Genomic DNA, 474,637 nt, shown 5'->3' with positions numbered 1-474,637 from the left:
CATTATCTAAGGGAAATGACAGTGACAAGTTGAAAATACTGAATAAGATTAAAATGTATCACAATAGATTAACTATGATTTAGGGGATATATGGTCTCCAGAGAAGCATAGATGATTTATAACGACTTTACTTTAATTTGTAAGTAACACATCTTCATAAAGTTGAAAAATATTTTTATTTACAATTAAAAAGCCGAGAGTTCGTTCTTCAAATAAAAAACATAAACAGGAAGAATCAATTATCAAACAGATTAATGCTGCAACAATACTTTTCCAACTCCCAACATTACCTTTGTGTAAGTATGTTGCCTTCGTAAAAAACCTTTTACAAATATTTTTCTGTTGTCTCGTACATATCAATAAAATTATGATTTTATGTATATTTCTTGCCACATTCTAAATAAGTATTGTGTGATTTGTAACGTTACTCTCTCCGTTTTGCTTCAAGTGATATATCAAGTGTTAATTTATTGTTCGGTTTATAGCTTGAAAACAATAAGACATTTAAAATTAAAATTTCGTTTGGAGAAATAAAAAAAATGTAAAAGCTGCATGTTGTAGGTTTCTGTGCTTACTTCAAGGTAATGGAAAAAGGAATGAATTATCGTGCGGTTTGTTCAAGAGCTCATCTAATCGATTTTATGCAACTACAAACAATACAGGCATTATTTTGTAGCCAAAACTATAATTAAATGATTGCTAATGATTCGCTTTCTTACCATTCTTCAGACGTTTTACTTCGTAAAATGACTTCTGGATTTTCTATTAACAATCTCGGTTTTGGCATTAACTTTTCTTTAAGATTGGGAGCTGTTATGATGGTCATAAATCAATTAATGAATGCTATAAATGTATGATGATAATTAATTAAAAATACATTTTTTTAATCTTTACACGAGGTTAATTGCAACGCTGTGTCTAAAGGAAGCTGTCATGAGCTGGCGATCCTTATTGATATAATTGATCTTTGTACATTGGTACAACCATCTTCCTGGTTAAGAAACAAACCATAGACTTTTTACAGTATAACCGTTAACATTTTGACAAGCTAATCAAATTTCTTTTATTAAGGCTATGCTGTCTACCAAGAACAACTTTGATGATTCTAATTGAGTAGGAGTTTTTTGAAATCTCATTTGTTTCTAAGTATCTTCGCGCTGTGCTAATTCTACATCTTATTTTTGCGGTATATGATACAAAAGGCCAGATTACAAATTCGTATACTTATTCGTGTTTGTCTCTTAGTTTCACTTGGTCCCTGACTTCATCCTCAATGTTCTCACTTAATTCCAAGGAATTTAAATGTCATAACTTATTCTACCCTTAGATCTTTAATCTCAAGTTTACTTGTTGGATCTTTTCATGCTACCAGACTTTCTTTTGTGGCAATGATAATTTATTCTTGAGCTTCTCGTGGGACTAGAACAGACCGAAAACAGACAGACAAGACCCGCAATGAAGTTCTGTAAGGCTTATATAAAGTGTATATAAAGGATATATTAGCAGAGAAATTTATAACGAAAAGAGAATACAAGCGACTAGAATATGCAGAAGAAAAAAAAAAGAGAGCCTTTGAAAAAACAAGTACAAGAAATCCTAGAAGATAACAACACACATGAGAGCAGAAATTCTATAAAAGAATAAAAGAAAGCACACAGTCATTTGGACCAAAATTGACAATATGCAACAACACCTAAGAATGAAAATATAGCAATAGACAGCTATACTATTGAACTTGTGGATGCCTTCAGATATCTGGGCACAGAAATCAATCAGAAGAATTCCGTAAGTAGCGATATTAATGCACGTACTTTCAGTGGAAATAGATAAGATTTGTGAAAAGTCAAAGACTGTCATGGTTGAGACATGTTCAACGACAAGAAGACACGAAAACGACAAAAAAGATGTTACAGTGGAAGCCGGTAGGAAGGCGGAAAAAAGAAAGGCACATAACGAGATGGTTGGATGACGTGGAAGACGACTTGAAAACCATGAATACAAGACAGTAGAGGAGAAGGGCCCAAGAGAGATCTGAATGGAAGGACATAGCCAGACAGGCAAAGACCCATCTAGGGTTATGATGCCAAAAGAAGAAGATTAGGTTGCGGTGTGAAAAGATCTATAAAGTCACACGACCTTTGTATATACAACCTACAGATTCTCGAAATAAACTACTTTAGATGATCATTCTACGTTTCAACAATGCAGAGAATCAGAAAGGGGGAAACAAATTGTCATACAAATATATATACAAATAAAAAGTAAATAGCAGAATTCAAGTGGGACAATTCCAATGGTTTGCATATGTAATGAGGATGAACGATAACCGATAACCAAAGAGAGTATTAACGTAGATTCCAAGAGGAGAAAGCAAAAGACGTCCATCATCATGGAAGAATGAATTAGATCCCACTATACACAAGAAAGAATTGGAGGAAGATGGTGATTGGAAAGATTTTAGGAGATGCAAACTAAAGTGCGATAAGTGACATTTTTCAATTAAGAGTCACTGACGGCGTATTATTAGCTGTATATATTTTATTAGCTATTTATCATTGTGTGTATCCAACTTTTTCTGTTGACTGTTGATGTTAAAGAGCATCTAAGCAGTCAGACTGAATATTTTGAAAATTGAAACCAATGAAAAACAAAAGAATAACGAAATACCAACTAAAAGATGGTATATGATTTAACGGCATGTAAGTATGGAACCAAAAGGATAATACAAAGGGAGACTACAATAAGACAGATTTATAATATGGAGACCGGAAATATTTAGAGGAACGTTGAATAATTTCTCTTTTACTAGGTGCCCTAATTAAGCTGCTTCGTATTTTTCAAAACAATCACTTAGCTTGGAATAAAGAAGACTTTGTTAATATGAAGAAGATTCTTTTAATTAAAGGACCAATGTAAAGTATTGTCAAAAAGTAAACTGTCACAAAATTATGACAAAAAGAAGCTGCAAATGAATCATCAAAATTTATTATTAAAGTACACAAAAGAAATTCAAATCAAATAATGAATAAAAACCAATATTTAAAGTATAACAAATATAACGTTGGAACGTTATCATTAAAGTTCATTCATATTGGTTTTAATTTCAGTTTTCTTCTTTTAAACAAAATTTCGCATACTCATTTGTTACTCCGTTTAACTAATTCCACCCTTCCTGAATACACGCCGAAGGAAAACCACCAATGAAGTATTTGTTGAAAAGGTGAGCTGCAAAAAAGTGGAATTGATTTGGTATTGAGTTGCATACTACGGCAATGTGTAAATTTGGTACAAAACACGACAGAAGCAGCAGTAACGGATACGGAAATGAACGACACCGACAGTGACATAGCGTTTCTCTGCTCTGTAGGCGAATACAAATCGATGGAAAACAGATGACGGTTCAATAGAAGGCTCACGGCCGACTGCAAGCCCTGCAAGGGAGTCTTCGGTCTCGTCAGAACATCGCAATGAACTATATACGGTATGTTATATTTCTTTAGATATTTTGCTCATAATTATAGTTTACATCATTTTATTAAAATTGTTTCATTATTAGATAAATACAGAAAAAAACGTTAAATATTTGAAAACGTAATGAATGTGACCAAACAAATGAACTTTAGATTTCTGGTGCAATAAATACAAATTCTTATACGAGGCGTGTTTTCTAAGTAAGTACCATTTTGGAATTAAAAAAAGACGTGCAAAGATATGGCAATTATTTTATCTTTACATGAAAGCCTGTACTTTAATCTACTTTTCTACATAATTTCCGTAAATATTGAGTCACTTGTCATAACGTGGCACCAGTTTTTGAATACCCTCCTTATAAAATTCTGCCTCCCGACTTGTCAGCGTCTTGAAGACGCTGACGGCCCAAGTGTTTCTTCAAGTGCTGGAACAAATGGTAGTCGCTGGGCGCCAGATCAGGGCTGTATGGAGGATGATCTAGAGTTTCCCATTTAAATGATTTGATGAGATCTTTGGTCTGATTAGCTACATGTGAACGGGCATTGTCATGCAGCAAAACGATATCCTTACTCAACTTGCCACGTCTTTTGTTCTGGATTGCACGACGCAGATTTTTCAATGTCTCACAAGACGCTGCATTGATTGTCTCATTACGAGGCAGAAACTCCACTAGCAATACTCCTTTTCTGTCCCAAAAAACTGTGCACATGATTTTCCGGGCAGAAATTGTTTGCTTAAACTTCACTCTTTTGGGTGATGATGAATGTCGCCATTCCATGGATTGTTGTTTCGATTCTGGTGTGACGTAGGCCACCCACGTTTCATCACCAGTAACAATTTGGTCTAAAAAATCTTCACCTTCACTGTGGTACCGATCAAGGAAAGTCAATGCACTGCCTAAACGTTGGGTTTTGTGCAAATCCGTCAACATTTTTGGAACCCAACGTAAACACAATTTCCGGTAATTCCAGTTCTCGGTAACAATGCGATACAAAACACTACGAGAATACTGAGGAAAGCAGTCGGACAATGATGAAATTGTAAAGCGTCTGTTTTCTCTCACCTTTTCATCCACTTTCTGCACTAAATTTTCATTAACGGCCGAAGGACGCCCACTCTGTTCTTCATCATGCACATTTGTGCGGCCATCTTTAAATGCTCTTACCCATTTCTTTACCATTCCATCACTCATAATGTTTTGTCCGTAAACTTCAACGATCTCACGATGAATATCGATCGGTTTTACGCCTTTAGCACTAAGAAATCGTATAACAGCCCGTACTTCACAATCAGCGTGACTCACGATTGTTGGAGGCATCTTAGACACTGGAGTAAACAAGTACACAATGAAGAATCAGACTGTAATGGCGTCAGTGCGTAGACAAGAGATGTAGGTAACCAGCGCTCATGCGCGGAACGCCGACTGTAGCGCTGCGGCGGCGGAATCGCAAAACGGTACTTACTTAAAAAACATGCCTCGTATGTACCAGAATACTAATTGACCACGTGCCAGATGTTTGTAGGTCAGCCCAACATTATGAAAAGAGCATACAAAAAAAACTATCTAGAACAGTTACTTTAAGAGTAAAATTATCTACAACAAATATATTTATAAGAAATGCGTAGCTTAAAATCAACAATGTTTTAGGATCTAAAAAAAAGTATTATATGCGACACAGTAGACTAGAGCCAAGCTTCATACTAAGTTTTGTGTATTTTTTAAATTTAAATAACATTTTTAAAGATGATTATTTATTTATTATTTATATTTTAAACAAATTATAGTATACTAATAAAATAATTCAATAAATTATTATGTTTGCTCCTAACGCCATCTCTTAACGTAATAACAAAGCATACGTTGTTTACTTCTGATAGACCTTTCAAACTCAGACGAAGTATTAAACTAATAATAAAATATAAATAAATATCATTTAATGGTAAATTTATTTATTATATAAATAAATAAGTAAGATGTTTAAAAATGATAATTGTATTTATATGAAATTATTTTAAAACGAGTAGTGTCATACAAATTTAAACAGATGATTCAATATTGTTATTAATCAGATGACATTTATGACTTTTAAATTTTGACAATCGTTACGGATCGAAACTTTGATTGAAAGATATTCTTTTAATTTTTTACTTCTGATTTAATGAGGCCAGATTTATTAATGGGTGAGTTATTTTTCATTTTCTGCGTTTTCTCTCGTCTGCCATCGTTTGATCTGGTTTCTTTGATAACTATGCTCAGGATTGTTTGGAAAATTACGGATTTAGTGATGCCCATATAGTTACGCACTGTTTAATGTGTCCTTCGCTAGCCATCTCTGTTAAAGTTGGTTCCTCCATGATTTGTCTTAATGCTTTCGCTTTTCGTATGTTCAATCAATGACACACTTACGTAAAAACATTATAAAAGTCTTTATTAAACTGTTTGTTTAATGTATGTGACTGTTACTCTATATTATCCAAAATGAATTGGTTTATTTGAATTGAATTGTTTTGCCAAAAACAAAATGTACCAAAACATATCAGTAGTACAGAATAATAAGTTGTAAAAACGCATATTTTATATATACAACAAGTTGTGAACAGCATCCAAACGATGACATCGGACAAACAGAGAACAAATTTAAAAACGTATATTGGAGCATAAGAAATTGATCGACAATAAACACGAATATTTTCTAAAACATCTCAACTACAAAACAATAAATAGAGTGAAAACAACATACACACAATACACCAAGTCTACACACCACACATCACTTTATTTTATAACAGAAATTTTTGCTTGAATTCATCAGCTTAAGCTACTTTACCCAATTCCAGTAATATTTCACACCAATATTCCAATTTCATCTTATTACCTTGTTCTGCAATACGTTATATCTGTTTTCATTACCCACGTGTGCGAGATTAGTACTAAGCTCTGCAGGCGGTCGCTAAAGACAGTTATTACGTGGGGCTTTGCTCCAGACCAATTCGCGTCATGTCGTAGTACGAGACTTCAACAATATCCAAAATTACGTCTGAAGAGAAAATTAGCCTGCTCGTTTTTTATTAAAAGGGATAATCGAAAAGTATATAAGTTGAACATGCTAAATCTTAAAACAGCTTACTAATATATTTTTGGTTTTATTTATTGATCTAAAAGATGTTAAGAATATAAAAAATAATGCAATACAATACAATATTTAAATAATATTTAAATAAAAATAGCTACTACACTCTTAGGACAAAGTTTTCCGTTGTTTTAACAAGCGTGTTTTTTAATAATCCCAAAAACAATGGTGTTATAATAGGTATATTGACATTATTAGAACATTTGATAAATCCCGTATGTCTAAAACTAATAGTACTAAATAAATTTCTGCTTATATTACACAATATTATTCGTTATTATTCAGTATTTTGATTCCAATTTTTCTCTCTTTTTTAATTTGTCTGTTTTTCTCAATGAATAATAATGATTGCTGGATTTATGTAGGCAGAAAATATAACATTTATTGTATGCACAGTTTAAAGCAACTTTTTTTGTCTATTATACGATGTTTCTGTTGCAGCACTGATGGCAGCTTTATATTTCCTTCTATTATATACCACAAACATCCAAGGAACGCTATTCCTAACTAAAGTAGGTCGCTGTTCTGTGCATAATGTTGACGATTTTCTTCTAGATCTGCCAAGAGCTTGGTTTTGTTTTCCACTAATTACTTATTAGCCTTTATAACACTATATGGCGAAACAGATACATTAACACTGAGACGAAGTCAAGAATTTATAAAGCCAGTGTAAGACCAATAATGACATATGCCTCAGAAACAAGATCCGACACAGCCACAACGCAAAGGCTACTGGAAACGGCAGAGATAAGAGTACTGAGAAGAATTACAGGAAATACGCTGAGCGATCGAAAGACGAGTGAAGACATTAGAAGAAAATGTAACGAGCAGTGTGGTCAAAATAGCAAGAGATAAGTCACCAATCAGCAAAACGGACTACCGCGCAAAAGATGGAGTTCATAAATGTATTAATTTGCCAATGAACAAGCAGAATTGCTTATTCATTGCTGGAAAAAAAAGATTAATTACTTAATTTTACTGTTTTTATCTTTTACTAGGTGATATTCTATCTCTTATTGATCTGACCCAGTTCTTTTTTATCACTTGCCACTCATGGTTTTAGGAGAATACAACTATCTAAAGTTTTGTTTTTTTGTTTGGGTAATAATCCATGCTTTGGCTTAACATTTCCTTCGTTGTTCCATATTTTGGACAATCTTATAATACTTTCATTTGCTGAAACTAAAATCTTTCTAATTGAAACTTTCTTACCTAGACACTTACGACATTATCTAAGAAGATTCTTAAATACACAAATGAATTGTTGATCTATGTTTGATTATGTACCAGGCCCTACACACATTAAAAAGCAAAAGTTAAGAATAAAATAATTTACTTTAACCTCCCTCTTCTTCTTGGCCTTTTTTGCTGTAAGTCGGGTTTACTTTAATGATAAGTTATCATTCTTAAGCGAAACAATAACTGATAATCTCTTATCATTTATTTTGGTAATATTTTTATTCCAGTTTCCTCTGTTTGCTCTTGTTCATCTTCAATATGTTTTGATTCGTGAGCGGCTATCGAGTATCGTTGATTATTTGGGTCTTGTTCTTAATACTTGACCTTTTTTTTGTCGCTGTAACAAAGTTGGTTGTTGAATGCTCAACATTAGCTCTAATATGTAGTTATTCCAGCTTCAAACATTTTTCGTATAAGGTATTTCAGTGTTCTGGACGAAGCATATATTTTTATTACATGTCACATAATAGATGTCACTTGTTACATCTAGTTTAAAATTGTTGTTATATAAACAAATATTACTATATTATTCTATTCAGCCTAAATCTTACTGGTGTAGTAAAATATTTGCATATAGTTATATAGTTTGTTTTTCTATTAAGAAAATAGGATTGCAATATTTAACATTTTTAAATTTATATAAAAACTATTCAAATAATATTATGATGTAATACAAAGTAATTTCAGCAACCCTCTCCCATATAATGATATGCACTTAATTGCTAATAATTTTGCCCTGACTCTTCCTTAACTTTTTATCTCTATCGAGAAACTGAAAATTAGTTTATCTGTAACTGTTAATAACTTTGGAAAAACATTTTCTTGTATTTAAGTGTAACCAATTATTGCAATATAATTCGCTTTCAAGCGAGTCTCAAAAAGGCCAGCAATAAACCCTTAAGGATCTCAAACATACGGTCCAACCTCTTGGCACTTGCGTCGTTATGTCAGTTTTCAGACAGGTCGGACGACGTTAAAGGGTACAACGCGTCGATTTAGCGTCGCAATTTTGATTTACGAATAGAATCGACAGCAGATGCAAGTCTGAAGGGAGGAACAGAACCAATGGCAAACGCGAATGATGTTTCCCTGGGATGAAAGACTGCCCCGGCTGTCCCCCGCTCGCTTTTCCAACGCTTTTCCAATGCTTTTCCGACGCTGCCTCTCGAATGCGGTTGCTACGGAATGAAACTTTCATCCGCGTTATGCGATATTGCCAATAAAAGTGTTGGGCGTTATAATTATTTCAAATTCTTTGAAGTTATTGGATTTCTTGAGGTTACTTTTAGTTTTTATTTTCCATACCTACCACTTATTTTACCGTCGGTTCTTTATTAAAACCAAAAAAGTAAATAAGAACGTCTAAAATTAATATAAACGGTATAATAAAGCTCACCAAACAAATTTTAATAGTCACTCTTAACTTCCAAGTAATAATATATGTCGTAAATAGCTGTTTAACTTTGACACGGTAGTTTTAAAATATTTTATGAGGATAGTAACTTACAAATAATGAAAATACTATTGCAGGTAAATAAAGAAGATATTGTTACTGACAAAAGAAATAGAGGAAGGCCCCTTACACGCTATACAGACGAATCTAAGCAGTTTCGAACAGAAGGAACAGAAGAATATGACTACTCTTGTGTCCACTCAGTAGTCATTGTCAGGTCGTATTCTATAAAATTACCGAAGTTTTGGAAATATACAGCTATATCAAAAGCTAAATTTAACTTTACCAGTTAAGATACCAGCACGACACTGACAAGATCAGAAGGAATGCTTAGCTATTGTGGATATACACATGATATTAAGCTGAAAGATACGCAAATCTAACTATATTAGAAGCATCACTAACAGAATCATCTGGTAAAAAATATGCGACCTTAGTAAAATAAACCAATATATAAAATGGATTAGCTACGAAATTTAACGGGATATGCTATCGAAAGAAAGATTTATATGACACAAGAAATAACGAAACGGAAGGCTGTCATTCGTACTTGTGTCACTTTCACCATATACGGCCAAGAAACGAGATGTATCAACAAATACAAGTGAGTAAAGCGCGCATTAGAACGTACTACACAATTTTATACCATTTTTTACAACTCTTAATATTCAAACTCTTATAAATAAAAATGTTCACGTGCAGCTAGACAATAGGAGAGTATTAAAGAATATATTATACCACGCTTATATCATTATCATTCTCGATAGAGAGTAATAAACGTGGCGCAACATTATTAGTTCTGTACTAATTAAAAATTATCATCTCGAAATGAGAATTAGCGCCAAAGATCATTTGTAAATATTTGCATCACTCTCATAACCGCTCGACGCAAATATGTAGATACTTTGTGACACAATTTAATGAAGTGTTCACACTCAATTCGCCGTTATCTTTTCTATACTTTGAAAAATTAGCTCTTCGTCAAAAAACACGATGCTTAAATTAGCGAGTGATACCCCAATTAGCGCTAATTTAGATAAGTAAAAATGACAGTGATGTTGGAAAAAATGCTGGTGGGATGCCAAACATTTAAAATGGGATTTTCACGATTGCAATTAAAATTTTCGAATATTTATTGTAAGACTTTTTAAAATCTACATTCTGGAATCTTTTGGAAATGGCCTAGGAAATGCTTTGGAATTGGAATAAACATTTGTAATTCATTTTTGAATGGATTACTCGTTCTATTAAATTAAAATGGAGTTTTTATTCCTTTAATGTGAATTTACAATAAATTTATATGAAATTAAATAAAATAAATTGTGTAAGCAATTTGCAAGAAGACTACGAATTAGCTGTTTAGATCAGAGGTAAGGAAAGTAAAAAATTTCCAATATCCGAAAGGACTGTCACAACAACAACAAGAATATATAAATTTTTGGGAAGGCTGCTCTGTTGCTGATGTATTTATTGGATATTTTAACACCCGTCTATAAGCATTAGAATCATCAGAAAGCTTACTCCAATTATTATAGAGCTGTCTAGACAACTCTTTAAAGCTCCTCTTGTAACTTTTTTTCTTCTATTTTCCTTGTAAAATTTTTTTCTATTATTTCTAGCTAATTATCTAGTTCCATTCTTTTTCTTTAATTTGAAACGGGGACGAGAGGTGATGTGCAAATATGTAGAACAACTCAAGCAAGAACACAAAAACCCAGAACTACATAAAAAATAAAAGAGGTTGCAGGCCTCTGGACGCCCAAAAAGGTCTCTAGGAAAGATACCTCCTAGAAATATTTGCAGACAACAGACCAGATGACAGTTAACCAATAAAAAAGGACTCTCGATCTCCCCATACTGACAGCAGAAGTTGTATCCGCTATAAACGAAATAAAGTGGAGCAAAGCTCTTTGAACATTAAGCAGAACACTTCAAATACCTTAGCGAAACAGTAGTTAACAACTTAACGTACTTCTTGAATGGCATATACGAAACATGAACATTCTCACAGGACTGGCTAACTTCCATCTATATAACCACCTACAAGGCAAGAAAATGTGGGAATCATAGACCATAGATAAGCCAGAATAGAAAAAAATTTGGTGTAATAGTCGTCAACACCAAAAGAAATAGCACATAAGAGGGCGATTCCCTTTCTTGTATACAGATTTGTTTCTCATGCCCCATTGATTGTGAAGGATCACAATCAATGGGTCAATGTATCAAATTCAGAAGCATATAATCAAATCCAGAAATTGAAGCACATTGAAGTTTTAACATTAAGGGAAAGTGGAGGAATGGTGAGCGGCGGGTAATCGTGCGCTGCATTGTATTTCAAATCCTGAAGAAGATGTTACGAACTCGACCAGTCCTACACATTTCGACCCATCTTTTGAATTGTTGACGCCATTATCTTCAAGACCGTTGCACGTGGACTAAGTAAGGTTCCAATATTGAAAATTGCAAGAATTCTTTTAGTTTTTCTGATCCGAAAATAAAGACGGTAAGTCTGTAGCCTTTATTTACTTACATTGAACTTATTATTGATTTAAATTATGTTGTTTTGCCTACATTTTGGTGCATCTGTTGGTTTATCTGGTTCAGCAGTTTTCCGTTTGTGATGACGTTTGCTATTTAAGGCCTAAAGGGGTAATAGTGCGCAGGAGTGCGCACGGTTTCCCCACAAACAATAAAATATTAAATATTAGAATTATCATTTTTATTTCAGAGGCCACGAAACGACAATAGAAAATCTACGATTCTTACATATTATACTCACGAAGATTTACAAAATGCTTTGTATGTAATCAGAAATTACGGAAAAAAAATAAGGGAAACGGAAAGAGCTTTCAATATTCTCGAATCTACTTTAAGAAAAAGATTAACAGGTTTGCACACACTACCCCTTTTAGTAAATTATTTTATGGCTTTTAATGCCTTAGATGATTGGTATTCAGGTATGCTGAAGAAAATAATATCCCAAATACTTTCAATAAAGAGAAGAGGTTAGCCGGCAAAGATTGGCTTTATGGGTTTATAAAAAGAAATCCTGATGTATCATAAAGATAAACAGAGGGAACAATCTTGAATAGGATTGTGGCATTTAATAAAGAGTCAACAACACTATTTTATGTAACAACAGGTTTAAGTTGGAGCCAAACAGAATTTTTAATATAGACGAAACTGGCACTACAACATTACAGCATTTCAAAAATTATATATAAAGGTTTATGGACCTAAGGGAGCAAAAAGTAGGATCTACTATATCTGCCGAACGTGGGCGACCTATCACAGTTTCTGCATGAGTGGTGCACGAAATTATAGTCCCCCACGTTGATCTATCCTCGGAAAAGATTTGTCTTTTACACTTGAGAAAAATGAACTTCTTGGTGCTTTATACAAATAATCTAAAAACGGATTGATCAATACAGAACTTTTTAATGAGTGGCTGTGTCATTTTGTAAAAAATGCAAAGTCTCTGTCCACTATCTATGAAAATTTCCCCTGTTAACTGGTCATCCATTTTAATGTTGGCAGTTTTGTTGTCATTAAAAGAAGTCCGCTTCTTTCAAGATGGTTATGAGCTAATCATAGTTTACCCTATCAAACGCCTTTTTGTAGTCGATAAAACAAAATATATATGTCACAGTTGGAATCCCTGCACGTCTGCATAAGTACTTGTACAGCGAATAGAGCCTATCGGGTGCCTAAAGCATGGCATCCAAATGGTGTCCATGTATAATTTTTCTTTTAAATACTTCAAAAATGATTTACCAAATTCCTGTCTAATATTAAATAAAATATTTTAACAACTTTTAAAAATAGTTTAGTTACCGATATTTGTTGATTTAAATTATATTTAGACTACAAACTATTTTGACGATCACTCGGACTAAATTATGAGTGTGGCAACACAGCGCAGTTAGTTTTAGGATTTCGGAGTTGTTAACAATTATGAGTGCATCTATATAAATACACATTTACAAAAAAGTTGTATCTAGAGGCCGTTTTTATTATTGCTGCAAATTCCTAAGAGAAAGCACAAGCGTTCGGTCGGTTTAGCCGACTTAAATGATATAAGTAGACCACCTTCGCAGCAGTTCAACTTTTTTAATTCCGTTGATTCATCCGGAATACATAAGCACAACCCCATCTCGAATCCATACAAATAGAGCAATTTATCGGAAAAGAAAAAACGAACGCAACTCTAAATTTGTAGACGGAATCAACTGGGATGGAATCGCAGTCATAAATATGACTTGCGTATAGAGATGTCACCTTGCTTTAGCTTTTTGTGCCCTCTTCACTAACAACTGTGCATCGTCGAGAACATCATTTTGATATTTTACTGAAAGAGGTAGAACTATTAAATCTTTCAGACCGTCAGCCGGTCTGAAATTACTTAATTATCATTTTTAGTCATATATTTTGCCAGGAAAAAAGTTTTGCGACAATTATACGAATCCTATACAATGGTAGTGCAATTAAAAATGGAGGCGGGGTTAACAAAGTGGTTTTGTTCAGTTGTCAGTCGTTTCTTTGAGTTCGTTGTAAAGAAACGCCGCTTTAAGGTACCATTAATAGTAAGTAGTATTTAGTAATAACCTTCAAGATTTTATACTTGAATAAGACGTACACGTCTGAAACATACTCGTTCACTCCTTTTAAGAGTGTAGGTTTATTCTTTTAAACTGGTACTAAATGAAACAAATTAACAATGCTTATTGAATCTTTTGTTAAATAAAATATCGAATATTTTCAATAGAAATCTTCTTTTCTTTTAGTACCGACGGCGATACAAAAATAGGCCATAATTATCGCTATTGTAGATTTTCAATGGAACACTTATTATACTCTATTATAGTAGAGTATAATAGACCACCATTTCTGTGTCTAATTGACTTGAAGAAAGCATTTGGCAGAGTAAGACTTAAAAATGTAATCCATTTTCTATGCAATAGAGAAGTTCTCTGAGATAACATACAAACTATTGAAAACATCTACCAAAACAACAAATTGGAAGTTAAAATAGACGGACAACTTACAGAACATATAAATATATGCAACGGAATAAGACAGGAGGACTCATTAAGCTCTATGGTCTTAAATTTGATCACGGATTCCTCTCTCCCATGGCGTTACAGCCAAATCGGGCCCTGGCCTCCTCCAGAATTCGACTTCAAGCACTCCTTTCTCTCTTTCATTCTCTCTTATTTCGGCCTGCTTCTGGACAGTCCGAACGCCTCCGAGGTGCTTCTCACTTGAATCAAACATTCACCAGTTACACTCTCTTTCAAACTTCTTTATCCGCCCACCTCTTATGTGCCCTCCTAAACCTGAAAAGGTAGCTACGAAAGCCGCCATGGCCTGTGAGCATTTGCATTAGGTAAGAACCAGCTGCCTATGTCCACAGTCCACCCAGCTTCGAAAATTTAGGATAAGTGACTTTAAACTAATCTCTCGGCCAGCTTTATCTCACTCACCTCTCGCTCTCCAATGTTTCGCCCCCTACCACTATCAATCCTGGTCCTTTCACCTGCCAGTACATGTGAGGGAACATAGCCGGTTATCACCCACAGAGCGGCTGCTGACACAGTTCTGGCTCCCAAGCTAGCTCCTAGGTCAAGGCTACTGGAAATGGCGGAGATGGGAGTTTAAGAGATCGAAAGAGAAGTAAAGACATTAGAAGAAAATGTAACGAATAGTGTATAAACGACCATATAAAATGGAATAATCATATAATTAGAATGGTGGAGACCAGTGTGACAATCTTCCATAGAAATATCAATCCGCTAATCAACAAACAGAATTGCTTATAAAGTGGAAGAAGAAGACTAGGAACAATTGAAGTGAGTTACATCTAAATTAGTATCCAAATGTTCTCAGCTTTGGTATTTCGCAACTGGCTACTTTTTCCAGTTATATATGAATTTATTAGGCTTATAGTTCTATAATCTCGAGATTATTTTGTGTTCACTTTCTTTGGTAGAGAAACTGAGGTGAACTTCAGCCAATCGTTCGGGATTAAGCCAGTATTATATATGGCTTTAAATGTATTATTATATATCTCTTCAAATTGGTCGAGGCCGCTATTCCAATTAAATCGTTTTAGAAGTTTTACAATTTGTAACTATATTTTTCATCTACTCGTATAATGACGGTTTTTCCAGTTTTTGCTAGTTTTATGACATTTGCCATATCCTCTGTTGTGATTGGTGGTCATGTTGCATGGATCGGTTATAACGAAATAGTTCTTGTATGTATGGTCTTAGTTTCTGTTGAGTATCAAATAATAAATCTCCAGAAAGATATCTGCGCAGCTCTGATGATGAACAAATACCTTGAAATCGTGGAATTTTACAAATTTCTAATGCAGAGACTTAAAAAAATGTTTTGTTTTCGAAACATAGGCTTTTCTAGAAGATTCAGGTTGATAATACTTTTGTAAGCTGGCATTACGATAGAAAAACATTCACATTAACTGCACGTGTTTCTGAGTAACCACACACGTCTAATAGTATGAAAGTATTTTGAAATCGCGACATATCATTTTACAAATTTCGAACACAGAGCCTCATAGAGAGTTATGTTTCCGAGACATTGACTGCTCTACAAACAAAAAGTAGAGTATTTCTTTGCAACAGTGTTTATTTTTCGAACTAAATCTTCAATTCATTTTCTTACAATTTAGTTAAAAAACCGATTCACAAATGAAACATGAAGCATAGGTTTGTGCTAGAAAATTTTTCTTGAAAGACATATAAAAATGCATGATTTATATTGCGATATCCTTGTCATTAGTAAGTAAGTATCATCCATAAGTAACATTCAAGCTGTCAGTCAAATTGATTCACCTATAAATAACAAATTCCACAACAAAACATGCGTTTATGTGAAATCGGTTCTCCTTATATTAATATCTGTTATAAATGCGTCAAAATCCGTGTGACTTTATAACAAGAATCATTTATCATAACAATTCAATTCGGTTAATTTAAAAATCTTTTAAGAAGTTACTTGGAATATTTTATAACAACATTGTAGCGAGAAGGGACAAGACTTTGAGGTTCAAATAAAATATTTGATAGATAAACTTGATTTGGAAACATTTTACAAGATATCGATAGCTCCTACTGTCCTATTTTGTTTTATTACAAACGAAATATCCTGGAAGTAAGGTAATTCGTTCAAAATATAACTACGGACCTAGCCTCGAACATTATGTCTATCTTGACGTAGAGATAATGTAAATAAAATAATTCTGAAAAAGGGTTCTAACCTCAAAAAATTGAAAGTGTGACGTCATACTAACATGTCAAAGTTGTTCTATATACTACGCTATGGAAATACATAAGCAGTAACTTTTTGGTCTATTTTTAAATTTAGATTAATGTATTAATTCATTCGCCGAACTAATATAATTAAAAATACGTAAACCGTCCAACGGCACGTGGACGTTGTCACCATAACAGACGAATAATAGTCACTAAATAGAATAGATGGTCGAGGTGACAGATTAAATTTATGAAGTAATGTTTAGCTGAGCGTGGTAATATTCTTTGATTTAGCAGTAATGATTCATCACAATTTGCGCTAGTGACAGTCTACTTGCGGTCTCTGTATCACTAATTGGGAACGGAATAGGCTGACTTCGTATTAAATTAATTACTGGGCATGTTTTTGAACATGGTAGAAGTAAATGAGACAACCAGCTTATACCTTTGTATGGTATTCGATCTTTTTAACTTACAATATAGCGTACTTCGATTATTCGATACGTATAATATGTTTAATAATGATTACCTGGAAAATGACACACTAACAAAACAAATAGTTAATTTTGCTGTCCATCATAAGCTGAAGAATTCCACTGCACAAACAAAGTTCTGTAAATATGGACACTCAACAATTCAGAACTTAATTGTATGAGAATATATCTTCAATATTGGATACTTTGGAAGTTGTGTAAGCTGTAGGCTGTCGAAATAATGTCCAAATATTCTAGAAAAAATAGAAGAGAATATTTCAAATATCTACAAACCACTTTACAATTCGTCCTCTTCTCAACTTAGCCGTAACAGTTTCTGTCTCTGGCACTTCGTCATGGAAATTTTGCACCGAACTTTGTTCTTTCATTAAACGTTAACAAAAAGTTCTATGGTCTTGATAAAAAACATTTCTTACAGGGAGTTTGAGGATGTCTCCTGACTCAATTCTTGTTTTTCCTTATTTTTTTGTATACCGGATCACAGTTTCTTTATCGCACTGCTTGCACCATAGTTTATTCCCTTGTCAAGATCCATTAAACTACATGAAAACCAACTATGAATATTGCTAATGATTGTCTTTCTTAGATTTCGTTTCTTAGGGCATCTTATCTGGATTGTAACAGAATCAGTCTTCTAATTCTCCTCTAGAGCTTTACCAGTTAGTTCTTGAACTCCTGAAGCCCCAGAATGCGTATTAGACACATTTTATTGTGTCGTACCAGTTTATTAAGGAAGTTCTAACAGTTTTGCCGTTAATCGATATAGTTTAGCGGTAGTATTGCTTATCGATTTTGCGCTTTTCTGTTAATAAATCTAATTATTGATTAGCTTCATAATGATTTCATTAGCACAGGCTATCAGTGCAAATAATTCGGCCTGGAAACTGTTTGCTAACTTCAGAATTAAAAATTATAGACTTGTCCAGAAGTTTCCGTAGTAGGCGACTTGAACTACGTAATAGTACCACTAGTTTTACCAAAAATCCTCATTTTGCAGAACTTATAAGAAGGAACTTATATTGAATTAGTTGACAATATAGACATAGTTGACATTTTCTAAGATTGGCCAGCCAGGATATATGTCTGCGTACATTTTGCGTATTTTGCCCCCAATCGCCAAAGTTCGTAGTTATAATTAGGTAATAAAAATGTGAACGAAGTATGCCAATTTTCTGTTCTTTACGGTTCTACAACATCAATGGATTAACAGAAGGTCAGAGACATATCTTCTACAATAAATTCACTACACAAGCACAAAAAAATTAGAATTTGATACGATTCCGGAGGGTAAAACATCACCCTCAGAATTCAACTCAACACATGGCTATTTGCCTACAAAAATCGAGGCCAATGAAGTCAACTGTCAAATTAGATGTCAATGAATAAACAGCAACAGGCTAAAATAATTTCTATTTACAATAGGAATAGGAAATAGGAATAAAAAAAGTAAGAACTAAAAAAGGATAACAAATGGGAGAACAACAACTTTTAATAATCTGCTATGCAGACAATGTAATACTACTCTCTCAAAGTGAAGATGATTTACAAAGCATGCTGCACCAATTTAATATAACCGCCAGAAAAGTTAACACGTTAATTTTCCCAAAAATGACAAAATGCATTGTTATAACAGCAAATTTACTAATATGTAAATTGGAGTTGGAAGGTCAGATAATACAACAAGTGATGGAGTTTAAATACTGACTGACGCGTTTTAACCTTGTTTTAAGCTTTGTGCTTCTTCAAGGATGGTTTTTTACGTATTTATTAATTGGTGCTTATAGCTTGGTTGGTTCGTGTGAGGACTTAGACTGGGTGCCGCCGCTAAAGGCAGGAATGTCAGAAGGATCGTATCCGCGACCGACGAGAAGAAGAAGCCAGTGGGGCTGCCGAAGCTGTCCGCCGCGTGGACCAAGCCCGCCACTAAGTACAAGTTCCATGGAAAAACGGTTCCTTTCAGATTGTTTGGCCTTATTTGGTTCTTTGGAAATCGCGTGGAGGATAGCTGTGGCTGTGTCCTCACCTAGGATCAGGTATCATTGTGCAATGAGATTGGGAAACCACAGAAAACCAATCTCCCCTGTCCTTGTTGTAATTTATTCGACTCTTAAGGAGTATGTGTGGTGCTCACTTGTGTGGTGTGTGTGTTGGTTTGTGTAGTATGTTGGGTGAATTTCTATGTTTATGGATGTTGGTGTAAGCGTGTTGGTAAAGTGTAATGTGTATTGATAAGTGTATGTATTTCTCTTTGTGTGTATAGGTGTGCGTGTGTATTAGGTATGGAGTTGGGTAAAGGTTTGATTTATGCGGTTATTGAAATGGGAGATGGTTATGGCATATCCATATAGTGAATTGGAAATTTGGTTGATTACTCGGATAGTTGCGCTTCTCTTTTCAGGGAAGACGTTGAATAAGGTCATGGATATGAAGTGGATTAGGGATTTCATATCAGAGGAAAGGTCTTATGAAGGGATTTGTTTTGGTGTGTATAGTGGTTGGGTTTGGTCGTAGTTGTTGGGAAATATGTTTCGGTGTGGGCATCTTGGTGAGAAGGCGGGATGGGGGCCACTACAGTTCGGGCATTTCGGTTCGGATGTCTTGCGGCATGCAGATGACCTCTGGTTTTGTCCGCAGTATGGACATGTGTAAGATTTTTCGGGGCATTCGTTATTGAAATGTCCGCTTTTGCAACATTTCGAGCAGTATTTCGACCGAATCGGGACGGAGTTGCCAGATCTTGGGATCTCACAATTTAACCGTTCAGCCTCTATCTTAATACCGCTCGAAAGTTCTTCGGCGAACTTGAGTTCAGTCTAGGCATCACATCACACATCACATCACAGTCTAGGCAACAGAGCCGCAGCAAGTTTCCTGAAAGAAATGAAAGGCAGAATTTACAAAACAGTCATCACACCAATAATGACATACGCGGCAGAAACAAGACCTGACACACAGAGGACAAAAAGGATGTTAGAAACAGCAGAGATGATAAGACTAAGAAAAATTAATGGTAAGACACTATGGAACAGAGCTAGAAGTACATATATACGACGTAGATGCAAGGTGGAGAACACCAAGAACTGGGTAAGAAATAGAAGAGTAGAATGAAATGATCATATAAGACGAATGACAACAAATAGAGAAGTAAGGAGACGGTTCCCTAATAGGAAGACGATCAGTAGAAAGACCACGAAACCGATGGAACGACAATTTACTGGAGGAACATTGAAAAACAGACAGATTCATGTCTACATAAAAAAAAGAAGAAAAAGAAGAAGAATAGGAATAGGTAATTCTTTTTGAGAATGTCAAAAAGAAATGTAAAATGTAATTTTTATTAGAATCAATTGTGGCTTAATCTTATATAAATACAGTATTTTATTTTCTATAGTTGAGATTAATTAATGGTATGTTGATGTCAGCACCCAACTTAAGTATAAATATAAAACAAGCACGATTTAAGAACCTATGAAGTTTTTATTGATAAAGAAATAGCACAAAAAGTCAGTCAACATTGTCTGTTTTAAACAGTATCAAGAATTATTTATGGGAACATTCGCTATTATCAGTGAACTTTTATTAGAAAACTGAAAAACCGAAATAATTACGATCGGTTATGAATTTTGTTTGTAATGAGTAGTAATCGGTGAAGCATTTTAACTGTTAACAATACACGTTATCTCGAACAAACGTTTAAGATAAGATCTATTCCTACATTCTAATTAGTTGTAACAAAATGGCAGACATAACGAGCGGCTTTTATTGCCTCATCATTGTTTCGAAGATTAGACTTACGTCGTTTTATCGTTTTATTTCAAAAATGTAAATACATTTAACGAACTACTGAACATTAGTCAAAAATTAATAGCGTACAGGTTCATTTTTATAGTTTCATCAATTTTACAATGCAAGTTGGGGATCGCTAATTAGATAAATTTGTTAATTGGTCAATTTTATTTTAAAATTCAATCAAATTAATAAAATTCTCAGCAAATTATTCTTTTTATGGTCTAAAGCTTGATATATATTTTAATACAAGAACTACTAGTGATCATGAAATGGATGTAATTGTTTTATCAGTAATGCTGATTATATATGCAAAACATTTGGATTTGTTCCTTGCATCATATTTCAGATGATCCGGATGTCTAAGGTAGGTAGAAAACATTTCGCTCTGTGCTTTAATCTTTAGTTCAGTTTACCATTCTTTCCCGATACATTTGTATCGCTTAAATCTGATAATTGGTAGATGGTTTGCAGGCGGTGAAGATGTGTTTCGCAGTCAGATAAACATTCTAATGGTGGCAAGTTTGAGAAGCTCCTGATCATATCAAAAAACCATGGGTAAGTTTTCTAGTTAGGAAGACCAGGAAGACATGACCAATAAGCAGACGAAGTTCATGAAGAGTTTTTGCCACAAGTTTTGCCAGGCATTCTCTACTGACTTTCTAAAAACGAGTTTAAGACCGTTAGCTAGTTGAATTATGGTTATTCCAGTACTATCGTTGGTAGCTTCTTTGGCAAAATAATCTGATGTTTCACTACCGGTAAGTCCAGTATGAGAAGGTAGCCATATAAGAAAAACTGCGACAACGTGAGCAGAGAGATTTTGGTAGATGCCATGAATGTTCTGAACCATTGGGTGGTCATTACAAATTGTATTGATTGAATGAATAGATGAAAGGGAATCTGTACAAAGAGCAATATGTCTGCTTTGATGGGAGATGCATTTAAAAGCCAACAGAATACTAGATAGCTCACCTGTGTAAACGCTACATATTAAAGGTACAAAGTTTTTTTTACAAATGAAGGAATGTTACCATCTTAATTATAGTAGAATTTGTCAATATGGAGATTGAATCAAAAGGCAAGGCCCTTTAATGTCAAAAATTTCTGCTAAGACATCTTCTTGATTGTTGATTGTATGAGAAAAGTGTGTTTGAAGCCAAATTGATCGTCGGGAAGCATTTAGTAAATGTCATCAGTTATTGACATTTAATAAACAAAGCAGAATATTTTGGTTTGTGCTCTGCAAAATGTCTTATAAAATTGATATTCGTCGAGGTGTTTATAATATGGTTGGGCGAATGTCGAAACGAGATATTGTTAATATTGATCGAGATCAAAACATAAGCAAATCGACAATTTATCGCACAATCAGAGAATGTGAAGAAGAGATACCATGTGTTAACTTGCGTAAAAGTGGCCGACCGCGGATTTTGAATCATATAAGAGAGGCAAGATTGATTGAAGCAGCTAAGAACAAAATTGGGGTCTCACAGCGAAAACTGGCCAGAGGATTTCATGTTGGAAAGACTACAGTATACAGGACCCTATCGAGTAACAATATTATCTACCGGAAAAGAAGGAAAGCTCCAAAATACACAGACGATCAATTAGGGAGAATTCCGAGATGTTGCCGCGCGTTAAGGCGAGTGCATTTCGTCAACAAGTTGATTGTGATGGACGATGAAAAATATTTTACTTTGTCCAACTCTGAGATGAAGGGTAACGATGGGTTTTACACGAACGATTCGGATCACAAGGGACTGGTAAGAAACTAACAACTAACAACATTACCTTTGTACCGAAAGCAGACAATCCCCCAACCTATCTCAGGCTCGTCCAATTGAAGAGTTCTGGGCAATATTAAGTCGGAAAGTCTATAATAACGGATGGGAAGCACAAAATCAGGACAGTTAAGACGCCGCATATATACAAAAATTAGAGAAATTGATGCCGAGGTCGTCCGAAGGATGATGCAACGTGTCAGGGGAATTATTAGGCAAATCGAAAATAATGGTCCCTTGTCTGTGATTTGAATTTTGATTTATAATAAGGATAGTTAAGTTAAATTGTTGAATAATTTAATAAAAATATAAGATTATTGTGGTCAGAGTTATATGCTATTGAAATTTTTCCCAAAACTTTAGGACCATACGTTATTCGCAAAAAATGTTTGATTTTCTTGTTCGGAGATAAGATTTATCTTTCTTTATTTCCTTACAAAAAACTAATTGGATTCGGAAACTTTCTTTGTAACCCTTAAACTTTGTGGTCTACTGGCTGTCCCACTAATCCTTCTTTTTTGTTATCTTTGGTAGTATTAATTTAATGGTCACCTCATTACTCTATTTTGTAGGAGTTTTAATAAATTCAAGAATATAAATCACTATTAATAACTGTTTTTTGAGGTAAAACGCGTAAATTAAGTATTTCAAAAAGCAAACAAATCGTATAGTTCCGAAAATATACAATGATTTTCCTAACCAAAATCGTTCTCTAAGTATGCCATAGAAAAGGAGCTTGGTTTACGTAGTTTGTCGATATTGTATTCGTCTATTTTATTTATAACCTCTTAACGTAAACAAAACCCAAATAGATACCGAGATCTCAACATCAGATATAGCAAATTCTTCTGCTTTTTGTAATCCTGACACTGGTGTCAACATTAAAACAAAGTTGCTCTCAAACTGAGTGTATTTTGAAATCCACAACGTAAACAAAACAACCAACGTTTAAAATATTCAAAATAAATTCGTAGTTATCTCACATCTAAACAATGTGTGAACTGGGATTAGTTAACGAATTGTTGGTAACATACAGCTAATAAGATATGCCTTCTTAGGCTATTACTGGTTAGAATACTGTTATATTGACCTCTAAGAAGAGATTATCATAATAAGAATGCGCTTGTTCACTAGATAGAAGGGAAAGAGTGAAGACAGGCGTTGTTGTTTTATTTATTTCAATTGTTTTTCTCTTCGGAGAATGTTATTGCCATTAGTAAACTACGAAACTGTTTACAAATGTGAAAAGATCTTACATGGATATCAAACAAAAACCACTATGTAAATAACTGTAAATGGTTTCCAAAATAACACTTTATTTAAACGGACAGTTGTGCTAAAATTGCAGCGTCTGTTATTGTCATACGAGATCATATTAAAAACACAATAAATATTTTTAAGTGCCTGACAAATCGTAAAAATGAATAAAACCGGGAGCCTAACAACATTGTCCCATCTTTTTCTTTGAAAGGGAGAAAAATAATTGAATCTAAGTACACTTTTTTAAATAACGATGTTGTGTAAATGTATCATGTGTTGTGAAAAATGGATTTTTTTTTATTTTCTAAAAGTTATAACTTTTCGCTGTAAAGAGATTTGAGATGCAACTAATTCTGCTAATTACTGGTTATTGCTAAATTTTAATACACATCCTAACAGAAAACACATCCTCTTCTCTGAGGAAAAGAGAATTTACTCTTTTCTTCAGAGACGCCGACGTAAAGACTCGACGAAGAATTTACCATTTGTTTTTGTTCATATATCATAATCAATCATTATGTTCATTCTGGACTTGCTGTTTGTCTATCAAATAGGTAGTACCTTTAGTACCTTATGATCTCTTTCTTCTACTGGTCTTATCAATATAAGAAAGGAGTAATCTTGAGTAAAGTTTTTTGTTGGATTCAATTCTTAGGTACTAAGAACTTCAGATACTTCTTCTTAGATACTTCATTCACTTAAATGAACTTCATTATCAGGTCAATAAAATAAAAGCAGTCAAGAAAAAACCTAGAATTAATCTAAGACGGCAAAAATAAACTGATTTGCCAGAGAAAAACGCTATACAAGGGAAAATAGAAGGAAAAAGAGGACCGGGGAGACAACACACGTCTTGGTTAAAAAATTAAAAGCAGTGGAATGGAAAAACAACAATAGAACTCTTAAGAAATGCTACAGACAGAGTAAAATGAGGCACATGAAGAAGAAGAAAATTGGGTCAATGGATTTCAACTAATTCCTAGTAGTAGAAGGTGCTATTTTAGATTTTTGTAATGCCTTATAACTTAGCTAGTACTGTCGGCTTCCTCAAACAGTTTGCATATATCTCATGTATGTTTTTTAGGTCAATGGCAAAACCTTGTCCAAATAGGAGATTTGTAGATTGAAGATTTCAATGCGCTTCCTTGGGTTCACTGCGATTTGCAAGAAATTTTGTATCTATCCTATATCTATGTTTAATCCAAAAGCTTTTAAGAAAGCTTATTATCTGTTTTCGTAATCTATTGCAAGCAGTTCTGCTTGGAATATTGTAGCAGCATTTGTGAGGGATGTTATAGTCTGATGGAAAGTCTAAAATTCTGGCTATAGTGCTGCACGATATCATTGTACGAGTGATTACTGCACTAACAAGTATTTTCCCTCTTGAACTCTGTTCCATAAAACTAGTACAGAATAAGAAATTAGAAGTCTGATTATTTAAGATTTCAGATAACATGTTTTACCACAAAGCTTACAGCACGTCCATAGAGCTCTTGTTTTAGTGGTAATATGTGCAAGGTGATCATTCCATACAACCTTCCTATCAAAGATAACTTTAAAATCTTTATCTTCTTCTGAGAATAATGGTATTGTTCCATTTATAGTCGGAGGCTGATTTGTTAATTTTCGCCGATTAGTGAACAAGTGTCGTTATATTAGGATTTACTAAAAGTACTTACTTTAAACTTGAATTGCATTGCGACTAGCTAATTCTGAGCTTATTATGGAATCTCCATAAAGTTTAAAGTAATTCGTAATCCGCAGCAAGTTCTTCTGTAGAATCAAAGGCACCAACTAGCAAAGGTTCCCTCTAAAGCTAAAGGCGTCGCTGTTCAGTGTCGTTCAATAAAGTTCTACGAGATTGCAGTCCCGTTTTATGTCTTGTTTGGCCAAACACGGGATGGTTCAAATAACTTTTCTTTTTCTTCTTTCTAAGCTTAATTCTTCTGTTGTTAAGAAGTATGGAAGTGAAACGTGGACACTGAACCAGCGTGAAACATCAAAATTATTAGGCTAAGAACCGAAGATCCCCCAGACGATCTATGGGCCTTGTAGAGACGAGACAACAGAAGAGTGAAGACGAAGGGATAATCAGGAACTCCAAGCACTTTATGGAGAAGGAAACATAGTACGATATACTAAGACAAATCGGATAAGATGGGCAGGACATATACTAAGATATGATAAAAGACTACCAAATACAAACTCCTGGGAAAGAACCAGGCGATGACAGAAGGTCAGTTGGTGGCCCGAATAAGAGGTGGAAAGATGCAGTAACGAGTGATTGCTGCACAAGACCAGCAAGAGTGGAGGAAAATAGTAAACGCAGCCAAGACTCACGTAGAGTTGTAGAAAGCGAAAAAAGAAGAAAGATGAAGAAGATGTTAAGGAGCGCAGTTCCAATTACAAGTATACCTTAGAGACTGGGAGTTGGTTTTAAATTAGAACATTCAAAATCTAAATCTATTCAACATATTTAATGCATTTTCAAAAATACAGAATTCGAAAGGAAAAAAAGATCAAGACCAACACTGTAAACTAGAAAATCTTAAACAATGGAATAAAAATAAAAAAGCAAAAGATAAAATCGTAGAAAAGAGTTTTCTGAGAAAAAGCAGATGACAAAAAATAAACTACACAGGCTTGATATTGAATCGAAAGAAAAATTGGCACATATACGTTTGTGGAAAAAAATGGAAAAAACAAGCTAACTAACGATTGACAGAACGCTATCAATGTATCGAAATATTTTGATAAAGGCCTCCGATAGGAATTATATGCTCATAAGATATTTTGAGATTATTACATGAAAATATTTGCAAGCTCCCAGAGAAATTAGGACGGTTAAAAAAGGCGCAACAAGTCATAGAAAAAAAGATAAGAAGATGGTACATTAAGACGATGGTAAGACAACTAAGTATAAAAACTAACATGATATTCCGTGAAGGACTATAATAAGAAGAGAAAAAAAGTATAGAAGTAGATCTCTTAAAAACAGTAAATAATAACGACATCTGGTCAACAACATGCCCAACCAATGGTAAGAAAAATAAGAAAGAAGAAGGTTCTTTACAAGGTGTGGAAATAAACTATAACACTCCCGAGATTCATATTTTTGATAAACGATAAATTTACCTATGTTGTTCCTGTTCATTGAACCGTTTGTTACTCCGACATAAAATATCCTTCGAGTAGAAGAACATCTCACAAAAGAAGTAAACATTTATTATGATAGCGTAGGTTCAAATCTCGTCTCGACATCTAAATAGGCCAAAAACCTCCGGAAAAATGTGGTTCCGTGTAAAATTTCGCTTTCGTGGGTAACTGTGTCATCAACAACGGTATATTCATATGTAAAATTTGAAATATGAGCCAACGTCAAGGAAATATATGTCTCTGTGTGTGTATATGTACGTTCAGCCGACCTTCCTTTTGATTTACGGATCTGGTTCTGACCAAGTTGTCCTAGGTCGTTACTTGAACACAGTCTCGACATAAATTCACTCTTTTAACGCAAATAACAATCGTACTTTTGACAACGAGTCATTGTTTTATGATTTTGCATGTTATTTATAATGATTATTATGATTATTTCAATGTCTACTATTTTCATTTATGTATTATCCTTGTCATAAACCGTGTAAAGTTCTTTTCAACTCAATTTTATATAATTGTATGTTTTGAGAAGGCTTGTTGTTGCTTGCGGTAGTAATTTTCGGGTTAATGCCACTCAATCATAATCAGTGACGAGTTATAGGCTAGATTATTGAAGCCTGGCAAAAATTAAGAATATTTATTCATAAAGGATTAAAATACATTAATTAAATTGGATCTTTAAGTCGCGGTGATGTGGTGGACAGAATTTATCCTTGGCGTTTGATGAATTTCGAGATCGAATCACACTGGGGATATAAATTCGAAGCCAACAAAAAATTAAACCTTTTGTGATATGTAATAGAAGACATCTACAAGATTATTTCTTCTTACTATTCTTAATTGTCTTTGAGTACCTTTCCTTATAGAAGATTGGCAACAATTCTTCTCTTTTTTTAACATTTCTAAGCAAATTCTTTAAACCCATGTCTGTTATATCTCGTACATACTTAAGTTAGGTAATTGACTGCGATCTTGTCCACGTCTACATTCGATATCTTCTTATATTATGAGCTCATAGAAGTCGTATCGATTGTGTTCCATTGCATGACCGAGATTCACGTTATGGACGTCCAAGATATTTGTAACATTTACCGATATTTCCACACTTCAAATGGATGTGTTTAGGCTGCAAACTTTTACCATACACGCTTCACTTTCATAGAAGTGAAGAAGAAATATATGCAGCACTTCGCATATCCATGCCTTATTTAAACTTCGAGTGATGTTCTCTTCTTCAGAACTTCCCAGGTCTCAGTCTCCCGAGCCCGAATGTTCATAAATCCTATTTTGGATTCTATGATTTGTTTGGCCTATATAAGATCGGAGCAGTCTGTAAAAGTAGTTTCATTAACTTCGTGTTGGTCATTTAGTATGTTATCTTTGATTGATCGGACAAGAGATGAAAGTTTTTGTTGGGGGGTAAATATTGTCTTTATTCCCTTTTATTTAAGAATTTTGTCGATTTTATCAGTGACACCTTTGATGTTAGGAAGAAAAGTTTTCGTATGATGAGGTTCTGAGTCTTTGGGTTGAGATTGAGTGGAAGATTGATATCTGTGGATGCTCCTCTCTCTCTCTCTTGTCGTTTCCTCATTGCTGAGGATCGTGATTTCCTACAATGCGGGCTGTCAATTCTCTCCATCTCTTGCGATTTTGGGCTGCTCTCATGGACTCGGAAAACGTCTCTCCAGTGGCTTTCTGTACTTTATCTGACCATCGGATAGGTGAGCGTCCTCTGCCTCTACGTCCTTCTACGTTTCCGCACACAATTAGTCTTTCTAAGTTGTCATTGTCTCTTCTCGCAATGTGGCCAAAAAACTTTAAAACATTTGCAAGACACTGTGAGGAGAGTCTGGTCTGAATGTTTAGCTCTTCGAGAATCGACTGATTGGATCTGTGCTCCGTCCACGAGACGCGTAGCATTCGTCTCCAGCACCACATTTCGAATGCGTCAATCCTTTTCCTATCCTCTGATTTTATTGTCCATGTTTCGGCACCGTAACTGAAGATTGAAAAAATGAGTGTCCGTACCAGTCTCATTTTGAGTTTTTTGGATAAAGAGCGGTCCTTCCATATTTTTGACAGTCGACTCATCGCGTTCTTGGCCATCCCTATTCTTCTGCGAATTTCCGTATGGGAGGCAGGGAGCTTAGCGGCTCTACTAGCATAATCGCAAAGGCTTATTGATCTGAAGACAAGGGTATTAATGACTGAATTAATTTGTGAAGGTGGATGATGAGAGTTGGCATGCAAGTAACGATTTGTATGGGTAGGTTTACGATAAACAGAGTGATGAAAACCTTGGGATTAGTTTTTCTTTATGATAACGTCGAGAAACGGTACGGATGAATCAGTTTCCACCTCCATCGTGAACTGGATACTAGGATGTATACCATTCAGATGGGTTTAAAAAGACACCTAAGTATCCCTGTCATGGGACCAAATGACGAATGTATCGTCAACATATTGTAGCCAACATGTGGGTTTGAGCATTGGTGTAGATAGTGCACCATAGTGCTAGTGAAGTCTTCCATAAAGATATGGGCAATTAATTATGGATAATTCATTTTTGTAATATATTATCTTAGCTTTAGGTTTAATAATTATTGTCCTTTCCTCGGAAATCTTTCCGAACATGGTCGTGTTATTTCGTGTCTGTCTTATCTTCTCTTCTTCTTATTTTCCACGAATATACTATAATTATACACATATACAGTAATATATATTTACAAATGAATACAACATTATTTGTTTTATGCGAATTTTGATTTGTTTTATGTGAATTCTACTATTCGAATCCATCCAGTAGTTTTCCCACATTTAACCGGCACAATCAGTAGTTGCAAATATATCTACGGCACATAACTCAATTATCATATTCAGGTTTCAGTAATAGCCTTTGACAAGCATATAATTAACTAATCGTTAAATACAAATAGAATATTATAATTCATTTATGACCCTTAACTAGCTTGTGCATTATTGAAATGTTCGGTAATTCTTCAACTTTCTCTATTTTCTAGTGAACAGAATAGGACATGTAGATTTATAACTATTGCCCATTGTTTTCATATTATAAACCATCATTTACTGCTAACCGTCTTTAACAAGGAACGGTAAAATGAAGATTTTAGGTTAACTGTCATTAATAACCGAAGAAATCAAACTAATAGAAGTCGTAGTTGTCAAATTATGCAAATCACAAAGCTTGCGCCGCAATTTTATTGAGGGTAGCATTTTTATTTGTCTATAAATTAATTTATTTGTTTATTTGTCTTAGAATCATCATCATCACCAGTAGCTCGACAACCCTTTCTGGGTCCTGGCTTGTTCTAGGATTTTCCGCCATTCTGTTCTGTTCCTTGCTTTGTTTTTCCAGTTGGTAATCTTAAGTGTTTTCAGATCTTGTTCCACTTGTTCCATGTATCTAAGTTTGGGTCTTCCCTTTGACCTTCTTCCTACTGGTGTTTGTCTCATAATATGTTTTGGTGTTTCAGTCTCCAACATTCGTTCAACATGGCCCATCCAGCGCAGACGTCCGATCTTTATGGATGTTATGATCTCGGGTTCGTTGTATGCTGTGTACAGTTCAAAGTTATATCTTCTGCGCCATATGTCATTTTCCTTTACCCCCTTATATATGTGTCTAAGGATTTTTCGTTTAAATGTGCCTAATAGGTTTTCATCGCTTTTCGATAGTGTCCATGTCTCTGATCCATATAGAAGGACCGGTTTTATCAGGGTCTTGTATATTTTGCATTTGGTGTTTCTTGTGATGTTGTTAGATCTTAGATGTTTAATTAGTCCATTATATGTTTTATTAGCGATACGTATTCTTCTCTTAACTTCTTCACTGACATTGTTATCTGCGGTAACTAGTGAACCTAGGTATGTAAAATTTTTCACGCTTTCGATGTTATAGTCTCCTATTGTCAGATTCTGTAGGTTTCTTTGGCCTGTCGATTTACTGACCTTCATGTATTTGGTTTTTATTTCATTAATGTTTAGGCCACTGTTTTGTGCCGCTCTTGCTATCGCATTAAATGCTTCTATCATCTCTCTTTCGCTTCTGGCTATGATATCAACATCATCTGCAAATGCCAATATTTGTACACTTTTTGTTATTATTGTTCCTCTGGTGTTGACTTTTGACTCCCTAATTATTTTCTTTAATGTGATGTTGAATAGAATACAGGATAGGGCATCTCCCTGTCGTAGGCCCGTTCTCACATGAATTGTATCTGTTAGTTCGTTTTGAATTCGAATTTTGCTTTGTACTTTAAGTGTTTCTTTTATGATATCAATATGTCTTAGAATAAAAGGTTTATTTATTTGCATTAATTTCTTGTTCGATAAATTGCAAACTCTGCTTCACTTAATTTGTACCTTTTAGATAGGTGTTGTTTATCTTTTTTTTTCTTTTAGTTATTTTAATATATCTATAAAAATAATCCGAATAACATAACCATTTTAAACTATAGTACATTCAACCAAACGATTAATGGAATTCGCAGAAAATCTTTCGTTGTAGTAAAGGTACGGTAAACTGCACTGGAGTTCTCTATAATCTTTTTAATTACTTACTTTGTTTAGAATATTTTGCCTGTATTATCAGATAGGTCAGGTTAGGTTAGTTAAAAGCTAGTTAACCCTCCGGCAGCCACGTTACTTAAAGTTACATGAGTGGACACACTGCACTTAATGCCGCACATAGAAAAAATGGTATTAAAAGTTAAAAATTATCAAAACTTTGTTAGAAAAATTCGTACACGACGCAAAAAAAGAAAAGCGTTATTTTTAATAATTTATTGTAAGGCTTTAACATAATGTAACGACTCAGGAGCAAAAAATAAAAACAAAGAAAACGTTTACTATAAAAAATATTCTCACAAAGGATCAAAAAAGAAAAGTATCTAAATACAAAATAATTAAATTAGTCTTCCTCTAGTGAAGGATACAAACACATTACACTGAATTTTTTTCTCACTATGATTTTTGCAAAAAAATTGTTGGCATGAGCCACAGAAAACGGTTGTTTTATTGTTTTTATGCGCACTGCATATATGGCACCGGCCACTTTGACTTTGGTTTACCGTGCTGGTGGGTTCTTTGGCAATTTGAAAAGGCAGCAGAAATTCTCTTAGATCTCTTGGAAGTGTTAGTATCTTCGCTCGGTCTTCTAAATGATCGCTCATCAGGGAGAAACCTAATTCAAGTAAGAATTTTCTCCTTCTTTGTAGCAACATATTTGGCTTAGTGCAATTATAAATAACTTCGGAATTTATTTCAGCTAAATATAGTATGCGAAAAATATTGCTAATGGCCATCTTCTGGTAATCCTTTGTGTCGTGTAGGAAGCACATTTTTGGTCAACCGTATCGACGCCACTTTTTGTTTTATTGTATTCTAAAATCATTACTGGTTTTCCTGTATCTTCGTCTATTTCGTCTGTATCGATCATGGTAGAGAGCAATAGTACAGCTTTATTTCTTTTAGGAACATAATGAAACTAGGGACCTATTATCTTGGAACCGTAATATTGAAGATCCAATAGTTCGTAGTTTATTCGGAACAAATTGGGGAGGAAGTTCTTTTTTGTTTTTCTTCAAGGTGCCAATAACTGTCAGGCAATTTTGCATGAGATAAGCAGCTAAAGGATAACTAGTATAATAATTATAAATAGTTATATTTCTTTTGGAGTTTTTTATGGGAAAAACTAAACTGTACTATATCGAATGGTTTATTTGAACATTTGTACGGTCCGTCTCTTTGTATTCCACAATATATCTCGAAATTCTAGGCCAACATATGAATTTTATGCCATATTTGGCTGGTTTTTGTGGCATGTATTGTACAAAGCCACATATATAGTGACTATTTCCCCAAACAGTAATTACTCATACAATTATTCAGAAAGTCTGTGTATATACTTCTAATAGCAGCTAATTTATCATTTTGTTCACGATCTTTTCGTGTTCCAACATGATCGAAACGAAGAGCGCGAAGGAGAAAGAGGAATCTTTTGTAACCAAATGCAGCTCTGGCCCGTATCATACCGGTTCCGTCCTTTGCCCATATTTCTTGAACGTTTACATGATTTCGTTTTTTTACTGCAAGAATAAATAATATCCCAAACAAAGCATTTATTTCATTACAAGAGGTTAATTTGCTCTTCTGTTGCTGAGATATATATATTAGTGCAAGTAACAATACTGTCAATCATAGCTGGCGTTATCAATAAAAGAAACGAATCTAATGGATTCAATACGTTTTTTGCATTACCTTTTGGTCCAGGAACTTCTTTCATAATATTTTTTGCTTTGGTTTTATTGCCATAAGCTATTGGGGTACTTTTCCAAATTGTTTCTTCATCATTGATACTTCTTGTCCATAACTTGATACAATTTGGTCAGCTATATAAACTGTTGGTTTTTCATTACGTTTCGAAATTTCCAGTACGATTTGAAGGCGTAGTCCGGAAAATTAATATGATTTTTAACTAATCAATTTTTTATGCTCGGTACGTTCCACGACTGTTTTGGTTATAATTCTTTTGTGAACCAGACTACTCCTTTCGCATAAAAGTAACCTATTATTTTCACCAAGTTACCAGTTGTACACTGTAAACATCGTTAATAATTCTAATATAGATCTTTACTGTTCATTTCTGATGTCTGATGTTCTGATTCTGATTCAATGTCCTAGTTTACTGTGAAGTATTTTTTAACAACAATTAAAAGTGATATTTTGTATATCTAGTTTGAATATAAATTATCCTTAGCACGGTAGTATTTGTTTCAGAAAAAACTTAATAAACAAGTAGGTAAAAGAAATTTACGTTAAATAACATTATGCAAGAATACTATTTATTAAAAGAAATTTAACAAAATATTCAAAACTATGAACAACGGGTTAATGACACATATATTTATTTTATACCTAAAATTTAGCAAAGTGTTAAACATTATGGAGAACATCAGTGCAGTTTACCGTGCCTTTTACTACAAAGGTTTTCTGCGAATTCCGTTAATCTTTTAGAGTTGTAAGTCGGTTGAATGAACTGTATAATAGAGTTTCTATAATCAAAATCTAGTTCATTTAAAATATTATAGAGATCTATAAGTATTTAATTTGGGCAAATTTTTTAAGCTTTAAGCACAAATGAACAGTAAAGATCTATATTAGATTTTTAACGATGTTTACAGTGTACAACTGGTAACTGGGTGTGAAAATTTTAACAATTATTTTTCCTAACACTCTCAGTTTGGCTAAAAGAAACCGTATAGAGCAAGATGGCGAATGGTCCGTCGGAATATGAGATGAAATATAGCTTCGGAAGCCGAACGTTGAGACGCTGGACGTCGCTGTCGGATGCGCCGACGCTCAGTGCTGATGCCGACGGCGAATCTATTACGACGGATACGAAGATGGCCCTCCTCTCGATTTTGATGAACATCTCAATGACCGCGCCCTCATTTAGGGGTATCAGGATTGCTCGTTTTAAGTCTTCTGCGACATTTTTGCTCATGTACAGACACCGCATTTATCAGAGATATGCAAACGAAATGTGTTTCTTACGACAGCAGTTTTAAAGTTTTAAAATGTGAACAGAGGCCTTAAATATTGCACATAAGTTAACGTTTTGTATGAAAATATCATGTATCATTAATATTATTTTACGAATTAATAAAAACAAAACAAATTAAGAGACTTACTCAATAACATAAACAAAATGTTTGAAAAAATTTATTTGAGGAAAGATTAAAGACAATGATAAAATAAACGAGTATTGTTTGTTAAACGAGTTTATCAAAATCAAACCTCATTTACTTCTTCTTCTTAGTCCGTAACCTATTACGGATATTGCGATATTAAGATGTTGATTTTCCTGATGTGCGTTCATTTAATTCTGTAATCCTCGCACATTTTGACAGCTGACAGATAATGTGTTCTGTGTCTCTTGTAGGGAACTACCTCTTTTACATTCGATCTTTCCCTGTATGGTAAGCTTCTAGAGACTTTTCCTTCGAAAAAAGTGTCCAAAATAGCATAGTTATTACTTGTTTACTTACGTCTCAATTATTGATGATCGACTGACAAACTTGTGTCCAATTAGATTTTAATCAAATTTAATAAGGAAGAAAGATGCATTGAATAAATACTCTGTGAGTATAATGTTTTTGTTTTAATCATAAAAAACCAAGTTATAAATAGGTGGAAATTAGTTTTGGAACAGTTAAGAAAATATCTTCTACTTCTTCTTTTTATGTACACATGACTGTTTTTCAATGTGCCTCCAGTAAGTTGTTGTTTAATCTGTTTCGTAATCTTCCTACTGGGGAACCGTCCCTCGCCGCCTTTACTACTCTATTTGTTGTCATTAGACCAAATTTGACACATTTGACCACCGAACACAGGACAAATATTTCAATTTTAAATGAGCTTAAGGTCAGCAAACGGCTATCCAGCAAAGACAATCTCAAAAAATTCAAATACTTTAGACATGTTATTAGAGCAGACACAGAAAACATGGAAAGAATTATTATCCAAGGTAAGATAGAAGGCCGCAGATCCCGAGGAAGATCTCCAACAAGATGGATCGATCAGACATTACAGACATATAGAAAAGACCTATGCATGAGTTAAAATTAAAAGAAATGACCAGAGACGGAGATCTTTGGAGACGAAAAATACAGGACATTACGATAACCACTACACTCCCTCCAGGGATCAGGATTGAAGAGAGAAATCATATTGCTACATTCAGGCAATCTGCGGCTCTATTTGCTCTATTTATTTGATCTTCCACTTCAGTTTCGAGCTTTCCGTAGCTAGATAATATGATGCCTAGATATTTAATCTTTTCTGGGAGGAATCATTTTATCTTTTTTGGTGAAATAAACATGTAAAATGTTCTGGCGGTTATAATAAATTGGTGCAGCATGTATTGTAATTCATCTTCACTTTGACAGGTTAGTATTGCTTCGTCTGCATAGCAGATTATTTTAAGTGGCCTTTCTCCCAGTTGGTATCCTTATTCAGTTCTTTTTTTGTATTATTTCATCCATGATCAGGTTGAATTATAAAGGATTCAGAGAATCTCCCTGTCTGATCCCATCATAGATAATAACAATTTAATGTAATATGTTGATAGCGCTGATAATAATATTCTATTTTATAACAACATCTGCTTCAACATCAAAAGTTTTAACGCTAATAATGGAATTTACTTAACAGTAAACCTACCATAACATGGGAAATGGAAGCGCAGGATCTTAGAAGATGTAGGGCTATAACGGATGCGGCGAAGACCCACCCCGAGTTGTAAAAGCCAGTCAAGAAAAAGAAACCTACAATAATTATAACTATGTATTATTAAGAGTTCTTCCAAGTTCCTGCGTTAATAAGAAAACCTGATTAAGATTGATAAATATATCCAATTAAAAAATACAAATGACAATTCAGGCACTAGCCAAATATTTAGCGTATATTCTGCTTCTTAATTTAGACAAGACAGAGAGGACCCTTTTCTCTGTTTCTGGTATCTGTTTTGTTTTTTAACACAACACTGAGTCTTCCTACCGCTGCCCAAGTTATTCGGATACTTTTGGTAAGATCTACTGTTTGTTTCTGTTTGACCAGTTTGATCGTGTGGCCTATACTCTTGGACAATTTCGATCTCACTCTCATATAAGTGTATCGTCATATTTTGAGTTTCTTTAGCAGGCAGGGTAGTTCCTCAGCTTATTGGATATGCAATGCCTTATAGTGATTCACAAACGCCAAATGAAAAGGTTCATTGTATCTGTGACACTTCTATATAAATGTTCGTATTGTTTATGGGTGTTCTGTGGTACTCTATCCTTTAAAAAATCTCACTTGTTCAACAGGCAGGTAACTATTGAACTTATTTGGTAGTCTGTTGGTAATTGTTTTGGTAAGCAGTTTATACAAATGTTTTTATAGGCTTATTGGTCTGTAATTTTTGAGCTGTAATCATCTCTTTTGATATTTTGTCGTCTCCAGAAGTTTTTCCATTTTCCATCTGTTTAAATGCATTTTTAACTGCCTAAATTTTGTATAGTATTCCTCAGTAATATTTATTGATCTAACGAGTTTATATTCAGCAATATATCGTAAAAGAAAAAGTTTAAAGAATTCTAAGAAAATATTTTAATATCAAAATGGAAATAAAAAAAATCTAAAAAGGATTTTTCTTTTTTATCGGAATTATATAAAAACCCTTTTGTTAAAAAATGGAAAGGACATTCCTTCTTTCCTTTTTGCAGACCCTTCCATCCCATTTAATAACTTATATCCGGCGGAACCCCGGCAGCCAAAAACCCCAAAACAAAACTCTTGAGCGGGTCCTTCGATCGCAACAATATTTCACAAAATTTGAGGCTCTCAGGAAAAGCGGGAAACTTCGCATCGCGCCTATGACGTAAAGGTCTATCGATTTTCCATGATTTCCACGAGGAGCGGAGAAGGTATTTTACCATTAAACTGTCGTAGATCCGGCGATGTCATTTCGTTTAGGGGTTGTGTTGTTTCTCAAAACGGGGTTACGCACTTCTTTTATGGGTCTAGTCTGGGCACGATGGGTCATCGATCAGCTGGTTGTTGTTTGAGGTTAGGAAGCGCTTTGTTTGCGAAAACCTCTACACGTAGTATAAGATGGGATATTGTTGTTGTATAATGTTGAAATTAACAGCAGATATATGATTTGAAACTATAAATAGTGATGATTATTTCATTTTTAGTCAACAGCTGGTAGTTGTTTGTGTTTTTCATATTAATCATAATTTTTATCTGTTAAACTTCTACGTTATAAATGAAGATTGGAAAATAACTTTTTTCTTCAGCATTCTTTTCAAAATTGAAGTAATGAAACATAAAAGTAAATTAAAAAACAAAAAGAGTGCACGAATCTATATGAATGATAATATAGAATTATCCAGAAAGAAATTAGGAGTAAGGTTATGACAGAGAGTCATCAGAGTAGAAATATCAAAATATACCCAGATGCAAAAAAAAACGCAACAGAGAAAATTCTGGTCAAATTCAAGGTATTTCAATTTTTTTATATTCAGCCCTATTTTGATGATTTTTTTAGAACACTTTGTAAAAGTTTATTTTTATTAATTAAAAATTTGAATTTAGTATAGTGAGTTTTTGAATAAAATTTCGTATTTGACTTTTTATACGGGGTTAATCGTAAGGTGTTTTTTTTTTATCTTAACTTTGAAACATCCTGTGAAATAATTCCGTTAGCGGATTTTCGTAAAGCCTTGTTTTTGGTTGCAACCATGTCTTCTAAGTATTATGTTTTATGTTTCATGTGAAAATATGGATTGGTTCATTTTTAGGAGAGAAATGACTTTACCACCCACAATTTACGACTTTTTCTATTATTACCATTATCTTTTGTATTAATTTGTAATACAACGATGGGGGCTTTGGTGACTAATGTCGAAGGAATGTCATATCGACATCCCAGAAGCACTATATTTAAATAATGGTTAAAAGCAACGACATGATCTTGGTTTTAATGAACAATGATAACAATAACAAAACATAAAAAAAAACAACTTGAATGTAACTTAACTTAAGTACATAAATAACAAAGAAAAACTACTAAAAATATCTTAATACTTTTTATTGCCTCTCCTAGCCTCTATAAGCGCCTGTAAACATCGGCTCATGCTGTCTATGAGGTTGCGAATATCATCTTGCTGGATGTTTTGCCATTGCTCTTCTAGAACCAAGCGAAGTTTGTTAATTAAGGCTGGTGCCACTTCGCGACCTCAAATATTTCTACCAAGCATGTCCCAAACGTGCTCTATTGGCTTCAGATCTGGCGAACAGGCTGGCCAGTTCATGTTATTAATACCAACTTCCTCTAAATATTGCGTGACACACATTGCAGAGTGAAGTCGCGCATTATCTTGCGTTAATAGAAAATCATCGCCGATATATTGAGAAAAGGGTACTACGTGATTCTCTAAAATTTCCTCAATATACCGGTGTGCAGTCAACGAACCCTCAATAAATACCAATTTAGTGACAGTGTGCGCCTCTCGGGATATTCCTGCTCATACCATCACCGAACCCCCTCCATGGCTAACGCGGGAACTGAAAGCGCACTCCGCAAATATCTCTCCAGTTCGACGCCATACTCGTTCTCTCCCATCTGATGAGTGAAGACATCTCGAAACAACATTACTACATTGTCCTAAATTCCAATGTAAATGTTGCCTGGAAAATTGTAGTCTAGCAACTCTATGCCGTGGAAGTAATTTGGGCCCAGTTGCTGGTCTGCAACTTTGCAAACCAAATTCATGTAACCTTCGACAAACTGTAAATACACTTACACTGTCCACTTTACACTTGTTTGTTTCAGTTCGTATAAAACGTTCCACTACCCTTTGGATGGTAGAGCGATGAGTGTATAGTACTCTAGCCACATATTCATAATTTCGCCCATCTTCAACCAGAGCAACGGCTTTCGCACAATCTTCGACACTAAGAACCATGATCAATCATAGGTAAACAAAATGTAAGTGTCAATATGACATAATGATAACAGTCACCAAAGCCACCTAGTCGGATTACAAATTAACTCCAAAATAATCATAATTAGAAAAGTCCTAAATTGTTTGTGGCAAATTCATTTACCTCTAAAAAATGAACCAAGGCATATTTTGACATGAAACAGAAAACACAAAGCTTAGGAGACATGGTTGTAATCGAAAATAAAGATATTACGAAAATTTGCAAACGGAATTATTCCACAGGATGTTTCAAAGTTAGGATAATAAAACCACGTTTTAATTAACCCCGTACAAAAAGTCAAATATAAAATTTTATCAAAAAACTGACTATACCAATTTAAAATTTATAAATTTATACACAGTGTGCTAAAAAAATCATCAAAATAGGACTAAGAATAAAAAAATTGAAATACTTTGAATTTGACAAAAAATTTCTCTGTTGCGTTTTTTTGCATCTGAGTGTAGGATACTAGAAACTAATTATAGCCGATGAAATCAGAATAATGAATAACTGTCAACAACTATTAATAAAAGAGAAACATGTAAAACCAAAAAGCTAGCAGCACAATTAAAACAGGCCAAAATAACGGAGACAGCTTAGCAAAGTAAAGATACACGAGATGGACAAAATGTACAGATTATTAATGGAAACAAAGGATTAAGCGAGTATGTATTAGTGGATACATGAAATGTAAGAGGAACTTACATACTTACATTACAGAATATGCGTGCTAAGAATAAGAGAAAAATAATGAGAAAAAAAAATTAATCATTATGAGCAAGTACTTCCAACTCAAAAGAGTATACCAAGGAACATCAAGAAAATACAGAGGACCAGATGCAAACGAAAATCACTTTAAAGTGGGAATACAAATGAAGCAGCTTATACCAGCTCTTAGAAACCAACTGAACAAAATTATAAAGCTACTAAACCTATTAGACTTCTGTCAGAAGAAGAGCAAAGTAAATATGAAAGAATAGTCAGAAAATTAGATAATATTGCAGAAAATGGAAACATAGCATGGATGCAAATAAAAGTATGTGAGTCCAAAGCAGCGCAAGCCAGTAATAGAATTATAAAAGATGAATACAAAGAATGGTTCGATGAGGAATGTAAAATAGAACTAGATAAATAAATTAAAATTCAAAACTATGCAAGAAAAACACCAGAGATAGACAAAAAATGCAACTAACAAAGAAAACGAGCAAAAAAGAATCATTAAATCAAAGAAAAGAACGGACAATGAAGGTAAATTGATATGCATAGAAGAAATCTTTAAAAATAGAGAAATAAGAAACTTATATCGAGGGGTAAAAAAATGAGAAAAAGGGTTACCAGTTACCAAAGAAAAGCTAAACATTACAAAAGTATGGAAGGAATTTAGTAAGCGACGAGCATACTGAGCATATGAAAAGAATACTTCAAAGAGCTTCTAAATGAAATACCCACAACAGAATATGAAGAAGGGCTGAAGGAAAATACCGATCAAGAACGAACAGAGGAAAGACCGCCTAATGAAAAAAAAAAGAAAAAAAAGAGAAACTAAAGAAAAACAGAGCCCAGGAAAGGATGAAGTAACAGCTAAAATTTGGAAAGTTGCTAGAAGAAATATGGGAGCAAGTACACATACGAAAAGTATAGTATGAAGCCACGCTGTACCCAATTCACAAAAAGGCGACAAAAGTTTATGTGGCAAAAGATATATAAAATACTTCTACTATAAAAAAATAGGTACATGTAAAAGATAAGATATCTCAAAAAATAGATAATGACAGGAAATTATCAATGTGTATACACAAGAGGACGCAGTACAGCACGTTTATTATCAAAACAAAGGTTAAATTTCTACTATTTCTACTACTATTATAATATACCATCAAATAAACCATCTTGCAAATTTTTTTTGGTAAGTCGTTTTGAAGCATTTTATTGACGTGATCCCAAATCAAAAACGGTAGAGTGTATCCGTAATTGAAAATACAGCTTGACGTTTAAAGACAAATTTTGTCAATTATTTTCTATTCGAAACGTTGAAATGTAGTAAAATTTACTCATTCAGCGTAAATTTAATTGCCCCCGAGCGACATAAAGGCTTATTTTATAGCAATCAGCTGATTTTTAGCGTTTCTGGCGCACATCATTCAATAGCGAAATTAACGTACTGTTTTATGGATTGTTATAGGCATTCTTTGCGATAAAATTTGCAACTAAGGTCGTTATTGCTTGTCATACAATTTGATTCTTTTACAATCTCCCTATGGATATAAAATGGACGTTTTTATTGGGGCATCAAGATGGTATCGTTTCATCACGGCTCCTAAGAAGGTAAATTGAAACAGCTTGAAGTTTATAACGTTATTCCTTTTGATATTGATTTCAATGTTTTTAATAAACAAATAGAGAACATAGAGCTCACTTTTCCTTTTAACATTGACACAATGGACGATCGTTGGAATGCAGAACTAAATTTTAGATAAACAGGGAGAAATGAGGCCACAAAACGCTTGTCAATGTCCGGTACAAATAAATAAAATTTGAACCATCACACTAACATTCAAATTTGATGGATATCGATCAAGGGAACAACATGGTTTCGAAAATGAATTTAGACATAGCGTTGAGCGCTCTCTAACGATCTTAAAGTATGGTTATTTTCAATTTTGGTAGTCAATTTGTCATTAATAGAATGATTATAATATAGAAGGTAAAGTGCGTATGTAGAATCTGTTTTTCTATTATTGAAAGCCTTTTATGTTCTGCTATAAGTTTGTTAAAAGTTTGACCGATGTAAGTTTTTGGGCAGTCGCCACATTTAAGTTTGTATATACCACTGTGTACGTGCTTTATATTTTGGTTCTTGTTGTTTTTAATATATTTGCCTAAGTTGTTAAGGTAGAAGGTACTGGGTTTTTTCTGTGGTGATGGAAATACTAATTTTAGGACTTTCTTGTGTAGTTTTTGATTTAAAATTTTATTAATTGTTTGTTGTTTGTTTGTGTAAATAAATAGCACTTACACGGTGGTATATACAAACTTAAATGTGGCGACTGCCCAAAAATTTACATCGGTCAAACTGGTAGAACTTTTAAGAAACGTATAGCAGAATATAAATGGGCTTTCTGTCCTGTTCTGTTCTAACACAACAGGGCTTTAATCTACAAAATTAATAAAAAAACCTAATTAGCTTTTGAACTACCTCATATAACACTGCAAACCATTATATTGAAAAAACGAGAACATTGAACAAAGTCCAAAAATGTAAAAATATACAGAGTGGTTCATAAAAAAAAAGATAAGTTTGTTCCAACCTGTTACTATGGTTGGCCCTGTATATTTAAAAATATTTTTAAATTATGATCCTATCTATGCTGCAACATTTAGATAAATTATTTTTGTCCTATCTCTTACGACAAATAAATAAATGGACTTCCTTGCACTAATGCCGCACTCTGTATGTTCAAACAATTTGTGTACAAGCAAAGACTTTATTATTCTCTTTCTATTTTTTTTAGATTTCTCTGTATTAAATGGTTGACAGATATTGAATTTGGTTCTTTGTGTTCCATTATCTGTTTTTTAAAATTTCTTCCTGTATGACCCACGTACACTTTCGGGCATGGACCACAAATAAGTTTATTTATTGCTTTTACTGTATTTACTCACATTTAATAAAAGAATTGCTGGATTTTACTGCCATGGAAATTCTTTTTTATTTAAGAGACCCCCTAGTTTATCAGACATAAATATATTTCAGATATATAAAATTTTCGAAAGATTCTAGATTGATATATACTAACTGAAATAATATTTTTAATACTAACATTTAGAGATTTAGTTCTTTGTTCTGGTTTCATTTAGTGATCTAGTTTTGCGCTAAAGGAAATTCCTTTGGAATATGATTTTTTGCATTTTCCTGTTGAAAATCTTTCATTTTGAAATATGTAGGTAATATTTTTATGTGTAATTAAAAGAGCTTCTAATTGTTTTAATTTTCTTTTCTGTTCGTCAAATTACACCGCATCAACTACTTTTTAGTTAATAAGTTTTTCTATTCTAATTTTTTAAAGTTCCAACTAATTATAATCCGCAGTACACGTAGAAATACAAATTTAAAAACTTGTTCTAATTAAGTAATTCCCGTGTCACAAACTAATTAACTTACTTTCATTACATTTGAAATGAATTCGTCATCAGGAAACATTCTACTTCGACAAATGTAAATGATATAGTCATGTGGTTGTCGAAAAACATGCGATTCACCTGTTAGACCATCCTCAGGGAACGCGGTGGCGGCGGGCTTGGCCTCCCTCGATGTGCTTTGTCTCTAAACAGATTTTAATGCACTCCCAAAACAATGACACGCACCCCAAACGCAGTCATAACCACCAGCCGCTTGCTGCTAATAAATATTTTTACGACAACAGCTTACTTAGGGGCGGTTTAGAGACGCGAAGGGAGAAGTTAGCACCACGTGTTCGTTTATTGTCTTTAATCACATCGTCTTTTGTAAATAAAATTTGCCATGAATATCTTTCATTTCGAAAAGATCCAAAAATGTTAACTACAATCTTAAAGATGTTGTAAATAAACGAATCTGTATTTTTTGTTGTTTATATTATTAATATAAAGACAAATAAATTAAACATTATTCGGTATTGAAAAACAACGATAAATTCTAACTAAACAGGACTGGCCAAACTCGACTTTGAAAAAGCCTACGACACAGTTTGGAAAAATGCTCTAATCTACAAGATCAACAGAGCTCGATTATTTTATCACTTGGTCAATATAATATGTGCCGCATACTTCAGAACAGAACATTTTAGATCTCAGCAGACCTAAATATGTCCAGGGTGCAAGAAGTTCTGGAAGGGATGTCCCAGAGCAGTATTTTATTGCCTATTCTAGAAAACATTTTTGTTTCAGATTTGTCTATTGGAAGCAAGAACAAATACCGCCCTCTACATGGCCAATAAGGCAAAATACGCTGTAGGTAAAGAAGACAGAAAAATAGTCCAGAAATTAGAAGACCAGTTGGGAAGATTTCCGGACTACACGGAGAAATGGAAAATCAAAATCCACACGGATAAGACTCAATTTATCATCTTTATACAGCAACAAAACCCACCAGTAAAGATGAAAGAAAACAGAATCCAATCACAAGAAGTCGTCAAGTACCTTGGAGGTCACCTCGATAGGAGATTAAATTTCACCAGGAACATGCAAGAAGTCAAGAAAAAAGCATCAATGGCAAAGAGACTAATTCAACCTTTGATTTTCAGTACTAGCCATCTATCGCAGGCTACGGCTAAGAGTCAATTATACCAGACCTACGTTGGAGCTGTGATGTTATATGCAGTGTGGGTCCAGTTATATGCAGAAACGGCGTGCTACAGGCTAATAGAACGATTGCCATGGCAGGACCAAATTTCAAATACAACCATCCAAGAAAGGCTCCAGTACATACCACTGAGGGCCGAGAATAAGATACAAGATACTTTTTCCACCAGGCCACAAGAAACCTCCTTAACATAAGATACATTCTCAATAGAATTCGAAAACAAAGGATATACTCAGAAAAACACAGATCATCTAATCAGGGTCTAGCAGGTGGTTGCTAAAGAAAGCCAAACAGGAAAGTAAGTATGGTGTACAAAATAGTATCTCTGCTGCTATACAGCAGCAGAGATACTATTTTGTACACATAAGATCAGCTATGATGTACGGAACTGAATGTTCGGCAGTTTAAAAGAAAGAAGAACTGCGAATGCATGTGGCACAAATGAGAATGGTTAGATGGATGAGTGTATTGACAAAAAAGGATAAAAATAAGAATGAATATATTAGGGGAAGTCTAGGAATGGCACCAATTGATGCCAAAAGATCGCCAAAAGACGTCCAAAAATTAATCACCCAATACGAGGAATTGCTGATCTGCAGATTCCTGGGAGAAGCAGAAGACCAAAGAAGACCTAGGAGAAGACCTGGAAGGAGAAGCTTTGGTAGGACGTGTCGGTAAAGCGGATAGACGATGACAAGGAAATTCGACGCATAGTGCTTTATTTGCCTTCTTCTTCCCGTACAAGGTCTAAGTACAATGAAGTGGGTTTCTACATTTATTAGTATTAGCAGACATAGGCATCATTTGGTAAGATGAATGATTAGCAATCTCTTTAAAATATGCATGGTGAATTATACACATAATTGTTTGTCTGCTTAAACCATTTGTATGAAAATCCTTTATTGGTCGTCGCATATATAGATTGTTATATTGCTTGTATTTATAATTGATTTAATTTGAACAAAAGGTTTCGGTTCGTTATACACAAAATATAGATTTTTTGTGTAATATTGATGTAATAATTTAATTCTACTGTCTTATAATAAGCAATGACTCAATAAATATTATCGATTTTACCCATTATTTACATGATTTTTAGTTCTTTCTTAATGTTTTTACAATTAACTTTTAGGATTGAATCTTTGTGCTTCTCTCATGTAAGTTTAAGACTTTTTGTTTTCAAACTGGAATGTTGTTCATAATATAATCAAGAAAATAACAACACAAATAAAAATATATATCTCCCGAGAAATCCTTAACAGGATTATAACGTCCCGCCCTCGATAAAATTCCAGCCGCCAAAATCGTTTCCAGAAAACACTACCCTTTCATTAGGAGATAAAACCCGTGTTCAGATTGTCAAAATCGATACGGTGGACACCGTAGGAAGTGACTTGCGAATTTTCTGGCACCTGGACGCCGCTTTGTACAGCCGCCCCTTTGCCCTAATGGGCGGCCCTAGCCCTAACGGCTGACAGCTGCCGCCCCATTATATACGATGATTTCTCGTTTCTCTCCTTTCAATTTACTAATTACTATTGAAACAAGCGAACAGGCCACGTAGCGAAAAGATAAAGGCTAGCATTGTTGATTTTTAATGTAACATGCAAAGGTCGTGGCGGAATTGTATTATTCTGGGATTTTTACCAAATTAGACACGAAAATGGTTTCTTTATTCGATTGAATGGATCTTATTGAAAGGTTCTAATTGAAATTCCTCTCATTCTTAAAAATCTCTATGCTCATCCATATCTTCTATGCTCTAAACTTAAAAAATTTAAAGGTACTGTCTAACTAATAAGTCATAATTTTTGATTCTATATTTTTTTATAATTCACATCTTGATCTTTCACATCTTGACTTTTTCTTTCCTATATTCTCTATCCCCTTATTATTTAAGGTACTATTACCGTCTTAAATGCTAAAATATGGCACATTTTCAACAATTTTTGTTTTGTATTTTGTTTTTTTTTTCATTGTATTTTAAAGATGGCGCCAAAAATTTATGGTCCAAAAAATTACTGCTCCATGGCGGACAGTTAATCTCTGGAACGGCAAATAGGAAACATACAATTCAAGAAGGGTTTTAAAAGAGAAGTGAAATTTTACCAGAAAAATTAATAATTCTTAAAAAAAAATAAAATCGCGGACATTTGAAAAAATTACCATTTTTCGTCTTTCTTCAGTCACAAAAATTTTATTATTTTTTTGGTCAATTTCGGGTAAACTATCATAGAAAAAACCAAAGCAAACAAATGCATTGTAACGTTATAACCGTCACATGTTTGTTATTTTTATTTTAATAATTATTTTATTTCAATTTCTTTTGATTTTATTCATCCCTTAACTTTCTCTTTTATTTTACTATTTTCATTCTAAAAATAGTCGACGCTAAACCCTTCGATCAACTTTCTATTTACTAAAAATTCTGTCACCTAAATTCCAATTGTCATTTTCACTAAATGTTCTAATTTCTTTATTCAAAACCCTATGATGTTCTATGAGATGATAGAACATAAATAAATTTTTAAGCCACATTTCAGGCCAAAAAGTATATCTATCAGTTGGCTACTCTTTGACAGCTGTCATGTCAGCTGTACTTCGAAATAGAAAGGGAAACATTTTTTGTAAATATCCTTCATCTATAAAAAGAGATGCTTCTGCTAATAAATTCATTTATATATTAAATGAATTTCTTTTGTTGGGGTGAGAAAACTTACATTCCTAGTTAATTTTTTTATATCTGTCGTTTTATAATTTAATTTTTTGTACACAGATATCCTCCCCCATACATGTTTCTTGTAACATTATAATTCATCTTATATGCATAGAAAAAAAGTCAATTTTTATCGACTTTTTGATGAATATATTTTTCGATACTTGGATACACGTAGTACAATCCACCAATATCAAACAAAATAAAAGTGCAATAAGTCAAACGTTACAAACGAATAAAATAATGCTGTACAATGGAAGAGCGCTGCAAGTCAAGGTTAAACTAGGCAACAATGCTATAAGTCAGATTTAGGTGCTCAATGCGCCTGTCCGTAGGGACAATTTACAACGGAAAATCACAGTCAAGTCAGTGTTCAGCATTCATACAAGTTGTTTATTTTAGTATCATTATTATCATAATCACAGTTTGTTTTTTAACGTTTAGTAAGTTTGAACTATTGTTTATTAATATGGAAAGTGAGGACAGTGAAATTGAAGAGGCTTTACAGTCAAAAACTACAAGAAAACGAAAAAGTTTTGGGCGAATACGTGATGTAGCTAAAGCGCTAAAAGTGCAAACTTACGAAAGAGGCGAGGACTGCCGTTGCAAACGTTATCAGTGTTTTGAAAATATAACGGTTGAACAAAGAAATACAATTATTGGTAATTTTAATTCTATGCTGAATTGGGACGAGCAAAGTGTGTATTTGGGTGGTCTAATATCCATACTTCCTGTAACTCAAAGAAGGCCAAGAAAAGGAATTGCAAAGTAACTCTTTTTATTACAGAATTCGCCTTGCGGTAACTAATGATAAAGGGCATACATCACCTGCAAAAGACGTTCAGGTTTGGCATGGCATATCCATGAGAAGATTACAAACAGTAAAAAAAGCCCTAAAACATGACACAATTGCCAAAGACAATAGAGGTAAACATGGCTCAGAACCCAATAAAATGTCTGAAGAAACTATGCAGCTAATTTTAAATCACATAAAATCATTCAAAGGGCGCATGAGTCACTACAGCCTAAAAAAATCTAGCAGGAAGTACCTTCCAGAGAAACTTAACATTAAAAAGATGTACAAAATCCTGTTCCAGGGAGATGTTCCTTGAGAATCCTCCCAATAGAGCAGTGTGCTATGAAGTATATAGAAAAACATTCAACACGCGCTTTAATATCGCCTTTGGGTATCCCAGAACCGACACTTGCAGCATTTGTGATGCTTCCAAAATAAAAATACGGGAATCTAAAGATGAAAAATTAATTAATAAACTTAAAACAGAGCAGAAACTTCACTTGCTGAAAGCATAAACATTTTACAAACGAAGAATAAAAGCTAAACTACGAGCAAGGGCCTCAAGAGAATATGAAGTCACAGCCATGGACTATAATAAAAACCTTCCAATACCTAATATTACGAGTAACGACTTGTATTATAAAAGGCAGTTGTCTTTCTACTCCTTTAATGTCCATCGACTTGATGATAATGATGTTGTTATGTACTCGTACCCTGAGACAGTAGCTCGAAAGGGCGCCAACGAAGCTTGCTCATTTCTGTATGACTATGTGACAATCCAGCTTCCTCCTGAAGTTCGTAACTTACTGATTTTCTGTGATTCGCGTGGAGGCCAAAATAAAAATTGGACGGTATTCCTGTTTCTACATTATTAAGTCCATAAAATAAATAGATTTGACTCATCACGTTAATCAAAAAAGTGCAGCAGAAACCCCAGAAGATTGGGAAGCAGTGTTACAATTGGATCGTCAAAAACCTTCGCCTTAAAAAGTAGAAGTGGTTGATAACTACTTGGTGCGTAGCTGGAACACTTTTCTTGCACCTATGTATGCTACAAAAGCACCTTTTAAAACTAGACCAATAAGAGAATTAAGCATTTCAAAGCAACATCCCAGACTAATTTATTTCAGAGACACCTACAATGGAATAATGGTTTCTGCTGTCATTAACGTAGGGAACCATCGTATACTGGAAAATCGTTTATCCTTCTCGATCCTATACTGAGTCACTGCCCATTCCAATGGCAAAATACAAAGATCTCAAAGTTTAAAAAAAATTTGTTCAGAAAAAGGAAGAATGTATTTTGATCAGCTAAAAAAAACATGACTTATTTTTTATCTTAAGAATTTTACAATGTTATTGATTCATTTAACAGATAATATTAATGTGTTTAGCTTTAGTTAAGTTAAACAAGTCTAGTTCTGTTTATTTTTTTCTTTCGTTGAATTAATATTGTATTTTGTCATTTATAGCGCTTTTGCCTTTTTCCTCCAGTCCTTTGGTCGTTTTTTTTTTAAATTTCTCTTGTTACCACTGTACATGAAATTTCAGTTTTATAATATCATACTTTGTATATATGAGATGTCAAATACTCAATACAACAGTGTTTTAGCATGTTTATTTATAAATTATGAAGTTTTGAATCTAAAAATCGCGTTTTCCAAAAATTTAAAAAATTGACTTACAGCGTTTTTCCTCTGTAGTCTTCAAATTTATTGAACTGAAATAAAATTAACTAGCGGACCAACTCGACATTGAGTTTTTTAAATGAAATTTTTATTTTGCGAGAAAAATATACAATATTATACAATGACCGAAGTAAAAATATTTTTATCAATAACTCAAAAACTATAAATGATAATTTCGTGAACTTACATTTTTTAACTCTACGTTGAATTCTCTATTGATTTGACTAATAAAAACGAAACCGGAAGTCGACCTCAAAACCGGAATGCAATTTTTAGTTCATCAAATGTCGACATGGATATCATTTAGCAGTTAATTTTGCATGCTGATCACGAATCCGGTGACAGATTTGCTCTATCTTGACGTTTTATGCGCGTTTCGGGTCACTTCCGGTGTCGGATCGCAACCGGAAGTACATATTTAGATTCGTCTCGACGAGACCTTTCGATCCATATATACATTGTGGGGTCTAAAACTTAAAGTAAATTTTAACTTCCGGTCATCTCAAAACCGGAAGTGAATTTTTGTACCAAAAGTATATCTTGACAATCTCATACGTAATACTAATAATATTCCGAAAAAATATTTTAATTATCTAATATGGTTTTTGAGTAAAGTGGTGGACAAGAAAAGGGCCTAGCGTTTTAGTATATAAGATAACTGTTTTTTTTTAATTGGCTCAAAGTACAATATCTTGATAAAATAACAAAATATAACATAATATTATAAAATCATAGTAGATCTTTCTTTTGAGGATTTTAGTATATCTTTTTTCGTAAATAAAAATCTTTTGTCAGTAAATGCCAGCGAGGGTAGTGAACTTAGCATAACATAAATTCACAACGTTTTGTCGACAAACCTGAAATTATAGGATCATATTTTCTTGTGAAATGGCGGTCGATATCAAGGAAATTGCCTGTGTTGATTCAACTACAAGCTACTATTACCTACGTGCGTTACCTAAGATCCATAATTGCTGCGTAAATATACTTAGGGGGGCCATTTAATTCACCATATTCCGTCATGCGGACGTCACACTAGAGAATAATTAACTAATTTTCGTGGCGCTATTTGAAAAGCAATTGTTTAACTACACTATACAGGCCTGCAATTAAAGTTGGAAACTCTCACGAGCCGAGGAGGCTTTGGGGCGGCAGCGGGGCTGGCAGCGGCAGTGAATTTGCCGCTCCCGATTTAATTATTCAATAGGAGAACGAAGCAGAGCCGGAAAAGTTTTCATTAAATTAAAAATTCCTCGACTTTAATCAGGAGTGCGCTTACGTGATATATTATGATAAAGGGTGTTAGGGTATGTGCTAGGAGGGAAAACTTGCCTCCGTAAATATGTAAACTTTATATTATAATTGCTGCCTTTTAGCTTTATTTCATTTAAAAAACAATTATTACAGTAGTTCAAACCAAACATGTCAAACATTAGATTGCCGTAATTGCACAACTTCACCTAATTGCTAGAAAAGCATATAAATGTAAAAAAAATGAACTCTGGTGGATGACAATATACGTTACAAGGATTTTATACAAAATTTATAATTTTTTTTAATTGCAATTAGTAGGGTAAGTGTGTATAAGAGCACGCATGTGTATAAGAGTACGCACCTATTATTTTTAATATATATCGCCATCTATTAAAGTAATTTTTACTTGAAGGCATTCTAAATACATTCCTACTGCACGGCCATAAACAGAAATCTGCATTATCGTCCTAGTTTTGTCAATATGGTCGCTGCAAATAGTTGCCGTTAAGATTTATAATTTTGTGTGTTCACAAAAGTTCATTTTGAGTCTTATTTTACTGATTTATTCTTCTGCTTTCAGTGATTCATAACTTTTGAATAAATATGTAACATATCAATAGTATTTATAAATTTACAATAAACTCGAACACTATTATACCCAATAAATAGAATTTAAAGAGGATCTGGTATAGCCCGGTGTTGACTGATAATTCTAAAATAATCTTTAACGACAAAAACGGCTGGAACGTGTCTCTTGACGAAGTTAATGTGAAGAAAGCCGCTGTGATGTCTTATAAAGTATCATCGTGTTTTTAGCTCCTACTAATTACACAACAGCTCCTCGAGGTAACAAAGAAGCTTGCGAAGAATTCGAACCACGCGAATTTCGGAAACTCAAAACGCAGACAAGGATAAGAATAGGACTTAATGTCGGAACAAGTTTTTTCAACTGCTAGGTAAGCCTTAATGTGCCGCTATGAAAAGTATTTAAAGGAGTGGTCTAAAAGTAATAACATTTTATGCTTTTTTTATTATCAATCTTGGAAAGTATAATAAAAATGTCAGATCTGTTCTACTCAAATCGTATAATGAGATGAGAGGAAGATATTAATCATGAATATACAAAATATGGCTTACGATTCTATATTGTTTTCTCCCTGCTGTCTGATTTATTTTTTTTTATGATACTACACTTGGAAATCCATAATAGCACATGTTTAGACGATTTTGTGTCACAGTTTTCTACAAAAATCCATAAAAACAGTAATGTGGTCACCACGACAAACTTCGAATAAAATACAAAATGCAGGTGTGTAAGCCTTAAGGATTTAGGTCAGTATTACAATAAACAAATGATCTCCAGATTACATGGGTCTCCTCCATTATGCTTATGTGATTACTCCATTCTTTTTTTCTATTTTGTGTCCATTCATTTATATACGTTACATTTTCTTCTAATGTCTTCACTTCTCTTTCGATCTCTCAGCGTATTTACTGTAATTCTTGTCATTACCCTCATCTCTGCCGTTTCCAGTAGCCTTTGCGTTATGGCGTTATGTGTCGGGTCTTATTTCTGAGGCATATGTCATTATTGGTCTTACACTGGCTTTATAAATTATTGACTTCATCTCAGTGTTAATGTGTCTGTTTCGCCATATAGTGTTATTAAGTAATCCTGTCAGTCTATTTGCTTTTTGTACTTGATTTATCACTTCTTTGTCCAAGTTTCCATAGTTAGACAGTCTAATTCCCAAGTATTTTATTTCCATTACTTGTTCAATACTGATGCCATCAATTTCTATTTTAAATCTGGTTAGTTCTTTGCTACTACTATTGTTTTAGTTTTCTTAGATGAGATTGTCATATTAAATTGTTTTTCTCTTATGTTAAATCTGTGGACCAGTCTTTGCAGATTATCTTCATCTTGGGCTATCAATATTGCATCGTATGCGTAACAGAGTATTTTTATTTCTTTGTTTCCCATTTTATATCCTCTTCCTTTTGGTAATTTCATCCATGATCAAATTGAAGAGCATGGTTCTCAATGAATCCCCTTGTCATATTCCGCTGCCTATCTCTATAGGGTTCTGTAAGTTGTCCATCTCTTCTGACTTCCATTTTGTTGTTTTGATAGATGTTTTCGATAGTTTTTATTATATTTAGGGGAACTTCTCTATTATACAGAAGATGAATTACATCTTTAACGAATATTGCATATGTACACGATCTTTCACTACGAAAACACTGTTGTTCATCTGCTAAACTTCTGACATGATTCTATACATTCTTACAACTATAATTTTGTTGGTTACTGCTTTTGATTTTTCCCTGCATTATATTCCTTAACAGTTCGTATTTTTCACCTCTCATATTGTTCCCCAATTACTCCAACTTCCTTATTTTATTAAGAAGAAGTATAAATTTCGATTGGAGCCATTGAACAGGTATTATTCCGGTTCAATATATTGTATTGAATAAATCCAAAACTAAGTTAAGACTAAGTAGACTTAATGTCTACAATGTTGAGTAATTCGATGAAAATTACATCATGTCCAGGAGATTGTTCACTTTTAGCTTGTTTCAATACATATTTTATTTCTTCTCTTATAATGTCAGGCCCAGTATAATCTTTAATTCTTTTGGTGTTTCTTTTCTCCCTTTGTCTTCAAAGAGCTGTACTATATATTCTGTTATTCTCTGCATTTTCTGGTTTAAATTTATAAGTCCACCACTTTCATCTTTTAGTTGACTGGTTTTCTCATTCATGTAAGCTTCTTAGTTCTGTTATCATGTTAAAAAAGTCGTACTATTTTTCAAATTCTTCCAGTTATTGGCACTGCTCACGTAACATCTCTCTTTAACCTCTTTCATTTTCTTCTTTATTAATCGATCAGCTTCTTTATATTTAATTTTATTTTTTGTTTTGAATGATTTTCTTCTTATTAAAAGTAGTATTTGTTCAGTTATCCAATCTTTAAGTTTTCTTCCCTTTGGTTTTAAGTTCTCACTTCCTGTTTCTTTAACTAAAATATATAAGTAAAAAATATAATTTCTTTTTTACTTTATTATAGAGAAATAGAAAAATGTCAATCATTTTCAAACACAGTATAGTAGATTTAGTATTGTTGTCGTCTATTGTTGTTGTTTTTAGTATATATTGGCAACAAACAACCCTTTTTAAATAATGCAAGCATGTAAATAATAGTTATTTACGTTGTTTAATCCCTTTTTAGATAATTTCATTTTATTTTTCTTCTTGTTAGCAACTCTTACCACATGCCCATTATTTCAGTAATCCATTACTGCAGAAAGAAACTAACATTATTACATAAGTCATCAAATTAAGTGAATCTAGTCGGTGTCTTTCGTTCCCTCGAGTCATCAATTTCTTCTTAACAGAAAATTCGGTCCATCGGTCAGTCTACCCACGTCAGAAAGAAACCCATAGTTTCATCCTCTACCGCAAATAGATTACGTGATCCCATCATCGTGATCGTTATGCAGTCCGCGTGTGTCAAAAGGACCTGGTGACGGTCTCAGAATATTGCAACACGTCACTTATTCCCTCCAGACTCGGGGATGGTTTAGGGAGAGGAACTAGGTGAACAATTTTTCTATAAAACAATATGACTTTTTTATACTTGTACCAACAGATATATATATATATATATATATATATATATATATATATATATATATATATATATATATATATATATATATATATATAGGGTGTTTCATTATTTATTGGAAATATTTTAACTAAATTTAAAAACTATTTATAACTAATACTTCAAAACTATTTGACACATCCATGTCATACTTGCCAGGAAGTGAAGGCACGTTACGCTCTACTAAATTATGTTAAACAAACGTTTGTGGCTGTTAGCAGAGGCGTACAACAGGAAAAAGTAAAAGGTTGACAACTTCCCAAATTCTACGCCACTGGCGGAAATGTCGAAAAGGTAGTTCATTGGATTAGCAGCTGAATATTAAAAGCCAAAGTGTACTCTTATCAGATTTCGTTATATTCCGTTAGATTTCTCTAATATCTTCGGACGAAAGCTACAATAGAAAGACTACAGTCACGTTTATGGGTAGTGATGCGGTGTTTGAGACGTCTAGAAGTTTGACCAATGTATTTACTGTTAGTCGCATTACAAGGAATGCTGCAAACTACATGTGATATCTGTTCAGTGTATTTTACTAATTGTTTGTCCATAAATATATGTTAATTATATAAATAATTTTAAATTGTCACATTAGATATATACACTTGGATTGTTTGGGTCGTGTATAATTTTGAAAAAAAGTTTTACACAGGATTTTTGTGCATTTTGTAACACTATTATAGCTTTCGTCTGAAGATGTTAGAGAAATCTAACGAAATATAAGGATATCTTATCGTTGATAAGAGTACACTTTGGCTTTTAATACTTAGCTACTAGCCCAATGAACCATCTTTTCCACATTTATTTATATATATATATATATATATATATATATATATATATATATATATATATATATATATATATATATATATATATATATATATTATCATATCGTTTTCGTTCACGGCCGCCAAAGCAGGTGGCGCCTTTGTAAGCTAACTACTGTTGTAGTGAAGTTTTGGGAGACATTCGTTGGACTTTCCGAGTTTGAATTTGTATCAGCCGAAGTGTCTGATGAGGCTGGGATAGGCCGAAATGATCATAACACTTTATTGATACCGATTCGAGCACGGGAAGTTTAACGAATTTGTCCTCATAGGCCATATATTTGACCATTTAATTTAATAAAGCGATAGCGGCTTTCGCTAAAAGATTTTATCTTTTACACATTTCGCATAGCACAGAGGACACTCGTTCACGGCCGCCAAAGCAGGTAGCGCCTTTGTAAGGTAACTACTGTTGTAGTGAAGTTTTGGGAGACATTCGTTGGACTTTCTGAGTTTGAATTTGTATCAGCCGAAGTGTCTGATGAGGCTGGGATAGGCCGAAATGATCATAACACTTTATTGATACCGATTCGAGCACGGGAAGTTTAACGAATTTGTCCTCCTAGGCCATATATTTGGCCATTTAATTTAATAAAGCGATAGCGGCTAAAACATTAAAATCTGTGAGCATCTCCTTAAAATGTGTGAGTAACAGTGTCGGAATAGGGTCCTGGGGTGGGGGTTTAACCCCCAAAACCCCCCCTGGGTGCGCCACTGTGCCAACTTGAAGTTGTATTCATCATAAATAATAAATTCAAGTTAATCTTAATTTAACAAGAACGCGGCATTTTTTTTTATTTTGTAGCAGCTAAAATTATTTGCTTTGTATTTTCTACAAGAAAAAAAAAACAGTTTGGCATAACTAAGCCAACAACAATACAAATTACATCGCAAAGAAGTTGGGCAATTTGTAAATGTAACATAAAACTGAAGAGAATCGAACTGGAGAAAGAGTTTCATACATTTCTCAAAAAAAAAAATCTGAAGTTTGAAAAAATTCTCAAAGTACCTATTCAATTAGGGTTAATTTATTTCAATATTAGTCATCAAATCTCGTTTAAAAAGGGACAACAATTTAGTCACCGTGATTTATATTATAATATCAATAATATACTGTGTTATATTATTGATATATCAAGTTCTTTGGATGTACATATAAACTTTAAACCCTATTTGAATTAGTGATATGTTATACAACACAAATTACAGCAACAAATACCATTACCGTTACATTTTTTATGCGAATTGCGTTTTGTATTAATTACCTACAATGACACAAATTTCACCTAAAAGTATTTTTACATCAGCGTGACATATTGGGTTTCCGCGCAAGAATTTATGAACATGTAAATGGATGCTAATAGGAAAGCATGTCCATTCGAGTATACAGCGTTTATCACAATTAAGCTCTGTCGTATTGATATACATAATTTATGGACTACTCTAATATAAACATTGGCGTGGCACGGCACTAGTGTGGATGTTAGTATAACACGATTAATAACTAGGAAATAAATTTTAAAAATGATCCGTACATTATTAAATCTGAAGTGTCTGATAAGTCATAATGAAAATTGAAATGAGTGATATTCGGAAGGGAGATAAAAATAGATGCTCGTAGAACATTTAGTTTTTTTTTTTAAGTATTTAGACGGTTAAAATGTGTAGATATTTCAGGAAATAATTGCCAAATTCACTTAGCACGCATTTTGATCCTATTTTTGTTCTGAAAAACTATTTATTTTTATTTCAATACGCGCTTTTTAGTTAGCTATAGTTAAAACGGATTTAAAATAATTGGTCTCCTGAATAAAAATGGAGTATTTGACGCTTTGGCTTACTTTGAAATATCTGGCATCTGAACCTGAGTTAATCACTCCTCGCTTCTTTTTGTCTCTTTAAGTGTGTTCACTTATAGGTTTTTCTGCGAATTTTTGTAGCATTCTTTGACTATTTCGAGGATTTTATTTCTGTTTGATGTTATTTCTACTCTTTTGTGTCTCAGTTTTTTGTATTTTGTTTAATTTTCGGTTAAATACGTTTTTTCTTGGGACAAGTGTCGTCAATACAATTGAGGCTTTCTGCGTGTTTTTAAATTTTCCTAAGCATATAATTTGCGGAGTTTTTCATCTTCGTAGTGGAGTTTCATTTCAAATACAATATGTTAAGTCACAAATCAGAATAAGATGATTACAAAACAGGGTTTTAATATTGATAAATTACATTTTTTAACTAGACACAAGGCATTAAATAAGTCAATAAAAAGCTACCAACAAACTCTTGTACGACACAAAACAGGGGGAATAACTATTACAAATCAACAACTGAGCACGTAATAGAAGGCATTATAAAACTTTCACAGAAATTTTATCTAAAATCTTGGATGTTACGTATTCTTCTTCTTTTTATTCTAATCGCGGTACAACCCTTTGTGAGTCTTGGCCTGCCTAACAATGTTCTTTCATTCTGCCCTGTCGGATACTTTCTTTCGCCACTGCCTGATGTTCATGGTTTTAAGATCCCTCTCTACGTCGTCTATCCATCTTTTACGGGGCCTTCCTCTTGTTCTGTTTCCTTGGGGCTTCCATCTCTGGACTACTTTTACAGCTCGATTATCTGGCATTCTTTCTAGGTGACCAAGCCAGTTTAGTCTTTGTGACTTTACAAATCTGACAATATCTGCGCTCTGCATTAGTTCATCCAGCTCGTGGTTCATTTTAATTCTCAACGAACCATCGCTGCATTGGGTTGGTCCAAATATCTTCCTTAGTATTTTGCGCTCAAATATTCTCAGTTGATTTTCATCAGTGGTGGAGAGGGTCTACGTTTCACATCCATATGTGACCACTGGTCTAATTACTGTTTTGTAGATTCTCAGCTTAGACTCACGATTCAGTAACTTACTTTTCATTAAGTCTTTGTATGCATAAAAGCACTTATTACCGCTAAGAATCCGTGCTTCTTTTTCTTGACTGATGTTGTTGTTGTCATTTATTATTGAGCATAGGTAGGGAAAAGTGGAGGCATATTTGTAGGTATGGTTGTCTACCTTCAGATTCTCATGTTCATTCGATTTTGTGCACTCCATATATTTTGTTTTGCTTTCATTTATATATAGACCAAGGATGTTACGTATTAAACAACCAAAAATTCCTTCAGTTACCAAATCTTGTTTTTAAACTACGAGGAGTAATTCAAATTCACCGCGCCATAATGCTTGTTTGTAATTGGTCCAACTGCAGGTAAGTTCACTCCACTAAATTATGAAATTTTGACACTATTTACATTTAAAATTTATAGGTTAATTAAGTTATATAAACAATTTTTTGTGTTTTAATTTTTAGATGTTTAGTCGCATTTATAATAATATAAAAACAGTTCTTTTTCGTTCTTTAGCGACGTATTAGTGTTATTAAACTAAAAATATGAATTCCATGTACCAGTTTTAATTGCCCTTCTCAAACAAAAAAGCGCCGAGCTGATTTGGGCCACTTTATCATCAAGTGAAAAACAATGCATTATAAATATGTATAAACAAATAAAAATTAAAAATCCTGAAATGCAAATAACAGCCATGGTAGCAAAAATAAAACAGGTAACAGGTTAATTTTGCAGAATAGTTATTATATGAGAAAGTTAACTCCAAAATTCTTGTATTCAGAAGAGGAGGTGGTGTGATCAGGAAATCTTGGAAATTGAATGATCGAGTATTAGAGGAAGTGAATAACTATGATTATTTAAGAATGATATTAACACCCAAGCTGTCGTTGTCATTAAAGCTCATCTAAAAAAGTGCCAGAGTTTGGCAAAAGAGACGATTCACACGGCTTGGAGTAGTTTAGTGTCTACGGTTGATATACCCTTTTTGACTAAAATAACAGTGTATGAGTCGGTCGTAAGATCAATTTAGACTTATGTGTCTCAGGTATGGAGTTTTTGTGTACGATAAGGTGGAAATAATCAAAAGATTTTGTATAAAAAAATAGTATTGAGGTAAGGTATGAATGGGAATGCAGAGATAGCTGGCCTAGTATGATTAACAGTATGATAGCAAAAAAGAAGGAGGAGATACAGTGTCAAGCTAAGAATAGGGCGCTCGAATCAAATTTTTGTGGACACTACAAACAACTGAGGGAAGAAGGAGTAAACATGTATTATCTACTGGAAATGGAACATTTTGGGAACATTCTTGGCTGTTCAAATTAAGATGTGGAGTTCTATATTTGAATTATCGACGTGGAAGAAATTATGAAAGAAGGGAATTAATTGAGTCAAGAAAGGCAGAATATTACCACGAAGGAAAGAAGGCATCTGTTTTTGAAAATTGCTTTAGTAATATCGTGCAAAAATTACCAAAAAACGCTCTCATTGTAATGGATAATACAGCATATCACAGCCCAAAAAAATCCGACAACAGCACCAAAAAAGAAAGATATGAAAGAATGGTTACAAATAAAAAAATATTCAAAAAAGAAGATGAATCTGGTGTGAATCTGTCTTTTGAGTTGACTTTTCCTAGTTTAGAAATTGTAATGTAGTACCATCACTGAAAGACCTAATGTAACCATTATTGTGACGAGACTAAATCTGGTTAAATAAAACGTTCAGTTCCATAATATCCCATTATATAAAAAGTTGCGTTTTTATAACTTTTTATGTTTATTTTTATATCGTTACGATTTATATTATGTTTTATAAAATTCAATTTTATGATAATCAAATGACTGCAATATATCATGTAATTGTTGAAGTGTGGATATTTTTTGTCCTTTAAACAATATTATATCAACTCAATCATATTCTATGAGTTATAGTAACGCAGTAAATTATACACAGTAGTACATTCAATATATTTTTATAAAGAACTTTTTTCTTTCGGCAGATTAATTTATAATATACATTACAATTACAATATAATTATAATGTATTATACTTACTAAAAAATAGTAAACTTTTTGTAGTAAAATTACTACATAGACGTGATTTTAATGAATATATTAAAGTTAAGTGCAAAAATCCCTCAATAAATTATTTATTATCGATTGATACAAATACTATAAGTACGATATTAAAAATTACTGATCTAATAACTGTATTTTTATTTTCAAACAAAAAACTACAATAAGTAATAAAAATAATGACAAAACATTCCTAATAAATAACTAATAGGTAAAATATGACAATTAATACAGGAAAAAACGTCAAGTCTACTCGTCCTACCTGACCTCAAACTATTGTTAATAGTGGTAGAAAGACATCTGCAGTGAATGTCTAGTGGACCACTTACCCATAGCATCTGAAACAAAAAAAAAATATGATAAATATCAGTAATATTAAATGAATAAATAATATTATATTATTATTCAATAATTTAATTTTTTTTTAAGTCAATCCTATCCATCCTAGGGTTCTAGCAACATTACTGAGATTAACAACTAAATTTTGGGTAGAGTGTTAATCTATTTTATGTAACCAATTTGTAAAGTAAAGTTGTAGTTATTGTCATTCCACATTTTTATCTCTTTATCAACCGCTGATTTATTTTGTAGCTTATGTTAGTTTTTTCTTGGTTCTTAAACGTCAGTTCTGTTCTTCTGAAGTACATATTTTTTTTATTTACAGTAAATCAGGTTTGTAGCTGTAACTCATTGGCTGCAAAGATTAAAATAAGCCCGAATATAAAAATTGACTTGAATTATATCATTCAGAAAAAGGTGTCGAAAGGACGCTATCTCGTTGACAGTGACAACTGCCGGGGACGGTCCGGGCCGCCTCATCAAATATTGACTGGGAAAAAGGAGATGGCGTGCCATACATTTTTAATTAGTGGCAGTGACGGGAGGCGGTAGAAAACGATTATGCAAATTCCGGTGTCAGGCCGTTCTGCCGTGTCGACCGAAATCAAATTTTCCGCCCCATTGCCACCGAGTACGATTAAGAGAAAATCCCTAACGGTGTGCCGCCTCCGGATGAATGAAGGAACCGACAGTCGGCGGCCGAACCCTGTTTATTTTTAAAATGTAGCTTAAATTTTCATTGTGATGTTTATGTATCGAAGATTGTCATTTTTTCCTACCCTTTTAGCCTATTATATATATATATATATATATATATATATATATATATATATATATATATATATATATATAATTTAATATTGTTGAGAAGCAATAAAAAAGAAATGCATGTATTTATTTTCTGAATATTTTTCAGGAAATCATTAAAAGGCTATAAAAATTAAGTTTATCGATTAGTATGAGCATTTAAATACGCCGTAAAATATTGAGTTGCCTATTAAATTCATTTAATATCTTCACACTTTGATATTCAATATAAAGTAATAAAACCTTAAGGATACGATGGTCCATGCGAGTTATTTGGAAGAAACGGTATCTTCACATTAAAGATATTTAATGAATAGGGCAATAGAATTAAGAAAATAGGGATTTTATAATAATTGCGCAATTAATAATTTAAGTAACTTGCCTTGCTTTCTTACCTTAACTATGACTCTATTTGATTTTTTAGTTGATATTTAGGATCCCTTATAGCTTTGAGTTTTTTATTGGAGGTGATTTGAATGGCTCAGAAACATCCGACAATGGACAGGGCTAAATTTTGAACAGCTAATAAGAACAGCTGAAGATAGAGAAGATTTTAAAATTGTAGTAGCCAACCTCCATTGAGGAGAGGGCACTTTAAGAAGAAGAAGAAGATTTGAATGGACATACTGGTGAACAGCGGGAATAGAACGTGTTCGCGGAGGTTTGGGGATGGGAATAAGAAATGATGAAGGAAATAGTATTATTGACATGGGATTTGATATGAGACAGTGGCATGGGATTTGTCTATCATTAATAGGTTTTTTATGAAGACTGAAGACCAGTATGATATCTATAGTTACGGGGGAAAGGAAAGTCAGATAGATTTTGTGCTGTGTAGAAGAAGTCTTTAAGAGTAGAGTGCTGGAAGAACTTGATGAAATGAATAGTAAATGATTGGTGGGAAGCCAACAGTAAAGTTGTGGTGCGAGTGGGAGAGGAAGTGGAAGTGTTAGGAAAAACATCTGGTAAAGCCTCTCCTAGAGACAAAGATACTTGGTGGTGGAACAATAAAGTGCAGCAGAAGGTTAGAGAGAAGAAAGAGGCTACAAAAAGGTATGACAGACCTAAAAGAGAGAAGATAAGGATATATACAAGGTCAAAAAGCGTGAAGCAAAGCACACTGTAGCTAGTGATAAGGAAACATCGTCTGCATAGCAATATGAAGAGTTGGAAACCTCTGAGGGGATGAAAAGGTTATACAGCATTGCTAAAGCAAGGGACAAATCATCAAAGGACTTAACCCAGGTGCGACAGATTACGAGTGCGGATGGAAGATTGTTATTAAGAACCGATGTTGGGCAAAGATATGCTGGAGGAGAAGTTAGAGAATTGGAGAAGGGCTATTGAAGAGGGAGGAGGTAGATAAATGGTTGGGGACACAGAATTGCTTGGGGAAAAACTAGGAAGAGGATGGACAGAAATAAGTGGCGACACAGACTAAGGAATAGTGACCCCTGAAAATAAAAAAGCTAAGGAAGAAGAAGGAAGAGAAGAAAATAGCTTTGTGTTTAATTTTCCTTTCAGTTCAGTAAACTAAGATAGTATTGTCATACGGCGCGGCGTTTTCTAATGCTGAAATTCGGGGTTTATAGGGCATAGCCTGAAATTATATTTCCTAAAAGTTTCTGAAAAAACGTAAGGAAGAAAAATTCCAGACCATGTGCTATAAAGCACGAATAGAATAAAAATTACGTCTCATAAATCAATCAAAAATAGACCACATTTATAAACTAATACAACACCTTACTAGAAAAGAAAAAAGCAGAAAACCAAAATTTACAGGTTTCTCACAGGAATGTTCAACATCACAATGATCTTTAAAATATACTTGAAAACGTACTAAAATGTGGAAAAAAGGCAAAGGAATTGGGAATACGAATAAGAGATTATAAAAATAATAGAATTGCTTCCTGTACTAGACGGATAGAGAGGTCTAGAATATCTTGATAAAGATTCCTAAAATATCTTAAAGAAACGAAGAAAACGAGTAGATGGAACCTGGTTTAAACGCAGTAGAGGTGGAGAATCGAACACCAAGTATCAATGAAAAAGTTTGAGCAAAGAAAAACGTTGAAAATTGTAATATTCTTGAATTCATATGTAAATTATGAAGAGAATGATTAGATTAGTAATTCCTGATGCTGATCGCTGCGTATTTTACTGCAATTAGAAAAGATATTGCCGCAGATTACACTTAACTTAACAAATATTGTGCAAGTTGCATTTTTCCAATTAATAAACTGTAAGCATTTCGATATAAATAATTGTTGATAATCAAATGCATATTTCTGTAAATTTCTTGCTAATTGCTTGAAAAACAACCGGTACAATATAACTACCCAATAGCGATAACCTTTGCAATTCCACGTTTTATCCAATCAGAGATTTGAGATGTTTACAAACAGAGTGTATTTAAATAAAAATTCTAGGAGCGTATTACAACAGATTTTTCCCATTCAAACGCATTAAACATACGCTCTTCACCGACAATGTATCAGTGTAATCGACAAGTTTATTATATTATGTATTTTATATTCGTACATCTCGTAGAGCAATAAATTTTAAGTAATCCGCGTATTTTGCACAATTTATTACGAATTAAGTGTTAATAATTCATAGATTATCGACAGTGCCACAACATTGTTTTTATAATACAGCAGAATGCAATAGAGAAATTAAACAAAAAACTATACATATATACACATATATATATATATATATATATATATATATATATATATATATATATATTATTGTGATATTTTTGTTATTGTGATATTTTTAGTCTTGGTGCGCCAAGCAATAATTAGCTAATTAATTTTTTTGATTAATTAAAATTATTTAAATGATATGATTATGACTCTATCACAATTTTTAATTCTTTTATCTCAGGGTTAAATTCGTGCTTCAATATCTATGCTATTACATGTGAAAGGTAAGGTCCAGAGAATACCGGAATAATAAAAAACACATATGATCTAACACTATATATTGAAATAAAAATAATGAAATAATTCACACTCAAAAGTTTTCAATAAACAAATCTCATATAAGGATTCTCAAAATTTTGTTCTCCGTACGTGAACAATCAAAATTTATGGTACAAACAATATTAATTGAAATCTCAAAATTCCGAACTATTCTAACTCTCCTAATCAAAATATTTATATCCTTTCTAAATTAAGTGTAAAAATTGTGTTATCAATAAAAGAAAAAAAACTGCAGAAAACAAAATATCTCTCTCTGATGATGAGTGGTCCAAATCCTTGTTCCTTGTAGACTATATTATCTCCTCTCAACCGCTCCCTATGTAATCAGCAATCTTACACAGATTGTTGCAAGTATATCGTCCTTAATGATCTCCTTCAAAAGCACAAATCATTCAAATTATGATAGCCTTTCTCCTCTCGATAAACTGAATCTCTCGTTGGCCCGAGTGAAAAATGACTCTTGGAATATCTTCTCTTTACGATAAACTGAATCTCTCGTTGGCCTGAACAGTGACTCTTGGAATATAAGTAGAGAAATATGACTTACAATATTTTGCTTCTTCAGCTTCTGCCAGATACACTAACTCCACAAAAACTCACTAACATTCAACACTACTGCTTGCTACATTTCAGGAACCACCAGAGAACAATCACTGTTCCTCTCACAGACTTGGAAACCAACTGACTATCTTTTCTCTCTCCTCAATCTCGCTAAACTTTTTCCTACATACTTATCCCACCTTTTTCAATCTCCGCCAATCACAACTCGTCACAATTCCCCCATTTTTTCATTTCGATAACAAACAAATTTTTACCTATACTTATAAATTTCCTAAAACTTATTTACAAATAATATTTTTCTATAATTCTTAAAACTAACAAAAACCACTTTCTATAATCCCTTCTATTGTCTTTAATCACTGCATTAATGTATTTTGGAAAACCCCGTTCAATTGTCTTTTTGTTTTCACTTAAACTTATGCGGGTCACTCGAGTATAACAAAGAAATAATTTATGCAAAGCTTTACATTTTGTTTAGTACAGGTAATTCAAGACTTTAATAACTTTCCTTCTCCGAAATGTTTGTTGGATATTATCCTACTTATCTGAAATATTTTAATGTTTTTTGAACTTTGAAATATTTTAAACAAACCAATATTTTTCTCGATTTTACATATCATAACAAATCCCCGCCATTTGATCTGCCGAAAACTCTTTGTTAAATTTTAAAAATGACAAAAGTTTTCTAGGATCAAATTATTTCACTATGTTATTAAAATCTACTTATGATACTGACAAATGTCGTGAATGTTAAAATACCCCGTATATTGCCTGTCTTTATACGGGATTGGATATATTTTCGTTTTAAATTTTTCCAAGTATTTTCCCTTAGAAGAAAGTTCATAATTTTTAACCACTTGATTTACTTTATTAACAAAATCTCCATGGTTTTCTAAAATCTTCTCTATTTCCTTCTCCATGTTTTTTCCACAATTTATTTTTCTTTCATCCACCTTTTGTTCACATGTGTTCACTGTCCATAATACTTCTTCACAAAATTCTGGATTCTCGTCCATCAGTGCCATTTTTTCTTCTGTTTTCTTTTTATCCTCTAATTCCCTTTGGTATTCCGAGCACCATGTTTCTATTCCTTTCATTTCTCTGATGATATCTTCTTTTTCTTCCTGCTTCCATTCTGTTTTATCGTCGGTTGCCAACAATTCTTCTGTACCTTCTATTTCCTGTTTTTCTCTGGTCTCCATCTTATTTTCCTGCTTTCTTTTCGAACTCTTCTTCTTTTTCTTCCTTCTCTTTTTCTTTTCTGTTAGATCTTGTTCTTGTACTTTCGGTTTATCCTCCACAGTCATATCGATTTCTTTGCGTTTTTCCTGTGCATTGATCCTTCCAGAATTTGTTTTCCTATCTGTTTGCTTTTCTTCTCCTGTGTTGTCTGGTTCTGCTCTGATTTCCAGTTTATTTTCCGAAAAATTTATGGTGATATCTTTTTTCCTCAATTCATCAATTCCCGCTATCATATCATGATTTAAATCTTCAATCACCACACATTTCATAATATGGAATTTGTTTCCCACTCTTATCTGTACTCCCAAGCCTTCGTTTACTGTCGTCAAATTTTTATTGTTTGCACCCACTAAATCAACCCTAGGAATCTTATACACAAATCTGTCCAAATTTAATTATTTTACTAGTTTTTTATTGATTAGCGATATCTCCGATCCAGAATCAATCACAATTTTAATCGCTTTATGTTTTATAAATGCATCTAAAAATATTAGATTAGAATTAGAAATTTGTCTGTCGTTTCCTATTGCTACATGATTCATCTCCCTTCTATTTTGTTGTTGGAAGCTCTGGTTATTTCTATCGTCCCTTTGTTCGTTAGTATTCCTATTCGGAGGATTTTGTGTATCTCTATTCCTATTGTGATTTTCATATGTTCTCTGTTGTGTGTCATTCCTGTTATCGTAATTTTGTTGTCTATTGTAATTATTGTAATTTCTCGGCCTATATTCGTTTGTTGATCTGGGATGTCGGTTTCTCTGGTCATGATTTGATGAATATCTTCTTTCCGCTCCATTATATTGGTCATGTTGTCTTCTATTTCTCATTTCTTTTCTTTTCGCTTCTTTTAATTGAAGGAATTGGCACAAACTATCAATATCTTGATAGTTTCTCAAAATCACGTGATCTTCCAACGTTTCCTCAAAATGTCTGCTGATCATTTCTACCAGCTGTTCGGTAGAATATTTGTATTCTAGATATTTTGAATTGTTATATATCTGCAAAGCATATCTTTCTTCAGATATTCCCATTTTTTCGTGATATTTTCCATTCTGTAGCTCTTGGTTGATTTCTCTCTGTTTATTTTTCCCCCAGAAATAGTTGAGAAATTTATTTTCAAAATCTGTCCAATTTTCAAACTCATCTTCCTTGCTTTCATACCATAACGCTGCTCCTTCTTTCAAATGGTTTCTAATTGTTTCTTTGCAATCGTCAAAATATCTAATATGTTGTAATTTGGTTTTCAGATTTTTAACAAACGGTACTGGGTGTGTTTTCCGAATATCCCCGCCAAATTGTATTTTCGCCTCGCTTGTTCCATGGATGATAACTTCTTTTCTCTCTACCCCTCTTAGTTCAATTTCTGCCATTTGTTTTTCATTTTGCTTTAATCTTCTTTCTACGTCCTTCCTGTCTTCTTGTAGCGCCATTTCAAATTTTTCTTCTAACTGTTCTAATTCCTTTTTCTGGACAATCTTTATTTCCTTCATCGTATTTTGGATATCTTTTATCTCTGTCTCTTGTTTTGCATTCTTTATGGTTATTTCTTCTATCTGTTGTATCAGTTCTTTCTTTATCCCCTCAACACATCCTTTAATTTCTTGTTCATAGTTTTCCAAACGCTGCTCTATATTCCTGTTATTTAGTTCTATTGCTTGTCTTGTTTCCCGTTGGTTTTCTTCCATTCTCTTTGCTGTTTCATTCATTGTTTGTTTTGTTGATTCTTGTATTTGTTGTGTCTGTTGTATTTGTTGTGTCTGTAGTTGCATTAGTTGTAATATTTTCTCTATTCCTGATAATTCTTTTTTCTCCTCAACTATTGTAACATTTCCTTCATTATCCGATCCTTCTTCAACAATTGTTTCCTCTTCTCTGTTATCCTCCTTCCTTTCTTGCATTTTGCTTTGACTCCTTGTGGTCGACATGTTGTTTCTTTTCGTTACTGTTTTTTGTCCCCGCCAAATGTGAAATTTTACAACACTCTATATGTTTCAGAACACGACAATATTTCTCCCCAAATGTATTAAATTTTCACGACAAATATCAAATATGCAATCAGTAAAATTCAAATAATTCAAAATAAATATCAAATGTACTATTGGTAAAGAAAATAAAATCAAATAATTCAATAGCAGTAAATATCCACTAACTACGATCAATCAATAAATCAAATTTATATTCCCTGGAAAAATTGTCAAAATACTTTCAAATTCAAATTCCCTCAATGTTATATGTTTTTATCTCTGGATCACCTGTACTTATTCCAGATCTCTTTCCCTTCCTTCAAATGTAAAGCTGCGATATTTTCAAGCCCCACGTTTTGGAAGCCAGTTATTGTGATATTTTTAGTCTTGGTGCGCCAAGCAATAATTAGCTAATTAATTTTTTTGATTAATTAAAATTATTTAAATGATATGATTATGACTCTATCACAATTTTTAATTCTTTTATCTCAGGGTTAAATTCGTGCTTCAATATCTATGCTATTACATGTGAAAGGTAAGGTCCAGAGAATACCGGAATAATAAAAAACACATATGATCTAACACTATATATTGAAATAAAAATAATGAAATAATTCACACTCAAAAGTTTTCAATAAACAAATCTCATATAAGGATTCTCAAAATTTTGTTCTCCGTACGTGAACAATCAAAATTTATGGTACAAACAATATTAATTGAAATCTCAAAATTCCGAACTATTCTAACTCTCCTAATCAAAATATTTATATCCTTTCTAAATTAAGTGTAAAAATTGTGTTATCAATAAAAGAAAAAAAACTGCAGAAAACAAAATATCTCTCTCTGATGATGAGTGGTCCAAATCCTTGTTCCTTGTAGACTATATTATCTCCTCTCAACCGCTCCCTATGTAATCAGCAATCTTACACAGATTGTTGCAAGTATATCGTCCTTAATGATCTCCTTCAAAAGCACAAATCATTCAAATTATGATAGCCTTTCTCCTCTCGATAAACTGAATCTCTCGTTGGCCCGAGTGAAAAATGACTCTTGGAATATCTTCTCTTTACGATAAACTGAATCTCTCGTTGGCCTGAACAGTGACTCTTGGAATATAAGTAGAGAAATATGACTTACAATATTTTGCTTCTTCAGCTTCTGCCAGATACACTAACTCCACAAAAACTCACTAACATTCAACACTACTGCTTGCTACATTTCAGGAACCACCAGAGAACAATCACTGTTCCTCTCACAGACTTGGAAACCAACTGACTATCTTTTCTCTCTCCTCAATCTCGCTAAACTTTTTCCTACATACTTATCCCACCTTTTTCAATCTCCGCCAATCACAACTCGTCACAATTCCCCCATTTTTCCATTTCGATAACAAACAAATTTTTACCTATACTTATAAATTTCCTAAAACTTATTTACAAATAATATTTTTCTATAATTCTTAAAACTAACAAAAACCACTTTCTATAATCCCTTCTATTGTCTTTAATCACTGCATTAATGTATTTTGGAAAACCCCGTTCAATTGTCTTTTTGTTTTCACTTAAACTTATGCGGGTCACTCGAGTATAACAAAGAAATAATTTATGCAAAGCTTTACATTTTGTTTAGTACAGGTAATTCAAGACTTTAATAACTTTCCTTCTCCGAAATGTTTGTTGGATATTATCCTACTTATCTGAAATATTTTAATGTTTTTTGAACTTTGAAATATTTTAAACAAACCAATATTTTTCTCGATTTTACATATCATAACAATATATATATATATATATATATATATATATATATATATATATATATATATAAACATTAATACGACCATTGTATAAACAACTATGTTCGTGTAGAAAAATTTATTAAAAAGGATAAAGATGGAATGGCGCTTTTAAAAATAATATTGTGATCTGGTAACTAAGGGACCAATGAGCTACTGGTTTTCATCATCAGCTTAAAGCAGGTAGAAGAGTAAAGTCCAAGAAACGTAGACACCATCTTTTTAGAAACTAATTTTTGAGCTTAGTCTTTCTATGAGCGTTTCAATGCTTTTACAATGATACCTTTCACGCTCTCCAGCCTAACGAGGAGAAGTACTTAATGTGGGAGTCCTTGGTACCTAGGACTCCCATGTACCAAGTATTTTACCGATCTGTAGCCTCTATAACGCATCAACGTGCTCGGGGACAGATAATGGTCTGGAGCATTGGGACGAGGTGAAGTGGTTCATGATCTACTCGGACTCCTCTCACCCCAATGAATGTAATACTTATATATCATTTTCTAAGTGATCTGCATGTCTCACAGGCTCAAAGGGTTCAACTTAATAAAGCGTATTTCTTTCTTGTACTTTGTTTTTTGTCTTTTAATGTACAAAATCATCATCATCATCATTGGCTTTTACAACTCTTCGTGAGTTTTTGCCGCGTTTACTATTGCCTTCCATTGATTCGGATCCTGTGCTATTATTTCCCATGGCCTTACTTCCATCTTCTCCAGGTCTTCCCTGACTGCGTCCTTCCACCTTTTTCTAGGCCTTCCTGTCGATCTTCTACCATCTGGTCTTTCCCAAAACATATTGCTAATCAGTCTGTCGTCATCACTCCGTACCACGTGGCCTGCCCATCTTAATCTATTGGCTTTTATGTATCTTACGATGTTTCCTTTCCCGAAGAGAGTCTCTATTTCATTGTTGTATCTGCTCTTCCATTCATTTGTCACGCTGTCCCTGCAAGGACCATATATTTTAATGTACAAAAGACATGGAAATATTTGCGTCTTTGTTATTGTCGTTGAATTCTCTAACTTCTTTATGGGCTTTTCTATGCTAACAAGCTTTCATCCTTTATCTTCCATATATTTTCCTTAATATTTCTGTCCCATGTTCTCAGCTTATAATTCTCAATTGTGTTAAAAAAAAAGAAAACTTGCCATGTAACGTCACCTAAAGATAGATATAGGCAACTAATACATAATATATGAAAACGCAACTAGGATAATACAACTAGAAGAAAACACAAATCCTATCCTCATCCAGGGGGAAGTTCGGCAAGGCAACGAAATATCGTCAAAGCTGTTTAATTTAGACCTAGAAGGAGTCTTTAAAACTACAAATTGGTCAACATATGGCATCAACGTTAATGTCAACCTTAGCTTCTCCAACTACATCGTGATTACAGCGAACGCATTCTAGTAATTACAAACTATGGTGGAGGAAATCGAAGACAGGCCTAAAAATGATTATGACAAAAACAATGACAAACACAGACGACCCCAGACGTAAAACCATCGATGGCAACAAGAGAAAACAAGTCCAACAATATATCTACCTAAATCAAATTCTGAAACTTGACAGAGAGAACAAAAGTACGGAAATCAACATATCACTATTTCCAAAACTTCATCAGATCTACTTCATCCAACAAGTTCATCATAAACTCTCTTCGGTAGAAGCGTTTCATTATCTTAATTACACCCTTATCCATTTGTTGAGCACTGAATGTAAGATTGGCCTGAAAAAAACAAAAAAGAGATTTCCATCATCAAGTCTTAGGGCTGCCTCATTGGGATGCGCAACAGTATTATCAAGAAGAAGAATCGCGTTTTGTGGCAACTTTTCCTTTTTCAAATAAGATTTTACTTCGGGAATTAACTTTTCATTAAACCAATCTTGGAAGATTTGTCAGTCACAAGTTATCCAGGCGGCTTGTTGGTTATAATAGTGAACTGGGAGATTCTGCGGCTTCAATTTTTAAAAGTGCGATGATTTTTTGAGTTTCCAGTCAGTTTCAGTCAATATCTGCCAGACGCATTGGCACAACACAACAATGTTATTTGGTCTTTACTTTTTTTTATACCCTGGTGCACTAATCTAGTAACTTTCAGCTAAGATTTTGTAGGTATTGCTTTCCAGTATAACTATGTAGTCAGTTTTTAGTTTAGAGTGGTGATAATGATGGGACACTTTTATCTTTTTCACTTCTGTTTAAAATCTCTACTTTTTATTTAATCATTTAAACATTTCTCTTGCGTTTAACACTAGTTATTGCTATTGCTAAGAATATAACGGAGTGGCAACTTTAATAAGATAGTATGGATATTTAACAGACCGGATAACCAGCAACAAAATCAATATATCACGATTTTCCAAACTTCCAATTTCGTCCACTATTCAAATAATTCATCAAACATATTTAAATACCCTACGTTTGTTCGGTTTTAACCCGACGCTGCATATAAGCTGCTTGGTAACGATGAATTAACAAATACAGAGAAATTTCCGAGAAGTCTAATCCCTTATCGAGGTCCTGTGATTCGATCGGATCTGTAGCTTTGTTTCTTTTTTGTCCGGGACCAATCTCTGTCTTTAGATGAAAGATAAAGTGTTCAGCGTACAAAAAATAACGATTTAAATAAACGTTGATCGGAGTCAATAGTAGAAAATCCTTAGGAGACATGATGCATGCTTTGAAATTCTTTATATTGTTCACAGGAGATTGGATATGTGTAGACAGATGTCTGCTAGATTCATAACTTTATTATGCATATGTAAATATAAATATAAAAATAAAATTTAAACAATAAAAAAAACTATTAAAAAACTGTTCTTATACTTTTCTTAAAGATTGGAATTTGAATAATCCTATTCTATTAATTTTATACTAACGATTTACAAATTTTTTAAGCAGAAAGATGTAAAGTTCTGAACGCATTTGAAGGGTCTGGCAAATCAACTATCAAATTAAGTGAATCACCTAGACAACTTACGGACAGATAAGTACAAAATTAAATAAGTACAAAACTTTATCGAGAACATATACAAAAAGAGTTGCACATAATAACAAAACTCCCCATATAATTTTATATATATATTTAGGGATTCTACAGTATTCACTGCCTTCCCTCGCTCAACCGTTTCCATCTTTCTCTGTTGTTCCATTCTCCATCGTTTAGGCCTATCTTACTCATGGCGTCGTCTACTTCGTTCCTCCAGGATTTTCGGGGTCGTCCTCTTTTCCTCCTTCCTATGGGGCTCCATTCGGTTATTCTCTTTATCCATCTGCTGTCGCTAGTTCTTCTTACATGTCCATACCACTTTAATCTTTTTTGTTCTATATATGTTAGTATGTCTGTTTCTATTGATGTTCTTTGCTTTATTTCGTCATTACTTCTCCTATCCATTCTTGTTACTCTGCAGCATCTTCGCAGGCATTCCATCTCTGTTGCTACTATCTTACTGCTGTTTTTCTTGTTTATGATCCAATTTTCAGCCCCATATGTCATAATACTTCGCACTAATGTTTTATAAATCTGCGTTTTTGTCTTCATATTTAGGTGTCTATCCCACCATACTGGTGGATTGCTGTTCTTGTTTGTCCTTATCTTTGGGTAATTTCTTCCTCTGTTGTTGTCTTTTTCGTGATTATAAACCCCAGGTATTTGAATTTATCCTTTCCTTTGATTGTTACGTTGTCATCAATCTGTAGATCTTCTATGTCTTCTTCACTTGTAGATAGGTACTCTGTTTTCGCGAGGTTAATATCTAGGCCAGCCTTGGTATATTCTTCTTGTAATTTCTTCATCATGTAGCTGAGGTCGTCTTGGTCTTGTGCAATCACTACCTGATCGTCTGCAAAGCTTAACGTATATAGGTATTCGTTCCGTACCGGTACTCCCATGCCTTCGCATTTTCTTTTCCATGTAGTCAAGGCTTTTTCTAAGTATATTTTGAATAGGGTTGGAGATGTGGAACAACCCTGCAGGAGCCCTTTTGTTGTGGTGAAGTCTCCTATGATTCTTGTTCCCATTTTAATGGACACTTTATTTTCTTTATATAGAGCTTTTGTAGCTTCTATGAGCTCCGTCTGTATTTCTAATTTGTACATTGCCTCCCATAGTTCTGACCTTGGTACAGAGTCATACGCCTTTCTCAGGTCCACAAATGCCAAGTGTATATCTCTATTTTTTGCTTTTTTCTTTTCCAACAGTTGTTCCAGTGTGTATATGTGGTCTATGCATGATCTTCCTGCCGTGAAGCCTGCCTGATCCTCCCCGATTTTGCCTTTTATCGCTTGCTCTATCTTTTCTCGCAGTATCTTCCTCTTATAATTTTATCATTAGATAAAACGCCAAAACTACTAAAGAAACAAATATGCAGTATTCCAAAATAAGATGTGTGTCTGTGTGCAAGAGTTATCAATAGGTTAGGTTAGGTAAGGTTAGCTTAGGTTAGGTTAGGTTATGTAACAGGTAATCATCGGTTTTCACTAACCATAATTTTACCATAACGGAATTTGAAACTATGTTTTCTCAAACACTTAATAATAATCCTTGTATCGGCATTTAGGTAATGTTTATTTAATTTCAATTTTCACTAAATCATTTTTCACTTAATTTTTGTTTAATTAATTTAAATTCATATTTCATAAAAGTCACACACATATAATATTGGCATAATGGCTATATATTTTGTACCATACAGCACCCTAATAAGGGTGCTGTACCTGAAGATGCATAGCAAATACTAGTATGCAAAGCCGGTCGTTGGTGGTAGAATCAATTGATTATAAGTCTTATTCTTATTTTTTTACCTATTTGACATATTCAAGATTTAGATATGATCAAGTTTGGTGTTGGTGGAGATCAACTGCAGATAAGGATAAATTAACTAATAGAGCAGACATGCTCTACAAGGACACAAATTGAAGTAAGACAAATATAGAGGTAAAAAGTTCATTCGTTTAGCAAATTCCCATGTGACAACAAACGCACGTGTTGAGATTCGCTGTCTCATTCGTCAAGAGGCTATTAAATATAATTTATTGCCTTAAGCCAGACAGATTCTCATGTTACAGATCCAAACTTGCCAGCATGTTTAAATTCAAATTGTATCGTGTTGACTTTAAGTTAATATATTGTGTTATATTTAGAAGTTATTTACTGGTCGTGTTATTTTTTAGAGTTTAGTTTAATTGTGATTTAATGATTAAATTTCAAGAAATTCTTACACTAATAATTTCAAAAGTAAATATTTTTAAAAATCATGGGACACACATCAGTACGACCCTGTTTGGCTTTCACGTGCTTCTGTTGGCAATTGGGAATATGTAAAATGAATGTAGTTTAGTCTTACTAGATACTGTATACAAAATCTTGGGAAGAATATAAAGAAAAAGATTAAATTGAGAGAGATTTAGAAAGGACATATTTTAGACAAGCTAGAGTCGATAGAGTCAAATTGTATCGAGCAATGGAACATTTAGGTATACCAAAAAAAATTTATGACTAGTAAAAATGACACTAAATAACTCTATGAAATTGCTTGGCTCGGTCACATTTCAGATTAATTTACGGTTGCAAAAGGCTTGAGACAAGGAGATCCTTTATCCACTGCATTATTCACCTTAGTGTTAAAATTGTAATTAGACGTTGCATCATGAAGGTGAAAGGAACAATCATGAAAAATGAGTACCAGTACATGGCAATCTTAGCCATGATCATGGGAGGGACAGAAGAAAAAAAAATATTTTAGATAATTTTAAACACCTGGGTGTAGTATTCGATGAAAATTGAAAAGAGAAATGGGAGCACGGCAAACTCCGAATATATGAAACAGTAATTAGACACACAGTAAGATAAGAAGAAAGAGGATACTCTGGAAAGATGAAAACAAAAATGAGACGTCTATTGTGAGCAAGGAAGACAGAAGACGAGTCGGAGAGAAAAACCACCAACGAATTAATGGGTTTGTTCAAAGAACCTACATTACCAGGTTCGTCAATTCGCAAAGGATCAGATGTTTGGATCATGTAGAACGAATGACAGCGAATAAAATGCCTAAACGTTCCCTATCAACGGCACATATAATACGTTAAACCTTCTTTCAGAGATATTGCCGAAAGAGCTGTTATATTTAAAAATAAATCATCACAAAACTAGTAACAAACGACACACATTAAATCTGACAGGTATACGATTTTGTTTAATCTCTCTACAACTTATATTAAATAACTTGAGTACAAATAGGTACAAAGGAAAATATATATTAATAAAACCATTGTTTAATAAATCAAATTGAGTATTGTTTAATTTTACCTAAAGAAAAACATCATTATGATAAACTTTAATGACATTAAGGGAAAACTTCACATAGTGGATACATTCATTATTAATATTAAACAATGATTACTCACTATCCCGTTCAATTAAGGTAAAATGTCAATTCGCTTGACCACCTTGGAATTGGATCGAACTTCGTGAGTTTCCCGTTTGGAGAAACCGAAGGAGAAGACCCGTTGCACTTATTGATTTATCTCCATTATTACGCAGCCGCCATTATATGCGGCGGCATTAGATCGGAGTGCTTTTAGAGCTTAAAATATGAGAAAAGTTGTAAGTAACTATAATGCGGACTGATAGATTCCAAGCCGAGATCATTGAATCGAGAAGGTTGTGCAGCAAAGTACACTGTAAAAAGTACATTTTTCACTGAAATTCACACCGAAATTAACTCTTTCGCCCACTCTCCTTTTATCTTCGTACAGGTATTAACTGATTCTATAATTATAGTTTATGTCTATATAGTCATTCAGATTTATTTGTCCTCTCACTGTGGAAACTTCAAGTTTCCACAGTGTCTTCTTAATCCTAATTTCCTTCTTTCTTTTTTTTTCCAATCCACCCACACTTTTTCCTTTCTTTGATTTTAATTTTTAATTATGCATTTAATCATGGGTTTTATAGTTGTACCTATTACAATCATTATCATCCTTATAAAAATAGCAAACGGCGAATCAAAATTGTAGAAATCAAAAGTACAGTAGGCTTTAGCACTAATACTTCTACACCAAGATCTTTACAAATTATATTAAAAGTTATTCTCTCTACAGAAGATTAGAAGGGTTTAATAGCATAAAAATATGTGCTGTATGTTTTTTCGAAACCTTTTATACACAAGAATTGAGATAGGATGGTCAATTGAAGTGACTTTATTCAAAATGAATGGAGAATGTATTGTAACTCCGCAATTTATGAAGTCTATTGTCTCCTTTACTCTTTTTTAGGAAAATAACGACTGTTGTACAAGGTATGCATGTATATATAATTTGCTTATTCATTTTATAATATTAAATCATTTAGTCGATTGGCCTCTTAGACCTTTCCACATTATGAGCAGTAAAATATTTAGTGTATATCTTAAGATTTTAAATTTTCGTGATAAATTACAGTCGCCTGCTTTTAACAGTGTAAATCTCTGCAAGCTTTTCTTCGCGAAATTCTCGGAAAGTGGTTTTTTCACTTGTTTTTAAAGTAATATATGACTCACAGCTAATGCACAGCCTAACGCATACTAAATATATCTTAATAAATAGTTAAAAAAAACTTGGGAGGGTTTTTACCGAAATGGAAATATTTTGAAATTGTAAGTTAGTGGAGTGAAGGCGTAATGGAAGAGCTCGCGATTTTGACTGGAAGTTTTAGGGTGTTTGGGATTTAACCCAAATTCGTTTAAAATGAGAGAAGTCTGAGGAGTAGTATGTGTGTGGTTTTTTATGAAATACCACCTCAATAAATGTTGTAAATACCACAAAGTATTAATTGAGGAATCTTAATCGTAACATCCGTTGATGTGGAAAGAAGTTTCTCAATTTACAAATATACATGTACACAGATAGAAGCCATAATTTCTTATTGAAAAATTTTGAAAAACAGTTGGTCATTTATTGATTCCATAACTACTTTGATTACAATTAATTAACAAATATAACATTATTAAATACATGTTTCCATTGAAAGTATGCATATTTTCTAAAAGAAATGCATATTTAATGCAAATTTTTGGGTAAATTAGTGCATATTTTAGCGCATATTTTTTACTTTTTTTGCATATTTTCCTAAGCCTAGTTATCAAACAAACAAAATGTTCTTTACATCTGTTCAGTACTACTTTCTAGTCTCCTATCATCAAGGAGATTATCTATACCAAGATCTTTACAAACTACGTTCTTGCAGATGCCGTAGTCGTTTGTAGATGTGCCGTTTTATATTCTTACTCTTCGTGATGAAGTAACATATGGTCCTAAAGTTTTGGGAAAAATTTCAAAAGCGTATAACTCTGACCACAATAATCTTACATTTTTATTAAATTATTCAACAATTTAACTTAACTATCCTTATTATAAATCAAAATTCAAATGACAGACAAGGGACTATTATTTTCGATTTGCCTAATAATTCCCCTGACACGTTGCATCATCCTTTGGACGACCTCGGCGTCAATTTCTCTAATTTTTGTATATATGCGGCGTCTTAACTGTTCCTGATTTTGTGCTTCCCATCCGTTATTATAGACTTTCCGACTTAATATTGCCCAGAACTCTTCAAATAGACGAGCCTGAGGTAGGTTGGAGGGATTGTCTGCTTTCGATACAAAGGTAATGTTGTTAGTTTCGTACCAGTCCTTTGTGATCCTAGCGTACTGACATGAAGCAAGATCTGGCCAAAAGACTATTTGATCATTTGCATGATGTGTGTTCACAAACTGAAGCAATTTAGAGAGACATCTTTAAATATAAATATTTGCGTTTAAGGCTTCGCCTCGAACATCACCAATGTAGGGCTGTGAGATAAAGCCAGCCTCAGAAATTGCACACCATACCAAAATTTTGTCCTCAATTTTTTTCTTACTTTTGAATTTTATTTCATCAGTTACATTTTCGTAATCGTTCGTGTAAAACCCATCGTTATCCTTCATCTCAGAGTTGGACAAAGTAAAATATTTTTCATCGTCCATCACGATCAACTTGTTGACGAAATGCACTCGCCTTAACGCGTGGCAACATCTGGGAATTCTCTCTAATTGATCCTCTGTGTATTTTGGAGCTTTCCTTCTTTTCCGGTAGATAATATTGTTACTCGATAGGGTCCTGTATACTGTAGTCTTTCCAACATGAAATCTTCTGGCCAGTTTTCGCTGTGAGACCCCAATTTTGTTCTTAGCTGCTTCAATCAGTCTTGCCTGTCTTATATGGTTCAAAATCCGCGGTCGGCCACTTTTACGCAAGTTAACACATGGTATCCCTTCTTCACATTCTCTAATTGTGCGATAAATTGTCGATTTGCTTATGTTTTGATCTCGATAAATATTAACAATATCTCGTTTCGACATTCGCTCAACCATATTATAAACACCTCGACGAATATCAATTTTATAAGACATTTTGCAGAGCACAAACCAAAATATTCTGCTTTGTTTATTAAATGTCAATAACTGATGACATTTCAATTCCATGGCCTTCTTTGTTAAATGCACTTTGCTTCTCAATCAGATCAGGTGAAATTTTTCCCAAAACTTAAGGACCATACGTTATATTATTTTTAATCACGATTGCACTACATCCTTTGGCTTCATTAAGGGTGTATTTTTATGATTTTGGGTGGATTTACTGCCAAAGATTTTGCCTGCCCTTTTCATATTTCTTCTTATCAGAATTTTGTCTTAATTTTTGTACTGTTATACTTTTTTTCTCAAACAACTCTTACACGTATTTCATCTCTTGTTTTTGTCATTAATATTTCATATATTTAGGTTCACGGCTTTATATCTCATTGTTAATCTGAGACGAACTTTAATGTAGATTTCCAGACGATTTTTCCTATACGACATCTTTTACCTCTTCCCTAGACTTGCAGATTAATTAATTAGTGCATTTTTTTGCTTGTTACACGTTATTTTTAAGAATGTCATCAAAAGAGAGAGAAAACATTAATATTTAGACGCAGAATAGCTTGTTGTATATGATCGGAGCAATCACCTAGTCTTGTGCTGCGAAATTGGCTGTAACGATTCGCGAGGAAAAACCGTAACTGGATAACAACGCCGCCATCGGAATTAATCTAGACGGTGAGATGTAATCAGAGCCCATTATCACCCCGGGTATTTGGTTAAAAAAGCAATAGCCTCCCCACAATTACCCATAATAGCCCATCGTCTCTTCCTTGATCAACACATAACAATTGCGAACCCTTGGCGCAGCTCAACGCGTTGCATAATTTCGGAATCACAAACGGGATCGGAAACTGTCAGAAGTGGGATTGGGGAGTGCAACTTTAATTAACGGTTGGCACCTACGTGGCGAAGGGAGGTTTTTTCAGGGGTCAATTTGTAGGCCGGTGTCTAATTCTATTGGAAATTGGTCTTAGTTTTTACTGTTACTGAAAGGAACAACACGAATGGTAATTCTGACCATTGCTCAATAAACTTAATTGCCAATGTTGCCATTACTTTTTATTAAAGGAATTACAAATAACGTGCTGTTATTATATTATCTAAAGAAAATTATTGTTCTCGAATTTTTATCATTTGATCGAGAATTAAAGTGGGATCATGCTTTGTGTTTTACATACTGTCAGAGAATTTTTGTTTTCTTCTATTAGCAATAAAAAATATACAAAAACAGACAGAAAATAGAAATATTTTGTTTTCTTGTAAAATTCTTAAACGAATTTGGAGAAAATGGTATTGGTAGAAACTGGCCTAGCAGATATTAGTCAGAGGGAGTGTAAGTTTAATTAGTTTGGCACCTCAGGAGGCGAGAAAACGCTTTTCTTTGGGTCAGCTGGCAGGTTCTCGTCAAGGGTGCATGTCCAGGCCTCATAACGTGATGCTCTGGCTATCACACCCCGTCCTGCCCTCTCTAAGTGCAGGGACGTACGCCTCAAACACGCAACTGAGAGTTATTTATGCCTCTGGTACAACTGAGGCGATATTTATTCTTTTCGTGATAGAGTGCACTGACGAAATTATTGTTTGTTGAGGAGATTGAAGACAAATTTATGGTTGGTTTATTCACGTTGCGGACATTGATTGGTTCAATTTTTAATGGCTGCTCTAATTGAATTTCGTTAGAGACTTTGAACAAACTGTGTTATGAAGTATCAGTGTTTTTATGTGTTTTCTCTTTCAAAACCAAATTATGATATTAAAATAAATCTGTTTTGCAAAAATAAATTAACATACAGTGTGTCAGCTATACCTAAAGAATAACTGTTTTGGGACGCCGAAGAATAAAATTAAATAAACGAAAACTACATTCTGGTGAAGAATATGGATATGAAGAGCGGAAATTACCACAAGACAATAAAAAAAATTGCATCAGAAATCAGATATACTACATAATAATCCAAAGATACCGAAATAGCATAATAAATTCAAAAAATTTTCACGGTGCAGAGGTTCCCACCGATCACATCTTGCTTGTAGCCAAATTTAAAAATAAACTAAATGGCCTTACTGAAGAAAGACTAACCGAAGCAAAAGGTACCACGTTACACTGATCAAAAATGTCGAGAAGAATAGGAATACGGCAAGCGAAGAGAGAGAATAATCAAATAATACTCACAAGTTGTGGTCTGAATTAAAAACTATAGTTAAACCAACTGAAGACAATCTGAAAAACAAAAATGAACAGGCAAAAAAACATGAAAAACTGATGAAATATTAGAAATGAAGGCCAGAGAAAAACCCAAGTTCCGATAACATTCACAGTGAAATTGTAAAACTCTTAGAAGAAGACAACTTAGACCTCTTGCGACAATCTTCAATAATATATACAAAAACTTTCACAAGATTTGCTAACATCTACGTTTGTTTCCCTTTCTAAATCCAACAACGCCAAAAAATGTATGACTTTCGACTAAGAAGTCTCATATCCCATATGTTAAGGTTATTTCTAAAAATAATTCACAAAAGTGCGGAGAAGAACCATGGAACTATTAGTAGCAAAAATGAAAGGTATAAGGCCGAAGACCAAGAGGAAGATCTCCAAAACGATAGGCAGACCAAATAAAAACTCTGGTGGGAAAATCCTACATGAAGCCGTCCATATAGCACAGGATCGTTGCCAATGAAGACAGCAAACTAATAATAATTAGAGTGTCACCACTCCCTACCAAGGGCTTAAGAAATAAGGAGGAGGAGAAGTATGGGAACTCACAGAATCCTTGTTTAGATTAATTATGCTCATGCAAAAATGTCACAATCAACAAAATAATGCATATATTATGAAAAGGCCTTTGATAAAGTCAAGGACGAAAACTAGAATCTTTCAACAACAAAAACATTGATTCTAATGGTATAAACATAATACGTAAACTCTATTGGAACCAACCTGCATTTGTTAGAACAGAGATGGGGACACTGAGACCATAAAAATCCAAAAGGAAGTTAGACAAAGTTGTATACTGTCGCCATTATTCAATCCATACTTAGATATATTTGTACGAGCTGTGAATAAAGCACAAGGAAGAATTTTTTATAACATCTGATATGCCGACAATACGGTATTAGTTGCCGGAAGAGAACAAGAATTAGAAAATCTGCTGAACAAGGTAGTGGGATTGTTGAAAGAAGAAATAAACCTGCAATAAAAGCTCTTAATTTTACAACTTGTAGGTCCACTACAGAAAACTGCAAACAGTATATTAAGCAACTAGTGAAACATAAAGTAACTTTTTAACTGGTGCTAGGGCATGAAGAAATTGCCAGTAGGGTGATTATAGAAAGTCTTAGAAGAGAAACTGAAAGCTGGAAGAATCAGACAAAAACCACTCTGCGGTATAACAAAAAGTCGTATAGTGCAAGATGTCATAAAACAAAAAAATAACTTCGCAACTTACTACAATATTCCAGGCAAAAGGCAAGCAAAAAGATCATTATAATTTTCTGTTCGTTACACAAAAATACTCTTAGACATTTTGAAAAATTGAACTCGCAAGTACTTAAGAAATTTGAGTATCGTCACAGTGCTAATTTTTTGTAGCTAAATGCAAATTTGAAGGTTTTTCATTAAATTCATCATTGCATCAACTGTGCAAAACATTGTCAATTTCACTTTTTGGCGAATGCTCCAAACGCGAACCATCTTAAAGCCATTTAACAATGTTGGTCTTTAAATAAAGTTAAAAAATCAACTTCGTGCTTTACAAATTCGATTATTTTACGACCGCCACGCCCACGCCCAGCAAACTCATTTGTTTTTCTGTTGCGGTCATAGCGATCTCATCTCTTATTTTATCGATCCAGGGGCTTCTTTAATTACAAAGAAGAGAGGTTACAGTTAATTGAACCGGAGGTATACTAACCTGTCGTTATGTCTTTGCACTTACTTCGCTTATTTCGAGTCGTTTCATTTATGTTTATTGTTTGGAAAACGTTTACTACGGTCAAATAATTATTATGTTTTTTTTTTTTTCCTAAGTTAATGGCACTGGCAAAGCCAAAAGGCCAGTCAAGTTTTCTCATAGTTTTATCATCCATTTCCATTGTTTACATTATATACATATTAATATTTTATACATGTTAAATTGGGATACAATATTTTTAGTGTGTTAGTAAATGCCTAAATATTTTGGTTACTTATTTTCATTTTTAATGTTTTTTTTTTTTTTTTTTTGATATCAGTATATATATAACGTTGTAACTATTCTTTTATTTTTATTTTTAATTTCTTTTTATTAGTATTTTTTTTTATTATTTAATATTATTCATTTATCGGTTTGATTTTTTTGTTTTTTTTTATATATTGTTTTTTTTTGTTTTTGTATATATTGTTTTTTTTTGTTTTATTTTTTTTGTTTTTTTTTTATTTTTTTGTTTTTTTTTGTTTGTTTTTTTTTTCGTTTTAGGCTTACAAATTTATTCATATGTCGCAATACTGCTTACAAAGTAATATTAGTAGATTTTACATACTGATATATGATGTTGTAGATACTATTATCCTCTAATGTCAATAGATTTGAAACATTTATTGGAAATTTCATTTTGTACGATATTAAATTTTGATAGAACTGATCAATTTCTAATTTTTTTAACGGGCATTCTAAAAGAATATGTTGTAAATCGGCAATTTCATCACATAGCCATTTATTATTATCTAACAAACCTATTTTATGTTTATAAGCTGGAAATAGTGCATGATTGCAGCGCATTCGACTTATTATCCGAATAATTGATCGATTACGTGTATTCTCAAACCATGGTTTGTCCCTTATTTTTGGTTGTATATTCTTAAAAAACTGTCCTTTGTCTCCACATTTATATTTTATCTGCCACTGTTCCTTAAGTTCCTTTCGAAAAATTGGAATAAAATCAGACTCTGGTATTTTTAATCTAAGTATTCTTCCATTTTTTGCACCATATTTTGCAAAATAGTCCACTTCTTCATTTTCTTCTATACCTGAATGGGCTTTTATCCATGATATATAAATTTGTTTTCCTCTACTTGATACATTTTGATACAATTCCAAAATATCAAGAAGAATGTAATTTAAATTAGGATTCAAACATAGATTATTAAGTTTTTCTACCGAACTTTTAGAGTCTGTAAATATGACAAATTTATCTTCTTCTTGTTCTAAACACAGATTAATTGCTAATTTTATGGCAATAAGCTCAGCACTGAAAATTGACATCATATCTGATAGTTTGTATATCAACTTAATATTTTTGGAAGGATAATAAACTGCACAGCCAACTCCATGTTCCGATTTAGACCCATCAGTATAAACTTTTTCATACTCTTTCCATTTTACTATACAATCCCGATAATATTCTTTTTGTATAATAATATTGTTTTGACACAAATAGCGAGCGTTAATATGGGTCTTAACTGGAGAAAGAAACATTTCATAAGAATAATTCCATAAAGGGATTCCATTGGATTTATAAAGTTCTTCATATCTTTGTACATTGGTAATAAAACTTTCAACTAATAATGGTATTTTTTTCTTATCCCAATATTTAGATGTTAAAACCAAACCAGCTAAACTAGATATTTTAACCAATAACTTGGATTTCTGACTTCTTAACTTTAACACGAATTTGTCCGATAGAAATCTTCTCCGAAGATTCAATGGCGGTTCGCATGTTTCTGTTTCCATAACGTCTACAGGCGTACTTCCCAAGTATCCAATACTGAGTCGAAGACATTTGTTTTTTATTTTATCTATTTTTATAAGATTTGTTTCTGCAGCTGAATGGTAAAATAAAGATCCGTAATCTAAAATAGATCTAACGAGTGTTCTATAAAATAGTAACATTATTTTTGGATCCCCTCCCCAGGAGGAATGACCGAAAGTTTTTAATAAATTAACACTATTTTCTGTTCTTTTGATTATATAATTTATCTGTTCTTTCCAATTTAATTTACAATCTAAAATTACTCCTAAAAATTTAGTGGAAGATTTGTAAGGAAACAAATATTTTGATAATTTTATTTGGTGAGGACACCGAAATCTTTTTCTCGTAAAGGTAACTAATACTGATTTTTCTTCGGAAATTGATAAGCCGTTATTGAAAATCCAATTATCTAAATTTCTTATTGCATAATTGAGTTGATTATGACCTATCTCGATGGATTTGTGACGAGTGTAAATAACAATATCATCAGCATATTGCAAAACTGATATATTATGTGGGATGTCAACAACTAAATCAGTTGAGTAAATAATATAAAGTATAGGACTTAATATACCACCTTGTGGCAAACCCATAGATGTTTGTCTGCATTCAGAGAATAAGTGGTTTTCTCTGAAAAATAAATTTCTATTACTGTATAGAGTATATAGGTGTTTAGATAGACTTTGGGGAATTCCCATTTGACACATTTTTTTATATAATATGTCTAATTTCACGTTGTCGTATGCCCCTTTTATGTCTAAAAATAAAGCTGATGTTGACTGGTCATTGGAGAGTGATAATTGAATATCTGTAATGAGAGTGGCCAGGTTTTCATATGTCGACTTTTTTTTTCGAAATCCGAATTGAGTACTATGAATAAGATTATTAGATTCCAAAAAAAATTCTAGTCGTGATTTTATCATTCTTTCGTATGTTTTTAGAACACATGATGCTAAAGATATAGCCCTATATGATGATGCATGATTTTTTGGTTTTCCTGGCTTAAGTATGGGAACTAAAATGTAATTTTTCCATTGAGACGGTATTTCGACTTTGTTTAACCAAATATCATTTAGTAGATTTAGAAGAAAAATTTTTCCTGATCTAGGAAGTTTAAACAACATAGGATAATGTATATTATCAGAACCTGGAGCTGTATTGGCAGATTTTTTGAATGCCATGTCTAATTCTTGAAGTGAAAACTGGTTGGTGAGATAATGTCCACTAATACTATGTTCTCTTATATCTACACAATCAAGAAAGGTTGGGTCAGGGGATACATATGGAGGGGTTAAAATGCTGTGAAATTCAGCAAGCCATTCATCATGATCTGATTGATTTTGATTTGAATATTTTCGATTTTTAAAATTATTTACCTTTTTCCATATATTCTTAAGAGGTACCGATCTGCTGAGAGATTTACAATAATTTTCCCAACTATTTTTTTTTATTTGTTTGAAGGTTTTTTTTGCTATAGCATCAGTTCTTTTATATTCTAACAAGTTATCTAGTGTGGGATTGTTCATATATTTATGCAAACTGTTTCTTCGTTTCTGTACTAGAAATTGACATTTTTCATTCCACCATTGTTTATTTTTATTTGAACTTTTATTTGATTTAAATTTAGGTATAGAAAGATTTGCTGCATTTTCAGTTATTCTTATAAAAGAATTGTAATCACCAACTTCTGTTTCATTGAACTGTTCTTGAAACTGCATATAATATATATCCCAGTTTGCCTTTTTAATATTCCATTTTCTACAAGATAGTAATTTATTAACTTTGGGTGCCAAATATATTTGTGTAATGCATGGTAGATGATCAGATCCATAAAGATCTTTTATTGTGTCCCAATATAGTAAATGTTTTATACAAGGAGAACAAATTGTCAGATCGATAGCAGAATGAGATTGCAAATAATTTCCTATGAATGTAGGTGATCCATCGTTGAGATATACCAGATTATTTCGGTCAAGAGCTTTCATAAGCGTTATGCCATAGTGGTCTGTGTTTGGCCCACCCCAGGCAATATTATGTGAATTAAAATCTCCCGTAAAAATTACAGGTGGATTAAAAGAACTAAAGAATTGATCCCAAATATGCAACGAAATTTTAGTTTTTGGTGGAACATAAAGCGATACAATGGTAATATTTTTTTTATCATTACATTTTAAAATAATGGATGATTGATTACAATTAGGTAGTAAAACAGAGATAGGTAATTCTGTATACAAAAGTTTTGATTTAATAAGGATGGCCGTTCCCCCGCCATTGCGATCTAAACGGTCATCCCTCACAATGTTGTAACCTGGAAGATTAAAATATTTATTGGATGTAAATCTAGTTTCTGACAAGCAAGCTATATCGATGTTATGATCATTTAACAAATATTGTAAGTTTTCTTTATTTGAATTTGCCGATTTAAGGTTCCATTGACATAGAGTTATATGATCCATGTTCAAAAAGGTTATTTAAACTAGTTTTAATAATATTTGTAATTTCGTTTTCCTGTATGTCTAATTTATTTTTGTTCTTTATTGTATTTATGGTTGATAAAACTATCTGAAAAATGACATTTGCAATTTCATTATTTTCGGTTTCTCTTATGACATTTTCTGATTTATTTTCATTTTGAATATTGGACTGATATTGTTCTGAACTCAAAATTCCCCCTTTCTTAAAAGGAAGATTAACTGAACTAATAATGGATTGATGCGCTGAAAATGTAGGATCGGGAGATAAAGGATAAGATCTTTTACTTTTTTTTGTTAAGTTATTTAATTGGGCTTGAGAGTATGAATGGGAGTTCGATTTTTGGATAATGGATCGCGTATTGGATTGGTGTGATATTTGTGGAACGGGCTTGGACGATGTTGAAGTTACATGAACATTAACTGAATTTGAGGAATTTTGTTGTAAATTAGAATTAATTATATTATTATCAACAGCATTCGAAGGTAGATGCTTAGATACAATATCTGCATAACTTTTTTTTGGAATACTACTACTAGCATCCTTGAATGAACAATTTGTCTGTGACATCATTTGTTTAATCTTTTCTTGTCTGTTGTACTCCGGGCATACATTAAAATCATCAGTAAAATGGTTTCCATTGCAAGAAAAACACTTTACTGCAAATTTGTCTGATGAGCAGGTAACTGTGTCATGATTCTGAGAGCATTTAAGACATCTGATTTTACTTCGACATTGTTTACTAATATGTCCATAGCGGTAACAATTATTACACATTACAACCCTTTGTTTATAAACTTCTACTTCGTAAAGAACTTTGTTAATTTCTATATACTTAGGTAAAGTTTGACTTTTAAAGGAAACCAAAATAGTACTTGTAGGTATTAATTCTGTTTCGTTATCCGAGTTTTTTACTTTTCGGTTCATTCTTTTAACAAATTCCACTTCAAATTTACAATGAAAATCATAGGCCCTAATTTTATTTTTTAAATATTCAACTGGTAAATCTTTATCAATGAATCTAATAATTCCTAATCGAAATATTAAAAATTTAGGAATATATGCAGACAAGTTTTTATTTTCTAAAATGTGAGATTTTAACAATACATTAGCACTCAAATAGTCCTTACAAAAAACCCGAATTCGATTTCTCCCTATCGATTGAATTTGTTTTATTTTTTTATCTAATTCCGGATGTGAAGTTAAAATTATTTCTCCAATTTTTATTGCGTTTAATTGGCCTGTATAATTATCCATATTATTTTCAATGTAAATCTGAAACGGGCCTATATCAGTAGACTGATAAAGAAATGTTGTTTTTACTTTTTTGATCGTTTCATTATTATTGTGAACGGAAAAACTTGATTCTGGATTTGAACTAGCCTCAACTATCTTATCCTTTAATATAATTTGTTTTTTATGTTTTTTATCTTTAGTATTCCGATTCAATGCAGGAGAATCTATAATTACATTTAAATGATTTGAACCACTTATCTGATTATTTCCTAGATCTAAGTTTTCTGGAGGATCCGGTAGAGGTGGGGGTTTCCCCCCATCATCCACTTCCATATGAATGCACTAAGCTTTCACAACACCCTTATAACCACAATTATAACTATTTTTCAAATAATTAATATTGTCTTTTAAAACGATTGATTGTACTAAACTTCTAAGATACACGTGTAAGCACGACAACTGTTCACGCACGAATGAATAATTATTATGTAAAATTGTGTATACGAAAGATTATGTTTAACGCTCCTTTAACAGCAGAATCATTTCAATGTTTTTGCCTGAAGAGATGTCTATTTCAATATTTTTAGTACCGTATTTATTATTTTGATGATAGCACCACTTAGCTCAATAATATCAATATAACTTCCATGCATCATGGATCTTGATCCTATAGAATATACAGTAACGCTATTCCTGAACTATTCATTTCTTCTATCTTCGTTAGCCTAGCATATTTTAAGACCCTAACCTTGCTTGCAATTAATCTTCTTAAACTATTTTCTTTTTAAGGTGCCATCTTCTTTCGAAGGTTGGGGATCACCAGGACTATTTGTATTTGTTTAAAGCTCCTAAAAAGTTGCTTTGAAGACCACTAAAACCATTCCCTGAGATGACGGGGCCAAGACTTTCGTCTTGCTCCAAAGCTATGTTTCTCTATTTACTTTCCCTGGATGATAACTGCCAGCAGCTGGTACTTCCCCTCATCACATGACTAAAATACTGTAATTTGTGTTTCTTTATTTCATTGATCAATTCTGTTTCTTTCGAAAGTGTTCGCAAAACCTCTTCATTAGTAACTCGGTCTAAGTGAGATATTTGTAATATTTTTCTGTAAAGCTACAACTCAAAAACTTTAACATTTTTCTTCATCGCTTTAGTTAGCGTCTTTGCTTCTATGCCAACAAGATCTAAACATTTTAACATGCGCATTTTTAAGTTATTACTTAAAGTACTTTTACAAAAGAATTCTTTCATATTTCATTATTATCGTTCCAAGAAACAGATTAGAAGCTTTCGAAATGTGGCTCTATCGCCGTATCCTAAAAATACCATGGACAGCGAAAATCACAAATATAGATGTCCTTAAAAGAATAAACCAAGAACGCCAACTTTTCGAAACCATCAAGAAAAGGAAAACGGCGTATCTAGGTCACATCATGCGAAATGAAAAATACCAGTTCCTCCAACTTATAATCGAGGGTAAAATTGAAGGCAAGAGAGGAATGGGACGCAAGAAAATGTCCTGGCTCCGAAACATAAGGCAATGGACAGGGATTAACGACATACAATCTCTGATACATATTGCAAGAAATAGAGAATTAATGGAAAATGTGATCGCTAACATCCATTAGTGGATTTGCATCTAAAGAAGAAGAAGTTCCAAGAAACTTGTATTTTTGCATAAGTTCGATATTTTGGTTAGCAATACTGAGTTGGTCATTATTATTTGGTCTCTTGGTACATATGAGACAGTTTGATTTTCCCGGTTCATGTTTAAGCTATAGTTCGGAAAAACCGTATTTAGTTTTTGGACTATTCTTTGAAGATCAATATTCTCCGCTATTAACACAGTATGCACAGTCTGCATATCTAAGGTTGTTAATAGGATTTCCGTTTACTCTAATTCGTGCAGTCTCATCTTCCAAAAGCTTCTGGTTTCCTAGTTAACTATGATATTTTACAATCCACGCTGTTCAATTATTCTTCTTATTCTTCTTGATTTCCTGCTGCTCAGAACTCTTGATACTCTCGATATTACCAACAGACAAAAAAGGAGAGCTACAAAAGGCAAAAGTAAAACAACTTTGCAAAAATACAACGATGTTATAGAGACTAAGCTTTGACACATCAAGAAGAAGAGCAACATCAAACTATATTTCTTTTTTCCACTGTATCTACATACATATGACTTATTTCACCGCACTGCGAAATATTCAGATATTAAGGTTCAACAGTGAGTTTTATCTTAGGTTGATTTGCTTAACTAATGAGTTTATTTTATGCGGAGAAGACATTTATTTGTCATGTTTATATGTCAAGAAAATCAGACTGAAGAAATGAGGAGAAACATGAGACCAAGCTCGCCTTGGCAGCATTTGGTAAATGCTACTACATAACAAGAATAGAAAGTTTTCAGTACTTTAAAGATTAAGTGTTTTAGGCTGTTCTAACATCCAAAATATAGACTGTGAGGAAAGATAAAAAGGTAATAGCTGGCTCTGTAGTAGTAACGATATCAATTAATTGGTAGAGGTAAGAAAATGTAGAGAAGGAAATATGAGGCAGGGTAAACCTGCCTGAGCTATGTAGTATGATGAGTAACTATTTAAATTATTTTTCTTGTTCTTTTATATAAGCAATTTTCCTTGTTCATTAGCGGATTGTTGCCTCTAATGGAAGATTTTCATATCAATATCGTTTTTATATCTCTATGTCACCATATCTTGCGCGGTCGGTCGATACTTTTTCTAATACTTGGTGGTTTGTTCCTTGCTTGCCTGCAGCTTTTCTGCAGTTTTTCTTACCTTTTGCTTACCTGCAGTTTTTCAAGTGTTTTTCGTACTTCCTGCTTGCTTAAGTGAACTTCCTAGTTTATGGTAGCTTTTAGTGTTTGTAGTGCCAACACCATTTATTGTTCCTCTATATATAATTTCTTTAGCGCCATATTTTTGTTTACAAACCATAAAAAACATGCTTTAGTTCTTTTGTGAAGTGTTCTCAGTGATCGTCCTTTTTTATTCTTATAAATTCATGTGTTTCATTTCTTATTTTCTTGTAATCGTCGTACGCTTATTGTGTTTTGTTTGACCTATACTTCAGGTAAGCTTTTCTCTTTTCCTTGTATTTTTCTTTCACCTCTGTAAAGAACCATGGAATTTTTAGCTTTGAGAAAGACTTGCTTTTATTTATCTTCCTTTCGCTCAGAGCTTCCTTAGAACTTGGTATGTTAAGTCTAAGTGACTTGATTTTTAAATCGACTCTTCCGCTATGTAAGCAATGTTGTGATTCAAGCACTTTACGTCCAGAGGGTAAATGGGAATAAAAGTAAACTTGATCGAGTGCAGATGTACATTAATTCGCCCTTAACGGCTTCGATCATTGAAAAGAACCTAAACCTAGTCCCAAATTTCAATAATGGCTTAGCTCCAGAAGTATTAGCCAGTCAAATCACTTATATATTTTTATTATCACAGCGTTTTGCTAATTATAGACACAGATTAAACTGCTACAGCCACATTATCTTTTAAATTCCAAACAAATACGTTTGATATTATTATAAAATCAGTACCAATTATTAATATTAGTCGTCAAAATATACTTTAGATGGCATTTAACTAGAGGAATTTTACTTTTAGATCAACTGTCTCGTACTATATAACGGTTTTATACTTGTAATGACTGATACTATCTACCACAAACAGCCTTCCATCAAATTAAGATCATTTCATTTGAATGGGTGTGTGCTATATGCTAATGTTGCGGAATGAGTTTGAACATTGCGCAGTTCATATAAATATACAGCAAATCTCACAGAAAATTTTATAGCCTCTAAAAAGCATTCAACAAAGACTCGCACGCATTTAAAATCCATTAGTTGCTACAGTTGTGAGACAGCCCGGAAATTTTATGTGTATGAAGAATATGAATGTGTGTTGTGGATTGTAAGTATTTTAGAATATAGGATATAAGTTTTTCGAAAGCTTCTGAGACAGAAAATTTAGAACGTCTTGAATACAATTAAAACTAATTAAATTTTATTTATTTAAATGTATTGCTTTGAAATGAACAATATCTTATAAAGAACTAAGAGCAAACGTTTGCATAAACCAAAACACCAAATCAATATATATTAATAGAGAACTATAAATTAACAAACAAATGTATTAACAAACAGGGGAATAATATAGATAGATGAAAGCAACTAATATTGCACTGCAAGATACCAGACGCATGAAGACCAATACCAAGAAAGGTAAAGAAGACCCCAACAATAGCGGTATAAATCTACTGAACACCGCACTTAAGCTTACCACAAAAGCCCTAACCAACAAAATCAATAAACTAACAACTTTATCAGATGAACAACAAGGCTTCAGATCCGGAAGTTCCCGCGTAGACCGTATTTGTACTAAGACAAATCACAGAAAAGGTCATCGAGTACAATAAACCAGCATATCTATGTTTTATAGACCTGGCAAAGGCTTTCGATCGCATCCTAGTCGAAGATGTCTTACACCTACTGTATAAAAGAAACATACTAATCAATATTATACAAACCATCGAAAACATCTACTTCCATAATCGAATACAGGCAAAGATAAATGGAAAACTATCACAGTGTATACGGGTACAAAGCGGAGTCAGACAGGGTGACTCGTTAAGCCCACTTCTCTTTAATATAATAATGGACGAAATAATACAAGCAGTAGGTAAAGGTCATGGTTACAGAATGGGGAACAAAGAAATCCAAATATTATGTTATGCCGACAACGTCGCATTAATCTCCGAAACAGAAGAACAGCTCCAAAGATTAACACACATCTTCAATACAACAGCCAAGAAATACAATATGATAATATATCAGCAGAAAAAACCAAATCTATGACAACATCTTAATACCCAGTACGATGTAAAATCAAAATTGATGGAAAAAATAATGAAGCAGGAAGCAAGGTTTAGATTTCTATGAATAGATATAACTAGTTACGGAGATGTTGAAGAAGAAGTACGACAACAAAGCTTCAAAACAAGTAAAGCGGCGGGATATCTTAATGACACAATCTGGAAGAACAAACACCTAAGACAAGACACAAAAACAAGAATCTATAAAGCAGCAATTAGACCTTTATTAACATACACGGCGAAGACAAGATCTGGCACATCTAAAACGAGACGACTACTAGAAATAACAGAGATGAAAATACTTCGACGAATATCAGGGAAAAGTCTGTTGGCTAGGGAGAGAACCGAAAATATAAGAAGAGCATGCAATATAGAAGACATAAATGGATGGGTGACAAAACGGAAACAGGAGTGGAACGAACACATTAGGAGAATGGCAGAGGATGGACAGAGGAGACCAAATAAACGAAGACCAAATAAAACAAAGTATTGATAAATCAAGAAGAAGATGGTGCGATAATTTAAATCATTTCATCATCATCATTGGTGCCACAGCCCTATAAAAGAGCCTCGGCCTTCCCAAGTCTATTGCACCAGTCAGTTCTATCCATTGCCAACTGTTGCCAGTTTGCTGCGCCTATTTTTCTACCATCCTCATCTATACCATCCCTCCATCTGAATTTTGGCCTACCCCTACTTCTACTTCCCACAGGTTGTGACATAAGGATTCTTCTAGGAGGGTTGTTCTGCTGTGATCTTGCCAGATGCCCTGCCCATCTTAGTCTCCCTATTTTTATAGGAGATACTACGTCTTTACCACCAAATATATGTTTATATCTGTGATATATCTCGTAGTTGTACCTCCTTCTCCAAACACCATTTTCACAGAAGCCACCGAATATTCTCAGGATCCTTGGTTCAAATATAAGCAGGAGGTTTTCATCTGCCTTGTAAATGATCCAAGTCTCCGATCCATATGTCAACACTGGTTGTATAAGGGTTTTGTATATGGTTATTTTTGTTTTTTAACTTAAGTTTCTGCTTCTCATATGTCTACTCAGTCCAAAATAGCATTTGTTTGTTAGGATTATTGTTCGCTTGATTTCTTCCGTCATGACATTCTCCTTGGTGATCAGGGCCTAAGATATGTGAATTTGTCCACCACTTCAAAGGTAGAGTTATCAACCGTGAATTGGTGGCCGATGTTTCAGCAACACTCACCTAAAGATGAAAGGGAAGTGATTAAAACAGAATGAGAGGTAGTAAAGCAGGACAACCGAGGGATTATGTGAAAATATGTGAATTTATCGTTTTTGAAGTATCAAAAAATAAGTATTTTTAAGCGAATCTATGACATTAAAAATAATATAGAGCTTAATCCCAAATTAAAAGACAAAAATTCATGTGAATATAAATATGTGTAGCAAATCAGTTAAAAAGAAATCAGCAGCCGTAAGCAAAAAAATATAATTTATAAAAAAAATTACAAGAAACCAGTGCAAGTACCGAGTATTCCTTTGTGTTGAACCCAACGGTATAAAAACAGGGATTGAGAATAAGAAGCAGAAAACAAGTATGTGCTTATTTTCTCTGTAATAATAAGCTTCGTCCGTAAGGTGTATGAACACGGATAAAAATATTCGATCACGCCGGCAATCCAGTTCGGAATCTACTATCAAATCTGGAATATAATACCGGAAGCATCTTCTGTTAGTATCGCTGGCGTCGTATTTTGAATTTCAAATTAGAAATCGGGGTCTGGATGTTTTTTACTCGTCGATCGGAATTACAAAACGGGCTTTCTTCCCTATTGTCGAGTGTCACTTGTCTCTTGTAATGGAAAATAACGTTAAGGCCATCTATTAACGCAAGGGTGACACAATGGACCATCCGTATGATCAATTCGGGGTTGCGGATTGCATTATTCATATCCAGTGAGGATTTAAAAGTTGCACCAATTATGCAGTCTCTGTCTAGTAGCACTTTATTTTATTACATCTTTCTAATTCACTAAATGAAAAACTGCATAAATTATACAATTTTTACCAAGAGATATTAATAGGAATATTCACGATACAGTACAGTATATATATATATATATATATATATATATATATATATATATATATATATATATATATATATATTGATAATGAACACATATTCATATATTTCAATGCTATAAAATAATTGTATACAAGCAACGTTTTATCGCAGGAAAAAAATCAAATAGAAGAGCTCTCAAATTTCAAAAAAAGAAAAAGTATAAACCCTCCAGGTCCTAATAAAATACATGGAGAAATCCTTAAACTACTAGAATAAAACTATATCGAACTCTATAATATACAAAAATTACTCAACTCCGTTTATGAGATAGGAACGTTTCCCGATAATTGGGTCACTTTTATATTATTTCCATTACCGAAGAATGTATGAAGACTGTAGAACCAGACTGTATCAAACTGCATTTTAAAAATCAATCAAAATATATAAGCAGTCATAAAACAATGGAAAGGGGTGGAAAACCTTTCACACTGTAACTCTTGAAAAACGCTTAAACACATAGTAAAAAATGAGGAAATTAGAACAAGATGTGGGATGCAACAAGTAACAATCAAAAAGAGAAAAATAGAAGGGAATAACATGTAGAAATAATGTCAGAAAACAAATCCGTGAGAATAGCAGGATAGGTTTATAAGCAATGTGTTTTGCCTGAACAAACTTATGGAGCAGAGACTTTAACACTCACGCAAAAATCTGCGAATAAACTCAAGAGTTACACAACGAGCCATGGAACGTGAAATGCTGAACGTGAGCCTTCAAGACCACATAACAAACCAACAAATCAGGCAAAGATCAGGAGGTCAAGACGTCATCGAAAAAACCACGACGCTTAAGTGGACTGGGCAGGGCACTTAGCCAGAACACAAGATGGACGGTGGACAAGACGTATTATGGAATGGAGGCACAAAACCTATAAAAGAAGTCGAGGACGACCACCGACTAGATGGACCGATGATATAAAAGGTGGAGCGAGAAACTGGCTACAAGCGGCCCAGTGTAGAGAACACTAGAAAGAACTGAGGGAGGTCTATGTCCAGCAGTGTACGCGATTGTCTGATTGATGATGATGATGATCTCCAAATATAAGAGGGAAAATATAATGATCTTGAAAACGTAGTCAGGCATCAATGGATGCTAAAACCGATTTTTGAACAGACGTCTGTGAGTAAAAATAAAAAGGAGGAGGAAACGAAGACTTTCTTTGGAAATATCTATCACAAAATCAGTAAATAGAACAGAAAACAGGCACCATGGGCTAAACTGTCAGACATTGACTGTACATACAAAATTCAGCCTGTTAAGAAAAGCCTCCTAAGAATACTCTTCGTACTTAAGAGCTGAAAAATTACTGCTACCCACAGCACCAAGTAAATAATCATATTGTCTTAACATTTTAATTTTAACGTATAAAAATGGCGAATAAGTGAAATTCTAATGTATTTTCAGAAATGTAAATTAAATCATGCATTAAAACTATTTCAAAATGCATATTTTGATATTCTTGCGTGGGTAAACTTACTTAAAGCATTCATTTCAAGGCAAACTTCATTCTAACAATGAATGTGATTTACTTGACAGTTGCTTTAACATAATTATGCATTCAACAATTGATTAAAATAGAACAGTCTATGCCCTTTACCTAACACTTTGTTCTAATTATATATCACACATCTTAATTGAACTAATATTTTCTTGTTTACAGTATTTCTTTTTTGTATTAAATTGCCAATATACAATTATTTTACGTTAAAAGGAAATGTTTTGGTATAAACCATTTAATAACTAAATTTAGAGAATATTGATCCACTGATTTGTTAGTTTTATTCTATATATCATTGTATTAACTCATCAGTAGTATATTTTAAAGTTTTTTATTGAATTTACCATAATTATTTCATCATATTGATAATTTCATGGCTTTTAATGAATGTTTGAAAGAATGACTTAAATGGTAACATTTTGACGCATCATTTGATACATCAAATATCAACGTCAAGACAAGTATCAGTTTGATACTTCTGTTGACGTTGCAAATGACCTAGTGATGTGAGATATACCAAAAATTACAGATATATGGCAATATCTTCAGATCACTTAAGATGAAAAATCGTTAAATGTTAGACAGAAAATCCATGCTCAAAGATTACAAAAGCATTATGAAGCATTATGAATTCTTGTAGGTTTTTCAATTAAAAACATCAATTTTAATTATATTTTGCATTGCATTATATTATACCTTCAATTGGCCTGCCTCATTTCTTCCAATCATTACGCAGTAATTTTTCTTATTATTTTAATTAATTTGATTGAGATTGAACTGTTAACCCTGCCCACAGCAACCAGTGTTAATTGGTTTTCCATAACAATACACCAAGTAGTATAAATCTTGCATATCTTCCTCTATATTGTGCAAATTACAAAATATAATCAAAAAAATATTTTAAAATGTCAACAATAAACTTTAAAAAATAGCGGGTGGCATAGAAGAAATTCTCACGTCGGTCGTGTGATAGATAATCTGACTTATGTTATCTTATTATAGGAATGTATTAAATAATCCAAAATCAACCACCCACAAAACCAGAATACAATTTATAAAACTAAAGAAAATAAAAAAATTTATGTTTTTTATTTGGTAGATCCAGTTAAGCTTTGTTTTGGATGAATGAATCACGAGAAGAAAAAATAGAGGCGTTCGAGGGTCGAACACCGAAGTTTGTCTAACTCGAACAAAAGGTAACGTGTTGCTCCTACTTTCTGTTGCTTGTAGGAAACTTTCCGAAACAGATCGCGTATCGCCATCGCCCTAATAATCTAAACAAAGACCTCTTCGGAGATGCTGTCGCATGATACCAAAGATGTACACAAGTGACTCTTTGAGAATTTACCCTCTTCGAAGGAAGTAAGCGTCGAACCGCAAGCTATTCAACCGTCGCCCCGGGCTCATTATAACTCCCGACCAACTACTCGAAACTTGTTATCTGGTTTAAGACGTCGCTGAGGTCCACCAACACCTTTCGATTAATTAAACTGGAATAATACAGGGGGCATTATCAAGATATAAGAGGAAATGCCCTAGTGGATTCCTTGTCACGTCTTGTACTACGTTACGGCAGAAATCGACTCCGTTTGGTCGTTTTGCCGGAATATCACAACTAAATTAGAAAACGAGGATTTGCACTATATACCTCCAAATCTTACAATTCAAATTTACTCTATTATTTATTCAAAAACTAATACAGGTAATAAAATAGGTGAAATATTGAGAGAAGTAGCGAAGCTTTTTGATAAAATTCCAAGCTTTCGAGTTTATTTTTATTCTGTTTAAACATCATTATAGTGAAATTATGAAGTACAGCTGGTTCCTAAAAAAATTAATACGACTCTTAAAGCGTATTTTGTAGAAAATTGAGCAGTGCATTTTGAACGATAAATACTTTATTTACATACTGTCACTGTCACTGCCAAATCTTAAAATTTGTCAGATAACTTATTCTGTTCAGCCTCAAAAAATGGCTCCACATGCTAGCAAAGAACTAAACGCAAGAAGTGTAACGAAATTAAAAGATGGTTTGTCTCTATCTGTCATAACGAACCATTTTAACGTAAGCAGAATAACAGATTTTAATATTAATAAAAGATGAAGAGAACAAGAAACTTGCGAAAGAAAGCTAGGTTCTGGAAGACCAAAAATATCTACCGTTCATGAAGATTGTACGCTCTCCTTTTGAAGATGCGAAAACTGCAAGAATTATATCACAGTTTCCGGGAAGAAAGATAACTTGGCGCAGAATTAAAGCATCGCGTCTTAGGTACCGCACTGCAGCAAAAAAAAAACAAGGTCATTTTAGCGCGAATGTATGGGGATGGACTTCATCTAGAGGAATGAGAATGGTATGGCGTATTGATGGCAGGTTTATTGGGCAGACTTATCTGAATATTCTAGAAAATATGTTTTCCAGTGTAGAACAGTTGTATTTAAAAAATAATTTTATCCTCCAACAAGATACTTGTCCTGTTCACACTGCAAAGATAATGAACCAGTGGCTCCAGAATAAAAAGATCGAAACCTTACCATGGCCCAGCTAAATTTCAGATTTAAACCAGATTTCGGCGTAATTTTTACCTTAAAATGCCGAGGAGCTGTGGCACGGTGAACAGGTTTGGAAAGAGCTCTCTTGTTTGTTTATTTTATTATTTGTCTGTCATAATAAATACAATATAATGTCAGACCAATCAAATACACTGCTCAAAATAATCAAATCTTACTAAGAGTCGTATCAGTTTTTTAAGGAACCAGCTATACATCGCAAGATTAGATTAACCACTCGGGAATCTCTAAAATTGCTTTTTATATAATAATTACATAAATTTAAATTATGTTTACAATAAAAAACAAAATTATGGTATGTAATTAGGTTTTTGTCTTCATTGACAGAGTTGAGAGGTCCTGGGGAGACTTAATCTTCCCCAGATTGACTCTAGCCACACCCAAGTATTTTGACTGACTCTTTAGCATCATGGGCGTGAGAACCTTGCTGGGTCAAATGGGACTTCAGAATCATCCATCATACAGAGCTTTACTGTTAAGTCGAAGTACACAAACATTTGGCAAAAAAGTAACAAAAATTTAACAACCAGGCGAATTTATCGTTCTCCAAACTGCTTTATTTTGCTATTCTAAAGACAAATATGTTTGTGACAACTACCCGAAAACTTATATCGGTCAAACTGATAGAACTGTTAACAAACGAAAAGAAGGGCACAAAAGGGCTTTCAATAATAGAAAAACAGATTCTACATACACACTTTACCTTCTAGGCCTAGACCGTAATCATTCTTTTAATGACCAATATCCAATTCTTCATATTCAAACTAAATGAATAAAGCTATCTTCATAGACTTAACTTAAGACAAACAGTTCTACCACCCTCAATTTATTCAGCTGAAGACTATAAAGTGTACACACACGCCAAAAATAGATCACTTGGGAAAGGCACTCTGCCGGAACAGCTGAAGTGATAATAAATTATTAAAATTTTGTGGAAGTTTTGAAAACAAAAATTTTCAGTGTTTAATTGTTAGATAAAACGAATTTCCATCAAGCATCGGTCGAACTCATAACTTATTCAAAGAGAAATCATTTTTAGTTTGTTGTCTTCTATCTTTGTGGTTGTATTTCTTATATTGCAGGAGATTCTTCCGTGTAACCAATAGAAAAAAAAATTCTCCCGTTGGAGCCTTCTATCGTTTTTATTATAGGCGCGCTAGCAATATTGCGCGCTAGATATTGCTAGAAGACAGGGATAATGAAAATTAATTGACCACTTTAAGGAGTATGTTGGTTCAAGATGTATAAAATTGGCTGAAAATAAGAATACAGACATAAAAGGGTCCAAAAATTAATCTCATCAGCTAAATAGTTACACTAGTGAGAATTGGTTCTTTTTACTTTTTATCATCATAATCCAGCCTTCATTTATCACATCCACTGTTGGACATATGCCTCCCTTAAATTCTTTACGATTTTGTGCTCTTTGTTGTCAATTTGTGGTGATACGCCTGATGTCGTCAGCCCAACGTGTAGGTGGTCTTCCTCTATTACGATTGTCTGTTCTTGGCCTCTTTTTGACTGTCTGTCTTTTTTACTTTTTATCTTATTTTTATTATGTTTAGGGTTAAATTCAATATCCAGATATTCATTTAATTCGAAAATCTTTTCGCGCCCATTTTCTCTAGTTCTTCTATGTTTTCTCCTATTTGTATTACCGAGATCAGTTTTTGTCCACCATCCAATCCACTCTGTAGGTCACTGTTAGTATTATCACGTTGCTTTGTTATTGATACTATTGTAAATACCAAATAATGATATTGAATTATTTACATCAGCTCATATCTCATCATCTATTTTCTTCAGATTATCCTTATTCCTTGTCTTCTCAATGTGTTTGTTTTATTAAGGTATTTTCTGTGTCGTCTTGTGTTTTCTGTATTTATATAACTCAATATTATCTTTTTATTTGGCGTAAATGCAGTCAATAAATATTGCGAACAAATTTTTTTTAACTACCAAACCGTACCTGCTTTTAAAAATTTCTCTTACATTTCCCGATGTTTTTCTCAGAGAAACCATTTTACGAACTATAAAATTGTCGTTGTAAAGAGTTCAAAGGCGCCGTTATATATTTGTCTAAGTTTTATGATTAATTCAAATAGGCAGACATTTGTATTATTTCAGGTTGCTTCTTAAGAATGAGCGTCTGTGATGACGGCACGACGCCGCACTACGCCTTTACGAGCTTTTGTTATTGCCCGATAATGTCAACACAACAACCGCATATGACTTATAGTAAAAGAGCTTTCAAACAGATGATTTGCAGCTAATTTAAAAACAGGAGCACACCGGCCCCGATCGTACACTTCTAAATTCCAATAGCATCATGTTTGTTTTTTCATCCTAAAGTTTATTTTAACCATAATCCTGGATTTAATGCTGTGGTTGTTTTGGACAGTCACTATTTCTTCTTTCGGTTTTGTTGGCATGTATTGCATTGTGCATCCGTTTAGAATTTCTGAATATGAAATATTCTGCACTGTTATATTTTGCAATCGTTTAACTTGCAATGTCGTTTGTATTTTGCATTTTACAAATCGGATCATAGAAGAGTTTATGTAGGTCCAATTAGCACCCAAAAGTCCTGTATCGTTGTATAAAGAAATCAGGAAGCAGCCTAATATCAATCCATGTCTATTTTGTGATGTCCTCTGTAACCAGTGTCCTAACATACAAGCATTTGAGATACGAGCCGCCGAGCGAGAGATATTTTGCTTTAAGATGAGAGCAAGATTTGAGATACGAGGAATCGCACACAGTACACCGCTGCACACGACCCCAACATGCGCCCCCTTATCAACTGCAGGGTCTAATAGGTTTCGCACCTCACATTAAACCTCACTCTCTGTGCTTGTTTCCCTCGTTTTCAAAGCATTTTTGATAAGTTTGGTTCTCGTGTTTTGTTTTTTGTACATTTACAAAATATTATCACATTTGATGTGATAATGATGATGATAAAGAAGATGATGTCTATTGAATTAAAGCGTGAAATCATAGAAACGCATGAGCAAGGTGTGCGAGTAATTGACTTAGCGAGGATGTACGGTCACATCAATGATATGTAGTCAAAGGATACATACCCCAACAAGTCTTTAACTGTGACGAGGAGGCTTTTCTGGAAAATGATACCGACTGGGACTTACATAACGGTAGGGCAGAAGACCATGCCAGGTCACAAACCCATGAAGGATAGATTAATTCTGGCACTTTGCAAAGATGCAAGTGGCTATTCCAAAGTCAAGCCTCTGCAAGTATACCAATATCGGAAAATCTTAGAGCCTTTATGTCACATAAGTTTTAAAAAAAACTGCAAGTTATGTGAGGGTCAAATCTGAGGCGTGGGTCACGTGGGTTCTACGAATTCTGTGTGGAGTGGATAAACCTGGTATTTGGCCCTTCTGTTAAAAAATTTCTACAGGAAAACAACCTAACCATGGAAGCCTGGATAATCGACAATGCACCTGCTCACCCACCAAGTCTCAAAGATGATTTACTCGAAGAGTTCAAGTTTATAAAAGTTCTCTAACTACCACCCAACACCAATCCTATGCTGCAGTCCATGGATCAGTAGGTGATTTCTAATTTTAAGAAGTTGTACACTAATCAAATTTTTCGTCGCTGCTTTTAGGTGACGAAGAACACAAAACTTACCATTCGAGAGTTCTGGAAGGACCACTTTAACATCGTAATATGCCTAAGAATTATTGATCAGGCCTCGCTGTTTGTTACAACGAGGACATTAACCTTTGCATGAAAGAAGCTGTGGCCTGACACTGTATTTTAAAGGACCTTCGAAGGATTGGAACCCGAAGTGTCATTGGTAGAGGAGATTTTTTCTCTGGGAAAATCCATGGATCTGGAGAGGGATGAGAGAGATGTTTTAACAAACTCGTCGAGGAACAGTCTCAAGAGCTAACAACCGAGAAGTTACACGCTGTACATTTGCAGCAGCAGACGGTGGTTCATCAAACAATTGGTTTTGAACTGTAGCCAGAGATAGAGGAGGTTATGCCTACAAGAGGTATAAAAAGGAGATCTTGGGAATGTGGGAGAGTTCGCGGATAAAAATCACCCCGAAAAAGTTGCAATTGATCGTGAATCGGAGTTGTTCAACGAAACTTGCCTAACTTATTTCCGCAATATCCCGAAAGGGAGGAAGAAACAAAACTCCATGGACAGTTTTTTTAAGTGATCTGCAGGTAAAAATGTGCAAATCGTGACCAGTGACGAAAATTAGGCGCTTCCTTAAGCACTTGTAATTTATAAATAAATGTTTCTTCTTATAAATACATTTCTCTTATTCAACACCTTTTGACATACGAGGAAGGTTGCGGAACGAATTAAACTCGTATGTCGAGGCTCTAATTTTAATTATTCTTTTAATTCTTCAGTATTTTCTTTTTGGCTTTCTAATTTGTAAACATCTCAAATAAAAACTGGCAGCTCCCTAATGTAATTTGGCAACATAAAAGTTTTGATCAAACTTTAAAAATTTCATGCCGATATTCTAGAAGGACACAATAAGTATTTATTAAATAAGTGCAAAATAAGTCTAATTTGTAAAACTTAACTCATTGTTTAAAAATGGAAAGAACCTTAAAATTAATGCAGTAAAATTAGTTATTGATTAATTTCAGATTGGTAATGTTATTAATAAATTTTTAGTTTAAGTTTTCTTCTTCAACTGATTGTTCAAACTTAAGACGACCTTTCGTTATTGGTTTTATTTTAACAAACTACTATCTAATGTGTAAAAATGTAACATTTTCCCTTGCATTTTAATTCATTAATGTATCGCTAAGAGTACGAAGGTGTAATCCAAAGTGTTGATAAGCCATCGACAGAGCTCTGCTTCCCGTGCAATTAAAACACCAGAAGCCGATTACAATTAACCCGATTAGGGGTGTAAAATTAACTTTTTGCGTGGATGCTCCTTTGTTTTCATTAATTCCATAAGAAGCAGCGAGCGAGGAGCAAGAGCTCAAAATGCACGCTCGGGTGCACTTCTTCAAGACTCTGCTCATCGTCGGTTGTTTCGGTTTTGTTCTTCTTTCCGGCTCGTCAACTTTTGTACTGTTCTGTTACGTTCTGTTCCCGCAACTCCTGTACTTCCGCTTGGAATTAATTCCCTCCCCTTAGCTTAGGTTAGGCCAGTCCCACTTCGTTTACAACAAAAATAAATTCCGCGACGAGGGATTTAAGGAAAACTGGTAAATTTTATGCCATTGTTTTTAATGTCTGAATGAGCAGAGAATCTCTTAGAAAAAAAAACCAAGAAACGCATAGAAATTTATTAAATTTGTATATACAACAAATGTATATGAAACAATTTCGTAGAATTGAAATGAAGATTTATTATGTAACTCCAAAAGAGAAAATTATTTAATTGCCAACTATATAAAATAATTTTAAAATCCATACTCACAAAAAACATTTTGGGGAATTAAGAAACAAATGTACTATTACAAATGAATAGTAATTAAATTAACACGAACTATTCCTTCGATAGCTTTGGCAAGATGAATGAACTTTTACTCATAGCTGCAAATAATTATTAAGATTTAAATGGTTGCAATAAACTGTCAAAAAAATTTAAAGGTTGAGGTAAAACTAGGTGAAGAACTTACCGCTAATTGCCATGATTCCAACAACGAACAAAACGAATTCAATATGAATGCATCGATGCACTAGCGGGTGCGTCTGTTCTTTTCAACGACTTATGCTCTTGTGTTTAGCGATATGTATTTCCGAGCCTTAGCGGTACTATTAAGGGACCGTAGGAATACAGGGAGGACAAATATTTTGATTAGTTCACACAACCATATTTGAATTTAAACACACATATTTAAAAAAATCCATAAACTAATTTTCGAAAATTAGTTTACGGATTTTATTATCAGATGTCGCTATTTGCGTCTATACGAAGCCATGTTAGAGTTGCTTTTCAGACAGAAAAGACAGAAAAGATTTATTTTCACATTCAGGGCGACTGCGAAAGCCGTTCTGATGAGGCCTATTAGGCCGAAATACGTATAAGCGGATGCGCAGGCACCCTGTACATGAAATCAAACTTAACTGTCTTTTCCTATTTACATATTTAAAAATTCAGCAATAAAACAGATAATATAAACATAAATTTGAATGAGAACAGGAAGTTATTGACATGAAATACTGATGCGAAGCATACAACCTAAAAATATAGAAGTTATGGAGTTTTTGTCCCAACATGTCTTAGAAATAAGTCTAGGGTCATTCTACCCGCAAATATATAAATGAGGTAGTAATTATTTTTCTTCTTCTTCCCCTTGATAAGCAATTCTGCTTGTTCATTGGTGCATTAATACCTCTATGGAAGTTGTCACTTGATCTTTTGCGTGGTCGTTTGATACTTCTTCTGCCAATTGGTGACTTATCTCTTGCTATTTTGAGGACACGGGTTTCCTCCATATTGCTTATGTGAATATTCTATTCTTTTTTCTATTTTGTTTCCATTCATTTATACACTGTACGTAACATTTTCTTCTAATGTCTTCACTTCTCTTTCGACCTCTCAGCGTATTTCCTATAATTCTTCTCAGTACTCTCATCTCTACCGTTTCCAGTAGCCTTTCCGTTGTGACTGTGTCGGGTCTTGTTTCTGAGACATATGTCATTATTGGTCTTATATTTTCTTTATAAATTCTTGACTTCGTCATCAGCGTTAATGTGTCTGTTTCGCCATATAATCTTACTAAGGCATCCTACCAGTCTATTTGCTTTTTCTACTTGATCTCTCACTTCTTTGTCCAGGTCTCAATAGCTGTAATTTCCAGTGATGATGTTTTGGTAGATGAAGTAGTATCTTAAAGACTTAAATATATGTCTTTGTTAATCTGCGTAATTTGGTTAATATGAGATTGCACATTTTTGTATTTATTTTGCTATATTGATCTATTTTTTTTTCTTTTTATACTTCTTGTACCATACGCTTACAGCATGCTCACAAGTATGTTATGATGAGCCATAATGTAACATTTTACCATGCAGAGTCTTAGACTCAGAGGAATCTCGCTCTGGAATAAGTTTTTTTGAAACTAAACCATTGCTGATCTTGCCTTCTTCTTTAGGTTCCGTATCCACGTCGCAGGTTGAAAATCAATATGGCGTTTCTAATGCTAATTTACTGCTGTTCTAAACAGTTCAGTTGTTCTGATGTTGCCAGCTCTGTTCTTATTTTTATATGTATATCACTGTCTAATCGCTAACTGGATTAACGAGGGCTAGGGGGGCAAAGAGGGCTAAGTGGGCTTAACGAGTCACCCTGTCTGACGCCGCTTTGTACTGGTATATACTGTGTTAGTTTTCCATGTATCTTTGCCTGTTGTTGATCATGGAAGTAAATATTTTCGATGGTTTGTATAATATTGATTGGTATGTTTCTTTTATACAGTAGGTGTAAGATGTCTTCGACTTGGATGCGATCGAAAGCCTTTGTCAGGTCTATAAAACATAGATATGAATATTCTTGAGTCTGCTAAGCATTCTTTGTTGTTTTATGCCATAAAGCTTTTTGATAGTCTATAAATGCTGACGTGTTTCCGTATTCAGATTCCGCATTCAGATGGCATTTCTCCTATATCATATATTTTTAGAGTCTATTGTAGCAAATTATAGCCCTCTTACCATTTACAAGTTTGTGCTCTTGCATGGGTAAAATATGAAAGTAGTCAATAATATTTTTCTTTCCCTTTTCCACATTTTTCTTTTAATAGTCTGTCAGCCAGGATTCTTTTTAAACACTGTATTAATATCAATCCGAAACATCTTTTTCTCGACGCCAACGTCCAAAACTAATATGCACATAGAAGAAGAAGAAACGGTGTAACGCAGGATGCAAGTATGGCCCATGTTCCGAAATGGAAGATATGACAATTAAAATCACACAAAATGGTATGCCGTTAAGACTAAGGCTGAAGATTAATTACTATTTAAATAGGAATAAGCCACAATTAAAGGTTAAAATACGTTTATTGACGTTTCAATTTCCACTTCGGAAATCGTTCTCAATTTTTCAAATGAGTTCAATAGTAGTTAATTTAAAATGCTACAAAAAAATAGCTTTAGAGCAATATTAAGGCTGAAGAGTTTTAAGAAATATAATAAACCGTTTCTCGTATAACTATTATTTTTTATTATAGTTTTATTGAAATCACAATAATATTCTAACATTCAATAAGTTTTTTATTGACTGTGAAATACGAAAAAAGTCAATTAGCTGCCTATAAAAATAAACGTATAGACAACAAAAACATTATTTTAAATAATACTAACGCTGTCATATCATTTCATAGCAAATTCCTTACATAGAAAACCACTAGAACGTAATAATAAAGTACAAGGATGTTTGCAAATTACTGTTGCTAAGTATTTTCTGTCACCTTGCTAGTATTTGGCAATAAATCGATATGAATATTAAAGATATTATTAACATTTCATCTGTCAATAAAAAAGGGCAATTTTAAGATAATACCTGAAAATTGGCATTAAATTTTGAACTTTATTTATAAGTGTTTTTCATCTTACGAAGAAATGAAGAAAATTTACATGGCATTCCAAAGGGGTTTAAAGAAACGCAAAAAGAAACGGTGTAACGCAGGATGCAAGTATGGCCCATGCTTCGAACACCCAAAGAGGTTGTGATTAGGAAATGAAAAAGAAGAAAAAGGAGAAACATAAGACAAACAAGAGGAAAAGAAAAATAGAAAAAAACACACAAGGTGTTAAGGAAAATTGAAGGTAAGGTGATATTAGGTGTTATTAGGATAGAGATAATGGAAGCGGATAAAACAGGAATAGTAAGTGAAAATACAGGAATTAAGAGCAGATTTGGGAAAATATAGGTAGAGATACATGCATTAGAGTTACAAAGTATCGATGCAATAAGAAATAGAGAAAAATATTAGGATAGAGATATAAAATGAATAATAAGTGGAAACAAGAGATTTAGAGAAGAAAATATCATGGAAAACCATCCTTCAAAGACAAACACACGAAAAATTAATAATCATGTTACGAATCTTCGTATTCTGAGTAACTAAAATATGAATATTAAATGATTTCAATATTCATGTTTCACGTTCTCCAAAAACACGACTCATTGTGCAAGCTCAAATATAAACATTGGAGAGAACATAACCCATAAAAATATCAAAATGAATTATTAATTCATTGTAGATAAAACGGTATCATTATCATAATAAATGTAACTATATATTTGGTTCATATGACAAAATTTCATTACCCACCAACAAATATTTGACACATAGCGACATACTAAATCATTCGATTTCCACATAAAAATGTAAGGACAATAAATTAATCTTTTGTAAATATAATATACGAGCTGGTATAAAATATAATTTGTCTGTATAAATATTAAATAACGTATTATTTTAAATTTTCCAATTTTAATTTATTGAATTGATTAATTTCGTTTGATCGTAAATTAGAAATTACATTTTGGATCGAAACTGGTTAAATTAATTCTGCTCAGGAACGTACTGACTAGGGGGGAGGAACTTGTAACAATTTTTAGGAAAATTAATATATCTTGAAGCGTCTCAAATGAATTGCAACTAGCGTATGTTGTTAATAGGGTCACCAAATTGATTGTTTTCTAATTTGGTTGGTCTGTACTGTAGTGCCTCTTCAATGATTTTTCCAAATACAGTTACATATAAGTGGATACAAAATACATCACGGTCTGACTCTCCTTATATCAACTGCTTCAGAAATTTCATGATCAAATTTAATTGAAACCTATTGACCTCTGAAGAAATTAGCAATAAATCGTATATCTTCTCGGTCAGTATTTGCAGTTTTCGGTAGTTCCAACATTTTACAACATCTAACTTTGTCAAACACCTTTTCCAAATCTAGAAAGCCTTATTCTGCGTTCCGGCTTCGTTATACTAAAACGACTAAATAATTCTTTCTTCGTTTTCAATCCACTTCTAAATCTAAAAAGACTTACTATTTATCTCTTCTAGTTTTTGTTATGAATTCTGTCATGAATTATGCTCAGAAATACTTTCAGTATATGACTGATTTGCCTGGTACTTCTATGACATCGATATTCTTTTGCAATAACGTTCTTTGGCAGATAAATAAAGGTGGACTCCAGGCAAACAATTAGGAATTATGTCAGTAGTTTATTAAAGAAGGTTTATAATTTCTGCGATATTTTAACTAGACCTAACGTTTTTTCTCTTTCTGTTAGTTTTGTGGCATTTACCACCAGAATATGTTTCTCTTATGTCACATTATGGATAAGTCATCATGAAAGAGTCCTGAATAAAGAAGATGATGATAGCCTGTAGAGTTTTACATCTTCTATCTAGACCATCTCATTTCACTAATATGTTCACCAAAATAAATCACCAATGTGATTGTCTATAGAGCTGTTCTAGACCATCTTATTTCTCTAAAATGCCGTATTGAAATGTCAAGTCTGTATATTTCCGTAATAGTATTATGTATCTTCCCAGCTTGAACCGTGTTTGTTCGAGGTACCTATTCGTCTTTCGACTTTTTTTTTAACAGTACGATCAATAATAATGGTAAGGGAGATATTTTCGATGGAGCATCTTTGTTCCATCGAAAAAACGCACGAATTTGGAGTTTTAGTTTAATTTTATCGTCAAATTGATCATTCTTCTACTACATAGCTCTCATAGCAGTAAATCTTAGTAAATTAAAACATAATGACGGTATTATATTTCTGTTTCGATACACTGCTCTGGTTATATGGCTCTGAAGAGACCTAAAGAGGTCGAAATACGTATAAGCGGCTTGTCGCTGCCCTGTATCGAAAACAAAAATCTAATGCCGTCATTATGTTTTATTACACCAGAAACTGAATTCACTACGAATTTTGACCATGGAAGAACGGCATGTGGAATGCAATTTTAGATTCCCTTGCCAAGTAATTTATCAAGCTGTTTGCTTTGCAAGTTTTAGAAGGCACAGTGGTAAAAATTTGAATTCGGTTTCGCCAGGTAGAAATCGTTTGATTTTTCTCTTTTTTTTTTCTTATTAAATTAATATATTATTTACTGAAAACTCTTACTATACCGTTTAGTAGAATTCACGCATGGTTAGATTCGACTGTTAATCTTCATTGGATTAATTCACAGCCATGTAAATGAAAAACCTTTATAAGGTTGTTTCAAAAAACTGGCAATATTTATTCTTTCTCCATTTAATATCACGGATGCGGATCACGGATCCCGTGGACTTTTCCCTGAGGATTTCTTCAATACTTTTGCTTGGTGGGTGGGTCCGGAGTTCCATCGCCCTACTGAAGATAACTGGTCATTCTCTTTGCTAGATTCTATCTAACATAAAGTAAAATCGAGAATTGAGTAGATTTGAAAAGAGTTGTCTTTTATATTTTCCATCTAATGAATTAGTCGATAATCTCTGGGATTGATATTCTTTATTTTCAAAACAAATCCAATCATCGAATAGTTGGAAGGCCTTCTAGTGAGGAGCAAAGTAATGTGCATGTGCAATGTGATTAGTGCAACAAAGATATCTGAAGAAAGAAATAGAACAGGTCAATGGTAATACTGTCAAATTTAAATATTTGAAAAAATTAATTCCCTTCTTCGATCTACTAAGGGTGGGCGGATAACTTAGCCAATCAGAATTAGCATGCGACAAGCGGTTTCCTCTTATTTTACCTCCCAAAGGTAATTTTGTCAAATTGTTTATTTCGGAAATTCATATTGCACATCTACATGCATGCATTCAATGTACGCACTTTGCCTTGTCACAAAACTTTTGGATAATCTCGTCCAAACGTGTTATTCGTAATGTTCTTTCAAAATGTCTTTCATATTGGAGACTAAAACCTCAAAGTTCTCTTCACGACCTACGACTTTCATTAAAAGATGTTTCCAACGTTCTCAATTCAGAGCCAATATACTCTACGTCATTAATTAGTAGCTGTAGATCGGCCTCCAAATCGTCCAGGAAGGGATCTTCCGCATTGTCTCAGTCAGGTTTCTCATTTTCGGGCCGGGTTTTCACGTCGTGTTTCAAGTCGTGTTCTACCCAAAGCTTTAAATAGTTGAAAATCTTTAAAACGATAAGTCCTTGGTCCATTGTCAAGAAGTCCAAGAGAGAACCAAGACATAGATCTGCATCTATCTTTGACAAATTGCTGGTAATGCTATATATTTTGTTTTCTGTATATTTATTGCAAGTCAAATAATTTGTGATTCCAGAAGTTCTTATGACTTGTTTCAGGGTTAAACTTAATAGGGTGAAAGAAAGTGCGTCACTTTATCGGGAGTAATTTGATTTCTAATCTCTTGCATTGTACTATACCGGACTTTCCTATTCATACTGTCAAAAGCAGATTTAAAAATATGTCAATACCATATCTCTTTTCTCTTTGTCTTTACAGAGTTTGTCTCAGTGTTTATTGTTGGCTTTTTTGTCCAGATGTCAGATTGGTGTTTTTCTGGTATATTCTCTGCATAGGATCTTAGGCAAGAGTATGAGAATATTTAATACGATGCATCTGGTAGGGTGATCCCTCTGGTAACTTACACTGTTCCATTGCTTTTAACAAAGTATAAAAGTGTCATAGTGGTGGTCGCTCTGCAATTTATTGTCTAAATCATAACCCTTAAGAGTAGTTGCCTATATTCAGTAGGAAGATCGCGAGCTGACACTTTTAGTCCCTGAACACTTCATTTTCCGATAACATCCACATGGGTTTGCTAGTTCTCATCGACTAACCCTAGTAAGGGCATATACTAAAGATGCATGATAGGAAAAATGTTCACCAACACCAGATCGTAGAAATGCTAAAGTGAAATCAATGCCCCTTATAGGTTATTAACGATAAATGATGTGAGAAGAGTATAAAAAAACCGAGAAAATGGCATTATGGTAAGAAATTTTTCCAAATGAAAATATATATACTTCCAATGGTAATTACAAAAAACATTTATACCATCTAATGATTTTTATTTATCAAACTTTCGTGTAATATTGTATAAGAATTATATAACGACCTAACGTCGAGTTCTGAATACACTTCTCATTTGAACGAATAAAAAAGATGGATTTCCTAAATAGCCCGGTTAATGGAACATATTTACCGTTTGTTTCTTAATTGCGAGGTAATTTAAATGTAAATATAACGTTTAAGAAGAAACGTCACCTTGAGTTTGCCTTATTTAGTGTCTTATTTGAATTGGACTATCTTTATTACGTATTCAAAAGTGTTCTAATGGAGTTATTTATACCCTAGTCGCATGAATATTGATGGCAGTTTTTTTAAACAAGAAAAAAAAAATGGAAAAACGTGAACTGCTCTCTCTAAAGCAGTCCTTATTCGGAGTTAATTAAGGAAATTAGTGTTGATCTCTTACTATCTCAAAACACATCGTTGTTTTGTATTTATTTATTGTTAATTATTTACTATGTAAACATTAGTTACGTCAAATTAGGTTTGGGCTTAAAAACGACATTAAAAATTATATGTACCACATTTCTCCTGTCCCCGTTTAATTAAACACACATTTTTAACGCAATTAAATACAGTTCTGATAATTCATGGTGTTGCTGCATAGTGCAAAGCCTAAAAATATTTAAGGTGGAGGCTGGACAGATATGAATTTCAAGATCTGTATTCTTCAGACAAAATAAGGGCAGTCAAATAATGAAGAAGTTTTAAAGGATACGCCTACACTAAGATATGTCGTGTGATTTCCTTGTGTTTGACTCATTAAATTGGTAGCAAGTTAGATATTGTTATTGAAAAGTAGTTTTTTCTGCGTCACATAATTCCTTCTTTAGATTATATTCACATTCTCCTAACTCCATACTTCCTTACTCTACCGCATGCATCTCAATCTATTTGCCACCGCTGTAAAGTACCAATCATATTCCACGATGTGCTAGTACTACCACTTTTTTAATATTCTTCTTCTTCTTGACTAGCTTTACAACACGGGTTGAGTCTTCGCCGCATCCACTATGGCCCTCCATATTCTACAATCTTGCGCTTTCATTTCCCATTGTTGTATCCCAATCCTAGATAAATCGGATTCAACATTATCCTTCCATCTTTTTCTGGGACCGTCTTAGCACTCTGTCATCCTCTGATTTTAGCACATGACCTGCCCATCTTATCCAATTAGCTTTTATATGTCTGATGATCTTTTCAGTACCATAAAAAGTCACCAACTCAGCATTGCGGCACCTTCTCCACTCTTTTATCACTTGTAGAAAGGTTTCCTCGGTTATGTACAGTCACCATTCCTGTGATCATATTCAGCTCTCGTCTGGTAGGAGCAAGGAAACTAAACAAACGCCTTTAATCAATGTTGCTAATTATTTTTATCATCTGAGCTATTGTGTTTGCTATACTGCACTTTTTCCAGTCATTTTTTAAATTTCTTAAATCATTTTTCTTAATATTCCAGAATGGTTCTGGAGCTTCGAAGGTTCCGCTGGATCTTTACTTTACAAGGAGTTAACTCCTCATGGCGTCTTATCCATACTGTAGCAACTATTATCTTGTACCAGTTTATTAAGGAGATCCTTGTAGTTTAACTCATTGTATTTTGAAATATAAGGGAAACAAACTTAAAGAGTTTAAAATTTAATTACTTGCAATTCGGACTGAAATTAGACCAAAATCGAGAACATAATATTAGAAAAAAAAAATTATTAAACATGTTATGTTATTTCATATTATTATTATTGTAAACAGACCTTGAAGAGGGTGTATTCAAAATCGTTATATTGTCAATCGACAAATAATTCAGAACAGTTTGCTAAGAGGTCGCAAGCCGCTACCTATCCCAAATGTAAATACGTTAAAAATTTGTATCAAAGTGAAAAGCAGTATCTGTCTTTTTGTGGTGAAAATGTTGATCTGAATCTTAGTTGGGCCAGAGCGGTGTTTAACGCCACATGGTGGTAATAGTCTATTTACCACTGATATTGCTCAGATAATTTATTATTATTTCTTTTCAGTATTTTCTACAAACATCAATCACAAGCACATTCTATATTAAAGTCTCTTTTAAAAAGTCTATTTTATACTTAAAGTTAAAAAGAAAAATATTATCGTACAGTATTAACCAGAAGCAATATCTGCACCCTTCTGGAGTGACAACAAATTTCCTCATTTTGCATTAGAATGATTATAGGATGAGACGAAAACCAATTTTACTGTACTGCTTACCGTGATAGCAATCACAACCTTAGTAGAGTAGACGTTTACAAGCATCCGCAATGTCACATAAATTACGCAGAACTACCCAGCGGCCTGCACGTTTGTGGTAAGAGGTAATTTTAAAATTGTAAAGCTTAACGGGGAATAATAGCGAATGAATAAGCGAGAGAGGGATTGTGGTGTAGCAATATCATTCGTATATAATTCGAACAGGATTTGCTCGACATTCAGGACAGAGGGGATCAGTTTTCTGCTTGTTCTTGATTCTGTTGTAGTTGAATCTTGTCTTGACGAAGATAATCACAACATCTACTTTCAAGGTGATTTAAAAAAAATATATTTCTGGAAAATATACTTCAATTTAAAGGAACAATTAAAGAGCTACCGCTGTCCTAACTTCAGCACTACGCTAATGGGCTATAGCATATTTACATATTTCACAAATTAACTGGTTTCAAATGTTTATATTGGAAAAAAGGAGAATTTATAAGAAAAACATAGTGGAACACAAAAGTCATACTCTACATTCTATGGAAAACAAGCTTTTATGCTTCAGTTAAAACCGTATATATAAAAAAATAATTTATAAATATTTAGAAGATATTAATTTATGTATATAAACCATTATATTTGAATCTAATTATATTAGATGTTAAACATTTGTCAGATATTAGATTCACGTCGCTTATAAAAGATATTTTTTAAAACTCCAACTCAAAATAAAACCACATTAAAATATTTCGTAACCACCCAGAGTAGTAGATTGAATTTCACATTAGCTAAAAGGTTCAATGTGTTTCACATCAAGTCTGAAAGAGTACCTATTCTAAGAGTGTGAGTAAGTTATCAAACATTTGGCCGCTATAAATTCCTCAGTTTTTGGCACTTAACAAATGGTTCTTCAACGTCAGATATTTTGAACTCAACTTGTTAGCGAACAAACAAAATAAAATAAATTGTTTTCAGAAAATGTAGGATTGAGTTAGTCTTGTAAATTACAACGTTTTTAGAGCATATTCAGTTACAGAAAAAATAAACTGTTAAATACATTTAAAGCTTATCTTAAACCTACATAGGCTGCAAAATATGAACACCAGAAAAACAACAATATCAAAACAATATCCTGGATCCCACTCTTGTACGTTTAAGAAATTAGACTGTTTAATAAATGTATGACCGGGGAGTTAAGTGAAATATTCGGCATGATTTCATTAAAAAAGCCTGTCCGTGTACCAAGAGCAACTTCTGAGATGCAAATTTATTCGAAGGAATTTTCAGAGTTATGACGTTTACGTTCCCGTTCACCCGAGTGTAATATTTTTATTTTCGTGTCAGTTACATTACATTGATGGGTAAAGTAAGGGCTGAGGGCTAAAGAAGCCAAGGGAGTAGGTTAGCTGAATTCCAGGGGTCGTATCTTCTCAAGGCAGAACCGGACCCTTTTAAATTTCATATCGCATATATTTTTGGTTATTTTTAAATGCATATTTACAATCTACTCATAAACAGTACATTGAGTAATTAGTAAATGTTATGACAATATTGACTTGATTTGGGTACCGTCCACCGACAATTCTCCATTTTCAGATCTTTGTAACCAGATCTTCTGGCCAAGTCCTCTTCAGTCTTCGTTCCTCCATTGGTAGCTGATATAATTCACTGATAATTTGGCTGTATTCTCCAATGACAGTTGTGACTTTCTACCAAGTAACCAATTCATTTGTTTTAATTTTATATTGAGCTGAGTTTTTTGGTGTTAATGTGTTGCTTCCAGGTGAGCTTTCGGCCCAAATGCAACCCAAGATACTTCACAACGTCTCTACCAGGAATCTTCTTGTTGTAAATGTGATTTGAGCTGATTTTTGGTTATTGACTTTAATTTTCTTTGTTAACCAACTCTCTAATGTATGCAAGTAATTTTGCAGCTTTTCAGATGCTATGTCTGGTCTTTGTTCGAAACTAAAACGGCTGTGTCATCGGCAAGTCACCACTATCACGTCATCTGTAATAGATATGTCAGCAGTAAATATTAGGTAGCGAGAACACTTCCCTGAAGAGCTCCGAGTTGGAATATCGCATATATGAAAATTTAATTGGAAATAAATTGAAGCACTAACTACTATTTCTGGCAATTCGTACGATTTTGATTCTTACTTTTTCATACATTGCCTTCTATGTCTCTCGTATAGAATACAGCCTCAATAACAACAAAAAACGAATATTTCTTTAGAATTCTTTTTTATTTTTCATCTCTTGCGGATCCATTTTAAAGTATTTATTGGTAGTGTATTGACTGCCATTCTTCTCATACGATTGTACCAGAAAAAGCTATTTTCTTTACATGCTATATCTAAATGATGTTTCTATTATAATTATTTCTTTAATTATATCCTTTGTTACGTGATTTGATAATCTATAATATATAATTATATATTATCTAATAATAAAAAGAGAAATAAACGTATATAGACTTGCATTTCTTTATAATTCGAGTTTACGATTTTCCCATACGTATTTCGTGGTTTACGACTCATCAGGGAGACTTGTGAAGATTCATACTGAACAGAAATACAACATAATTTACCAGTAGATGCTAGTAGCGAAATTTACTCTATCTGCTATTGCTATTTGTACTCTTGTAGAGTAAAAGTGTTAAAATAAATATAAATACATAGAGATGGTTGTATTTATTTTCAGTTCGTGTTTACCACCCATCAGGAAGACTTAAAGACGTGAAGGAAGAGAAATGTTGCTAATAACCACTTCGATTTTGAAATGTACACTATGAAACACTGCTATAGAGAAAATTTAGGAAGCATTTTCACACTGGTGTATGCCCATTCCCTGCATTATATAAAAAATTAGCGGATGATAATGTTATGGTCATATACTGCATCTTCCTTAAGTATTATATTTAATCACTACTGTTCTTATAATTTTAACGAGTCCGGCCCTGATCATAGCTAATGGAACTTGTTTAAATAGAAGCATCCTTCTTCTTTTCCCCGTTAATGGCACGGCGAATGAAATGGAAAACGACTTTCTTGGAAAACAACCCTCATTTTCGCAGTAAAGAAAACGATAGCGCCCCAGGACCACCTCCGCGAGTTACGGTAAATTCAAATGGTAATCTTACCGCTATTATGAATTTCAACTACCGTTAAAGCTGTTGCTCTGTCGTAAAATTTGTATTTGTTGCTTTTTTATTGAATGTTCTGATAAGGTATCATTCCGCACCAAGTTTTTATGCTTCCAGAAGCATAAGTCCATGCCAGAAATATTAAAAGGGAATCTTTAGATTTTATATATTTATAATTAAAACATTTAATTAAAAACATTTAATGTAGTGGGTGAAAAACTAGTAAAAATTATAATCCACAACTAAAAAGTTAATTTCCTGTATTTCACAAAAAATTTATTAAAAAATGCTTTGTAAAAGGTTAATTTATTTAAAAAAAAACCCTTACGGGCTAAATCATACAACGTTTTCGGACTAACGGACTTTAGTTATAAACTAATCAAGCTGAGTGTGATTCGTTGGCCATTCGTCCATTCTTAAAATCTATGGGTTCTCCGATGGATAGTTCATTAAGTAGATTCATAACTGAATAAATATGCTATTTTTTTCAACATTTTTTTTTTCTTTTTCACCTTGATATTGATACAGAACTTTGATTAGACCCGTAGTAACCTATGGTTGTGAAACCTGGGTAATGACGAAAAAAGAGGAACCCCAACTCCGGACATTCGGGAGAAAGATATTGAGAAAAGTATATGGCCCGGTGCAAGAGGAAGACGGCACATGGAGAATCAGGAGAAACGACAACGTTAATGAACTGAATAAAGGGTATGACATTGTAAGATTTGTGAAAAGTCAAAGACTGTCATGGCTGGGACATGTTCAGCGACAAGAAGACACGAAAACGACAAAGATGTTACAGTGGAAGACGGTAGGAAGGCGGAAAAAAGGAAGGAAAGGAGGAGATGGTTGGATGACGTGGAAGACGAGCTGAAAACCATGAATATAAGACAATGGAGGAGAAGGGCCCAATAGAGATCTGAATTGAAGCCAAGACAGAAGAATTGACATAGCCAGACAGGTAAAAACCCATCCAGGGTTATGATGCCAAAAAGAGAAGAAGAAGAAGACTTTAAATTTCAAAGTTTTGTTTTTATTTATTTTTCAAGAGTATTAAATATTTTCAACTACACTTGGAGAAAAGGAGATGTCAATAATTATGAAGCTTTATATTTTATATTAGAGATAGAAGACCATCATATTAGAATTAGAGAACATAATATAATAGAGAGAGGTCATCCCTGGACGAAAGGACATCAGAACATCAGAAGGAGTTCCTGAAGCACGCCTTTTCGGGAAGATATAAAATGAAAGGCAAGGAGGAACCAAACTTCACGCTATATAGGTGATGCTAATCTTATAACGACGAGTATTGCGGATAAGTTGCGTTGATTGGATAAGAAATGAAATAGTTTTACATCGAATGAAAAAGAGCACAGAAATAACAAAAACGATAAAAATTCGTAAGTTACAATATTTCGGTCATGTAATGAGACATCCAGAGAGGTATAACCTTCTACACCTCATAATACAGGGTAAGATCGTCGAAAGGAGAGGCCCAGGCCGACGAAGAACATCCTGGCTCCGAAATCTCCGAGAATGGTATCAAGAGACCATCGGTAATTTATTTAGAACCGCCGTAAACAAAGTTATCATTGCCAATATGACCGCCAACGTTCGATAATCGGACAGGGTACTGAAAGAAGAAGAAGAATCTCATAACAAAAAAATATTGATCCACAAAAGCTAGGATAATGAATAAAAGGTATGAATATTCAATATAGATAGGAAAGTATTACAAAAAAGCCTAAATGCATAATTAAAAATCAGATGCAATTAAACGTTAAATAACTAAATCACTCAACGGAAAGTAAGTTACCTATTTAACTAAATCATTCAGAAAAATAAACCTAAAATTACACTGGAAATGACGACACAACGCAGCATAAGGTTAATGGATAGATATAAACTGAAAACATTAAAAAATGCAAAATCCAAAGCGTAAATATTGAATTTTGAGCAGTCAAAAAAAGAAATGGAACAAGCACAACAGTAGAATGACAACATACCATGAATCAATAGCAGTAAAGAAATGAAAAGCAAAACAGACTGTGAATTTGCTAAATGTAATCATGAAGAAAGAAGAAAGGGCAAGAACATAGTTTATTACACTATGGTATACAGCCAAGTACTGGGATGTTCCCTTTTAATTTTTAAAGGCAAGAGTTAAAATATTCTCCATCAAAATATTACGAGATTTTCTCCCCATTCATCTGTATAGCCTAATATAGTCCACGTGTTTAGTTATCAACGAATAAACTGTACATCCAGTTTTTATCCCGCCAATTTGGAAATCCTATCACCAAAGAAATATGTCTCAAAGTTAACAACAATTTTATATCTCTTCCGTTTCCATTGAGTAGTAATAAAAACGTCATCCGGCGGTAAAAGTGACCGTCAAAATCAGTTTAATTCGTCGTCAAGTGTCCTATCGTACTCATCTTCGTCGTCATTTTAACCGTTGAAGAGGTCATTCAAGACCTATCTTACGACTGGCCCGTAAAAGACAAGGAGGATTTGCGGTAAGGGTCACATAAACTTTATAGCTCATTGCGTATTCCACGTCAGTTGCCTTAATAAAATAGTATAGTAGGAGTTTACACAGTGTGAAAGGTGTATAACTTCAGAAATATCTTTTATTGTAGAATAAAAACCTGACATTTGAGTCAATTACAATGTTTTAATTGCCGTAAAATATGAACGTTACTATTATTTACAATATGTTTGCGGCAAAACAGCTTTGCGCGTATGATGAAGGAAAATAATGATTTTTAGGTAAACGTGGTCTATCATATGAAAGTAGGCCTTGTCATATATACTTAGTTTATTCAAAAGAGTATTAAAAGATATTCTCAGCTGACAAAAATTAAATAAGTAGTATTTTTCCATATTTTATCGGCACCTAAAGTGAAAAAATGACAATTTAACTGAGGCACAAGGTAGACAACTTACAATAAGTCAGTTCATTCGGCAATAGGATTAATTTCTTTTGAGTTAGTATCTATAATAGTTGTACATCCTACTATATACAACTATATAATCAGAATACACTTAATGATAACATTATTCTACACTTCCATTCGAGCTTGCACTTTTTGAGAGTCGATCCAACGTTGCCACGTAACAATGTATTTCTAAAAATATCAATACTTATAATTGTTCAAGGGTAACTTGAAGTAAGTGTACTTGGGTACTGCAATAAAAATACACGATTCCAAAACAGTCTAAGTACACTTCACTGTAAGGAAAGAGCTTCCTTCAAAACTTCTCCTTAATAATATTAAAATTCCGTAATCCACAAAAATTATATAACTTCTTAGAACAACAAAATTTATATGCCATGAACACACAGCTCAAGAAACCAGCAAACCGAAAATGGACGTGGATATCTCCCGATAAAAAGACGAAAAACGAGATCGATTACTTCTTGTGTGGGAACAAAGAGATTTTTGAAGATATAACTGCTCTTAATCGATTTACAACTGGCAGCGATCATCGCGTTTTAAGAGCAAGGATTCTTGTTAAACAGACGAAAACCAGTAGAAACAGGCCACATAATTATTGTAATCAGATAGATCAAACTAAAATCCGTCAGAAGAGAGATGACTACATAGAAGTCTTAAGAAGAGAATTTGTAGAACAGTATCAACAAGAATATTCCCACATGAAGACAATTAATAAAGAAATGCAACGAAAGCTCTTGAAAGCAGGACTGACTGTTGCAAAGAAAACAGAATAAGTGAAGGAACAAAACGGTTGATGGAAAAGAGACGCACATCTAAGAGAAGGAAAGCGAAACACCGATGGTTTCAAAGAATTGAATAAACAAATAAAGAAGGAAGTAAAGGAAGATTTAAGGATCTACAATGAAAACAAGGTAGAAAAAATATTAGAAAAGAACCGAGGCCTAAAATACTTATATATATTAAAATCAAACTTAGGAAAGCCTATAATAATCTCATTAAAGGATAAAGATGGAAAAGAAATAAGAGAAAAGAACGAAATCCTAAAGTGACTCAAACAATTTACCGTGATTTATATTCCTTAAAGAAGAACACAAATAACACTGCAAAGGAAGATTTTAAGAGAAAGATAACGAATGTCAACTCAGAAATACTCCCTGACATAGAATCCTTCGAAATAAAACAAGCTATGGCACAACTAAAGAACAATGTATCTACAAGTATTCCGGGCCCAGATGGAATACTTGTAGAAATGTTGAAAAGGGGAGTGAAATTATTCTCGAAGAATTGAAAAATTTTTTCCCAGAGAAGTCCCAGATGATTGGAATGAAAGTTTGACAATACTTCTCTTCAAAAAAGGAGACAGGGGAGATCTAAAGAACTATAGGCCAATTTCCCTGCTGTCCCAAATGTACAAACTGTTTATAAGAGTAATAACTAATAGGTTAACGTCGAAGCTCGATAGCTATCAACCGGTAGAGCAATCAGGATTCCGAAAAGGTTATAGTACAGCAGATCATCTTTTTACAATCAGAACGCTAATAGAGAAAGCCAATGAATATCATTTAAACTTATACATTGGCTTCGTTGATTATGAAAAGACATTTGACTCCATAGAACTTTGGGTAATAGAGAGATCTATGAACAACTGCAGGATAGACCTCGATACAGAATGCTCATACATAACATTTACAAGAAAGCTACAATGAAAATACAAATAGATGCGAAAACCAAAGCTATACCAATCAACAGAAGAGTTGGGCAAAGTTGGGATTAACTGGGCAATGAAGGAATAAATGTTAATAGAAGAAAACTGATTTAGGTCAGTAAAAATGTTGAATATTAACTAAATAAATGCCAAATCATTGTAAGTTTATACTCTGGAAATACGTGCTTTCGCCCACCTAGTCTTTTTGAGAACTGTAAACTGTAAATTATCAAACGGGGATTTCTGAACGAGTAAATAATTATCAATATCTAGGAACAACGTTAGAGGTTATTCATAATCAAGGATACATCATGCAAATGTCACCGACACGATACCATAAGCAAAAAAAATATTTTGCGCCCCGAAGAAATTAAAAAGCCAATAGAAAATATTAAATTTTACAGAAAATTTTAAGAGAACGTTTTTGAAATATCGATTAAGATGCAAACAAGGATTTGGTTCCAAAATAGGTATCAAAATATAATTGGGTGTAATGGAGTGATAACAAATTTATGTAGAACCCACACAAACGTAGATAGAAGCAAAGAAATTCTGAGAGAAAGTGATAAATGTGGATTTGCAACATATAAATGTATTTAAAGATGACTAATAGCATCTACAAATCAGCACATTAAAATCAAGCAAAAAGTTAACCTTTTATCATCTAAAGTCACCTCTCTCGGTATAAGGTAGTTTAAAAATGGTAAAAAGCTTAACATCCGTGTAACGAGCCACTTTGTATCTGAACGTAGGCATTATAACTTTTCCCCAACAAAACCTGACGTCAAACACTGAACCAAACTAAACTAACCGAATGTTGAACAAAACGAGTGGCGGGTACAGAGTTCACGTGGTCGGATCGTAAAGTTTCATTAGCTGACAGTGAATTAAACTAATGTCACCACAACGTGTAATTGTGTACAACACACGAGAATGTACGTCCCTATCCTGCGTCCGCCGATATTCAAATATATCTGACGCACAAATCTCAATTTATTAATGGTGCATTAGGATGCGTCATCGGTTGATTCTGAATAATGATAGTTGACTTTTCATACCGAGCCAATACATGTTTTGTACTGTTTGTTCGATAGAAAAAATACTATTAAATTAATTATCTCTGTTTTACTGGTTGAAATATTCAATATTTTAAAAGGTAGACACAATTTTATTGCAAAATAATGAACCTGTTACAAAATTTGTGAAATATTTTATCTCTCGATGTGTAGGTACACCAGTGGCGGATCTAGATATTTGCTTTGGGAGGGGAACTTCCAATGAAACACCAACCAAAAGACATAAAAAAGATAAACTTAAATAAACTATACAAAAGACAAAAATAATAGATTTGCTTTAATTTTGAACCTTCTTGAGAGGGATGGGGATTTCTATATTTTCACTTCCCCTGTACCCGCCTCTGAGGTTCATCTTCTTTCTGTTTATACAAAACATTTTTTGACGTTTACGTGTTTGAAGTTATTAACATGATTAAATGTAGCTATAGTCCAGTCGACTGAGATATGACCTCTAAAAATTATACGAACAAGCTGAATTTTTCCAGGAATATCAATTTTGGGACCCCAAAAAAGATGCAAGAGAGTTTACCACTTTTACCCCAGGCTTCCTTCTAAACCCCCTCATATAAAATGCAAAATGGGGGATAAAAATGCAAAAAAATCGATTTACTAAGAATCTGTACGCTATTTACTGTACTATTTTGAACAAAAATGTTTATTAGCACTTTTTGTGTAGAACGCTTGGAGCGACCGGCGATTTTGAATGTCAGTTACGCGTGCGAAATCAATGTTACATAAAATTTTATCAACTCAACGGTAAAAGCTCGATATCTTTTGATCAGAGTATCCTATCGACAAAAATCAAAATGCTTGTTAAAGATGAAGAGTGCAGCTTTCGTATGCAATTTTTGTATTTTGCCGAAAATGAAGTCAGTTTCTGTAAATCTGTTCAATGAATAGTGGTTGCGAGATTTTTACCATTTTTTACGAATCTCGTGAGATCAATAAAATATATTAATTTTATTGACCGGTCGTAATAAAATTTCCATTGTTAGAGACCAACTTTCAAAACGAATAACATGAAATTTCGATTATGAGTTTTGGCAACAAACATTAGTCATTTGAAATATGACTAAAAAATGCAGAATCTAAAATTTTACATTACAAACGATCGCACGTCACGAGAAATGCTTCCAAGAAGACGGTTTGGGTGGAATTTGTAGCAGAAGTTAGGTGCTTTTGAAAAACGTACTAATTTAAAATCGTCGATCTCTTCAAGCGTTGTTTCTGAGAGATCGCTTTATTCTAAATAAAAAGAGGTAATAAATAGTATATTTTTTTATCTAAAACATGTTTTTCTGCGGCGATTTTTTCCATTTTCCCCTCCCCTACGAGGGAGTTTTTGGGGAAAGCCCGGGGGTAAACGTAATAAACTTTTTTGCGTCATTTTTGGCGTCTTAATTCATATTTTCGGCAAACTTGAGCTTGTTAGAATCATTTTTAGAGGGTCCCGTGATATTTTAGTCTCTGGCGACTGGTGTTTGACATTTCAGCATTTTTAAATATATAAAATATTTTTCGAAAGACTTGTCAAAACTAATACTCCAGGCTAAGGCAAAAATACACCCTGTTCATGACATACAAAAAGCAGGTTTTTTGTTGTATAATACTTATAAAAACATATTTTAAACATTTCCTGTGTGAGATTTATTTCACACGAATATACACACAGATTAGTGTGAAAAAATGTATTTTTTGGCCTTTTATTTTATAATTGGTAAACGACGAAACGACAAAAAAAATTCTATACCTATTTGTTATTTAGATAAATGCAAAAAAAAAGAGCAAAAATTTCGAAAAAAATAATTTATTTATAACTCTTGCAAATTTTTTTTATGTAGCGTTAAGCGGTATAAAATCAGCCTGTTAAAGGTTTTTAAAAGACAGGAGCCTGCTGTCTTAGCAACGGGAACAGGTTTAAGTGCTATAAAATGATCTCCTGTGAAATTAGAAATATAGAAGTAGGTGCTTCTACATAATTTTCGATGCCTTACAACAAAAGAACGAAATATGTCCCAAATTGGACGATTTTGAGAGGAGTGATGAGGGATACGAAAACAAACATTATAGGGAATAAAATCGGCTTATAATTTATATGGGTCAAACTTATATCCATTGCTCTTATATCTATAACTAAACTACAAGGAGACAACACCACCGACGATTTGCACAAGCTAGTATCCAAAAATCAGAGGCTGAGTTTCACGCAGGCGGCAAAATGGGTTTCATTAAAAAAGCATGTTGAAAATTTAAATCTGCTAGTAAGTCGGAAGATTATAGTTACTAAAGAATTAGGGATCCAACGATAACGACAATAGATCTAATTTTATATATCCGAACTTTAAATTCAGCAGACGCAGGGAGTGAAGACAAACTAGTACTAGCAAAAATAGGAATGAACATAACACCAAAACATTTTCTACAGGAAATCACCGTAGAAAAATTAATGCAGAATCACTGTGGAAGGACTCTACAAGAGAAATGTACCAAAGGAGGCTAGCACAGAAGATACAGCTGAAACAAATAGACGACATCGAAGATATAAACGCGAACTTTGAGAAAATTAAAAACAGCATTAAAGAAGCAGCAACAAAAGCTCTAGGAAAACGCCGAAAAAAGTCATACTCACAAAAGAAACAACAACAATACACCATGGTTCAGACAAAACATAAAAGAGAACTGTAAAGAAAAAAGAGAGGCCTACACGAAGTACAAAACATCAAATACTCCAGAATCCCGAGACACTTATAGAAGAATACAAAATGAAACAAAGCAGTTGGTAAGAAGAACAAAAAATGAACACTGGGAACAGTTTACAAAAAAGATGGAAAGCAACTTTTAAGGTAGACAAAAACAAATATGGAGATTCATAAGAAACCAACGGAAAGAAATGGAAGAATTACATACCAGCAAACGAATGGAAAAGAGACCTGACGGAACTGTTTAAAGGAAAGAAAAATAATAATCAACACAATAAATTTTTTTATTAAAAATCCTTTATAAAAGGTATATAATTTAAAGAACCCAATCGGGCTATATCACAAAACGTTTTCGGAATCCATATTCCATCATCAGTACACTAGGTGGGTATACATGTATTGAGCCACTAAATATGTGGGTAAAAAAACATTAAAAATTGTTTTTTAAATTTGGTTTACATTATATGGTGATAAATTCTACGATGTTAAAGTTATCAGTGGATTTGGTAACATGGCGACGTATGACTCCACGTGAAGTTGCTGGTCCTGAGACGATGTGTCTACGAGGACCTGATGAAAGCAACTTCAAATATTATGTTATGCAGACGACGCCGCATTAATCGCCAAGACAGAAGACGCGTTCCAAAGATTAACACACATTTTCAATACAACAGCCAAGAAATACAATATGATAATATCAGCAGAGAAACCAAATATATGACAACATCTAAATACCCACTACGATGTAAAATCGAAATTGATGGGAAAATAATAAAGCAGGAAGCAAGATTTAGATATCTGGAATAAATATAACTTGTTACGGAGATGTTGAAGAAGAAGTACGACAACAAAGCTTAAAAGCAAGTTAAGCGGCGGGATATCTGATTGACACAATCTGGAAGAACAAACACCTAAGACAAGACACAAAAACAAGAATCTATAAAGCAGCAATTAGACATATATTAACATACACGGCAGAGATAAGACCTGATACATCTAAAATGAGACGACTACTAGAAACAACAGAGATGAAAATACTTCGACGAATATTAGGGAAAAGTCTGTTGGATAGGGAGACAAGCCAAAACATTAGAAGAGCATGCAATATAGATAGACAAGACAAGACAAGACATAAATGGATGGGTGACAAAACAGAAACAGGAGTGGAACGAACACATTAGTAGAATGGCAGAGGATAGGATAGTACGAACAGCACGAGATAAGTCACCAAATGGACGAAGAAGTATTGGCAGACCAAGAAAAAGATGGTGCGATAATTTAAACAATTTAGGAGATTAATTTTGAAGAAGAAACATGCTTTAAAGCCTACATACAAGAAGCAAGAAGAAGAAAAATAAGATCTAATTGTAGTAGAGATTAACATTAAAAACACTTCTTTATTATTCACGGTATATAATAAATTTTTTCCCTAACAACCCTAACGTTGACAAGTTTAATATTTTTGAGACTTTTTGGCCTGTGCTATAAACTATTTGCTACAATTGCGCGCCAATCGATTTGAATTTGATTGCATCTAAGAAAAAGTTATTTACATATAAAATTATTATGATTAGAAAGCTGACTAAGTTTATGTCCGTTTTAAAGAACTTCTATGTTTGTCCGATAGTTTTTTTCTGTCTTCATCTCTTCCGGCTTACATTCTCGGCAGAGTTCAGTTTTTTTTTCAAGTTCTCTTGTTCTAATTAGTTTGCAAAAGTCTTAATTAACATTTCAGTAGAAATCTCAATGTCTCACTCGTACCGATAGGCAGGAATTATTATCAGAGAAATAGATCTGCCCGTAATGCTCACTTAACGACTCACGTTGGTGCCCGTCATCTATTAAAAGGCACTACTTGTAATTTTATATTCGAGCAAATGAACAATTATCGATTTAACCATTAGTGTCGTTGTTATCGCAGAGTTAATGTTGAACGACCGTAAGGACTAGGAAGCGCAAACTCTTCATTAGCAGCCCGTTTTCAATTATTGAAATAGTTCTACGTGAGGAACCTTTCATTACTTACGTTCTAAATTACACGTGGAATCATTACTGTCGTAATCGGTAATGTTCCGCTTTACTTCGCCGAAATTAGTTGGTATTGATCTGGATATTACTTAGGGTCCGTATGTGCGGGTAAAATAGGTCAAATATTAAAGATATAAATATAGGTAACTATTTGCCTGCTGTTTAATATCCTTAAAACCTTATTCTTCTTGCAGTCTCCCTTTTAGACTGAAGATAATAGATAATTTAACTATCAATCCCTGAGTTCCTTTGTACGTGTACTTATTTTTAATGCATTCTTTAGAATAAACATATCAAATGTCTGCATTTTAATTCCATTTTTTATAAAACGTTGTAGGTATAGGGCGGCTATGTATATCTAAACAACCATAGTTACGGAATGCTCTATCAGATTAAATTTGATGTTTTTTTACAAACGCAATACTGGTAAGCCATATTAAATTTATCAACTTCGGGGTTTTTTTTACAGAGTTCATTAAACAATTAACAAATTACCGCAAAAAACTAACCTGAATATTAGAATGTTTAATTTAGAAATTTAGAATCTTCTTTTTCGTTCTTATAGTTATCGTCTTGTCAGTGCTCTAGTTCTGTGAAAATCTGCTCTGACTTCATCTGTAAGATTTTGTAGCATTCTTATTATTTTGTGAGTTGCCATGTGCTGCTGTGCTTGCTCTATCTATGTGTTATCCTCCTCCTCTCCTAGCAATTGGCATCTGTTTGGAAGGCTTTTAATCCAGACATCTAATTATTTAATTTTGTCCACTTGTTCAATACCTTAATTTTTTAGGATCCTTGTTATGAATTTACCCCTCTTAGTGATAACCATGGTTTTTGTTTTCTTTATGTTTATTTTTAACCAAACTGTCCCCCAGTATCACAAATGCGCACTCCATATATTTTGAATAATTGTGAAGACAGTATACGTCCTTGTCTAATACCTGAATGTTGAATGAAACTTGAATGAAAATTACCAGACAACAAACTTTCATACCAATCGAAAATATTGCCTGCCACAAAATTTTCTCTCTTATGATATTATAGACAAAAAAAATGAACTCTGTCCACAACTATCTAAATGGATAACTTAACATTTTGCAACGAGAAACGATTATTACTTCTTTGTAATAAACGTCAAATAAATTTCGTATTATTCTGTAAAAATCACTAAAATATAGGTTAAAATTCTCTTTATTTCGATGGGTAGTTGGGGCATTCCCCCCTAATTTTTGCGTCATCGTGTATCGGTCTAGTTGAAGTATCTTCTGCGGGTTTTGGGTTACCCTCAGAGATTGAGAGGGTCCTCAAAGTGAGATAATGTGATCGAATCTCAAACGAGCTGCTTCCGCAGTCGAGATCACTTAGTGTCGAGCACTCTTACAATGTCATTCAATCGGTCATGGTACACGCAACACTTCGCAAATGTGGGTAACGAGTTGAGAGATCAAACGTAAGATAATTTCGTATACAAAGAATTCACTAATAGTGCCACAGTTTTACAAATGTAGATAAGTATTGCGTGAACAAATCGTAAATTCAACAAAAGAAAATATTTATCTAGATCCTTAAAAAAATTACAAAATAGTTATAATTAATAAGAAATAGCAAAATGCATAAAAAAATTCGTGTTTTAAGGCCAAACATATAGCTATTTGTAAAATCTTGGATACCATATTAAAATATCGAAAAAATAATTTATACAGAGCTTACTTTTGAAGATTTACCTCTATATCTGCGTACACATGACATATATTAATGTGACAATGAAGACAGGCTATATTTCTATGGAAAAATATCTAACAATGGTGGTCGTTAAGAATGATACCTATGAATATTTATTTACGACCAAAACTTTAGCTTCAGCAAAAGAAGAAAATTAGAATACTTTGGTCATATCGCCAGAGGATCAAGATGCGAACTACTGCGACTCATTATTCAGGAAAAAGTCGCAGTATCACAATGGATCGTGAATAAGAAATTATTTTGGTTACGAAACATAAAATAATTGACTGGTCTTTAGTTGGTTTCTGTTTCGAACGGTTGCTCTTACTGCTTAGCTGATAGACTGCTCTTACTGATCCATGAGTTCCTCCTCCTTGCACAATAAGCATTTCGCAATTTGTCACACCACTAAATATTATCATAAAATACAGTACTTCCGTCTCCTTAATAAAAAATACTTTTGTCAACAAACCAACAATATTCTTTAACTTTTACCCCATATACAGACTCCTCCAAAACAAAGACTGAAGTTGAAGAAGTTGTCGTTACTTCAAACATTATACTTCAGTATAAACTGCCATCCTAAACAGTATACATACTGGAGAACTACATGCCATCTATCAAAATCTCGCTCGTATTAACACCATTAACTTACACAATACTTTTTTAATTACCGATTTCCTCAGTTCCATCAAAACCAACCAATTTTTCACGCAACACTCAATTGCTCCGTAAGTTATAAAAAAGCTACCATAAAAAACAAATATCATACTATACAATTTATATGGGTTCCTTCACACATTCAAGGATGGCATCCAAGGCAGTAAAGCAGCGAAGAGCATAGTCTAGCGAGTAAGAGCTACAAGTGAAGTGAGAAATGTAGTGCTAAATATTTGCTTAAAGTGAAGGTCGAAAATTTGTGGCCAAACCACTGGGATTTTCCAACATTGAAACTTCTCCAACAAAATTGGATGCTATTTCGTTAAAGCTGCTGTCTTTTGTATATTTTAAACAGGCTACCGATATAAAAAAAAACACCTATGGTTCATTTGGAGTGTTTTAATTAACATATTCGATGTTAGATCGGACAAACAGAGATATTCTTTAAAAAACGGATAAAAGTTCACAAGGAAACATTCCAAAAACAAACCTTCCACAATTTTACATAAAATACCTATTTATATATAGTAAGTAAACCTCCATTATAAAATTTTACATGATTATACGACACAAGAACATTGGACTGATATTCTGATAGAATGTAAACATTTTTAGGATCTTAAATATCACGAATATGCTAATCGATAAGCTCTAAATATATAAATCATTTCTGGTACTATTAATTTATGGAAATATTTATACAAAATGAATTTCTATAATCTAGAAAATTAATTGGTTAAACGAAAAGTCATCTGGCAATTCCCTGCTAAATATAAAAACTCGGTTGGTAATTGCAAGCATAAAGTCGTTACGTGAGCTATATCATTTGTAGAGAGATAAGTAATTCAATGTCCCTTACACAAACGGTCTAAAAGGGCTCTCGCGTGTTTAGATCCCGACCACAAAAACTCGATAAAGACTCCTAACAAGTCTGTGGTGTTCCAAACTATTCCAACTTTAATAGCTCGATGCGTATTGTATATTGTTTGATTTACGAAAACCGCAAGTCGTTTGACTAGTCACCCTTTGCGGTTGCAATCATAAAATAAAAGATTCAAACTTTTTATGGTGAGCGCCTACCCACACATGTGCGTTTTCTTTTGCAGTTAATAGACCCATGTGGGTTTCCGAAACCCGAGATGCTCGTAAACTTATTCGGGAAAACATTCCCCTGCCAAAAGTGCATCAAATATGAAAAGTTGCGTTACGTATGGAGGTTTTTCAATTCTCATGAATATATATTAACTTAGAAATTGGAAATACGATGCCTACGAAGCTTAGTTCATTAAATATTTATGGCGAAACTTCTGATAGGTGGCTTTTTAGATAAATTAAATTATTTACATCGAAAACAACAGATCATTAAAACATATTTACACGTTTATGAAAGTATATAATACATATTTTATACAGACAGTTGACAGCTCATATAAATTGAGTTTTAATTGATTTTTAAAAGTTAAAGCCACAACCACAACACAACAACGTCTTTAGACATGACGTCACAACATCCTTTCGGCGGTTATCTTAATTATTCTAAATCAATCGAATTAGTTACGCAATGTTCGTAGCAGTTTTCTGATGTTTTACTTGATTTGTATATTGTAGATGTAATACTCAGACCTATCAAAGTAAAAGGACAGATGGACAAAAAAGAAACAAAAATGATTTCAATCCAAACACGTCCTTCTTGATTGGAGATGCCATCAAACTGGTCTCGTCAAACAGGTTTTATAGCCATGATATTTATTTTTCTTCTTTTATACTTCTTTAGCCTACAACTTTAGCCCGGAGAATACACAACAAACTTGAGCAGGACATAAGTGACACACAATTTGGATTTAGAAATGCACTGGGAACGAGGGAAGCCCTGTTCGCTATAAATGTACTTGGGCAAAGGTGCATGGATGTTAATCAGCCAGTATATAAGTGTTTCTTGGATTACAAAAAAGCCTTTGATAAGGTCAGACATAACCGTCTTATCGAATTACTTGAAAAGAAAAACTTAGATATAAGAGACATCAGGATCATTAGCGCTATCTATTATAATCAGATCGCTGTGGTAAAAGAGAACAACGTCTTTTCAAATGAAATACAGATTGAGAGGGGCGTCAGGCAGGGCTGTGTCCTGTCTCCTGCTCTGTTCAATTTGTATTCAGAGGAAATAATCCAGGAAGCACTAGAAGAACTAACTATGGGAATAAAAGTAAATGGCCGACCAACCGATAATATACGGTTTGCCGACGACACTATTTTATTAGCGGAATATCTTGAAGATTTACAACAAATGGTTGACAGAGTGGTAGAAGTCAGTGAAGAAAACAAACTGTCCCTAAAAACAAAGAAGACACAATTTATGGTAATTACAAAAACCCAACAGCGCCAAGAAAACATAACAATACATGGGGAACAAATTAAAAAAGTTGAAAAATATTAATATCTGGGTACAATAATTAACGAAAATAACGATAACACAGAAAAGATTAAGGCAAGAATAGGACAGGCAAGAAATTTTTTCAACAAACTAAAAAAAGTACTCTGCAGCAGGGACATTTCAATTTCTTTAAAGATAAGACTTCTGAGATTCTACGTGTTCTCCGTATTATTTTATGGGTTGGAGGCTTGGACATTAAAGAAAGATGTTTCGGACAGATTAGAAGCCTTCGAGTTATGGGCCTATAGAAAGATATTAAGAATAAGTTGGGTGGATAGAGTCACGAATGTCGAGGTGTTGAGAAGAATGGGAAAAGGTAAAGAGGTTTTAAATGCAATTAAAGTCAGAACACTGCAATATCTGGGACGCGTTATAACTTGTTTCAATTAATAATGAAATGAAGAATACAGGGTACAAGGAGTCGCGGAAGAAGACGCATCTCCTGGTTAAACAATTTGAGAGCTCGGTTTAACTGCACTTCTGCTGACCTCTTTAGAGCAGCGGTATCGAAAGTGCGAATTGCCGTGATGGTTGCCAACCTTCTTAGAGGAGATGGCACATGAAGAAGAAGAAGAAGAAGAAGCCTACAATACTTCTTTGAATAACGTTTTATAGAAGTTGACATTTATACCAGAATACTAATATTCGAGAGCCACCGATACATCAGCTATACATAAGTACCAAGGAGTAGACTGACCTCAAATATTATAATTACTGCAATAAAAATTAGGCGTCTTGGAAGTATTGCATAGGTGGGGATGCCAAAAAGACCGCGGTTTCTATGTGGCTCAACTAGAGCTGATAATATTTACACTCCCTCATAATATGTACAAAAAATTTAATATTTTATCCATATAGTGTATTCTCAGTATCTCTTTAGACAAAATAATATGACGATACAAATCACAGCTTAATTAAATGTGATAGAAAAGAGTTGATGTCTATTTTGTAAGTATCAATACTAATATTTTAAATTCCTCTTCACTAATATCCTCATATTTCCTGCAAAATCATTAAAACTTTTTTAATTCAGACTCCGTCGTAATCAGCAATAAAAGTCAGTAGATAACGAACGCCCAACGTAACCGTACACCCAACGGAAAGAGACACCTCTTTCTCATTAAAATTAAATTTTTTCACAAATCTGCTTTCCATTCTTTTTCGCGATCAAGACAACGCTGAGTTATTCGAAACAAAGAATCCCATTAGAAGAATTCCGAAGTAATTCTACCGCCCGTCGTTGCATACTACGACGCTAGAACAGGGCGGTATTACCATAAAAGGAATTTTTAGAAGGGTCGTACATTCTTTCGCTCTTTAAAACAAAGAGTACGTTACATTAAGCTATTTATCTAACTTAATATAAATTTTGACGTGGAAATAACTAACGTGAAATCGTTCAAAAAAACATAAAACAAAAAACAACGTCTTTTATTGGGTCTAGAAGATACAGGACGTTTATTTAGGCCTCACATCTATATTAGAGAACAGGGAAAACATAATACGGTAGCAATAAGACCGGAAGTCCCAGATGAAAACATCAATATGTCAAAAGTAGCTTCATGCTTATGTATACTTTAAGCGTTTGCTTTATTTTTGTACTGAGTTCGTATTTTGCATTGCTCTTTTAAATAACTGCCAGAAAACCACAAATACTGGATTGATCCTCATTTAGAAGAATCCTCACGGCAATTAGAATATTATGAGTTGCGACTTGTACATATATCTTTCACAGTGCTACTCTAGACGATTTACCAGAGATATAAGCTCTGGTACGCTGTGGTTGATTATCACTGTTTCATGAGTATACCGAGCATTGTCTTTTTTATCATAATTTGTTTTTAATTGACACAATATTAGTCATCATCGTCACTGGAAATTTAGCTATAAATGTTTATTGACAGTTGACTTAATTTTCCTCGATCTTGTAGACAAATTAGCCATGTTTTTAAGTTGAACAAACTTAAATTGAGTTTATCAGAGTGACAGTGTGTTCGGCCAGTAATGACATACGGTGTGGAAACACTGTCCCTATCAAACAACAATTCCTCAAAACTAAGAAAAACACCAAGGAGAATGAAACGTTTAATGATCTGAGTAACAATAAAAACAAGATAAGGAAGGAAGATCTACCGGAACCAGAAACAGAAACCGAACCAAAGTTGGAGACAGCTTACAGATTGAAATGGAGATGGACCGGCAGCCTGACAAGGATGATGGATATAAGGTGGACACGCAAGAAATGTCAAAAATAAAGTAAAATATAATTTTCATGACAATCAACTGTCGCTGAGAGAGTTCTGTCGCATCCTAGGGAAAGAATGTTATTTAGTCTAATAAGACTGACTGTAAACATTTTCTGAGTTGTAAATTTATAAATAGCTAAAAATAAAAGTGAGGTTATGATAAAGAGTATTATCATATTTCAGTGTGGAAGTTTACAGTAACATCAATAAATAAGACATCTCACATTCAAAAGTGATGATTTTCAATTAAAATTTCAATACACAAAATGCTTGTGAAAATTAAAAAGAAATAGACCGAATACCTCCTAATTCCGGTCCTGGGCGGGTTCTAAAACCTCGCCGGACATTTAGGAATGGAAATGGAGCTCTTTCGATTTGAAAGTCTCGGCGCAGCGTTTCGTTTCGATAAAGCCGTTATCAGTACTGCGAACAGCAAATTTAAAATGTTCATTAACGATATCGCCGTCGCAGAGGGCTCGTGATGGATGTTCCTCGAAACAAAAGAATATCTCCTCTCGCTGCCCAATATCTTAATTAAACTTGCCGATTTATTTCCCAAAGGCGGCAAGCGTCCGCGACACTGCCGCTATCAGCGGCGTCGTTTTACGAAGTGTAACGAGAGTGTCTGTATTTTATGCATCTAGTTATATAGCAAACAGATAACCACGTAATACCTGTATGCTAGTGATCTCTACAAAGCATTTTTAGTTACTTAACAGTAGCACGAAACGAAAAATTAACAAAGAAGTATTCTAAACATTCAAAATTAGATGTGTAATTAAAAATTAAAATTATAAAATTAAGAGATAATTATTAGATGGGAATAGGAAAGATTTAAATCACAAAAATGCTGCCTGTAACATTTTTTTTTAAATCAACATTTAAAAGTTCCCAGGGTATGGTACATATCCTAGACTCTAGGACATGTTTTATAATGGGGATTGTATTAGTAAATACTGGGTTAATACAGTTCTAAGAGCACATAAGTGTACCGTTTTAAGAGCAATAAGGATAATTTGGTGGGAGTAAAAAGGGTTGGTGCAATAACAATAGATATAAAATCACAAAAACCTTTAAACATTCAAGGTAAACTATACAAAATAGTATATAATTAAGAAATACAAAAATATAGTTGAATATTTATACTAATATAATTAATAAATGACAAAATAACAAGAAATTTACTTTGATCCCACCGTTTTAAATTGAGTAAATAGAATAGTATGAGAATAATTTCTCCAAAAATAAACGATATGATAATGTATTGCATAATGAAAACAAAATTGAACAAATAGGAATACGCAATCCGCTTGACTGCGCCATATACCCATTTAAAGAGCATTAAGATAGTTAAATGTAACTTTGATATAACGAAAGTTTTGGCGTATTGAGGTTCGGAGATAGCGACACTTTTGGCTAGGAAATAAAACTTTTCGAACGAAGTCGTAACGCCTATGGCAGAATAAAACTTAATGCGCTACTGTCAAATATTCCGACAAAATAAAAAGGTCCTGTTCGTTAAATTACGCAATTTAAAAGTTCTCTTCGTGAAATGAATAAGTAAGAGCGTTGTCGAGGCCGAAGTCGTTTTCATCGGGATGGCCGTGTCGTCGCCGTCATTTGTTTTTATCAAAGCTCCCTCAGGACCAAAGACGGCCGTGGCGGTAACAAATTGAGAGTTAGAGCCTTTAGATATCTACTGTGCACTTTTATTTTCGAAAAATGGTAAAACCTAGTATGTTGTTTCGAGTGTATTTTATGTTAATTGGATTAAGAGGACTTCTTGGAATTGAATTTTTACAATTGTTCGATTGACACTTAATAATTCACAGTTTTGTTTATCATAACTGTAATAAATGAACCTTTTGAATCAATAGGAGAGGAAAGTCAGGCATTGTCCCTGGCGTTTTCCCCTTAATTGAACCTATTTTATATTCACAAAAATCTTGTAGTATAACGAAAGAAGAGTACGGAATTAAAGAGTTGTTTTTCTCCAATTTGGTATCCTTTTTTATTTCTTACTTTTATTAATATTATATCCATGATCAGGTTGAACAATAGAGGACTTAGGGAATCTTCCTGTCTTATCCCATTTCCTGCTTCAATTGGGTCAGTTAGTTCTTCTTCTACTTTTACTTTTATTATGCTGTTTTTAGATATTAGATATTTTCCATCGTTTTAATTATTCCTAGAGGTATCTCTCTTGTGTGTAATAAGTAAATAACGTCCTTTAAATGGACTCTGTTAAATGCCTTCTTAAGGCCCACGAAACATAGCTATGCCGGTTTGATAAATTCTAGTGATTTCTCTTGCACTTGTCTCATTATTAGGCAAATATGCAAAATGTATATATTGCATATTTTGCTTCATCATCATGCAACCTCTTCTGGGTACTGCTGGACATAGGTCTCTCCAATTTTTCGCTACTCTTCACGGTTCTCTGCATCTTGTTGCAATTTCTTGGATATTCGTTCAATGCCGTTCAACCAGCGTGTTGGTGGTTATCCTCTGCTGCGTTTGACTTCTCTTGGGCTCCAGTCAATTAGTTTTCTGATCCATCTTGAGTCTTTAAGTCTCGCTATGTGACCTGCCCAATTCCATTTCAGCTTGGCTATACGTTCGACGACATCACTGATACCTGTTCCTTTCCTTAAGTCTTGATTCCTTATTTTGTCTTTTTTTGTCACGCCGAGAATCGATCTTAATCAAAATTAATATTTTCCCTATGCCATATGCAAGTAATCTTTCTGAATTACTTTATAGAATGAAAATATCTGGAAAATTAAATAACCCGGTATTGAAGTTGCCGATTGAAAAATAATTATTTTTGCTAATTTACCTTTCACTGAAAAAACTCTTAGTAAATAAATTTTTTTGTGGTCCTTATATGGGAAGCAAATTACTCGAATGACCAAAACCCTTTTTCAACTCTAATAGACTTGCACACTCCCAAGTAACTTCGCAACAGAAGGAAACAACTCTTTAATCTACAGGCTGCCATAAACAACGCTTGCCACATGCACAATTGAAGTTTAACTCCATAAAGTAGTGACCGCATTTGGCCGAAGTTTCCACTAAACTTCTTCAATGGCTGTTGTTCGAACGGCATCTAAACTGTGTACAGCAACTCACAAATAATTCAGTAAGCGGTAAAAGTTCGATAAATATTTACTGTTCTCTTACTCGCCTGGACATGCGATTGTTTGTTTGAGGTTGAAAAATGTTTTGCGCGATGTGATTTTAAAGTCTGTTAGCTCCATGAAGTTAAGCTGAAAAATAATGAACGAGGAAAAAATGAGCCATTTTCAATCTTGATCGTATTGTGGCAAAAAAGCTTGTGATTACCTTAAGACGATTTTTTTTATTTAATGCGCACACAGAATAGGTGCTAAAATATAAATGAATAAAATGTGATTAATATGAAGATTAGAGAATTGTTCTATTCTTAATTTATTCCATAATATGAAATTTTTAATATAAAATTACTTTTCCTATAACAAAGATTTGTAATCAATCAGCAACTTTCACCAATTCACTTAAAGTTGGTGGTTATTAGCTTACGTTGTTTTTTAGGCCTATAATTTGTCAAATTAATGAAATTAAATACATGTATTTTTGCATTTTGATCGTAAGTAATAGTTACAAAAAACATCCATATTTTAACTTAACATCTACTATAATTATATGGATCATCTTTTGAAAATTGTGGCTGAAGACAGCATAAGTCAAAGTGCTTTTTAATTCCAAATTTATTAACCACATTTCGGATTTGGGCCCTAATCCAGCCAGCCAAGAAACAACAAAAAGCTTTCAATTTTTTGTATTTTTGGGCCATTAATCCCCTGATGGGCAGGCAACTTGTAATACAATTTGGGAAACGTGGGTAATAAATAAATTGCGGCTTTCCATTTGAGCGCGATGGACAATAAGTAGGGAAAAGCGAGCTTCTTTTGTCTATCTCCATTCGGGAATCTCCAAGGAGATATACAAACTGTCGGATTTCTGCACGTTTGATTGAGATATATATCGGATATTACGCTCCCTAGGAATCCGGAAAAATGCTCTTTGTTCTGATTTTATGTACCGTCCTTCCGAATCCAAGGTTAGGGTTAGGCACTTCTCTGTTTATCAAAAAATCGACTATGTACGCTGTTATCGATTTTATTTAGCGATGTATAGGGGGGTGTTATGTTACATAGCCGCTTATCTTCTCTGGAAATCACTATTTATTAGAGGGTAAAACGTATAATGCTAACACAAACATTCTAGGTCACTCATAATCCATAATTAAAGGAGTATTACAATTATACGCAGCGCTGAAAGTGATCCGTTCTAAAACCCCGTTTATAATCGAACATAGACCTATTACATATTCCTTACATAAAAATATTAAGATTTAAACAATACCATCGTGAACATCTTCATATTATGCAAAACAAGAATAATCTCTCTATAATAATTTTAGGTTACGAATTTTCATCATCAATTTTTGATTAAATATCATATAGCCTGTAGACCAAACTACCGCGCTAATTACATTAAAATAATGTGCTACTACAGTTTCGATGTAAAAGATTTTAAAAATATTCTCAAGAATAAGTAACGAAAAATATTTGTCAAACACCAATCGGAAAGACATACCTCATTTCCTGATTTAAAAACATTTGAAACAACAGTCTATACTGAAATAACAAGAAAAAAGTTCAGTTCAGTCAAATCATATTACAGCAAGCTGGTTTCAGACTTAGGAGGATTTGCACCACGCAAATTCTAGCTCTGACAGAACACATTGGAAACGGATTTGAAGCGCAAAAGATCAAAGAGGCCTCAGTGCTGCATACGACATCGACAAAAACCTGTTTCAGAAGGAGTAGGTCACTTTTAAGGACTACTAACTGATCAAAATAGTGGAATTACTAGCGCCAAATATACTACGTGAGTTTTGAGGAAAGAAAAAGTTACTGGCGAACACAAACTGCTTGGCTCAGAGTAGCGTACTAGCACCTATACGTTTCAACCTATACGCCAATGATCAGCCAATGCCAACTCTTATTAAAAACTTCATATACGCAGACGACCTAGGCATCTAAGGGCAATGTTTGAAGAGATGGAATAAAAATTGGAAATTACCTTGATTTTTGATTATTATAAAGAATTCGCTAAGACCAAATCAAACTAAAACTCAGGTCTGCACTTTCCACCTTCAATTTCGACAAGCCAAAAGGAAACTCTACATCATCTGGAATTACATCACGCTAGAGCAAAAAACCGACATACCCCGGGATCACACTAGACAACTCGCTAACATACAGCTTCCATTGCGAAAAATCCCGAAAAAGAAAGTAAACACCAGTCTGACCGAAACGGGCAGACTCATTACCAGTTGCATGAGACCAAGTCGTCTAAATAGGTCTATAAAGCTTCAAATCTCTCGTATCCTGACTCTCGTAGAAGGGCCGGCGAATTCAGCGAAAGATCCAAACAAACCTTCGACAATCAACTCCCCTTTTTAAGCAAGAACCGTATCCTGGCAGAATAAAATCAAGAAAGCGAGACTTTCTGGAGAAACTACTAGTCTGTTGCCTACTAACAGAAACTCGATCAAGCTGGATTTCAAGCGACTGTCGCCGTGGCGCATGTAGTATTAAAGTAGTATAAAATACTTATCTTAAAAATACTAAGATAAATACATTAATCCAAAAATATTAGAAGTATCAAAAATATTCTATTTCAATAAATAATTGTTTTTCAATAGAAAATTAGGGCACACGTATTGAATAACATGCGCATCTTATTTCAAAACACTTTTGCTGCACTTTAAGTTAACATTGTAGATTCAGAAGTTTTATCAACATACTTGGCCTAGTATCGAGTTGATGTGTAATAGAATCTTGATGTTATAAAAAAGTAAACAAAAAGAAATCGGGTCACTTAATAATCTTAATGTAGTTTAGTCGATCGGTATGGTACTAAGGTTGTAATTAAATAGATGTAATCCAAGTAAATCGCGTTATATCTTCAATTAAGTACTATATAAATCATTAACTATAAGTTGTAAATAGTGTCTCGTCAATAAAGACCTAAGAAACGAGTTATACATATATGCTGACTCTGTGTACATAAAACATGAGACCCTGTGATAGCAAGAGAATGCCTACCCCAGATTTATGCCTATTATAGATGTAATGCCCTTTTGGTAATGCCGCAATGCTTGTTTTTTGTCCTAACATATTCATTATCCCTCTCATTTTAATTTAACACATCACACAAGCCAATCGGCCCAATGTCAATGGAGATATGATGTAATGTCCTTTTGCCATGCTGCTATCTTTGACTTTTCTATATCGTTTTATTCTATTCGCCTAATCCTGTTATATGACATCTCACACGTTTCTTTATGTTAAGTCGTTTAGTCACTATATAAAAAAGAAGAAGTGCGGGAAAGAAGAAGTGCGGGAAAGAAGAATTGACAGTTGACGCTCACAGAAGAATTGACAGATGGAAAAGAAGAAAAATTGACGCATGGCAAACCATTTGACAAATGATTCCGGTCTTGGCTAAGGTTCATGTTTTGACTTAGCTCGGCCAGTAATGTAGATCCAACGCTTACCGGTATGACGTCAGAATTGAGCTTTGACCGTCTATCTCAACCGTCGCTACCTCTGCTGAAGCAAAAAAGACAACAAGTGTGACTGCAGAGCAATACAGAACATGGAACAACTACAGAAAGTGCCCGCATAGATGCTCTCTAGATGATAGGCAACCAACTAGCATTGGACACAGCCCAATATTGGGCTTAAAAACTTTGGTTTTCCAGACACGAAAAGTAAAGCAGATCTGTTTTTTTCCTAAGTTAATAGCACTAACACAGCCAAAAGGGCAGAAGTAGGTCTGTTATCTTATGTTTTAATAATTTTTAGTATAATAGGCAATTCTAATGTCTGAACAATCCATTTTGTTATTCAAAGTATTTATTATTAATGTCTATTTTAATGGCATTATTCAATTTTTATATTATTAATGTAAGTGTAAAGGTACTTAAAATATATTAAATAATGAATGGAAAAATTAATTTTAGAGTCATTTATAAGCGAAGAGATAAATACACTAGCAGCATAAAAAACAACAAAAAGCAAAATGAAAAATTATTGACTTTTTTTATTCATAGGTACAACATTACTTTACAATAAAACAATTAGTTTGTTCGCTTACCAGGATCCGACGCGTCGAGGCTTTGCTGCGATGCGGGTGGTTGTGAGAGAGGTCCAGGCGTTCCAGGAGATCTAACATCATCATTGACCGGACCTCCGTACGATAACGACGATGATGGGGGTCTCTGCAATCAGAAACAAAACTTGGGTATAAATGATGATATCTTATCAATGCATTTGTAGAGCAATATTGTCATTTTTAAAGAAAAAAAATGGTATTACACATTGTTGAACATTCAGAAAATAAGAATTGACAAGTATACACTTTATATTATTTAATTGTTCACATCTTGACACAAGACAAATTATAATGTAATCTTTTACGAGTATATTGTGACACTATCGTCAGTGAACATGTTAAACTCATAATTGACAATATACAATAACAGCTAAAGTCTATATCTCCTAGGAGTGTTTAAATTTTTATTTTACTCAGTTCAAATTGCTTTGAGTAAATCACTTGAGAATTGCGTCTTAAAAGCGCCGATCAAGCTATTCAAGGATAAGTGAACACTCTTAACCCGTGACGAATTTTTAACCGCTGAGATTGCGGTGAGTTTTTACAGTTTTTCTATAAGCTGCCACGGCAGTTTCAAATAGCTAATATTAATCTACGCTGAATCGTTGACCCTTTGCGATAAGAGTATATTTGTGTATATCTCTTTGCGGAAAAAGTTGTTTGTTCTCGGTTTTCACCAAAGGTTCCTATGATTCTTGGTATTCGTAGATTTCCTAAACGGGCGTTTAAATCTCCGCAAATTAAACTCTTTTCAAACTAATCGATAGCACAGTTTTTATGATACAGCTGATAATCCCCAAAAGGGAACAAATTGTTAAAAAACAGACCTCGATAAAAAAAAGATAAACACAACGATCATACTAAGATAACTAAAAAACTAATAAAATTAACTAGATCCTAGACAACAATATTTTTGTGCTCAATGGTAAATCATATGCAACATAGTGATCAGTGAAGTATATAGTAAGAATACCAAAATAAATAATTCGCGCGGCGAAACCTCCTCCATTAAATTAACTACATAATAAATGTCATATTTTCATTTGCATTTTTAAATATTTATAACTCAAGCCAAACAGAATCTTCTTGTGATAAATTCATACAAATTATTCTACATTTCTCTACTATTAGGTGAAGATTTATCTCGAGTTTATGAATAATTGCAGAATTTGTACGTGTAGTTAGTAAAGTTAATTGCCAGGAAGAATTAATATGGAGCAGACGACGAGCGCACGCCACTGGCTCACATATATTAAAACTGGCACTGAGTGTGTCGCTTGTCGTCCAAGACTGCATAGAGGTAAGGACTGAAAACATACCAGAAATAGCTAAGTTCATTGTCACCATGTCAGATTCATTATATAAATGGCAGATCGTGGTACAACTAAGAAACAAATAGGAACTTATTACGAATAAAAAAGGGAAGAGGTGTTTATAGATATTTTTTAAAATTATTCATCTTATCTTTAAATGAAAAGTAGTTAAACTATTTGTAAAATGTTTCATATTAACATCAAATGTTTCCTGTTGGATGGATGATCAAATAATCGATATGGTGATTTTAACATCTCACAAAACATCTCACACAAAATTCCATTCAAAAACAAGAAAACCTAGAGAAATAGGCAAAGCTTTACATTATTACCATCTTTAATTAAAACGTGATTTAGAGAAATATTTTGAAAAACAATAATTAGCAGACGTGAGCCAGAAATTGGGCTTATCAAATTATTAGGATTTAAAAAATCAATAACATAGAAAGTAGTGGACATGCATGAAAGGAATTACGCTAAAATTAAACACATGAAATGATTACTAAAAAACACAAATTGCAGATAACTAGGTATATAGCGTGGACAGGATGTGGAAAACTGAGTTGGATCTTGAAAAGCACTAAAATAGAACAATTTTTGAAAACCAGAATTTACGATCAGTGTATCCTCCGTATACTCACGTATGGTTCATAGACGTGAACACTCACCAAGTCTAATATGGATAAAATAGTAAAGGAACAAAGAGCGATGGAAAGATGATGATCGGGGTGAGACTTATAGATAAAACAACAAACAAATGGATTACAAAAAATAAAAGACGCAGGAGAACATGCTGCCAAATTAAAACGCAGCTTCGCAGTACACAAAGCCCGACTGAAGGATAAAAGATGGAACCACAAAATACAACAATGGATACCATGGTTGGGAAAGAGAAGCAGAGGAAGACCACAAATGAGAAAAGTGACGCAAAATAGAAAACACTGGATTGATTTGGGGGAGGCCTATGTCCAAAGTTGGATTACTTAAGGCATGTCGATAAGAAACCCAAAATTGCACATCCATTCTTTATTACCAATATGAGCAAAGGCATATGTCTTCATTTCAAGCAATTATATTTCGCTTTTTAAGTTGTATCTGCTCTTTTTAACATCGCACCTCTACTAAGTCAACGTACTTCTATAAACCACGTCGCGATATCCAGTTTCTAATTCTTTAAATTCGCGGTGATTAAACTGGATTACTGGATTAAAAGTTGGATTACTTAAGGCTGAAGAAGAAGAAGAAGAAGAAATAAAGAACTATCTATATACAAGCTCCGGGTGGGACAGGGAGATAAACAAAAGGAATGATGTAAACATTTTTAAGAAAGAAAGTCACATTAAACAACTTAATGTTTTAAACAGACTTACAAGAGAATACATTAGGTACTTAAAAACGAAGAAAAACCGAATGAAGAAGAATAAAAATAAGGCATTGCTCAATCATGCAGAAGAACTTCTGATAGAGATCGGACAGATCGATGGGATGTAACAACCGCTTTAAATTTAACAGTGTTAAAAAGGAAATCAAAACGTAACTTTAGAAAGAAAAGTGGAAATAATTTATATATCTGTAAACTATTTTCATATGAGTTACTGAATTTAAGTATTCAATAGAGATTACAAAAATGTGTTGACTTAAAATAGTGTACACTCCATATGTCATCTAGTTATTTCGTACAAGTACTAAATACCCTTATCTCTCGTTAAGTATCGACATTAAAATACCACTAAATCAAAATAAGTTACGAAAATTAAATATGTATAACTTTATTGACGTCAACCAGCTGGTTTAGAAGGCTTTGTGTAATGAAAACACCGGATCAACATAATTTATGGAAATTCAGTTCTAGCGCGAATAAATGCTATGCAAATATACAAATTAAACTATCCATATTTAAGTCAATAAGAATCCGTTTTTCGTTTGAATATCTATGAGACCGCATTGCCGGTAGTTATTCCTAATAAGTATAAGTAACCGTATATTTTGACAGCTACGCATGTACGACAGATATTTACCTGTATAATGACATTCATGAACATTAAATGCAAATTTATTGAACTAAAGTTTGACGACGTAAAAAACAAACAATCACGAGCTTTGACCGGCACGTGTAAAAACAAAACGTAACCTCACTTTTTATTAAAGTTATCTATTATCATTATATTAGAACTATTTATCTAGTTCGCTTAATTCTTAAAGTGTTATCACAGAATAATTAGCAATCAGAATGCCCACTCTGCTTGTCAAGATAAGTACGCGCATCTCGTTCGTGCAGACGGAATCAGCCATGTTTTAAACGGAACCAGTGCTGTTCAGTGAAATTTGATCTGGTGTGTATAGAAAAATTAACCCGATTTAATTTATTTACTGCAACCATAGACATAAATGACATAATATCCACCACCACCATTTTATGCGTACTTTTAGTTGAAGAATAGATTAAATTATTTCAAATTTACTAAATTATTAATCTCTAAAAATTTAAATTACAGTTCTGTCGAAGCTTGTCACAAATTTCTCAATCCGAGTCTATGTTTCCGTTTAAAATATGGCGATCGCGTGCTTATAAACTTCAAAGGCGGCATCTGAGAGTGGGCATTCCGATTGTTATTTATTCTGTGGTGTTATCATGTATCTATATTTAAATGAAAAATATACAAAACAATAAAAATGGCCTTACTACTTCCTTCTCTAAGTTTACACTGTATATTAAAGTTGTGACGTAATTTAAGAGTAATTTCACATATATACGTTGGTAGGGTAAGAGTTTACTTATTTACCCTACTACAACTCTCTAGTTTCTAGTATATCCCTAGCTACGTTGTCACTATTGCCTTATTGGCAGAATGTCGTGTATACTTTTCGAACGACTTCATAATTTCGATCAAAAAAGAAGTTAAACCTCTTAATCTCTCATGTACGAGCATCCTTTGAAGCGTGAACAACAACCAACGTGAATATCGCTTTGCACGATATGGCTAGTCTATAGTAAATCGAAAAATACTCAGAATGTTCAGCTATAGGTACTAGATGGACTGTTTCACTGTTGTAATAAGCGTGTAGAAGATTACTGAAGTAGAAAAATATTAGATTTAGAGATTTAAATAATTGTAGAGCAAACATAAAGGAACACATCGAGTGAATGACAAGAATATGATACACGACCTTTGTTCTTCGATTAAAAATAATAGAACTGAGATTGAGATTAGTTCGTTACAATTCTCATTTCTTATAATACACCCAATTGAAGTTATCTAAGTTGTGAAATGAGAAAACAAGATCTTACCAAAACCATTCAAAATAATATTGGAAATTACTCAATGTGATTTGAGTGGCTGATTCCATCGTTTTAATGACCAATAATAAACTGCTTCAGTACTTGAGTCAAACTATTCCTATAAACTTAAAAGCTAAAGATTAAACATGTATCTTGCATGTTTGTATATATGTGGGTGGGAGACCTGTCCGCTTGATAAATATTATGCTAAGACTTAATGTCACAAAGAACTATGGATTCTGAGGATTTACTGCAAAACAGGTTCAACCGCAGCTGCTGCAATCGAATACTGGCACTAACAACTTATATCGAAACCGGCTTTCAGGATTACCTCAAAAAAAAAACAGTGACGTTTATAGACTTGACAGCAGCTTATGACACAGTCTGGAAAAAAGGACTGATATTTAAGTTCTTATAAGTCTTTCCTTGCAAAACATCTGCTCGAGCAATGAACCAAGTGCTATCTGAAAGAATATTTCGTCGTTATGACAGACAAAATAAGCACATAAAGAAAACTGTAGATTGGACTTACCCAAGCCTCAGTATTAGCACGCCTTCTTGTTAATCTATAGACTAGATATAAGATTATAGAAACCGCAGAGCTGATCGACCAATTTATATACAAAATACTTCCATCTAATAAGTTTCCTGAATACCTTGAAAAAAAGTCTCTGTAAAGCTGAAAACAAGAAATAATATCATTCAAAAGTTTTGTGGAACAACTTGGATATCTCTAGCTGCTACACCACGGCCCTTACACATGGTATGTCGAGTAACCGGATCTTTGAGATGCATCCAATGGCTTTGATATGGCTATGATATCCGTAGACGAAACGATCAATGATAAATAATCCATATTTACTAATACACCAAGATATTCCCGATTTGGGAAGGAACAGACTGAAATCGAGGAACTCGCCTATTAACCACCAGGTCCCTACTAGTGGCTAATTTTGGGATGAAAGACTATTCGAAGAATAGATGGGAAGAGCATAAATTCATAGAGTACTTCATCCTGATCAGCTGGCCCCAGGTTTTGATTTGAATCGCAAGACATGAATGACATGAACTGAATTCGTGCCAGCTCTCGCCACATAAAAACGTGACCCTGATCTAAATGGTCTTCGGCATATGACCGTTAGTGAAACCATTACCTCTATGAGTCCGTCTCCAGGTAAGGGTGGTACGCTGGCTACAATGTGGGGCTCCACCTTTCCCGTTGTTCTTGTGGTGCTACACATACCTGTGAGGGTGAACAAGAATAAGGTCCCGATGTCGCACGTTGGACAGATCGCCGTAGATTTACTCCTCTACCACTCATCTCCAAAGTGGGCATGTAATATAATGTCCAGCTTGTCGCTAGACATTTTGCGCTTGCAGTTCTCCGCACCAAAGTTAATTGAAATAGAGTAGAGTGGTCCCAGGTGAGCTCATCTCGAATAATAAGAACGCAGACCGGTGATCAGAACACTGATAAGTCGCCCCTTACGACAGTCACGGCCCAGGGCCCTAGCAGCATTCTATTGCCGCTGTTAGACTGCAAAGATATGGGTGACACTAAATAGAATCAGGACACGACATTTTATAGAAGTAAAGTAAGGATCCGTCTTCAGCTTGTGACTATTGCCATCCAAGACAAACCATACAGAACATTACCTCTGAATTCAATAAACTATAGAGGCAATAAGAGGTAATAAACGGAATAGGTAGTCTCTGCATCAACGTCTAATATCCATATATGTTAAGTTTGTTTTTAATTCTGTATGAATACGTGTATTTATTTGTATTTAATATTTTCCTTATTATTGTACCATATGCTAAATAAATAACTGAGAAACAATATCAGAAACGGAGAGATCAGAAGTAAAACCAAAATCACAGAGGTAACAAAAGATATAAAAAAGAAATGTTGCAGTTTCGCAACTGTTAATAAACATTTATTAAATATTAAGACTTTTCTGGTAGTTTTGATTCTCCCCGTATATTAAGATTTCATGTACAAGGGTGCATCTGGGTTAAAAACTACATGCTACGAGACGGGCAATCTGCAAAATGACACAGATGTGTATTCGAGATAAGCGATGCATCTACACAATCAGAGTCGAGTTTTATCTCTCAAACCACACATGTGTGTGCGTTTGGGTTAAGAGTACCTTAAGACACTTAGCATCGGTCCTTTGACCGAGGAAGTCGTTTTGATGCAGAAAAGTTACATTAGGAATTTTGTGGTTCCTGTTATTCGTCGGTGAAGACATATTTTTTGCGGTGGCTGGAGTGCCATCTTCTCATTGGGTAAGGAACAATACCATAATTTTGTTGCTGCATGGGCTAAGTACGTTTATTTGGTGCCCAATTATTACATATTGTGTCGCGATTTGGAACTTTTGAACTTTATTCAGAACATTAAACGTTGTCAATTGGACATTTTGCTTTTGTTTTGTGTAGTATTTACTCTATTCTTATTTTTTGTAATATGTCATTCCCGATTATAATTTGAATTGAGTTTAAATATTTGTATTTGAATATATAATTTGAGTTGAGTTTGATATAATTCATATATGATATTTTTGATTGCATTTTGTGTAACTGTATTAACGAGGTTTATTCATTTTATTACGAATTAAGTATATTATAATATGTGCGTATATTTTTCACTCTTTCACGTTTAATATCAATTTTTTTATATGACATATATATTCATATTTTTATTTCTTTTTTGTATAATATTATTTCTATCTATGGTTTGTTTATGGTTCTCTTTTTGTGTGTCGTTACGTATTGATTAATATTTAAGTTTGTACTACATATATTCTTCTTCTTTTAAGTAATATATTCTTCCTTATTTATAGTTGTATATTGGGTTATGTGTATTTATGTTTAATTTCACCTTCTTGTTTAAAATAGAGTTTTATACAGTCCACTGGTTTTCATTTCTTTTCTTTTATTTTAATATACATACCCAATCCGAAAGGGGGAAACCAGCGAGTTCTAGATTGAACAAAATATCTTCTCTCCCCCTTCAGGATGACCCCAATTGTTATATTGAGGTCATCGTATGTGCAGAACGCAACAAGAAATAGCAATGGGTCGCGCATGTGACAAATCAGTCTAAAAAGAAGACAGTAGATCTCGTAAATAATAAAGTGAAGAGAGAAATAAACGATGACATCCGAACTAAACAGGAAGACAATGGGTCCACAAACCACATGAAAGAGATCACTGGAGGAACTTGGGTGATATCTATGTACAGAAGTGGATGAGTATGTGTTGAAAAAGAAGAAAAAAAAATGGCGGAAAATTGTTGTATAGTTGGACAAAAATTAAATGAAATTAAATCTCGCTAATAATATTATACTATACAACAAGCAGGCACTTACAATACTTTGGATCTGAAGTGAATGTATGATGTATCCAAAGATAATTTATTATAAAATATGTCATCTACTAAAAGACTAAATTCCCATTATGCCAAGTTAGTGTGTTACCTGTTGGTAACAAACTAATGTACTTTGGAATAATTTTAAGACGAACACAGGTGGAATAGAACAACTTTGGAATAACCGTCTAGGAATAACCCTAGAAAAAATGTATTGAGAGATGTTTAGATGTAATAATACTAATTTTCAAAGATTCAATGATGAATTTAAGTCAATTTGAAGTACATATTTTCGTCGAATTAACTCCATGTACGTTATTATGCGTTCTATTCATTTGTTTTTTTCGTTAGTAGAAGCATCCACCATAAAAAATAAATCTTTCTTTTGTATTTTGTTATTTTGAACTAAAAATGCAGTATCTTAGTGTCGAACTATACCTGAAAGCGAAATTAAAGACTTGAGTTGTCGCGACAGGGTTGCTAGAGAGATACCTCGCCTTTCACAATCTTCAAACAAAAATCATCTCCGATCCAGATGAAAAATATGGCGTCACAGTGTCGTCTCATCAGAGATATATTTACCAGATGGGAATCGAAATGTCGAAGACTTCTCTCATAACCTAATGGTGATAATGAGGTTTGCTATTTTTGGATGTTTCGCATCGGCGTACGTTAGAATTTGATTATAAGATCACACTTGATTGTTGTTGCAAATAAGGCTATGGATTGTCCAATAAACCGATAAATATAACACTAAGATATGACGTGATTGATACAGTTTTATACGATTAATCGGAGCGTTAAAACTAAATCAAGTGGCAAATATTTTCTAATACCAAAAAAACAGGAATTGAATGAGATACAAGCGGAAATAACAGATAAAACTATAGAAATTCATAAAAATAAAAAAAAACATATTGTCATCTCCGATAAGAAGCTAATTTTGAAATACACAATAGCATTAAATTGGAAATAACTGTTCTGTATTATAGAGAGGTGAACAAAACATAAAAATAGAGACTTTGTTCTTGTATCATCTCAACGTAAAGGTGGGCGATCAAATTAACTATTACTATTGCTTTCTGCAGTCTTCCTGTTTTTTTGTCAGTTAATATGATAAAAAATTGGAAGCTCTCGAGTTGTATGTAGTATTATAGTAGAATGCTCAAAATATCTTGGATTCAACGTATTACAAACAAGGAACAGAAGAGATCAAGGCGAAAATGACTTACCAAAAATAATGAAAATGAAAAATAAAAAAAGAAAACTTAAATTTGGTTGGGGCCATGGTACTTAAAGAAGAAGAAAAACTGTTCCTCAACCATAAATCTACTAGATTACTCATATCGATGCAAATCCACCAGCACGCTTATTCATCTAACCGACTAAAAATATGTCATTATTGAGGTTATTTGTCATTACGGAGGTATTAAGTATTAGACTGAAAATGACAATATTGCGTAATAATCGTTTGGTTGATAATATTTTTTTATAAAAAACTGGCGGATTCAAGTCAGGAATTTCGATGTCAACAGGACTTTCATGTTGAATATTTACTTTAAAATAAAGATGTGTGGATATTCAATGAAGCTTTAACTGTTTATTACGGGAAATAATAAAGAATGTATTTTACGATTGTTAGTTAATTTTTTGAGGAATCGGAAAAGCATGATTTTTTATTCGCTGTATATTTCTCTTCTGTAAAACGATTCTTCTTTTCGTTTTCCTTTACAGATAGTTACGTTGCTTTTATTTACAAATCAGAATAAAGTGCATATATACGTTTGAGAAACGCCACTCAAATCACTTACGTTTCAAAAAATAGCTGCCATCCTAGACAGTAGTCGACTGCTTTCAAATTCACTTTTTACTCGCCCCGTCTGGGTTATTTTTTATTCTAAAATACGTCATGAATATTTCGTGTAATAAAGAGGGTTGGTTTGACTGAAACCATGCTTCGCGAGGTGTCGTGTTTCGATATTTTTTGCATAGGGACCCGTCAGTGTCGGAAAGTGAAGTGTCATGTCAGATGCCCCTGGGAAAAGATACTCCAGAGACCCCCTTTCTCTATTATTTATCTGAACTGGGTGCACAGCCACCACTGGCTTTATCGAATTCTCAGGAAAGTGAGGTTATGGTTCACCAAGATCATGTCTCCGCGGAAATCGGTGAAAGTGGTAGAGGGATAGGAGTAAACTTGTGCAAATACGAGGGATTATAAATAAATATATTGCTTTGCATATAAGAAGGTATGATTTAGAAGGTAACCTAAAAATAAATCATTCAGATATTTCTCGATTTTAGCAAATTAATCATTGGTATAATTTTGAATATTTACCATTCTTTGGTAGTCTAGTTTTCAGAGATTTCTTTCAGGAAATAATAAATTTTATTACTCTCATGAGAATCGTAAAAAATGGCAAAAATTCCCTCCGCCGTCCTAAAAAATCAAAAATATTCCGCAACACCTTGCTTTTCCAGATTTTCGTTTCATCTTTCTTATTCATAGTCCAGGTCTCACAGGCATACACTGCCACTGTGCCACTGGCTGAATGACTGTTTCATATAGGTATTCGAATTTTTGCTGCCCTACATACATTTTTTTCTTTTAAAATATTGTTTAATGAGCCCATTGCTCTACTTCTTTTTAACAGTCTCTTTTCTTTCTTCCCCTTTATTCGTTATTGTTACACCCAAATACTCTAACTGGCTGACATTTTTAATTTTGTTATCCTTTCCTCTCGTTTTCAGTGTGACGAATTTATTGCGTTCTGTTATCTCACCACGCATTTCCATTTCCATTACTTTATTTTCGCTTCATTTACATACAACCCATTTTTTTTTTGCTTCATCTTTAAAGTTCTTAAACATGTTTTCAGGTTTTTTTTTCTTGTTAAGAGGACTTTCTCTCATTATTGCCTCCAAGACAAAGTTAAACAGATCAGTAGAAAATGGATCACCTTGTCTTAATCGACTTGTAACTGAAAACAGATTTGACATACTTCCTTCTATGACCACTCTATTGTTTGTACTTGTTAGCGACATTTTCAATAATTTTATCAACTTTTTTGATATTCCTAAATTTTGTAGAGCTTTATACAACTTCTCCAGATCGATAGAGTCATACTCCTGTTTAAAATCAATGAAGAGCATGTGGAGTCCTAGGTTTTATTCGTAACTATTATTTTGTATGAATTTTAAGGTAAATATTTGATCCACTGTCAATCTTCCTGCTCTAAACCCTCCTTGGTATTTACCTACTATGCCATTCTCGTATTTTTTCAATCTATTACGTATGATCTTTGCTAATATTTTGTACACTACATCCAGTAACGATATCCCTCTGTAATTTTCACAAAGGATCTGTCACCTTTTTTATGTATTGGGCAAATTATGGCATCACTCCATCTCTCTGGCATTTTCTCCTCTCTCCACACTCTCAGTATCAAATTACATAGCTTTCTTTGGAGTATGACACTTTCCTTTTTTAAAATTTCCGCCGGGATTCCATTCTCCCCTGCGCTTTTACTATTTTTAAGCCATTTTATTGTTTCCTTTACTGTACTGTTCTGTTGGTTCCTCTACGTACTCCTCATCATTATCCTCTGATTTGCCACTTGCCTCAACTGTTTTCATCTGTTCTTCATTATTTAGTAGTTCTTCAAAATATTGTGCCCATGTGTTTAATTTCTCTGCAGTATTTCCAAGGAACAGTCCTTCTTTATTCCTACAAAACATTGTTTGTCTGTTTCTCTTCACTTCTTGATAACAATTTTTTACTTCTTTGCTAATTTAATGCTCCTTTATTGTTTTTAATTTTCTTTCCAAATATTCTATCTTTTTTTTGCCTTTGCCAGATTCTTTTAGCTTCTTTCCTTTTCGTCTTATGTTCTGTAATTGTTTTTTAGGTTCTATTATTATCTTTTTCCAACTTTGCCTTATTTCTTAGCATTACTGCTCTTTTACATTCCTCGTCGAACCAGTCTTCTTCTCTCTTCGCTCCTTTATTGCCTAAGCAAACATTAGCTGCTTGTGTCATTGATGTTTCGATTTTACTCCATTCTTCTTCCAATGTATCAGACATTAAGTTGATTATCTTGCGTTAATCTCATTTTCTAACCTCTTTGTCACTTCTTGGTCCTTAAGTAAGGCCACGTTACATCTCTTTCTGTCTTTTAAAACATTTAGTTTTATAGGAAAATGTTGTTTAAGTTTGGCTATTACCAATATATGATACTGGTATCTGCACCTCTACAACTTCTGCAATCTCTAATAGCTCTAGCATGTTTATTTTCTATTAATATGTGATCGATTTGGTTTTTACTCTGCCATTCTGGGGATATCCACGTTACTTTATATATGTCTTTATGGTCGAATTGCGTACTGATTATCTTCATTATATTCTCCATTGCAAATTCTATCAATGTTATCCCTTTCTGATTACTCTCCTGATGTAAACTTTTCCCTTCTGTTATATGCCTGTAAAGTTCTTCCCTACCGACTTTCGCATTTAAATCTCCGAGGGTTAATTTTATGTCGTATTTCGGAATTTTCTCCATTATTTTTGCTAACTTTTCGTAGAATTCAGCTTTAGATTCCATATCTTTTTCTTCCGTGTTTTTTTTCCAATGTTTTGATTCTATTTGTACCATGAATCCAACACCGAAGTATCTGTTAACTTAAGATATTCTTAACGAGAACAAAGATATTTCTTATTTATGACAGTTGGCATTTAATTCTTGACATAAACATCAGTGTGGAGTTTGCATCAGAGTTTGCATTTTTGTATCAATGTTTTTAAGAAGTTTTGAACTGTAGCTGGGTTGAGAGGTTTTGCGGAAAATACATATTCTAAATGTACGCCGTTAAGTTCGGTATATTTATTCAATAAATAATTTTGGAAATAGCTGGCCGAGATCAATAATTCAATCAGGAAACCAGCAAATCCAAAACAAAGAAAACAACCAATTCCAGAACTCGATGTTCTCCTGTTTCCAATTAGTAAGTTTCGTAACCAGCTCGATCTCGGGAATATCTCAACTCCGTTAGGGGTGTAGGTTACGTGAGAATTTATGAATAGCTAATGTGCAATATATCGATTAATAGTTGAAATGTGCAGGTGTTGCTCTGTTATCGAGCTGTGAGGTCGAGAGGGAGCCATACATCAACCTTCCCGGAGATTCTAGACGGGATAGGATAGAAACGGGATAGAAGCGGCAACGAGCAAAAGGAGCAGGATGCGACAAGAAGTGTCTCAAAGCTATATATCACGCAGACAAATTAAATTATCCTCGTGTTATGTGATAAAACCGGACGACGAAGACCTTGTATTGGGACACAGGAAATTTTAAAATACCATTTTGTTGTGTATGAAATATATATTTGATAATAAACACTCAATGCATAAATAATTGGCATTTACCGACAGATTTTCTACAAAATTTTCACACCAATCAAGTCAAAGATTCAGAATTTTTACCGGAAATAGCTTTCGAAATATCGAGTAGTTGAAAACATACAAAAAAGTGGATAATTCTTCGATATATTCTAAAAAACAATTTTTCTTCAAACACTGTGTATTCTAGTCAATCTGATGACGCGAATCTTCAACTCTTCGAGAAGTTCTATGTTTTGGCTTCTAGATACCGAGAAACTGTTTTAAACTTTAAAATCATTCCAATCTCTACATGTTCCGGTGTGAAAAAGAAAATAAAAATCGAGAGCAGGCTGGCTTGAAAATAACCGGAGTTTGATGAATTCCTTTTTCCTAACCTAAAACAGCGTCCATATCTCAAGAACCATTTCCAGCGAAAAAGGATGCCATTGTTAAAGTTAGAACCATTCAATAAAAATTTTAAATTGTTTTTTTTTATATAACATCTACAGGATGTTTTTTTATTTTGTTGGTAAAATCTATGTGCTGATTTCAGTTCATTTAATTTATTATGCTATTTGTTTGTCCACTTCTTACTTCGGCAATTACATTCTGTAACTTATCTGTTGATTCAATTACGTTCTAACCAACGGTCATAATTGCCGTATCATCAGCAAACGAAGCTACAACATTTTGCTCTGAAACTGGCAGGTCTTTAGTGTACAGGAGATATAGGACAGAGGAATGTTATCTTGAAAGCTTTAAGATGTGGTGCTACCGCCGTATACTAAAAATAAGTTGGGTGGATAAAATTACAAATGAAGAGGTAATACGCAGAATAAATAACGATCCAGAAGTCATACTGAATATAAAAAAGAGAATACACTCAAAGCAGAAGAAGATATAGGACGAGTACCAGTACACTTACCTGTGGTAACCTATACTAATTTTCCTTAGTTCAGAATAAGCATCTTCTTGCTAAAGTATCTTTGTGACAAATATGAAACTAAGATCTTTCAAGTATTGGACATGAAGGTCCATGTTTATCTTATGCTTCAATCCTTTATGCCAGACCTTGTCGAAGGCCTAAGCCAAATCCAAAAATAATGCTGAGCAAATCTTTTTTCTTTAAGTTATCTTTCTATTACGTCCGTAATCCGGTGGACTTGATCAATTATAGAGTGCTGATTTCGGAATCCGAATTGGTGATCGGGGATAAGTTGTCTTTCTTCGATAATAGATTTTAGTTTTTTGAGCAAGAGGTTTTTGAACAGTTTTGACATAATCGGTAGCAAGGATATTGGTTGATACGACGTCATTTCATGTGGCGGTTTGCCTAATTTTGGGACCATGATGATCTCAGCTAACTTCCATAGTTGTGGAACATAATTCAAACGAAACGATGCGTTAATTAGAAGTTTAACCAGGGCTTTTCTAAGTAGCTCCTTAAGGACCTGCCTAGTTATCAGATCGTACCCGAGGGTGTTTTTGGAATTAACGTTCCATTTCATTTTTACCCCATTTGGTGTGGTTAAAGAAATAACCACACCATTTTGTCGAACAACTTCCATGTCTACTTTATATTGTTGGAAATCACTTTCGAGGTAGTTTGCAAATACGAATGATTTTTGTTCGTTGTGTTTCGCCGAACCTTCCTGTTTATTTTTTATAGGTGGCGTTTGCATAATTGGCCTCTTTAAATTTTTGTCAAATCATTTGTCAAATTTATCAGGAATTCACTAATGGATTCATTCTTAAATTGCCTAATCTCTCTCTTTAATTGTGAGGCAAGTTGGTTTCATTTGTTCTGTCTGGTGGTACTATATCTTTTTCTTGCTCTTCTTTTTTCGTAGACTAATTCCAAGATTTCCTTAGGGTAGTTTTTGCTTTTAATCTTCTTGCAGTTCAGAGGTATTTTCGCAGGCCGCTTGTTGAATATCGATATTGAATTTTTCCACATGGGCTATATATATTACGTAGTATTACGTACCAGATCTAAAAATAACATGCAAGTAGAAGGGAAAGGGTAACGCAAGCAGAAAGAGGTTTTTCTGGTTGCGTAAAATCAACTGATGGGCAGGATTTAACTTTAAAGGATTAATAAATACAGCTGAGATCAGACACTAGTTTGCTATTGTAATTTAACCGGGATTAAAGAAGATATTTTTTGGTTAAATTTTTTAGTTGTTACATAAAAAGGCGTTTTAGAATTAATGTTAAATTAAATTATAAAAATAATTTAATTTTACGAACAACAGTAAACTATAGTAAAGTTTATACAAAAAAATGAAATTTCTCCAGTAGTTCGCAATTTCCCACACCTAACGAAAATAACTCAATCCCTTTAATAGATTTTCTCTTCCGGCTGGTTGTTATTTTCAACATTCCTTTAAATTATGAGTTGCCGAAGCAGCAGAAATAGGAGAGGGTGGCTAGGAGGTGGTAAGAAAGGCAAAAGCGTGGCCGGCCGCCGTCCGCCGGCTATCTGCGTCTCTCCATCTATCAATCCTGCTCCTTTTTGGCAGGATTGCTTCCTGCTGCATCAAACTAATGGTCCCACTGGCAAAAGTAAACTTCGCAGGAGAAAACAGTTTAATGGAATCCGGGACCACGGGGACCATTAAAATGAAATAGTGTGCGCTGACCGAAGAGCAACCGCCCCCGCATCCCCTTTTCTCATCGGGTTGAAAGTCAGAGCCGGACTGGAGACACAGAAACTAACAACTAGACGAAAAACTACACTGTCAGGAATTTTTACTGTATGTATTTTATTTGTAATATTTTGATTTCAAAAATTTGGAATAAAATTAAATATAAATAACACAACATTCATACTGATTAACTAAAAAACTCCTCAAAACATGCATTTTTAAATCTATATAAAAAATAATTGCAAAAATTATAGCGATATAGCAAAATAGAATAAGAATAAGAAATCACGGAGACTTTTTATGGATGGGATACTTTATTCTTCTTCAAGTTCCACCTTTTATCAAAGGTTGCAAATCATGGTGGTCATACGGATCTTGCCGACCGCCACTCTAAATAGTTCTGCGATGCTGCATTAAAACCATTCCCCCAGATTCTTAAGGCAGGATATTTTTCGTCTTCCCACATTTCGCTTTCCTTGAATTTTGCTTGGCATAATGAGTTGTAATAATGAGGGTTTATGCCCTCTCTAAGTCCTCAACTTTTGGCAGTTAATATTATTTCCACTTAATTTCCTACCCTTCTAGTTATCTACACGTTTGACACTCTTTGAATCCATGATATTGGTAGCATTTTTAAAAGAGTAACCAAAAACAGGCAAAACTACCAGTTTAGTAAAAATGAATTATATCACAAAAGAATATGAATTGGGATATAAAATTAGGATAGAAAAAGACAATCAAACCTTTGGGCGGAAAGAGCAATATTGGGGATAACAAGAAAAGATATAGGCTGGCCATATAGCACGCTTAAATGATAATAGGTGGGCCAAAAGACTCATAGAATGGAGATTTAGAGAAAACAAGAGACACCGAGTAGACCACCAATAAGATGGATGGATGACTTACGAAAAACAGTAGGAAATTAGATTTAGAAATCGCGGATAGAGAACAGTGGAAGGAGACCTATGTCCAACAGTGGATGCAAGAGGTTGACGATGGTGATGTTCAAAATTGATTTTACACATGTGTCTTTAGTTCGAAATGATTATGTTAAATCTAAAATTTAACCAACTAGTGTTTCACATCAAAAATATACTACATAATTAAGAACTTGCTTTGAATAATGAACTTATTTTTGATAAAAACTCTCGATCAACTGATAACTTTATTAACTTGTAGCACGTAGTGAGCAAACAAACGTGTCATTGAAAGATCTAACTTTCGATGGGGAGTACGTTACAAGGGGACGGGGCAGAAAATTTTACAAATTTTAAAGAGCGTTATTTTAGGATTTAGTATAAAATAGCAATATATAATACGGCCCTGAGCTAGGAACGTCGTCCTGCTAGCAAGCATTGCTTTCTTTCTTCCTCCAAACGAGGACGGCGACGTCCTTTGGCCAAAATCAATCTTTTTAAACGGAACGGATGGATATTGTTTGGCCGTTGAGTAACGGACCATTAGTGGGACTTTGCCTAATGGACTGTGCACGGAGCGATGGCTAACGGCAATGAATTACAGCCAACCAACTTATTGCTAACTCGATACATTATTGTTATGGAATTGCCGTCGGTTGATAGTGTAAATCTCAAAATAAATTGATATCAAGAGTTTCAAAATTGAGTTTTTAACACTTGCATGTCAACACAAGCTGAATTAATTATCGAAGTGAACAAATAAATGAAAATTTTTGAGTATCTAATGCCAAGACTCAAAAATGCCATCTACGAAGACAGCTAGACTGTATCGTTGCTTATGATGATCCGGTTCTGTGGTTTCTGACCGAAACTAAATATATTAATTATATTTTTCTATTTATTTCTAGTGTAGGCATTGTATTGAATTGAAAATCTAACTAACTAAAAGAGGCTTCAGTTTCGTTTTAGTCTACATTTGTTGTTGGCATTTTTCTAGATCATTTATTCTTTTTTTATTGAAGCAGCGTTCAAGTATGAGATAAAGAGGGGTAAATTAACAGCCAAAGTTTCTTTTTAAATTAATCTCAAAGTTATGCAAAAAAAAAACTGTACTTTTTAATATTGTATTCTACCAAACTCTTTTTGAATTAAAAAGGGTTATATTGTGTTATTGATTGCTTGTTAACAATGTATTAAGTACGTCATAAATAACAAAAAACAGGTAGTGTCATGCCCATCGATGTTAGCTGATCAACTTTTAACTGATATAATAAATCAGGAGCTCCAAAGTATGACCCATATAAGGCGAAAGATATAAGGTAATATTAAAAGTAATACGTTATTAATTGACTATATAATAACAGGCCTCTTTACGTGTCAGAAAGTCCAATGCAAACAGATTTATCAATGAGGGGGCAATAGGAACGTTGAGGTGCAAAGGAGGAGTGGCTCCATAATTATCGGTCTTCATTAACTTCTTGCTTCGACTTCTGCGCTCTCGAACGCTCGGCCTGGACATCATCTCCGAAGATGAGTGATTTATATAGTGCGTCGCATGTTTTAGCAAGCTGACAAAAGTTATTATCTATTGCTTTTACTTTAGATTAACATCTGGGTAATGAAAAAATTACAGTAGCGCCTAACCGAATGTCTTATCATGGTGCGGAGGAATTAACGAAGAAGGATATTTATTACCTCGTTCACTATATTCTAGTTTACCTTCGGGAACCATTAATAAAACAAGGTTTTATTTACAACTTTCATCTTTTAGTGAAGAATTCCCTTTCAAAAACTGTTCATACATCCCAACTTGCCGAAACTAATATATATTATGATTAAAACATGAGTTTTATTATCAATTAATGAAAACGTCATGTACAAAAGCAAAGAAAATATTAACAAAATCCGTAAACTAATTTTCGAAACCAAACCGAAAATATTAACATTTATCATAACGATATAAAGCAAGCACTTGTGAGAACGAACAAAAGATGGATAGAAAACTCGCCAAAACTATAAGAAATTGGGTGAAAGTGAATAGATTGGTCATTAACAAACTGCTGACCCTGCAGTAACTTATTCAAAGCAAGAAAGGAGAAGGTCAAATAGTGCTTGAATGTTTACTTAAGGTGAAAGAAAATGTTTTGGTGTACAATACAAATATCTGTATGCTCAAACGTTTGTAGGCCTTCCGATGGAATAACATTCGTCATTATTTATACTTTGTATTTAAGTGTTAAATAAAGCTTAGTTCTTTTGCCAAAATGCATATATTATGTGTTTAAAATTCTTATAAAAATAGTCATTAAATATCTATCTATTCAAAAAATGATTTCTATCCTTATGCTTTCACCTGGGGTATACCCAACCGCTAATTTCAGAGAGGTACACCGACCATTCTATTGTGAATCTTTTAAAGGGTATCAGTATAATAGAAGAGGAAAGTCCAACATCTTCTGACATCAGGCAGTAGCCTCCTTTCTTTTCCCAAGTCACGTAAAACACAACATCGAGAACACTATACGTGTCTTATATCTCGTGAAAGACCTGAAAGACAGTCGATAAACTTGGTTGAACAAGACACAAGCTCTCGTAGTGTCTTACAAGTACCTACTTGCATCTCTCCTTAGAAAGTTTGAAAGAAATCTCGGTCCGCTAGTACCAATAACACTAGTTACTCGTTAATTGTACGTTTGAATTGTAGGTGGTTCCCTCGGGAAATTAGTACAAGCGCTAAGAACGAGGTGCAGGGTTGCGTCCTATATGGCATGTAATACTGATGAACCCAGCCGATAAATTAATGGCATATTATGTCTTATGAGCTCATATAATATTTCCCGGTAAAGGCCTGAAGAGAGAAAAGATCAGATTTTATTAGTGCGCGAAACATTATAAGTGCAGAGACATCGATGGGCTCGTCATGTAGTTAGAATAAAGGCCGAAAAGAGCCCTGATAGTAAAATGCAGAGCACCAGGCCAAAATAAAGGCCACGGAAAAAGTGGGAGGAGAAAGTGGCATCGGACGTGCAAAATTTGCTAGACGTGAGTGATGCAGTTTCGCAACTGTATATTAACATTGTTAAAATATTAACAGACTTTTTGTTAGTTTTGATTCTTCCGGTGTAGTTAGCCAAGATTTCGCTTACAAAACACAGATACTATTAAACAATAAACTGTTGTTATGCTATGTTGTAACGAATTGGGATGTTTATTCATACATTGTATGTTAACAATAAAGTATAGATAAACGAGTGTCTTTCATTAAAATTGCAGATCGCTTGGGTAATTGTCTCCCACATGTAGCGTCAAGTGGTAAAAAACATTTCTTGAACTAACCGCCGTTTTTCAGTCAGTTACATGGTCAGTCGAAAGAGAGTGTTCCATAAAGTAAGGAAGGAGGCTGCTCCGCCATCATCAATACTTTTGTGGTTGCTGTAGTCGAAGAAGATAGCGTTTTCTATAGAGGGTGCTATCATTCTATTGTGGTAAAGTACAACCTTCACAATTTGTTACCAAAATTATTTGCTGCTGTATCAAGTACCGTTTACTGATATATGCATTTTGTTGCTGTTTTATTTAAATACATTCATTCATGAACTCTATTGAAACTTGTGCCGCGAATCGAGAGAAATTTTAGTCTTTATTTAAAACATTTAAATTTAACTTTATCAGAACATTTTACGTTTATTTAAACACGTATTTACTATACTGTATAATAATTGTAGTTTAGTTTTATCATCTGTATCTATACATAGTTTAGCATACAATATTATTTGTCTTATATACAAAATCATTGATATATCATCATATTAAATTGATATTTATGTGGCAATCAGCTGTAAAAGTCATTGGTCTTTACTGCCGTATCATATTTCAGCATGCTCCTGATTTCTTTTATAGACAAGCGGTTTGTTTGTGTGATTTATATATCCACAATTCGTCTTATAATATTTAGTTTTCGAAAACAGCTGTGTTTTATGCTAATTCGTTCACCTTTTGTAAAGCAGTCTGGGTTATGAATAACTACATTTTTTGTTTCTTTATTACGCACATTTTAATTTGTAAAGATTAGGGATTTATATAATCTTTATGTATATATAATTTGTTTATTGATTTTAATTTTAAATAAAGTTTCATACAGTCCTCTTGCTTTTATTTTCTATGGTAATATACGTGCCCAATGCGAAAGGGAGAAATCCAGCGAGTTGAACATATATATTTATCCTCGCTTTCTAATGGCTTTATATGTTCTATAACGGTCATCGTATGTTCATTTAAGTGAGAACCTGGAAAAGATCAGGGTGGGAGCAGTAAAATTGGAGGCATAGTTAGTGGAGGCCAAGGTTCGATTGGGCTTGTGCCATTGGAAAGAGAGAGAGAGAGAAGAGAGAGAACGACAGAGAGAGAGAGAAGAAAAGAAACAGAATGGGGTACCATATTCTGGCCTATTAGGCTGAGCAATAGATAATTCGGTAACAACTTAATAGCCTAATGAAAAACATAATTAACAAAGTCAAAGTCACACGATAATCTATAACATTCTTTCACGAAAAGCGACAAAGAAGAAAAACACTGGGACTAAACTGACACTTGGTTGGAATGTTGTGGTTTCATCTCTGTGTTTGTCAAACAACAAGATATCCATAATATAATTAATATAATAACGATCGAACACGAAGATATTTGATATTTTTTTGCACTTAAGCAATACTCGATCATTTATCTTCTTCTTATTTCTGAAATAAATGGAGAAATATCTATTTTTTAATTACCGAATGATCTAAATGAATAAGAATAAAATAAATACATTCTGCTCGTATCTTTATCTGTTGTGTATCACAAAAGGGTTCTCCCCGTATATCGAGTATAACGTTCCACGATTCTATAAAACGATAATAAATATTCTGATCCTCCAGTATGGAAATAAGCCATATGACATAAAATCCGCATGAGATCTAGTGTGCGAAACCTCGTCGTGTCAATTGTATATTCCGGACAGAACTCGATTCTTCTGTTTACAAACATCGACCATTCGTGTCAAGAATGAAAGAATCATCGTCGTTGCGACGATTCAGAAAGCCCAAGTGGACGTTTAACGACATTTCCACTTTTCAATAATGCAATACTAGCTCCAATAGTACGAGAAATATGTGTATGCCAAAAACAGACGTGTATATCGACCCGATCGTCGTATGTACAGTCAGTCATGACGGCCGACCTTGCTGTCAAACTATGAGCGATGATTCTCCGATGACGTCAGATACGTATGGTAATTGAATCAGCTGTAAGGGGGCATGGCGTGCTGGGTAAATATATCAAGATCATTTTGTGAAAAACTCTGTACGGCACCAAAGGGTTGATTTATAAATCAATTATTTACAGAATTTATGCCATTAATCACTTTTACGAACACATCAGTGGTCGATTATCTGTGTTTGTTTCTATTTTTGTGAAATTCCGCTAAATTCGATACAACAATAAAAATAACTATAAATGACAAGATTGATTTAGAATTATCTCAAAGAAGTACAAAAACAGTCAACTTATCTTTCACGCTAGTTGGTTGTTCTTGTAAATGATATCCATATTGGACATAAGAAACTATTCTTGAATTAACCACTGGAATAAACGGGTTAGTAATAATTATCAATATTAGAACTATATTAGTGAGAAATCACGTGCAGTCATTTTATATTTTTATAATCTATCAACAGATGGCACTATGGATATGTGTTTGCTGTTAAATTTGTGAATATTGTTCTGAAGCTATTTTCTTGTGGCATATTAATGTAATTATTATTTTTATTGGGAATAGGTCACAATTTAAATTTAAAATAAGTTTTTACTATTGTATGTTTTACAAAACATTAATAAATTAAACAAATTTTGTTTTCTGTTACTTGGTGAAAAATTCTTCTACAATTTAATTTTATCTGGCTCATTCATATTGACAATTCAGGCATATATTATAAATTATTTTAAAGTAAATGACTTTAAAATGACGTTGCCAATATTGCTGAGTTGCGTTTCTGGGACGACTTTATTGTAAGATAAAGTTTTAGTTCATTCAATTACATAAAATCAACTTTATAGCATGTGATTCGTCTTTAAAAAGACAACCACACGATGACAGTAAAATTCTCCTGTTAATGATTCTATAGTAAATTATGAGGAAAAACCAGTAAAAAAGATGCTGAGGTCTTATGAAGTTTTTCTTTGGTTTTTTCTTTAGGCTAGATCCACTAGGAGTGGATCAAGGAGTGGTTTTGAGAGAGAAGCATATGTCATACAAATATAATTTGCAGTACATACAAATATTTAGGTCATTAGTCAAAATCTGGTCATGATAAACAATATCGCTGTTGTAGATAAATTTGTGTATCTGGGCTCATTAATAACCAACAAAGGAGGCTGTACTGAAGAAATAAAGCGGCGGTCAGCAATCGCAAAAAGCGCTATGGCAAAATTAACAAAAATTTGGAAAAGCCATGAAATAACTACCGATACAAAAATGAGACTAGTAATAAGTCTAGTTTTTCCAGTTTTTACTTATGCATCGGAATGCTGGACCCTTACTGAGAAAGACAAAAAGAACATATATGTATTTGAGATGTACTGCTGGAGACGAATGCTGAGAATACCATGGGTGGCCCGAAGAACAAATGAATCCATACTGGACCAGCTAAACATAAAGAAAAGACTAAGAACACAAATATCAGAACAAATAATAATGTTTACTCGCGTAATGTCCCACTACGTTTAGAAATTCCTTAAGATATGAATTGCGGGGATTTTTATACGTTTATGATTTACTTTCGGAAAATAACCACAGCCAACAACGGTTTTTTTGTGGAAGATGGCTCAACAACAAATATATTGAATGCAGACGTTACTCGAATTGTAAACCTTCGATCAATTCTAAAAATACTTCCTGCTTCGTTTCCGAGAGCAATTAAAAAAGAATGATGAGTATTACAGGAAGAAATGAAACTGGCTATCGTATGCGTGAAAACGACGAAATAAAAGGCGTAAAGGAGCATTCGAGTTTAGTCAATTTGACAACACAATTAGGTCGTAAAAATAATGGCAAAATCTGCTGCAGAGTCTGTCTAGTGTACAGTTACGGCTGTTGTGGGGTCGTAACATTTTTATGGTTCTTATGAAGCGACAGCGCTGTTCATGGATAACGTGAATATGTGAAGATGACGCTTGGCGCACGTTCTTATAAATGAACGACGCGACGTTGCCGTTTTTATTAAACGGCTATAACATTTTTCGTTATTTATTATTTTATTGCAACTAACCTTACATAAAAAAAATATAACTGAGAAATTTCAAGTAGAGGCCATGGTCCGAATAAGGGCTCTAACTTTTGTTTTATAGGATAACACTTTCAATTTTTTACTAATTCCTTTATATTTTTGTGCAGACTTTGTAAAAAACTTATTGCATTACGTAGTGCAGTCTGTTTTCCAAAAAAAAAAAAATAAAATCAAAAATGATATTCAAAAAAATTTAAGAGGTTGTGCTTATAAATACTCTTACCACACTGATCTAAATATGGACAAAAATACACATTTTATAACATTTATTTGCAAAAATTACAAATACAATTGTCCTGTTTTGCGCCAGAACATTGTTCATGTGCCCATAATTGGAGCTTTCCTCCTTTGTCTTCTGAAAAAACAATATGTCATTGTTTTCTGGAATGTTACACACTTCTTCTAAATCATCGTCTTCGTCAGCTGGTACAAAAACTTCATCTTCTTCTGAATTGTTTCAGGTTTCTTTTGTTATTTTTTTCCTGGCTTTTTGTTTTCTAATTCAGAAGTAGCAAAGACCTTCCTTTTTGCTTTTCCTTTTTCTGCAGCTTTGCAGCTGCTTTTTCCAATGAGATCTCCAACTCTTGTTTGTATGGTGGCGAAGTTATAATTTTTGATCCAGCTGGAGCTTCACGCATCAGTTGGTCGTTGCGATCTGCCTGATATTGACTTCCAGCGATCTGCCTTTTGTCTTTGCGCCCCACAACTCTCGGAATTTTACTTTGCACCACTGACAGACCCGTCTCGTCTACGTTAAATATTTTATGCGGTTCAAAATTATGTTTTGAATATTCAAGCTCCAATAACTTGAAAATTTCGTTAATGTTTTCCTTGTTAAATCTGGGACATTCTAAGATTTAACAAGGAAATTAAATAACGCTCAGATGATGAAGTTTCAGTTGGCCTACGTAATGACAAAACTGTTTTATGCCTCATCAAAAACGAGTCTATGCTTGATTTGTAATGACCTCATTACTGATTTAATCTTCAAAGTTCATTTCTAATATTTTTTTCTAATATTTTCGCCTTTTTATATAAAAATTCCTTATTTATATTATCTTCATTTTATAACCCTTTTTAAAACGGTTCTCTCTTACAAAAAAATCATTGTTTCGTATTTTGAATAGAAAAAGAGAAATTCAATTTTCCGTACAATCTGTTTTATCATTTACTATTAGTCCACATGCCCGTAAAACCGGAAGTAGGAAGCGCACGTTCCACTCCACTAGTCAGGGGTGTGTGTTTTCTGCTCACCTATGCCCGTTTTTGCCTCTTTTTTACACACCTAGTTATATTTAATAAAATATGTTTTACAGGCCAGGTCACAAAGCAAACCTCAAAAAATCTTTATTGAAATTTCAGAAATAAAATATCTCATATAGGCTAACCTAACTGAGAAGATAGAAGAACCAAAGGTAAGAAGGAAACAATAATGAATACGTGATGATCACGAATCACGACTATCAAATATTCCACACTTAACAGCAAAATTAATTGAACTGTGGACCTATTGTTCACATCTGACAAGGGTGTCAACGAATCAACAAATAGTTCATATTGTCACCAGAAATTATTGTTATACTAAAAACGTTTTTATTTTTGTCAATGTATCCTTTGTAGTATTCCACCTAAGTAGATCCTTTCCAACCACGCATTCCTTAAGGTTATGGGCCCAGAGCTGTGGAAATTAAAGAAGCTTACATAGCGGTAATAAGGAATGTTTGCATGACAGTTTACTGGAAATGGTTAACGCAAATACCTCAGCAAAAGAGATTACAGGTGCATTGGAAAATATATACCAAAAAGACGGGAATTTCGACACAGGTTCAACTGCAGCAAAAACTAAGGTCATTGAAATACACAACAGGGTATTTAAAGACGTTTTTAACAGAATTTAGTCAAATTCTATGCGAAGTTAGAAGTGCAGTAGGTCAAGAACAAGATGAAGTGAAGTTGTATCTCAGTTACTCTCTGCAATGCTCAAGCATATCAAGCGATTACCACAGCAATTGATATTATGTTTTGCCAAGATGAAAGTTAAGTCACATTAGACTTTGTAAAAAATCAGCTGCTAATGAAAGACGGCAGAGAAAGTAAAAATGATCCTAAAACAAATCCTGATGTTGCATTTGTAAGAAATAAACAGCCATGGAATAAATGGAAGAAGGAAGTAGAAAACGGTGAAAAGGTAAATTCTTGACTGCAGAGGAAACCACTTCAGTTACCAACTCAGAATCTAGTGAAATAAATTTCATAATAGGCAGTGGTGCTACGAATCACTTAGTTACGAAGGATGCTGAAAGGTTTTTAGATAATATCCAGAAGGTAATGTACAACACAAATGGGGCAAAGAAGGGTCAATCATTGATGTGGTGAAAAATGTATGTGTATGTAATAAACTTTCATATACATAATTGAATTTCTGTAAAGAAAATGGAAGGAGCAGGTCTTCAAATCGTATTCAACGAGAAAAAGGTCAAAATATTGAAAGGGAATCATGTACTAAGACGGATTGGACATTGGAATCAAAAAGAACCAAACATATTATATTAGAGATTGATTGGAAAATAGCCTCATTGCTGTAAAGTATGTACCGTCTGATCAGCAGCAAGCTGACGCTGCCAAAGTTATTGTCAAAAGCTAAATTCACCTATTTTAGAGAACTTTTGAATGTTGTTGCATTGAAATAGTTTTGTAGTTAAAGCTAATATAGAATTGCAGAAGGGTGTTGGTGTTACAATTCTATCCTAGATCTTTTTAGTGTTATGAGTTCACACTACTTATATAGTATATGACAAGTGTGTCAACGAGCCAACAAGTAGTTCATATTGTAACCAGGCATTATTGCTATAATAAAAAAGTTTATTTTTTTGTCAACATATCCTTTGTAATATTCTACCTAAGTAGATTCTTTCACATCACGAACTGAAAAAGGGTGTAAAAATTGACATCAGGAACAACGTATTAACTATTAAAGTCAACGGTGTAGGGCAGAAGACAACTAAAACCTAGTATAGGAAGAAAATATATGAAGTTCGAGATACGTTAAATACTGTACACAGTCTTCTTTGCCTATAATCGACTTATATTTTATCATTACAGGGCCACGATGTACTCGTAGTGCATATTCCTTTTCAATATATTTCAGTAAATAAAAAAAAATAAGAAATTTGCTCTACTTTTTCTCGCATTTAAAAAGCCTTATGACCGGCAGTATTTTAGTTCAGCTAACGCTAGACTGGCCTAATGGTTAATAAAATATACAAGGTGCTATACTCTACCGGTGTGCGCCAGTTAATTGATAACCCAACTGTTTTGTGTAATGAACTGTGAACTGTGCTCTGTCTGTCCGTGTTTCAGCTATTTTTTCGGGCAAGTCAGTAATTTGTTCCGGCTTTTTTAACGCCTTGTACGTTATACAAATTGGTTCGTCAATTTTTTACACATTAACGGGTGGTTTACCGGACGACAGTTACATTTGTGACATGGAAACTGTTATTTGTATCATTGTTTAAAATATACTTAGCTTACGAGAATAACTAAGTTTTATAATGAAGATTAAACGATTGATACAAATAGATGCACAGTTAATACGATTGATGCAAATAAGAATGAGTGGAGAAGAATATCAGTAAGTATATAATGTCAAAGTCAAAGAGAAAGAGAAAATAGCAACTGTTAAATTAAAAACTATCGGTTTAATATAAGATTAAACAATATTATGGTATATCCAAATACGTGTTAGAAAAACTTGACCAAATCAACAAGGATTCGACAGTAACTCTGCAATATCGAGAATAACGAGATTTAAACTGCAAAGAAGAGATTTTCAATTAGTTTTCAACTAATTCAAACTGATTGAAATGTCAGATGTGAACATTTGTAATAATGTAGCAAGTAGAGATATAGTTTCGCTAGTATTTTTATGATATTGTAGTAATTTCATATGCTACAGTCCTATCTGAGCCTTGACCTTCCCCAGTCTATTTCGCCAGTCGTTTCTGTTCATCGCCAACCGTTGCCAGTTTGCTGCGCCAATCTTCCTCGCGTCCTCGTCGACACCCTCCCTCCATCTCCGTCTTGGTCTACCTCTGGGTCCTATTTCCTACTAGTGTCGCTAAGAGGCTTCATTTGGGTGGGTAATTTTCATTTGCTCTTGACATATGTCCAGCCCATCTAAGCCTACCTATTTTAATGAAAGATCTATTACATCTTTACTATTAACTATTTCTTTATTCAAATTTATTCTCTTACAATTCAAAATTGTATCGCCTTTTCCAAATACCATTCTTACCAATTCCTTCCATTATTTTGCGTAGTATCTTCCGTTCGAAGACGAGCAGAAGATTGGCGTCTGTTTTGGAGATGGTCCATGTTTCTGACCCCCTATGTCAGCACTGGTAGGATGAGTATTCTATATATTGTTAATTTGATTTTTTGGCTTAAATTTCTGTTTTTTAGCTGCTTATTTAGTCCAAAATAACATTTGTTACTATTACATGTGTTTTTAAATAAATTTTAAATGATAAACCATAAACTATATTTGAAAAACCAAAATGTTGGCGTCGATGCCAAATAACAGAGATAGAGCTAGAAACTCTGAACAAAACTTTAGCATAGACCACTATAATTTCAAGGTAGTATTAAAAAATGTTATTTTGGACAAACCGCTTTGATATTTACCAAGAAGTTCTTACACGGCTCTACGGGATGTTGGAGAATATTTTGTATATTGTATTCAGAAGAGTTATAACCCTATAATTTTTACATTCCAACAAATATCCTTTCTTGTGCAGTGGACATATGATTCCAGTGCACCATTCTTTTGGAATTTGCTCTTCTTTCAGACTAGAAACTACTATTGTAGTAATTTACTAATAGAAAATCTATTAAAGGAATCTTAATACATGTAAGCTGCCTTTAGGTATTAGTGACGATGATCCTGGCATCCTCTTAGTAATTGGAGTTTTAACAGGCCTTGGGCCTGTTGGGCATTTTAGTAACTCTTTGATCAGTTTTGGAAGCTTTGGAAATTTTGTGGAAATTTATAGAAATCTGTATATCTAAAGTTTATAGAATTTATAGGTTAAGTTCTAAATTTCATTTTTTTCATTAAAACATTTTTATTGTACCGGCAACCGGCATTTGGTTGGTAGATAGCATTTTGAAAGCAATTTATTTGAAAACTTGATTTCTTCGCATATTTGCACTTTAGTAAATATAATTTAATTTTTCCTGGAAATTTTGGGAATTTAGATACGGTTTTTACACGAAATACATTGCTTTAGAGTTTGGACATTTGAGTTAGAAATATGAGAGTATAATTAAAAATTAGATTTAGATTTTAGACGATAAAAAGTTAATTTAATATTGAAAATAATTAAAATTAAATTAAATTGAACAGGGTGTATAAGAATATTGGAAACGTAGAAATAATTGTCTTGGATGAAAAATTACAAAAAAATTGAACGGAAGTCATCAAATTAATATGAAGAACGAAAAAATGTATTAGAAAATCTTAATCACCTGTATACATAGTTTAATAAGACAATGGCGATTACATTTGCAATGATAAAAAGCATAAACTTGTATGAAAATAGTTGATGACGGTTGTAATAATTTTTCCAAATTAAAAATTGACATCTGACCCACTTTCTGCTAATTTCATAAAAGTTAATCAAACTAACAACCTCACAAAGGAATCCCAACCCTGCTAACGTGATTATCCAACAGTAGCATAAAGAAACAGTTCCCTTCCTGGAAATAATACGATTGGCAAAATCAAATCAGTCAAATGGCATGGTAATGATTTTACATCTGAATAATTCTGTTTGGAGTATATGGAGTTGATTTAATTCGGGGTGTAGGTGGCGCTGGGGTGCTCTCGAAACCCACCCCTCTTGATTCACATAATTGACTTTTAACTAAACGCTAGAAAATGGATAAGTTGTGTTGTTGGGGGGAATAAGAGGAGACAGGGATAGAGTTAAAACAAATCTAATCTACGGATCGGTCGAAAATACAAATTAGCGATTCTCTTGGGATTCACCCCCTCAAAACAGGCAGTAGTCGCATGCAAATGCCAATTGGCCAGTTTTCGACGTGTCTAACGCCCGAACGTAGAGAATTGAATGGGAAAATCTGCCCCATCTTTATCCGATTTTCTCGCCGCTGGGACAAACTGACTTTTGTGCTGCAATTTGTTTGATTTTTCGCCACAGGGGAAATTTATAACCTTTAAATTATACCCTAACAACGTTTAATATAACTATAACTGTTATATCGTCTAAAATTATTATTTTTTAATGAATTAAATTTAAAAAAACCTTACACTTTTGATATTATGCAATAATAGGAGCAGAAAGTTTTCATTTTGAGATATTTAATATGCCCTCTATTGCTTATAAGTAAAAAAAAAACAAAATAATAAAACCGAAGAATTAAACTACTGGTAAACAATCCATATAGCTGCTTATGAAATGGTCATACTCATAGGGTATGAAAATTTAGGATATATGAAATATGAAGAAAAAGAACGATTGAGCAGCCTTCTGCTTGCTGGTCTTTGGACTTGAGTTCGCGTACATCTATGCATGCCTGATGATAGCAAATAAGCTTGAAATGAGCTTAGTATGTTTACCAATTTAAATCCAAAGACTGGAAAATCATGCCCCTACGACACATACTACCTTAAATACATCTAAACTTTTATTTCGGTTGTTTCATTTTCATTCTTATTTAAAAACAAAAACCTAGGATTGATGATCAAGAAAAGGTACTAAACTAGCAAGAAAAGAACAGCAATATATGTGGTGCAAACTATCAACAAACAGCAACAATCACATAGAAAAAGGAGATCTACGAAAATCTGTGTTTAAATGTAGTTGCAAGTGGCTTTGTGAAGAAAAAGATAATACATTGGTTATATACATATATTGTTGTTAGTTACATACCCTTAATTGCGACCCTTTGCAGTCTCTCACCACCGTCGAAATATTCTTCGAACTAATTCTATCGATACGGAGATGACCTTCGAGAATTTACGCACTTTTTATCGCCCGGTAAGTTGTTTTCCAGAATATTTCGTACTCATTATATAAGCCAGCCGAGGCTTTGAGAATTAGTTGGCGATTCTACATATCAATGAGAATTGTTTTGTAAGCGATAATTATTGTGATATTTGTAATTGAGTTAGTTTTTGAGTTAAATACAGTTAGTTTAACCACGTTATGCTTCACTAAATCTCTAAAGCTACACAACAACGTAAAAGTATTTAGCAGATAATACTTTCTTTTTTTATATTTTATTATTGTATATAATATATGTATTAAGTCTATTAGATAGGAGCTTCATTTGTTTTTATGAATTCTCTTCAACCTTAATATTAACAATATAACTCTTCCAAAATATTGCCAGAATCTGACTATATAAGTTTCGTTCGCGGTACGAATCCTGGACACGTTCAGCATTACTTCGCATGCGCAGTGTAAAAATGAGCGTTCGCGGTGATCAAATTCTGTACTGGTAGGAACTACTTGGGATTTGAAGAGAACTCGGAGTTCGTACATGCGCAATAGGAATTTCAAAATACTTACAAACGTTTTTATATATTCTGTGCTCAGAGCTTTAAACAGATAAACAGCTGATTGAACATCGTTTGATTTCGTGAGAAGTTGTGAATTATGTGTCCAAATTAAGTCAAAAAAAATTGCAAAAATAGCGATTTCCTGTTTTCTTTTATGTTTACGGTTTACGGTTGTTTTTGTTATTCCACTTAAATACGGCATCTTCGCCATTACCCACGTAGCCACTGCTAGATGGTCTTGGTTGGAAATATATAGCTATAAAAGCTGGTTTAAATCTATAAAACAAACATAATCATACGATAGAGAACAACCTTTACGTACCAAGCTGGAACTTACCCATTTTATAGGACATAAATCTATACAAAAATTAAAATATTATCTACAAACAAGCTCTTCGACAAATCAGTGTAAAATAAAACAAACCAGGCGCTAAAGACTGAATTGAAGGTTGTTCGAAATTCGTTCGAGGTGTAAATCAATCCCGAACTGAATATGAACCGCGCTTGCGTACAACCCGATTACTAAGAGGATTCTGAACTGATCCTGAACGTGTCCATTGCTCGTACCGCGAACGAAACTATAGATATATGCTTTAGACTCTTTTGTGACTAATCCTGACTGCTTGTTATTTCTACCATATTTTAAAATTAAACTCATAAAATTAAATTAAAATCTTAACCACTGTATACACACTTTATTTTTAGTTTAACTGACAACTCTCTCAGTCATATTTTACCTCGAACGTAATTATATGTATAAGATAATCTGGAGAACTACACAAGTCATTTCGTAAGTAATAAAATACCTTAATTCAGTGGAACGCAAGAAAAACGGCATTTAAATAATTTGCTGGACATTGAAATACTATCAACTCATAAATAAAAAGTGAATTAACTACATAATATTACATAAAACTGCAATATAAATATAGCTACATTTATTCTAGTATCACCTTAATGAGAGTTTTGACCTGCAATATATTTGATACACACAACCATTCCCAGCTGTCAATGGGCATACACATCATTCTAATTACCATACGGTGACATTTAACACCAATTATTTCTGAATTTTAATCAGTTTCTGAAATCTTTCGATATTTTTTAGTAAAATGCCCGATTTTTGAAGCAATAAAATTTGAATTTAAAATTTCTGTTACACTAGCGTTTGCTTTATATTTAATTTAAATCTATACCGAATAAATTAACTTAAAACTGTTTTAAGATTATCTTTTTTATGTGCTAAGTGATCTATCGAATATATATTAAAATTGTCGAGGGCGTGATGTCAACAAAAATATTCAACTTAACAATCGTCGACCTCCCCAATAGCGCAGTTAGTAAAACTTTTTCTATTCAATAGATATAAAATATTGTGCGTCGGATCGGTATTCATTCGAGGCGCTGTAAATAATAAGTGAATTTTCGTAAATATAATAGTTGACTTTACATAGTAACAAGGCATTTACCCAACACACACACTACACAAGAAACAAAAGATCTCGGTAGGTCTGAGTGAAACAGAGAGGCTGCTACATAGTGTGGTGAAATTGATAAAGAAATTAAATTAAAGACCAGGCATAGGACAAATTAGATAATACACAAAGCTGGAATAAAGTGCTAAGGTTAGGAGAAAAATAACTTAGGCAACAAGCGTGTTGTATTCGTGGTTTGTTGGCTGTGGCCTGAAATTAATTCTTAGTGTTAATACAGGTCGCAGAGCATATGTTGTTTGATACCAGTAGTACCAAAGAAGCTTTTTTGAACGTGCGTAAAAAAGAAGAAAAAATAAAACTAAAATAAAAAAAAATCAATATGATACAATAAAAGACCATTTAAATTCCCAGGACAAAATCTTCAAAAAAATACGGTTATCTATTACTACAAGATACGATGAGGTTGGTGGAGACATAAGCGTCTCAAATAATATCCAAATAAAGTCATTGTTACTGAAATAAATACTAAAGTCAAATAATGTAACTCATTGTTACAGAAAAGGTTCCAGAAACCCATCCTATTGCTTCATCTCGACGTGGTGATGGGATTTAAGCCAGGTAGGCTCATTTCAGATAGTCAAGAGAGCAGTAACACACAAGGTAAGAGCATATTGTACCTTGAGCATTGTTGTTTAAAAGGGACTGTCACAAACGGTCTGCTGAAGACTGTCAATAGGCCACACCTCATTTTACATTAAGTCGTGCAAATACCCATTGCACATCAATAAAAATTATAAACCAAGCACTCTAAGAAGGACCCAAAACTAACATAACTACTTCCAAAAAGGATGCCCAGCAGACTAAAAGCAAAGTTACGATTCTCTACACTGTAAAAACCTACATTAGGAGACGATTATAGGAAATACCAAGAAACCGAAGTATCTTGGCTATGCTTGTCGAAATCACAAATCAGGACACTTGAAGATTCACACTAGGAGCACTAATAAGGTACTTATGTCACGGAAATATCCAATTACTTCTCGGACGAAAACTGTTAAGCGGACTCAAAGTACAAGAAGTGCTTCCGACTACAAAATTTCGAAAAAGAGCCGAACTGCAATTTACTTCTTAAAAGCTTGTGGTGGTAGAAGATACAAAACTGCTCTAATTGTAATAGAAATAGTAGTGATCCGGACAAAATGGTCTCCTGTAAAGAAATTAAGAATAACGTAATAAAACTTATCGATGTAGCTACATTTGTTCCTGAATATGCAAGAAATTAACTCATAGGTAAGTACTTTGAGTTGATATTTGCTGAATAAGTCATTTAACATCAATTTCTTAAAGAACTTTCAGGTGCTTGGAAGTACTTTTCAGAAATTAAGTGAGGATTTGGAGATGACATTAGCCCATCTTGGTAAACAATATAAAGGAGTAAGAGATTCTAAGAAGGATTCTGAGGTGGAATTGAAAAGGTTACACTGGCAGGCCTATCACTAATACCATCGTACTAGTTTTATGCAGTTGAACGGAAGGAAATCCACGCAGGCTTAGGATCTGAATGAACCAAAGTGAGCAACAATAATTTCCACGCTTGAGACCCAACCAAGAATCGATTCAAACGGGAAAAATGTCACAGGAGCTAAACATCCAAAACATTTAGAGGAAGGAGTTAATAATGGACATACCAGACAATAAAATTGGAGCTTATATCTTTTGTAGACCTAAACTGTGTCGCCAAAACAAACCCTTAAACTTCCCATAGGAAAATTGCTGGCTACTAACAGAGCAGTGGACTTCTTGGTGCAGTTAATTGAAAGAACAGAGTTTGGTACGCAGATCTTACAACCAAGTGTCAGATACAAGTAGTGTCTCACCTGAATAGAAAAATAGGAATAAAAACGTGCCTGAAAGAAGAGTTAAGAAAAAAAGCATATTTTGAATGAAAAGCTATTTTGAGTTTTGCCAATGAAAAAGGACCTAATTTAAATAATATTTTATAAAATTAACTTTCAAATAATTTTTTCGAAAGTGTTTCACATAACAAGGATATTTATATGCATATCTTGTGGGCATACTTGTATAGTTTTTATTCTGCTTTTTTAATACATAGTAGAGATGTATACTAGAAAATAAGCAAAGATCTGTATCCACGGAAGGAGCTTCTAAACTTATAATTATAGCTTTAAGTTTATAAGTCATTATAAACAAGGGAATTCTCAAGTTAGTGGTTCGTTTTTATAATCAATTTAGTAATTACAAGTAAAAAATCAAGTTTAAAATAATTCCATATTATTTTTGGCTCCACTGTGTTTAAATTTTGACACATAGCTGATATAGAAGTCGTGTAAAGTATTACAAACCCCATCCAACCTCTGTATGCTTGAAATTTATTTAATTTCCTATCTGTAATCACCAACAACCGGCGCGGTATATTTACACTTTGGAAATACGACAGTGTCAATGTTATCAGGACCGGCCTTTAATAAATGTTTGAATTATTCATTAATTAAACTGTAGTGACATAGCAAAGCAAGTTTTTGAGTTTTTGCCGTGTTTATATCATTCATACTATAACTATACCTTAACAAAACATTGATTTTTCTCTATCGTTATCACAATATTTAATAAATGGGGCATTTAATAATTGATCATATTGGCAGTGGAAAAAGAAAGGTACATCAAATTAAAAAATTAGACTTAAAATGTATTGTAGTGGATAATAAAATATGTCGGTACAATGCAGCGAGGATAAAGTGTCCAAAAAATATAGACGTAGTAGTAACGCATAGAACAACTTTTAAACCAAAAAAAAATCTAGCAAAAACATAACTTAGACTACGATTTTGATCCCGAGATAAAAACGCAGATATAAGATTTACATCTTCTTTAGTCTATAAGAAAATGGACTGCCTAAAGAAAATATTTAAGTGGAAATTAAAGAGTGCAAGGCTCAAAGAAAGAGCGAACTGATGGAGATAATAATCTCACCGATAAATAACAATAATCGTTACAAATTAACAAAAAATCACAGAGAAATCGAACTAAATTTACAAAACGAACAAAACAGACCACCAGTATTGAACGAAAACAAGAAATATGCAAAATGCGGGATGAACCATCGAACCGTACATTCCAGTTCAGAACTAACGTGGTCATATAGTCGTATATGACGAACATGTTCTTGCATTAGAAGTATATTACTTGTAATAAATTGACAATCTAGTACATTCAAAATAAACTTACATTACAAACTACATAGTTTCTACAATATTCCTTAGCACTTTATTCGAAAATCTCTGGATATGTAGACGTTTGATTAGTTTTTTTCACTGCCCTGCAGTCAACCATACACATATACGTATATTAACCATGTACCTATCTAGTATCTTTTCCTAAAGGTATCATGAACCACAAACGCCAGAAATTACGACCAACGAAGAAATAAATATTAGGAAGAAAGAGGTAAGGGAAAGATTAAGGAAATTAAAAAATATAAAATCATCAGGGGATACAAATTGGACTGTGAAAATTATAGAGGAATTAATTTATTAAACACAATACTAAAATTAATAACTAATAAACTGAATAAAATTATAACACTAGCAGAAGAACAACAAGGTTTTAGGCCGGGAAGATCATGCACAGACGCTAGAGTTATAATGAGGCAAGTGCAAGAGAAATCATTAGAATACAACAAAAAGGCATATCTATGTTTCGTGGACCTTAAGAACGCATTTGCCAGGGTCAAATTAAAGGCGGTTATCCACTTATTGTACGCAAGAGAGCTACCTCTAGGAATAATTAAAACGATCGAAAATATCTACCAAAACAACACAATAAAAGTAAAAGTAGAAGAAAAAATAACTGACCCAATTGAAGCTGGAAATGGGATAATCCATATCAAATGTTGATGTGTAAACAAAAAGAATTACTAAGAATGATCAAAGAGAGAAAAATGCAATACTTGGGTCATGTGTTGAGAGGCGAAAGATACGAATTACTTCAAGTTATACTGGAAGGAAAACTACAGGGCAAAAGATCAGTAGGAAGACGCCAGAAATCGTGGCTGAAAGACCTGAAGACATGGTTTGACCGCTCATCCGCAGAAATCTTTCGCGCAGCAGTTTCCAAAACTACAATTGCCATTGGAATCGCCAACCTTCGAAAGGAGACGGATCCATGAGAAGAAGAATGGGATAAGACAGAGAGGTTCCCTGAGTTCTCTATTGTTCAACCTGATCATAAATAAAATACTATAAAAGTAAGAACTAAAAAAGGATACCAAATGGGAGAAAAACAACTTAAGATAATCTGTTATTCAGACGACGTAATACTACTCTCTCAAAGTGAAGATGATTTGCAACGTATGCTACATCAATTTAATATAACCGCCCAAAAATTTAACATGTTAATTTGCCCAAAAAAGAAAAAATGCATGGTTACAACAGCAAATTTACTAACATGTAAATAGGAGCTGGAAGGTCAAATAATAGAACTAGTGATGGAGTTTAAATATCTATGCATCACATTATCTAGCTACGGAAAGTTCAAAACAGAGGTGAAACGTCAAGTGAATAGAGCAAACAGAGCAGCAGATTGCCCGAATGAAACAATATGGAGAAATAAAAATGTCGATAAAGAAATGATCTGACACAGGGAGATCAAAAAGGATGTTAAAAACAACAGAGATGAAAACTCTTAGAAAAATTGACACTATGGAATAGAGCTAGAAGAACAGAGAACATCAAGGACTGGGTAAGAAATAGAACAGTATAAGTGGAACTATCCTATAAGCCGAATGACAACCAATAGAGTAGTAAAGATGGTTCTCCAATAGGAAGACGATCAGTAGGAAGACCACGAAAACGATGGACCGACAACTTACTGAAGGCACATTAAAAAACAGACAGAGTCATGTCTGCATAAAAACAAGAAGACCTGGTCAATATTGGTAGATAGATTTGTAGTTTATTATAAATGGACATTTTAGAATTTCTTCTAAACATCCAATAAATCTTGTTGTATCGAATACTAAGTTCGTCTCTCCTAATTTAACATAAAATTTCCAGTTACATCTTATAGTTAAGATTATAGAGTTTATGAGCCATCCTCATGTCTAGGTAATTCTAGGTAGTTTTATGAGACATTTGTGAAAATAAGCAAATCACCAGAATCAACAAGTAGTACTTTCTATCAGAAGGCCAGTATGTTGGTCTTCCAATAGATATCCAATATCACATTTTTGTTCTTTTGCAGATAACCATAGTTCTTTCCCTCTAATTTGTATTTAGCCTTGAAGCCCAGGGTGTGTTCTGTGCCAGCGATGATATACCTTTTTTACGACGTGTTAGGAGGATTTCATAACAAGCTTATTTTTATGTTATGTGATAAACAGTGTTGTAGCTTGTAACATATTTTAGGTATGCTTGATACTGCATGTTCACATCCTCCTCATTCCATTATCCGGGTTGCTTAGCCATTTCTGATCGAAGGAATAGCACTATTCGCGCTATATTTAAGACAAATAATTATTTAGCAAATATCTTCATTATATACTTTTTTAATAGTCATGAGTTCAATTCTTGGCACAGATAGAGAAATTTTCGGTGTTTCGGAGTATCTCGGAGTACCCGTAAAACCGTCTGTCTCCCTAGGCTAGTGCACATTATACTAGTTACCTGAAACAGGGTTAAAGATGCAATCGGTGCCGGAACCTGCCGGATCTTCCCGGGCAAAATGTCATACTAAATTAATGTTATACTTATCAGGTGCTCAAAAATCAGTTGAACTGTTGCTGATTCTAATTAAGTATATTGGTTAAAGTCTCTTTCTTTTATGTTATTCCAGTATTGTTTCCAGCGCTATTTTCAACTATATCAAGTCCACTTACTATTATTGTTTTCTTTACGCGTTTATTTATGATTTTTTATTTATGATAAACAGTATTGAAAATAAAATAATTCCAATAATAAATGTTATAATATAATTTTTTACAATATTATCTTGCATGTACATATTATAATGCATGATCTTATCCTTCGGTCTTTGCTTTCAAGGACAATATTTAATTAATAGACCCGTGTTGTATAGTGTCGTAATGCATTAACAATTAACCTGTGATATTTTTATAAAAATTTTAACGCCATAAAATGACCCCAACCAGTTTAATAACATGGTGGCACAATAATGTGGGTAACTAGTTCTATTTGTTTTTGTCGACTCGATTCCAATTAGTTGCATTCAGGCCTTTTCGGCAAAAAAACTATATTAATTTAACATTCTTACGCGAACCGACACCCAGACCGGGCCTGAAATTTTATATTGTGCGGGTGTCAATTTTGCCCATGACCTTTTTGTGCCATCTCGATTCTAGCAATGTGGGTAGACTAATGAAATCAGAGCTGTTTAGGATTATCCTTAACCAACTAAATAACCATGTAACTCACTTCCGAATATGAAGTGTTCGGACAATTTAATGGAGGACCCTTGATATGTAAGAGATCCGGTGCATTTTTGGCTTAACCAGGATATAACTAGTTTAGAAAATAATTTCTTAGTTATGTTATACTGTGAACACCACAAAAACTATATTAACAATAAATATTATATATTAAATTAGATTGACGCGACTACATAGCTTTGAAATAAAAAACAATAGTTCTTGTTTACTGAAAATATACAGGGTTGGAATGCTAAGGAATGAATAGACAACTGGTACATCTTGCTATGTCGTACACACTAGTTTACTACTACACTATGAGCTTAGGCAAGATCGCTGTTTAGTGAGTTAACGTGGAGAAATCAGGATCACGGTAATAGCTCGTTAAGCTATTTCTAAAGTTGGTATTTGCTTGCGAGAACAAAATGAATGGACTCATGTTTAAAACAATTATTCAGCTCGACTTTTAATAATTTAGATCTCCTTGGTACCGGTTTGATTGGAGTTATACCAGCTTATTTGCTGCTTGTTTTTTCTTTTTTTTAACACTATATAGTTGATTTTCCATATCCTATTGCTGTAGAAGACATTTCAGATATAATGCCAACGGTATTAGAAATATTCTGTTGCCTCAAAGAAGGAGATACTAGAATACCAGAAAACTACAGAGGTATAAACTTGTTAAATACTACGCTAAAACTTACAAACAAATTTTACAAGTGCTAATAAATCAGTGGATGAGTTTAGCAGATGAACAACAGGGATTTCCTAGTGGAAGATCATGTACAGATGCAATATTCGTTATAAAGCAAATTACTGAGACATCCCTAGAGTATAATAGACCAGCATTTCTGTGTCTGAGTGACCTAAAGCAAGCATTTGGCAGAGTAAGACTAAGAGATGTAATCCATCTTCTGTATAATAGAGAAGTTCTCCTAAATATTATAAAAACTATCGAAAACATCTACCAAAACAACAAAATGGAAGTCAGAATAGATGGACAACTTACAGAACCTATAGAAATAGGCAGCGGAATAGCACAAGGGGATTCATTGAGCCCGATGCTCCTCAATTTGATCATGGATGAAATCATCAAAAGCGTTAACAAAGCAAGAGGATACAGAATGAGAAACAAAGAAATAAAAATACTCTGTTACGCAGACGACGCAATATTGATAGCCCAAGTTGAAGATACTCTGCAAAGACTGGTCCACGGATTTAACATAAGAGCAAAATAATTTAATATGACAATCTTATCTCAGAAAACTAAAATAATAGTAGTCACCAAAGAACCAACCAGATATAAAATAGAAATTGATGGCATCAGTATTGAACAAGTAATGGAAATAAAATACCTGGGAATTACACTATCTAGCTATGGAGACGTGGAAAAAGAAGTGAGAGATCAAATACAAAAAGCAAATAGACTGGCAGGATGCTTTAATAACACTATATGGCGAAACAGACACATTAACACTGAGATGAAGTCAAGAATCTATAAAGCCAGTGTAAGACCACAGCCACAACACAAAAGCTACTGGAAACGACAGATTTATTTATTTATTTATCGTATGGCATACAATAAGAACACATATTTAAAAAGCAATATAAAACATTACATGGAGTATTACAAACGAACATCTAATGCATTAATATAGTCTAAAACATTTTCGGTCGCATTCAGGAACTCGTCAAAAACTCCAGGGAACCGCCTTCGGGGGCATTCTTCAACAATGTGACGGACGGCCTGTCGGAAACGACAGAGATGAAAGTACTGAGAAGTACATAGGGATAAAGATAAAGATAATGATGATAATAATGATGACACTTAGGACTGCTTCATCTTCTACAGAAAGGAATGTTGAGTATTAAAATGGCTTTTTCTCGTTTATATTAAAACCTAAGTTTGTTTCTTATTGAAAAAAATTGTTGGTATCTTTTGCGGAACAATCGTTAAAGCATTAGTTGTTAACTATAGTACTAAATTTAATATATTTGTGTGGGCTAAACTCTCAATAAGAAAGCCTTCACCTAATTTAACTTTGGTACAATTCTTGTAGATTATCGAGAGTTGGATTATGATGCCATTTGAATTTGATACGAAATAAATAATAAACAGAAACACTTGATTAATTTAACATTTATTTTTGTACTAAGATTTAAACATTACAAATATTATGGTTTGAATTCGCTCGTTTAACGATATAAGACAGAACCAAACTGTCAAACTGGAAGCTACTGGCAAAATGGCAATTCTACAGCAAGAAATCTAAGAAAATTGTATGCGTCAGTTAGGAGATTCTTATTCTAATCAAAACAACGTCTACTAAAAATATTCTTTCATTATTACCTGTTCCATAAATAATTTTTTCTCCTCTTTATATGCATGTACCTGTAAGAAAACCGCCGATTTAGAAATGCAAGGTATACTGTTCAAAGAAAAACATAAACAAAATTCCTAAAATACTAATAACCATGCTCTCAAGTTTATATTTGATTTGATCTGGCTCATTTTTATTGGGGAAGTTAAATTTTCTATTTGGTTCCATTATAATTATGCATGAAGATGCAGCCAGTGTAGTGCGAGCTTACCAGCTTGCAAATGTTCCAAGAAAACTCATTTCAATTCAACTGATAGACTAATTGTGGGATATGCTGTTGAGGTCTTTTGACTTTTTTTGGGCTTTCCACAAGGAATGATTAGTGTTTTCAGTAGTTTTCAGTTCAATATTTATAAAATGGTTGAAAAAAAAGCAGCAAAACGATGAAATAGGCTATAAGAATGCACACAGACACAATACCTATGCCGTGATGGGCATATATTTCAGAGAATAACATTTGGATACTGTTATCACAACTGTGTAAAAATTCCAAAACTAGCTTGTATCAGCGGCTTAATCATGTTAGAAAGAAATTACATACTGAAATTATATTACTATAAGTCTTCTACAATTTCAAATATACCATACTTAAATACCAATAAATATTTAATTATTTTATGTATGATTTTGATGTCACAGCTAAAATGATGTACATAAGATGGGGCATTACAGAACTTAACAATTTGAAATTTGCGAAGTAGGCATTGCATTGAATTCATATTGCAGTTATTTTATGTTTAGTTTGACATTTCAAAGTACTTAATGGTAAATAACAAAATTATTTAAGAATGGGTGGCTGAACTACGATTAGTGAAAGAAATTAAGGAGAAATTAATTATTACCCACCATAGAAATGGATATATCCAAACAAACATATCCAAAATGGTAAATAAATCTTCATCAACAGTTCACGATATAATTGAAAGTTACCGAAATAAAAATAGAGTTGAAAATAAATGAAGGTTAGCTCCAAATAAGATTTTTACCGAACTGCTAGAAATAAACCCTTATCCATTAGCCAAGGAAACAGGAGTATTAGATTGGTCTTCGCTAGCGAGCATATTAACAAAGATTTGAAGTTTTGGAATTCAGTAATATTTGCTGATATTGGTGTGGAGAAAGCCCAATGAAGAACTAAATACAAAAAATATGAACGCTACGGTAAAGCACGGTGGAGATGGAGTGATGATGTATGTCATCTGCAGGAGTAGGTAACATGCATTTTATTGAAGGGAATATGAACCACTACATGTACTTGGATATACTAAGGCAATATCTCGCCGCTAGTGCTCAAAAATTGGGTATTAATAACAATTACCGGTTTGATCAGGACAACGATCCAAAACACACGTCATAGCGGGTTCTTCCTTGGTTGTTTTATAATTGCCGAAATGTCATGACCAGCCCAGTCACCAGATTTGAATGTTATTGAAAACGTGTGGTTGACTTTAAAAAATAAAGTAAATAGTGCCCCAAAAAATCAACTAGAAATGAATTGAAAGTAAAAATTACTGAAGCTTGGGACACAATTTCTTCAGAGTATACTAGAAAGTTGGTCGAATCAATGCAGGCTGTAATTGATAATGAAGGAGGACCTACAAAATATTAGCAATCATTTTTCAATGCGTAGCGTCGAGTTTGTTTTCTTCGTTAATTTTCTTGTTTTACATTTTGCATCATTTTAGCTGTGACATCAAAATCATACATAAAATAATTAAATATTTATTGTTATTTAAGTATGGTATATTTGAAACCCAGAAAATAGCTTATACTACACACAACGTAAAAGTCTAAGGATATTTTAATAATTTGACAATACCAATGACACAAATTTCATGACCATATAAATTTGCTTGTACTATAATTGTTGATACAATTGTGTTTTAGAATGTTTTTTATAAGGGACAAAAAAATCGACATTTTTATGTTTTGTTTATTTGTAATTTTAGTCACTTTATACCATTCTTGCTTAATAGGTGAGTTAAAGATATTGTCTTTTTACCATGCAACGACAACACTTAACGTTGGACGAGATGAATAGAGCCGTGGGCCTCCTTCAAGCTGGTATGCGACAAACTCAAGTTGCTGACCATCTGGGTGTCTCCCAAAGCATCGTAAGTCGTTTGTGGCGTCGGTTTAGAGACACTGGGAGTCCAGCTAAGCAACATCCAGGACGTGGTCGGTCTACAACCGTCGCTCAAGACCGATATTTAATTTTAAATGCATGAAGGCAGCCAACAATCACAGCACCCAAGCTGGTTAATGAATTACAGCTTGCACATAATGTAACAATTAGCAGCAGTACTGTGAGGAATCGTCTCCATGAAGCCAATCTTCGTAGTCGGCGACCACGGAGATGTCCACCTCTATTTAGAGGCAATCGCGCTGCAAGATTAACCTGGTGTCAAGAGTTTTAGAATTGGACTGACAATGACTGGACCACAGTTTTGTGACCACATAGTGACAAGTCTAGATATGGATTTCATCCAGATTCTCGTCGGACAAGAGTTTGGAGACGACCCGGAAATGAAGAATGATTACGACATCTTCAAGAAGTGTATGCATACAAAGGTGTAACATTAATGGTATGAGGCGGAATAATGATTGACGGAAGAACTGACCTCATTTTTCCAAGTGGCTTTCTCACAAGTCAGTAATATTTGGACACTATTCTTGAACCTGTTGTGCGCCTGTTTGCTGCTGATGTTGGAGAAAATTTTTACTTTATGCATGATAACGCTCGACCACATGTTGCGCATATTGTAACAAACTAGTTGGATAACGAGGGTATTGATGTATTGCCGTGGCCAGCACAATCACCGGACTTGAATCCCATTTAGCATGTATGGGACATGCTCCAACGAAGAATTACTTGACAGATGGGCAATATCTACAATGAGTTTCAATTAAAAGAGCTTCTGAGAGAACAATGGACACAACTACTTCAAGCAGACATTAACAATGTGATTCGGAGCTTGAACAGTAGATGTAAAGCTGTGATAAACCAACGCGGTGGCCATACTTTATTTTAAGTTTATATTTCGTATTTTTTTGACATTTTATGGTGATATGTGAAACATGAGTGATTTGCAATATATTTTTTTTGATCCAATTTTCTGATTTTTTTTTGCAATTTATGGTTTTTTGACATATTAAACAACAACTTAAACTACAAATTTTGTATTACTTTTTTTAAGTTGTTTACAGATAAACAAAATAAGTCTATTTATAAAAATATCCCTAGACTTTTGCGTTGTGTGTATTTTTATTAAGTAGCTGCTGCATCATTTAAGCTGTGAGCCACTGTATCTTTTCGGTCTAATATGTCAGTAAAAAATATCAAAGAATAAAAAATTAAACATGTATACTGTTTATAGCAATGAAAAAGCTCAATATCAAAAACTAGCTTTGTTTAATATGTATCATGAATACATCATTTTTGGGTATTGATTTATTTTAATTGTTAAATTCCGGAAGATTCATACGTCAATCAACTAAATTAGAAGGCTTTAGAATTCCTTCAGTTTCGCGGTTTCAATATTACCTACCCCATAGACCCATCAAAGGTACATTTCACCCCTAGCTTTGTCAATTTCACAACTTCCCGCGACCTTTAAATCTCAATCGCTCTCAATTTTTTTACAATGGTCATTCGTCCGCGTTATTCGAAGCACACCGACGAACAAAGAGAGCAGGGTAAACGAACAAATAGCCAACAAATTAAGAACAGATGGTTCTGACGTTTAAACAAAAAAAAAACAGAAAGGAAAAAAACAGAGAGAAAAACCGACCGAATTCTAGTTGCAGAAGACAGCACACGCACACGCACGTTTGATGTTTCTGAAAGGGCTTAAAGGCCAAAGGGTAGCTGCTGCATACTGTTTTATGATTAACAAAAGGAGTGCGGGGGAGTCACAAAAGGGCGGGGGAATGAAAGGAACAAATACCCGATTTCGAATGTTTGGTTTACTTTCAAAAAGGATTAGGTTACCTTTTATCCAAGGGATTCGACTCTAATTCCTATTTTACCGAGTGTCTAAAATAATTATTATGCGTTCTAAAATTTCACCAGGTTAAAATTTAAAATTACGCGAAAATGCCACTGAACCTATAAAAATAATACGCACAAGCTGAGCAAGCTAAACAAGCTTTTTACCATGAGTTGATACAATTTTTTTTAATACATTGATTTCGCGCACGTAACTAACATTCAAAATCGCCGATTGCTTCAAGCGTTGTTTCTGAGAGAACGGTTCATTTTACAGAAAAAGTGCTAATAAACATTTTTGTTCAGAATTATCTAAGCTAGATTTCTAGTTTGAAACATTTTTTTCTATGGCGTATAGATTCTTGGTAAATCAATGTTCTCCGTTTTTCCTCCCTACGAGAGGGGTTTTAGCAAAATTCAGCTTGTTCTTCTGATTTTTAGAGATCAAATCTCTGATGACTGATAATATTTTTTTTGAGTAATATTTTTTGTCCTTAGTAAATTCATTTATTCAAGAAGTGCTTACAAATATCACCACTAAACCAACAAATGCTCGACAAATATGGTGTAGGCTTTATGCCAAAACATGGAGGTCTGAAACTTCATGGAGGTGGTTGCTAGATCGATAACAACATAATATGTTATATATGTAACAAAATTAAGCAGCAAATGCAATAATTAAGTTACAAAAAGTCAGAGATGCAATGAGGTCGTACCTCATTTAATTTATAATAGACGGCCTTAGAGGTAATAAAACCAGGCGACCACATGTGGAAATCGGGAAATTTTAATGGTTAGGACAACCAAAAGAGTTCACACAACACGAAACCGCCCAAAATGACAAAATTTACTATACTGACATGTCAAAAAAGCACGAAAGAGAAAGAATACATCTTAATGGTCCGAATATTAGACACATACTAGAATATTTCAAGCAGATTTATCATCGACAGATTTTTGAGTTCAAGAGTGTCCAAAAACTCTTCAATTCAGACAATATATTGTAACTGAAAACCAAACTGCAATAAAGAATCTAAAGTCTACAATTGTGAGTCCATAATAGTTGGAAATGCAAACAGTCTCTTAATCAACTAAATAAGATATGGTTCTTCTTCTTCATGTAGTATGTCCTTTCAGAACTTTGGTTACCATCATAGCTATCTTAATTTTAATAGCATGCTTGTATCAACACCATACCAATTTCGCAAGTTATTCAACCATGAGGTTCTTCTTCGTCCTGGACTGCGTTTGCCTGCTATTTTTCCTTGCATGATATTTTGTAGCAACCTATATTTGGGACCTCTCAATAAATGTCCGAAATACTCCAGCTTTCTCTGCTTGATGCTTTTTATGATCTCAGTAGTCTTGCTGAGACGTTCTAGTATTGTGCAGTTTCGAATCTTCTCCACCCAGGAAACTTTTAAAATTCTTCGAAAGCCTGAAGGCGATTTAGATCGATTTTATTCACAGTCCAGGACTCGACACCATAAAGTAAGACCGAGAACACGTAGCAGCGAAGTAGGCAGATCCTCAATGCTAATTTTAGGTCTCTGTTACATAACACCTTCGACATCCTTCTAAAAGCCGCTCTAGCCTGCTCTATCCTAGATCTAATTTCGCCGTGACTTTCTGTGTTACAATTTAATTGCTGTCCAAGGTAAACGATTTTATCAACTTGCTCAAGTTTGGTATTATTTACATATATAGACGGTTTTATATGCTGTTGTTTACTTATAACGAGTATTTTGGTTTTCCGTATGTTCAGATCCAGACCTGCCTCTCTACAACTCTCAACGACACTATCAAGTAGTGTTTGCAGATCTTCTTGACTAGAAGCTAGGAGTACTCTATCGTCCGCATATCGCAAATTATTAGATTACAATTATTGTACGTGCATTTTTATAAAATTCTTGGATGTGCTGAATAGCCTACTAACTTTTTTGACGAAATTTCTGCCTTTTATTTGTAAAACTCTTAATCAACTGACCAAGCACGATAAAATAACTTTGTTATGAATGCTAGCTGATTAAATAATTGGCTGGTAACGAGATTACTGATACTCCTATTAAAAAAAAGCTAGTTGTTCTCTATCAGATCCAAACCATTCTTAGGTGTACTAAAAACCCCACATTAAAAGATATTTTCGAAAATTATAAAATTAACCTTCTTAGTGTTTCAGAAAACTGAACTCAGGGCAATCACAGGTGTTTTTAGTGAACACTGCTCAACTGGTCAATGTGGACAGACCAATATGCAGATTTTATGAAAATACAAAGAAAACGACTGAATATATTGGTTGAAAATGCTGGTAGTGAAGTCAGTAGTGGAGAAATAGATATATTTTAAAAAGAAAGTCAGAAATATAGTCTTGTAAGTGTGAAATACTGTTCAACAAAAGTGTTTTTAGCAAACGAAAACTTGGAAAACCCTAACTAAGCAGCTAAAAAAATACTGTATTAAAAGGTTCAATTTGAATAGGTGTTTACCTAATTACCGGGCAGTTAAAAGCACATAACCTGTAAGATGCCTCGAGTCATCTTTACTATAAGTTAAGTAATAAAGCTTTTATTACATTAAATAGGGGGGAATCAATAAACACATAGTAGGTTCAGAAACAATTTTATTGTCGCATCTTTAAAGATTATTATACTTATATAAGATTAAAGCAAAATTGATTGTAATGTGAAATACATTTTATAATTGATTTGACGTAAATAGCTTTAAATTAAGCCAATTTGACAGTTGACTTATTTGGTCTCGATCTTGCAGGTATATAGCCATATTTTAAGTGAAATGCTGAGAGATGATGTATCCTCTGATTGATATCAAATTCTGTTCTTTCTGTGTTTATGTAGAAAGATCAGAATTTGTTCCAAGAAGTTCACTCAAAATGTGGCTATTTGCCTATAAGATCGAGGCCAAGTCAGGCAACTGTCAAATTGGTTTACAGGTTTTTGGACTCGGGTGGTAGTGATCATTTCCCAACGATGTGTAAAATCCAGACACAAATTCAACATACATCTATCCAAAAAAGTTACAAAAGAAACATTAAAAATGCCAATTGGGAAAAATACTGTTCAAAAATAGAAGAACTAATGAAAAGTGGGTGTAAAGAATATAGCACCTTTACGCAAATTATGGAGAAGGTGAGTGATGAAGAAATACCCTTTTTGGAAACAAAAAAGCACACAGGAAAAAAGAAAAGTCCTCCATGGTGGGACACGGAATGCTCAAATTTAATTAAAATGAGGAAAGAAAAAATCAAAAAATACAAAGAAGATGCAAGTACAGATAATTATATAGAAATCAAAAAAATCTTTGCCTATAGTAAAAAAATATTTAAAAATAAAAAAAGAAATAGTTTTAGATGCTTTTGTAATGGACTAAACAGGGACACTCCCCTAGCAGAAATATGGCGAACTGTTAAACAGTTCTCCACATATCAAAATGCAATAATTCCTGCCAAACTTCCCAGCGAACACATAGCTTTGGATATATTAAATAAATTGGGAATTGATATAACAGATCCAGAATTTACTGTTATCCAATCCAATGACAATGTGGAGGACATTTCCAGAGAGGAAATAATAAGTGTCATTAAAAAAAAGGATAAGGCTACTGGCTTAGATCTAATAACATATAGTATGATTGGCAGACTTCCTCAGGTAGCATTAGAATCACTGTCAATAATATTTAATCAAATAATGAACAGAAAAGCTGGATTTCCACAAGAATGGAAAAACACTCTTGTTATTCCTTTCTTAAAACCCTATAAAGATCCATTATGTGCAGACAACTATAGAAATATTGCCCTAGAGTCATGTGTGGGCAAAATACTCCAAAATATAATTAAATTAAGAATTGAACAAATAATTGAAAAAAATTGTATATTGAATCCAAAACAGTTAGGATTTAGAAGAAATAAAGGGTGTAACGATAATTTAGCTTTAACAATAAATTATATTAGAACAGGATTTAGTAAAAATTTAAATACAATCGCAATTTTTTTGGATATTAGTAGGGCATATGATACTGTCAATACGTTTTTGCTATATAAATATCTAATAAAGTATGGTATTCCAACAACCTATACAAACCTAATTATGCAATTCTTGCTCAATAGAAATATTTATATTAAAGATAAATCAAACAATATACTAGGCCCAATCCAAGCATCAACTGGATTGCCACAAGGGTCTCCTCTCAGTCCAATATTGTTTAATTTGTACTCTAAGTCTTTACATGATTTAATCAAACCTGAAATGGAGTGCTTCCAATATGCAGATGATTTTGTAATTCTGGTACAAGGGTCAGATATATATAAATCAATTAATTGCTTAAACACTTACTTACAAAAATTACAGGAGTGGTTTGAAACACACAACTTTAAAATCTCAGCACATAAATCAAAAGCAATAATATTTAGAAAAAGAGCTCAAGGTTATAACTTCCCCCACCTTATGTACCAAAACCTGGAAATCCCATGGAAAAATGAAATAAAGTATCTGGGGTTCCATCTACAGTGTAACTTGAATATGACAATTCAAATAAATGATATGATAGCTAAAGCAAACAAAGGAATTAATGTTATGAGAGCAATTTGTGGTACAAAATGGGGATCTGACCCAAACATTCTTTTAAGCTTATACAAAGGGATAGTAAGATCTCATTTAGATTATGCAGCCAATCTTTTAAATCCTTGCAGTAAAAGTCTGATGATGAAGTTGGAACAAGTACAAAATGTGGCCTTAAGGATTATAACAGGTTGTCTACGTTCTACACCAATTTTAATATTACAAGCGGAATGTTCAGTATCCACACTAAAAGTTAGAAGGGAAATATTGGCTCATAAGTATATATTGAAACAAATGTCTGAAAAAAATAACATAGTAATAAGTTTAAATAAGTTAAATGAAGCTATAAACGCAAATAACCAATTTTGGAAGAATAAAGCTATACCAGACTACTCATTAGCATATACGGACATACTCAAAAAATCAAAAAATATAATCCGATACAAAATTAATCCCATATATGAAGTAGAAAGAAAAATTCTTTTGTATCCTATTACAATTAATAGCCTAGAATATGAAAAATATGAAATTGAATCTAATGAAATGTTTTTAGCAAAATATGGTGGAATATATAGTAATCATACCTATGTATATACAGATGGATCTACCGACCCACAAACAAACCAATCTGGATTTGGAATTTATATACCACAGATTAATTACAAATTTTCATCAAGGCTCCATAATTACACACAAATCTGTACAACTGAAATGATAGCTATATATAAAGCTATCTCTGTGTGCATTGAGAAGGGGATCATGAAAGCAGTTATCTTTGCGGATTCAAAAAGTGCTTTATCCAAAATTTCCAGTCTCAAATGGGATCAAATGGATTACGTAACCATAATGACCAAAAAACTATTGGTAGAAGCTAATAATATGGGATTCTCGATAGGAATAGAATGGGTACCTGGACATCAGGGGATTAAAGGTAATGAGGTAGCTGATAGGCTGGCGAATATTGGGAGAGAATTAAGAGTACCATATAATATAAAAAATGTTAGTACAGATATCTTTTGCGTTACAAAAAAAGACATTTTAACACAGTTCTACAATGAATGGCATTCCCAAATTAAACATAAAGATCCAAACTATTGCAGATTGCAGTGTGATTTCCCCATAAAACCATGGTATGCCAAATGTGGGTATATGGGCAGAAATACCATAACAAATATTAATCGTTTACGTAGTGGACATTGCAAAACTCCTTGCTATCTCTACAAAATAGGTAAAACGGAAACACCGATATGTGAATGCGGAACCATTGGAACAGTGATCCATATCTTCTTTGAATGTCCCATAAACAAACACAAAAATATGGATCTGTATTTAGAACTAATAAAAGCAGGAATGGAGAGTCCAATATCTTTACATAGTATTCTATATAAACCCTCTGAGAAAGTTATAAAAATAATTATTAAATTCATCAAATTTTTTCAAATCGATCTATAAAAATTTTTTTTTATACTTGTCAAAATAACAAAATAAATCTAGAAAATACTGGAAATATCCTAACATACAAAAATGTACGTCCTTAAAATCCTTAATCCTAACCGAAGGTAGCATTACCCATAAACCTAATGTGACAATGTTTGGAAGCTACCCCCAAACGAGAAAAGTCTAATCTAACCTTAAATGAAGAAGATAAACAAATGGAAAAGCTAATCTTTCAGTATCACCCAGTTGTCAATTAGCAGTAAACAGTAACCTTAAATGAAGAAGATAAACAAATAATGGAAAAGCTGATCTTTCAGTATCACCCAGTTGTCAATTAGCAGTAAACAGTAACCTTAAATGAAGAAAATAAATACATGGAGAAGCTCATCTTTCAGTATCACCCAGTTGTCAATTAGCAGTAAAAAGTAACCTTAAATGAAGAAGATAAACAAATGAAAAAGCTGATCTTTCAGTATCACCCAGTTGTCAATTAGCAGTAAAGTAAACAGAAGTAGAAATTTATCCCTGGTTGTGCATTGCCTAGAGCAAGACGAGCATAACCTTACATGTACTGGGTAAATGATTATATAATCGAAACCCAAAAACAAACGAAGAAGAAGAAGAAGTTTACAGGTTTTTACGGTTCAAACCATAGATAAAGAATATAGTATTGGTTCAAACGTCGAGAACGTCAAAACAAATGTAAAATGTAATTATATTATAATCAATTGTGGCTTAGTCTCATAAAAAATATATTAAAATCAATAAACGAATAACACTAAAGATTGATGTGTTAAAAAAAAGTTTAAAAATTGTCATTAACGTTTATCGAAGTATCAGAAAATAAAGTCATAACTGATTTACAATAAAAACGGTATATCAGTGTGTTGTATAAAGTTTGACTGTTAACAACTATTCTTAGTTTATGTGAGCATTAACGGCGTTAAATATATTGGTATTCAATAATAAAAACCCGCACTTAAAACTTCGAATACGCAGTCCGTAAGTAAAGGGTAGCAGCTGTTTTTGTGTGTATCGATGCAATAGTCCCGTGTAATAAATTGAACAAATCCACCTGTTTGAGAAAAGGGAAGACTCCAAGGGCGATTACAAGCCATCAGCGTCTCCTGAATTAGGCTGTTTAGAGGGAATGGTTTCCCGCTCTCGCTCTCTCTGCTGCGTTTTACAACCTATTTGAAGTCAATAAAATGATAATGCGCCAATAAAGGATCCGCGTCGGGACGTCGTACGACGCCGACGTCTACGGCTAAGTGATTCCGAGACGATGCAAATTGTATCAAAGAAAGAGATAAAGACAGAGACGAGAGCGCTGTAAAGAATACTCGGTTAGACGTCAAAAATTTTAGGAGTTTTTATTAAAATATTGTTAATTTGAAAAAATGTTCCTTTTGTTAATGTATTATGCTTTTAAATCAATTTATAAGTTATGTTATTAATAGTAAATAATTTTTCTCAATTTTTTATAGGAACAGAAATACCAAAATAAAAAAATTAAATTAATATTAAAAAGAATGTATTAGAAGGTCATTGTCAAATTTAATTATCAATAAATAATAAATATAACTAGCAATTCTGTTATATATATAGATATCTACAGCATGGCCCGCTCCTATGTAGCTAGTAGCGATCTAAACAAATGGCACAGATCAATTTTAACCTGGAGACCATACCAACACAAAAGACCCAGAGGCAGACCTCCTATGAGATGGACAGATGATCTGAAAAGGACTGCCGGGAAAAATTGGCTACAAGTAGCGTACAATAAAAAACAATGGAAAGGAAGACTTGAAGAGGCTTATGTTCAGATGTGGACGTGAATGGCTAGACGAAGAAGAAGAAGAAGCATGGCCCGCATATGAAGTTCTATCAGACATCTTCAAAAGCAACATAACAAATTATTTGTGTGCTTCCAGTCGTGACTTATGGCGCCAAAACACTTTCCTTAAACCAGGCTACAGCAACCAAACTCAGAGTAGCCCCAAGAAGAATGGAACGCTCGCTACTTGGGCTAACTCTCAGAGACAGGGTTAGAAAAGAAGAAATAAGGACAGGCGTCACAGATGTCATAGAGCTCATGGCATGACTGAAGTGGAACTAAGCGAACCATGTGGCCAGAATGAATGACGGGCGGTGAACCCAAAAAAATTGCAATGTCGAGACCCCATGCTGACAGAAGAAGTTGAGGTAGACCACCTACACCTACATGATGGCCAGACGACGTCAAAATAATCGCTGATAATTGGATGCAGAAAGCTCAAGACTGACAGAACTGGAAGATATTAGGGGAGTCCTACGTTCAACTTTGGAAGCAGAAGGCTGGATCATGATGATAAAAGATATCTAAGTGTTGCTCTTTAGAAGTAATGAGCAAGGTGGGATAAGCAACGATGACAAAGATGAAGCCTTACCACCGATGACCTGAAAAACCAGAAATCACTAGGAGATGACCAAATCCCAGAGGGAAGAAGAAAGGATGAGATCATATTCTGGTATAGATAATGCTTTGCTTAATAACGGTTATCTATAGTAAAGAAGAAATTACAGAAAAATTGAATATTGAAATCATATACACTCTTTACAAGAAAATCGATGCATTTTTACGACGAACTGCATTGCCCTCCTAACTGCATAAAATGTTCACTGAGATACTGAGGGAAGACTGAATCCGACTGCTGAAGTGTAATAAATCTACGACTGACCAAATCTTCTTTGTGCAATAAATTGACAAATGACGTAAATGTACAGTGGGTGTATATATAAATAAGCTTTGAAAGTACGTGGGACAGGCAGGAAGACCGGTGTGAGAATTCGGTGTACAGAATAAACCAAACAAATATTGGTGATAATGACGCTTACAGAGCTTAAAAATGTTTTGGCAATAGGTGGAATCATGTAGGAAACATTTAGAACCAAGAGCGACACTTAAAATCCTTTCTGCCGTACTTGTACTAATCTTGCACTGGAAAAAGTAATGACTTGGTACTAAGTGGCACATTATCTAATAAACTGATTAAATACCTTAATTATGTTGATAGTATTATTAATTATGATGATATATCCGCTATAAGAAAAACTACACAAGTTTTAGAAAAAGGATATACTCCATTTAAGAGAGCTATTGAGAGAATGGTTTTAAATATAAACGTCGAGAAAACCAAGTAACTTAAAAACTGTCTTGATGGAAAACAAGTAAAAGAATCGTGCATAAAAATCACTCTCAATGGTAATGAGTTCGAATATTGCTTCAATTTTAAATACTTGGGTACCCAACTATGCGTTAAAAACTCCATAGAACAGGAATTAAATGTAAGAATAGTAGCTGATACTAGTTATTTCATCACCTTAAATAAAATATAAATGCCGCTAGAACCTAAGTAGTACATCAAAAATCAAAGTTTATAAAGTAGTACTAAGACCTATGGTACTACGAGGAGCAGAAATTTGGACCTTGAGAAGGACAAGTGAGAAACAGGTATATAGATGTCAGAGGAACAGTTTAAGCAAGGTTCAAGGGACCGCTGAAAAAGACATATAGTCAAGGGGCTATTGGAGCTCTTTCATGAATAAGCAATGTAGGGTATTAGAATGAACAACGAGGTGGACTAAGAAACCCTGTAACTCCACAAAAACGGTAAAGACACTCTACCGGGCAAATCCAGGAGCAAAAGGGCTCGAGAAAAACCCTGCCTTCGCTGGATCGATGGTGCTAACGAAGAGTCGACATGCGATTCACAAGATGACGAAGAAAGACTAAAGATCGATCTACATGGAGTCAGTCTCGGTCAACGTTTACTGTACTGCCACGGAGTAAGTAAAGACGATAACAATTAGTTTTAAAATAGATGTTTGACAAAATTATATGACAGAACTATAGAAATAAATTAGTTACTTTTTCACAGACTGAAAGTGACTGGAAATTACTATACAACTAAGCACACGTACTCATAGCCAATGTTAATAGTAAACAAACTAAATAATAAATAAAATAGAACTTTACGAATTACCGACAATCAATATTTATTTATTTCCACCATATAATAAATAGTTATGTTAAATTATAACAACTGAAATATATTTTTTAAATATATACTACCCAAAATTGTATGGGTTTAGTATACACTTCCACTATTTATACTAATTCTTCTTTTTTTATGAAAGAAGTCTGTAATAAAAGTTTATTTAAGCTGTTTATGAGCTAGAAACTTTTGTGTTGTAGGTTTCCAGCTATGAATCTGTCAAAATATGCCCGAGTTGAGCGAATGGACCTTAAGTGTGTGTCTTTTGTTCTGATAATAATTTATAAGTTATGCCAATTGAATTTTTTTCTGATTTACAATAATTTATATTTTATTTCATTTTTAGGGCTTTAATTAATCAACCCGCTATTTCTAATATTTCCTGCATAATCAGTAGATGTAAAAAGCCATAAGGACTCAAAAGACATCAAAAACAGCAAAAACATACAGTCTGAATGAAATGCATACCTACATAGACATAACAGAATAAAATTGTGATGAAAGTTAATATGATTGTAATCAATGTTAAAGAATCTTCACAAAAACACCAAAAAAAAATGTTAGGCGATTAAAAAAATGGTTCAGTTTCATAAATATTGATTGAAGAAAGAATTAAGCCTTAAGATAATGCAACAAATTATACTACAATATCAGAAATAAAAGACTAGAAGGTTGCAAGTATTTGTAAAATTCTCTTCTTATCGTATATTTTAACTATTTCATTTCTATATTATGTTCAACCGATAAACTTTAGTCCTTCTTTGCCTGTTTGGTTTTTTCTATTAGGATTTGTTAAATTTAATATATTTTACTTCTCAACTTTTGCAAAACGTGTTGGTTACTCCACTGTTTTTCTGAACACCTGAGTTGCAGTATGTGACACATCAAAAATGAAGCGTATAATGTGTTTTGCGTAAACTGAGAATACTTATATGCGGATATATGAACTGGTTTTACGAGCCCGTTAGCCCATCTCCGTGTTAAAAAATACACAGCAAGTGAAACTAAATCCGTTATTTAATAAGTGCAATCAAATGCGCGTGATCATAATCGCCATCAAGCGTATCTTCAAAGAAGCCGCGAGAGATGACCGACTCTTGGGCGAATGCGCAAGGGTGAAATACGATCCCCTTTTCTGGCAATGCGTCAGTCTAAATTGACACCAATTACCAGTAAAACTCCCTACTTTGGCCTCCCCTGCTTTTTGCAAACAACCAACGTCTCGAAAATGAGTTAATACACTCAGGAAGCTCCCCTCGCAGAATCTCTCCGCCCACGTTCCAGATGCGACTGTCGATCAACTGGCCCCGGATCGTTTTCCAGTGACTGATGTTTTCACTTTTCTTATTGTCTCAAGAGAGAAACTTCTACTTTACTTTCGACATCGAGTATACAAAAAGAACCTATTCCCGAGAGAAAATATTCACAATTATTGAAAAATTTTGTCACTAGTGAGTAAAACTTTGCATAAAAAATTCCTGGACCAAGTTAAAGCACCAATTTTTAATGTTAATATTACGTGTAAGATTTACAGTTTTAATTCGTAAAATATTTCATATAATAGTTTGAAAACACAAATGGAATTAAGTGATAGATTCGACCGTTACTTGATGGAAATTTATTTTATGTAACAATAAAACACTGAAAACCTTTGTGTTCAAAATTTTTTATATATAATTTTTTTATCACTAAAGCCACCTGATCGTGAAAGTACTAATTTCAAGGCTTTCTTATGTAGCTTTTGATTTAAAATTTTATTTACTGTTGGTTCGTTGTACCCATTGTTTACTGCAATTTGCTTAATGATATTCAATTCTATCTCGAAGTTCACTATACACGAATTAAGCATTTGTTTATAACAATAAACAATTTAAAAAGGCAACCATGATGCGCCAAAAATAAAGTGAATTGATTTTCCTATTTCAAAAACTGAATTCATAAATTCAAATTTATAAAAGTCGCAATATCTCCGATTCTAATTAACGAGAAGTGGTGTTTCTTACTAATTTGGAGTACCTAATGGCATACATCATAAAAATTCATTCAGTTAATTTGTGAATTATTTATTTAACAATTTAAAATAATTATTTATTTAGCAAAATTTTCCTTTTCTTTTTTACTTTTTTATTTTACCGATCTTTCTAATAAAGCTTTCTAAAAAAGAAGTAAATAAATGTAAAATATAAATAGTACTATAAATGCGGTTAATGTTACGTCATTCACAAGTTTGTATTGCTACAACCATTAACGTAACGATATTTATCCGACAAATTAACCTCGTGAGGTAAAAAGTCATTTTCTGATAGCAGCAATCATCCGAAAGGTGATTCCGTAAATGTAGGGCATTTATTAAGAACATTTAAATTTGTTTTCGTTATTTAAAATATGTAAGAACCTTTTCCAATCACCCAGACGATAAACATCCTGTATTCATGAGATAAGAAACCCATTTTATCACACTAATGCCGTCTTAATAACTCATTAATATTTTTTTCTGAGCTATAAACAGCCTCGTCATAGTATAAGCGAGATAACGGAAATAATCTTAAAAGAATCTCCAAGTGAAGAGAAATCTTTACAAATTGATCTTCGAAGACCATCGGTGTTATCGCGTCCCAATGGACCCTGAAGATGGTCGCGGTGATTGACGTTTCCATAGGGGAGAGAGCATTATATTGACTTTGTATCTTTCGTATTATCTACAGTGTGATTTATTATGTTTTAAAATGTTTCAACATTGTCTTTGTTAAAGATCAAGAGGCCGAATTTTGATCAAGAATTATTGTGGATTGGTTTGTCACGATAAATACTTAACACAAAAAGAAACTGCTTGAATTGAACATTAAAGATTAAAGTAGCAAGAATGTATAATATTTTCGTTTTGATCAGTAATTTTATTAGAAGGTAAATTAAAATATTTAAATAAATGTATTGGACTCAAACTTCTGCTTTAAGCCGGGATCTCAAAAGAGAACCCGGTAAGTACGCCATTATGTTACTGTGAAATTAATAAATATTTACTGTTTGATAACTACCCCAATGGAGAGTGTCTCCTCGAGATCGAAGATTCAGTTTAGTTTTGTCCGCTCTACACCACTAGTGTTGGCGCTAAAAATTTTAGTAAGTTGGATAATTTAAAAAATGATAAATATTCCAACATAACTTGCATCATGTTCAGTTCAGCATAGCATGTTCAGTGTGGTCCAGATTCGTCTTGGTTAGTCTAAACCCTCTGGCTTGCTTGTGATACATGACATATTCCGGCTGGCACGCGGTGCATTATTTTTCTATTATTTTTGCCAACAATTGGTAATCTTGAAGTTACTTTTCCTTAGAATTATTGCAGAGTCTAGAAGGTTGTTTCTTGAGCGAAGCTTACTTATGTCTCTACCGGTGATACCAACGTGGGAGCGGAGCAGAGGATCGGCGTTAATTTGTCTATTTTTCCTGACAAGTTCTCTCACGTTCTCGGCGGGAGTATGAGGGGGCTATGTGGCCCAATGCTGGTAGCCAGTACATAGTCGTGGACTTGATTGTACCTGATTTAACACACAAAGCCTGGTTCAGTTGGGCGTTAATACGTTTGGTGTGCTGACTCTTGAACCACACCGGTGCACAGTATTTCGCAATGAGATGCTATGCTATGCATCAGCTTCCAACCTTTTTTGAACCATGTTGATTTACCGACAAGCGACAGGACAGGATGCTCCACTAGGGACAGTTTTGCCCTATCATAGTGATCGTAAATCACAAATATTGGGGTAAAAAACGGTCTCGCACGTTGAGTTAGTTCTTGTCTTTAGATTTTATCTTTTTCTATTATGTATTTTCTATTTCCCGTCGCTGATGATGAAGAACATCGGTCTACGTTCTGTAAGATACCGGCTTTATAGATTTTGAAAAGGCTTTTGAGAGGGCTTAACACAATAGTCTGTTTGAATCTGAGATCTAAGGCTTGTACAAAGTTATATTGGAAATATATAGCCTTTTTTTCTCGTAGACGACAATGAGACAAACAGAAGAGTTTTGTGTTGTCCTCAACTTTGTTTCTTCAACAGGTTCTCGAAAAATATTTAACGACGAAGTTTAATCATCCTTGAAAGGGCAATGTGGGGTTCGAGTTGGAAGAGATACCATAAATAACATTAGAAATGCGGATGACACAGCGATTATGGTTGAAAGTATCGAAGATCTTCAATTTCTTATAGTTCCAATAACGACTGCCTCTTTAGATATGTTGGCTTAGACGATACTAATAATTAAGAGTTTATTTTACAACTTTTTGTAGTCAGTTGTAATTCAATTATTTTTCCAGAAGGTATTTAAAAAGTACAATATTCCAGGAACATAACTAAAAAAAATTAAAAGAAAAACGATCACTTCTGTAATGCAGATACATTCTGACAAAAATTTAATTTTCTCTGAACATTGAATAAATTTTGAGAAGTTCAACTACTTCAAAGAGTTCAAATAATTTGTAAATACTTTTTATCTAAACAGCAAAAAAAAATTATTTTGTACATTCAGTGGTCGTTAGGCATTTTTGTTGTGTTTGGTTATAACTAAAGCTTCATTTGTCATCGAATTCCTCGAGTAACACTGCTGGCGAAAAGAGCTTTTGACAATGCACTAAAATAACCGACACTGCCACGACGGACAGCGGTATGTGGTAAGTGAGTGAAAGCCGGGTCAGAAATTTGGAACCTTGTCAAAATGAGACTTAGTACTCCAGAAAAGCCGAAATAGACCAGTACAATTTAACAAAAATCTTCACAGGAGCACATATATATTAAGTTTCAATAGATTTTTTATGTTTCCAATTTCCATTTCCAATTATCATTCTTTACAGGCCTATTCTACGGCATTTTGCATGACTCATGCCAGAACTTTGGGCGACAGGTTCTCGCATTCCTGGCGAATATTCTCCTTAAGAAGAGTCTGAGACTTGTTAACGTAAACCCACTATTTCAAAAAACTTCATAAAAATCTGGAACTGTCAAATCGGGTAATCTGGGCGGCCAGTGCAAATCAAGAAAACGAGAGATTAAGCGACTTAAAAGTATATCCTTAAGTACGAACAGTGTGCGCCATTGCACCATCTTGTTTAAACCATCTGTTCTGGGGGGTTCTTAACTTTGGGGGCGTGTGTAATGGCTCTTCGTGGAAGATACACAGACTTTTGGTTACCAGGAATTGATTGAATTTTGTTTATTCCAGTAAACCCCTAAGACGGAAACCCATGATAATTTTCGATGAAAAATTGTCCTCCTCTTCGTTGAGATTCAGGATGGTTTAAGCGTAGGTTAGATGCATTTAGCGGTCAACAGCTAACAGCTGATTAACCGTCTACAGTTTGAAATGAAACATCTTTAAATCTTTGACCAGCAGCCATATCTTCAGCAGAAAGGCTGCTCTGATGCCATCTCGCCAATCTCGCCATCTCAGTCCCTTCAAAGCGAGTGGCCAAACGCCGCAGTGTTTGTCCAATTGGTGTTGGACTGCCAGGAAATCTGTGACGAAATTCACGCGGAATCAATGATTCCGCGTTCTTAATCAGTAAACATGCCTGAACAGATTCATTGCCTAAACAGATTCATTGCCTGTTAAATTTGCATTATCCGTTTGTTTGGTTCACAAAATGTCAAAACCAAATTGACATTTGACTCCATATGCAAAAGTTATACCATTTTACAATAGGGTGATTAACAAGTTTCAACTTTTTTCCTTTGGGTCACTAATGTTGATTGGTCGTGTCGTTACATTCTCGACAATATCGAGAAATAAAATCAAATGGCTTATCTATGCCTTATTGTCTTATATATCTATTCGAAATAACTACTATCTATCTAGAGCTACATCTTTACCAACCAAAAAATCAATTCCAATCGCTGGTGGCACATATATGTCAGACGCGGTATTTGTTCGTAAAAATTAAAAAAAAATGTCAGTACTAGTTAAACACCGTCACGGATTGTTAGGAATATTGTAAACAATTAAAATTGTTATTAAAGTTGAAGTTTTTATATTTGTTTGACTTGCTGAAACTGATAAGAATCGACAAAATGCACACCTCGTTAAAAAGCAACTATTACAGCAGCGTCACATGATTATGTATTTTTATATTAAAAAACAAATAAGTAGAAATTGATACAGAGTCATTATTTGAATTATTTCGTAGTAATTTATTTAAGTTTTAGTTCTGGAAACATACTTTAAAAAAATCGCCTCATTTTTGAGCAGAGCCACCAGATCACTTCACTAGTACACTATTTATTTTTGACTGCACTACAGTTAGTAACAGTTTAATGATACCGTCGATGGTGAAGCGGTTGTCGTCATCTATTTTATTGAGACAAATCCACTCGAACGCTACATCAAGGAACCACGTCACCATTAACAATATCAATGAACCGTCACCGACTGTAAGCAGATCTATGGGATCAGGAGACTGAGACCACCGAAGCCCTGATGACTTCAGAGGGGAAGCCGAAAGCTTTTGGTGAACCTAAATTCGACAAGGTTTAGCTCGGAAACTAGATTAGTTTGATATTAATTTTTCTTGTCATATTATCTTATCTATAATATTAATTGCATTAACTACAAAGCCTTTCCTAAAATTGTCACTTTCATAATCATTTATGTTAATTGTTTTATGTGTTGCATCAATCATGATGCATAAATTTTAAAATTTGGAGAATGAATCGTCAAAATAATTTGAGTCAGACGTCTCTGCTAAGACGTCTAGAAAGGATATAACTCTCCCGAGATGATCCAGACCGTAGAACGGATTTCTGCGAAAAAAAGATGAATAAACTGAACAGAAATGAAATAGCTGTTGCTAGAATTCATTTTTCTGATGAATCAACAGTCACATTGAATGGGGTAAACCTACAAAACTGTAGAAATTTCTCAGAGGAGAATCCTTATAAGATTCGTAAGACACATACTTAGTATTCTCAAAAGGTGAACGTTTAGGCAGATATCATAGAAAATAGTTAATCATGAATAAGACGATAATAATATATAATAAGAATACTATAAACATGAAGTTATTATTGCTTTGCCCAACTTATATCCCAACGCAATAGATCCAAACCTACTAACAGAAAATGTCTAGTTACAGCAGGACGGGGCAACATCCATTATTGTAAGAATTTACTTTAACGAAATCTCACTCAATAAATCGATTGGACTAAGAGATACTTTTGAGTGCCAGCTATATGGCCACACCTTATGCTCTTGGATTTTTTTTTGTGAGCTTATATCAAGAACAAAGTATATGCAACACAACCAACTAGCATTGCAGGCCTTAAAGAAAGGATAACTACAGAAATACATAATATTTCACCTTAATATTTAAAGAAAGTTCAGGACGAATTTTATAGAAGATTGTGTTATGGCCGACAATAAGATGGAGAACGTTCTGAACATTTACTTTAATGCCTTAGAGAAAATTATAAATAATTCCAAAACTTTATTGTATTGTTCATAATAGACCTACATGATATTGTTCGTTGAGGTCAGGTTGATAAGGAGCTATTCAAAACAGAAAAAGATACAGGGCTTTTTATTAAAAATAAAGATTGTGGACTAGGCTAGACTTGCGACAATCACTCTGTACATTTTAATTTATATTTAAAAAGAGCACATTTACAACTTGACTGGTCTCATCGTTTTTTATAATTTTATATAATAAGGACACAAATATTTTTATTTCATAAGAGGTTTCCACACTGTATATGGTGATCATTATTTACTAAAATTACTTGCGCTTCCAAAATTTCGGTGACACACTTTTTTTCTATTTCTGAAATTTTTATTCTACTTAGTAAAGAGCGCTGCGAACTGATGAAAATTGTTTAGAACTGAATGACATTTTTACTGGTCTATAAGCACTTGGAAAATGCCAATAGCGTCTCTTCCAAACATTTGTCGTCTACGGTGTGTGTGTATAATTAACGGGGTATTTATAGTGCAAGGGCAACGATCAACGATGGCGTGGCTTGGTTGATATAGCAGCGGAGAAACAAACGCACATCACGCTGTTCTAAGCGCTTCACAGAAAATGTCAGTGATTTGTTTCAGCCATTCTTTTGCTTGTCACCTTGTCGGATGGATGCGACCTTCTTGGAATCTACAAAGAGATTTATGGATGTGGTCTCATTTATATCACAATAAGTAATTCGGCTTACTATAAATTTACTAAATACTATTGCGACTTCGATCTCCGTGGCCTAAATCACGTCAAAGCTAAGATCGCGGAAAGGACACAACCAAAAAATCTTACATCTTAATCTTAATCAACATAATATACAATATGTTGGCAAAAGTAGATTGTGGTCAGAGTCTGCATCAGCAGTAGGATATGTTTTTGCACTTTAAAGTCTTTTGTTTATAAGAACATAACATAAACCGTTTAACATTACTTACGAAAATAAAGGGATAGCAGATTGCAGACAAGAACTATCTCCCGTTTATACTTTTTGGATTCTTCGCATTTTGAGTTCTAATCTTTGTTGGATAGAGTATGTACGTCGGGGGCCATATGGAGTAGAAGGCTTTAATCAAATATGGTTTTACTGATCTCGAAGCAGTTGTCCTATAGCCAGATTATTATATTTTATTATTAAATAACATAGATTTGAATTGTTCCCACCATTTTGTCCTATATATACGTAACCACAGGAAAAATAGGGTATATACAACAAAACGATAAACTCAATGTAACTGTAGTGGTTAAAAATGTAAATTTTCATCAGTTTTTTATAGCAAACAAAAAACGAACTCATACAGATAAGAAAATAGTGTCAAGAAAAAATTGATATATCTAAGGTAAATTATTCATTTCGCTAAACATTAGGAACGAAAAAGTAAAAAGCATAATTCAAGTTCAAGAAATCTGCAATACATACTTTTTAAACCTCGAATGAACTCAAATTGGTTGTTGTTCAAATAGCAAGGTTTCTATAACATTTAAAAGAGAAATTCTCAGTGGTTGGTTGTTTTTTACAAAAAATGCTTTTACTTCATTGTAAGTTTTCATAACACTACACTATAACTACTACACCATCCTGGTACACGGATGGCTTAAAAACATCGGAGTGTGTGGTAGCCGGCATAGTAGGGACAAATCAAGGGATACATTTCCCGGTAAGTCTATCTAAGATTGTGACAGTTATCCAGGCGGAAATAACTGCAATCCATCACTGCCGTGGAAGAAATAGAAAGGCAGGAAAGAATGTTCTGTTCAGTTGCCATCTTCACAGATAGTCAGGCAGCGCTTAAGGCACTCAATTCTGTAGAGGTCAATTCTGAGCTAGTATGGGATTGCGTGTGTGCCCTAAATAAACTAGGAGACCGTAGCAAGGTTAGGGTAGCCTATGTACCGGAGCACGAGGGTCATAAGGGCAATGAAACAGCAGATGAAATGGCCAAACAAGGCTCATCATTACCGTTCATTGGACCGGAACCCTTCTGCGGAGTTGCAAAATTAGTAACAAGAACGGCTACAAGGAAGTGGGTAGCTCACAAGTGCAATAGTGGAGGAATTCACCAGGACAAAGACAGGCGAAACAGTTCATTAGAGAACATTTGCCAAAATTTACGGCAGACCTAATAAGCAAAGACGGGAAAACAGTCAAGGCCATAGTAGGTCTTCTAACAGGGCACTGTAAGCTGAATAGGCAGTTGAAGCTGATGGGATTATCAGATGATGACCTGTGCAGATTCTGTCTTATGAATTATGGAAGGTACAGTCTCGAAGCTACTAGAATTTATAAAAAGGGTCAGGCTAGAGAATGTTATCTAGGACTAGAGGACCACAATAGATCTGAAAAGGTCGCACTGGAATAGGCCGAAAGGCCACCTCTCTTAATCTAATCTAATCTAACACTACACTAGGTCACCAGAGGTCCTATCTTCTAGAGGACGTTTTTGATTCACTAAATTATAATATGTAGTAAAAGATACTTTACATAAATCTATTGTGACAGGAGGGAAATTTTATAATGTGTTTTTACGCGAAGATTTTAGTATTTCTAGACAATATCTCTAACGATACGATACATTATAAAAAACGAACCAATTTTGAAAATAATTGAACTCGAACTTTGTGAAATTATCTTAAGAAACCGGTAATTACAAAATATCCATTTCCATAGCATCATTTTATGTTAAAGAAGGAACTAATACATAGATATAAAGTGCAAAATCACGTTGGAATGTAATACTTACGACATCTGGAGTGCTGGCGCCATCTGTATGCGACGTCGAATCGGCGTTGCTCCTGGTGCCACCGTCTCCGTTGGTGGAGCCCGTTAGCTCGGGGGGTTTGCCACCGTCCCTTTCATCTATCACCAGGTCTATGGGCATTTTACCCTTTAGACAACTTATATACCTGTGGCAGAAATTGTCACATAGTTCATGAACCTGTAACAAAAAAATACAATTCATATCGGTAATTGTTATAGTTAATAAATAATATATTTTTTATGTACTCGCATATTAACACGTATTATGCACTCGGAAAATCCCAAGACCTTTTGAAATGTGACTGATTAAAATATATATTTCACTAGTTCGAAAAACAGCAGAGATCGATTTTCTGTGGTTTTCAATCTCATTGTACAATGATACCTTTTTTACGTTATAGGTTATAGCCACCTATAAACCACTACCAAAGGTAGTGAATAAGATTCGTGTGACTTAGAGGGCGATGGAGCCCTCTGTGGGGTGTCTCTCTGAGAGACTGAATCCCAAACGAATTGGGCAGGACACGTAGCCAGATTATAAGACAACCGATGGACAAAACGTATTGTTGAGTGGAGACCAAGACAAAAAGCACTACGGAGCAGAGGACGCCCACCAACTGACCATCTAAAGCGTGTTAGCAATAACTGGATGCATGCCGCACAAGACAGAAATATATGGAAAGAGCTGAGGGAGACCTATGTTCAGCATTGGACACATACAGGTTGATGATGATGATAGCCACAACTACTCTATTCGCGTGGTTAAAGAAGAAACAAAATTTTGAAAAGGTCCATTTGCTTGTTACAAAAATATTCTATTTTGAAATTTAAAGGTGGTAAGTAGTCGGACCAGCTCTTTAAGATTTGGTTTAAATCCAATATATACCCGGAGAGTGGGGTGGGTAAAATGTTATGGCCCAATTTTATCGAATAATGCCGCGTATCAGACCATTAGCCATAACCCAGCGGAGGTGTTGTTGTCACCTATCTATGGTTGTCACCTGTCAAGAACTACACTTTATGTTTATAGTTTAAATTTTTATTCAATAGTGAAGTTAATTGTAAGAATGCTTAGAGCAAATAATATGGATTATTACAATGATTTGAATAACCCCAGCGTATATATATATACCTTAGGTGTACACCACTTTATCAACGGTAAGTTTCTAACTTAATATTATATCACACCATTTGTATTTTGTGGTAATTTATTCCTACTAAGTTTCTAACACTAACTTAACTAAATTAAATAAACCTTGTAAGCTATACCCCTAATTAGTAACTAAATATCTAACTTTACTTGTGATCTAACTTAATCTAATTATAATTTAAACTACTAATTATAATTTAAGGTTACTTTTATTTCAGATATCAATAGTTTCAATTATCTAAACGTATTATCCCAAATATGGTAAGGTAGACAAGATGGTTGCAGGGAAGGTAAAATGGTTCATTCTCACCAAGTTTATTGTTCACTTTCCTTCTTAGGGTCTATAGCTTGGTCTTCTTTATATCCAATAACCCTACAGCTACATATCAGCTTCTTGACGTTGTAGATCCAAACGATGAACAGCTTATATGGAAGCCAATAAAAAGTAAACACCAGATAGAAGATTTGAAGGAGGAGACGAATATAAAATAAAAGTATAAGGTCTGAAAGTAAAAGAATAGTCTTGGAAAGTGTTTAAGTTGTGATTGATGGAATACTAGGTCTTAGATAGGACTTACCGTTGATGTAAGGTGACCTTAATGTAAAATAATTCTCAATCAAGAATTTAATCCGCTATAAGCGCCTATTTTACAAATAGAATTGATTCCTGATCCTGTTGAGGTGAAATTGAGTTTTAAATCCAGAAATTTCCTGTATATTCAGTACCCTTGGCACATGTGAACCCAAAAATCTCAACTTTTTTCCTCAAAAAAAAAACAACTCAAAAAAACCCACAAATCCAACTTTTAAACGAACTGATGACAAGATATCCTGTCTCCAACCTATTAGGACCAACAATTCAAAGTACAACTTTTAGTTCCATGAACCAATAAATTGACCTTTAGAAGTTGATGTCAAATAACCTGTAAGAAGAGGCTAAATGTCATGTCACTCAAGATAAGCATACCCTGCCATTAACCTAACAGGTGACAGTTTTGATAAAGAAAACATTTGATAAGAAAACAATAACCTAAAGAAGAACAATTTGAAAGATACATGAAGATACTACCAGAAGAAAAATCAAGCCCTTTATGAAACTATAACTAAGTAAGTTTTTTATAAAATAAATTCAAAGCCAATTTATTGTCTATTTTATTTCTAGTTTCATTGACCACATAAGGAAAATAAACAAAGGAAATATTAAACCTGTAACATGCTTTATGGTGTATCCTGAATTCTCATTATGACTTCTATAATTCACCGCCTCTGCCACCTCACTTTACAAATCGTTCTTCTAATATCATCCAAACTGGAAACCCATTCCTTAAAGAGGCTTTAAAAGTCGAATACAAGGATTTCCCCAGTTTTCAATTGTCCCTTTTAGACCTAGATTTTAAAGAATAGAGATTTATCACTCTAAAACCGACAACTAAAATTTTGTTTCGGCTTAAAGAAAGCATTCGACAGAGTACAATTCAAAAATGTAGTTCTTCTTTTCATAAGTTAACACAGTTACAATAGAAGTAAACTTCTATTAAGGCAACAATCATATGATCTATCGTGAATGGTATATTATTGTCGAGGTTTACAAGTCTTGGTGTCAAATTATTACTCTCTGACGCATCGCCTTTGATAATGCTTTTTGCAGTTGTAGACGATACGTCAGGAAGGAAAAATTCCTAACCTTGACCTATAAACATCCAAAACATGTACCATTACCATGTTTGAAAGCCTAAATTTCTTGATTGTTTTTTAAGTGATTTTCCCAAAAGTTATTATAAAACCCTCATACCAAATGTTCCATGAAAGAACAAAAATCGAAAAGTCTGTTTACTATGTAAGATACAAACGATTGAAGATTAAACTGTTGTATAAATATTAGCTTTAAAATGGATGGATGAAACATTTTAGTCGTTTATACTGTATTTGCAACATGTGTCTTAATTTAAGTTGCTTATTGTATTGAATTGCCAAGAAAGTAGGTGAGTATATATACGGAACAGTCCCCGTATGCTACGCCATTGCGCGAAAAATAAAAATAAAATAGTTAGGATTCCTGGAATGGGCAAAATATGGTAGTTAATGATTGTATGGGTATTTTTTCGGAGTTAATTCTGTGATTCTCAGTATTAAAGCCGACATGTAAAAATATGGAAATTGCGGCATAGAATGCGACTCGATCGAACTCCGATGGCCATCGTATCGCTTTTGCATTTCACATACACATTTAAATTGCTAAAAGGGGACACTATCAACCTGCACATCTCTCTTTCTTCTTCTTTTCAACTATGTCTCCTGCTCTTTCTCTATTTCGCTCTTACTTGCCAATATTATAATCTGCAAATGCGTAGAACCGGTTGTCTATAGACGACCAGCGACCAGCCATCTTGGATGGCACAGGGATAGTAGAACAACTATACATAAGCAATATCAGTTCTTTAATTTAATGCCGAAAGATATTACTAACATGTAATACTTACATCCACATATTTGAGCGTATTAACAACCGGTAAAACGTTTTAGTGAAGGTAAATATCTTATATATGATAACTGCACATTTATGTAAGTAGTTAAATAAATGTGCGTTCAAATTTTTACATAAATATACAAATATTTACCTCAAAATACTTCGTTAAAATTGTTGCAACAATAAATGAGAAAATCTAGCAGATGTACAGAATATTGACTTAATTTTCTTCTTCTTCCTTCTTTATTATTGGACAAATCGCCTGTTTAAACTTCATCCACCTGCATCAATGTTTAGATTGTCGCTCCATCTTTTTTGGGATGGGCCTGTGCTTTTCCGTCCTGTTGTCCATTTATCTCGGGCTATTCTCAATATTCCCCTTTCTTACATTCTGCTAATTTGTTAATTTCGTCTCTCTCTCTCTCTCTCTCTCTCTCTCTCTCTCTCTCTCTCTCTCTCTCTCTCTCTCTCTCTCTCTCTCTCTCTCTCTCTCTCTCTCCCTTTCAGTCATTGTGATGTCGTGTATCGTTCGTCTTCAAAGATCGTCTGTCTCTGGTCATTTTTTTTAACTCATGCATAGGCCTTTTGCATATTCCTGTAATTTGGTCGATCCATCTTGTTGGTGATCTTTCTTGCGATCTTCAGCCTTCTACCTTTCCTTGGATAATAAGTCTTTCCATGTTTTCTCTCTCTGCTCTCATAAAATGTCCAAAGTATTTTAATTGCTGAAGATGTACTTTGTTGGAGAGACGTTTGCTGACCTTCAGCTTATTTAAAATTGAATTATTTGTCCTGTGGTAGGTCCACGGAATTCGTAAAATTCTTCTTCAACGGAATATTTCAGTGGCGTCTATGTTTGTTCTTTCTGCTTATCGTACGGTCCAAGATTTACATCCGTATGTTAGTATTGGGAATATTAGGTAGAATATCGTCTATCCCACATGTATTTCTTATGTTTGACTCGTTTTCCTATCTATTAAAGTCTTTCCAGTTATGCTACGAAGTTCCTTCATTTCTGTTGTTCCCAGCAATCTTTTGGTTTTTGTTGTTTCTGGTCTAGTTTCCGAGGCGTACGCCATTATAGGTCTTTGTATAGCAGCTTTGTATATTCTTAATTTAGCCTCAATGCTAATGTTTTTATAAAGCCATATTGTATTGTGCAGACAGTTAGCTATTTTTGTTATTCTAGTTGCTTGTTCTTTTACTTCTGCTGCAACATCGCCATAGCCTGATAATTCGATGCCACCTCGAGTTTACATCTTACAGGTGTCTTTGATGTTGTCATAAATCGATATAGAAGTCGCTGTAGATCGTCCTTGTTTTCGGCAAACAACGCCGCGTCATCTGCACACACAAAAGATTTTAATCCTCGTATTGATATCCCATCCTATATCCTCTAATTTTGCGCATTTGGACTAAATTTGATCTAATTTAATATTAAAATCAAGTTACTGCTCGATATTTTGACTAATCCTTCTTTAAAAACGAAAGTATTTGACACTCTCTCAACTTTGTTATAAGCAACCACTCGAAAATTATATCTTGGAATAAACACAAAAGAAAAGATAGTATCTTATCAAATATCGCTTTCATTGAATCACACTAAATGCATAAATTTGGAAGATGCTGTTCTAAATGGAGTTTTGCTCAATTATTCCAAAATTCAGGCCATAATATTTAAATGGCGTCTACCAACAGATCTTAGATAATACCCGCCTACAGAAAATGGTTGACTTTCAATCATTAGTGACCTACACGTAAGTCCAATTAAACAGATCTCTTAACTGGGTTATTGAAATTACAAACACTCTAGACAGGGTTAGAATGTAAGTGAAGTGGTAAATTTGGAACCGCAAATAAAGAAAGTCTTCTACACATCTACAAATCTTGCATAAAACTGATCACTGAATAAGTTACTCCCATGTACCCATCGCTGAAGCGAATATAGATTGCTAAAGTGAACTACTGCCCTTCAGCTCTCATATAAAGCCTCCAACATATAAAGACCGTTACTGTTCGAACCCCTAAACAAGAAATACGTTTTAGGTACTATTCAGTACCCTAAACAGGAATTAAAAACGGTCTCCAAAGCTTTGTTACTCCAGAGCAAAACTACTCGTTAAGTTTCCTAAAATCAGAATACCTTTCCTCTCTAAAACTTTGCTGACCTCCGACAAGTACTTTAATGTTCTTGAAAATAGACCATATGAGTACCGCATAACTTAAGAACAAAAAAGATAAGGGAAGATTGCTTCTCTGTGGTTTCTCAATCTCATTGTCCAACACTAACGGTGCTAGGTGATGTGCTGCTATTCACTCCTATGCGAAATAGTCACATATACCAACAATTTTGAGGAGTTTTTCCTGAATTCAAGCATGAATTAACCACCTATCTGTCCCAGACGACTCCAGATCCTCAACCGACTTTAAATGTCGAATTCTCACAACTTAAGGAGTTATAAATCCTAAGCAATGATTTCACATTCGAAAGATCACATTACATATTACACAAAAGAGAAAATTGGCATCTATACATATTGGTGAGCAACTAATACGGTAATTCTTACTTTACAGCAATTTACAGCTGTAACGGGTCTTCGGTGCAGTTTAGTAGTTAACGAAAAAAAAAAATATACCGGTCATTTTATTGATCGACCTTTCCTAAAGAATTATAGACCAGGGTATCCTCATAACATAAATCAAATATTGCAGTTTTTGATTTTTGATTGTTAATACTACCCCTAGTTCTTCAATATTTGAAACATTTCGATGTGTGTGGTTGTATAAAATATATCTAAAGGATCACCAAAATTCGTCTAAAGTTTAATTTTTTTCATGGAAACTTCCCCAAAATGGTAATATCCGTAACGTATAACTGGAATACTTAGCATCTAAGTTGATGAATTTTGTAGTATGGATCGCTGATTCTAAATATATTTTTGATTATGGTAAATGTTATCCTGGACTTTTCCACTGATCTTGATGTTCATATTTATCATTTCTGCTCGTTTCCTGGTTAGAATCTCTGGTGCCCTTGTTCCTAATTGTTGGTTGACCAACAAGTAAATACCTGGCATTGGTTGTTTGCTAGTAATCATAGACTATTACGTTAAGATGCAGTACCTACTTCATATTTGTTATTAAAAGATTTTATGTTCACTATAGCGGCCGGGCAAGTTATATTTCTATTCTTTTTCTTCTACTGCCGACTCCACGAATGAAAGTTGGCTATAACCACTGCAAATTCGTCCCTATCTTCTGCTTTTGTTGAAAGCATCTGTTTTGTTTAACCCGGTCCAGTCGCGAATGTTTTTCAGCCAGGATATTTGTCGTCTACTAGAACCTTTTTCCGATTTTACCCTTCATAATCAGCTGCAAAAACTCGTACTTCTCATTGCTAAGTATGTGCCCCAAATATGCTTTCTTTCTCCTTTTTCAAATTAAAAAAATATATGTTGAGAAGCTGGCAATAGAGAGAAATGTAAAAAAGAGAGGTGAGAAAAGTTAACATACATCTATATCCATCATCATTCTGATATCAGAATGTATTTGAACGACAGAAGAAAGAGAAAAGTATAAAAATTGTTATTTCGATAAACAGTGGTCAATAAATCTGTAGTCTGGACTTATATCTTCCCTAACCCTTAGCTTTAAACTATATTTATAGGAAAAACATTGCCCGACATTTTTGTACAAATATTCAAACCAGTCGATTTTTAGTATCAGATATAATACTGACTCAATTTGATAAAGAAACGGTGGTATGTACAATGTTTGTTTAAAATACACATAATGAATACAAATTAATTATAAAAGAAAAATTTAGAAGTCGTCCATGATGCAGAAACAATTTCATCTCGGTAAAACAATCCCATGCAAACAAGTCTTGCGAATGAGGTATACCGCTTGAGGTGGACAATAACAACGATAGTTACTGCTATTGTCTGTACAATCGATCAAAATTCCTATCACGCCATAATGAACAGCCCATTAGTTGGTCACGACCGCAGAGCGATTTTTTATCGACCATCATCCATCGAATGAAACACTCTTCGGCGTTTAAGAGCTCAAGAGAACCGGAGAGAGTCCAACGCTATATGCACTATGTAGATGAACAACAAAAATGGTTTCTAGATGCGATATGCATAACATGCTAAAGGTCAACTTGTCGCTGATCTCTTTTCTGAGAGAGTTTCGTTATAAAATCTACCTTAAATAAATGTCTATATATATATATATATATATATATATATATATATATATATATATATATATATATATAGAATCATTTTCTAATAGAATATTCAATTAATCAGATTTTTTTTTACTCTCACATGTTTTTCGTTAAGATTTAATTGTAAGTCAACTGTTAATTTATTTCCCGTCATATCGTTTATTTTAAATATCCCATTTCTTGTTTAACTGATCTAGTAGACAGTTAATTTGTTAATGGCAAAATTACTTGAGCAAATCAAAAACATCTAATAAAAAAGCCCCATTAGTGTTTTCCCGTCGCTAAATTACTTCGGGTTTTAAAGTTACTTCGGGTATAACTGACGAACTTCTCATTTACCGAAAGAATGTCCAAACAAATTACCGTCATCTCGATAATATTTAAACTTCCAGCGCCATTTTCTTCCTAACGACTTTCCTAAGTGATTAGATATTGCGAGAGAGCATGCACTTGGGCCGCCATTGAACCAATTTTAGAGGACATGGTGCGAGAGACGCTGCTGGGATGGATATTTTGGCAATAATGGGTTGTTAGACTGTCGCTTCTAATTAGGCTGCAGAGAAAAAGTTAACAGCGGCAGAATGCTATTTTTAGATGAAGAATTTTTGTAATTTTCTCTTTGTATCATGTTGTACAAAACACACGATCTCCAACTAAATGAATAAATGGGTTAAGTTAGTATAAGTAATCAGTCCCAGCATCGTAATTATCAAAAAAATCAAATTAAAAACTGGAAAATAGACTTAATGCAACCAAATTTACCGAAAAAGCTTCTAGAAAATTCTTTAATTATCATTTTATTAATAGTTTTTAATGTATAACAGTTAGTAAATACTTTCTTACTTAATATCTTACTTTCTTCATTATCTTAGTTGACAATTTATTACTGGATAAAATATGGAATAAAACATTAAAAATCATGACGAGCAAAACTATAAGACGAAGATGTTTGTACATCCTCCCCTCCCCTTTTTCTTTTCCAATGAATTGTGGTGTTTGTTCTGATAACAGTTCCTTGGAAAAGAAAACAACAGGCGAAGACGAAGCAGATCCCTACAACAAGAAATAGAAATAACAGATAGAGAAATGAGAACGGCCATAAAAGCAAACAAAAATAAGAAAGCACCGGGACCTGGAGGCATCTCACCCGAGCTTATAAAGTACGACTCAGAAAAATTACACCGGATGATAAAATTGATATTTCAGAAAGCCATAAATTGAGAACAGCTACCAAAGGAATGGACGGAGGCATATATGACATCTATATTTAAGAAAGAAGATAGAAAACGATACGAAAACTACAGAGGAATAAGCGTAATATCATCAATGGGAAGATTATATAGGGAGGTACTGCGAGAAAAGATAGTACAAGCGATAAAAGGCAAAATCGGGGAGGATCAGGCAGGCTTCACGGCAGGAAGATCATGCATAGATCACATATACACACTGGAACAACTGTTGGAAAAGAAAAAAGCAAAAAATAGAGATATACATTTGGCATTTGTATGTGCAAAGATCAGAACTATGGGAGGCAATGTAAAAATTAGAAATACAGAAGGAACTCATAGAAGCTACAAAAGCTCTGTATAAAGAAAATAAAGTGTCCATTAAAATGGGAACAATAATCATAGGAGACATCATCACAACAAAAGGGCTTCTGCAGGGTTGTTCCACATCTCCAACCCTATTCAAAATATACTCAGAGAAAGCCTTGACTACTTGGAAAAGAAAATGCAAAGGCATGGGACTACCGGTACGAAACGAATACCTATATACGTCAAGCTTTACAGACAATCAAGCAGTGATTGCAAAGACCAAGAAGACCTCAGTTACACGATGAAGAAACTACAAGAAGAATATACCAAGGCTGGTCTAGATATTAACGTCGCGAAAACAGAGTACCTATCTACAAGTGAAGAAGACATAGAAGACCTACAGCTTGACGACAACGTATCAATCAAAGGAAAGGATAAATTCAAATACTTGGGGTTTATAATCATGAAAAAGGCAACAACAGAGGAAGAAATTAAGTAAAGATTAGGACAAACAAAAACAGCAATACGACAACTTAACTCAGTATGGTAGGATAGACACCTAAATATAAAGACAAAAACACAGATTTATAAAACATTAGTGCGAATTATTATGACATGTGGGGCTGAAAATTTGATTATAAACAAAAAAGAGCAGTAAGATAGTAGCAACAGAGATGGATAACTGCGAAGATGCTGCAGATTAACAAGAATGGATATGAGAAGTAATGACGAAATAGAGCAAAGAACATCAATAGAAACAGACAAACTGACATATATAGAACAAAAAAGACTAAAGTGCTTGTAAGAAGAACTAGCGACAGTAGAGGGATAAAGAGAATAACCGCATGGAGCTTCATAGGAAGGAGGAAAAGAGGATGACCCCGAAGACCCTGGAGGAACGAAGTTTCTCCAGAGATGGACAGAACAGAGAAAGATGAATAATATCCCTGAATATATATAATGTTTTTACACGTCGTCTTTTTAGACGACGCCAGTGATATAGTCAAGTTAGAAGAATTGAGAAAGACAGACCAACGAAAATTACGCTATAGGGAAGAAGGTCGGATAAGATTGGCAGGTCATGTGGTAAGATCAGAGGAAGACAGAGTGTTAAAGGTAGTGTTTTTTTGAGAGACCAGACGGTAGAAGATCAGTAGGTCGTCCCAGAACAAGATGGAGGGATGATGTTGAAGCCGATTTATCTAGGATTGAAAAAGATATTAACAAGAAGAAAAATAATAGACGAAATCCATAATATACTATTAGGCAATATCAGAATGAACACCATAACCACAAAAATAAGTAGAACTGCCACACACAGATGATAGTGGTAAAGGATTGTTCAAAATCGTTCCAAAAGGAAGTAGGTTGGCTATCATGTACGGTGGTGGGCGAATGAGTTTCAGTTAATCCCCAATTTTCCTGTAGGATCTGTTATAAATTTGATAAGCTACTGCAAGAATTCAGACTTAAATCCCATAGAAATGATTTGAGCGCAAATAAAAAATGGAATTATACGTTAGGAGCTGTAAAAGTGTTAATGAAACAGGAATTTGCCAAACTAACTGTAGATAACTGTAAGAAAGTGTGTGAACATGTTCTGAAAATAACCTAATTGATGAGAAATTTTAAAAAAGCCAACATTTTAAATATATTGCAATTAAAACGGTCAAACTGTTCGTAACGAACAAATGTAAAATGTTAATACATATTACAACCGTTCTTTTGCTTGTACACAGTCAAGAAGTAACTAAAATTTCGAAAGTTTCAGAAGATTTGGTTTCAACATGTTTATTAAGTGTCCTGTCGAAACGTCACTGGAAGACAAAGATCGATTGCATGGGTTGCGACATCGCTACAATACACCGAGCGATTTAGCATAGTTAATGGAGTTAGTGTTCTAGGAATTTTTTGTTATTAGGTAAATAAAAAGTTGCTGGCAGTAAGGATTTTCTTAGTTGAGTGTTATTAAAATAGGTAAAAATATTATAGATAAACATTGACTCGCGAAGAAAAATCATGAATTTTTTACATTTCCAGTTTGCATATTCAGAAAAAGATTAAAAACTTAGATAATAGTCAAATATGAAAAAAATAGCTAAATATTGAAATATAGCCAAGTAATTGAACGATATGATATCTCAAGTGAAATAAGGACAGCGTCAACATCGACAGGAAAAAGTTGGCGAATCTACCTATTAATAGAGAAGTGCGACAGGGCTGTGTGTTGGCACCTATATTATTCAATTTGTACTCTGAAGCAACCTTCAACAAAGCGTTTAGAAGCATACCAGAAGACATAAAAATTAACGGTATTAAAATATCAAGCATTATACTTCCAGATTGTACAATTTTGATGGTAGACTCAGACATAGGGTATTAGGGTTTATCGACAGACTCAATCTTACTATAATATAACAGAATTTAACATGAAAATAAAGACCAAATTGGTGACGTTTTTCTCGATCTCAGAATGTTTTAATTGCTATTACATCGAATTTAAAATCTTGGAACGAGTAAACAAAATAAAGTAGCTGCATTGTTGGATAAACAATAAATAAAAAAGTAATAGTTTTAAGTACCTATATTATAGGATCGGTGTAACAGAGTAATGGGGGAATAAATGGAGATGTATGCAGTAGAATTAGGGTTGGATGGATGAAGTGGAAGGAAGCGAGTGATATGTTGTTTGACAGAAAAATTCCAATGAACCTGAAGGGAAAACTGTATAAAACAGCCATATGACCAGCTATGATGTACGGAACTGAATGACGGGTAGTTAAAAATAAAGAGGAACAACGAATGCGTGGCGAAAATGAAAATGGTTAGATGGATAATTGGAGTATACAAAAAAGAATAAAATTAGGAATGAATATATTAAGGGAAGCCTAGGAGTGGCACCAATTGCAACCAAGATGAGACAGCATAGGTTAAGATAATTTGGCCATGTTCAACGTAGAAACAATAATCACCCAATACGCAGAATTGCTGATCTGCGGGTTCCTGAAAGTAGTAGGAGAAGAAGACCAAAAAAGACCTGGGGGAAGACACTTAGGCAGGACATGTCGGTAAAGGGTATTAATAATATTGACATGACCCAATACAGAAACTTATGGAGAAATGTAATTAAGATAGCCACCTGCATAGGGATAAAGGCAAAGAGAATGATGATTGTTGGATAAACAACCAACTGGACGCAAATATTAAGATTAATGCCCAATTGGACAAGCAAGAGGAGCAATCATACAAATGAAAGAAATCCTATGCGATCCACGTATCAGTTAGGACTTAGGATACAACTACTTAAATGCTATATTTGATCAACTATGCTATACGGAGCAGAATCATAGACGCTTCCAACTCCAACCATGAACAGGATAGTGACATTTGAGATGTGGACTTACAAGAGAATACTGAAAATTCCTTAGAGTGACCATATACCAAATTTCAATTGTATTTCGGTCAGATAGACAAGATGATGATTACATTCTAAAACATATTGCAAAAAGAACGAAGAATACAAATTAAAGAAAACAATTATTAAAAAAATACTATTGCGGCAAACTTATTTTGCATCAAATAACACCTAGATTAAAAAGGTTCAAAAATTAAAATATGTCGTAGAAAACATAAAATTAAAAAAAAACGCGAATATTTGATAATATAGATTAGGCGTAAAGTTGAGCAGCTTGAGATTATTAATTTCCTTGAGAATTGTCTTTTTTGGAAGCCTATACTTCATATAAGTTCCTGAAAGAGCTTTTAACATAATAAACCTTCACATATTTCCAATAAAAGAGTAAAATCAAAAGTGCAAACAATATTTCATGATAACATGATTCCAACTTTGATATTACGTTGGTGCCTATTGCTAAATATCTTTAAAACAAATTATATTATTGTTGTTCACTTTAGGTACCATTTATACGACAGTCACTAAAGCAATAGAATAGCTGTGACACGGCATACTATTTATAATGCCTAACATTTCAGCATAAACTGTCTAGAATGGAGTCGATTGAAGATCATTGCTACGGAGTTATGCTGTATTGAAGTTTCTTCGATCCTAGATACTGGATATAGTAACTGCCAGATAGCTCCAACCCGAAAGGTGTTGACACTGATCACGTAGCGACATCTTGTCACACCTCTTGACAAGATTAGGTAATACAGATATGCTGGTGATTAATATATCTCCACAAATTTTACCAAGCTTTGATTTTACGAGCTACATACAAAAATAAGGAAACTCGCCGGTGTTGCCGTACTTTATTTGTCGTAATTCTAGGGAACTAGACAGATGTGCATAACAACTTACTCGAGTATTGTAAATACCGTGTACTTAATTGAAAATTAAAACTCAGTAGTGCAAGTTTTAAATGTTACAAAAACTGTAATGGAGCTTAAATATATTGTATTTACCTTTTCTAATTCCAGGAGGTGAAACCGTAGGACTTGAATCGCTTGTACCATCTGAAAAAATTAAAGATCATATTAATAAACACTTCTTACTACTACTGTATAAATCAAACACGAAATTTATAAAAAAAATGAATTTAAGAAACACCAGCATAAGTTCCTATTGGTCGGTTTAAAACTAACGGTCATGTACACATCAAAATATATTCAACAATTTTCCATGTCAAAATATTTAAAAAGTTTTGCTATGGTATTCAAATTCTAAATAATAATTTTTGTATTCCAGTGTTACGAGATCTCAATCCAGATCAGATTGAATCTCAATACGAGATTTTCAATCCTATTGAAAATCTCAAGTAGGTACATAAGCTATTAGAATTACTTATACTAGCTACTGTAAAAGCTAGTAAATACTGTTTCGTAACCATCAAATATCAGAAAATTATTTGTTGGTTCTGATTTATGCCCAACATTGATGTTATACTTTTCCAACATTTTCTACATTTCTTCAGAGAATCATTAATGTATGGTAAGGATACATATATCCCAATGTTACTAAAAATTCTAAGTCAGATGTTGTTAATAAAATAAATTGTAAAGACTGCACTTCACATATATTGGGCAAACACACCAATATCTTGAAAGAAGGGTTGTTGCACATAAATATAGTGTACAAACCAATAAATTAAACACTATGGCTTTAGCTAAGCATTCCCTCTGGAAAGTAGAGTGGATTAGTGGGGTAAAGTAATTAATTTCTGGAAACTTTTTTGGTTTTGTCTTAGTGTTATGTAATTTTAGAAGGCTACGGGACGTATCCACCGCATAAAACAAGACCTTACTGTATATATATATATATATATATATATATAAATATGTCTTGTTATCTTATTTATAACATAAATTTCGATTCAAGTATTTGTTCGCTCCATCCACTCAAACATCCAACATTATCATCAGTAATTTCAAAATAGTCGTGAGCGATTTGAGTTCTCATGGCGAGCTGGCTGTTATTTTTGCCATTTCTGGTGCTGTATGGTGTTCCCGAACGAGGTCAATACAAGCACGATCAATATCTTGTTGTATGTAAAATGGTTACATCACTATGCACCATATTGTTGTAGGTAATATTCACAAAAAATGCGGAGGTAATTGTCTTTAACAACACGATAGTGAAATTTCCCATGAGGATTAAGTTTATTTCGCAAGTTAATAGTTCTTAAGCGAATATTAGGAATATTTTATAAACTACGAAATGTACAATTGGAAATTGATGAATTAAATTGTTTCGGCAGTAAGAGATTAAGATGTGAAAGTATAAATAAAAAGGTAATTTATTGATAAAGGACAACTACAAAGTAGTTTTCCTCTATGATAAACTGGTTAAGATACACCGTGCAAAAATAAATATGGATAAATAACAATATACCATGACACAAAGCATATAACAAAACACACAAGTAATGTCAGGATACAATTGACATGTTATGATGTCAATAGAGCTGATCTTGGAAAATAATGTGTCACAGTAACAAAACACGTCTTCTTAACGATTTCAAAATAAGTAAATCTTAAAGTAAGTTTTAACTAGATAAACATACGTGAATGGGGCGTTTTAAATAAAAAAAGGTCGATTCAACTTTTACACACTACAAAACAATCAATTTTAAATTATTTCATACGTCAAATACAAACAGAGTAAACGCAATTGATGTTTGACATCGTATACACATGATGACATAGAAGAAACGGCAAGGGACACATCTTAGACAAGAAAAGAGAAAACGTAATCATATGGAATTGACTGAAGCCTAAATTGGCACCAACCGGTACCAAAAAAGGTACCAGGTCATATTTGATTTCTTCAGTAGATTGAGCATAATGGATATATATCAATAAATAGATTTTTTTTTAATTTATAATTGAACACTGATATAATGATCACTTTTTGAACATGATTTTATCATTACATATTTTTTAGCAGATCGATATAGTGTTTCAGTAAATCAGTAAATTGAAGTTGAAATCAGTAAGTCTACTGAAAAATCAGTGGACCTGGTAACCCTGTGAGAGGTAGTAATGGGCAGCGTACAGTCACAAAACAAGGCTGTCACATCAAAACTGGCTTCACTTTTCGAAGGTTTATTAAATGAAGGTTACCTGTCCTCTCCCTTTCCTTGTCTAAGGGACACATGTTCATAAAAAATATAATGTACGTTGGGATTGCATGTGATACGTAACAATTGATGAATGACTTCTATGCTAGGTTTTTAAAGCAACTGTTTCTTCCTAGTCGAAAGAAGCTTTCAAGAATCGTAAGTACACGTCTTCCGCTATTTTGATTGATTGTTATAAAGTCGCCTGTGTGTTTCATAAGAAGGTCTGTATATTTGGTTTGTGATCTTCCTCAACTTCTTTTCCCGTCGACTATGTCCCGCCGCTGTAAGTATTTCCAAAGCTGTAAGTATTTCTAATAATGTGGCCGAAGAACTTGGCAATATTTTCAGCTACACTTTGTCAAAACTTGGAAGGACTTTGAAAATCATATAATCGGCACGGCACGCCCACTTGATTGGAAAGCAAAAGCAAAATTGCAGGAAATTATCTTGATAAGAGAAGTAAACTCGACCTTTAAAAATCAGGTAGTCGAGTGCCTATTTATTTAGCGTGTGGCTCAATACGCTATACGTGTTCATCCATCTCTTTCTCGCCGAATACCTTCTCTCTGCTCCCTGCGCAGATGGGCGAAATTTCGAAAGCCATTAATAGTCTTGGCGAGAAATACTATTCAACTTAGTCTCTCCTTTATTTGGATCTTTGGACGATTGATCAATTAGTTCTTTTCTCAATGCATGACACTCTTAACATTCGGAGACAACATTGTATCTCAAATGCATCTATTTTCTTTTTGTCTATTTGTTTTAATGTACCAAATTCAGATGCATATAGGAATATAGGGAATACTAGGCTTCTAACTATTCGTACTTTGGTGTTAAGTGTTATACAGTGACTTTTCCAAATCTTTGTAAGTTTCATCATAGCTTGATTGACCAATGCAGTTCTTCTCCTAATTTACTTTCGATGTTATAGCTTTTCTTTATATTTAAATTATTTGGGTTCTGTCGGTCTAATTATTTTGGTTTTCAGTTTGTTAGTCTTGAAACTGACTTAAAAACTTTTTTCTGCTCATTGTATGAGTTCTTCTATTTCTTCTTTAGATCTTTAGTTGCAAAGATGAGGGTGGTATCATCAGCCTACCGAAGGTTAATAATTTTGGGTCACAGTGGTGATAATCACTGCTCCTTCTCAGTTCTTTAAAGTGTGTCTGATAAACTACTTGCTCTATATGATGAAAGAAAAACCTTAGTGAAAAAAATAGTGCAAAATATTCGTGTGGCTTGAAGGGCGATGGAACGTGCTATGTTGGGCGTTTCACTGCGAGATAAGATCTCAAACCTCCAGCTACGACGAAGATCAGGAGTGGCTGATGCTCTAGAGAGAATAGCAACACTGAAGTGGAACTGGGCAGGTCACGTAGTTCGAATGACAGATAACAGATGGACAGAGCGGATACTGGAATGAAGACCAAGAGATGATGTCTACCGAAGCAGAGGTCGTCCACCAACACGTTGGACTGACGATTTAAAACATTGCCATAGGAATTGGATGCAAGAGGCATAAGATCGAAAAAGACGGAACCATAGGGAGATCTATATCTAGCAGTGGACAAGCGAAGATTTAATGATGATATAGTGAAGAGCATGGGGCTAAGTACGCATCCCTGTAGCAGACCCTTGTAGACCGAAAAACACGGAAGTGCGTAATGATGAAATAAAGCGCATAGTAAATTTAAAATAAATTATAGAGTATTTCATTAAAAAATAATTTTTGATGTGGTACAGTATTACGACAGAACCTGTATATTTGTAACTAATTTTAAAATGTGAAGCTTAGAGCTAACTCCAATTTTCGTCTATAACTTTTTTCGATATCCCCTATAATAACAGATATAACGGACTATCGCAAAAGTTGATCACCCTGTATAATCTAAATACTTGTTATCTTAAACCCGCCACTGTACATATTGGTATTATTTATTTTTTTTTCAGTAATATATGCTAACATTTATCATGTTGAGTTGTAATACACCGTTTATAAATAATGAATATGCCCATATGATCCTATGCTTCCACTAATGCTGGTAATATTTAACCAAATAGATTTTTTCGGTAGGTAAAGTAAACCCAAATCAGTTTATCGATAAATTTCATGAGGAAAATAGAGTATGAAGGTAATTTAGCGTTGTATAATTCATCAATGTGAAGAAAATATACACGAAAATAATGTTGATATATATAAAATATTACCATAGAAAAAATAAGCAAAACGCCAAGACTGAAATCAATATTGAACTAATAAAATTATTTCATTAGAATAATTTTATCGACCAGCAGTGTATGACACTGTTGGTCGAAGGAACAACAAAAGAAAACCCATAGGATCAGCCGATTTCTATGAAATGTTTACAGCTTATAATAAATAGACTACGTACAAATTGACACTTGACAATAGACAAATGACAAACAGAAAAATATTTAACAACGGTGAACTACCAATGAAGAATTGTTTCAACCAAAATGGACTACGCTTTGGAAAACCAACATGAATATCCGCTGAATTGGCTATAAAAACCAAATTCAACATAACCAACAAACTGATTTAGGATTGGTTGAAGCACAATATGCTTTGCGTAGCTAAAAGCTCTGCTGATTTCAACTTAACACGCAGATATTGGTGCATACTAAATTGCATTCACAACTTCACACACCTCTACAGCTCAATTCAAGCCATGCCTAACTCAGCAAACCTCTCCCTTTATTATGATATGTAGCCATTCTCCTCTACAATCGACTGCCAAGAAGATTTCTTGCGTCCTCTTCTAAATTATTCTTCCATCACTTACTCAGTCTCACAATAGGTATCTTCCCCTGCATTCTTCCATTCAACAGGTTTTCTTGGAAGACTTTTCTTCCATTCTAAATACATGGACTGCTCATTGATCACGCTATAGAGGAACATACTGAGATAAAGATGGTTCTTTATATATTGTTATGTAATCCGTAATTGCAGTTCTATACCTGGCGAAGCGAACCTGCTGGCTATTTCTAGAACAGATGTTTTTATTATATAAGGCACTAAGTCGGCATTTGATGAATCAGTTTAATGAGTGTTTTTGCGAATTGTTTGTTTTGTAAAGCGATATCCGTGATTATTAGGGTAATTAGAATTTATGATATTTGTAAGGGAGTTTTTGTAGTCGAGTGAGCTAAAATAAAGTTAGTTAAACCACGTTTTCTTCACTTAATCACTTGGTTCCAGTACTTTTCTTTCCACATTTTGCACATATTTTTACCATAAACAGCCTATTACAGCAAATTCATTGGAAAATTTCGAATAGTAAAAAAAGTTGTAACAAATTAATTTTAATTGTTTATTTCAGGAAAGGATATCTTTGCAATATATTGTACATCTTTGATTATATTTGTATAAGTTGTTTGTCAGAAAATTTAGAAATATTCGGCCTAATACATCTTGTCATTTTGTGGCCAAAAACAAAATTCCTGCAGCGTAATTTTAATATTTTTCTTGAAAGTACCGACTAACAGCCACATTAAAATTACATCACCCTAATAGAAATTTTAATTTAGCTGAAATAGCCTTCATTTGTTCTCAGCCGGTGGACATTCGAAAAAAAAAAAGGAATAGGAATTATCTTAATGTTTCCCAAATTGAAGAAGAGATAAGTTTCCTAAAAGCTCGGGTATTTAGTACTACATTAATGCATTTAAAAGATCCGAGTTAATCTTCAAAAATAATTAATACCGACCGCTATTACAGAAAAATGCTTCGACATACCATTAACTAGGCGGTACTTTGATGGTCTTTCAAAGAAGGATTTTAGAGATTTTGAATCATAATAGTAGAAAATATTTATATTGTCGAAAAAGTCAATACGTTATTCAAAATAGTAAAAACTAGAGAGCTTTCATTTCGCTGTTGTTTCATTATTGTCTAAAGTTATACATTTAAAAAAAACTAAAAAAATGTCTACAGAATTTACAGAAAAAGCGCCAGGATTGTTGAAAAATCGTTAAGTGTCGTAAAAACGTTTGAAGATTGTAAAAAAAACGTCAAAAACGTCGGAAAGGCTTTCTAATATTAGAAAGTCGTCGAAGAGCGAAGATTCGTCAAAAGCGGAGCAAGAAATAAAATAATGGAAGGAACTAGTAAAGAGTTTATTCAGAGAATGAACAAGAAAGAAGATGCGCTGATCCGGTCATCCATCTTACACTTTTTTCCAAGAAACGCACAAGCGCCCAATACTTCACAAGGAGGGAGGGCTGTAAAGATAGTGAAATAAAAACAGTAATAAACAGAAAAGAAGAGCATTAAAAAGAATCGAAATCAAGAACATCAAAATTAAGAACATGATGTAGCTTGAAAAATCTAAATCTGGCCCCAATGGATGCCAAACAAGAGATGCATACTTAAGATGGTTAGGGATATTTCCAACGCTGAAACAATAATAACCCAATAAGAACAATCACTGAGTTGCTGAGTATGAAAGGAGTAGGAGAGAACAGGAGAGAAAGGAGTAGGAGAGGCATAGCGGAAGATGCTTAGGCAAGACATTTCCGTAAAGAGATTAATATTGGTACAACTTAAGAGAAGAAATCTAATAAGGGAAGTCATCCCTGTACAGAGATGGAACATATTTATGGAACATTAATGAAGTTGTTCAAGAAGTGTATTTTACATGCTTGTTCACATTTGGCGTTACCAGAATGATTACCACATAGAAAATTACCAGAAAATTCTGGCGTTACCAGAATGATTACCACATAGAAAATTAGAGAGTCCCAAGAATAGATACCAGAATGCTAGTAACTATAAGAAAAAACAGCTGAATCTGCAATATAGAAGCGTCTCAGCAATCGAGCAGCGAAACAAATCAATGAGGTATTCTCGATGACGTGGAATCATAAACACAACAATCTCATCCTCCACAATAAGGCTTAAATTTTTTAAGATAGGGGATAAAGGAAAAAATATGCAAACGCTTAACTGTAAACATTGATGTGGTGGTTAATTTAATTTCTGCTGGTCTCCTTTCGAATTTTAGCGATCCACATGTCAATTGTAGCTTTGGAAACTGCTACACAAAAGATTTCTGAGGATCAACGGTCATAACATCTTCTCAGGTATTTCAGCCATGACTTTTGGCGTCTCCCTACACATCTTTTTCCCTATACTTTACTATCCAGTATGATTCGGAGTAATTAATATCTGTTACCATGACCCAAGTATGTTTCTCTCTTTGATCATGCCTTTAGCTTTATTACGATTAAACGATTGAAACGTTTAGATTTAAACCGAACATTTCGCTATGACGAACTACGAAATTTATTATATTTTGTAGTTTTTGTGTGCTTGCTATTAGGGCGGTATTATCAGCGTACCTGATGTTGTCTATGCTGGATTCGTTGATCTTGATTCCAAATTGGACCTCATCTAATGCTTCTCTGAATGTAAAATACAAATTAAATATTAGCGGTGACAAGATGCAACCCTGTCGCACTTCTCATCGGATTCGAGTATTTTTGCATATTGTGTGCTCTATTTCAATTGTTGCGGTTTGGTGCCAATATAGTTCTGAAATAATTCGTAAGTCTTGTTCGCCAGTTTCAGTTGTTTTCAGAATTTGAATCATCTTTTGATGGTTAACGCAGTCAAATCCTTTTCGATAATCAATAAAACCTGCATATACATCTATATTCATGTCTTTGTATGGTTATATTAGCACAATTACGGCAAAAAGAGCTTCTTGTATTCTAAATCCGTTTCGAAATCCGAATTGAGTGCCACTTATCTGGGCTTATTTAAATTAGAAATTGAAAAATGTTTGGTGTCTGTGATGGGATCGAATCCGACCGACTAGTAAACGTAATAATAATTTGCTTATCAATTTCTAGAATATATTTTTAATTAAAACAAGAAAGGCATAACGCAGAAAAAATTTCGATTAATATAATCGTTACCAACGTTGACAACTGTAAGATATGGTAAAGCATACCGTAGTTAATGTTTTCAGCCAAGGTTTCAAATTTCCATCTGATTCAATTATACCGGTTACACATGAACACGACTTGAACGCTGATTAAAAGAACAAATCAAATACACTTTTAAAATTTTGTGGATTGGCAATTTGTATCATAAAACAAATCAAAAACGTGTTACCAACCTGACGAAAAGCAACTTGATGCCAATAGGCCCAACTGTAAACCCGTCAAAAAATGAGTGATACTCCTCATAAAAAAGTAACCCTTCTTAAAGCGTTTGACACTTTAATGACTGACTGGTGTTAACATCCAATCGTCCTGCGATAGATTCATTAAGCCCAACACTATAATAAATCCATTGCTGGCAGCTAGAGGTACCACTCCTTGTTTATACCATGTTATGGTACCGGGTTATGGGTCTGTTTGCGCGACCTGCGACCTCCTGCGTTCCTATGGGTGGTCCCTCTTGCGATATATTCATGCATTCGTAAACCGCTTGCGAAACTTGGAATAAATAAAGGCTTTATGTAACATAACTGTTTATTATAATTATTGTAAGGAATACGTTGAGTGGATTAATTCAGAGGTATATCGGTTATGTAAATCAGATTTTGCAGAGCTTATTTTAAATTGCTAAATCAACAATACAACCGTAAGAATTTCAGAAATTTCGTTCAAGCCAAAGACGGGAATGGCAACAAAAATAGAGACAACTGCTTCATTAGACAAAGCACTAGTTACATGGTAAAAAATTAATATATGTAAAAATGGTGAAAGATGTGAAGAATATTTTCAGTTAAAAATGTGCTTTATTTCCTTTAAATAGAGTAGATACGATTCTATTTTACCTCTATCATAATATGGAAAGTAAAGACGAAATGCATAATTGACTAGAGAAGATTCTTAAGAAACAAGGATCTATTGAAATCGCTTAATGCTATTTCTTTGGCTGTTACTATTTCTACACCGTAAAACCAGTGAACCCATACCAAACTTTTAACAACCCCAACTGGAATCCTTAACATGTTAGCAGCGTAACAGCTTGAATCGTCGCGTTTTTTAAATCTCAACAAATAGGCCCAATCCAATTCAGAATTATAGTTATATAATTTGAACTAACAATTTAACATAACCTAACATATTTGAAAAATAACCCATGCCTGACTCCTCTGCTAACAAAAGGATAAATTAGAAAAGTGTATAAGTTATTGTTATAGGGACAACAAACAGTGCCAAAGCTCGCTTGTATGAGAGTCGCGGGTGCATTGAGATCGTGCCCCAATGGAGCCTCAACTTTAATGCTAGATCTTTTTTCACTACATTATATTGTAAAAAGTTCCGAAGAATGCTCGGATGATGACTGGAGATCTGGTGATTCGTACCGGGTTTAAATAAGGCAATGAATTTCGAACTTTCACTAAATGACACAGTAAAAGATTATAGGTTAGGTTAGGTTAGGTTAGGTAAGGCCTAGGCCACAGGAGTTGTAAAGCCAGTCAATGGGAAGAAGAAGAAATACAACTAGGTACTTATGGATTCATGGGCATCAACCAGTTGTTGGTAAGGCAGAAAAATATCAACCATATTACCATCCCCAAAAAAATCGCAGTGGAAAATCAAGGAGTATACAAGATCCCTTGTGAGAACTGCGACAAATTGTACATCGGACAGACCAGTCGAAGAATACAGGTTAGACAAGAACGTCGAAATGCCATAGAAAGAAAAAAGAAGACGTCAGCCATAGCACAACATGTCATAAACACTAAAATAAATTTAAATGAAACAACGATGCTAGCTAACATTGAAAATAGGACTGAACTTGTAATCAAGGAAGCAGAAGGTAGAAATTGAAAAACATCCACAAAAATTCTCCAACTGACTCCAAAGACTCCAACTGCATAAAAACCAATTCTACAGAAAAACGTAGAAATTAGTCACAAAAAAATCACAAAAAACCCAAAAAACTAATTACTACTAACAAAAAGATGCAAGCCAAAAAAAAAGTCGCTCAACTGAACTTAGTCCGAAGCGGGGACTGGCCGCCCGAACAAGAGCAAGCAATGCATTTCCAAAAGTCAGTAGAAAAGATAGTGGTACTGTAGCGCGTAGCGCCTTACGCTGACGACATAAGTCGAGGAAAGATATCATGTGGTGGTCCTTGACAAAGCAAGCATTTTGGCTCCGATTTACTTAGATAAATTCTAATTACCCCAATGAATTGTGCACCCGAATGTCATTTTAGGGGTATGCAAGTCTGATACTTGCTTGACTAAACTTCAGTTCTCGTAGAACATCACGAAGAAGCAGAATTAATCTGACTTGACACTGACAAGTTTGACCTTGTGAGTCAAACCCGGAAAGTCGCAGAAATCACATATAGATCTCGCAGAAATCTGGAATATCTCGGCCGAAATCCCTAAGAGAATGATATAGTTGAAGATCAAAACACTTTTTATAGTAGTTGCTTTGAAAGATAAAGTGACATTTAAAGAAGAGGAAGGTGAAATATTAAATTAAACTTTTAATGTGCTTCTTTTATTTTTACATGAAACTGTTATTTCAGTTCAATAGTAGAGTAAAGCTTAACTGTATAATGCAATTTTTCATTTTTAATCCGCTTTGTCACATATAATATTAACAATAAATCCTTTGTTATTCGGTGATTACAAATCCTACCTTCAATTACAGTCTGTTCTTTTACTACACGACGAATAAAAAACCCATCCCTGCGTTTAATTCTCAAGGATAATTCCTCGACAATTTCAGTCATTGTGTTGAGAAACTGGCTAAAACAAAAGACCAAGACAGCTATCCAATGAAAGCAGACGGCTCTCCCTTCCTATCGTCCCACTGTCGAAAAGAAAAGAAATACCATTAGTCTGTGATTACAGCTACTTGTAACAATGAGAGTGAAGTTATTAGATAAATCACTGCTTTCCGGACTAAATTAACGTCTTGCTTTGTTTATAATACGTGTAGGTGTGCTTTCCTATCTTTAACGTAAAGATGAGAGTCAGTTTTTCATTAGGTAACGAATATTTTGGAACACACGTTAGAGATATAACGATAGGAGCCTTACATTACTTCTATTTTGCTTTTATTTTTTCTTTTTGTTACATTTCAGTGTGTACTAAATTCATCTTTAGCGTATCTGTTGTCGGTTCTCCAGCATCTTCAAGAGGAACTCTCTTCATGCAGGTTTTTTTTGTGTTTATATTTGTTTTAGGACGGCATACCTGAATTCTTTTAGGATAAATCAATGGTATAAGTAAGACAAGAAGCCAAAGAGGATTTGAAATCTAAGTCAACTTAGATTGGTTATGTTAATTCATGTAAGTAGAGTTTACACGTTGTTTTTTCTCTAAATGATACCTCTTATCAATAATCCTGGATCGATTATGGGCATAACTCGGCTATTATTATTATTAATTTTATAAACTATACAAGAAAATGAAAAAAAAATGCAAAAACATGAACAACTCACCAACACACATCAACAACTTTAGTTCCTATACAATAAGCATCTAAAGAAGAAGTCGCCGTATTTTTTAACAGTACCAACAAATGATTTTTGTGATAATGAAATGAAAAAATTTGAAATTCTCTAGGTATATTCTAGAAACCGGTATTTCGTGATATTGGTCCAATTTTCGCTTTCCACCTCTAGCTTTCTCGAATCATTCAAACCCGTGGAACAGAAAATTGCAGTTGATGAAGGCAGCAGCGCTTTGCGGTCCCGCGTTATCTTTTATCCGCACTCTGGATACTGCAAACAATTGGAGTGTGCAACAGAATCATTACACATAAACACAAATACACACACACATCAGGGGTGAAACAACAAAACAGAAGCCAACACAAAAGATCTTTTCTCTTGGAGTTGTATTACCCATTGTGTATTAATCTGGGATGCTGTAAAATTGGTTTTCTTGCGGCAGGAAACCCCTCTTTATGAGGAGCTCGGCTAGAAAGTATTAAAGTTACTTCAAAAATTTTAAGGGATTATTTAGATACAGTGTTCGGTGAACCAGAAGAAAAATCAATGAACAACATGCGCATAAGAAACAGTATATGTTAAAGGCTCTATATACAGTCTTTTTCACGACATTTTGTTTTATTTTCCAACTGGTTTGAAAGACGTTTCATCAGTTGAAGCTCTCAACTTATAGAACGGTATCATTTATTGCACATATTTTTGCATCGAAAAGTGAGAGTGCTACATTCAAACCAGTTTTGGCAATTGGGAATTTTCTACATCCAAAATAGTGAAGAAGATACTAATATCATGACCGTGAAGCTTACAGAAAAGATCGAGGTGAATTTTTTAAATTGTTGAACTGTTAGGTCTCTGGTAAGATAACTGAATGCTGAAAATACAAATTGCAAACATTAGGGTACGGTCAGGTTAGAAATATATAAATTCTGCCAATATTATATGTGTATAGTTTTAAAGGTACACAATTTTAAGATTACCTTTTAAGATAATCATCGTCATTTATACATTTTTTCCCTGACAGTATCCTAATATTGGCTATTTGTATTTTCGGCATTTAGTTACCTTACCTGACGATGCATAGCAAATTGTAGTATACAAAACCGGTCATTCAAGGTAGAATAAATTGATTGTAAGTCTATCATTTATTTCTTTTTGCCTAAACAGTTATTCAGATCTACAGTTTAAAACACCGAGAAGAGTCATTTACAAAAGGCGTTAACATCCAAGATGGATAAATAAGCTTCACCAAGCCATGAAACTCTGTCTCTCACTGTATTACTCATCCACCGACAGATTTGATTTACTCGCGAACTTCCAATTTAAACTGCAGATTCAATTGGGATCTCTGACTAGTATATTGATGGAAATTGATGATAGTTAAGTTACAAAGAGCGACAAAATGCAAAGTCCACCGACTGATTAGCTTCATGAGCCATCTGCTTAAAGTTTTCACAGACTAATATTCAGAAAGCTGAGTGGCTACACAGAATTTGGTTTTAAGGGTTGACTGGATGCATGTGAAGCAGCTTTCTACTTGAATGCGCTTGTACAGAGCTGCATTGACCAACGAAAGGGTATATTATTTTATCACATTCCTTGATTATGAAAAAGAGTTTGACATCATAAAACAAGCAATGATAAAAACACTACACAACGTTAATATTGACGAACAATATATAAGAGTTATCCAGAATCTTTATTGAAACCAAAACGTACGAGTGAAACGATAACGTCGCCGAAACCGGTCACCACTTACCAACAGCCAGCTCTCTGTGGGCACGCCATCCCACCAACAACTAACCACTACTACTATCGATGCGTGCTGGAGATGAAACACCGACCGTGAAATGCACTGTCCTGAGTTTAGAATTCGGTTAGGAAACCATGTTGGAGTTCTATTACCTAGGACTCCCACATGAAGAGCATTTGGCTGATAGTTGTGCCCCTATCGCGCATCAGAGTGCTATAGGGGGAAAGGGATGGTCCGGAGCATTGAACCGCGCTGGAGTGACTCCTGTTTTTACTCGAGTTAATACACCTCGCTTCAATGAATTGTTACACCCGAACGTAATTCTTAGGAGTGAACATGTCTCACAGGCTGGGTTTAATTAAATTGCTTGCTTGAGAACTAAGTTCGATTCGGAATATTGATCAGGCAAGAACTTTTACCCCGGACTTTAAGTACTAATCGGAGCCCAGCCTCCTTACCCGTTCCTACGATTGAGTATTGATCGGTCGTTTCGGTACCACAATTTACCTTGGCCGAGTACTAATCGGCCGCTTCCCGTTCTTTAGGTATTGACCAAAGATCTTTCCCAGTCCTACCCATCCGAACGCCACTAGCATTTATTTCCATTCGCCGGCATACACGTCGAGGACCGCAGTCAGTGTGTTTTACTGACCGACTGAAGAAGTAAAGTATAGAAATAAATTTTATTTGTTTGTTATTTAATTAAATATATTCTTATATTTATTAAATTTGCGTTTAACTGAGTCTGGCGTCTAATAGGGCTACCCGTCACCGATTGAATAAGTCAACCAACACAGAGGAATTTGTAATTTTAAGAGGGGTGCGACAGGGGTGCATTTTGTCTTCTGTGCTGTTTAGCCTCTATCGGGAGAATGCTTTTGCAGAGGCACTTAAAGGTTTTGAGTATGGTATAGAGGCACCTGATACTATAGCAGTTGCTGCTATAGATATGTCTTTAAGATATTTTTCCAACGCACTATAGGTGCACAGCATTGCAAGAAGAAAATGTACCAAGGACAAAAAATGAGTCCACCATGCCACTGAGCTATCGAGCTGACCACGAAACTTCTAATACTGTTCATCATATTCATTATGCTTTTTTATAAACATATATTTTAGCTCTGCTTATATATATTTTCGGAAAACATATGTAAAGAAAATACCTAACCGTCTCTAATCTAGCAACCCGATTGTTTTTAATCTTTAAAAGAAGTTAGATCTTTAATTTTGATTGTTCTCAAATTAACAAACCCAAGAAGAATATAACAAAAATGTTGGATCCATGACTTTATCAAAATATGACTGAAAAACGTGTACACAATTAAAGAAGTGACAAATTTTGGATACAATAAACCATTTTAAGACCGATTCATTGCACATAAACCTAGTTATAGTTATTTTACGCCGTGTACTGTCGTTTTTATTGATATTCTAAATTAACCCTGTCGAGAACTAGCAAATGTTCATTACGAATATAATATTTTATTTCCACACTTAAGTTTTTGGGCTCTAGCAGACCTACTAACGCAAACATATCGTGATTAAAGCAATCTTTAGCTCCATACGGGACCCTACCGTGTTTAAAAAATAAAGTTGTATCACGCATATCTAATCAACTGGCCGTTATTTTCGATAAAATGTATTAAAACATCCAATCGACATGCAACAAATGCGACAAATTCACAATCTCCTCTGGCCATTTCTCAAAACGTCTCACACGACAGAATTTGTATGTGAAAAATGTAAAAGAAAACAAAAAGAAATCAGAACATAACACTGATTATAAGAAATTTTCATCAAAGATTTGGTCACTGTTTATTTGGTTGCAATTGACAGCTAAGGCTGGTCAAAGTTAAATCAACCAAAATAATATCCTTTATATTTAAAAGTATCATAAAAAAAAGTATCATTTAAAAATGATAATAGACGAACATGAAATTCGAACAACCTGGTGTAATTATATAAGTGAACTGTATAATGATGATAGACCCGAAGAACTGGAGACTTTAGTTGAAGGTGAAGGACCAGAAATACTAAAATCAGAAATACTGCATGCTATAAAGTTAGCAGAGAACAAGAAAGCCGTTGGCCCTGATAACATACCGATAGAGATGTTAAAGCTTATAAATGAGCAAAACATTGGAATACTGGTCAAGCTTTTCAATGATGTTTATTCGACTGGTGATATCCCTGAAGATTGGTTAAAGTCCGAATTCATAACACTACCAAAAAAACAACGTCCGAAAAACTGTAGCGATTATAGAATGATAAGCCTTATGAGCCACACTTTGAAAATATTTCTACGCATCATCCACAGTAGAATCAGAGTTAAATGTGAAGAAGACCAGGATGAATTTGGCTTCAGAAATGCACTGGGAACTCGGGACGCCCTCTTTGCACTAAATGTATTACTGCAGAAATGTGGAGATCAAAGGAAAGACGTCTTTGCTGTATTTATTGACTATGAAAAGGCCTTTGATCGAGTACAGCATCACAAATTAATTACAATATTAAAAGATAAAGGAGTTGATAGTCAAGACATACGATTCATAGAAAAGTTATACTGGCGTCAAACAGCGACAGCTCGCATAAACGGAAAATTAACAGAAATATGTAAAATACAAAGAGGTGTCAGACAGGGTTGTATACTATCCCCACTGTTATTTAATTTATATTCAGATAGAATATTTAAAGAAGCGCTGCATAATTTGGAATGGGGCGTAAAAGTTAATAGAATTCTGATAAATACAATCAGATATGCAGACGATACAGTTATTTTAAGTGATGACATGAATGGATTACAATGCCTTTTAAATGCCATTGATACAGTGGGAAGAGAGTTTGGCCTAAACATAAACTGTTTAGCTAAAAGTTTATGCTGTTTAGCATAAACTAAAAACAAAACACATGGTGTTTAGCCGTTTAGCACATCAAGATGCACGATTATATGTTGATGGTCATATAATTCAGAGAGTGTCCAGTTTTAATTATCTTGGTTGCCATATTACTGAACAACTAGATCCAGATCAAGAGATAAAACGTAGAATCGAGATAGCCCGCACGACATTTTTAAAAATGAAGTCATTCTTCTGTAATGATAACTTGCAACTTCAACTTCGAAAGCGCATGGTTAAATGCTACATTTGGTCAGTCCTCTTATACGGTGTCGAAGCATGGACATTAAAAATATCCATCATTAATCGTCTGGAGGCCTTTGAAATGTGGCTGCACAGAGGAATACTAAAAATTCTATGGACGGCTATGCTGACAAATGTGGCAGTCCTTAAGAGAGGCCTATTTTGGACACGTAGTAAGGGGAGACCGATATAATATTCTTCAACTTATTATGATGGGTAAAATCGAAGGACGCAGAGGAATTGGTAGAAAGCAGGCCTCTTGGTTGAAGAATATCAGGGAGTGGACAGGAATGAGGAAAGCTGAGCAACTCTTTAGAATAGCTCAAGACAGAGACAGTTTCGCCATGTTAATCGCCAAGGTCAAGGGGACTTGATAGGGCACGTTAAAAAGAAGAATTTAAAAGAGTCCACTCTGTTCATATAGACACTACAATACAAATTGGAGATTATATACGTAATGTAGATATGCAAAGAGCAGACCAGTGCCGGAGCATCAAAAGCAAACAGATTTTAGAGGAGAAAAGCTATATTTTAAATAAAATTAATGTTAAAGCGAATAAATCGTATTGATATTTATTTTGATACATTTAGGCAATGTAGATAAATTAAATCTATCATAAATTTAGTATAAATAATCCATTTTAAATGAGGAAAAGGTTGCCAATGTGAGTCCATAATAGTGATGTATAGGAAATAGTCAATTCTCACAATCCTAGGTAGTTTTTATTGTGAGAATGTATGTAGAGACTATGTAAGGTTGTGAGATTTGACTATCTCCTATACATCAGTAATCCATTTTACAATCTTAATGGTTTTCCGTTAAATGCAGGTAAATATCTATAGAAAGACTGGGTCACAAGTACTTTTCTTTATCATAATAGTTTATAAATAGGAAATTAATTATTATTTATAGTTTATAATTAATTAGAAAAAATAAACCCATACAATTTCGCCAAATCAGCGACCTGAATGTTCGAAAAGCACAAGAGGAGCACCAGATAAGCATAATAGGTGTGTAGCATTACTATTGAATCACCCTGTGTATAGTCAATTGCAGATCAGTAACTGAGTTTAAAACAAACAACTTTAACGTGGACGTGAAGGGGCCGTGATTTACCATAATTTTTCCAACCAAACGCTATCTATTTTTAGATGATCTCATGTTTAATACAAAGTCGGAGGTAATTGCTTTCATTCAAAACATATATCTTCCAAATTGTATGATAATGTTGTAGTACAATGGTAAAGACACAATCGCGAAAGATTTTTATCTGAACGTGAGAATTAATTTTTGATTGAAGAAAGCCGAGTGCTTGGTGCTGGTAATATTATTGAGTGGGTTAGAGCCCCTTAGAGACGAGCTTTCAGATGCCTCAAAATTATTTTTAATGGGGAATGGACGAAGGGTTGTTTCCGTAATTAAATTTTAGGCTGGTAATTATATTTCGTCGTCAAAAGGGGTGAATTTTTACCATAATTAATATTTACAATTACATTAGTTGTAATAGAATTTTTTTTATTAATGCATTTATCTACTTTTCCCACTAATTTATAATTTTTATCCACGACAATATCAAGTTCAATAGAACCACCAAAGGCACACAAATTTATTTTTTTTATTTAGCGTATGGCATTTGGACACCTGCATCTACAATGTTACAATAAATATGACAATAAACGTTAAAATTGATTCGATATAAAAATACTTAATCATGCCTTTATAGTTTATAGACAAACGTCGAGGTTGTTTATATAGTTAATCGACTCGATCGTCGCAAACAGGAAGTCATTGTGCAACATGTCTGCACATCGATCATGTTGAGTTCTGATGGGGTTAAGTGTGCACCAGATCTTACGTGGTAGGTCAAATCCAGGAGGTGTCTCTGTAATGAAAGGTGTAGTTGTACTTGATTGAGCTGCCGACCGTTCATGGATGCATTTGGTGATCATGTTAAACCCTGTGGCTGCGACTGATTCTGCATTTTGTATTGGAGGTTTTCTGGAGCGCAGTCGACTTTTGGTTGCATCCTTGCATCTTCTATATAGTTATCAATCGGCAGCGCCGTGTTGCTAAGGATCTCGTTATATTTTTTGGTAAGCAGATTGAGTCGGCGGAGATGTGGTGGTGAAATGTCGCTCAGCACTGGTAGCCAATGTGTTGGTGTAGATTTGATTACTCCAGCGATCATTCCCATGGTGTTATTTATCTGGACATCTATCTTTTAAACGTGAGCACTGTTGATCCATATTGGCGCGTAGTATTCAGCTACGGATTAAACAAGAGCTAAGCCTGAAGACCTGAGTGTGGATAGCGATGCCCCTTATGTTGTGCAGCAGAGCTTTTGAATGATGTTATTTCTGGTTTTTAGCTTCTCGGCAACTGGACTTAAATGTTCTCTAAAGCTTAACGTTCTGTCCAAGGCCACGCCTACATATTTTGGATGTTTATTGTGGTTGAGTCATGTGTTATCAAAGTGAACGTTAAGGGTTCTTGAGATTGTTGTTTAGGTGGAAGCAGGTTACTTCTATCTTAGAGGCATTGGGGCGAAGTCTCCATTTTTGAAAATAATTTCCCATAACCTCTAGGTCTTCCATAAGAATCTCTTCTGCTTCTTTTAGTGACTTTGTTTGGGTTAATAAAGCCCAGTCATCAGCATAGCCAAACTTTGTTGATGTTGTTATCTGCGATGTAAAGGATAAAAAGCAGTGGTGCAAGTACCGAGCCTTGTGGCAGACCATTTTTGAGTTTTCTGTGGGTGCTTACTTCGGATCCTATAGTTACTTGAAATACTCTGTCGGTGAGCATATTTTCTATTAATCTAGCGGTGAATTTGCAAGGAATAGTGCATAAGAGTTTATAAATCAGTCCTTCTCGCCAGACTGTGTCGAAAGCTGCTGACAGATCTATGAACGCAGCAGAACTCTTTAGTTTTCTTTAAAAGCCGGCTTCTATGTAAGTACAGAGAGATAACACCTGATCTGTGCAACCTCGATTTGGTCTAATACCTGCTTGCTCAATTGGTATAGCTTTGAGGATTGTTGAGCTTATTCTGTTCGCTCACAAGAGTCTGTAGACAGACTCGAAACAATTTTTTAGTCGAAGTTTAATGGTTCAACTAATATCCCAATCAATTCTTTTTACTTGTTTTTATTTTACCAAGAAAGCTTTTCATCAATTTCTAGCCCCAAAAACCATACATGTTTCTTCATTTCGATAATTTGGTCATTAGAACATTCATGGCTAGACTTATCTTATTATGCAAAGAATAAAAAACAAAAATTAATGTTTTAAACGTCATTGGTTAAAATAATTGGATTTGAGGATGATTTGGTAATCATCTCGCAAGGAAAGTACAATACTGCAGTCACATATCGTATGAACGAAGCCTAGAACTAGTGAGACAATGCACTTATAAAAGAAGAATATAAAAAGAAGAAGAAAAGGTAGTACTAGTATAAATCCTTTAGCATGTTATGTCTCACATTGAATCTGTTCTTTCTTAGTTATATTTTTAAATGAATTCTTTTTGAAAATGAATTATTACGGTTAGTATTTAGTTTATATTTCCATAATGCGTTAGATTTTTAAATAAATATTCTTCCATGTTACAATCACGTTACCTATTAATTACTACAGTGATGAAATCACAGCCCGATTTTCACTAAAGATTTGTCGTATATGGTCACGTAAATATCAAGTTTCGCAAGGACCCATTTACAGGCGTTTGAATATATTTAAATCCTCTGGATAAACCTTTTCGAATAATAAATATTTTTTCGTAAATTTCCCACGTTATTTTTCACTAAGTAGTTGTAGAAGTTAACAAGTAATCTGAAGAGATTAAGAGATTAACACTAATAACATTTCCATGTCATTCGCCCAATCTATTCGAGGTCACCGAAGAACTTTGACCGGTTTTTTTCTTACTCTGAGGATGACACTTGAAAATTTTTCGAGAAACGAACATGGAACATGTGTTTGTTTATCTGACCTCTCTAATTTGGTATTCAATGAAAGTTATTTACAACTGAGAATCAGTTCTGGTGAAATTATTCATTAGGAAATAAGATGTTACATCTAAGCCTGTAATTAACTTCTTAATGATTCCGTGTTTAATTCAAGGTTTATCTTAAATGGTAATTTTGTGATATTTGTCAATCTATAGCTTCTTCGAATATAGATATCTTAAGTAAATAACTAAAATCACAACAAAGTATATAAATTTAAAAACATAGACCATTTGTCTTATTAAATAAATGCCTCGATAAGTAGATTTTATGAAAATTTATTACATACTGTCAAGTAATGTTATCATTTACGAAGTTATTAAGCATTAACTGTATTAATTATTTATAATTTTTAATACAGACATTTTACATTATAGACAAATGTCTTTATTAACTCATGGTCGCATATCGTAGACAATATCATTAAAAACCAGACGATAAATGAAAAAAAGTGAGTAGATTAAGTGAAATATACAACTTCTAGAATAGCTTGTAATGATAATTAAATGTAATATACAAACAATCGGTTTATAAAGTCATGCGACATTGTGCAATGCTCAATTTCCATTCATGTCGATTGTTCCATTGTCCTTCTTAGTTCTTGGGAGCTCATTAATTTTCTTACTTCTTCCATCCATGTTTTTTTGGTCTTCCTTTCTTTTGTCTGCCTATAGGTATACATGCGAGTACTTGTTTCGGCAGTCCATTGTTTTCCATTCGATATGCATGCTCGTACCAATTGAGCTGCTTCTGTGGTATGTTATCCATTATTGTACCATCTATTCCCATGTGTTCCCCGATTTCTCCGTTTTTTAGCCTCTTTCTTCTTTAAATCCTTAGACGTCGTTTTATTAGATCAGGCAGCACAGCACATGTTATGATGACCTCGTTTAGGCTTTTTCCTCTTCAAGGTTTTTCTGTCCCTGCTTTTTTTTATTAAGACAGTCTGGATAGGATAATTTGTGAACAATCGTTGTTTTATGATGGAAATTTGTAGTACGACGCTGAGAAAGGAGGGTGGTTAGCCCACAGATATTACTCAAAAAGCAGTTCTGTTACCAATATTAACGGCCCTTAGATCAGCAATCATCGTTTTTGGTTGCTGCAGGTTATTGCCCGCGATATATTAGGGTGGTTGATTCGAATATGTTAAAGTACTTACCGGAAAGTACGTTACCTGCTAAATTTAGTTGGCTTTAGTTGGCAGAAAAGAACTTTAGTTTTCGAGAATATGTCGTCGGTGCAGGCATGAAGAGGAGTAACATGGTTCGTGTTCTCAAATTTAACACTTAATACTTTCAGGAGATTGGTTCTGTTTCGTACCTTGTTTAGAGTGTCTTTAAAATCCGTGTTTAAGATGAGTGTCTGTGAAAATTCAACATCCAAGTAGGACACTGATGGTCTGAATTCAAGTCTTTCTCCGTTGAGCATGATGTGGTTTTTCTGTTCAAGTTTTGGACAGGAACATTTGGCATGTCTACAAAATATTAATTGTGTTTTTTTGTTGGGTTTAGAGTGACTCTTCGTTTGTTGTTGACTATGAAGTCAAGCTGTGCTTGATTGAGTCTTTTCGAACACGAAGCGTTCTCTACAATTGCGGGTGGTAGGGCTGTATCGTCAGCATAAACAAGGATGCTTTCGGATAGTGTTGAGGAGAGGGAAGTCACTGTTGTAGACTGTATATAGAACAGGAACTAGCATTGAGTCCTGTGGGACTCCTGTTAAAAGAGTGAACAGTGTGAAGAGCTTATTCTGGTGTGGATTGTTCTTATGAAAGGAATTGGCACTAAGGCTTGGTGTAGTTTTTCGATCAGACCAGCGTGCCAGATCTGATCGATTGCTTTCTGGACATCTAAAAAAATGCGTTAGCTGCCAGTTGTACTCATTAATTGCTTGACAAGTGAAAGTTGCTGCTTCTATCAATGCATTGTGTGTGGAATGACCAGTTCTGAAGTGGTCACAGTGTACTTGATTTTATCTGTTTTTTTTTTCTCTGATCTGCTTTAAGCAAAACACATCAGTAAAAGGTCTAGCCCTAAACCAATTTTTTTTTGCTTTTTAAATTTCCACGCTTCTGTATTTTTTCGTCCTCCTATGATGTAAGTATTAAGATATCACAATTTATTTTTCTCCGCTATAACTGCTCTTCTGGCATCGTTTTTCTTTTCGATATATTTCCGTCTGTCTTCTCATTTTGAACTAAGCTGTTTCAAGTAAAATGTCATTTTTCCTTCGAATAGCTAATCTATATCGTCTGTCCACCATTGATTCTTGCTTATTGTTTATATCTTTACCTGATCTTTTATTTATAATAAATGTCCTGTTAATATACTTACAAGCGTTAATTTTAACCTTTTTTTTTAACTTTAACTTTTAAGATTACTAATAGGAAGTGATTTTAATGTACAATTTCAATTTTCAATAATGTAATTTCAATAAAAACAGTATATGAAGCCATACATGGAGAACTGGGTTTTTGAAACTAAAAATGATATCCGTAGCACTATCACATGATATCAAATATAAAAGTGTACAAAATGTCACTTTGTTACATAGAAATAAGGATAAGCTACTTACTAAAGAGTCTACTTCTGGATCTGCTATATAATAAGGTTTTTCTTGTCGTATCTGAAAATAAAAAAGAAAAATTAATATTTGTATCATTAAATCAAATAAAGTAAAAGAAGTAAGTCATAAAACGTATTGTATAATCATTTAATACCTTAATTTAATGTAAAAGGGGCTTGATATCTTCATTTTAATCTTCTGCATTCATTTTAAAAAATGCACCATAATCTAATATAAGTATACCGTAAAGATATAAATTGATATAAAAGAATTGCTGCTGATACCAATGTCCTTTGTATGGAACATAAGGTTAATAGTTTAAACCTATAAATCAAAGAAAATTACTGGACGTAAACTGTTGAATCCAACAGAGCAGCAAAGTGAGGCGATTAGTTTCATTATCAAAGCTTGAACTAGGTTATTACGAACTTACAAAAGCCTTTGACAGAGCACCAAGAATTTGACTGAACACTAATTGTACAAATGAAGACACTAACAGCAATGGTGACCAAAATAACTAACGAGGAAGTTACTTAAGTAATATAAAAAATGAAGAAATGTATCAGTTATACCAGATGATATCCCTTAGCAAGTAAGAACAGCTTTATATGAACAACAAGATACAAACAACAGTACCATAAAGCTACTTCGTCACTTAGGCACAGCATAACAATATGGGAGATAGTAACTCACAAGAAGAAAATATAGAAATAATCCATAAAGAACTTTCAGAATAAAGTATTGAGAAACATTGTGAATGTTCGTTGGTACGTGAGGAACAGCAACCTCCATATGGACCTGGGTATGGAAACTGTTGCTACAATTATCAAGAAGACGGCTGAAAATTATGAAAAACGACTCCATAGCCATGTGAATGTTCCTCCTTGACAACACAAGGTTAACTAGAAGACTGAAGAGAACAAAACCCTTCGAATTAGTGTAAGTGACAGTGAAAAAGCAGAGCAACTCTTGATTTCAAGCAACTTGAGTAATTTAGGATAGATTAAAATTGCTCAGTGTTCATTCATGACCAGAGTGTGTAATCGTAAATAAACAGACAAAAAAACTTTGTGTGAGTTCTCTTTTCATTATCTTTAATCCTTTGCTCTCTTCGACTTTTTGAGTAATTAAGAAGCTTGGTTGCTTCTTATTGTTAATAGTTTATACCTGCGCAGATTATTTAGGTACCAATATTATTGATTTATAAAAATTACTGCAATATTTGAGAAAAGAAAATTTGTACCAGTTTTGAAATTCTTCATCATTGGTTTACGACATTTTGTTAAGGATTATTATAGTGTAATTAATAAAATTGTACTATCGATAATTTTCGAGCGGAGTATAAACATGTAAATCGTTTTCAGTTTTTTATTTACCTCAGAATATTCGTCGTTTAATTTGAAATGAAAAATAGCTGAATTAGGTGTTGTTGTTTGTTTATGGCAATGTTATTAACTTGTCTCAAAACAAACGTACCTCCACTATTTATACTAAGTTTCTACGGGAACAGTGTTGTAATTGCTTCATGTTTATCTTTAAGTTGAATCGTGTTGAGTATATCGCTACGACCAGACGAATTAAAAGTAAATTTAATTATAATTTTACATCACATTTCTGTAATGAACCTGTCCCTAATGTTTCCACGCAAGCACCAGCAATTTTTTACCGAAGCTAACGACGATATAATCATAATCATGTATCTTCGTCGTCGTTTAAAAGTAGGTAGCGACCAGTAGTTTTCCAACTTTTAATAAAAAATATAAAAAATCAAGGATTCGATGCTAACCTATCATTTTCTGGCAGTAAAGTAACATTATAACGAAAAACTGAGGAAGCTTGATCGAACCACGTCGATAAGCTGGACCTTTTTCGGTAAGATGTAATTACACGGTGGTCGTACCGCCCAAAATACCCGAAAATCCACGTGCCACTGCCTCTCAATCTCTTTTTTTATTATAATTATATACATTGTGTAAGCGAGGTGTAAACGCGCGTTGGAAATGACAACTTGAGGACAACTTAACTCTATGTTATTTCGGATGTCATTAGAATTATAGTGAACCAATGACACACATATTCATTCTTACACACGAATCCTTTAAATTGCAGGCTTTTTCAAGCTAAATTGGTCGGATAGAAAGAACCTCGGGAAAAGGTCTCAATTATACGTTTTTACTAAAATAATGATTCCTTTTAATGATTTAAATTACATAATTGTACGGTCTTTTATATAGTTTATTGTGTCTATTAGTTAAAATACAATAATCATAATAGATTTGCATATAATATTAGAGTAGAGTTTAAAAGGGTTCGAAAACTATTTATCTTGAGTTTTCGATTTCTTATGGGAATAGTTCTGTGTGGGAGAATAATAACATTTCATTTCAAAAGTACAGCCTAAAGGAATAACTGCATTTTAGCTTTGTGTCATGAGGTCAAGAAAACAAGTAAATATATCGTTAAGTCCCAAGCAAAAATGCAGGTTAAAACAGTGGTCTCAATCCTACCAATGTCATAGTTATTGACCCATGTAAGTGTTCTAATCTAATTTAATTATAATGTTAAATTTTTTCCCATAATCAATAATAAAAAATGTATATCGTGTTATTCACAACCAAGGCTTTCCATTTCTGATGGAATATTTGCCGCTCTTACTTAGAGCATTCTGATTCGCCTATTGCGGTGAATCACTCCTGATTCTTCTAACGCAATGTCAAATTTTCTTGTCTGACTTGGGTTTGGTTACAATTTTCTTTCTCTTATGCCGATCTGTGCAAAGTTCCCTCCAGTTTCTCACTTTCAGGATTTTGATATCTCTCATGACCTAGTCCTCCTTTTTGGATCTTTCCCTTGGTCTTTCAGTTTCTGGCTTACATCTGGTGACCTTCTTAATTAGTAGGTCGTTTTTCCTTCTCTCTATATATCCCAGCCATCTTTCGCTCTCTAATAAATCTAACTATATCTTCTCCTTTCATTAGGTTTCTTAGTTCATGGTTCATTCTTTTTCTTATTTCTCCACTTCCTATTCTTATCGGGCCCATAATTCTTCCTCTCAACTATTTTCCTTTGGACTATTTTTAATTTTTCTTCACTCTATCTGTGAGGCACATTGTCTTAGCTACGCATAACTACTGGTCTGATTGCAACTCTGTATACTTTCAGTTTTGTATTTCTAGATAAGTTGTCTTGTCCTTAATTAGCCTTTGATATATCTAGTATGTTTTGTTGCCTGCTAGTATTCACTCCGTTACTTCAACACTTCTCTTATTTTAGCAAATTCACAATTACTCCCAAATATTTCAATTGTTGAACTCTTTCAAAAGTGTAGTTGTCTATCTTGTTAACTTGTTATCTTCTCTTCTAAAGCAGAATAGATATTTTGTTTTTCTTTCGTTAATTTCTAAACCTCATTTCCGTGCTACATGTGCCAGGATTGTTACTGCTTTTAATTTTTCCTAGTCTCTTTCCATAAGAACTGTCATCTGCATATGCCACTATTTGTGTTGAGGAGTGGGATATAGTTCTTTAATTCCACTGGCCTTGACTGTTCTTTCTACTGCTATGTTAAACAGTGTTGTTGATAGGGAATCGCCTTGTCGCAATCCTTTTTCTATTGCAATTGAGTTTCTGTTGTTTCTGTTGTTTCTTTCTACCTTCTTCTGTTGTTATTTTAGCTCGAGATCCATCCATAGTCATTTTTGTTAATCTGATTAGCTTTTTGATTAGTGTGGAGTTCTATGTTGTGTGTATGTGGCATTTCTCGATTATTTGTGTAATTATGTGCATCACATCTCTAGTGAATCTGTCTTCCCTGAATCCTTGCTGGTAGTCCCCAATTTTTTTCTCTGTGAATTGAGTGAGTTTTTGTCTGATGAGAGCTGTAAGAATCTTATGTTTTACTCAGTAGAGACATTGCTCTATAGTTGTTACTGTCTGTTATTTCCCCTTTCTTAAATATTGGTATAATTCTGCCTTCTTTCCAATCCTCGGACATTTCTTTCTGCTTCTGCTTTCTTTTTGTTTTACATATTCTAACTATTAGGTGGTAGATGATTGTTAATAATATTTCCCCTATGTTTTTATTTGGCTCATAGGGAATTTGTTTCATTTTTTAAATGATGTGTACGAACGGTGTGAAAGATTGAATTTAATTTTAAGAAGTTGGCTTCTGGTATTCTATTAATTTTTTTTAATCAAGAATCAGCACCCGCTTGAAAAAAATATTATCAGCCGCCACTGTTTAGAAGTTACAAACTTTACAACGAAAATGGTATCAGTAAATAACATTAGGAAGTGACCAAACTACCCATCCAAATAAGAGAATTAAAATGAAAATCAGGAATTTTAATTTCTTGGAAATATGTAAATATTAAATATGGAGATTATATTATGCATATTGACCAACATTGAAAGAAAGCAAATAGTATAACAGCAGACTCTCGAAGGTTTGTAGTTGTATTTAACAGTCCTGTTGTCATATAAGCTATTATTCTGTCGAAACATAAAAACAAATCACTTTTCATAACGGCGTTCAATAAACCTGTCATCGGAATTGAACTTAAAACCATCCAAGAAAGGCGTTTCTTCAAGGAACAGAATTATTTATTTTGGCTAATAAATATTCCTACTTCATATTAGAGCTCTTACTAATTGAACCTAGTGTAAACATGTGGTTTTTTTGGAGCGAGATAAGTGCTAGACGGTGTGGTGTTGGGATTAGATTACACATGTTGTGCAGATGCTGCTTATTTTGTTGCTCGCCGAAGATGAAGACGCGCTGCGTTGTCATATGCTCGAAAAGATTTATCTATTGCTGAAGCAAAACATGAAATACCAAAATAAATTCCAACGAATATCAATCACTCGTTTTTATACTTGTAATATCAGGAAAGAAAAATATATTTCAATCACTGTACTTTTATATATTCTGTTCTAAATATATCAGAACAAAACAGGAATATAGAACAAGGAAAAGTTGGGTAACAACAATACAGAAACAAATTAACAGTATTTAATCTACAGCTTTGACATTTTTAACTAGTCCGGTTAGTAGTATGCAAGTTCTAACTGAAGAATCACCATTACATATACTGCTGACGACAGCAATTATCCTTGAACTATATTGCAAAGATATCATCCCAGAAACTGTATTCTTCTACATCTGTAACCCCGGTCTTCCTCCTAACAAAAAGGCTAAAAACTCGACATGCAAACTTTCCTCCATGGACAAGTCACCCATTAACTATTGACTTAACACTTAAAAGTATCCCAAATTAACTTCAAATTCCACAATAATTAAACTTCTATTTATGGAAATTCTAGACCACTATCCTAACTATTTGCAAATCTTTACCGACGCCTCTAAAACTCCCAATAATCAGGCTGCTGCCTACTACTGTAGTGAAAACTCTTATAGCACATATCGATACCTACAAACTACAGTACACTCACAGGCGAGGCCACAGCTAGTTTGAAAGCCCTAATGTTCGTCAAAAAGAGTACAACGATGAAGTGCATTATTATAACAGACCCATTTAATGCATTACAAGGATTGAAACAAATATATGCCAAAAACCCTATTTTCCAAACAATAAAAAACAAACTAGAAACATTCCGACCATTAGAAAAAGAAGCGGCTTTTATGTGGATAACTTTACATACAGGTATCTACGGAAATGAAAAATCAGATGAACAAAAGTCAAATAAGCTGAAACCATGCTGCAAAGTTGAAAACGTAATTTTCAACAGTCATCAGCTATAGCAGCCAGAAAAGATAGCATTCAAATACATTGGAGTACACCTTGACCAGAAACTAACACATTTTCAAGAAACGCAAACAACTTGGTCTCAAATTACACAACCACTATTGGCTGATTGACCAAAAATCAACACTTTTGTTAAATAATAAAGTACTTTACTAAGTCTACAAACCTATCTGGAGTTACGGAATAAAACTTTGGGGAACTGCATCAAACTCCCACATTAAAATCTTGGAGAGATTCCAGTCAAAAGTTCTTCGGATTATTACAAATATCCAATGATGTGTACCAAATAATATTATCAGATATTATCTTCAAATACCAACAGTAAAAGAAGAAATTAGTAATTTGGCTCGAAAATATGAAGACAGATTAACAAAACATCCCAATATATTACACGAGAAACCAGATGAGACAACCAATTTTATCCTCTTCTTCTTCAGTGCCTTATCCGGTCCGGATGTTGGCGATCATCAAGGCTATCATGGTTTTGTTGACTGCTCTGCGAAACAGCTCCGCTGAGGTCATCCCAAACCGTTGTCGGAGATTTTTCAACCACGAGATACGACGGCGTCATAGTCCTCTTCTGCCAAATACTTTACTCTGCATAACGAGTTGAAGAATTCGATATTTTTCTTCGTTCCGACTCACGTGGTTGAGGTACTCAAGCTTACGTTGTTTAATTAAATGAAGCACTTCTTTTTCTTTTGTCATGCGCTGTAGGACCTCAACGTTGGTGACATGGTCCACATAAGATATTTTTAGTATCCTTCTGTATATCCACATCTCGAAGGCTTCGATTCGTTTTTTAGCGGCTTGCGTCAGTGTCCAGGCTTCAACTCCATATAGTAACACTGGAAGAACGTAGCACCTCACTATCCGTATCTTGGTTCCCAAACTGAGATCACTGCAGCACAGCAAGGATCTCAACTTAATAAATGTAGACCGTGCCATTTCAATTCTGGATCTAATCTCTTTAGCGTAGTCCCATTGTACGTTGAGGGTAGTTCCGAGGTAAGTGAATCTGTCGACTCTCTGGATCTCTTCGCTACCTGCCATTAGTGCCCCAGGATCTAAATTTGTACGGCTGACAACCATGAATTTAGTTTTCTTAATATTGAGGTTCAGTCCGTATGTTACGCTCACAGTTCGCACTCGGTCTAGTAAGGCCTGCAGATCGTTTAGGCTGGTTGCTAGTAACACAGTGTCATCGGCGTAGCGGATATTATTGATGTATTCACCGTTCACTCGGATTCCCATGTCTAGGTTTGTGAGGGCTTCATTAAAAATCTCCTCAGAGTATATATTGGAAAGAGTCGGAGATAGCACACATCCTTGCCTTACTCCTCGCATGATCTTCACTTGGTCGGTCAGCTGGTCTTCGACCTTGAGTTGAGCACGCTGGTTCCAGTATAAATTCATGATGATCGGAATGTCCTTCTCATCCAATCCTACTCTTTGTAGTGTGGTGACCATCTTCTGGTGCTACAATGGTCAAATGCCTTGGCGTAGTCAATAAAACAAATATAGACATCACAACTGACATCGCGGCATCTCTGAAGTAGGACTTGTAAGGGGAAAAGTGCTTCACGTGTACCCATGGAATTGCGGAATCCGAATTGCATTTCACCGACATTTTCTTCGCATTTCTTGTAAATTCTGGCATGTATGATTTTAAGAAAAATTTTAAGTGCATGACTCATAAGACTGATAGTTCGGAAATCTTCGCACGTTTTCGCAGATCGTTTTTTTGGTAGCGTTACAAATGTTGACAATAGCCATTCCTCTGGGATATTACCTGAATCGTATATGACGTTGAACAGTTCAGTTAACTCCTTCGTGCTCACTTTACTCATCGCCTTAGTAAGTTCAACGGGTATTTCGTCCGGACCTGTAGCCTTACCACTCTTAGACTGTTTTAAAGTAGCCTTTACCTCGCTTTCTAGAATTGACGGCCCTGTCATGCAATTTATTTCCGGAAGGTTGCCTCGGACGTCCCAGAAAAGTTCTTCGATATATATTTTCCAGGTAACCAACTTCTCATTGACTGTCGTCGCTAGATTACCGTCTTTATTTATGAGGAGGTGTGTGTTTCTCCTCTTGTATTGACCAGTGGCTTCACGAATCCTTCGGTGGATATTTATATGATCGTGTTTCTCTTGGAGCTCCTCGATTAGTTTACATTTTTCTTGCATCCATGTCTCCTTGGCTCTTCGTATTTCTTTTTTAATTGTCTGGTTGGTTTCTTGGTATTTCTTCGCGTCCCTGTTTTTCATTAATCTTCTTTGTTCCATCATCTGCAGAATGTCATCAGTCATCCATTCTTTATTTTTTACTCTTTTTTTCTTTTCCAGATGTTCTTTTCCTGCATTCAGCATGACGTCTTTGATATAACTCCATTTTTGTTCTACACTCTGTTCTTGTTGTTGAGCCGTTTCTAGTTTTTGTCTCATTGTATCTCTCACGTTCTGACGAACTACGGGGTCTTTTAGAGTGTCATAATCCATGTTCTGTTTAGGTTTATTTTTGATGAGTTTCTTTAGTTTGAGTTCTATCTGGCCCACTAATGGGTTGTGGTCCGATGAGACGTCTGCTCCTGGGAAGGTCTTCGCCGAAGACCAATTTTATAGTTATGTAAAATATTATATATATAGAAAATGGTTAAAGAATCATTTTCTCCCCAGACACCTACTTCAGTGAAATTACATTTACTTATTGTAATCTTTACAGATTTTAAATTAATTGGAAAGTCAGAAAAAAAATTAAATTTGATTTAAAATAACTAAAATTAAACCAAAGATTTTGAAACCGATTTGTAACTGGCTTTTGCAAATGTTAAAGTATTCTTTAAGAAGTGTGTTAAGTATATTTTTGGAATTTTATTATAAATTAAAAATACCAATTACACTCGAGATTATAAGTAAATTTACATAACGCTAATTAAGAAATTATAATCTAGATAAATTTGGAACAATCATAGATCATACATACTATGAATTATTAGTTGAACACCAAAGAAATTGTAAATTATCGTAATTTTATCAGATTTTTAATTAACGTGGCAACGTTGTTTGCAGAGAGCACCGTTAAACGTTGCCATAACACTAGCCACTGTACTGGTTGAACATTCGCGTGCGTAATTATGCCCTGGTGGCAGATGAACCCTCTTTGGCCGCTATTATTTGGCCAGTTTCAGCTAAACTTCATGTCAGCCAGAACCGCAACCTACCCTCGATTATCAATTTTTTACAGGAAAATCACCGTCGAAAGTTGTGTGGGGGTGTTTTTAGTTAATCGACAATTCACAGCAGAAGTTAAAAACGTGAAAGTCTTTTCGTGTACCAGATGTCCCACATACAAGGTACTGTCGTTTTCAATATAAAAGAAACAGCTTTGTCATGTATAAAGGGGTTTATACATGTAAAAGTTTGTTCAGCTGTATAATTTAAAAATAGATTCTTTATAAAAAATTAATCACATTTTTTGGAGTTTTTTGTCCAATTTTTCCAATGTATGAAAGGGAAAACAATAAACTAAAAACAGTTTCTATTATTGGCTGTAGTAAAGTAAATTCTCCAGCAGCTTATAAAAGAAATATGGACACAGAAATCCCTCCCAAGTGATTGGAATATTGGAATACTTTGCACCATTCACAAAAAAGAAGATGCTCTAACCACAGAGGAATTGCGCTTCTAAATGCAGCGTATAAAATATTTTCCACAGTACTATGTCACCGGGCACCATTCATATGCAGAACGGATAGTAGGAAAATATCAGGTTGGTTTCAGAGGTGATAAATCGACAATGTATCACGACTACAAAGCAGCCTCCGACTCTGTGAATAGAAGATAAATGTTCAAAGCAATGAAAGAGCTAGGAATACCAAATCAATTGGTAAATTTAACAAAACAAACCCTTGAAAAAGTTGAATGTACAGTACGAATTCAGGGGGAACTGTCTGAATCTTTTTAAAAAAATAACGGGCTGCGCAAGGAAGACTCTCTCTCTCCTGTATACTGTTCAATCTAGCTCTGGAAAAAGTACAAATCACAACCATTGGTTCAATATATCAGGGCAACTTCTTAAGTATGCTGATGATATCAATATTGTCGGTAGAACGGAAAACGCTGTACGAGAGACATGTGCAGCATTAAAAGAATCAGCTACAAAAATTGGTTTAATACTAACCACCAACAAAAGGAAGTATATGAAAATAAGCACGCAACCACAAATCCTACGACCACTTGTTATAGAAAAGGACTTCATCGAAGCAGTGAACGAATTTGAACTGAAAATAATACTACCTTAGAGATAAACCGCAGAATTTGCACGGCCAACATATGCTATTTTGGGCTCAATCTCCTCCTTAAATCCACAATTATATCGAGAAATACAAAAATAAAACTCTTCTTCTTCTGCTTGATGTGCCTATCCGTTACGAATGTTGGCGATCATCATTGCAATCTTTATCTTATCTGAAACAGCGTGGAAAAGCAGCAACAGATGTTATATTGAACCAGATTATGAGGTTCTTTAACCAAGACGTTCTTCTTCTTCCTGGACCTCGTTTTCCAAATATTTTTCCTTGCACGATGGCTTGAAGGAGAGCATATCTGGATTCATTTCGCATAATATGTCCGAAGAATTGTAACTGTCGAGATTTGATGGTGGTCAGTACCTCTCGGTTCTTATTAATTCTTCTGAGGACCTCCTCATTTGTGACTCAGTCAGTCCACGGGATCTTAAGTATTCTCCGATATAGCCACATCTTAAATGCTTCCAGTTTTCTGCACATATCTTCGTTTAAGGTGCCGAGGTGCCTTCGTGTGCCACCAGAGGCAATCAAATTAATCACAATGCTAAAACCAGAAACGGTAATACGCATCTTTAATCAGCTGCTTGTGAGACAAGAGTTTCCCGAAGACCTCAAACGTGCGAGACTGACACTCATACCGAAACCCGGCAAAGATCCGGACGAAGCCAACTCTTATCGGCCGATTTGTCTCTTAGACTGCATGGGGAAACTATACGAAAACATTATTAAAAATCGCCTTGAAGAGGAGTTGAGTGAAAAAGACATCATCTCGACTAGACAGTACGGATTTAGGAAATCAAGGTCGGCGATAGATGCGGTCAAACACATTACAGACACCGTAAAAAACACAAGAAGATGGGCTGTCCTAACAATGTTTGATGTGAAGAACGCGTTTAATTCCGCAAACTGGGCTCACATCATTAATAGACTAGAGATCGCCGAGGTGTCGGCATACCTGGTAAATATCATAAAAAGATATCTAAGTGATAGACACCTAATTGTGGCAAAAAATGTAGAAATCAGTCTGACAGCTGGTGTACCGCAAGGATCCGTACTAGGCCCAACGTTATGGAATGTGTTATATAATGGGGTACTAGACATAGACTACGGTAGAAATAGCATGGCAATAGCCTATGCTGACGATTTAGCCATTTTAACAACGGGTGACAATTATTTGGAAGTCGTCGATGCAGTAAACAACTGCTTTGATAAAGTAAATAGGTGGATGATGAATAATGACTTAGAATTGTCGGGTGGAAAGACCGAAGCGGTCATCCTTAACGCCCCGAGAGACGGACCGGAATTGATCTTCCGGATAGGTAGCAATGAGCTTAAAGCAACCAACTGTGCTAAATATTTAGGTATAGATTTGGACAGAGGCTTGCGTTTCTCAAGCCATCTCTCAAGAGTGACCAAGAAGGCGGAAGCACAGACAGCAGCCATCCAGCGAATAATACCAAACTTAGGGGGGCCAAGCAGCAATAAAAGAAGACTTTACCTACATATTGTGCAGTCGACCCTCCTATATGGAACCCCCGTCTGGATCGATGTCCTTAGATATAAAAAGTATAAAGATTTGTTAACAAGAGCACAGAGAAAACCTCTTCTTAAGGTCACGAGTGCGTACAGAACCACGTCCACGGTGGCCCTACAGACAATCGCGGGTACACTCCCCATTCACCTTCTGGCCAGAGAGCGGTAGTTGCTCTATGAAAACCAAAACGGCCACATCCCACAGACCAGAGCTACCATAAGGGAACAAATGCTTATAGAATGGCAAACGGAATGGGAGGCACAGACGACGAAAGCTCAATGGACCAAAACGCTCATCCCTGATGTGATGGCGTGGTACCAATGTAAGTTTAAACGAGTGAATTACTACTTTACACAGTTTTTGACTGGACATGGATCTTTCAGGTCTTACACACATACTATCAAAAAATCCAACGATGATAGGTGCTCAACATGCGACGTAAAGGATGACGCGGAGCATTGCATTTTCCAATGTAATGTCTTCGCACCCGAACAAAATAGGCTGCTGAACAGGCTAGGAGCGATAACGCCCAATAACATAATGCAGATCGCGATGCTTAATAAACAGAATTTTGAGTACATAATAGACCACATCACAAAGATAATGAAAAGAAAGACCATGATAGAAAGAGCTGAACAAGCAAGATGAGGGAGGTGTCTTCCCGCACCTTACACTTTATCGGCACGTGCTGCGCAATCTTCGAAAATCGCCGCGTAACATAATAACGTAAGTACGTGATAACGCATAAACTGGGCTATGTATTGATAATAAAGGTTCTAAAAAAAGTGATGGCCCTACTAGCCATTAAGCACGTACCCTACTATATTTTCTTTTTTCCTTTTCTCTCTCTCTCTCTCATTAGTCTGCGTACACCATCACTACTCCCGGTTAACAACGACAAGTATTATATTACATCTTCCTCGCCTGTAAGGAAACCGAACCTTCCCTATCTGCTACCCGTTATCAGGATAGCAGCATAGGTAAATTGTACGATAATCTTGGCACAGTCCTAGCACATTCCGTCCAGACAGCGCAGGATACTCCCATGTTTCGTTCTCTAAGGAACTCGTCCGGGGGTATTCTGGGTCGAAGAAGGGGTGGTTTTAGTTGGTAGGCGACCGGCCAGGGGGGCATCCGGGGCACGAGGCCCTACACTGGGTAGCGTGCGTTAGCATGTGTCCCCTTCCGGATCGAGTCCAACAGTACTAGGGACACCTTCCCTAGTCCGTTTAGAACGTTTCCACCACCTCAGTCCAAAAAAAAGGTGCCGAGGTAGTTGTAGTGCGTCACTCTTTCTACAGGGGATTGGTTGACGTAGAGTTAACCTTCTGTTATCCTTTTCTTGCTTATTATCATAAGCTTTGTCTTCTTAACGTTTACATTGAGTCCATATTGTTGACTGTAATACGTTATTTTGTTCATAAGAACTTGTAGGTCTTCTAAGTTGTCCGCAAATACTATGGTGTCATCTGCATATCTGATAATAAAACTCTACAAAACAATAATACGCCCAGTCCTAACATATGGTTCAGAGACCTGAACTCTAAGAAAAAATAATGAAAACATGTTAGGATGTTTCGAAAGAAAAGTACTAAGGCGAATCTATGGAGCAGTGAATGACAATGGAGTGTAGAGAAGACGATACAACTTCTAACTTTATAGAATATACCAGGAACCGGATGTCGTAAAACATATTAAGATAGGACGTCTGAGGTGGATAGGGCATGTAATGTGGATGGAACAAAATGACTCAGTTAGAAAAATGCTCCTTGATAGACCCATTGGCGAGAGAAGAAGAAGACCCAGAACAAGGTTTCTTGATAACATCGAGGAAGACATGAGAAATATGGTTGCCGGAAAAAGGCGATGGATAGTAACGACTGGAGAGAAATTCTTGAAGAGGCTAGGACGTACTCAAGATTGTAAAGCCAAAATGATGATGATAATTAAATTCTACAGGAAAAGGTGTAAATCGCTGAAACAGGCCCTTTAAGTCCATAACTAAATAGTCGTTTTCCAGTTTTTCCGATCTCTTACTCCTCAGATCCTCAGTTTTAATTCATTTTTCTGTCAGATCTTTTTCCACATCATTGTACATTCCCTTCGTTGGTCTTCTGTTTTCTTTCTTGTATTTGCATTACTGTTTTCATCATTTGTTTCCCGGAAATTACAACTGGTGTACAAACCAGAATAAGTTGAGTAAGAATAGGAAGTAAAAGTAAGTTGAAAATCCTTTTATGTTCTGCTATACGTTTGATAAAAGCTCTACCAGTTTGACCTATGTAAGTTTTTGGGCAGTCGCCACATTTAAGTTTGTATGCATCGCTGTGTAATTGCTGTTTCTATGACATTATGAGGTTATGACATTAAACCAGGTTTGATTAGATGTTTTTACAAATCACAAATGGTCAAGATGTTTTTCTGGTAAGGATATTTTGAATTTTAACAAAGTCTCTTATTTTACAGCAACCAATCAAACTTTGGTTTAGTTTTAATACAAGCTTTAAAATAAAAATAACAGAACAGAACGTAAAATTACCATGAGATGTTCTCACATTTAATACCTTATTAGAGTTGTACTTTATGGAATAACTCAACATTTATGGTATTAGATTTAATAAAAATGTAAAGGAAACGTTGTAATGTTTATAAATATATATAATTCAACATGCAAAGTACTGTTCCCGTTTACTTATGGCTGGAAAACATCACTCTAATTGAAATCATCGAAAGCAATCGAGAATTTTTGTAAACCGGTTCGAAGTTGCAGAGAAAACACATACAAAACACTTATTAATAAATAACAGGCTTCGTATGTAGTCCGGCAACATAATACTAACGGATGCCATTCGGCTTTTTATACACTTTTCAATTAGCCTTCGCGAATACCGATTCAAATAGCGGGTAATGAATATAAATTCGATTTGAACATTCTACGGCAGTTTCTTCAGTACGGTTGTTACTGAAAATCCTGCTAAGTGGGTTATGAAACACCTCACAGCTAGAGTAGTCATTTTACAACTCGTCAATGTTGCATGAAGTATGGACATAGAGATAACTAAGTTATTCAAATTGAAATTTTGAAAGTACTGAATATCGCTATAATGATATTAAACATAATAACTAAAGAAAAAACACAAAATGCCTACTGCAAAGTCTATAAATAAGAACAACTAACGGAATATATGTATATAATTATTATCACTGCCTTTCAGTCATTTTCAAATTAAGCTTCAGGCTTTTGTTTTGTATGATATTTACGTATGCGTAAATTTTAGCTTTTTGTGTTCAAGCTTACGTTTCTTAAATTTTCTATTAGTTTGTCAAATATAATATAATGAAAACTTTCTGTTTTCATCTATATTTTTATCTATATTTTTTATATATCTCTAATTTCTGTATGCCTGATTATACTACATGGAGCGAAAGTATGGCCAATAATAACAACAATATAAAATGAAATTCGTTAGTTGAATTAACCTAATTATGAGAAGATGTCTTCAAATCACTAGAGAGGATAGAATAAGAATAGAGGAAATATGAAACAGAATGGAAGTAGAATGCTCAATTACAAAAAAAGTTGGAAAACCCTGCAGTGGTACGGGCATGTACAAAAAATGCCAGAGCACAGTTGGTCGAAAAGCATATTAGATTGGGGCGAAGACAAAGCAGGAAGACCTGTTATAAGATGGAAAACGTACATCGGAAATGTTACGATAGATAGAGACCTCTGAGAAGGTGACTGGGGGAAGACAGTGTTGTGGAGGATTAAAACGACGAACTCATAATGGGAAAAAGCTGAAGAACAAAAAGACTGGTCTGAAAGGAAAAATTAAACCTAGCGATAAGCCATAATAGACCTCTTAACACTTTCGCTGCAGAACTTTATTTCAGAAATGCCCTCTGCGTGGCACGGACTTTTTTGAATATATGAATAACGCCAAAGGGCGGTTTCAGCAGAGACTGAGAGATAAGAAAGACGCCCTATGGCGGCTTCTGCAGTGAAAGTGTGTGTCGAGTGTGGCATTAGAAATCTATAACTCTAATGTCACAAATTTGTCCCATTTCTCCTGTAGTGAACCTTTCCCAAGTTAACATGCTCCTTTTCTAACTTGGCTGCACCCTACTGAAACTATCAATAGTCAGAAATACGTACATAGGGTTGCCTTCCATCAATATAGTTATTTTGTTTTTTGTTTTCCTGTTTTGCAAGACATGCCATTACATTTTACTTATATAAAATATATACACTAAACTAACGTGTTTGATTTGTATTTCGAAACCGATTTCCCAGTTGAAAATCAAAATGTCAAATATAAAGTGTTTTTATTATTAAAATTTTGGTTTATTCCCATTAAAAATAATTGTTAATTATTTAGGTTTATTATTTACCCATTTGTGAATACTGTATGAAGAAATTAGCACATTTTTACGGCGGCAATTTATGCACACTGGTGACTGACCGGTGCATCAGGAGTGCCAAGAGTAGAAATTAAAAAATAATTACGAGCATCAGATTAAAAGTTGCATTAGCAATGTGTTTAAGTGTAGTCTGCAAGCTTTGTCTGTTGTGGACGAGTACATAACACTAATTAACTTTAAACAAGTCGTTGTAACGAGCGTCCGCCGATAAAATAGAACTTTGTTATGACAGTGGTATGTAAATAACTTTGCAAAATTGTCGCGTCAATAAACGACAAATTGTTTGTATGCTTTAAATCGAATTGAATACGACACTTCGTCGATTGCTTGTGGTGCTTTTATCATATTCGACTTCCTAAGATGGTTGGTTGTTCGAATTAACACGATTAAAAATAACAGTAAACTTTACAAACATAAATAAATGTTTGGTTTATTTGATTGATATGCTTTTTTTTTGGTTTCTGTTTTTGATTACTTTCGATTTACGTGATCCCTATCATAGGAGAACAGACTGATCCAGAAAAATAAAAAGAATTAAGACGTAGACCCCAAGAACATTTTCGAAGTGTTCTACGAATCATTCCGACGAGAAACAAGAATTAAGAGTCTCCGAAAGTGTTCCCAAGAACATTATCGAAGTCTCTCCTACCTACATTCCAAGTAAGTGTTATGAAAGTGCGAGTGGGGCATATTAAACCAGAATCGCATACTCCTCTAAAGAAAATGAATTAGTGTCTGCTAAAAATTTATCCAAAGAACTTTTCTTCGAATAGTTTTTTTTTGTAATATCCTCTATTTTATTATACATAGATCTTCTTTAATACTTCCTGGATTTTGTTGTTTGAAAAGTTTATAGAAGGTTGTTTCTCTATGGTCTTCAAAGACACTGTTAAATGACACTTTTGTTTAAACGTTGATTTAATGCAATCTCTGAATGTCTAGACGTTTGAATTTGCGACTGATTTGTCCAAATGGACTAAAGTATAACTTTACATATTCAATAACTTATTATCTAATAAAATATTTGATCAATGCTCAATTATATGATACATATTTCTTCTTATGTATATTTACTTTTACTTTAATCCATATACACTTCCATTACGTAAGCCTACTCTCCAAGTACATACCCAAGTATATTACATCATGGCAAGGTAGCCAAACTGCTCTCACTAAGACCCTAAGATCAACAATTTGTCATCTTTCGGCAAAAAATTCAGATCCTGGCTTTGTGAGATACAGGTAAGCAAAAAGATTACTACAACATTCTCCTCGCTATGCAAAAATACTTTTAGAGCTTCAAAGAACTTTCAGAGAAATCGCATGTGTTCTCACTAGACACTGATAGCACCTCTGTAAAATGGGCGAACTAAACAGAGCAACAATGCAAGGGGAAAAATGAACAGGAGATGGCCAAACGCATTTTCTGCAAATGCATGGTAATGGTTACCCAACGCTATAAATACATAGGTGTAGGGTATATACAAAAGATCTTTCACGTTACAGTGTGGAAAGTTCTATGACAGACATAATATGCACACAATTCACATTTTTCGCACTATCTTTTTACACCTTCTCAAATCTTTTGTAACGTTTTTGTAATACCTAAACACTGTTATGTAACTGACGTAATGTTTCTGATACTTTACTTTTAGGTACTATCAGCTGTAGCTTAGCTTCCTTACCATCTTTATTTTTAAAGGTTCAATACAGAAGATCAACTTTCACTCCCAATTTCTTTGGTTTCAATAGGCTTTAATTTGTGGACAACATTTCTTGCCAGGTTGGTCTTTCACCTTGATCTTTCCAATTAAATATATGTTTCATACACCATTGATCATTTGTAAAGATAGTTCGTCGCACGAAACAAAATTGTTCCTCTAATTTTGAACAGTGGCTACAACTCTTTGAAATCTGAAATCTGACAATATTATTTTGAGGTAATTGCTCATTACGATGCGACGGCTATCCTACATTTTGATAGATTATATAAGTACGTTTGCGTTTAAAAGTCAGTTCCTTCGTACCATACAGCAGTATTGGAAATACGTACAGGCAAAGCACATAGATTGTTGTCTAAACATCTAGTTCCATGCTGCATAATACGCTTCTGTTCTGCATTTTATCTCTTAAGAATAGTAAAGTAGTCTGAGAATATCTATCAACGCCTTAAATGGAGCTAGCAAGAAGCTGACTGCAGCTGTAGAAAGTTTTGAAATAGTTGTCTTGTATGCGACTCTTCATTGCTCAGATAATAAGGTAGTGTTTGAACACCGTTGAAGATAAATGTGTACTTTTAACGTTGTCCAAAATACATATTTATATTTATAAAAGTTTTGCTGGTGTTTGATCATTTTACCATTTTGTCCATAACATGACAATCAGCAGTGTGTTGAGATGAGTCAGACAGCTATTGCTGTTGAGTGAAATCACCCTTGGTGATTTCACTAAAGTTTTTTTACCATGGAGATCACCAGTGAGACACCTACTGCAGTATGTGTCTCGTGTCGTCTCGTTAACTGCGAGAAAGACTGATTTCACTAAAGTTTTTTTAGCATGGAGATCACCAGTGAGACACCTACTGCAGTATGTGTCTCGTGTCGTCTCGTTAACTGCGAGAAAGAGTGCTTTGATGCACACTTGATGGAATGCGACGACGTAGCATTAGTTTATAGGAAATATGAAAGATTAATTATTTTAATTAATTTTCATTTTTAAGTTGTTTTAACTGTAAGGTGTATGAAAAATGTTTCGTACACGAAAGAAATAAAAAAACAATGTGTTCAAACCATACTGATTTTGGTAAAATAATATTCTTCTATTATTAGAGTACTTATTTATAAATGTTTCTCGAATGTATGTCTTTTGTGTCCGTATATAAGAAAAATAACCTTCCATACATAACCTAATCTTTTGTCGAATTTTTCAAGTAGACAATTAACAATACAACAATTAAATTAGAATAACGAGCCAGCTTAAAAGCAGATACTCTTCACTAAAACAATTAATTTAATTAAACGACACAAACAGCGTCGTTAAAGACAATTCGAGTCGGTTGCTGAGTATCGCAGTCGACTGTGCTCGCTCTTTCAAAGCTGGCTCTGGCTACGACTACGCTAGAGGGAAGAGGGTAATAGTTTCTAGTGGTTCAAAGTATTCAGGACATATGGCGTTTGGCGGGCAGTGATTTTTGCTGAATCTTTCAAGCATGTAGAAGCTACAATGGATGCGATGTTCACTTTATGTGTTAGGAGTATAAGAAGGGGTGTTACTTAATTATTTAACTATTCTATTTTAATTTTATTTTAACAAGAGGACCGAATATACAAGGTGTTTTTTAACAAGATTACACTATCTATATATCTGAAACTATTTATACGATATTTATGAAAATTGGTTTATGGGGATCACCAGTTCCCAAGAAGTTTAAGAAAATATTTTGACAGACATGCCACTTCCGGTTATACCAAACTTGAATAACTTTGTTATTTTAAATGGAGCACCCAGTATATTATTGCATTTTTACATTCTGGTAAAATTCTATACAAAATTTGTATTAATCAGCATAGGCCAAACCCTTATATTTTTTGAGTTATTCATCCTTTTTCAAAAATTTGGATAGATGGAGACAATATTTTCAAATTTAATAGCTTATCCATTTACAAATGTGTCTTGAAAACCTTTGCACACAAGGATTAGGTAACGTTCTTTCAGTAATTTACATTGGAATCGAATTTCTACGTACAGTGTGTTCACAAATGATACGCCACTTCTATAAACTTCAAACCACAGGAATTCAATAATTTTAAATGAAACACACTGTATTTTATAATTTTAATGAAAAAATAAATCAATTATCTTTCAAATAGTTAGAGTTCCCTATACCTAAAATTAATATTTTTCGAGATAATTGGGGTTTAATGTTAAAGGTGAAATATTTATTTTTTTATTTTAGCATTAGCAGGCTGTGCATGAAGATGTCATAATTGTCAATATTTGTGGTTATTGGCACTTGGCACAAAGTAATATAAATGGCTGGTTTAAAATTAAACAATGAATATTGCGTAATCTTACTTTTATATTGAGAAATCTTTCACCTAAAAAAAGTAGTTATAAGAAAGGAAAAACTTTTAAAATTAGGTTGGGGTTTACTGGCTGTCATAAAAACTTTGCAATCAATAATTTTCATTCGGAGTATAAAATAATTTACCATTTTTATTGGGAATAAACCACAAATTTACTTTCAAATAGCTTTATTTGACGTTTTGATAGTACCTACTTTTTGATATTTTTGATTTTGTATTTTTCGTATTTTTTGTATTTTTTGCATTTTTCATATTTTTTAGTAATTACTATTTAAATGGGAATAAGCCACAATAAAGGTTAAAATACGTTTATTGACGTTTCAATTTCCACTTCGGAAATCCATTTTGAACGTAAAAGTTATTACGAACGAAAACAATTTTTTTATTTAGTACGTTTTTGATCGCATGTAATTTACGGCTCGTCGGTGTGTCCGCGTCTACGGCAGTAATTAGCGTCTCGAATATTTCTTTTGCGAATTATATGCAGTGCGTGAGTGATTTTTTATTCCATATACCTACGAACATATACGTACCTTTCGCTCGTGCTCGTTTTGTTGGATTGTTTGTGATGGCTTCATCATCAAGTTTTACACTGGTACTGTTGCGTACAGTCAGTAAGTCTGTCTATTCACCAAGAGGGAAGACTATTGTCCTGAATGTTCACGATGCTCTGGTTTCTCAGAATCCCACAAACACTGTTCGCAACATAGTCGAAAGTTGTGCCAACATGACTGGCGTAGGAGAGTCAACTATATATAGGTTCCTATCAGAAAGAAAAAAACACGGTATAGCTAACCCAAACACAAACGAACACTTAAAGAGAGGGAAAAAGCCTATTGAAATTGATGAATTTGCCAAAAATGGTATTCGAAGGAAAATTCATGGATTTTTTTTCAAAAAAGAAATACCAAACCTAAACAAAATTTTACAAGAAGTTAGAGACGACCCGGATTTGCCTCATATCGGACGAACTAAATTGTGGCAAGTTTTAAAAGAATTAAATTTCCGCTGGGAGAAATCAGACCGAAAATCACTTTTGATTGACCGGGAGGAGATAATATGTTGGAGAAGAAATTATCTAAGATCCATACGAAAATTCCGGGCTGAAGGAAGGCCCATCTTCTAGCAGAATGAAACGTGGGTAAACTCAGGTCATACTCTAAAAAAAATTTGGTCAGATAAAAATATATTAAGCTCCAGGCAAGCCTTTATGGAAGGTTGGTCTACTGGTATCTCCCCACCTTCTGGTAAAGGCAGTAGATTAATAATTTCTCACATTGGCAGTGAAAAAGGATTTGTTAAGCATGGTTTGTTGGAATTTTAGTCCAAAAGCACAAAAGACTATCACGAGGAGATGACAGCTGATGTTTTCGAAGAGTATTTTGAGCAGATGATTGAACACATACCACCAAATTCAATTATAGTATTAGATAATGCACCTTATCATTCACGACTAGTAGAAAGACTTCCAACGACTGCGTGGAAGAAACAGGATATTCTTGACTGGCTGCGGAATAAGTATCTGCCTTACGAAGATGGAACGGTAAAAGCAGAACTTCTAAAAATTGCCCGGCAACACAAATTTAAGTTCAAGGAATACGTAGTTGACAAAATGACGGAAAATCGAAACATTACAGTCCTTAGACTTCCACCCTACCACTGCGAAATAAATCCAATTGAACTCATTTGGGCACAAATGAAAAGTTATGTGGCTAGAAAAAATACGTTATATAAAATACAAGCTGTACGTGAATTGTTATACGAGTTTTTACAACATATTACAGAACAAAACTGGAAAGATGCAGTAAGGCATGTAATAGAAGAAGAACAAAAAATGTGGGATCTTGATAACATAATTGATGCGACCGTAGAGACACAACCGCTAATTATTAACCCTCAAGATGACTCGGATTCCGAAGTTGATCCTATTTATTTTGAATTTGAATAGTTTTCTAATAGTAATTATATAAGGTAAGTAATAATAGTTGTAATCGTAAGGTATTAAAGGAGAAAGGCGCAAAATGTCGCCTGTCAAAATGTTCAATGTGTTTTAAATGTACTTATCCATTTTTTTTTCAAATCCTGAGAAAACTAAACAGCATTTTTGAAAAATTTAAAGGCAGAATGAAATATTTATTAGAATAAATAAAAAGTTTCTTTTGCATGCAATATTTTCAATTAAAGATTATACTATATTTTCTCTTTTATTTTCACCCCTGTTACATAACATATTAAAATTAACATTGTAGAAGTTTTCAGGGACTTTCTGCCCTCAGTAATAATGTAATCTTTCATTCTGCGTTTAAATTTTTCAAAAATATTTATTAGTTTTCTACGGATTCGAAAATAATGGATACATTTAAAACACTTTGGAAATTATGCCAGGCGACATTTGGCGCCTTTCCCCTTAATTAAATAAATGTATCTTTTACAAATGGCAAGAAACTTTTTATTTTTGAATAAAATAAAGAAGTTTTATTAAAAAATACAATTTACATAAGTACAATTTAAAAAATACATTTATTTAGTTCAAAAAAATGTTTCAATCATATACTCTACGACACTGGTGTAACACATATGTAACCATTTAAAATACCCTCGTAATAGGATTATAAGGTATTGTATTCCTTCAGATACAAGGTGGGTTAGTCGAAAACATCTTAAACCGTCAGTTTCAGGTTGGTTTTTACTATTATATCGTATTACCTATCCTCTCTGTATTTCAGCTCTCTAATTAGGGTTAAACTTGTAGTGAGCTATCGACAAATTGTGAACCGTGTATAGATAAAAAATCTGGCATCTTAGAGAGACAATATTGGTGCAGATAGACGAATCCAACTCAAACTCAAGAACAATAGAGTATTAAAATGATCGCCTACATCGTTAAATAGATATTTATGGTTAATTAGAAAGATATATCGGCCAATAAATCACAAATATGACCATGTATCAAGACTAATTAATCAAGAAATATATTGGGTGAACTTGCACAAAATATAGTGGAGTATACAATCCGTTTCCATTTTGTCCAAACGATGAAAACTATACCAACTGTTATTGAAATATAATTTAATATAAAATATATTGAGGGTATACTAGCAGAACACACTAAGTCATTTGTTTTTGTTATTCAACTATTAATGCACACGTATATAAAAAAGTAAGCTCTATCTACTGCAAAAACAACAACAAAGTCGTACTTATTGTAATAACAGATAAAAAAATAATACATAGTAAGTCAGTTTGACTGTTTTATTTACTAGCAAAATGTATTAAATACTCTTAATGCAGTCTGCTTGTACTATTTCTAAACACCGAATATAGAACTCAGCATTACCTTTGACTTAGAACATTCTGGTTGTACAATGTTTATACTTATATCATATAGATTGCTAGTGCTTCAGCTGAGCTGACGAGTGTATTTTAAAATTGTGGTTTTTGTGATTAAACAAACGGGAATAAAATTTCGATTTATATAATCATGAGTAATTGTGGAAGAGCCAAACGCATTTTAGAACTATGTTTACAGACCGCTGGAATAGAATCTGGTATGTATTATATTGTAAAAGGTATTATATATTTTGATAGTATAAGGTCGTCATAAATTATAGGTTATGTTATCAATAAATATTATTATTTACTAGAAAAATTTGATTCGTTGAAATTTTCTAATTATTGGTAACATACTGAATAATTTTGTATTTTCACATTGTAGCTGAAATTGTTGAAAGAAGACTGATTATCTCTTTACTTTCTGTAGTTTTTTTATATCTATTTGATAATTAAAAATCTCTGAAACTATCTGTTGTCCTTTCTTATGTTTATTTTTCACCAGGATTGTTTTAGTGCCGAAATTTTAGTTGCCTAAGATTATGAAATAAAAGATTATAATAATAAATTTGATACGACCAAAGTTAACTTTAAAATGGGGTTAGTTGTTTGTCAACTTGTGTAAAATAGTAGCAGTATAAACAAGCAGAACGCACTAAGTCAGTTCATTATTATTAAAAAAATAATTACATACTAATTAACCAAAAGTAATGACTGCTGTTATAATATACCATATTCTTTAAAACACCATTAATAATTCTATACAAGTAATAGAATTAAAATAAATGTAATACTTTTTGTGTAATTTTAATTTATAATTAACATTCTACTGAAAACTTGATTTTCTCAAAACACTGTTTTTTGACTTAGTGCAATCTGCTCGTATACCCTCGAACACACAATTTTTATACATTGTGGTCTTCTATACTTGGGCATAAATATTTCGTAAACATTTTTACGAGACCGAATGATTCGTCATGATTCATCAAGGAGATAATAGTTTAGTGGTTAACGAAATGAAACCCATAAAAATTCCTAGCCGGACTTAAAAAGTTTTTGCAAACGACTTGGGTTTTTCGGCGAAACAAGAAGATTATGGTACCCTGCAGTGCACCAGAGTACCCACGATATTAGGTACTGCCTGACCGCTGGCCCTTTTCTCGGCCTTCTGGATGCCACCTGCCGTTAAACTGCGGCAATAAATTTATACTGACACTAAAATAATTTATGGGTGCTTGTAAAACGAGAAAAACCAAGCTGTATTTCACTTTTTATCGAAAAGTACAATAAGGTATTTGTTTTAAGTTTTACGAGAGTTTTTGTACTGTGTTCGTTCTTTAATAGGCTACTTTTACAAATATTGTGTATTTCCGCTGTGAAAGTTTATAGCTGCCATTTATCTTGTAATAGTTTTTATATGACAAATACGAGAACGCCGGCTGCTAATTAATCCAATGATATGCATTTGACATAATGCAATGTTTCACTATACTAAGAAGTACTATGATAACAAGTAACTGTTTGTTCATTATCAAAATTAATACTCTCTTCAGATTTGCCATTGTACTATTGACATATATATCACAACTTGGTATAGGTATAGTGTTATCAGGACTTCATGAGTTGATCTTTCCGGCATTTTTCTTGTGCCATTTAATGTGGTGAATCTTATGTTAAATCTGTCTCTACCTCGTTTACCTACAACCTTTCGCTCAATCTTCATCTGTTCTAGACTATGTCTACCAAAACGTGCCCGAAATGTCTGTCACTTGCGTACCTTGATATGTAGCTGATCGTATTGATTGTATCTTGTAGGTATTTGATATCTATCTTACATCATTAAGTTTTCATTATAGATCTCTTCAATTTGCCGTATCTAGGTCTATGTTTAATAATATGGTTTTAGAAAGTTTCTTATATATAAATGTTCATTATACATGAAGTCGTTAATTCACTTCATGTATATGATCCTCTTCAACGTCTTCCCTGAAAAAAAAAAGGAACGACGTCGCCTGTTTCTGTCACGAGATTTCACAATATGTACGGACACGCCAAATCGAACTCGACGTACTTCTTCTTCTTCTGGTTCCTATCCGTTTCGGATGTTGGAAATCATATTGGCAATCATGACCTTGCTCGCTGCGGCTCGAAACAGCTCCGTTGAGGTTTTCTTAAACCATGTTCTTAAATTCCGCAGCCATGATATTCTCCTTCTACCGGGTCCTCGCTTACCTTTGACTTTACCTTGCAATATAGACTGCAGCAGGGAGTAACGGTGCTGATTTCTCATAACGTGTCCCAGATATTGCAATTTTATGCGTTTGATCGTAAACACAATCTCTGGGTCCTTCTTCATTTTTTCTAGAACTTCCTTGTTCGTGATCCTTGCTGTCCATGATATTCTCAGTATTCTTCTATAAAGCCACATCTCAAATGCTTCAAGTTTTTTAATAGTGGTGTCTGTAAGCGTCCATGCCTCCGCCCCGTACAACAACACAGAGAAAACATAGCATCTCAAATGTCTCATTTTTGTATCCAGGGATATGTTGTGACTTTTGAAGATGGCGCTCATTTTGTTAAAGACCGTTCTTGCCTTTCCTATGCGGCACTTAGCACTTAGGCACAGGTAGCAATACTGTTTTACTCGCTCTATCTGCGTCCCATTAATGTATAGATGAGCCCCATTTATATTCTCCTTGCTGACAATCATTTGTTTGGTTTTGTGGGTATTAATGTTTAGTCCGTACTGTTGACTGTACTACTCGACGTACTACCTTACCATAAATTAAAGATTTATCCAAACTCGATATTAATCCTCGTCACATTTATCCCCTGATCACCCAGCACCCAGAGGGCTTTTACTCGCCAACCACCACCTACAATCCTAAAACACACATTAACTTAAACCCACACGTTGGAAAATGATCGCCCCTAACTCATTCCTTCAGAGTCAAGTCAATACACAAACGACAGTAGGAGATTGATTTTCTGTAGTTTCCCAATCTCATTGCTTCAACGATACCTGCCCTAGGAGAGGTCCTAACCATAGCTAACCCCCAGCGTTTACTAAAGAAAGTCCAAAAAATTCCGAAAGGAATCGTTTGTTGTGATATGCAATTACGGTGTTTCTATCGAACGAAGAAACCACACCACCATGAGTCGACGAACAACCGATGAGCGCCTTCTCTTTGGCTCTTGTCAGGTGCTTCTTCTATTATTTCCGATAAATCAGTATCCACCTCGATTTACAATCTAAAAAGACTATATAAAAGAGTATAGCTAGTATCTTTGGGAGAGATAGACCCCTCAACGTCATTGTCGATGTTCATTTAATTTTATATGAGGTCTTATTTTCCCCTTTTGTATTTCCATGATTTAGTTTTACTACAGTTGGAAGACGCCAGAACTCGTAGTTGAAAGACCTGAGGAGATGGTTTTGACTGCCCATCCACAGAAATCTTTCGTGCAGCAGTTTCCAAAACTACAATTGCCATTTGGATCGCCAACCTTCGAAAGAAGACTGTGCAATAAGAAGAAGAAGTTTTACTATCTGCTTTTTTTTTGTTAAATATCTTTGACATTATCTAATTCATTTGTCACTTGCTTACAAGTTTTATCTCATTGCTTCATTCGTTTTCATGTGTGTTCTCTGTCTGCATACGTAAGACATACCAAATGTTACAAATTGGACAACATTTAGCTCTGTCTTCTTCTTTTTGAAACACCTATGAGTTCCGGATATTAGGTTGCTACTATAGAATTCTGAGCAGTAGCCGCAAAACTCTATTATAGGAAATTTTGAAGCCAGCTGATTCTTCTTAAAAATCTTCTACAGCTTTAAACATGTTCTTACACAAATGATTCAGAAAATCCATATTCCTCAGGTATTCTAGTTAATTTCGAGAGTGCAAGAGTCAATTACATTATACATTTATCATTTAATGATAGCGGGTGCTTACCTCTCCAAATCACTATCTTACATCTTTTAGTTTGAGTACGGATTAGCTACCGAATATTGCCGATCAGCATGGCTATTCGTACCTTGTTCGCAGCAGAGCATGTCCCCAAATTTTTTAGATGGATACGATCAGTTGATTGCACAAGACCAAGAAGACCTCAGTTACATGATGAACAAACTACAAGAAGAATATACCAAGGCTGGCCTAGATATTAACCTCGCGAAAACAGATTACCTATCTACAAGTGAAGAAGACATAGAAGATCTACAGATTGAGGGTTTATAATCACGAAAAAGGCAACAACAGAGGAAGAAATTAGGCAAAGATTAGGACAAACAAGAACAGCAATCCGACAACTTAACGAATATGTCATATGTCATAATCCGAAGTATTATGACATATGGGGCTGAAAATTGGATTATAAACAAGAAAAACAGCAGTAAGATAGTAGCAACAGAGATGGAATGCCTGCGAAGATGCTGGAGAGTAACAAGAATAGATAGGAGAAGTAATGACGAAATAAAGCAAAGAACATCAATAGAAACAGACATACTAACATATATAAAACAAAAAAGACTGGTATGGACATGTAAGAAGAAGAAAGAAAAAAGTGGTATGAACTTGTAAGAGGAACTAGCGACAGCAGATGGATAAAGAGAAAAAGCGAATGGAGCCCCATAGGAAGGAGGAAAAGAGGACGACCCCGAAGATCCTGGAGGAACGAAGTAGACGCCATGAGTAAGAGAGGCCTAAACGATGGAGAATGGGACAACAGAGAGAGATGGAAACGGTTGAGCGAGGGAATACTGTAGAATTTCCGAATATATATAAACATATAAAGAATATTTATTACCGAGTCCAATCCTGAACGCGCACTTATTCTCGGATCCATTTATCACGCTGAAAATGCAGTAAAAGTGAAAATTGGTAGGAATAAGCCGGTATCATGTAATATATTATTTTTGTGGACACAAATATCAGCTTTTCCAGACTGTTTACAAGCGGTTTTTGATAAATATAGCATTTAATCTCATCGGGATGTAGAAACGCACTTAGGTCGAGGTAAAAAACAATTTAAGACATTTAAATGTTGGTGACACACAGCACATAACAAAAATATTAACAAAGAAATTCAAAATGTAGCCAAAGTATAGAACTAGATCATATTTAAATACATACTGAGGAATATTATGGAAAAGACAACAGAATATAATCATGGAACTATATCTATGTTTTTGTATATTATAATAAGGCGATTGACTTAATTGAAATCTGGGAAATAATCGAATCACTCCAAAACTACAGAGTACATTAAAATTGTGACCATATCGACCACACAGATAACTACAAACTATATTGAAATAGACCATACAGCTACACAGAAGCAAACAAAAGTATGAAAAATTTCTTTTATCTGTAAACATTATAAATTCATGTGGCATAGTTATCCAAAATTGACACGCCCATGGTTTTCAGCTCTGAATTTTGTTACAAATTACCAAATTCATTAAAAAATTTTTATGAGCATTTTACTGTGAGAATATAAATAAAAATAAATAATTAACATTGACACAATCGAAAAACAAAATTTACGAGCACTTTCGTGTAACAAATTTATTGGGCGAAAAAGGGATAGTCGTGAATAAAAGCTAGAGCGATAAAGAAAGAGATATCTGTACCAAGTTGTGGTCAGTTTCATTAGATCGATGGAATGTTTGTGTTTAAAATAATTTTATTGAAATAAAATTTTATTACTTAAGTATCGAGCTATAAAGTGATAACGGCAATGGCAATATCTTGGGAATTCTTTAACATAAAACAGTTGTAGGTATGTGCTTGAAATTGCGGGTAATAGCTCCGTATTACAATGTTACTAATTGTGTAAGTGATGGGGGTCTATAATTATCACACAACGAGCGATTGCAATTATGGTATCACCCTTGATTTTTTTGTGATACCGTCTACAACGAAAATATAACTGTTGATAAGTTATATGATAACCATACGTTAGGACCACTATGATTGAAATTACACAACATTGTAGTGGAATTCAAAAGAGACAAAAACAATAAAGTGAATGAAATACAATAATAAATATTGATGGACAGTATTTGCAAATCATCATTATATCTGTATAAATAATCTCTATTAAGTTTCCTAAGTGAACCTAAAATACCATTCCTAAGTAACCCAAAGAAAGCGTTTGACATAGTAAGACTTAAAGATGTAATCCATCTTCTGTATATTAAAGAAGTTCCCCTAAATATTATAAAAACTATCGATAACATCTACCAAAACAACAAAATGGAAGTCAGAATAGGCGGACAACTTACAGAACCTATGTAAATAGGCAGCGGAATAAGACAAGGGGATTTATTGAACCCCAGTCTCTTCAATACTCTGTTACGCAGACGACGCAATATTGATAGCCCAAGATGAAGATAGTCTGCAAAGACTGGTTCACAGATTTAACATAAGAGTAAAAGAATTTGGCAATGACAATCTCATCTCAGAAAACTGAAACAGTAGTAGTCAGCAAAGAACCAATCAGATGTAAAATAGAAATTAATGGCATCAGTATTGAACAAGTAATGGAAATAAAATACCTAGGAATTACACTGTCTACCTATGGGGACCTGGACAAAGCAGTGAGAGATCAAGTACAAAAAGCAAATAGACTGGCAGGATGCCTTAATAACGCTATATGGCGAAACAGACACATTAACACTGAGATGAAGTCAAGAATTTATAAAGCCAGTGTAAGACTAATAATGACATATGCCTCAGAAGCAAGACCCGACACAGCCACAACGCACAGACTACTGGAAACGGCAGAGATGAGAGAACTGAGAAGAATTACAGGAAATACGCTGAGAGATTGAATGAGAAGTGAAGACATTAGAAGAAAATGTAACGTACAGTATATAAATGATTGGACACAAAATAGAAAAAGAATGGAATAATCACATAAGCAGAATGGAGGAGATCCGTGTCGTCAATATAGCAAGAGATAAGTCACCAATCGGCAGAAGAAGTATCAGACGACGGCGCAAAAGATGGAGTGACAACCTTTCATAGAGGTATTAATCCGCCAAAGAACAAGCAGAATTGCTTATAAAGAGGAAGAAGAAGAAGAAGTTTCCTAAGTACGTTTAACAATAGGTGTTTATCCTAATTGCCCCAATATTACCTAATTCTCTTTACGACATATCTGGTTTAACTGTTTTCTATTAGGTTTCCTCTGATCTTTTTTTGTATTCTTTCTAGGAATGCGATATTCAGTTTTTCTTCGTATCCTGATTTCTAGAGCAGTATCACAAATCTCTCATCATATGATCGATAAGAGAATTAATAATATTCCAATTAGAATAAATGATGTCCAAGCGCCTATTGCAACATCAGCAAAGTACTTGGGGATCACTCTTGATGCCAAACTTCGCTGGAAAGCTCACGTGAAGAAGAAAAGAGAAGAACTAGGCATCCGCTACAAGAAAATGTATTGGTTGATGGGAAGACATTCCTCTCTATCCATAAATAATAAACTCCTAATCTATAAACAAATACTGAGACCAGTATGGACCTATGGCTGCCAACTCTGGGGCTGTGCCAAGCCTAGTAACATCAAAGTAATCCAGATATTCCAGAATAAAGTGCTGAGAAACATCGTAGATGCGCCTTGGTACGTTAGGAACAACGACCTTCACCCGGACCTCAAGATGGAAGACGTCAATCAGATAATCAAGAAATTTGTAGGGAGCAATGAACAACGACTCCATCATCATGTAAACGTCGAGGCTATTCAGCTTCTCGACAATACGAACCTAGAGAGAAGGCTCAAAAGAACAAAGCCTTTTGAACTGGTATAATGAGTGAGTGAAAAGCAGAGTAAAGTGTTGTGCGAGTATGCATGCTAAATTTAATGCTAGTTATTAGAAATAATAGGAAAGATACTAGTGAGCAGACACCTAATTTTAAGATTTCATTAGTAATTTAAGTTAGAAACAAATTGATAATTGGTCTTACTGGCCAGATTTTAATGTAAGTACACTTCTGTGTCTTCAGTAAAAAAAAAAATGATCGATGAGATTTTTTCTGCGACTAACTGCGCTCCCCAATTCCAAGGTGTAACACCATTGTGCAAGAAGGAAAAGTGTGGCGCAAGGGACGCTCCAAAGGGCTAGTATACTCAAAAGATTATAGTTTTGGTACGGTATGGGCTCTCTGGCGTGAAATTGGTGAACGTAACATAAACGCGGAAACAAATAAATAAAATAAGCAAAAAAAAAATCAGGCCTCGATGACAACAACTAGGGTTTTACAGGTCAACATTTAACAAAGTACGGCAGCTTTAGCAAAACTTAGTGCTGCTATGAGAACATTTATCATCTTCATTTCTATGGATAAAATAATAAGATGACTGACTACTGTATAATGTTTTTTTAAACATTCAAATTCCTTAAGCATAGCTAGATATATATGCAAGCATGACATTTTGAGAATTCAATTCGTTAAAACTCTGCAGCCGTGTCAATGAAAACAACATCAAAGGTTAGATACATCGAAAACAAAAGCTGTGGCACTTTGGATTATTCAACAGGGACCCACTGCGACCACTTTTGAAAGCACAGACTCAATCATCGCTCCTGGGGACGGAAAAAATAAGCGACTCAAAATGTATAAATCAGCAGAACAAACAATATTTTTAGCGTACCAGCAACTTTTTAAGCAACGTGACAAGTTAATATAATTCCGTGGACTAAATCATCAGACCGTTTCTCGAAGGACTAAAGATTCGGCAACGCGGCAACAGGGTCGGGATGAGTGTGATTTGATATAGTAGAGTAGGTCAAAAATTAGAAGGTATTGGCGTTATTTGAAGTGACTTCTTTAGTAATATACAATGAAATCCCTTACTCCAAAGAGAATAAATCTTTGGAGTACTCATTTTAATCTTAGAAATAGCACTTATGAGGTTAATGCACGGACCAAGAAATGTAGATGTAGATTTCATATGTCAATACAGCAAAAAATCTGGGCATGAATATAGATGTTAGCTTAAAATGGAAAGAACACATCATTATAGAATATAATCACATCACACATCAGTAGAACACTAAATTAAACTGTATTGGCTTATCGAAAGAAAATCGAAGCTGTCAATACATAATAAGCTCATAATATATAATCAAGTAATGAAGTCGTATATATATATGGCATATAGCTCTCAGGCTGTGCCAATTCGAGTAACATATCAAAATAATTTAAAGTTTTCAGATTCCCTGATACATAAGAAGTAGCGACCTACACAGAGACCTAAGTGTGAACATGGTTACAGATATGATTAAAGTATTTGCAAAGAAGCCTGAAAAGCTTCTGGATTAGCATGGGAAGACTCAAATAAACTAAACCTTTCGGGTTGGTATCAAACCTTTAGAGTGCAAATAGTTTATGTCTAAAAGTTCTCTTTTTAAAGATTTGCGCCTTAAGGAACCGCCTTCCAACTAAAGTAGCTGGAATGCGGATCATGAGGTGCAGAAGCAAATACGGAAAACGATAAGAAATCAAAGATAGTTGCAAGTGCACAATATATGGAGAAAATATCTAACATACCTATTTAAAGGGGATGAATGCCCAACACAAATGTTAACACCGAATATCCAACTATATGAAGATGTGAATGTTAATACTGAAGCAGACAATAAAGCACTAAGCTAGTTCATAAGCAAAAAGTTACCACAACTAGATAAAATAATAAAGAAAAGACAAACAACAGGTTAAAATACTAAACAGAATGACTGACAAAACTTTATATGAACCGGAGTCAAAATATTAGAAGGCAGAATAAAATATATCCGGTTGACACATGAGTATAAAAAACAAAAATAGAAGAATGAGATATTTAAAGACAGTGTTTTTTGAAAGACCAGATGGTAGAAGATCAGTAGGCTGACCGAGAAAAGATGGAAGGATGATGTTGAAGCCGATTTATCTAGAATTGGGGTACAACAATGGGAAATAGAAGCGCAAGATCGTAGAGCATGAAGGAAGATAGTAGATGCGGCGAAGGCTCACCCAGAGTTGTAAAGCCAGTGAAGAAGAAGAAGATATTTAAAGGAATGGCGCAAAACAAAATTGTAAGAATAACCCGTCAATAGGGCGAAGAAGCGTTGGGTAAACTAAAAAAACGTTGGTGTGAAGATACCAAGATTCAACAGGCCTTTTTGCTATTGAGAAGAATGAAAAAGAAGAAAAAAAAGATTTGTTTTTATTTTAGTTTTTGAAACTCCTTTGATTTAATAGTTTTTTATTATAGGGCGACTATGAAATACATGTATCCAGATAAATAGATCTCATAGTCGACAGACGGAAACACAGACAAAGATATGCTGAACATAGAAAAAAAAATAATTCAAGAAAGCAAAATCAAGTCACAAAGAAGATATATATATATATATATATATATATATATATATATATATATATATATATATATATATATATATATATATATATATATATATAGCTAATAATAATACCTAAAAAATTATGACAAAGCGCAAACTATAGAATTAGATCTTAGAAAATGTGTTAGCTCTAGCCAAGTCATAGAAGAATTAGCCAAAAAGGTTTTAACAGCATTAAAAGATAATTTGATTTTCTTTTTTCTTCATTCTGAACTTATTACTATGGTTTCCATGTCTTTTATGTTTTTCTTAATACATTTTAGGTTAGTTTGACAGAGGACACGCCTATGCTTATGCAAACCTTTATTGCACATAGACAAGAGACATGAGAAGAGACCATGGAAGCCATGAAACCATAGTGATAAGTTTCAAACGAAGGAAGAAGAAGTTATGTAATAAAATGTTGTCATTTTCAGTAATTCTGTTACTTTTATAGTAGCATCTTCACAAGTGTAAGCCTGTAAACATACGACAACTTAATTGTATAATGTAGTTTTTTTAATTCTTAAAGGCAAATAGATGACTACAAACCCAAATATACACATGTATTAATACCCACCTAGCCACTTAAGCCCTACCCAAGAATATATATATACGAAATACACGATATCATATAATTTTTGGTGCCGGACCTGATCGACCGAGATACCCGTTGTTTGTCTATATTCTATATCAGCCTATACAGGATGTGATGCAGGTACACAGGTGAGAGAGCGTTTCTGAATAGAATGTGCATCAGGCAGGCAGGCAACAGATCTATTGTTCGACGATTCGAAAAACGAACAGAACTGGATGCCCTTTGTAATATCAACCATTGATGTTACTCGACGAGATTTCACGGGGGTTTCGCAATCTTCAGTATAGAAAAAGGATTGTTTAACTTCTTTTGCAATTAAATAATTTTATTTTAACCTATTTAATATTCAACAGACGCAAAAACCGATGAGTGAGTCTCAAAATTAGACAATGAACCTTATGTTATGCATATGATGTTCTAACTGTTATAAACTGACAAGCAAAATAGAAAAACTATTAATCTAACAGCATAGAAAATCTGCCAAAAATAATCATAATGAGACAAGTTTAAAAATTAATCTTTCTAAGCTTACATTTAAGAAAGGTAGTAACAAGAGAAGTAGCTAGATACAGATTAAACAAGCGGTGGAAAATCCTGATGTTTAGTAGTAAAAAGATGCAGTGAAAAGAAAAGACTATAAAAACGCATATGCCGAGACACTACAGTTATAAAAAAATACAATTAAAATATATATATCGCATAAGTCACATGCAGATTTTTGATTTGAAAAATAAGACTTTTGTCACTTTAGTCGATGGTTAATAGATCACCAAAAGGAAATCACAGCACCTCATATTTTTGACGTACACAAAGTAAACAAAAAAACTCTACAGCTGAGTCGACTTTGCAGTATTTTGGACTCTTTGAACACTCACCCGTCTGTTAAAAACATACATTTTCTATCAGAATTGTTTTATTACAAACTGTGTTATTAGACGTTAAAATTAATAAGAAAGAAATTCGAGAAGCACGATCAATACATTGACAACCTGAATAAAACTAAACATATCAGATATACTGGAGCTACTACAAATTATGAAGTGACTTACTTATTTTCAGTTAAACAATAATTTAACTTTAAGACTTTTCTTATCTCCATTACTAGCGGATGTATTTGTGGAAGAATTTAAAACAAATATTATTTACAAACAATACTTAACATGCACAGTATGGTGGAGGTACGTAGATGCGCCATATAGCCTGATGAATTAGAATTATTGGACAAATTCTTAATAAATATCAACGATAACGAAGAACCGAAAAAATTCACCATGGTGAAAAAGACAATAACAACTCAACGCTACTTCCGAATGTTTCAGTATCAAAGAAAGATGCAGGATATGAAACTTATGTCTACAGAAAACAGAGTAAATAAAACATTAGAAAATTTAACATAAGTATTGAGACCTGTTGTATTAAAAATTAAAACCAGAAAGAAGGCCTAGTTTAAAAGCCTAGATTAAAAGTAACTTTTTTATTTAGGTGGAACTTTAAAAGCACTAAACAGCATGATGTGGTGATAAGAAAAGAAAAAGTCCAAATATTGACGAAGTAACATAACATAACGTACGACATAACATAACATACACAGAATATGACACATAACAAAACATAACACAACACAACACATAACATATAACATAAAACATACATAACATAACACATGACACAACATAACACATAACATAACACATCCCATAACACATAACGTAACACATAACGTAATACATAACGAAACAGACACATTAACACTGAGATGAAGTCAAGAATTTATAAAGCCAGTGTAAGACCAATAATGACATATGCCTCAAAAACAAAACACGACACGACCCTAACGCAAAGGCTCAAATTACAGGAAATACGCTGAGAGATCGAAAGAGAAGTGAAGACATTAGAAGAAAATGTAACGTACTGTGTATAAATGAATGGACACAAAATAGAAAAAAGAATGGAATAAGCACATAAGCAAAATGGAGGAGACCCGTGTCGTCAAAATAGCAAGAGATAAGTCACCAATCAGGAAAAGAAGTATCGGATTACCGCGCAAAAGATTGAGTACAACCCTCCATAGAGGTATTATAACACATAACATGACACATAACACATGACATAACATTACATAACACATAACATAACACATAATATAACACATAACATAACACATAACATAACACATAACATAACACATAAATTTGATATTAATCTAGGAGTTTTAAAAACAATTTCCGTACTAGAATTTGAAATGCAATTTTCACACAGACAAAAAATAAACAAGGCAAAATAGAGTATATAGGCAAAAAACAAGTATAATAAAAAAATATTAAAAGAAGGAAACAGATCGCATAGATTGCATCTATAGTATATCTAAATGGGTCGTTTTAATAATACAAAAACGGTTGTTAAGATCGACTAAAAATATATTATGAAAAAGAGAGAAAGTATAAAACAAACAGTACATTGTTGGTTTAATGGTCTCAAGGTTAAAGAAAATTTTGCAAAATGTGGAATTAAACAAAGCAAGAACAAGTAAAAAAAAAACAAGAAAAAAGTATTTTAAAGCGAAAAATAACAAAGGGATTTTGGTATATTAAGTAGTTAACGATCTATTGCACTCATATTGTTAAAATCATTTGTGTAATTGCTACAAATCTTCGAAAGACAACTCAAAAGAACATTAGGAATTAATAAATTTTTAAATGATATATCATAAAAAAATAATTAATATAATTATAAATACAGCATTTAAAAACCAAGGCGCACGTCAATGAGCCAAACTGGATGCTCTTTGTAACGTTAACCTCGACTCCTCTGTTCAGCGTCAAGACAAACTGAGATGCCATTATAAATAGGGACCTGTGTTAGAGAGAAACTTTTGGTCCTAATTTTATTTTGATAAACATTTTTATCATTGTGTACAAGTAGTTTGTTAGTCAACGCCGTATTCGTGAGAACTGCTAATATTTCTTTAAGAAAAAGTCAACACTACCACAACTACGACTAGGAAGTATTTTAATTGCTCCGGTATATAAACGTTTTAGTTTAGATCTTGTATAATAAGGCGTATTTCCGTGAGTTTTAGAGTATATTATTGCCATTTGTCCAATAAGTAATCCAGATTTGGCATCATTTGTTTTTACATGTACTCTTTCATCTAAAAAGTCCTTTTTTAGAAATTAAATTTGGGTTTTTAGACTTTAATTTAGAAAATTTCGATTGAAAACAACCTTCCTTTAATATTCTATTTCTTCAGTAGTACAATAACAAATTTATTCTCTCCGTTTAATACTAAATCTATGATAAATGTAAACTCTCGCATGTTGTTAAGCTTTATCCAAGACTCCTGGATGTAGGTCTCCTCCAAATTCTTCCATCTGCCTTCTTTCTTTCGATCTTTCTTTTCGTCTCTTCTTGTCATCAATCCTCGATTCTCTGTGCCTCTCCTCACTCCCTTTTTACCACCTTCTTTGTAATGTATCTATTTCTTAAGGCTTTCTTATCATTCCTGAATATTAAACAGGATTATGACAAATTGATCTATAAGTCTATAACTCAAGATTTTTTATCATAAAAGAGAAGAGTACTTTCTCTTCCATTATTAATTTTTTTTTTATTGTTAATGATAAACAACTGTGTTGTTCTCTGCGATAAAGGCCTTTATTGAGACACAACTCTTTGAGAAAGCTTAAGACGCAAAACCGATAATAACTCAATCGAAGATCGAAGATTTCTCTGGAAACTCCTGGAAAAAGTGGGCAAAGAAAATACAAGAAGTATTGGTTTGGGACAGCTAACAGCTGACGTTGTAAGACTTTAGGGAAAATGTAGTCAGAGAAAAAGGATAAAAAAAATAAAACGATATGAAATAGATGTTAATGAGTGAATGATATGAATATCATTGCCTTTTATAGAAGATTCTAATCATTCTCCAAATGTCCAAATGGGGAAACATTTTTCCAAGCTTAAATAACCGTGTACACGTGTTATTTGAGCGTATACACATGTCACATCTTACAAACTATGAAATAAAAATCAAAGGGCAAAAAGGGAAACCAGTCAATCATGCTGGCACAAATGTCACCATAATATTGTTACTATTATTATATTATTTTACAAAGAAAGACAAGCAAAAGGAAAAAAATGGAAACCAGTCATCCATGCTATCACAGATATCACCATAATATGGTTGTTATTATATTCTTCTAGGATCCAGTATAAAGAAAAAATTATGAAAACATCTTATTACAACTTAAATAATATGTAAAGCCTAGTCACCTTTAGGTGTCCGACATCAACCAATTATTTTGCAAGGTAATCTGATTCATTGGTCAAAATATCTAATCTTTAAGTTGAATGCATATTTCATGACTAATTTTAATTATTGTTTACATGACATTATGTTTACATTAAATCATCAAGTGCGGCTAATTTATAGAGTGAAGGATTAAACACTTCCAACACTACAACTTTCTTAAAAAAAAGTTTTTTAAAGCTAACATGTGGGTAATCTTCCGCAAAAGCAATTTCTGCACCTCTATAGGGGTACTACTTTATTAGTAGAACTAACGAAATCTATTTGAAAAAACTTCAAGCTGCACACTGCGCAATTTATTGAGTTATTAAAGTTAAGTGAATATATAACGGCATTTGGTACGTTATTAAACATGAAAAATATTTAGAAGAGTATTAACTGGATGTCACTGGAGTTTTTTCGTTTTTTTTTCAGATTTAGGTACTTTTCGTTATTAGAAAGATTTCACTGTCTACGTTCTAATTTTTTTAGATCTCCAGCGTATCCTTTTCTCTCTGACCTATTTTTGGTCTTTTAAGACGTTGCATTACATAGTTCTTGTGTGTCAAATGATTTTGTTTTTGTCTGTTATCTGTATCTTTCCCATATTAACGGTACCAGACGTTTAAAAATCAATACTACGATATGCTTGTAGAAGCCACAATTAAATTAAATTTATAGTTGATGTTGCTTCTAATTTTCATTGAGGCGATTATCAACAATTTACGACTAACAGTAACACTAAACTTAAACGTTGGTGGCACATTTTGAGATTATCACTTCGATAATGAACGTTTTAATGACGTTTTCTATATTCATGCATATGAATATATTAGAATAACTAAAGAAAATATTGAATGACTTACTACCACTGGACTCTTCCTCCTTTAATAGTATCAATTTTAAAATTTATGTGAACTTACTATTTGCTAAACTTATGACATTACTTGAGAATCTGGTAGAAATAATAATTCTAGACAAAATTCCACAAAAGAGCTTATCTAAAAGCCATCGAAATGCTAGTTCTACGAAAAACTATATACAAAAAAAAACAGAAAACTTATACTTAAAAGACACACATTTATACTAAAGCCCTCAATTGTAGACGAGTATTTTGCTCCTCCAATTTTGCTAGTGAACGGTTCCCAAGATAATCGAAAAAACCTCTTACGATAATGGTTATTACAATTACAATCTGGTCATAAATGACCAATGAGCAATTTTAATTTAACCTAGATTACTACTGTGTAACGTCTCTGGCGTAACATGCACACGCACACTGTACTCTGCTTTTCACTATCACTCAAACTAGTTCAAAAGGCTTTGTACTCTTCCATCTTCTAGCTTGCCCAGTAGTATCGAGGAGCTGGATTGCCTCAACATTCTCGAGCCTATGAATTCATTGCCCGTGACTTCCTGCCATCTTGATGATTATATCTACATTTCTAGGTCCTTAAGGAGGTCACTGTTTGTCACCTACCAAGGAGCACCTCCAATGTTTCTCAGTATTTTTTCTGTAATCTTTGTATTATTGCCATATTGCTTGGTCTAGCACACCCTTATAGTGGGCATCCGTAAGTCCATACAGGTCTCAATATTTGTTTGTAAAGTAGTAACTTATTAGAGATCGACAGAGAGGACTTTCTTCAAACTAGCCAATACATTTTTATACCTTATATCTAGTTCTTCTCTTTTTTTCTTGACGTGAGTCTTCCAGCGTAGTCTGGCATCTAATGTTTTATCTAAATACTTAGCAGTATCTGCATATGGTACTTGGATATTGTTAATTATAGCTGGTATATATTATTGTATTGTTTTGTTGAACAGATTTCGCTTCATTCAGCCTAGTTCTCCATTTTTTGTCCATTTGTCGATTTGGTTAATTGCTATTTGGACATTGTTGATTGCCTCTTCACTAGTCGTGCCTACTGCTTGAATAGCCGTATCATTAAAGCAGCAAAGGTGGCAACTGTGTTGTCTTCCACTACCGGATATCACAAAGGTACAGTAGGCATAGGACCGGACCCAACACACTGCCTTGTGGAACACCTGCTCTAATTTCTTTTAAGTCTGAAAAACAGTTTTTCCGCTTAATTCTAAAATACCGTTTATTTATGTACGACTGTAAAAATTGTGAGTACTGTACGTTATCTCTACATATACAAAACATTTACAATTTGCAACAAGAAGAGGGTCAATTTATAAGCCCTCAACTTTCTTAGAAAGGATTAAAATTTCCAAGCGGCAGAACGTGTTTTGCAGTGGGTGAATCATTTTCGTTTAGATAAACAGGTTCTGTTTGTAAAGTCCTGTGATTATGACACGCAGAATTGTTAGTTCTATAATAAAAAGCGATATTATTAAGTGAACTTGTGTGGTAAATATGTCACAGACGTTTAATTTTAGTCCTCTAAAATTAAAGTGTCATTTAAGCGTGTCAATGAAAACTTTAGTGTTAAATGTACATGAACATTTTACAAGTACTGCTCGGAGTATAGTATGTTCATATATAACCGGAGTAGCAACTATTTATAGACTATTTAAACGAAAGAGTGGAAGTATTGCAGAAGCACCTAAAACTTCAACAGGGAGAAAACCCATTCATATAGACGATAGTGTGAAACAATCGATTCGAAGCAAAGTTCATTCATTTTATTTACAAAAAAGATTCCTACTTTGGATAAACTTTTAGTAGACATTAACGAAGACGAATCTTTGCCAAACATTAAAAGAGATAAATTGTGGAAAACTTTACGTAAATTAGGATTCGTATATGAAAATAAGAATAGAAAATCTGAGATCATAGAGAAAAAAAGAATTTATTTTGCGGAGGTGACAAGGGAAAGCAAAAATATTTTTTATTTAGACGAAACATGGATAAATGAAGGGCATTCTGTAAAAAAAGTTTGACAAGATAAACTGGTTACAAATGCTCGTCAAGCATTTATAGCAGATTTGTCTATGGGCTTAAAATTTCAATTTCCACCAAATTGTGGATTACTTGTGGAATTTAAAACTATAAAATACTATTGGAAGAAGTTCTTGTCACCTTTAAATTTTTTTTGGATTACACTTAAATGCCAATATAAGTACACTACTATGAATAATATTGATAAAAGTGTAAGAAATATTTTGTGAAAAACATTAATTTCCTAATGATATATTTCTTAACTTATCAGCGTTCCTTATATTCTGGCAGGAGATCCCTTTGTTGTTCTCTCCGGGGGTCAGAATCAACAATTACGAGATATATAAAAGTTGTAGGTAGAATAATAAAACCTACACTGCATTTCTAAATGCATTATCTGGCCATCTAAACTGTAAATATATACGAGACAGTGTAAATAATGTTCCTGATATGATATATATTCACGAATGCATACTTCTACGGCTATTTATAAAACAATAAAGTGCACTGTGAAATGATATAATGCGTGTTAGTGGCTATGAGTGTCCAGCGTGTTTTTAAGTACTACATAGCTAAGTCCAAAGAATGAAACATGACGGTTATTAAGACATTGCAACTGATATTTTAAGTTATACGAATTATGATGAAGATCAGTTCTTAAATTAAACGTAACAGACTACGCTTGACATTAAATAAGTTTATAGATAGAAAAGCCCCTACAGAAAAAGTATTCTCTTCTAAGCATTACTTCTAAGCATTGCTTCTAAGCGAAGTAATTCAGAAAGATGGTACTGGTTATTAACTGTATTACCAAAAAAGTTCTGCAACCAAAATATGCATGTGTTAACTTCAAGTTATCGTTACAAGGGTTTTCGATGGGTGTTAGTTTCGTTTTTGAGTAATCGTTTAGATCTCCCGCATACACCATCGATATTACGTCCGTCGAAATACAGTTAAATCATCGAATATGTAGTTCTACGACAGATTAGAACATACTAAAACCAGGTGTCCATAGCTTCCACGAACAAGCAAATGATAACGAACACCAATTAACGAAACTGGCAGCGGCTAATAAGTATATAGTAATGTCAACAATATTGTAGCATTTTCTTTTTACCCTGTAAAATAGTTCGTACCTTTTTGCGTTTTAAAAATATTAGACTAAACAACTTCAAGAGCCTGTTTATATTAGTCCAGTGTAGCTTTCAAAATGCTTTATTTACTGTCTCACTCTTTATTTCGCTTTTTCTCTGTTTTGCCTACAAAGATTTTAAAATAAATGCTGAGTTCTCAAAAGAAATAGACCTGCAATCTACGCAGAGAATAAATGAGATCCACTTAGCGGAGTTTTCCATTCATTCTCATAAGAGAATGAATTTTTACATCGCGCACTCTTGGTTTGGGATCCATACAGAGAGCTACAGATACAGAGAGAAAATAGGATTCTCAAAAATGTCTGATAATACCAGTTAATATAACAGTTATGAATAGTGCCGACTAGTTTCATCCTAATGTTGGTAAAAGCGGAATTATTCGTAAGTTGACATAAAATGTCAAAGCAGATTCAAACACAATGCTAAATTGAGTTAGCATTTTTATTTTTGTTATTTGTATTTCTTATTTCTGGGGATTGCTCTGTTTTTGTGCGTTTTTTTAATTAAGATCCTGAAGTTCTGGTCCTCCTAGCTGTACATCTATACAGTAAAATCAAACTGCTCCACTGCATCCCATTTAATCAATTAAACAATTAGATACACACTAAACCACATGATCTAGGTGGTACTGGACAAAATTATTTAAGAGCCTGTGATGTAATAACAATCATGTTACACAAGCAAGGAGACATAACAGATCTAAAAATGTACCATCCTATCAGTTTACTTTCACACATATATAAACTTTTCACAGAAATTATCAAAAAAGGACTGGACTAAGTTAGACTTCTATCAGCCTAGAGAACCCTAGGGAAACATTGACACTAGAGGGCTATGGAGTGCCAGATGTTGGGTATCTCTCTGAGAGCCCGAATCCCAAACGAAGAAATAGAAGCTAAGATGCATTACGGAGCAGAGGACGCCCACCAACTAAATGGACTGAAGACCTGAAGCGTGTTAGCAATAACTGGATGCCAGTCGCACAAGGCAGAGACAGATGGAAAGAGCTGAGCGAGACTTATGTCCAGCGGTGGAAGCATTTAGGTAGATGACGATGTAAAAAAGCAGTAGACTCCAACTGGAGCCTTACAGAAATAGCGGAGTTAAACCTACAAAACAGGAAGTCGACACGTGCTAAACATAAATTAACACGTTAAGCACGGTGAGACATCAACGCAATGTCTCACTGTCCGGTAAACTTAGGCCGGCGTGACACCAATAGACGTCTCATGTCAAACAGAAAATAAGACGGCGTGGCTCACTGTAAAGTCACACGATAATGATAAATTTATGGGAGGCGATAAATAGCCGTCTATAGAAACATCTAATGTGAACCGGTCTGGAATTTTTAGACACATTCAGTACTTACAGTCAACTGAGTGTCATCAATGAGGAGATATTGTATTTCAAAAATAAAATGCATATAAAGTAAACAAAACATTTATTAGCAAAAACTCAGTTACAAAATAAAGACATAGTTTTATATAAATGAAAAAAAAAATCGCATTACTTTGATTTTGTAGCAGAATGCGTTTCAAAAAAACATGGAACACAAAAACTCTTTTTACAAGATGTGCACTGCCATTTCGTTCTTTGAGTTTTGCTTTGTGCTTCTTGCCGTCCTAAAGTTTCTTTTTTTAAAGCATAGCACACAACACATCGACCTTTAGCGTGCTCTTGTAATACATGACGCTCATCATTTTGGATTTCTTGGCCGATACAAGCTCATGAGTTACATCTAAAAGTGTCAAGGCAAGATGCTCTCTGAATTCAGTAATCTGCATTTTATTTTTCGTTATTTCCTTATAACACAAGTATGCATTCACTAAAGCAGAACCTAAAATTAACTCGATTGCTAACTTCCGGTACCATTTCGTTCCCTTTCTAAGTGAATGCGAATATGCTTTCAATTGATCCGAAAGATCAATATAAGCTTTGGCTTTATTATAATCCGCGATGGCTTTTGGTTTTTCTATCTCTTTTCCACGTTGTCTCACTCCCACTACCTCATCGGTGTGTTTGGTGGTCAATAGCAGCACATCTCTCGTATCTTTCCATTTCATCATAACGACACCTGTACCACTTTCCTGGGCAAATACTTCATGTCTTTTTAGTTTTTTTGCCACAACTTCTTTCGCGTTCAGTTTTCTGTTCGTCCTTACAGTTCCAACAAGATGTGTTTTTCTGTTCAATAATTTAGATGCTAAATCCACACTAGTATAGTAGTTATCCGTATGGAGGGTTCGACCTTTGTCCAAAAGATTGTCCATCAAACTCATGACTACATTCGCTGTTGCATTACTGATACCATCAGTTCCACAATACACTTGTAGATTATAGGTATATCCACCAGTTGTACAAAGTTTGTACAATTTGATTCCAAATTTGTTCTTTTTGTTTTTAATGTACTATTTAAATTTTAAACGACCTCTAAAAGGAACAAGAGTTTCGTCAATACATACATCTGGTCCTGGCACAAGAACGTACTGAAATCTTTCTATCAACTTATTGATCAGTGGGGTCAACTTTCTAAGTTTATCATTTGCAAAGTTCACATCCTCGTTATTGTTGAAATGCCACATTTGAAGGAGTTGTTCGAATCTGTTTCTTGGCATGAGATCTTTTACCTTGTTAGCGTATAAAAAATTAGTGCTCCAATAAGCTTTTAGACGTGGTAGCTGAACTAAACCCATCCAAATAATTACACCAAGAAATATTTCCATTTCTGTGTTATCAGTGGGAACCCATTCCTTTACGTGGCCTTTTGGCTTCTGCTTCTCTCTCAACACTTGCTCGGCATAAAGATTGGTTTGGTACACCATATGGTCAATAATCTCATTTGTAATAAATAGTTTGAAAAAGTCGTATGGAGTCTGCTCATATCTATCGTAGAATTCAGCTTTAATTCCAATATTAACACTAGAGAAATCAAACGTTCTTAGTGAAGTACCATCAACGGGTCCCCATACTATTTGAGTATCCTGGGTAGTGTTATTTTCTTCATCGGCGTCTTCGGATATATTTCGAGCTATCACATCTTCAATAGTTTGATCAATCTGTAACAAAATAACTGCTGTGATCCAAAAATTTTTCAATTGATTTATAATAGCAATGTCGCCAACAAAAAAGAAAGATCTGAACTAAGCTTACTCACCATACTGTTGTCGTGTTCAGTTGTAAGTTCACTGATACATTCAACTAACGTGGATGGAGCAAGTTCTCTTTCAACATTGATCGCCTCAGTGGTTTCAAATTTTTTTGCACGTTTTGTAGGAATTTCTTCATCACTACAGGTTGCGTCACTACTATCAGGTACATACTCATCGGATAAATAAACGTCCTCAAATTCACTTATTTTATCGTCTTCATCAGATAACAATTCATCCCACAATGTTTGCAGCCTACGTTGCTCTTGTTCATAATCACCGTTAGCCATGCTGCTCTCTTGATGTTTCGACTTAGAATGATGAAATGTGCGTAGTCAATGAAATCAGAAACACAAACCAACTTGTTGACATGCGCAAAGTGTGACATCACATTCATGTCTCGCCGTCTCTGTAGGCCGATGGATTCGGAAAGACGGCGAGACATTAATGTGATGTCACGAGAAAAATGATAAAAAAATACGTAAAATTTTGCAATATTAGAACTGAACTATATGTCAGTTATACATATTGAGCATTCTATTTAACAAAAAATAAAAAAAAAACTACCGTCCATGCGGAACTTTTTTTACTTAGTACACCCGTGCTTAACGTGTTAAGAATATCGTAGAAAACCAAAATGCGAGATATAGTTGTAAAAGAATATCGAAATCGTAGATTTATATTATGGTCTTTCATATAAAAAGTATCAAATAGTATATTCCATCTACAAGAAAAGCAACCAGATGTACATAGCACAGGTAATGATCTAATAAAACATATATTTTTGTTGTTGTGTATTCTTATAAATACAAGAATATAACAATTATGGATACACAAATTTGTTCTGCATTTATATTGTTGCAAACGTTGATTGTGGCCTCGCATTGTCAAAATGTTCCTAATATCTCTGATCTAGACATTTTTACTTATAAACGTATACACGTTTGTCTTGATTTCTAGCGTCGTGTTAAACCAAAATCAATATCCTGGTATTGTCAAATTATTTACGATTTAACTAGATAGATTCGATCCGGAAACGTCCAAAACGGCGCTGTATGCGCGTTGTCACGACCGACATGTTAACCACTTTTTTGTCCCCGGTTTTGGAGCTCGCTACTAATTAAATCAATTATTTATACCGAATTCCAATAAAGTCGGTGTTTTTGGCGTGGTTGGTACTATGTATGCATCCGTGTGGGTGTCGCAGATTGGAAATTAAAACCACATGGTGTTCGTTGTCGATAGTTTTTTTCTGCATAGGCGTAACTCCAAGCGCATATTTTTTTACATTTACATTCAACTGATTTAATAGAAATCAGAAAGTAATATTTATTATTGATGCTTACCAGAAACAATCTGATATATCAGCATTTCTTACTGTTTCCTTGCCAGCTCTTAACTACAATTCGTGATTAATGAAGGTAACTTTGCAAGTTTTTGCAGATTTTAGAAGGATCCCGTTTAGCGAGCAAGTCAGTCTTAATTGCTGATAACAATAACGCATAGATACGCCAATGAATAAATGCGGAGCTTTCAATATGTACATCGGTCGGAGAAGTTGGGTAATTCGAAACGAAAAGACCTTAGTTTGTCACGCGCAGAATCCATATGTCTATAAAGTTGAGTATGATTTTCTGGATACTTTAATGGAAACAATGCGTTTACTTTAAGACGTTGAGCTTTTCAAGGCACAATGCAAAGCAGAAACACAAAAGTGTTCGTATAACATTGACGACCAGAATAAAAATAGAAGAATTTCAAGAAGGCCCTAAACGAAGTCAGTTGAAGGTATTAGAAAAATCTTAGTGAATAGAAAAGTAGCAAAAGAATAGATTAGAGTTACGGTTTCCTGACTACCACCTTATCATTACGAACTTACTCCTACTGAACTAATTTGGGCTCAAACAAAAGGATATGTCGCAGAAAACAATATCACATTTAAACTTATCAAAAATTTCATCTGAAAATCGGTAGAAAGACATGTTATAGCAGATACAAAATACATTCTGGAAACTCTGGAAAATGACGAATGTAATGATAACGATGATGCTATCTAATCCAAAAAGAATGATACATCCATTTAGATATGTAATAAAAGCATGTGCTTATTGAAATTTTTTTAATCTTCTATGGTGTGATAAGTATGGATGATAAGAACTATATAAAGAAGGTGGTCACAATACCATAATGGCATTACAGCAGCTTATAGAAGAAATATGGATACAGAAATCCCTCCCCAATGATTGGAATATTGAAATACTTTGCACTATACACAAAAAAGGAGATATCTTTGAATGCTCTAACCACAGAGGAATTACGGTTCAAAATGCAGCGTAAAAATTTTTTCCACAGTACTATGTCACCGTATGGCACCATATACAGAACGTATAGTAGAAAAATACCAGGCTGATTTTAGCCTGGTATTATTATTTAGCAAGTAAATCGATAATTCATTAGATTGCAACGCTGAAACAAATTTTAAAGAAAACACTGGAATATCGCATAGATACTCATCACATATTTATAGACTACAAAGCAGCCTACGACTCTGTGAATAGAAGAGAAATGTTCAAAGCCATGCAAGAGCTAGGAATACCAAATCAGTTGGTAGATTTAACAAAACTAAATCTTGAAAAAGTGTAATGAAGAGTACGAATTCAGGGGGAACTGTCTGAAGCTTTTAAAACAAATAACGAATTTAAAAAAAGTTTTAAAAGAATTAAAAAAAAAGAACGAAAAAGTAATACTAGCTCAGAGATAAACCGCAGAATTTGTATGACCAACAGATACTATTTTGGGCTCAATCTCCTCCTTAAATCCACAATTACATCGATAAATACAAAAATAAAACTCTACAAAACAATAATACGCCCAGTCCTAACATATGGTTCAGAGACATGGACTCTAACAAAAAATAATGAAAGCATGTTAGGATGTTTCGAAAGAAAAGTATTAAGGCGAATCTATTAAGCAGTGAATGACAATGAAGTGTGGAGAAGACGACACAACTAACTTCGATCTTTATAGAATATATTAGCTGATATCGTAAAACATATTAAGATATGGAACCCATTGCTCAGACAAGAAGAGGAAGACCCAGAACAAGGTTCCTTGATAACATCGATGAAGACATGAGCAATATGGGAATACGTGCTTGGCGAAGGAAGGCAATGGATAGGGACGACTGGAGAGAAATTCTTGAGGAGGCTAGGAGCCATGCATGATGATGAGTAAACCTTTATATTCGACAGCAAGAAATAAATGGATGTCAACTAAAGAAGAACACCACCGACATAACCGAGGTGAACAAAGAAAAAAGGATAGTAACAGACCAATGTTGCAAAAACAAAAAAGGCTGTGGATGGAAGAGTTGTTAAAGGACTTAGAAGAGAACAGTAAAGACAGCGTTAAACCTAATAGCTCAAACAAAGAAAATGCAGACCAGAAGTTAAAATTAACAATATATCATGGGAAATACACTTCACAGAACTATATGGATTCAAAGAAAGCCCTGAAGAAGATAATGAAATAAGGATACCAACGATAAATATTTACACATCGTTAAAAAAATGAAAACACCTGGTCCAGACGAAATTTTTGGACAAAAAGGAGTGTAGACAATATTAAATTAGTATCCGTTGAAAAGTAAATGTCCGAGACATGCAGTGCTAGCTAAGCAATTGACAAAAAAATAACAGCTAAAGAGAGGCCAATCACAGAGATTTTATTTATTAGCTACCTTGCGGCTGAATGTATAATTTCTCTGAGAGATATATTGATAGAAATATCAGTCTTGTTCTGTAAAATCATACGCCTTCAAATTCCATGAAGAAGTCAATTACTTTAACCAGCTGTCGCATAAAATTCCGGTTTCTATTTTCTACCATTTCCTAATAGGCAATTCTTGGGCGACCAATCAAACTTTAATCAAAAAATTATCGATGATTACCGAGTTATTATGCGTGCGGCATTGTGTCCGTTTTTCATTGGATGAATTCGATATGAGGTGCATTATTTATGCAAATTACGTATCGGGCACTTTTTAAAAATGATCTGGAGGAAAATTTATTCAATAATAATCGAGGTAAGTATCCAATTTCATTTTATATAAGGACATGATTATAAACTGGATATTTTTCTACCGATAATAAGCTAGCGTTAGTTATTTTTTTCTGATTTGTAAAACAAAAGTAACTAACAAATTCGAATGCAATTAAATCGTCGGGTGCTCAGCTGTATTTCCACGTGATACTTAACACACAATTGATTGTAAAAAATCAACACTTCGATAAGTTTGAAGAAGCCGTTCGTGGGTATTTTATGTATGCTGACTATAATTATGGTGTTGTTAAAAAGCACTGAAGTGAAATTTAAAAAGTCTGGAATAATGATACTCTGCAAAAATATATAAGTATGTCAAAGATAGAATATTTGTCCAATCTAAATCATCAAATAATTGAAAATGTAATGATTTTAGGTCCTTAGATGCCTTCTAGTTCCATGTCCATTACCAATCGATGGATATCATGTTGACTACCATATTTTATATTGTGACTTTATTAAGAGCAGCTCTAAATAATGATATAGTTGATTTATTCATGTAGTGGTGATGTAGTACCATTATATATATATATATATATATATATATATATATATATATATATATAATATATATATATATATATATATATTATATATATATATATATATATATATATATATATATATATATATATATATATATATATATATATATATATATATAATCGGTCTCAAAATGTCTCATAATCTTTTTCGAGTGTATTGTATTTGCCATCCTCTGGACATGTCCGTACCATATCAGTTGCTTTCTCTCCATATCTGTCGTCTCTTTAACTCCCATTGGTGGTCCCATCGTTGCGAATCTCATTTTGCATGCTAATCTCATAAAGACTTCCATTTCGACTTCCTCCAGTTTTCTTTTGCTATTCTCCGTTATTCTTCAATGTCTGATCCGTATAAGAGACTACTTTTAATAAGAGTTTCATATAAGTTCTATTTCCTCCTTTTGTTGACTCTAGAGTATACTGTTCAAAGAGTATATCGTTCTTAAAGCTTGAGTTAATATTCGTACCGTCTTTCCGTGGGGCTTGAAACAAATTCTAACAAACCGTGGTCAATAAATCCTCTCCAATGTAAGTGATAATCAAACGATGACCTTTACTGACCGATGACCCTTAATTTTAAGAAAACTCTGAAGATTATTTGAAACCTATACAAAAGTAGGTCATCAGACTAAGAAAACCATACACATATAATCCAAATAGACTGACCTAAATGACCAATGAGAAGATCATGTGGTCGATAAATCTGGCCCATTAGAAAGAGAAGCTTTGCCTCACTTTTTTCTGTCGCACTGGGGGAACGAGACTGTATTGCAGCCTTCAGTCTATTTGTAATATATTTCTATGAGGAAAACCTAATATTTAACCTCAACTTTAAAACGAATTTAAAATTAACGAATATTAATGAAGAATTTTGGAAGCCCTAACCTCACATAACCTTCAAATTGAGTTAAATTCAAAATTCATCATAAAACAACTTTGAGAGATTTATCCTGGCTTAAATAGTAGAATTACCTTAAAAATCAGGTGTGCCTAGTTGCTAATTGTGCTGTTATTCCTTTCCTGACGCAATTAGAACTACCCACAGTGTAAGTATGTAACTATGTAATAGACTAATAAACGGCTATTGGAAATACGATCTCGGAGCTCCTTATTGGTGTTTATTTTTTGTTTGCATAAGTTTAGGTAATTGTGGTTTTATGAATTTAGACTTAACGATTACGCTATTTCTTACGAGCGCTCCGTAGTTAAAATGCAGATTGCACTATTATGTGGAGGATAAAATTATCACGCACCTGTTCGACGAATAAATGAATAATTACTGACAAATATATGCGCATAATGTACGGCACTACCATTTCATTTACTTGCATATAAAACCAAATTGTTTTTTATATCATATGCAAAGCGGTCGAAAATTTAAACGATAGCTGTTTAGCAAATCTTATTTCGTACAACTATCCCACATTACATTGCAAAATGATCTCAGAAGAATAATATAAAAAGCATACACTTGAAAAGTACACAATATATAAGAATGTTAAATTATTGTTTAGCCTTTATATTTGAAAAGTTGATTGACAAAGATGCTGCTAGTAGAACTTTCAGTAAAACAGTTGCATGAGCAACTAGCACAACGCGATGAAGCCTGCAATGGGTCCAAGAAGATCCTTCAAGAACGACTGAAGGATGTTCTCAACAAGAATGGAGATGATCCAGAGACATTCCAGTTTCAGTCAGCAGAAGAAGCCATATCCAGTTAGCCAGTGACAGAATAAAAGATCAATATGATTCTCGATGCAAAAATGAAAGCTTTGAAGTAGGTGACCTTGTTTGGCTTTATAATCCACAACGTCGTCGAGGATTTTCTCCTAAACTGCAAAGACAATAAGAAGGTCCGCATGAAATTAAAAAGAGAATAAATGACGTAATATATCGAATTAAGAAGTTGCCAAAAGGTAAACCAAAGGTTGTTCACATAAATCGTCTGGCACCTTATGCTGGTTCAAATAAAACAGAAGCATAAACCGTTCAACATGAGATCAAAGATGACCGACGACCAAGCTTTAAGGAATTTATGTCAAATTCGCAGAAAGAAAGAGTGCTAGATCCGGCGTGACCGCACAGGATCTTTTTTGTGTTCCGGAAAATGTCTCTCTAGCTCACTGTGTTGCCAAAGATCTTGAGATGTCTAAAGGAATCTCGTCCGTATTAAAGCGAGTTAAAAAATGAGCAGCCTAAAGTTGGAAGAGTACTGCGATTAGAAGATGGTCGTCGATCTTTGCTGTGTATGGGGATCAGGAAGTCTACAGACAGAGCATACTACGAGGATATTACAGGCTTCTGCCTTCAGCTTCTTTTCTTTAACTAATTTAAAGAAAATTGTGTGCAATTATGACATCAAACGTTTGGCTGTATCAAATATGGCCATGCACTAGAAAATTTGGATAATCGTAGTTTTGTGAGTTCCAAAAGAGAGACAACTGCAAACTTAAAGGAAAAAAGCTCAGAAATAACATGAAATTATGATAAGCAATATATTTATATTAAATCCCAATTAAGTGACTAAGACAAACATTATAAATTAAACTTGCGTTATCAATTTTTCAGCGCTTAAGAGAAAAAATATAGTTTGGAGTTCTTTGTTGGTATCTTACCTTTTTAAAATATTTGTTTATGTCTATGGACTTGAAATACTTCTTACCTGCAACAATAAAATAGATAATTAATACATTTGTTAAACTTAATAAGTTATATCAAATTAACATACAATTTCACTTAACAGTAACATAATATATTTAATATTATCACCTATCAACGTTTTCTAACCAGTCTCTACACTGACTTGATGACAGGATGACATAGCAGAAAGAGGGAAAAATAAAGACTAGTACTTTGAAGACAGACTTCATTTTAAAATTAAGAACTTCAGACATATCATTGACTGATATATTTTTATCTGAATGTCATGCATTTACCTAAAACGTATCAAACATTTTAGAGTCAGCTATAAAAGTTGTCGATGAAAGAAAGATAAATAAAAATACATCGTTTCGAAGGCAAAAACATCATGGTTCTGTATGGAAGAGAAGGAGTAAAGAAAGGAAAAGGTCTACCTGAAATGTATCTCAAACAAGGCAGTACAAGCATACAACAATTACAAGCACATATGAAATGAAGCATATATGCACGTGTAAGAAGAATTAAAAATGAACACTGGAAACGCCTCTCAAAATTGAGAATGGTGTACAAAAAGAAATACGGAAGTTATAAAGGTCAAAGACCGGCGGTGGAGGAACTAATAGGCCCACAACACATAGAAAACTACAAGAATTGATGTTTGGAACGTCATCTTGAATGTTCTCGAACTACTTCTTTTTTTTCGTAAATGGACTTTTTCTATATGGGATAAATCTTTCGTAAAAATAGAAAACTATATACATAGAAACAACAAATCACTAGCATCAGAAACATTAGAAATTATGACAAATGAAGAAGTTACAATGTATGACTGAGAAACTAAATGAAATGTTAAAATATTATGTTCAGCAATGGGTGAATAAAGAACAACACGAATTGAAAACACTATAAAACCCATAAGAAACTGGAAGAAGTGAAATACAAGGGAAATAATCTTAATGTTAAAAGAATTTTAGTAAAAAACCACCAGAAAATTACAGATGGATCAACTTGTTCTCACCCTAAAACCTAAAGCTAATCTTTTGCAAGAACAGATACCATCAAAAACACAGATTTCTATCTGGAACTCTTCTTTTTTAGTTTTGGTACGGAAAATACCACAAAATATTAAATTTAAAAGCCTACATTAATTTTATCGGAACGACACTGTTCTGATTTTTCGTCTTGATTCCCTGTAAACATTAATAAATGCCCAGTTAAGCTGCCAACATTTGGAGACGATTATTCTTCAGATAGCTGAGAATCTACGGGAAGTCTAGACTTTAGAAAAGTGACGAAAAGTTTGAACACTTCATCATTACTCGACGAATTCGTCGTTTTGAAAGGTGTCCAGATGTTGGAGGTTGCGATTTAAATCTATTTTGTTCTTATAATAAAATTGTCGGGAATAGAAGGCACGCATTTTTCTTTTATCTAATTTGAATTAAATATTTGGCAGCAGCAACGAAATCCGCGAGAAATATTTGATGTGCATAGTGTACGTAAAAGTCAACTATCGAGCAACGTAATAAAGTATTAAAGATAATGGACAGCACTCCAAAATGCTGGAAGAAAAATGAAAACTCCTTTCCAATATTTTTCGAATTTGGCACATTAAAACTTTTAAAAGTTTCTTTCAAATAATGCTAATTAGATAAGTTAATTATTATAAAAAAGCTGATGATAATTTAAATTCACGCTTTCCAAATATGAAAAAATAATTTTCCTCCAGACAATGGGTCAAAAGTTATTGTAATTTTAAATTTATAAGTAAAAATCATTGTTTCATTGAAAAAAATCATTATTTTGTGACATATTGTTACAACTAAAAATGCATAAACAAATAAAATAACTTTTAAACTAGCTGATCATCTTTTAAGCACCAGAAGACCCAACATTCCATGTAGTATGAAGATTCTAAGTACATTTTTTACTTTATTTTGCAATTTTCTAAGCAACAAATAAGGATAGAAACATTTAAATAACGCCATTTTGAAGGTTTTTTTATGATCATCATCATCATTCTTGGTTTACAACCAGGCGTTGGTCCTAGCCTCCTCAAGAATTTCTCTCCAGTCGTCCCTATCACGGCCAACCACGTATTCCCATATTTCTCATGTCTTCATCGATGTTATCAAGGAACTTTGTTCTGGGTCTTCCTCTTCTTCTCTGACCAACGGGTCTATCAAGGAGCGTTTTTCTAGCTGTGTCATTTTGTTTCATCCGCATTACATGCCCTATTCACCTCAGACGTCCTATCTTAATATGTTTTACGATATCAGGTTCCTGGTATATTTCTATAAAGATCGAAGTTGTATCGTCTTCTTCACACTATATTGCCATTCACTACTCCATAGATTCGCCTTAGTACTTTTCTTTCGAAACATCCTAACATGTTTTCAGTATTTTTTGTTAGAGTCCAGGTCTCTGAACCATATTATGTTATAACTGGGCGTATTATTGGTTTGTAGAGTTTTATTTTTGTATTTCTCGATATAATTGTGGATTTAAGGAGGATATTGAGCCCAAAATAGCATGTGTTGGCCGTGGTTTCTCCGGTCTAAATAATAAATTCTGCGGTTTTTCTCTGCGGTAGTATAATTTTCAGTGTAAAGGAGCGCTCCCAGGTATACAAATTCGTTCACTGCTTCGATGACATCGTTTTCTATAACAAGTAGTCGTAGGATTTGTGGTTGCGTGCTTATTTTCATATACTCCGTTTTGTTGGTGTTTATTAAACCCATTTTTGTAGCTGATTCTCTTAATGCTACATACGCCACTTGTACAAAGTTTTTGATATGATTTATAACTTTTTAACTCTCAAATTTGTTTCAAATGCTTTACTTCTTGCTGATATAGGAAAATTGTTCATTTTTTGACCTTCATTTATTAATAACTAATTAAGTCCAAAAAATCTACTGCAGGAAACATATAGGCTCTTGTTATAGAAGTCCGTATTACTTAAAACAACGGTTATTGCCTGGAGGTGTCAGTGTCACGAGAAAAATCGTATTTACCTGTACTATATTAGTGCAATACAATTATATCAAACATTAACATGGTTAAATTCTTGCAAAGTACCACTACAAAAGCTATTATTTTTTACAAACTTGATCAATATCTTAATTTTAAAGCAAACAATTATTTTCTGCATTACTCTCACGTCCACACTATTAACGATATAATTAGTTTTTAAGTAACTATTTATTTCTACCATTAAGGATATTGATCCTAATATGGTCGTTGATACAGTTTAACTATTATGGATATCCTGTATTGTCGCTTTATTGAATTAGCATTTTTCTATCACTTTCTCGAACCAAGCGGTGTCTTTTCTGGAAAAACTTGCGCCGTTATGTCAAAGACGTGTTTAGATTAATTTGTAACGACAGTGGCGTAACTAAAATATTTTTTCTACCAGGGGAGGTGAAATAATAGATATTTTTTTTGGAAGTAAATCTGGAATTTTCATAGAAAAAATTTTTGAATACGACAGAATTGAACATAAAGAATATAATATGAGTTAAAATAGCATTCCATAGGGTTCTAATCGTGGATGCTTTAATATTAAAAATGACTATATAGAACTAGAACTAAATTCAATCGTTTTCTTTCTCACATGGTCTGTTAAAATTGAAGAAAAGAATGTGGAATAGAAAACTGCTACTTTTCGATTGTTTTTAATTCTACAATCAGAGTAATTCATCTTCCTAGTTTATTGTCCAGTCGTCAGAGATTTGATCTCTAAAAGTCATACGAAAAAGCTGAATTTTGCCTAAAATGTTAACTTTGAGACCATAAAAAATGTACAAAAAAGTTTATCACTCCTACCCTCGGCTTCCTCCTAAAACCCCCCTCGTAGGGGGAAAAAGAAAAAACATCGATTTTCCAAGAATCTGTACGCCTTAGAAAAAAATATTTCAAACAAAAAATGTAGCTTAGATAATTATGAACAAAAATGTTTATAAGCACTTTTTGCGTAGAATGAACCGTTCTCTCAAAAACAACGCTTGAAGCGACAGACGATTTTTAAATGTCAGTTACGCGCGAAGGTGAAGTGCATATATGTAGAATCTGTTTTTCTATTATTGAAAGCTCTTTTATGTTCTGCTATACGTTTGTTTAAAATTCTACCAGTTTGACCGATGTAAGTTTTTGGGCAATTGCTACATTTAAGTTTGTATACACCACACAGTTTGAAGATTTGGTTCTAACAAATGAAATTCCTAGTAAACGGTCAATAGGAGTGATAAATTTTTTTTGATCTCATGAGAATCGTAAAAAATGGCAAAAATCATGCACCTTCTGTTTATTTAACAGTTTTATGGGAACTGACTTTAAAAGATATCGAATTATCGCCTAGTAATGCGTTGTTTTCCGTCTCCCCCAATTTGTTGTGCTTGAAACTTCGTTTTATTATTTGTTAAGTGCTCATTCTTTTATTTTCTATGGTGGTTAATATCTTTTTTAGATTAGTTCATGTATTTTATCGGTACATCCAAAAATAAGTGATCAATTAGGGCGTGTATATTTTGTTATAAAAACCGGTTAAGAATATTTTAAATTGTTGTTAAAGTGAAAACAGTAATGATATCTGTAAAATTAACATACAAGGAAGGACTTGACATTTTCTTTTAATTGAAATTAAATGCAAATTTTCAAATTGTTGACCTACCGTGACACATAATTTACTCTAAAAACTGACAAGAGATTTGCAGTATAGATAGGATTATAATTGAACTCAGTCAATTCTTGTAACATTATTGTTGATTGCAACAGATTTAGAAATGCTCTTTGATATTTTACCACAATTGTCTTTCCAAGACATAAATATACAATCACTGTTGAGAACATTGAGTTGGTAATTATATTTTTGATTTGTATTCAATGAAAAAACCACAAAATATATTGTAACAGCATCTATCTGTTGTTCATCTAGTTCTTCCTGTTCTTTTCATATATTTGCATGGTTGCCAATATACCATCTGCGCTTTTCTTTATATTTATAATCTAGTTAAATGCTTTTAAATTTCCATTTAAGTTTTACCACCTGTTCTAGCTTCTAGTTCTTTCTTACATTAGGCTATAAACAATGTGTTATCAGCAAAGCGAAGATTCCACCTGCTGAAATGCCTTCTCTGCAATATAGTTGCTTTAGATAATCCTTATTAACAGGAACATCCTGAATGACCTGGTTGAAGTAGTCCAAAGTTTGTATGAACACAATGATTAGCTTTCGATGGTGTTGACAATAGATAGCTTATCCAAGACCTAAAGCAGATATAGTAATGGGGCAACCCATCGATGCAACAGCTATGAGATATATATATGTGGAAATAACGGTAATCCATCAATGTGAGAAAGAAATAGAAATGTAGAAAAGAAAGTTCCAGTCAATTGCTATATTCACAAATAGCCAGGGAGCGCTTAATGTACTTAATTCTGTAGAGGTCATATCTAGGCTAGTATGGGATTGTGCTGTTGCCCTAAATAAACTAGGAGACCATAGCAAGGTTACGGTAGCTTGAGTACCGGGGCACCAGAGTCATAAGAGTAATAAAAAAGCAGAGAGACCATAGCAAGGTTACTGTAGCTTGAGTACCAGGGCATCCGAGTCAAAAGAGCAATGAAAAAGCAGATGAAATGGTGAAACAAGGTTCATTAATGCCAAATAATAGGCCAAAAGTTACCTAATTGAATCTATCGATTTATGAATGCAATGAAGTATTCATAAGATTGGATAACATATCCCTTGCAGTGCGAAATAAGGAAAAACACAAGATAGAGCTGCATATGATCTCCATAGTCATTTAACCTATATAGTGAAGAAATTGGATTGGTTTTAGATAAGTTTAAAGGAGGTATTTCACTAAATAGCGTCAAGGCACCCAATTTTCATTTTGCTGATGATACATTCTTGATGGACCAAATGGATTTTCTATTCTAGGAAATTCTACAAACTGAAAAGAGTTACTGAGAAACATGATCTACGAATTAATAAAAATAATCAAAAATCGTGATTGTGGATAAAGCAAACGACAGAATAAAAACATTGCTAGATACGAAGTAGTCGACAGTTTTATATATGTAAGTAGAAGTAGGTAGAACCATCTGAATAGCAGATAGAAAAAGATTCTACGAATATTTTCAAAAATATAGTCCAAACCGATGGATTCATACAGCTAAAATCTACTATATATACATAAACTTCGTCAATGCAGTACCCGCAATCCAAAAATAGGACAACCAGCGTAAAAAGAGCAATACGATTCTTGCAAATACCTTAACCTGCATAATCACTATGGATCCGATAAGATATACAGACTAGACGAAAAAGACAGTAAATTAAAAATATTTTTATTTCTTTCCATAATCGTTATTTTCCCGGACTATAACAGTACTCTTCGCTATCCGAGAGACTACCAGATAAACTGTGATGCATCGTCGAGTGTCTCAATACTCCGTACGAAATCATATTATGTAGAAGAACAATAATTTTCCCTTCATAAACTTTAAAAAACTTAATAGTCAATAAAAATTTTAACCTTTCATAATTTCACTATGGCATTGTGAAATGATTTTCTGTACAACCGGGCAGTAAAAATAAGCGGTTTTATTTTATTATGTTTGATTTACATAATATGGATGTCGGTAGCTTGACGTTTTTTATGATATTCGAGATTAAAGTGACACGTTAAGAGATTATTCGGCAATTAGAACCATTAAAATGTATTAAGAGATTAGGATTTTTCTACTAACTACATCAGTGTTTATTTATTCTCCTATGATAATGTTTATCTTTACTAGATCATAAATATAAATTCATAAATTTTTACAACATTCGGCAATTTGGTATTAATTCATAAATTGCGCGTACTTTACAAATACGCAAGTATGCCAGTTTACATACCCTCGGTTCTTTTTGCTGTTTATTCAGGTATCTGTAAATATATTTTTATATCTATTAAGCAGATAAAAAGATATTGTGAAACGAAAATCAAGAATTTTTTAATAATGTCTCAGACAAATACAAATAATATTGTCACCCATTGCCAATGAGAAATAATATTTTTAAGGCTAACAAATGAAGAAGATCCTTAATATTTCTACAACTACATTATGAAGACAATTTTTTTTTATAAAACGTTATCACAAGCAAAAATGATTATTATATATTGTAACGTTTTCATTTTTTTTAGTTACAACTGGCCTTTAGTTTTGATTCTGCTGCATCACGATACTCTATGCCATACCGTAAATTGTTTATATTTCGTCAAATTACGCCGTAGTTTCAAGTTTCCATACAATTAATGTCGTCTCTATTTGTTTAAAAATTTTGTAATAATGCCGTATAAGCAGAATTGTATTATAAACATATACGGCGCACTTTCAGTCTCGAGTTCTTATTCTTCTTACGGTGTCTATCCGTTGCGGAGATTGGCGATCAGATAGCTATTCTAACTTTGCTTGCAGCTATTCGGAATAATCCGGTTGTACTCGTATTGAACCACTTTCTTACGTTTTGAAGCCAAGATATTCTTCTTCTCCCTGGTCCTCTCTTTCCAAATACCTTGCCCTGAAGAATGAGTTGCAATAAGCCATATTTGTGTTCAATTCTCATAACATGATCAAGATATTCTAATTTGCGCTCTTTGATTGTGTTAGTGATCTCGCATGCCTTGACCATTTTACGTAGTACCTCAATATTAGTCACACGATCCTTCCATGAAATTCGTATGATGCGCCTGTAACACCACATCTCGAAGGCCTCGAGCTTTCCTAAAGAAGCTTCCGAGAGCGTCCAAGCCTCTACTCCGTATAGAGCTGTAGAAAATACATAGCATCTGATGATAGAGATTTTGGTACTAAGTGGTAAATAGTGACTTTCCCTATGCGTTGTTTTAGTTTAGTAGAGTGGTCCCATTGACTGTTTATGTTAGTACCAAGATATGTGTAGCAGTTTACCCTGTCAATTGGCTGTTGGTTTACTAAAATATGTGTATTTAACATTTCGCGCTTACTTACTACCATGTACTTTGTTTTGTTCGTATTGAGATCCAGCCCATATTCTCGACTTATATCTGATATGCGCGACATCATTGTTTGTAAACTATCTAGGCTATCTGCAAAAACTACTGCGTCGTCAGCATATCTTACGTTGTTTAGACGCCTTCCTCTAGTTGTCCCAGCGCTTGCTCGAAGATACGCTCCGAGTACATGTTAAATAGCACTCGAGACAGAATGCTTCCTTGTCTCACTCCTCTATCTATGGAGATTGTCTCTGTCAAGTATATATTGTATATAATAAGTTTCGAGTTACCTATTTAAATTTTTATATTTACATTTCGTTTTTATATTCAATTTCGTTCTAAATAATTTGGGTAGACGCCAAGATTTGAGGCAGATTAGTTTTGGTGTCCGATGGGGACACTTTTTAAGTGAGCAAGGCGTCTTTTAAGTTTAGTTTTCTGTTCATAACTCGTACCAGCGTCTCTCGGTATTTCCTGCAACCCCATCTCTTTGCTGGGCTTTGCTTATCTTATTGCTCGTTTAATTTCCTCCATAGTTATGTCAGGTCCTGTCACTACTTCTCTAATTTCTAGATTGGGAACAGCTCCTCAATGTAATCTTTCCATCTATCTATTTTATCCAAATAAGTGATAATCAGTTTGCCGTATTTATCAACGATGTTATTTGTATGCTTTTGTACTGACTCGTTACTTTTTTTAGTTCATTATACATATTAATGTTTTCCCAGGAACTCTTCAATTTTCAAAAAGCTTTTTCGGTCGAAAACTTGTGGTCCATATCTCTCATTACTCATTTTTAAATTTTTTAAATAATAATTAATTTCCTTTTTTGAAATCTCGCCTATTTTTATGTGATCTCGTGAGCGCAATTGATTTAAATACTAAGTTGTTGTTTTTGTACCCATTTTTCGCCATAACTAATAAATACAGTTTTCTTTGCAGTTTATTATGATTTTATTTTGTTGACTATTTTTTTGTGTTATATAGGTAAGCATGTTGATTTTAATAGTATAGTTCATATAAGCATTTGATAAGATTTATGGTTAAGATTTACTGGTACTCATTTATCTTAGCAGTTTTGTAGCATTCCGTAGTCCATTTGTTTTTATCAAACTGTTATTTATTATTCATATTCATACCCACCTCCTACGCTGCCGATAATGAGGAACGAGATCTTCGTATTGTCCTTGTGTTTCAATCGGCTTATTATCACCTAAAATCATTTATTGGCAGTTTCAAGATTTAAACAGGACCCAAAATTAGGTACGTATGCTGTTGTTATAAACGCATCCAGGGATACACGATAAGAAAAAAAGAAAACGCACTTTCTGAAAAGTTCACAAATATTTTCCAAAAAGATCATTATAAAGTTTACACAGGAACAAAATACTCCTTATAGATGGTGGTTACAATATCTGGGACACGTAATGAGGGGACAGCGATATGAACCGCTAAGGCTGATAATACAGGGAAAGATAAGAGTAGGGAGGAGTCTACGAGGAAGGAGAGTGTCATGTTTGAAGAATTTAAGAGACTGGTTTAAATGCAGTTCTATAGAACTCTTCAGACCAGCAGTAGATAGAGTAAAGATAGTGATGATGATATCCAACCTCCGATCGGGAGACGGCACTTAAACAAGAAGATGCTAGCCTGTCAGTTTAACTCATTTCCTGGTGAATATCATCCAGTTTTATCAATATACCATCGGTCGAATAAAGATGGGAAAGCATAAAGAGTTGTATCATCAATGCAGCAATGCAAAGTGAAAGTCACTCAGACACTTGTAGGACTGGCAAGTCCGAGACTATTTTCTATTACCTTTAAATAAGTAGTTGTTAAGTGTCGTAATAATTTATTCTTTTTTAAATCGTCTTCTCTGGTTCTTTATCGTTTAGTTCTTGTTCGTCTGTGGCACTTCTAGATCTTCCAGCTATATATAAAAACATTGAAGTAATTTGAAAAGGTTAATGTTTGTGCAATACTAAATTATAAGAGTACTAATCATATAATTAACATCCTGACAAACAAGTTGACTTAAAAAATCTTCAAGTTAAATTACATTCAAAAGTTTCTGCCTTATATTTTACCATTAATATCTATCAATCAATATATTTATCTACGGTTGAAATATTGAAACCCCATAAAATAACGAATGACTTAATCTCAGCTACATATATAATTACTACATAGGTAGTAGAAAAACCTTTCAGATGTACAAACAATTAATAATTGAACGAGCAAATATCTCACTAGTACTTAGCCACATTCCTTGAAGCATGTTAACCACAATTAGTGTAGTTACTGAAAAAAATTTATGACTGGCAACTACGTGAGTACAACTCAAGCTCTTTCCATTGTTTTTGGACAATTAAAGTAATGACAAAATTAAATTAACAACTCTATTTGAGTTAATTGTTGTTTATACTTCCCCTAGTTAAGAAAATTGCCACAGAAATTTTTGGAGATTATCATCAATCATGTATTTTAAAAATGTCACGGGTACCAGGTTCGTTGGAATTTAAGTTGGTTCTTGTTGACGATTTTAGCGATGAAATAATTATTTCAACCGTTTGACAGATTAAGAAAACGGAAGATACCAAAAAAGAAACTTGAAGGTAAATATCGGGAAAATACAATGATAAGGGGTAGACATGGAAACTGACCTTGAATTCAAACAATAACAACATATGAAATCTAACGTGTTCGTATATAAAATTAATGGATACAAGCCCAAGAAGAGGATAAGAACAACGCGGAATTTATGGAGAAAATAGAGAAAGCAACAAAGTTGTTTTACTACTTAAAATACCAATTCCCTAAAATGAAAACTGTCCAAGGTAACACAATTTGAAGTGTATAATACCACACTTTAAACCAATATCCACTTTCACACCAAGAAAGCAAATAATCTGTGGAGACTTTAACGCAAAAATTGGCAAAGGACCTAACCTAAGACCGATAATACACAGCCTCCAAGATATCTGCTTGTAAGTATACTATGTTTCAACATAAAACATTCATAAACAGACTAGAGTCTTTAATGACTCTACACGGAACCAAATTGAGCATGTAATTGTCGATGTTAGACATGGAAGTAATGTTTTGGATGTAAGATGCCTAAGGGGAGTAGGTGGAGATACAGACTATCTTTAGATTACCTAGTGAGAATGGCTTACTGGAAAGACAAAACAAATTTTGTCCTAGAACTCAAAAACAAGAAAAGATTAGCCAAAATACCAGGCAACTAATGCAGAAAAGAAAAGAAATGAGAAGCGAGACGGAAACTCAAGCCGACGAACTACAAAAATGAAATAAAGAAATATCCAAAGCTGTTAGTGAAGACACTCGAAAATACAACCAAGAACAAATCAAACATACCATTGAGAACAGTAGAAGTATGAAAGTATTGAGAAAAAGACTAAGAACGGGGACAAGGTAGATAATAAAGATTAAAGATAGAAATGGTCATCTTACAACCAACAGAGAAGAAACCCTTAAAATAGTTGCTTCTACAAAAGACTTCTACAAATTGCTGTAGGCAAGCCAACAAAAAGCAAATAGCAGAAACGATAATGTACCATAAATATTAACAATGAAAAGGGTGTTGTCAACCAAGGATCAGAACTACTACCGGAAATCACAATAGACGAAATAAAACTAGCTCTAAAAAAAGATAAGAATAACAAATCTCCAGGCGAAGATTGTATAGTTACTGATGCAATCAAAATCGGAGCACTTGCCTACTTAAGAAAATAAAAAACCGTTTTAACATGTGGCGGACAGTAATATACAAGACAAATGGCACAATGCTGAGGTAATTTTATTGTACAAAAAAGGAGATCCTATGAATTAGAAAACTACAGACCTACAAGTCTTCTAAGTCACCTCTTGAGAAAAAACCTGATTTCTACCAGCTAATAGAACAAGCGGGATTTCGTACCGGATTTGGAACAAACGATGACTTACAGAGCATTCAAACGGTAATAAAAAAGACTATCGAATACAATCGAACTCGTTCTGGCTTTTATAGATTTCTATAAAGCCTTTGACACGGTAGAATTTGACAAAATCCTGGAAGCACTGCAAGCATGCCGCATTGACTACCGATATACAAGGTTGATTTACAATACATACTAGAAGATTACCAAATTCGACAACATTACCGAACATCGAGAAAATACAAAATGGGGAAATCCAAAAAATGACGTACAGAAAAAAAACAGCATCTATAATAAACCAGAGCAATGAAATCGAAAGGCTGTGGCAAAAAATGTAAAAATCAATTATAGACACAGCAGAACTAACAACAGGAAAAAGGACAAAAACAAGGAAATGGTTTGATAAAGAATGCAAAGAAAACTACAAGACAGAAAGACGAAACATTATGCTTCAACAAGAAATAACAGAAAGTAAAGAAAACTATATACCTATCACGACGAGAAACAAGAAAACTAATTATAGAGAGAAAAAAGAAATAGGAATACCAGCAATGTAAGAAATTTCTAGTTCTTTTCCAGCCTAATAGCCAGCCTTACCAAGTTAATCTGGGAGGAAGCTCCGACAGGAGATGGAGATATAACATATGGACAAAGTTAAGAACAATGGGGCTATTCACTGATTCAACTATCATTGACGAGTGTTCGAGATGGAAGCAGGTTGTGCAGTCAGCCAAGTACCTCCCTAGGTTGTAGTGCTACGAGAAGAAAAACAAAAAGAAAAAGAGAAGCTGCTTCAGCATCCACCAGCTTTTCAGATCTGACCCCTAGCGACTACTGTCTGTTCGCAGACCTCAAAATAATGCTTCAGAAAAAAAGTTTGGGAAAAATTAGAAGGTTGTTTTTTGAATAACGCACTAGTACTTTAAAGTACTTCAAGTTCATACTAGACGAAAACTCAATTGATAATTACCGTGAAATTTTCTCTCTAAGAAATCTATTTAACCTCATAGAAATCTTAGTTAAATCCTTAATGTTAGAAAAACACATTCCAAATACGAGTATATTCAACTAAATGTTTAACAATGTTTTATTAATTTTAAACTACTTTTATATTTCTATTTAAAAACGGAAAGAATATTTTATTACCCTATAATTGATTTTACGACCTGATTATTCATTTAAAATAATATTTTCCAACCTATTGACCATAATTTTAATGATCAATTATTTAGCGATCGCTTCTGCTCGAAATGTTTAATACTAAACAGGTATCTGAATATAATTATAGTGTAGTTTCATGTCAAACCATCCATTACGGGTACGCCTTACTATTTTATTAATTAATATTTAATGGCGTTTGATCTAATTTGAAACATAATTCCATAATCGTTCCTCCCTCTTCCTGTCACACATTAACCATCAATATTTTTAATAAAATTATGCGTCCCTCAGAAAAAGTTCGCCCCAATGAATACCAAAACAGCCAGTTTCAGTTTTCGTACTCTCGATCACGGACCAGGGAACGTACATACGTGGAACCGAAACATCCCCTTGTACACGGCACCCTCCCTCTTATATTCCTGACAGCTGAACGTGTAAATTTGCCTATGTGTATTTATTCCTTCGTCCATTATGAAACATATTCAAATTCATGAGCCAGATTTAACTTAAGCCGGTATGGTGGGTACAAACAACGGGGTGAGTTCTAATTATAAAGTCAAAAATTTTCAGCGTAAAGGGAGCTGATGCCGTTTTGATGCCTTGTTCGTAGAAGTTTCTCAAAATATGCACGAAGTTGATGGGGATGACAGCTGGAAGACACCACAAAACCTGACAGCTTTAACACAACGATTTAAAAACGGTTCATTTTGTCAATATTAAACGGACTTTTAACAATCACTTTCTATATCAACAATATAATATCAAAAATGACAATTATATTTTAAACGAAAGTAAAAGATAAAACAGATAACTCATTGCAAATTACAACAGTTATAAAATACACAATTTTATTTTTATGGTTTAGATCGGAAACTGTTTTCTAAAACTGATTTAATTGGGACCTGAACCGAAACGTCACGTGAAAAAACAGATAATTAATAAAAGCTGATATGCTGCAAGAAGAAAATAATTTTAAAACACAAAATAGAGTTGTTCTTGATCCGATTTGTTTGGTGTTACTGTGGAAACAGATCATACATCATGGAACGAAGTATTTGGAAACATTTTTGGAAAGAACAATGAATATTGGGGGTCGGAATGGGAATAACTCGAAAACATAATCCTATACACGTTATAGTTTGTGAATACCAAGCAGTTATATCAAGCGATAAGAAAAGAGTACATGATCCGCAAGTTGATTGAAGATTACTAAATCTAGAGTTTAAAAGTCAACATCTCAAACACCAAATACCTCCGTATTGGCGGAGACTTTAGTGATCTAATATTGAACAATTATAGTTCAACTACCAGGTAGAATTACTACCTGAGAGTAAATTTAGTCAAAACTGGAACACACAATAAAGAAATAGAAATCAGAATAACAACAGCGAAAAAAGCAATATCCTGTCTTAATGACATTCTATCGAATAAAAATATCACAAAGAAATAAAAATTTGACATACACGATGTTGGCCACCGCACTTTACATCTCTCTGACATTGCTAAGACAAACAATTTTACTTATTGTTGTTATTGTCATACAGAAAAAAAATGAAACTTTAGTAAAAAGTTAGTTAAAATTAGATTGGGAAGGCAGAAAAAGATGATACCAAGCCGTCACACAACGTCAAAAAACGTTATAAACCGCCATACATGTATGTATAAAACAGATATTAAATCTAAATTAAAAGGATTACCTAGGAAAACAGAAAAAACAAAAGTTATCAAAAACACATTAAACAAACTATAAAATATTAAATCATTTCCCTCTGTGCCTGCCTCTGGAACCACCACTTCTTGTAGACTATTGAGTGCTTATACGTTTTTAGATCAGCAATGTTAGGTAGCTGACTGCCAATAGCAAAGATATAGGCTACTTCCATAATAAATCAAAATAGAAAATGTCTGCTCTTGAGTATATAAAGTGTGTACTATCTGAAACTTCCATGACCTGTTACTTATTGACCCTTAATTCAAAAAGTACCAAGAAGAACCTATGTACCAAGATTCAACACTCTAGAATTGATCCTACATAGAAGTTACAGCACAGGCATCCAGACGCCAGATCAGACAAGGACGAGATTTCAAGAAGGACCTGTCAAGTCCTTACCAATCATTTATAATTCTGGTGAAATGATTAAAATTAAAATGAAAAAACAGCAGTGTGGCAAAAAACTACTATTATTAATCCCATACGAATCCATTTTTTTTTCAAATATTCCGTTATGCCTCCAAAACCTCGACCATTAGAAAAGCAGAGAGGAGAATTGATGCTTTTGAGATGTGATATTGGTGAAGAATGTCCGAATATCTTAAATAATCAGTTCTTGAAAAAGTTAGAAACCCACGGGATATTTCTACCTTCGTATTTACATGTATATTAAACCTATTTGATCATATCACTTGTACTGACAATATGTACAGGCTCTTGGTCCAGGGAAAGAGAGGAGTAAAAGAGAATTCGAAGCCGGTCACTCACTAGATGAATTGACTTTCTCTCTCCTATAGCGCTACAGTTCAAGTCGGGCCCTTGGCTCCACAGCATCTGCCTCCAAGCATCCATTTCTTTGGCTGCTCTCCTCCAGTTATCCATTATCAATATCTCTTTAACATCGATTCTTACTTCGTCTATCCACCTCTTCCTTGGTCTTCCTACTGGCCAACGTCCCACCATAGTTCCACTAAGCATTCTACTAGGTGTTGTTATTATCCATTCTTATAAGGTGACCTGCCATGCGCAATCTTTGTAATTTTACATAATTTGCTACAGAAGGTTCTTTGTGATATTGGTATATCTCGTGGTTGAACCTTATTCTACACATACCATTGTCGCAAATGGGTCCTAATATCTTTCTTTTAAAAGTATTAATAATGTTACAAACTATTATAATACTAATGAACTGACCCACTATTGTAATTACTAAATACAAATTTTACAAGTGGAGTATGAGCAATTTAAAACACACAACAATAAAAAATCAGTGTCAAAAGAGCAATACGAATCCTGGAAAATTATAAACAAAGAAAAAAACATATTTACTAAATAGGTATTGGAAAAAAATTTATTTTAATCATCAAATAAAACCATCAAATAAATAATACACAAATTATTAAATTTCACAAATTCAAGCTCAGATACTCTCTCAATTTTGACAAATACATATCTAACGATCTTTGTTGTTAAAGGTTATATATCGTTTCGGTTTTAAGATATATTTATAGTAGAAACTTTCCGTAATTCGTTAACAAACAAATCTACCCGCGATAAATAATAATGAGTACTCCTCGCCGAAATACATTTCGCCCCCTATTGGGCCGTTTCCAGACGACCACATAACCATTAAAGGGCTATTTGCCCTCAGTTTTACATTTGTGTTCTCGTTTCACTACCTTCTTCAACCTCCTTCACGTATCTGTGAACACTGGCTGGCAAGTTGCTCGTAAAAAGGCCACTGAACGAAGTCACAGAGCCCGATACCAACTGCTAAATAGAAACAGTGTATTAAGTTGATTTTGTTTTCGGTGCTGGCTTGATTTCTACGTTGGGACCACCTTGAATTAATTTCGCGAATGACAAATTATTTTTTTACATCTGTAGTAAAATTACGTTTGACTTTCAGATTTTATTTTATTGCTTTTTAACAATTGTATTCAGAGGTTGATAAATGCTTCATTTTGATAAATTTAACAAACATAACATAAACTCAAATGGCATAATCATAAATTGAAAAATAAAAAGGGGAAAATATCTAATTTTTTTATTCTACTTCAATATTACTGGAATAGTGAAATCAATCTCATTTGTGTGGCTTTTATATACCTTTACTCTATTATTTATTAGTTTCCAATGCACCCATTAATTTCTGCTACAGGTCCGAATTTTACAACACTAATTTAGATAACGTTAGACCGACAGCTGTACGTGCCCTCCGACGACTTAGAAATTGAAAAATTCCTCATATCTGCCCGTATAGAACCTGGGCCGTTCGGCGTGGTAAGCCAGTACCTAGCCACTGAGCTATGGCCAATAGTAACTTACCACATATATGTCATCACGTATACGTCAAAATAAGCAAGTAGACTTAGAAGAGCAAATAGGAAAAGAACAGCTTACCAAGGTATATTTAAATTTATAATAACATATACTGGGTCGGCCACTCAAAAAAAAAACAAGCTGGAATTTGCCAGTATTCATTGGAATTTGCGAAAATGTTGAAACAGGTCAATTTTTATTCCAAAAGAGTCATCTTTTAACGGTATAGACATCTGTCATTTGTCAACCTCCACCCCTACAGTACCAAAAACATTAGATATATATTTTGCTGGAGAATTCAGGCATCCATGAGTTTTCTTTTCGTACTAACTCTGCTTTTGTGGAAATATATAAAATTATTAAATGTGTCTCTTAGTCCATCTCTAAAGTCTTTTCCATCATATGAAAAGCTACATTGAAAGAAATTTGCAAAAAGTTGTTATTTGAAAGGTTGTTGGTAGCCTTTAACAGCGATATTAAATAAGTATTTTTAAATTTGTTCGAAATGGTCTATTCTACCGCAGAAGGCGTTGAAACTATTTCCATGTTTTTTTTAAGGGAAAGTGTGTAAGGAGAACAGCGAATTAATTTAATTAACTTCATCAAGTAAGCTGTTTTATCATTTTCACATAATCCAATGAGTATTGCCCAATATCAAACCACTTTATTGATTGGACAACCCTGTATAATGTAAGTAAAACTTACAAGCAAGGAGGCCAAAACATTGTAATTTATGTAAAGGAGACACTATAAAAAGTATTTCATAAACAATAAATGTAATAAAAGAAAAATGTTGCAATAAGGTAAAATACGCAATAATCGATCAAATAAAGAATAATTCTACACACATATCTACACCATTGACGATAGAAGAATTCTCTAACCGAACTCTCACTAATCGTAGAATGACATAAAAAAAATAAAAGAAACCCTAGGAATCCAAAAGATACTAGAATCAAGGAGTAAATTAATGAGTTTACTTCAGAGAGATCAGGAATCTGAGCAGGAATTGTAAGGATTGAATAAAATAAAAGATGATCTTATTGTTTTTTAAATCTTGTATTATGTAATATTTGGGTTGTTTTTTTTAAGCTCATACATATCTTTTCTGGTAATTGGAATTTATTTTTTCCTCTGAGCCTAAATAACTAGTATTGTTTGTGTGATGCGTGCTACCATATGAATTGGCAAAGTATGAAAGTATTTGCGCTCACTAAAAATCGTTTTTTTTTCTCTTCCAAAGATACCGAGCAATTTCATCGAATTATCGATGAAACAATCAAGTTAGTCATCGTCCAAAGAAATTAACAATCACCAATCAAGTCGTCAATCTCGGGGTGTTGTCGCGCCAAGACTATGCCATGCCGATCACTGTGCCGATTCCGAGTCAAGTTTGCAAAGCACGTCTCGATAGAGCACTGTCAGTCCTCAGAACTAATTTACTGTGGCTTTGTAATTAAAAGGTGACAATTAATGAGAACAAGAACGGATTGGCATGTCCGTTTCAGAGTGTCAACTATTCGAGATGACGCTGACTACAATGCGTTGATCGTCATTGACCAGGTGCAAATGGAAATGGCAACGCTGCAACCTGCGAGAACTTGTTTTTTGATATCAGACGTGGTTTATGGGTGGGTTAAGTAAACTTCTGAGAATTAAAAAAAAAGGAATAAAAAGGTAATTACTATCAACTACTCTTTAACATGTTTAAATAAAACAAATCAGGAGAGCGCAATGCAAAAAAAAATTTAAGTCGAAAAAGACGCAGGTTGTTTATATGTAATGCATCATATTAGATTTAATGATCCGTTTGCATAGAAAATAATAAAAAAAAATATTTGTAGAAATAGCTTAAGAAAATCCAATTAATTAACAAAATACACAGCAACAACAGACAAGATGTAAGGTACTTTTCATAAAAACTCTAAACAAAGAAGTAAATGCCCGATTGGAATAGTTTAAACTCTAAGTTAGCAAAGGAGTTGTTGAAAGTACTGTAGGCAGGAAAATACTGCCGGTTGAAAATACTGTGTACTGTTTAGACAGGAAATAAAAAATGATAGGGAGAGGTCATCTTATTCAGTTCTGTCAGTTGTTCAGTCTGTTCACAAATGGATAGTGCGAGAATGAACCAACACATTTTTCCAATTGCCGAGTCAAAGAACAAAAATTTCCAGTTGATTGTCAACAGAAACCAGATAGGCTATATCATCATTAACTAAAGATTTAAAAATTCCGGAAAAAAAGGTGAAGTAAAATAATCAGCCGTAATCAAAGAAATAGAAGTTGTGGCTGCAGAATCAATAAGGGCTGTTACAAACATTGCAATCTGCTGTAAGAAATAAGAGAATACTTTTACGAAAGAATGGAAAAAATACTTGAAAGAATTGTGTCTGCTCTAGATATTGTAGTTTTCTTGGCAGTTTATAGTTATTTCTAGTTCTTGTATGTCTGTGTTTTTTTCCCATTCTGGAATACACAAAAAGAAATATACAGAATCATAGAACATAGAAAAGAGATGAACGAACTAATAAAAACGAAACACATTCAGAAAGAAACATGGACAGACTACTTTCGATACCTATTTGCTAAAGGTGATGATAATAGACCACCAACACCAGAGGTGACGATAAACGAAGAAAACAATATTGAGGAGTAAAAGGTAAAGGAAGCATTAAGGAAATTAAAGATTAATCAAGACGAAGATAAAGAAGAATGAAGAAGATGAAGAAGAAATACAATTGGCCAGTCCATTTTTATTAGTCTTAGTTTTAGCGGTTTTGAAAAGTCATATGTTATATTATATTTATTCTGTTTTTCGTCATTTCCCTTTTTGCTATTATTATCTTTGCAGTTGATTATGATTTGCCTTAATGATAATTAGTACTCCTCATCCATAAGTACGCTTTTGCAGCACTTTTTGGTTAATGAAAAAGTTACTCATTAGTGAAAAACTTGTTAATAGAGTCAAAAATTCAAGCAATTAACATTTTTGCTATTGGTATAATAACCATCACCCCCTTTCGTGAGTTATTAACTGACGACACTTAAGTTTATTGCACAAATCTAGTCATTTTTTTGAATTTACGACGCAATAAATCAACGAACAGACAATAAATTTAAAGCGAGTATCACTAACAGCCAGTGAGCTATTTATACAAGCACAGTACCTAGTCAAAATACCCTTCTATTTCCAAAAATAGCGACCCCTTAGAATAGGCGTAACCGGCTCAGAATGGTTTCTTAACTTTCTTATCGAGATGACTTCGAAAGATTTTTGTCGACAGCTGTATTTCTAGGAAAAGACTGGGGGTAGTAAACCTTCACAAAAACGGCAATTCAACCCCGGTTTGTATGCTTTCTCTGTCTGGTTCTCGGTAAGACAGTGACGGCACTCCACGAATTTGGAAATTGTTTTCTTAAAGCCCATAAATTATTTTCGAAAGCAAAACGTCAAGCTCTCTATGCATATTATTATTTTATTGAGAAGAGTTTGCTTCCCGCTGCTTTAAGTTATTTACAGCTAAAGTGGTTTAAAGAGGTACATTTTTATTTTTAAAATACGATGATAGCATACTGATAAATATATTAGTAAACACAACAAATTTTCTTTTTAATGAACTAAATAGGTTGAGCAATTTAAAGAATTTGTATTATTAAAATATTTTTTATTGTTCATCGAATTTTTAAACATTGAATAGAAACAATATTACATAAATTGGAGACTCTTTATAAACGGCTTACAAAATGGTAGACTTTAATTCAGTAAACAAGTACACATATAATTTTTTCTTCTTTATCTAATGCTAATGGTTAGCGGGAATGTTCGACAATTATTCTGTTGTTAATCAGCTTTCCAAATTATTTAATCTTCTCGCGGTGATTTTCTTAGTCAGTACCTTTTCCGTCATACGTAAGTTCAGTAATCTGTATTTAGTTTCATCTCGCATGATGCCCTACTTCGTTCTTTTTCTTTAAAAAATTTCGTCCACATCTCGAAAACTTCCAGTCCGTTTGCTGTTGTGTCAGTTAAGGTCTCTTGGTAACTAAGGTTAAGTTTCTTGGAAAATTGCTTTTGAAAATTTATTATCACAAATAATAAATTTACGTGTTAGGAATTCCAACAGAACACGAGATGAGGATGAAAAACTTAAAATATTAAGAGGAAAAGGTTAAAAAAACATCATACCAAACGGCAAGAATTGACAGTTGACATTTCACGTTGACAGAAGATTTGTCTGTTTAAGAAGTGACAGTTGACATTTGACAGGTGGCGCCAAGAAAATATAATAATACGATCGCCATCTTTAGTCTACTGAAATCTGGTCGCAGTTTGAGTTAACTTATGCTTAAATTCTAAGAGCTTAACAATATGGTGTCCTCTTTAGATAAAATCTATGCACTATTTACTTAAAACAATTACTATTATACTACTATTATAAAACAACTATGCACTATAGCTAACATACAACAGAGCACTATGCTCTGCTCTTAAACTAGTTAACACTTTACACTAACTCAAACAATAGTTTTCTTCATTTCTTATGTCTAACCTAGAATTATCAAGGCGCTGGATAATCTCGATGTTTACGTGACTATGGTGTCATTGTTCATGACTACCTGGCACATTTTTGATATTTTTATCCACCTCTTACATCTTAAGATCATTGAGGTGGTCGACATTTCTGATGTACCAAGGACCAACAACGATCTTCCTTAATACTTTATTCTGGAATCTCTGGCTGACCTGGATATTACTTGAATTGGCACAGCCCCAGAGTTGGCAACCGTACGTCCATACTGGTCCATACTTGTTTGTATAACAGGTGTTTGATATTTATAGACAATACTGAATTTCTGTCTGTTAGCCAATACATTTTCCTGAAAAGAATACCTAGTTCTTCGCCTTTCTTTACAGCGAAGTATTACATGAAGTGTGGTACCAAGTATTTTGCGGGAGATGTATGTGGTATTTGGACATCATTTATTCTAATTGGAATGTTTTGAATTTTGTATTTGTAAAATTAATGCGAATTCATTTAGATTCATTTAGTTTGATTTTCCATTTTTTAGTCTAATTAGAGATTTTATTTATTGACAACTTACTGTATTTGTTCCGCTGCTTCTTCGCTGGTATCACCGACTGCAAGGATAGCAGTATAATCAGCAAAGGTGGTTATAGTATCATATTCTAGTTCAGATATGTCGTGTTTGTATAATAGTGGGTACACATATGCGAGCAGAACTGTTCGCGAATATTCGTTAATTTGTACGACGGGACGAACCTCTTACGAGCTGTTCGTTTGTTGCTCGTTAGGAACCACGGCCTGTCGGTTTTTGGGACGAACACAAAGAATGTTCGCAGTTAAATTTTGACGGTGTTTGAGACTATAAATTATTTCTGCTAAGTGTGCGATGAGATCATTCAGTTAAACAAAATTGCTGAACAAGCGCGGCTTATTCAAAAGTAACGAGAGAAATTAATAACAGATAATGTAAACAAAATACCGAAATATTTAGAATAACGAAGTAAATTAATTCTCGGTTTGTTATTAGATACTTAGGGTATTGGATATTCGAACATAAACATATTTTCAACGAACTGTTCGCGAACAGCTCACGAGCAGTTCGGCTCTCATATGTGTACCCACCTTAACAGGTAGAATACGCCTCATTGAGGGAGCTTTAATGTAATTTATTTATACCCTGAGAACGGAAAACATAGATGTTTCATATAAACATCTAAATTTTATAATTACTTGCTAAGCTGTTCTCCGAAAGCGCAATACGACGCAGAAGTCTCACAACTATATAAAAGGTGTCGTAACAAAAATTGATTATGTGAACGAAAAATGAAAAAAGAAAGCTAATTTGGGCGGCAAATAATGCAGCAATGACGTAATAGTTTGTTTGTTGGACACAAGAATTTTCGGCTCCTCTGATTGCTCATGATTGACTTCAACATACATACATGCTAAATAAAAACCAATATTACAAGGATTCTTGTTATTTTAATAATACTGATCTTTAGAAATGCAGCAAATATTTCAAATATCTCTTGGTTATCTATTAATACAACTGAAATAATTGAAATATGTTGCCTTGATTAAAAATGTTCTTCAATTCAAGGAACTATTTCATTAATTTAAAGTTTGAAGGAATTCCATCGCTGAAAATACTATTCAAAAACTGATACAAATGCATTACAAAGTAATGAAATAAACTTATTTGCTATATATTACTTTTATCATGCAATAAATTAGGTTTATGGTTTGATAGTTTTATAATCTAAGATTTTAATTTTAGTGACAGTTAGTTATGAGAATACATAATAAACACATCCAATAAGTCAGTAAAACATATAAAAAGATTACGAGTACAACTACTGTTTTGTACACAATTTCTATATCCCAAACTTCACAATTTCTAGATCGGACAAACTAGAAAAAACAAATTTGGAAGACACACAATTTCAACACAAAATGAATGACGTAATTTAGTCACATCTTAAGCTCACTTTGTTATGAAGTCCATGGAAATTAAAAATTGACCACTTATAAAGTAATAGAAAACTTTAGAAAATGCACTTACGCAAAAGCCAGTGTCAGCATGAATTTTATATTAATAACAAGTTTGTTGAAAGCTTAGAACATACAGTTTTCAGTGCTTTCTTTATGTGCAAAATTATTTTCATCGTGTAGGTTGAATCCATCAACTATTTCCTAAGAATTCTTGTCGATTTGTTTGCTTAGAGTTGTCTGGAACTGTTGCCAAATCGACGATTCTAATATCAACAAGGAAATAGGTACAGCAGATGAATAATGATTTTCCCTATTAGGACGCGATTGTTTAGTCTTTGCTATAAAACAAACAATCATGTACTTTGTTTGCACTCTGTTTTACAGAACCGGACTAGAATATGAAACTAACACGTTCATAATATATTTACAGTTTATCGATTTCACGAGTAGTTTGTTTTCGCTAAACATACAAAAATATTGAGAAAAGATTATATGAAAAAAACAAAAATACTTTTCTTCTAGAGTAAAGAACCATTAAGTTCCTTGTTTTTTTTTTATCATAATGTAGTCCTAGCCAAAAGAGCATGAGACATGCACGAATACCGCGTGATCACCTTTCCAGCGGCATATTCATTGGCCACATCGTTGTAAAATGGTGGTAGAGAGAGTAAGCGGTGAGTTGTAGCTTGCTCCTTAAGTGATGATAAGGATCTATCAACTGTAATTGTTTAGAAGAGCTTCATTTTTGCTCTTAATCAATTCTAGCCATATATCTAATTATCCTTAAATATATTTTGACCTATATCTCCCATTAAGTTTCGACTTATTCGGTCTTCGCACAATTTTAACCTCTTTTTGGCAAAAACTGTCAAACTCAACTGTCAATTCTGTCCTCAAGTTAATTAAAGTAGTTTTTTATCGATCTAATTGAACTTTGTATAAGGATCTACTTTAGTTTTCTATGTAGTAATGATTTTTTGTTGTTTTTCTTATTGCGCCGTCTCCTTTCGAAGGTTGGCGATCCAAATAGCAATCGTAGCTTTGAAAATGCTGCACGAAAGATTTCTGTGGATGAGCAATCAAACCATCTTCTCAGGTCTTTCAGCCACGAGTTCTGGCGTCTTCCAACTGATCTTTTGCCCTGCACATTACCTTACAATATGATTTGGAGTAATTCATATCTTTCCAAGATATGAATTACCCCAAATTTCCGCAGCTTATATTATTAATGATACATTATATTTTTTACGTAGTCAGATTACAAGTGTTTCCATTCTACAAAAATAATGTATTCATTTTTATGAATACTGTTAAATTTTGATCTACATTACAATATTACACTCACCATATAGCCTCTGGTTAAGTCCACTGTTGAACACAGGCCTCATCAAGGTTTTTCCAATTATTTCTCTTCTGTGTTGTTACAACTCAATTCATCGAGATTCTCTTAATATCATCTGATCATCTGGTGAGAGGTCTGTCACGGCTGCGTTCATCACTTCTTGTTATCTATTCAAGAACGTTCTTGGTTGATCTCCCGTCCCGCAATTGTGCTACATGTCCCCCCAATCTCCATTTAAATTTTTCAATGCATTCGAGAACATTATCCACTTGTGACCCTACGTATATCCTCGTTTCTTATCAGTAAATCTCTTACAACTGAATTAGAAGACAACTTTTTTTAACTTAAATATGTATTTTCAAAAGTACTTTCCGTTAGAATAGACTGAGCCGTCTATTCTACAAAACAACGCACCAACAAAAAAACAATTCTAAAAAAATAAATATTTGGATTTGGGAAAATTAAATTTTATGCTATGGCTTAGTTCAACTCTGACTAATGAGGTTGGCGTCAATTTTACATCGAAACTAATGTTTGTTTTGTCTTCTTAGTACTTCGAATAACATTTTTGGATTATCTAGTATGCTCTCAAATACCTACACAAGTTTGCGTGCCGTTAGACTTGCAAATGTCCGATATTTTAATGGGAAACTTAAGATGAAATTTAATGCCCATATTGATTATGAAATTATGACTAAATTCACTTGAGGTCAAAATCAAAACAAATATGTTTGAACGAATCTACCACACCATACAAAAAATATATGCATACTAAAAATATATATGAGTGGGCTATTATTTTAATACTGTGATAAAAAGACTATAATATAGTGCAAAGTAGTTATGTCTTGTTGAATAATATCTAGTGTCTAGTAGTAGTATTTTTATTACCGTACTTTATTTGGTGCTATTAAGTTGGATAGATAATCCAGTGCAAATAAAACTAAATGACAAATTACTAATACCAAATATTTTCTGTTTATCTTTGTCAATCTTTATCAAGAATGTAAGTCTCTTTAGATTGCTTTCATCTTTCTATTATATCCTGTGCCAATCTCATCTACTGTTTGCCCGCGACTATTTTTATGTCGTCTACCCATCTCTGTTAAATATACATGTGGTTCTTTTCGTCTTTCACCATGGTTCACAACCGTGGTAATGTTTCCTTGCTTATTATCTACGGTTCCGTCTCTTTTTCAGCTTGCTCAACTCATAGTGTTGATTTTTCGTAGATCACTTAGAATCACAGAGCATTCTTTCCTGTGGTCTTCTGATTAGTAATTTTTCTATAGTTCTTCTACTAGTTTCTAGTTATATTATCTTACCATTTTAGTCGTTGTTATTATATCTGGTTATTTGAAAGTAATTATGGTTTATGCATTTCCCTTCCATAAAACAAATTACTTATATATCCACTATTCATATATTGACTTTCTTTCGCTCATATTCATGAGCACCTTATCTGGTGCATCTCCTATTAGCATTATTTCTATTCTCTAATATTATTTTAAAATTTAATCTCGTTATATCTTTCGTTATTTCCCTCATATTTGTGTCCAGCGTACTTTTATACAGAGAGAACAAATATCGCTAATTTGGAAGAAGACCGTCATATCTAAAAAAAAAACAGACACAAATGGACCATGGTAGTAAACAGATTTTAAATATTCAGTATTTTTTGTGTCATGACGTAATAAAGTTAGTTTATGCCTGTGGTCGTCAGATATTAGAAGTGTCATTATTGTTAATAAGATAAATAAAAAAGTTGGTTGGACATTTTGCACAATACTATCGTATTTTAAGATATGCCGTCCTTTCTCAAAAACAATTATTAGATAGAATAATACTTTCTATGAAGAATAATGCATTATTTTGAGTTGTGTCAGTCTTGTAAAGAAGTTGAAGTTATGTTTAAAATGAGTATTCTTTTGAGTTATGTCAGTATTTTAGAACATTATTAAAACTTTTTAAACCCAACTATTTACAAATTATTTCGACTTGGGACGCTCTTAAAAAAATAAATCCATTTGAAATCATTTCACATTATAAAAATGTTTCAAGGATTTAGGGGTAGACTCATGCTAAAATTGACTTTTGTCAAAAATAGTTAAGAGAGTGTTTTATTTTTTTAAACGTTTTTTTTTAACTGTAATTTACTGAAGAATAACGAGTATTTTTTAGTTTTAACACGATAGCGTCTTTGGTTTGTAAAAAAACACCTAAAACAATTTTAATAACAAAGCGAATTAACTCCAAACACCGAACATATTTGCTTTAAGAAAAACGTCATAACTCAAAAATTTCATATATAGCTTTTACAGGCTAGTACACACCAAAACCAAAATATTAGCCAGTTCGCAGTTATGAATAAAATTTTATGTTTTTAATTGTAATGTTTTCATGGATTTTTTAAATGGTAATTTCTGAATATTGTCACGTTTTGACATATTACGGTTTTCTTCCAAAGTAGCGATATTTTTGTAATCATTCTGTGCATTTACTGCGTATAACAAATACTTTAAAAAATAGTTTTTTTTTTATAATTGATTTTATAGATCTTTATTATTTTTATAGTACACTCTCCATAACATCAATAAAAATTTTGCAGGGTTTGTTGACTTTCTTTAAATATCAAATAACAAATCACCAGTTTTAAACACTCATGTCTCCCACCATTCCTTAAAATTAAAATACCTCGAATCGGTCTCAATTTCAGATATACACACATATTGAATTTCCTGATTAAAACACTAGTGTGTGGTTACATGGATTTTTGGGAGCTGGGTTCTTTTTTTGTTGTTGAATACCACGACTAACAAAATTTGGTGTCGAATTTCTCTCAACCATGTGGTTTAAATAACTTTTCAAGGGCCCGAAACGCAGAAACTCTCAGTTGGGAGAAAGCAAAAGCAGTGCCAGGCAATGGGGGACATAGGAATTATAAGTAAAAAAATATCAACTTAAAATCTCAGATCTTGAATAATAATGTAGTTTTAATGGTTTCTACTGTTATTACTTTTTTTCATTAAAAAAAGTCAAGCTATTAATAATTCAAACAGAGTTTCTACATTTGTCACAAAAAAATATTTGTGTATTTAGGCGTCGTGTTTCTTATGGGATCTGTTATAATGTTAAGAGAAAGATTTCTTACCACTATGTAGATTGATTAATTCATGCATTCATATACTGATGTTGCGTAAAAAAATAAAAAAGATTTAAAATAATGCAATGACATGACCCGATTGACGACACGAGTTTTTAACTCGACACTCCAACACAACTTAATTGGAGCTGAATTAAAATTGAACTATTGAAATCTTAAATTGAAACCTATTGTTTTAAGTCTTTTGCCTAAACTACTACCCTCTACATATTATTTGAGGAAATATCAAAAGTTATCAATTTAATCACAACTTACACACTTTGATTATACCCAATTGAATTATGCAAGTTTTCGAGTCTAAATTAGATTGGAAGGCTAGTGCTATTGCTCCTAGGCCTGCTGCTGGACCTTTAAGGCCTGTTGTAAGATGTCCATAAATCAGGTACCATACTACAGTAAATTTGGACGTGGATTTACTCCAGGACTCCAGGAATTAAAAGCCGCACGTCTTAACCGCAGATTTGCAAGGACTGTAGGTATTGCTATAGATCACAGACGAAGAAACAAATCAGTAGAACCAATCCAACTGAAAGTTCAACCTTTCAAATAATACAAATTCAAACTAATCAATCCTTATCCCTATCCACAAGAAGAAGAAGTTAAGAGCTGATGAAGCCACAGAAGAAGAACGTGAAGTAGCTTCACAATTACAGGGAAAAGTTCTCCCCATCAAAGTAAAGTCTCAGAACAAAGAATAGAAATAGTACCAAAAAGAAATTTGAAGCATATGTAACATTGAGGAAGGCTGCTGCTGATGCAAAACTTGTAGGTATCCTAGCTAAGAGAATTAAGGATGCTGCTAAAAATCCAGATGATAAATCCAAAAAGTAAATTAATGTATAATTTTTGTATCAGATATTAGCGATTTATTTACGAAGAATAAATTTAAATAAGAAACAACATTAAAATTAATATATAGTTTCAAACTATTTAAATTTACAGACAAAATATCTTGCCATAAAATATTCTTGCCATAAAATAGTCTCTTTAAGAATGATTTTGTCCACCTTTGTGTATTATGAAAATGGATTTTCTGTGGAAAGAATGTGTTAACAATCGCCATATCTAGTGTTACTGCTAATTCCACGATATCATCTCCAGAACTATTTCTATTTCCAAAGTCTACTTGTTCCATTTATGTGGTCTGTTGGATTGACCTATATTTGCGACAAAGTTTTTGCTCATATTGCTTTTCTTTCACTATTACCACAATATTTTTCTGCGTCAACCTTCACTCCTGAATGTAGGTCTCTCTCAATATTTGTTTCCATCTTTCTCTATCTTGCATCAATCTAAACTACTGTTCTGGTCCCCCTTGGTCACCATTCCAGGATTCTGCGTGTCCACCTGTTCAGCGCCATTTCATTTTTGTTATTTTTTTCACGATATTCCTGATCTTCGTTCTATGCCTTCTAAAAGCTAGTAGTCTCTCTCTTCAATCTTGACCCCCCCCCCCCAATCCCAATCTTGACTTGGAGATAGTAGAGTGGTCATCGTGATGTCATGTATTCTCCGTCTCCAAGGATCTCTGTCTCTGGTTATTTCTTTTAACTCATGCATAGGTCTTTTGTCGTGTGTTCTTCTGCCTTCTACCTTTCCTTGGATAGGTCTTTCCATGTTTTCTATGTCTGCTCTCATAACATGTCCAAAGTTTTTTAATTGTTGGAGATGAACTTTGCTGGATAGCCGTTTGCTGACTTTTAGCTCATTTTAAATTAAAATATTTGTCCTGAGCATATGTTATACACCTTTTTCTTAAGTTTATAGGAATAGAGGTTTTTAATTTCATTTAAATACACTGTATTAATTTTCCCAGTTTGATGACATGGCCGAAGTATATAAAATGTTCAATATTTTCGATGGTATTGTTTTGATTTGTTCGATTTGTCTGGTCCTGGCTCATTATTTTCATTTTAGCGTAGTTCATTTTGAAGCCTACCACTCCGGAAACTTTGTTTAATTTTTATAACATTTCATTGAATTTAATCATTATAGTTCTTGGATATTATTTGCATATCTGCTATTACAGTTGTCATCTGCAAATCTTAAATGGTTTAAGTATGATTCGTCGATTACCCTTGTTGTTCCATAATAGTTTCTTAAAAATGTCTTCGAAAACAAGGTTGAATAGTTTGGAGGAGTTTTAACAATACTTAATGTTTAATAAATTATTTATGATTTAATCTCGATACTAAATTTTATTGGATATTGTATAGATGATCCTGGTTCTTTCGCTTGTTATACTTGCATTTCGTTTTATAAATTTCTTCTTGCATTGGTAATCATCTGCAAGACGCACTTACAAAGGAATTTGTTTCGTCTTATAACATAAGTCTAAAAAAGAATATAAGAAATGTTTCTTTCGCTATTTTTAAAAATGGGACAATTTTTTGAAGAAAAATACCATTTTTATTGTTACTCTTGTAACAGACATGTTAACATTTCGATCTTTTTTACACCGATAAATAATGTCGGTAACAATAAATAATCTTGTTCATCAGATGTCAAATATTGATAGTAATTAATATTATTAATGATACAAGATAAAAACTAATTGATTCAGTTTTAGTAATTTATATTCGAAATAGGACTTCAGTCAAGAATACAAGCGTTGTAAAGCATTGACATGAATTTTGATGGGTTGACATCTTTAAAATCACCGTCAGTCGTTGAAGCACTTAACATTCTTAGATTATCTTGCCGAGTCTAGATTCTGGATTTTTTATAGAATTTTTAATTCGTCTTTTGAAATATCGTGATTTTTTAACGATTCCGAATCGGTCGTTTTACAGTTTGTTTTCTACACGTTTGTCCTTTTACGTAGAGTAATATTAAGTTAAAATAAATCATCAATATTTATTAATGAATGTAGAAATTACTCTATTAATAAATAGAAACATTCAATTATTAGATTTTTTACCATAAATAACTTGATTTGTGAAAACAGGCATGGTACTCATCAGCATGATCATAAAATCACGTAAGATGTGAAATGATTTTATAGTAACTATGCTAGATGCTAGAACCCCAAACTGAAGCACTGACTTTCTCTAATCTTCTTCGCCATTACGTGCTATCTATCGCAATCGTAATCCGTTGGTTGAACCAATCCTAGCATCATCATATACACTACACCATCCTTTCATCTAGGTTTTGGACCACCTCTACAACGTCTGTCCCTGAGACTTTCTATCGTATATATTCAATAGTTGTACATTCTGCTTCTACCATTTTCACAAACGCAGACAGATATTTTTATCAGGCCCTTGACAGGTTCAGATTTTCGATACGTATTGGGAAACTAAAGGTTTTGTATATATACTTCTTATACGAGGTCTGGCTATTAAATACCGAGACTATGCGCGCAGAAGGCGTCCTAATAGAAAAGAGTGTGAAACGAACGCAGCATTGGATAGCTGGAAGTGTCTTCTCTTTCAGTACGAAAACACGTTTTTGTAGGTGCAGTAGTATTTTTTCTGTAGAGGTTAGAAAAGAACGTGTTTTTTCCCGTGCCATAACAATCTGTGAAGAAAAACATGAACAACGGATTAATGTGAAATTTCTCCTTAAATAAAAAAAAACTTCGACTGATTGCTGTAATTTGTTAAAAGAGGCCTATGGTGAGAATTCTCTATCTCGTGCGCGTGTTTTCGAATGGTATAAACGGTTTTCTGAAGGCCGAGAGAGCGCCGAAGATGACCAACGTCCAGGTCGACCTGTCTCTGTTTCAACTCCGCAAACAGTGACCAAAATAAATGAAATTGGGAGCGGAGATCGTCGTATGAGCATTCGGATGATTGTTGAGACTGTAAACGCCGATAAAATAACTGTCAGAAAAATTTTACATGGCGAATTGAACATGAAAAAAGTCTGTGCGAAGTTGGTCCCAAAAAATTTGACCCCTGACCAAAAGCTCGTCCGTCAACAGATCTGCTCAAAGTTTCTTGAGAGGTTACATGAAGAGCCTGAATTAATGGAAAACACCATCACTTACGATGAAACCCGGATATTCAAATACGATGCACTGGAAAACTCCTGCATCGCCAAGAATGAAAAAAGCAAGGATATCGAAATCAAAATTTTAAGCCATGCTAATTGTTTTTTTTTCGACATTAACGGCATCGTGATGACTGAATGGGTTCCAGAGGGTTAAATGGTATACCAAACTTACTATTTGAAAGTTTTGGCAACGCTGAGAGAGCGAGTTCGTAAGAAACGGCCGGAGTTGTGGAAAAACAAGCCGTGGATCTAGCACCAGGACAACGCACCTGCCCATAACGCGCTGTCTGCTAGAGACATTCCAGTGCTCAAACACTCGCCGTACTCGCCTGATTTAGCACCATGTGACTTTTTCATTTTTCTGAAGATCAAGTCTGCCTTAAGAGGAATCCGGTTCGAGTCGATGGAAGAGATGAAGCGAAAAACGGCGGAGCTCCCAAAAGCTCTAACAAAAGACGACTTCCAGCTTGACCAATGGAAAAAACGAATGGAACGGTGTGTGGCGAGGGAAGGGGAATATATTAAAGGAGAGCATTCGATTGTAGAATAATTTTTAAAATAAAACTCTTTTTCAGAAGCAGTCTCGTTATTTAATGTCCAGACCTCGTATTTCTCTATTTTATCTGTCTACGCAGCATAAAATATATTTGCTAGACTTATCTTCCGTTTGATATCTCCTGAGGCCCCAGTAATTTTCTTTTTAAGTTTACTTTTTCCTTAAATTCATTTGTAACTGTCGCAAAATATTCTCTATTTAGCGTACATGTTCAATGAACTGTACGTAGTAACTAATATTGTTACCATAAAGCGAAAATCACTAAATCTCAAATTTATGTCATTAATTTGAGATAACTTTGAATAATCTTGTTAAAAATTCAATGTTGAATAAGTTATTGCGGTTACCTAATGACTAGAAGTGTCAATCATCACTTTTATTGAATGTGTCTATTAAACGTTATTACTTATAACAAATTTATCAGTTATTAAATGTTGGCATAATGAAAGTATTTATGAAAATCCGTTTTTGCGGTGAATTTTATGTCAAAACTAAACTTTGTCCATTTACCTGCCTTAACCCTACGGCATCCTATTAATACCCTTGGATTAGCTGAAGCCAGTCGTTTGACAATTACCACAATAGTTACCACCTATGTGGAGATTAAAAGACTAGCGAGTTGCTCTTTTCCGTATGGTCTCCCAACGGGATACCAAAATGCGCAGGCCAAAAAATTACCAACAATAACAGCAAGCCAGTTATCGGTCTTGCATCTAATACACAAAAGAAATCACAGGGGGTACGGGTATACAATGAGTACAACTTTAACAGATTTAGTAGGCTTCCATGGGCGGGGAATTGTTTTTTGCGCTACATATTTCAGGTCTTTAATATTCAGATAGGAAATGCAAAACATTCTCATAGCACTTTATATGCAGAGCGACAAAAAATGCACAGTCCCATAATGTTCGTTTTTTTGTCATGTAAAAATAGATATATAATTTAGTAGAAAGATAGATAATACAGGATAATGAATAATAATACTTAAATGGTTTAAATAACAGTTTAGGTAGCCTTTTAACTTCGCTACTTATTTTAGAGCGTTGAAATTCTTTCTATACCAAGAAATCTTACTTTAAAGGACTTCTTGGTGGATGTATCCCTATAGGAAAATTTCTTGCAGTGACTGTTGAATGATGATGACAGGATTGGTGAGTAAATGAAGCTCGAAATAAAACACTTGTGATTTAAGAGTTTATAACGAAAGTAAGATATGCCTAACGTGCCTGTACGTTATTGTACAATCTTAATACACTTTTTCTTTATAGAGAATATACCAAATACCGATTAGAGAAAAGACCGAATTTTACATGACTACCGCGAGCTCGGAGTGCGACTCGTCTTGAGTACTAAATTGTTACTCTTACTGTGTGAAAATTATTCTAATAGCCGGACGGTCGGAGGTTGAGGGGAAACTTCACCAAGTGACAAATAATTTGCAACATTCTACTTTAAACAAATACAAAATACTGTGTAAATATTTTACGAAAAGGAATATTCACATCTCGTCAACCTACCATTCTATTATACGTATTTCGCTATTATTAGCTCGCCAGATAGAACTTACTGGTAAAAACAAAATGAAGAGTACACCCCTTCGTATACCGATAGTTAATTCAAAACCTTTCAGTCGTTAGCTGACAAGTGCATCTAGACTAGTGCGACTAGATATTTTGGAAGCGCCATCTAGTGCCCTTTGGAGAAGCGGGACAGAAAATGGCATGTTAATAGGTTTGCTTCTATTTAAGTTAGATTGCACGAAAGGTTCTAAATTAACCATCGATAAACCAAGGGATATATTCTTCAGTCCCTTTTTACCAGCAAGTTCTCTCTGACGAGCTAATAATAGCGAAATACGTATAGTAGAATGGCAGGTTGACGAGATGTGACTAGTACTTTTCGTATCATATTTACAACTCTAATATTACTCTACTATAAGTCTCAATCAATAATATGAAATGAAAAAAATTGAAAAAAAAAATTAAAAAAACATTGAAAAGAGCATACTAAGAGTTTTTTTTTGCAACTTATCTTTAAGTATCAATATACGCATAAGATTTCTTAGATGTTAAGTCTTAGTGTCCTCCTCTATGGAGTAGAAAGCTGGAGCTTTACAGAAGACACCATAAAACGAGTAGAGGCATTTGAAATGTGGTGCTACCGACTTATGTTGAGGGTCTCATATATACACAACACAAATAACATAACTATTCTCCAGGACAAGAAAAGACAAAGAAATTGTTAACACCATAAAAAGCAGAAAATTGGCTTACTTCGGCCACATCATGCGTAATGATAAATACCGACTTCTGCAGTTGATTTTACAAGGCAAGATTGAGGGTAGGAGAGGCCCTGGACGTAGACGTATATCCTGGCTGGCCAATCTTAGGAAATGGACTGGTCTAACGTCAACTGATCTATTTCGAGCTGCTGTGAATAGAATAAGAGGGGTCAATGTGGTCGCCACCATCTCTAGAAGATAGGAACATTTAGAAGAAAAAGAGTATTTCGAGGTTCTAGCAAAAAGAAACAAGAGAAATAGGTTATTTTAATGAATGAAATGAGGCTTATTCAGTGATAACAAATAATTAGTTAGATAGAGATCAGTACAACAAATTAATATGAAGAGATCCATGGTGCTTTATCAAATATCAGAAAGTAGAAAAAATAAGATGAAAAACACAAAAAATTATGACATAAAGAAGAAAATTTAATAGATGATTAAATGGAATATTGAATTTAAATTCTTTTAGTTAGTTTGAGAAGCAAATATAGAAGGTATTTATGAAAGACGCAATACAAATCAAAGTATGAGCAAAACTTTCCATTGCCTATATTTATAATAATTATTCTTTTCTTGACCTATTCGCCGTAGTACGGCCGGTATTGTTATACCACCACTCGCGGCCATCTTTATCTTCAAAGAACTGAGAACAAACATTATTACCAATCTCAAAAGACATAAATCACTACCGCACAACTTGTTATTAAGGGAATCCGACTAACAATTAAAATAAAAATTATTAAAATACCACAATAGAGCTCAGCAATGTTAATTACCGTGCCCAAAGGGGTGAAACAGTTGAACGGGGTAATTATATCGAAAGGTGCAGTTGAAGACGAGGTTTTATTTAGTTGAGTGCCCCACATAAAAGTAATGATCTTGTGTACACCGTTTTCATCTTTTTATACAATGCGGCTAGTACTAAGTAATTGCAAAAATAGAAAAATAATGCAACACAAATGAGTAAAAACAACTAGTTTTGGAGCTATATATGTTTTTGATTAGTTTGGCACTCTCGAGCGTTTGAATTGATATTAAAACATTGATTTCATGTAATCAAATGAGCTATTGTACTGAGTTTGTCTCTAAAAGTATAATAAAATGAACAGTCATTATACCAGACATAGATTATAATAGTGAAAGATTAAATCATGAGATATAATCTATTACAAAAGAAGAAAGGGAAGAACGAATTAAACAGTACAATTTATGTGGTTTACTCCATAATTCTAGTTCTAAGGATTCCTCTATATGAAGGCGCTATCAATAATTAAGAGAAAAAAACACTGGTCTATTTTCAGAGATAAATTGTGAAACTGAGAGTAATTACACACATTTTACCTCAGATAAATCATATCTGTAAAAAGTGCAAAGCAGATAAAGAAGATTCTGCGAAAATTCAGAGTACACGATCAGACTATTGTCCAGAAGAAGATAGATATGCTTCAGGGATGTGACCCGACCCACGTGAGCTATCATTATTTCCCAATCTCCTGGTACCTGGGAGAAATTAGTTTCCTTTTGCATATCTAACTTTGATTTCGAGCAGCAGCAACATCAGTATCAAGATTGAGCGTAAGGGACATGATTCTGGATCGGTCAGATCAAGGTCAAAAGAAACAGATCTTAATAATGAAATAAAGATACTATAACTGCAATACCTTGGCCAAATGATGAGAATAAAAAAAGACCAGCTTCTGCAAAATAGCATACAGTGAAAGATTTTAGGAAAGCATAGCGTTGGAACGAGAAGAGTGTCATGGCTGCGCAATCTCAGAGTGTGATTTAATTACTGATCTAACCAGCTTTTTGGAGTAGAGTTCTAATAATAATGATGAACGCCAAAGAAGACAACACATTAAGAAGAAGACAACAGATTTCCTCAACATCTTTCAGATTTCGGTAATGCTCCAACTTACGTTGTAGGTTGTAGCGCTATCAGGAAGATCATTGGATACAAATGTAATTTATTTGAATTTATACGTTAAAATAAATGGTCTTTCATGTTTAATCTCTCAAGATAAAAGATAGGTTCGTTACATAAACATAATTATTGATGCATTTGCAGAAACATAATTATTGATGAACAAGATGGATTTTCTAACGGGAAGTCAACAGTAACAAACCTTGTCAATTAACAACAATACTTGTTGGGTGCATTTGAGAATAAAATTCAGGTCGACAGCATTTACACTGATTTCTTAAAGGCCTTTGACCAGGTTAATCATAACCTTTTGGTCCACAAACTTCATGCATCTGGCTTTGATGACCTCATTGTTAATTGGATTAAAAGTTTTCTGATGGGGCGTACACAGCAAGTTCGTATTAACAATTATATTTCAAAACAATTCCATTGTTGTTCTGGTGTCCCACACGAGTCTAATTGTGGTCTCTTGTTTTTTAACTTGTTCATTAACGATATTGGTAAGGCTATCAAAAACTCACACTTTCTGCTATTTGCTGATGATCTTAAGTTATTTTAGAGACATAATGTATAGATAAAATGATATATTGTCAAAATTAACTAAAAGAAATAAAACTCATTTTTTTAAGATACTTCAGTTGGGAATGCTTTAAAAAAAGACGAAAAAAAAAACATTTTAACACAGGAAACTTTCGGATCCCTGATAGAACTGCATATTTCTCATTAGTAGCAATAAACTAATATAATTATTGTTTGTCCAAATAAAAATTACGCTCCTAAAGTTTATTGTTCTGTGGAATAATTGATTAATAAGTGAAAAAGCGAGTTTATTAAGTACAGGAAACTTACTAAAAAAAATACCGGAACTAGCCCAATCTAGCAATTTGTCACATTACTGTCAGAAAAAGTAAATATAAATTAGGGTCTGCAAATTATTGGGTGACACCGTTGAAAACGTTTGTGATATATGTGTTTCTATGGGTGTATTATGGCTACACTAATGGTGTAATCGATATGTGAGTTTGAAATATTGACCATAACAACGCTGATGATTTACACGGGACAGTGTGAATAAGTTCTTGGAAAATGATTTGTGGTTTCTTGAATATCTTTAAATACTTATGAACTGAGTGCGAATAACGAGCTCAAAACTAAAATATAGATAATTAATCAGAAAGAAAATGTAAACATAGGAAATACATACGCCAATTAGTTATATATTTTTTGTTTTTAAATTGGAATTACCTATTCCTTAGTGGGAATTAAGGTTTTAATTTTTATATGAAACTCGACACTTTTTGAAGGCTACTGGTTTCTTATCGGTACTCACGAGTCTTTCCTTATTTGACAAATAATAAAGAGCCTTTAAACAACATGATTCTTGTGAATAAATGGTTCAAAATAAGTGCAAAAACCTTCCCAGTGCAGATGTCCCACCGACCACGCCTTGCTTGTAGCCAAATTTAAAAATAAACTAAAAAGAATCAAAACAAAAAAGAAAGGACCAGAACCAGATATGAATTAATTAAAAATGTCGAGAACTTACGAATAGAAATAGTGAAGACAATCTAATAAATACAAACCAACAGGCAAAAAAACCATGGATGACTGATGAAGTAATAATAATGTAAGGAAAAATAGAAAAACCTTAATAAGAAAAGCCATAGATACCAGGAACCAGATATCGTAAAACATATTCAGATAGGACGTCTGAGGTGGATTGGGCATGTAATGCGGATGGAACAAAATGACCCAGCTAGAAAAACGCTCATCGATAGACCGACCCATTGGCCAGAGAAGAGGAAGACCCAGAACAAGGTTCTTTGATAACATCGATGAAGACATAGAATAGAGATGAATTCGCAGAAGTCATCGCCAACCTCCATTACAGATGCCACCTAAAGAAGAAGAATATTATTTAACGCTTGATGCAGGGTTTTTTTTTTCATAAAAAAATGACTCCGCGATAAGGATTTTGACCTATTACCGATGTAATTACTACTCTAAATAACATTTAAGAACTTAAATTCATGGAACTGTGATGGGAATAGGTGACTATATCGCAAATTGAAGTTTTGTCGATAAAAATTGCTTTTTTTATGTTAGATCACATAGTTTACAACAATTTTCTTCCAAAAATACTGTCCTCGTGGTACTTTACGTTGCGTTGTTGACAGCACTGTTGTTGATCTTTTCAATGTGTTTGTCTTTTCGTAGAAAAAACAGCACAGACTAAACGTTAATTAAACGGTAATTATATCGTTGAATAAAAGCTCATTTCTAAATACGTAAAAGATCCATTGGAACAGCTATCGAAAATATGATTTGAACTAATCCATAAATTAATATCAAAAGTGATAAGAAAAGAAGAAAAAAACTAACTTGGCCTGTTAGGGCGATAACTTAAAAACCACAGATCGTTTATCCTGTTTAGAAAATTGTTACTTTATTCCAGCAATATCTATATTTATCTCCAGATTAGAAAGTCAGAGGATTTATCATTTTAAAACCGTAAATCAAAAGCGAGCTGCCCAAAGCATGCGGTCCGTCGAGGCCAGGTAAAATTTTAGAATTTACTGACTTTTCATGCCTTGCTGTCATTGAGTTGATGGGTTTCAGTCTAATCGACAGTATACAACTTGTTTTAAAAATGACTGGTCGAATCAGCAACAGAACGGTACCAAAATTCAATTATAACTTTGGTAGCTTCAAGGTTTTATGGAATTTTACAGTTTTGAATTTCAACTTGAAGTGTAGGATAAAAATGTTCAAAATTGGCTAGGGGCAACGAACGTGCTTGTCCGTTTAACGTTTTAAAATGTTTCAAAATATGAATGCTGCGCAAAAAAAATATCAAAGTTGTTTATAATGTAATTTTTAAATACAAAACCTATATTGTAACAATAATTAACTATTTTCGATTTGGAAATTTTCAAACAGATTATACTAACTATTGTAACGTTTCAATATTCTAGACATTAAATTCTGAGAAATGATAATTGACTTTTAACGGCATGATTGACCACCGGAGTGGACAAAGGCACATATTAACAGCATCTACAGAAGACGAGATACAAAGAATTGTTTTAACTACAGGGAGCTAACTGTCATAAATTCACTCTCAAGACTCTATGGAAAGATAATAAAAATTAAAATTGAAAAAGAGATGACAGATATAGAAGAATAAAATGGCTTTCGTGCAGGCAGATCCTGTATAGACAGCATGTCTTCTCTAAAGCAGGTTATTGAGAACGTATTAGGATACGTTCTCAATCAATAGGATATAATAATAAATTATTATTTATTATCTGGCAAAAAGAGTCCATGCCATGTAAATAGTCTCAAGATGTGATATACCCTTTACATAAAAAAGCGACCAGCTCCAGTGTGACAACTATAGAGGTGTAACCATGTTAACAACTGGTTACAAATTACTAACAAATATTCTCCACGAAAGGATACAAGTTTACATAGTGGCCGATTTGGAAGTAAAAACATTAACAATAAAGAGGTTATTTTAGAGTTTGGTATTTTTTTTTAAATATATTTAATGACAATTCGTAGTCTAACAATAATTTTTATTTCTTATATACTTGAGTTACACTGTTTGAACAACTAGAACCACACTTCTGACAATAAAGTTCATTTGTCATGTCTCTTTTTGAATTATTTGATTTTATTTATCATCTTTTTTGTATGTCCCCTTGTGTTCAGAAATAAAGTCAAGTATTTCCTTATCATTTTTATTTTGATCAAACTGAAAAGTTGATTAAAAGAGAAAAATGTTTGTTGTTTGAAAATTCTATATAATTTACTTAATTTCAATTTTAGAAGCACTTCTATGTAAAGTAAAAAATAACAATTTATTTCTATGTTTTGACAAACTATCTAGAACTATCAAACCCAACTAAGTGTTAAAAGTATCGGCCTTCTGAAATGAAAAATGACGTTTTCTATAGTATCCATTACCGAACCCGAGAAAAAAACCGTCGATAAGGCCTTCTAGATAATACCACCCGAATCAGATACATAAAACACAATAGTGAATGCGCTGTAATTTGGCCCCATTCACTGAGATAGCCGAAAATAGTGACAGATGTAAAAAATTGGTCTTTTGAAGTTCAGGTGACTTTCTGGTATTGTGATGTAGATGATCTCGGGATTGTCAGTCAGTTCGATCATTTAAAAGCATAAGTGATGCGTGAAGTTAGCAGCGGGATGGGAGAGAATGAGATCTGTTAAAGTTGTACTTTGTGAACGCTTTGTACACGATTACCCTCTGTGTGATGCTTTTCAGAGGCGTCCCTTCGTAGCTGAATAGCGAAAACATTTTAAGGGTATTCATAAATGGGTCTAATTGAAAGAACTACGGTGTATTTGATCTTTTTAAACACAGTAACTATATCCTCAATTGGGTCGAGACCATTAAATTTTTAACGAATTTTTATATCATCAAATAATGCATTTAAATATTTTATCTTATAGTTATCAAAATCAAATTAATTTGAAATGTTTATGATACTGCGTCACTTCGGTCTATTTATTCATTTGTTCAAAAGTCCCATAAATCTAGGGCATACGGCCGCTCTTTTGTCAGTATTACATTTTTTCACGAATTTTACAACGTATTATGTCATATAACGTATTACTTGAGCGCCCTTTCTTCCTTTTCTCTATTCATCGAATGTTCATGATCATTTTTGATATTCCATCTCCATTCTTTGCACGTGTCCTAAGTTACTGTTGGTCTCATAACAGTTTTGAACAGTCTTATTTTTGTTCTTTTATGGAGAATACAAGAGGCGTTAAGAAGTATCGACCGACCGTGCAAGAAATAAAGTGACAATCTTCCATAGAGACAACAACCCGCTAGTGAACAGCAAAAATTGCTTATACGAAGGAAGAAGAAGAATAAATACATATTTGGCTTCATTATCATTCTGTCTTCCGTATTTTTTGTTTCTTTTAGCTAGAGATCCCGTTATTTACCAAAAGTTACCCTACGGAAATGGCTTAACTAACAATATAATTAATCTGCTAAGTGGAATTCCCAAAATCAAAATAGCTAAACATAACAGCTCATCCAATTACAGCTTATTCTCAAAGCTTAAAGTTTGTTGTCTCGAATGTGATAGGCAGTATATAGGACAAACATCGCAGTGGTTAAAACAGAGAATACCGTAACACAAAAGTGATTGCAAAACAGAGAAAAATTCTTGTGCACTAGCACACAATTCCAAACATTTAATTTATCAGATTTCAAGAACTTGGATATACAAAACAAATATAAAAAAGACTATTTCTGAAACATAAACAAAAATTAAAAATCAATTATAAGACATACACTTGCAAATTAAGGGACATGTATTGTAATATTTTAAAATTCTAATAATCTAAAATTATCTAATATCTGGTTCGATATTAGACTCCTTCATGTTCGGACAACTCATTGGAATAAAATGTATCAAACACTGAGCTTCTTGGGCATATCCTGGCACAAACCTGGCTAGGTTAGTAAGGATGACTCTGAATAGCAGACAAAATCATGTAGTATGAAGAGAATTCTCATCGGATGAATTTGAAGTGAACAGAGGTCTTAGACAAGAAGATCCTTTATCCACGGTGCTTTTTAATTTAGTATTGGAAACAATAATCAGAAATCACCGAGTTAAAACGACCGAATCCATCTTCAACAATGAACATCAATGTCTAGCCTTCGCTGATGATCTTACTATTCTAACGAACACAAGAAAAAAATTAAGAAATGTTATAAAACGATTAGGAAAGGAGGCAAAATATTTTGACTTAGAAATAAACCAGGATTCAAGGGAATATAATTTCGAGAAAGTGGTCCATTTTACGTTCCTGGGGGTACGTGAAGGGGTCTCTTATAGAAGAGAAAGATCAGGAAGAATGGGAACTAAATGCCAGATTGGCAAAGGGAAATAATATGATGGAAAACCTAAGAACTGATGAAATCCAAATAACTATGCAGCGAGAAAACTAAATTTAAGGATATATCAAACTAACAGCCACAGTTGGTAACAGCAACGTTGATAGTAAAGTATGAAAAATGAAAAAAGCAAACACGGAGAAATTGGAAAGGGGAAACAAAGAAAAATGCTCAGAGCTATATATGCAGGGCAAAAACATGGTGGAAGGTTGGGTGCGACGAACAAACAGGGAGCTGGAGGGGCTGTATAACGAACCGAGCATCAGTCGCTTCATGAAGGTACAGAGAGTGAGATGGATGAGTCACGTGACAAGCGTGGAAAGGAAGATGCTAAAGATGATCCTGAAAGCAGATCCAATCACGAAAAAAAGGAAGGGGCGACATAGACAAAGATGGTTTGATAGCGTTTGGTAGCGTAAGTACGCAGAAAAGAGGGAATTGCTGGTTGGGAAGAAATAACAATAAACAGAGATGAATGAAGGAGAATAAAATTTAATTTAGTAGTTGGAAAGAAATATCAACAAACAGAAATGAATGGAGGAGAATAAAAGTTAATTTAGTAGGCAAGCAGCATGATTCGAGAAGAAACCACTCCATTTGATACAAGTTTTGTAATATATAAGTATTATATTAACTGTATTTTAGCCCTAGGCCTTCCAGACTTGCTGAGCTTTGTAAATAAAATAAATAAACAATTTTATGCTTGATTCTTAATTACTATTTTTTGACCTTAGTCAGTATAGCCAGATAATCTGCAAACAGTAGACACCGATGCTCTGCATCTGCCTTTGTGAATTCAACTTTTCCGATAACTGCTTCCAGTCATATTAAAATGTATTGTGGACAGTGGATCGCCTTGTCTAACTTCTCTTCTTCTTTTTAAAGTGCTCTCTCTGTCTTCAGCTGTTCTTAATAGTTGTTCAGCATTTAGCTCTGTCCATTGTCGGACGTTTTATAGCCACAATAGTCTTTTCTTGCTAATGCTCTCTTTTCTTCGATCTTTCCTTTCACTATTAGCTGTGCATATTATTTCTCACTGTGTGGCCTAAATCCAAATTTCACTTTATTGGAACGTTCTGGTTCCTTCTTTATTATATTTAGCATTTCGTCGTTTCAGTAATGCGATGTCCATAAAATCTTGAGGATCAATCTATTCTAATTCCTCTTTAATCTCTACCTCTGCGAATGAGGAGCCTTCCTTCTATGGTTGGTCTTAATTTTGGCATTTTAGTTCCAGTACAAGTTTTATGAAATTCTTTGCTTACTCTAAATGATAATTATTTTGTATTCTTTCTGAATTATCTCGTTTTTAGTTTTAATTAGTGTCATTTTATCAACTTTATTAGTTTTTCTGATATATTCAGGTATCTCAATCCATCTATTTGATCTTGCGCCTGTTTAATATCTATAAATAGGGTGTGAAGTGTAAGGTAATATTCATATAAAGTGTTTTGTATTTTCTATAATGAAAATATTTGATTCGTTACGGTCCTAGACCTTCTGAAGCCAGCTTGGTATTCTCCTAGCATCTCATTAGCTTTGTCAGCATCAAATGTGTCACTCAAAACACTATTTTCAAAATAATATTTTAGAACTTGGTAGAAAGTAAGTTCTTGGCAAGAAACAAACTACTTAGAACGGAATAGAAATCTCACTTTCCTAAAAGCTATACATAGATATTATTTCAATGTTTCTGTTAAGTAGTCTCCGAGAATGTTGTTAAATCTACGTTTCGTTCATTATTCTTAATTTATTAGCTCTAAAAACGCGAATAAACGATAGCATTTGCAATCTTTTTATGAGAACCAACAGGGCTGTTAAAGATACTTTAAGTGATTGGAAAGATTTTGGATGAAAGTTGGACATAAACGTGGCCATCATTAGCACATTAAACGAAATATCTTTAAAGCCAAACTGTGAGGACGTGCGGTAGAAATATAATAAAGATATTGTAAGAGCGTTCGGTTGTTCTTTTTCGCCAATTAAAAATATCTTTGAATTAATGTCAATTCCTGCAGTCGCTTTTATAGCCGTACCAAGAAAGGCATAAAAATGAAATGTATTATATCTGAAATGGTTACAAAGATTATGATGAATATATAAATGTGACTTTTCTCTTTTATGTACTTCATTATATTGAAAATAAAGATATATTTTATATTATGTTCTCAGTACTGCATAACAAGTTCGTAATCTCAGTTTTCCCAGTTTCTTTAATAATATTGCTTCATATAAAAAGATTCCCCTTCTATTTGTGTATTGTATAGCTAAGGTTATTGAATTTTTCCATTACACTGCTTGCAACTTCGTGTCAGATGTATTATTTCATGTGTATTAACATTATAAGAATGGTTAGTAAAGGATAACGAAAAGATCTGGACTACATAATTTGTTATCTAATTCATCTGTTTAAGAAGTGCCATAAAAGTATTGGTTTTTCATGTAAAATCACAACAAAAATCCAAAAAAATGAGGCAGAGCTTTCTTATTCTCTTATTTCTCTTGATTAGATCTTCTTCTTAACGTGCCCCATCCCTAAGGACATTGGCGATCATCATGGCTCATTTGACTCTAACTGCAGCCGTTCTGAAAAGTTCTATTGACGTTTTCCCACTCTATTGTCTCAGATTCTTTAGCCAGGACGTGAGTCTTCTCCCCGGTCCTCTTTTGTCTTCCACCTTCTCTTGTAGGGAAGGTGGAAGACAAAAGAGGCCTCATCAATTCGTATTTCTCATTTCTTAGTATGTGACCAAAGTAGCTCATTTTTCTTTTCTTTATAATGTTGAGTATTTCTTTATCTTTTTTCATTCTTGATTGCGTTAGCGTTTTCGGATTTATTATGTGTTGTGTCAAGATATTTTTCACATTCTTCGATAACACCACATTTCAAAGTTATTGAGTTTTTTCTCTGTCGCCTCTGTAATTGTCCAGGCCTCAACTCCATACAACAGGACAGAGAACACGTAGCATCTCAATACTCTAATTCTAATTTCGATGTTGAGTTTTCCATTGCATAAAATTGCTTTCATCTTATTAAAAGCACTTCTAGCTATCTCAATACTCCGTTTTATTTCCGTACTTCTATCCCATTCTTCATTTAGTGCACCCTGCCCAAAAGTGTTCCTTTAGCATAAACACTGTCTTCCTCAATCTTGTTCTTGCTTACCACCAATTTTGTTTTATTTGTATTCAGTGCCAGTCCATACCTTTCGCAGTATTGAGTAATGCGATCAACCAAGATCTGTAGTCCTTCTCTGCTGTCTGCAAGGGGTATTGTGTCATCTGCGTATCTGATTATCCAGAAGTGCTCCGTTAATAAATATGCCTTCATTTACGTCTTCTAATGCCTCTTTAAACAATTCTGAATACATATTAAAAAGTAAAGGGGAAAGCACACATCCTTGTCTTACTCCACGATTTATAGGTATTTCTTTCGATTTTTGTTGGTCTATTCGTATTATGGCTTTCTGATATTGGTATAGATTGGCAATGATTCTCACGTCTTCGTCATCTAATTCTGTGTTCTGCAGTATTTTTGCCATTCTTAGGTGTTGTACTTTGTCGAAAGCTCTTTCGAAGTCGACTAGACATATGAATACGTCGCAATTGACATCTCGACATCGTTCGATTAGTGTTTGTACAGTAAATAATGCTTCTCTGGTGCCAAAGCCTTTTCTGAATCCCAATTGGTTTGCAGCTATTCTATCATCTAGCTTTTTATAGATACGTTCGTGTATCACTCGTAAGAATACTTTTAGAATATGGTTCATCAAGCTAATTGTCCTGTGCTCTTCACACTTCATTGTGTTTGATTTTTTTGGTATTAAAATAAATATTGATATTAACCATTCTTTCGGAATCCCTCCCGTATAATAAATGTCATTAAATAATTCTATTAGTGTGCCCATATGATTTTTTATTAATATTCTTAAGATTTCTGTAGGTATTTCATCTGGTCCCATGGCCTTCTCATTTTTTTATACGTTTTAGCGCTTTCTCAATTTCGTCTTTGGTGATTGGTGGCCCATTTCTTCCTCTTGGTTCAATGACCTCAATTTTCTCGTCGTCTTCGAATAGCTTGATTAGATACATCACTATAACTATCACTATTTAGCATAATTTTATCAAAATGAACTTAACAAATTATAAATTTAAGAGAGCACGTGTCTGCAACATATAACCAGAAAACGCATAGGACTACTTCACGTAGTGTGGGAGCTGAAAGAAGTGAAAGAGAGATGGAATGAAAGAGCGTGAGAGGGGGATGAGGGGACTGATCCTACGACTATACACAGCCGTCCTATTGCTATAGCGCAGTATATAATGTATATATCTATAGACATACAATCTGTGGTTCGTGCGATCTGTCGTTACAGTCGTTTCAATCGTTCGTCCTTTATTTTATCATACTTCTGCGCGATCCATCGCTCCGTCCGTAGCCAGTGATAAGAAAGCTATAAATAATGTAATAAAAAATATATGTGGATAATATATGGATCGAGACCCTGAAAAAATACGAAATGAAAGTAAACACCTAGATTTTTTCAAAGAAATATATAAACAGTGGTCATGCAAGTTCTAGAAATAACAACAATATGGAGAAGTAGTTTGATACTCTCAATGGTTAATAAGAAAAACAAGCCATACCTTGAGGCAAGCATATACCTTCAGGCAAACTTCTCATACCAGATCAGCACATACCAAAATATAATTACAGCAAAATCCAATTAATAAGCCATAGAAGATACTTAATTCGAATATCATTATATCTCCGGTCGTTATCAACGGACATAAATATGTAAATTTCAAAAAAGAAACATGGAATTTTATTTGAAACGTCTCCAATACGAATATGCAAATGTGTCTTCGGGATATTCAGCCGAGAAACTTTTGAGTCAACAAAAAATGTACAAAAAAAATACAAATCCGGTAAGATATGTCATTCGTGTTCTAAAGATTAACAGTAGGTGTTCTGTTTCCAAGATGCTCAGGGCCGAACTCAGGCCAATACTGTAAATACCGCTGTAAATAACTCACAAGAGAAAATTGTTTATTCAAAATTTATAATGCAACATCCATAACAAACGAACAATGTAGTAATTCAACAGCACAAATAAGGTACCACGTGGAGATTGGAAATCAAATCGCAGAATAATAATATTAATGCAATTGAAGGGTTTAATGTGAAACAATGACAAGCCAAAAAATTTGTGAAAATAAGAGTTGTGGCAATAATGTAATAACTATGTCTATGAAAATATTTAAGACGGTTGAGAGATGTTTATTTTTACCTAGTTTCTGGTTTACACAATGACAAGCCATGTAAAAATGGGCTGCTCGACTGAAGTCGACGATCAAGTACGACGAAATAGTTTAAATTATATTGATTTAAGCCCAGAAATATTGAAGTTGTGTCGACAGTCCATGTCACCGAACCTTTTAAACAATTGAGAGGGATTCAACTGCTAAAAATTTTGTGGCAAGTCTTTTTATAGAAAAATAACTTGTCATATTGTTGCTGTTTCTGTCAGAATAACATTATTATGATTTTTTTAGGTCATGGAAGGTTTGCCCCTAAACAAAAAGCAAGCAACCCAACTTTCTACAAAAGAACCCAAAAAGTCGATGGAGATAGCGAATAAAGAATGTTATTCAAGGTCCACAAAAAAAGGGCGAGGCAATTTTTGACAGTAATATGTCAGTAATGAAGCAAAAAAACGTGCCGGCTTAAGAACTAGGACCTGCTTGCTCTTGCAAAAATAAGTATAGAGAGAAACTTAACATCAGTGAGGCTAATATTTTTAATAAATTTTGGAATCTAGAGTTATGGAAGCTTCGAAATTCCTACTTATTTAGGTGCATAAGTATCGTCAAAAAGAAAAGGTCATACCCAAAGAAATAAAAACACCAAGAATCACATAAAACTGGCAATGCATTTTTACTCAGTAAATGTCATTGAAGAATCTGCGCTCAATGTTCATGGACTTTAATTTTCTTAAAGCAGATTTAAATAACATTGGGATGGATAGCTCATTCACTAGAGTGTCTGGCTATTACGTAGAAGACCGGGGATCGACCTTAGAGCCGGCAAAAATGACTAGATATTTTTAAAAATATCTACAGACCTCATGTACACAGCAACAGAGACACTGTTGCTGTGTATAAAGGGAGACTATTATGTTTATAGATTAAACAATATTGTGGCGAAAAAGATTAAAGGAATTCAAGTACCAGAAAAGGATAAACGGGAAAAATATATTGATCAAATTTCCAAATATCAAAGCCATTACATTCGCCAAGGACATGAACAAAGTATATATGATCTATGATATGACTACGGCTAAACTCTAGTCAGAGCGATATGTACTTTGGTCTCACGAGATCCACATTGAACCAGTTAAGTAGCATACTTACTAGATAATCTATACAGAAGTTAATATTAGTTTGAAATAACCAAAATCAGACACGTATAAAACATGTGATAAGCTCAACATTCAAATAGATGCAGCCAAGTTGGCAAAACAAGATTAACAAAGAGTTAACGACAAGACTCGACTTACCAAACCCAAAGTCCAGGCTGTACAGACTTTATTAAAAAGCGAAACAAGAAGATCCCAAGCTGTTAAGATTTCTTTTTCAACAAATTAAGCACTGGTCCAACATTTTATTTCAGAAAGATATGGATGTACAATTTGGGCATTTATGACTGCACTAACCACATGTTTTTCTGAACAGAAAATGTAGCGAAAAGAGGAAGTAAAGGATTGACATCGATACTGATAAAAGCCCTTCAATCAAAACATCTTAAAATCAATTTATTAAATAACAATATTATTGAGGAAAACTTTTGCATCATAAATGGTGCAGAAGAGGGAAAAAAGGGATTAGAAACAATAAACTAGCAGAATAGGCAAAGAGTTCAAGGCAAGTCACAAAAACAAGCAAAAATGGCTAAAGAAAAGTGGGAGACGAAAAAGCAATTGACAATGAGGCTGCAGTAGCACACAACCTACCAGGCTCTTTACATATTCCTTATAAACTTCCTCAAACATCCAAACTACCAAAAAACTTCAAAACAAACTTATGTCTCACAATAAAATTACTATAGTAAAAGCGTTATGTGTATATTTCTAAAATTTTTGTTCTTAAATTTTCCTAAATATTAAATTTTTCGGATGTGGCTTCCTAGAGAGAGTTCTATCTTTGGAGATTGAAGTCTACGACAAAAACATTATTTTGCATTTAAATACGTTCCTGGAGAGTTCAGTTAGGATATTCTCATATCAAGCTCTTTCCATACCAGAGAATGAAAAGTATGCGGCTAATCGAGCAATACGGTGCCGAAGAGTGGAAAAAAGACCACTTAGCTTCAACATTTTATATAAATATCTTTAACAACGCGGTTTTTAACAAAAAACCTTAACTGGATAAAATTCTTCAGCGGCTTGTTAGAATTATTATTTACTTTTTAAATAACTTGATTACATTTACCGCAAATTATGTGGTTTATGCAGTCGGTTCTATATAATATACTATAAGGTATTCGTCACGTAAATTGCTGCAGGAAATTGTACGTAATATATAGATCGAAGAGTCTTTAATTAGGATGGGAATAAATATTTTTCACTATTCACTTTCTCCACTTAATAATTAGCTTCTTTAGTATTAACAGATACCTCTAACCTAGTGGAAATTAAAGGGGATATTACAATTACATGGAACTGGAATATTGTTAGACTACAAACATTGAACATATCTACGAAGAAAGAAACAATATTTAAATTGAATAGAAGACAACAAAGATACACATCGGTAACTACACAACAAAAAAGTAATCACGAGACAACAAATATGGTAATAGATACAGCTTATAATTTCTCATAGTTGAATATATTCTCTTTGCAGCCGAATGATGTGGGTTAAGCTCCCACCAAAGAATCAAAAGGTATCGCCAAGTCGCTGCTATACAAGCACTACTCAGAGCGATGTGTACTTTGGTGTCAAGAGATCGATCGACATTGAACCAGTTAAATAGCATATTTACCGGAAAATCTCTACAGCATTTAATATTAGTTTCAAATTACCAAAATTAGACACTTATAAAACATGTAATAAGCTCAACATTCAAATAGATGCAGCTAAGTTGGCAAAACAAGATTAACAAAGAGTTAACGACAAGACTCGACTTACCAAAGCTAAAGTTCAGGTTGTGCAGACTTTATTAAAAAGCGAAACAAGAAAATCTAAAGCTGATAAGATGTGTTTTTCAACAAATTAACCACTGGTCCATTTGAGCATTTATCACTGCACAGAAAACACTAACCACATGTTTGTCTGAATAGAAAATCTAGCAAAAAGAGGAAGTAAAGAATTGGACAGGGACTTCCGATCTTTGATAGATAATGCAGCCATATTGTTGAAGCTAAATGCACGACAAGGAACGACTTAATCTTCTTCTTTATGTGCCGTCTTCTACCGAAGGTTGGCGACCATCAAACGATAGGTTTCACAGTTTTGTGCCGCATGTATTATGTTCGCAGCTTCTGGTATTTGAAACCATTCTCTCAAGTTTCTCAGCCAGGATTTCTTCTTTCTGCCCAAACCTCTTCTACCTTCAATCTTACCTTCCACGATAAGCTGTAGCAGACTGTACTTATCATTTTTCTCGCCTTTTTCTCGCGAAAGGACGCTTTCCTCCTTTTAACAATTGTTAACAATTCCACCTCTTTACCCATTCGTCTTAATACCTCTGTGTTGGTCACTCTGTCTATCCAAGGTATTCTCAGTATGCGTCGATACAGCCACATTTCTAGAGCCTCTTACTTCTTTATAGTTGCTGCTGTTAACGTCCACCCTTCAACTCAGTAAAGTAGCGTAGATAGTACGTAACATTTCGTAGCGCGCCATCGGAGGTTAACAATTAGGTGGCGGTTGCTTAAGAGCTTTCTTATATTGATGAATTTGGATCTTGCTATTTCAATTCGGATCTTAATCTCTACGTCTGGGTCCCACTTATCATTTACTGTATAGCCCAGATATTTAAATCGGTGTACTCTTTTAATATGTTCGGCTTCAATATTCAGGTCGATATGTTGAATGTTCTTTTTACTGATCACCATAAATTTAGTTTTCTTTCTATTGATCTTCAGTCCAAATTGGTTGCCAGTTGTATTTACTCTATTTACCATCATCTGTAAATCTTCGATGTTATCGGCCAGTATAACAGTATCATCTGCATATCGAAAATTACTTATTGGTACGCCATTACTCTTGATGCCCTCGTTGTACTCTTCCAGTGTCTCTAGGAATATTTGTTCCGTGTACAGGTTGAAAAGCAGTGGCGAAAGAATACAGCCTTGTCTAATCCCTCTCGGAATGGTTACGTTTTCACTCACCATATGTCCATTCTTCATGTGGGCTGTTTGATTCCAATATAGATTTCTTATAATCTGGATGTACTTAGTGTCAAGTCCTGTAAGATGTAATAGTTCTATGAGTTTGTCATATTTGATAGTATCGAATGCTTTCTCATAGTCGATAAAACAGGCGTATACATCTTTCTGTTGATCCAGACATTTTTGATTAAGACGTATATTGCAAAGAGTGGCTCTCGAGTTCCAAAACCGCATCTAAAACCGAACTGTGTTTTACTTATGCTGTGTTCCAATTTTGCTCGTATTCTGGAATAGATAATACGCAAGAATACTTTAAGGGTGTGACTCATTAAACTTATAAGGCGATATTCATTACACGTCTTAGAATTCGATTTCTTGGGAAGGGGCACAAATGTAGATTGCAACCAGTCCGATGGAATTTGACCAGTATCGTATATCTTATTAAATAGATTCAATACTACATTCAGGTTGTTCTCGTTAAAAACTTTTAAAAATTCGACTGGTATTTCATCGCATCCTGTCACTTTCCCGTCTTTCGTTTGATCTATAGCTTTTATCTCCTCACTTTTCAATATTTTTGGTCCATTCAGATCAAGAGTGTTCGTAGAAATATGACGATAATCCGTAAACAAATCTTTTATGTAATTTGCCCAAGTCTGTAACTGTTAATCTACAATAAGTTTGCTGTTCTCGTCAATTAACCTACCAAACTGTTTTTTCTTGTAAGTATAAGTAAACTCTTTGATTTTTTTATGAATATTAAGACTATCGTGTCTTCGTTCTAGCTCTTCTATCTCCTCTTGACATTTTTCTTGTAACCATTTCTCTTTGGATTCTTTTATCTTTCTGCTGACAGTTCTATCCAGTTCTTTATATTGCTCGGGATTATTCTTATTTTCTCTCTTTCTGTCCATAAGGTGTAATATTTCATCTGTCATCCATTCGTTCTTCTTCTTCCGCTCGTAGTCACCAATGACTTCTTTCGCACCGTTGCATATAGCGTTCCTTAAGTTGCACCAGTCTCTTTCAATATCATCAGTATTCTTTGTTAAAGCAACATTACTATTAATGCTATTTGTAAGCTTGATTTTTATCTCGGATAATCTATCTGAAAAAAACCAACACATATACCTCCTACTTAAGAAGTATACATGGTCAAACACAAAGCAACATGTATGTGCTAATAGGGCTGAAGTGACCCGGAAAACAAGCCGGAATCGGACTAGAAGCATAACAGGCTTTCTTACTAGACATATGCTGGCTAAGAGACACCAGAAGTAATACACGGTAATTGGCTGATGGCTTGTGATTTATCACCGGAATTTAAAGCAACGATGTAACATTTTAAATTTGAGATGTAATTTTTAAGAGTAATTAATTAATAAATTAATTTCACATAACAGGGTGTTTTTTAAACCTGTTAACATATTTTATAGTAGTATTTATTTACATATTTAATAAATAGCATATTGTAATCTATTTATACACAAATTACGAAAAGAATAATTTTGAGAAAAATGATAAGAATCGCGTAATTTTACATTTTTGATAAAAATAACACCGTCGGATAGATGTTAATTAATTTAATTAGTATAAAATGAGCAAATTCGCACGCCTATAAAATTTTCTATACGAACTAATCCTCCTATCACAGGTATCAGCATTATGCATAAATATGCGCATTTGTTCGATTCAATGTTAAACACAATGTTGCTTGTAATAAAAAACGAGTAAAAATAAGATTGATAAGCACGGGTTTAGTCATTTTTTAGAGTGCAAATTAATTTGTAGGTTTTTAATTATGTCCGGTCGTATTTACGCTTTGTAATTTTCAATTGTGGCTTTCGAAGCATCACGATGTTGGGCAGAGGATTTAAGAATAACTTACAACCACGACAACAAAAAGATTATTTTACGTTTACCTTCATCTCCAGTTTAGTTGAAAAATATTAAATTACATTCTTTCTATAGAACCATGCGACTTCCTGTCTTTCTGGTATTTTAAATAGACTGCATACATGTTTATGAAAAATTAGTTTAATTGTTTTTTAAAGTAATCACCTGTAAGATCAAAATGCACCGTTGCGTTCGAGGAAAACTGGGAAAAACTCAAAAATAACATAATTAACGTAGAAACAAAATCACTTGGAGAGAGGAAAGTAACGAACAGGAACAAACAGCAAGTGCAAGAGAAATCATTAGAATACAACAAACCGGCATATCTATGTTGCGTGGACCTTAAGAAGGCATTAAACCGGGTCAAATTAAAAGACGTTATCCACTTACTATACGCAAGAGAGATACCTCTAGGAATAATCAAAACGATCGAAAATATCTACCAAAACAACAGAATAAAAGTAAAAGTAGAAGAAGAACTAACCGATCGTATTCAAGCTGGCAATGGGATAAGACAGAGAGATTCCCTGAGTCCTCTATTGTTCCACCTAATTATGGATGAAATAATAAAAAAGTAAGAACTAAAACAGGATACCAAATGGGAGAAAAACCACTTACAATAATCTGCTCTCAAAGTGAAGTTTGTCAATCGAGACCTACCCCTGGATCTGAGGATAAGAGCCTTAAGATGCTACGTGTTCTCGACTTTGTTGTATGGAATGGAAAGCTGGACACTAAAAGTGGATAATATAAAGAAGTTGGAATCATTTGAGATGTGGTGCTATAGAAGGATTTTGAAAATACCATGGACCCAACGAGTTACAAACGCAGAAGTGTTAAGAGGGCTACAAAAGGATTGCGAAGTCATAAAACACATCAAAACAAGAAAGCTGGAATATTTAGGCCACATTACCAGAGGTGCGAAATATGAGATATTAAGGATCATAATGCAAGGTAAAATCAAGGGTAAGAGATCCATAGGAAGACGAAGAATTTCCTGGCTGAGAAACCTAAGAGAGTGGTATAGTTGCAGCTCAGTAAATCTTTTTAGAGCAGCCGCCAATAAGGTACGGATAGCTGTGATGATAGCCAACGTCCGAAAGGAGAAGGAACTACAAGAAGAAGAAAGTGAAGATGATTTACAACGTATGCTGCACCAATTTAATATAACCGCCAGAAAATTTAATGTTAATTTCCCCAAAAAAGACAAATGCATGGTTACAGCAGCAAATTTACTAAGGTGTAAATTGGAGCTGGAAGGTCAGATAATAGAACAAGTGATGGAGTTTAAATATCTAGGCATCACATTATCTAGCTACGGAAAGCTCAAAACTGAAGTGGAAGATCAGAAACCACCTGCCATCGTGGCAGAAACAAGAGCTGACCCAGAGAGGACAAAAAGGATGTTACAAACAGCAGATATGAAAACACTTATAATAATTGATGGTAAGACACTATGGGATAGAGCTAGAAGTACATATATACGACGTAGATGCAAGGTGGAGAACATCAAGAACTGGGTAAGAAATACAAGAGTAGAATGGAACGATCATATAAGCCGAATGACAGCAAATAGAGTAGTAAAGACGGCAAGAGACGGTTCCCCAATAGGAAGACGGTCAATAGGAAGACTACGAGAACGATGGAACGACATTTTACTGGAGGCACATTGAAAAACAGACAGAATCATGTCTATATAAAAAGAAGAAGAAGAAGCGTTCGAAGAAACCAATCGTCGAAGCACCACTGCCAGTCGAAAATAGGTATCTCAGAAATGAGATTTTTGTTTGCTTCGCCCACCTCACCTGGCTTCTTAAAATGTTTATCGCAGAGTTAGTTTTTAGTTCTCGAGAATGCAAAAAATTCCACAGTGCCAAGTTAGTACTCTATGCAGCAGGATGTCACACCAAATCGATGTTTTTCGTCGTCAACTACTTGGAAGTTATAGGAACCGTGTAAGAACTGTCATTGTCCTGATATAGGAGAAGGCTACGATTCCAGTTGTTTTGGCGGAGTTCATCAATCACGTTTGGCAAAGAAATGTTTATATACCATTTAGCACTGACGGATTAACCATTTTCCATTCTCTTTTTCCAAAAATAATAGTTTCTAGTTTCTTGTTTAAAGTAATATATCCATGTTTCACCACCAGTGACGATACTACATACAAAATTTAAGCTACTTCCAGTAAATTGTTTGAGTGTGGTGCAGCACCAATCTAGAGATATTTATAAGGTTTGTCCGTTCTTTCTTTGCACATGAATGCAATAGATGTAATCTATATAATTATACACGAAATAAAAAACTAAAACCCATGAAGGTATGCTGATCGTAATAGAATATATAAAATAAAAATGTTGAAGTACAGTACTTAATACTGGAAATTGCGAGTTTTGATAGCGTCAACATGTCAGTGTTGTTGTTTATAAGTAGTACTTGTATTATTTAAATTTTAAATTCAGTTGTTATAATTTAACTTGATGTTCAATTACGTAAGGTAAGTACCTACATTTATAACCTAATATTGTAGGATAAGCCCTAATTAATAGTTTAACCTAATTATTGTAACAATAAAACACCAAAAACTTTTGTTTTCAACAATTCCACAAAATTTATTATCACCATAGCTACATATTCCGGCAGAGTGCCCTACATTTATTATAGCCTAAAAGATGAAGGGCGTAAGTAAAATTTGTTTTTCTATTATTTAAAGCCCTCTTGTGCTTTGCTATACGTTTGTTAAACGCTCTAAGAGTTTGGCCGATGTAAGTTTTTTTCTTTTGGCGCTTGTTGTTCTTAATATATTGTTCACATATGCTTAAGAACAAACAACAACTCAAGCAAACATATTAAGAACAAAAAGAGCCAAGAGAAAAATGCTTAACAAACTTACATGTGGTGACTGTTCAAAAATTTACATCGGTCAAACTGGCAGAACTTTTAACAAACGTAAAGCAGAACACAAAAGGGCTTTCAATAATAGAAATTTAAATTCTATGTACGCACTTCACCTTCTAGATCATAATCATTCTATTAATGAACAATTTTAAATTCTCAAATACAAATATAAATATAATGCTTTATGACCAATTTGAGACAAACAGCTCTCCCCTCCTCAACTTATGTGCTTTTCACTAAACAGCTGTAGTGATAATAGATTATAATAAAAATTGTGGAAGTGTTAAAAAAATTTTTTAGTGTTTTCTTGTTAGATAAAATAAACTTCCTTCAATTAACGGTGGAATCCATCACTTATCTTATTAATGTGACAACGTACGTTTGATTTACTGCGTATAAATTTAGTGACCGCGCATGTGCAAAGACTCGCCGAAATGAATATACCTACTTTAATTACTATAATCCCAAGTAATGATTAAGTAAAAGTGTGTATTTTTACGAGAGGGATGTTAAAAGATTGCTGTGATATTGAAAAGCTTAATGGGTTTACATTATGTGAATGTACGAAAGAATCTTAAGAGTGCCATGGATAGGCGTAGAGAACTTGTGGGAATCTTAAGAGGAATAAGGCAGCGGTGGGGTTTAAAGTCAATAATCACAGGAAATTGTTGTTCACAAGAAAATCAAGCGACGGTTTAAAATAATGTTTGTTTCATGATACCATTCTTTGATTAGAAACTAACTATTGATGTGAATATTTCCAGAATTTTTTTCGCTCCTATTAAATCAAACACCTCGGCAAAATAGCGATGAATGCTAAAGAGCTCCCAGAATTCAAATCTTTAAATTTTTTACGTTCTGTGTGATTAAAAAATAAGACTCAATGCAATTTGAATTTGCCACCCTTCTCCCTCACCCTAAAACCACCGAAAATATAATTTTGTTGTTTTTATTGATTTTTCGGTGGGTTGCAATCAATTTCAAAAAATTCACAAGTGAAGGCTTTTACAAAACTTGTTTATTTTTATGGAGCCGTAAGTTGGGTGTACGTAACCTAAAAATGTATTTTTTGAAAAAAGCGTAAAACCTTTTTTTTTCATATGGCTGCTGTTTTTTTTTTATTTTGTTTATTTATGGACTTCAAAATAGATTGAATCATTTTTTATAGGTTATATTATAATTTGAAGTAACTTAGACCATTAAGACATTCAAAAATTCGGAGAAGTACCTTTAAACTCCCCAGAAAAGATGTTTTTCAAAGTTTTTAATGTGTCTCCCATTCATATTAAAAAATATACAAAAAAAATAGTTTCAATCCTCAAACAACTAAATACAAGCATCACCTATTCGAAAAACCAGGTTTTCAAGGATTTTCGGGGTATTTTATTGCATTTTTCTAACTTTTTTTTACCATTCTACATCATTAAACAGTATGTTTCCAAAAATTTTATAAAATGATTAGAGGCGATGTATTTCCCATATGTAGGGAAGCTAGAGATTTCTTGGCCCATGCGAAAAACCTGGTTTTTAAGTATTTTTGGGGATTTTACTGGAGTTTTCCATCTTTTACCACCAATAAACGGATACGGACCATAATAAAGATTTTTCTTGCAGGATAGGCACCTTTAAATCTTTTTAACAATTTATGAATAACAAATATGTAGACATCATGAAAATGATTGTTACTAATGTCACTTGGCACTCTTACATTTCGCATGCCTCCCGTTTTCAGTTTCAATTGTTTTGACATGTACCCTATCAACGAAGGAATGACAATGAAGAGTGGAATAAACAACGAAAGACATTCTAAAGTCGCATATAAAAGTATGTATATATAAACCAAAAAAAACATTGTACTAAATAATGGTTTTATGTATACTTCAACTTAAGTAATTACACAAGCGTTATACCATTATACCCTTCGTTTTTCATAAACATGCTGCACTTTGGTTATATACATACATCTAGTCTATTATTTCTACGAGGCGATGCTTCTATATTTGTTTAATATTCCTTAAAGGCCTATTTTTACAAGGGCTGTAGACATCAGACCAGTTGTAAACAAACTTCTGTGACTTCTTCTAACAAAAACTGTTCCAACACACCAGCGTTATCTCCCGGTTTTCGAGTACGATACACACATTCTAAAGATGTTTTACATGTGTTTTCACGCGATAAGCTAATCAAACTGATAAGCCGTTGGATATCAAAAATAAATAAAATATAATAAAACATACTGCCTACTCTCGGATACTTACATAACAAACCTGTGTGGTTTTTTTACCAGTCACCCCTGATTTACTTTGCGTTACCCGTAACTGTTTGACTGCTGTCACTACTAAATTTAAATTAACAATAACAACGACAAACAAAAAGGTAGTGAAAAGTGTTTGTTCTTCATTAACTCTATGGACGATAAAAAATAGGGATATGTCAAGATTTTGAATGCGTTTTATCATTTGAATCGTTTTTATATTCTTCAAATTGTCAAAGATGTTTCTCAGATGTCACTTTTACTCTCAGAATTCAATGTTTTTGCAGTCTTTTACGTTTTTTGCCCCAGTATTTTACCTCCAGTAATGGAGTACACCAAAAGAAGAAGATATTTATGGAGTCAAAATGATAAAATACACAAAAACTACAATAATTTATAAACTAAAGAAGAAAAACGTTGTGTTTCCACAAAAATAAAAAATATTCTCTCAAAGTAACTACATATAACCATGAAAAACCATATACGTATCCATACTGACTATATAATGTTCACCTGCTGTGTTGTAAAAAAATAAATAAATACGAGTGTAAAAAATTAGAAATAAGATAAATAACTTGGTACTTAAATTGATTAGCCATAAAAATTCAGAAATTTCCGAATAGTTTAAAAACAAATGAAGTAATACTTTCAAAGTGCTGAACAAACAGATTTTTAGAAATATAAGTATTATACATTTGTGTGAAATTTTACAATTTTATTAAATCATCTTTGAACAAAACGATCGAACACAAAAGAAACAAAAATAGAAAGTAGCATTAACAATAAAAGGCGAGAAAATGTACGATAATTTTTATAGTTTCCTACAACCACAGGTAGTTTTTAATAAATCCATAAAAAGAAAGTCCTATTAAAAATTCTGGAAAAAAGATAAATATCAAGTTAAAAGTTTGTTAAGAACCAGATTTTGATCTAAAATGACCGTTTTCTGACAATGTACTTCATTTAAAATCGTCATTACGGTATTTTGTGTAAATGAACTACGAGGTGGACGCTGAAATTCCACAAAAAGAAAGTTTAAAAAATTACAAAAAAAGACAAGACAGATATTGATTTCAACATTTTTATTTTCTAATATATTCTCTCCTGCTTTTCGCTAGTACGAAAATAATAAATCAATACAAAGGATATTTCAGGAAAGGTGAATCAATAAATAATTGATCAAATATATTCACGATAAAACAAGTGTTCATTCAAAATTCGGTCTATACAAAATAAATAATAAAAATACATCATCAAGAACATTGTCAGTACATAAATAGCTCAACAATAAGAGCTCTGTCTACAACATCGTTTAACCTGGGAGTGGAAATAACAAATAAAACTGATGAGAGTATGAAAATAGAACAAAGAAATGCAAAAGGAAGTAAAGCACTGAGAGCTCTATTAAGTAAAATTTTTCGTCTAAGCTTCAAAAAAATAAAGCTGAGAATGTACATCATTATCATGGCTCTACAGCTTTTCGTAGACCTTGGTCTGCTTCAGAACATCCTTTCATTCGTCTCTGTCAAAAGCCTTTCTTCTTCATCCTGGAATGGTCAAGATATCTTGGTCTAAGTTTTCCTCTAGTTTTTTTCCTACTGGGTTTTGGAACAAAGTTATTGTGGTGAAAGATACTTTTTAGGGTTCATTCTTAACACGTGGTAAACCCATCTTGTGCGTTTATTTTTATTACTTTTAGAGAGAAAAATATACAAAGACTGAAAAAATGAAAAAGAAAAATTCTACGCAGGATATACGGTGAAACTCAAAGTAACAACAATACTGCGAGAATAGAGATGAGAGTTACATAATTAACCGAACAGAGTTAAAAAAACATAAGTCCAGAGATTGCGATAGTTTTGACATCTGAAAAAGATAGCAAACAAAAAGATGGAAATCCTATGGAAATGGCTGTAAGATAGAAAATACTGATATCAAAAGAAAACAGGAAATAGGAAAGAACTGAAAAAAATATTAAAGATAATAGATGTAAATACATTAATTGCTGTCTTAAAATGATGTTCTCCCAAGTTTTTTCAATTAGAAAAAATTAATCATTTAGAGTTATGTACTCTGGGATGTATGTCTCAATTATTAAGGAATACGTCTTTGTCCCTTGAGTTTCTTGCAAAATGGATCTTGCCCTAACCTAAGAATGGAACATATCCCTAAAACAACAACGACATCTCAAAATACGAAAAAAAAATTACTTGCGAGATATTTTCGAAGTTTGCTCACGTTATTCCAGTTCCTAAAAAATACATTCGTCAAGGATGCTACCTTTGGGCGTATGTATCATTGTTCTATAATCGAAATTTTGTTGATTATCTTGGACATTTTCTACGATCATTATCTCAATTTATGCTACTGGCATTTATTATCGGGACTTCCAAATAAAAAATACTTGATAACAGCAGAACCTTGAAACATTTTGGACTTTCTATTTTTGAACGTTTTGATGGACAAACCTCACCTTCTACAGGCACTCTTTTAGACATAATCATAATGTAAAACGATTTTTTCATAATCTGCCACAATAGATGTGATATTACAAATAATACAAATTATTTTGGATGATTTGACATATTTTGGAAGCACAAATTCGACACTACCTATCGTTTGACAGCCGGGACAGCATCGTCTCAATTAGTTCATCGTTTTCCAGAAATTTCTTCAAAAGGAAAATATTTTCCTCGGAATCGGAAACATATGTATATTTGAAAGATGAAACAAAATATGTGAAGCAACGAAGCCCTTCGGAATTCCTATCAAATTGATAAGATCGGCAGAGATGGCAATATTAAAGCTAAAGTAAAATGCAACGTAGCAAAGAGCTGCAGAACAACATAACGTTGAATAAATCGACCAAATTAAAGCCACTAAATTAGAATCTTCGAATACATGCCAACACAAAAAAAAATATCATGGTGTACAGAACGTTAATCGCTACTTTCAGTTTTGATCATAAAAGCAACAACAATTGGAGGCCTTAGACTATCGTGAATAAAGAAAAATAAGTCTGCAAACTGTATTCTATTAGCAAAACCCGAAGAAATTATATGAAGGAGTAGACCACAGGTTGAGCACCGCAGTTGCAGCGGTGTCCGGATCTTCCTCTTGTATCTTGAAAATCCAGGAGAGGGCCACGTGGAGGCTCGCGCCGGTTCGTAACCATATCCGCAGCAGGTCTCCAAGGTGAAGAGCCACTCCACTAGTCGATAGAATAATGTAGGTAAGGGAAGTCGACAAATTGGAACCGTAACTTCGGGATAAGGATTGGCTCTGAGGATCAGGGCGTGTCGGGCTTGGCGAGGTTGGCTAATTCTTACGAGTTGGGTTCCATGGATCCGAGTTAGGTCCCGTATCTTGGCCTCCCACGGAACCATCTTGCTGTGAGGCTCTGAGTTAATTTAGGGTGCTTGGATGTCCTTTTCGGTCGCCATTCAACGGTCTGCTCAGAACTGGCACGGAAGATTGGTATGGTCAACCGATATCAAGTTGCAATGAATCGGTAAGGAGGTCAAGGAATGTAAAGAGATACTAGAAGCAACGTTCATATGTATAGTGTTTAGATGACTTGTTTTGGTTGACCAGTAAACATTTTGTATGTTATATACAAATGTTTGGGTTTGTAAAACCATTTTAGGTGGAGAAATTGTATTGGATACCTCGTAAGTGACTTGTTTTTACCGTATCCTGCGTAATTGTACTAAATGACTTGTTTTACTTTTTGCTACGGCCAACTCCTTTTTTTCTCTGTATAGACAGCGGAATTCCAGCGAATTATAATCCTATAACCGACGAACGGTAAGCATTCTGAGATAAATAAGGAGAATACTAAAAGCGTATTGAATTTTAGAAACAAACAGCAAACACTGGCATCTCATAAATGGTTTTATGTATGTAGAGAATGTTTATGGTAGTCATTACTTCAATTACAAAATCTTTACAGGGTATTAGATGTTTTCGCGGTAATGTTACTACCAGTATAGTGAATGAGTGAGCATTCTTCACGAAATTACTTTTGTAATGAAAATATGCGGCGTTGAAAACGATTAACAGACCAATTTTGATTTCTAAGTGTTTATTTTATAAATACAAAATGGAAAATGGACAAAACTTTCACTAGAGATTATTGGATGGTTAAAATCGTATTATCAGCGTTCTCGTTTCCCTCATATTCAGTTGTATAAACATATAATTCTTGGGTATTTAGTACTTAAGTGCCTTAACCAAATTTTCTAATGACGAATACATATTCTCTCTTTGACCTACTAAGCTTTAAAAGTACATATTTCTTTAAAAGTACATTTAAAATTCTCCAAACTCAATATACTACGAAGCTGCATAAATCTGCAAATTGTTAGGAGTAATGTTCAATACGAAGAAAAATAGTAAAAAGGACATGCGGATAAGAATAAACAAAGATAGAGCAATGAGAAAAACTTGCTGTTTGAAAAAAGCTGTTTTTTGTAAAAGACAATCTGTGATGGAGGACCATGTATATCATTCAAAGTAAAGAAATAAATCAGACAAGGAGGATGCCGAAGCCCACGGTTATTAAATATATTGTATGTTATATTTATATGTCGAGATACCAATTAATCAATAGGAATATTTGAGAAAATCAGAAAAAATTAAAAGAAATACAGCCAAATTTTGGTTTAACTATTGCAATGAACATAAAGTTGTTAGATAAAGTTTTATGTCTTGTCGAAAGGTCACATGACACTAGGTTTGAGTCTTATTAATGTGTAACTGATAAATTATTATAATTTGAAATTTTATGTAAATTTTACCAACATGTAACAAGAATAAAATGACCCAGATAAAATAATCCCTATATTAACATATTTATGTAACTCATTTTGCATTTTTCATAACTAAAAACTATTAATGTTTCATTCAAATGCTATTCGACTAAATAATATATAATAATACCCGCATTTCTTTTATTTATCTAGATTATGCGAAAAACTTACCTGTTTTGAAAAAACTGCTATATCTTCGTTAAATGATTCTGAGGAACAAACGTCTCCCCCCGCAACACCCGGTTCTCGGGGTGTACATGTTGCTAACTCACATTTTTCAAAAATTAAAGCCAATAAAGGAAATAGAGGATGTCTGAAAAGAAAAAAAAGTTCGTTAATAAACAACGGTAATGACTGTATTTAATAATGACAACCATCTTTGCTTGTTCTATAAATTTTTAAGTGACTTAACAGATACCTGCAGTATACGAAAGTGTATCAGAAAATAATTCTTTTGTTAAAGTTATTTCAAATCTTAATATTGGACAAACAGCTAGATTTTTTAAAAGAGAATGTTGGAACACAGGAAATAAAAAATCTCTTTTGACGGGGAAACGTATTATAATATTATTATGATTACGACGTAAGTTTATACGTTTTATACTTATTATACCGATGAGCCAATAGCTCAGAAAAGAGAGGGAATATGGATTACTGGTTCAAGCCCCACACTATGACTACCTCAGAAAAGGTTTAAGAAAAACTAGTAGCAAAAGCTTTTTGTGTTTAGTGACAGCAAAAACGCCTCAATTCGATAACAATATTTTTACGCGTGAACAGTTTGCAATTGTAAACAATATCTTAAAGAACTGCAAAGTAACTTGTACGGATGCCAGGTCGTAAAGAAATTGCTGATAGAAGGATGCTAGAGAGCTATAAATAGTATAGTAGAAAATTGTGATGAAGTATGAAAAGGAACTTAGTTTGATCTATGGTGAAAAAGGAACGCTCATCATACCAGTGCTAACATATTGGTCAATTCCAAAATAGACGCAACTCCTCTGCTTGTCTTCGAAAGGAAGATACTAAAAAGAATAATAGATGCAATCTCTAAGAATTGGCTTTTTTATAACATAATAAGGTAATAAGCATATCTCTGAAATGAATAATAGGCTTTCTTAGAAGTCTAGATCTTTTAGATTCTAAATAAAGCCAAACATATTGTAAGTCGCATATTTTTCGTATATTCTGGCCTAACACCATCAGAAACGAAGATCTACTACACCTGACCGAACAAAAGAGGGTACAAAATGAAATTAAGTCCAGAAAGTGGGGTTGGATCGGTCACACACTCCGAAAAAATAGTTACTGTATCGCAAAGACTGCCCTAGAGTGGAATCCCCAAGGGAAAAAAAAGAGGTCGCCCAGTACAAACTTGGAAAAGATCCATCATGGACGAGATAAGAGGCCAAGGAAAGTCTTGGAATGAGGTGAAGGCGTTAGCGCAAAATAGAACCCGATGGCGCGTTTTCACTGAAGCTCTATGCTCCACTTAGGAGTTCAAGAACCTTATATATATATATATCTTGCAAGTCGCAGTGGTAAGGTAAAATCTGCAATCTGCAATTTATATGATCGAATATATGGTGGGGGATATGAATAAATGTCTTTGCATAGGAATATAGCGAATAATAGCAAGGATAGATAGAGAATAGAAAAAGTTAACGAATACAATTTACCAATCTGTTTAGCATTTATAGACTACGAGAAAGCTTTTGACAGCATAGAATTATGGGTTATTGAGGAAGCACTGGTCAACAGCAGAATATATTCTAGACATAGGATATTAATACATAATATATATCAACACGCTGAAATGGTAGTCACGATGAATAGCGGAATGAAAACGAGGCCAATAAAAATCAACCGAGGAGTAAGACAGGGAGACACCATATCTCCAAAACTATTTACTGCCGCACTTGAAGACATCTTTAAATTACTAAATTGGGAAACGAAGGGACTATCGATAAACGGAAAGTATTTAAACCATCTAAGATATGCAGATGACGTAGTACTAATAGCCGACAGCTGGAAAGAACTGAAGACGATGATCGATGAGCTTCATACGGAATCCATAAAAAAAAGGACTGAAAATGAATCTGAGTAAAACTAAGCTAATGTCGAATAAAGATGATCAACCGACGATAACCATCCAAGGAACAAAAGTGGAACATGTAGAAGAAGAATACATATATCTGGGTCAGAATATCAAGGTAAACAAAGAAAACCAAACTACCGAAATAAGCAAACGAGTAAGAATGGGATGGGCCCCATTTGGAAAACTCTCATACATACTGAAAGACAAAAAGATACCCCAAAACCTTCGAACCAAAGTGTTCGATTCTTGTATCCTTCCCGTTCTCACTTACGGAGCTCAAACCTGGACATTCACAAAAAAGAACATGGACAAGATTCGAAAAACTCAGCGAGCCATGGAACGACAGATGCTTGGTATCTCACTAATAGATCGGCAAACGAACGAAGCAATCCGGAACAAAACAAAAATAAACGACGCCGCGAAACAAGCAGCTTAATTAAAATGGAAATGGGCTGGACACAACGAACGTCTCGAAGATGGTAGATGGAACAAAGAAGTCGGAAACTGGCGACCGTACGATGCGAAGAGACCAAGAGGAAGACCTCAAATGCGCTGGAGCGACGATATCAAAAGAGTCGCAGGACCAATGTGGAAACGCCTAGCACACAACAGGGATGAATGGCGAGAAATGGGAGAGGCCTTTATCAATTCGGATAGAAAAAGGTCTATAAAAAAAAGCAAGGATAATAAGACAGAATAGCATTTGAGAATATAGAAATTGTTGTTATTTAATATGTGCCAACTAGGATAAACTATCTCAGATAAAAATTGAAAACTTGAAGCTTAAAAAAATTAAATAATCGTGTGACAAATACTACTACATGAGTTTATTTTTAGACCATTATTCAGATACAAATAAAATGAAATAAAACATATGTCACCCGCCGCTGAACTCGTTACCAAATCCGTAAATAATTCCTAACAGGCCCCATTGCTTTTTTTTTCGTTTTTATTTCCTCTTTACATTCATCTCTAAGTAGAACCATATGACCGTTTTTATGTTTACGATGAATCGTCTTTATATGCACCGTTTAAGTTAGCAAACTAGACACACTTAATGGACAGATATAAATGCCAATTCCTAACACCTCTAAATAAATATTATTTGACGCAATGTTTAAATATTGGGTTTGTGTATATGGGTACGAGGTGACCAAATATTTCTCGTTTTTTACCTGCAGGACTAAAACACTACACTAGTCGAGGTGATTATTGACAGAAGAATATTTGAAGATGCTTACCATTTGGTTTGTTAATATTTGAACTGAGTAATACAGTCGTAAAGAATGATTAACGTGGAAATTCAGAGTGTTAAGTGATTAATTATCAGTTTATTGAAGAGACTATTTGTTTTAAAATTACGGAATACATCTGGAATTCATGTATTGCAAAAGCAGAAGTACTTTTGCACTCTAAATTAATGAAATATCTTAAAATTCCCGAAGAGATGTTAGATAATAGGAAATTATTTTTAATTAGTGATTGTTAACTCATTCCTTGGAAAGAATAGGTTATCACTTAGGTATTGCAATTCAAAAGACTTATTGTATTTCCTAAAGCACTTCCCTAGTTGGGTCAGATGATATCCCCGGGAAAGTATGGGTAGTTTTAGGAAGAATAATGGTTGGATAATAGATTCGTTTAATAGAATTATCGAATTGAGAAGCAGTTAATTATTACTTGGTTACAAAAACAAAGGAGATGTTCAGCAATACACAAAGTATAGGGTCATACAACTACTTAAATATCACCATAAAATATCACCATGAAAATGTGGGAGGGAGTAATTGATTGAGGGATAGAAATATCAAACAATCAGTTTGGTTTATGCAAGGCAGAACAAATATTAATGCAATCCTCTTTAGGTAGTTAGGCTCAAGGTAGTTGAGGAAAAATATAGGAAAAAAAAACAAACGCTCATTTGGTATTCATTGATCTCGTGATTCTGTGTTGGGAGCTTAAAAAGAAAGGAGTCTCCAGTGAATATGTGAAGATTGTAGAGATATTTGTGGGGGAGTAAAACTAGTGTTAAAAATACGTATGAACAAGACTAACAAATTTCATGCGAATGTAGCATTGCGTCAGTGCTTTGTCCTTATTTATTCTCATTATTATTGGATCAGATAACACGGGAATTACAGGGTAACATTGCAAGGTTTTTAATGTAAGTTGAAGTAGTAGGAACTATTTAATAATAATTGGTAAAAACCTGGAACAGTGGACACATGATGCGAAAAGGTTTAAAACTTAGTAGGCAGAAACAAAGTATCTGGAGTAAAATGATTGCGAAAAGTATTAGTTTTAAGGAGCTTCAATCGGTACAGAGTAATAAGGATATAGATGGAGATGTAAGCAGTAGAGTTAGGGCAGAATAGATGAAATGGTATGAGCCGAAAGATATCTTCTGTGACAGAAAGGTTTCTATGAAACTAAAGTGAAAATTCTATCATCAACATCAGCCCATAGTCGTCCACTGCTGAACATAGGCCTCCTCAAAAAACCTCCATTCAGACTATCTTGCGCTGCTGCAATCCAGTTGGTACAAATCCTCTTTATGTCGTCAGTCCATCTTGTGAGTGGTCTTCCCGAGTTTCGTCTATCCGCTCTCGGTCTCCACTCCAAGATTTTTTTGGTCCACCTATTATCCTTCATTGACGTGTCCTGCCCACCCCCATTTAATTTTGGCTATGTGTTATATAATGGCTTCTACACCACGTTTTCTACGGATTTCTTCGTTTCTTACCCTATCTCGCAACGTTATGCCTAACAATGATCTTTCCATTCTACGTTGCGCCACTTGTAGTTTTCGTGTAGATGTCCTTGTTAGGGTAAGTGTTTCTGCGCCATATGTAAGGAAGGACTGGCAGGACACACTGATTAAAGGCTCTTCTTTTTAAGCTGATAGGTATATCACCTTTAAAAATATCACGCAGTCTTCCATATACTCTCCATCCCAGTGTTATTGTTCTTAGCAGCTCAGCAGTTTGATTATCTCTGCTAATTTTTACCGTATGTCCAAGGTATATGTAGCTGTCAACAATTTCAATCGACGTCTTCTACCCTTAAAGGATGGCTCGGAACTAAATTAGTCCTCATTTTTGTCTTTTGGTAGTTAATATTTTGACCTACTCTTCGTGCTGCATCGCTGAGTTCATTCAACATATCACTGGCACCCTTTAGGTCATTTGAAATCAGAACAATATCATCTGCGAATCGTAGATGACTAAGCATCTCACCATCAATATTTATTCCTTGACTTTCCCATTCCAGTGACTTCAAAGCATGTTCAAGTATAGTAATGAACAACTTAGGCGACATAGTATCTCCCTGTCGAATACCTCTCCTGATATGTATCTTATTGGTAGGACCGTGCAGATTTATAGTTGTGGTAGCATTTCTGTATATATTTTCTATAATATTGGTGTACCTATGATCAATTCGACACTCTTCCAAGTGCGGGTAGTTCGATAGTATCAAACGCTTTATGGAAGTCTACAAATGTTAGAACTAGAGGTCTATTGTATTCAATTGATTTTTCAATCAAGACTTTTATGCACTGTAGGTGGTCACTTGTACCGTAGTTGGGGCGAAAACCAGCCTGTTCTCTTGGCTGATATAGGTTTGTATAAATGGTTGAGTAGAGAAATTGGCTTGTAATTCTCTAGATTCATGTTGTCACCCTTTTTATGCAGAAGAATTGTAATGGAGTTATTCCAAGCTATAGGAATTTTTTGACTTTACAAGCAGAGATTGAAGAGGTCTAGTATTTTTTTCAGAAGAGAAGTTCCGCCAAGTTTTATAGCTTCTGTAACTATTCTACATCTTACTACATCATCTCCTGGCGCCTTGTCGTTTTTCATTTTTTTGAGTGCATATTGTATCTCATCTTGAGTAATTTCTGGAATGTCCTCAGATCCCTGGTTTTGAACCTTTTGTCTACCGTCTTCATTTACGTTATTGTTAATTTGGTTTGTGTATAATATAGTGTAGAATTCTTCGACTATTTCAAGTATTTTCTGTCTGTCTGTTGTTACTTCACCCTCTTTATTCCTAAGCTGGAAAATTTCTTTTCTACTTGTCGACATTTTTCGTCTCATTACCTTCATGCTCCTGTTTTTCTCTCTCTATCTCTCTCTCTCTCTCTCTATATATATATATATATATATATATATATATATATATATACAAATAAATTGTTATTATCATGTTGCCTCGACATTATCGCTGTGTTTGAAGTTAATTGGTGACGATCAAAATTTTATAAAAATTGAAAATACATATGTAACGATATAAATTAGTGTCTACTTGTTTTAATAGACATTCGAACATAAAAGTCAATTTGAATGAATCAAATTAGACCATGACAATGCGACTTAAATTAACGGCAACGAAAACAAAGCCACAACTAATGTTATTCATCATTATAGTTAATAAGCTCGTAGGTCTTCGTTTTTGAGTTGTAGAACCACAAGAATTGGTGTAAGACATTAATGCATATCACGTTTTTCACATAAAGTTTTAATTACTCGCTATCGACAGATTGATCTGTTTATTAATAATGCTAATTATATCATTATATTAAAAGGTACATCAATTATTTGTCATTCATTAAACTAAAAAATCTATTGGATATTTTGTCTCGCCGCCATTTTTGTCAAATGATTTGTACAGATTGTACAATTTACTCAGTTTCTGATCAATTTTTAAAATAGGTAGATTTTTTTATGTAAAACAGAACTCATTAGTGATGATAAAGATCAGTCTGTAGTTCTTCTTCAAGGTTTTTAGACCATAACCTTTAGATGGGATATTGACCGAGCACTCTTAAATCTTTCAAAAAGTATCTCAAGACTTACACTAGATTTGAATTTGGTGCTATTTGTGTCGTAAAAATGTCGACTACAAATAAACAGTGACAACTAAAATTTCAGAGTTATGAGTTACTACTCAAAAAATTTCCACGTATTTTCACGTATGTGGCTTTGTATTGGAAATTCGAGAGTGAAGTCGGCTGATTGAGTGAAGTACTACGATAACAAATATAATCACGGGTTCATTCATTAATTCCTAGCGAAGGCGTAAAAACCGTACAGAACCGAAACATACCATAAAAATTGAAAATTTTGACAGCGTATCTTACAAAACATTTACATTCGTATTTTGATGTAGCTGGAACGGTCACCAATTGATATAATGCGAACGGCAGCTAGATGTTTGGTGGAGAGCGACACTGTTGATCAAATTAAATTTCGGCACTGTGGTTATCAAAATGTAATGACCTTAGTAAAGTAAAGTAAAGTCAACAGATGCACAAAGATATGATCTTGAGTTTGCCAAAGATCCAGCAACTCTCAAGATTTCCTAGGTAACATACAGCTGTATAACTTACAGTTGTTGATGATCTGCTTCGTGAAAACTCAAACACTGACTACATTTACAATAAATCTCGGGAATTTAAAGTAGTACTTAGAATAAATCTGTATTTAGCTTTCAGATTGATACGGTATTATTATTTTATATATTTTTTAATACAAAAACTTGTAGTAAGATTACTGGACTTAAAAAAATAAAAAAATCGCCATAGAAAACATGTCTTGTTCCCCAAACGATCCACCCAAAAGCTTTTCTATTCAGAAAGTTTAAAAAATGGTGAAACTTTCTAGCCCAGCAAAGCGAAGAGTATACATTGAATAAATTTGGAAATAAGGATATCTTTTGGAAAAACATATCTTCGTCATTTGAGTTACATTTTGAGGTGGAAAAGGTCCCAGCTGTTGCCCTTGCATGTCGAAAATGATACCGACAAAATTAGACCTATCTCTCATTTCTATATAGCCCCGAAATTCAAAGAACGAAAGATACACGATTTAACATTGGATTAAATGTTGTGCTTGTATGGATGTGAGAGATAGAGTTTTAAATCGACAACCGCGTCAGTTTACGTCACTTACGTCCATTTACAAAGGATATATACAATTGTTTATTTTTCATTGTTAATGATTTCAGTTAATATTTACGTTTCTGTACTGGTGCAATAAAAATAATACAATCATCTAGTTTTACCTTTGTGAAATTAAGGTATCATTTAACAGTGTATTTGATTGAAGACTGTAGTGTTACACGTACATAATGTTTTTATACACGAATATCCCACTAGTAATGTTCGGAGTATAGTTTCTATAAAGTATTATCAATCAATTAAATTCTTTTTATAAAAAACCTAAAAGTTTTATATGTGTAATGCGACAATTCACTGCACTTAAATTTCATCGTTAAATTTTAATCGAAATCTTCGAGTTCGAAATATTTCTAATAGAATAAATCCTGTTGTTCATGTTCCAGGAAAATGTGGCATAGAACAACAAAAACTCTGCACTAATACTCTATTTTCATTTCAACTGTTACCACTGCATCCGCATTAACCGCTTTTATGAAGTATTAAACACTTTTGGTATGACTATATTTGATATTAAAGCAATAAAAGTTGTATAAAAATCAAGATGATAGTCCATAAACTTTATGGCAGATAAGAGGATATAATTGATTCGTTCCTTCTCTTTTTAACATAGGCGCGATTCAGTAGCGTAGTTGGAGTTGAAAAGAAACAGTATCTGTACGAGCTGATGGTTTCTCGACAGTTCTCAACACGTAATAAAGCGCAAAATTAGTTAATTGGACAGCAATAGTAATAAACGATGGGAATATGTATATAGTTAACGGATTAGGTCCGTTAAAGTGAAATCTTATACACATAAAGTGAACTGTTTTTGTAGCGAGCTACTAAACTTTACAGTGCCAATATGTTTTTGAATTTCAAGAGAAATTGGCTGTATAATTTTTCTATAGGAAGATATGTTATAGGAAGTTTTCCTATTTACTATTTTCGGATATTACTTTCCTGGCTACATTATGTGGTCTCTTTTTTTACATAAACTAGCTTTATCTCAATAACAATCTTTTTAAAATATCCAGAAACGGCAGAGATAAGAGTACTGGGAGGAATTACAGGAAATGCGCTGATAGATCAGAAGAGGAGGAGGAAGACATTAGAAGAAAATGTAAAGTACAGTGTATAAGCAAATGGACAGTAAACAGAAAAAGAGAATGGAATAACCACGTAAGCAGAATGGGGAGACCCATGTGCTCAAAATAGGTTACAATATGTTATGAAATAAGTGGTCACTTCCTTCCTGATCTAGTCAGTTCACTGGTTCTAACCGCTAAACAAAGTTGTTCTTCTTTGGAGAGGGGAAAATTATGTTTTCTTAAAATGAAATTTTTTAATATCGATCTTGTGTCATCAATAATATAAAATAGATATCATGTAATGTATGGGTTTAGGCTTTTGAATAAATTTTTAAAAAATTACTAATCAAATATACCATCATACATCAGAAGTACTTTACTTCTTTGTAAGTTTTTTTCTCAATATACTGTCAGTGATGAATTGAGACGAATCTTGAAGTCATGGCACATTGTGATGAAGCTTTTTGCAAAAATAAGTGGATGAGCGAGATCGGCGTTCATAATGATGAAGTCTCTTTTCCGAAGTCACGATTTACCACTTGCTACCAAAATCTCTCTCATTAGATGCTATGTATTTTCTATGTTATTATACGTAGTAGAGGCCTGGACACTTTCCGAAGATTCTTTAAGAAAACTCGAGGCATTCGAGATGTGGTGTTACAGACGTATTTTAAGAATTTCATGGGTGGATCGTGTGACTAATGTTGAGGTCCTACGTAGAATAGGCAAGGAATGCGAGATTATTAACACCATCAAAGAGCGCAAACTAGAATATCTTGGCCATGTTATGAGGAATAAACAGAGATACGGCTTGTTGCAACTCATTCTTCAGGGCAAGGTATTTGGAAAGAGAGGACCAGGGAGAAGAAGAATATCTTGGCTTCAAAACCTGAGAAAGTGGTTTAATACATCGACAACCGGACTATTTAGAATAGCAGCAAGCAAAGTTAGGATAGCCATGTTGATCGCCAACATCCGGAACGGATAGGCATCGTAAGAAGAGGAAGAATAGGATGAGAGTCACCTTGTTCTTTTTCGAAGATGAAATCGATTGATTCGATTTTTTTTTATATTCCACTTAAACCATTTGTTTATTGACACTTATTTGTTAGTTCCACTTTTCTCATATCATGTTTAATAACAAGATTATCTACATTGAGATACAGATGAAATGTATATTAATTAAGAGCTTAGATAAAAAAGTATGTGTGTCAAAAAAGCTTACTTTACGGGTATGTATATCTGTTCTTTGTACTAATCCTTTAATGACCACGCCACTGATGAACATTCCAGTCTATTATCCTACCCAAAGAGATATTTGAAAGTGGGGCAATTTTTGTAACAATTTGGGAAATGGGTTTCAGTCTCGAATATGCTTGTTCGACCGTAATAAAAAGAGTATAAAATTTGGATAGAAAGTCGTTAAATTTATGACATTGGCACGAGTGTTTCTTTTTTACAATCGTTTGCATTTTTTCCTTTTGGTAGGGTCATTCAGAGTCACCTGAAGGTATATCTCAAGAACAGTGACCCTGAACAACGGAGCCCACTTAAAAATGATCTCTGTATCCTGCAATGTTTCACGTTGCATGTAATTCGGTTGTTATCGATGATGCATAAAATTTTACTTGCCAATTCATTGCTAACGCAGTTTTGAGTATTATGGGTGCATAAAATTCTTCTAAAATTTTCTAGCTATCTATTCTAAAAAATCATTTATTATTTTTCATTTATTTATATACCATTTTCTTTAATTTATAATCTTCCTTTAATAATAATTGGACAGCCAATAATATATAGGGAGAAAAAGTTGGCAATTTTACAATTTTCAAATCAACCTAAAAATAAACAACATTATCCATTTTATGTCTCATAAGTGTATATTTATATTATTTTTTGTGTTAAATTCATTTTCTTATAAATAATCTTCATTAAACTGTTTACTGTACATTTTTGTCAAATGTACAATAATTTCAAGCACCAGTATCAAATTCCGTACCGATTCTAAGAGAAAGACACAACAACAAAAATACTAAGAACAACAAAAATCTTTGACCTCACACAATCTTATTGTCACTGGGATTAATGTAAACAAGTGATTCGTCGTGCGTAGTTGGTGATTGTTTTTACGCCGTCGTTCGTGCTGAATGATCGGATTTCAAAATTACAGGGTGGCATTTTGTAACCGGAAATGGTGAATCAAAGTCCAACAATGAACTAATACGAATATGAGATATAACAATGTGTCATTGAATACACACCATAAGCCGTTCTGACTGTATTTATTAATTAGTATAAGTTATTTTTTTTAAATAAGTTCCAGTTCCAGTTCAAGTTCCAAGACTTGGAACGGCATTAGTCCATACCTTTTAGTAATAATCACAGAAGTATACAGGGATAAGACTACTTATCGAAAAATCGGAAATAGATTATCATAGCCAATAACAGTAACTAAATGACTAGGACAAGGATGCGGTATGTCACCCTTACTGTTTAATTTATATATTAAGGCAGCCTTCCAAAATTGGAAAAACCACTGCCAGGAAATGGGAATCCCCATGAGAAATGACGTACTGTTCTTCCTGAACTTTGCGGATGACCAAGTCGTCCTAGCTCAAGATTCTTATGATCTAGAATTTATGATAAAGCGTCTATACAGAGAATATGTAAAATTGGCGTTACAAGTCAGCCTGAAGAAAACAGAATATTTAGCTATCAATTCAGATGCAAAGTTTGAAGTGTTGATAGACGAGGACGTGGAAATCAAACAAGTGGAAAAATTTAAATATTTAGGTGCACTCATTGATAAGAACGGCTTAGGAGAAACTGAAATTAAACACCCAATTAATCAGAGACCATCAGAGACTACTGTCAGAGCTATGACTACTTGGGTGTTGCCTTTGACAATATAGGAACTGATACACGGGAAATAGAAAAACGAATCACTCAAGCAAAGAAAGTCTTAGGATGTCTCAATGGTATACTGTGGAGTAAAGAGATAACGAAAGGAAGGAAATTTAATATATATGAGACCATGATTAAAACTACTCTTCTTTATGGCGCTGAAACATGGAGAATTAGTGAAAAGAACAAAAAGCGAATAGAAGCAGTAGAGATGGATGCAATGAGAAGATCTTTAGGTATTTCCAGACGAGACCGAATCAGAAATGATGTAATAAAACAACGTATGGGAATAGAAGGAAATATAACTCAAGATATAGAGAAGAAACAATTAAGGTGGTATGGGCATGTTCAACGGATGCCAGCATCAAGACTCCCCAAAAAAGTAATAGAATGGAAACCGATAGGTCGACGGAAAAGAGGAAGACCCAGATTAGAATGGCAACACGGCGTAAACAAGTCCATGAGCGAAAGAAATTTAACAACAAACGACTGCGAAGATAGGAAGAGATGGTGTTTAGGTATCGGACAACGTCGAAAGACGTTCTAAACCGATGTATATATTAATCAGAGACGTAAAATTGTAGAATATCTGAACTCCTTATGGTGGGATCGCAACATTTCCAAAACGAACAAAAAAAGAATAGGTTAAACCCTGGTTGAATCAGTTGTTTGTTATGGCTCTGACGTATGGACAATTAATGTAGACCTGAAGAGAAGATTGTTGGCAGTTGAAATGGATTATTTGAGAAGAAGTGCTAGAAAATCAAGGCTGGAAAGGAATATCAACGAAGCTATAAGAAATAATATGAATGCTACAGAAACGGTCATTCACAGAATAAAAAGAAGAGGTTTAAAATAGTTTGGACACCTATTGAGAATGCCTGACAAACGTTGGCCCCAAAAATTTCACAGATGGAAGCCCCCTGGAAGAAGAAAAAGAGGTAGAACTTGACGCTCATGGAATGAAGGAATTAGAAGAACGATGGAATCGAGAGGTTTGGAGGACGAGCATGCCTTGGACCGGGAGGGATTGGCTAAGGATGCAAGGAAGGCAAAATGTATGTATTTACAAGTTGGATCCTGTAATTTTTAAATAAGTTAAACAATGTTAAGGAAGGAACAAACCAGCTTCAGATCACATCGATCACGTCTAGACCAAATTAACACACATACAGTAATAGCAGAATACCAGACAAAATAATAAATCTCATCAAAGACCTCTACAGTGATACAGAAAGCAAAGCCCTACACAGCGGCATAACATCTGACCGAATAGCTGTTCGCCTATTATTTAAAATTGTACTGGACTCTGTGTTTACCAAGGTAAACTATCATAGAGGAATTTACTGGAGATTAACAAACAGACTAGATAATCTAGATTACGCTGATGAGTCCTAGCACAAATATACAACACATAGAGGACATGCAACTCCAAGTAAATAGATTACAAGAAGAATCAAGGAAGGCTGGTCTAGAAATAAACATTACCAAAACCAAAGAAATGCAATTTGGCACCAGAAACAACCAGCCTATTGTAAATAACAACCACTCGTATATCTGGGCAGCATGATTGACTGTAACAGGATTTATCCAACTAAAACGAAATTAAAATTCTTTAATACAAATGTAACAGTACCAGCTGTATTACTATATGGATGTGAAACGTGGAAGATATTAGTACCCATAGTACACCATTAAGTTTTCATTAATACAGCGTTACGAAAAATCCTTTGGCCTAATCGAATCTTAAAAGTTATGGAACCAAACTGACGACTGGGCCACACACTCCGTAGAAGACATTGCTGGACAGCGCTGGATTGGAATCCTCAAGGTCAACAAAAAGTAGAAGACTGAATTACTAAAATAATTTATTGTGATGAAATCACCACTGGACAATCACTATTTTTGTTGGAACACTATGGAGGACGATATTGAAAACATTGGACTACATTGAAAATAGTGGTTGACAATCTTTAAAGAAAGCGTCATATTTAACTAAATTTATCAACGATTTCCTAAACATAAGATCCCATCCTCTTATTGAGTTGTTGAGTATCGTTATTTAAGATTTTCTTGAATATCCCTAGCTTGCTGTCATCTTTTTCTTCGTTAAATTTTCTTTGTGTGTTGTTTTTTATCTTTAAATTGTTTTGGTTAATTGTTCCCCTCTATTACTGACTTTAATGTTAGAGTATCTTTCAGTGACAATATCTCTGAATAAACCAGATAAATGTTGTCTTCAAGGCTTATTTTTACTATTCACTCACATTCACTATTGAAGAGTTATTAGAATGCATAAATCTTCAAAATCTGGGTAATTTGCTGAGATATTCTTCAAAAGAGTAGATATAGTATAATTTTTTTTTCTTTAAGATCAAATAATAATACTTTCCCTTTATACATTGAAGCATTCAATGGGTATTCTTTGCAGTAAAATCTCCACCGATGATATATATTTCGCCTGGATTATTCATCTTCTTCTTTGAGTGCTGTCTCTATATGGAGGTTGGCAATCATAATGACTATTTTTATTTGTGAACTTTCTGCTCTAAACAAATCAATCGATCTACATTGATACCAATCACATAGATTCTTCAACCAAGAATTTTGCCTTCGGCCAACTTTTGGTCCCCTCATCACGTGACCCAGGTATTTCAGTTTCTAATTGGCGATCATCTTGTCGGAACAGCTGCACAAATGTTGGGTTAAATCACAAGTTCTTTAACCAGGACCTCGCCTTCCAAATATTCCTCCCTGTAGAATGGCTTGTAAGGAATGCTACGTTAGGGAGTTTTACACTAGTAGAAGAGATGAAAAAACTCAGCGTAGATCATGAGAATCGAATAAAAGAAATTGATAAATACAAAAGTCTATAAGAAGGAAGAGATGCTGAAGAATATAAAATAATGCTTACTATTGTACCTTCATACAAATAAACCGAGTTTTAAAGTCTATAAAAAGGAAGAAATGCTAAAGAATATAAAATAATTCTTACTATTGTAACTTCATACAAATAAACCGAGTTCATGATAATAACTTAAGGGTACCACCATGTATATCTTATGGAACAATATACTCTGAATACAAGTTATTAAGATAATTTTTATATTTTATTGGTTTGTAAACACCACATATACTGACCTATTATTCACATTTTCAAAACATATTAACTGTTTGACACATTCAATTAAATTTATGATTTAATGCCTACATTATCCTCAGTTTTGACGGTAATGTTTATTTTACATTATGTTACACGTAATCAACACGAAGAAAACGTGATCGTCGATATTCACTCGCTTTGGGAAGTTTTCGTTGGCTTATCAGTATTGCCACTGCACATGATTTCAGGGCAGTATTTTTGTTATTTGAAAACTTTGTTTATAAACATTGAGCTGTGTGTGTGGGAGACCTACATGACTGTTTTGCACCACTTTTACGGTTTTTTTTTTAAGAATTGTACTTCGATAAGAGAAATGTCTGGTCTTGAACCTGATTTTTAATTATAAGAAATGGATTTTCTGTTTGTTTAGAAATAAGAGCTATTTTAGTATTTTATATCTAAAATGGGAGGACAGACTTCAATTGGCATTATAGTTAAAGTAATTCTCTTCCTGTTAAACTTTGGGAAGGAATATAAAACTGACATGTATAGAGAAAAGAAGATAAATTCAAGATAATCCAAGGGAAAACATTTATCAACAAAATTAAATATGTACAACAAAAAGGCTCGTCAAAGAATAAGAGTTTATTTATGTCATGATCGATGACTTGATCTTTGATCTGAACATAGAATCGCATTAGATGCTATAACGTTATGACACAATAAAAAGAAATATAGTGAATTCCAAGTTATGAAAGAACTAAAAGATTTAAGAAAAATTATGCAGTTAATACTGAAAACGTTAGAATTAAATAATGACTGTCGCAAGGACGTTTCCTGCTTCCAATAAGTTTTTAATCTAGCACTTAAAATAATTATTAAAAGGTGCAATCTTCAAACAAACTCATAAAGAAAAGGGTGAAACAACGCAGACAGTATTGTTAATATTGCAAATAACAGAAATATAGTGAAAGAAATGCTAGAAGAAATAAAAGAAAAACGAGAAACAATGAGACTACGATTAGGGAAAAATCCCTAAAAGAAAAAAATATAATAGGGAGTTCGAATTTGAAGAAGTAAAACTCAAAGTTCAAATACCTGAAAGTGACAATTAAAACCGAAGAAATAATGCCAGAAATAATAGAAATAATAGAAGCGAATAAAGCTTATTTTGCAAATTAAAAATTGCTTAAAATACTGACCGAAATGACACAGTAATTAGATCAATATTAGAATAGAAGACTTATGAGTAGTCGAAAGAAAGATCATGAAAACCATACAGATGAAAATGAATACAGATGCAGAACTAAGGCAGACATTAAAAAAGTATTGAAGGAAGATATCGTGACCAAAATAAAATAATGTAGAACTAGATGGAATCCAGGAGGAAGAAAGAAAAGAGGACGATCAAGTTCAAAGTGGCTGTAAAAAGTTAAAGAAGACTTACTATATTTGCCTAGAATCTTTCTTAAAAAGGTTCTAGCTCATCAACAATTTGTTCAGTTAATTTTCTAGAGCAAATGTTTTGCAGATGATGTACGTATGCTATTAAATTAATGAGACGTTAATGAATATTAGACTTATGATATTCAATTAATAAAAAATTTAAGCAGATAAAAGAATTTTTTATTTCCTAATCGTAACAGTCTTATGGGCTATGAAAAAAACGTGTTATTTATTTTTCTTATTGCGTGGATTATATTAAACACATTTCAAAATCGTCTTAAACACACTAAAACGATTTACAAACATCTTGCATTCCCTCTGGAGGTCTGAGAAACTTTTAAAAATATCTCTAAAAAAGAAAACGCACCAACTGGAAGTGACCTAGAGGACCCATGTGCCGTCGAATAAGGCCTCATCTGTGCTTCAGATATTAATTTACTCACAAAAAGCCGAACACCCAGACCAAATTCCCCAAATGGATAACAGGGCTTATGTTTTTGTTCAAATGGGACGTCAATACACAGTGGCGTGCCACTTCCGTTCCGAAAATGTGTAATTTCTTACAAATTTATCTCTAGCCGGGGCCGGATACATTAGACTAACACAAACTGGTTGTATTTGTTTTGATTTAAGTAGTGTCAATATCGCCTAAAATTACGTCTAGTACAGTCAGAAAACAATAAAGATCGTATTAAATTTGAAAATCACTCAAGGAGAGATAATTTTGATAAAATTAACGACAATATCGATACAAAAACGCGAAATATATCAAATTCATTTGTCTTTAATAATTAGTACATTTATTCTGATTATGAAACATAACCGCTTTAGTTATTTAATGTGACAAGTGTAGACTAGTAGGCAAATGGTTAATGCCATTAAGTAATCATGAGCAAATATTTAAAAATTATAAAAATAAAATAATAAAAATATGATTACAATTGAACAAATTATAAATGATGGCATTGTAGAAAAGAGAAAAAAATACCAAACTTCCTAAGTTCTAATGACGAAAACCATAAAGCAGTATATAAAAATCATAAGCGAGAATACAAAGGAAGGTATGCCAGAAAAAAAATTAAGCTTGGCAGGGAAATTGTGGCAAAATGAATTCATGTCTTGGAGTTCGCTACTACAGAAATCTGAAAACTGATGTACGATATTATAATAAAATAAACGTAATATTCCACAGAAGTGGAATGGGTTTTTTAAGGAACTCTTAACTGAAAGCAAAGTAGAGTAGGTATCTCAATATAGTCGAAGGCAGAAATGCCATAAAGGCTGGATCTCCTCTAAGAATTACGGTTAATGTGGTAAGACAGATATGACAAAAGGCTGTGAAAAACGAAAAAGCTCCTGGACTTAGAAAAGTCCATGCAAAACTCCGGACCGGAATTGTTGTACTATCACCTTGCTGAACTATTTCCGCTCTGAGTTTACAAAACCGAGGTACCCGAAAAGTGGAAACCATGTATAATTTCGACAATCCATAAAAAAGGCAGCAGAAATGACTGTGATAACTACCGCGGTGTCTCGGTTACTAGCACAGTTATCAGATGATTTGAAAAGATCCTCAAAAATCGGGTTGCAGGGGAGTATATACATATCGAAGCAGAAGAACAGACAGGCTTTCGAACAGGAAGGTCCACTAGCTTGTCTATATAACTCAAATGGCTGAGAAGAAGACAGCGTTTGATCAAAAAGTTAGTTTGCTCGATGTAGACTTAACAAAATGTTCTGCACCAAAAGCTGTGGTACTTGAAAAAATCAATATAATTAAAGCAATTAAAAACCCATATCTCAATATTAAAGCCAAAATAATTTGCGATGAAGTAACGAAAGGTGTCACAGTTACGAAAGGGTTAAAGCAAGGATGCTAAATGTCCCATCTACTTTTCGAAATATACTTAGAGATGGTCTTAAGAACATGGAAGAGGAAATGCCATAGGATAGGAATCCATCTGGATAACACCGAACTTTACACTCTGTTATATGCAGATGATCAGATAGTGTTAGCACTGGAACAAAAATATAAGAAATGTGGTGTTTAGAAGCGAATATGGAGAAAACTAAATGTTATTGTAGGAGAATAGCCGATCCTACAGCTAGAAGATACATAGCGAATTAAACAAAGTGAAAAATATAATTACTTAGGTTTGCAAATTACAAAGAACAGTACATTAGAGGAAGATATAAGACACAGTAATACTCAGAGTAGGAGAGCTATCTCACAATCAAATAGTATTATATGGGACCAAACGATATCCAAGGATTTCAAGGACAACAAAAGACGAATTTACAACAATATCATTAAAAGCATAGTTACATACGGCTTGGAAGTGTGGCAAATAAAGAATACAACAGAGAAAATGCTAATATAACCGATTGGATTTCGGGCGACGTTGAAAGGAAAGTGGAAATTCAAGGTAAGAAAGAGTAGCAAATGACCGCATAAGAGAAATTATGGCTACAATACTTACATTGGTAGACGATGCTGAAACAAAACAATTAATCCTTGGCTATGTACAGAAAAGGCTGAGGCGTGACTGCCGAAACGAATTCTAAAATGGAAACCCCATGAAAGGTAAAAGAAAGGAAGACCTAGGCAAAGTTGGCGAGAGGGTATCGACAAAGAGATCCGCGAGAACAATCTGGAAGAAGACCCACGGCAAGAGACTAGGACTATGACTAGTAGTCGGAAGGCGACGTAGGACGTTAAAAGCCGAAAGCTGAAATCGCGACAAATCAAGAAAAAGACCTCTGAATCACAGTAGAACAAACTTACAAGTAACTGAATATAGATACATAGTCCAAATCACAAAACTGAATAAAAATCTTCTGGGAGGGACTTCCTCTGGCTGTGGAAATAAAAAGTAGGAAAAGATGAAATTGGGCAGTATTTGGTGAATTTTATATACTAAAGGAAAAAGATATTCCCGTGTACTTAAAAAATTTCTTCAATCAGTGTGTCACTGTTTACCTCTTACTGTAACTCTTAAACGTAGACGTTCACAATAACAATATTGAAAATATAGCGACAATAAAACAAACTATGGAGATACAAATAAGCATAATGAAACTTACTGATAAAAAAAGAAATAACTGTAACAATGAACGGATTTTTTTTTTGTTAAAATATTTAAAAACTGATGATTATTGTTAAATCTCAAGCAAAATTTATTCTAACCAAGTTGGTGTATAATTATTGATTTTCATTTGTGAGAAATTTCTCGTAATTAAGTCACACTAGTCTATATACGTTGAGGAAAGAGGAAGGAATGTCGATGTAACAAGCAACATCGTAAACAGACCTTTATAACTTATCGGAATCCAGATTTTAATTGAAGCATTAAAAATTTTTTCTCGAAAAAAGTGAGCAATGTAATACATACAGCTATATTAGCGCATTAGTCATAGTTGAATTAATGTAATTAATTTAATATACAGGAAACGTAGGCAATTTTTTTGGACGCATTTCTGTCACAGCCGAGTTTTACAATGACCTCTGTCTGTAATTAGTGGATTCGTGTTATTCGTTAATACGAAAAAAAAGTTAGTTTGTATTGAATGCCGGTAGAAAAGAGACAAAAATTAAATCGTCGTTCATTCGTCTATCCCGAGCTTCAAATTGGATAATAATTAAATTTGGTGTACAAAAAACTGAAAATAATTTTTAATTGTCCAATTTTAAACTGACAAATATTGGAAAACGAAAGTAAGTTTTCCGTTTCCGCACACTGCAGATGAGTTAAAAACGAGTTTTCGTTTAATATATAGGCTTACCAAAAAGTAATAGAATAAAATGGTTCGATGACGATTGGAAATCCATAGAAAAATTGAACATGGCTAGAAGAGACATACTCCAAAATCCGTTAGACAAAAACATTGAAAGGTATAAACAGTCAACAACACAGACAAGAATACTAATGAAAAGGAAAAAGAAGGATCACCAGGAACAAACAATCAGAGATATAGAAGAAAATCGGAAAAACAATATAAGACAATTCGTTGAAGCAGTTTCAAGGTCGGTCAAGCAAGAAAAGAACATTTTCTTCAGAGAGCTTCTTAGTAATGACAAGGAAATCCTAAAACCTGGAAGGAATACTTCTGTCAACTATCAAACGACAAATCTAATGAAAACACATCAAAAGTAGAGGTGCAAACAGCTGAAATACAAGACCAATACCCGACATATGAAGATGTAACTAAAAGTTTCTCTGTTCTAATCTGTTGTCAAGATAATTCAAGACGATTGGTACAAAAACAACGCCAGATGAACGAAAAAGTTTATTGTACCAATTCACAAAAAAGGAAACGAAAAGCAATGTATAACTAGCGGGGAATCACGCTCCTAAATACCACCTACCAATTATTTGCAAACATTTTGCTAGAAAGAACTAAACAATACACAGAAGAAGTCATTGGGATTATCCCTTCTTTACTCCAAGCATTTTTTTAAGACTATTTCTAACTTGACCTTTCTATCTTTTACTTCCCGTTAGTCCAGGTTTTGTTTTGATAAGTTTCCAAAGTTTCTTTGCTTCTTATCGTGTGTCATCTTTTCCATTCTTTTTCATTCTGTTTCAAGTTTTTATTGGTCTGGCAAGTTAATTCATTTATTGGTTTTACCAGAATCTCTATCCAATTTTGTCGTAATATTTACTGTTTCTTCAATAAGACGACTATTTCTTATAGTTTTTTTTAGTAAATAGCTCCCAGTTCTTCATTTAAACTTTTTAATTTAACTATTATCTTTACTATGTCTGGCTTTGTTCAGTTAATAACAATTCAATATCAAAATATATCAAATTCACTACCCTGTAAAGTAAAAATAACATTTTAATAGCAAAAGTCCAAAAAAAACCATACCATACACCAAAGAAATAGACAATACAGAAAGAAATAAAATATAAAAGATGCTAAACAAAAAAGAGGATGTATAAACAACAACTATTTAAGAAGCAACAAACAATGATATACATATGGTATTTTGTGGACTTACAGATAGTCAGTACCGATATTAGAACTCTAGGAAGCAATACACAAATTAATAATAAAGAAAGAATTAATATACATAATAAAGACACTAAAAACGCGAGGAATAACAATATCAGTGTCAAACAAGTACTTATAAGCATTGATCAAGTAAGATCCTGACAATCTGAGTTACAAGATGAATAAGCTATAACAAAAATACAGCTTAGCTATACGAAAACCAATATCTCAGAATAATAGATTAATTTTAAATGAAAAATTCAGTAACAAAAGAGGTTAAGTACAAATACCTGCTGTTTACAATAACGAAAAAACCCTAGACAGCAATAATGAACTGAATCCCATTTGGTGGAATAAATATCTTCTTCCCTATATTCATTAATTTCTTGATCTTTTTTTAGTAATTTGTTCTTGAAGCTTTTCAATAAATTCTTTAAGTTTCTCCTGGTTCGTTACCAATACCGGTAGTACATCTTTTACTTTTCTTTCTGATAGTATACCACCTATCAGTCTAAAACATTTTCTGTCTTCATTTACATTCTTCAATGTTTCGATTACCATTTTGTGTTCATTCAAGTCTAACTCAAATATCTTCTTCTTTTCACGTAGAAATGACTCTGTCTGTTTTTCAATGTACCTTCAGTAAATTGTCGTTCCATCGTTTTCGTGGTCTTCCTACTGATCGTCTTCCCATCGGGGAACCGTCTCTTGCCGTCTTTACTACTCTATTTGTTGTCATTCGGCTTATGATCGTTCCATTCTACTCTTCTATTTCTTACCCAGTCCTTGATGTTTCCCACCTTGCATCTAAATCATATATCTGTACTTCTAGCTATGTTCTATAGTGTTTTACCATCAATTTTTCAGCATACGTTGTAAATCATCTTCACTTTGAGAGAGAAGGATTGCGTCGTCTGCGTAGCAGATTATTTTAAGTTGTTTTTCTCCCATTTGGTATCCTTGTTTAGTTTTTACTTTTCTTTATTTCATCCATAATCAGGTTGAACAAGAAAGGACTCAGGGAATCTCTCTGTATTATCTCATTGCCAGCTTAAATAGAGTAAACACTTTTATTGTGTTGTTTTGGTAGATATTTTCAATCGATTTGGTTATTCCTAAAGGTATCTCTCTTGCGTACAATAAGTGTTTCTTGTATTCTATACTATAAAAAGGCTTTCTTCTTTTCTTCGCATTTTGTCTTCACTTCCTCTCTAAACCATGGAGTTTTCTTTTTTGATTTGTTACTGTTTGTTAATTTCCTCTCTCCAAGTGATTCTCTTGCTGCGTAAATTATGTTATTTTTGAGTTCTTTTCAGCTTTCCTCGATGTTATGGAATAAATACCTGAGCACCAAAACAACAAAATAAATATATATAAAATATTATTAATCCATAGAAAATCATTTTTGTAAAAAAATATTAATCTATTGCCAATTTTACACTTCTTACAAATAAAACGCAACTCCCATGTTTTCCTAATGTCTCAATTGTTTCCATCAAACCAAAGAAAATAATGTAACAATTTTTCTAAGTAGTTATTTGAATTGTTTAGATTTTATCAATAGTGTTACTTCAATGGGTAATGCCTGAACACAAAATTTGAGATTATTGCTGTGTGTGAGAACATAAAAGTTGAGTATGGAATCAATGGACACCTTAAGTAATGAGTAAAGTATTTGTGTATTAGAAATGATATTATTTTAATTCATTTTATTTAGACTAAGTCTAATAAAGTTTCCTATTGCTTTCCTGTTTTTGACTTGGTGGGAAAACTTTTAAGAGGTACGTACCACTTTCAACAAATTAATACGTTTTCACAAAAAAGATGTTAGTATGGGAAGAAAAACCATTAAGGCCTGAACACTCTATCGGAATGCCTTTCTAATGATGCCCGACACGTGGCATATTTGCTATATATAGGTATTAAGTACCTTTTCACAAAGGAAATTCTAGCTAAGAATAGATGTGGGTGGATATACATAAAAAAACACCTTCTGGATATTTAGAATGTTTTCAAGTTCGGTTCTGTGTGCACACCATAAAACTTGAATGAGTGTTATCATAAATTCTCTCCCTCGGAACGAAAAATATTGAATAAAAATCCATTTCCTCGCGATTATACTTAACCTATTGCCCCGGGAAATTTTTCCACAGATTACTCGGTACCATCTGTGTACCGCGAGTGCGCAAACTAATAAAATAAAAGAGCATCGTAACAAACAAGTGAGTGTGGCGGTTGATCGTAGCTATCTAGATGCCCTGACCCGTAAATTATCTACGGAATGGCACGTCATAAATATATTGGAAGTTTTATTAATGCGGCCAACGGTTTGATAGACAATCCATTCATAGTTTCGTACGGTGTACACAAGTTGTAAATTGTATAATAATATATTTGATTTATTTTGCACTTGCAAAACTAGGTGAAAGCGAAAAAAGCGAATCACTCTTAGAATATTAACCCATTTACGGCCAAAGGTGCGTAAACGCAACCTTTATTGTTAATTTTTTTTTGGCCCGAAAATAATTTTTTTAATGTTTTCTTTTTATTGAAGTAACATCGCAATAGATTGAGGTATATAGTATCATTTTTCTTTTGACAAAAATATTACTTTTTAAATATTTTAAGATTATTATAATTTTGCATAATTTAAAACTTATTCATTCATACTTTAAAAATAAGGTCTATAATTGCCTGTTTATACGATGGATTCGTATACGCACCTTTGGCCGAAACCATATTATATTTTTTTCGTAGACTAAACAATCTGAAATTACGATCTCGTCAATAGTCAATACACTTCAATACACTTAAATCAGTTTGAAAGTTTCCTTGTGTTTATTTGTTTTATATTCCATATAAGTTGAAATGAGGTAAGCTAAATTATTATCATATGAATGCGTGTATATAGAGGGCACTAACTACTAAAGAGTTAATGGCTTTGTTAAAAGAAGACTCAGACTGTGAAAATGCTGACTCACTTGATGTGGTTTATGTGCCACCGGAAACCGATGAAATTTCCGATGTAGAAGACATTGATGATAATATTATTGGTGAAGAAGGAATAAAAACAGATATTGCAGGTATATATGAAATACAAGTGAATGGGAATTCTGACGATTCTGATGATGATATTCCTCTGAACCACAGATCAGAACGTCCAAAGAAAGAACCAGGCAAAAATAATAAATCCAAATTTGTCCCAAGTTGGCTAAAAACAGATACTCATTCGTACTCGGCAGTAATTCAACATCAGTCTGATCGATATTTAGAAAATATAAAAGCCAACCATGGAGGCAAGTCACCTATTGAAGTTTTTTCACTCTTTTTTGATAAAGAAGTAAGTGAGAGCATTCGATATTTTACAAATATTTATGCATCGCAGAATAACCGTCACGATTTTGAAATGAATGATACAGATTTAAAAAAATTTATTGGCATATGTATATTATCTGGTTATCACACTCTGCCTTAAGTTGATATGTATTGGTCGAAGCTCTTTTTGGACTATTGAAAGAAAAAGGATTCTTTGCAACAGGAACAGTAAGGGAAAATCGCACTGCTAAGTGTCCTCTAGAAGAAAACAAAATTATGAAAAAAAGGAAAGAGGTTCATATACATGTGCATTCGATTCCAATTTAGAAGTTTTGGTGACAAGATGGAACGATAATTCAGTAGTGACTGTAATGACAAATACATGTGACGTTTTACCCCTTATGCAAACTAAACGTTATAACCGTAAAGAACACAAAGAAATTCTTATCCCTTAGCCTAATATAATTCACCAATATAACCAATACATGGGTGGAGTGGATCTGCATGATAATGGCATTGCGAATTACCGTATTCAAATAAGAGGGAAAAAGTGGTGGTGGCCGTTGTTTACTAACATGATTGACACTATGGTGGTCAATAGTTGGAAAATTTTTAAAATTGCGAATGATTCTAAAATTTCCCAACTGGAGTTTCGTTCAAGATTGGTTCTTAACTTACTAAAATATATTGGACATGCAGAGAATAGTGAAGAAACCGCTACATCATTGTCAAACTCAGTATATGGACGTCCATCTAAATTTGCTTTACCAGATGAAACTAGATTCGACAATATTGGCCACATTATAAAAAGAGACGATAATAGTGCAAGAAGAAAATGTCGGATGTGCAAAAGTAATACTATTTATTTATGTAAAAAGTGTACAGTGCAGCTACACCCCGATTGTTTCGAAAATTTTCATCTTAAAATTGAATTTACAGTTAAGATACAATATGTTCCTTTTTTAAAAATTGTATGCGTATTCGGCCAAAGGTGCGTATACGCACCCACTTGTTTTTCATGAGAAAAAAAAATTCTTTTTGGTTGCAAATTAGTCTTAATTTATGTGTTTTTAATCCAATCTAATAAATCAATTGTCAAATTTCTCTTTGTTTATTGTCTCGGCCCTTAATGGGTTAATCAAATCTCTAAAAGGTTAGAACATTTGTAATTTTTAGATCAACATTTGTGACTGTATATTCAGTCAAGTTGATCTATTTTGAAAATGGAAGATCTTTTTTACAGTTTTTAATTCTTATTTTTAATTTTATTAACTTCATTATACGAAATCGTCATTAGTTCCAGATTTTTTCTGTGTAATTGTTTGTTTTTTTTTTTGGCATTGACATATACGTCATAAACTAAACATATTACGTAAAGATACATAGAAAGAGCAGCTCTAAATACTGTGGGACAATATAAACCATATAAATATGCCATATAACAAAAGGTAGAAAATAATAAAATTGTAGACAAAAGGGAGTACCTACAGGAGACAAACATTCCAGGTTTGTAAGGGGTTTATGGTCTATAACTTCCACTGGGTGCAGGGTAGGCCAGTGATCAGTTTACCAATCTCTCGGGGTCTATTTTAAAATCCCTAGTTTTATGGCGGTGATGAGTTTGTACTATGTACGAGAGTATTTGTGCTAATTGGTAATGATTTTACGTGTACCCAAACATTAATGGCTACAAGATTCAACTATTAAGGAATTGGTACTAATCCACAAATCAGAAAATATTTAGAATACTACATTCAAAAAACCGCGAAAGCTGCAGAAGGTGACGTAAAAGTACCGTCTGATCAAAATCAATATTTTACCATTTCAGTCTCGGTACTACCTGATAAAAAATAATAGGTATTTCACAAAAATCAGATTGGTTCTTATCTAACCTGCCGTTATTTTTTCTAACTTAGCCATTCATTGGCAAAATAGTACCCGTGTAAGGTTAAAGGGCTGTGTATTTATTGTTACTACAAAAAACTCCTTTCTTGAGATGGTTGTGATTATTATTCATGTCATATAGGATCAATATTATTTATATAATATTTTGGTACTTACCCGTAGATCGCGTCCTTGTCTCTCTTCCCGACATCAGGTACGGCTCCTCCCATGACGTGGTTCGCCGTGGGGTTAACATGGTTCGAGTGATAAGGGTGCATTGCATGGTTCAAATGGGGGGAGTGATGAAGACCTGGTAAACTAGGCCGATGGGCCACGTGTGGTTCGTACATGCCCCCTGCCGCGCCGTCCATGTACCCCGGATGGATACCATCATCATACTGGAAGAAACAGAAGGAAAGTAAGAAGTTTTGCCAAGATTAAATGGAAAATGTGTACTGCAGTGTCCTATAAGCAGAAATGGCCATAATGGGACAATGATATTGATGATACGTTGATAATTCCAGGATTTTTACTACGAATTTATTTAGTATACTACTGCTACTATTATCTTACATTATACGCTATTATTATCTAAAAACTGTACAGATTACGAGTTATACACTGCTTATTAAACATTTAAAAATAGTTTTAAGACTTATTCTTACAAACTACCTTGTACGGTAGTTTGGAAGGTGTTGACAGCGATCGCGATAGAAGAAGAATACTATAAACTGCTCGGCAGCATTCGGAAGTACTAAGATATACGGCATTTGTTTTTTGTAGTTCTCGATTACTTTTAACAGCATTATAGTTTATTACATTCCGTCTTTGTCAATCCTCTTCAATCTAATAAACACACTCGAAGAATAAGACCTGCAAAGACGCTAAAAACTTTATACTTAAATATAAGTCTGTGAAACGTTATATAAAATTGTCCCTTGACAAATTGTTGGAACAGCAGCTGTCCAGGTATGATGTATTGCACTAAATGTTTATACAGTGGAACCTCGATTATCCGTCTCTCTATTAACCGTCACCTCTGTTAACCGTCAGCGTTCATATTATATGGACTACATAAGTAAAAATATAGTCATCAATTCATTCTGTTTCAGCATTGCGATAAGTCAAACGAAATTCCTTAATGTCATAATATCTATGTGTCAACATAATTCAGTTTAAGTTAAATTCGAACATTGATTGTGTCACTTATATGTTTGATTAATTAAGTTTTGAAAAATGGAGCCTTCCCCATCTGGAGTATCAAAAAGAAAACGTGTTATTTTGTCAAATGAAAAAAAAAAAAAAAAAGAAATAGAAATTATTGCAGAACTAAAGAAAGGTGTTTCTGCTGTCGCATTGAGCAAAAAGTATGATGTTCCGAGAACAACATTCAATGATTTAAAGAAAAATGCTGAAGGAATTGAAAAGTATGCTTCGCAAATGGAATCGTTTGATGGATGGGTGAAACATCGTAGGACAATGAAAAAAGCCACAAATGAATCACTCGACACGGCTCTGTGTTTGTGGTTCGTTCAAAAAAGAAGCGAAGGTGTTCGTTTGTCTGGACCAATTGTTGCCAAAAAAGCGTCGTTTTTCAACATGAAATTGAATGGCGATCCTTCATTCAAAGGAAGCGGCGGTTGGTGGTAAAAGTTCAAAAATCGTTACAGTATACGGGAACTGAAAATCGAAGGTGAAAAAAAGAAAGTTTTAAGCTATGATCGATGAATATGGTTTGACACGAGATCAAGTGTGCAATGTAGATGAAACTGCTTTAAACTACAAAGCATTGCCAACGAAAACACTCGCTGCACTGTCTGAAAAATATGCACCCGGATTTAAAACGGAAAAGCAACGAAACACAGCAATGATGTGTTCAAATGCAAGTGGTGACCATCGCCTTCCTTTATTATTGATTGGTACAGCAAAAAAACCACGTTGTTTCAAGGGCATAAATATAACCGCGCTTTCCGTGAACTACTACGCACAACATAATGCATGGATGTCCCAGGAAATATTCGCGGACTGGTTCAAAAAGGTATATACTGCAAACCAAAATACTGGAAAGCATACAATTTAAAACACGCAGTCGACAATGCTGTGGATGCTTAGGCTGATGTTTCGGAAGTAACGCTGAAAAGAGCGTGGAATAAATTATGGCCTGAATCAACTCAAGTTGAAAATGCCCCCGTGACAGCTGAGCGTGATGCGGTAACAAATGAAGTTATGGCTGGATCAACTGTTTTGTTTTCGTTGCCTAGATGACACAAACGAATGGTTAATTTGTGATGAGGACGCAAACGGCTATCTATTGCTGACAGATGATGAAATCGTTAGAATGGCAACAGAGGCGGAAGACACTGATTCAGAAGCTGACACAGACTTTGACGTTGGCGATGTTGATGATGCCATTGCAACTCACAAAGTATTCTCGACAAGAAGAAGCAAATAAGGTAGATTTGGTGATTTTACGTCGATTAAGAAATTCAGCCATTACAAAATGTGAAGTAACAATAAAACAAACAAAGATTTCGGAATATTTTAAATCAAATTGATTTGGCTGTACTAACATAAATCCCTCATATTGTCAAGTAAAACGTACAAATATGAGTTAGTATGAGTTTTTTTAATGTTCTGTTAACCGTCTTTTCGATTATCCGTCATACCCCTGATCCGGTGCCCTGACGGATAATCGAGGTTCCACTGTATTTTTAATCTGGCTCCTGTCCAGTGCTACTCTTTCCGGTATAAATTCATAATTTTTGAGTGTTATTCTAAGTCCTTTGCTTTGTTTGAGCATGAAATTAAAGTACTGTAGAGTCCTACTGCGTACCTTTGACTAATTTGTTTTTAATTTGTGTGTCTCATTATATGATTTATGTTTAATCTAATCAAACATTTCTGTTCGAATAAAGAAACTCACGCAAAAATACGTTATTAATTTCCAAAAATGACAGACTACACAACATATATTTTGGAAAACTGCTCAAGAATCCTAGAAAACTGTCACCACTGCTTTTTCAAATGATACTCCAGATATCATCAATTATCTAATGAAGCTGGTGATAAATGATGGTGAAAAAGATGACAATGTTTTCCTTAACGATAAATCAGAAGCCACACTTTAAATAAACTGAATTATATGGTTTATACATCTAAAATGACACTTCTTTCTGTTTAAATAATGAAAGTGTTTTTGGTGTTTGATCATTGGAAGAAAGGTCACCAGTATTTATGAGTTTTGTACATCATAACGGTCCGACCTATATCATCATCTAGGGCGAAAAAAACTTTCTCAAAATATGTGCAACAAATTTTAGTTAATAGATTTTCTTCTGGTATTTACTCTTTCACTAATGAAATCTTCGACAGCTAAGAATTTCTCTATTTGTTTTTCAGTGGTAACCTCAGAACTAGCTGACGCATTCAAATTTCATCACATAAACCCAAGATTCCCATTTTTCAACTTTTGGATTCAACTAAGATTAAGGAATGCTCGAATAAGAATCATTTGTGGTGATTGCATAAATCGGCCCCAAGAGTAAAATCAATGTTACATTTGGTAAAGGATTAATATTGCGAAGTGATTCTCTGTTTAGATAACTGGACAACAGACAAATCGAAGTAGATAACTACGCAGAAGATCTGAGACAAAAGCAGATACGGAATGAAGACACGAATTGATCTGAAAACTAGCGGACGTAGTTTTGTGAGAAAGCAACAGGTTTGGTCGTTCATAATATGCACAAAAGGAAAGAAAAATCTACGAAAGACCAGCTTAATTGACAAGGTCTCTATACGATCATTAAAGAGATTAACGATTTAGTTTATGCTTAAAGTTCTGCTTGAGACGTACAGGTTTAAGAGGAACTTGCAACGATTATGCTTGTATGATGCTACAGTCGATGTGCAAGTCCAGACTTGTGTAAGGTCGCTGGTAGATAAGTTTCCTAGCTAATATAACAGCCCTGAATTATCAAAACGCATAGACAAACGAATAGACTAGAATAACCGAATAGGAAAAGAAAAATTCTTCTAGGGTTGGAAAAAAAATGTTTACTGTGCAATAACTTACCGTGGAGCAATTTAAAGGAAAAATCGTTCCAATACTAAATCCAAAACGAGGAACAGCCTATAACGAAGAGCAACGACTAGACAAAACTCATTCTCTAAAGAGAATGAAGAGCTAAGCAGTTTGACATGATAACTCTTGACATAACTTTGTCAAAATTGACTTTTTCGATTTCCCAAAAATTTGATTTATGTAAGACTAATCACATTACCATCAAATTAATACCCATATGTCGCAGGTAAACATGTTTAGCATATTTTTTTAATTATTCCTAATCGGAGATTCATAATGAAGTTTTTGTATATTTACCGACACAGTTATTATTTTTGGAAGTTTCATGTCACGACTACATTTAGATATGCAAATTCGAGGTGATTAACATTGAATTTTATTAAAAAAGAAACGGCTGTCAGTCATTACAACACCTCGTGAAGTATGTGCGTATGTACGTATTATTTTGTACCGAGTTGATTTGTAGAATACATGAAACTGAAATGAAGTCATTCAAATATTCGGTGTAAACTGGAAAATGTTAAAACATTGATAATAGAGTAAATACAAGTTAACTCATATTTTTTTAAAATTAGTCCAGTCAGATTAGACGAAAAAAAAGGCCCAATTTTATTATTTTAACCTTTAGGGGGGCCAATAATAGTGTAAAAATTAAAATCGCGACTGAATTTTACGCTCCGTTAGCCGCCATCTTGAAATTAAGGGAGAACCGTTTTTGCTCAATATCTCCCTCATTTTTAATTTTTCGACAAAAATGATAAGGACTTAAATGGTTGAAATTGCAATTTCCTACAATTTATTCTTGGCAAATATTTTCGTAGGTTCAATATTTTTCGAGATAAGGGAGAAAATAGTGACAAATCACAATTATTGATTTATCTTGTTTATTATTAACTTTTTTGTTTTGATTTTTTGTGCCTCAATCAACTTGTGCTACGTCTATGACGAGCCGAACGAGACACAGGCGATTAACGAACCCTAGGCACTGACGGCATCAGCAGCAGGCCATAAACAGGAACGATCCAGGCCCAGTTTATCGATAGACGATCTTCGAAAGAGACGTATTGCAATCAAAATGGAGCAATGTTTTGTGTGTGGAGAAGCTACAACCAAAAATAATATTGTTACAGTAAAAAATGTGGCGTTCAAATTCTTTTATCAGCATTGTTCATAATGAGGAAGAACACAAGTGTATGCTCGAAAATGTTGACATCGTGGTCATGCATCAAACGTGCCAGAAAAAGTATGTGAACAAGAGGCTAGTGGAATTGTCACGTTGACGCATCTCGATTATCATCATTATCAACAACATGCCATCGCTAGTTGTGTTGCAGGTATGACCAACATTCGTTTTTAAAAACTGCTTTATCGTAGCAATGAAACTCCATACATATATGCCCATTAATGAATACCGAGCTTCCGATCGTTTGGCCGGCCGAAAAGTCCGATAATTCGAGACAAAAATATGTTATTTCACCCAATTCACTATAAATATCCTTCACTGTATGTAGATATATATGTTAAGGGATGGTTTTGCAAAGAGCCAAGCAGAACAGTTTGAAAAATATAAAAATCTGGAAAGATGTGTACTAATAACCCATACTGTATTGTAAAATTACTAACAAAGTATGATTAAATGAAGAATTAACTCTTTATGGTTAAGCCTATCTGAAAATTATAAAAATTCTATTAATTTTAAGATGAATGACGACTAAACAACTATCATTAGATGAACCTATTGTATTAAAACGTTAAAACAAAGACAGAATGCTATTAAAACGGAGAAGCACGAACTACAGCATTACTCTAGTTTAGAAACGCTGATTGTTTTTATAGCAATTTGGCCGACAAATCTGCATACTAAGTAAATAATTATGATAATGCCGTGATAAGGATTATAATAACCGACAGAAATTTAACCACTACTTCACGAAATTAAAGTAGTCTATGAATATTCATTTATTATTATGGACTAGTCGATAAAGATTATGCTAAAAGGATAACTTCGGTTAATACTGATTGAAATGTCTCAATTCGCAAAAAAAGATGTTGATGAATCGGACTTTGGTAGTAGTTTTGTGTAGTAATAAATTCAGTAATTTTTCTTTTCAGGATTAACTTAAACCTTAAACTAAAAAATAATCAAGCAAGCTAAAAAGCAATAAACAAAAATTTTTTAGAAGAATGGTGGTAATAGGAAATAAAGACCAAATGTTGAAACGAAAATGCGAGGAAAAAAATGCAACACCAACGCTTGTTAATATGCTGACAGAAATTCTTAATGGACACTTAAACGAAGATATAGACATATACCGGAAAGCTGGAAAGAAGAATGTATTACAACAATCCACAAACAGGAGATAATGCAGATTGTCAGAAGTACCGCTGCATCTCAATCACCAGTACTTTCAGTAGATAACATGGAACAGCTATGAAAACCCTAGTCGAAAACGAATATGATGAGTTGGACGTTCGTGCATCGACCATATAAATATACTTGAACCTAATTAAAGAAAACATAATGGTTAGGGATAGACCAACCCATCTTTTATTTGTGGACTTGACGAACGCTTATGATACAATACTCCTATGTAGGCTATGGCAATTTATTGAAAAGCTCATCTATAAATAATACACTTGAGAAAGCAATACAACAATTCTATAACGATCTTGTTCTGGAATGGGTATACCACTAAACGACGAAACAACCTTGCATGCGCTTCATTTGGTGGATGATCGAGTAGCCATCGCACTAGACCAGGAAGATCTACAGCTGAAGAACGAAACACATGTACTTGGAAGCAAAGAAGGACCTACTAAAACGATTGGGGTGAAAGAAAAAAAGGGAAATATGGAAGAAAAAATGTACAACTGTATGGATTAAGTTTTTGGAATAAGAGAAAACAAATGAAACCCCAGGAAAATATGCTAATAATATCAGAAAGAACACACTCTGGATACATTGTTGATGACTAGACTCCACGAAAACAAAACAAGGACAGCTATTTCGTTTTCTTCGAGTAAGTGACAAGAACGACAGCTCATATTAATGCAATAATAGATATGTTCAAGATATTCTGAAACTGCTTTTCCTACAAAGCTGCCTGATCTTCTCGTGCTAATATAACGCATGGCGAAGTCAAAAAAATACAAAAAATTATTGGTTGATTTTGAAATCGAACTAAGAAAAGTTTTACAAGATTCAGCGCCATGCCACGTGCCAAAGTCCTGATGAAATAATATTAAAAAAAAAACTTAAATAGTACAAAACTCAGTTGAGAATATGTGAGTCATTGTAAAAGATATACTTCATCAAATAGATGATCAAAGAAAACAACTGATTCAGGCTGTAATCCAGATATGATTTCGAGAGCGACATTTTAGAAAGCTGTAAAAAAGTTGGTTTTACGCCAAAATGCGTTCAAGAAGTAGAACACCACGGGAGGATATATTTCCTATTAAAACAATTCCATTTATTGTCAATCATACATTTAAGATACATACTGAAATATGAAATAAGTAAAAAAAAATTGACCAATATTCAGACCAAAAGCTTAAAATACACCTTTTAGAAGGTTTTTTATGCGCTGAATCCGAATTGCTATGGTTTTCTGAGATATCCTAACCTAAAAGTGTAAAAAATTGCGGTTTTTGGCAGATTTTGAAGTTATGTAGCATAGTAATATAATTTTTGTAATTGCTTCCAGGAACTGTTATATCCATCTTAAATTATGCATCTCAGTCTTTCACATGACGTTGAGTTTACTCAGATATCTTCTTGTTTCGCTGAGATACAGCATTCCAAATTTTCTTAGTTTTAAACTACAAACCATATTATGATTATATGAAATAATGGAGAAGCTAAACTCAAAACTCCCCAGATTCATTAAAGCTTATTTCAACAACCTCAAACTTGAAAACCTAAATAACCCCAAATCCAACACTCTCAAACCTACACACTCCAAACCCAACCAACCCTTAGTCGGCTAACCCTGGAATCCCTAAGACTAAATGTGTTTACTGATCGAAACAAAACACCTCTAACCCTATCAACTCCTAAAAACCACCACCTTTAATCCAGAAGCAGAAAAATCCACCTAACCTTTGAATCCATAAGATTAATTGCTAATTTTTTGTATTAAAAGGAAATTATGTACAGCAAACCCATTTATCCTTCAAACCAATACTCCCCTAAACCAACCAACCCCTACCCACTAAACTACCCTTTTTAGTTCACAAGCAGGTAAATCGACCTAATCCGAAAATCTCTACGTAAGCGAGTTTACTTGGCAAACCAAAATACTCTAACTGAATCAATTTTAGAAACCATATTTCAGTCCACAACCCACCGTTTTTTGTTATATCCATCCCTTTTACTCCACCTTTCCAAGCCGGAAAATCCACCTAACCCTGTAACTTAAAAGATTAACCGCAAAATTTATTTATCCTAGAAACTACCTCCTTCAACTACAAGCAGGCACCTTAAAAATGGCCCAAAACCGCTATTTTTGCACTTTTAGGTTAGGATATCTCATAAACTAGAGTCAACTTGGTAATTTGTGTTCAGATTCTCTTATCGTTCTACACAATAAGTGTTCCTCTTATTTCTCCTTTTTTCTTCCTTCTTTTATGCAGGCTTTAAAGCCTGTTTCTTCTTCAATATTAACCTAATAAATTGTTTAAATTATCGCACCATCTTTTTCTTGGTTTGCCAATATTTCTTCGTTCATTTGGTGTCTTATCTCATGCTATTCGTACTATCCTGTCCTCTGCCATCCTAGTAATGTGTTTGTTCCATTCCTGTCTCTGTTTTGTCACCCATCCATTTATGTCTTCTATATTGCATGCTCTTCTTACGTTTTCGCTTCTCTCCCTATCCAACAGACTTTTCCCTGATATTCTTCGGAGTATTTTCATCTCTTTTGTTTCTAGTAGTCGTCTCGTTGTAGATGTGTCCAGGTCTTGTCTCCGCCGTGTATGTTAATATAGGTCTAATTGCTGCTTTATAGATTCTTGTTTTTGTGTCTTGTCTTAGGTGTTTGTTCTTCCAGATTGTGTCATTAGGAGATCCCGCCGCTCTACTTGCTTTTAAACTTTGTTGTCGTACTTCTTTTTCCTCTTATTGAACGTAACTAATTGCTTTATTGGTCAAATAAGTTGTCTTATTTTTTGATAACTCCTTTTATAATATACCGTTGTTAGCACAACCTAGTCAGGACGGTTCGACTTCAGATGCCAAGCCATCTCCAGGTTTTATTAGCAATCTTCCGGCATAGAGGACTTTGCTAGAAGTGACCACCCATTACCTAGCTTTTTAAACAAGAAAAGACGAGGAACAACCAAACAAAGCAAACAAGTAAGAGGCACCTCCAGAGCAGTAGCCTCTCCCTACCGGAAATTATAAAAACGGATACCTTTATAGGTCATATTTACCAAGATACTACTGAAGGAACTACTGAAAAGCAATCTGGAAAACTAAACAAGCACCGAAAAACTAGTATTTTAGTTTTCCTGTTCCATCTTTGGTAGTAGTACTAGAACATACATCTTTGTCTATAAATCAAATTTGAAGTTTCAAATATATCATCAGAATATCTAGCTTTAGTTTGATTGATGAGACAATAAACTATAATCGGCAAATCATTATAAACAAGACAAATTAGTTCCGGTATTTTCAGTGAAAATATTTCTAATAACAATTAACCGTACTATATCAATAATTCATATTACATATAGTTTTCACCACTGGAGTACCGATATCTAAAGAGAAAAATTATATATAAAAAAACCGATGATTTATTGCTTTAATTAATGTTAATTGTTATGCAGTGACAGCAAATGTCATATTAAATCACGCAGCATAATATTCATTTTAAATAAAAAATGAATTAATCGCAGTAATAAATTTTATTTGAATGCTGTTTTAGTTCTCTTTAGTAGGATAGGTGTTAATGGCAACTAACGTTAGATACTTTTTAAATTTCTAAACAAACTTACATTCCGCTTTCTTTAATACATATTATGCAAAAAATGTAAACATTTGTTCTTAAAAAATTATGAAAAACAGAAGTTATGAAGATTGTTTGAATAGATTTTTGTTTACTTCTCTAATCAGAACTTGTTATTCAATTTATATAATTGGTCCACAGTTGATTCGAATTTATCCTTTGGTACCACATCTACGGATTGGAATCTCCTTTAAGGTATCTATTCTGCGGCCTACTTTACAAGTATCGCTGGATAAACCCTGTTCACGTGATCCCTCCATTACCACCTCGCTCTTAACTAACCAACCACATTATTATATCTTTAATTATTTTCTTAGGAAACGTCAGTGACAATGGAAACGATTTAGAATATACTGCAACCGAAGTGCTAAAGTGGGAATTGGTGGAGCACTAGTCAGCAATCTACATATCCATCAAGGAGTCAGACATGGCTGCGTGCTGTCACCTATGTTTTTTAATTTGTACTCTATTCAAAAAGCTTTGAAATCAAATATTGACAGTATAAAAGTAAATGTTGTTACGAGATCTGTTAATCTTTTTGGATCATCTTCTACATTCATTTTTCACCTTGTTCTGGATCGACCTCTTTTCTGACGTCTTCATACTGTACTTGACAGTAGCATTTTCGGTAGTTTACCTTCTGGAATCCTCTGTATGTGTCCTAGCTATCTTAGTCGTTGGTTTCTTTTTTACTTCTAATATGCTGGGCTCCCCATATAACTTTCTCAGCTCTCCATTTGTCTTTCTGATATCCGTTCTTTTCATTTTTTGTCCCCCGATACAGATTTCCTCTATATTCATTTTTGTAAGAGTTTTTCCCTTATACTAAAAGAGATTGTTCTCTTTTCTCTTGATAGTTTTTTAGTTCTTTTTCGCTGTTTAGTGTACTTACTTTCAGCATCTTTTGGTCCTGATTTCAGTGTGAAGTCTTAAATTACTTCTATTCTCTAATTATTTTCAACATTACTCATAGAACCACGTTTTCGTCAGTTCTTAATTTTTTTTTCTACTGATTTTGACTAATTTTACCATACCTCTCTCAACTCTTCCCTGTATTTGCTCTGGATTCTCGTCTTCTTTGGTTTTGTCCATGTCCGCGTTGGATGCTTGTTCGTAATTTCTTTTTTCATTTGCTGTCATTAACCTTATAGCCCTATTCATTCTTCGTCTTTCTGTGTTTATGTTCTTCAGAACTGGTATCATCTGTTTCATTCTCCTAGTAATACTTTTATTCATCCTTTTCAGTAAGTGGATGTAACTATTTCTATTGCTTACTTTTGCATTTCTAACATTTCCACATACGATGCTAGAAGTATTTTTCTTTATATGTATAATCTCTACACCAATTAGGACTAAAATTATATTTAGTCCTATTTTTTGCTAAAAATGTAATTAGTCTGCGTTTACATATCCATTAAAGATTTTTTTAAATAAATACAATAAGTTCACTAATAAGTGGTAACTTATCTCATCGTGTGTGGTTACTAATCAATCTCTTAACAACTTCTCCATGTTGTTCCAATCTCTGTTTTAACTAAATACACACCAGCATGTCAAATCCACTACGGCAGAGCTTTAACTTTTATGTCTTTGTAATTTGTTTTAGTACTCTTAAATTGGTTTATGCAACAATAAAACCAAATCAATTATGGAAGATATAATATGAACGACGATAAATACTGTTAGCAGATACTAAGTATTCAGTACAGGCTCATATATAAAGTTAATTTAAAATAGATCATTAAAAATAAGTACAACGGATTCAGGAATTCCGTTATAATAATGTGAGACTGTAATTTTACTTAAAGTAATAATTGTGAACGAAGACTCAAAATGAAAATATTTTAAAAATTATTTTAAAATTGTTTCGCATAACAAAAATTTGGAATGACTCTTTTGCCTAAGATTCTCTTGACCTATTGAGTTAATTTTAACTTTCATTTCGTCATAATATTATCATGTGATATGCTTTTAAGAGAGACACTAACTTATGTTTTGACTCTTCTTCGTCTAGCCATTCACGTCCACATCTGAACATAAGCCTCTTCAAGTCTTCCTTTCCATTGTTTTTTATTGTACGCTACTTGTAGCCAATTTTTCCCGGCATTCCTTTTCAGATCATCTGTCCATCTCATAGGAGGTCTGCCTCTGGATCTTTTGTGTTGGTATGGTCTCCAGGTTAAAATTGATCGGTGCCATTTGTTTAGATCGCTCCTAGCTACATGTCCAGCGTATTCCCATTTCAACTTTAATGATTTTTGCACCACATCGGTGACTTTGGTTTTCTGTCTTATCCATGTGTTTGTTTTCTTGTCCTTAAGTGATATACCTAGCATTGCTCTTTCCATCGCGTGTTGAGTGACTCTAAGTATATTCATATTCTTTTTTGTGATTGTCCATGTTTGTGCCGCATAAGTTAGTATCGGAATAATGCATGCATCAAAAACTTTAGATCTAAGATATAATTAAATTTGTTGATTTCTGAGTATATAGTTCAGTTTACCGAATGCTGCCCAAACTAACTTTCTTCTTCTTTTTATTTCTTCAGTTTGAATTTCCCTATTTAGTATTATTTTTTGTCCTAAGTATATATATTCTTCAACTTTTTCTATAACTTTATCGTTTATTATTGTCACGGTGTCTTCGGAGTGCATGACTTTTGTTTTGTTTAAATTCATTTTCAGTCCTATTTTAGAAGATTCGGTATGTAGTTCTAAAAGCATGGTTTGCATTTCTTGTAGGTCAGTAGCTATCAGGATTATGTCATCTGCAAATCGTAGATTAATGAGGTAGAGGCCATTGATGTTTATTCCCTTATATTTCCAATTTAGGTTTTGACTCTAATTATCCGAAAACCGTAGAATAATATTTTAAATATATTTATTGTTTTTGAAAATATTCGTCTTTATGCTCTATATGCCTACACTTTTGCAGGCATTCGAACCACTTCCCAAAGCAATTTTTCGATTTCACGTCACACACCTGCAAAACAGGGTTTTTTAATCAATGACTTCTGGTATCGACGATAATATTGCTTCCACGTAATTTGTTTTTGAGCTTTAAGGACAAAAATAAGTCACTTGATATCAAGTCATGACTGTGAGGTGGACGAACCATGAATTCTATTTGTTGAATATTCAAATGCTAGGATAATAGATTAGATATCTGTCAGCCTGGCATTTTCTTGATGATAAATGATCCGAGGACGCTCATTTGTTTTCTTTATTTCACTGTAGACTTTAAACAAAGAAATAGTTGTCAGAATTGACTGTTCTATTTTGCTGTAAAAAAATGGCCATTGATTTGGGAGTGCTTCGAGAGCGAACAACTTTTCTGAATTTGGTTTTTTGATTAGTACAGTAAATGATCATGTAACATTTTATACACTGGTGGAACTAACCCCTAAGCTTGTCCAAGTCTCATGGTGTGACATAGCAATTTTGCATTATTATTTTTTTACACAGCATCAATATCTTTTGACACAACAAATGATTTTGGAGGGCTTTCACAGCTTTCGTAAAGTTTGTTATACAAGCGTTTCAAAGTGGTAGAAGATGCTATTTTCTTCATCGCTAAAAGTGAATCAGAGAAACAACAATGCTGGAAATATATAGAAACAGAAGCTCTAAGTAAGAATCAGAATTACAGATTCTGAAAAATGTAAAGCAAGTGCCGAAAAAATCCTACGATACAGAAGAACGGACGATGATTTTTCAATGAAAATCATCTCGAAAACGATCTCAATTCCAGCAATATTTCTGTTAAAAAAATTTCGTCAACAGAAGTAGTCATTCAAATTCCATTTAGGGATCGGTGAGTACCGCTAAAATAAAGACAAATGATTGAACACAAGTTAAAAGATGAAATAATAAGGCTAAATTTATATAAAGACATAAGAAAATCAACAGATCAGGAGTAATTTCTCTAAAAGAAAGATATTCAGATTTCTTGTTACAATTTATATAGAAAATCAAGGTTTTAATATTAATTATCCTATACAAAATAATAAATATATGATTTGTTAGTCTTTTGCCTGTTCAGTTTCACTTTTTTATAAAATAACATATCAATAATTATTCTGAGAATCTGCTAATAATATTCAAATTTTATTCAAAAAAAAATCGTCAGAATATTTCTGTTCTCATTAGATTGTGAGATTAGAAAAATATTCTTAATGTATTAAAAGTTGAATAAATGAAATATTTATGCTAATATCTTATAGAGAGAATTTTTTACGTGGATGGATGTATAACTTAACGAGAAAATAATGCGGAGTGACATTTCTTAGTAGTTACATCAGAATGTGATATATATACAAAATTAATTAGACAGGAAAATCTGATGTCTAAATTAAAAGTCAGTTGACGTAATCAATTTAGTTTTACGCATTTTATCTTAAACTCAGTAATAATACACGTTTTAAAATATTTACCATTATTGGAAATTGATATACTTAAGCACAGGACAATGGGAAAATAATTATTTATTATTGTTAGTTTGAACTTTGATTTAAACGTACCCTCTACATAATCTTTCTTAAAATTAATATACAACTCATAAACCAAAGTAAAACTAGATTAATTAACTCAATTTTGGTGGGCGAATGCACTAAATACAGAATAAATCAGAAGAATAATCTATAATCTATAAAGACGACGTTAGGACTACCTTTATTTCGCAGTTTATTCATGTTAACATGACCATTTGCACTCTCTACCTAGAGTAGAAACATTGAAATAAATATATATATATATATATATATATATATATATATATATACATATACATATAAACAGTGATTTTTCTTTTCAGTTTAAGTCTCGCCATTCCCCTATACCTATTTCATGGTTTTTCAATTATCAGGAAGAACTTGTGAGAAACTCAAATTGACAGTTCATCCACCTGGCAATTATTATACCACAATATACCAGTGTACGCTTGTAGCGACCTGTGTACAAAAAGACATGGACTCAAGAAACTTCTCACAAGTTTCCTGATGATTGGAAAACCATGAAATGCATATAGCATAATGGTAATAGTCGAATTTAAAAGAAATATCACCGTCTATATATATTGTCAACTAAAGTAGTATAAGGATAATGGTAAAGCTTGCACGAAAATAGATAAAAAAGTTTAAAAAAGATAGAAAGCAATCATAAATAAGTATCATCTTCATTTTCCATCTACTCCTGAATGTAAGTCTCTCCCAATTGCTTCGATTTTTCTCTATATCGCACCAATCTAATCCACTGTTTGCCTGCCACTGCTCTTATAGTCTTCTCATGGTTCTTGTCCTCCTTGATTTTCATTCGAGGATTCTCAGTAGCGCCATTTCATTTTTGTAATTTCTAACGATATCTCTGATCTTCGTTCTGCGTCTTATCTTGGTGTGTCTAATCTTGTCTTTCTTTCCATTGCCTTTTGCGCTGTTTCTAGTTTTTTAGCAGATTTCCTGGTAGTGACTTCGTTCTCCAACCAGTAGGTACAAGTTGATATGTATGTGTTATACACATTCTTCTTCAAGTTAATAGGAATGGGTTTTTTAACAAGATATATGTTAGTTTTGCCGAAAAAAAAAACAAATCCTGGGTATGTTCTTCTTTTACTTTCAACATCTTGATTTGGTTTTTCCAGTTTGATGACATGGTCCAGGTATACATACATAATGTTTAACTCTATGGTATGGTTTTGTATTCTGTCCTGAAACTTCATTTAATTGTTGTAACATTTCATTTAGTTCTTGAATATTATCTGCTAAAAACTATATCATCTGCAAATCTTAAATGGTTTAAGTACGACCCGTCGATGTTTATACCCCTAATAATCCATTCAAATTTATTAAAAATGTTTTCTAGAGCAAGGGAGAATAGTTTGGGAGAAATAGTGTCTCCTTGTCTGAATCTCCGTTGCTTGTGGGATTCGTTTTTGTACTTTCGTCCAGCTATATTTACATGGTGGCAATCGCCACCATAAATAAGTATTTATGGTTGCCTTCCAGTTTGATTTTGTACATTTTTTGATCCCTTGTTATACTCTTAAATTTTAATTAATAGTAATATTATCTAAAATATATAAATATGATTCATATAATTGTAGAAACCTTTAAAAAAATTATTTCACCCTAAAAGAAAATTTATTCTTGTTCTTGTTTTACTATACAAGTAGTAGTGATTAAAATGGTATTAAAATCCTGGAACTACCAATAAAATGCTTAATATGTTGATGTTAAATGTGATGAAAAAAAATTGATATTCAATATAGTAATTATTTGGTTTATTTATTTTAATAAATATGTTTAAACCAGATTATAAACAAAGAACAAAGGTTTAATTTTACAATACCAAATAGTCTACGTATCTACAACAAGTGCTAATTTAACTGTTAAATATATTGTAAATAGCTGCCATCTCTACTCCATACGAAAATCCAGCACCTATTAGTAAAAATAGAGATGGGAGCATGTGTTAATATCTAATACTTTACGGATGCATTCAGAACGGTAAGTCTGCTTTACAAATAAATTAAAAACAAACAAAAATACATAATTAAAAATTGAGTTATAATTACGTTTTTTTGAAGAACATCCATGACTCGAATTTTGATCACTGATGGGCCTTAATGTTAAAGTTACACCTAAAAATGATAGCGGTGTTAATGGAGGCTGCTAAAATCCTACACCAGAAGGCGGCTGTGCAGAGATGTAGTGCTGTTTTTTCTTCCGATTGTAGTTTCTTCCATCTAATCGGCGATAATTGTTTTTTATTGCTAAAATTACGAACCAAAAATTGGTCGTGCCAGAATATATACGACTACACTCTATTTTATTCAGTTTTTTGTCAAAAAAATAAAAAATGAAAAGTTTTCGTTAAACAAATGTTGCACTCGAAGGTTCGTCCAACAAAAGAGTGCAACTTATATTCAAAGTGACAGCGTAAACCGAAAATCAGCGGACTGTTACAGCGCGTGAAGAGACGTAGCTCTAGGAGGTTACATTGTATTAGGTTGTTTGTTATTACACTTGAGGTGTACACCTACTGTAAAATTTCGATAACGCAGATTATCGTATACTAGAATAGTATTATTAAATAAATTCTGATTTTGTTTTTTTAATATAGTTTTTAATAGCGAGAACATATTATGGGAAATGATAACTATTTGCGCTAAAACGCATAAATATACAGCTCAATTGCAAACTGGAAAAAATATTATGCTTTGAGTGTCTCTTGAAATTAATAAACAAAATTTAAAAATTTCTTCTTCGTTTGCTTGCCGCAGTTTGGCAATGGATAAATTCGTTTTTTTTTGGTTTTTGATTGATGCGAGACTTGCAATGATTTCGTTAGTATTGAGAGAAACAGTCCTTATTTTATTTAAGGAACCAGCAAGTCTACAGTGAAAACAAGTTAAGTAAAACAAAGAAGTCGCAGTAAGTTTTTTACCTATTTTTATATGTATACTGCAGACTAAATAACTATGCTGGATATTTCAAAGATGGTGATCTAAACAGGGATGAAACCCTTCAACCTTCAATATTGTATGTACCCGGTGTCGTGCAATGTTAGTGCTTTTTAAGGGGTACATCCCGTAATATTTTTATAATTGTTGATCATTTCTTTTTTGTACACAGCACTAAGTTTTGTATGTAGATTAAGAACAAAAAAACTCCATATATCATGATGTAATATTGGTTTGATAAATTTTAATTATTTTTTTTAATAATCGAATAACAAAAAATGCTCGAAAAATAATTTAAAAATCGACACTTATAGTTGGTGAAAAGTGACTAATTTTTGAGGAAATTATTATTAAAAGCAAATACAAAACAAAACAAAAAAGAAAACTCTAAATAAAATAAATTAAATGCCTAGAACTTGGAATTTAATAATTGAAATAGAACTAAAAACGAGAGAAAAAATAAGAAAAAGGATAATTTAAAAATTCCTAAGCAACTACAAATAAACAACTGTCTCAAATAGACATATAAAATATTTATTCAACTTTTGCTTAAAAGATTTTTAAAAAATGAACTTTTAATTGTACAGCTAAATCTTGAAAGTAATCCAAGAAAAAGTCGAGAGCTAGCTTAGTAAATCATAAATTCCGAGTAAATTATCTAATAACGTATTTTATAAATGAACAGGAAAATTAAAGCAAGATCGCTATAAATTATCGAATCAAAAATTATTTTGAAGCAAGTTGAATTTTTGTCTAAAACTGTTCTAGGTTTATTTTCATAGACGTAAATAAAGGATATTGTTGATGTAAAAATAGTTTTATACAGATACGGCAAAAAATATAGTTCTGAAACGGTTTTACTAGAAATATTTCCGCTTTTTCTGCATGTAAATCGAAAGGTTAAATAAACAATTACTTTAACAACTAATTTTTATTCCAAAATGGTATTTGAAGAAAATAGACCATTATATAAAACTAAAGGTTTTATATAAACTGATTATTAGGTTAAAAATGTTAAAATATCAGATTTTCAGTTTTTCTGATTAATTATAATATTGAGCTATTTCTAATGTCGGATAAATATTAATCACAAAGGTTTTTCTACTAGTTTTCTGAAGTAGGATAACGCTTTCTGCATTTCTCTATAGCACTCTCTCAAAAAATCTGGGCATAACTCTAAATGAGGAGAAAAATGACAATGATGGCATCAACACCCAACAACATAGTAAGAAATATTCGTCATAACTTCAACATAAATAATTCCAGCTACGATATGGTAGAAAAACTCACATAGACTTCTTCTGACTAATGAAGAACTTAAATCTAGAACAATTCTAGCAAGCAAGTGGTACTTTGAGTTGAGTGGACAGCTTAAAAGAGGAAACTTACGAACCAAAAAACAAAAATAACAAAATACAGATTTCTTATTTCACCAATTCACCAGTTCACTGACAAGCAGACTCTTCTTTGAACGAGACTTTCTGAGAAAAAACTTAGTGGTCTGTGAAAATTGTATCTGGAAAAGAAGAAACAACTAAGAAAGATAGGTTAAAACCTTCAACCAATACAATAGGTGTGTTTGGAACCACCGTCTTCAAAATATTTAAAATGGGCTGTTTAAAATTTATTTTTTGATTTTACCGGGTTATTTAATTGGGGATATTGAGATATAGATAGATATATCGGTTGGTGATTCGTCAAGTAGGCCATAGGAAACTCAATCGGAAATTCTAAACTGTCGAGTTTTTGCTTTCCTAATTATTTTACATACGTCATGAGAAATTTTGTAGAGGACTAAAATTTGTAGTGAAAACGCGTGTTAAATAAAATTGTTCTACGAATTAAACGCATTCTAAAATTTTGAAAAACTATTATATATTTACCAGAGTTGTCAAAGTTAGGCCACACGTAGTGCAGAATATGTATAACACGTTGCGTTTGGTCACAATCTTAGACAAGGAAAGAGAGAGGACAGGTAAGGCTCATTTATTAAACCTTCGCAAAGTGAATCCAGTTTCGATGTGACCGCCATGTTTTGGTGCCTGTACATTGCCCATTACTACCTCTCGTAGAGTTACCAGGTCTACTGAATTTTCAGTAATCTACTGACGTCCCGTTCCAGAAACGATCCCCTAACTCCTCAAAGCAGAACCTGAAAAGGCAGATAACAAATGTCAACAAGAAGTAATGCCCGTAATAAACCACGAAGAAATAGAAAGAGCAGTAAAATAAATAAAAAGGAATCAAGCTCCTGGCAGCGATGGAATCCTAGCAGAAATGCTGAAGGAAGGCGGAGAAGAAGCCATCACATATCTAAAAATACTATTTAATAAATGTCTATTCCAAGGCAACATACCCGAACAATGGAATACTGCTAAAACAATACTAATACACAAAAAGGGAGGCACCACAGACCTGAAAAATTATCGACCAATTTCACTTCTTTCACAACTTTACAAAACATTTACAAAGATTGTTACAAACAGGTTAACAATTAAATTTGACGGATATCAACCAGTAGAACAAGCAGGATTTAGAAAATAGTACAAAAGTGTAACCATCTATATACCTTGAAAATCCTAATAGAAAAGACTAACGAATACTATCTCCCATTATGTCTGGCTTTTATAGATTATGAAAAAGCTTTTGATAGCATAGAACTGTGGGTAATCGAAGAAGCATTAGTCAACAACCGGATCGACTCCAGGTACAGAATATTAATACATAATATTTACGAACAAGCTGAAATGATAGTGGCGTTGGATAATGGAAATGAAACAAGACCAGTAAAAATCAACCGAGGAGTAAGACAAGGAGACACAATATCTCCAAAATTATTTACAGCTGCCCTATAATAGAAGATATCTTTAAGTGAATAGACTGGGAAAATAAGGGAATCCTTATTAACGGAAGATATTTAAACCATATTAGATACGCAGATGATGTAGTACTAATAGCTGACACGTGGAATGCACTGAATACGATGATTGAGGAGCTGAACACAGAATCACTAAAAAAAGGACTGAAAATGAATTTCAGCAAAACTAAACTAATGTCAAACAAATATGACAAACCTATGATAAACATCGAAGGGAGAAAGATAGAACACGTAGATAAATATACATATCTGGGTCAAAATGTCAAGGTAAGCAAAGAAAATCGGACTACCGAAATAAGCAGACGTGTAAAAATGGGATGGGCAGCATTTGGAAGACTCTTATACGTACTTAAAAATAAAAATATACCTCAAAGACTGCGAACCAAAGTGTTTAATTCCTGTATCCTACCTGTACTTACATAGGGAGCTCAAATCTGGAGATTCACTAAAATAAACATGAAAAAGATCAGAAAAACTCAGAGAGCTATGGAACGACAGATGCTGGGTATCTCACTCAAAGACCATAAAACCAATGAAGACATTCGTAATAGAACAAAAGTAAAAGATGCTATCGAACAGGCAGCTAAACTTAAATGGAAATGGGCTGGACATAACGAACGTCTTAAGGATGGCCGATGGAATAAAGAAATCGGGAATTGGCGGCCACGAGATCACGAGGAAGACCGCAAATGCGCTGGAGCGACGATATTAAAAGAACTGCAGGGCCAATGTGGAAACGTCTTACAAACAACAGAGATGAATAACGAGAATTAAGAGAGGCCTATATTCAGCAATCCGAATAGAGAGGTCTTAAAAAAATCTATTATTCTAAATCCACTAAAGAAATAAAATATGACCTGGCAACCTTTCTGGTGCCGGAAGCCTTCAGTTAATTCCAAACGATTACGCGTCCCCTCTCTTTCCTTGTCTAAGGTCACCATGAAGCTAGATATTAAAAATATTTGAATTGTCATTATTTTTATTTTTGTATACAGGACCAAATAGAATCTGATGACTTTTGATGTAAAATAATTAGGGAAGCAGAATTAGAATTTCCCATTGACTTTTCTATAACCCGTTTCAGACTAATACATAACGATTCCCGGTATATATTAATGTGATAGACAAGAATAAGTAAACCAATTAGCTGAATTTTAATTTATGTAAAATTTATGTAGGTTAATTTGTCTGAAATTTATTGATACTTTTTTAAAAACTGTACTTGAAGTGGTTTTAGTTTTTGTGGAATATACGGTATTTTAGATTAGATAAAAAAGCAGTTCAAATCGTCGATATGAGTATCTACAGAAATGCGATCAAAGAATAAAAATACTAATCCCTGAGCTTAGGTTGCAGGTGATATCGGCTAAAAATAAAATTTATTGAATTCTCGTGTTTCATGTTACAAGCAAATAAAATATTTCACACGATACAGGAAATTACAGTGTAATAAAAAATGGATTTGTAAAAAATATTATTGCTCAGAGGTTATTAACATAATAATTAATTGACAATTATACTATATCTAGAAAAATCATTCATTTTCCACAGTACCAACTTCATTCACTGCCTTCGTTAATCTTTTCTATCAACTTCAATAGTCCTCCTAGGAAGGAAGCGCTCCTAGAGCAAAACATTGGTATGAACATTAACGGAGAGTTAATTAACAATATACGATACGCTGATGACACGCTAATAGTAACAGATAACCTAGCAAATTTACAGTTTTTGATGGAAAACATAAACACCCATACCAAAAAGTATGGTCTAAAACTGAACATCAAAAAGACTAAATTCATGATTGTAACAAAGAAGCTATACACCAATGTGAATTTAACCATAAATAATCAGCCAGTTGAAAGAGTTACGTCCTAAAAATATTTAGGGGTTTGCTTCACTGATACTAATGACCAGACAAGAGAAATCAAGAGGCGAATAGAGATAGCGAGACAATCGTTTGTCAAAATGAATAAGTTCCTATGCAGCCGGGACATAAATATAAACTTAAGAACGAGAATGTTAAGGTGCTATGTTTTCTCCGTTCTGCTGTACGGCATGGAGGCCTGGACACTGAAAAAGATAAACATCAAAAACATTGAGGCATTCGAGATGTGGTGTTACAGGAGAATGTGGAAAATACCATGGACAGAAAGAGTAACAAATCAAGATGTTCTGCTGAAGATGGGGAAGGAATACGAAGTCATAAAAACCATACAAACGAAAAAACTGGAATATCTGGGACACATAATGAGAGGAGAAAAGTACTCTCTGCTGAGACTCATAATGCAAGGAAAAATCTCGGGAAAGAGAAATGTGGGACGTAGGAGGATTTCCTGGTTGCGAAATTTAAGGGAGTGGTATGGGTGCAGTTCAATACAGTTGTTCAGAGCTGCAGCCAACAAAGTAAAGATTGCTGTGATGGTAGCCAACCTCCGATAGAAGACGGTACTGCAAGAAGAAGATCAACTTCAATGTCAATTCCTCTAGATATTTTCGTTCTGCCATCCTCACTATAATTGTGTCCGAGTGATCTCAATATTTGAACTTTCATAAGGAACATCATGAGGAACAGCAAAATATATGGTTTGCTGCAATTAATTCTACAAAGAAAAGTAGAAGGAAAACGAGGACCAGGAAGGCGAAGGATTTCCTGGCTAAAAAATCTAGGTACGTGGTTCAATACAACAACCACAAATTTTTTTCAAAGCAGCAGTTTGCAAAATGCAGATTGATATGATGGTCGCCAACATCCGAAACGGATAGACACTACAAGAAGAAGAAGCATTTTTGTCTATGGTTATCCACATAATTGCATTATCTTGTGGTTGGTACTTGTTCAACATGCATTCATATCTTTTAAACCTTCATCAGATCCTTTTAAGGATCTTCTACTCTCGTTTGCGTAGAGCACCGCAGATTGACATATTATATTTTCTTCATTATATCCTGGGTATATTTTCGTATATGTAAAGTTTTATGATTGTATTGTCTTGTGTCTTTTTCTTCAATGTTCTGTGAATTGTTCACAAAACATGTTCTCTATAAAATAATTATTAAAAAGACACATTAAGGCGAGTTATATGATGTATCGACTCTTGCAAACCAAATAATATTAAGGCTTGTGTTCGGGGATTTTTGGAGGCATAGCTCGGTTATATTCTTAATGGTTAGTTAGGATTTTTCTGCTGTCCCGGAACGAAGACTCTAACTTGCCAGATTGAGTGTGTACTGAATCGATTTAGTGTACACCAGATGTTGCTCGGTAATTTTAACGCAGTCGGGACTTTTGGTACAAAGTACTGTAATTGGGCTACACTACTGATGTGAGAGTAAACAATTATTTTTATAATATTGTGCAATTGATCATAAGTCTCTTTACATCTGTGTCTTTAAGCTAAACTGATTCACAATACTCAATTTAAGAAAAAGATGATGCTATTGTTCCGCACGTAGAGGCATAAAGTTCTTGAATTATGTTTGTATGTTTCTGGTTCCAAAATTTTTGTGTAGTTAAAGTTAGAATCTCTATAAAGCTTAATGTAATGGGTAATATCAGTCTTACAGCCCAACTTCTCTTTCTAGACCGTAGAAGATGCTCCCTAGTAGTCAGTATGCCTACCCGCCACTATAGACTCAGGCGTTACCTTTATCTGCTTTGGATTAGCGGATGGCCCATGGTGCCGTCTTCGTAATGAGTAGAGAAAACCTGCTCACATGTCCTGTGAAAGTCCCCGGCTCTGGCCTACCAAAGGTGGCAGATCCTGGGTTCGGCATTTATGCAACAGTCAAATTAGGGAGTTATCCTTAAAAAGACTTGTGGCTTTCTATAAGGTCTTCCTTCTTCTTCTTTTGGCATCATAACCCTGGATGGGTCTTTGCCTGTCTGGCTATGTCCTTCCATTCAGATCTCTCCTGTGTCCTTCTTCTCCATTGTCTTATGTTCATTGTTTTCAGGTCGTCTTCCACGTCATCCAACCATCTCGTTCTGGGCCTTCCTTTTTTTCGCCTTCCTATGGGCTTCCATTGTAACATTTTCTTTGTTGTTTTTGCATCGTTTTGTCTCTGCACATGTCCCAGCCATGACAGTCTTTGACTTTTCACAAATCTTACAATGTCATAACCTTCATTTAACTCATTAACCTCGTCGTTTCTCCTGATTCTCCATGTGCCATCTTCCTCTTGTACCGGGCCATATACTTTCCTCAGTATTTTTCTCTCGAATGTCCTGAGTTGGGCTTCATCTTTTTTCGTCATTACCCAAGTTTCACATCCATAGGTTACTACGGGTCTAATCAGTGTTCTGTAGATAGTCATTTTGGTTCTTTTGTCTATAAGGTCACAAGGTTACTAAAGGATTAGACGCTCGGAACGGCAGGAAGAGGAGCTCAGATTTGGAGCACCTGCTGATTATAGAAGATAAAGGCTCACGGAGCAGCCTGGGCCCCACACTAGGTCCTTATGTGCCTAGTCCGTAATAGGGGTGATATAATGGACCCGTCTTAGAGGTCTAAGTGTCTGAAGGGCTAACACATGGGAAGGACCCATTTGTGAGCCCTTCAGGCTAAGTATTTCGAATTTTTCTTGTATTTTTTACCTAAATATCAATAAATATGCGAATAACTAGAAAGTAGCGTTAACATAGGTTTTCCTATTACCGTTTCTTTAACAACAAATTCGCAAGAAAACATATACTGCTTTGTTTCGTAATATATTTTATCTTGTAAATTATAAGTCAATTTTATGACAATAACAATGCATTTACAGTAGTTTTAAGCTTTAGACGAACTTTATCGGAGGAATATGTAAAACAAAAAGATCAAGACGAGACATTAAAATTAATGTTCAATAATTAAATCGTAAATTTAATTTTAAAAGGATTAGAAATAAACGTCAAGATAAGAACCAATAAAAACAATAAAATACAGTAGTAATGGTTGTCTTTCGTTCCCGCGTACCACATTTTTTGTACAATTGTGTATAGACTACTAAACATATACGTTTAAGTGAGGATATTTGTCTTCGGACTAGATAAACAGTTTTTGTAGATTAGATATCCAGAGTATTATCGTCAGATCTGTAATAACTCATAAAGATATCGGTTTATTGGGCTGATTAAAAATTGTGTTTGAATAATTAGAGCGTTATTGCCAATCATAAAAAGTGCTCGAATCGATGTAGAAATCCGTTATGGCTTGATAAAAAAGTTATTAAAACAACAAAGCAATGCCATAAAAATGCAAGAAAGCAGCCATGCTCAAAATCACCTGAACCATACCGATAGATCTAAGCCAAACAAAACGCAATTTATAATTTTCAAACATTCAATCACTAGCGGCTACCACACAAAAGCGTGAAAAAATGGAACTGAGGCTATGGAGATGTCGACTTTAACTCTGCGATCAGATCGCGTTCTAGGGATGGTGTGCACCAAAACCCTAAACTGGAGACAAGATGTGATAGCATCCTGTAGCAAGGTTAGAAAAAGAGTCGGTCTACTTAACACTATAAGTATACTTATAGTAATAGTGGAAAATTCGAACAGACGCAAGCGAAAACTTACTTATACTTATAGTAATAGTGGAAAATTCGAACAGACGCAAGCGAAAACACTTGTATCTAGATACAAAATGTACATTTACGCTCTACTCAATCGAGACCTCACACAAAAGCTGTTGACGTTGGAAAGGGCTATTCTGCTATTAAATTTATGAATTAGTATCCATGAGAAAGCAACAACTAGAATCAGAATATATGAAGACACAGAACCTATAAAAATTAAACGAATAATCAGACAAAGCACAAAATATTCCCAAAATTATTCACTCAAACCTATTAAAAGGTAAATTAGGAAATAAATAGACAATGTTTGAAACATTTGCGATATGCAGATGATATTGCAATCATTACAGAAAATGCCAAAAATCTTGTAAATATAATAAGGAAGATAAGCTAGCAAATAAAATGGGACTGAATGTGACCTGTAACAAAACAAAGATAATGACTAATAAGCAGAAGATCGCTGAAATAGAAGGCCGAATAATGCGCTGCATTTGGAAAGCTAAATTATATTGAAAAACAAATACACGGACTAAAATATTTGCCCAATAAATTCTACCAGTTGGAGTACAAAACATGGATGCTGACGAAAGAGAACATAGCTAACACAGAAAGTGTCATGGAAAGGCTCCACATAAATCTAAAAAACAACTAAACAACAAAAAATAAAAGATTGGATAAGAAGCAGAACTACAGTAAAATATGCTAGACCAGGAGGCGGATACAAGGGTGAAATCCTTCCCCCTAACAAGGTCAAAAACTAAAGAAAACCTATGATTTATATCTTTTATGTCTGAGTCTTTTATGTTGTGTCTTTTAACATGGAGGAGAAAGTATAACCCTTGAGATGAGAAAACTTATACAAAAACTAATATTGCACTGCAAGATACCAGGCGCATGAAGAAACAGCATAATGATACCAATGTTCAAGAAAGGAGAAAAGAAGACCCCAACAATTATACAATAAGTATACATCTACTGAACATTGCACTTAACCTTACCACAAAAATCCTAACCAATAAAATCAATAAACTAACAACTTTATCAGATGAACAACAAGGATTCAGATCCAGAAGATTTTGCGTAGACGCCATATTTGTACTAAGACAAATCATAGAAAAGGCCGTCGAGTACAATAAACCAGCATATCTATGTTTTATAGACCTGACAAAGGCTTTCGATAGCATCCAAGTCGAAGACATCTTACACCTACTGTATAAAAGAAACATACCAATCAATATTATACAAACCAACGAAAACATCTACTTCCATAATCGAATACAGGCAAAGATAAATGGAAAACTAATACAGTGTATATCAGTACAAAGTATGTAGACGACGCCGCATTAATCGCCGAGACAGAAGACAAGCTCTAAAGATTAACACACATCTTCAATGGAAAGCCAAGAAATACAATATGATAATATAAGCAGAAAAAACCAAATGTATGACAACATCTAAATACCCACTACGATGTAAAATCGCAATTGATGGGAAAATAATAAAGCAGGATGCAAGGTTTATATATATATATATATATATATATATATATATATATATATATATATATATATATATATATATATATATATGGGAATAGATATAACTAGTTACGGAGATGTTGAAGAAGAAGTACGACAAGCTTAAAAGCAAGTAAAGCGGCGGGATCTCTTAATATAGGGACGAATATCAGGGAAAAGTCTGTTGGATAGGGAGAGAAACGAAAAGATAAGAAGAGCATGCAATATAGAAGACATAAATGGATGGGTGACAAAACGGAAACAGGAGTGGAACCAACACATTAGTAGAATGGCAGAGGATAGGATAGTACAAATAGCACGAGATGTCACCAAATGGACGAAGAAGTATTGGCAGACCAAGACAAAGATGGTGCGATAATTTAAACAATTTAGGAGGTTAATATTGAAGAAGAAAGAGGCTTTAAAGTCTACATGTAAGAAGGAAGAAGAAGAATATCGTTTGTCGAAGACTGGCAGAGGATAGGATAGTAGGTACAAATATCATGAGAGAAGTCACCAAATGGTATGGTAAATATTGGTAGACCAAGAAAAAGATTGTGCGATAATTTAAACAATTTAAGAGGCTAATATTGAAGAAGAAACAGGCTTTAAAGCCTACATATAAAAAGGAAGAAGAAGAAGAATGTCGTTTGGGTTTATCTTTTTTATGTCTTTTGTTTGATGTTTCATTGGAAGTTTCCCCCTCTCCAAGGCAAATGTCCAGATCTGCTACTGTGCTAGACAAATAATATTCTTGTTTGTGTGCCATACTTGTTTTCAAGCGTTGGCTATCGCCGTATTAACAAGCATAAGTGAGGAATGGAATATTTTCATAAAAATTTTAAGCGCGTGACTCATTAGACTGTTAGTATTAAAGTCGATGGTCGCTGTCTGGCATTTTTTTTTGGGAATAGTTATAAATATTGATTCTAACCAGTTGTCTGGTAATTTACCGCTGCTGTATATCTTGTTAAAGAAGGAGGTGATAATCGCAACACTCATTATCTAATAGTTGTAACAATTCTGCAGGTATTAATTTCGTCAGTACCAGAAGCCTTCCTTCGTTTTGCTTAGTCAATGGCCTTCTGAACTTTTGAGATTGGAATCGGTAGGCCAGTGTCTCGGTTAAATATTATTTCTTTGTAGATTCTTTGGTCATCTTTAAATAATTCTATTATGTAATTTTCCCGTTCAGTACAGCGCTCTTTAATATCACTTAAAATTACAAACAATAGCTACACTTAAATTAAAATTTTCGTGCCACAGCAGTAGACAGTACACAGAAAAGTGGTTCTATTTTAGCGCCATCAACGCTGACCAGTTTATCTTAGAATAAGTTTGTCACCATTATAATCATTTGGATTCTAACTTTCAACATATTTTTTTAATGCCATAAATTATCTGTGGCCGCTATGCCTACAAACCTTACATAATATAGCCCACGTCTGTCATCGGTATTGAATTCATTAAATCTCCCGTATTTTGGTATAATTATTTAAAAACATACTGAGATCAAACGATTTTGCACTTGGCAAGATACACATCAATAACAGCTGAAACGGTAGGATAAAGAAGCCATTACACACACGAGCATATTATTTCCTGAGGTAAATTCAACATAAAAAATTATACGATATAAATTTTACATTTAACCCATTATAATACTACAAACCCAGGAAGCGAATTGCCTGTATGGTGTCCATTGTAATTTTTCTCTTTTATTGGCTCGCAATCAGGGATAGTTTGAGCAAGTTCCAAAAATAATTTAATATTTTCTATTTCACAGATAATTGGCGAGGAGCAGCATAAATTAATATTCTCAATTATCAACTCATAAATTTTGTTGCTAAGAGGGACTTTGTGTATATGCCAGGAGGGGATTAGATAAAGTGTTTGTTGCTATCTTTACTGTAAATGTCTATTCAATTCTTTCTTTCTTGTAGCTTATAAATTTTCATAATATATCTCGTGGCTCCATCCGAAATACTTCTTTGTTGTTAAGAATGGTTTAGAAATAGAAACAAACTATAACCATTTAGTGGAAGCTGTATCCGTTGTTTTGTCATGATATATATATATATATATATATATATATATATATATATATATATATATATATATATATATATATATTGATATCTCTCCATCTTGGACTTTTTTTGGTCCAAGAATTCTTATAAGGATCTTCCTTTCTTAACTTGTCTTCATTTTTTATTAGTCAGGCGTAGGTTATGACAGATCTGATTGTTGTTTTATAAATTTTAATTTTGATGGCAGCGATGTAGCGATACCCTTCAAAAAATACATAGACTCTCCTCCTAGACCAACCCCATTATCACTGACTGCAAGAAATAGGATTAGAAAGAGGCCAAGATTGAGGTAGAGATGGTATAAATGAGGACGTGAGGAAGATAGGCGCAGAAAGGCAGTAGTTGGCAATGAACAGGAATTCCAAATTATCAAAGGAACAATATCTTAAAACGAAATGAAAAAAAGACCACAGTAGATGTTTAAGTTCGTAGGCTGTTCATTACTTCTGTAGCTCAATCTAGTAAGTAAAATCTTCTTGCATAACCTATGTATAATCTATTTGAACTCTAGAATGCTAAGCCTATCAGCGAAGTTAATCAGATTTTGTTTATTTCCGAGGGTGTAGAAACTGATACGATAGTTTTTATTTTTCTAGAATTTCAATAGTTTTTGAAAAAAAATCTGTACAATCATGTGGTACATGTTTTGTAATCTCTTTTCCATGTGCAGCTCAATCAGACAAATGTGTTTTTATGTTACAAATACGACTGAGGTTTTGGCTGTTTTTTTCCTTCCCCCGTTGTTTTGCTGCATACATAACTTAAAAGTCTCTACACTGTTAGTTAGAAGTTACATGAGCTTCTAATGTTTGCTATTTTAGCTTTACTCACTTCTATTACCGGTATAATCGTGATTTTCATGTTTGTTGTTGGTATTTTGTCAGACCATGAGCAAATGTGCACTAACACCAAGCATTTGAGTATACGTTAATACTATTGTCAAAAAAACTATAACAAAGAATTACAAACTAAGTAAAACTGCTGGATTTTACGCTCCGTATAGGTAAATAAAAACGGAACTTCATAAAATTGCTTTTTCTTTTCGTCGTGAGCATCAAATCAATCCCCTTGTAAAGATTCAATTATTATTTTGTGATCCTTCAGGATGTCGATAATATTTTATTAAAGCGTAATAAAACGGGGACGTTCTCCGTGAGTGAAATAAGTTGGCTGACTTTCCCGAAACTTTTCACGCGTTTTATAAGTAGAAATTTGCTTTTTATGAACCAGCCGCCTCGGAAAAAAGCTGCCGAAGTTTTAGAACAAGATCTAGATAATAGAAAAGGGCTTTTAATATGTTTTAACACTTTTTTGTTTAATATAAGCTTTTACAGAGTTAATAAAAACGAAATACTATTAAAAAAGGAACTACTTATAATATATTGTTTTCTTTTTTACTTTGTGCAATGTACTAATACTGATAATAATCATAAACCATTAACTAAGAGGAAGTTTCTACTCCTAATGGTACCTATCGGTTTCGGATGTTTTCCAGCTAAGAGGAAGATGGCATATATATGAGACAATGCCACTTAAATTGAAGGAATGAGAAATTAAACGCTTAAACTATCTTTCCAATGCCTGCCCATTGAAGTCATGTATTTAGGATGAAAGAAAACAGGCTTCCAAAAAAACTGTTACAATTCAAAAATGCAGGGGAAGAAACCTATTGGAAGACGGAGGAAGCGATGAGAGGATGATGTTGATGAGAACGTAAGAAAGCTCCTTGGCAGTCGATCGTGGAAGCGAATGTGGCTACAGAAAGTTACTGACGGAGATGTTTACGAAAACATGCGCATCTAGATGAGTAAACTACTGCAGGTTATTCTTAATCAAAAATTACCTGAAGACAGAGATGGAAAACGACAACAAACAACAACAATAAACCATTCAAAATCTTGCACTTACTGCTGTAAATCATATACAGGGACATAACTACAAGCTATATTGATGAGACCGTACTGAAAAATACAGCAGATTATCATGAAGAAATGGAAGAACCTGAGGATGGGTTGAAATTGTAGAGCCCAGAATTATTTTCATTTGATTCACATGCAAGTATCTTTCGAAAATAATGATGGAGAATTGATCAAGCCATGCCTACCAACAATAATCTGTGTAGTACAACATTGTAGATCGTGTCACACAGCACGATCTTAGTGAACACTTCTGTAAGACTTACTATTTTACCTTTATGAATTACCTTTACAAAAGGTAAAAGAATGAAAAAACTCTGGAGCATAGGGTTGGGCTTCTTATTCGGGGTACTGTCGGCTTTGAGAATCCTGGCTATTTTGCACAGGATACTCTTCTAAAAGATGTATAGTTTATAATAAGAGAAAAACTGTCTTAGCATATCATAACTTCCTATCTCTCTGGAACTATCACTCGTTGTGGAACACTGGTTGCTTCTGAATTTGTAGACCAGTAATATGAGATAGCTACTGGTCAGATCAGCTCAAAATTTTAAATACAGTATGATACTATATGGCATTGACACCCATTACATATTTATATACTACATAGCAGCCTACGACTCTGTGAATAGAAGGGACATGTTCAAAGCAATGAAAGAGCTAGGAATACCAAATCAGTTAGTAAATTTAACAAAACTAACTCTTGAAAAAGTTGAATGTAGAGTACGAATTCAGGGGGAACTCTCTGAACCTTTTAAAATAAATAACGGGCGACCTTCTCTCCTGTATACTGTTCAATCTGGCTATGGAAAAAGTAATACGTATATCACAAATCACAACCACTTGGTTCAATATATAATAAATCAGTGCAAATCCTGGCCTATGCTGATGATATCAATATTGTTGGGATAACGGAAAACGCTGTAAGGGAGACGTATGGAGACCTGGACTCTCAACAAAAAATAATGAAAACATGTTAGGATGTTTCGAAAGAAAAGTACTAAGGCGAATCTATGGAGCAATGAATGACAATGGAGTGTCGAGAAGACCATACAACTGCGAACTATATAAAATATACCAGGAACCTGATATCGTAAAACATTAAAATAGGACGTCAGAGGTGGATAGGGCATGTAATGCTGATGGAACACAATGACCCAGCTAGAAAAACGCTCCTTGATAGACCCATTGGTCAAAGAAGAAGAGAGAGAAATACCCAGAACAAGGTTCCTTAATAACATCGATAAAGACTTGAGAAATATGGGAATACGTGCTTGACGGAGAAAGGCGATAGATAGGGACGACTGGAGATAAATTCTTGAGGAGGCTAGGACCTACGCAAGGTTGTAAAGCTAGAAAGATGATGACTATTTTAATGTGCATGTCTTATGAGAAATATAAAACCTCTAGAGCTACAAAGGAAAATAAACTGAGAAATACATAAACGTATCAGGAAGAGATAAAACAAGTGAAAGTGAAGTGAAGAAGTTAATATCGACGACAGTGTTAAAGAAGATAACAACGAAAATAACAAAATACTTCAGGAAGAACTAAGATTTGCACAAAAGATGGAAAAGTAAGACCTAGACCAAATAGTCGACATATTGAAGTGCTTAAATTATCTACCATTTGGGAATAAATCATAATTTTAATTAAAAATACGTTTATATTATACAGCAACTATACTGGAACCGAAAGGCGCAAATAAACATAGAAGAACTTAGAGAAATGGTACGGATAGAAAGAGGAGTGAGGCAGGATTGTGTCGGTATTGTTTTAAAAAAATCTTGCGAAACAATCTTTGAGATTTTTTAAAATCGCAAAATATGAAATCGTAAACAACGGCAAATTGGTAAACAATATAAGATTCGTACATGATAGAGTTATCCGTACAACTACAGTAGAAAAACTCCAACTATTCGTCCACTGTACGAACAATGTTAGTGAGAACATGACGGTTCAGAAATCTGGAGAAAGTACAGCAAAATTTCACGTTTCAAGAGGACAAAATTCATTTGTGAATAATCTTTTGAATTTGAGTACGTTTTCTGTTTTTTGTTAGTTAAAACTATTTGAAATTAATCAACAACCAAAACACTCACTATCAACGATTTACCCGTTAGAAAAGACCCGTTAAATATTGACAACCATAAGTTGTTCGCAGTTTTACTGACTTTAAATCAAAAAACTTGCTGGAACGAGATGCACGTCATAAAATTTCATACCCTCTACTAAACACAGTATGTGTGTGTTATATGGCAGTCTTTTTTTATTTCATTGCTCGAGAAATGATCCTCCAACTGTCTGTTTAAGCCGTCTGCTCAGGTTTTTTACTACTCCTAATTTGAATTTTGATTTTACAGCAATCGAAGCGAACGAAATAAAAGAAGCGGAGCGGTTCGAGGAGGTTTACAGGCTTGTTCGGTTGTTTCTATTTTTAGTTTATCAATAGATTATTAGTTTCGCACATTTCCGTCATTTTTTGTGTATGTATAGATTTTTCTGTATATTTGGTTGTATGATTCCTTTGATTAATATTTTATAAAAGACATATAATACGGTTTGAACGATAAATAAGCTATCCATAGTCAGTCAAACAAGTACAAAAACTCTAAACTAAGCCCAACAATGGATAAAACTATACACGGTTCACAATTTGTTGATAGCTCACTACAAGTTTAACCCTAATTAGAAAACTGAAATACAGAAAGGATAGGTAATACGATATAATAGTAAAAACCAACCTAAAACTGACGGTTTAAGACGTTTTCGATTAACCCACCTTATATCTGAAGGAATACAATACCTTATAATCCTATTACGGGGGTATTTTGAATGGTTAGAAATGAACGACCAGTGTCGTAGAGTATATGATTGAAACATTTATTTGAACTAAATAAATATATTTTTTAAATTGTACTTATGTAAATTGTATTTTTTAATAAAACTTATTTATTTTATTGAAAAATAAAAAGTTTCTTGCCATTTGTAAAAGATACATTTATTTAATTAAGGAAAAAGGCGCCAAATGTCGCCTGGAAAATTTCCAATGTGTTTTAAATGTATCCATTATTTTCGAATCCGAAGAAAACTAATAAATATTTTTGAAAAATTTAAACGCAGAATGAAATATTACATTATTACTCAGGGCAGAAAGTCCCTGAAAACTTCTACAATGTTTATTTTAATATGTTATGTAACAGGGGTGAAAATAAAAGAGAAAATATAGTATAATTTTTAATTGAAAATATTGCATGCAAAAGAAACTTTTTATTTATTCTAAAAAATATTTCATTCTTTAAATTTTTCAAAAATGCTTTTTAGTTTTCTCAGGATTTGAAAAAAAAATGGATACATTTAAAACACATTGAAGATTTTGACAGGCGACATTTTGCGCCTTTCCCCTTTAATACCTTACGATTACAACTACTATTACTTACCTTATATAATTACGATTAGAAAACTATTCAAATTCAAAATAAATAGGATCAACTTCGGAATCTGAGTCGTCTTGAGGGTTAATAATTAGGTTAATAATCTCTACGGTCGCATCAATTATGTTATCAAGATCCCACATTTTTTGTTCTTCTTCTATTACATGTCTTACTGCATCTTTCCATTTTTGTTTTGTAATATGTTATAAAGACTCGTATAACAATTCACGTACAGCTTGTATTTTATATGACGTATTTTTTCTAGCCACATAACTTTTCATTTGTGCCCAAATGAGTTCAATTGGATTTATTTCGCAGTGGTAGGGTGGGAAGTCTAAAGACTGTGATGTTTCGCCTTTCCGCCATTTTGTCAACTACGTATTTCTTGAACTTAGATTTGTGTTGCCGGGCAATTTTTAAAAGTTCTGCTTTTACCATTCCATCTTCATAAGGCAGATACTTATTCCGCAGCCAGTCAAGAATATCCTGTTTCTTCCACGCATTCGTTAGAAGTCTTTCTACTAGTCGTGAATGATAAGGTGCATTATCTAATACTATAATTGAATTTGGTGGTATGTGTTCAATCATTTGCTCAAAATACTCTTCGAAAACATCAGCTGTCATCTCCTCGTGATAGTCTTTTGTGCTTTTGGAATGGAATTCCAACAAACCATGCTTAACAAATCCTTTTTCACTGCCAATGTGAGAAATTATTAATCTACTACCTTTACCAGAAGGTTGGGAGATACCAGTAGACCAACCTTCTATAAAGGCTTGCCTGGAGCTTAATATATTTTTATCTGACCAAATTTTTTTTAGAGTATGACCTGAGTTTGCTTACGTTTCATCCTGGTAGAAGATGGGCCTTTCTTCAGCCCGGAATTTTCGTATGAATCTTAGATAATTTCTTCTCCAACATCATCTTCTCCTCCCAGTCAATCAAAAGTGATTTTCGGTCTGATTTCTCCCACTGGAAATTTAATTCTTTTAAAACTTGCCACAATTTAGTTCGTCCGATATTAGACAAATCCGGGTCGTCTCTAACTTCTTGTAAAATTTTGTTTAGGTTTGGTATTTCTTTTTTGAAAAAAAATCCATGAATTTTCCTTCGAATACCATTTTTGGCAAATTCATCAATTTCAATAGGCTTTTTCCCTCTCTTTAAGTTTTCGTTTGTGTTTGGGTTAGCTATACCGTGTTTTTTTCTTTCTGATAGGAACCTACATAAAGTTGACTCTCCTACGCCAGTCATGTTGGCACAACTTTCGACTATGTTGCGAACAGTGTTTGTGGGATTCTGAGAAACCAGAGCATCGTGAACATTCAGGACAATAGTCTTCTCTCTTGGTGAATAGACAGACTTACTGACTGTACGCAACAGTACCGGTGTAAAACTTGATGATGAAGCCATCACAAACAATCCAACAAAACGAGCACGAGCGAAAGGTACGTATATGTTCGTAGGTATATGGAATAAAAAATCACTCACGCACTGCATATAATTCGCAAAAGAAATATTCGAGACGCTAATTACTGCCGTAGACGCGGAAACACCGACGAGCCGTAAATTACATGCGATCAAAAACGTACTAAACAAAAAAATTGTTTTCGTTCGTAATAACTTCACCCTTTCAAGTTAAGTTTCGAATATAATTATATTATTAAAATCTGGGGAATTCCATCTTAATTATCTTGCAACGAATAGTACATTCGGATATGAATTCCAGGTATTCTAGTAAAGTGATTAAACGCGAAGATTAGTATTGAAATATCCAAAGAGATAAGGTATTCTTATTTACAAAATTGTTAATGGTTAAATTCTTATTTTTATTAATATAATATAATAACCAACATGAGTCGTGAAAGTTTTAATTGTTTTTTTGCTAAATATATTAGTATTAAAATATTATCAATATTATATATAACAGTATTAAAACATTATATTATTATTTAATGAATAAACACCTTAGGAACGCCTATGATTTACGAGCGTTTTATGAGTTTGAGGCATATTTCGTGCTCTCAACAATTTGTGAACAGAGAATATGTAATATTATAAATAATTGGAAATAACAATCCAAGTCTACAAAATTTACAGATAGCAAACTTTCATATTTTTTGAATTTACTAACTGCAGAGTAACAAGAATGGATAGGAGAAGTAATGACGAAATAAAGCAAAGAACATCAATAGAAACAGACATACTAACATATATAGAACAAAAAAGACTAAAGTGGTATGGACATGTAAGAAGAACTAGCGACAGCAGATGGATAAAGAGAATAACCGAATGGAGCCCCATAGGAAGGAGGAAAAGAGGACGACCCCGAAAATCCTGGAGGAACGAAGTAGACGACGCCATGAGTAAGAGAGGACTAAACGATGGAGAATGGAACAACAGAGAGAGATGGAAACGGTTGAGCGAGGGAAGGCAGTGAATACTGTAGAATCCCTAAATATATATATGAATTTACTATATGTTGGAAGAAAAAGATGCAGGGTGTTCAAGTTAACATAAGTACGGCATTAGTATTCGAATGTACCTGTATTGCAATAAATGCCTTAATAGTTTATAAGTTATGAATTGCTTTAGGCCAGCCCTCCACTTACGATTTTTAGTCGCGGCGACAAAAAAATCGCTGTCGTAAAAAATCTAGAGAGTGCCTACACTGCGATTTATAAATCGCTGAATTACATCAGTTTTCCAATGGATGACATGGAAACTACTTGTGTGATCGCTCTTTTTCTTCGGGTGAGAACTAAACGATGAAAGCATAATGGACAATTTTACACGATATTTGAACAATAATACTCAAAAGCAATAGTACTTAAAATCAGAATTAATAGTACTCAAAATGCCCCCAACATTTGCAGCATATTTCTCGTTGTCTGACATATTAAAAAAATGAAAATTAAATATTCTTGAAGACATACCAGGCTTAGCTGGCATCAGAATCGCGACTAAACTATCGTAAGTGGATGCATATCTATGCTTGTCCGTATGATTCATTGCGGTAGGCGAATATCGCGTCGCGGTGAAAATAAGACAGGTTGCGTTTTTTTCATCGCTGCGATTATTTAGTCGCAAATGGATTTACTTTATTTGAAACAATGTATTCAATCTTTGCGTCTAAACAATCGCGCGACAAAAAATCGCATGTGGAGGGCTAGCCTTCGGCTTTGCAATTTATGACAAATCAACATATATCGGGAATAACAATACTTAGATATCCGGAACATGTAATAAAGGTCATTTAATTTTTAAATCGCAATTTAAAAATTTATTAATATAGTTTATACTGTTTTTAACAGACCTCTAAATTTGGTTGATAATGCTTTATTATTTTCCAGATATAAGACATATAGCTCTCATTCGTTCTAAGGGTAAAAAAATCTCACTCATCACAGATATCTATCGTATCAAAAGGATTGAGTTCTGGGGGGCCTTTTCTTTCCAAAAATTTTCCTGCGCATCTTGACATCTCGGGCAGTACACCCTTTTTGCGTGGTCTATCCAAAGGCTTTTGGAACCCAAAGATAAGAAATGCAGGCAATATGTTGAGAAGGTGAAAGGGGAGTGAAGAATTTAGAAAAAAATGTTTCATTCAAGGCACTAACGAGTGAATACTAAACAGAAAAAAATTATTGAATCACAAAACTGGAATAGAAGAAGCTAGATTGGTCAAAATAGTAAACGATAAGTTAACAATGGTAGAAGAAGTATCGGCCAAACGTAGATATATGGAGTGATAACCTTCCATATAGAGAAAATAAAAACAATGTGCTGTTATGCATATTTTTGAAGTTATACTTCTATACGCGCGCTCCACGTTGGAAATTTGTATGGGAGTGAATCTGTGAAATCATTACATATGTAAGATAATGAGTAAGAGAGATACAGAATATATATTTTCTCTCTCTTCCTCTCTCGAATATAAAAATGTTCCTTTTGTATATATAATTTAATATTATATATATGATATAAAGATATATATACATATAATAAAATATTTATTAATATTATTATTTATGTGATATGTTTTGTATTATTTATTAAATGTTCATAATTATATTAGTCTTTTGTATTTCAAAATAATAATCTCAATAAATCACTGTATGATCCAGAACTGTCAATTTTGAAATTTGTTTGTGTCATGTCCTCGGTAGTATAGTAGTCAGTATCCCCGCCTGTCACGCGGGAGACCGGGGTTCAATTCCCAGTCGGGGAGGACTTTTTTTATTAATATTATTAAGTACATTATTGTCATTTTTAAATACTTATGGATATTGCATTTTAATTTGTATTGTATTATTATATGGAATTATGTTGCACTGTATTGTAGTGTATTTTTTTTATGTATATTATTGTCATTTTTAAATACTTATGAATATTGCAGTTTAATTTGTATTGTATTATTATATTAATAACAAAATAAATAATGAATTTTACTGCAGAGTATGTGTAAAAAAATTTTTGCATTCAACTGCTTTCATACATACAGATTGAACGAACTTAAAACGGAACATACAATTTAATATATGTTTGTTTGAACTGCATTTGAAATAGTGGACCAATATAAAACTTGGACAAAAATAAATCCATACCCGGTGATAGACATTGTATAAAATATCGTTCAACTATCTGTCTCCTTTAAAGGAAAGAGGAGATTGCCTAATAGTCGGAGAGATAGAGCCGAAATTTTGAACTGATCAGTAATAAGACATTTCTCTATTGGAATATATTCATTGTAACTGGGTTAAGACTTTGCCTTACAGGCGGACGCCCCTCGTGGTACAGGGGGTGGCTATACAGGGATGAAGTTGTAATTTTTTTCGGAAAAATTAACGATCGATAATATGGCTGAAAATTTGCCCAGAGTAGGATCTTGGTATAACTAGACGAAATCCCAAAGGGCGGACGCGAGAGTGGATACATAAGGGGTGGCGGACAGGGGTGGAATTGCAATTTTTTGGGGAAAAATTAACGATAAGTAATATGTCCGCCATTATCATGGCTCATTATTTAGCCCCTAAAAACTCTAAATCGAAAAGAGCGGACAGCTGGGTTGGTACAGAGAGCCATAAAACGGGATCAAATGTACCACTTGCCTGGGCATTTTAGGTCTCGGTAACAATTTTCAAACTGATTTTATTATGATATTTTTATACCGATTGATTTGAAAATTTGTATGCTCACTTCTGTTACTATTCTGAAAAGCGTCAAGTAGAGTTTTCCTCAAAATTTTCCAAAAAAATTTCCGTAAATGAAAATTTTCTTAATTTTTTGAGGTAAAATCTAATTTGTAGAATCCTTTCGATTTTCTGTCAGTTATACCATGATTTTTTTCCAAAAATTTTCAAACGATTTTTCCGATAAGAAAAAAAAATTTAGAAAAACTTTTCTAAAACATTTGATAAAACTCTACGTCATCGTCTGAATCTTTTATAGAATATTTTGTAGTTTTAAAATGATATTATGATAATGTTTTTTTTTCAAACCAAAGTCATATTTACTTTACAAATCACATTTTTTTCTTAAATATACCTCTGGGCAAATTTTCAGCCATATTATCGATCGTTAATTTTTCCGAAAAAAATGACAACTTCATCCCTGTATAGCCACCTCCTGTATCACGAGGGGCGTCTGTATCACGAGGGGCGTCCGCCTGTACGGCAAAGTCTTAACCCAGTTACAATGAATATATTCCAATAGAGAAATGTCATATTACTGATCAGTTCAAAATTTCGGCTCTATCTCTTGGACTATAAGGAAGCGATAAGTGGTTTGACAGCATAATAACTGCTTGTGTAGTCTAGTTTTTTCAGTGATTCTAGGCAACCTATTTGGGTGGAGTTTTGACTTTTTCTTGAAAGAATTCAGAATCCAGCAGCCCGCTGAAGTATTGGATTTTTATAATATAATTATTTGACAACCTTTTGTTGGCCAACCACCTAGAGCGGAGTTGAGCCGAAATACATTGATTTCCTATGTTCCGTTTTAAATTCGTTCAATCTGTATATGAAAAGAAAAATACACACTTTCATCAAAATATTGATTCAATCCTTCATTGTTAGTAAGTTGTTATTAATTCTGTTTCTCTTTCTGCTATGTCTTGCCTATAGAATTACATATGTAATGATTGTCCAGATTGACTCCCAAATAAATTTGTAACGGCGAATGCGTGTATAGAAGTATAACTTCCACCGGCAGTCCCACTGGACTGCCATACCCGTTTTTTATATGAATCTTTAATAAGCATTTTTATAAAATTCAATTCAATTTAAATTCGAAATTTTATAATCAAACAGTTGCTATTTTTACTGTATAATTTCCTAGAATGTTTAAAAGTGGATATAGGAAATGGAGAAATTTACATTATTATAAGTAGATAATTGCATTAAAAACGACAATATCGAACGAAGATACGAGCTTGAACAGCACAGTTATAGTATTGATTACATTTTCTACTTTAAGAAAAAAATACTTCAAAAGATTTTTGGGGCCGTAACTGAAAATGGGTTATGGTGTCTAAGACAAAACTTTAAATTATATCAGCTCTATACAACAGGCAGACATCAATATATTGAACAAACAAGTACTCAACACAATGCAACTAAATCTTGTCCAACAAAAAGAATGAAAAAGTAAGTCAATCTACGAAAACCCTTATAGAACTAAGGCGACAGATGAAAGGAGGGAACAGTATAAGCAAAGAATACAATCACAAAGGCAATAAGAAAATACACAAAGTAAAAAAACTAGTAAAACCTAGGGTATTACACCAAGTTTCCAATTTAATGTCCGATATAACAAAATCAGCAATCAAAGAGGCCTTGAAGAAAATGAAAAATGATCAATTTTTCACAACCTACACAACCCCAATATTCCAAAAGACTGAAACAACGCTACTATGATTTTATTACATGAATCAGGAGACAAACCAAATTTGGAGAATTACAGTACAGACACATTAGCCTTCTAAAAAGCATTAAAAGAAACTTATCATCTACAACCACAATCTACAACTAATGATCATCTAGAAAGCATAAAAATCAGTGGAATACTAATAATAATCGCACAAAAATAAAGCAGAGGCTTAGACATGGAGACTCAATGTCACCTATACTTTTTAATATTGTACTGGAACATGTTTTTAAGAATTTGGATTGGTTGACAAAGGGGATAAAAAAAGTAGATGGAGAATATCTAAACAACTTCCGTTTCGCCGATGATATAGTCATAATAGCTGAGAATCTAGGAATGTCAAGAGAGATGGTACAGGAAATAATACAGAACATCAGTATTGGTGGGTAAAAAATAGAACTCATAAATAAATATAAATACCTAGGATATGAAAATGATCAGACCCATGAACTGAAGAGAAGAATTGATCTTGGATGGACAGCATATGGAAAACTAAAAGAAACTTTCAAAATTGAGCTACCCACATGTCTGAAGAGAAAAGTATTTGATCAACGCGTCCTTCCAGTGTTGACATACATAGCAGAAACTCCTTAACACATACCTTAACAAAAGCCTTGGCTAGCAAACTAAGATTCACACAGAGAAGAATGGAGAGGTCCAAATTAGGAAAAACGAGACAAAATAAGTAACGAAAAGATCAGGAGAAGAACCAAGGTGACTAACGACATCGAAAGAAGAGCCAGATTAAAATGAAGATGGGCAGGACACATAGGTAGAATGACAGATGAGCGATGGAAACACTTTATTGGTCTGAAGACCATGGGAAAGCAAGAGAAGCGTTGGTTGACCACCTCCACGATGGGTTGGCGGTTTAAGAAAGCTAAATAAAAACTGGATGAGACAGGGTTGAAAACACGAGGAAGAGGCCTATGTTCAACAGAGGACTTTTGAAGCTGAATGATGAACTATACTAGATCCAGATATTTCTTATAATGAGTATAAGAAGAGATTACGATTCTCAAACCGAGAGGGCAGAAGAAGTAGAGGATGACTGCGTAGAAGATGAATTGATAATGTAGAAGAAGACCTTAGGATTCTAGATATCAAAGATCGATATAGGAATTGAGGAGAGATTCGACTTTTTTGCGAACAGACAAATATCCACAAAAGAGTATCGACAAAATATTGTCGAGTCATTTATGATGATGATGACATTTTCATATGGGAGCAAAGGATAACAATAAATAACTTCATAATTATTTGTTATTGTTGAAACGTAAATAAACAGAAATACGTAAATTCCGGACAATATAGGTTACAATAATTATTTATTTTGACCTTAGTATTTGCAATTATTGAATTAGTAACAATTAGTAGCTTTTTCAACAACTGTATATACCACCGTTTTATCGCCCAAAGGACACTTTTAACGTTAACTTCGAAACATTGTTGCCTTAATTAAGTAAATATATTGTCACATAAATATAAACTTAAAAACATTTTGATGGAAAAAAAAGAGAAGGCAAAAATGGGATGAACCAACTAAATACCAAGAGCTGTGAACGAATTGGAAAAAAATATAAACCTTGGCTTTAATATTCTAGCATTGTTGCCAAAATAAATTTTGAAATCATTGTTCATATAATTTTTTTGTAGAGACACTGTACTTCTTTTTTTCTTTTTATCTGTTAGACTTCCTTAATAGTTTTATTTTACTCTTTTTCTTGTTCACCACAAGACCATATTATATTCTGTTCATCATGCTCATTATGTTCAATAATGGATCCTATTAAGTAAACGAACGAGAGTTCGATCCGGGAGAAACGAAGCCATACAATATAAATATGCCTGATACAAATAAAAAACTTAGTAATAAAGTAAATATTCAAAATGCCCACCATTTACTTTAATAAACTTTATAATCCGGAAATTTTATTTCGTGTTGCAGAGAATTCAGGTATCAAAACTCACCGATTAAGTCTGACAACGGGGATAAGCCAATCGTCTGTTTTTAAAATATTGAAGAGGGAAAAATTGCATTCATATTATTACACTCCTGTTCAGAATTTACTTCCTCAAGATTTACCTGCGCTCTACAATTTGCCCAATTTTACAAGATAAACAAAATATTAACCGATTTTCCGAATCTGATTTTCTGGATACTATTCTTTTTACTGATGAGGCAACATTTACCAGACGAAAACTATTTAATTGGAAAAACAATAGATAAATAAACCTACAGTACTAAACCACTTGCCATATCTTGACGACATTGTACTTATATCCAATGATAAAGAGTTATATAAAACTGATTGAAAATAAGAATCAAGAATCAAAAATCAATAAATGTAGGATTCAACAGGAACTATAAGAAAACTAAAACTACGACAAACCAAGACGAAGACCACAAAATTGGACAAGAATAAATAATTATATTTATCATAAAACTGAGAAAATAAAACCAGACTGAGGAAATAAAAGAAAGAACATTAGCTTGAGCAGCATTTGGTAAACTCTCTCGTAAAGAATAAAAATTTTCCCAGTTCTATAAAGGTCTTCAATTAGTGTTTCTCACATACAACTCTCAAAGACCTTTCTACGAAGACGATTCATGAAAATAAAAATATCAGACTGTAAGATAAAAAATGAAATAGATTAGCAGTTAAATCAATGTAAAATAAGTTTCAACTCAGTTGGAACAAAATAATTATATAATTATAACACATCAAAAATGTCTAAGGAATACAAGCATATACGTTCAACATATATTGGGCAAACACAACGATACCTACATAGAAGGGTTTTTGCACACAAACATAGTGTACAGACCAACGGATTAAACACAATAGCCCTAGCCAAACATTCTCTAGAAAATGGTTATTTTTTTGATTTCGAAAATGTACAGATTTTGGAAAAAGAACAAAATTACAACAAAAGATGCATATTGGAGATAATAAATTAAGTTGTTTTTAAATGCACCATGCCAGACATTTAAGATACCACTCCTGTTTTAAGATACCTGTCAGATGTCATCTGTTAATGTTTTTAATCCGTGTTAAACTTCTAAAGAGAGTTGTAAATATGAAATATAACTGTATAATGTAATCTTTATCATATAAAGTGCTTATTGAAAATGGCAAATAGCCGAAACGCCGATTTAAGCAATAGTTAAGTATTGTTATTTACAACAGACTAAAAACCCAGGAAATATGTATAAAAGTTTCTATATATATAGAACGATGGAGGAAAGAATGGTTTGTAGCAACAGATGATGACGACGAATGAGTTGAAAGCCAAAAATGACACCTATTAAATATTATTTCAAATTGCTTTTAATAAAAACCTATATATAAATAAAATATAGCTGATTTAATATATATTTATAAAAACAAATTAAATCCAATATGATGATATGAATATGTAATTTAAGGAGTCAATATTTTTTCAGTAACCAAATTCCACAAGGCAAGGTAGCAAAACTTGTATTCTAATTAGTAATAATGTGACGTATAATTTTTTAAATTTATATGTCTACGAATTAATAATATGTTTAATAAAAAATACTGGTGTACCTTCACATTTACAATAGTATCCGCTGTGAATTGATCTTTGGAACATTTTAAATATGAAATTGTTTATCAATTTGTTCAATGAAAACTTTGTCGGATTAAATGTAAGATTATTTGATGTTTACAACGTTTCATGCACAAACAACGAAAATGTGGAGTAAGAGAATTACAAAAAATGTAGATCAGATAATATATTTATGTTCCACCACATAAGACCACCACACAAATACCAATATAGCTTGACGGTTGGTCACAACATGGCAGTCGATTTTTGACAGTTTATCATGTTCGTTACGTCTAGTTAGGCTGTAGAATATATTTAAATTCCATTCATATTTCGATTCAGATAGTCAAGGCTACCGAGAGAGATGAGCAGGTCCCGGCAAGAAGCGAAAAGCACAAAAAAGGCCCCGGCAAAAAGCGAAGAGCAAAAAAATATTTACAATAGAGGTGTTTTTCGAGTTTTCTGACAACCAAAAGGTCTTTCTGCTTCTGCGACTCGCACCGACAATGTGCAAAATATTCTTAACGCTATAACGGCACGACGATAGGAAATAATGATGTCAATTTAAGATGTTTAATTTTATTTAGTAAATTTAGAGTTGCGATTCACCCATAATACCCTTGTATGTCGCATTCAAATGAAAATTTTCTCTATCAATTCTCCCCTGATGTCTATAATACTCGCGTTAAATATATATATTGTGCTCATCTTTTATCGGAGACAGTATATCTTCGACGCGGGCGCCGGTAAGATCTACCGTCGCTACCGCCTTCTCGGCGGGAGTGCATATGGTACTGATTGCTAAAGTGAACGAACAACTACAAACTCTGCTAAATAATGTAGTTTGAGCGAAGTTGAACATTACGATCCTAATGAATGCCAAGAAAAAGAACCGTGATAGTTTCGAAAAAAATATATTGTTTGGTCTTAAACCTAGCACAAGAATTCAGATGTAGATGAGATTAAGCCAGAAACACCTTTACAAAAATGCAACAAATTCTCACCACGTAAAATCTTGATCAATCTACATGCGATATTGATGATGATAAAATGTTATGAGTACCGTGTCCTGGAAGCGGTGACGTTGACAATTGGTTTGTTAGGAAGTTTAGAGAAGCTTTAATACGCATTAATAGAAATCATTATGCATAAAAATAAAATTATCACAAAGCGCAAAACAGCTTACTTTGGACACGTATCTATAAAGGTCAGACATAAAATGAAGCGGACCTGGTCGTGGTAGACGACAAACGACTTTATTGTGTAATACTGAAGAATGGACATGACTATTGCACTTAAAGAAAAAGGCAATCAGACTATATTTAGGAATGAGTTCTAAATAAGATAGTAAAATGTTTAAAACACACCAAATAAAATAATTTTGCAGGGTTTGCCCAAGCAAAGTGGACAAAATAAAAGTTTTAATAAATTGTTAATATTCTGGTGTGCGGAGCTTGATTTCGTAATGAGTTTTTCGTATTTATCCTCACTAATATGTAAACGTTTAATATATAAGAAGAAAGGTGTCAAAAGTAACTAATCTTTTACATATTTTCCTAGTTCTTCTATCTCTGTATATTTTTTTGTATATCCTCCTAGTCGATCAAAAGGGTCCTAGTTAAACATTTTGCCTATTTCGTCTTTGTTGGAGAAGTAACAAAAGCATTTCAGCTGAAATAAGCTATAGAAAAATACGCACATTCGGCTAAAACGAGTTGAAGTTGCAAAAAAATAAACTAGACAAACTGAAAACCAAAATTTTTTAGGTCTACTACTAAATGGAAAATTAAAATACATAGATAGAATAGTTTTTTCAAATACATGTCCTTGCATAGACCGATGATCAGCAACGAGTAATAAGTTAATTTAAACAATTTTGAGATTGAAGTCTATGCTAGTTATTGACAATTACAAGTATAACTTCCACAAAATGCTTGCTAATAGTCTCAACCGTTGGCAGTGTGCAGAAGGAAGTTGCAATGAATTTGTAAAAACTCTAAATATTAATAATAAAGGTTATCAAAGGCATTGTTAAACCGGCAAAAATTAAGTAATGCACAAGTAGATACACAGTGAAATTAAACGAACTGGCACATAAACTCTTACTGTAGAAGATGTACATTTGATTGGAAAAAATATTTATAATAGCAGAAATTAAGTTATTTCCACAAGTGTGTGTAGGAAGTACATGTCTCATTGAAATCCATGGAGGTGACAATACATCAAAAAACACAATTTTTATTGTGTTTTAGTGATACGGTACAAACATTTATTGCTTTTTTTTGTGTATCCAACTTAACATTTTTAAGTAAATTAAAAGCAATTTATTTGATGGAACTTTTAAATACTGCAAAACATTTTTTACTCAACTATTTATAGTCCACGGACTCGAAAATGGACACTATGTGCCGTTGGCATTCTTTTTGCTTTTAAAAAGTTTGCAAATTCATATGTGACTGCCTTAAATTGTTTAAAGACAAAGTATGAAAAATTTAACCTAAATTTTAGTCCCAAGATTGTGTATGCCGATTTCGAAAAAGATCCATTTGGCTGTGTTTTCATTTGTGCATATAAAAGGATGTATATTTCATCTCTGACAATCATGGGGATACTGAGTATTCAAAGGACAATGACGTCGGACAATACCTTAGATATATGTTTGGTCTACCTTTCCTAGATCCATTAGATGTAGGTGTGTGTTTTGCTTTAGACTCTAGTGGGATATTACCAGCACAACACCAAGCCGTGCCACAATTTGCTGGCTCTACATTTTTGAAGAGGCAAACTTCCCTCCTGAGATGTGGGCAGAAAATAGTTCATCACCTAAGCCTACCACCAATGCCTGCGTAAGTTTACATTCTAAATTAAATTCGTTATTTTACAATCCGCACCCTAATATATTTCAATTTTTAGAAGTTTTTAAAGATATTCAAATTGACACTTAAAAATATTAAGTTCTGCGAAACCAAAAAAGGTGTACCGAAAAGTACTTCAAGGGCGTCAAAAATTTGTTGATCTCAAGTAGCTTAATCAAAGCAAAATAAAATTAAAAGTAGATTTAATTTTGTTAAATTATCGACCAGGAAGAGAGCAACAGGAGCATTGAGATTTTTAGAACATAAGCTGACATTCTTTGATAGCAATACTTAATTTGATGAAAAGAAGACTAAAAGTTACCAGACAATATATGAACACGAGTGGGAATAACTTCTATGACACAATATGAACAAATATTCTTCGAGAAGAAGCTAATAAGAGGAAAACTTTGACCTAACCGAAATATTTACCATGATTTTTAGCTTTAATAGGAGCATTTGACAATATAAGAGAAACATATAACTAGATATAAACATAATACGTGAACTCTGTTGAAACAAAAAATGCATTTTTTAGAACAGAGATAGAGAATACTGAGATCATAAAAATCTGTACTCAAAGGAGATCTTTCCACAAGATCTGGATGAGTCACAAAAAGGTATTAAAATCAATGGAAGAAGACGATACGGTATTAATTGCAATTAATTGGAAGCAAGCAAGAACTACGAATTCTGCTGAAAAAGGTAGTGAGATTGCTGGTCAGGTTGCTGGATATACGAAACATTAGAATCAGAATAAGAAATCAACTGTAAAATAGTATAGACCAGAAACGAATTTTTAAAAATGAGACAAGTTTTTACCACTCGAGATCTTGATCTAAGTCGACAATCCCGTTTGATAAAATGCTATATACACAATATCGCCCGGAAAACTTTGAGATGTGGATATTCCGCTGCATTCTAAAAATTCCATGGACATGGTCAATGTTAAAAATGAAGAATAGAGATCGTGAACTTGTAGAATTTATTAAAAACCAGAAAACATTTTATCTTGGACCTAAATTCAGGCACGAGAGCTATAACTTTCATTCCGCTAATAATGGAAGGAAAAATAGAAGAAAAACGCGGTTCTGGCAGACAACAAATGCCATGGCTGCGGAACAACAAGGAATATGCAAAACTAGACCTTCAAACCTTAAAAAGAAAAGTTCAAAATAGATATGTTCTCGCCAACCTCCATTAGAGACGTCACCTAAAGAAGAAGAAGAAACGAAATAAAAAAAGGAATTTTATCAGAAAATTATATTTACAAAATGGAACTAAATCTTTATATAATAAAAACATGAAGTGACAATAAACCACAGTAGTGAACAATTCTCAGAAAAAAAGCATATAAAGCAGAAAGAATTTTTAAATGTGAGCAAATAGAAAAATTTTTGCATTTTTTACAGTATAAATATATATATTTTACAATAAGAGATCAAACGTTCACTAGAGCCTGATATAAAATTGGTACTATGTACTACAAAAGTAATCGTTACAATAGAAGAGATCAACCAAGCACTGGAGGAGCTGAAGAACCAAAAAAACAAACAAAAAAAAGGTCGAATAAAATTAAAGAGAAGGTTATTAAAGCAGGTTTGGAAAAATGTTGTAAAAAGATAAATCAATATGATCTAAGTATTCTTAGAAGTGAGGTACTTACAGTTACTGTCCTTAAAGTTATGGATTCATTCTATATAAAGCAATAAATTGGAGAATTGTATAAAACTAAAAAACATGCCATAAAACCTAAGAAAAAAAGTAAACGATCAAGTGCAACTGAATTGAATATAATTCTAAAATATTCTTTACTTCATTTGCTTGTAAATTAGTAAACCTTTGTAAAAAAACCACTACACTAGTTATTATTAAGTTTTAACTGAACTTCCGTGATGGTGGATGAAGTTTCCTTTTACGTATATCATGAATTGAAGATCCTCAAAAGTTGTGTGTCTTTAACAATTAAGACAAAAATGAAAAGTAAAAATAATGTTCACATTTGATAAAGAGAAGTTTTGTCTTTGCAAGAAAGAAAATGTAGTTAAATCGGAAATTAAAATTGATCTAGAATTTAAAAAAAGCATGGATAAGAATTGTCAAAAATAGAAGTATGTTGGTTATTCTAGGAAAACCAAGGAAGAAATGGAAATTTTAAAGAAAGGCAATATAAACATTAAGCTTCTACAAATTAGTTACTTTTCAAAGATATGTATTATTGGACATACTGATTAAGATATGAAGTGATATAGTTAGGTAAGGAAAAATTTGGAAGATTTTAAAAACATCTTTTGCGTATTATAACTGACTGGGAGAGGGGCTTTGCACACGAAATATGGTAAAACAACAAACCACAAAAACATGCTACTTCGACGATTGGTATAAAAAATTTGAAATCCTTGAAAGAAAAAATAGAAAAAAGTTTACAATTAGGTGAAAAATGTACAGGTTACGCTAAGATAAGATGTAGGGGGAGACTACAAAATAATAACGAGTACAAATAAGTAAAAAATCATGAAAAAAAAAGGTACGTAATGCGAAAATCTAAATTAAATATCAAAACATACAAATATATGAAAAGAATATATTATGAAGCTCAAAGTACAAGCTACGGCGGCGGATCAAACTGTTCGGTAAGTAACTGACATTTATAATTTTTCCCGAAAATATTAGCACTCTAATTGTCCAGAATGAGTTTTCATTTAGAATTTTTGGCAATCAAATTAACAATTCGCTATGTATAATTAATGCACAGTTTACAAATTCTAAATACAAATTTCAAATGTTATATAGTTCCCGTATAGCTCGCTTACGAATAAAACCAACAACCGACAAACTATTCTCTCAAATCTTTAATTTTGAGCCACCTAAGCCCCGAAACGTCGTACCAGTCGTAAAGATATTTCTCGTCTTACCTCAAGCAAGAAAAAAATCGTAAATAGTCCAATAAAAGCTTTGTATTCAAATCGCGATTAGGTTTCCGTCGAAGAAATTCCGTTTTAGGGCCCTTTTTGCCAGATTCAGCTCCATTATGAACAGGGTCCGACGGCGCGAGAGCACACTCTCCCAGTTTTCCCGCACTTTACACGACTTTTCCGCTTGTTTTCCGCTTCCGATTTCACTTCTGGATTCGGAATGTTGCTCTTTGAGCAAAACGGCGCTGCTTGACTTATTTTTCGACTTTATTTTAACTCTATATAACCTTAAAAGCATTAGGAGAAGTCGCTTAAAAATTGTTATTAAACACAAACTATCGGTGAAAATTGTTTTTCAAGAACAAATTATTCAATTATGAATAGTTTTTAATGCTTCTATTCGTTGAAAAGATTTTTCTTATAAAGAGAAGTAAATTTTTTGATCTATTATGTATAATAAAACAACATCAGACAAAATATTACTGTCAAAAATAGCTAAATTAGAAAAACTTAAAATAGAGTAAAATTGAGCCGTAATTCATATTAATAATGATGCAAACAAAATAAACTAAAAGCAAAAAAAATCAAAGATGATTCTGAAGAAGATTTTCTGTAACTAAGCAATTAATAATACCACCAATACCAGTGTGAATGTCAAACAAATAAATATTAATCTACCCGAGATCAAACTGTTCATTAAAATGGGCAAAACTATTATAAAACCATACAATTCTATATAAGAAAATCATACAGTTGAATATTTCATTCAAAGCGGAGTCAGACAGGGTGACTCGTTAAGCCCACTTCTCTTTAATATAATAATGGACGAAATAATACAAGCAGTACGTAAAGGTCATGGTTACAGAACGGGGAACCAAAAATCCAAATATTAACACACATCTTCAATACAACAGCAAAGAAATACAATACGATAATATCTGCAGAAAAAAACAAATGTATGATAACATCTAAATGCCCACTACAACGTGAAATCGAAATTGATGGGAAAATAATAAAGCAGGAAGCAAGGTTTAGATATCTGGGAATAGATATAACTAGTTACGGAGATGTTGAAGAAGTACGACAACAAAGCTTAAAAGCAAGTAAAGCGGCGGGATCTCTTAATGACACAATCTGGAAGAACAAACACCTAAGAAAAGATACAAAAACAAGAATCTATAAAGCAGAAATTAGATCTATATTATCATACACGGTGGGACAAGACATGACACATCTAAAGCGAGACGACTACTAGAAACATCACTAGACTACTTGAAATATCACGGAAAAGTCTGTTGGATAGGGAGAGAAGCGAAAACATAAGAAGAGCATGCAGTATAGAAGACATAAAGGGGTGACAAAACGGAAACAGGAATGAAAGGAACACATTAGTAGAATGGCAAAGGATAAGATAGTACAAATAGCATGAGATAAGTCACCAAATGGACGAAGAAGTATTGTCAGACCAAGAAAAAGTTGGTGCGATAATTGAAACAATTTAGGAAGCTAATATTGAAGAACAAACATGTTTCAAAACCAACATACAAGAAGGAAGAAGAAGAATATTTCATTAACATACCATAGAAAGAAACTATAAAGACAGTGTAAATCAGAATCCTCCGAGGGCATTTAATGCAAAAGTATTACATAGTTTTACGTCAAGTAGATTCCAAACTGATATCGTTTGTCAACGGTCAATATGGACTTCAAATAAATACCGCCTTAGGTTTGAAAAAATTAAGCTCTCACTAAAATTTTTTTTACCAAATAATGTTTCAAATGCATTGTGCAAAATTTTAAATTTATTTTGAATTATTTTAAACTGTACGAATATGCACGTTTTCGTTCAGTATTTGTGAACATTCCGACATAACGAATAATTTATTCATTTAGAATGAGTAATAGATCATTAAAAGTGCTTATCTTTCGAAAGCTAGAGTTTCAACAGGCGATATATTCCGAGTCTACTTTAACTTTCTAGACGGAGGAAAATGGAGAAGTTTACAAAGAAATTAAAATTCACTGCTCAGAAAACAAAAATCAATCAAAAATAGAAATGAAACGAATGAATTCATATTCCTTATTAGATACTACAAGATCAGCAAACAAATTACTAAGTAGTTCTTCTATTGAATTTATAAAAAGGTATGTTATGATAAAATACCGACGGGACTTTGATATTACCGATATACTAATAGGTTGTAAAATAATATTTTAAGATTATTTTCAACAGAAGAAAATTTTCATGGATCAAAACTATAGAGAAAAAAAGGCAGAATTCTTGATGGTTCCATAACGATTCAAAAACATTTTGCAGTGAAAGGCGCCCTAACTAAAGAAGATTAACTCACAAAACGCTTTTTATCTGCACATTTTTGAAAATTACCTCTTGCATTTGGTTTTAAATAATACTGTAGTCGTAAAAATACAAAACTTTGAAAATTCGCACGGAAAGTTTTAAATTTCACACAAAATGATCTTTATGTGTTATCAAACTAGTTTTTTTCAAATTTGTTGTATACATATAATCGCCATAAGCATCAAGAAATATAAACAAACTTATCGTTTCACTCTAAAAATTCAATCAAATTATATTTATTCGTCATTAGGAGCAGAATATACGCCGATATTTTGTAAATAAGGATAATAATAATAGTAATGATGGCTTCGAGAAGTTATTGCTAAATATTTTATGAAAACAAATTGAACCCAAAACAAGCGGCAGCTTTTTTTAAATAATTAGAAGGCCATAAAAATAATTGTATGATAAGGATTTTGGATTAAGATATGATTTATTTGAATATTCAAAAGAGATTTTGATAATAGGAGGCACTTATTCAAACAATGGTAGACTGGTTAAAAAGCACAATGGTAATCATCGCCAATAAATATTATCGAAATAATTTCAAATACTACTTTTTTAGTATGATTTCTATAAAAAATCCAACGTTGCTTTCACCATTGTTTGTTAATATTTTTTTTGAAGTAAATCAAAAATTGTTCAATAATTTCTTTACTATTAATATCTCGATTTCTATATACAAAGCCCGATAATTAATTAAGTATACATGTGTAAGTCATTTTTTATTTTTGCTGTGTATATTCTTCACACTCTTTGCACAAAGTCCAGATTGTTCATTTCACCTATTTATTGGTCTATTTTCAACCACTGTTCTCGAATGCACATTTGATCATAATACACCTAGTTCTTATTGTCATTCTTTCCAATTTTCTTAAGCCATTTTATGGCTATAAGAAACTTCTTCTATGTGTAAGTACTTTGTTTCTTGTTTTCTTTTAAATTAGTAGGTTGACAATATTCTTCTATTTTCTTGAGTTTCGTTAAACGCTCGTTTTTTTTGTCATTTTTCTAATATCTTCTGTATGATTAGTTATTTATCGGCTTGATTCGCTTTCCATTTTTGATACATTGAGCATACTTTTTAAAAATTGTATACTTACCTCTTCTTATGAGCGGTATTAATATACTTCTTATTGGGTATTTTTTTTTATATATTTAATCGAATATTACTAGAATTTATTACTCGTTCACATTTTCTAGTTTCGTTGATCCAATTGTCCAAATCCATTTGAATTTAAAACGTTTAATATAGGTATCTTGTTTTGCGTTAATATTTAATTCGAATATTAGTTTATAATAACTGTTGGATCATTTTTCCTGTACTATAACGTTAACAAGTTCCAATATTATTGAAAGTTTGCGATAATGGGAAATATTTTCCGTTGTGTAGGTAATTGTTTACATAAACCGAATTTAAATTTAAATTTGTGTTGGCTAGTATGGTAAACTACTGAGAACTGGGTGTTTTCGTCCAATATAAACAAGAAACATAACTATCGCGAAGAGCGCAAAGTCTTTAGCGTCCAATCAAGTATAAGTACATTCCTAATTCTGCTTAATTATCGAAAAATTCTTAAGCCCGAGTTCCCAGAAAAGTGCCATTCTTCTTTTTTTCGCGAACAAACGACTTGATGCTCGCTTTTTTACCAAAAGACATAGCGCGGGATATTTCAGTAAGCGACGGCGAAGAGAACGCCTTGCTCGGATCAAGTCGACCTCGACAACTTCTTTGTGGACTGGAATTCTTCACGGCATTCTTCGATGATAATCCAGAATCACGGTGACTAGCTTTTTTTTAATAGATGCAGTCGGGGAAAGGTATCGACGAACGACGAAGTGCTGGATCATCGGTTTTAAGAGAAAAATCTCTAGTGGTCGTACTGCTTAAACTGTAATTAGGAGGATAGAGCTTTTAATTGTCGCTATTCACTTATGTCCATTATTAGTCGGAATCCATTAGGCCGTTAGTAACAATAGTCAGATATACATTAAAAAAAACGCCAGAGGATAACATTTTTGCCTATCGGATTACATCACCTGCTAGCGGTTTTTGGATTATCACACACTTTTAATCTTCTATCTTTATATAGTCACATATTAACCAAGTTATTAAAATATTAAAACCACAAAATTATTCAAAAATAAAAACAATCGCTCTTCACGACACTCGTAGATGAATAAAATAGATAAAAGTTCTTACAAAGAACTAATAATAAGCAAATATAGAGGTAAAATTACATTGAACATTGCACTCAAATATACAAGTTTTAATTCATAAAATGCCTCGCTTGTACTAAGGAAAAACAATAAAAGAGCTTTAAAACAACATAAACCGGCTTATCTATTTTTTATGGTCTTGGGAAAAGCTTTTAACTATATTCACAAGGAAGACAGTGCTATTACTAGACAAAAGAGATATACCAATCAATTCTTCACAAACCATCGCACATATCTGGTTTCAAATGCAATAGAAAACTTAGTATAATGGTGCCAGAAAACACGTCTTTTCAACCAGATTTTTATACACCGTAGCAATATATATACGACAGGATAAAGACCTTACGACATTAGGCATCTTTAACACAATAGATAAAAAGTAAAATATGAAAATTTCGGCAGAATAAATACTTATGAGAGAGAGAATAGTAAAATAAAACAGTTTGAAATAGAGAACAACATAAAACAAGAGGTAAAAGATGTGCAATATGTAGAAATATTATAAAGTGGTCAAAGAATTTTGCTAAAATATCCCTTGAAAGCAACTATAACAGGATCGGTGAAAATTCAATGGCACTTACTACACACAATGCAACTAAGGTCGGAAAATAGTTTAGTCTTTATATAAATATAATAATAATATAATATAATAAAAAAGAAAATACTTTATTCATACATTCAGGAATCTGGTTGCAGATTTGCAATATATTCTGTTATTCACGCTGTCACTAATCACTGCTGGATGTAATCTGTTCAATATAAATATCTCTAATGCCATAGTTTGAACAAAATGCACATATATGCAAAGATTAACAAAAAACATTAATTAGAATTATTTTTTGTTGTGATTTTTTTATAGGTTTTGTCTATCATATTACATTACCATTTTAATAGACTCTTCAAAAATATTATTAAATTTTAAATTATTCTGCTAATAAACCTTTCAAATTTATTCCATCAACTACCCACATTTTTATCGAAAATAATAGATAAACTTTTAATTTCAGTAGAATTATGTGCTGGTTGAACAAGATTTTTTAATGAAATCCTTTCACTTTTATCAAATTTCAGGACAATTTCCCAAGCTAGTCTTTTGGCTTATAAGTTACGAATGTACGAAGAAGGATGTTATGAATTCTGTGAACCGACCATGGGACAAATGAAGTCAATTTTAAATGAGCTAAAGGTGAGCAAATTTCTCTCCAGCAATTAAAATATTTTGGACATGTTATAAGAGCAGTCTTACCAAAGTACAACAATGCAGACACTTCGCAGATGACTTGGTATTTCTGAACAAAAATATAACTTTGAAAAATGTTACACTTTTGAAATGGCCTCACTATAAATGGCATGAGAGGGAAAAATACAGAAGAAAATAAATGAATCACTCTAAAAACGAGTATAAATGTGAGAAGGTAACAGAATTTAAGTACAATAGAGGTATAAGTAACAGTTACAAATAGAGGCGAAGAGAGAAAAATATATAAGCTGTTGTTGAAAGGCAGCAAAGCAGTAGGATCATTAAAAGCATTGTTGAAGACAAAAACGGTGTCCAGGGCAGCCAAGATTCGATCTTATGAAACAATAGGAAAACCAACATAATTGTATGTATGTGAAACTTGGACAATGAATCAAACAGAAGAAAAAAAGTTAGAGATTTGGGAAAGGAAAATCCTGAGAAAAGTTTTAGGCGGGATAAAGGAGCCTAATGGGGAATGGCCCATAAGGAGCTAATGGAGATTTATAAGACCCCACATAACGCACAAAATCAGAGCATAAAGAGTTAGAGACGGGACATATTTTAAAAATGCCTAAAGAAAGGAAGCTCAAGGCAATTGTTCAGAGCAACTACCTCGAAGGTCAGAATAGCCATGATGATTGCCAACCTTCGTCGCGGGGATGGCACTTAAAAAGGAAGAAAGAAAGGAATGTCATAAGAGTCCTGCAAGCAAGAGAACAAAGGTAGAAAATTAGAGGGAGACCACAAAGAAAGTGGTTTGATACTGTCCAGACCGACGTATAAGAAATGGTAACAAGTGACTAGAAAGTACAAGTGAGGGACCGTAAAAAGTTACAAAAACTAATCAAGACTATCAAAGCCATGGGTCTTTAGGTCTTGTAGTGCTATTATTATCCAAGGAAAGGTAAACAAGATGGATCGAACAATTTACAGAAATATGGAGAAAACTTATGCATGAGATAAAAGAAATGACTAGAGATCTGTGGAGATAGAAAATAAATACATAAGACATCCCGATGACCACTACACCACCTTCCGGGTGTCCCGGGGATTCCAGGAGTAATATCCTAGATTCAACAAATATTTTGATAGTGGTATTGAGTATAAAAAAATTAAGAATTAGCAAGAAAATTAACAAAATTTAAACCAGAGAAGACAGTAAAGAACGGATAGAAAAAGGGAATATATAAACATCAAAAATTAAAATATCTACATAAGGCAAAACTATATTACCGGAGAAAAAAATAGCTTGCAGATAAAAACATATGATTTGCCACGAAAAGATAAACAAATTGCATGGTGTACCAGGAATACTGATGAGCAATCAGTCTGGGTGGATAATTGACGATAAGTTAGGGAAATGAAATATATACAAGGTAAAGGGCTAGGCAAGGTTGTTTAAAAACAAAACTATAGACAAGCAATCATTGGAGAACTCACCGGTACATATATACTGGTATAACAAGCTAAAGATGACAAAAGTGTAAAGAGATGTAGTACTCAGTTCTCCGTTTCCTTTTTTTTGTAAAAGACAAAATAACGGTTTGAGAAACTGAGGTTTTTACACAAGAACCTCCATTTTATATACAACTTCGGTTAAGTGGTTTTTAGAAACACAGAAAATATTTTGGTCAAACTCTTTTCTAGAAATATTTGAGAGTAAAATATTGTTTAAAAAAACCGGTCTTTTGGAATGTTGTGATGAGATTTGAAAGGTGCGACGGGAGTTTCTTTCTATAGAACATAGATTTGAATTAAATAATCTGTGGTTAAGTTTGTCCAGCTAAATGTATCATATTTATGGCTAAAATAATACTATTCTAGTATAATCACAGTAGGCGTAGTACACAGTGGATTGAATGGTAGATTGATTATTATTTAAAGTCTTACCTTGTGATTTCCGATATTTATTGTAGTGGTATCTTGTTTTAGTATAACAAAACTAAATATCAATAATACATTATTCCCAGAGACGGTTTAAAACTATTCACTGTGAATGGTTTAATTTAAAAAGAATTCGTTTATACAAACGGGGAACAGCTAATATTCTACAATGGCGTAGTTAGATTAGACTATAGACTTTTTATTCAAGAACTTAAAGAAAAACTTGGTAAAAAATTGAAGCGACGGAATCGACCATTGGCAAATTTCGGCGTTGAAGTCAAAATTTAACAAAAATATTGGATAGTAACAATGGATTTTTATGGATATATTAAGAAGTAATAAGCTAGTATACAATTGTAGAAGAGAGAACATAGACTAGATGAGATGAGTATCGTATACTCAAACAAAATCTATGCTAAAGCAACCGAAGGGAGAATCAATAGATAAATATCTTGATGACGCTAAAGAAGTATATTAAAACATTTCTAATGTAAATTAATGAAAAAATGTTCTTAGAATAAACAAATAAGTCTAAAAAATGCTACATGGGAGAACAAGAATATGTTGGACCTTACATTGGAAAACTTTTAGTATCTCAATAGATGTTCATACCAATTTATCAAGAAATAATGCCACAAATATCATGTAAACGTAATTGTTTATAGTTCTTTATATTTTTTTTTTCTCTACTAGGAATTTACTAAAATTGTGTTGTAGGTACTATTACTAAGCATACTATCTATGACTTATCTTCATCCAACATTTTTATCTCTGTAAATTCGAGGAAAGCAGCTCAGTATCAAAATTATATGTCGCTTATAGTTTTATGTGATATTAGTTTACTAAATCCTTTGTTTACTTGTCAGCTACTTGAAATTTTGTTAAGGAAACAAATTAATCCTTCGCGTTAAGGAATACAGGGTATATAAAATCGTTCTTATTCATTCATTAGTATCATTTACTGTTTATAGGTAGAAAAAACGGTAACAGGAATATACTAATTAATAATCATTATATTTTATTACTATTTTGAATAGATAAAATGAGCTATTTCTTTGTTTACAATTTTTATTTTAATGTGTTTTGAAGCAATTATTGCATTTAAACTTGTGAATTTTAAAATATGAGCTACATAATGTAAGTTTATGTAGTCATTAAAATTTTATGGCCATGTTGAATCAGAATGAACACAATTCTACTGTATGCGCCAAAAGAAACCAAGAAAAAATGGGTTTTATTTTCACTAGGATCATCTTACATTAAATATTGTTCTCTCTAATAATATATTTTCAATTAATTAGAAAAAACAAGGATTTATTAATTTTATTTATATCATTAGGCTATACTATACTAAAATAATTCTATTTTTATCTGAATTAATCAGTGTTCTGCGAAAAACTGATTACCAGGACGATTTTACATCAATACTTTTGACAATGTATGTTGCTCTAAGAGTTTTATTTTACTATTTTAAAGAAACTTTGATTACGAGAGTTAGAGCTTCGGGTGTGCGTGTGATTGGATTTTATGATTACTAAATACCTACTCGATCAAAACTTTTGGTAACAACATTGAAAAACTATTATACTGTATAGCATCCTTAAACATTTAATGCATTAATTTTTTCATTAATGCGTTAGGTTAATTACGAAATGATTGAAGTTGTACATGCGATAATATTAGAATATTTGTTCCCGATTTCTAAGTCCAATGTCGTTTAGAGAAATTGAATGTTCTGTACCTCAAGGTGAACATTTCTAAAATCCTATTATTGAAAAATTCAGGTAGACTGAGGGGCATTGAGTCTAACTCAGGGTTTTCGTACACAAAGCATTGGTCATATTCAGCTTAAAAAATTCAGGTAGGTAGATGAAGAAAAAAGGTCAAAATTGAAAGCATTTATGAAACTCTGATTTTGGATTTTATATATTTCTGTTTATTCATTACATCACTATTCTGAAAGATATCTAGTAAGGAAAGAAAATAATATAGCTGTAACATACAAAAGGGTAGAAAATATTGACTGAATTAATTATTTTAAGAAATGTAGAAATATTTGTATAGTGTCTTATAAAATAAAACTTGAAATGGTTTGTAAAACAGAAAGAAATTCCATAAAGAAAAAACTTTTAGGGTAGAGATCTGTGATTTGAAAGGGTTTGTAAAAAGAATGACTTCTGCAACAAATATGAAATGATGATGAATTTATTATCAAAAAAATATATTTAAAATGTCTATTTCTCAAATAGAAATCCACAGACATATAAGTACTATGGTTTGATGGGACTCATATATCTTCTGGGTATACCGGTTACTTCTTTTGAGGCGTCGGAAAATAAAAATACGTTTTGGCCTATAAAACTCATAACCACAGGAAAGAAACATTTCTCCTTTTATCTTCAATAGGTGGAGCTTTCTTCCTTTTACTGTTAGCTTCTTGGGAAGAAATTGTTTTAAAGGAATGAACCTATTTGAGAAACTGAGGATTTTCATGAAGATATAGAAAAAAAATGTAGTAGAGACGATATCTAATAGAGAAAAAATTAGATTACATCTTGCACCAGGAATTAAAACATTAGAATCAATAGTAAATACCAAGAAGAAAGATGCATTGAGGTTTTCTAAAAAGTCTTTTGAGATTAATATTTACGTACCAAAGTTATAGATAGAAAAAAAAAGCAGATTTTAGAGCAAGCATGGGCTGAACGATCATTTTAATAAATGTACCGATTGGTTTTTTAGATAGACTTCCCGTCGCTGATCTTGATCAGTAAATTTGATCTACCGTTTTCCAAAGTCCGTTCTAAATTAGAATGCTTATACATTAGTATTTATAAGTGGTTGATAACTTAGTATTCGGTGGACGCGACTCGATGTCGGCAAAGGCATGGTGATGAACAGTATCAGTAAGCACTCGGTTTACTAATGAGGTAGAAGGCCTTGGTACCTGTATCCCGTTTCTCTGTAGGTACGGTCAGACCTTCCGACGGAAGGCGAAGTGTATAAATATAAACTGTAATGAATATGGTACTTTTTTTGTGATAATTTGGAATTATTATTTATGGATATAGTTACTTATATATATATTTTTTCGAGAAATTCTTTCAAACAATTATAAAATTTTATGACAAGCAGTATATTTTGAAATAATTTTAACTAAATCCTACCTTACAGTTTAAGAATTGTAATTCAATTATAACTTGATGAATGAGGACTCAAATTTAGGACCATGAATTAAAAAAATCAAAACAGATTTTGATAACACAAAAACGTAACCGTAACATATAAGAAAATATAGTATATTTATTGAAAGGGAAAAATAAAAAGTAAAACCACAACAAGCTGTAAAAAATCTTGAGTGATATCTTCCCGACGGGTGTATTATCTATAATTTTTGATGCAACAAAACGAGAAATATTGCTCTCATAATATCAGATATGCTGTAATATGATAATGCTTTTGAATCTTATTGTTTAATGAGTCAATTTCATATTATATTACACGCGGTTATAAAAATATTACTGACTGTTTTGTTTAGATAATAAGGACCTTAATATGCAAAGTGGAATAAAAAAAATTATTTGTTTATTAAGTTAAACACAGCTGATAAAGTAGCTATGCTACTGATTCGTTCGGTAAATAAGTAAAACTTGTAGTAATTATTTGTGGCATAATTTCTTGAAATAGTTTGAAGTTTTTTGATTAAATTGCACCAGACTTTTGAGTAAGACTAAAGACCAACTTACATATAGAATATAAAACACTAAGATATATTGTGCTTTGCGATAGGTGAAGGAAATGTATGACTCGCCAAATTGAATTAGAAATGGGGACGTCTTAAAGGTAATATACAAATTAAGCTTTTGACTTAAGTATATGTAAATAAATTTTTGCAAGTATTTGGCGGGATTTATTGCGGAGGGCGTGTTTGGATCGCTTTCTTTCGGTCAGCTGTCACTTGAAAGTGTACCGATGCGCGTATGATTGATGATGGCGGGGCCAACCCCGAAACCATGTGCCGGATGATTGATGGGACCTGTCAATTTCGCACCATATCTGCTGCATAGCCGCCTCCTGGTGTTTTTCATAGTAAGTCGTACCCGTGGCTGAGCCATGCACACTGCAGTTTTCTAGTTTTCCCTACACTTGTCGCGCACTAATGAACACTTAATCAAAATTTCTGCCACTACCCGGTCCACTGCACTGTCACAAAATTTCCTCCGCGCTGATCATGGGGTCGTCGTTCGTCAGTTGTTTTCAGCTGTCGTCAGCGCCGTCTTGATGTTCCGGAGCGCGTACGAAGGTGCTGCGCGTACCGCAGTCGTCTGCCAACTGTCAATCACGCGGCTCGAAGGGTAGAGTGGGGTCCAGATGAATGATCTGTCAGCCTCGACACGCCTACCTACCAATGGCGGCGGGCAGACAAGTCTGCGCGCGCACTCTGGCGGTCCGGCGAGGCACTACGGATTCTCGCCGAATCGTGGCGTAAGTTGACGAAAGGGCGAGCTGCATCGGCGTCGGATTTTTGGGGATGGATGAAGGAGACGGACCCACGACGCACGGACTACGGCGCGTCGCATCCCGGTTTGGATGTTTTTTTCATTGTGAATGGGATGTATCGGAAATACCGATGGAATTTAATAACTGTATGCGATATTGTGATGGAGATTGCTACATCTGAGAAGGCCATTTATTTTATTCCTCTCCTTAAATATCAGTCACTTTAAACTGACGAATTAGGTCAGTTTCGCGTTTCTCGGGATTATTTTACGGAAATCTGCAAAATGGTCGTCATGTCGAGAATTTCTTGTAAAGAATTTGAAGAAAACGAAATAAGAAATATGATGTTAATAGAAGTTTAATATAATAGTGAAAATATGATTGATTAATAATTGTAATTTGTTTTTAATTAATTAAGTTTACTGTGTAAACATTTTTTAGTAATAACATCTCATAAATAAATGAAAATTGATCTTTTATTTCGATTTTCAGGTAGAAAGACGTTAAAAACAGTAAAACAAAAACATAAGAACAAAAACAGTTACATACGTACGCAAACCTTCTATTCATAAGTTATTCTAGGTTGTTTTGATTTAGCAAAACTTCCCTTCACAATAACAACAACTGTGAAGAATATACCTATAAAATATTGTTAGTATTTTGAGATAAGTTCTTGTAACAATTGTGTTTAATGGGAGCTCATTTTTGATCCAAACTCAGCTAAAATATTTGTTTCCATCAGAAAAGTTGACGTTTTTGAGTTCCTCCCGGCGGCAGTTAGAAATTCGTCACGGTCCTATGAAAGGATAACGGATTATCTTATGATGCAGTGAATACTCATAAAACCTTTAATGTTTTTTTTTAAATATTTTCGTAGAATTAATAAATAATTTTAACAAAATTAGATACTTTTAAAAGGCACTTTCTAATTGATAATATTTAAAGCTTTTTGGTTTAGTTTTGAGTTGTTTTTAGTATATTTACTTTAAAAAATCAGCAAACTTCTCGCAAGAAGGTAATTGTGAAAAATCTAAAATCAGTCATAAAGAAATAATCTACAGCCACAATAAAAAGAAAGTTTTGAAGGTTAATGATTTAAATAACGTAAGAAAAAGGTAACAATGTAAGGTGATTTACTCTTTTCCATTTGCCCAAATCAATTAATGATGTACAGGGAGTTTTAAAATGATTATATTTTGACACAATACATAAAATTGTTTACTAGTTAATCAATAATGGTATGTAATGTTATTTTCTCTTAGTCAATTTTTTATGTTGTGATATATGAATTTATTATTTGTATTGGGAATAACTACAATTTTACTTTAAAATAAGTTTATTTGGCGTTTCAACTTCAACTTTCGACGTAAATCGTTCTCAAAATACTAAATTAAACAAATTTTTTTGATTAGATAAGTACGTGGTAAAACAATCTTTATAATTTAAATTAATAATTTAATTTTATCTGACTCATTCATATTGACAATTTAGACATATATTCTACATTTTAGATGACTTAAAAATGATATCAATATTGTTGAGTTGCGTTCATGGGACGACTTTATTGGAAGATAGTTCATTCGATTACATGAAATTAATTTTACCTAACTTAAGAATACCCCTCAGAAAAATAATAGCATGTAATTTGTCTTTAAAAAGACAACTACATGCAATGATGGCAGCAAAATTCTCTTGTTGGTGATCCCGTAATAAATCGTAAGAAATAAACCTCTTGATACTATCCCGACAAGATAAGTATTTGGTCTTACATTTAGTTTACTGTCAATATTAACTCCAAACTCTGATTTTTTATGTATGAAGGGTACAGTGAGAAAAGGAGGTATGTCAAATGACGGGCGAAAATGGGATAATTAGACCATATAGTGGCACAAACTGGGGGTGTATACTAGTTCGCTCCCGCGGTCAGATTTTAATACCCCATAGAAAAGGGGCAGAGGTAAATTCGTTCCGGCCATATATTTCTTAGAAAAGATATTTGAATAATGTCTTCTCAAACTTTGTATTTACCTATTAATACAACACTACCATCATTGTTTAAAAAAGAATGAGTCTTTTTTAAACAATGCTACTATATAACACTACTTCTTACTTAAAAAAATATTAAAATTATAACGATAATATCACTAAAGTATTATGATGTTAGAGCTCATATTCCCTTGTTCAATATTTGATTGGGTTTTTCCGTATCAAAAGTTGCAATTGATATATTCCTTGAAAAGATTGGTAGGTAATTAGTAGTCTACCTGAAATTTTATGATAAGAAATAGGGGTGGTGCGAATCTTAACATTATTACTTTAGTTCCAGTTTGAATGTCGTTACAAATAGTTCATGATGGAGAAATCTGAAGTAAATGAAATGTTAAGTGAAAAGGGCAAGTCAATGTTAGTTATTGACAATTACAAGTATCACTTCCATAAAATGCTTGCTAATAATATCAAACGTTGGCAGTGTGTAGAAAGAAGTTGCAAAGCATTTGTTAAAACTTTAAATATTTGTAACAGTTTAGTCGAATGTAATCATAACCATACCCATGAAAGTTTATTAAAAACAGTGTTAAACCGGCAAAAATTAAATAATAGTGTTAAGCGGAAGGCAATGGATGATTTGTGTGAAAAACCATTGAAGTTGATACACAGCGAAATTAAACAAACTGGCACTAAAAGTCTTACTGTGGAAGATGTACATTTGATTAGAAAAAATATTTATAATGGCAGAAAACAAGATATTCCCAAAATTCCGAAGTGCGCGCATGAAGTACATGACTCGTTAAACTCCGTGGAAGTGACAACCAAACAAAAAGAACAATTTTTGTTGAAAAATGATCCGGTAAAAAAATTTGTTGCTTTTTCTTCTGTATATAACTTAACATTTTTAAGTAAATTAGAAACAATTTATATTGATGGAACTTTTAAATACTGCACTAAATTTTTTATTCAACTATTTACAGTTCACAGACTCGAAAATGGACACTATGTGCCGTTGGCATTCTTTTTGCTTTCAAATAAGTTAACAAACTCATATTTGACTGCCTTAAATTGTTTAAGGATTGTCAAAAATTGAACTTAAATTTTAGTCCCAAAGTTGTGTATGCCGATTTCGAAAAAGCGATCCATGCAGCTGTAAGTGAAGTGTTTCCATATGCGAAAATAAAAAGATGTACATAGGTTTCATCTCAGACAATCATGGTGGAGAAAATTTTTTAGAAGTTTTAAAAGATATTCAAATTGAAACTTTATATAAAAATACGAAGTTCTGTGAAACCAAAAAAAATATACCGAAAAGTACATCTAGAGCGTCAGAAATTTGTTAATCACAAAATAGCGGAATTAAAGCAAAACAAAATTTGTAGATTTGATTTTGTCAAATGTATTTCATTTAGATTCCTAGCGAAATAAATGCCTCGTTTTAATTTATATTTGTTTAATTTTGTAATGGTGGAGAATATCCCATATTATGTTAGTTTTTACACTTGTATTGCTTTCTTATTATACCTATATTTTAGAATAGCACAAAAATTATTTCAGTAATTTTTAAAAACCACCACAGTTTCCCACCTTTAGACGTAAGAGTTTGGAAACTACCGCTGTGACAATGACAGTTTTAGTTGACATCCTCTTCTGATACGTCTAAATGTGGGAAACAGTGAATAGAATGTAAATTTATAGGTTTCTATCGCTAAATTTCTCATCTCTACTAGTTTCATCTCTTTTATCTTACAACTTCATATGTTTTCCATCGTTTGCGTTATTTTGCCGGTTATTAGCGCGCTTATCACTGTATTTATATAAATATGTAACTACCAATATTTTATATAATTTCTAATATAAAATACAAAAGCCGCAGTACCTATTTTGCTGGTGTTAATTTTACTATAACTTAATAGATAAATATGTACTTAATCCGCTTGACCACGGGAGCGAACTAGGTTATGGTTTTCGGAGCGAACTAGTATGTAATTAAGAGGGTTTTTTGACCTTGGGAGCGAACTAGTGTGCTCCGCAAACTGGATACTATTTCATGTAAAAAATTCACATTGATAAAAGAGGTTATTCAGGATGTAACACATATTTTTATATTTGTTATACAGAGTAAAAAAGGAGGCATGTCCGAGCGGTACAGGAAAAAAAAGGAGAGATGTCAATGTGACCGACGCCAACGTAGTGGTTAATACATTTAATTTCTATGTGGTTCAGAGGTGTTTAGAGGTTATGTATGTTTGTTTACTGAAGCTGAAAGGAGAGTTATCAAGTTGTAAATATGTCTAGTGAAAGTGACGAACTTATCAAATGTGAAGTTATGGACACACGAAAAAACAATGCAAAGAAACGTAGAAAATATGGACGAATTCATGAAGTAAATAAAAAATTAAATAGACAAAGCCATGTAATAGGACCGGATTGTAAGTGCGTTAGGTTTAAGTGTTTTCTACAAATACCCGAACAGGCAAGAATTCAAATTATTAGGAAGTTCAACCTCATGGAGTCGACAAATCCCTAAAATATATACTTATGTGGATTAATTACTGTACAAACAATACAGCAACGAAGACCACGAGTATCAGAGGACTCTGCACATCTTTATGATGTCGCCTTTAGTTATAGAATCCGTTATAATCTAAATGACAAAACACAAGAAGTTCCAATATATCAGAAGGCCGTTTTGGCATTTCATGGAATTGGGAAAATGAAGTTAGAAGTTCTACAAAAGTCATTGAAATTGGCAGGTCACGCTTCAAAAGATACTAGGGAAAGACATGGAAACCATCGTCATCAAGTTTCTATGGACACAAAAAACTGTATAATGCAGCATATACAATCTTTCAGGGGCAGAAAAAGCCATTGTAGTTTGAAACACTCGTCGAAATGATACTTATCTGGGGATTTCAATATAAACAAAATGTACACAATGTACGTAGAAAAATTTCCAGACATGCATACTTCATACGAAACATATAGAAGTATTTTTTCAACTAAATTCGATATTTCCTTTGGTTTTCCAAGGACCGATACGTGTAGTTCTTGTGATGAATATTTAGCAAAAATTAAAAGTCTTGAGAAGCAGTTTCTATTAGCGAAATCTTTGCAGGAGACAAATAAATTAAATGCTGATATTAAGCAACTAGACACAGAAAATAAGCTACATAAACTTAAAGCCCAAGCATTTTATAACATAAAACAAGCTGCGAGAATAGCTAGTAGAAAAATGTACACACAGAGGCTATATGCATGGATTTTGCAAAAAATCTGCAAATACCCAATATTAGTACAAATGATGTTTACTGTAAGAGACAATTGAGTTTATACTCGTTCAGTATACTTGTCTTGTCTACGGATGAGTCCATATTTTATATGTACCCCGTGACTGTTTCCAAAAAATTGTTGGTGATGGTGATGTTTAATCACTGCTTCATCACTATATCTACAACTATCTTGATCGAAAAGTACGAAACTTGAATATATTCTGCAACTCGTGCGGAAGACAGAATAAAAACTACACTGTTCTTCGGTTTATTTATAATATAGTTCATCATGAGAAGAGACTGGACTCTATCCACATAACTTTACCTGTTAGGGGACATTCCTATCTGGAATGTGATAAAGATTTTGGACTTGTCAATCAAAAATCAAAAGCCGAACTTTTTCAAGACTTGACAGAAATGTATAAAACTGCTAGAAGAAAACCATCACCGTTTCATGTTGAAGAATGTCCTCAAGAGTATTTTTGAAAGTGGACTGAATATTTACGCAAGTATTATGAAAATAAATGCCCTTTTCTAACTCGACCCATTCGCGAGGTAAACGCTGTTAGGGATCATCCTCGTCTTTTGTACTACAGAACAACATTCAATGGAATTTGAGAGATCACAGTAATAACACAGCAGAGATTAACTACCCCCAAATTGCCAGAAATGGAATTTGAGCTACCTCCATATGCTTATACAGGTAAAACCCCCCAATTAATTAGTTTTATAAAGCTTACTTTTGTTATTTTTTTAGCACTTCTGCCGATCAGTCAAGCGACCTACAGCATCTAAAAAAATTTGTGGTTCAGATGCCCAATGTTATTTTGATGACTTTCGGATCAATAATTTACAGATCCATTATACCCAAATCTCGTGTAGACGCTATAAAGTTGTTGGAAAAAAACTTTTTTTAAGTTTTTTTACATAAACATTATTTTTATAATAATCGTTGTTTGTTTTCTGAAATAAAATTCATTTTTGTATCAACGTTGTTACTACTTTTCTTGACATACCTCCTTTTTTACTTTAATATTTTGAATTTTATTAATGTGTAAAATTTCTAAATGTTTGACAAAATAAAGAAAGTAGAATAGTTTATGTTTTTGCAATTTAACTGAAACCTTATATTTAACCCCTGGTAATACCTTGATCAATGTAAATGACAAGACTATCATCTTTGTGCCGTTTTGAAGTATTAAAATGGCCTTATTTCAGAATGTGTTATTTTTGACATACCTCATTTTTTCCCTGTACCCTTCCTATGTTATTTTAAAACATAAATGATGTATCCTCGATATGTTATTGACTTACCTACTAATAGTGATATTTTCTTTCTATCGATTTCCTCTGTTAGAGCCATTTAATAATTATTCATTTTAGGTTCGATTTTATTTTATACGTATATTATAATAATTAAGATCTCAAGAAAGCGTTCATTGTGTTCAGTCTAACGAAATTTGATCGTTTTGATATTATAAACCACATTCTTCCACGTAAGACAATTATGAGCATTGTTTGTAGTTTGTATTGTAAGTGTAATATAAGACGTAGTCCCTAAAAATCACTCAAAAGTATTCAGTATGACCCGACGTCATGGTGGACGATTAGATTATATTTTATCAGAGTTCCGCAATTATTATTTTATGTACGATGTTATTAGAAGATCATAGAAGTAAGCTTTTCGTTATTTGAGTAACTAACCTTTTATATTTTATTCTGAAACTGATTTTTTAGGTAATAGAAGTTTTTTGGTTCAATATTAGACTTTAATTTCAATCGAACAGTGTACTTGGTGTATGGCGGGTAGTTTACCATCAAGGCAGCCGACATCCTCTTTTAATATGGGTAACTAAATCCTACTGCTTTCTGCCAAAGTGTTTGCGACGTAATTGATTTCATTTAACATGAATAAAGCCACTTCTTTGACTTTTTCAATTGAACTCTATGTTCATTGTCCCATGAGTGTTTACATATTTTAGATCGATTAAATTCTTTATTTTGATATAAGATTGATGTTGACTTATTCTAACATTTCATCGGCTTACAAGCGAAACACACTAAGTCAAAAAACAGTTTTGAGATAATCGTTTTTTAAATTTTTTTTAAAACAGATCAATCTTCACATTTAAAAATTTTATTCATAGTTTTCTAATTATGCGAAAGTTTTCATAAAGTAGTAATAATGATTACTGACGAGGAGAAGTAAATTATATACATATTACCAAATTACTAATTTTTGTTTAATGTTCAATTTGAATACGTTGACTTAATGTTTTTTACATGTAGGATTTAAGATAGTGTGTTTTACTTGTTTAATTTTTCATAGGAAAGTATGACTTACGTATATTTTTTTGTTCACATTGTAAATAATACAATAATTTTTGCTTATATAAGTCTTTACTCCTTTCATGTAAATTTTCACAATACAAGAACATTAATACAAAAAACAGGTATAACAAAACAAAACGTATATCACAAAAAATGTATGCTTTTAATGTTCAATGTCTTCTTGAGTCGTTTTCAGGTGACTCCGCTGTTTGGTCTCGAACAGAAGAAGAACTTGGCAACTTTTTGAACCAGGTATGGAGCGCTTGAGGAACTATATTTTTTTCACAGAGCTTTATCAAATCTTTTTCTTTGCATCCGAAATTGGAAGCTGTTTAGAATTTAATTGAGGAAAACCAAGTTTTCATTATTATCCTCTTTGCCTTATCTGTTAGAAGCACGATGTACAAAACTAACGTGAATATTTTCGTATTTGTCGTGAAAATTATACTTGTACTCTAGAATGTTAGGAAACTGTTTCTCATACTGAAAACACTTTACATTTAACCAGTTGACCGTTTGCCCTTTTTGATCCTCTTTCTTATTAACAATAGTAAATTGTGCAAGGCCTTTCAAATCTATGAATTCGTTATAATTAACTTAAAGACTATTGTAGGAAGATTTATTCCCAGTTTTGCCCATTCAGACCATTTTAGACATATTTCTATTCGTGAACACTAAGAATCTCCACATTTTTTTGGCACTTTCAATAGCGCTATGCATGGAATCTACTTCCATATAGGAGTGTCCACTTTCCATAATCTTTTGCTCAATTATCCAAAGATTCTGATGATTTTTAACAATATGTAAAAACAGAGCAGATACTTGAATATTTCTGTTCTGTCCTCCACACGTATCTAAAATTTTCTATACCAGATAATGAATTAATGTACATTCCCAGGCAAGTGCCAATTTCACAGCTTCCACGCTTACCATTGACTTCGGTTTAAAAATTACTGAGTGCCTCATTTGGTGGAGCAGATTCATAAATTGTAAAATTATAGAGGTTCAACTTCTAAGATAATACAAGAGACTTACTTGCGATGATGGAATTTGTAAAACGCTTTGCATATCACATGTAATTGATTTAAATTTTTTATTATTTTTCGCCATTTCTTTGTTGGATTTATTTCTTTCATTGCAGCCTGTTTTATGTCTAAATGACTCCTATAAAGTATTCGTTACAGGTCAAACTTTAATCTTTCATAGGTTTAATAAAATGATATATTAAATTCCTTGCAAAAGATTCGCCTTAAGTTATCTGACTTAAGCTTGGCAAATTGTCCCCTTTACACTTTTCCACTTTTTGAAGACTTTCTAGTGTAGTGACTTTCTACAACAGGAAAGCTTTCAATTTGATTTTTTGCTCTTATTCTCGTATCTGAAGTTTTATTGCCAGGAACCTTAAGGACCCTTCTGTGTATTCCACTATATTCGCCGCTTTCATTCTGCTCTTTGACAATGTTTTACAAAAAACTTTTCTGACACACTTGGCTACCTCCAGACGAAATGAATCAATTTTTTACTACAATTGCAGAGAATATAATTACATCTCTTCCCAATATTAACGTCGATGTCCTCGTCAATTATAGAAATTATCCTTCTCCGAGCAAGTCCTTTTTTTTTCGTCCCGTTCTGGAAGAAGAGGTCTCTTAAATAATAAAGTCTTTTAGTAATTCTAATTGTAGGGACGTTCACGAAATTAATAACAAAATTTTAAAAGAAACTTACCAAATAGTTTTAACACCTTTCACTCATATTGTTAATTGAATTCTATCAAATGGAGTATTTCCAGAAGTACTAAAATACTTAAAAGTACTACCAATCTACAAAAAAGGTGATTCCTCAAAAACTGACAATTACAGACCCATAAGCATTGTTTCTACTTTTGGGAAAGTGATTGAAAAGGTTATCAAACAACAGTTTTATTCCTATTTTGTGTCAAATAATTACTTTAGCAACTCACAATATGGATTCAGAAGTGCTCGTTCTACTATGAACGCGGTATTTAATGTTGTGAGCGAGGTGATTGAGAGGCTGGAACGCGGCAATCGCATAGCAATTTCTCTTTGCGACTTGAACGCTTTTGATTGCGTTTCACACGACATTTTGCTTCACAAATTAAATTACTATGGAATCAGAGGTATCCCTCTTAAGCTTATAACTTCTTATCTGTGTGACAGACACCAGGCGGTAGTGTCTAAAGGTCATCTCTCCGATTTGCTATCCGTAAAACATGGAGTCCCCCAAGGTTCGGTCTTAGGACTTCTTTTGTTTATTATTTATGTCAACGATCTGCCGAAATTCATATCTCAGTACAAAACCATATAATTCGCAGATGATACGACATACGTTATATCAGGAAAAAATAATGATGGTTTAAAAATGTCTCATGAGGAAGTTTCTACTAAATCTAGCTCATTTGCAATTAACTAAAACTTAACTCTGATAAAACTCAAAAATTGGTTATATCTGCAAGTAATTTACACAATGATCTAGTTAACAAAGAGACTGTTAAACTATTTTGAATAACCATAGATAATCGACTCAACTGGTCGGCTCATATCACATAACTTAAGAAAAAGTTTGAAACAACTTTGAAACATTAAAAATGACATATTTTTTCTTGTTCCACTTTCATCTAAACTATGGTGTAATTATATGGGGCAATTCGACAAATGCACTTCAAATTTTTAGAATGCAAAAGAAAGCTGTCAGGATTTTAGCAGGGGTTAGTTATCTAGAACACTGCCGACCTTTCTTTATCAAATTCAAAATTATGCCGCTACCTACTCTGTTGATATTTTAAGTTCTAACTAACTAAAATTCACAGAAAACGTGCCCATTTAATAAAGCAGTCTGATGTCCATGTTCACAATACGCGAAACTATCACTACCTACGAACAAATCGCTGTAGATTAAGTCTTTCAGAAAAAAATAGTCTTAATTATAACTATTCTATATACTCAGAAGAATATATGACTCATTGCAGAACATCCACTGAACTGCTTACCGTAACTTTGCCATAAACGTTTTTGTGTTTAATATGTATTCTTGTTTGTATATATTTAAGTTACGTTTTATATTCCTTTTTTAATACCATGTATGTTTTTTTTTTTTGACCTCCTACAAACAATATTTGTATCTGTTATGTAGTTAAATAATTACTCTAGTCTACTCTACTATTCAGTCACAATAGTAAAAAATTACTACTTAAACAATTATCTTCATTAATATATTTGCCTGATGGTAGTGATTTTTTTGACATAAGTATTCAAATAAAAAATGTTTGACAGTTAACTAGTAAGTCAACTGTCAAACTGGAGTTACTACTCGGCGCCAATTTGTAAATATTTACAGGTAAAGTAATTGATAATTTTTATTTTAAAGGTTTTTTAAAAACAATGTCTGAATTGGAACTTTTGAACATTTGATATACTTTGATACGTTAATAATTTTTATTAGTATCATTTACCTGCTTTGCTGATTTACGTGAATTTATTTATGTATTAAAAATATATGAAAATGTTTTTATACTTGAACAGTTGTTGCATTTTCAATGTCATCCAATATATAGAACTGGATTCTGCTAGAAAGACCACAATACTTAATTTGATTAAAATAATTTAACTAAAATTCTCTAGAAGATTTATCTTTGTTGTTTTATTTTAATAACCCAAATATTCGCGTATCTGCTGCCTTCAAAAAAATCTTATGACAAATAATTAATGATATGATATTCAAAAATTTGTAATTAATCTCTTTGTTTAAAAATTTTGACGGATTATAGGTTGTAGACCTGGTATAAATTAAATATAAATTATTAGTTGTAGTAAAAAATATTTTAGTTAGTCAGATGTCCTTCTCATTCGTGACGTCATCTGTTGATGAGTAACGTCACTGATGATTTTTTCCTTAGAAATATGGCTCCAGTTATATATCATTTATAAAGATTTTTATTTCTTTAGGGAACGATTTCAGTAATTCTAAATAATTTAGACTTGTAAATGATTGAAAAAAATATTCGTCTACAACAAAAGACAAAAAAAGTAACTACACTTGAGTGCAAAATAATCGACTCAAAAGCGATATTTGAGATTACACATTCTGTTTCAATGTAAGAAGTATGAAAATATAAAAATGTAATGTGCAAACAATAACTTTATTATTGAACTTACAAAAATTGCTATAGCATTATTTGGAAGACGCATTATAAAAACAATATGCAATACAAACAGTTTCCTAAATATTCATCATTGGAAATAATGCAAGAAAGGCGTTATGAACAGAGAAATCATCAATTACAAAATGAATTTCTTAATTATTTAGTATTTAATATTATCACCCCTACTCCTAATTACACTTTCCAATCGATTTCGCATGGATCGGATGACTTTTCTAATAAATTCTTGAGGCATTGCTTCCCATTCCTCATTAAGCGCAGCTTTCAATTCTATGCTCCTTGGTGCATGCTTTCTGTCTCGGACACTTCGTTTTAGCTCATCCCAAACATGCTGTATTGCATTTATGTCCGGACTTCGGCAGGCAAATTTATTTTGAGTATACCGATCTCAGGTAGATAGGTGGTGGTCACTCGTGAGATATGGCATCGTGCATTATCGTGCATTAAAATAAAGGCATCACCAATAAATCCCGCGTATGAAACCACATGTTCCTCCAAAATGTCTCTGATATTACGATCCGCCGTTAAACCTCCTCCACGTCCTCCACTAGGCACGAAAATCAACTTGGTTTTCCCATCCATAGAACTGCCTGCCCAAAACATACAAGAACCGCCTTCATGACACAATTTTTCGTATACAATCCATCGGAGAATAATTCCTGACTCCATTGATAGTCGTTCCAATCCAGATGTTCACGAGCAAATTCTAATTGCCTTTGCTCCTGGCTGCAGTTAGCTTGGGACCCATAGCTACCCTTTTTAGTATCAGGGTGGCTGCCTTTAGTCTCCTTCTGACAGTACAAATGCTGGTAACCACACCTCGGACCTCCCTAAGCTCTTTTTTGAGTTTAGCACCACTCAAATGTCGGTTATTTTGCCACGGCCCTCTGGCTCAGGCCTTCTCTCAATAATGCTACTGCTTGAGTTGCGTTGATGGATATGGTATCCATTTGTAATCCAGTTGCGAACTTAAGTGACTGATGTATTAGTGGGTTGCTATGGAAATTGATGTTTACTATGTTAACCGAACGCGGTAAGTCGGTGAGTGTCTATTTCAGTGAGTCAAATTCTGACCCCCTCTCTACGTGTTGCATTATTCATTTGTAATGCGTCATCCAATTCACCAAAATTTTTTTTTAAAACTCAATAATGAGGTTAATGATTGTACACTAAATATTTTTAAATTTACACTTTTTTAGATTGAAACAGGAGACGTACTTTCGCAAAATGATTTTGCGTCGATTATTTTGCACTCAAGTGTATTTATCCACAGAAATTAGACAAAAAAGTATTAACTTAAGAGTCTTTTTAATATTATTGTATACAACTGATAACAACGTCGGTTACAAAATGGGAAATTGATCTTTGGTGTTTTTTTTTGCCACAAAGAAGATTTACTTCTTATTGAATTGCTGTCGCTTTTATTATACGTACTGATTGTTTTTTTTTATCTATATGAAAGTTTTAATGCTAAATACGCCAGTAAATAAACGTAAAATACGGCAATACCATGTAATTTTCCGTGCCACCACCGAATTGCATGAAAATTTTGATTCTAACTACAATAAGTTAAGTTCAAAACATTCAGTTGATTTTTTCTGGACTTACATATATTTTTACATGCATATACAACACATAGCGCAGAAATATGGATCATGAGAGAAAAAACAATAAACCTTATTAATTCGTTTCAAAGAAATATATTGAAAAGTATATTGGAAGTAGATTATTTAGGTGTAGAATGTGAAGTATCATTCAACAAAACTGCCCACAATATCAAAAAACGTGTCTATTAATCTATTAGGCAAAATGGCAAATCTATTTATAATTAGGCAAAATGGCAAAATCTATTAATGATGTGTGCAGTGAAACTAAAAAGTTCTGTTACAAAGATAATTCAACAGCCATTTCAATTAAAAATAAATCAGTAGAAAACAACCTAGTGTATATAAAAACAGACAAAGGTAACACTACTATTGCTGTATATAAAATAGAATAAGTATAATAACAAAACAATAAAAATCCAAATAACCCAGCCTACCCCTATGCTTTCTTCACACATTACCACTCTAATTACAATCAAAATCCTAATCTTCGACCATCATTTAGCAAAAGAATTAGCAACTTCACATTTCCGGGTTTTATGCGTACCAATATTGATTATGCTCCCCCTTGGACTATACAAATTCCATATTGTAACACAAATCTGTCAACTTATACTAAGGACAATACCCCTTCATCTCTTTTTCTCCAATACTTTTACAATATTAAAAATAAATATTCATCCTGTCAACTAGTTTATATTAATGCATCAAAAACACCCGAATTGGAAACAGTAGGATCCGCCATTGTCACAGAAGATTCTGTGCTCAAGTTTCCACTACCTAAGGACTACTCAATACATTCTGCTGAACTTTTGCGATATCTAAGGCAGTACAAAAAACTCTTGTAGAGTTTCTGTACGATCTGAAGACATGACAGTAATATTCACAGATTCCTTAAGTGCAATCCAGGGAATTCAGAAAATATATCCGAATCATCCGATTTTAGAACAGATTAAAAAATACCTTATGAATCTACAAAATAATCATAAACAACTACATATTGTGTGGATACCATCTCATGTGGGGATACTAGGAAATGAGATAGCTGATCAAATGGCCAAAGAAGCTTGTAAAATGGAGAGATCCGATGATAGAACTAACCAAATTCCTCACTCAGATATGAAAAAATACATAAATGGGTACACAAAAAACTTATAGTTACGAAGATGGCAACTCTTACCAAATAATAAACTGCGGCAAGTAAACTCAGACCTATCAGCGAAAACACCAATTTTAGTAAAGCCAAGTGACCAGGTTGTACTACCTAACTGTATGCCACATTCTTATAGACTGTTCATTATATCAAATGGAAAGAAGCTACTGGATCACTACCAAGTGATATAAAGTGCCCTTTAGACAGTGCGAATTGTGAAAAAATCATTAGGTTTTTAAAGAAAACGAAATTGTATAATCAAATATAAGTGATATTTTATGAAAAATTTATCACTGAAAAAAAAATCAACGTTGTAAAAACTTTATAGTTTATATTTTATATTAATCATTATAATATACTATAGTCTATATTGTAAGACTGCTAATAACCTTTTATGGTTGATGCGGGTTATTTCCAATAAAAAAAACAATAAAATTTTTAAATAATCAAAATATTTATTATATATATACAAGCAGTCATATATTTATTTATATACAAGCAGTCTTACAATATATACTATAGTCTATATTGTAAGACTGCTAATAACCTTTTATGGTTGATGCGGGTTATTTCCAATAAAAAAAAACAATAAAATTTTTAAATAATCAAAATATTAAAACGGTAAACAAATATCCGACGGAAAAGTATCAAAAACAAATTAAACTAGCGTTAGAAAATTCAATATCAATAGTAAATTCAATAGAACAGAAATACTCCAATTTCATGAACGCACAGCCTCCTAAATTACACTTTTTTATTAAACTACATAAGCCTGATCACCCAATAAGACCTGTAGTCTCTTTTTATATAGCTCTGTCATCTAAACTTTCAAAAAAACTATTAGAGATTATTTTAGAACACACTAAATTTTCACCTAAATTTACCGTAAATAATACAATAGAACTCATGTAGTTTTACACGCATTGTGGCGTTTTGGTATCAAACTACATGATACCACCAGAGAAATTCATATCAAGTGAGGTGTGAGACAGGGCGACACTCTCTCACCTAAATTATTTATAACGGTCCTCGAATACGCCTTTAAAATGCGAAAGTGAGAAAATAGAAGAATATAAATATACGGGGAAATGCTCAATCATCTGCGTTTTGCCGACGACATAGTACTTATTACCGAAGATCTGGGTGAAGCATAACAAATGGTACAAGAATTAGAAAACTTATCTTCAACAATAGGTCTAAAAATGAACATCAGTAAGACCAAATTTATGACAAATTTAGTTCCCAGCGAACACCTAATCATCCAAAATCAAGTAGTAGAATTGACAGAAAAGTACATATATCTTGGTCATGAAATCAGAATAGGCAAGGACAACCAGACCTGTGAATTTCAACGACGAATGACTCTTGCTTGGGTGGCGTATGGTTCACTAAGAGACATCTTTAAGAGCAACACCCCCATAGCTATGAAACGGAAGACATTTGACCAATGCGTTCTTCCTATTATGACATACGGAGCAGAAACTCTCACGCTCACAAAAACAACAGCACTAAAAATGCGAGTGGCATAAAGGCGCATGGAAAGATCAATTCTCGGCGTGACAAGAAAAGACAAAATAAGGAATCAAGGCTTAAGGAAAAGAACAGGTATCAGTGATGTCGTCGAACGTATAGCCAAGGTCACACAGCGAGACTGAAAGACACAAGATGGACCAGAAAACTAATTGACTGGCGCCCAAAAGAAGACAAACGCAGCAGAGGACGACCACCAACACGCTGGATGGACGACATTGGACGAATGTCCAAGAAATGGCAACAAGAAGCACAGAACCGTGAAGAGTGGCGAAAAATGGGAGAGACCTATAGAGTCCAGCAGGGGACAGAAGAGGTTGCATGATGATGATGAATACAATAGAACAAGTTAATAAATTAGGACATTTTCAATTACTTAACAACTCCAGATTAATTTAATTTGACGTCAAAAATCTTTTTTTTAGTATTCCTTCTATAGAAACTTTTATTATAGTAAAAAACCTCTTAGACCATAATATTACCATAATATTTAATAATCAAATATATGCCAATAACAGTACAGGACTTATAATGGGTAATTCTCTAAGCCCATTGCTATCAGATATTTTTATGGACCATCAACAGTTTTTATATTGGTGGAGATACGTAGACGATGTACTGGTATGTTCTACAGGAACTTACAGGTAATTTGACCAATTTTCTCTTATATTAATTGACTCCACGGTTATATTGAATTTACAATAGAAACAGAACAAAATCAATCCATAAATTTTTTAGATTTAAAATTGATCAGACTTAAAAACAAATCTCATAGCATGGCATCCAATCATAGCATGTTATATAGATTATTAGAAATTCCGATGTCAAAATACAACTTTGAGGCAGGCACAGTGGTATATACAAACTTAAATGTGGCGACTACCCAAAAACTTACATCGGTCAAATTGGTAGACCTTTTAACAAACGTACAGCAGAACGTAAAAGGGTTTTCAATAATAGAAAATCAGATTCTACATACGCACTTCACCTTCTAGATCATAATCGTTCTTTTAATGACGAATTTCAAATTCTTCACATTCAAAATAAAAGCCTTAAGTTATCTTTGTTAATATCTATGAAAATTAAAAATTAAAAAGCAAGACAAAAAGGTCTCCCCTCATCAACCTATTCTGTTTAAGACTATAAAGTGTAAACAGATACCAAAAATCGATCACTTGAGATAGGCACTCTGCCGAAACAGCTGTAGTGATAAGATATTATAATAAATTATGTGAAAATTTTGAAAACAAAGTTTTCAGTGTTTTATTGTTATATATAATTCTAGATCTCTATTCCACTGGTATGATTGTTAACTGTTGTTGTAACACTTTTTATAAGATATATTTTTTTCCCTGGAGTCTTTCTATTTTTCTGTTTCTTTAGGGCTTTTTGTTGTTTTAATGTTATTACGAATTTTCCGAGTGTTCTGTTACTTTTAGTGGATCGGTTAGTTTATCTTAAGTGTTTCGCAAATATGTCTCACTTCTATCAATACTTTCACTTCGATTCTTTGTCTTCGTATGTATCTCCACATGTTTTTCTGTAATCCTATAACATAATGTTCTCATCTGATTCATTACGGTCTGTCTAAAACTCTTCGTAAGCTGTCGGTGTTTTTTTTTTCGATGTATTTATTTAATATAACCACTTTTTTTGACATTTACATTTTATTTCCCAGAGAAACAAAGTGTTTCCCTTTCTTTTCTTCGAGTTTCTGTTTATTTTTTTTCCATGATCCCAAATATTCAAGGGCCTATTTTGCTGCTATTTTTATATTGTTTCAATTTTTTTCCAACTTATTTTTATATCTTTCTCCTGCGTTACTTTTGTCGTTATATATATTTTTTTCGAATCTGGCCTAACAATCGGTGAAACGTAAATTCACGTTTTAGCTCTGGGTACTTTCAATATTTACTGAACGTGAATTCCTTCTCTGGCTGCTGTTTTCGCCTTAAGGTAAGTTGAGTACTCGAGCTACCGTAAAAAAACTTTCCTTGCTCATGAAGAAGTTACCCTACAAGTGAAACTAAAGCTCCCCCGGCTGCTGATTCTTGCATCTGGATAATTGAGTATTATATTCGAGTTACTGTGGGCTTCCTTTATTCATAAGGAAGTTACCTAAGAGATGGATCTTCATTTCCAAAAAAGATAATTCTGGCCAAGATAATTAATTATCTTATTGAGTTTATCTTATTAAGTATCTAATGAGTTTAGAAAATATTTAAGAGTTATTAAAACATTTGCAGTTTGCATAGACATGTATCTACAAGCATAGATATACAAGTACGTTGTTAGAGTACCTGTATGTTTACTAGATACGTCTGCTTAGCTCTGTATACCACAAAGTAAATATTAACTTCTGCGACGTAGTTTAAAACTGATAGAAGAGACCCATATGCATTATTACAAGTAGTTCACCACTGATTATGACCCCGACTGTCAAAACATGTTGAACAATTATGGTTGTTATATGCAAATTAATTATGTTTAACATATCTTTTATTTGAAATGGCAGGTCATATTAATAAGAATTAATTATTTAATTAAATAAATAAACAGAATATTAATTAAAGTTAAGTTTGAAAAATGTTAACAAATGTCTGTACTGGTATTTTTAGAAATAAGAGACCGTTATTTTGTTATTTTTGTACGTTATCACTAATTGAATTATTTTATTAATTAAGAAAATAACAATATCCTTATTTGGTAGTGATTTTAATATCGATTTTGTCAAATCATAACCAGATCAGTTCTAAACGTTGGTACACAAATTAGTTTTCGAAAAATAATAGTTTTGAGTAATGATTAAAGACGTACCTATCATGAAAGAAAATTTGGCCTGCAAACGCCGCGCTGGCCATGCGTTTGGCGAGTTTTGTATTCAGCAGCCCATTTTGGGTACCGACTCTATTTGCCGCCGCCCTTTCTTGGTCAGACGCTGTAGTACTTTTCTTTGCTTGACAAAACTCTGAGCTCATCCGCATTTAAGGTTAATTTCTTAACCCTAGTACAAAATAATATTCTTCCATTTACCAAAACATCCACCCGAAGCTGTTGGCTAGTAAAAGGGAGATTACTTATACTAGAAATCACTCGATAAATTTTTCACCGTATCTACTCTCATTTACTTTAGCCTGCAGGTCGATGCAGTTACCGGGTTGTGGCACGTGGAGCCATAAAAGAGAGCTGATTGTCTTGTGAGGACCAGTTATTGAAACCAGCTCCAGTTTATGATTCCTAGTGCGACCGTCTCAAGACAAAAGGTATTATTTTACCAACGCAGCACTACAATCCTTATAGTGGAAAAGATCCGTGTGACTCAAAGGCATTTGTCTGTAAGACAATATCCCAAACCGCCAGCTACGATAAAGATCAGGTGAGACTGGTGCGTAGCTCTAATGACAGATAACAGATAGACAAAGCGGATACTGGAATGGAGTCCGTTAAACTATGCCTACCGAAGTAGAAGTCATCCATCTTCACGATGGACTGACAATCTAAAAACTTACCATATGGCAAAACCGACTGTATTAATATTTGTAAAAATAAAGAACTAAAAGAAGTAAAAGCTATTATTCTTCCCATGAACAGTTCTTTATCAAAACGTTGAAGGTATTCGAAGAAAGATTTCCGAGATCCTGAAAAGTATCAACCAGCAAAACAACTAGTATCCTTCCCATTAACAGTTTTTTATCAAAATGTTGGAGGCATTCGTACGGAGATTTCCGACATCCTGAAAAGTATTTCCTGCTGCTCGTATAATATAATTATTTTAGTGGTGAGTAACTTAATTGATAACATAACTGATTCTGAAATTAAATGTGATGGTTTTAGTATCTACAGTTGTGATAGATCCCAGAGAACTAGTGCAAAGTTGAGTGGAGGTAGCGTACTAGTATAATGTTAACAACAATCTAAAATCACAAACCGTTAGTATTTATGAAGATCGGGTTGAACAAATATATATCTTGAGTCAACTTAATGAAGTCAAGTTTGTGGTCGGTGTTATATACAAGTACCAGCTGGCATCGTCAAACTATGGAAAATGTTGTTCTACAATACTCAGCACAGGATATCTATGTTTTTGGTGATTACAATCT

At 33.6% G+C, this 474,637-nt stretch overlaps 1 protein-coding gene and 1 pseudogene across 5 annotated transcripts; one reads left to right on the top strand and one right to left on the bottom strand.

The window, feature by feature from the left end:
• Positions 1-60,990: 60,990 nt before the first annotated feature.
• Positions 60,991-454,311, bottom strand: hth (Meis homeobox homothorax). Of its 5 annotated transcripts, XM_072534421.1 has the most exons (10): positions 454,079-454,311; positions 407,726-407,791; positions 391,244-391,464; positions 364,467-364,608; positions 246,923-246,973; positions 223,838-223,888; positions 210,013-210,207; positions 185,713-185,754; positions 143,649-143,772; positions 60,991-61,195 (listed from the first exon to the last, which is right to left on the bottom strand). In XM_072534421.1, the coding sequence occupies exons 2-10, from the start codon at positions 407,744-407,746 to the stop codon at positions 61,137-61,139; spliced, it is 906 nt and encodes a 301-aa protein (XP_072390522.1). In that variant the 5' UTR covers positions 407,747-407,791; positions 454,079-454,311; the 3' UTR covers positions 60,991-61,136. The 5 variants fall into 5 exon arrangements, with proteins under 5 accessions (XP_072390522.1, XP_072390524.1, XP_072390523.1 ...); XM_072534423.1 differs by lacking the exon at positions 185,713-185,754; XM_072534422.1 differs by lacking the exon at positions 407,726-407,791.
• On the top strand, positions 328,607-329,156 carry LOC140443071 (large ribosomal subunit protein eL13-like; annotated as a pseudogene).
• Positions 454,312-474,637: the final 20,326 nt, after the last annotated feature.

Source organism: Diabrotica undecimpunctata, chromosome 6 (genome assembly GCF_040954645.1).
Source record: "Diabrotica undecimpunctata isolate CICGRU chromosome 6, icDiaUnde3, whole genome shotgun sequence".
Classification (NCBI taxonomy): domain Eukaryota; kingdom Metazoa; phylum Arthropoda; class Insecta; order Coleoptera; family Chrysomelidae; genus Diabrotica; species Diabrotica undecimpunctata.
The sequence above is the reverse complement of the archived record's forward strand: the minus strand, read 5'-3'. Positions and strand labels throughout refer to the sequence as shown.

What these genes read in the sequence shown, in the direction of transcription:
- hth (XM_072534421.1), bottom strand. Translation starts at nt 407,746, where the DNA reads ATGGATGTTCTTCAAAAAAAC. An exon ending in TAGCAGTTTTTTCAAAACAG is followed by an intron (nt 246,974 to 364,466) that starts GTAAGTTTTTCG and finishes TTTTATTTTCAG; the next exon opens with ATACGACAAGAAAAACCTTA. An exon ending in CCTCGACGCGTCGGATCCTG is followed by an intron (nt 61,196 to 143,648) that starts GTAAGCGAACAA and finishes TTTTTGTTTCAG; the next exon opens with ATGCTATGGGTAAGTGGTCC.